The sequence below is a fragment of the Manacus candei genome, unplaced genomic scaffold (assembly GCF_025592945.1).
Source record: "Manacus candei isolate 608988 ecotype Guabito, Panama unplaced genomic scaffold, ASM2559294v1 h1tg000069l, whole genome shotgun sequence".
Lineage (NCBI taxonomy): Eukaryota > Metazoa > Chordata > Aves > Passeriformes > Pipridae > Manacus > Manacus candei.
This window is the reverse complement of record NW_026138117.1, coordinates 905,380-1,466,646: the sequence shown is the minus strand read 5'-3', so window position 1 is coordinate 1,466,646 and position 561,267 is coordinate 905,380. Positions and strand designations below refer to the sequence as shown.

The following is a 561,267-nucleotide window of genomic DNA, read 5'->3' as shown; positions in this document are numbered from 1 at the left end:
AGGAAAACTGGAGTCCACCACACATAGCAGTGACTCAGGATGACAAACACTGTCACTGCAAAGAATCCCCTTTTGTTCTTCTTACCCCAGCTTTATATGCTGAGCATGACTTCATATAGTATGGGATATCCCAGTGGTCAGCTGGGGTGAGCTGTTCTGGCTCTGTTCCCTCCCAGCTCCTTGTGCACTCTCATACTCCTCGCTGGCAGCGTGGGGGGCAAGGCAGAAGAGGCCTTGGCTCTGTGTAAGCACTGCTCAGTGATAATGAAAACATCCACGAGTAATCAACACTGTTTTCAGCACAAATCCAAAACACAGCCCCAAACTAGCTGCTCTGAAGCAAATTAACCATGTCCCAGCTAAACCCAGCAAAATCCAGCTGATCTATGACTGAGATACCACAAGTATGTACATTTGGGGAGCAGCAGGGGAGGATTGTTTATGTGGTTACTTATACGATTTTCCATGAGAGTTATGAGACTAACCAGAATTCGCCCACCATGACTTTTCAGAGCATTCCCAAAAAAGACACAATCAAGAAGGAGGGATTTGGGAATGGATAATAATGGGGTTTTAGCAGGTCATTCCCAAGTGATAAACCCCAGGTAGCTCTGTGGTTAGGGAAGATGTAATACCACCTCCATGCTCAGAGGATTTCCCATTGCATAAAACAAGTCTCACTGCTTAAAAAAATACTGGGAGCCAAGGTGGCCTCAACAAGAAATCAACTTAATCTGAAGAATGCAGTGGCCTTTTGCAAAGCATGTAAGAAAGCCAGGTCCTGAAAAGTCCTGTAGATCACATCAATAATGAAAATTGAAATGAAAATGTGAAATTAAGGTGAGAAACTGGCAAAATGTCTGGTAAAAAGAGAACTTTTAATATCCTTAAAATTACTATTAGCAGGTGGTCCAGTCTGAGCAAATTATACATCAAAAATCACTGTTGTTAACTTCCAGAATTTTCATGACAGAAATCTGGCAGTGCTGTCTCAGTGATGTTGGAAGCAGAGCAAGCATTGACTCAGGGAGAACAACTCAGTGGAAGAACTACTGAAGTTTATTTGTAGACCAGAAAAAATAAAAAGCAAACATATGGTATTGAAAACTTATTTTAAAAACAGTAAAGGTGAAGGTTCTTTTGATAGCTTGCTACAGCATGTGTTCCTTGAGGTCTTTATAGATGACATATAGTGCCTAGGTAGCAATTTTAATGCAAAATTACAATTATATTAAAATCTTGTGCATATTTGGACTGGTTCTGAGTCTAATCAAAATGGCGAATGATTAAATCAGATTTTGCTCTGTGAATAATTGGTTCATAGAGCTCTACCTACTCTACTTGCATGTAAAATGCCTTGAAACTGTCCAGAGTGTGCTGCAGAAGGCCATTTCTGGAAAATCTAACAATTACTGTCAAATGTACATTCCCTATTGGCTGCCAAACATAGTCGTAACACTGGCGTGTCACTGGAATCTCACTGAAATGGAGAGGACCAACAGACACCTCTTCAGTAGCCCACCAGTAAAAGACAGGAACACTCAATGTTTCAGCATAAAGACGTTTCAGCATGTGAAGAGCTGCTTCAGTTTCAAAACAGCAGCTGTGAAAAGCAAAATAGGTAAAAACATGAGAGAACTACCGATAAAGTGGGGAGAATAACAGCAACAGCAAAACAGCTTAACAGGAAGCAGCAGAAGAAGACTGAAGCAAGCTTCATGAATGCAAAAGAACTGAAGAGACAAGCAGTTCCCAAAAATATCCTGAGTTCTGTACCGAGCAGCTAAGCCTGCCACCAGCAGTGGCTGAAAGGAACATAGTCTGCTTGCCACTTTCTACTGGTCTGGCACAGGAGTGCTGCAGGTGCAGGGACATACAGGTTGGTTTCTTGCATGTCTTACTTAGAATCATAGAATCATAGGATCAACCAGGTTGGAAAAGACCTCCAAGATCATGAAGTCCAACATTTAGCATGTAGCATGAATGTAGCTACACCGCTTTGGGGATCCAAGTCCAGAGACAAAATAGACATTTTACCATGACTCTGAACCTGAGTGAGTAACCTGAACCTGTCTGGTTCAAATAGGTTTCTACATCTAGCTCATGCAGGTATGTCTAGACCTGCGGCTGCACTAAGGAGCCCAGAAGTACAACACTAAAGTGCATCTTCATAGAGATAACATCCATAATTCCATTCCACTTATGGACTGCCTCCGTATGGACTAAGGTAGTGAGCTCTGTGTGGCAGTTTAATTGCTGGTAGGACTTCCTAGCTTGGACACAAGCTGTACTCACAGAGCTTGGCACTTGCCACTGCTCACTTTTCCAAAATTAGAAGTATGACGCACCTCACCCTAACTACAGTATTATTTCTGCACTCCTAGCCATGAAGAGGGTGACTATAGCGAGGAGCTGGATTTCTTTGGATTATCTTCACTATTATGAATGCCCATATCTGTTAAAGATATATTACTCAATGCAAAAGACATTTCTTCTTCAAGTAAAGAACTCAAAATATATTGCTATATGCATTCCAAAACACCTGAAAGCACAGAGAAGTATTACAGGAAGAATAAGAAGAAAATAGTTTCACTTATCTATCTAGACAACGAACAGTCTATATCTAAGCAACAAACCACCTTCATAAATTAAGAACATCTCTCTCAGAAATACATGCTTTCAGTGCAGATTTCATACCTTTTTGGTGAGGGGACATGGAAAACCTCTAGGGTGTCTATTAAAAAAGGTTGTCTTATTCCAAAGTAAATGCTCCTAGAAAATCCTCAGAGAAGACACTTCTCACAACGTCAAGAATTCTAAGTAGGACAAGCCCACATCAGCATCAAGCACAGTAAGACAATTGAAAGACAGATTTAGGACACCATCAACATGACTTCCATAACAAGTGATAATATGGATGCCATCTGGAAATCACAGAAAAGGAGTTGGATATGGATGAGCTTCTGTCAAAGTTAATCTGTACTTTTTTTCTGCTATTTTTTGTGCGAAATTTTTCTAGCTGTGATTATTTTTATATAATAAAAATTCACTTGCTCAGTTTCTGTCTTAGCATGCTTAAGGGTGGAGGACTTCTGAGAATTAAGGGCTTTGGAGGAGCAAATGTTTAGTTCTGCAAGGTTTCAGAGAAAGGTTGTAAGCTGGCTGGCATTGCCATTGTTTGCCGTGATGTATCCTGAGAATTTTGAAACAACTTTTTCTCTGCCATGAACAGCAGAAAAGCTGTAAAAGGTTTGCAGGTTCCAGAGTATATTGCAGGTTGTTCTTATGATCAGGTATACATTAGTAACTTGTACTCCTATAGGTCCCATAAGGCATACACGTACTTAACATGTCTGAAGACGAGTCATTCCTGCCCTGCCTGGTTGCATATGCATGAATTTCCTTCTGAGGCTGGCACACCTGGGTAATTTCATTGGGCTTAGTTCTGCTTCATAACACTGGGATGACACTCTAATCCTTTTAAGGAAGAGCACCTCATTTTGTCACTTCCAAATTCACAAGCCCCTTCAAACTTGTCATCTTTCTGTCAGCAAAAACAGGAACCTACAAGCTACACTCAGAGGACTCCCCAACTTATCACAGTTACTCGTTGTCTAAAGCTAGTTATGAGCTATATTTCTTGTTCGCGTTGAAACGGTTGTAAAATAAGTAGCTGTTGAGGCCTGCAATATAGAAACTTTATGTGCCCAGAGTCTCATAAATTCAAGTCCTAATTAAGCTCTTTGTCATAAGGGAGACATTTGCACGAGGTGATTGACCTATCTATTGGTAAGCTGATACTAACAGAGGGCAGGCCAGGTGACCAGCCCGGGCTCTACAAAGACCCATGGCAGATCACAAGCTAATGCTATCTAAAATGGTGTTTCACAAACTGACGAGTCATAAATTAGGACTGTGTTTAGAACTGAAGTGTCATGACTGTGGGATACAGGATGTCTCCAGAAGTGTGTTTATATTCAGCTGAATTGCCAGTGTGCCAAAGAAATTCATCAGAAAAGCTTTGCTGTAAAGAGCAAGCTGTAGCTTGGGGGATAGTGCCAGGGCATACAGCTTGTCAAGGGAATCAGCTCGTGACTCCAGCCAGCTGCAGACATGTTCTGGCAGCTCTTGCCTGAACAAAATAAGGAGAGGACTTTGGGAATCACCGCAAACACAACCAGCCAATAAAGTTTGTGGTCGCTCTGTTACTGTTTGTTTGTTTTCTGTATCTACTTGCTAGTTTCTTAATTTATATTACTTTTCATCTGATCATGTAGCAACTGTCACATGGCTTGGTAAATACTTTCAGCAGGAGCTGGCAATAGCTCAGGTGGCCTGACTTCAGAGGAGACCAATATAATAAACATCCACTAATTAGCACCTATGTATTAAGTCACACATGCTTAAATTAGACTCTGTCCTGCTACTTTCTGGAAGGAAGTTGTGCTTGAAGCTGTGAAAGAAGCGTTGCCTTCTAAGCAAGTCAAACTAGGAGAGAAGCCAGCCTAATAGTGGCTAGATAAAACATGAAATGTCAACACACAAAAGAAAAAAAAAAAAGAGGAAAAGTGTTGGTAACAAAGAGCAAGAAAATCAAGAAAATTAGTCAGCAATGCAATGAAGTTGTTGACCAAGAAGCAGATGACAATAAATTGGGGCACCTTCTGAGAATCATAGAACTAAGATAAGGAAGCTCACCACTGAGAAATATAATGATTTGATACCTGAGGGTAAATACAACTTTTTCCAGGTACTCAAAACTTGAAAAAGTTCTTATGAAAAAACCTGGAGTTGGTCATTTAAACAAATGCAGAAATTGAATTCTTGTGTACAAAACACAATAAAGTTAATGCTACAACAACACAAAAGCAGGGGCGAGGGAGAAGCAGGGAGCGGCTGAGGAGTGCTTTGCTTTACTGAAAGTGGGTCTCCAGCACAAACCAGCAGTAGCCCAGCCCGCGCTGCACGGGCCCAGACATGCATCTCTCATGTTGGATCTGCTCTCTGTGTAGGCAGGAGTCAGAGAGAGCCTGCCTGAGGGCAGGAAGAGAATCTTGCATCCTCCAGAGTAAGGGTATGAACCCAGTGGGACACTTACAGTTAAAAATACTGGAGACTTCCTCACACGAACAGGAAATACACTCTCTCTTGCCAGAGAGCAATTATTCAGGTTAAGTGCACAAGCTGCATCTGGGATGGGGATATTGCTCAGTGTATTTAGCAAATTAAGTTCTTTCAAGGACATACAAATTGAAACAGATTGCTCTTATTTAAAGGGTGATGAGCAAGGAAGAAGCACTGCACTCTGTTCTTCATCAGTCAGAAAAAAGTGACTTGGCTGGAAGAGGCAAGTAAATTACTGAAGGTATGCCTAACTTATGAGTGTAAGTAGGAATAGATATACCTGAAGTGTGATAGGATCCCATTTCCACTTTGCCCTCCAAGAGATTTCTTGGCCTGTGCTGTATATGGACAATACACAGAGGCCCTTTTGATTTCTTTAAGGACTCCCAGTAAGCAAACACTGGATTTGAAGATGCATGGGAAAAGTCTGCCATCATCACTTAGTTGCGTTTTCAAAACACTTATAAAACGTGAACTAGTTCAGACAGGGTAATACAGATTCAACCCAGTCCTTATGGGTGAGATTTTCAAGTTCAGCAGTAAGCCAGGAGACAACAAAGAGTGTATAGAGCTGTGTCAGGAGAGTTTAAAAGATGAATACAAAGATGAGAGGTGAGGATAAATCTGCTCAGATTTGACATTCCCAGTGCAGACTTCTGCTTTGGCGTTGGGCTCTCTTTGTAGTCAACTGAGAGCAACAGATATTTCTGGGCATGACTCATCCCATTTGAAACCTGGTACTAGTGCTAGATTAAACAAACTGCATCTTGAGGTTGCCACTTTCTGTCCAGTGACTGAGGACGATAGACAGGGTGATCTGCTCAGCTGTAAATGCTTCCAACATAGATGTATAAAAGCAAGTTAGAAGATGAAGTGGTTCTTGGACTAGAAGACTTCCAGAGGTCCCTTCAGACTCAACCATTCAGTAATTCTGTGAAGCCCAGGCCAAGTGCCAACATGTAAAACCGGAGCAGTAAAAGGCTGCCCCTCAGGGCATGTACCCAAACTAGCTGCGTGTCCAGTCATTCACAGAATTTGAAATGAAAACAGGATAGTCACGATGGGTCAGTGATACTGTCACTTAATTTACTCATCTGGGTGAAAAAATGCTAATTTTGACAAGATAGGACATGCAGAGGTTCAATAAGTGATTTTCAGGAAAGCAAAGGAAAACTTACTGAAGGGTCTGTCCAGTTACAGACAACCCTAGCTTTGTTAAGATATTGATCTGTGTGCCACTGGCCATTTTCCAGAAGAGATCAGCTTCTGAAACTGACTCTTGTGAACAGAATAAACAAGTTTTTATTTTACTGAGAGTTAGCCAATTACTGAATAATAATTTTTGTTATCCTTTTGTGACCAGAGCAATAGATACTGAACTGATGTCCAAGCCACTAAGGAATATAAAGTGCCTTGGGCTGGGGGGAATAAACCTGCATCATGGCTAGGCTTCGTGAACAAAGATTTAGGAGGGCTCTAACCACATTTGTTACAGGCACGCTGGTTGCTGATGAGGCCAATACGAGATAGACATGTCCGATTGCAAAAGGCACAGCAGAAAGACTCCTTAGGTGGTGTATTCTGCAAGACACGATTCTTTCTGCTTTGTCTTTTCTCCTCGAGAGTGATCCTGCGTGTGTTCTCAAAGGAAACAGCAGCGTTATAGATGGTGTGTCTCCAGACCTCCCAACTGGAGGCCAGAGTAGACCAGTTAGACCAGTTAGACCAAATATGCAGCTGCCATAGGAAAAGGGAAAGATGGAGGCCTGCAACAAAAATGGCATGTTTCTGAGGAGATTGTGATGGCCAAAGAAGCAACTAACTTGGAAAAGATCACCTTATTTGCCTGAAAGCCTCATTCTGCCACTAGCTTCTGGGAATAGATTAACTCAAAGGAGTAAGTGTAGTCATCTCCAATCCATTTATGAGTCTGAGATTAAAGTGGGCTGGTAGGGTGTGAAGAAATACAGAGGTGTGAGGAAAAGAAAGTGCTCCTCTCTGACTGCTGTCAGATACACCATCTAACTGCCCATAGGTTGACTGCATTACAGAGGAAATGTAATACCCTTTGTAATCACCCTAGGATTTGGGTTTCAGTATTCTTTAGGTTTGTGTTTTAATGCAGTTGGCTAGGTCTTCCAGGAACACCTTGACATATGATGGCCATAATTCCCTCCCCAAAAAACACCCTCAAAATGTCCTCCATACTTTTAATGAACTTGGAAAAAAAACCTAGAAATAACCTTTATCATATGTCCAAAACACTGCTAAGTACCAGCAAGTGTCTTGAACAGGTGGATATCCATGGCAGCTGTCTTGGATTAAATGGCTGCTCAAAAGAAGGAGAGTTTGTATTGCTTTATATGCCCTTTCTCTTTTTAGCACTTGCAGCCCTGAGGACTTTATGAGTAAACCCAAGGTAAATATTTGGGATTACAGTGACAATGAATAAAGAATTTGTTTACCTGATTCCCCCACCCCATCAAACCCACCTACCATGCTCAAGAGCTATAGCCCTCTCTGGGCTGCAAGGTGAGGTATGCATTCACCTCCTCAACACAGTTTTCCTTCTGGTGGTCAGCATTCCTTTCCAATTCATATATCAAAAATATACATTTACTAAGGAAATAAATTTTGTAAACCAAGCCAGAAAAATGACTGAGAGAAAATTGAAGACAGAAAGAGAAGGAAAACCAAACATCAGCATTCTTGTTGACTATTGAAACTACTCCTTTGTCTGACTCCAAAACAGGTAGAGAGAGAAAGATGGATGCCGTAGATTGGCATTGGCAATTTTATATTCAACCTTGTTATTGCTTTCCTAATATAGTCAGTTCACAAGGGATCTGATTCTCCATTTTGCTATCCAGTTTGAAATCAGGTAATCATGGAAGGTAATACCTGTATATTTTACTGTGCTAAATGAAGCAAATTGGCTTATGTGACAAGAAAGTAGACGATCTAACAGGTGTATTTACTTTAATATTTTAGGATAGTCCTGCTTAATTTTTTAGTTCCTCACAGAAATATTTCCTAAAGTTCTGAGCAAAAGGAACATAACAGCCAACAATCACTGAAGGAGCAGTCAGCATTTCCAAATCCCATGTGTGAGATGAGTTAAGGAGCAGAAGCAGATGTCACAGCATGACCGATGTGAACCAGGAGTAAATCTTACAAATGGGCACTTCTGTGCAAAACATCAGCAGTCACTTTGAAGTACACTGTCCCATATCTTGCAATGCCTCCAGACTATCTGATCCTGCCCTGAACAAGCACAGTGTCTCCAGGTTTGTCCAGTGAATCTTCTGATGTTTGGTGCTCTCAACTCTAAAATCACTCATATACAGTGAGGAAAAAAAAACCTCAAGAAAATCTTTGCTGGTAAAAGCATTGCAGGAGGAGCTCACAGCCCAGAAACTATAAAAGTAAAAATTTTGAAATTAATAGATGCTTTGTTTCAGCACACTTTTAGGGTCTCCATTATTTAGTTGGTTTTCCATCTCATCCCAAAGCGTATCTACATGTTTGGTCATTTCTTTCCCTCTGGGATTTGCTGTAATCCTGTCAGCAATTACGAGCATTATGGGTGCTAGGCCACATTTATGCATTCTCAGCATCTCAGCCCTTTTCATCTTCTGGAAGTGGGGCCTGTCCCCTTCTCCCCAGGAATTGTTGTGGACTCTCTCCTGGGCTTGCACAGCCACCAGCTTCCTCTTGGCTGAGCTCGGACTTACTACTCCATTCCCTCACTTCCATACATTACTCACTCTTTTAATTTTTTACTCACTCTTTTAATTTTTTAATTTTACACAGCTTTCTGTGCTGCCTGCAGTTGCTTTGAGCAAATGAAAAATAAAAAAACAAGGATGGTAGGTACTTTAAATGGAGTGCCCCCAGATTTGCCCCTCAAGTGAATCCTGCAAAGGTTAGCCTGCAGGACTGTTGTAAGCGCAGCTGCTGCCACAGGAGCCTGGAAGAGTCAGCCCTGTGACCCATTTTAAACACACAGTCCCTGATTCATGGCAGAAATCTCATTATAGACATTTATTTTTTTTAAGAACTGGTGAGCAGCAGGTAGCAGCATATCTTCAAATTAAATCCAGTTCAATAAATAGCACAAAATTAAATGATTCAAGGTCTGGTGTGCCTTGAGCTATACTTAAGCCCTGTGCATGATTAACAGATTAGAATGCAAAAAAAAAAAAAAAAACAGCTTAATCTGTCCGCTGCAGAGATACTTTTATTCCCCTGTGCTGCAAATTGTTTTATCTCTAGATACTACACCAGTCAAGCTCTGCCTGTAGGCCTGAGCAGATGGTGTGGCTAGAGGAGCACTGAATTTCCAATTTATCCTGAAACCTGGATATTTGTGTTGTGTCCTTTTAATGATAATACTCTTTTCAATTTTTGCAAAAAGCTATGTATTTGTCTGTATTTTATTCATTACAGTAGTATTCCCAATCAAGATCAACACAAACAAACGCTGAGAGGCTCAGACTGGTCCCAGGCCATGTAGTAATTCAGTATAAAAGAAAAGGTGATGGCATCCAGATAGCCCAAATCCTATTCAAATGCTTCATCTGTAACAACACACTATCTGCTATGTGGCTGTCACTTACCATTCTTTGAATTAGCACTTTTAAATCGTAAATGTTCCTCATAATTAACTTCAATTAATTAACAAAGCTGGCATTCCCAACCTTTATTCTCTTAAATGGAGACCGCTTTTATTTTTTTATAAGGCTGCATAGCTGTATGACTACACCACTGCACTTAAAATAAAAGCAACTGAAATAGGTTAATATAAAACTCAATGCAAGAGAATACAAGTTCTTCTGGTGCAGCAGGACCATGTTTGCCTTTCAGCAGATACAGAGAGATGAACATGCTCAGTCTGTCTCAGGATGAAGCCGTTATACACTTGCAATATTACATATGCTGTGCATGGCACTGATGACAAAGAGTGTCAGGCACACATTGAGACTATGCTCAGGTCTCAATTAGGAATATCAGTGATATTCCAGGCTTAGGTGCTTGGAATATCACTGCAAAGTTTTTGGTACTTAAATAACCAGAAAATCACTATCATCATTTGCATTTCATAGCTGAAACTCACTTAAATGCTGGGGCATATCAGAATAGCAATGAGACACATTGGCATATTCATGTATTTTTAAATATGAAAAATCCCACCCTGCTGTAGCAGGTGATGTTTTGCAGTCTGCTCTGATACCCTCCTTCATTTATGCCAGCTACTTCCAGCAGATGTTTTTCTGCCAAAGTGCCTGAACAAATTAGAAAGCTGCTGGCACAGGGGATTTTTCAAATTGAGCAGTGGAATTTTAATTTAGTAATTCTCTTAAATGACCAATGTAAGACCCTCAAAGCCCTATGTGGGTTTATAAGCTACACGACCAAGTCGGTCTTGCCTCAGGTACAAAATCCCAATGACAATCAGCCTGCACCAGCTGTAAAAGCATTGTTGCCTAGTGAGTGCCACAGCAGGGGGATGGCAAGTCACCTGCAGCTGCTGAGGCACAGGCTTATATGAGAAGACAAAGGCTGTCCTAGGAGTAGGTTTATATGTCAAACAGTTTCCTTTCAGTAAGCTTTCGTGCAGATTTCCTCTATTAAGATTTCAGAAATGAGTCAGGTGATCCATGACCCAGTTTCAAAAAGGAAAGTTACCCCAACCTGCTAAGTTACCATGAGCAAGTATAGTCATCTGGCTTTAGGTACTACTAAAGAAAAGCAGAGCTGATTAAATAAATAATTTGTTCTTTGTGGTAAATTTTCAACGAATTGATGTTTGAGCAACTAGCTTTGTTGTGTGTTAGAGGTTTTTTCCTAACAGTGATTTCTGTAGTGACTTCTATTAAAACAAAGGCAATGTGGTTTTAAGATCATTCAGTGTGGTAAGGGTATGTTGAGAATTTAAAAACCTGTTTGTATGTGTAATACTACTTTTCTGAGGAAATATTTCAGAACAGTGGTCTATAATGCTGAAAACTGTGGGCACCTTTTCTGTTGCTTCTATAAAAATAACGGTATTTTTAGTGCTCTTCATCAAATTCAAGTGGTTATGACTCTTATATGTACCTGATTGATCTGTAAATCTTGGAGGTTGGATTGTGTAAAACTCCTAAAAAAGTAATCAAGCGAGTCTGAGAGATCGGATGTTTGAGGAAAGACTGATTTTCCAGGCTCTCCAGAACAGAAAAACATGGGAAAACATCTCAATGTCAACAGCTAAGCCTTTCAGACACTCTCCAGTTCACCCTGAAGCAGCAAGAAAACATCATTTTATATGATGAGCTCACTGTCTGCAGTGCCAGACTCTGCCCTTCCAGAATCCTGAGGGCTGGGAAAAGATTTGGTGAGCCCCCATCTTTCCCCCCTCTTTTATTTTTAGTCATCTATTATCACTGCCAAAGGGATATCTATCCCCATGTTCTTTCTCTTTTTTTGTTGCAACGAGGGTAGTGACAGCTCTGCGCATGCCAGGTCTGAGGCCCACGTCTGTACGCAGCCCAGCCAACAGCAGCAGCCAAAGAGACACAGCCAAAAAGATCAGCCACAAAAATCTCACAAATGTTCAGACCTGTCAAATTCGTTGTGAATATGCAGATCAGCTGGGCTCCTGCAATTGGTCTGCATATGTCCAGCAAGCATTAGCCCAACTAACCATTTTAGATTTATCCAGGATGCCTGGAGAGGCAACTGTGGGCCACCAGAAGTTCAAAGAGTGCAGAAGCTCCGAGTACATTGGCAGTGCTCCAGTCACAGCTACGAGGAGGTCCTGAGGGGCACAGAACAATTTTTAGAGTTGAATGCTGTAGGACTGGGGGAGGAGAAAAAAAGCTGTCAGTAAGGCCAATGACAGGAAGGTGTAGATGAGAAAATTTTCCCTAGATTTAAGATGACCCTAAATATTTTTGTAGAGAGAGAGTCTGAACTATTATATGCACCTAAAATAACCTAGAGATTTGAGACTGTCATTTGCTCTTGTTTAATTAATGTTTGTTAAGACACCTGTTGAAACTATTTTGCTCATCTTCTTATTATAAAAGCTTTGTGATAGTAACGTAAGAATAATAGGAATAATCCCATCTTCACAACAAAGACTAAAGGGAGATTTGTAACTGATTTAATTTTATTGTGTTTCAACCTCTAAATACATCTTTTTATGTCAGAAATACATAACAAATCACATTTCTGTCAATAGGAAACACAAGTAACATGAGTACACCACTCTATCAAACTGAAACCATAGCTGTTTCCTGTTGATAAGCTTGCAGCTGCATCCAGACCTTGGATCCAGAAGTGCATCCTTCCAAGGATGTTGCTTCTGGACTGATGCAGGCTGACATAGAAAGAGATAAGAGCAGACAAAGTTAATACGAGCAGAACTGCAAGGTGCAGATGGGGAATACCCTTTCTGGTTTTAAGCAATTTGGTTTAGTCTGTCATAAAACTTGCATTATTCAAAGAGGCACTGAGAAAATTAGTTCTTTTTTATTCCTAAACTTCAAAATTATGCATCTTAAAATGATAATAGAAAGACAGCAGTTCAGTTTGATTGGCAAATTAATTGAGATTGAAATATTAGCCATGTGCTGTTTAATTTGTCTTGTTTTTTTCCTAAACTGAAACAGAAAAACATACTTTTTATTTTAAAATCTGTTCCTGCTTTTCCTTTCCTTCAAATACTGTTCAAGATGTTTTGAATTACAGTGAAAATCTATGTATTTTTGCAGCTGAGGAGATTTTGATTTACCTACTGACTGCTGATGAGGGTACTGATGACTGACAAACATCCATCATTTGAAAATTTGAGACATCAATATAATCTATTAAACATATCAAATTATTTTAAATTTCTTGTCTGTCTTCTCATTCAGTGGCAGCAGAAATTGAGACAGACAGCATTCAGCAAAGCCACAGTTTGGTGTTGACATCAGTTTTACTTTCATCATGAGACAGTTGGAGGTATCGCCATTTAAATCAGAAAAGACATTAAATGCTTTCTACTTGAGCATGTTGTTGGACAGAAGGAATTTGTGCCTGAGACAGTAACACTCCATCCTGCAACATGCTGAGCTGGAACTCAGATCACGGCTCTTATATCGGCCATGTAGAGAAGGAAAACAGGTTTCCTGAAACAAACACAGATAATTTTAATTACTTTAATTGTTTTTGCAGGAGTTGTTTAAAGAGAAGCTCAATTTTTAGGACTCCCACAGGATAAAGGTAAAGTAACAAAGTAAATAGACACAGGGCATCTTAGATCCCAGACAAGACATTTAAGCAAACTGATCTATTTGACTTCCTTGCAGAATAACTGTTGGACTTCCTCAGAGGAATAAGGATGGCACTGAGCAATCTCTAGGCATCATTTGAACCCTTGAAGTCAGTAAAGCCAAACTACTGTGAAAAGTGGTGATTTAGATTTCCCTATGAAACCTTTTTGATGGTACTGTTAGGTGTGGTACATCAAAGCCCAAGATACTCTTGTATGAAGGCAGTTCATACTGGAAAGAAAAAAACACACAGTTTTATAAGAAGAGCAATAAACAAAATGGATCAAGAATGAAGCAAGTGACATTGAAGAGTTTCTCAAAGTATCAGGCATGGCTAGATTGACTGATATCCTTGAAGACTGCCAGTAAGTCAGGACACCAAGGTCCAGGACAGGTCAAAGAGGGCCATGTACTCCTTACAGAGTCTACGTTTCTAGGAGGTGTCCCTCAGGAGATGACTTAAACCACAGCCTCAAAGAAGGTCCCCAGTGCTCATCAGATGAAAATATGCTATGGCTGAGTTACTCTGCAGGAGAGGTGATACCACTGCTAAGAAACACCTTTATTTCAAGTCATTCTGTAGACTATGAACTTGGGTAAAACCTGTTTCACTAAGACCAAGTGGATAAAAACCCCAAATACCTGAAATGTAAAGGGGCTGTTTAGCTCCCTGGTTCTGCTCAGTTTGGAAGCAGGTGTGACTCTTCATGTGAAGTTGTTTGACTTAGACCCAATACTCAAGAAGACATCCCATCCACTTGGCAAAACAGCTGTGTGTGCATCCAAGAGACTCAGAGAAGATACCCCCTTGCCATGTTTGTGTTATGCTTACAAGGGGATATACAGACAATAATCCACTTGTATGTTTCTATTCTTTTAGCAACTATGAGTGAGTACAGGTGGGAAAGTCTGGTTGTTACATCAGCAAGTCAGCTCAGATGTAGGTGGGTGTCCAGCACATTGCTCAAAGTGACTCTTGGCAGAAATGAAAGCCAAAGGTGCAGAAAAATGTCAGTGCTGAGCCCCTAAGGGAACCCACTGTCCTTTCCCAGTCCCACAGCGCTCCCCCCACCCTCCCATTGCCCAGAATCCCATTTCAGCCCAGTCCAGCCCCATCAGTCAGGAAAGGTCCAAATCAGAGTTACCTTGCTTGAGGTATCTTACCTTCATCAGAACTCAGATGGAGGCAGCCAGGGCAACAATTTCAAATACTTTAAATATTAGAAAATTTAGTAGAATTTTCTGCCTGTTTTAACAATAGTCTTAGTAGTCTTGCAGTGTTTTCAGGGGGTGCTTCCCAATGGCAGGTTGAAGGAGAAATCACACAAAAAAACTCCCCGCCCAGTCAAACCACAAAGCATGGCAATATGTAAAAACAAGATGTAAAGTAGGGGCATTTCACCACAGTACCAAAACAAACATGAACAGTCCTCTGTAGCTCTTGTCTAGGCAGTTGCTTCAGCTTCAAATGGAACAATATTCTTCCCTAGAGGTTGGGTGACTAGATCATCCAGCAAGAGGATAAACAAAAAAACCCCATAGGTAAGAGGACTGAATATAGTGAAGGAAGGACAAAAGAAATATCAAACAAGAACAAATACAGCAGAAGACACTACAATAAAGTTTCCTGTAAGCACAGCAGAGGTATAGGGAGTTTGAAGACATGCTCCAGCCTTGGCCATGCCTCACATCCAGGAAGCTGGAGCAGCCTTATTAGACCCGTTCGGCCCTACCACCAGCAATGTCTACATGCTCTTCTCCACACAGCCAAGTCCAGCAGCTAATAAATTGTGTGTGAAATGTACCTGGACAGAGGATAATTCCAGAAGGTGCAGAACTCAGGTTTTCCCAGAATATTTCCATAGTCAGCCCAAAGTCAATAGGTGGAATGAGCAGGAATTTCTTCTGGGAGAATCTGAGGAGTATTGCAAAAACTGTACTGAGATCAGCTTAAAGTTTTCAGGATGCATTTAAATATTTTCTGTTTGAGCTATATGGTTGAAATAAACTTGTGCAGCAGCTCTGTAATCGCATGTAACATTTTTTTATTGTTGTTCAGATAGAACTACCACAGGTGTGTAGTTGTGCTATGATTGCTTCGGACAGATTTTGTTAAACTTGCAGTGAGGACCCAAAGCAAGAGACTAACACCAATTTTGAAATCTGTTGCTCTCATTAGACAGTTGACAAAAGAAATTGTCGACTGCTGACTATCATTCCAGTTGGAAAACCCCAATTAACAGCATAACAAGCCCAAAGAAGACTTCCTCATTAATAACCAGTAATGACAGCCAGGGAGTTAAACTGGTTCCCAAAGGCTGCAGGAACCCAGGAGTTTCCCAGAATCACTATATTTTTGCCCACTAACATTTTTCCTTATAAAAGGTAAATAATCTTGTGGAAGCATATACCAGATGAAATTTCAAGTGAATTATACATTCTGGCATTTGTCTTTCTTCCAAGGCACAGTAATGTCTTGTGGGAATAATTTGCATCAGAAATTCTGAACTTACAAAATTATCTTTAGAAAGCTTGATTGGACATATTTATTAAGTAGGTGCCGTGACTGAGCCCTCAGCATTTTCATTTGCACATGCCGATACGGATTTGCACATATGACTGAAGTGAATAAAAAGGCAGATACTCAGTCCAAAAATTATATTCTATGCATGAAAGTGTTGCCTTAGGAAGGCACAGGAGACTTGCAAGTATTTTGCTACAACGGCTGTCTAAGAGGTTATTTTGAGGGGAAAAAAACCCCCAGTTAAAAATAGGTCTCAAATTTTCTAGTTCATTTCTTTGCTTGACTGAACTCTGAAAGATTTAGTTCCCTAATTATGCCGACACAATGGCTTAACTTGTTTAGTTGCGAAAGCTTGCTGTTATTCTTAATCAGCATCTCTAATTCAGCAATAGTAAGCCTGTGACAATGAGAGAAAACAGAAAACGATTCACAGTTCCTGCCACTAAACCCAATTATTTCCCACACATCTTGTACCATCGGAATAATTTTTCTTCGGCAGCTACTGTTAATTGCCAGGCAGGGGGAGGCTTGATGGAGGTGCTGGCTATTGGTGTAGCATAAGCCCATTTCTGGGCTGTGAGAGAAGTGGTTCTCTGCTAATGGGACAACAGAGCCCACTCTGCAGGGGAGAGGCTTAAAGTCTTCAGATCAGAGTCATCACTGGCATAACTTAGGAAGACTCAAGTTACATCAGCATGGACTTGGATCACAGAATAGATGCTTTCTTCTTTCATTGTTGATGATTCATCTGAATTTCCATTTTTATAAATAATAACAGATTTTTTCTTCTGAGCTTCCTGTCAAACCTCAACTAATACATAAACTTGCTTTGCTCTGCCTTCCACCTCCTGCATTTTCTTGTTACATTTTCTAGTAGCATTTTCTATCATCTTCAATGATGGCATTAGCTTCCTTTCTTAGAGGAAGTTAGAGGAGCTCACGAGATCACTGATAGCATAAAAGTAGCCATGTTTCAAATTAAAAAAATCACCTGCTTTCAATTTGTTTTTTCCATTTCAATGCTCAGACCTCACATTTTTGGAAAAGCCACATATTGGAAAGCCACAGACAATTCCCACTCTGACACTTAAGAGTATAGCATATTACTAATATCTTCATTTTTAAAAAATCAGAAGTGGAAATAAAATGCCTCTGCTTCTCTTGGGTGCAGATAGCTCCCCTAGCTGGGTACGCAGCAGGCTGATGCAGCTAGCTGGTCCAGTGATGCTGAATGATGAATCAAGCATCCCTTAGCCCAAAAACAAGCTGCAGGGCTGGATTTGGCTTCATCTGAACACCTCCTCAGCTCACGCTCTGTGCTCAGCTCTTATGTCAGGCAGCAGAGAGCAGCAGCATGCCTAACTTTACAACTTTACCAGTTCTCAGGAAGAGAAATTTGAGAGAGAAGGAAGCAATGCATCCCCTCCCTTCTGACTCCACATATGCTGCTGGTCCCCAAACTCAGCTGCCAGCTGCCTTCAGTCTGAAGGGCACGGAGGAGTCTCGTGCCTTCCTGCTGCCCCTGCTCTTCTGCAGAGCTGTTGGCTAGTGTGATCTGCATGAAGACTGTATGATTATATTAACCAAAACCTGAAGTTGTACACCTAGCTTCTCTCGAATCAGCCTAAAGAGAAACTCAAAGGTCTGGATTTGTGCCAGTGTAACAAGCAAAAGGAGTACACAGACCAAGGTAGTTGTGAACACCACCATTTTCCTGCATCATTTCCTCGTCTTTCTTGCAAGTGCTGAAGTGACATTGGGTGTATGAGCAAAGCTGATTACTACCTTATGCATGTAGCTTTGCATCTGATGCCACTTCTACCCATCTGCTCACCAGTCTCCTGGTTTTGTCTCACTTTCCACTTTCTTTGGATCTGCTAAATTTCCATCGAGTCTCTCAGAACCTCTTGATATTTTTGACCTTTTACAGGCACGCAATCTCTGTTCCACCTTGGGGGAAACTCCACTGCAAAAAATCCCTTCTGCCCCAGCTACCTCGCCTGGACCGGCTTCCCCATTCTGTTATTCTCAACAAGTCCCTTCTAAAATGTAACCCGCTAAGTCTGGTCTCATATGTCAAACATGTGATGTTGCACATGTTGGAACATCTAATGACAAAGCAACTTCAAAAATAAAGACATCGTCCTAGCTTGTTGGCTTCTTGAAGGTTTTTAAGCTGCCATTAACCACAGACTTCCTCTTGGCTGAAGCCTGTGAGTGACAACATGTGCAAGCAGAGAGTTCATTAACAGTCAGGATGTTTGAGGGTGGTGCTCCCTGTGCAAAGCATATTTAATTTTATCAGCTAATCAAGCTATTTTTAATCACAAAGCACTCTTTGAAAATGACAAGAGCATGCGAGAGCTGAAAGATGGATGGCTCAATATAGAGGCAACTATTTCTATTTTGAAGCCTCTCCTGAGAAGATAAAAATTATTCTCAGGATGAAATGCTGTATTCCAGCATTTACTGTCTCTCTTGTCAGTAGAAGCACTGTGGGAGACAGAAGAGCAAAAATTAAGTTAGAGATAATACACAGGAAGCCAATGTTATGTTAGATATAAAACAGCCAGTACTTTCAGCGACAAGCTTGGAAACTAGAAAGGAAATACTGCAATACTAAAGTATGCAGAGCATGTTATGCCCATATTATTTTTTCCCCCTTTACAAAATAACATTAAGTACAGAATTACCATCAAGAAATGGCAGGAGCTAGATGCCAAATGGGTGACTGCTTCGCAAGTCAGTGAAGAAGAACATGGTTGTCTCCTTCAGGAGACAGAACTGTCCTGATCTTGGAAGGAAGAACAGAAGATCATTTGTATATGTACATGTATATGTAAATAACGTCTTTATGGTTTATAGAAAAAGCCCAAATGGGAGAAAATTATCCTCCTTATCTGTGCTGAAGGAAGAACACATTAGTACAGGCTGAAAACCAAGCAAAGAAAACAGCTCTATTCAGACCAGCAATCTGCTCCTCAATGCTCAAATTAGGTACTTCTTGTGACCCCTCAGGAAGGCTGGAGCTTGGCAATTTCAAGCCTAGCTCAGGCACCTGCTGGGTGGCAGAATAAATACTGGCTTTCCTGGAATCTCCTCATGCCAAAAAAGCCCTAACCCAAAACAACTGAAGTAAACACTTACAGCCTAATCCTCTTGCAGTAGAGGAACCGTTGTGAAGGCACAGAACAAAACATTTACTGTCATTCTTTTTTGGTTTGATAATCTTTTAACAACTGTGATTTTATCTTTACTAACAGATTTAATCTGTGGTAAAGTGACTTGCATCTTTCCCTTTTTCTAGAATAGTTGACACAGAAGTTTGTAGCTCCATTGTCTGAAAAAAAATCAGCGTAATACGTACATAGTTTTATTTTCACGGTTCTTCATTTGTCTGACAGGCTGTCTTACTCTGAGATGTTCGATTCTTTTCAAGACAGCTTTACTTTAGTTAGACAGCTTTAAGACCTTGATTTTAGTTCTTAGACAAGTATGTGTCATAGAAACCAAGAGGAAATTAGTTTAAGGTAACACATATTGCAGCGAGGTTCATTGGTCAGAAATGGTGCTGATGCTACTGCCACCTCGGTGCTTTGTCTTACAAAGGGGAAACCCTGGCATCTCAGAGCTATCCATTCTCATCTGCACTTCTCAGAATCCCATCTTGGTAAATCTACCCGCATTACTATTCCGTGTGATGTCACAGAAGTCAACCACACCAGAGACACCTCTCAAAATACTAGATATGCTTGTTCTTTCTATATGGGAAGGGGTTTTCAGGCAAGACTGTGATCTAATTTTGGCAACTGTGTTTTTTTTCTGTTGTCCCCCTTTAGTTGCTTGAGGGTCTGGATGACATCCTGGTATTTATTGAGTCAGAGGTGAAACTCACACTGGCAAGTATGAAGGCAGAATTTCCTTTCCAATGCTATAATTTCCACACTTTTCTGCTCAGGAGGTTACAAGTCTTTTTTGGCACCATCTACTCACTCAGCACACTATTAAGGGCAAGAAGCCCAGTCTTTAACACTTATTTAACAGGGGTCAAATAAAGCATTAGCAGGCAGACTGCTGGCTCACCACCTGGACAGAAGCATGCTTTTTCTCTCACATTGATTTCTGCTTCTTGTACTTTGCCTGACAAATTCGGAATAGGATTATTCTTTAATAACTGGACATTCACACTATGTGCAGCAGCTTCAGACTGTGTATCTATATATCTGTACCATAGAAGAAGCATTTTTAGAACCCATGTAGTGGGTTGTTTCTGTTCTCCATTGCATGTGATATGGTTGACGAAGGTTGTGTCACGTGTCTAACCACAGGTGAATATATACCACATAGACTCTTCTGGGAGTTAAAGCATCACGCACTGAGGGCAAGAACTGCGTTATCCTCTCTGAATTTCACTCTGCCCACCATACTTAAATATTAGTAGTATTTTACAGAGGATGCCACCTATTGCCTAGAGAACAGTCAGCAGCTCCCACTACACCATCAGCAGAATGGGGACCTCACTTTCCTGACAGCTGAATGCCTTTACCAGGAACCCAGGATCATGGTCCATCTCTTTCTGTGAGCAACTTTCAAGGTCAGGCAGGGGCTGGGCTGGAGATTTTGAGACTATACATTTGAATTTAAACACCTGAAATCAACATCTTGTTGACTTTCCATCCTACAATAGGCTTACTTAAGCTAATCTTAGGTGTCTAAAAAACTAGAAGTCTAAGTTTGAGCTGGTAACTTTACGCTCCTACTAGTTAATCAAGAGGAAGGTTATCAGGAAGCTATCAGACATCCAAGACAGGCTGAGTGTCCCTCTGTGGGTGCCCATTTCTTCCTACCAGCTGCAAAGGGTGACCAGTTCAGACAGACACAGAACTTTTAGGTGTATAAATTGGAGCAATGAGTCATGATAGAGATGTCCGCATCCCATCGGCACACACACGTAGATAAAAGCGTGGCCGAGAAACCCCGCAGCTCGCTATAGCGCCAAACTGCAGCACTCCTGAAACTCACTGCAGATTTTAATAGCTGTCATCCATCCTAAAAATACTTTTGCACCGCTTCGTGCTACTGTAGCGTGTTGCGTGTTCTTTCTCTGGAGCTCCGGGGAATAGCAGGACCAACCGCTCCTCCTCGGGACACCCTCGGCTGCTCGGTACCTGTCCTGGCGAACATACCTCCTTTTCGGTGCGCCCCTTCCCGGGCCGGGGTGACTCCCGCCGTGCCGAGCCCGCCCCTCCGGCCCTGCCCGGGGGGGGAGGGAGGGAGGGAGGCCGGGTGAAGGGCGGCCTGGAGCCCGGCGCAGCGGCGGCGGGAGCGGCAGGAGCAGCAGCATCAGCCCGCGCCCCGGCGGCGGCTGCTCTGGCGGCGGGGGCAGGTGCGGGCGCTTCCGCGTCGCGCTACGAGGAGGAGGAGGAGAAGGAGGAGGCGGCGGCGAGAGCGGGCGGGCGGCGCGGCCAGCGGCCCCGAGCCGGGCCGGCGTGCCCGTGGGCGTGCTCCCTGGCGGGGAGGACCGCCCGCCGCCCACATCCCCGCCGCCGCCGCCGATAACTTTGCCTCTCTGCAAAAAGCCGCCCTCCGGCAGCCAGAGTCGGCGGAGCACCGGCGGTCCGAGCCGCCCGCCGCAATGAAGGGCCGGCGGCGGTGGCGGGGCGAACACCGTCGCTTCGCCGCGGTGCTGGTGCTGTACACGCTGCTGCTGCTCCTGCTGGTGCCCTATGCGCTGGACTACGGGGCCAGGCGCGGGCGGGCGGACGAGGAGCCGCTGCTACGGCGCTGCCCCAGCCTGGAGGAGGCGCTGAGCGAGTGGGGCTGGGAACAGCGGCCGCCGCTGGACGAAGAAGAGGAGGAGGAGGATGAGGCGGGCACGGCCGGGGCGGCGGGGAACGGCAGCGCCGGGGCGGCGGGGAAGCGGCACATTTACCTGCACGCTACCTGGCGCACGGGCTCCTCCTTCCTGGGGGAGCTCTTCAACCAGCACCCCGACGTCTTCTACCTCTACGAACCCATGTGGCACCTGTGGCAGGCGCTCTACCCGGGGGACGCGCTGAGCCTGCAGGGCGCCCTCCGCGACATGCTGCGCGCCCTCTTCCGATGCGACTTCTCCGTCCTGCGCCTCTACGCTGCCCCGCCCGCTCCCCGCGACCCGCTGGCCCCCGCCCCGCCCGCCGCCGACAACCTCACCACGGCCAGCATCTTCGGCTGGCGGACCAACAAGGTGATCTGCTCGCCGCCGCTCTGCCCCGCCGCCCCTCGGACCCGCGGGGACATCGGCCTCGTCGACGGCGCCGCCTGTGAGGAGAAGTGCCCGCCGCGGGCACTGCGGGAGCTGGAGGCCGAGTGCCGCAAGTACCCGGTGGTGGTCATCAAGGACGTGCGGCTGCTGGAGCTGGGCGCGCTGCTGCCGCTGCTGCGGGAGCCGGGCCTCAACTTGCGGGTGGTGCAGCTTTTCCGCGACCCCCGCGCCGTCCACAACTCCCGCCTGAAGGCGCGGCAGGCGCTGCTGCGGGAGAGCGTCCAGGTGCTGCGGAGCCGCCACCGCGCCGAGCCGCGGGGGTCGCCCCGCCACCAGCAGCAGCATCTCCTGCTGCCGCCCGGGCTGCTGGGCGGCGGGCGGGCGTCGCAGCCGCAGCACCGCGCCGAGTTCTTCCTCGGCGGCGCGCTGGAGGTGATCTGCCAGGCTTGGCTCCGCGACCTGCTCCTGGCCCGCCGCGCCCCGGGCTGGCTCCGCCGCCGGTACACGCAGCTGCGCTACGAGGACCTGGTGCGGGAGCCCCGCGCCGAGCTGCGCCGCCTGCTGCGCTTCGCCGGGCTCACGGTGCCGCCCGCCCTGGAGGACTTCGTGCTCAACATGACCCGCGGAGCCGCCTACTCCTCCGACCGGCCCTTCCTCATCTCCGCCCGCGACGCGCGGGAGGCCGTGCACGCTTGGCGGGAGCGCCTCAGCCGCCAGCAGGTGCGGCAGGTGGAGGCGGCGTGCGGCGAGGCCATGAGCATCCTCGCCTACCCTCTCAGCAGCGGCGACGCCCGGTAGCGCCCTCGCCCTCCGCGTCCCGGACGGGCCCGAGGGCAGGCGGGTGCTGTCGGGCAGAGCTGAGCGCGGGGGTTCACTGCTGGCACGGTGGGCGCCCAATTCGTTGGCTGGGCGCTCCCTAGGGCCAGCCCCGGCTGAGGGACACTTGCCTCGCCTCGGGTGCAGGCAGCGCGGCAGGGTCCAGGCCCCCCGTCCCGCTGTAGTTTCAGTGGGGCTGTGCAGGGCAGAGGGGATGATTTATTTAAGAGAAGGGTTTGGTAAGAGTGTCCTCCGAGTACGGCATCAATCTTGGAGCCATTTCAACTTGAAGCTGTGATCGTGTACAAAGCACAAGTGTGCTTCAAAAAACTGCATCAAAACTTAAAAATCCCCCAAATGAAGACTCTCAGCAAGGAACTAAGAGGGCCTGGAGGGTGCTGCTGTGAGAGCACTGCCCTCCCTGAGCGCTGAAGCACGCTCGGCTCTGTCCTTCCGCCACTGAAACACGTACAAGAGGCTTCTGTGAAGTCGCTGCAGGGGTCAGTGGAGGCCTGGGCGGGCAGGAGGGTGCCTGCTCAGGGCAGGACTCGAGTCTTCTGCTCCCAACCTGCTCCGTCCCTTCTGCGGGGACGGTCTCTGCCCCTACAGGTTGCTGATGCTGTGGGGAGGGGGCGCTTGCTAAGGGTCAGGGAACCGTGTCCAACTCTGTCCACCAGCAGGGTAAGCGGTTGTGCAGAGAGGGTAAGCATTCTCCTGCTTACATGTTTCAAAGATGTTTGTGGCAGAAATCTTTGCTTTTCTGAAGAAATCTGTAATTCTTTTGGGAGTAGGATATTTTTTAATATATGCTGATACAGTTTGGTGATACTTACGTGAGATACAGGTGACTAATATGTTTCTTTGGGACATGTATAGGGTGACTGTAACTGGAAAACAAAAGCTTGATATTTCCATTTTGTTTTCTCAGTCAGTTGAGAGAATCACTTTTCTTCCCTTGCTTCCGGGCTGACATATTGTGCCGTGCACGGGTTCCTCCTGGTCACATCCCTTCCGAACAATAACATCCTTTCAGCTGGCAACGCCTGGACAAAAGCAAATGTTTCCTAAGAGGCTAAGACAAATTAATCATGAAGTTCCCAAATAAAACCTTGTATTAAAGAATAAAAGGGAAAAAAGAAAACCCTCAAGTTTTATTTTAGATTTTAAAATTACATTTTCCTGCAAATATCCTCTAGCTTATATGAGAAGGGTGTGCGTGTGTGTGTATCTGTGAGTACCTTTGTTTCTTAATTTCTTAATGTAGTTGTAGAAGGTTCAATTGTAATTTGGGGATGAAGTTTTTAACTTCATAGAGACTGCTTTTGAGTCCATTACAGTCATCATCATCATGGCTAGGCTTTGTGAACGAAGATTTGGGAAGTCCATTACAGTATGTCAGTGTTTAAACAGCCTCACGAGAGTGTACAGGATTATAGGGATGTTTACATGCAGTCCGCAAATACAACCCGAGAACACGAACTTCAAATCGAGGATGATCCAGGATCAGGAAGAAAGCAGTATTTGTATAAAGTGCTGGAAATAAAGGCAGTTCAAAGATGTTACATTACCTTGTAGTAAACATTTCAGTTGCACTGTAGTTTTTTGTGCTGAGTGTTGTGCTGTAAAGCATGTCAGTGAGTATGAACATTTATTTTAGCTCTTTTTCTTTCTTGACCTTCCCACTTGAGAATATGTTGGCACAAGAAGCAGGTTTCTTTCATTATATAACAGAAAAATGTGTTTTAGCAAATCTATCCATTTCCCAGTAGTGTGCTTCATATGATTCTGCATCCTGGGGTTTCTGTTTGAAGTAAAAATTACAGGGGCTCATTTTGTGCTGGAACAACCTTGTGTATTATGTAAGGGATATTTCTGCATTTTCTAACAGTGCCTGTGACATCGAATTTGTCTCTGAGTGTTCTAGTGGCATTTAATAATGGTATTTGTGTAGATGGACAATACTTGTATTAATGCCTTGATAACCTGTGTCAGGTAACCTATTTTGGAAAGCTTTTCTGACACTACACCCATCCTGGCCTGTACTGACAGGTTTGGGAAGAAAATAAGATTTTCATGCATGCCAAAAGATGATACGGTACTCATTTTCTTACACTGGATTTTAATCTCCCATTTAATGTATCTCGTTGATTTGTTCTTAGCTAGTTGCAGCCACAGAATTGTATGATGCATCTGCTAAACATTTGCTTCACCTTGGTAGGGAATCTCATTTCGCTGTTTTGGGTGATAAATGTCTTTCATAGATTTTTAGAAATCTACACTTAGTTTCACTTACAATCATTCATCATGATGAAGAAAGAAGTGTGGCCATCTAGCTTAACTTGATTCGTCTAACTGGAAAGAAATCCACTAATTATTTAGTACTTTCTCAAGCAGTTTCCATATTTGAACTACAAAGATAGTGAAGAGTCTAGAGGGGAAGCCACATGAGGAGTGTCTGAGGCCAATTGGTTTGATCAGCCTGGAGAAGAAGAGACTGAGGGGAGACCTCATAGCAGCTTACAGCTCCCTCACCAGGGGAGGAAGAGGGGCAGAGACTGATCTCTTCTCTGTGGTGACAAGTTAAATGACCTGAGAGAACACATGAAGCTGTGTCAGGGGGGTTTAGGTTGGATATTAGGAAAAGGTTTTTACCCAGAGAGTGGTTGAGCACTAGAACAGGATTCCCAGGGAAGTGGTCACACCACCAAGCCTGACAAAATTGAAGAAGCATTTGGACAATGCTCTTAGGCACATGGTGTGACTCTTGGGGATGGTCCTGTGAAGGACCAGGAATTGGACTTGGATGATCCTTGTGGGTCTCTTCCAACTCAGGGTATTCTATGATTCTATGATAGATGCATTTTCTGTATCAAAAATTATTCCTATCAACAAAAGTTGCTCACTAGCCCAATTGCTCTTTATTAGTGATTAATTTAATATTTTTTTTCACTCCAAGCTGTCTTGTAGGGTTGTTTTTTCTTAATTTTTGTATAATGCAAAAAGGGCTCTGTTGGGAAAATGTACAAAATATAGCAAGTGCAATTTGTGGTTTGTATTCAGGGCACCTGAGTTCATTAGAAAACTCTTCTAAAAAATCCACAGGGATTTATCCAAAGCTGAAAAAGGAGTGAGTAGCCCAGAGTGGCATCTTAGAGTAGTATCTGCAAGAGTATGTAAGGCTGGATGACAGTTGCTTAATGACTGATGGTGTGACGTGTGCTTCGATCACTAGAACACTTTCTGAAATTCTCTACCCAAGGAGGACAACTAGGGCTCACCAACAAATGCATCCCATTTTTCTCTTAAGGGTGTTTTGATGGCATTAGAAAACATTGTTCAGGATGCTTACAGCATATACTTGTTGGTCCTGAAACTCAGACATTGAAGGAAAAACAAATGTACTGTCAAATGTCAGTGTCGGTACTTACCTGAGAAGACAGAAAAAAGGTCTGATTAGGATGACCAGCACGAAGTTTCACTGGCAGAGGTCTTTGGAAGTAAGCAGAACTTGCTGAAAGCAGGACACCCGTGGTTAGACTGCATTTTGAGAACAGCTGGACATTTATGGCTTGGCCATTTTGAAGTAAAGTCACACTTCTACTAAATGATGTAGGAAACGGAACCCTAATGCTCTTTTAGAGCAGGGGATGGCATGGTAAGCAAGGGAACAGTAAACACATTTTTATAGCCAACCTGAACTTGGCAAACTTAGAATCAGAGGGCAGTTTTAGTAGTTCTGACTGAGATTTGTTAAAATTACCTACTTGTGCTACATTACATGTGAGGGATTAACAACTTTAATGTATTAAAAAGTCATGCAAAACTGACAACTCCTCACAAGACTTACGTCTGTCACCTGTTTTTACTTCTAGTTGTCACACATCTGCCTTAAGGAAGGTAGAAACTTAAGTACTGTAATTATTCATAAAAGGCTGTGATATTTCCACACTGGAATTGTTAACTGCTCTTTTACAACATCATCTGTATATTTAAATTGTTTCTTTCGAGGAGGCAAACTGTACTGACATACTTGTGGGAAATGCTGAAAGTCCAGGGCCAAGACATACTTGGCCCCTGCCTTAATTTTACTGCTTAGAACATTACTGATGGAGTCCTTGTAGATATCCACAGTACGTACTTGCATACTTCAGGTCCAATAGAAGTAGTTTAGTATCAGTTGCAGTATTTAACAGAAGTGTTAGAATACTTGTGGAGTTACTTATTTAACAATTTCAGTATTGCATGGGTCATTTTAGCCCTCACTCCCCCATCAGTTTGTGCATGAAGAAAAGTCCTGAGTTTCTGCATTAGGTTCTCAATATCACCACTTTCAATAAAGACCAGTGATAAGAAATACTTGCAGAGTTTCTGGATTTATTATGATAATGCAAATAAACAACTAAAACCCTGAGAGCCAGCAAGCCCAACAGCATGTTCTGTTCCTTTCTTGAACACAAAGAGCTGTCACTGAGACTCTCTGATGGTGCATGTCATTTCTCAGAGTCACCATACAGTCCGTGCAGCACTGGGAGTATCTTAGATGTTACTTTGTCATTCCTATTTAACTTGACACCTACTGCCATGGAGAATGATATGGGAAAAATACAATTGTCAAACCTGACACTAGCAGTTTTCAACACCCCATTGGTGGAGTGTGTGTGTGAGGGGACAGGGTCCAGATTATCCTTGGCTGTGGTTTAAAGAGATGAATGTTAGATCCAAACTTGTTGAGGCGGTGGGTTTCAATGATGAAGGGACCTGGTGTTTGTTGCTGAGACATATCTCTGGCAGTCTTAGCTCTGGACAACAAGCGGGAAGCGAATTTTAACATTTTAGGACTTGGAATCTGTCTGGGTAGTAAGTACTGGGAAATTCTTGCTTCCAGCACTGAGGTGTTAAGCTCTGCTGCTAACCTATGGCACCTGCAGCGCCATTTCTTGGTGTTGTTAAGTGGGAATCCAGCCTTTCTCTGGCACTTCCAAACTTGTTACCCTGTTTCTAACTGTCCAGCTTCAACTGTACATAGGCTGAAGCTTTTTGTCATGGGCTTAAGGTTCAAGTCTCTTAAGGGAATTTCAGTTGAAACAGTGCATATTCTTTTGGACTTAGGATGTGGTGGCCTTTTGCCTGTGTTCAAATACTCATGAAGATACTTCTTTGAAATCATTTGTCACTTCAGTGCTTTGGGACAGGAACTCCTGTTTGGGTAGCAGAAATGATCTCTGTGTAGAGGATGTCCCCTTTGTTTTGTTTTTCTTTACCTCTGCCTTCTATTCTAATTTGGCCAAATATATTAATGTTTGTATAAAATGGATAGCATGTGTTCAGTAAAAGTGGTTTTGGTATGTGTGTGTATCTTTATTTTATACCAAATAAAGTCTGCATTGGTTTTATGTCCACTGAGCATGCACAAAACTCTTTCTTTCCCATAGAACACTCGGTGTTGTACAAGACATACAGCAGTGGGAATCCAAAGCATGTAATATGGCAGGGCCTGCAGCACTGGGGCTGAGCAGGGAGGAGTCTGCCTTTCCTGGTTCCCACTGATGCCTTCTCCCCTAGCCCCTCTTTCCTTGTTGCTAGTATTCCTAAGGAAGGCTCCCAAAGCAAGTGCCAAGCTTTCTGGTGCTTAAATATTGTAAAGTACTGTAGATTAGAGAGAGAAGACACTGATGACAGATGGGGTAAACCTGAGGGGATGGGGAAAGGAATTACCTTTAAGTTGTAGAAAGTGGGATTTTTTTGGCAGATAGCTTGGCTGTAAGAGGGATGAGGAACTGGGATTTGATCAGTAGGAGCAGCTGTAAATTGTGAGTGGTTTAATTGGAAAAGGCAGCTAGGAGTATGCATGAGGGAAGGAAGGAACACGGAGAGAGCAAGCTGGGAGGAGAAGTAGGGAACAAGAACTGCCGAACTGCAGTGAAGTGCTGGCAATTGCCTGAGGGTGTTGCTTGGAGCAGACAGAGGGAGAAACCTCAGGGGGATGGAGGGTGAGTTTGAGTCTGAACTGCAGGGGGAAAACTGTCTCAGTTCAAATGGCTGTACAGACAACTGGCACTGGACCAGCCCCCCGGGTGGAGTGCTGGTCCACAGGGCGACGGTGACTTGCTTTCTGCTACAACTTTTTCAGCCCACACAAACACATTTTTCCTGCAAACCAGACTCTTCTTTTTCCCTAAATTCCATAAGGAATTTATTAACTGCCCTCCTAGCAGCATCAGAGTGGGATGCATGGGAAGAAGTGCTCTCTTGCAAAATGGAGGTTTTAAAGCTTAAACTTGTGAAAATAAAGTCTTTGCCCACCTCCTGCTGCTGTCAGGCTCAGCTTGGGAGCACAAGGGATGATGTGAGAGCTGTCTCATCCAGCTGCCTTTGCCTGAGCTGCATTTGGGAGTGCCTTTGCAGTCACTTCAGTGGGCATTACCACCAGAACAGAGGAGTCTGGAGGAGATCCTTGTCCATGTCCTTGGTTCAAGTGACAGGTGTTTGCACACAGGATTTGAAAGTCCCAGTTCTAGCAGTGACTCATGTGCATATCACTGATACCTATTGTTTTCAGTATGAGCTTTTCAAAAAATGCCAGGAAACCTCTTGTATATGCACACTGTTACAGAGACAATCAATGCCTGTGCTGCAAAGTCAAGCACTGAAGGAGTTGGTGCCTGCTGCCTCCCTTTTCATACTCCTTGTCAGTCATTGTGTTGTTTTTTTCTCCACTGTAGCACTTGGTCAACACTCAACGCTGGACACACCTGGGACAGGAATGGATCGTGCAACACGTCTGGCACAAGGAGCATTGCCCAGTCTGTGCCAGAAGTTAGAAAGCGTGCAGGAATCTGGTGGGAGACTGAAGGAGTTGAAAGGATGGAGGCAGTATCTCATGGCTGAGGTATTCAAAAGCTCTCAGAGGAACTGGGCTCAGTCCCTGGTGCCACACTGTCTGTGAGATGTTGGACAAATAAGTTAGCTTTTCTGAAGAGGCCAAGTCCATATCAGGCTGACCAAAGCTGAGTGACACCTCTGGTATGCTGGAGTTGGCTTTGCAGAACTGCTGTAGCAGCAGTGTGCAGGTGTGCCTGGTCAGGGGGCATCGGTGGCTCAGAGTGACTCTGAACCTCTGAGTGAGCTAATTGGGAAAAGGGCAAATGTGCAGTGGCATTAACATGTTCTCTGCCCTAGCCATCCAAGTCCCAAGTGAATGAATTCATATTTTTAAGAGATACAGAGAAATGTCAAGTGAAATAACAGCCCTCTGTCTTGGAGAAGACCAAGATGTGTGGTTTATTTAGTCTCAAAGTCAAGGTTGAAAGAGGACAGTGGTGCACAGCAGCATGAACAGCAGAGTGGGAGAGAGGTAATCAAGCTATGAACAATACTGGCATAAAAACAGGGTTTTGTACATCAGCAATGAATCACTTCAGTCTGGAAGCTGGAAGAAGATGGGGATTTTTTTAACCATGAGAACAGCATGGCAGGAAGGGATGGAAAAAAAGAGACAACTCATTTTAAAATACAACTCCTATAATGCAGAAGCAGAAAGGAACTGATATGGTAGACTATCCTGTTATGGCAAGATATGAAGCTATGTGGTCCAGGAGCCCTGTAATCTGTGTAAAGTTCTGTACAGAGTGCTGAAGTCTCCCGAAAAATCAGCTTTAATGTACAAAAAGACTTGAGCCCCAATTTAAAGATGCTTTGTACATTTTTGTTTTGCTCTGTGAAAAAGAGGCAGTGCTGACTTCCATGGAAACATTGGTAAATAGTTTGTTCTGGAGTACTCTGCAATAGATTAGTGTCTCATAACATTTTCTATGAGGAAATCTGGTAATTGTGCCTTTGCCAGTATTTGAATAACAAATATTGGAGCTGTAGAATAAATCAAGACAGCACAAACCCCACACCATTAACCCAGTAGTTTTTGCCCCATTTTTTTAAGGTGAGAGGAGCTGAGGGGAAAGGAGAGGTGGGGTGTGTTTGTGTAAGCAAAGACTGTGTGGTTGTTCACTTGCAACGGGTAGAAATCCCAGCTGTGCCAGCAAGTGCAGGGTGTGGGACCACACAGCCCTAGCACTGCCCTGGCTGTGGCTGAGCTGTCTTTAATGCTTTGCCATACAGCTGTGAAATGAGTAGCCTCTCGTTTATTTATACAGAGGCATGAAACTAGTTTCAGGTGTGCTATGGATAGCATTTAAAGTGCAGCACTTGTTAAAATAATGGGAAAGGGTTGTTGGAGATCAGGCCAAGTACAGCAGAGGTCTCTCTGATGGAAGGTTTAGAAATATTTTCTTGACTTTTACAGTCATTTAAGCTGCTGCTTGAGCAGGGATGACTTGAGTGAGTTGTTGTGGGTGTTCCTTCCCTCTTCTTTTTTCTCTTGTTTTTTAATAAAGCCAGTTTAAGAATAATTAGTGATACTTAGCTCTATCTCAAATGGATTTAGAGAGGACAGGATGGGACATTTGTTACCTGTCCCAAGCTGTTCTTAAAATAATTAATGATGAAGACTTCATATCCTGCATCAGTCATTTACTCCATTATGTCAGTATGTCCACTGTTAAAAACTGTTCTCAATCATCTGTTTCAATCAGTCTTGATTCAGTTTAAACCCATTACTTCTCTTATTGGATGCAGAAAACAGCCTATTGCCATTGTTCTATGCTAACTTGTTCTTGTCACAAGCAAATAACTGTAGGATTCTTTTTTTACACAATGAACCCTCCCAACTACTCAGCTTGTAAGCCCATTCGTTTCCAATTCAGGTCTCAATTTTACAGTTTTTGTTTTGATAAAGCACTTTGATTTGTTCATCCTTTCACATTGATCAACTTCCATACACAAGTCCTAGTTCTGTCTTGATGCCACTAGACCAGATAACCAGATAAATATTTCAGTCATTCATATAACCTCAATTTCTTGCATGAAAAGAGATGCTTTTGCTTACCTGAAAATTGGTTTTGGATGTTCACAAAGGTTTTTATATCTAAGATGTGGAAACTGGTAGAAAGCAGGACCCAGCCTTAAATTGCTTATTTCTGATGAATTGAGTGATTGTGGTTTTATACTCTGTAGTAAATGAGAAGCTGCTTTAGCATAAATTTCATTTTGTATCTTAAGTTGTTAATTTGAGACCATATCTTCCTATTGATTCTCTGAATTCTTTGTAAAGTACTTGTGCTAGTGGGGCTAGTTGGCTCTTCTCAGAACTTACAATTAAAGATTGGATGATGATAATAATAAAATCTAGCCATTATTTCTAAAACTTTGTTCCTTAATGGGAAAGGAGTGAAAATCTTGACTAGTAATAGAGGTTATATGTAGCTGCCTTGATACTTCTGCACTAGAAAATGGCCATCCTGGTGCTTTTAGCTCCCCACCATAGATGGGTTAATGTGTTGCTTGTAAACTGGAGATGCTAACTTTGAAGGAAGCAGCTATTGCATAAACTTGACTTATCTCTAAACTGAGTTTCAGGTTGCTTGGAGCTGCCAAAGTGTGTCTGCTCATGTCTGTACCTACAGCTTCACAGATTCCTACCAGGAAGAATTCCAGTTTGGAGAAACAGAGTTCCTGAGGGCTGACCCTTCAGCATCCTTCAGCAGGCAGAGGCAGAGAGAAAAACTTTACTGAGTACAGATCAGGTGAGTGATGCCCCAGTCCTCATGGCAAAAATCCTGTCCTTCAGAAGAGTTAGGTTGTGCCTTTAACAAACATTATTTAAAAAATCTTTACTATTGCATGGAAGAAAAGGTCCAGGGATAAGTGGGAGAGAAGTCTCTTGTGATCTGTTACAGAACAGCTAGAAAAATTTCAAGCTAGACATTTAATTAATAAAACTTTTCCATCTTCTAACGATGGGGACTTATTTCTAAATGCCTGCAGGGCTTCATCACTGCTCTACCCATGAAATGTTCATTACAATATTGAGAGGTTTTAAACCTGTAAAGGTAAAAACCATCTAGGGAAGTTGCTCCTTAAACTAAACCAGCTGTAGTATCAAAAGTATCTAACTGTAAGCAGTAATTTGAATACCTGTGATATCATAAGTGCAATTAATATGGAACAAAGTTTGCATCCTTTGAATTCCTTTACATCCTGACTTGACAGTCAGGTTTTGGAATAACAGCCAAAAGGTAAAATTAGGTTGATATTATAACCAAGTGCTTTCATACATGCATAGTATTATTCTTCAAATAAGGTATGAAATTTAACAAGGAAAAGAATTCACACCCAGCTTTGCAGATTTTGTGGATTAAAGGCCCAGTATGGACCACCTTCCTTTTTAGAAGCTTTTCGTTGGTTTTTTTTTTTTTTATTTACTGCTGCCTCTGCCTCACACAGCTGTAGCATCTGTATTGAAGCATGCAGCTAGGGATAGCTTTTAGTACCCTGAGGGTAGTTTTGTTTACATTTGACCATTACATTGCAACAGCTAATTCCCTGCTAGTGCAGGGAGAACCATGGAAATTTGCTGGCATTCCCTTCTCTTCCCTTTCTAAATACCGGTAGCCAAGGTAAATCACATCTTGTCCTGTTTAATTTTCCAGTAGGGTTTTACCAACATGGATGTCACTTGTGCCTGAGGAGACCTTCTCCCATGATCAATTAGATGAAACTGCACTATGCACCCTAGGCTCCCCTCTCTTTCACTGCCTGAAGCTGCTCAACACCACTGCTTCTCTGGGGTCTAAACATAAACTCCTGCCGTTGGCTGAAGAGCCCAAATGAGCTGGTTTCAGCTGGGGTAGAGTTAATTTTCTTCAGAGCAGCTACTTTGGGGCTGTGTTTTGGATCTGTGCTGGAAACAGTGTTGATAACACTGCTATTGCTGAGCAGTGCTTGCACAGAGTCAAGGCCTTTTCTGCTCCTCACCCCATCAATGAGGAGTCTGGGCGAGCTCAAGGAGTTGGGAGGGGACACAGCCAGGACAGCTGATCCCGACTGGTCACAGGGATATCCCAGATCATATGGTGTCATGCTTGGCATACAAAGCTGGGGTAAGAAGGAGGAAGGAGGGGACATTCAGAGTGATGGCATTTGTCTACCCAAGTCACCACACTGCCTGATGGAGCCCGGCTTGCCTGGAGGTGACTCAACACCTGCCTGTCCATGGGAAGAAGTGAACGAATTTCATGTTTTGCTTTGGTGTGTGCACAGCTCTTGCTTTACCTATTAAATTGTCTTTATCTCAACCCACAAGTTTTCTCCCTTTTACCCTTCCAATTCCCTACCCCGTCCCACTGGGGGCAAGTAAGCGAGCATCTGTCTAGGGCTTAGCTGCTGGCTGGGGTTAAACCATGACACAGACCCACAGATACATACAGTTCAAATCCCACTCTTCAGCTAACCCAGCCGGCAATTGGTTTCTCAAGGTCTGAGTACCAAGGGATCTGGATGTGAGCAGGTGGCTGGAGCTCCACAGCCGCATCCAACCCCACAGCATCTGTCTAGTCCAATGCCTCCAGCACACTGGGGGTCACTAGGAAAGGTCTGCTTCCTCCTGGTTGCTTTTTTAAAATTCACCATCACCGCACAAGACAAACTCAGCAGTGTAATAGGACAGAAACAATTTTCTATACAGGATGACCAGCATACAGCAAGAGGTGGGGCATGGAGAAGCACAGAGAAGAGCTCTCTCCCTCATCATAGTGTGAAAAATAAAAGCACTGCTGGAAAGATGCGGTTGGAAGTTCTAGAAAAAGACAGGTACATTTCAGTACTAGGGTTGGTATTGAAAATTTCAATGCAATAAACCACATTTCTCTCTATAGCTGTGGCATGTATTTAATTCCTTATCCTTTCTAGAATAAAGCATATTTTCAAGATAGCTGTAGTCTTACCTCATGTTATGATTCCCTTTTTCAGATTTTATGTATTCATTTAGTATATAAATTCTATTTCTTGTGCCATAACAAGAGAGTAGACTTGGTTTTGTTTAAGATTTTTAATAGGGATGGATTTGATAACTTTATTTCACTGATCAAATGGCTCAGGATATGTAGTGTATTTAGAAATAGTCATATTTTCAAGCATTACCCTACACAAATCTGAATGTGTTCTTAGAAAAAAACTTAGCTCCTAACTTCAAAAACACACATGGCTTATGTTACTTGAAGTGCTTTGCAGAAATCACTTTGTCCTGGAGCGTGGATTAGTTTAGCAGGAATGGTTTTTATTTTGTGAACTCAGTCTTGGTTAGGAAAAATAAGAAGTAACTCGATTAACAAAATTCAGTTGATTTGAGAAAATTTAACTCAGTCATAGTAGTGGTGCTCTAGTCTTGGAATAGAAGCAATGTCAGATTGATAAACATCCTTTATTGATTATATTTAAGAATACACAGGGGCAAAGGAAGTCAGTGTGCAGAAGGTCTGTAGCTCTTCAAGCAGAATTTAATTCTGGTCACCATCTCCTTTCATTATTTCCACTCCTCCCTTGTTTGATCCAGTTCAAATATTCAGCTGATATTAGCATACTGAAAATTTATTGACCACCCTTAAAAAGTTTTATTTTTAGAAGGTAGGTCCTACATATTTGAGGAAAACATATTGTAAAAACAAAGAAGAATGATTTACTTGGATTGGACAACAGAAAAACAAAACCATTGAAAGCAAGTAGCGTTAAAAGCACCAGTTCTTGGGCTTCCTGAACAAAGGGGCTCTGTAGTTGAGACAGGAAATTATAATTTTTGTAGTTGAGAAATTATAATTTTTGTAGTTGAGACAGGAAACTATAATTTTTGTAGATCTCAGTTTTCCAGGATAACAGTTGGTAATGTTGAAGAAGAGTCCCTTTCTCGTTAAATAACAGTTCCGAATTTCATAACTCACCTGATTACAAGCTTACAGATTCTAAAACCTACTTATTACAGTAGAGCCCAATATGCCTCTCACTTTCAGGCTCACTGCAGAGCTTCCCTTCTTGACCGGAGGATGAACTTCAGAGCAGGTGGCAGTTTGCTCTCCCTGAAAGCAGTCAGAGGTACCTGTGCTGCCTCATCAGCATGTGCATGCTTTGCACGTACAGTATGATGGCAAACAACTAAAATCACACTACCAAATGTGGAGCGTCCATGCCCACAAACTTTTTGCCTGGAAAGGATCAAGATCTAGTTCCTAAAACAAATTCACTCCCATTAAAACACTTATGGTTGACGAGAATAGAAAAGTACAGTCAAAATGCAACAACTCTTAATGACTAGAGACACTGCTTCCAACTATTCATACAGAAATGAGAACAAGAACAGCATAAGATGGGTTTCACATCCTTTAACTGGAACTGCAATATTTCATGTTCAGATTTGCTGACTCTGTGAATTGTACTGCCACCAGCAATTATAGAAGTGGGTTCCTCCATGTGAAGCACAGCAAAGCCCTCTGATTGCATCACTGAGAAGAGGAGGACCGTTCCTGCTCAGAGAAGGTCACACTGTGAGTAGAAGTCTTGCCAATAATTCCATAAGCTACCAAGGAGTACTCATTTCTTCATTGTTCCTACGGTAAAAGTGCAAGGCACAAGGGAAATATTTATCCTGAGGTGTAAGTTCCTGTTTTCATTAAACTGAAAAATAACCCCACTGTTTACTGGTTGCTACAGTAAAAAATTCCTTAATTTGTACACCATTAGGGAAGTTTTGGTGTAAAATACACGGTAAGGTAACGCAAGACAAATAAGACTGTCCTCTGGTATCTTGCACTGGAACTGGCACTCTGCCTAAGCTTCACCTCACATCCTCTCAGAGGAGTGGCAAAGCCATGCATGCATTGCTGCTTTGGGCAGCACCAGCAAGCAGCTTCTGTACCAGCCCCTCAGCCCAGGCTCTGTGCAGGTACAGCAGAAAGGAGTTTAACACAAGGGGTCTGTTTCCAGCTTTCATCTGTTTTGTTGCAAAACTCAGACTAGCTCCCTGCATGTGTACGAGGGGACAAACCTTGCAGAAGTGGTACCTGACTCAGGCTAGCAGGACTCAGTTGTTCAGGGAATGCCTTTGTCAGAGGTCAGGTTTGGGTTTGGACTGTGTTGAACGGCTGTTGGTGCAACTGGTGGTATTGGAAGTGCTGACTTTTGAACCTGTTGATATGCTTTTGAACAATCAGTTTTGTTACTCGCTTTTTTATTTTACAAAACTGCATCAGATCTTCCTTTGCCATCTCTTCTACCCAGCTGAAACAATTTTATTTCTCCACACAAAAATGTTCACTTTTAGTTGTAGCTTCCAGACCTTCTGACAATAAAAGGGTATTGAAGCAACTGTTGGATGCTCCAAGGTGGGAATAATTCATTAGATTTTAAGGATGAAAATGTCAAATCTATTCTGTACGGTGAGAAGAGGGCTGAGTTGCTAGCTTTGCCTTGAGGAAAGGTCTGACAGTATCAGCCCTTTTCACTTTTGAGATAAAATACAAAGTTTATAGGTATGTGTCAAGCCACAGTAAGTTTTGCACTAATATTAATCAAATAAGAAGAGATTACATATTTCTGACTTGACTACAGGTGACAACTATGATAATTTGTTCCAGTGCAGCCAACAGTAAAACTCAATGTGAAACAATTAACTCCCCAAAAGCTACCACCACCTTGTACCTGCTACTTCCCAGTGACTCCAAGGTCTATGGGGGAAGTAAGGGAGTACTAAGAAGAAATGGAAAGATGAAATACTTCGACCTGTAACGGTAACACCTGAAACTTGTTGATAGAGCAGGGGTTCCAAACAGCACTAACATTTCTTCTCTTGAGAAAGGGATGCTTGGATGAAGCCTCAGTCAGGAGGCTCAAACAAAGCTGAAATTACTGCAGTATCTTATCCACATGAAAGAATGTTTAGCTGAGTATGTACACAAATCAGTCAGTGGCAGAAAGCCCAGCAAGTGTTTGTTCCCCATCCTCCATTACTACTATCCCCACAACATGGAGAGCTTTCACAAGATTTTGCTTTTTTCTCTCTTCCCTATCCCTTGCCATTTAGCCTTGTTAGGAGCCCAAACTAGGGCTCAGAGCACCTGCAAGCCATTGGTGTGCTGAAGACCAAGAAACCAGACCCTAGCACTGCAGAGAGTTGCTGTTCTCCTTAAATCCTCACCAGTTTAACTGCAAATATCAGAAGGAGGGTTGTCGCTGTAGCTGTCAACATGACAAAGAGGCTGTATCAAAGGATACAGTACTATAGTCCACTTCTACAAACCTCTGCTTACAGTAATTACTTCAGCATCGTTAAAGACATTTGGTGTAGTAGCATCCACTTTCTTGCATACAAGAAACAGTGTTTATCTCTCAGATTAGGCCTTATAATTACAGCCCTCCCTGACAGCGTTTGGACACTTGAACCTCTCATACCATGCAGGCTTTAAGTGCCTCAAGGGAACTGAAGTTGCAAAAGTTTTGGACATCTACCACAGCAGTCTTAGGACAGTGTGATATGCTTTGGATACCTGTTGTGTTTTTATGTTTGAAGTAACCTTAAGACACCTCCTGCAACCTTACTGGTATGGTCATACCTTAGGTGACAAGAATTACGGGAATGGTAAACTGATAGAAATCAGATTAAATGCTGCTTCTGATTTTGAGCATTATGAACAGACCAGAAACAATAAAAAGGAAACATGTAGCACCCATCCTATAATTGCAAAGGAAAAGCACAGCAGCCTGTCTCCCTGCTCCACCAAAACCAGCTATGGATCCTATCATTCTACCTCCCTTCCTTTACTTCTGATATCCCAAACTCAAATCAGACAAACTTACCTCAAGTGACCCCATGTGCTGGAAGCTGTTATTTCACAACAGCTATTACTGATCAGCTGATGCGAACCAGAAGACTCTTCTGGTATTCTGCTTTCTGGTATTAATCTGTGTCAACATTAAGACATTCAAGCCAAGCAATTTAGGACTGAAATTCAGAATCAGGCAGTGGATGATAAGCTCCTTGATTAAACTAAAATCTAGAAACAAAAGTCATAAACATATTACAACGTAGAACTGCATGACCTACTTCTCCCTGCCTCTGTAATAACAACTTCAGAGACTCTACTAGTTAAAAAATAAATCCAATTTATTTCTCATAGCCTGAAGTTAAGTATTTTAACATTGCAGCAAAACCCTTTTAAGTTGAGTATTCACTTTCTCTGAGGGAATACAAATCTGGACTTTTTTCCAATTAAAAGTGGGAAAGCGACCTTTAATTGCAGTATTTCAAATTATTGCCATTTAATTAATCAAATTTGCATAAGTTAGCATAGCTTTGAAATTGTGCTCAGGCACAAAAGTGAAGTCTGCCTATTCTGCCTCCCTTCTTTTATAAAATCTGTATCTAATGTGTTCATGTGTGGTGCTTTCAACTCGAAAGAGTTAAAAAAACCCCCACAGGACACTAGGGACATCAGAAAATTAAATGAAAAAAATTAGGTTAACAAAAGCTAGAACTAACCCAAATATTTTTAGTTTTCCTAGGACAAAGATTGTTGTTCCTTTGCATGCATCAATATAAACACTTTCTGGATCTGTACTACTGTACGTGAACCTGGGAAGGGCATTGGTTTTATCCACAGCAGCTTAGCCAGGTATTAAAAAAGCTAGAGCTTCTCTTCCAGCAAGTTCCTTGATATAGACAGTGCAGGCAACTAATAAAGTGTTCCATTCCAATGGAAATTCTATTCCAGTAGCTGGCTCTCCCAGTTAACAGTCCCCAGATGAAGCTTCAAACCCACTAGCATTTTGAAGGTCTGCAAGTCCATATGGGGTGGTGCAAAATAGATTACGATCAAGAAAGTAGCAGAAGATAAAGACATAGTGAATGAAGCAGCCAAATCAGATAGATAATTTTATTTCCTGAAAATCTGAACTGATTCTAATATTTAATCACTTTGTCACAACTGTTTAATTTCCATAGTAAAAGCTTATGTAAGTCACTCGTAACAAAACAAGATATGTCATTTGAGTTCTGCAACACAGATTCAAATATGATTCACCAAGCATTTACATCCTGTTTGTTTGTATGCATGCTGTGTAAGGCACCTCCACATTTGTCACACTAATGTTACCCTAGAACTGCTTTCAAAATTACTAAAGGCATTTTAGAGTCAAGAAAACATTGTAGTTGTGAGGTTACCTTAAAAAAAAAAGTTCAAAGTTACTTTCCTTGCTCTGGATTAGAAGCAAGTCAGTATAAGCGTTTGTTTTTGATCAATTAAAGATGGGGTGGTTTTATTACTTTTGCATTGTCCCATTGCCCTTGTTTTAGGATAAAATATGCAAAGCCTACATAACGTCTCAGCATTTAGGACTGTGAGATTAAGAATAGGAATTGTTTACAATGCTGTTCCCACAGTAAAGCTGCCTGTTTAAGCCATTTCCTGGCTTTGTAATTCACTGTTTCCCCCACACTTTCCTCCTCTTTCACTTTGCATGCTTATTTCTACTGGAAGTTATTTTTCAGAAGGGCACTCCCAAAAATTCCACACCAAGAAGCAATCTGTGGTTTCTCAGTGCACTGTATTAAACTCTCCTCCCCAAACCTGGGAAGCAAGACCCTGCTCCTGCACTGCAAAAAGATTTGCAAGGGCTGCTTCTTACAAAGAGCATTTTCCAATATAGGGCATTTGAATTTGTTAATCTACAAGTTTTTCTCTTAGGAATGTATTTAACCTACTCAGCAGCTCAGTCCTACTTTCTGCAATTCTGATTATGACTAAGATTGTTCACAGCCAGTCCAGGGTATTAACTGGCTTCTCTTCTGCTGGATGGTCTGTGCCTCCTGGTCATGATTTGTCTTCCCTTGCTTTTAAGTTCCAGTGGGTCATGAGTTCAGTAAATTAAGGAGAGGAATACTCCCAGCTGATGCATCTGTAACTTCCCCGGTTTCTCCCCTACAAAGGTCTTCCCCCTACATGTTAAAGAACAGCACACGAAGCTGAGGTTTCTGAGTATCCAAATTCCATTCCCACACTGGTGCAGAAGCAGAGACCATGTCTGCCAAAGCTGAGGTCAAGCATGTTATTCCACTGAGCTGCTTCAGAGTTAAAGGAAACACTGAACCTTTCTTTGAAAGGCATGTGAACCATATTAGTTCCTAGGGTTTTACTGTTCAGAATCAGACTGAAAGACGCTCCTCTGACCAATGCTGTCTGAAGAGAGACTGCAATTGGACTTTAATTGAAATTATACAAGAGGGACCATGCTTTCCATTCCAATCTGATTATAAAGACTATAGATAGCTCCTCATGCTACTAAAGTTGCTAGACTTCCTATTATGTCTTTCCCTCCCCTGAGGAATAAAACATAGTAGCTATCATTTAGTTAATAGTAGACATAATTTCAACCTTTGCTATGTACTCACTTCAGATCAGCTCTTTGGAAGTTCAGCCAAAAAAACTTTTTTTTTCACTCCTCCAGTCAAAATTCCTGCAGTCCTTTCCCAAAAGGCAATTCCTTCAGTATAAAAGTAAATAATTTTTTTTTGTCTTTTCATAGGCCATAAAACTTGCATCCTTGGAGTAGGGCTAGACTTGGTCAAGTACCAAGTATGTGATACTTCACCCTTGTTCAGGTTTTATCAGAAAAGCCAGCTTACACTGCATAGCAGACATGTAACACACAGCGCCAACACTTGTCATAGCATTGCCCCTCTCTGATAACTGGAGATCAGAGTATCAGAGCTACTCCTGGAGCCAGCATCAGCAGCACCTTCAACACCTCTCACAGAAAGCACCCTGAAAAATCCTGTTTATAGGACTGCTCTTAGCAGTCACAGGATCTGCTCAGAGCTCCCCAGCTTTGACTAATAAACAGCCTGTAGTCCCAGGGAAGTGAACTTACTTTTTTGTGCAAAACATGTGCAGCCCCTGAAAAGGAGTTGTTCTGCTCAGAGATCTTCAGTGTTTGTTAGTCTTTACCATTTAAAAACAGAGCTCAGACTACATCAGTCTTAGTTTTTCCACAAAAAGACTTCTGGGTTCCTTGTGTCTCTTTTCTTAATAATGTTAGACAGTGATTACAGATCAATGGCCTTTACGAATTTACCTTGGAGGGACAGACAAGGAGGTAGATCACTCATCATAGGACATATGTGAAAGAAAATAGACCAGACAACACGACTACAATGTTTCTCTGCAGCAGTAAATTCGTGTACTGAGGTTAGCCCAATAAGTTTAATACGTAAGGAAAAACAGAGTGGGTATTTACTCACACACAATTTTATGAGAGGAACAACTGAAATGTCAGCAAGAAAAACACACTTTTTGGACAAATTGATATTACATCACATTAGTGGGCCACAGAACTCTTTAAAAAAATAAATCTTTTTGAGACATGAGAATGAAATCACATTTTAGCATGCTTTAAATAGCTGAACTGCTCCTCAAAGCATACATTTTCAGCTATTGGCAAAGACAATTATTATCTCTTCATCTGGAAATTAAAAAGCATTTAGCAATAAGTTAAAGCTAGCCTACGTGTAAGTGGGCTAAATACTAGTCAGAGATTTTTCCCTTTTCACATTTAAGATGATAGTACAGTTCATCACTTCTGTAGCTTATATGCTGTTGTGCAATGCCCCACTGAAGTTTCACATCTACTCTGCAAGAGAGAACAAGAGTAAACAGCGTTTTTTTAGGATAGTCACAAATGGTAAAGCCAGTAGTATTTGTTTTTCTGTTTAATTAGATGTTTGCTGTTTATCACACACAAGAACTGTAAGCAGAGTCCATGAATTCTTCGGAGCAATATGAAACCTCATGGTTCCAGGCAAGTTCAATACTGCCTCTCTCTCTCTCTCTCTCTCTTTTTTTCTCCCTCCTCCTCCTATCTGCTGTTTTCCCCTGCCCAAGTTTTCAACAATCCTTAAGGGAAAGAAAGTTTTACTTCATGACTGCTATCCAAGAGAGCCTGGCTCCAGGCTTATGTTGGGTCAGGTGCATCTTAGATAACAGGAAGCTGGATGTTTTTCATTTGAGGCACTAGAAGTTAGGTTAATAGTAATAGTCAAGTTGCCCAAAGCTAAAGGGACAAATAGCTCTCATTGCCTTCCTATTTAAACAGCTGTCCAGTGAAAAAATCTTCTTTCCCCTTTTTTCCCTGAAATATATTAAGTACAGCTTGCAGTAACAGATTCCTCAGTCTTCCATTCATGCATCTGTAGTCCTATCGTATTCTGTCCCATTTCACTTCCTCAGCCTCAGGAGAGAAGTTAGCAATGGATTTCTCTACATTCAGATAACACACATCCTTTTTTGTCTCATAATAATTATCAAGTTTTTAGTTCTTCCTCCACATTCCCCAGCTAAGTCAAGACAAACTCAGTTCTGTGACAATGTTTTCCATGTACCTCTCTTCAGAGAGAGAGCTGCTGCAGCTGAACAAGACAATTGCAGCATGCTAGTTATACTTGGATTCGATATGTGGTTGAAAAGAAGAGAATGACCAGTTTTCTCATTCGTCTGTATTCAGACATTTAGAAAACCCCACTGTCAGCATCTTGAGTGAAAAACAGGTGACATCTTCAGACCCTTGTAAAACCACTTACGCATGTTAACTTGTTTGAATAAACTTCCCCACCTCAAGTGACACAGTGGCCTGCAGTCTTCCTTGATCCATTCAGAGAGCAAGAGTTATTTTTACTGAGTCAGTAATCATGCATTGTATTCCAGAGGAAATACTAGCCGGGTACCCCTGCTTGTAACTTCATGATCTGCTGCTCCCAAATCACGTTCCAATGCTTCCTCTGAACTACTTTTTGTTCTCCTGCCATCAAGGCTAGTGGTAGCTGTATGGGGGCCAGATGAACCATTTGCAGTTATTGTTGTATCCCCATATGTCACAGTAAGGTCACCATCATTCAGAATAAAATCAGAATCCTCTTCTCTAAGCTGTTCCTGATTCTGAAAAAAAAAAAAAAAAGAAAACAAAGAAAAAAAAAAAAAGAAAAATCTTTGTAGAGTGCGCAGCATCTTTCTTTGCCCAAAAAGTAACCAAACAGAAGAATTTACCTATGTGTCAATACAGAAGCAGTAAGAGGTAAAGCTTCACCTTAAGAAATGTTAAAAATAACCTTGAACCCAGTGTTTGCAAATCAGCTTAGTGATCCCTGTATAACTGCTGCTACTGTGGAGAGATGATGGGGGAGCTGAAGCCAAGAACTAGGTTATGAAACGGGTAACCTGGGATTTAGTAGCACTGAAAGTATACCAAAAGTACAGGAGAGATCAGCAGTACACACTGTTTTTTGCATGACAGTTTAGAAGGCAGTACAGGAAAAAGACTGGAGACCAAGGACAATTAAGTCACTTCAGATACAAAGTCAGAGTTGCATCTATAGCTAATTAATCACATTCATTAGTAAAAGTTTCATGCGAACTGGTAAGAACTTTAGAAATTTTAGGCCTAAAATTTTCATGTTCAAGAATTCCTCAAAAATTTTTTGTTATACATCAAGAACTAACAATATTCTTTCAAATTATCTGCTTACTTTTGCCTGCTACTAAATAGAGAATTACTTGACCTAGTTCTTGTGAATGCTACTGAGCCATAAAAAAGATTGATACAAGAAAGTGCTTGCTTCATAGTTCTGTAACTAGTTTTGATATGTTCTCTTTTCAAAATGATTTAAGAAACTGGTGCATGAAACCCTGTGAATTTATTTTGGCAGAGATGGGATGAAATATATGGTCAGAGACTAGAAATTGCTGAAGTGTAACAAAACACTTAATTTCTCTACACAGCATAATTACAACAGCAAGCAACAGTACCATGTTCCACTCCAGTTTAACATGGTCTTGGTAAAAGGCAAAACAGCTGAATTGGTCAGAAAATGGGCTTTCTTTATATTTGAAGAAAATTCTATCAATACTATAAGTTTGCCTTCTTGCAAGTGAAAGCCATTATTTCTCCACATGAATAGCTCCATACTGCTTAGCAGGAGCTGAATTGTAAGTGTCTGTGTATTGCTGTTCTCCTCGGTAGGCTGGACACTGATCAGGCTATGCTCTCAAAATACATTATTTTCTTCCATTGCTGCAAAGGAAGGAGGACATAGGCCATGTGAGATAGGATGCCTGTGTTCAGCCTGAACAGAAAGCCCTGTCTCTACTGCAGAACAGGAGCTCAGGCACTGCTGATCGAAAATGCTGATTCACCTGTCCATGATGAAAAATGCAGCGCCTGGCTAAATAAAACTTCCTGGGAAAGCTTCTTGTTATGTCAGAATGATAATCAGCCAAAATAAAGCAGCAGAAGCCTCTAGATGATACAGAATATTTAACTAACAAGGACTGGAAGAGGTGTCAGGAGTTTGCCAAAACCAATGAAAGAAATAGTGCAGTTCAGCAGTGGGTTCAAGACAAGCCCTACCTAGAATGAATGCTAATTTCTCAGAAACTTCATGGCATCCAAATTTATCATTGGTTTTTAGTGACAGGGTTAATGTGATAGAGAGCACTGTTCCCAAAGAGCAAATACAGTTTAGAACACTTGCTTTCTTTGATCAGAAAGAAAACACTGAACTACTGGCACTATCTTAAAAAGCAAGAATTAAAGTGTTCGACTATAGTTGGCAGAAACAGCCTTTACAAGCTTTTAGTTGCAAAAAAAAGTAAAAGTCTGAGGGACAAGGCCAAGATGTGCCTAAAAAAGGCACTCCAAATAGTAACCCGTTTAAGAAATTCTGATATCCATATATATATTGTTTTGAAGAAGAGGCATTCAAATAAAGACGAAAAGCAGAAAAAAGAGCAAGAAGCAGGCAGTTTGTGACTGTTGACAATCATGTTTTAAGAAGCAGAAGAAGCTGAGAAGCTCTCTCATATGTTCCCTTTCATGGTCCTTGCCCTTGGAGAAGCACCAAGGAGGGGAAGGCAGGGCTAACAGAGAACCAGAAGCTATTGTCATAACAGGATCACATGTGAAGTGGCTGCAGCAAGCTCTCAAAGCACCTCCTGTCTCCACAAAGCTACTGAACAGTGAATCCTTGCAGCCACCTATCAAGATAAGAAACTGGTAAGAACACACTACACTTGAGCTTCCCCAAAAGGTTGAAAAGCTCTTGGAAGCAAGATATTGAAAGGAGAGGGCCTTAGATTTATACTATATGGCAAGTCCTAACTCAGTCTTTGCCGGTTTGTCCCAGGCTATACTTGCATGTACATAAACGTGATCAGTTCCAGAGAAAACACTTAGCTTTCTCTCAAGATAGTGAACAAACATTGCCTTGTATGAGCCAAGTTCCTTTTATTTATTTCACTTCTGAATAGCACTGCAAGCAGCAGGTAATTTATTTCATATATTTCCCCAGACAACATCCATGAACAATCCCATGTAGCATACGGATTTACTATGTTTGCAAACAAAGAGGATGGGTGAATAAACCTACTGTGCTTCATGCAGCATGAACAATTCTTTCAAGAAAGACAGGAAATGTATCCAAGTAGATCCCCAGAGACTTGAAATACTTCCAAGAAAAACCCTAAACAGGCCTCTGCAATCCCCTACAGTTCTGTAGGAATAGCTTCAATTCAGTCAAAAAACATAGGTCTGAACTTCACTACTTAAACTGACAGACTAGAATGGCTAAATACCTAAATCCAAAATTCTGCAAAAGCCTGAATTTTGCTTTGATGTGCTGACCATAACCTTGAGGGACCTCACTGCACTCTGTCCTATTTGTGGTAAAATCTGTTCATGTTCCTAAGAATGTGTGCTGGAGATGTTTTTTATATTAAAGCTTATTTAAAGTGAGCTACTGCTTACAAGGCCTGTCTTTATTGCCTTCTAAGACAATGTAAAAAGAAGCACAAGCAGAGTGCAATGCATTGGCAGTAGTCACAAATGCTGGTGCTGAATACAACACAGGCATCACAGATGACAAAACTTGCATCAGAAGTTACTTTTCTTGTGGCTCCAAAACAAAAGCATCAAGTAGCGTGCATACAAAATATATTGCAACTTGAATCTGATGCTTTGCCTACAGTCTCTCTGTTTCTCAGCCGAATTTAAATTCACCAGGGAAACTAAACAATTTTTGCTGTGAAGGTAGAACCAGTAAGGAATGGGAAGGGCAAAGCATAGCTAAACAGTTTTCTTACCCATTTTGAGAGTTACAGCCTGCAAGATTTATAAAGACTCCAAATTAAGTTTCTTCACTGGGGTCGCATACTTATAAATTAATTCAATTCCCTCTACTTTCATGCCAAGTTGTCATACCACATATGGTGCAAGAACTAAACTTTAAAAAAAAGTGTAGGAGTGTGTATAAGACAAAAAATACACCCTGAACAAAAAAAAAAAAAAACCAAACAAGCAGGAATGCTTCTTCCAACTGGGATAAATGACTAATGGAACAGAGAATTACTAAAAGTTTCAAAGAACATGTCAAAAGGAGAAGAAAAAAACTGACCTACATTAGTTTGGGATAAATTGGAATGCCCTGCCAATGGGTCATGCACTGAAGACAACAGCACCAGAAGAGAAAAACAGTGTTTAAAAATACAGTTTTCAAAATTTCTCTCCTAACTGCAGCAACTTTTCATGTTTTTAAGTTCCAACTTGCAGTATGTCTGTGACAAACACTTAATGGTGGGCCTAGTGGCACTGACTGAAAACAGTGGGAGAACATCAGCAAGGAATAGTAACAACATCTCTGGAAAAAAATCCACTGTACCTCACCTCTGTGTGCTGACTCAGATTCTGACACGTATGTCAGGCAAATTCAAGCCTAGAGGACACGATCTCATACTTAAAAATAAGTTGTGGGTGGACTACGTAATAGGATCATTTGACTTTCAGACTTTCAAACCCTCCTTTGGCATCTAGTTAAAAAGACATACTCCCACTCATGGAAATGAAAGTGAATTCTAAATACTGTTGTAATAAAGTCAGAGGAGAAAAAAACCCCAAAACAATAAAAGCTGAAAACAATACATCAATACACAATCCGTATAACCACACAGGTGTAAGCTTTCTTCTCTATGTAGATGTCATAACTCAGACTTGCACCTGAACGAGATCCAGGATTTAATACTTGTTTTGGAAACATATTTTCCAGCTATGTTATACTCTATTGAATATTTACAGACTTTTTTTTTGCTAAACTTAAAGTCTTCAGTCTTTAATTCTCACAGATGTACCATTCAATTTCCCTGGAAATACCTCACAAAGGCAAACTATTCCAAGCACTTTCTGTCCCCACAAAGACATGGCTCTCTCCATTGCTTCACCTGCACTTAAATAGAAAGGAAAAAAAATTCCATGGCTTTTTAGTCAGTAATAAAACAGCACAGCCAAGTTCTGTAGCTAAGTCAGCCATGCAAAGAGACAAAAAGCAACAAAGCAATTGCAGGGTTCAGAAATCTTGAAAAGAAGCTAGAAAAAAACCCTCAAAATTAAATTCTTTCCTAAGACTAATTCACAATGCACTGAAATAGGAACAGAAGAGAGAATACAATGTGAAACTTCCACATTATACACCTTAACATTATGCAACCTGGCAAGCATTTTTAATGAAGTTAACATTCCATGTGTGTTTGTCACAGAACCAATCCAACTAAAGAATAAGTTTCCACATGCAGCAGTAGCTAACAATGATGAGTAAAGAAAAAAAAGAGCCTAACTATGAGAGAAAACAAAAGGCAAAGGTTGCATGTTCATTCTGGTTAGATTCTCAGTTACTGGACAATTACTCTCACAAGATCATATGTGGACAGACACACAGGCAACACACAAGTAGGCTAATTGGTCTGATGGATGCCTTCCAGTCTAGATCTGCTTTAAGACCTCCAGTGGCATTGCAAAGATGAGAACAAGGCCAATTTCTTGCATTACTAATAGCTCCAAATAGGCAACAGAAATTTCAAAGTCCTTTGAAACTTTTCTATCCGGTACAAGTAAGTTGCTAATAATACCCAGAAAGAAATGCAGGGAAGTATTTCAAAGTTGCAAGTGGAATTCATAACTGTCTAGGAAAGGATTAATAGCAAACTGGTGCAAGACTACTTCAACATAGCAGAGATATTAACATCCCAGAGAACCTGCAAATTAGAGATATTCCCACATAGTACTGTGGTTTTATTTACAAGTGGCTCATAAAAAAGTTGTAGATTTCAGAAGCACTGTACAGATAGCAATGACATGTATCAGGGTCCTGCAAGAGTAATGAGAGAATGAAGCATTAATTATTGCAAGACATGGCTGTAAAGAAGAGAGTGACCTGCTAGACTGAGATAAATAACTGCCTAATGGTTCCTGAAATGTGATCTCAAATTTCACAGTGGAAACAATAGAGGGAAGCTCTACCAGATTTGTTTCTGGTGTGGGTATATGTGTCAGTGACTTCTCTAAGGAGACCTCAAAGCTTAGTGGTAACAGGGAAAGAACCTTGTGCAAAACTGTTGAGAAGGGAATACTTTGAAATGATTCACTGAACTGGGTTATTGACTAAGCCTGTGTCCTACTTACAGGGGCCAGGACCAGTTTATCACTATGGGGGTATAACCAAAACTGTGTATTCTACACTCTCTATGTTATTTCTGTTGGACTGTTAACAATGGATCATTTGCAGCAGCTGCCCAGGGCACACCTGACACCTCAGGCTACAAGCTGGGTGTTAAAGAACACTGCGAGGCAGGGGAGTGTTTCTTTGTCTTCATACCAATGACTCATCTGTGATAACTCCCCTATGGGGAGGCATTAGCACCTTCACACCCAGCCCGAGGGGTCATCTCTGCTAATGGGCCACAATGGACTGGCATAATAGGCAGCTGCACTGCCTAGACATCAAAGATTCCAAAAATATCCCATGACACGCGGAGTTACATCACCCACTGGGAAACTCCCATGCTGAGGGAGGTACTGGGCATTCCCACCTGCACCTGAGCATATATAATCTTTAGGGTTTGAGACTTCTGGTACCACTCATCAGATCCAGAGGAGGATCAGAATTTCAGCAGGACTGCCACTGCCACTCTCGACAAGACTGCAATCATTACTTCAACAGAACTGCAACCATCATCCAGATTAACAGGTTTCCTTTCCTTTTACTTTGTCCCCAGGGGAACCACGTGGTGTTCAGCACAGGGGTTAACAAACACTGTTCTGTTCTTGTCCCAGGGTGTGGGGTTATACAACTGTCTTTGTGGGTTAAAACCAGTTTTCTCTGTATCATTTGATTGATTCTAATCTTTTTAGGAAATTGTAACTCTGACTTGTAATCCCTCTTGAGCTGGATTCATTTCTCCCACCAGTTTAGTTTTAAACCAGCACAGCCTGTAATTTCCCAATATCTTTAAATGTTATTTTTTAATGTAGTATCTGAAAAACAAGATCCTTTCTGGTTTCTACCAACAGAAGCTGTTGCCTTAGGGGAGAGAATCTTAAATCTTTTCTGCCTAGGACAAACCAGTACTTTCTTGCAGTATATCTATCAGATCAGCTGAAACCAGAAAATGCCTAAAAAGAAAAACACTGATTTGCTGAAGTTAAAAAAATAATAAACAAAACACAGAAGTATTGAGTTGTTCTACTTACATCATAAACCTGGGGACTTGTCAGACAGCGGGCTATCAGGCCACACCAGCTGGGTAGAGTTGTGGTCAATGGAGGGCCACTGTGAGTGAGAATTGGCTTTAAATAACTTAAGTAGTTAAGGAAAACACACCAGTGCTCAACAACTACTATCGAAAATAAAAAGGCAAGCGTACATAAATGTGGTTTTGCCTTTCAACTTTGGTACTCAATAATTTTACATAAAACATCCCCAACATTTTCCCCTTTTTCCTTTCAAGTGCAGTTTCTTTACTCACACATCTTCCGCAAGGACAACTTTCTTAAAAGTTTCACACAGTTCTGATTTTTCCAGCTTCTGAGTTCTCTAAAGTGTAAACGAGCAAGTAAAGGTACAAGCATTTTACTGTTAAAGGGTCCAAGACTATTTGTGCTCTGAAGATGGAAGCATGGTGTCAAGGTTGCAAGCGAGAGGTAACAAGGTGACATTCCTATGTGGCTCAGTGTAGGGAAATAAAGAAATGCTGTTCATCCAACATCCTCAAAGCAACATAGCCAACTGATCTGCTAGTTGCTTACTGAGCCATAGAGATGCAACCAGTAAGGCTCAAAGACATTTCTGCAGTGCACATACACATACAGCACACAGTCTCAGAAAAGCAAAGGGAAAAATGTATGGCAAGAACCATGTAACACAACATGGAAGGAAACAATACTACCTAGATTACATTGAGGGGACATGGGGGTAGGAAAGGAAGGTATCTTTACACCTCTTTTCATAGGTCTGCTCCCAGTTAAACTCATGTTTGTTCACATGAGTACTGCAGATTGATAATATGTCTGAAAAAATGCTCAAGAGTCAAAAAATGTTTCCCTGTTACGGAGCAGCATGTTGATCTTGACTGGCACATGAGTCAGTCTAATTATTTTAAATGTAAATAAATATGTTGCAGGTATTCCACTTACTTTCCTCAGACTCTAAGCACAGAGATAATCAAGTCCATTTGTGAGTATAACAGTTTCTTTGATCCTCCCAACAGATCAACATACTTAGGGGACAGAGAGGGTTAAAAAGGGGCTGTTCTAGCAAAGAGCTATCTTTTCTCCTTAGCAGAGCCTGGCATAATGTCTTTGCTAGAGCAGAGTTATGTTTCCTCCTTCACTAACATTGCTGTTACACCCATTCCTGAAAGAAACAAACTTGGCCCTTGCACTAACCTGCCAGCCTCTACACTGCCCTGCGGCAGACAGGCCCGCAGCAACTCGGTCGTAAGAAAACAAACCCAGTAAAAGACATCTGGTACTTCATCAAAGTTGCAGTTTTCTTCGTGTTTTACAGTTGTGGGTGAACCCAGGGAACAGCCCATGACATTAAATGAACTCTGCATTCCACAGGAATGAAGTTGCCGCTTATCCATCTGTACAGAGCTCTGCAGGCAATAGCCAGCATTGGAGCACGCTGCCATCTCTTTCAAGTTAAGTTCCCTTGCAAAGAGGGAATTTTGAAATAATCTGCCTTTCTACCTAGGAACCAAGTGAATGTATCAGAAAAAATATTTTGACATTTAGTCATGAATACGGAGGTGGCAATGCTAAAGATCATTCTGTCTGTGCAATTTAAGCCCACCCAGACAATGTTTATCTGAATGCCTCCTTGTAACAGAAGGAGCAGACTTTTACTTCTAAGATAGAGCTCTGCCTCTGGATGTCAGTTTCCTAGGCACAAACTTCACAGAAACCTTCCCTAAAGATTGCTAGTCACCACTGAAAAAAGTAAATGCACTAACAGCATTTTTTAAATTTCTGTGAAACAGGTAGTTAGGCTATAATTTTCTCCAGGCACTCCCCCTGCCCTTGCTGCAGCTGCTGGGGACTGCATTGTGCCAGTGTCAGCTGAGGGAAGTCAGCCGGTGCTAACTACTCTTTCTTTCATCGGGCACATCCCTTTGTAAATTCAGGGGTAGAGGATAGTTCTGCTTCCTTAAAGACAAAACAGAAGCAGTCAGCCACAGCCAGATCCTTCCATGCTCTTAACACCAAAGTTTTATAGTTTGCGTTGTTTTCTTTTTAATAACAAAAATCGTCCTTGTTGCACTTTGATACTAGCCACTACAACTCAAAGGGTTAACTTGAAGTTACTAGCATTTATGTATACTTAAACTAGCAGTACACTTCCTTCCTGGGCTTTGGCCCAATACTACTGCATCTGAAAGCCTTGCTCACAAGATTTTATCTGGGAGAGGCAAGTGCTATTAGGATCTCAACACACTACCAGGGCTTGCGTGGGTGGGAAAGCTTCATGCACAAGGCATGGAAGGAAACTACTATGCTCCAACTAGGCCAGCAGTCTCTCATCAACCAACGGCCAAGATCCCAATGAAAAGCCTCACTCCTCAGATTAAGGCCCTGTCACAGGTAATTTTGCATATTTAACTGATGAAGAAATTACTAGGAATCAAGAATTGAAATTTCTTTGTGTTTCTGGGTATAAGTGAATGGCCACAAGATTGTCTTTGCCATTTTCCACTAAGTGAATGCAAGCTGTTAAGGAGGAGCATATGTATGACATATTGATTAAGAATCAGTTAAGAAGATTAAAAAAAAATACAGGTATGAAAGACAGGACAGCTACACAAAAATTGCTCAGAAGCCTAAACAAGGCTATCTAAATAGTACAATAATAGCTTCAGAAAGGCTCTACAGTACTATATACACACAGGGACACTCTGCTTTAACACCTATAGTAAGTTCTGGATATACTTGAGATAAGCTGGATCTCATGTAGAACTTCCTCTTTAGAAATCAACCACAGATTTGGGACTTCATCACAAGAGCAGATAGCTCTGCAGAGCAATGAGTTGAGGCTTACACATCCAGCGAACTGGAAAACTAGTTTGTGCTCTGAGCATCAGTGAAGATGAGAACAGATTAATAAACAAATCAGAGGCCCTGAAATAGTTAATCAGCTGTCTAATTGATTAGGAAGGCACTTCAGCTCCTAGAACTGACTGGTTTCTGTCCTCCAGCAAGTGTCACATACATACTTTAGAGAAAGCAAAGGTCTGTCTGCTGAGCCGGTGAGTTCAGTCTTCAATTCTATGTCTTGAAACTGTCAAATACTTCAGAGAGTCAAAAAAAGATCAAGCGCTTAAGGCTACATAAGGGAAAAGGTGAACATTTCATGCCTTGAAGGTAAGCTGTGTTTTCAAAAGGATACTTATGGTCAAAGCTATACCATAGCCTGAAGAGCCAAGCACTTTCCTGCTTTGTCCTGTTCCTTCTTGCAGAATCTGGGCCATCCTAAAAGATAAAAACATATTCAATTGTTTCAGACAGAAACAACTCCAAATGATACATTGCAACATTCCCTGTCCAAAAAACCCAAATTATTTCAATACTGTACTTGGAATGCAGAAGAAAGCTATTTAGAGTCTTGCTTATACTGAGACTGTTAGTTTCCCTAGAAAGACCAGAAATGACTGCAGAGAAGCAGGCTGTTTTCATTGCACTCAGGTTACCTCAACAAGCCCTCTCCTACCAAGTTTCCTGGAGCTTAAAACCTTTGCACTCTTAGTGCAGTAATGGATAAAGAAGTAACTTCAAAACTGAAAAATAAACCTCATTGATATTCCAGAGTGATTCCTATTTATTGCTTGGTTGGTTTCCTTAAATTTAGGTCTAGGTCTAACTCTAGGTTTTCTCTTTTCTTAAGCCTGTTGCTTCAAAGGAAACTAAATTACCATACCTGATAAACTCTCAGAAATCTGATTAAATATATCACATGTAAAAGAAACATGCTTAACAGGAAATGCATATAAAAATCACATTTGATGGAGGTCATGCCAATCTCAGAAATGCTAGATCAACCTTGGAAGGGCTAGCAGTGTTAAATATACTAGCTGTGCTGCAAGTCATCACACCAGCTGGTCTGCAGCTGCATTTGTTTTTTACTTTTTTTACTGTTTAAGGGGTTTTTGGGTGTTTTGCTTGTTGTTTTTGTTTTGTTGGTTGTTTGAGGTTTTTTTTGGCCAGAGGCCAGAGTTAAACAGAATAAAACAGATGGATGCTTTGTATGAATCACCTTCCAAACCACTGGAAAAGAACAGGACAGGACTGCCCTGTAAAAAAATCCATGATCCATGAGGAGTTAAAGCTTAGTACACATTCGCTCCCTCCCCTCCCCAAATGATATATTTTCTTTAACTGTGACATGCTGCTAATCTTGGCTTGGTGAAAGAAAGAGGAATCCAAAGGGAACTGACTAACAGATTCTATTAGGAATGCAATGTACATTTATAGAGGGGGAAAAAAATGGGTAAGTTCTTTATGTCTACACAAGAAAAAAGCAAACAAAATATTTCCACAAAAGACACTGAATGAGAACAGAGTACCCATGCTCTGTTTCCTGGTAAAGCTATTCCTCAGTTACTGACAAACTCAGCCTGAACTGGCCAAAGCTGTCTTACCATGATACCACTTCCTAACCTTGGTTTTATGCAATAATTGTGGCCTTCATTGTAAAAGGTGGTTTGAGGCCTGGACTTCTGGTTGCTTGCAGATGGACATAAAACAAAATTCACCCTTTCTGGTAGCTAACTCCACCATTTCAGAATTTATTTTGTGTGCTAGACACAGGCTTCTACAAAGAACACAGACATGCCTAATGCAGTTTCTGCAATGAAAGAGATCTTGTTGAGCAGTAACTCTTACCTGTACAACACGTGAAGAAAGAAAAGTAAGGCAGGAGAAACCACTAAGAAAGCTAATTCCAAATAAGTGTGTCTACCTGTGACCAGCCTGAACATCAGTATCGTACAACCTGAGGTTTACAAAGTAGAGTTCACATACTTGCTCCCTAAACATCCTCTGCATCCAAAGTCATCTGCCATTCAACTTCCTCTAGAAGGTTCCTACATAATCAGCCAGTTGTGCTACTGAACAACAGCGTCAAACAGAACTCTGGGAGAATGCAAACTAGGGTCTAGACAGAGGAAACACCCAGTTAAGCCTTGGGAAATGTTGAGTTGTTTTGTTTTTTTCCAGATCCTTCACTCCTGCAAATTCACTCAGTTTACAGATGAGCAAAACTAAAATTTTCTGCTTTGAACAACATTCTTCCAATGATCTTGTTTGCCAATAGCATATTTCAGGGGAAAAAGTCAACTCTTGGATTGTTATTGATGCATAGAAGGCTTCACTAAAGATTCACAGAAAGAGTTGGCTGAATATAAATGGCAGTTTTCCAATGCTCCTTGTGCTTCATACAAGTGGTAGGTAGTACAGGCAGGATCCAGCTGGCTTGTGCTACAGCATACGAGAGCTGAGACTGGGTTAGCAAACTTCATCTTTGATTATAAGCAACTCCAAGGGCCAAAATTTGGCATCAGTTATTAACAGGAGCCTCTGGGTCAGAACTGGGAAGAACTATTTATGCAGCAGCATGCTAAAAAGCAAACATGTTGGGTAGGTGGGGGAAGCAGTAGAAAAGCACACTGTTAAACAGAGAGTATTAGTAGATTTGGGAAGGCTTGTACATGTATGTATATACATATACAAAAAATTTGAATACGACAGCCTTACACCCAATACCACAATGTTTTTCAGTGGGCACTACTTGAATATTATAAAGTGAAATCCATTACTGATTTGCCAGCTAGAAGAGAAAGGTTTTATCCATGCATTCAACTTATGCAGTTCTCTATCATCTTAGATATAAAATAAGATCAGCCTAATAGAGAAGTTATGTAATTACTTACTCCTTGTAAGACTTGAAAGCTGTCATTAGTAGGTGGAGGATCCTGATCTGGGTCAACCCCAACCCTACAGAAACATTAGGAAAACAAAGCAAGTGGTGTTACTGAGAGTTGCAAATGCTGTAAATTGGGCAGAATGCATTTTAAAAGCACTTTAAGCACCCAGCAAAGCTGCATTCAGAGAGATTATGAGATCAGTTTGAGGAAGAGTTGTCCATTATTCCCCTGCAGTTACATAGCTATAAACAAGAAACTTTTTTACTCAAGAAGCATCTGCCTATAGACAACAGCTTTAAGTCCATCTTGGCATCAACTTTAACTGCTTGCCTTTGTTGCCAACTCTTTTAGGACACTAGAAAATACTATTTTTGGCTTAAAAGGTGGGTGACATCATCTTTAGTGGAGAACATCCCTCATATCCAGCAGGAAGAAACCAGAAGCTAAGGATAAAGCCCAACCTAAATATTTGACACAGCAAATAACTGCCAGATAAGCTTGAGAGTGGCTCAAATATATGACTTTAAAAAGTTTTAATACCCTGTGGGAAGCACCAAAAATACTATAAAATTAATTTATTAATTAATACTATTAAAAATACTTTATAAAGATTCACAAGCTTAATTTGCTGCAAGTTTCATTCATCTAACACAAAGCAGCCGCAGTGGATTAACAAGGGGCCTCTAGTCCAGCCTCCCACCTGAGCGAGGCAGGGTTTGTGCAATGAGATGGTGGGTGATGACAGAATAATACATTAAGAAGAAGCTGTCTACTCACTTTTGCATAGCTAGCAAGCATCTTATTCCTGAACCCTCCTTTCACATAGGGCTCCTATCCAAGATGGGTATTTATCCTTGTAATTATGTTCAGGTTCTTCTGGTCTATTTTGAGGGTAGCTATTTGTTAAGATTGGACTTATCTAGTTTTAAATCCTATTCATGTCTTAATCTCTGTCATCTCTGAGAGAACCTAAACCTCCAATCAAAATTTTCAGTTTCAAACGCATTGTGTTTCAGTCCCACCACATTGCACAGTAAGTGTGGGAAAACTCACGAAATAGCCATTTCAGACAATAAGTTTTTGTTAACTTCTTCATGTCTTCTCTGTTAGAAGGGACTGAGCTGGTTTAGTGCAATTTCCTTGTTATTTAGACTATGTGTCAACTGTTTATAGCCACGGTGTTTATGCAACAGCCCTGAGGATCACCAGAGACCAACAGAACCTCGCTGGTAAGACCATACCATTTGTGTGCCTCAGGGACACATCAAACAAATAGAGAACATCCTTCAAATAGCTTCCAGGGCAGCATTTTCTAATAGAACAATAGAAGAAGAAAAGTAGGCATTGAACTAAAGTTTTAAGTCATCCTTGTGGATGCACAGCCAGTGGGCTCACAGCCAGTTCAAGGTGTCACGTGAGTTAATATAGTTCAGGGAAAATCCAGAAGGCCATCTTGCAGTAGCCTCATATAAAACTAGTGCTGCCCCAGTCCTGTGCTTGGTGTTTTGGTTTGGTTTGGTTTTTCTTCTGAGTCTCTTGTCTTTCCTCATCACTTCCTTTTTCCACATATAGTGTCATCTTGAACTTTAGGCACATTTAGCCTGGGAATCCATTGGCACTGACCAACCTCAGAACTGAAAAGCTTCATCAGTTTAAGGGAACACTGGATAGACAGATTAAGTACTGGATTGTAACACATGCTAAAATAAACCACCACACACAAGAGCTCTGAGAGGTTACAAGGGCTGAGATATTACTGCTTAGGCTATCACAACATAAGAAGGGTTTTCTGCAGACAGACTAGTTACCTAATGAAGCCTCATGCAGAAAGATGACAAGCAACATCAGGAAATCAACTCAATATGGCAATATATATACAAGATTACACATGAAAATAAAAGAAAAATAATTGTGGCTTTCTTAACTCCAGCTGCACATTGGGGAAGGTTTAATGTGTTATGCACAGCAACCAGACTCATGTGAACAGTGAGTTCAAGAAGCTTGTTCCAAAAGATGAACATAGCTTGCGTTCCCAAAATAGTTTTTACTCCCTGGGCTACCCATTCAGTTCACAGTACAAAAGAAAATGAAATAATTCAGTGTCTCAGCTTTTACTTGCCTTACAAGGTCGTGGATTTGTTTTGAGGATTTTAACTGCCCTTAGGCAGGGAAAGGGGGCTTAATGAAGGACCAAAGCAGGACAAACATATATTCAGTGAAAAGTCATAGTACATCACAGGCCAGGTGTTTGGGTTCACTGTGGTGCTGAAGAGGAAAAGAGAGCTTTTCTATATTAAAATGGTTAAGTTTTAGAAAACAACTCTCACTACAGATGTTTCTTTCAATATTGAAATAGTACATCCACATAAACTTGTAATTTAAAAACTTTTTTAAAAGTTATTCTTCAGGTGAATTTATACTTTTAATGCTTTAATTCTATCCCATAAATCACTGTGTTTCTTTTTAATTTCACTTTCAATTTGTGTCCTTCAGTTCACAGACTAACAAAATAAATTTCCATTTTGACTTCTCACAACTATTTTTTGTATGCAGTGTCTTTTATCCTCTTCTCTAGCATGAATTGTACAGGCAGGTTTGTTTTTTTTAGCAAATCTGCCTGTTTAAGTTTCAAGGGATATACACACTGGCATCACATTTTTTGCAGGCCCTGTCCCTAGATTTCTAAGATCTCATCTTTATCACCTAAAGCAAAACAATACCAAAATCAAGTCCAGTCTCTCCCAACCTCCTTTACAGTGAAGCACAGAAAACATTTAGTTACTTCATCCTTACTTAACTACTTCCATAATTAAAAGTATGAGTGTAAAATTGATGCAAATATGTCTTCAACATTGATTTTTTTCTGGTGATAAAAAGAAAAAATCCATCTCTCATCCTAAGGCATATTTAAAAAGCTTCCTGTAATTTAAATGTGCTGTAAAGGCTAATATCAGTTATCATTTATTTAACTAGTTTTATAAATTAAGGAAAACTATTAATGGATGGATTTAAACAATCTCCTCCCAAAGATTAAGGGCACAGAGAGGGTAGCCTTGCCAATGGCCATGGTGTTTTGCTCCAACCCCATAGCAGAAAGGCAGGTGAGGAAGTGCTCGTTGAAAACTTATAGAAGAGACCCAATCTGTGTGATGGGGACTGAAGGGCACCTCAGCTGTGGGACTGCCAAGGCCAAGGTAGTGCAGGTGCCAGCAAGCATCTTCATTTCCCCCCACCGCCTCTGAAAGCCCTTTGCAGCAGTCTTGTGTGGATTCCCCGAGGGTGTAAAATAGAAATTCAAACAAGTAACTCTTAAAAAGATTTCAGATGAAGAATATAAGCAGTCTTTTAGTTGTAACAATGCATATACATCTCAAAACTGGTGAAAAATCCATTTCCCCCATTGGAATCACTTTGGTATCTGATAGATACCTTATTATTTCAGTGCAGATAGTTACTGGTACCTAAAATTCAGACACCTTTATTTCTGTCTTGGGAAATTCACTGGAACCTGTAGACATTAATATGCTACAGTAAAAATTAATCTACTTTCAGTATATTTCTTCACTCCACCCTAATGAAAATATTTTTTAAGGCACAAAAGGCTTTTCGTGCTTTAAGAGCTCTGTAACAGGAAAGGTACTAGCCTTGAGCTCACTCCTAATGACCAATACTAAAGCATCACATTTCTACCCCTAACTGACTTGACCTTCTTGGTCCTTATCCTACAGCTACAACTCCAGCATCACCCATTAGGGAAACAGTTACTTGGATTTGATCCCTCAAATGCTAAGCCTATGTACAATTCAGTAATTTAAACATTGTGACAGAAAGGGGTTGACACACAAAATGGAAACTAAATGGATGGAAATGGATAGCCGATAAAACTATTTGAAGTTCTCTACTACATCATTTTTAAATGGGTAGGACCATTTTTTTGATACTTCAGAAACCTTTGAAAGACCCTGCAACACACAGATGGCAAGTTACCAAAATACTAGGCTCTATTACATTCTAGCATATGTAATTACTGTGGCAACAGCCAAGAATGACTGTAATAGATATTCGTTCTCAGATTCTCGGTACAAGCTAACATACTGCATCTCTGGCAGATTTAGCAGTTTGCTGCAAACCTTCAAGTGTGACAAGATACATGAGAAACTTACCATTACCCATTCCAAAGAGTTTTCTTTACATAAATATTCTCTATATATTTATATGTATATGCATACATGTACGTACAAATACACATATTCCTATAGATGTCAGTTAGAGATTTATCTAACTTTAAATTATCTCTCTAAAAAAAAGAAACCAGAATCTTAGTCATCTCTGGTTGATATCTCCACTCTTATTAGCATCTTCCTATATAGCAATGTGAAACCCTCAGTTTTTAAAATACATCCCCAAACAGGCTGGGCTAAATCATCTATGAAGGCCCTTCCAGCCTGAAAAGTTGTATGAGATAATCTCATGGAATGCTTAAGAATATCCATGTGATTAAGGACCATAGGGTCATATCCATGATTTCTCAGCTTTCAAGTCTTCCAGGGCCAGAGATGCCAGTTTTACTTCATTGAATACCCCTACACAGAGTGAAAGTATGTGGTGTTTTGTGGTTTCATTTTTTTAAACTAAAGACAACATGTGATTCACACTCACAGCTCAGAATAAGAGAACAGACTCATAACTGAGGAACTGCAGAATAGAAGCAGCAGCAGCATGCCACAGTGTAGAAAAAGAGCACACATTTAGTGTAACAAAGATGAAGAAAGCCAAGCACCAGGTTACTTTGGTATCAAGGAAGGCACGGTGTCACCTGAAATACAGCCAGCGGCTTTCACTCATCTCTTCCACCGATGGAACACGGTCACCAACTCTGGTACAGTACAAGAATGCAATGTGAGTAACAAAATGCTCATGAGATGTGTGCTTTACAGAGCTCTTTAGCAAAACAAAGCAAACCAACAAAAAACCCCCAAAACCTACCCAATCAAATAAGACAAAACATACTTGAACAACAATGGTAGAGCAATAACAAAGTGACAAAACAAAAATTAATAGCAGCAAGTTATGATTGACATATCGAATAATATTCTTCCTTGGTTCAGATTCCAGATAGCAAAACACCATGATGGTAAAACACAATGGCAGACTACTTCCCCCAGAAAACTAGATTCAATAGCTCTCAACTGAGCTGCTGCACAGAGACAGATCCCATCTAAGACAATTCCTACCACTTCAGACCCGCATATGGTCTGAAAGAGAAAGGGTCATCAGAAAAAGTATGGGAAGCTATGCGTATATGAGAGGGGTCACCAATACTACCTAGTCTCAGAGCAGTCCAAACCAGCTGGTAATAAGCTCTAAATCACTCTGTTGGTTTAACTAAAAATTAACTAACAACTTTTAACATAATTAATCTCTAGTCATAGCACAGTGTATTTTTACTCCTTGCTTTGCCTTTCTCTATTGGGGCGGGGGACTTACGGTACAAATGAAAGCATATTTGGGTTCTAGTATTTTCCATACAAGTTCCTTATCAGCTTGGGGGGCTTTTCCTCCCTGTCTCATCTCCCCCCCTTTTTCCATGAAAGCATGCATCATGAACGTTGCTTATGTGAAATAAAAGCCTGTATGATCAGAAATCCACAGAGGCCTCACTTTACAAAAAGCACACCCTGATTGCAGGCTGACCAAATATTTAAGGCTATAGCTTGTGATACAATGAGCATGTACTCATGTAATCCTTGAATGTCGAGGCAAATACCAGACTTTCAGCAGATTTATTTTGGATTCCAGGTTCAACAGCTCTTCTCCCATACCAACATACACTCCAGGTCAGAGCACTCTGCTCAAAAAGGCCAACTCTGAGATGGCTCCGTATGCACAGCAAAAACTAAAATTAAAAACTGCCCAATAACTTCCCTTCTACAACTTCTTTCTCTTTGCTGTATCTTTGCCAAGTTAGTATACTAAAGTTTTTCCAGATGTCTGTAATAAGTGCAGTGTTTTCAGAAAATTTTAGCTGATTTCAAAGAGTTCAGCTGTTTTTCAGAAGGTGACTGAGGAAGAAGAGAACTCCCATCACCACGTCAATAAAAAATAAAATAAAACCCAATCACTAAAAAACCCTGGAATTAAGAAAAGTTGTTTCAGGTTGTTTGTAGAATGCCTTTGGGTATCTGTTTACTTCACCTAACCAAGACAATGACTCCTGAAACTGTCTCTTGGTATTTCTTGATCTAACCAAGATAATGACTCCTAAAACTTCTGTCTGAGGCTTGCCAGAGCTTTGCAGTTAACCCAAGTCCTACAGCATTTGGGCTTCCCCACATTTTTTTTCTCTGGTGTGAATTGCTGTGTTTCAGCCCACAAGAATAAAGATGAGGAAACATCTCCCATGCTTAGTTCCAGACTTCCAGAGGAAAAGACAATCTCTTTCCTACAAAGGAAAAGGCTCAGAAGGGTGAGGCTGGAGGTTTGGAAGCTGCACTGCACTGCCATTAAAGGAGATTTAAGATTGATGATGAAAAACTAGAGATTGGGAAAGAAGCAGGAAGACTGGAAAAACAGTCCAGAATAAGAGATGGGCAAGGAAAAAGATCACAACAGAGGGCAAGGGACAACACCTGTGCCTGTGAATCTACCTTTAAAAACAGCAGAGAGTGGCTAGAAGGCACTGAAGGATCTAAGTTATAGAATAATAGAAATAGGCTGCAAAACAGGAGGATGTAACTTCCTATCAGACATCCCCCACACCAGTTTGGAATATAGCATGAGGCTGGATTACAGCATCAACACTGAGGCATGGTATTTAAGAGATGCACATTTTATTGTTAATCCACTCTGGGAAAGATAGAGTATAACCTGAGACTTCCACCAAGCTGACAGTTTTACCACTATCCCAGATAATTAGATAGTTCACATAGTAACTGTGGGAGAGTTAGTGTTTCCAGATTTCTTTTTCAGTTTGCTCTTTTAAAGAAAAAAAATAGAAAATAGAAATAAATTTAAATTTAAGAGCTTTAAATAGGAAGCTCTTAGAAATACTGGACATGCAAAGTCAGACAAAAGGCAGTAAAATATCTAAGTTGACATTGTCTATACAAACTTTAGCTTTTATGGTAAGAAGATACCTAAAATATTTTAAATTGTAAGGTATAATGCTTTGAGACTGAGAAAAAAGATTGCTAAGTACAACTGAAATTATTTAATTAAAATAAACACTAACTTCCTCGTTTTCAGCAGATTATGAAGGAGAAGAAGGCATTAATCTATGTGTTGTTTCATTCAACATGAAAAAAAACAGTCATTAGCCTCTAATGAAAAATGGAAACCACACTGTTTTGCAATACAAATGCTAGGAGTTCCCTTTTCCCCCCATGACAGACGAGTGAAACAAGAAGTCAGCTGTTTTTTAGAAAAGAGGGATTTTGCCAGTGGTTTTGGTTTACAGGGCTTTCAAGTTTGCTGAAACTGTTAAAGCTTCAGTCAGGAAATTGTTTCTGCCTTTAGGTCTCAAAGGATGAGACTATATTTTTAATATCCAAATCATGCTTTAGTTTCTAAGGAAAAAAAATCTACTACTAGGAAAGTATAACTGTTTACCACCCAAATGCTTGGGTACATCTCAGTGATAGAGAACCAAGAAATTCAAACACGACATCACGACTTTAATTCCAGTTTCTGGTGTTAATTTTTAATTTGCTCAGCATCAAGTGGCAGAAATCAAAAGCATCTGAAGATTCCATAAGTTTTTTACTAAGATTTTGCTGTCATGACCTCAGTTTTCTGAGCAGTTAAACAGAAAACTGAAGTTTAGTCTCTGCTGCAAACCATAGGTCCTTTTCTTAGCTGTACATTAAAGCCTGATCAGTGGGCACTTGAGACATTCAGAACAGCAAGAGGAGGCAGAGGATGTTTTTGCCTATTTCCTCCTTATGCTGCTTTTTACTTTCATAAAACTTGATTTTCATGTTAGCCTCTCTACCCCTTACCTGCTTTTAACGCTGCATATCATGGGAGAGAAGGGACAAACAGTAAGTAAAGAACAGAGCGTGCATCCCAATTGCTACACAACTAGTGGTGTGGTCAGAAACACGTCCCTCTGCCTCTAAGCCACAGCAAAGCAATTCTGGATCCTTGTGTAGGCGTTGCATCTTGCATGCATGCAGCTGCTTCCCCATGAACATGGTGGTATCAAGCCAGGCTGAAAGTCTTGGCTGGAGTCGGCTCTCTGGTACTGTTTACTTAAATCAAGCAGGCACAACCATAAATAAGACCCTTTGGTCTTGATGTCTGTCTCAGCTCCTCTGACTTGCCCAGTACAACAGATATGTGCCTGCCTTTCCCAGGGAAGGAGCTCAGCCCATCCCAGTCCACAGGAACTCTTGAAGGGGCCCCCCAGAAAACCCACTGACAGAACAGACAAAACCCCAGCAGAACAGTATCCACAACATGACAGTAATGTCACTCTGCCATGCTGTGACTAGGCAAGATAAACCAGAGTAAAGGTTCAGTGAGCTTGGGTGACTCTTCATTAAAGCAGGTCCTTGTCTTCTATCTACATCCACACTGTAGCCGGGCCAACGACTTCAGGAGGAATTTGTAATGGCTGACTAGTTCTCCATCCTTCATTCCACAAAGGCCAAAGTCAACCAGAATACAACCAGTATGAACTTCACACCAGAACTGGACTTTTAGGAGTCCACACAAATCCTGACATTGAAGTTCAACATACAAATGGCGTTAGGTTCCTACATCCTTTCACTTTATCTAAGAAGCAAACCACCTTTTATCTTTTAATCTCTTTTCTGCTAAATAATTCTGTATGTGACCACTACTTATTTCCAGTTTCTGGCAATCTAACCTAATGGGCAAGTGCCAAGGCTCAGAAAGCATCCCAGGGACAAGTTACCTCCTGTGCAGCCTCAGGACTGCACCAGCACTACATACTGTGCTGCTGAGTGAGGCACTGGCAGAGCATCTTATCTTCATCTCCTCCTGTCTACCTCTTCTACTGGGTATAAAGGGATGGAAAAGAGAAAAGTAGCATAATTCTAAAATTCAGCTGGAAACTAATTTGTCCCTCTTTTAAATTTGAAGTGTCAGACAGGACTTCTTGTTTTCCAACAGAAAGGGTTCTAGCACAAAGGTTACTTCACCAGCACCAAGTTTCTAATGCTCGATCAGCTGTACACGGCCGCCACCTCCTGGTACAAAGCTGATTTCACAAAGCCCCGGAAAGTGCAGACTCCATCACTGGCGGGGCAGTGCCTATCGAGCCAGCTGTGGGCAGATCTGTGCAGTTCTCGAAAATGCTTTCTGCGTAGAGCTCCCTTGTTATATACATGTCATTAACTTCCCTGTTAAGGGAAGGACAATTTATTTTCTGTCAACTATGACAAACAAATGACAAGTCAAGTTACTGCTTATTAGCAAGGGTAGCTAAATCTCAAAAAAAAAGCCCCCTAAAAACCCCCACCCCCACCAGACCCCAAACCTAAAGCTAACCACTCAAATCTATGGTTTGGCAAACTGCATTTTGGCAGCTCAAGCTGCCAGCACTTATGATGAGGGCTGTTAGAGTAAGCTTTGTTTACCTGATTGCATCTATGCTTAGGAAAATGCTTTGGAATCAACTCAAGTGGAGATCAGACAAGGAATATCCTCACATCAGCCATCACAGAGGCTGCAGACTGATCCTGGCAGACGTTGCTCATGCACTGTAAGCAGACCACAAGCAGCACTCTTACCTGTGTACTGCTGGCCAGAACTCATCTCCTGCTCCTTATACCACACACCCTGGAGAGTCCGTGCACACTGACAGCTACACAGACACTGCACCTCCCCTCCTTCCTTAGTACAGTTGCTTCTTATATACCATCATCAGACAGATGCCTCCTGTTGTCAGAGGTGCCAAATGGAAGGCTGCACATGGCACCTATTCCAGGTACCTTTTTAGAAAGTCGTTACACAGCTCTCATGTGGGAAAACAAATCAGTCAGGCTGGGCTTAGAGGTATCATTAGGATGTGATATCTCACAATCATTAATGACACAACTGCACTGACACTGGGTGACCTCTAGAGAGTCTGACTACATGAAGTATTGCTTCTTTCTGGTGCGCTAGCCAAGCATTTGGAACTCACATTTAAAGATATTTTTAAAGGACAGAAATGGATTAATTTTGCACCAAAAAAAAAAAAAAAAAGCTGATTTCCCAATGTTTGCTGTCAGTCAGAGCTGATAATGCAAATCATGGCTGAAATGTCTGTGTCCAGCTAGAAGCATACTACTTTCTATGAGAACAGTTCACAAGCATTTCTGGGAGTCCTATCTGGTTTTTTTTTCTGACCTAGAAAGCACTTGCTACCTATTGCCACAAGCAGTTCACTGAAGTTTGCCAAATGCAGAACCAGTCCCTAAGAATGATTAGTTCTTCTCAAGACTGAAACTGGTTTGACATAGGATGTTTTTTCCTATCCTATACAAATTCTGGTGAGCAAAATTAGAAAGCAAGAAAAAGAAAAGTTTCAAGTGCTAAAGAACACATATAGTTTACATATTAAAAAATGCACTGAAGGGTTTATACAGCCTATATTATTTTAATTCCACTCTATTTATCTGTGCCTCCCCAACTGCCAAAAATTTCAGAATTACAGTATATGTCGTCTTTAACAATGATTGATTCATGATTCTCTAGCACATCTGTCGATAAATATTCTCCAACATGAAAGTACTTGCAGCCCAAAAGTACTAAGTAATAACCAGGATTTGTAGTCAAACCTCCTTAATCGTGCAACTTACCTTTTTCACAGATCTCCTCAAAACAGGACGAAACATTCCCAGAAGACTAGCAGGATCCCATTTATCCCAGCTGCTTAGATAACATCAGGTTTGTTTGGATCATATATAAAGCACATTCAGTTTAGCACCATCCACTAAAGACTCCATTGAACTTAAAAACCATAATAGGGCCATTACCAAGAGCCAAAAGACAGGGAACTCTCTTAGTATAACATGAAGAGAAGTTTATATGGGACTAGATTAATTCTTTCTTTCCAATATAGGGCTGCTTTATCAGGCAACACTATTCCATGGGCTGACAAGGACCTAGATAACCACTCAATACATCAGGCTTTAGGCTGAATCCCAGCAGCATCAGTACATTTTCTTCACCACCCTGCACAACCACCTTCCTCCATAAAATATCATGTTCTAAATACCTACACATATATATGTACCTAGATATTTATAGATATATCTAAAATATCATGTTCCAAACACCTCTAGCAAGCATCAAACAAGTTCTGCAGAACTATGCCAAATTAACACAGCTGCCTCTTGAAAACCAAAGTCTCCCCAGCACACAGTTGCATACCAACCTGATGTTCAGCCATGACAGCATGGGAGTTGTACCTCCACCGACAATCCACACAGTGAAAAAGACAATGAGGAGAGTTGTTGAGAACATCATTTGATGTGAGTAGGTAGCAGTATCTCGTATAGCCAGAGCAAATGCCATGGCTCCCCTGAGACCTATCGGAAAAAATGAAATAACAGAGCTTAGAAGTGCAATTGTGCTTGTTGGTAACGCAGCAACTTCCCTTGCTCTGTCCCTGCCACACAAGCATAAAGTGACAGACAGAAAGCACTGGGCTCCAGCAGGTTTTGATTTCCTCAGATTCCCTGATAAATTATACCCTGGCATGATTTACAGCATAATTTGCCATCCTGGTTTTCTGTAACTTAGAGAATCCACAAGAGCTAAGAAAATGTGTAAATATTCCCAGAAACCACTGGAAAGGAATGGAGAAACAAACAAGTTATGGACAACAGCAAAACATATTGTGGAAGTCAAGCAGCATCCTGAATACAGATAAAAATGCACAATTTCCCAGTTGAATTCATAATTGAATAGTGAATTCTTGATATGAAATTTTTATCACTGGAAAAATATTCTAGTTTTTAACATATTAACAGACAGACTACATGTTCCCCCTCTTCCATGCATCCCAGGGGAAACTTCACTAGCAAGAACAAGCCATGGCATTTGGCCATGTGCAGACTTCTTATGTAGGGAAATCATGGAATGGTTATGGTTGGAAGGAATCTCTAGAGATCATCTGGTCCACCTCCCCTGGTCAAGCAACCCCTGCTCAACCTGCAGTAAGTTGCACAGGACCACATCTAGATGGCTTTTGAATATCTCCATGGATGGAGATGCTACAACCTGGCTGGGCAACCTGTGCCAATGCTTGGACATAGTAAAAGGTGTTTCCTGATGTTCAGAGGGAACCTCTGTGCCATATGGGCACAGAGTTTGTGCCCATTACCTCTGTCCTGTCACTGGGCACCACTAGAAATAGCCTGGCTTTGTCCTCTTTACTCCCTCTTGTATGCAGAGGATTCTCTGGAACTTTTTGAGGATGAACATGTTTAGACACACACTCCATAATTTGCTCTAGATGATAAACTTGAACAGTTGCCCGTGTGACGGAAATTGTAAGGGAGTTTAAGTCAAATACCTTTCTTTCTCCAACTAAGTGGGAGAGGGCATCCATAAATACACTTCTGTTTTCTCAGCAAGTGTCTGTTTCTGCTCAACATTTCATCTCAGCTAGAAATAACCTTCTAGAAGAGATACATCCCAACTCCCCCATCCCCTCAGATGCACTTCAAATGAAAATGCTCTATTCCCAACATGAGGTACTGTTTGCCACAAGCAAAAAGCATTTCAAGATGTCGCTCATCCCAGACATGATACACTTTCTGTAAAGGTTGAAAGATACATGATGGCATGCTGCAACAATCAGTAAGCCTTCCATTTAGGATGAATGAAAGTGGATTATAAAAGGAGAAGGTAGCCCTATCAATTTCTTGTTAGTTAAAAATAAATCTTTTTGCATTACCAAGCATTTTACCAAGCTCTTACCTGAGAACATCATCATGTGCTGAAAGCTCCAGCTGATCTTATGCCTTCTGCCCAAATTCAACAAAAAGGAGAGAGGGTAGATGTGTGCAGCTCTTCCCAAAAAGATTGCAATCTGTTCACAGCTGAGGGTTAAGGATTTCTTTTTCCTGAGGCATGCACTCTTGGGTACCTGGCTTTAACCTGAAGCTTTTGTTTTTGTGAGAGGTTTAGATCATGATAGCAAGTGTTCTTGTTATATCTACATATCTAAAGCAGACTTTCACCAGTTATGTGAACACAGAACCCATTGCACAGAATACATATTTTAGCTAATATAGCCAAGTTTTTAAATGGAGAGCTGCCCTCCTCACAAAGGTAGAAAATCACTCAAGAGGCAACAGAGGTTAAATGCAGTGGTAGAAAAAGATGTGGAAAACATAATAAAAGATAAGCGGGTAGGAAAAGAAAGTAACAAATACTGAAAACAAAACCAAGACAGATAGCATAACCTGAGAGAACATGGAAGGCCACACCAAAGGTGAAAAATAGTAATGCTTAGTACACCAGACACAACTATTCTGTTCATGTCCTTATTCAATGTCTGTAGGGCTCTGGAGCATTTTTTTAGGTCAGAAAAATGGCCGCGAGGTGACACAGGAGAAAATTTATCCCTATTTCAGAAAAAAGTAAATAGATAAAGGGAAAAAAAGACAAATGTGATAAACCCTGAGAAGCAGTATAGCAATGAGAGAAAACAATAGAAAGGAGGAGAGAAAACAAGTGTATCCCAGATTATGGGATGTATACGCTTTCACTGGGTTTTATCTCCATTGCCAATAGCCCTACTCCTACAGCAGGCTGATCTCTACCTCTGGGATGTTGCTCAAATATAATCTATTCACACACAATCCTCTCTATATACTTGAAGTTTGCTTGCTTTCTCAAGGGACCCTTGGAAGTGAAGAGAAAAATGCATCCTTTTCTAGGCCTCCCAAGTTGAAATACAAAAACAACACAAGCAGTGTTGGCTGTCAATGACCAAATGACACAGTAAAGCATATTAATTTATTTATCTAGTGAAATTTTATGACTTCTAACACTACTCAGGTACAGAACAACAACTGTATGGTACAGAGGCCTTAGGGCTTTGATGTAAGGCATAACCAAAGATTGTTCTCAAAATTATTGTTTCTGCAAGACATCAGGAAAACTCAGGCCAGCCATCATTCTCTGTTTGGTAAAGCCAACAGACATCACAAGTTTTCAGGCACATAAGACAATAGAGAAACCTCACACAAAGTGAAAAAGGATACAAAAGCTCCAATAATGAAAACTGGGCTGAATATGTGTTTCTGGAAAGTAAACAGTGCTAAACCCATGTAAGAAAATATGAAGTTCTCAGCCAGGAAGTGCAATACCTCGAAGAGCTAGGGAGAAAAGAGTCACGTGTTAAAGGTCAAGTAAAAAAAGATGCTGTAAAAGCAATAGTACACGGACTATTACAGCAATACACTGTACAAAAGGTAAAAGACATCCTTGCCTGCTTAGTGCGACTTCTTGATTCAACTGACAAGTTATTGTATGTATAATGTGCCTGGGTAATTCCGCAGAAGAGGACAGCCACCACACCTGTGAACAGAGTCACATGTGAAAATCAGCCTGTTTACTGGGAGTTCATCACATTTTCTCTTCCCAAGTTCCATTAAATTTATACATCATCCTTAACCTTGAGATTTTATGAACCTTATTTTCATGTGAGTGAGATTCCAGGTTAGGGAGGTGGTGTTTGAACCAAACAATTGCTCTTAAAAGCCTTTGTTACAGCGAGCTGCACCTTCAACGATGTTTAACAGAAAGTAAAAAAAAAAAAAAAAAAAGCCTTAAGCACAAACAGCATTTTTCTCATTGAAAAGTTTTAATGAGAAAGCGAAAGAATGGCTGCTGAGATGGACAGGACTTCTGTCTCCGTGTGCTTGAATCCCAACTCACCAGTAAATCCACAAGCTTCTGCAAGCAAGAAAGTGCTCCAGGACATCAAGAAGAAGAGCGCCGTTTCCAGCAGGGGGAAGCAGTGCAACTTGGTAAACTTCGTTACGTTAAGTCATTTGTTAAGGGATCAAAAAATACTTTGGCTTCTCTGTACCCAGTACTTATGGAAAACACTTTTATGTGCTAACAACCAATGCTAGTTGGACATCCCCCCTCCTTTAATGCTGAAAAACATGAATTCCAACACATCAAGGCAAACTTCAGAATCAAGGTATCCCCTTGCAGCAATTAGTTCTGGATATTTTTGCTGCATATCCATGGCATAAGGTGTGGCTCCACCTCTTAAAGGCAATATTATCCTACTCCATGTTCCCCTTTGAAGTGCTAGCAAGGAAGGGATATATACCTGGTGTTCCTTTTAGATTGTGTGTGTCTTGGTTTTTGGAGGGATTGGTGAGGGAATGATGTTTGGTTCCCCCTGCAAAGCCTAATAAATAGTCCCCCTGTCATCTCTAAATAAAGCATAAAATAAATTCAGAATTTAATTCATGGGGCTGTTCTTGACTACAGCAACCCTAAGATGAAGTAGATTTATGAGAATTTTTCTGCTCAGATTTGTTAACAAGTCTTTTCCAGCAAGCAGGGCTACTTCAGTACTTTTGAGGCAAAACAAAAATACTGCCTACAAAATGTTTTATCTCTCCTTATGTTGATGTGTTTTAGAGGAAAAGCCAGCTCAGAGCAGCTCAATCTTTCAATGGAAAGAAAAAAGTTCATCTTGCAGAAGAGAGCGAAACTTGAGCAACATCAAAACACACACTGAATTAACAATTCAGACAACTACTGAAGAAGTAGAACAGATCTCAGTAGTGTTAAATTTAGCTCTTCACATACTAGAAAATTTTTTTTCACATATTTATAGAATTATTTTTGGTGTTTTTTTTCTCAGCACTAACCTGGCAGCAGGTAAACAAGGAACAGCACACTGTATCTGACTTGCAGACAGCTATGCACAACCCTTATCTGAAAGCTGACAAGTAGCATAATCTTCTCTGAAATCTAAGTGGGAGGACAGCAAAAGCACTTGAAACAGGAAGGTGGTAGCACTCTCCCCTGCTCATATAAAGGCAATCAGTACCTCAATGGACACATCAAGGCTGCACCATTATCCACCAATGCTCTCCATGCATAACACAGTTGGCAGTGTTTCAATGGGAACCCGGTTAGGATGAAGCAGTTCTGAGGACAAACATCGACTCTCCACACACACCTCCTTCTTATTGACATTCTCTGCACTCCTGGAGAAGGGCAAACATATACTCCAGACGCATCTTCAGCTGTGAACTTACTTTGTCAGAAGTTTGCCCGCCAACCAAAAGCCCAAAGCATCATTAAAGAGAAAAAAAAGTATTCTCCATGGCAGTTGACATTACAGCAAATGTAAAACTCAGCTTTTTAAACAGCTGTTAACTCTCCACAGAAGCCACCTCTAAAAGTTTTGAACTCAGCTGAATTTCTGCCCCCGACCACACTCTCCTGAAACAGACCCATTTTCTAAGATCATGTTTCTGAAGCAGCAACATCCACCATAGCAACATTTAGAACGCTCAGATAACCCCAGTGTCTGGGTCAAGAGGTATTCATGGATGCTTAAGGAAACTCAATAGTCACAGTCACTCCATGGGAGAGGAAGAGGTTGAACCTTGTTTCCACTAAAGTTTGGCATGGGCCCTTGTCAGAATGAATTTCTCATTTGCAGTCTTTTCTGGCAGCTTTGTAAATCAAACTGTTTATTCCCCTTGCTGTTATTGTAAACAACAATACCAAAACATTCAATTAAATCTGGAATTAAAACCTGTACTCATCATTTTGGAGGAAAGGCAAGAAAAGAAAATATTTTATTATTTTCTACAATTGACCAAATTGAAGTGTTGATTTGAAAGTAAATTATTATTCCTTTTTTCTTATCTTTTTTCTTTATTCCTTGGACACAGCTTTCTGTTTCACTTCTTTTCAAATAGGCAGATTCTGCAATTAAAAAAAAAAGTGATACAATACTTAAACTGTTTTAAAAGTAACCACAGACAGCTTGCTGGAAGCCAGAACAAGTGCTTGTATCTTATCTGCATCATTTGGAAAATAAGTGTTCTATTTTCGAAGGACAATGCATGACTGCATGAAAACCCTTACTCAGGGAAGTATAGTTACAGGTACTTCACAGTTATGGGAATAATAGTCTATTGATGGAATTCATAATTTAGGGTTCTAATCAGCTATGAAGCACAAAATGCAAATTTACAGTTTGCTTCTACAGTATTGCATGACATTAAGGACGTTTCCAAAAGAAAATAAATATATGAAGTCGTATAATTTTAAGCAACCCACTCCCCCCAAAAACACAAACAAAACAAACAAATAAACAAAAACCCATCCAAATTGGAAAATGGAAAAACAAACAAACAAACAAACCACACAACACACAAAATGCTACCACAGAAGCTTTGTTCTGAACAGCCTCCCCTCTCACAGCCTCATATCAACCTCCTGAGCACAAGCATTAGAAACAGTAAGGACCAATTGCTGCTTCAGAAGCATGATTTTGCAAAGTAGATCCGAATGCATTTCAGTCAGCAAGCCAAAAACTACAGCAACTGCATTTGAGCAGCTAGAACTATGGATAGCTGGTTGCCTAAAAGCCAGATGAAGAATCATGATTCTGGATCACATTGATTGCAGATCAGTGGAATTGAAAGACCCAACATTAAAGCATCAACAGCACAGTTTCCCCTTTATACTTAAAGGGGTTCCATTATGCAGATGTCAGACAAATCTACACAGTGTGTATATAACAAGATACAGTTGAGACATTATTGCTTAATATGAAAAGTCACAGGGTCATGATTATTGGTTAAAACATCACATTTTAGCCCTTTCAAGTCAGTGTTCAGAAGTCTAGGCAGATCAAAGCAGTCTGGGATATGTATAGAGACAGTTATATTGACCAGTCTGAAAGCAAAGACCCTTAATTTTTTTCCTGAAGAAGAGTCATGATTTCTGGAGGAGGCCAGGCTGAAGATCTACTGCCTGAGCCTAAAACAAACCCACATAAATTGCTTGTTGAGCACCTCAGAGATCAAACCAAACAGCAGCAGTAAGCTTCAAGAGAACAGAACAGATCATGCAAAGTGCATCATGTTATGAAGTTTACTCTTATGTAGATACAATCTTATCCAGGGCATATGACATCAGATTTCTGGCAGAAAGTTTAAATGCAGGACTCATAGAATGCTGTGGGGTCAGAAATGACTATTACAGATTTTGCTGAAGACAGAATCAAAGGCCGGTTATTATATGTTATTCAAGCCTAATAAGAAAAACTAGTTTATTTAATTTCATAAAAAGAAACTAAACATGGACTAGACAGACATGCCTGTTTAAGGCCTCCCTTTAGCTTCCAGTGTGCAGCAACATCACTAAATCTTCTAGCATGGCCACTGTTATATTGGAAAAAGTTGATTTCTATGGGTACCTGTAATGTCTTTCCATAGAAAAAAAAGTCACATGAATACTGATCACATCTTCACACTCAGGATAAAACAAGCTAGAGTCGATTTTGCTATAACTGGAAACAGGAAAACCCTGATAATACCCACATATGCCATATCAGCTAGAAGAGCTAAATGTGAAAAAGGATATCAGAGCTGTCACAACCCCTGTCACTGCTCCCATCATGAAAGAACCACTGAATATTCCCAGGAAAACACCAACGGACTTGAAAAACGCTGCTGCATCAAAAGCATGAGTATTTTCACCTGTTGGCTGGTAGGCAACTATAGATCTAGAAAGAGAGTAACATAATGAGAACTTAAAATTGGCATCAGAAAAGTTTAATTCTGTAAGAACACCACCTGAGCAACAGAGACAATCCCATACTGAAGGCATGTACATACGCATTAGGGATCTTGGAAAACATTTGCAATAGTTATTAATTCAGTTCAAGACAATCCATTTAAATTTAAAATGACATTTCTCAGAAAAAGCATTTATTTTAGACAAATACCAAAACAACTAAGTAATTTCAGAGTAGAAATTCATGGAGTTACTTACGAAGATAATACAATGGCAACAGCGTCATTCAACACGCTCTCCCCGAACAGAAGGGCATAGAGATCAACATCAGCATGCAGCTCATTAAATATTGCTAGCACGGTAACTACAGAAAGAAAGGAGAAAAACAACACTGGCTGACTTGAGGAACGACAGTCAGCCTTTCCAGTTTGTCTATAAGCAACAAAATGCAGGAATTGAAGTACAGAATCAAAATTAAACTGGGAAACAGACTAGTCATGTTTATCTATGGGTAAGCAATTTCACCACGAGTCTTAGGGCAGCTCTATTAGGAGGTGGCTCTGCTGTCCTCCCATCTGCACAGTGTTTATAGGAAGGCCCCCATGATTAATGGGCATAGGGCAGACAAAGCACTTCTACCAAAGCCCTGATATTATTTTAGAACATGCCACATATAAGATAATCAACAAAACGTTGTGCAGCTCTTGTTCCTTTCAAAAACTCTATTGATTGTTGACATAGGTTTATTATTTCAGCCATAGTAAAATAGTGCTAATAATCCTAAATGTACCCAAGGTATACACTATGCCATAGGAGCGTGCATTTGCACAGGATTTGAAAAGGGCAAGACTGCTAAATATTTGTAACCATCCTTTCAAGAAAATTCAGTCTGAGATGAAAGACCATGATCTTGAAGATGTTCCCATATACAAGCTTCAAAAATCACATAGTGATTTTTTGCATAAATTGTGTGCAACCACCAGCTGTTCAGAGCTCAGCTCAGGCACAGGAGTTACTTCCCATTTTCACACTAATTACCACTGAGCACCTCAAATAAGCTGTTTTAAATGTCAAGCTTCATACTTTACCACTCCCTACCCTGGCCCCTGACATACACCAGCCCTACAAACTGACCAGTCATCTGTGTGAGCCTGCTGGACCCTGAAGAATGACTACACTATTTGGGCAATAGCTCAAATTACTTGGCCAGAAGAGCGTTTTTCTGCTTAAACTTGTAAAACATGAAGTTCATTTGAAAGAGAAGAAAAATCTCCCACCTAAAGAGTCTAAAAGCCTCAAATATTGTTCTTAAATTACCTAGCCCCAAGCAACAGAACTGAAGAAGGAGGTCCTTCTACCCAGACATGTAATAATTTCATCTATTTGCAGTCTAAAACTTGATGCACACTACACATCCCCTTCCAAAACAACAACAAACAAACAAAAAAAGCCCCAACCCTCGCCCCCCCCCAAACCCCACAAGAAAATCTGCAAAAAAACCTACTAGGGTGGGGGGGAAAGATTATTTAAAGTATTTGAACAGGAGAGTTACATTTTTCTCCAAATAAAACATGGTGTTATGCCAGTTCAGCACCAAATCAAGAGAACAGCTTTTAAAACATTTAGAATTTGCATGCATTTCAGAGAAGAGATATTAATATGACATAACTGAAATTAAAGTCCTGTTAATATGTAGCCAAAAATCCTAGCAATAGGGTTATTTTGGAAGGTTATTAAAAAATGTTCATCAAGCTACCTGGATCAGTGGCAGATATTATCGCTCCAAAGAGGAGGCAGTCTGTATAGTAGAATTTATCAGAGAGCTGACCCACCAACTTCATTAGTTTCACAACCCCATACATAAGATTCCTGAAGAGAAAGGATAAAACGGTCCAAGTCAAACAAGTTGGTGCATTTCAGACAGGCAAAGGAAAAGCACAAGCAACAACAGTATATCAAGCAGATTTGGTTATGCTAGAGCTCTGTGGGACACTGCCACAGTGTAATGCTAAGCTCTCAACATGCATTTTCCTCTTTACCCTATGAACGAGTCAAGCAATACAGTATCCAAAAGACATTATTTAAAACCAGTAAACAAAGCACGAAATCTGTTCACACAACTAGCACAGAGAGTCTACAGGATGCTTCCATTTTCCACCAAAGGGAACATTTCCCTGCTCAAAATTCCCTTCAGTATTGTTTTTCCCAACACAGCACATAGACCAAAAGCTCTCAGCTAAGAATAGCCTTCAAATTATTTCTCTCGTGAAATTCTTGGAAAGACAAACCAAGGTCACCAATGCAATTCAGGATTTCTGTATTTCAGAATATCCATACACAAGACACAGTAATATTAGCAACAGAAGATATTGTATGCAATGTGACTAGCGATCTTAAACTAAATGTGTGTGTACATATAGACATAAAATATACCTATGCATGCAGAGAGAGAAAGAGAGAGCACTTTATCAACTTAAACTTTAGTATAGAAAGGAACTGATATCAGAGTTCACTTACCCAATAATAAAACAAGAGACTGCTGTTCCTAAAAAGGCGTAAGCCAAAATGGACCCCAAATTCCTGAAAAAGTGTCTCTGCATAGGAAAAGAGGTTTATATGCCTACTTTAAAAAAATTATAGCACCTGTTCAAAAACATATAGTACACTACTTCACTTGCATACACAGAAACATTTCAATTACTGCAATGTACATTCTATCTAACTTCAATAAATGGAATAAACTAGCTCTGAACCATGCCTGAAATCCTACATGTAACTTATTGACAGAAGCTTTCCACACAGATGTTTTCTTAAGAAATGTAAGAGTTAGCTGTAAAAACCAGCACAGATTTGTGGTATCTTCAAGCAAGATCAGAATCTGGGCCCTTCTGTCATTCAGTGTCTGGCACGTCCCCACCAGTATTCAGGGTTAGGTCCACTTTTCAGCATAATTTACTGCATTTTGGATATTTGAGAAGGATCAAAACCATTCATAGCAGAATATCGTTTACTGTAAATGAAACTGACATTAATCTCTGACTAAATTCAAAGGAAAACAGATCAGCAAGATTAAATAGACATTTAACACATTTATACTAAAAAATACATGTATTTTCTCTTAAAACAATATGGCCTAATCATCTATGGAAGAAATAAGATTTTTCTTCCTGCCCTAAAAAAAAAAAATAAATGCTTGAAATAGAGACTGCAATCCTGAAAATATCGTTAATCTCACATTAAAAAAAAAAAAAAGTCCATTCTCCACAGAAATTATTACACTTACTTTCTTTAGGCTATAACCAGCATGAAAAATAATTGGAGGCAACAGAATGTTGAAAAAAACTTCTGGGTCAAATGTTACCTACAAAATAAAATATGAAATTTCAATTAGAAACAGATGTAGACAAATCATTAGGTCTTTTTCCTCTTTCATTTTCTCACAATTACTATTTTTGGTCGTTGAAATAGATAAGTTGACTCTCTAAAACACTGGCCATCTCTATATATATACAGCAGCAAAAAGCTGCAGCTCTTGTTGGTAAACAGCATCTAGGAAAAACATCCGTTACATCCATCCCCAATGATAATCTGGCAGCAATCCCTAACACAGTCCTCTTTTTTAAATTAAACATTTCTAGTAGAAATGATGTTAGAGAAGATCTCTCTTATTGCAACACATGATTTTCATGTGCAAACTAAATGCCGTTTTTAGCTTATGTTTTTTTGAAAGTCGAACCACTGTACAGTTATTTTAAGCCAAACAAGTCAGATACAAGACTGGTTTTCAGGAATTTGGATCATTCATCACTTGCTTGTATTTCAGTAGAAGTTCCAGATATCCATGAAAGTCTATACTACACTTAGGAAAAAACTCAACATTTAAAATCCAAACAAGACCCACACACGTGAAACTAACTTAATTCTCTTCACCCTCTGCCTAAGCGTAGGTTAGAAGACAAACGAAACAAGTGTGCACTGCCAGAATAGGATTCATTCCAGCTAATTTTAGATATCTATAGCAGACAGGTACATACAAACAGACAACTAAACTTTCTTCATAGTTAGCAGAACGAAGTACTTTTAGATTACAAACCTTAAAGTCTCAATCCCATACTTCAAAGTCTAACTTTTATATATATAAAAGATGCTTAATTCTTGACACTGAATAAAAAGCCAAATAGGACATCTGAATAACAGTTGATAGGTGAATTTCACTTCCAACACCAGACTGCCTCATTTGGTAGATTATAGGGATACAAGCAATTACTATTTCCTGACAACAAACAGATTTTAAAACCCTAGGAAAAAGAACAATAAGAACCAATCACTTTTCACTAATTTTCATTTTCCTTATATTGCGTTTATACGAGGCAGCATCAGGCTTTTTTTGTTCAGTTGGTCTTTGTGAATTCTACAAATGTTAGAAACATACATTAAGTCTTCAAACCAAGGGCTTTAGGAAAGCACTACATGCATGCAATGGAGCACAATTTGCCAGCAGCAATATAATACGGAAGGTGCTCTTGAATTAGGCATTGAAGCACTGTTACCATCAGCAGTGCTGACATTTGACACTGGCCAACATTCCAATGGGATGGAGAAAGGAAGATGAAGGAGAAACACTCAGCCAAGCACAAGAAATGGTGTAGCCTCACCTTTCTCAACATGTCATTTTGCTCCACGTTGTGGATCTTCCCAGGGCTTATTTCCCCTTTGAGTGTGTACTCAAAGAACTTCCCGCTGACGTTGACCAGCAGGGTTGTGAACGGCCTGTCCTCCTGCGAGCAGCTGAACGGCTTGTCATGGCCGCTGCTGGAGGGAGTCCCGTACCTCAAGATCACCCCAACTATGAGTCCTGGAAGAGAGTTAAAAATCCATTAGGCTGATTCACTACTTTCTGTACCTTTCCTGGTTTCAAATAACATCCAAGGTGTAATCCATGAGCCTTAATACGTACATGCACCATAAACATGTTGCAGTGAATTGTGACTGCTGGTTTCCTGCAGAGGAAGAGAGGATCTGAGCACATCAAAACTATCAATGAATTTATAAAATCTGGTATCTGCCAGAAGGGGCAAACAAAAGGCTCCACTTCAAGTTTTGTCTTCCTCACCCTCAAAGTGTAAACCTCTAGTTGCATGAGAGGCTAATGTCAGAGACTGAAGTGTTTGATGATTTATGCATTCTAGGAGACTTTTGCAGGCTTTTGACTGTTGCACTGCACCTCTGATGGCCCATAGAAGCCCATCCCCCCGCCAGTCGGGAAAAGGGCGGGAACCAGGGCAGACACAGCAGCTCTTGCGCAGGGCCCAGGGAGAGGTTGGAGGCAGGAGGCATGGCCCGTGACACTGACCACGGATATGATAATTCATAACTTCTTGGAGTGTGGGGGCTTCCCTCCTTCACCCCCAGCAGATCAAGGCCACCACTTCAACCGACAGACATGGAAGCTGCAACTATCAAGTATCATCGCTGGACCCCGTGGGTGGTGACTATGGACATCTGTCCACTCTCAACTTTTCTTTCCCTTACTCTCCCTTGCTCTTATCCTGCCTTTCTCTCCCCTATGCATTTTTCTCCTCCCCAGAAAGGTTGTGACAGCACCCAAAAATGTTAACTTACCTGTTGATTCAAAATTGTTAAAATAAATCTTATCAATATATGTTCTCATACACCGATTATTTAGTGTCGTTTCCCTTTAATCCACCCCAAAGGAATTTTTGATAAAACCTGGGTTACCCCCTCCCCCCTCTTTTCCTGGGGCGGGTCGTAACATTTTTGGCGTAGTCGGCAGGATACTTTGGATGTGGTGGAGTAATCGGTGTAGTCTAAAACTGGTACCGAGGGTGAGTCAAATGGTGACTATCCCTTCGTTGTAAAATTATAGTGAGAATTTTTCTCCTCTCGGTGTGACCCGGGCACATCAGACCTGTTGAAAGGTTTCCTGGTGTGGCCTGGACCTGTTGAAAGGTTCTCTGGTACCTGGACCTGTTGAAAGGTTTTCCAGGAGAGAGTCAAACCAGCCCTCAGAGGGTTAAGGGGGAGAAAGACATTAACCTAAGCTGGGTTAATGATTGAAGCAAAGGGGATGACACCCCAGGTTGAGTTATATGGGGATTATTCCCTCCTGATAGTTACCCTTGGTTTAGAACTGTTTTTTGTGGGTGCTGTCTTAGGCTTGTTCCTTAGAGCAGTGCAAAAGCAAAAATCAGCTATTCAAAAATCTGTAAGTGAAGTGATAGAATCTTTCCAAGAGTCAATGAGATCCTATTACATTCCCTATGACTACTCACGGGGTGGAGAGAGTAACTAATGCAAATTAGCTTACTATGTTATTATAAAATTAGTTTGTTTTTTTTTTGAGAGAGGAGAATTGCAGTGCATTGGGGCTATCTCTTCCTTTCCTTCACTCTTCTGTCTTCCTGTCCACTATACGAAAAGCACCGCCCACAAAGAAGATTCACAATGAACGACAAAAGATTATTGAATGCATAAATCACGGGGTGGTGTCAGAGACTGAAGTGTTTGATGATTTATGCATTCTAGGAGACTTTTGCAGGCTTTTGACTGTTGCACTGCACCTCTGATGGCCCATAGAAGCCCATCCCCCCGCCAGTCGGGAAAAGGGCGGGAACCAGGGCAGACACAGCAGCTCTTGCGCAGGGCCCAGGGAGAGGTTGGAGGCAGGAGGCATGGCCCGTGACACTGACCACGGATATGATAATTCATAACTTCTTGGAGTGTGGGGGCTTCCCTCCTTCACCCCCAGCAGATCAAGGCCACCACTTCAACCGACAGACATGGAAGCTGCAACTATCAAGTATCATCGCTGGACCCCGTGGGTGGTGACTATGGACATCTGTCCACTCTCAACTTTTCTTTCCCTTACTCTCCCTTGCTCTTATCCTGCCTTTCTCTCCCCTATGCATTTTTCTCCTCCCCAGAAAGGTTGTGACAGCACCCAAAAATGTTAACTTACCTGTTGATTCAAAATTGTTAAAATAAATCTTATCAATATATGTTCTCATACACCGATTATTTAGTGTCGTTTCCCTTTAATCCACCCCAAAGGAATTTTTGATAAAACCTGGGTTACCCCCTCCCCCCTCTTTTCCTGGGGCGGGTCGTAACAGCTAAACGCTAGGACACCTCAAATACATATCACGTACTTTAGGACGGAACCGAGCATACACACCACTGCCAGAAAACAATGAGTTCTGTAAACACGTGACAGTAACTGAGATGAAATGGTGATGTTTGCCCTATTATTTCACAGCTGCAGCAAGGATGCAGCTTTTTAGCCTGACAATTCTAAGCCAGTAAACAATGCTTCTTGCACAATCTCCTGTGTAGTCCACAAACTCTGAAACTAAAAGTCGGATGACATGCACAAAGAAGCCATTTGCAATCATTTTCCACTTTTCACATAAGTAAAAATAAGGTATAAATGAGCAATCATAACAGATCCAGGATTCAGGAATATAAGACTAATTACGTAGCCAGCTGAGATAAATCCAACCAGAAAATGACATCAATAATGGATACATCAAACACAGAGACAAAAATAATTTGTAAGCTAATGGAAGGGCCGTGCTAGGAGGCTAGAGAAGCACCAAGTTTTAATTGTTCCTTTTACAATGTACTAAGAAAAGAACAAGACTCCAGTTCTGCAAAGAGAACATATAAGAACAGTCAGAGTGGTTTTGATCTGGCAAGTAAACAAATTGATACCCACTTACTAAATGCTCCCCTGTTGCCTTAGGGTGATCTGCAATTTAATTCTTGTTCCAGACAACTACAAGATGAAGATAATGTCTGATGCTTTTGTTGACAAATCAGTAATCAATGCTGCTTTTGCTCTTTGTGACCCTCACTCTGAATCCATAGATCTGTTTCCCTGGGTAGTAAATGAAGCCGACAGGTAATAACCAGAGAATAAATGAGGCAAAACGAAGGCAATTCTACCACACACCACATAAACCCCAAGCAGACATTATGGCATAGTGTAAAGCGTGACCAAACTGTACCCCAAAAAGCCAACCAAAAGAACGCATCTCATTCTCTTCAGGTTCATGGTGAAAAAACAGTTTTAATGCAAGCAAAGCTACAGCAGGTAGCAGCTGTGACACTAGTGAGTGGTTCACCTCCAGCCCTTGTTCTCTGTGATCAAGAGGACATAGCAGCAACAAGTTTTATTTAGAAAAGAGAAGTACACACTCAAAGAGAATACAGGGGAAGAAACCCCCTTAGCAAGAGAAATCTACTCACTGAAATTTCAGGTGCTGACAGTTTAAATACAGAGTTTTATACAAGCCTTCTCCTAACACCACTGGAGCATTTTACAGCTACACATGACAGATGTGGCAGAAACACAGCTCTGCAAAGTGACAGGTTATGGCCAGTCACCTCCAAGCCACTTGCATTATGAGTTATGGCTACAGACATCATTACCAACCCAGCCAGGCAAGCAGTCTAAGCTTTCTGCTGCTCTCCCCCCACTCACAGCTAGAAAGAGCTAAGCTCATAGAATACATCAGCAAGACTGTCTGTGTTAAAAACTGATCTAACCAACATCAGCCAGAAATCCTGCAGTAAATCAGAAGGCAGAATGAAAGCTGTACAGATGAGCTTATACGTAGCAGTGGTACAAAGCCAAATCTATATTGCTACTAAGATGAGAATAGAAAGAAAAACACTGATAGATGTAATAGCTTCTCAGGCTCAGAGACTGTCCTTAGTGAATTCATTGCAAAAGCAGATGGGAAACCCCATTGCTATTGTATTAGTAAGAGGCACTGGAGAGCAGGAGGTGATTGCACTATACAACTGAATACAATCCACTTTTACACTTCCTCCACAATAAAATATACCAGTTATGTGCCAATTATATCCATAATTGATATTTAGCATTTGAAGCTAAACATTCTTTAACTCCCAGAGTCCCATGGCCCAGTAACACAGCCGCAGGGAATTTGCATACGCATCCTGCTGTTAAAACACCAAACTGGATGAGCTTTGCACTGAGTATCACAGTTCAGGAACATGTGATCCCTGCTGCCAGGCTGCACATGGACCAGGGTGTCCACTGTCTAGGCAAGAGGCTGTCACAAACAGTCATGTGGCTAAAGCTACCTACAGCTCAGTCATTAAAGGAAATAGGCATGAAAAGAGAAGAGGCCCAAGGAGGTCCTCCCCTGTCGACTACATTTCAACCTGAAGGAGACTCAGCAGAGATCTTACTGCTGGTTGCAGCTATCCACTGGGCACACAGAGAAGAGAAGGACAGAATCTTCTGGAAGTGCACAGCGATTAAGACTAAATGCCACAAACTTGTTGCAATGCAGGTGAAAAAAGTTAAGCAATGTTTGTTTTTTAAACAACTAAGTGGCTGAGCACCAGATCAGGCTGTCACAAAGGTTGTGTAATCTCCTTCCATGCATAGAGCCAAAACTCCTGTGAGTATGGCCCTGAGACTCAAGTTGTTGGGGCCTGCTGTGAGCAGAGGGCTGGACAAGACTACCTTCAGAGGTCCTTTTCAGCCTAGATTACCCTGCAATTCCCAGTCTTTCACATGACCATTTGGACCTCCCAGACAGGTCTTTTATGCTGCAAAAAATTTCTTTAAAATCAACCGAATTGCTTCCTGGGTCAGCCTTGGGGTTTTCTGTCACTTTGGAGTTGTGTTATTACTTTGTTTAAATGAGAAACTGCACTTCTGACTCTCTAAGTCAGAGAAGAAGAAATGGCAATATTACAATCTCATCATAAAAGTCGAAGAGACACAACAGACTAGGAAGGAACTGCTTTTACTTCCTCAATTCAACCTGACTTGCCTTGGGTCAAAACTCACCCTATGGAAAGAAGGCAGATGGACTGACCAGGAGATATTCAACTAATGCTGCTTAAGTACAGGAAAGCAGATACTGCACTACAGCAGGGAAGGCACTTGCTGGTAGTCTTTCTCTCTTTTTTTTTTATGCAATAGTAGTCAATCTTGGAAGTGACATTACAGCAACCCATTGACTGGTTTGTGAAGCTGGGCAGCCTTGTCAGTGGTGAGAGCCAGTCTCACCTTGACACACCATTTGCCTAGTCTTAGCACAGCCCACACAGAGAGGCAGAACAGCACATTGTGGGTACTTGGACACCAGTTTCCTCATGGTGAAAGGTGACAGTGAGTAAAACACCCGTTTGCTTTTTAAAATACACATAAAGGATATGTATAAAAAGAATTTCTTACATTTAAAAGTCTAGATTTTTTTCTCCTTACTCCCAGACTGAACTTTTCACCAGCTTGAGGATGAAGAAAAAAAGATTAAAAAAAAACTTGACAAGAAGGATGAAAGAAACCCCCGTAAGTATTTTCAAGGTAAATGACCAATAACAATACACAGTGTTTATCACACATATCATTTTTGTATTGGATGTTCGTGTGCATCAAGATACCACAGGTTGAAAGTTTTACTTTAAATAGCCTGAAAAACCAACAGAGAAAGTATTTTTCCTATTACAGGGTCAACCTTTGAACCTCACAATCCACACTAGTTTATGAGGAAGTTTCCAAACTTTTACAAAATAATTCAAACAGTGTTTCTGATCCAGAACTGAGCTGGTAATGTTGCATATTTTAAAAAAATCAGATGACATATTATATACCATCTCCAGAAGCATCAGCAACTCACTCCCTATACCGTTCTATTCATGTGAGGAGCAGCTGTGGGAGCTGGGGTTGTTTGGTGTGGAGAAGAGGAGGCTCAGGGGAAACCTTATCACTCTCTACAACTACCTGAAAAGAGGTTGTAGCCAGGTAGGAATAGGCCTCTTCTCCTACGCAGTTAGTGACAGGACAAGAGGACATAACTTCAAGCCGCACCAGGGGAGGTTTCAGTTGGACATCAGGAGGAATGCTTCACAGAAGGGGTTGTTAAATATTGGAATGGGCTGCCCAGGGAAGTAGTGGAGCCACTGTCTCTGGAGATGTTTAAGAAATGACTGGATGCGGCACTTAGTGCCATGGTCTAGTTGACAAGGTGGTGTTCAGTCAAGAGTTGGACTCAATGATCTCAGAGGTCTTTTCCCACTTAATCGTGATTCTACGATTCCGTGTTGCTCTGAGCATGGCAAATCTATTAGCTACCTTCTCAATGATTCAACATTGCCAGTGTAGCATTCATCAGCCTGTCACACCACTGCAGAAGAAAAATAGGAAGCCTGTTTTGAAATCAATCCTCATCTTTGGCAGTTTATGTTCAGCAACACAAGCACAAGACAAATACTTTAAAAAAAATTTTAAAAAAACATTTTTAAACAGGGAGTGGAGGCAGGTGATGACAATTCTTGAAGTCTGAAGGAAATTTTGGGGATATCCAAACCCTGAAATGCTGAATAACATATTCAAGGTCATGCTTTGTCATTGTCTTAGGGCTATTTTAGATAAGGAAGTTAAAAGACAGTAAACAAGCGGGTAATTCTTCCTCCTTGTAGGCAGACAAAGCAGTATGTTATCAAGGGTATCTTTGTAATAAGCATTTCATTCACCTTTAAAATAAGCCAAACTAAGCATAGTTTTGAATTTAAATAAACAGATTATGCAAAAAAAGTTATTGGCACACTGTGCAGAACCAAATGTCAAATTAACTTGCTGGCTCTGTGCTGCCAGACAAATATGCAATGTGCACACCTTTGCCTTCTCGTAAGCCTTTGGTTCCAAAAAACTCACAGGACTGTCTATGATGGTCAAAAATGCCTTTTCACTAACTGCTGCTCTGTTTTTTCCTAGGGGAACTAATTCTTCTTCAGGCTGTGTCATGTTAGTGTGATTTACATACTCGTATTATATATAGTGAAATGGTCAAAAAAACTTATGAACTACAGAAGCAGGCAGGTATCCTTTATTCTGTAATGCAAATTCTTACTGACAATGGGGTTAAAGAACAGGTTTAAGGTAGAGAAGGAGTAATTTAAATATATAACTATCAAGAGATTTAAAAAGAAGATTGTTTTGAAGTTTCAATAGTTAATTTTTGAAGAATTATTAAGTTTCACATACAGTTTCACATTTGCACAGGAGAGTTATAACTCCAGAAAAATTAGTTTGTTCTAAATAATTTGTAGGGATGAATAGACACTATTAGCAAGATGACAACTACAGAAATAAAACAATAGCCAGCAAGAAAAATTGTTTCCTGTATTCTGCCCCAGAATCTAAAATCCAGAAAAGACAGCTAAAACAAAACAAACAACAACTTCCAAAAAACCAACCAAGAAACAAACAAAACACAACACCCCACAACAACCCCACACCATATATCAAATAGCCCAAAACTGACAGCTCAGCCTTGGAAGAAACTGCTGTGCTGTGGTAAGCTCCTGTGGCCTCTAGTCCAAGCACGAGACTATGAGTCAAGGCTCCTGAGCCAAATCCTAGCCTTAGTAATGACTCAGTAGAACTTGGACAAGCCACAGAAGACAATTTAAAGAGACAATCTCAATTTAGAAATAAGATACCACAGTTATAAAGGGCATAAGTATTTGTAATCTCAACTCAGGTGTTTTCAAGTTCATTTACCATATAATCGTTGTTTCATGCAACATACATTTAACAAAGCATTTGCTGTTAAATATTTTACAATTAACATTTGAAAAGCTTCTTTATACTTTCAAAAATATAAGTATCCCTCCTTAGGTATAAAATCCAAAGCAGTGAAAGCTATACACATACTAATACCACATATGTTCCTAGAGACGTGTGCAGCAATGGGCCACCACAAAGACACCAACCTCTGCCCCACTGTGGCTCCCTTTCCTTGCCTCAGGAGTGATTCCCTAACTGTAACTGGTCCCAGTCTCACGACACAGAAGCAGAGCTGAAGCATTTCTTTCAACACAGACTTCTAAGCCAGATGAGGAAAACCCCAAACACTGAGATTCTTTCCCCCAGGCACATTGGTAGGCACTAAGAAGAACAAACAGCAGGAGCGGGAGCAGTTGTATGGTATATAACAGAAAGCTTTCTATTTAATCCTTGAGTTCTGTTACTGCTTTCCCCCATTTGCATGTTAGAAACACTTGGCATATCTCAAACAGGAGGCCACGAGTTCCTCAGAGTCTGAAAAATAATAATGTCAAGTCTTTTGTTACAAAAAGATTTACAGTAATTTCACCTGACTCAGGCACTAGCAAGAAATGAAGTTTCCCAGTTTAAAAGAAAAAAGCCCAGAAAATAATTATCCCCCTTCTTAAACGTGCTGTAAAGCTTCAGAAGAAGGAGTTATTAATCTGTCATTGAAAGGAGTCAGGCTTCAATCTGTAACCCAATTGAAACTCATTAAGCAGCAGCAATCTCTTTGCTGACACTGTCATTTAATTTTGAAGGTTTGACTTAAGCAGAGGATGAAGGGGGAATGGGCAGGAAATACATTCATTTTGGCACAGCTTTGAGCTCAGAGACCTCACAATAGCTACAAGGAGTGCTGTTAACCATAGATAAGCCTGTTTTCTTACTAAGAACAGTCTGATATCCCTGCCTCAGGCCTTCACTTGTTTGAAGGAAGTAATGGATGTGTGTGGAAGCCTTCATCTTAAAAACCATACCCAGGAGCTTCTGATTAGGACAGAGTCCCAAACAAAGTCTTAGGAAGAAAAGAATAGGAAGAATTTTGAGCAAGGTAAATGAAGTAAAATCTGCCTCAAAAACGTTTTCACTCAAGGAGAACCTTCCAGTGCTTCTCCCTTCCCAAAAGGACTTTTTGCACCAAATCCCTTATATTTACTAACAACACAATCTTCTACCTGTGGAAAAGACAAAGGTTTGAGTTGACTGAATCTTCAAAGAAATCTTTTTTGCTGAGGCAAGCCCCATGCTCTGTAGCTGTGGGCAGAAAACCAACCAGCACTTGTAAACAAAATGGTTTGGGGCTTATAGAGAAATGTACCAACCCAAAAGACAGAAATAGCAGCAAGATGACAACTCTGGTTGTCTGTGATCATTATGTCTGACCATAGAAGTCTTGTTAGTACAACATCCAAACACACACAAGCCAAGAGAATATCTATTCCATCTCATAGGAGCAACCTGCTGGTTAGAGATGTCTCCTACACAGAATCAAGAAGCCACATTCCCTCTTTTTCACCTTTCTGAGTGACTGCTCTGAGCACAGGCACTTCAGTGATCACGGCCTTACCACAGACACACCGCAATTCTCAATCCCACTGTGCGGCTGTTCTGACATCCATCCCACTTTACATGCTATGAACCAATAAAAAGCCAGTAAATATTCTTCTAGGACCTTATGGACAGCTGAACAGAGGATCAAAGAAATGTACCATTACTTGTTTTCATATACAGTGCAAAATTTAAGCAGTTGTCTTAGTACTAAATGCAGAAGCCAGCAAAGACTGTGGCCACAGCCTGCGGTGCGTGAGTAGTTGCATGACACTTCTGCCTTTCTGATTCCCATGAGCAAGAGAAGAAAGAATGTACTTTGACTTGCAACAAGGAAAGCCATCCAAAAGCTCAGCCTGCTTACAAGCAGCACACTGTCCAGAGGTCTCACAGCTGCATTTCCCAACCTTCTATACAGCCTTTTACCACCCTTCTTCTTTCCTCCTAAACTGGTACAAGCTTTACCTTTTTCCAGCTGAGATCACCCTACAGTTCCTAGTCACTAACTTCTTGCTCTGCTGCCACTAAGACTGATGCCTCCTTGCCTGCTCCTGACAGATTTCAGGTGCTGCTGTGGCCCGACGTTTTTGCCATCCCTTACGTCTTTTTTAGCAGCAGTGGTCCCAGCATGGTGCCCAAGTGGTTGGGAACCTATAATTTCATGTCTCCTTCTAGGACAAAGGTGGCAGCTGAGTGATAAAAAAAAAATCACGTTTATTAGAGATGAAGAGCAGCCAATTGCTGCTACATGGAATAATCTGACCCATTGATGTCCAGGACAACTACTGGCATCACAGGGGTTTGGTGCAAGACTCCTTAGAAGGGCAGAAAAAGGTAAGGAGTAAACTCCCTTCCAAAGGCTGATAGCACTTAACATGAGCAGAACCCCTGTGCACCCTGTGAGCTTGCTCTTGTCCAAATCACTTTAAGGGCATAAAGCATATTTTTTTTATTTCTGCTGTCTTTTGGCCATTCACTCCTCTCCCTTGCATATTCTCTCAAACAAATACAAGCTCAAGAAAAAACATACGAGATTCTTAGGCTGAGACAGAATGTTTTCCCACACAAACAGTTTCAACACAACAGCTCTCAGCCCCACACTAAAATCTTGGGTTTGGACGTATGCAAAATAGTATCTATAAAGCAATTCTTGCATCGCAAGGCAGATGAGTACACTGTCAGGAAGATACCAAGCCAAAAGAAGGATCTTTGTTTCAATTGTTTCACCACTGCACTCTCAGGGCTGTTTAAGATAAGCATCGTGAAAATAGCCTCCAAAATTCAAGTTTTTTCTCATGATATGATTTATAGCAATTAAAAGGTATTAATTTTTATCAATACATCTATGTCTTAACTTACAGTTAGAAAATTGCTTAAGTCAGCTTGCTCTTTAAATAATTAACTGCACATGGTACTTATAAAAACCTGGGAATTTATACATTTTCCACCAGAAGTACGAACAACTCCCACTTTGTATAGAACTAGAGGACAGGGGATGCACTCACATCCACTATCATGAGGTAGCACAGAGTATAGCAGGCCATGAAACCAAGCACTGCTGCTCAGCATGCATATCCTTTACCATTTTTGCAAACAGGAGTTTAGGTAATCTGCCACATTACTGCTCAGATGTAACCTTCACAGCCTTTTCTTTTCACTTTTTCATTTAGATTTTTCAAGTGAAATACAGTATCAGCTAATTCTGGATTCAACTCACTTTCACTTCTCCGAAGATATTCTTTTCTTAGATTAATAAAATGCTTGACAGAATCATGTAAGTGCCAGCGACAACAACATGCAAGACGATATAATGTATTTTGTCCAGCCTACAACTGCCATCCCATACCACAAAAAAAATACCTCATTTAACAGCACCATGGCTGTTAGGGCTCTGGTATCAGATAAGTAGTTGAAACCAACAACAGAAAACCCCATAAACAATGGTATGTCTACATAAGAGGTTACTCCACCCTGTGCTGCAGTGATGAGAGTGTTACATCCATCAACATTGCTCGTCTAGAGAGCTACCCTCCGAGAACATGCAAGTCTTCATAACTAGATTTTTATTTTTAAAAACTACATGCTAGTACTGTTGCTTTTGGACAACATGGTTAAAAGTTGGGTGATTAATTAGACACTTGGAGAAATACCTCTTGAAACTTTAAGAAGCATTTATTCCAAGATTTGTTACTATATAAATTTGCAGGTTAAAGAGCAGTGTATGTGCACTTATTAATACCCTCGAAGCACAAAAGCTGGATCAGTAGCTAACACATAAGGACTGCAGATTTACTTCAGTGGGGGTAAGTATCTAGGGGAATTCATTGCAAGCTTCTCTGTTGTGTCCACCAAGCTTAGTTTTGGTACCATACCTCTGTATACCCTGACATTTAGGGAAGCCACCAGGAGTGGTGAATGGCTCTTGCCCAGAGCCAGCAGGAAACGCAGCTGTTATCTCTTCCAAGCAGCCAAGTGTTAAAAGGAAGAGAAACCAGTCAGAGCCTAGGCTTTCCCATTTCTCCCATTGCTGCTCCAAGTGCCAACTCAAAAGACAAATGACTTTTCCTTTCATCCCACTGCTTGAGGTTTCCAGCTCAACTGAGCATTTTCAGCCCAACATGATACTTTTTACACTTCAGAAGATACATTTTAATATGCCTCAAAGTATTAGACAAGTTAATATACACCCCATAGGCAGACACTGAATCTTCTCTGCGATTCATGTTAAAAAAGCCACAGATGTGCTATAAATGAAGTTCATTTTTTGCAGACACTGAAAGTCCCTGGCACACTTGAAGAGAGTTCTGATTTAAGGATTTGCCTGTTAAAAGCCATTAGCAGTTTGCAAGAGCTCCCACACATTTATCTTGCAGGTTGTTCATCAAGATGGATGGGGAAAAAGTAACAGTAATCAACTGCAAACAAAACAAATTACAGTGTTGAAGTGTGAGCACCAACTTAAGTCTGAAGAGCAAATCTAAAAGTTCAAGCTCATATTCAAAATCTAGAGCCTTATTAGGACAAAACCGATATGTTCAGACAAAGCGTTTGCAACTGCAACTGTCATGACTAAAGAGAAAGGGAAATGATCAAACAGTGATTCAAGTCTCCAGAGAGAAAAGAAGAAAAAAAAAGAATAATCTTTTTTTTCTCTTTTAATGTCAGCTGAACGTTACTTGGTAAAACCACTTTTGAGTCCTAAAAAAGCCACTTCCGTGAGTTTAGAGACTGCAGTGTGTTTGGAGAAGTTTTAGAAAACTCCCAAACCACATAACAGAGTTTTTAAACTTCAGATATGCAGCTTCTTACACAAAAGTAATTCAAAATGTTATTAACTACAGTATGGATTTCCTTGGTGAAATATGCCAATGTAATGACAAGTACTTTTAATTTGTGCATTAGTTTCTACTGGCTCAGGGTTTGCAGAAAGAACAAAGTCAGATTCTTCACTTAGGCTGCCTGAAAAACAGAAGAGACAGCTGTTTTAACAGTAGCCTCCAACACAGTCTTGCAAATTTGGAATACAAGATGCAAAGGATGAGCACTTGCCACTCTCACAAGCCCAACTAGTAGGAACCTGCAGATGATTAGCAATCTAGAAAATTGACCCAAAGAAAAAACCAGAGTTCAAATCAGAAGTTTGGCATGAAAGAGCCCTTATGTTCACAGATGCTGCCTAAGCCAGTTTATTCCGACGATATTTCTTCAAGATTCCCTGTGGCTTTTGGCTGGAGACAAAAATAAAAATTTGTCTTTACGGAGCAGCCTCAGCTGCTTTTTTCTATCGTATCAGCAGACCTTTATCTGCAGCTTTGACTGTTGCCTTTTCACTGGCAGGTGTGGGTTGCCCCCCTCATTTATCTCCTGTGCATTTAACAATCGGCTCCCTCTGGAAAAGCCACTCAGCAAGAAGTGGACTACCAGAACATGCAAGCTGCAGCACTACCTGGACACTAACCTCTTAATACCTCCTAAAAAGGCAACCTGAGACTTACAGTAATTCCCACTGATGAGGAGCAAAACCAAGGTCTGATGTGCCATATAAAGTATTCTTTCTGCAAACTGCTTAGAAGTTTAATACTACAAGAGCATGGAACCCAAAAATGGATGATTACTGCTTTACCCTCCAGACACAGTGTTGCAAGCACACCTCGGACTTTAAATGGTGAGAGCTCTGGCAAAAGCTCAAGGTAGTTTTAAAAGAACTGCTCTCACTCTGAGGTTGCAGAGTATTAGGCTTATTAAATATTAAGGCCAGACAAATTGCAGAGTTGTCAACAAGACTCAAGACTTTGCAATCCAACACTGACAGACCGAGTGGTCTCTGTGGTATCTTCACCTAATGTTGCTATAGATTTTGCAAAAGGAGTGATTGCATGAAAGTAACTTGATTTTTTTTTCAGACAAGGAGTAGAAAATATTTCTGTCAGAACAACATTTCACAGTTCCAATTTCTGAGGAAATGTCTCATAAAAGCAAGGCAAATTCTGTCAAATAAAATTTATACCATTCTATTTTGCTAGACTTATGTCCTATCCTTATTAATGCCTGTGCTTTAAAACAAATTCGCTGTGAAAGATTAACTAGAGACATTCATAAAGGTTTTTAAAGGGGGATTCAAAAAAGAAATTTAAGACTTCTAAAAAAAAAAATCAAACAAAAGTGACAACAGTGAGAAAAGATTATATTAGCTGTTAAAAGAATTATTTACTGCACTAGGAAGAAAAATCCAAATCAAGTTATGAGTATTTCCATAGAGGTTTCCATCACAGTTCTGCCATTGTTTATAAAAGATTAGAATCAGTAGTGGATATTTAGCTAGGCTTCCACATTTACCTTGATCAAAACTACAGCACAAACTCACGTGACACCAGAAGACCCACACACACTGGAGCAGGGAGTGCACCCTGACATAGCTCAGACAGGGAGGAAAAAGGCTGGGTGATGACACACTGACTGTCAATAAAGCAAAGACACTCACCAAGAAGCAAAGTGCAAAGAAGCTGTAACCAAAACATGTTTCTACCCAGAACACAATTTTCTAAAGGAAACTGAAGTGTTCCACTCTGTACAGGCAGCACAATAAACTTCATTTCAGTTTAGAAAATTGCCTTCCACTTCCAGAAATCAGCAGGCAGAACATGAGAATATTGCATCGGGTTAGACAGCTCAAACATGAAATCCGGCCTCATTCCAACACATCTTAGATTTACTCTAAGATTGGACTTGATAAAACCCACAGGAGGCTGCTGTGCACTAGGATCCCATCCAGTTTGCTAAAATTTGTTAAGGATATCAGCAAGATGGGTCTCTTCCAAGAATGACAAAGCCCTAAAGCAAAGCCATGCTGTCTGCAGATTCCAGTCTTGAGTTTGCTTCCAGGTGATGCAAACAACCAGACATCCCTTTTTACAAGGGGGGAGGACTTGGCATTTTTGAACAAGTAAGTATTTAGGGGTTTGGTTTACCACAGTAGTGGGCTTTCAAAACTTCACCAATACATGAGAGCATAGCAGGGAGCTTAAAGAAAAGAAAATCTCAGTTGCAGGCATCAAAAAGGGACAACTAAAAGAGATTCAGTGAGTGCTTCTGATGCTTGCCACAACTCCTCACTTGTAAGATGGAGTTATAGCACTCCCCTGCAAACACATCACAGGGTTTAATGACTGAGTGAACTCCAGGAGAGCAGCAATCACATTCTGATAAAATAGGAGAAGGAAGGAAGAAAACTTTACAGAGACATCTTACATGATAACAGTTCCATATGTAAGCTCTCTTCTAGAAGATAAGAGGCAACACCAGAAGTTATGTAGACCTTTCAAGTCAACTGTTTGAGGTAATTTTCTGTTTTTATCTCAAACAACATCTAGTAATAGACCTTCACTGCTGCTAGAAACACTATCCTTGAGCCCAAGGTAAAGAAGAAGTTGAGCTAGAACTGCTGAAGCCTGAGTGAGGTACACTGACACAGAGATGATGATGCATTTTCTTAGAGTGGACAGAAGCAGAGCACAGGTTGGACTGGTAGACTTTTGGAGTAGCGACTCTCAAGTCATGGCTTTTGTAGTTTCCATAGACCTGGCGAAATATCCTAGAAGTCCACGTGAGCATGGAAGACAGTAATAATGGACATTGTTATTCAATTTCCTGTGCCAGAAGTAGCATGGAAGCTGGTTCGTACAAATGTACTATACAGGCCAGTTCCTTCAGTGTGACCTGTCAAAATTATCAAGTAGGAGCATGAAAAAAATAATATCTGTGATATGGTGTGGTGGGGGAAACAGTTTTCCCCCCGAAGTTATAAAATGGTAAAACCCCAGGGGGTGGTGACCCTTGAAGTTTTGAGGTTTTACCCAATGAGCGCTTTTGCAAAATATAAACATATCACAAGCAGAACGGAAGAGAAGGTAGTTGTAGTTGTTGTTAAAGAAGTAGCCATGTTCTGAAGCCACGAGCTGAAGGGGCAAGAGCCCCTCTGGGGGGCCATGGCCCCCCAGCCCCTGGCTGGTGTCATAGAAACTCAGAAACAGTGTTAAACTGGACTGAGGTCTGTGACTGAGAAGCTAAAGAAGTTTTCTCCACCGTGAGTTGGCAGACGGAGCAGCTGCAGGGACAGCAGTGGACGGAGAAAGTGGCAGAGAGCCAGGAAAGATAAGACCGAGCAGCAACAACAGACATGCAGCAACACAGAGAACTCCTGGAAGGAGAGAGAGAAAGAGAAAGAGAGCCAGCAGCAGAGAGAGACGACCTAAGCTCTACAGACAGAGGTTTTGGGGTAAGAACTGAACCAAAAGACCCCAAACTCCTTGGAGACCCCTCACTTCTTAGAAGGGAGGGGTGAAGTGCAGCATGCACTGCAGGAAGGAGCTGAAAAGCTCAGAGAAAGAATGCGGAGAGGGTGACCTTGGCCCCCCCCGCTGCTTGAGACAGAGCACAGAGCTCTGCAAAAGGGACTTGAATCCCCTGAAGATACAGACCGTCACGAAGACCCCCGTGCTTCGTGGTATGATGTGGTGACGTGACCGTTGTCTGGGTGAACGCAGCCCACGGAAGAGAAGACCCTCGCTTGAAGACGAGTGGCTGAGGGGCTTGGATACCCCCTCGTGTGTACTGGCAGAGATCCAGCTACAGCTGCTGCATGAGAAGAGGATAGAGACCTGCTGCCTTAGAGACATTGTTGCTCTGAGAGTAGAAAGGGATCTTTTCCTTCTTCCCTCCTGGACTTTTATTTGGAGGGGAGAAGAGATTTGATCCATTGTAAATACTTATGTCATGGTAGAGATAATTAAGATTGTATATAATGTATTGTAGTATTTATTTTGTACAGTCATTGTAATATATTCCCTTTCCCCCATTCTGAGTCTTGTGTAGTGTCTGGAAACCATCTCACACTGGGTTGAGATGTGGGAGGGGGTTTGGACTAGGGAATTGGATTTTGAGGTTCTCAAACCATGACATATGGCTACAGTAATACAAATCCAGCCTGACAGATAGCAGCTGGGCAAATGGTACCCACAGAAGTGCAAATATTCAATTAACAACACCTATGAGCAATAATCACAGATGTCCTGATGTCAGGAAACATAGTCACACCAGTTCCTGTCAAACCAGGGAACACACATACATCTGCAAAAAAAGCACATCACTGTGTACTCACGTCTAGTACTAGCAAAGACCCTAAAGATTGCAACTACGCATAAAATAATTTCACTGAAGAAAACAGTATTCAAAATATGTGCCTAGGCGGCTTATATCTATATCTTCATCAAGGAGAAATCCCTTCCCCCTTGCTTCTCCTCCTCTAAATCTATGTGTATATATCTGAAATAGCAATTATTTTCAAGCTCTTAGTTTGCTATTCAAAGGCTCTTTATGCAAGAACTGACAGCAAACTGTCACTATCAAAATACTGATCAGGAAAGACTGTCTTCAAAAAGTATCACTAAGATCTACCATTTCAGCAGCTGTGTCAAAGTCCACAGATTTGCTTGTTGACTCAACCAAAGGAGATTCCATAGTGAAAACTCAAAGGCAAGAAAACCTTCTTCAGAAGAAAGTATTAAAACTACGTGTAATAAATGACACTCACATAAGTGCTGGTGTTTTTTATACACCATTAACAGGTGTTATATTTGGTTTGTGCAGTTGCTAAACCAGCTAACCCAATGGAATCAGAAGCCCCAGTCAGTCAAGACATATCCTGATCCACAGCCTCAGTGCCAGACATACTAGGTACCCATACCCTGCAAAACACTTTACCAAAGAATTCATTTTAATTCTCTATTTTAAATTATATTGTAGTAAATTCCTAATGCTTTATCTATTTAAAGTGTTGGTTGTACTTGAACTGGATTGTTCCATCAAGAGCAAACTGTTAACATGAGATGTTACTCAGTTGCTCCAGGACCAGAGTATTGCAAAGTGCTGCATGCCACGGAAGAGTATAGCAACTGCCCAGTGGCCATTTACTCCTGGTTAACATCATATTTAGAAGAGACTATTATTACTGGGGATAGAATTGCTAAAGTGCTTTATCAGAACACCATTGAAAAAATTTGCATTTAGTATGACCCACCACACCAAGGGCAAATTGGAGTCTGAAGGCACATAACTCTTGGTCACAGTACTATTTATATTTGAGAAATACAGGGAACATTTCAGACTCCAGAATCAACTCTGATCTTCAGCCAGCACAGCAAAGTATTCCTTCTTCAGTGCTCCTGACATAACACAGTGCAGCATCCCACTCAGAATTGCAAGTACCTTTTTGCTAAGACAGCAAGCAATGGAAAGTAGAAATAAAATCTAAAATTTCAAGCTTTTAGTGAGAAATAAACAAATCAATCACATTTAGGAAGGGAGATACACTAGTACAGCACATGTGGTCTTGGAATATGCACTCTGCGTACTCTACTGTGCTTTTAATAAAATGAGTATGTTACCCTATGAGTGCTAACATTTTTTTCAGCCCAAATACTCCACAATATACTGAAAACTGAATAAATGCCCAAGACAATCTGCCCATTCATGACCACTAGAGTTCATCATTCCTACTTATTCTTCATCCTTCACAGATGCAGTAATCCTTATGAATGCAGGCTTTCTTTAGATTGTAAAGAATGGCAATAGGGCCATAATGAAAATCCATCCAAAGAAAATCCAGGCTTTCAGAGCATGCACTGAAGATTTGCTGATCTGTACAGTGGTCAGCTAGAAAGCATACACACTGCAAACAAAACAGGAAAATGGTGGAAATTGAGTAAAAATTGTTTATGAAGCACTACATCATTTAAATGCCGTATTTCAAAAACTGCAAAGGGCTTCCTTATGAATAAAGTTTTCACAGTACTCTCCTTCACAAATACACAGAAAGACTACATTTCCCCACTCCTTTTTGTCTAGGGATCCATAACTCACAGAAGGAAGAAATGACAAAAATAAAAGGAGGTTACAGATATGTTCAAACATTGTTGCAGGTATTGTGGAGCTCTCTGCTGCTGCTGTACAAAAGTATGTTCATGGCAGGTCCTGACAATGATGTATTCTGAAGTTGTAGCAATTAAAATAGTTCTTGAGAAAAATTACTGTTGCAATGCATGTTCACACCAAGGACCTCAAGAGAATTACTGCTTCAATGAGCCTTTCCTCAGTAGCAGGCAAACCAGCTGCACAGTGCTTTTGCTATAACCCAATGCAAATTAAAAAATTGTCTCCCAAATTCTAAAAATAAATTACACAATAGTTAATGCAACCCAGTAAATACACATTCATTGCATTTTTTGTGAAGCTTTTAACAAGCTGTATCAATTTAAGCAAGAGGACTTGTTATGAAATATGAGCAGGTTAAACAATAATAAATGGAAGATCAAATTGGATAACTGCTCCTTAGACTCACAGGTATAGAAAACCAGTTTGGAGATTGAAGCTAATTATCCTAAGAAAGCAAGCAGACTGCTTAGCCTACCATTTTCTTCTGGAATATTATAGCTGTATAATAGCTGTAATATTTCAAGAGGAACAACAGAACTTCAGGCTTCAGTACAGCATTATCATTGTCACCATAATGTTGCAGGTTATGAGATCCAGATGGGTGCAGGAGAAAGTGTCATATTTGTTATAATAGCAAAGCATTGACAAAAGGTGTGCCCAATTGCTCATGCTAAATGCTGACAGACTGAACTGCCAGATCACTGGGAAAACACTCAGTGTCAGGTTGCCAAGTTTTAGACCAAAAAACATAACAATAAAAAAAATTGGCAGATAATATCACTAAATATAAGAAATCTGCATATTCAGTACCCAGCCTAATGACTGGTCACTGCTAAAATATTTGCTTTGAGCACTGGATTCAGTCTTGATTATTCTCTGAGCAAAAGATCGTCTTTTCCAGCAGTCTAAGTGGAAGATTTACCATTAAATTCAACTGAAAGTTGACAGTGTCCCACAGTTCTCCTGCTACAACAGTAACTAAAACTTTGCACCAAATCAGACAGAAATAAAGGATGGAGAGGATCTTACAACATGAGTTATGCACACAATGCCCAATACTAAGACACTTGTGGGAAACACCAAAAACCCCACAAGACACCTGGGAAACTCCCCCATTAACTGTTTTACCAATAGTTAGGCACCCTTGAAAAAAATTAGTCAGCTCTCCTTATGTTGGCTAGAAAAGAGGGCACAAGAAGTCACTCCATGCCTCTGTGCCAGGTTGACTCAGCCATGGGGTAGGGACAGTCCAGCACCATTATACTCTCTAGCACTTGTACTTATTCTGTAAGAAACATGGCAGCCTGTCTGCTTTGCGTGGCTACTATAAAGAAAAAGATATGGATATGCTCTAGAAACAGGTCAGATATGCAAAGTCAGATCATGTTTAATTGGGGCCCTGTATAACCATTACAAGAGCAAAGAGCATGCACAGTATCCACTGCTTTAGAGTAGAGGTTCTGCTTTTCCCAGAACAGTAAAGATGATGCTGATGGAAATCAGTGAGTAAGGACAGAATCACAGCTCATGACCTGAGTTTGGCCAGGAGTTTCCCAAACAACCTCGACCAAACTTTTCCTGTTGCATACTTCTGGTCTAGTACTATTTGCCATTTCTAAAAGGCAAAAAATAAAATTAAAAGACTTCACAATGCTTGGATACTTGGTATTTCATGGAGCTGTAAATACAGACACACTTTTTTTTCCATCCCATATAAACAGGCTATGATAAAATCTGGGTTCTAACTTCAGGCTGATGAGCAGCAGTGGCTCAACTATTCCCCTGCTCCCTGCTATCGTACCATTCCTGCAGGTGTGCCAAGCAAGTAGGAGTACAAAGAAAAAAAGCAGCATAAACAGGTGACTAAAAACATTTTTAAGGGCTGAGCAACTTACTCGTGGTGGTTCAGAGATGATGCAACCAACATTGACTTCTAAAAATCTTTGCCACTATATACCTCAGCAGCCTAGCCCCAGCCACAGCTAGAAATTCCCTGCTCAGTTAAGTTCTTAAGAGGAAGTGTCGTTTTTCAGGATTTCCTGCTTATCACCTCAAAGAGTTGAGGCTACTGGCCTGTGACCCACAGACTACGTAGAAAGGTCTGACAAATAGCACAGCAATATAACAGTGAAAACTCTAGACTAGTAATCAGAATATTTTTCTTCTTTGCAGAAAAGCTTCTAGTTTTTCAGCCACTGTTTTGTCACCCCTACAAAAAAAAAAAAAAAAAATCATATTCTCCCAGAACATTTCTGTCTTCCAGTCTCTCAGCCCATTTGAACAAGCCTCATAGAATCTTCTGCCTTCTCCTTGGCTACATCTCTCTCTCTGCAGATACAATTCAGCCAAGCATTTCTCCTTGCGGTACCTGCTGCCACAGCAATTTGTTCTGGAACTTCTGCTGGACAGCTTAGGTGACTTCTCCAGCACTGGCTGACCTCCTACCCACTGAAGCTTACAAAAAACCTGCTTGATCCTCAAACCCATCAAGCACTAAGTAATAGATAAATTTTCCTGATCAAGACAACAACTTTTCTAGCAGAACATGTCCTACAAATATGAGAGTAGTAGCCCCTGGTCCATGGAACTTGGTCAGTTTGAGTTACAGCATGAAAGTGAACTTCATTCCACACATTTTAAAATGGATATTGCTTTCAAATTAATTATCTTTAACTTTGAAGTCCAGAATTATTCAATGGACCTCTGGCAAACAACTGCTAACAGGAATCAGAAAGATCTTCCCAATCCTTTTTAACTGCCCCAGAACACCCTCCTGGTCAAACCAGTCCACCCCCTCCAAACCACAGAAAACCCCTGCTGGAGCAGGAACTTCCCATAATTCTGTATTTGTCAAAAGCTGCTGTTTCCAGTTTCTCAACCAGTAAGGCAAATATAGTGTAACAGGCAAATTACCTGTAGTAAGAGCTGTCAAAATTAGGAGTATACTTAACCATTATTTAAGGTGCATCAGATTGCCAGCGATCATATATTTATTTCATATATGGATCAGAGATCTTTTATATTCTCCATGCAACATACACTCAGTTTATATTTCAGGACAATAGAAAGAAGATATCTGAGTTTTAGTTGACAAGTCTTTACGGTTTCACTATAAAAACCCACCATCTCCACGTGTAAAATATTTCTATAGTAAATCAAGTGTAAAGAAATACTGTTTCCAATCAAGTAAAGCTTCAGAAATCTGTCTCTGTGCTCAGATAGAGTATTACACAAGAACAGGTTATTCTGGAAAGTGAGCAATTCAACTGTGAGGTGTGCATGTTGTGTGTGGGTGCACACACGTGGGTCAGAAATGTGATCAGTTTAAGGATCTCAGTGTACAGAAAACACCATGCACATTTGGATTCCAGCACTTTGGCATCATTACAAAAGCTCCAACTTTTGTTCTTAAATAGTGCCCTTTTCTGCAATTAAAGGTTCTGAAGATCTCAGAAGAAGGGTTCAGTAAAAGACTTTTTTTACAAACTCATTATAACTTAATGTTACAAATTAACTCAAATTTCCTCACTCAGTATTCGAAGAAAAATCTATTAGATAACCCTGGTGGCAAATAGTTGCCTGTGGTCCAACTTTTCTCATCATAGCTGTGAAATCCATACTTTGCTCACGAGTCAAACTTTAAGCCTTCTTTGGAAGCACAAGGACTGAAAAGTAGGTCTTGCTTTTGACATAGCCTATCAGCAAGTTAAAAAAAAAAGTTAGTTTGATTCTTGCTATAATTAAATGTTCCTAGAGAGAGTGGCATCTTTACTTTTCACTTTACAAAAACACTGATTCATTAAGTATTAATTAAAAAAAATCTAAAACAATACCCACAGAACCAGGAGGACAGCTGAGAAAACAGCAACAAAGCAAGAGATGGTCAAGGAAAAAAGTTTATTGTAACACAAACAGCAGAAGTTTAATCTGAACACAATTCTCCTGTGCCTTGGGAAGCAGAACATCAAAGGAGTCAATGTTGCAATGAAAGCCTAGGTTGTAGACATGTAGAGAGACATAGGAATTCATATCTTATATATACACGTCACCTAGAAATAGGTAACAGCCCACAAGTGAAGACAAGGTACAGATAATTTCATTAGTGCTCAGGGGAACCAGTCTCAGTGATGGAGAAGACTGTGGTAGCAGGAGGAAGATAAAAATGACAGGCTATTTCAACCATTCTGATATTGAGCCAACGCTCTCATTCCCATTATGCAGGGAACTGAGCAAAGATCTTTAGTTTAGACTGAGGAAGAAAAAAAAAAGTAGGTCTGACCTATGGAGAGGAATCTAGGTTATCAGCATTCAAGTAAGCTATTGGATGCACTTGGGGCGAAGTGAAGTAACAATGAAAGAGTTTTAGGTGATTCTCACAAAAAAGCATGCAGTCAGCATAAATATAATACTTCATTTAGGAGAGCTAAAAGACAAGAATAACAAAACCCACAGGAACCATTGGACAGCAAGATTTATCTCTGTCAGCATCATGTATATGAATAAAGGAAAGCAAAAAGAGGCTATTAAAATTCATATAGACATCATCCTCCAAAAATTTTGGGAGTCTTAAAGTTCTCTGGGAGCTGTGGTAGAGATAATTCATAATGCAGAAAAACAACTTGTGATCTGGTAACAGAGAAGCAAAGACAACCTATGGCTTTGGCTAGTGAGCATAGCAAACCAAATGCTTCAGAGGTAGATTTTGAGTTTGTTTTTCTAATTTCATTTTTAAGAACATAACTATAAGTTTAACCAGTACCTAAAAGATTGAGGCCCCAGTGAGGGGCCTCAGCTTCAATGGACTAAAAAGAAAGTGATTACAAATGCGAAGTAGATTGTGCTTACACCTCCTGCCCTGCCCTTAGGAGAGGGGCTCTGTCATACATAAAAGCAACAAGCAAAGTCTCCCCTATCTGTAATTAGGGTTGACAAAACACTAAGATAAGCACCTGATGCTATGAGAAGATTAGGTATTTCTGTTTGAAGTACACAGAACTGTCCCAAGTTTTACACTTTGGAAGGGATCCCAAAACCATTAGGATCAAAAACTGAACATGTTTAAATAAATATACTCAAGCATTTGCCAGCAAAAGCAATAAAATCTTTTTATGGTTCCCTCAGGGAATGGGGGACATAATCAAGTATTACGTATCACCAAGATATCTACGCTGACATTTCTCTGTTTCATGCAGGCACATGTATAAACAGAGTATACTGCAATTATATTCTGTTACTGCAGCTTAACAAGCAGGTCATCATTAGAAAATCACTCACTAGTTCTTCAGTCATGCAGTGCTGAGGAAAAGATTAATTTTATGTCCGTGAATGTCTGTAAAAGATCATCAGGAAGAGAGTGTGTGTGTGTCTGTATGTATGTATACAAACTGCTATAACACATACAAACATGGTTGAAAAAGGTTAAAAGTTTCTAGATGTAAAAAATGAACTTCATAAACAATTTTTTGCCAAGTCAGACATACTGCTGTGCAGAGATCAAAAGCAATAATGATTAGGCTGAAACAGGGTACTGACACTCAGTTGCCTACGTAAAAGTCTATTCCAGCATGAAGGTTACTTCACTCACACCATCATATCTTCAAAATGCAGTGAATCATTCTTGGAAGAAGGTGAATAAATAGTGTCTGGTGGGAATACATTCCCTGTAAGACACTATCATTGAAGATAGGTATGACAAAACCACACCATTTATGCTGTGCAGCAATACAAAGACAACTGTCAAAGTAAAAGATTCAAGACAAACTGAACAAGCAGAAGTGTGCACTTCAATTTTGTGAGCCAGGAAAGGATGCTACAGTTAACCCTGCCAGACACGTCTGTGGAAGGTCACTTACAGTCAGCTTCCTCCACGCTTAATACAGAGGAAATATCAAAGACAAGTCAGGAGAAACAATCAGGTGTCACTTCCATGACAGAAATAAGCCTTTACACCAGTTTTCTTCCTCTAGGTATGTTCCAGACATGGCAGAACTGCAGTGTAGCCAGTGATGCCAACTCCATGCACTGGTTCACATCTCCTGTAAATGCTATTTCCACCTAGATGCCATATCCCTTCCAACTAGCCAGGGAGGGATAGTGTTTGCCAGTTCAAACTCCTCTATGGAGTCCAACTTCTAAAGGCTACTTTGAAAGCATAAATTACATAGCAAAACTAAAAGACAGTTGAAATAAGTTCATGTTTCAGGCCATGAATAACAAGTTCAAATATGGCATCTAGTAGCAAACACAAATACAGCATGAATTGTATTCTCTCTCTCTCAACCACTTAAAACTATCAACTTCATTGCTCATACACAGACAAGTAAATACAGTATCAGTGAGACAGAGCCTATGTAGGTCTTTGGTGAATTGCCATTACATCAAAAAGCCAACGCAGATCACTCAAAGATTCTCAGACAAAGCCTCTACTTCTCCAAATGTAATTTTTTTTAATACTTCATGATATATAAAAGAGTAGAGTTTCTAGTTCACCTACAAAACCAGCCAGATCCTAAGACTGCAAATAAGGGTGCTGGGTGTACAGGGAATGTAAATACATGATGTCTATCCTCAGCAGAGTTTTGGATGGGACAAGCATGACTTGTATGTTCAGAAAAGACCATAATGCAAGTACTCAAACTGCAGCAGAGCAAAGATTCTATGGCTAACACTAACAATTTGCTCACTAAGAAGGTAATTTAAGGAAGAACAGTCAAGTTGTTTCATGGATAAGGGGACTTCTCAAGAGAAAGGTCATTACACAATCAGTAAGCACAATGAAAGACTGAGAAATAGAAAGGATTACACACCAGTAAAACAACAGCAGAAAGCATATGGCACATTAAATGCAGATCTCCTTTCACCACTGAAGGACTCGATATCAATTGTCAAGTGCGTGGTAGTGGGGAAATAATTCCTTAGAATTAGAGTGGAAGCAGACAGTATCCATCCTTATGGATTCAGAGTATAAATCAAAAACTAGACATATCTTTGTAGGACACTTCATATTTTTAAACTATCATCAGTTATAACATCTTTCTATTAGTATCTCATATTCAGAGCAGTGGCAAAGGTTAACAGCAGTTTTCATATTTAATCCAATTCTTGAATTAATGGGACAGCATCCGAGCCTCAGAAGCAATAACTACACTCACAGTGTGTTGGCACTGATCATGGACATGGTGTGTCAGCTGCAGAGCTGGCACAGTGAACAATTTCACATGTAAGGGACACCAAGCAACACAAGTGGCTTTCTCTTTAACTAGCTACCTTTAGCAAGAATTGCAGGTGCACGCACTATGCATCCACAAACAGCCAACACATTGAAGACTGTCATCTTATGCACAGACAAGTTAATTGCATTTTAGAATGCATTTATACCATGCTCCTTTGTTTCCATCCTTTTTTTATTAAGAATAGTCTCACAACCTCATAATGAAAGAGCAGGAGAACATGTCAAACCCACTTAAAAAAAACCCAAACTCCTCAGTCCTAACTTATTTTTTTAAGCATAAGTGAGAAGTGAAGACAACTACGGAGACATGGCATTCTGAACAAGCAGACCAGTCTATTTAAACATTTCCACAGAGCCATCACACCAAGGTATCCATCCATCAGCCCCACAGCTCTGCTGTTCAAACTTTCCCCTCCAAGGGGCTTACAAAGTAACAGAGGAAGAATTAGAAATACACTCAAAATGTGTACTTAAAGTTTGCAACGGGTGTTTTGGTGGCCTCAGTTGTCTTTAAAACCATTTACTACAGACCTATTTCAACAAGGCAGAGGCATTTTGAAAAAAATCTACAAGTGAAGGAAGTGGCAGCTGTGGAGAAGTAGTCTAGACTACAGCAGACCTGCAAGTCCCCCCAGCATGGCATTAGGGCCAGGACCCTCCAGTGGCAGCAGAGCTACCCCATTGCTGAGTAATCAAAGGCAGCAGAGTAGCCAAGCCCATGGACACTCCTGGCAGCAGTGCTGCACCCATAAGAGCTCTGTCAGGATAGGAGTGCAATCTTTTTCCATCCATCACCCACACATAACATCTGCATCAAGAAGTGTGGAGCTTAAACCCAGCCTTTGAAAAGGAATATGAAATATCAAAGCCAGGAAGAATGTACAGAAACCACACACCAACCCTGGCTAAGAGCACAGTTCATCTTCTTGGCTCTAATTTAGATGGAGCCTTCAACTATTTCTCCCCAATAAAAAAACCAGCTTCTACCAACATAGCTTTCAAGGGCCTTTAGGTGCTTTTAAAGCAAAGTCTGATTTCAGAGCACAGGGAAAAAACCCAAACAGTTTCATACAATTTCTCTTCTCTCTTCACACTCAGTTAATTGTAGGATGAAGTGGTTTTTAACTGGAGAAAAAAAGCAGTGCGTTTTAGCCAAATTACCCATCTCTGGTAGGCACTGAAAAGATCTGAACTGCTGAGAATCTCTGTGTATTCTTTACAACTCTAGTAAAAAACCCTTCAACATAAATACCCTTCTAAAAAAAGAATAATTGCTTGTATCACATCCTTTCAATGTAGACATCGCTTGGTCTAAAGCAAGGGGAGAAAGGCTATATTCAGTATTAAATGGGATAAAGCTTTAATCCTGAGTCACAAATAAGAACTCTCTGTTGGAGAAAAAAAAAGTCTACAAGTTGATATTTCTGACTGTCAGTGTGGAAACAACAGACTTGAGTTAAATACTGAGGCTGTCTCCTGAACATACAGGGACAATTCAGCAGCTCAGTGCTGGACTCTCAGCAGTCAGCAGGTGAGCAAGGAGAGAACATCCATGGTATACAATACCTGTTAGAAACCTAGATAGGAACTGCAAAATATTGTTACTTCTGGCCCCTAAGAGGTCAAGATACATAGTTCTGAACTGCAGAATGTGTCCTATAACTTTACTTTTTTTTTTTTTAAATGATGTCTGACCTGTGGTTCCTGCTTCAGACTTCTGGTTTCTAAATCGGTGCAGCGTGAAACTGCCACTCCTACCTAATGAAGAGAATGATTGTTCAGATAGCAGCAGAATGATGTCCCTACTAAGGGAAAGGTTTCACCTAGTTGTCTAAGACGTTGTCTTGAACTACTCTACAGAGTCAGTTGGTAAGGGGAGGCCAACTTTCAGAAGGAAGGAAAGGGGGAAAGGGCTACTATGCACCCACAAAGTGAGGTTTGTGGGTACCGAGGATACAAGAGGATCATAACTATCTGAACCACAACACTTTTCTGTCACAGGGAATTGAGTCTTCCCATCACTGCTTCCAGACCTATCTGTATGCATTGCAGAAAACCATCCCGGCTTGGAGGCAAGGCCAGTCACCCAAGAGTTTGGGCAAGTCAGAGGCAAGGCTTTACGCCTGTTTCCAGTTGTGCTGGGAGCAGCAGAAGTGTAGAGTTCCCCCTCTGTTAGTGAGCCCAGGACATGCAGTACTTTAGAAAGGTTTCACAGGTTGCACTGGTGCACCTAAATGCTGCCCAGGACTGGTTGTTCAGCTGACCCAGGAGAACTTCCTGTTGTGTGCATAACTGCTTTGAGTGAAGGCAGTTTGAGTGTTAAGATGCACTAGTCTTTCTATAGCACAGGAAGTGAGAAAGGTCTATTAAAGACACACTACAAGAGACGACACACAGCTATAACCACTTCAACACAACCTTTTTTTAATTAAATATCAGAAAGAACAGTATCTGAATTGTTCACTGTGTTTGAATGAACAATTACTGTTTGTTACAGAAAATTCACAATGCAGTACTGTAAAATCCAGAGAGACAAGATTACACACCAGTTGCTACATAGATTTTTATTAACACAGCTATGGAAATGCTCCCTATCACCTTTCTATGATCATCTATAAAACAAAGGCCTACTTTACCAAACAAAAGGAGACAGCTGAAAACCCAGGCCTGATCTCTCCCATTCACCCTCTTCTAAAAACATGGAGCCCCAATGACTCAGTAAAGAAACACTGAGATCGGGACACCAGCAGCATCTTGTTTTCAGTTTTCTCATCTGCACCAAAAGCAGAAGCGACTCGAGTAGCTGCATCCCAGTTCAGTCCTTGTGTTCTTTCAGGAAGATTCATCAGAGGATCTGTTTAGAGACATATTTCTATTGCAAAGTAGCAAAGAAAAATTGGTAGTTGCAAAAGAAACATTCTGAAGTGGACAAAGGAAAACCTCAAACTCCTACAGGGCCCAGACAAGTGCAACACTAACTTGTCATGGAACCACCTCACTGACAACAAACTTGTGCTCTAGACATCAGCTTACCTCCACTCAGCACACTCCAACCAACACAAGCAGTCAATGAGCACTCACAGAGGGCCAGAAGGCAGGCAGACATGTGAGCTCTGCTATATCACAGAACTGGCATCTGTGCTAACTTTCTAATTCAGATGAGAATTACAGTATATGCAGAGGAACACCTTTCCCCCTTCAGCCTCTGCCTGTTTCCTACAATCACGTGGTGCTGCAGAGCAGTAGAAGCTTTAACAGCCAGGTATGTCACCAAAGGCTTCCTCACACAAAAGGAATGCACATGTCCACTTCTCTCTTCTTTGGTTCATGCCAGTGATCTGAGGGTATTCCGGTGTTGATTTGATAGAACATCTCAAAGATGAAGTTCACAAACATAAAAATTAACTCATTTATCTTAATTGCTCTTAAAACCACTGCCCTTGCTAAAAACCCACAACTAAACAAAAAAACCCCAAACCCACAAAAACACCGACAAAACAAAGAAACCCAAAATCACTGCTTTGAGGACTACAGATGAATTGTACTCCAAAGATACTTCAGAAACATCAGCAATTTATAAGCTATCCAACTACCCCACCTGAAGAGCAAATCTGAAATATATGTAGGTTAATAACAGATATAAGTAGCATTTCTTCTAATTCTGTCACAAGATAAATTTATAATTTTTCCATCCAGTCACAGGCCGTAAAGCAAGCTTACAGAAAAGATTGGTATTACTATTAAAACATCCTGAGCAGCCAAAAAATTGAGCAAGACTCACTTCGAAAGCCCGTAACAAAGTGATTTAAAATAATTTTTGGGAAGAACAAGCAGGTTGCCAGAGAAAGTATAATGTTCTCAAAACTGGGTGCTCAGTTATGATCCTAAATCTAGTATTGGGAGGTTTATGTCAAAGTGGCTTATTAAATACCAACACGGACATGATTTTGCTGGCAGTGGACATGTGTTAGGTCATTTCTAGCATGTGTAGATATCAGAATGGTAACAGAGCACTGCAGCCAGATGAGCTAAAAATAGATCTTTTCAGTAACAACTCTGTGGATACAGAAACTTAGTCTGATACAGAGTATTCCAGAACAGATATACTGTTTTTATCCTGAACATTCACAGTTTATCTCATTTCTGATCCACAATAGGTAATTGAAGTATTATATGCCTCTTCATATGTTGTTTTCTTTTCTCTGTACCCAAGTCTGGTTTGCTTTTACTTTTATCTGCAGTGCTAGGACATGTAGTTCCCAGACAGTTCCAGAACAACCCCACAGTCAAGAAGGTACATGATAGGACTTACATCTGTGCTGATGCATGAGTGGCCAGTGTACCTAAATTATCACTTCTGAAAAGAGACAAACTAATTGCATAATGGGAGTGATACCACTGAATCTGCTGGAAAACATCTACATACCTAGACAGTTGCTTCCTGAGGAGCAGAGTGCTGGGGAGCCACCATCAGTTCCCACCCTTAAGCTCTACCCTGAGCTCGACGTGCATGTTCCATGTACTGTTGCTTCCTACTAAGTGGCAATGCTTCTCAGCAGAGAATGAAGAAACTGCCAAACAAAGTTGTCACTGAACCTATTCTGGAAAAACACATCTCAGAATACTTTATCCTCGGACTAACACAAATAAAAGCAAGCATCATGATCATTATCACAAGTTGAAATACATGTGCCAGCAAAGCCTCAATTCCTTAGTTGCTCTGTTGTAGATTAGTGTTAGGTTGGGTTGTGTTGGGTTTTTTTGATTGCTCCATAATGGCTTGCATTAGCAATACTGGTCCTGGAGCAGCTGCCATTTGTAAGTATTTAACTTCAATGGAGCAACAGCCTTAATACAGTTTCAAGACTTGAATTAAATTGTATTTAGCACTTTATAAGCTAAATAAATACTTGTGTTTTTAGAACTTCAAACTCTTTGGTTGAAATATTGAGTTATGATTTTGTGTTCAAGACAGACATGATCAAACATATGCACTTCAAATACATACATATTTTTTAGAAGTGCAATTCTCAGATACCAAATTCTTAGCAAAATAGAAACCCATCTATCAGTTTAACCACTGTCCTTTAAGTAGACAAGGAAGGAAAAGGAGAAACTCTTATTTGAAGAATTAAGCCTGATTACCAGAAGTATACCGGAAAGTTACTATGACGCTATGTTGTTTTCCTTGCTGTACAGAAAGTCTGCAAAATGCTTAAGTGAAACTAGGTCTGAGCAGAGCTTTGCCAGCATATTGCTAACTATATTAGAAAGGAACTGAACTCACTAAACAGGTTTCCTAGTATGTTTGCTACGACAAGGCAAGAGTCGGTTTGTTTAGGAGGGAGAAGACCATGTATTTTGATATGCTAAAGGGACTCGTTTAGACGATGAGCGCATTGGGGAATGATTTATAAAAAAACATTACTTTTGGCACACCAAGAACATAGAATGATTTGAGCCAATCATTCTTTTGGCAATGCTGTCAGTGGGGCAGAAAGAGCTATAGCACAGTGACTTTCCTAAGACACAACTTGGACACTTTTACATCACATTGGAAACTTAACACCCATTTCACGGATCAGGAAATATATGTTAGAGTAAACTAATTTGAGTTTAATGAGAGGCAGAAGCTCTCCAGTTGAACAATTTCTCATTTCCCACACAGCTCATCAAAACACGTACCCAAATGCCCTTGATGCCCTGGTACTTGTATTGCATGCATTAGCACTCCCACATACACAAGATTTCCACCATAAACTAAGCCACTGAAATCACTGAAATGATCATGAAACATAAAGGAACTTTCTGAAGGTGCCAAAACCAAGGTAATATCTAAACCACATCTTCAATACCACCTTACCCTGCCTCTTTTCCAATCAGCACACAGACAATCTACTGTCTCCTGAGCACTATTCACCTGCTAAGCATTATAATGCCTCTGCATAACTTACTTATATACCCAGTTGTTAATTTGTCAGTCTTCAGCAACGAGCACATGTGAAGTACACAGCAATGCAGCAGAGATCAGTGACTAAGAGTAAATTGGGATGATTTAAGAGAAGCATCACCAGAGGAAAATTCCACTGCTTTGCAAGCAATCACATAGCCCTCAAGAGCAGCAGTATTCATTGGGGAGGAAACACTTTCCTCATCCCCTCGAGTGCTGAATTTCTCATCTGTGGTTACCATCAATATGCTCATCCCGACCAACATGGGCCAGGTGTTTCACACGGTTCAGCAGGAACCGATTCCGCTCACGAAGGAGAAGAAGTGCCCCCGGCGCTTATGGCAGTAGCCAATCACGAGCAGACAAATCATTTTTTAAATGGATGGCTGCTCCTCATCGCGACCGATTATGCTCTGCGTAGCAAACTGCGCACCAAATACAACCGGTCGAGTTCCCGGCGGAGCGAGAGCTCCACGTCCCCGGTGCAGGCTCACCTGCCGCCCTCTGCGCCAGCAATTCACAGCGTCAGAGAGACCAGATCAGCACCGTGAACATTAACCAGCCGAGCCCGGATCCTCCGGACCATCAGCCTCACAAACGCAGGGAGGAAACACAGCTTCTGCTGAGGAGTTTACTTTCCCTTTGCTCACATCCATCAAGAAAAGGGGGCTGGAGAGGGCAAACAACTCAGCACAGCTCTCCTTCCACCAGGAGGGCTCGGGATGAGCCGCGGGCGCTGTCAGGGTGCGTGGTGTCAGTGCGGTCAGTCGGTGTCCGCAAACGCGGGCCACCGGTGAGAGCAGCGCGCCAACAGCCAGGGAGCAAATCCCGGACCCTAAACACGCTCCTTTTCTCGTGTTGCGGCCGCAGTACGGCGAGGGCATTGGGATGGCGATTTCCAAAGTCATCACCGCAATGACCTGCACGTCCCGGTTCTCCACATTGCTGAAAGTACGGCCGGCGAGCTGCCTGTTTGCGGCGGGAAGGGTCACTGGAACGCTGTCCCCGCCAGCACGGCCACGGCGGTGGGACGCACCTTCCCGCAGGACACCGCTCCGCTGCCGTACGGGAGGCAGTCTCCTTCTGTCCCAGGAAAGGCGGGGGCGAGGGGAGGGGAGCCAGGAGCAGCGGCGGGGGCGGTCGGGCTCTGCGGCAGCGGGGCTGCCCCTGCCCGGGGCTCGGCCTACCCGTGTGCTGCCGCCCGCCCGCCGCGGGCTCGGCGCTCCCCGGCGGGGCACAGCGGCCCGCCGCCGCCCCCCGCCCCTCCCGGCACCTGCCGCGGGTGACTCCGGGGGCTGAGGCGCAGGTGGCGCCGGGGCCCCGCGGGACTCACCGTAGATCATGGCCAGGCCGGTCTCGTGGAGGAAGCGGACGCGGCGGTGCTTGAAGAGCCAGATGGTGAGGATGGTGAGGGTGAGCAGCAGAATGAAGGTGAGCAAGCTCACGCTGTCCTGCCGGTGGCTCTCCTCCGCCTCCTTCTCGGTGGCGAGCTCCTCCATGGCGCTGCTGCTGCGGCCGCTCCGCTCCGCCGCCCGCAGCCCGCCGGCCGCCAGCAGGAGCAGCGGGAGCAGTGGCAGCCGGCGGCGCAGGGGCACAGCCATGGCTGCGGGAGGGAGGGATGCCGCGGCTCTCCGCTCCGCTCCCGCGGCAGCGGCCCGCGGGCACTGCCCACTGCCCGCCTCGCGGGGGAGGGAAAGGACGGCGGGAGGGAGCGGCCCCGGCGCGCAGAAACCCGCCCGCCACCGCCTCCCCCGGCCCCTTAAAGGCGCAGCCCCGCCGGTGCTCCTCTCGGTCGGGCAGCGAAGGCTCGTCTCCCGTGAGGGCGCAGTGTCTTCCTTTCCTCCTTCCACCGTGTCCGGCCCGGCTGCCCCCGCCCGGCAGAGGTGCAGGGATGGCTGAGGACCGGCCCGCGCCGCCGCGGGGCTGGTTCTGCTTCGCGAGTCCCAAGTGCCGCCTCGGTGTCGCGGGCAGCGCGGCAGTCCCGGTGCCGGTGCCGCTCTCCCTGCGGCGCAGAGCGAGCCCGTGGTCAGCTGCTACAGCGGTGCGGTGTTGGAAATCATCACCCCAGAATCCACCCTGTCCCCATCTGGGCCCGGGCTGGGCCAGGGGCTGATGGTCTCCGTGAGACCTGGAAAGGAAAAGGCACCGTCGTTTCTTTCTTTCTTTCTTTCTTTCTTTTTTTTTCTTTTGTTGTTTCTTTCTCTCTCTTCTCTCTCTTTCTCGCCTCTTTCACCTATTTCCCTCTCTCTCTTTTTTTTTTTTTTTTTTTGTTTTCTTTTCTTTCTAATAAGACACAGGAAAACTTACTAAAAACAAATCGTTAACTTGGAGGTTTCCATCCAAATACATCCTACTGGAGATTTGCTTCTAGGAAGTAAGACAATTGTAGGAAATTAATAGATAGCTTCTCAGTACTTTTAATTTGACATTTTTTTGCTGAAAAGTAAAAGAGTATATCCTTACTGCTTTAAACTCGAGTTAGGGGAAGGAAAGAAAAGCTGCTTTTTGCAAGCAAGCCAAAATCAGCACCTTCTTTAGCTTTTTTTTTCTTAAATGAATCACAACCCCTTTAAAAGATGGAATTCTGAGTGATGAAAATGTTTACCTTTAAAGAAATACAAAACGCTGTAGAGCTCGGGTTTGTGTTCTCTTTTGGAGTTTTTTGGTTTTTTGGTTTGGGGTTTTTTTTGTTTGTTTGTTTTAATCAGCTTCAGTAGGAGGGTGCTTTCCCTTTGGCTGCCAGGGGAATTCCCTCACAGCTTCCAGTGGTGGTGTAAGCAGTGCTGACATTTCTGCTCGTGTGACATTTCTTCCAGAGCTATTTTCAATCATAACTTCTAACATGTATTTTAGCCATTGTTTTGCATAAGAAGAAAGCACAATACCTTAGGCCACATCTTTAATTAGTTACATGCCAGGTCTTATCTCCTTTAGGGATGTGCTCTTTCTTAATATTGTTGCCATGTTTCTGCAGTTATTTGTCGGGGTGCTCTAGATACAAGAGTCTTTCCTCCTGCTAGTGGATCTGGAATTGTCTTGTGATATATATTATTCTTTGGGAGGCTCCATTTTACGAATATTTCAAGATTACAGCTATGTAAATCCACATTTCTATTTATATGTAGTTCTTTTAAATATGGTATTTATGCAAACTCTCCTCAACAACCATGGAAATCTATTGTAATCATGCGCAATTATCTTTAAATATTTGATTGTGCAGGGCTGAAAGTTTACATTGACAGTGCTGTCATTTGTAAACCTCTTAGAGATGAAAAGCAGTAATTTGCCCTGAAGACCTAGCTCCTAAACTTATGTGAACCATTAAAAATTTCTGCCTCAAGACTGCCTTATGTTAAATCTCACATTAAAAATTAACATTTCTGGTGTAATAAATTAACATTTGTGGTGTAATGAGAGCATTATACAGCTAAATCTTTTCTGTGTGTCTTTAGGATATACAACCTACATACAATATAATGTATATCTTTAGGATATAACCACCTACAGGCTTCATAGCAGACTACAGGTATGCAATACCATGCTAAGTATGTGTGATGCCAATAAGGTTGTAAAATAAAAAGCTAAATGACAATAACAGGCTCTCTTCTGTGGATCTGCTTTGGGTTTTTTATGTGCTGCATAGTGCCAGGCAAAGTCTGTCACTAAGTGGTAGCTCTTTTCAAGAAGACAATTTCCATGTATATTGTAATTTCATCCACCTCTCAGCTGAGCTGCAGTCAGGGTCTTAAGTTACTTTCTGCAAAGTCTTCCACCAGTAACCTGTGTTTTATTCCTCAACATTCACATAGTTGGCTAAATACTATGCCTCTTGCTCTCCAGGCAACAGTGAGAAATGTTCAGGCAATTCTTTTAATACTTGAGTATAATATTCCAGTTTGGGGGGTTTTTTTGGGTGGGTTTTTTTTTTCAGCTGAGCTGTGCTGTTTGTGGAGAAAACCATTCATACATAGTTTGGTATGTCAGCTCAAGCTTTCAACTTCCACATGCACATTTACCAGGTGTTTTCACTACTGCCTTGTCCCTGTGGCCTTTGCACAGGTATCACCTTGTCCTAGGAATCTGTCTCCAAATACCTTTACCAAATTAAAAAAGTAGTGTTCACCACTGTTGTGTTCAAAATCAAATGCAACTTATCCTTTCTCTGGACTGTGTGGATGTAACTAAATCCCATATGGAAAATGGTGATGGGAGCATGATTGTTTCTGTCTGTGTAGAGCATCAAAGTTTAATAGTTATGTAATCGAGTTCTCCTCAACTCAGTGTGTTCTGTCTAACATGTTGTTGCCAGGGAACTTGATATGCACATTATATTTGGTCCATGCAGACCAAAGTTTGCTGTCTCTTTACACTTATGGATTGGTATCATGATGCATGAATACTTAAACTGGATCATCCAGAGTGTATGTTATCAAATAAGAAAAAAAAGTATTGAGTCCCTCTCTCTCTGAAAACCAGATTGCATTGTTGTTAGAGAGCTGTGTTTACACGGCTCAGTTCCTTGCAGTGGTGTAGATAGCAGGTCACTGTGGTGTTTTCACTTCATTAGGAATATCAATAATTTCACCTCAAGGGGTAGCTCTGTCATTGTAATAACCCTGAGGTTACAGTTTGTGCTACAGGCTTTTTCTGGCAGGCCTCCACTTGTCTTCCCAAGCTATTCTTCATGGTCTCTATAGGTAGGATCGCTGCCTGTCAGCCACCACGTATATTGCATAAGTCAGCCTGCCCGCTTAGCAAAACTCATTTTGTTCTATTCCTCCTTTCTTCCCATTTGTTATTTTTGATCTGGTGCCAGGCAGACGTCTTTGATCTGACTGCTGTTTGAGAGGCCACGCTTGAGGCAGAAACAATGAGGTGTGCTTTGGAAGATGGAAGGCCAAGTGGGATAATAACAGAGGTATCAAAAGCTTCAAACTAAAGTTAAGAGATTGCACTGAAATAGATCAAAGGACAAAATCTAGCCCTTCAACAAAGTTCAGCCATGCCTGGAGGGATGCAGGAGTATTTTGGTATTAAATGCTAATAAATATGTACATTTGCACATAGTTGATGACTGACTTGCAGTATTGAGTCACATGACTCTGACCAAAACACCACAAAGATAGATATAGATTGATCTACCTTTTGTTTATCCGTCTTCATTTATTAAAAAGTTCATTCTCCTAGAAGCACCACCAAATACTACCTTCTGCATTTTTATAACTTTGTTTGTTAAGAAAGTCTTTCTTACCACATGAATGGATATACACTTCAGGTTTGTTCTTATTCCCAGAGTTAAATGATGCCATGTGAAGCAAATACAAGGTCCTATTTTAAAGCTCAGTTCTCTCTCCAAGCTGTTGGCAGTAACATTGTCCACTCCTTGTCAGTCATACTGGAGAGCTCGCACTCTATCGAGACCTTTTCAGTATTACACAAGTCTGTTGAGGCTGGCCCTTTCTGCTGATGAAAGCAGCAATTTTGAGACTTTCACTGACCTAACATGCCATTGTAGTACTGGTTCTGATACAGAAAGGCCTCACAGTCGCTTGGGCTTACAATAAACCGGAAAATCAAACAAATCCTTATCTTAATACGTAACGTGTTTATGCAACTGCCTTTGCACACTCACATTTTCTAGCACATTAATCCAGAATTCAGTAACAGATTGATTAGTAGGCAGGTCAGCCTTGCAGAGCAGCTAGCATGTCAGCCACGCTCCTTTCTTTGCCTTCTTTCTCCTTTCTTCCCTTTTAAGCCAAACTCTCCTGTCACTGTGATTTAAATGGCAACCAATTTTGAACCTATAGCCAGCTTCTGGCAATAGTGGAAACATCTTGTGGGCTACTCTCATGTGTCTGCATAAGATATCTACATGCCCCAGGATCCCATAAAACATGCTCCATTGAAATATAAGTTTAAAGACAACTAAGTGTTCTGCAATTAAATTCTGAAGAACACTTCATATTTTTACTGAAAAACAAATTTGTTTGAATCTCCAGTTTTTTGGAAGTGTTAACAATTGTGACATATTTCTCTGCTAGTACCAGTCCCTCAGAGGTGTCAGATAGCTGAGAAAATGTCAGAACTGCCGTTTTCCATCAGTGCAAGTGCAGAAATCATAATTAGCCTTTCCAGTACAGAAAAGTCTAGCTGAATTAAGAGCTGTTCTGTGCTAGGTGCAGGAGTGTGGCACTGTGCGGCCACATCTCACAGCTTTTATGCTGTGGTAAGCTTTCAAAGTGTTTGAGAGCTGTATGACTAGAAGTTTTATCTGCAGAAAGGTGCTCTGCCATTTTCCTTATACCCAAACAGATTTGTTTCCCCTTCTAGCTGTATATGATCTCAGGAAGTGTCATTCCGCTCGGGACAAGGCAGGTTGTCTCTTGTTCCTCAGAAGAAGGCAGTTCATTACCCTCTGCAGGTGCAAATCACAGTTATGACTTTCAATGTTGCAGTTGCTCAAAGAAGCATACAAGCAATCACTCTTCTCATCACTCATCACTCATCACTTCCCACCATATTCCCCATAAATATTAAAAGAAGTGAATATCCTAGTGCCACAGCTCAGCTTGAGCCAGGATAGTCTGAAAGAAGTTCTGGAAAAGAGCAAATGAGCCTCAGTTAAGGAAAGTAAATTATAATTTAACTTCCTGCACAAAACTAATCTTGTCTAGCCCCATGAGGGGTAATGTGAACAAAATTTGAAACTGCAGGCAAGCACATAGATGCTCTGTTAGTGTCAGCTGTCAGCTGGCCACTACCAGAAACAGTGCTTGTGGAAGGTTTCCTCAAATACAGTTCTAAAGTGTAAAGGAGGAACGATTAGAAAAAAACGTGGGTGCAATGTCTTGGTATTCAAATTCATTGTAAAATATTTCTAGTCTATATTTGTGCAATTATACAAAATCTTTTGACAAAGGTCTCCTGGAGAAGGCCTCTGTTATCTTCTTGATAGAGAAACAGAAAGTCAAAATTATTAAATCATTATGCTTGATATGTGCGCCTGTAGGCATTGCATAGGCTAGGAAATGAATCTTTGTAAACAAAGTTATGCTAAGTATCTTGGCTTTATCTGAACTAGGCAGCTCAGAGCCATGGCTAGACGTACAAAGGAAAAAGGTTACATCTGTCTTGAGAAGATATATCTGAAGTTGCTTAAGTTTACTTTTGTTTTGGAGGAAAAAAACCCCAATCAAACAAACAGGAAACTTCATGTTTCTTCTGCAGGAAAATAAATTTTTCTAGAAATGTGAGAGCCTAAAACATCCATGGAAGAGTGAGTATGAGTGATAAATGTCCATCATGCTGGACACTCTGCTCTGCAGTTTTGAACAAATCCTAGAGATCTGAGGTATAACTAGAGGTACAAAGGTATAACTTACCTGCCATAGGTTCTATTTCTGCTGAAAGGGCTGAATTATTAACAATATAGTAAATACAGTCAATTTTTACAATCTAAGCAATCTCCTGCATAGATTAGAAATAACTTACTAAGAGAGCGACAGAATGTCAATTAACTGGCCAGTAATCATAGGATGGCTAAGGTTGGAGGGGATCTCTGGAGTCCATCTTGTCCAACTACCCTGCTCAAGCAGAGCCACCCAGAGCCAATTGCCCAGAAACATGTCCACACAGCCTTTAAACAACTCCAAGGATGGACATTCCACAACCCCCTGGGCAACCTCTGCCAGTGCTCAGTCACCCTCAGAGTGAAAACTGTGTTCTGATGGTCAGAGGGAAACCACTGTGTTTCAGTTTGTATCTATCACCTCTGGTCCTGCCACTGAGCACAGCCTGGCTCCATCTTCTTTACACCTTCCCCTCAGATATTTATGTACATCGATGAGATTATCAATGTATGATAAAATGAGATTAGATTATCAATTATGAGATTATGAATGCAATATCTAGTTTAGTAACAATTTCACAGAAATTTCACAGAATATTCTGAGTTTGAAGGGACCCACAAGGATCTTTAAGTCCAACTCTTAAGTGAATGGTCCGTACAGGGATCAAACCCACAACCTTGCTGTTATAAGCACCAACTGAGCTAATCTGAGGGTCAACAATAATTATCTCCAGAGTTTTTCAGACTGACAAAAGTGTAAGAGATTAGTGTTTCAAAAGGATGAGAACAATTTAATTATAAATTTTTATTACTGTGGAAACTAAAGAACTGATTGACTAACACTCTCTCATTTTGCAGAGTCTGACAAATCCAGTAGGAAGTTTGGAAGCATGTTTTTTAAAAGGCTAAACCGGCAGCCAGTTCCACACAAGTTGGGAACACCCTGAGCACAGAAGGCAGGAGGGTCTGTCTGGCTGAGACATAAGTCCAGAATAAGACCAGGTGCTGCCAGTACTGGGAGCTGGTTACTCTTTTCCAAGAATAAGCAAACTAGGGCTAGTGAAGGCAGTGCCGTTAGGCAAGTTTTAGCTCCTGATGGACCCTGGCTAATAGGAGTGGCAAGCTCTAAGGAGAAATATGCTGGTTCCAACAGTTGAACCCTCTCACAACAGATCTTCATCTACTGGAAAAATTATGATAGTAGGGCTGGGCCAAGTTGTGACAGAATGTGAAGTCTGACAGCTTCCTAAATTATGCCTATTAGACATGGAGCTTTCATGTGCTTGATACAGGTAGGGTGTTTGTTGTTTGGTTGACTGCTACGCTGCTGGCCAAAGACAACGAGGAGAAAGATACAAAAGGCTTGAAATGCAAAGACAGTAGTTGTCAGCTGCTTCGAGGTGCAATCAATATAATCTCAAACTGTAACTCCAAGATAGAAAAGGTTCAAGACAGACATGTTAGTGGAATCAGCATCACAGCAGTCAGGTCAGACACAATTGGTATTGTAAGGACAGTCACAACTTATGGTATTTTAGGAAAGGATTTGATGTTATACTGCACTGTCTTTCCTTTTTATTCCTTATTTTAGTGAACAGAGTAGTTTATTCTATAAAGAAGGGTTTTCATGTTAATATTATTTGCATATTCCCAATTCCGCATCCTTCCCCTGTTGTGTGCTAGTCAGGATAAATTCCAGGTTCGGGCAGTAGAATAGATGGGGTCATTTATTGTGGCGTGGTTATTACACTCATGCAAAGCTGGGACATCTAGAGGCCAAAGCAGTGTCTGCAAATAGAGTCAGTACAAACACATCTACTAGATATGGGTATTAGAGCATTTTTCAAAAGCAGCTTAGATAATAAGTACATCGCATGACCTCTAGTGGTATTAAGCCCAAGGCACTGTCAAAGTCAGTCACAGTTTCCTGAGCCTGAGGAAAAGCCAATGTCACAGAGGAGCTATCACATACGTGCTAGTTCTAATGGTGCTGTACCCGACCTTACTGACAGCTTTATGTGAGCCCAGCTTTTGTCCCATTGCCAGGATAAGACTGAGAAAATTTTTAATTTTGCAGAAATTCCAAATACTCAGCAGATCAAATGTTTTGCAGCAGTGCTTTCATTGTCAACTAATAGCACATCATCATTAATCTTTCCTGCTGTCATGGTTTAAACCCAGCCAGCAGCTCAGCCTGACCCAGCTACTTGCTCACTTCCCCTGTGGTGGGATGGGGAAGAGAATCTGAAGGGTGAAAAAATTCATGGTTTGAGATAAAGACAGTTTAATAGGAAAAGCAAAAGCCATGCATTCAAGCAAAACAAATCAATTCACTGCTTTCCACAGACAGGCAGGTGTTGAGTCATCTCCAGGAAAGCCAGACCTTCACACCTTGTAAGAGCCTCACTGCCCACTTCTAAGAGCATTTCAACATGTTTTTGCTGGAGTGTTTTTGTCACATGGCATGGACAAGCAGCAGGAGAATCTTAATACATTCGCTGTCATCAAGATCACTTAACACACACAAAAAAAAAACCCCAAAAAACAAAAACGAGGAAAAAAGGAATGGAAAGGGGGTTACTGCTTACTTTCCTCTGCTAGATATTTCTTGAAAAATAACATAAGATTTGTGTACTTCTGTTATTGATCTTTTATTGTGTGTGTGAGATGATTTGGTTTAGCTGCTTTCCAGACGTAAGCCCTTTCTGGCATGGACTGTGGTTTCATTTATGTATAGTAATTCTGAAAATAGTACATGATAAACAGTTGCACACAAAAAGTGTGATTTACCTAAAACAGTCTTGTCTGAAGTTTTGGTGTCTAATTTTATGTTCCTCACCCTTTGTTGACTTTACTAAGAAAGAAAAATTGAAAGCTGAGGTAGTTCAGGTTAGCTACCATCCAAAAGTGCTTATCTGAGTTGAATTGCCATCCCAAAGTTTTTTTCCACTGCCTACAAAAAGATTGCTTTGGGTGAAAAACTCAGAATTCCATATCGAAGTAGGGTACCTACCACACTAAGACTAAGGAAATCTACCCAGGAATCTAGCTTGTTTGCTAGCACCAGATCCCAGCGTATACTGTGAACTCAAAAAGAAAAAGAAGGCACTGTTTGATAATTTGCCAGTACTGAAGATGTTCAACCACTAGCAGAAGTACAGGAAAGAGAGGTTTTTCCTTATAGGATTAAAACCAGAGACAATTATTAGACTGTTTTTCTTGGGACGTAGATCCTGCTGAATAGGTCTGAAACAGAATAAAGTGTGAGTCACAAAGTCAGTTATCATTATTGGACTTTGGTTCTTTTTTTTATTTGACCTTGTCTTGATACCTCTCTTGATGAAAAAAATTTAGAGACGTTACTGCAGTTCGAATAACCCCTGAGTTCCTGGAAAGAGAACGATTGAAAATTATCAGAACAGCAGGGAGTTGAATGAGAAAAGACTTAATTTGTCTTAAATCAAAGGTATTTTCATATTGCTCATTGGTCAGCTCTGCACCAGATTATCCTGACATGGCTGTGCCTCCCTTTTTTTGACCTTTAATGCAGGATCACTTTGCCTAATTACATGTAGGTTATGTAGGGTGTACTTACCTCTGTTTATGATCACAGGATTCCTTTGGGATTTCACCTTACAATATCAGAATCTGAATGAATTGAGAGGAAGGTCCTTACACATGTGAATGTGCCTATTTTGCAAGAGAACATATCTTTCATTCCACCTCAGTTGTTCTATGCCTGAACATGTTATTTGTTGATTTTTCTATGGAATATTTTTCCTCCTTTGGTGCAAATCACATTATTTGAAAATCAATCTTAGTGTGAATCTTCTTAACATGCAAGCAAGCTTTAAACTCTTCCAAATAATAATTACTCCAGTATTTTCTTTCCATCTGCTGTCTCTGCAGTATCCCTTGCTATTACGTGTTATCAACAATTTAACTAATTTATTCCTCAGAGTCTTACAGTGAGGTAGCAGTATTCTCAAAAACAGTGTCTAGAATGTTTATTGCACGTTATGTTGTAAGACAGAAAAGGCAAAACAAATTGAATCCTGTGTTTGTTTACTTTAACAACAGGACTTTTTTACAGTTAACACTGAATATTTAAATGTTATTTTAGATCTGATTCGCTGTCTTGTTATCGTGCTGATGAAGTTTGATAAAAATCTTGACCTGTGTGTGGATTGTTCAGGGTTACAGATTCCTATGCAATGCCCTAAAGTTAATGTAGGCAGAATACAGCACTGCTGCAGCCCTTGAGTGTATTTTGCCAGGATTCCAACAAGGTCTGGATCAGTGATGTCTTCGACATTTTTGTTGAAGATCCCACTTTTGTCACTTTTTGCCAGTCTCATCAGGAGCATCAGGCAGCCACTGTTACACCCACAAGGACAATACACATGGCAGGTTGGCACCATAGATAAAGCCATCCTACAAAACTAATGTTAAGAGCTCAAAATTGGAAAAGCATCAATAAACTGTGCAACAATGTAAAATAAAACTTCAGATAGACAAATTACGATAAATTGTGCAATAGCAAATTAACATGTTGCCACCTCCAATTACCCACTTGTGATGATCTTCTGCACCAGAATTAGGAGGACAGTCTTTACCACAGGTCTCAGCAATCGTTTCTCTGTGTCACAGCAGCAGCTGAAACCAACAGTGAAAGAGGATTGGTATTATGTCAAACACTAAGCAAGTAAAAAGACAAACAACAAATAGAGCCTCTATTCTCCTACCAACAAAAAGGCTCTAAAAATGACGATGTGTTAAGTCATCAGAGCAGACCACATTTACTCATTGCTTTCTTGACTTTCCTTTTTCACATTAGGATTGTGACAGAGGGAAACTTTCACAGACCCTACCTTTAAAACAGTGCTCCACTGAGCACCGCAATGTTAGGTGCTAGAGACCTGGATAAAGGATAAAAAGATGTAACTGGAGGCAGATGCTGGCAGATGATCCTGTTGATTTAAACTAGGATACACAGGCACCTAGAGTTTCTCTTCAGAACAAAAAACATTCTCTAAGCTTAGGGAAGAATGCAAAGGCTGCTGGGTTATGATGCAGCCAGCTGTTAAAACTCATCTTAATTTTATCTATGTGACTATCTCTTTGCACTTGGTCAAATCTCACTGAAATGTGGTAGGCTTTATCGTATGCCTACACGCCTTGCTGAATCAGCACTGTAGCCTGTTATCTGAATTTTTGCCCTATTAAACATGAACTAAAAAGATACGCTTCAGAAACTTTAATGTCGTTACATTTTATTTTCATTCAACATTAAACTGAAGAGTCTGTTTGCTCCAGCTAGAGGCTTGGGTGGAACACAAGGTTTTCCAGCAAACTGAATGTCAGGCAACACCCTGGTTATGGCAGCTCTTCCTATCACAAAACAGGATCTAGGATATAGACTCTTAGGTAAGATCTATGAACCTGTAATTGCTGAATAAGAATATGCTTTACAGCTGAAAACTTAATTGTGCCCTCTTTGAGTAAGTGCACTCACTACATTAGCAGCCCTTAAGCAGATTGTGACCTTCCCAGCTGCAGAATTTCTGTCACAGAGATGGCTTATGGCAAAGTTCAGAATTAATGTGGGGTTTGTATCATGGATTATGTTGTCCATTATGCTAATATTAGGACATGTTCTTTCATTCCTTTGACCAAAATATTTAATGTGTGCCTTTTAAAAATATTGATTATTTAGATCTTCAGTAAAAAAAACTTCTAAAATGACTTGTGGTTCTATGCATGCCTTTTAAGAATGATTTTAAATACTGCACTGTCTGTCTGTGTCTCATGTACTGTACAGAACTCTGCTCACCTTTGTCCCCGTCGTGGTTTCACCCTAGCCAGCAACCAAGACACACACAGCCACTTGCTCACTCCCCCACCAGCAGGATCAGAGAGATTTGGAAGGGTAAAAGCCAGAAACTTGTGGGTTGAGATAAAGCCAGTTAATTAGGGAAAGCAAAAGACACACACACAAGCAAAGCAAAATAAAGAATTGATTCACCACTTCATGTGGGCAGGTGTTCAGCCATCTCTAGGAAAGCAGGGCCCCATCATATGTAACAGTGACTTGGGAAGACAAATGGCATCCCTCCAAATGTCCCCTCTGTTCCTTCTTCCCCACAGCATTATATACTGAGCATGATGTCATATTATTTGAATATCCCTTTGGTCAGTTTGAGTCACTTGTCCTGACTGTGACTCCTCCCAACCTTCCATACACCTATCACCAGCGTGGCAGCACAAAAAGCATAAAAGGCCTTGGCCTTGTGTTAGCACTGCTCAGCAATAACAAAAACATCTCTACACTACCAACCCTGTGTTCAGCACAAATCCAAAACACAGCCCCATACCAGCCATTGTGAAGAAAATTAACTCTATCCCAGTTGAAACCAGCACACCCAAACACCAGCAACAGAAAAAGATCTGTAGACATGATATAATTCCTTACAGGGAAGGTAATTTATGTTGGGAATATGTGGAAGGTAATTTCTGAACAAACAGTTAGCAAGCATGAACTACCTAGTTTGACTGTTCATGCTTTTCCTTGTCATAGCATATAGTTCACAGAAACCTGGGACATGGGCACATCTGTCCATTGTTCCCATTCAAAGAACGACAGTGTTAAAGCTGTGTATCACAGACTGTATGCTGGGGACAGCTACAAAAAAAGCATTCCCTTGTTGAGCAGTAGCAGTTTGATTCAGTAAAATTACTGGTGACCAGGGCTAATTTCTATATGCAAGGAGATGCTGAAAAGCCATATCTTGCTTGAAAACTATGAGGACGTTAGTCCAAAATCACCACTAGCAATGGAAAATAGATTCTAGTACACAAAATTAGCCATGTTATTTGTTCCACCTGGTCACAAGTTTCAGACTAGCTTCTGTTGGTGTTCAGTCTGGCAAGAGCCCCCAGTAGTAAGGAACCTGCTAGAGAGACCAAAAAAGGCCAATGTGGTCGTACAGTATGTATGAATGACTGCTGTGGGAAAATACTATTCTGTATATTCGTCATCTGCTTCTGAAAAAAAAGGAAAAAAAGAAGTGTCTCTGTGAGACTGAAATGCACAGATGTCTGAATGAAATGGTTGTTTTACACATTCATTGGTTTCCCAAAACAGTTTACCATGTCTGTACAAACATTTGGGCTGTCCCACTGCATAGGTGGTTGGGGACTGAAATAATTAGTTGGAAGCAAGGGATGCTCTCTGTACCAGTTCTGCTGTATCAGAATATGGCCTCAGAGAATGAACCTAGCAGTAAAGTATCCTTCCCTTCCTTTCTGTTAATACTATGTAAGGAATTGAATACTGTGGAAGGATTTGTCTCATCTGTAATTCACATTTTGTACAAGTATAGGGGAATCTAATTTTAACTAGGGATCCTTTTCAAGGCTTTATATCAATTCTAGGTAAGTTGCTAGGATCTTGAGTACAGGATTTATAATCTTTGTTGACAGAAAACATGAAATGAGCTTTTAGAAAGTAAGAACATTTAAGTTCTTTTGTTTTCATTTTCATGTCTTAGAGATGATATTTTCAAAGTCTTTTCTACAATGAACAGGATTAAAAACCTGCTTTAAACAAGACATGCTTCAGATTTTGTCACAAAGATATGATTTCAAGAGCTTTAAGAGACACAGACACAGAATACAATGAATCTCATTAAGAAGAAAATTGTGAAAGTTTGGCTTTGTGCATTTTGTCAAGCTTCCAACATCACTGAGACAAACTGATTCTAACCCGTGTTAGAAGGGCAGATGCACACGCAGTGAGCTCTCGCTTCCTTACCGTACCTGCTCAAGACCTGGGCAGGTTTCCAGGTCCTGATGTTTACTGAGAACAGCTCCCTCCCTGTGATTTTTGGGTGATGCACAACTGTGTCAAACAAGAGAAGGAGGAAAGGGAGTTAGGATCTTACCTGTGGGCATGCAAGCACTACTAAGCAATGTGGAGATAACCAGCCCATACAGAGACACAACCCATGCTTTGTCCATCTGCCCCAGCAGGACTCCTTTCTTGCTGAAACAGAATCATTGCCTTCTTGAGAAGGACAGCAAAGATCCTAAAGACTCCTTTGTGAGCTGCATGTGCCCAGAAGGTATGGATATGGCAAGTCTCTCTCACCAAAACCTTTAGAATATAACCCTTACAATGAAAATGGTTTACTTTTCAGTTACCTAGAAACCACTGTCTGGACATCACAAAACTCTGTGTTAGACTGTAATTAGATATATTTCACAACATGCCCACAAGGGAAATCACTAATTACAGCAGTTTGCTGAAATTAAGATAAGTATAGTCATGGTTGGTAGTGACTATGATATTATTGCAATCTTGTACTTCAGGCTATGATTGTACCAAATCTCAGAAGCCAAGAGGGTTGGATCTGCATATGAATAAAGAGTGAAGAACTGAACTAGGCATTTGTAATTTCTTAAGAAGTCATGTTCTCATAAATCACGAGTCATATTAATTTGCTCAGGAATAATTATTCTGGGACTTTGATGCCAGGAAACACCCTGGAACATGAGAGGTTCTGTTGTGTCAGAGAGATGAAACCTGTGGCCTCTCCTGATCAGCTGTAGTGATCTAAAAATCCTGTATGTCTATGGGAAGGATAATTTTGCAAGACAAATATATTAGTCATAGCAGCATGGGAAAATCCTAACTCAGAAACTTGTATTTGCCTTGCATCTTCTCATTAGAAATGTAAAAGTACCTTTTTTGTCTTGCATTTAAATACTTTTGTGAAGCATTACTGGCATCAATGGTGAGGTATTTCTATTGTAGAGCTGAGTGCATCTCAGCAGGGAAAGAAGTCTCTTTACACACACAGACTATAAAAGTTCTGTGTTACAGCAGGTAATCCATTAGTTAATGTGAGGTAACAATATTCTGGTAATGTAGTTTTACATTTTGTGAAGATTAATTAAATGGTATTTTAGCTTTTAACAAAAATGTATCAAATGTTATTTTTTATTCCTTCTATCAACTTTTTTTTTAATGGATACACAGAAAGGGGAGCCTGGTTGCAAAAAGACTGCAGAACTCTGCTAATCTGTATGAAATACACAGGGATCTAGGAGGACTGTTAGACTTCCAGAGTGAGCTAGAAGAGGTGAGGGTGTATTAGAGTCTGCATTTGCAAACTGTCTCAAACTGTCCTAGCTGGACACACCGTGGAAAGAGCTGGTGCACAGAAGATTCAATGAAAGAGCAGGATCCAGCCAGCCAGTGCCCAAGAAACCCAGATAAATGGTTCATAACACAAATCCACTTTGTAACTGAGATGTAAACACCACTTGGTGGTGGTGTGGGTAGCACTTGCTGAGCTGTTAACTTGAATTGCAGCTCCAAAAGCTCAGCAGCCTTCACATCTGCCCCGGCGTACACTTTCACAGTATAGCTGACACCAAAAAGGGTGTCGGTCACCTCTCTTCCTTAGCAACCATTTCTGAGCAATTAGTTTCACTTCCTCCTTTCTGCTGTCCCCAGGGCCCTGAGCTGGGCAAGCCTTTCAGCCTGCTCAACTAAATGCAAAAGTAGCATTTCTCTGCTACTTTTCCCTGGCTTCTTCTCTCTTCTTCTGCTCCTACAGCAGGAGTGCCATCCTTTGTTTAGCATAAAATGGCTCTAAAGTTTTGTTAGTGGGTATGTATTGGGTGTAGCTGGCCAGGTGCTGGCAGTGGTGGGCTGCAGGGGTGGTCTCTTTGAGGAAACGGGGTTGCCCCATGCTGGACACAGCCACTTCCAGACAGCTCAAACAGACCCATTGTGGGGCATGGTTGAGCCCCCAGCACCTCTGAGAAAACATATTATGGAAGGGCAAACCCACTACATAGGAGTGAGAGAGAGAGGAGTGAGAGGGGAAAATGTGAGGAATAGCAGTGGGAACAGCAAGGTTGGAGAAGAAGGAGGGGATGGAGGTGCTGCAGGTGCTGGAGCAAGGATTTCGCATGGAAAGGACTACAGTGGAGCGGATATCCACACTGCAGCCCTTAGAGGACCCCAAAAAGGAGCAGACGGATATTTTCTGAAGGAACTGCAACCCATGAAGAGCTCATGCCAGAGTAGTTCTTGAGGACTGTAACCCATGGAAGAACTCACACTAGAGCCAAGTGTGGAGAAGGAGGAGCAAAGAGGAACTATTAAGGACTGGCTGCAGCCCTCATTCTACAATTCCTCTGCACTGCTTGGGGCGTGGTGGTGCACAGGTAGAGGAGTTGCAAATGGAGGGGTGAAAGTGGTAGGGTGGTGGAAAGGTTATGTTTTCATTTAGTATTTGTTTCTCACCATTCAACTCTATTTTTAATTGGCAAAAAAAAAAAAGTTAATTTCACAAGTCAATTTTGTGTGACAGTAAATGGCAAATGATCTCCCTGTCTCTATTTTGACCGATAAGCTTTTCCAGTCGTTCTCTCTCTGCCCTGTTGAGGAGAGACGGTGAGTGAATATCTGGGAAGGCAGCTGACAGCTGGCCAGTGTCAACCCCTCACTTGGTAACAAAGCATCAGAGACAATTTTGAAGTCTTTCCTCTCAACTGCAAGAATCAAATCTGTAAAATCTTGGGGAAAATGTTTTTGAATGGTTGGACAGTCTAACAAAAAATTTTGCGTTTTTTACCTCTGGGGAAAAAAACGAACCGAACGAAATCAAGCAACAATCTCACAAACCCCAACCCACATAGGAAGCCCGACTATTTGCAAAGGGATGCACAAAGCTGCAGGACGCTGGCGGTTTTCATGCTGCCACTGCTGCTCTTGAACACTTGCAGGAAGCCGGGAAAGCCGGGTTTTCCGGGGCAGCCCTCTCAGCAGGGCGAGCACGGCGGTGTCAGGCGTGCCGAGGGGCGCAGGCCCTGCACCCGCAGAACGCGCCGTGACGAAAGGTCAGTCCGGCTGAATTTAAAACGCCGCAACGGACGTTTTGGCTCCGACTTCCACAGATGAACCTGCGCACGGCTCCGGGCGGGACACGGGTTCAACCCTGGTAGGGCGGAGGGTTCACGAGCAGTCCTCGGACTCGGACTCGCTCCAGCGGGACTGGAGCGGGAGAACCCTCGACGGGGCGAGGGAGCGATGGCAGTCACTGGAAAAACACGTCTTCCCGCTTCCCCCCGGTCCCCTCATGCCCGGGGGTGTACTGCCTCCGGCGGCGCCTCTCCCGCTGTCAGGCACCGCTGTCCAGGCGTCTCCCCAGGCCTGCGGTGATGGCTGGAGTGGGACGGGGCGGGGACAGGGAAGGGGAAGGCGGGGGGAAATGTCGCGGTCGCTACGGGAGACGGGGGAAAACCGGAAGCCGGCGGGGCGGGGCGGCGCGGCGCTGGCGGGCGCTCCCCATCTCCTGGACGCTCCCCGTCTCCCAGCCTCTCCCCTCCGGGCGGCGGCAGCGCCAGCGCCATGGGGTGTTTCTTCTCCCGCCGCAGGAAGCCGGCCCAGGGCGGACAGCAGCAGCAAGCGGGAGCCGGCCAGGACGCGGCGGCCGGCGAGGAGAAGGCGCCTCAGTACAGCTGGGACCAGCGAGCCAAGGTACCCCCCTGGCCGGTGCCGCCCGGCCGCAGGCAGGACAGGGCTGGGGTACGGGCTGTCTCGGCGCCCTCCCCTGCCGTCTGGGGTCTGCGGGGCTGTGGCCGGGGCAGGGCCCCGCTCACCACAGGGGCAGCGGGAGTCTTCTCCGGTCCCGCTGTCGCAGCTCGGTCGGCGCAGTTCAGCGCGATTATTGAAACAACAACAAAGTATTTAGCCTAAGGATTTTACCAGGCAGTCTCAGACTGTGCAAGCGGGCGCTGGATCCCGCGGCTGCCGCCTGTGCATCGGTCCCCGGTGCCGCTGTGTCCCGGTGCGGCTGCCGCTGCCTCCCGGTGGGACAGCGCCCCGTGGGCGGAAAGCTCGGCTGTGACAGTCCCCACGGGTAGCGAGAGGGTGTCTGCCTGCCGTCGGGATTTCTGATACAGTGTGGGTCCCCTGGGTGTGTGTGTCACACGAGCAAACTGGGATTATTGGCAGCTGGCAGGGGAGCTGCTTATTCCTGGGCGAGCTGGAGTCTCCACACCTGGCATTTCAGTGGAGGCATAAAACTCGTGCGTTGTGTCCTGACTGTCAGTATTGATTCTTCCTGTTTGTCTGTTTGCACTCCTTTGGTGGTGTTTTTTTTTTTTTTTTTATTTTAAAGCTAGAGGAAGTAGAACTAGCTTATCAGTCCCTAAAATGATGGATGAAGACAAATCCTTCCCAGTGCTGCTTCCTGAGCTACTGAAGGCAATCGTAAAGTCTCAAGCAGGAAAGTGTTTAGATGCTGGATTGAATGTGTTTCTTCCTAGCCTCATTTCAACTTTCACTTCCTAAATATATCATGACATCATAGCCCTGCTAGGCCTCTCCTCCTCTCCTCTCCAGCTGCTTTCGGGTGGAGGAAGGAGAAACTGGAGCAGGCCATAAACTTAATTGATGTGGTTTTAACAAACAAAATCCCCAGAGCTTTAGGTCATATTTTACAGGTATGAAAAAGAAAATGTGTGAACTTATTTGAATGTTTAGCTTGCTTGTTTTTTAAACTTGGCCAGGTGCTCTAGGGTGTCTCTTAAGTCTTCCAAGTAGGTTAAGACAAGCTCAGATGGAGATGAGCTAGAGAGCATGTGTGTGGCCTGAAGGAATCAGTTCCTTGAGGATAAAGATGAGTGATCTGTGTTGATCTTGTTGGTTTGACTGGATATGGATATTTACAATGCAGAGAGAGAAAGGGAGGATGGCAGCCTGTCATATAGAGCCTATTCTCAGAGGGAGAGGGCTGTACTGAAACCATAATTTAGAGTGGCAGAACAAATTTTAGTCTGTCTAAAAGTAAATTACTGAATCAGCACTTGGAATAATATTTTTTAGTTTTAGAGCAAACTCATCAGCTAAAGCTCAACAGGTATGAGACTATTTACCCAGTCTACTTTTATGGCACTAACTTTGAAAACTAAAAGGAGGAAAGTCAGGATATAGAAAGACTTGATTCAGAGAATAGCCAACCTTGTTGCTAAGGAGGTGACTGTTTTTAATGTGCTGGAAGTAGGCTCAAGCTAATAGACGAGGCTATTACAGCATCAACAATCTCTCTGGAGAAGAAAAAAGTGTGTCATGTTTTGTGTGTAAAACTTCTTCCTTTTCTATAAAAGTCTCTTAGAAACCAGAAGAATCAGTGAGTTTGGGCTGTGCTAATGAACTGTGTAAACCATCAAATTAGGCACTTAATTTTGTACTGTACAGCCTAAGAATGGCTATGTAATGTTTAAGACCATTTCTCTTGCTCTTTGCAGCCTTATCTTTCGCTGGGCTTTTTTAGTATATGTTTAATACATTAAACTAGGAAAGCATTAGAGTCACTTCATCTTAGGTAAAGGAATACTGAGCATTTGGTACACTAAACTTGTTGATTCCAGTTTGTACTGAGACTAAGTGAGCCTTAATGCAGTAGCTTTAAGTGTTGTCTCTGATACCTTATCCTGTTGTCTGTTGTTTTCTCATTTCTGATGCAACACATATACTTACTTATTTTACAATGTGTGTTTGTACACAAAGTTAAATTGAAGTCAGTTGGAAAACTTGTGGCATGAAGACTCCTTTCTGTTCATCGAGTCCATTGAATTGTATTCTGAAGCCCGAAAACCTCAACTCTGAAAACGGATGTGCTAAGTGGTCTTTTGATGTTAATTTCCACCATTTGGGTTGGGGATGTGTTTCTGATTTTAGGCTTTCTTACTCAATGATGCAATTCTGGTTATATAGTGCAGTTTTGCAAGCAGGTTTGGTAATTGTCTGTAGTTCTTGTAAACTATCCTCTGTATCTTCTTACAGGTGGGTACATCTTGCTGCTCAGACACTCCAGCTGTCTTCCTGTAAACTAATGCCATTCTGACATTCTCACTGTAGGCAGAAAAATGTAGACACACTTGTGTGCATGTTTGTCTGATTAGGGATGTGGAGAGAGGTGACTGCTGGTGACAACTGTGCCGGAAGAAGCTCTGAAATGGAGGGGTTCCTCCAATGAAACTATTTCTTCTGCTTCTATTTCTTTTTCTTCCACTTCTCAACACCATTGCTAGTTGAGTCTATTTTAATTATGTTCTGATGACAAAATATAATTGCTATTGATACTGTCTGCTAGTGTAGACCTAGGCAAAGAGTAATATGATGATATCCTAGGGCCAATATAACTCTTGTGTAATAGCCCCAAAAATGGACCATGTGGTAGAAAACTCTAAATAGAAAACATTATAAAATTCTGATAGTTGAACTGAAATCAAGGAAAGTATATGAATTTGAGGAGCCTTTTCAAATTTCTGCATGAATTTATTAAGTGAGGACAGAAGTTTTAAGGTATGCAAAAATTAATCAAATTTAGATTGCATTGTAAATCTGCTGTAATGCTTGCTAACCCTTAGGTTTGGAGAACTGTGTGAAGATTACTTATGGGGCACTAGAAGAACCAAAGGATCAGTTTATCTTGAAAACAGAAGGGAAAAGGATGAATATTCAGTTTCTTGGTGCTCTAGGATTCTTAGTCCATGAGAATAAGTAGAGCATGGTTTATTCCAGTTTGTTATTACTGCATCAAATCCTGAGGACTTGTTAGGTCTTGTTGATGTCTTTGGGCCATCATGAGAGTCCCCTTCTGACCAAATGTGTAAGAGGAACTTGGTGATGCTCAGCTCGTCTCAACCTTCTTCAGCTAGGTTTTCACCTGGAAGATAACACTATGTTTCTGCTCCTGGTCTCCCTTTTCCTTTCCTACCTTACTGCCTTCTGTATGACTAACATTGTTTACATGTGTGACCAGAGCAATAACTTCAGCAGTAACTGAATATGGGTATGTACAGACAGGAACTCGGACTTTGTGTCTTGTGATGGCAGATACACTCATGTGCTGTGACCTTCTCCGCACAAGAAGAAACGCGAACAGCTGCATCATCTTTTTTGCAGTTGTCTCATGTTTGAAGAAGTAGGATTAGAATAATTATTACCATAATGGCATTTAGAGCTTAGAGGGACTTTCCTTCCCAGATGATTTTTCCTTTTAGAAGGAACAAGTGAAGTTTTGTTTTATGTCATCTGAGTTGTAACTTAACTGCTTTAGTTGATAGGAAACATGCAGCGATCATTGTTATGTTGTGCTGTGATGACCATATTCAAATGGTTTAAAAAACTCAGAGGTTCAACCTTCTACATAAATCATAGATAGTTTTTTCTTAGTTACCGTACATTTGAGGATCCTTCAAGAGTGGTCTGAGCTGATTTGGACATGTTGAACTGTCTAGATATTGTTTAGGTAGTCACTTTGTATTTTATTTTGGAATATGAGTAAAATAACTTTTTTTTCTCTAACTAAGTGGTGAAATATTCTGTCCTTAAATCCAGTTCCTGGTGCACCAGAAGAACTACCACAGTATTTCTCAAAACGTAGTTGATCAACTGAGAAACAGTCAACAGGTTCATATTAACAATATTTCCAGCTAAGTCAGGTATAGGCATGTAATAGCTTCCTTTCTTCTTCCTCTTGTCCTGTCTGTAGTATTTTGCAATGGTTTGCTGCTCAGAGAAGTATGACCATTTTATGCTATTATGGGTAGTCTAGAAGAGCAGGAAGATTACCAAGAATAGAACAAAATGTGGATTCAGACTGTTATATTGGCCAAATTTAAAGTCAAGGTGTGCAGGAGATGCTCCAAGATGAGAAACTGTATGCTAGTGACTGGAACCTGCACTACTGTTTCCACCTTGTCTTGTTATGCACAAATCTTGAAATCTGCTGGAGGGTAACTTCAACAAGCAGTCTCCAGAGGATGTTGCAACTCACTACTTCAGGGCACCAAACCCATACTTCTGCAAGTATGAATTTGCAGAAGTGTCTAGGCCTGGGAATGCACTTTTCTTTCTTATTTCCTTTCTGTTAATTCCCCTGCTGACAAAAATAACACTTAAAGCTTCTTAAGTTTGTGTGCCTGCCCTATAGCTGCAGCTTTTAATGTCACTGGGTCAGCAGCCAACTCTTGTATGTTGTCATCTGTATGTAAGTTCATAACTGAACTGCCGTCTGTTGTGACTTAGAGAGATAGGGAACAATTTTTTGAGAATTATATTTTAAAGGGAAGACCTTAGTGTAAGTGGTTTAGAAATACTTTACAAACTATTGTTTGCTCATCAGACACAGGTAACTAGGGGAGAACTGTAAACTGTTAAAAACAGCGGTACCTTCTCGTATTTGTGGAGGTGTATCATTCTTGGCTGAAACTCCTTTCCCGATGGACCCTGTGAAAAAGCCTTGTTAAAACAGGAACTCATACCAGAAAGAGTTCAAGATGTTGGGATCCTTGGTGATTCCAGGCACAGTTACCACTAAAAACTCTGAAGGTCTAGTACTCCCAAGTCTTCTTCCCAATGGAAGCTGCCTAGTTTTGATGCCAGTAAACTGGATGATGGTTGCTGAAGAGATATATGTCATGTGCAGCTGTCACGTCTAGTCTCTGACCTTCTTGCAAGGCAAGTGTTTGCAGGAAGGAAAGCTGCCTAATACGCCTTGCACTTGTTGCAACAGGGTGTCCTAGATTTCAAAGCAACCATGGCAAACTCTTGTTTGCTCTCACTTCTCTCCTTTCTTTATTCTTAAAATCCTTGCTCCTTACAATTTTTCCTCTAGTCCTTTGTAACAGACTTCTCACCATTGTTATTGCTGATAACCAAAAATGAGACTTCTGTACCTGTTTTGAGAGGGAAGAATATTTGTGTAAGCGGGGCTTTTTCATCATCATTTGTGGTTATTCTGTGGAGTAATTTCGGAACCTGTGCATAATCACTTCTGTTAGAAGGTTTCAACTCCTGAGCTGTGTGCATGTCTATTAATGTATGATTCTTACCTACTCCAAAAACTCTTTAAATTCATCTGAAAGCATTAAAAGATGCCTCTGTGAATCCTGTCATCCTTTGAACTTATACCAGCCTGGGGGGAAAAAAAGGCATTTAAAAATCTGTTAAGGGCTGGAGAGTAAAGCATCTGTCTGGGTGAGATGGGTGAATTTGGACAGAGTTTTTTGAAACTTTATCCAAGTACAAAGGACAAATAGATGAGTTATCAAATAGTTGATTTTTGCTGACCTGCCAACTGCTTAAGATTTTATAGCCAATGATGCACCAGATGAATGGGTAGAGAAATGAACATAGCCCTGGTTATGGTTACATGAGACTGCAGATGTTACCTTTTTATGGTGGTGTTTTTTGTTTGTTTGTTTGTTTGTTTGTGGGTTTTGTTTGGTTTGTTGTTGTTTTTTGTTGTTTTTTGTTTGTTTGTTTGTTTTTTGTGGGTTTTTTTTGCTATGTTGCTAAGATAAAGCTTAAGAAGCATATAGGGCTGACCATCAGGATAAAGAAGGTGGTTGCAGTGATTTAATATTAACCTGTCGATGATACCTGAAGACTTTAGAGATGGTGAGCATGAACTAAGAAGGCCAGTGGCATCCTGGCTTGTATCAAAAATGGTTTGGCCAGCTGGACTAGGCCATGAGCTGTACTTGGCACTGGTGAGGCCGCATCTCGAATCCTGTGTCCAGTTCTGGGCCCCTCACTTCAAGAAAGACACTGAGGTGCTGGAGCGTGTCCAGAGAAGGACAACAGAGCTGGTAAATGGTCTGGAGCACAAGTCTGATGAGGATCAGCCAAAGGAGCTGATGTTGTTCAGGCTGGAGAAAAGGAGGCTCAGGGGGGACCTTATCGCTCTCTACAACTACCTGAAAGGAGGTTGTAGCCAGGTGGGAGTCAGTCTCTTCTTCCAAGTAGCAAGTGATAGGACAAGAGGAAAAGGTCTCAAGTTGCTCCAGGGGTGGTTTAGATTGAACACTGGGAAAAATTTCTTCATAGAAAGAATTGTCAAGCTCTGGAACAGACATCCTGGGGAAGTGGTAGAGTCGCCATCCCTGGAGGTATGTGTAGATGTGGATTTGTTTAGTGATGGACTCAGCAGTGGTAGGCTAATGGTTGGGTTTGATGGACTCAGAGGTCTTTTCCAATCTAAACAATTTTAGAATTCTATGAACATGTTAACAACTCTTGGATGCATCCTCAGAATCATAGTTCTGCCTTCATGCCTCTTTCTCTGGCATATTTCTTTTACCCAGGAGAAGTAATATATTCATATCTGCTACAGTCTACTGGGTTACCCCCTCATCTCAGGGGCAAGAACCCAGTGAGGGGGGAGAGTGTTAAATCTATTTCATCAGGTTTCACCTATCATTCAAGTTATGTCAGGGCAGAACTCTTAATTCATGTCAGGGTAATAAAATGAAGCTCCTGAATCTGATGATAAACTGAATTTTTATCTTTAACTTTCTTTCTCAAAAACTCTCATTTGAAACTGTCTGTAAGCTGTGAGTTTGTTGACTGACCAGTGTTTTTCGCCTAGACCTAAATAAAAATGCAAAGTGAAGGTGAAGTTTCACATATATCTGCAAAAGCCACTGGAAGGTAAACATATGTAAGTATTCTTCCCAAGAGTGCCAAGGCAGTGGAAGGATTAAAAAAAGGTTTATTTCAGATGCAAGGACCACTTTTTTTTTGTGATGCTGCATGCATCGGGCCCCAGGGGCAAAAGGCAAGTTCCCACCCCCTCAGGGGCCTTTTTATTCTCTCTCTTTCTCCCGAAGTTCCCAAGGCCTCGGTGTATCTCTGTTAGGGCTGTCTCTCTCTTCTTACATACCAGAGAGCAAGGCTGAGAACTTGTCTTGCTATACGGGGTGGGGGAAGCATTGAAAGTGCCTTTGAGAAAGTGTTACCATTTAGGCAGAAAGCCTTCCTAGCAAAAACCGAGTTCTATCTTTCTGTTACAAATTCTTCTGGAAATGTATCTATTCCTACATGGCTGTATAGGATGAGCTGGTGCTGCTTCAGAGGCTCTGTGGAGCAGAGCAATTTAGAAGGACATGCTTAGGTTCCAAATTTCAAAAAAAGCTGTAAGTTCTGGAAACACTGAACTTCTCCTTCTGAAGAGAAGGAACTGTTCCTCTGTACCTTGTTTTGAAGGCAGTAAGCCTGTCTCCAAGGGTAATTTAAAAAAATCTCCAGCATACAGACATACACAGACGTACATAAATGTTCTAGAAGTTGCCTGGGAAGAAGGTATCCAAAACCAATTTTGATACTTGTATTCTCAGGTATGAGAGAATATGAATGTAAATATCTTGTATGTGGATCAAATATGTAACATTACATGAGGCTAAAGACCTTGGAGAGTTTGAATCCTAAGCATACAGTATGACTGAGTCTCCATGTTGTGTCTCCCAATTTTATTTGTAACTCTTCCAACTAACTTTCCTAGATGTGTACTAGTGAGGAGAGAATTCTAGGAAGCTATCTCCATTGTCTCAACTTCCATTTTATTTGGAAGACTGATCAGCTGAAAACCTCCTTTCCTGTCTGGGTGTCAGATGTGTTGTGCACAAGGAAGTACATTTTATCAGGTGGTAGACAATTCTAGCTTCCTTTAGCTGCTCTGGCCAAAAGCTACGTAGGCTGAGCTGGTTTAGTGAATGTCTGGCACTAGCCCATCCTGGTTTATGCCTTTTGCTGGTCTCTAAGTATCGTCTGAATGTTTGACATGCTGGGGAGGAGGAGTTTCTTTCACAGAAATTGTTGTAATGCATGATAACCGATTATGGTGCAGCAAACTTTAGGGCTGTCAGGCTGATATTCAAATAGCATGTTTATGGTCTTGTGTCAGGCTCGTTCAGATACTTGTATACTTCCAAGTGCTATTTTAATAAGCTTTCACAAGAGGGCAGAGTAGAATTTGCTCCAGGAATTGTAATTGTCTGGAGACTTAATGTGTAACTAGAAGTGAGCCAGCTCAGATTCCTTCAGTGTTACAATATGGGCTGTATTATTCATGCTTTCCACCTGTATCACACACAATCCTGAGTGCTGTGTGGCTCTTGAGTCACTGCTCCCCAACAGAGTGTCCCAGGGACAGCCACAGCCTCTCTCAAGTGTTCCTCTCTAGCACAGCAGATGCTGCAGTGTGGAGGAGGAGAGGTCTGTAAACATTCCCCCTGCACCACCACTGCCAATTTTTACTTCTTGGACATAGCTAAAACAATCTCGTATTTGTTAGCACAAAAATCTTTTCATTGTTAGCACAGGAAAATGCTGTGCTTTAGATAAGCAAACACTCTGTAGTTTGCAAACATAATAGAGGAGATACTGCTTGACAGCAACAATGTTTCCATGTTTCCTTGCAACATGTTGAGGTGTTGTTAAATATGATCAAGAAAGCTACTCAAAACGGAAATACTGTGTATCCCCAGCTTTATGAATCTGTATGTTGGACAATTTATTTATTACAGTTACTACTCTAAAACCCAGAACCATCATCCTTCTTGAAACAGTTCAGAGTCCATAGAAAAAACTAGTTCACCCCCCCTTTAATAAAGAAAGGACAAAATTATTTAATTGCTTTGTTTTGTTTTGTTTTGTTTTTTTCCCTGGCGAATCTCAGAAGTATAGTTTCAATTCTTTGTTGCTCCTCAGTACAGTGTATTCCAGTAGTTTAGATAAAAGAGCTGCTTCTGATCTTTCATCACTCTTTGAAGAGTCTTCTGGAGTTTGTCCTGCACAATTCAGTGGTACTTCAATTAATGCAAGTCAGTTGTCATTTAGCATTGTCATATTCTCTGTATGTGAAGATTTTAACCTTCTTTTTTTTTTTCTTCCTCCCTCAGATTGACCCCAAAGATTACACTTTTTCCGGACTTAAAAATGAAACTGTGGGTCGACTGCCTGGAAAAGTAGCAGGGCAACAATTTGTCATTCAGGACTGTGAGAACTGTAGTATCTACATATTTGACCATTCTGCTACAATCACTATTGATGACTGTGTAAATTGCCAAATCTTTTTAGGACCAATAAAAGGCAGCGTGTTCTTCCGTGACTGCAAAGATTGTAAATGCATAGTTGCCTGCCAACAGTTTCGCACTCGGGACTGCAGAAAGCTGGAGGTATTCTTGTGCTGTGCCACCCAGCCCATTATTGAGTCCTCCACGGGTATGAAATTTGGATGTTTCCAGTACTATTATCCTGAGCTTGCTTTACAATTTAAAGATGCTGGTCTGAGTATCTTCAATAACACATGGAGCAACATCCATGACTTTACCCCTGTGTCAGGAGAAAACAATTGGGGCCTTTTGCCTGAAACCGCTGTAGTCCAAGATTATGTTCCTCTGCCCAGCTCTGAGGAGCTGAAAGCTGTCAGAATTTCTACTGATGCTACGAAGAGCATAGTACCAATAACTCAAGGGCGGAGACAGAAAAGCAGTGATGAATCATGTTTGGCTGTGTTTTTTGCTGGTGACTACACAACTGCAAACGCCAGGAAGTTAATTGATGAGGTAAGCAACCTTTGTCTTCATTCAGCTTTTTGAATTCTTCATTAAACTTTCCTCTGGACAGCCTTTAATGCTCCCTGAAGGGGAAACACACAGGCTCTGTTTGTTTACTGACCATACTGATCAACTGCACTATTTAAAACCTTAAAGCAAGATAAGAGACTGAATCTCATTTGATCAGTCAGTTGCTTTACAGCTGACATCCTGTGAGTGGCACCTCTATCCTCTAATACTTCCAGTATATTTTTCCATCATGGTACGGCAAAGCAATGTTCTGAAGAAAATGTGTAGTTGGTTTGATGAACTTGGTCAAATCAGTAAGTGATTGACAGTGCTTGTGAAAGGGATGTAGCTGATTAACTTGTTAGCTTACTGCCTTACAAAGTCACAGCTGACAAAAGTCTGTCCTAAAAGTTTTTCTGTGCTAAGAGAGACTCTGAAAAAATAACGTGTTAAAATGTATCTCCTGTGACATCTAATGTTGTAATTTTTTTTCTGAAAGAGACCATGAGTGTTTGTCATGGCTAGTCAGCTGTCTTCGATTACTTAAATAGCTGGTGTGGTCTTTTTTTTTTTTTTCCCTTTCTGTGTGAGGCAGCAGCTTCCAAGTTCAGCTGAGTTTGTACTTTCCTGGGGCTAAAATTTGAGTGTGGCTGGCTGCTTTTAGCACCCTGAAGTGTCAGGGTAGCCATGTAGCCAAGTAACCATGGGCTACAGCATCTGAGAGAGGTATCTGCAAAAGCTGCTGATCACAGTGTTGTATGATCCACTAAACAACTGGTGGAGCTCTTTCCCTTGGGTTTTTAGCTGCAGGGTGTTTCCTTGCCTCCCCTTTGCCCAGTTGGACTTTTGTGGAACTGAGTTACTAACAACTTCTTGAATGAAGGGAGATAATGATACTTATGGTGGTTTTTTTTTTCTAGAGAAGGAATAGCTACAGTAAAGAGGATAATAGATGTGTTCTCCCGTGTTAGTAGTTCTATAGGTATTAAAGTTAAGAAGATGCTAAAAGACTAGTTAGTGAGATTCTGTGGAAATCTTACTGCTCTGTAGATTAATGGATGCTTTGGAAGTACGAATGTATTTGCTGCTCTTCCACATGCTTTTAGTTTCATACTAGATTTAGAGTAAAAAGGTATGTGGAGTGTGTGATGTGTGCATGTGTTTTCAGAAATTTGTAACTATTTGTCCAAGATGGAAAGCTTCAACAATGGATAGATGAGAGGTTGAGCTAATGCTTGACTGAACTATTGCAGACTAATGAGAACTAACTGCTTGATTCCAGATGCTGAATGCTTTTAACTCCCATTAGTTTCAGCTTCTGAGGGATTGTGGGGAAAAACACACAAACCTGAGCCATAATATAAAACAAAACCATTCACATTTATTCCTTTAGGTGCACTAGGGTAGAGGAGAAAATCTGGATGAATGGAATGAAAATAAACAGAAATGTAGAAAAAGAAAATGGTCTTTGAAAAGAACAGAAAGGGTCCCTTTGCTCTGTGGTTTAATGTGTATGGGAAAACTGAGTATATTCCAGTGTAATCTGGATAATCAAGCTGAACTCTCTGCCTTAGAAGCATTTTTAACATGAATTCTTTCTCTGGTAACAGATGACTGGTAAAGGCTTTCAACTGGTACAAACTAAAGAGGTCTTAATGAAGGCAGAGGATGCGCACAGAGTTTTCCAGCAGCATGCATCAGAATTCATTCCACTGCTTGAAAAAGGTGAGTTTGTGTTGTTTTCTTTCTCCTCTTGATATAGGAATCTGTCACCAGAGAGTTCTGGAGATGAAAGAGAAGTGAAGGAGAAATTTGTGTTTCAAAGGCATACTGTAAAACCTGTTGAGATGAGTTCTGGAAGCCTCAGTGAGGCCCTAAACCAGCAAAAACTCCTGAAGGCATCAGAACCGTGTATTTTGTGGCTCTGCTCCCCCTCTAGTGGTCCCACCACATAGCTCTGGAGCACTGGCAATGCAGGTCTGCCTGGAGTGGTCAAAAGAAACTCATACTCTTAGACTGTTTTTAACTTATCATTCCTGCTCAGCTACAGAGATGTTCAGAGTTTCTGTATAAATATTTAAGTGAACCAGTATAGATGTGCATAGAGCAGACAAGCATTAAATTCCTGTTTATAACTGGTGTACTGTCAGAGTATTTCAAAAGCCTTTCTATTGATTTAACTGCAATTGGGTTTTGTCTCTTCTTGCAGAAGTACTGACATCTTGTTATCTGTTATATGTTAAAGATCAATATTCACTCCCAAACTTGGCAGCAGCTTGCAGGTTTTTTCATGGTGAGACAAGGAGTCTGTGATATTCATTGCAAGAATAGGACAAAAGATGAAAGTCTAGTTTATGGTCTATTTTGCAGCCATGTGGGAAGAAATACCATGTTCAGAATGAAACCAGAGAAAGGGGATGTGCAAATAGTGGGTGAGAAGAAGTCTAAAAATCAGGCAATTTGCTATCTTGGGACCGAGGCAATAATGCCTGAATGACTCAGTCCTACTCCAGATGTCTGTGAAATGGCTCACTATTTGAGCAGTATAGTCTGACTCACTTCCACGATGCCCAGCTCTCCTTAGTGTTTTTGTGCTATTGCTGTCTTTCAAAAAGTAAAACTGGAATCCTGCCAAAATCTCTGCAAAAAATGAGCATGGAATAGCTGATACTTTTTTCTCAGATAACACTGTGCTTTTTTTTTAACGTGTTTTAAGTGTTTTCAATTCTTTATCCAGCATTATGGGGCTGCTTGAGCAAAAATTATAAAATGCTTCTTGTGAGCTTCACAATTCCCTATGGATTGAGAAATCTGCTGTTTCGATGCCAGGCTTAAAAGTAGTATTGATTTTAGATGAAACTATTTTCTAGGTCCAGTGGTTGCTTTGGAGTTCAATGGAGATGGTGCTGTGGAAGGATGTCAAAGCACTATAAATGAAGTTTTTAGTGGGACCAAGGTAAGCTGATGTATTGCTTTATCGACAGAAAATATTACAGAATGTCTGAGCTACTTCATGGTCAAGATGTAGTGTTGACATACTAAAAAATCTTTTTAGGTTCATGAGTAGTAAAATCTGAATACTCTTTGGTCGTTGTTGTTGTTTTGGTTTTTTGTTATTTGTTAGTGGCAAGAAAATCTTGTCAATCCTAGGAAAGCAAGTTTTAACTCCCCATATCCATTGAAGAATAGACAATTTCCACTTAAAGTGACAAACCCTTTGCTTTCAGGCAGCTGTTCAGAGAACACTAGAATGTCTTTTAGACAAAGTGTCCATACAGCTCCTTGCTGTCTTTTGGTTCCTTTCAAAGACTTACTTGGAACTAGACTGCCCAGTTTCTGAAAAACAGTCTTCTTGTAGTAAGTCATCTCATTTAAATTTTTGACTGAGGCTATTGCTTGCATGATAAACAGCTACAATGCTATCTTTTACACTGAACTGTTTGGGTATTGCCTAAGACAATTATAGTTGATCTGCTGAAAGCTTTCAAAGGTGACTCTCCTGGAGCTTGGACTTCACATGCATTGATAAATTTTGAAAAATGCAAATGTAATTGAAGTTATTTTAAAAAAATAGTCATCTGCTGAAGAAGCAACTAAGTTTTTTTGAGAGGAATATAGCACAAGGAAGTCTTTCTTACGAACTCTGCCTTTCTGTTAAAGGAAAGTGGTAGTCTAAGGATTTCGTGTATTTATTTTAACCCCCTTCTCCTGGACAGAATTGACTTTACCAATCAAAATACATCTAAATGGACACTAGCTGAAGCTGTGACCCCTGAATAATCAAGCCTCAAACTTCTAATCAGTAGAAGGCAAGGGTTAATGCAGCTAGCATGTCTGCTAGGAAGAGGTGATGGTAACAAACCTCAGGGCTGAGAGAATTCTAGGACTGTTCTGTCATACAGTGGAAACCAACAGAGTTGTGCCCCTCATGAAATGCAAAACTAAAAATTAGCATTACTGATTCCAAATGAGCAACTACTTTTAGTGGTGCATAACTATTTTCTTGTTTAACAAAACAGGTTTTTGTATCGGAAAGCAAGGCATCAGCATCTCAAGATGTAGACAATTTCTACAACTTTGCTGACATGCAGATGGGAATGTGAAGTTTAGCATGAAGGTGTCCACATATGGTTTGTCTTGGCACTTGGATGTCACTTGGCTTGAATATTGAAGTAGTTTTGTCATTTGGTTTTGTATTTCTCGTATATCCTTTTTATAAAGCTACTGGTGGTTTTAATACCATATTACCTGAGCTGGAGTAAATGGCATAGCCCTCCATGTGCATTGTGTTTGAAACTTATGTTTCAACTCCAAAAACAATTGAGCTTTTCTACTAACTTTTTTACAGTGATTTCTAAACATCTATCGACACTTGAATGTTTCTTGACAACATCTAATGGTTACAAGTATTTAAAAGTGCAATGCTGATCAAAGTTTGATGCAGTAGTAATTGTTACCTTGAACTCAGACACATTGTTTAGAAAGTGCATTTATGTGAAACTTGATGCTCAAAACTTATCCACATGCAAATTTGTCTTCACTGGGGGTCCAGGAAGGAAGCTGTAGTCATTGACTTTTTCTGAAAGCTTAATCTGAAATAAATTGTCCTTATAGCACACTTTCAAAAATGGTTTTTGACTTTGGCTTACTCTGCTTCAGCATATTTTTTGAGTAAAGTTGTTTGCAGCAGCATTTATGCCGAGCCTTGTCACAAAAGCATTCTGGTAAGTGAGCACTTGCCTGGCTTTTCTGCTTTGAAGTGAATTCTGAGCATGAGTGCTCTGCTGAAGCTATTCTAAGGTCCACTCAGGTTTTCTGGTGATACAGCTGCCTCTGGCATTCCCAAGTCACATATGAGATATACATGAGGTTCCCTTGGACTCAGAGCAATAAGTCTCTGGCACCATTGTTGCTTGATAGAAGGGACACCCAGTAATCAGTAGTCAGAGAAGAGCTCTGATGGCATTTAAAAACCCCTTTTCTTTGCTATACCCCAGGAGAAGGCTTTTATATTCAGCAGTACTAAAAATTGGCTGTAAAGTGCTACACACTGCTGTAGGGTTTATTTTGTGTTAATTCTTAAAACAGACCGAAGAAGTGCTACTAGCATTTTTTTGAGATGCATTTGAATAAGAATGCTTATTGCTAAACAGTGCATATGAGAATGCAAATCTATATGGATATTAAATACGTGATTGATTTATTTTTGCATATTATATCCTTATGGATTTTTCTACATGAACTTAAAGCTTATGTCCTGGTTTACAAGCCCTCTGTAATACTTGAACAGAGTGTGCATGCAGACACACAAAACCAAATTTCATAATCAAAATAGTGGCTTGCCAGTTTGCATAGCTTTTACAATTCAGTGAATGGATTTGGACTGTGTTGAGGTGCTAAACCATTTCCTCATTACGGTCATCTGTCAAAAGGGAAGATCTTGCACATCTTAACTGAAAATGATTCTTGACTCAACATTTTCACAGCTCTCGAGCTCCACAGTGGGTGGCTAAAAACACGTCTAATTTTTTGGAATTGGCACATGAAAGAATCTGTTCTTCTGGAATTCATAATACTGTAATGCCAAAGAGAGGTTCTGAACTATCATTTTGTTGCTACTAGGCAAATGCTTGCTATTAAACTAGAAAATATGTCCTTAGGACTTCTTGTTACAGTTATGCATTGATTAAATAAGGAAGAATATCTCCTGAATAAACTAAACTAAACCAAGGTAAGAAAAATGCTACTTCTCTGAAATGTTTTTATTTGACAAAATGAAATAAAATCAAGCCACTACCAGAATCCAGCTGGTAGTAGAAATTGCCACTTATTTACACTTAGCCAGCCAGGATTAATTTATTTTTATTATATGTCTGAGGAGAGGCTGCGAAAAGAGCTAGAAATTTTAGATTGATCTCTAAAGTACTAGCACAACTCATCAGTCAACATTTGCAAGAATTAATCTAGACACATACAGTAAATGTATTATTTTGGTATGGACAGTGCATTAAAATTTTGTACTAAAGAGCTGTCATTGTATAATTTATCTAAGCAGTGCAGATATTGGACTGTTCTAGTTTCTAAACTTTTACATATAATATTTCCAAAGTTATACCTTGACATGTGATTATGTTTATAGTTTACTTTTTATATCATCATTGCTCTGGAAACAAAGTGCTAAATTGATTTTTGTGACTATTTTTACTGAAGGACAGGATGATTAATTGAAAATTAATCTAGGCTTGCAACAGTGGAAAAACTTGTCTATATGCTAGGAAAGAGCACAGTGTTGCTTTTTTTAAAATATTGATAGTCTGCTTACAAACATAAAGAATTGTTAATAAAAAAACCCTAAATAATGAAGGAGTTTCTCAATCCAATTATTTGTCTTTTGACTTTCATTTTTTGCTAACAGGTGTCAAGAACACTTTTATCCTAAGAGTCAGGTATTATATGCATTACAGAATGGTACGTGTTTCATGTAGTCTTTGTACATTTCATGTAGTCTTTGTACTTGTCATTTGTATAGCTTTTTATGTAATTTGTATTGCACTGTGAATGTGATTCATAATAAACATGGGAAATATCTAAACTCTGGATTGTGGAAGATTTTTTTAAAATTATAGTATATTGTAAAACATAATGTAATTATATTAAGTATAAAAACTGATTTCCGTATTTCAGCGGGGACTTTAATTAGATACTTACAGCTTATTGAAAATAAACATGAACTCTGTAGTCAGCCATCCTCCAGAAAAGGTGATTTTTTTGACAGCAAGGATTTTTCCTTAGTCACTGAGGACATGATTAACTGCACACTTCAGTTTTCCTAAGAAAATATAGAAGGTATTCATATATCAACCTGTACAGATACAAGTACAGATATTCCTGGATGGAGGCTGTTAAAGGACTTCTCCCTGATCTCTGTGTACATGTGGTGGTTTCTTTTTGTTTTGTTTCTTGGCTTTTTTTTAAAGTTGTAAAAGTTTTGTGCATTTTAAATGTTCTTACCTCTTTGGGTACTAGATGCATGCTAGTGATGTGGTTATAGCAACAACAGATTGTGGTGGTTATACTAGTATAGTTGTTCATTTAGAAAGCAATTCCTTTGTATATCCCATGTAACATCTGAAAACAGGTAGACATTTAATAAATTTCCAAACTCAGCTTTAAACTGGTCAGAAATGAGAATCTTCCAAGTAGACATGGTCTAGGGCAACCCTCATGAAGTTAAATGTTTGTAAAGAACATGAAGTACTGACTTTATCAATATAATTTTCTTCTGAATATATTGAGTTAAACTGTGAAGCTTTAAAGAATCAAAGCTTTTGATTTACTTTTAGCTATTATTGTACAACTTTACCATTTAAAAAACCTCCTGTTACCCCAGTTGGATCCAGGTTCCCTAGCAGTCTTTTTTATGTAGTGTCTAAGTCATAGCAAAGCTGCTCTTGAGTATTTTCACCATTTTTACCAATCACATCCTCAATTACTAACATGCAGAAGCTTTGTATCTGTGCCCCAGTCTGTGCTAGAAGATCACCCACTTTTTTTTGGTCATATTCAATATACATACATTTTATGCATGATATTAAAAGTAATCCACATACCAGGCTGCACTTTTGTAACTGGGACAGAGTTTATTTTTTTTTTCAATTCCAAAAAGCAGCCTAAAACTTTTTGCTACAAAATATGTGTATCAGTCATTTTGACTAATAAGGGTAACAAATGAGTTACACTGACTTAAGCATGAGTTAGAATTCTGTGGCTGCATATTTTCTTAAAGGATGTTTTTTAAGTGTTTAGGTTTATTCATACAGAATTCAGCTTTCTGCACAAATTTAAATTAGCATTGATGATAACATCTTCTAGAAGGTGTTGATTTCACAGGCTTTTTTCCTAAAGATTTAATGCAAATCATTGTAAAATTAATCTTTTTAAGACCTAGTAGCAGCCCAATTCCCTCCTGAGTAGTTCCTAAATTCTAGGTCTTTTGCTATCAAGTTCCATGCTGACTTCTTTGCATCTTTGTGCCATTTGATTTTTTATTTAATGAGAAAGCCTTCTGAATCCATAAGGGTGGCATAGGTCTTTGGAGGTCTGCAGGAACAGCTCTTCCAAGGCATGTTTAAATCTGATCCAAAGCATGTAAATTCTAGTCCAACAGTTTTAAAAGCTATGAATAAGTGCTGATTATAAGTATTGTCTCTAGCATGCATAGATTTGAGTGGGATGGTGCAACTGGATGTAGCACTTCATTAAGCTGCATGCTGTAATACTGCATTTTGCTGCTGTATATGTTGGAAGGCAGCTACCTCTGGTGGTCCATCCCTTTCCCTGGTCATTGATTGCAGAGCTCGCAGTACAAGGTACAGTAATTTTCTGAGGATAACAATTTCTGAAACATAATTATTTGCTGTGCTGGCCTGGAAGTTTTTCTTAAAGCTATGGAGTCTGAGCTCTGTCTCTCACCACAGTCACTAAGTAGGGGAGAACTTTGCAAACATTGAACCTGGTAAAAGCATGATGTACAGGAAGATTAACTAAATGGTTGAGAGTCACGGTGTGTGTCCAATTCGATAGAAGAGTGCCTGTTATTGCTTTCATGTCTTCAGAATGCCTGGACACGGTAAGACTGTTGCTGGTAGTGTTTGTGGTCACGGAATCTTCCTGGTGCACATGTAGTCATCACTGCTTCTGAGTAAGAGAGAAGAAAAGGAGGGGGAAGTGAGAGAAGTTGTTAAAAAAGCTCTGAAGTTTTCTGAGTACATAAAGAAAAATGTTCAACTGCTCATTCCTTTTTTTTTTTTTAATGCATCCAGTGATAATCCCCAGCTATGTACAATTTCATGGCCAGGGAGAGTATCTGAGTACTTTTCCAGAATGTATATTAAAAAATGTGACCAGCATCTGTCAGATACAGGTCATCCCCTTTCTGGAGGATTGCTCAAGGCTTTAGAATTGCCAGTGCTGCAAGAGTCTAAGAGATCTTTGAAATACGTGGGGATTTCACTCTTATGCTTTTGCTAAAACAGTTGTTTTAAAGTTTGTCCTTAAAACATAAGGTAAAGTTGATAGATAGGAAATTACAATGAGGTTAAGAGGCTCTTGGACAGTGTTTAAATGTGTGTTTGTCTGATGTTCCCAAACTGCAAAGGCTAAAAGCAACGCGCTGTTAAAAATTCTGTCCAAATGATGAGGCTAAATTTAAGGCTAGGCATCTCTGGAGTAGTAAGATCTCAAAGGACTCTGTCTGGATGATAGTGGTGTGTGTGTCTCTGCTTTTCCAACTCCATTTTATCACAAGTATTGTGGTAATGAAATCCCAGTTCATAGTCATGTGGGAATCCACACTTTCACCTTTTCAGGAAAGAGGAAAGGTGGAGTGACCATGGAGCTGTGATTTCTGGGCACTGAAGGGAGCAGCAGCCCTACTCCTCCTTACTTAGGTGGATGCTGTCTGTTGTATGAGAGATTTCCCCCAAACTGCATGTACGGAATCATAAAGGCAACAAACTTTCCAGGTCTTTTAGGCAAGATACACGGTTTTTTCCTCACTAACACAAGCATAAGATGTATTCTCTGATTCTTTTTTTTTTAGGTACTTCCTTCCATGCATTTAAGGTACAGAGCTATAATACTAATCTGTTCTGAAAGTTACTGGCAGCCCTCTCCATTCTGTGCTACTGTCTTAGAAGGAGAAAGATAAATCAAAGATCTCCCTAAGCACAAAACTTTGAACTTGTCAGATCCTGGGAAGTGAAGCTGGCACATTTTGCTTTTAAGAGTGTAAATGGCTCATGATTGTGGAAGTACATTTTTTTTTGGTCTGAATGTGCCGATCTTTTTATGAAGGGAGACCTTCCCCCCCATTTCTGAAGTACTTCCACAAAAAAAACCAAAAAAACACTTCAGAGGCTTCTTTTTAAAGGGTCCTGGAGATTAAATGGAAGGGTTGTGCTATGACCTGAGGGCATCTTTTGATAGCTGCCCCAACAGGTGCTAAAGGACTGGATTCAGTGTTAAAGACAATCTTCTGAAGCTCTGAGTGCTCTTTTCTTCTATTTCTAATAGTGAGTAAAGTTTTCAGTCATTATTTGAGATTCTGTTTTGCATTTTTTTCTGCAGAAGAATGAAAGTTTCTCCGCAGTGATAATTAGTGCTCTCCTTTGCAGGTGCGTGTTTGTGCTTTATGGTAACACTTCAATAATTTTGCTCACTGCGAAAGGAAAATAAGGGAGGTAAGCTTTCCTGTCTCTTGCCAGTAGCTGCCAATGCTTGCTATGGTTTCAAGAACGTTGTATTAAAGTTTCCTCAGTGGTATCTGCTCTGCTGATGACATTTTATGCAGCAGCTACACATTTCAAAGATAGGTGGTATGCCAGGGTTTGGTCTCTGTGTATTTTATTAGAGTCAACTAGAATTGCTGGCCATGGACACTTCTACATGCAGGCTGGGAACGCCACAAAGACTTGAAGGTAAGGTGTGTGAATTAACCTCCTAGGCCTTTGCAGTGCTTATTTCCCCCTTCTACTCCTCTCTGATACTACGGTGTATTTGTTGTCCTTTGCTTTTCTGGCATCTGATCATTGATACCAGTAGTAGTGGAAAAAAATACTTTTGTTGTTATTGTTGAAATCCACTGAAATACTTCTAGATATTTCAGTTAGAGATGCTTCTTTTGTGGCTCAGATCCATGTTAAACTCTGCATGACCCTACTTCACAAATGTTAAACGCTTCTTCAATGTAACTTTCTTAATATCCTAACATACCACGGGCAGTTTTTGTACAGCTGAATAAGGACTTGATTCAGCTTGGGTATGGTGTACATGTATATATTATTTTACCCTGATCATACCTCTTCTAGTTTCCAGAGCATTCTACCCTTGGGAAGACTTCCTGTTTGTGCTATAATTTATCAACATGTTAACATCTGGCTTTGTAAATTCCTTATATTCCTTATATTCTCCAGGTGCATAAGAGCATCTGTAGTTCATCCTTTTGGGAGCAAATGTGGAAACTGTGTTGCATATGTCTTTAAAAAGAACAAAAGTGTACAATCTGCTTCCTATTTATTCATGTTGCTTGGTGATCCTATAGAAATGCACAGTAAAAGTAAAGCATTTATTGAAATTTGTAGCCCTACAGACTTCCTGCCATAGGCTTTCCTATGTCACTTATCTTTTGGCTATGAGCCCACCATGTAAAGCTGTGGATTTACTATAGAATTAGAAGTTTGGGTGTCATCATCTCCTGACATGTGACAGCCAGTGCAGGGAGGTGTGTGTGATCCCAGGCATGGGAAATGAAGATAGCTGCTCAACACCTTCCCTGGGTTGGGCTGTGTCTGCTCCTGATGAGGTCATTCATATATAAAGTAATCTGGCAGGAAGCGTTTCATAGGAATGTTTCCTTCACTGATGGGAATATACATTCTTTATTGTCCTTCAGAATCATGGAGACTTTAAACACCATATGTTTCATGGACACACAAAAAATAGAAATTGTTTTAAAATCTGAATGAAGGTATTGATACTTGAAAATGGTTTTTGCTTAGTTTAAGTCAATTGGACTTTATTCCTTTTATGAGTTGATAACAGATCTTTAGTGCATGAATGTGGTTTTATCACTCTGATTTCCTTTCATTTTGGACTTCAAATCTCTTGTCTAAAAATCAGTTTTGCCTGCCCTGCTGCCTGGTCCATCCAGTTTGATACAGAGGATTCCACAAGGGGCAGTGGTAGGAGGAGCATTCTTGGTATTTTACTTGATATTGTGGTTTTCTGATGCTGCTCAGAGTGCTTTCCTGGCAGGTAAATATTAATGAAGAGAAGGCAAATGAGGTGATTGCTGGGGTGTGAAGGAAGTCATACATGTCAACACTGCTGTTTGGTCGTGGTCTAATTGCATTTGTAGAAAGCTACATTTCATATTACACTAAGGAATATTAACCAGTTATTCAAAAGAAAAAAGACTATTTTTTTCTTTTTGCAGCAGGTAGTAGATGCATGGAAGTCCTTGCCAGCAGTGATTTACAGGCAGAAGCTGCCATGGATTCAGTGAAAGCTGACTTGGAGAAGTGATCTGTTGAGGGTTACTAAGCAGATGCATCACATCCTGTTTGGAAAATCTGATTAAGTAGTTGGAGGTTTGTAGAATACTTGGGGGAAGCATCTTACTGTGAATTCCCACTTGGACCAGGAGGAAGTCAATGCAGGGAGGCCGTGACTTGGTAGAGCAGGTAGGAGGCTAGGCTGAGCTAGATGGAACATATGGCCTGAAGCAATGCCTCCTTTCTTATGATCTGTTTCTCCTCATCTTATGGCTGCTGTCTGGAAACACTACAGAAATGCAGCTCAGGCATGCCAAACTATCCCTGCCATGCTTGCTGCTCATCTCTTCATTCTTTTTCCTTTGTACTCCTTACTATAATCTTGCTGTTTCTTCTCTGTGCCTGGCCTAGAGAGAAGGCCTGTACCCCACATTTGAGTCCCCAGGTTCCATTTTTTCTCTGCTGAGTTTCCATAGTCCTCCCATGCTGGAGTTAGTGTGTGCATGGAGAAATGGGACTGCAGCAGCTGAAGAGGGACCTGCAGCTAAATCTCTTTGAAGCAGTCTTTCTGGGAAGGAAGGCAAAAGGGGTTTCCACTGTGTTTGACACAAGTGATACTTGGTAATAATAGTATAGGAAATGAGTGTGGGTGTGGGGCGTAATAACAGACGTTTGCTGAATTTTTCCTTTATTCTGATGCTGCCTACTGTGCTTTCTATCAAATACTGTTTTAATGAGAAATACTGGACTGGGCAGAGATGGGAGTGCTGTGCCCTCGGAAGCTGCTGGAAGGCAGGAGGGATGTGGTGAGGTGCCCAGCCATCTCTGCCCTTGCTGCCAGCTGCCCAGCCCAAAGCTGGGTCTTGATAGCTGGTGGTTTCAGGGGTGCAGACCAGGCATTGCCCCTTGGCTTATCATCTCTGCTGGGCAGCTTGAAGCAAGAGGTAGTACCCAGGAGCAGCAGGAGCCAGCTCTGGCCTCTCACCCGGTCCTAGGTGCGGTTCGCTCTCCTCAGCCCTGATGCCCACTGGAAAGGCTGGGAGTGAGTGGGGTCTTCCCCTGAGGCACCTTCACAGAATCACAGAATCAATTAAGTTGAAAAAGACCTCTGAGATCATCGAGTCCAACCTATAACCAAACACCACCACATAACTAGACCATGGCACTACGTGCAATGTCCAGTCTGTCCTTAAACACCTCCAGGGACGGTTACTCCACCACCTCCCCGGGCAACCCATTCCAATATCTAATCCTCCTTTCTGTGGAGGAATTCTTCCTGATGTCCAACCTAAACTCCCCTGGTGCAGCTTAAGATTGTGTCCTCTCGTCCTGTCACTGGCTGCCCGGGAGAAGAGACCAACCCCCACCTGGCTAAAACCTCCTATCAGGTAGTTGTAGAGAGCGATAAGGTCACCCCTGAGCCTCCTCTTCTCCAGGATAAACAACCCCAGCTCCCTCAGCCGCTCCTCACAGGACTTGTGCTCCAGACCCTCCACCAGCCCTGTTGCTGTTCTTCCTTCCCCTGCGGCCGCTTCCCGCTCGCTCCCCGGGCAGGGGGCGGCTCTGCCGGCGCAGCTGGCAGGAAGGCCCGGCGCGGGCAGGGAGGGAAGGGGAAGAGGCGGGGCCTGGAGCCCAGCAGTGTCAATAATACAATAGGGCTCTTGTGCGGCCGACGCCGCTGGAGGAGGAGCGGGCCGGGCTGCGGGCGCGCCGAGCACCCGGCACGCAGGGCGGGAGGTGCCGCCGGCCACGGGCCCGGGCGGGCGGGCGGGGGCGATGCGTGGCGGCGCCGGACGGCACCAGCAGCAGCCGCCGCCACTGCCGCGGCGGGAGCGCCAGCCCTGACGGCCGCGGCCGCCCACGCCGGTGAGCACGGCAGGAGGAGGAGGAGGAGGAGGAGGAGGCGGCGGCGCGCCGGGCCGAGCCGGCGGCGGGAGGTGAGCGCGGCCCGGGCCGCCCGCATGGAGGCGGGGCGGGGGGCGGGCGTCGGGGCCGCCGCGCCGGGCCTGTGCGCGGGGGAGGCGCCGGGCCTGCGGCGGCGGCGTTTGGCGCCAAGGCCGGGCAGGAGGGAGGAGGAAGCGGCGGCGGCGAGCGCGGGGAGGCGGCGGGTGCTGCGGGTACGTGGAGCGCCGGCGGAGCACGGCGGAGGGCGGGAGGGCGGGCGGACAGCATCCCCCGGGCGGCGCGGCGGGCAGCCCGTCCGGCGTGGGCGCTGCGGCCCCGGCCGCGTCCGGAGGGAAAAGTTGCGGCGGCTCCGGAGCCGGGCGGGCGCTGCGCCCGCGGCGGGCGGCAGGAGCTGGGCGGCCACCGGCCAAGCGCCCTTTTGTTCGCCGCAGCCCGGAGAGGCGGCGACCCGGCGGTGCCCGAGCCGGCGGGGCCCTGCGGAGCGCGGCTGGGCGTGGCGGGCGGGCAGACAGACAGACAGACAGACAGACAGACAGACAGCCGGGCGCTTGTCCGCCGCCGAGCACCGCTCCGCCGGTGTGTCGAGGAACTTGCTAGAACTGAGTTTGACAATGAAGCGCTAGCGCAGCCCTACCGCCCGCCCGGCCCGGCCCGCCGCGCCGCCAAGGTAAGTTTTATCCTGGGCGGCAGGGGCGGATGGCGCCCCAGTGCCCCCGTGCCTGTAGGGAGAGGAACGGGAAGGTCCCGACTTCAGTTCTCCAAATCAAACCTTCCTCCCTTGCATCCTGTTTGCTTTAATGCTGCTCATCTTTCTGCAAAGGCATGGCTTCGTCCTACGGACGTACAGCGGCCAGGGATGTATCATAAGTAACACTTGTAAATAATAGTGTGAATGATTAATGGGAGAACTGGGTACAGGGCATCTTAAAATACATCTTAACAGGTAAATAAACACCGCTTTTTCCCTTTTTTTAACTATAGTTATTTTATGAAGAGCATTTGTAGTTATTTGAGGAGTTCAGCTATTGTTTGCAAATTGTTATAGTGAGTGACTATGTAGTTTAATTAAAATATCACTAAATTAGTGCTGTATTTTAAAGCCCTGTGTTTTTTTCATGTTCAGGAGGAATGGGATGCTGGAGACAACATCCAGTTGTGATTAGAAAAACTGTGATTAAGATACACTAGATACTTGAAAGCTGTTGTGCCACTCTCATAATGTAAAAGAGCCTTTGCCCTAAAACTGAAAAATTAGGAGAACTGTATTTTGTCGTGGTGGTTGCAAAATGTTTTATCAGCAGCCAACTTTTTATGTCAGGTCGGTGCTTGTTGTGCGCTGTTCTGTAGAGCATCTCGAAGACACCTGCTCATCTCTACACAGCGAGACTGTATCTTTGTGATGGTTAGAGAGCTAACCTGAGAGCTAAATGGGCTGAGAGAGGAAAGGATAATGAGGCTGAAGGCACCTTTGCATAACTTTCAAGCTTGCTACAGAGTTCCTTAAGGAGACATCAGAAGAGCCTTCACCTGCACTTTACCAAAGGGAGAAAATGCAATTTGAAGTTGCTTTACTTAAGAAAGTACCTTTTCAAATTAGAGTCAAGTTAGTACTTTGAGTATCCCAAGTTTGTGTTGTTTTTTTTTTTTTTAAGTGAACTTCTGACCTCTTTCCAGACTAGACGTGACATGCCCTGTTTTTATTGCAAAGAGGAGGAGAAGAAAGCTTTCTTTAAAAAACTTGGACTTTAGATGCAGTAAATGTAATCAAAATAATGAGAACTGTTTCTATTACCTGTCCTTCGTTTGATGTTTCCTCTTTCTAGGTTCCTGTTACAGAACAGGCCTCCCTCCCTCCGCCAGTAGGAAAAATTCCTCTGAGTTGGGTTAGACTGTAGGTCTTTCTTTTGTTTTATTTGCTTATGTACATGTAGCAGATACCCACAAAGGTTTGCTAGGGAACATATGCGGTGGCATTTATTGGTAAGGACACATGTTCATTTGGGATCTTGTTAAAACCATGAAAATCCACTGTGAATGTAAAAACCTGGGACAGAGGATTTCAGTGTAGTGATAGAATAAACCGAGCTTTTTCCTTCTGTGCCATTCTGTGGACTTCCTCTCAGCAGCAGAAAATCAGGAAGTTTATGTTTGGGTTTTATTGGAATACCTGAGATTATTGTGGGCTTTTTGTTTTGATTTTCAAAATACACATAGTTTTCACAGAACCGGGTGATTCACTTATGGAGAAGAATTTACAAAGGTTTCTTAGCTCCAATTGAGTATTTTTACCTGTACAGCTTTATTTAAATACATATACATGTGGGCAGGCACGCATGTGTGGTCACTGTAGTAGGTACCGTGTGCTGAGTGCTGTAGAGCATTTTGCCAAAGAGCTTGCTACAGCTGGCCTGGGGGATGTCTTGACGGGTGAACTGAACTCTGCTGGTGTGACAGCAAGCATCCAAGACCATGGAGAAAATGGCTGGATTTGTTAGACCTGTTGATGAGAAGTGAAGTTAAACCCTGTACAAGCTGCCTTGAGCTTGAAATTGATACCCTGTGATCTATTAGGTAGCTTATTTCAATCTTTGAAATTAATCTCTGGCCATCATGGCCCAGTGGGTGAGGAGTGCAGCATGGTGTCTGGGCATCTTTGGTTAGCTTGGCAAGACATGGGATGTATCTGGAGAATGTGTACCCATTTCTGGACTTTATCTTTTATGATTCGTGGATGAAAATGTCATGTAAACATCCATTTCTGTGGTTTGTCTTTCTCCTTTAGTCTTTAGAAGTCACCTTCAGAAGTTGATATGTGGTTTGGGGGGCTATTACCCAAATAAGTTTGGTAATGCAGATGCTCACTTTTCAGAAAATACCAGGCAATTCAATAGCAAAGAATGTTTTACTCAACTGAAATTTAAAAGTTAATATTTTGTTAAGTATGGGTATCGTTCTCTCAATGCATTTTATAACCAAAAACTTGCTGTTTTGTCTAGATTAGTGGTGGTGTTGCATTTTGCTTGGTGCCATCTTGCATTATGGACAGAAATGGACTGAGCCAAGACTCGCTATTTGCATGTGCTGCTTAATCTCTCCCCATTCCCGCAATTTTTATGGGAGCTACAGCTAAGTGGACGTGAGGGCTTTCAAATTCTATGGAGATGGGAGCCCTTCCTCTGAAATCATGTGGTGTTTCTCTTTTCTGAAGACTTGAAGTGCCCATAGCACTTAAGGCTTTGTGTAATTGGAGACATAAATGCAGTTTTTACATACTTTACTTAAAATGGAAACTAAGAAGTTAATAATAGCTCTTTTCGGGGATATTTATGTAGTGGAATCCAACAGATGCTATTTGCATCTTGAAGAGCTGATGTACAAAATGTTATGTCAGGGCCCTGGCGGGTTTTGTGCTGGCAGAGGCTAGGTCAATGGGAGTGGGAGATGCCAGAGATCTGTAGGGCTTGATGGCACCTCTGGAAAGTGAGATAACTGTATGAAATTTTGCATTTTAGCACACAACTGATTTTAATTAATCACTGCCATTAAAATGTGTGATAATTGATTTCTTTTATATTTATTCATGTTGAATGATCAATTACACCTGTCACTTTAAAATTACTTTTCTTAATAGTATCTTCTAGCTGCAACTGCACATTTGATGTTCAGAACCCCTAAAAAGCATGTCTATAGAGATAGTATTTTTCATTGATACTTTGACTTTTTTTGGCTACAAGAAGGTACCTGGCAAAGAAATTTTAGAAGTGTAGTGTGACAGTCTGGATGTTACCTTCTGTGTAAAGATGCTGATGTAATTACCAAGCACCTCCCTGTTTCCTTGGGCTGTTCACACTTTCATATTTATTTGCTTCCAAGTCACTCTTTTCTAGATGGCATCTGAACTTTTTCAGCACTTAATATTTTATTTCAGTGTGTAGGAGACCAAGAATGTGGGGGTTGGAGCAGTTTGGGATGTGTGATCTTGGACCTAATGAAGGCTCCTCCATTTGTAGAGCTGTAATGCGAGTTTTACTTGGACTTAAAGAAGTGGAAGAGACCCTGAGCTGTGAGCGTGACTGCGGAGGCTCCACTGGCACTTGCTAAGTTGCCCTCTTCAGAGGAGCAGGAGAAGGTGGAAGGATAAGCTCATGACTGCTGATGTTGTTTGTTATAACTTTCTTCGGGATTAAATGCTGGGATGCTTGCCTTAGCTTTAAAACTTTGTTTGAAAACTTTGGAGTGTTTTCCTTCTTTAAAGTACACCTGTTACAGCATTAGATTATGGAGCTGTGTTTCTTGCTTATTGGATTGAATGCTGAACGTAACATATTGTATTGTTAATGCCTCCTTTTGTTTTAATTAGAGCTGTAAGGAGATATTAAAAAACAAGTTTATACACATGCCTGATTGGTTGCTAAACTGAATATGCTTGTCACACAGTCTTGAGGGAATTGTGTAGTATTTTGCTAATCTACTGTCTAGGGCTTCCCCAATCCCTCTTTCTTCTCAACCTTGCTCTAAACCTTCTTCCCACCTCGTTCTAAAAAATTCTTGCTTCAGTGTTTTCTGAGAGTCTGTCTTATCTGCTTAAAGCTCCTGACTGTGTGGTAGCCTTTGCTGGTGAAAGGCTCAGGCCCTTGCTCATGTCCTACAGAGCAGTTTCACGCCTGCACAAGTGGTTTGATGCACAGCAAGTCCAACAGCTTCTGAGGGTTAGTGGTGTGCAGTGGGTGAGTAAAGGGTGGGAATGCTTGGGATCCTCCAGAGGGATGGGTGGTACTCCACACACCAAGCTCTGCAAAGTGAAACAACTGACCAGGAACATTTATGAGAAATAGTTCTGTGCGACTCTTAGGAATTTTTTTCTAAGCTGTGTTTTACATTTTCAGGCAGTTCTTGATCTGGAGTATGCTGTTGGGTTGATGACAAGACAGTGAGAGGAAAACTTCTGCATAGGAGAAGTTCTGCCTGTGTGCTAACTAGCTTTTAATTGTGCTATATAGTTTATCACATAATACTGGATGACTGAAATTCTTTAAATATGCAGATAAATTATGTATTGGCTACAAATGTTAGACAAAAGTGTTTTTTGCCAACAATATTTTGGCCTTTTTAGCCACCAGCGCTCTTGTAACAAACGTGGGTAGAGCCCTTCCCAAATCTTCGTTCGTGAAGCCATGAATGAATTTTGGTTGTTAAATCGCTGCAGTTTGGTCAGTAGGCTGATACGGTAACACGAGTGTTCACAAGCACTTGAAAACTATAACTAAGATATGACCTTTCATTCATTCTACTTAAAAAAATGTAGGTATTGGCTTAACAGACCAGACAGTTTTTAAATAATCCTTTCTCTAAACACCATGGTGGTATTGAGAAAATTATTACTTTTAATGTGCAAATATTTAAATCTTCCCCTATGTATCAAGTATAGCAGTATAAAATGGCAGTATTTTCTACCTGCTGATGTGTGTAAAACATGACGTCTTGAACTGCAGGATATGGAAATGTATAGGAGAAATCTGTATCCTTTCAAGGGAGGAAAAAAATGGCCCTATTGGGATTACTTGTGTTAATTCTCTTTATTGTTCTGCTTTTAACTGCTTGTATGTATTTAATATTCTTTCAGTGTCAATTTGTAGGCTTTGATATCAAAGTGGCTGTAGAGGACTCATCATTGGAAACAGTGCTGTGTCCCACCCAGGTTTTGGCTTCAATGAAAAAAAACCCCGAAACCAAAGACCTTGTGGAGCTCAAATCCTCGGAATGTGAGTGAGTTAGAGATGCACAGGAAAATGGTAGGCTCAGCAATTGTCTGCTGAGGAGGAGCCTAAGCAGAAGGAGAGGTAGCAGTAATACCTCTCTCACTTTTACTAGTACTTGCATGGGAAGAGGAGTAATAAAATGGTACTCCTCTTCCTGATTTCATACAAATAGACTTTTTCCCAGCCGGAAAGTAGTGACTGATATAGTGATTACTCAGCAGTGCAATGTAAATCTTGTTAGATGTTATTTGACAGGAGAGAGAAGAAATACTCATTTCAAGCACAGGAATAGCTACGTTTTTGGTTTTTTTTTGGTAGGAATCACTGACCATTTCTCTGAAAAGGGAAAGGTTGTTAGTGTTGCTGCTACGCTTTGATAGTGTTAACCTTATTTGGGGGAGTTCTAGCAACTCTTCAGCTTTGGCCTAATTAGAGAGCAGTTGTATTCTTTTACAAAAATCAAATTGCCTGTCCTTTAGGCAACTGAAAGGCAAATACTTAGACCTGATAATGAAGTTGCAGTCTTTCTTATGTTAACAACATAATCATTTCCAGCGTAGCATGAAATGAGCAATCTTAAGAAGTAAGTGAAGCATTTTGTCTGACAAATTTGAACTTGCAGCTTTGCAACAGAATGTGCTAAGAGTGAAGGGGGAACCAAAAAGTTGATCTTAACACAAGGTGCATGTTTATGGAAAAACAATATTGTAATGACTGTTGGCATATATGGGAAGTAAAATTCACTCCTGTTTAATGGTATTGATTCTTTTATGGAAATTATTTTTTCAAAATATTCTACCTGGGTTACAGATACTAATTTTCTTCACCCTGTTTGGTTGTGCTTTTTCACCTTTCTGGGCCAAAAAAGAAAGGAAAAAAAGATGAAAAAACCTGTGGGATGAAATAATTCCATATTTTTATATAAATAGAAATTATGCGAGATGATTTTGTGTATTCTTTGCAACTGATATCCATCACTTTAGGTGATTTCATTTTGGTTTTTGTTGTTTTTGTACTTTTTACAATCCAGTGACATTTTATGACAGTTGTGGAAATTGTAGAAGTTTTTCTTTATTCAGGTATTTTTCAGATGCCTAAGTTTGTTGAAGTTAGTAGTAGGCATATTTTTGATACAGATACTTATTCATACACCTTGGGTACAAAGAGTTTACTTACAGTGGCAATTAAATGAGATTTTGCCAGTGACTGGCAGGTTACACCTATGTATGTTTCTGCAGTTTTGATGGAGCTCTGACTTATTTTATTTGGTTGTATACACCTATACAGAGACAGAATAACTGTGGTACAACTATTGTAGAATGTCAAGACTTCTTTGTTTCAGTACTTAGTATTGCGTCTTTCCTCTGTTGCTTAAAACTGAATACATACGGTTCTTTGCTAGATCTGATCTGTGGTGTTTTCATTTTTCTTCCTTTATAAATGCCATAAAACTTCAGGAGGTGGGACATAAGTTATTAGAAAACTTACACTCCAATCAGCTCAGTATCAGTCAGAGCCCCGTGACTCCCATTATATGGATTAATCTGGCTTAAGTGCTGTCTTAGATGCTTTGTTTGGTGTCTTCTATGTACTTGTTTTAGATTTTCAGAAGCCTCTATATATAACAACAAACAGGGGTGTACATTAATTTAGGTTACTGAAGTCTAATAACTTTTGAAGATGACATTTTATTCTCTTTTTAAGATTACTGAAACAAATTTTTTTCTGTGTGTTCGCTTCTGTGTGCTTGACTTCCACATTTCAAACAGTCCATTTTTGAGGTATGAATGGCCTAAGAGTTGGGAAAAATCTCTGAGGTAAAATAAAGAAGAAAAAAAAAAAGCCTAAACTGCAGATGATAACTTGAATGTGATCTGTAGTTCCTACTTATCTCTCCCAACCATATCTTTGATGCCTTTGTAGTCTCCCGTTGACTGTCTCCTTTTTGCCTTAACTTTTCAATTTTTTCCCTGTTGTTGGAGAAAACAGCATTTCTAGCAGTTCCTTGCAGTCTTCTTAGGACCCTGTAAATCAGCTAGGTCAAATTAAATTTGTCTCCTTTACCAGGCTACAGACACTATAGACTTCTACATCATTTGCAGTTGGCCTGAATGTATTTTGGTGGACTTTTTGGGTTGGTTTTGTTTTTTAATAAGATTTGTGTAGGCTTGCTTAGTCTGATGAAGGGAGCCTTTTCCTTCATCAGTGTTTTTATGTGAGCCTTTATTTTTTCTGTCTGGTACATTTGTGGGGGGTTACATATGTGTAAATATAAAAGCATCATCCACTGAAAATCAAGTTGTATCTTTTAATATTCATAAAAATAAAGTATTCCTGTATTTTTCTGGTGAATGCTGATATTGGTCTGATGGCTATTTAGCTAGTGTTTAACAAAAAAACTTCTGCGTTATTACGCCTGTACATGTGCAAGTTGTGCTTGGTTAAGTAAGTTGAATCTGTGTCTTTGGCTTAAACACACATCATCAATTGTATTTACTTTTGTACAAATTAATAAGTATGTTCAAAAAGCAAACTTGCTTTCAAGTATCGAGGAAATGCTGGAAAAAGCAAGACAGTGACAAAGCATTGGTTTAGTGGATTTTGAAACATTTCAGTGCATCCTGATTACTTTTATCAAATCTTTTTTAGCCATTTGATACCCTATGATAATTTTTTTGACAAAATGCTTTTGTTTCTTTACTACTTGAAATAATTTTAGGGAGTATATATTAAACTCATTCTATCAAAGAAACCAGCTTTTATGACAATTTGAAGGTGTTGCACTGGTGTAACTATTATAATGATCTGAGTGGTCATATATGTTTAATTCTGAATAAATGATGTTAGTGCCAGCTCTTTGCACAAGGACTGTAGAAGTTGAGCCTGCTTCACTCCTGTTCGAGACTCCTTTGGCCATAATAAAGCATCTTTAGATCTATCTTTTAGAGGTTTTAATGCCACATTAGGGTGCTCTATGGCACCTCTGCCTGTTCGAGGTCTCTTATAGACTTGTAAAAATCTAATCAGTCAGAATTGTGGGTGTAACTGGCAAATCTCAAAGGAGAAAAAGCTCAACTCCTTTGTTTACTTTGCTTTCGAGCTTTCCAGATCTGAGAGGATTATAGAGGTTTTTGTGCTTCAGGTAAGCAGAAGTAATGTAAAACTCTCAGGGTGCAAACCTATTAAAGTAAGTTTTCTCTTCTATTTTTTTTATTAAATACCCGTGTGTTGTGAGAGGCAGCGTTACCTGCTGTCCTCCTTGGAACTGGTGGAAACCCATCCATAATGATGTGAGTGGCGGACTCTCTATTTTTATCCCTTGCTATACAATGTCAAAAGCTTTGCTTCCATGAAGGCATCAGCTTTATGTAGTAGAAGTCTTAATTTAATAAACTACAAGAAATCATAAAGGTCTGAGTATTTTAGACTATTCTATTAAAGGTCATGTTTTTCCTTTTGACAATAAGTTTTCCTGGCTGCAGGTGCTTTAAAAAGGAATAGTTATCTTGCAATACAACTTAATCTTGCAACACCCCACCCTTCCCTAATATATTTGCATCAGGAAATTTTGAGAAGAAATAAACTCAGTTTTGTCATTTACAAGTTCTGCTCACAAATTCTTCAGATAAATGCTCTACTAGTTTCTGACCTTGTTTTGGTGCTGACTTTAATTCCTATTGACTCCACCAAGACCAAAGTTTCCCTGCTTGTTTCTCAGAGCTTGTCATGTGTTTTGTCTGACTGAGTAGGAATGACTTTGGAAAAGGATTAGTTAGTTGACATAGGTTTTTCTTTCATAGCAGTAAAAAAACTGCAACCCTTTCCAACCATCTAAGATCATCTTCAAGGAAGAAGTCATTTTTGGTTGCTGCTATGGAGTTTGCAGGCACAAAGGATGAAGTCGATAAAGTCTTGTTTACTGTGTTTTCATGTCTGCTGCTTCATTGTCATTAAATTGTGCTCCAAACCTTGTGTTTTGTGGTCTAAGTGCAAAGCTTAGATGCTTTATTTATTTATAGAGTTTCCCCCTTCAGGGGAAGGTGACAGGTTGAGTCCTGGTGTGATATCTGACCAAGAAAGAACAGAGGAACTTTCCTTATGAAATATCACAAACGCCTGTGTCCCAAGTTTCATAAAGGATGTCAAAAGAATTTTAAATCACTGCAATGAGCAAGTGAAGTTAACATTGTTACTTTTTTCTTGCCCTTTTGCTTTTTTTTCTCTGGGAACTGTTTTGATGTGAGGCGAGCTGTTAATGAGGGTTATTTTTCTGTGGCCACTGAGACTCGCTTCAGGGCCAGGAGTATTCAGTATATCCACACTGTTTTACTCAAATTCTGCATAGCCAAAGCAGTTGAAGAAACTTGAAATTGCATACTTTGTGGGCTGTGTGAATCCCTGTATTGTACATTGGTGAGTGTCACAACTTAATATAGCCAGAAAAGGAGATAAGTTCTTTCCTTGACTACTGTCATCCAACTGCCAGATGAAATTGAGATAACCTTCCTTCTGTAATCCAGACATATATTATTCTTAATCTTTTTTTTTTAAGGTAACAGATGTCAATCAGTTATAGGTGACATTTTTGGTTTTGGGGTTTTTTTGTGTGTATGGGGTGGGGTTTTTTTGTTTTGTGGGTTTTTGTTTTTGTTTGTAGTTTTCTATTTTTCCTAGTTGCATTGACTGTGATGGGAACAGAAGCTCGGAAGGCGCATTTCTTTTGTAAAAGCTGGTAGTGGTTTGAGGCATGAGCTCCTCCTGGCACTACCCAGCAACTGGTGGTCATCCTGCAAGTAAGTGGTTGAAGCAAAATAGCACAACATAGATAGGAAAAGCTTGCACAGACCGGTCTTCTGGCGGAAGTGATGGGAATGACCATAGGCGCTTGTGTGCTCTACGTAGGCAGCAGCAGAGTCCTGCGATGGAAAGGGATTCAGAGGAAGGGAAAAAGCATTGAGGCTGAATCTCTGTGGATGGGAGAGGGCTGGAAAGATGAGGTGGAAAAAGAAGGATGGCCTTTGCAGGTGTGGCAACCACTGACACGTTACACGATGCTGAATTTGATGCCTGAAGAGTGCATGTGAGGAGAGGAGGAAGAAAGATCCAAGCATGTATCTGATTCCTGAAGGTATCCATTTACAGGGCTGCAAATCAGCAGTTGAATCTGTGAGAGGAGAGATTTCTGGCTTCATTCTGTCTTTGGTGTGTGAGCTGGCTGTCCTGAATGTGCTGGACACTTGGAATCTCACTGTAAAGACCTTTTCATTTGATGCATGGGGAGTTCAAAGCCTTATGAGGTTTGCTGTTTCTTGTTCCTGAGCCAGAGATCTAACTTGAAGGCATTGAAGTGCACAGTTTGGTATTACTTCAGTCTGAAGTTTAAATCTATCCCTTCATATTTTATATTGTCAGTATGTGGAGGATCCACACACTGCTTTTAGCATTTGTGACTCTCTTGTGTTTGTGGTGGGATCATGGGACTTCCTGTGGAGAGTATGAGAGTGGCATGGCTGTGCCATCAGAAACATAACATCTGTTATCATACCGTGCTTTAGAAATTCTCACACTTGGTGAGTAGTTTTGTTTTCTATTTTAAGATCTCCACTAAAGGTCTGTAGCTGCACAAATATAGTTGCATTAAATAATGGAATTCAGCTGTGGAAAAAGATGCTTCTAGGTCATCTAGATTATGGCTTCTGAAATGTTGAACATCCCTTCAGAAAAGCATGAAATAGTACTGCCATCAGTCAGCTGTAGGAAAGGCACACAAGCACATCTGTTTAGTACAAGTAGTACAGTTGGAATGAGGTGGGTTGGTAGTTAATATCCAACTGGACAACATGCGGCTAGTTTTCAAGCTCCTTGTAGTAGGTATCACCAAAATACATTTGTTGTTTCTGCCTGTACCTCATTCCAGGTTTGTGGATCAGAAAGCATCTTGCCAGTTCTGATATTTTTATGTCAATTTAGGCCTTGTCACATGCATTTGTGATCTCTTTCTGTTACGTTACTCTGCACTGAAATGCAACCTGCTGCAGGGAATACCCACTCTTCAGAGAGAGATGCACCCTGCACCAGACTAAAGTAACACATCTCCTTAACGTTTTGTCCTGAAAAAGAGGAGCAAGGTGCCTGAGCTGGTGTGTGCTAGCTATCCTTGCATGCAGCTGTACACCGTAGCATCTGTCAGGTTATAAATCCCTCAGTTTCTAATGCAGACAAGAGAGACATAGTGGTGGAATAACTACCTGGTGGAATAACTACCTGGGTTTGCTTTCCTCTCACCAGCACACAGCAATATGTGCGTATGCTGTGGAGAAGCTGAGGCACAGTACTTGCTGCTCCACAGCAGCACATCTGCATGGTGAGGTGCAGTCCTCAGTGCAGACAGGCTGAACAAACCACTTTGTGCAGTCCTCTTTATACTCAAGTCCCACTTATTGTTGCCTTGCCCTCCAGCTGGTTTGAGAAAAGCTGAGCTCCGTGGAGCATGTTGTCTTGGCACTGCAGCAACCAGGACTCTTGTCCAGTCTTTGTTTAAACGTCAAGAGCTGCAGCCTCCAATCCTTCCCTTGGGGACGTGGGTCAGCAGTTCTGACTCTCAGGCCGTTTCCTTAATGCTAAGCTTGAACTTTTTGGTTTTTCTTAAATTTGTCCCATTACATCTTACCTCTTACAGAACCATGCTTTTGTTTGACTAATGCTAATATCCTACTGGTATATGAAGAATGTTAACAACTTTGCACCTTAGGTTAGGTGTTTAAATTAAATCCTGCGCGTATGTTGGTATTGGTAGCCTTTCCTTGTAAGGGTAGTTATTTCAGCCCCTGACTCACGTTTTTGCAAGTATATGTTAATTATGTTGTGTAACAAGCAATTCCAAGCAATGAATAAGAAGTTTTGAGTATTTTGCAGGATGGCTGGCACTACACATGCGCTGAATAACTACTGCTGTGTTGGGTCACCATCTGAGCGCCTGGGGCCCGGGACTTCAGAATATTTCATAAAACGTCTTGATGGCAGTTGTTAGTTGTCTTATGAAACCTATCCTTCTAGACATCCTGCTGCATTGTTTGTCTGAAAGTGGGGTAAGCTGCTGTGGGAAATTGTTTTCCCAGCAAGTTTTAATTGGTTGCTGGGAATTACTAAATCACTGCTATTATTAAGAGTAGGCTTGTTGCTGTGTAAAGGTATAATGAAATATTTTTGTGAAGATGCTAGAGAGTTGCAGTATTTACTAGGTGCTTTCCATGTCTCAGACTTATCTGAAGATGAGATGGACTATCTTTAGATTTTTTACAATGACATTGTGAATTTATACTGAATTACTTTATTGGTGAAGCCAGTGTGGAAGAGAGGTAAAAATCATGAACCTGCAGAGTACTCACTGTAGTTAGACCTGTTAGAAACTGGTGAAGAAGAAGCAACAAATCCCAGTTTATTACAAGGGAAAATCCAACACTGTTTGCTATGAAGACTTAGCAAGTATTTTAGAAGACTTTTCTTAAAGCTTAGTGACTTTTTCTTTTCTACTTCTAGGCCCTGTAGGATAAGTATTGCCTGGAAATAGCTCTTCAGTTAAATATGATGGATACTGTTTTGGTATTTGGATACTTGTTCCTATTATGATTTTTTTCCAGAACTATAAAGGGAAGAATACCATTACCTTCCTGCTTCATACTAGACTTATAAGCTCAAAACCTACTGTCTTTCTTTCTTATGCTGTCTTGATAGTATTAACATTTTGATCTGCTGTTTGTAAGAGGTCTGTCTAGTGTTACTGGTAGTCCACAGGGAGCTGTCTGTATGTGTTAGACATCTGAAACAGTCTGTAAAAAAAAATGGAAATAATAAAATTATTTTCTAATACCTTTCCCACATAAACAGTGTTATGTCTGTGGGATTATTTATGGGGAAGGAGATGTGAAGCATCACAAGACCAGCTTTCTAATTCAGTTTTCAAAGTCATTTGTGAGGTAGGAATTGCACAGTAGATGATGCGAGTTACCAGACAAAGCATGTTATCAGAATCAAGCTAAGGATATATGGATTACGTGAAATGCTCTCAGGAATGTTTGCAGCTGCTGAGAAACCTGAGAGGATAATTGCTAATGGGTTTCAAACAAGACAGGTGAATTAATACTTGCTATTAATTGATGTAGGTGAAGGAATGAGGACTGTTCTTTCAATACCCGGATGAAGCTGGGTGGAGCTGCGTGTCTATTTGAGAAGATGCTTTGAACTTAGTTACTTTGACAGATTGCAGAAGGAGTCTGGAAGGAGGGGTTGGATAGGGTGGAGGGGCAGCTCTGTGGCAGGAAGTTTTGGCTGTATTCCTGCAGGCTGTGCACAGTGGGCCCAGCAGCAACCACTGCTCACAGCCAGGTCGTGAAGCAAGAGAGTCACCCTGTTGCAAAAGCAAATGCACTGGAGTTTATACGTAGGATTATTATCTGAGACTCATGTAAGAGTAAAGGATATTTTTCTGTAAAAAGAAAATAGTCTTTTCCGTGTAGGGAAGGATTTAGCTGGGAGACTTTGTCCAGATTTGGGCATCACCTCATACTGTTTTGTATGGAGGGTAGCAACTAGAAGAATCAGAAATGTAGAAAACGTCATCTAAGCAGAGGGTGAAAGAACCAGGTTTTATTTAGTTTGGAGAAACGACAAGGATGTACTGACAAAAGAGTTAACCTCAGGTTTGAACACTAAGCTTAACTGTGGAAAGAGGAAAAGGATGATTTCTTCAGAGTCCAGTGCAGAGAGAAACTTGGTAAAGGGCTTGAGCTGCACTGAGGGAGATGTGTACTTTGAGTACTGGGACAAGCTTTCTGGCAGTAAGGGTTGCACAGAGTGGTAGGGGCTCCCGTGGAGAGCCTCTATTATGCACAGTCTGAGCTCTTGGTCCTATCTAGCTGCCCTTTTCCAGGACCCTGGCACATCTTTTTTCTGTGACCATCTCTGTTTTTTTAAAATCACGGTGTAGTGTGTGGGACAGTTGAAGAGAAAAACGTGAAGTGCTGTTTTCAACCAGCACAATTCTTGTTTTGGTGGCCTGACTGTTGGTAAGTACTATGGTAAATTACAGAGAGAGTGATAGTATAACAGTAGTGATAACTGCAAAAATAGATCTGTGTTCCAAATGGCCTTCTGTTGTTAAAAGTTGTATTTTAAGAAATAAGTCTTGCTGATGCTTTTTTCCCTGGTGACGCTTAGTTTCCAGGCAGTATTTATGAAAAGCTGCTGTGCATTTCTATGTTTTATTTTCTGTGTCTACGCTCTTCATTAGTTCCTATAATTTTTTATTTGTTTGTTTTTCTGTTTGTTCTTGCCACAGTTTCTGTTGCTGACCCCTTACTTTTTCAAATGCACCTGGACAGTGCAAATGTGATGTCTGTTGGCACAGTGTGTGTGGAGGGGAGGGTGAGCATCTCCTGTGCATTCTTCACCCTGCTGTTCATGGGGAGGTTGGCACCATTCCAGGCTGTAGGGCACTCTTCCTTTTTTTTAATCTACTGGGGAAGAGGTGACTTAGTTTAATGTTTCTCAGTTGATATGTTAAGACTAGTTTTCAAAAAAGGAAGGGGGAAAGGGTATTTTGTGGGGGAAACTATACTTTTCATCCTATTTTGTGTATTTTTTTCATGCTTGTGAAATAACTAAAGTTGAGACTGAAGATTATGACTGTATACTGTAAGGATTAGAGAAGGAAAAAATTTTTATCTTAACCTTTCAGTATTTCAGAGCTCATCTTGGCATTTAACTGAGCAAATAAATGTGTTTTTAATGAAGAGTTCAAAAATGTATTAGTTTTGTGGTTCAGCTGGGAGGCAAAAGCTGTGGTTTTGTTCACACTTGAAAGTTGTAGGCTGTGTTGCATTTTAATGATGCCATTTGAGCTGCCACAACCAGGGCTTTGCTTGTGTTTCTATGGAAAATATACATTAAATGGGTTCAATCAGAACACTGAAGAATTATCCCATAATGAAACATCTCATAAGAAAAATCTGTTCAAAGTCATGTTTGGAAAACTTAGCCAGCCATTTATTAATTATTTACTTATTTTCTTCGCTGTCCCTCCCTCCCCCAGTGCATTTTGTGGGTGAGGCTCTTGCCATTTCTTAGCTGGAGGGTAGAGGCAGAGTACCAGCCAGAGTAATACCAGGCAGAGCAGCAGTTCGGCCTTTAAAGCGAGTCCCTCTGGTCACTCCCACTCCCTGTGTGTCTGTTGGGCACACTGTCTTTCTGCTGCGCATGAGCTGGGTCCCTCTGGATGGAGCCTGGAGGCTCCCATCGATTCTCCTGCCAAGTGCACTGTGTCTCCTGCTTGTGGACCCTGCTGATTGCTTCAGGCTCTGTGTGTGGTGGCGGTGGTGGCAGAGTGCTTATCTCGAGTTTAAAAACCCGACCCACGTAACATGATTCATGTTTCAGCAACCTTGGCTCTGGTACTGCTTTGATCTACAGATCTTCTTGCATTGCTCAAAGTTAATTGCTTAATGTGGGGTATAACCAGAGAGTGTCAAGGAGATGGGAAGAGGAACCTAGGATGATTTAAAAAAAAAAAACAAAATGAAAAACCCCAAACCAACCAAGGACTTCCTGCCTCCCCCCCAAAAAACCCCAACTAAACACAAAAACACAAAAGCCCCAAAGACAAAACTAAATCAAAGAAAATTAATGTAGCCAAAACTTTAAAATTTTGTACAGTCAACATACAGGAGCTATAATATATTGTGTGTTCCCCTTCTTCCTCTGCCTCCCCGCCTCCCCCACCTCAGATTCTAAGGAAATGTTTTCCTTTGATGCCACAGCTTAAGTTGAGCAACAATAGCTGTAATAAGTAATGGGATCTGTGCCACTCCTCAGTGGATGGGTGGTTGTATCCTTTTCTTGTACTGCAGATGGGTGGAGAAGCACAAATGTTAGAGCATGGTGCTGACACTCTGGCCAGAAACTGCCTGATTTTGGTTAGAAAAACGTTGTCATCTCCCCCGTTTTTTATTTTTTTTTTCTTCTGGCAGGGTATACAGTTATTGGTTCCTTGGTTTTTACTTGAATTTTTGCTCTCTAATACTTTCTTCCCCAGCTCATAGCTGTCCTGGTTTTTTGACTTTTTACTCCAAGGCATGGGGCAGACTGCCTGCTAGGACAGACCCTGGTCGAGCTGCTGACATCTCTGAGGAGCTGCAACTAATCTGTTGGGTGTAACGACTTTAACGCTTTTGCCATGTACATTACAATAGGGCACAAAACATACATGTGCTGGATCCTACAGGAAGGGAATGGGGCAGTTGGTGGAGGCAAAAATTCCTTCTATTCCCTTACTTAGTACTGCTCAAGTCTTGGGACTAGATTAAAAAGGGTGAGTAAGCAGAATCCCTGCCAGGGAAGCTGAGCTATCTGGGATTGTCAAGGAGAGGTCTGAAGGAATGTTGTGAAGAATTAAACGAGGAGCCACATGGAGCTTTCCCTCTATACTTACTTTATTTGTCCTCTTATGCTTTTATAAGCGTGCTTGATTCATAGAAGACCCTCTTGAATGACGAAAGCATCAGTGTATTTGGAGAAATCAACCCCTTAAGCCAGCTGAATAAGTGTGCAGCTATCTCAGCTATCTGAACGTGCTTGGTGTTTTGGGTTTTGGTGGGGGTTTTTTGTATTCTCAAAACAGGATAGAGAACATACAAATTAAAATATCATTTTGTGGGTATTGGTAACGTCGGTTCCCATTCAGGTTAGGAGGGTGACAAAATCAACTTTGAGGTTATTCTTACAAATTTATTTTTAATTGTGGTACTTAACTACATTTATACTGTAGTACGTGCACATATAGCTGATATATTTTGTTTTTCCACATATTAAAGTGAGAATTATGGAGTTTAAGGCTTTATATTATGGATGTGTCATTTACTTGTGAAAGTTGCAATAAAAAGATAATACACCCTTCACTTACTTGCCAAAAATTAAATTGTAGCTCAAACTTGAAATGCCTGTTGTCACTCCTACTACCTAAATAGCACTCCTTTCATTTTTTTAGGAGCTTGTGATGTCATCAGTGGAAGCGAAAACATCTACCTCGTGACCTGGCATGTAAGTGAAGGAGGAACTGATACCTAAAAATAAATAAATGTGTGTGTTGGTGTTTACAATGTATAAATTGAACCTATATGCCTTCACCTTTCAGATATCACGTTTTAAATGAAAACTTTTTGAATTTTAAAGAAATAAAAGTCTTTTAAAGGGGAGAAAGTCATAAAAGAAGCTGTTAACAATAAGATTTCAGCATGCAGAACTCTGTGTAATAATCTCAGTTAAAATCTACCTTGATGTATCCCATAATACTTGGAAGGCTGGTAGGCATAGATGGAATAATTTTATCTTACCACAATATTTACATGTGCTGCTTCTACTCCTTTTTATTCTGTTCTTCTTTTCTGGATATAAATTCTGATAGTTGGGATGAATGCGTAATATACACAGTGATACCCTTCCTAAAATTAAAAAGTCTAGTTGTGCAGAAGGTTTAGATTCTTTTATGTACTCAAGGCACTTCATAGTGAACTTTCTGCAGCTTTGTGACACTTCTATTTTTTTCCCTTAAGTAAGCAAAAATATTTCAATCCTCTGCAGAGGCGTTTTCAGAGATTCTTTTTTTTCTTTTTTGTCTGCCCACTCTCTGCTTTTCTTTTATGTGGCTTAGAGGATTAAAGTGCAGTCAGTGCTTTGAGGGGCCGATGTCAGCGGTGAGCTGGGTTTTCCTAATTGGTGCCAACACCTGTCCCTCATTATGAAGCCTTGTTCAAGCTATCCGGTGAACCGAGGTAACCAGTCTCCCTTACATGTCTCCAGCGTGATTATAAAGCCCTCTCCTGATACAAGTCTTATTACTTATTCAACTTTTGGAGTGGTGTGGAAAGTGAAGCTAAGCTGAGCCATTTGGCTAGCTAACAAAGATCATAAGGAGTAGCAAAGAGAAGGATGCAGTCATCTCAATTTCAAGACTTTTCGTTTAAAACTTGCTTCTACTTTGACTGTTTAAACTAAAACAAAACAAAAAAAGAGGAGAGAGGAGTGTTGTTTTTTTTTTTTCCTAGTTTTCAGTGTCAGATACTCTGAATTTAGAGACCAGATCTACAGATTCCAGCTGAGCTGTGAACATCTGAGTGCAGCTGCTATTGTGCATAACCCATTGATTTTCTGCAAATAGAGCTCTGGCCTTGACTACTCTTGCACCATCTCTTTGTCTTCAAGGGGTCAGGGCTTAGCAATTCTTTTCTACACAAAACCAGTATCAGCCTCTCCTCCCACCTGATTCTGTGATGCATTGTGTGCTGCCATTGCAGTTGGAAAGTATAACCTCAGACAGAGGAAATTAATGGCTCTGATAAGATGGATCACTGTCATGTTTGGGCTTTACAGGCAAAAGTTTAAGCATGGTTACATTTTTCTGAGTAGTTTAAGTATGTTTTTAAGAGTTTAGCTTGCAGAATTCAAGCATGCAGCAGTACAATGCTGGCTGGAGGTTTTGGGTTATTTCCCTGTGAGGGAGGAGAGAGATAGAATAACTTCAGATGTGTATCTTGGAAAGGTTTGAGATAATAAACCTGTAAGAATCACATGAGAATGCTGTGCTAGTTATCCAGATTTGGAAAAATGGAAAAAAATGAAAGTGTAGTTGATTCTTAAACTTCAGACATGGAGTTGGAAGCCTAGTTATTAGGCTTGATTGAACCTCTGCAGATTCGGAAAGAACCCAAAAGAAAATCCTGAATGGATAGGGCCCTAGGTTGCATGTGGCATATATTTTTACAACATTTTTATTTGGTTCCTCTTTAAAAAAAAATAAAATCAACAACTCAAGCACACTGAGAATTATCTCATCTTTTACTTAATATTTTTTACCAAAATAGCTCTTTACAGTGAACAACAATTAACAAACTCTTCAGGGCAACAGTATGTCAACTGGCAGAATCTCTGCTAGTTGTTCTCATCATAAGCAAAATATTGTCTGATAAACATACTCATTTCAGTATTTGTCATGGCCCTATAGACCACCTATCTGATCTGTAGCCCACAGAGGTCAAGTTAGGAAGTGATATATTAAAAAACAATAAAATCCATCCCACAGAGATGAATTAGGAGTTATGAGTATGTCTGGTTTCAGATGAGCTCCCTTATTGCATTAGGCCAATGGCTGTCTCTGATAATGGTCAACAGTGGAAACCTAGGGAAAGAAAGCATTATAAAGCTCTTATAGACTCTGTTTCTTGTAAAATTTTGGCTTGAGGATTTCCAGCAGATTGGCATGATGTGTTGTGTTTAACAGTCCTTGTTCTCCAGTTGCCTAATTTTCTTCAATCTGCTTGCTTTTCAACCTCTGCAATACCCTGTAGCATGGAGTTTCTCTAAGTAGTTTTGTACAAAATGGCTTTTTTTTTTCTTTTCTTCACTTAATTACTTTTCTTTGAAGTTTGTTCTGTAACTTTTTGTGTGCCTTGTCTTTGGGCCATGAGAAGCAGTGAGCAGCCTCTTAATTCTGTTTGCTTCTCTTTGCCACTTATGACAGATCTCTCATGTTCTGCATCCTCCTTTTTCAGCTAGTCTCAGTCTGTTTAATCTCTTACCTTAAGGCCATGGCATGCTTTCCTTACAGCTGTAGCTGGAAGTTCACATTCTGCAAATACTTCTCCAGTGGTGGGAAGGGGAAGCTACAAGAGGCTCCCTTGCTCTTAGCCTGAATGAGTGATCTACTAATGTTGCTCATCCACAAAGCTTTCTCTGTGTAGCTGAGTGGGCGTAGCAAATGAAACCAGACAGGCTTGTATTGGTATTTGTCACCTTTGCTCTTAGGCCTTGCCAGAAGGATGCCTCTCTTGCATCAGTGTACAGTTCTCTCTGCTGTTCTCATCCTGCAATAGTTTCTGCTACAGGTGATTTTGGCAATGCCCAAGTATTTTTAAAGGTGTTCAGTTAATGTGTGTGTTTTCGTCTTCTTCATACCTTTTAAAAGTGTCTTGCAGGTGCTGTGGTGTAACTGTGTATGCATTAACTGGAAGCCGTAGTTCGTGTTGGGATAGGCAACAGCACTTGGCCTCTGTGGCAGGGATGTCCAAGGGAGCAGATGGACAGCACCTTAACTGCTCCCAGATCGCAGCTTCAGTGGGAATGACCTGTCACTTGTGCTGTTGCAGGGCTGGGGAGGGGGATGGCAGAAGAGGAGTCTTGGGTGGCTTTATTCTGCCTCAGTCTGTGTGCAGGCTTGGCTGTGCCTTCTCTCAATTGCAGAGCCCCTGGTAACTCATAGAGCTGCAGCCTGCCCCATGTCCTGTGGCTGTGCGAGGTAAGAGCCTGCAGAGAAGGAAGCTTCTTTACATCTTTATGAAAACCTCACTGACCAGGTGGAGTTGCATGTACAAACAACTGCAGGTTTTATGTTGCATCACAGTCTTAAGAGTGATGCTGCTGTAAAGGTGGTTTTGTTTGTTTTGTTCAATTTTATAGTCGTACTTTCAGCTGGAATCTCTTTTCTCTCCCTGTTTCTCAGCAGAGATTTTACTACTCTTGACAACATGGGGTTCAGTTGCAGCAGCTGCAACACCTTGTCGCTCTTACCTATGAATACACATATGGTGAAACACCTCCCTACTTCTGTGGCTTGCGGGCATTTCCATTATTCCCAGTACAGGACTGCAGAGTGGACAAAGAGACCTGCTTTGGAGTCGGACTCCTTATCTCACTCCCCAGCTGCTTGGGAAGGTCAGCTGTGATAGTTCCTTGTCCTCACAGGATGGAAAGAATAGCGTTCTCCTGTATTTTCGTACTCCACCTGTTCAAGTCCCCATGCTCTGTGATCCACCCTGTGGTTTGGCACCTTTTCTCCTGTGCCAAAAAAGCCACCTCCATCTACTTATCAGCTTCAACACAGCTTAAGGAGGACATGTTTTCTACTAGGAACAGTAGATAAGTGGTGATCTAGTCTTACTCATTTAAATCTTGTTTATTATTTCAACTGGAAGGAAGAAGAGAGAGGAATTTAGAGGAATGTTAATGGTCAGCCCTGATCAGTGCATCCCCTCATTAAAAAAATATAGAAGTGCTATGAATTCAGCTTGACCGTTTGATGAGAAACTGAACCTTATGTGGTTTTCAAGATGCAACTCTTGACTGCTTTCCCTAACAAGACAGGACATTTTGGAAACCTTGGGCAAATACAATCATCCTCTGGTTCCTCTTTTTGGGGCGGCGTCAGCCCCAGTGGGCAAGTTTACTATTTATTTAGTCAATGCTGCACCTTGTGTTATGACAGAGAAAAATAGTAATTTAATTTTTTGCCTCTACTCTTTACATAAAAATGGCCAAACATCAATTGGCCACAGTATCTCTTTCATAATGTTTTTTCCCATCTCAATTTGGTGATTTAGAGAAACCTGGAATGGTATTTACATTTTCATAAATCTATTTTAAATCTGTTTGACTAAATGACCTCTCAATGTCCTTTGACATGTTGTATATTACAGATTGTAGAACATAACATTAAATTAATTGACCAGATATTAAAATTAATTTTTAATTCATTAGTTATTAAGACAGATTTTTATGTCTCTTTAAAAAGTTTTTTAAACTAAAAAGTATTTTAAGAAATCTTACAGTAAATGTTTGCTCATGCTGTGATGTTTTGACATGGAGAACCAAGATAATAGTGCAACCACATATATACATATTATAAGAAATGCTAGAAAATATAGTAGCATCTTAGTATTCAACCAATGATTCGAAATATTCCAAATACTGTTTAGAGTTCTGGCTGTGACAGTACATTCCCTTTAATTGTTTCTATCCAGTGATAGTGCACCTTCAGTGCACTCTTTTTACTTGAGGAAAACTTTAGTATCCAGGTTGTTTATTTCAACTTGTAAATGAAAACTATTTTTTGTCAGATAAGGAAAGAAATTTTCAACTTAATGTTTCCTATATGAAAATATTTGTGTTCTTGCTTTCTTTGAGTAGAGTATAAAGATGCATCTTGATGTTTTCTGCCTTTCACAATCCTCAGGTTTTGTTAGTGAAGCAAAATTTTCCAGTAAAGTGGTTAGCCTCTTCAAAGCATTATAAGTAAGAAATAAATGAGTCAAAACACATAAAATATTTAATGCAGGCTGCTGTTGTTGATTATTTTATTTGAGATTTGGGAAGAACAAAACAAGAACAGTGAAAATTAACTGATTATTTTAAGCAAGTATCTTGTAGGGTATGAGAACTTTTGCCTATGCTATTAATAGGAAAGTTGTTTTTCGTAATCCCAAATAGGGGCATACATTTCTAAATCCTTCCTTCTTTGATAATATTTCTTGCCTGTGTTCCTTACCTGTCTTTTTTCATGAAGGCATGCATTAGTACAGCTGAAGAGCAGAGAAACAGATACAAGTGGGCAACTGCTGGCGGCATCAGGCAGATAGAGGAAAGTGGGGCTTCACTTGAACTAGTCTAATACTGGTTATTGCTTAATCTTCGATTAAGTAATGACACTTTGGTGTTTGTTTTTGTGGTTTTTTTTTAAATCCCCATCTCCACTCCCACAATTTTATCACTGTGCAACAACAGCAGGACAATACTTAGTGCATCACAGGGATTTTCCTGATTTTTCTTTTGTTTGTTTCTGCATGTGCATCAGCAGGAAGGGCAGTGAGTGGCAAGGTCGCAGGATATGTGTTTGGGAGATCTGGATGCAGCTGCCTGGTGTGCTGGAGGCTCCCTGCATGATGTATGGCTGCTCTGTGCTGCAGCTCTGAAATGTCAGGGCTTTCAGTGCTTGCTTAACATGAGCTTATCGTGCGGGTAGATACAGTAAAGACTGCAAAACACTTAGAGCCAAGGTAACGTGAATCATATCAGTTCTTAAAATAGAAAGCCCAGCTAAACGCTCAGAGGTATTTCTGCTCAGTCATATTGGTGAAGCGTGTGCTGCTCCTGCCTGGTGCGCCCATGACTGCAGTCTCCTTGCAGATACAGGACACACGACCGTCTTCGAACTGCCTGGGCAACCAGCTGCTTGTCACACTTGGGTGTGATGACCTGGTGCTGGTCCATTTTTAGTAGCAGTACAGCCACATCAGTCTTTCTTCAGAGCAGTCATTGTCATTAGCTTCATTTCATTGAGTAAGTGGGCTTGTGGGGTTTTTTCTTTTGTCTGGATGCCTCAATGTTAAGTCAGGTATGAGATTTCTTCTGAGGAAGCCCTGTAAAACAGACAACACACAATCAGTAATTGTCTCCTGTGCCGAGGGCCCTTTCAAGCAGACAAACACCCTGAGCACACGTAACTGACGTAGGCGCTTTTCTCTGGCACTTGGTGCAGGTGCATAGTTAGAGGACCTTATACAAGTTGGCCCCTTCTTCCTTGGCATTTCCTTCAGTGATCATGTATCTACCGTGGAGTTTCCAACAGCCTGACAAGAGACAGTTTGTGTGATGCTGGCCTGAGGAAGTGAGAGCTGTGATGGCTTTACTCTGTCAACATGATGCTCCTCCCTGCCCTGTGGGTCTGCCACCCTGCCGGCCCCTTTGACCTCTGGCATTGACTGCCGTGTGATGGCTGAGGGGTGGTGCCTGTGTGTTTAATGTCACTGTGATTTTCCCGCTGGGAACTTGCTCCTTGTTTCGTCACACTGGGGACCTTGTTGGTCTCCCAGGGAGAGGCCCACGGCAGTGAGATGGGCCTCGCTGGAGAGTAGCAGAAAGGGGTGCTGTGCAGGCAGCCATGCCGAGCACAGTACCTTGCTGAGGGCCGTGGCTCCCTTTCCTGAGGGACGTGCCCTCATTTTAGCACTTTCCCTGCCTGGGAGTGATGCCGGGAGGAGAGCAAGTCGCTGGGAGGTGGGTGAGAAGTGTTCACCAGGCTGCAGCTGGGCAGACACGCTTCAGACTGTGAGTGTGGGGATGCCAGGCAAGACCAGACTGGTTGTGGTTCTAGAGAAGGAAGTGCTTTTTTCTTCTTTTTTCTTTTTATGTTAAAAGCAGGTTTTCTTTCAAACTCAATATGGTATTTTGAAGGAAATAATTTTTTTTTTTTGTGTCCAAATCTCTACTGCTGTTTTAGGAAAACAATAATCCTGTTAATAAACAGCTGGTGTAAAACCAATGCTGTGTTCAGGACCAGAAAACTGATAACGAGGACTGAAGCAGAGTACCTCAGAACCACGTATTCAGTGGTATATTTGCTTGAATTAATGACAGTCTGATGTTGTTTATATTTTTTTAAATTAATTCTGCCCAGATCAGTATCTTTTTCAGGATGCTAGTGCTAAAGCTGCAATCTTTAATGAACAGAAGTATTTCCGTGTCAGCCTGGCCTACCTGGTTGCTCTGCGTACAGGCCAACATGTGCAGCTTGCTTCAAAGATGAAAATAAGGCTGCTGGTTCACTGCTGGGTGTCAAGAAAGCACTGGGAAGACAGCACAATTTAAATTCTTTCTAGCCTCTTGGAGAGTTTCTGCTGAGGTAATGGTAGCACTGCACGTGTTGCTGGTGACTTGCTATTCTGAGAAGGATTTCTGATTTTTAACAAGCAGCTTGGCATGAGGCAATTTAGCTGAAGACCTCTGGTATAAATCTGTCCCCCTGCCCTCGCAGTGGGTGAATGCATGGATGCAGCACCAGAAATTAAAAGCTGCACTTCTGTGCAGTTGAACTTGGGGTGTGCTGTATTTTATTGTATTGTCAAAGTGTGTTATAAATGTGAAGTAGCATCACTTACCCTCTTTTTATACACAGAAGGCAAAATGATGGGCATTAAGTGCTTTGCAATAGACTGAATGATGGATCATTGTGGTAGAAGGGTGCACAAAATATTGTCAGGATTCCCTTTTGGCCCATAATGCCTGAATGAACGTGTGCAGGGGATTATATTTAGGATTTCTTCATCCTACTTTTATGATATATCAGCTGACTTCAGTCCAGGATTGTACTATTTCAGGTCATAAGTCATGCTAGAAGATGATGTTTTGGATTTTTTTTTTCTTGTCATTCTTAAACCCCCAGTACCTTTGTGGTAGCTGCCAAATTACTTTATATAAAAATGTAACATACAAGGAAAACAAAGGTCAAGACTATGTCTTGTTGCTATTGCATTTCATACAGATCCATGTTATTAGCCAGATTTCTGTAATGTGTGCTTCCTTGCCTGCTACAATTATTTATTGCCTAATGACAAAGGAATTGGCTATTGCTGGTACTGCTGCTTCTAAAACCTGGTGCATCCCCCCTTTGCTGAATTACAGATTAATATGGTAATCAAGACTTAATATGAAGTAGTAGCAAGACAAGTTTTATTTTGTGGTAGGCCCAGTACAATCTTCAGAGAATCATTGAATATTTTATTTTGGGCATGAGGGAGGGATAGGATAGATGTAGTCACTCTGTTATGGGGTTCTTGAATAGGGTTGGGGTATATTACTAGTTTTTAAAAATTTCCCAGTTAGAATTAAATAAAGAAGCAATCACAGAATGGTTAGGGTTGTTACTCCTTTTGCTGAACATCATTTAATGCGAATTGTTTAACCTTTCAAGCCTTTTCAGTGGAGCAAATATTGCTAAACCAGGTTCCAAGTGAGTGTTTTTTCCAGTTTATATAGCCTTTTTGTGAGATTGGATAGGATATTAAAAAATAATAATAAAAACCCCAAACACAAGTGATCTCTCTTCCTTTAGATATTTGAAAGGTTGTATTAACTCTATTCATATTTCATAATTTCCCTGGCAGTTGACTATGAAATCTGACCTATTTAAATGGTTTTACTGTACTACATTTCCTGGAGACCTTTCAAGATAATTTGCTTCCTAATCTAAATTTAACAGTTATATAAACCACATTTTGGAGACTTGGAAATTGCTACCTACTGTCTTTGCCTTTTTTTTTTTTTTTTTGGTAGACGAGCCATATTGTAAAAATGTAAGTACAGAATTTTAATCTGAAATTTGCATGTAGCTTGTCATTTGGTTTTCATACATAGATGCTGTTTTTCTTTCTAATAAGATAAAGAAAGTAGGTTATTTTTTGTCCCACTTGAAAATTTCCATAGTACTGTGGCCAATTCCATTTTTGTCAGGCTATTTTAAGATGTGAAGAAATAAAATCTCACAGGTCTAGGATATATTTGCTTAACACTTCCTTGAATTTCTTCGTTGCTTTTTCCTTCTGTATAGGTCCTAACAGGTACTGAGTAGCATATGGATATGTTTAACCTTTCTCTGCAACAAACTGGAGCCAGGAGAGATACTGGCTACTCCTTGGAGATACTGTTTTGTTCAGAAGTCTTGGCTGGCTTTAAGGATTTATTTTGTGTGCTTGTCACTGATGTCTTGCCTAATATGCTGTACAAATTCGGACTCTACAATATCTCATCCTTATTTCTGCTGTAACTGATGAGCTATCCTGAGGAATGTGTCAGAAAAAGAGGCTAAATTTAATAGTTTATTTGGTAAATTTAATTGTTTATTCCATTGTAAACTCAAAAGGGGAAAATATTTGTGGCTGTTTCTGCAGGTATTTGAAATGAGGTGTTGCTTTGGGTAAAGCTCTGAAATGTTGTTAACTATCTGCTGTTTATGTATGGTGCTTGACTGTTTTGTTTTGTTTGGGTTTTTTTTTTTTGAGTGATGCATGGTAACCAGGTTTTCAGAAAGGGGAAGTGCCTTGAGTCAGTGCAACATTGATTTTCCTCGAGGAGAGGAGAGAATGGTGGTAGAGGCAAGTGGCTATTTCTTGTTCACTTCAGCAGTGCAGACGTCTCAATAAGCAGAAAGGAGCAAACATTTTAGAAATCGTTAATTATAAAACATATCCCTTAGATTTTTAGAAATAGCAGTGTTACCCTCTTAGTCAGATTCTTGCACTGGCTGGCAGAGATACTGGTTACTCTTAACTTGGGCTCCGTGTTTAGTTTCAGCTAGGTGAGTACAGTGTTGCTTTTTCCTGGCTTTCCTTAAAAGTGCAGTGATATATTGGATACAAGCATTGGTTCTGGCTCCAGGGCAAAATTCCCAATGTGTAAAGTAGCCTTCCAGAAGCCAGGGAAAACTGGCAGCGCAACGTTGCTGTCTGTAGCTGAGGTTTTCCTGGGATTGTTTTTGGTTGAACATCTGAAAGGGTTCAGGGCATCTTGAGCTGCATTTGTGTGTTTAGGTGACAGCAGGGAATGAAGCCATTTTCTCTTTTTTCAAGTTGTGGTTCTTGTCTTAAGCTGTTTCAAGCAGATTGGGGATAACCATGCAGCCATGGCTTGCCAACTCAGAAGTGCAACAGGTGCTGAATGTGGTTCAAATTTGGGAATAACTCTAGTAATTGATATTAAAAATGATACCAGCAAATGTTCCATTGCAGTAGTTGCCTGGAGAGTTGAGCATCTTTTTCCTTGGTACATGATGATTTCTTAATGTCACTTCTGTATTTTGATTTTCATATACAAAATCCCTGGAGGTCAGCATCTTGTATACATTGTCATACAAGTGATTGATAAACTGTTAATCCTCCTGAGGATTTTTTGGTGGTTTCTTTTTTAAAGGGGGGGAAAAGTGCTTTAGATCAAGGTATAATTATGTTTGTATTTTTAAGGTAATCTGTGCTTGACTGTAAGACTTCAGCATTCTTCAAATCCACAGCTGAAGCACCCCTGCTTACCTTCTAAGGTAGTGAGAATCATGAATCCATGACTGAGAAATAAGGATTTTTGGGGAGCATTTTGAGGAGGCTGGAGCCACTTACCTCTTTTGATCTGCAAGAACATTTCAGTGTTGAGTTGCTTTACACTCTCTGTTTTTTGTAGCTTTTATACTGAAACGGCTAGAAAGTTTAAGTGCTAAAACTAGAATTCTGGAAATTCAAACAAGTTCAGCATGCACATTTGGAAAACACCTGGATAAACTGAAGGGTGCTGGACTGCTTTGGGGGTGTTGGACTGAAGATGGGAAAGGCTGACATCAATTTTCACCATGTGGGGGGCTCTGGCTTTGCATCTCCCATTTTCCTGAACTGAGAGGCTGCCGATTCTTCCGCATTCTACAAAGGCAGGAGAAGTGATGCGGGACCTTTACCACAGAATGGATGTTACTTTGGGATCCCTCAGTAGTGGTTAGGGAGTGGAAACACCATTATCAGGGAGCCTTTCTGATGAGCTCTCATGCTTTGGGGTGGAAGCAAGCTGGAAGGTGTGTGGGAGTCCCAATGTACGCAAGGATACAGCAAAGGGGTTCCCTGGTAAAAACAAAAGTGAAACCCCCTGTAGAGGTGCTCCTGTTGAATGGGGGTGAGGTGTACTCCTCCTGCATCATGTGGGGGCATACAGTGAACTTGTATCCTGTTGGTCACTTTAATAACCTGTCTTGCTGAATGCAGCACACCTGTGATTTGTTGTAGCTCTGAGGGCTTTTATTCACTCCTGTCGTGGTTAATATTGCTGCAAGAAAATCAGGCCAGAATCCAGTGCTATTACTATTCAGGGCTTTTTACCCTGAGTGACTGCTTTTTCTGTTTCTGTCTGCTATGATGGAGGTGTAAATCTCTTGCCTGAGCTGCTACAAATCCAGTTCTGAAATAACAGCTTTTTAATTTTGTTTAGTTTTGGTTTGGGTTTTTTCCCCCCTCCTATGGAGTTGTTGGCAGAGGTGTGCTTTCTGTTCTGAGGTTTTTGTTACACTTGCCATTTCTGTGCAAGCTGTCTTTGAAGTAGCCATCTCTGCTCTTTTTTCCCAGTTGCCCAGGCAGAAGTCCAGGCTTCCTGGGTGTTCCCTCTTGTAGTTGTCTCTCTCAACGTCATGTTTGACCCTAATTTAATTGAATGCTCATGTTGTGCTCTAAAGATAGCTGTCTTTATAGTACAGAGTGAAAAGGTTTTATTGCTTCATGTTTATATAGACTGTAAGAGATGGGAATCACCTGCCATAAGCTTTCAGAATCTTTTAACAACTGCTCAAAAATTCATCTGAACATAAAAACAAAGCAAGCAGCAAGCACTTGCATTTCTTGCAAAGAAATGGAAGTGGAGAATACTGCTCAGCACATCTAGATGCATCTTTCTGTTGTCTCCCAAGGTCTTGTATGATACCTAATAGCCTGTAAGCCAGGCTTTTTGGAACTGAAGGCTGCCAGCAGAGAAGGTGTTGCCATGGGCAGAACCTCCTCTTTTTAGGGAAAGTTGTATGCTCCAGAGGGCTGAGTTTGGCTGCTGGAGTACAAGCCCTTGAATAGGCAATACTATTTTATTTGCTCTTGATTAAAATCCATACCTTTAAATTTCATGAGCTGGCAATATGACAGTAGTCTTCTAGACCTCCCCTTGCTTCCCTGCATTAAACTTCAAGTCTGGTACCCCCAAAACAGGTACAAAGATAAGTCCTTCTGACCCAAGTGCCTTCTACGTGTAAAACAGCTTTTGTCCAATAGATTCATGGAAGTTTCTTCATCTGCACAAGCCACCTTGCATTGCTAGCTGGAAGTGAAGTCCTGTGGTGTTTTGGGCATTTCATTTTTGGTGTCACTCTTTTCTTAGACAGTGGTCTTCATATACAGCATGGTTGCCTTGCTTCCTCCATGTTGCCTGAGCTCTGAGAAGGTGAATTAATGTGAAATTAATTGTTATGTAATGGAATTTTATATCTTACTTAAGTGGTGCAAGTGACATCCTTTGATGTCCCATGCACATCCTCTGTCTGTCTGTCTTCTCCCCCAGGTTAAATACCTTATTCAGAAGTTCTGTATCTGCTTGCTTGAAAACTGCATGTCCTTTTTCCGCTTTCAGGAGTGTGGGCCATGTCTTTTATAACAGGCCAAAAGGATTGGTTTAAACTTTGAGTGAACATTGCATTTAAATTCCATAAACTCACTCTCTTAAATACAAAGACTGCTGAAATTTTCCACTAAATTAAACACTTTTGCTGCAAACAATTCAGTTTCGATCTCTTCAAAGCCTTTGGGCAGGCTTCTCTTATCTGGAAATCTTGTTTATCCCATGGTATTTGTATAATCTCAAGACCCATTGTACAGTAACTAATGTGGAGCTTTTATCAAATAGGATATTTAGCTGTGTTGCTTTTTTCATGACATGTGGTTATGTTTAAGAAATGAAGCTGCTTACATTTCAGGTGTGGCCAGACTGACACTTAGGGTACTGCAGGCATTTCAGGTTCAGCTGTGTGTAACCTACTTGTGCATATCTTCTACTTAAAAACAAACAAAAAAGATAGAGTTCTTATTTATTCTTGCAGAATAATTTTTTACTTCTCTTGTCTATTGATTTTATCATTCAATCTATTAAAAACAGAGGTGATTTTAGTTTACTGCAATTAATTGTAAACAGTTATTGAACCTTACTTAACAAATGTAACATAAAATATTATCAAATGGCAGGACTAATAAGAATGTATGTGGATTTCTGTTGGCACTTGTTTAGAGTATATAACTGATCACTGGTTTTTTGTTTTGTTAAGTAGAGGTGCAAAAATTTCTTCTTCCCTACTCTCTGTATGCATTACATGTTCAAAAATGAATTTCAAAGTTCAGTATCTTTTTTTAATGCAACTGAAATGTGCCACAGAAGTATTTCTCAGTGATACTGTTGATCAGTTCTCAAACTTCTGAAAACCATATTTCTTGTGAACTAAATGGTAATCAGATGATTAAATTAAATGGCACCAGTCACTATTGTCTATGATTGTCTCTATTTGAAATCTGCCTTTTGCTTTGCATGGATGCTTTTGGGGGGAGGGGGTTGTGGTTTGGTTTTGGTTGAGTTTGGTTTTTTTGGTTTGCTTTTTAAGGTGGGTTGTATTTCTAAATCCTTGCCTTGCTGTGCATCCACCTTATTTCCTGGCCTCCACCCGTCTCTCAGCTAGTGACTGCCACCATGGCAACTCTTCCTCCAGCTGAACAGATGGGACATTGAGTCTCCTCGGAGAGCAGAGCACCGCTCTCGCCCTGCCGGGAATCAGTTGGCAGGTTGCACTTCTTTCTGCAAAATTAAAAGCAAGCTCTGCCCAGCAGAGGCATGCTAGTTTTGAGGGTGCTCAATTCCACAAATAATACCGTAGTCTAGTAGTTGCTTGAAGAAATAAAACATAGTGGCTGAACTGGGATTATTTCTATACCTGAGAGCTCTTCAGAGGAGCTTTGCCTTTAGTGTGAAGAACTTGGCATCAGCCAGCAGCCCGTGGTTTTCTGGTAGAATGGTTGCTATCAACTTTTTTTTTCTCTTTAGGATGCGTCAGGATGAAACGCCACAGGCATCTAAGCACCAGTGACAGTTCAGACAATGAGAGTAAGTAATACCTGCTAGTTTTTCTTTGGTCTATCACCCCCTTGTGGTTTCCTTCTGTGGTTTGAGGGCAAACCATTTCACCTCTTATAAATTAAAAAAAAACAACAAACTTTTTTGCTTGATTTCTTTTTGCATTTGTGGTCTTTGGTGTTCTGAATTGTGTTACAGGAGGAAAATGAGGCAAACAGTCTTACAAATCTAAGGGGTGTTTTGAATCTATGTAGAATTTCAAGAGATACTTGTATATCTTTGCCATTCAGAGCTGCCAAGGAGAAATTTGTAATTCAAGTGAAATTTTACTGCCCAGGGTCCTATTCTGTAATTATTTTTTTAAAAAGAGTCCTGCTGTCTTTTGTTGTGCAGAGCCTCAACTTTAAAATAGGTAGGGGTGGCAAGCTATTAAAGCATCGATATGTGAGAGTTGTAACCAGTCTACTGATTGTTACCTTACCTTGTGCTGGTTCTTGATCTATTTCACTTTAGTCTGTTAAACAATTTAGCAAAGTTACATTTTAAATGTTCCTGGGCACACACCTACCTGAAGATCTTCTGGTTTTCTCTGCAAAAAAGCCAAAGCAGAGCAACCCTTTATGGCAGGGTCTTGTTTGTTTCTTATAAACCCGTGCCTATCTAATAGCTCTACACATAATGATGATTCATTGTCATATTCCCTGCGAGTCATCAATGTATCTTCTTCTGAAATAATATTTTACCCAGAAATGTCTAGATATCCCTCTGGTTTTTTGCATTTCTCTTCAGCACACTTTATCATTGCTTTGTTCTTTAGAGATTGTTATGGGCACTTGCAAACTCTGTCCTCTGTTTTGCTCCTCCTTCCACTTTGTTAGAAGGGTACTAAATGAAGGAAAGCAGTCTGCCTACTGGTTTCTGTTTACTCTTGCTTGTATTGGGCAGAGCAGAATGTACCCATAAACTCAGTTTGCTGTGGTTTTCGAAAGAATGAGTGGAACAGGAGGAGCTGTAATTAAGCCTGCAGGCTGCCTAAGAGGTTTTTTTGCCCACGTCTTGTCAAAAAATTATAATTCAAGAGATTGGAGTGCCTTGTGTTTTACTGAAAAAAATAAATGAATTGAACTGAACTATAGTTGTCCTTTTTATTTCTTTTTTTTTTTTTTTTTAACAGGTCCTTCCACTTCCTTTTCTTCTTGTTCTAAATACAGGAGCAAGTCAAAAACACCAGCAAATGAACAAAAGAAGCCTGCTGAGGTAAGAACTAGGGTTAAAGGTTGGTTGCTGGTAGTTTTTAGTCATGTAGTTTTCATGTTTCTGAGCCTTGAAATAGTGACATTTGAACCTAGTGCTGGTGACTGCTTTTGTCACCTGTCAAAGTCTGTGTGAACCTGTATTTTCCCCACTGTGTGAATATTATAGGAGCTCTGGTGTTTGATGTCCCAAAATGACTTATGGTATGTGCAGACAGTAACATGTGGTTTGTTCTTCCCCTGAAATTTAGTATCATTTTGAAATTGGCAAAAGCTGGGATGGTCTTATGGTTTGAGAGCATGGCACAGAAAAACAGTTCGTGTGTATGTGTTTGGGAAGGATACTTTCTTTCTGCTTTAGGATGAAAAGAGCAGGACACTTAAGTGGGTAGGATATGTATAAGTAGTGCTTGCTCAGCATCTGCTACTTTGTTTTTTACTTTGGCTTTTTGCTTTCAATAAGGTTTCTTTTTACTCTGCCATCTCCACCTGTTAGAACCCCAACAGGTATCACCACTGTCACTGGACCTGTATTGACCCATTTATAAATTTGCATTTATGTACAAAGCAGTGCTCAAAGCCCTTCTGTCAACTATTCCACTGGTAGGCTCTCTTTGTGGAAGATTTGTTGGCTGCCTTCTCCAAATTTTATGCTTGCTTTCTTAAGGGCTGAAGTCAGATACTAACTGCAAATAGGATAAATATTTCTGGCAGCTAATTCCCCTAACTTGTTATCACATTCCCTCTGAATGAGTCCTTCAGAATTTTTGTATGACTGTTGATGCCTGAGCTTGCTGAATAAAGACTGACAAAATCCACTTTGTTTCCGTAGAATTTAAAGTTAAGTCTCAGAAATTATTATTTTGTGTACTATACCAGCAGCTTTTTACCTGTGTGGTTACTGCTGTGCAAGGTTGCATGAACTATATAGATTGTGCTCATATAGCGAAACCTATTCAGCAGACATACTTCATGCTTCTTTTCTAAGGTGGGCTTGGTTTGGTAAGAACAAGGAAAATGACACAGAATGTGTCCTTTCTTTGGAAGCTTAATTTTTATTACAGGTTAATTGAAGAAAACTCATTGATTTGTTTCTAAAATAAAATCTTGTGTGTTTCAAAAAAGCAAAACTGGCTAGAACTAGCTACATAGTGTTTTATTTGCAGCCACCAAGAAGGTTAAGAAAAGCCTAGTGTGCTTTTTACCTTTAAAATGTTCGTATGAGAATTATGGTTCTGTAAAAATTTTAATCTTAAAACAGCTTGTGGCTACTGAGATCTTGTAAGTGTGTGCCTAGGCAGTGGCTTTGTTACTAGCCAAGCTGTGCAAATGGGAACTGAAGCACATACACTGCCAGACTTCTTGCTGTTTCAGATACACCTCAGTGCTAGTTCCTTACCAATCCCTCCTTTCTACCCAGCCATCCAGCTTTCTTCTTGTATCCCTTCATTTTAGGGATTGTCCTGTTACAGTTTTCTTTGAATTTGCTCCGTTCTGTCTCTGTGTGCATATGTACCTTATAAACAATAATTATGATGTGGTCCGTGTATGTAGCATACAAGTGTTCACTTTATATAACTTCTAGCAATTAAAATTAGTAGTGTTTTCAGTTCCTCCTTTTGAGATCATCTTTGCTGCTTTCTACCTGTTCCGAGACAAAATCTTGATCCCTTTAATGCTTGGAAATTAGAAACTTTGAAGAACAAAATCTGGAATACACACCTGAAATTTAAAAAGTGTATTTCATAACATAAAAAGTGTATTTCAGTAATACTGGAATCTCTTTGTCATCTTTCATTTAAGATCCCTGTACCAGGAAAAAAAAAAAAAAGAGAAAGAAATAAATCTCAAACTTTAGAATATGTCCTCTTCTGGAGGAGTGTCCTGTGTACAATATTTAAAAGAACCCTTAAACAAAAAAAAAGTCCTTTGGGGAAGTGAATGGAAGGGAAGGTGGCAGTAATAATGTGTACCCCTTGTTTCTAAGACTTTTGGCTATCAGCAAGCACTGCTTCCAACCCCTTGAAAAGCATATGCTAGAGACTGTATTGCTCGAAATGCTGTTGTCAGCAGAGCATTGAATTGATTATTTATGCACCAAGTGGTAACAAGGGTGTAAAGTGCAGACTGAAAAGGGACCCCACCACACACCATTCTAAAACTCGTGTTGTAATCCCATGAGCTTTTTGTAGTAATAGTTGTGTTAATATCTATTAGATAGAAATTAAAAAGTTCAGGCTGACAGCATCTTTAGCAAGGCCTCTCTTTAACAAGTTGGCACTGCTCTCCTTTCATTCACCTCTGCTTGCCAGGCACCAAGCTGTTTCTTGAGTTAGTGATGCAGAAAATCTAGAAGGTCAAAGCTATAAATAGCTATTTGGGAATATTTTTGTTCATGGTCTTCATACATTAATTTTTCTTTCATGCCAGCAAGCCTGGCTTTTTCAGTTAAATTGCGTATGAATACACAGGTTATTTTCCCCTTCCTCAACCATACAGCCCAACCAGAGTACTGAGGTTGTTCCCTCTCCAAATAAAAGCTTGGGTTTGGTACTCTGACCAACAAGCAAGTGGTGAGTATATGTGTCACTTGCTTCACAGGACTTCTCTGTATATGCCAGGATCCTCTGTGGTTGCCTGTAAAAAGTGACAACTGGCTGCAGCTGAGGACTGCTCTGCCTTGAATTGCCTCCCAAGTGCTTTAGAATTGAGGTGGGTGTGGGAATGGCCCCAGTGGAGTGAGGTCATCTGGTGTTACTGCCGGGCCAAGAGGTGCACTGTTCCAGTGCAAACGTCAAAGACTGTTCCCATAGCCTATATCAGTCCAGAAGGGATGTTACTCGGTTGGAGCTGGGGTCCACTTACTCCAGTCTCCTCTTCGGAGAAAAAGGTGAAAATAAGGCAAGCCTGTAATGATGCTTCTGCAGACCATGGTGCTGCTCTATGTAATGTCAAAAACAAGGCTGCATCTCTTTCTTGGATTGCAATCTATCACTAACTACTGAGATGTGACTTAAAAATTTTGTTATCCAATTAGCTTTAGCATTTACTTTGAATAAATAAGTTTTGTTAAGATTACAGGCACACCAGTAGTATAAAGTCATAGTCATTTTTGAGACCTTTATATGAAGATGTTGGCTACATGCCATTTGTGGTGTTGCCCCTCAGTGGATTAAAATGTAGACTGGGGGGGCTTGCAAGCCTAAGCAGTAGGCTGTGTGGGAGTAGCAGGATAGGAGGCATTTGGATGTCTGGCTCAGCGTGAAGCCTCTACTTAACAGTTTCCTGTCTCTATGAAAGCTGAAGCAGAAATTGATGGTGGAGTAATGGGAATCATTTTTGAGGGGAAAACCTATTAGCTGGAGTGTCCTGAATGACTACCCTTTTCTTCTCCCTTATGCTAGTGGGGTCACAAAAGAGTGTAACAGATCTTTATGACACTCAAATTCATTTTTTTTTTGGTCCTGTCTCTCTCTTGAAACAGTAAAGAAGTTAAGTTAGTATTGTGCTGGTTTTTTAAACCCTTCTCATATAAGATGGCAGTATTTTACCTCTCCTTGCAAATGGAATTTTGAATCTCACAGCAAGAGTAGTTTTTAATCCCTCATTGCTGATTGTGACAGCTGTGTTATCATGTGAAATACAGCTTGTCTTCCAGAAGTAAATGGTCTGCTTTCATTACTTGGGTATGTGAAACTCGTTTTAGTGGCATTTAACTACCACATAAATCATGGGTCTTGATCCTGAGGAGCATCCTGGAAGACTAGACTCTTGGCAGAAAATGGATTCTTTCTGCAGTTTGAAAGTGGTTGCTTTTGGTCTGTAAATGAATGGGTGATATGGTTAAATCATATTGCTTTGCATGTACCATGCAGAATAAGAGACTGTTACTTTTTTTGTGTATGCTTACCTTAGAAAATTCTGAATTAACTTGTGTACGGACTTCTCAAGACCTCTGGCAAACATACCTTATCCATGAACTGCTTCTTAGCCTGCTTGGATTAGTTGATTTTAAAAAAATAAATTGCAATACTTTTATGTAAGTCAGAGGTTCAAACTCATTGGTTATTTTGAGATATTGTCTCAGGCTATTTGAACTCTTTAGGAAGAGGTGACCCAAATGCAGAAGGGTGTGGAACAGCTTGCTTGTGAAAGGGTGAGCTATTTTACCTTTGAAGTCAATGAGCAGGCATAACTGTAAAGTATGAATGGAAACAGCAGAGCTGCAGAGCTTCAGTCTTGCCTGTCCTTGTGATGGAAGAACTGGGGAGGAAAGGCGTCCGGGGGGGCAGGGCAGGATTTGATAAATGAGGCCAAAAGTTAGAAAATCTGTAGCAATTAAAAGGATATCCTTTCCATGCATCATGTAATTAGACTGTGAAGCTCATCTGCTACAGGAGGTTGTTGAGACTATGAATTAAACAAGATTAAAAAAGGAATTGGACAGATGATAGCAAGTACAGATTTTTCTAAATATCTGTATAAATTAATACCCACTTTAAAAATTGATTGTTAGGATTAATCCCCAAATCCAAAGCTTATGTCTGATTAGCAAGCAGAAGGAAACTTGACATGTTCTTGCACATTCTTCTGGCTCATGAGATACTGTCAGAGACATGATGTTAGGTAGGGTTGATTTAGTATCCAATTTCCTGGCTTTTCCTCTACATGCTTGTAAAAGGAGGCTAGGGAGATTCATGGCTACTTAAAAGAAAAGTACAATATTTCATTTGCTTGAGTCCTGGATAATCCATAAAAGCAGTTTTAGGGAGTAGGGATTTTAACATTAGGATTTATAGCATTGCTTGTCCACATTGTGTGAATGTTTGAGAACTACAAATTTAGTGTTGTACTTGTTCCTGTCTATCACAGCTTCTTCTAACATTTTAAGTTTTTCAGTCCAGTTGGTATATATGCCTGGAACTGTAGTTTCATTTCCATTTTAAAATTATGTTGCTTTTTATTTACTTTCTTGCCAAAACCCCCTCAACCAACCCAAAACCTAAGTAAACATGTCTTAAGTTTCCACACTTCTCTATAAAAAAAGTGCCTTATTTCTGAAACTTCATGTCCAGATTTTAATGTATTAATAAGAAAAAACTTTACCCCCACCAAATTCAGTTTTTTGGAGCTTCATCCCCTGTAAATGGGCAGTCTTTTGCACAAAGTGTAAAACATCCATACAAAGATTAAACTATGCTCAGATACTGTATTGCTATATTACACTTGTAAGAGGTCATATTAGAATTTAACTTTTGTTTTATCATTTACGAGGTGATTTTAGGTGTAAACCCGCTGCTTTGTAGGTGTGTTACAATTTTGCTGAGGACCTGTACTTACTTCAGAGTTTAAAGAGCAGAGTAAGCTTTAATGCTTGCAAGTGCTTACGGGAATAAAGAAGTTAATAGATCCTTTCAAAGGAGAATAAAAAAAGATGATTTGATCCTCATCATGACAAAAAATTCTTGTATAATTCACGCTTTACTGCTTCTGGAGCAGTCGGCCTTCTTAGTCCCTAAGCAGTGGGCATGAGGAACTGAAACCCTGTTGCTGACTCGCTGGGGGTTCTGCTGGGTGCAGGGAAAGCCTTAGGACTGAAGCAATTAGATGCAATCCAACAGTCGCACTTTGATTGTAACAACAGAGCAATTAACCCATCATTTACTTAAGCCTTGAAGGTGTGGTTCCCAGTCGTGGCCTAGACACGTGTGGCAAGTGGCTTATCCTTGCTGGGAGTTTGTAAGCAGTTGGTCAAAGTACCCGAAAGCTCAAGAAGAAATACCAGTTTTCTTTTCATTTCTAAAAGATGGCACAATCCATTTATTTTTCCTTACACATGCATTTGAGCAAGACAAGGTGAATGAGCAGTGGCATCAGTCAGCTTCAGTAATAGCTTGCAGAGGGGTATTGGAAAAGGTATTTGACTCATATTTTTCCTTCTGTTAATGTGGTTTCAATTTTGCAGTAGTCATGAACAAAAGGTACCTGACAGTCCGTGCAGATCTGATATTTGAATTGTTCAAGATAGGGTTTGTAGGAGGCTGTTGTACCATCAAGACCCATTCTCTGTTTTCAATGCTAGTATTTTACTGTAATTCTCTACAGCTTTACTTGTATTCTCCCTGAGATCTTTAGGGGATAAGGATACTTCATGCTATAAATAGTGTTTTTTGTTTCATAGGCTTGATTTATTCTCAGAGTAAGCACAGCAGGGTCCTGTGAGGAAGATTATATGTTGGATTTTCATAGAGTGCTTCCAGAAGGAGTTTGAGTTCAAGTCACAGACTGCTTTTGGTGAAGCATTTATAAATAGATTCCAAGAAGTTAATTTTCCTTGGACATACTCTTCTAACATAATTTCCAAATAGGACTCAGACGTCTGAAAAACAAATAAAACATTTGGGCCATATCTTCATTCCACAGCTCCGTGATATCATTGTTGCTTGGTGTGTTAGTGCTGTGGGGGGAGCAGAGCATCCATATTTCTGGAAAATTTTTGTAGAATTTAGCTTTCAGAAGCTTTAAAGACGGCAGTGTGTCTCTGCAGAGGTGCCTAGGAAGTTCTTAATTCCTCAACAAATCCAGGCAGACTTTTACTGCTTAGCAAAAAGCTAATCTTGACTAAATAGCAAGGTGTTCTCTTCTAGATTTAAGCCCCAGTTCTAAAGCATGAAATAAGTAATAGAAGTTCTCGTTGAAATGGTTAAGATTAAATGATGATGACATAAGCAAACACATTTCTGATTGATGTCATTCACTGAGTGCTGCACTGTTGTCAGCTGAAACTAAAAATTCCTGGCAGCAAAATGAAATGGCAAGTTCAGACCAATTAGTCTTGCATGGTAGGCAAGGCTAAAACTCTGACTTTTCATGCTTTCAATTGCTAAAGATATTTTTTAAAAATCCCACTGCCACAAGAGTAACTCCTGTGGAATGCTCTCAGTGGTGGGGAGTTTCCCACTTGTGTGTGTATGCAGCTGGCTGTGCTAGCTGTGGTTGGTTGTAGCTCAGCTCTGCAAGGCCCTTCTCTGTCCTGGTAAAGATACTCAGCACGAGCTGAGTCTGCTCTCGAGGAGTGATGTGTCTGAATGGGAATACCTTATTAGCCTAGACTTGGCATGCTCATTTTTCAGGTATTTTCAATATGTATGATATTACAGGTATTAAAGCTGAAGGTTTGTGCTTTGCTTATGGTAAGAAGTAGACCTGCTTTTGGGTGACTGGAAGATGACCACTGCATTTCATGGCCTCACTGGAAGTGAAGGTGGTCCTTGCCAAGAGGAGAGTATGTGCTGTGGAGTGGACTAGCTGTTGTTCTCTGCGTTCTCTGCGCGTAGTAAAGGAGCTGCATTGTTTTTCAAATAAGCGTCCAAAAAGAAACAACCATGAGGAAAACCTGGCTATCTGAATCCTAAAGGTGTGTCTGCTCTTTGTGTAGATGGCTTAGTTCATAGCCTTGAGGCTGTCTGCTGAAGTAGAATTTACTTGATTTGTCAGACAGATTTTTTGGGTTCCCTGGGTGTTCTGGTTTACTTCCACAAAGAAGGAAATAGAGTGAGTATTCTCATACATTGTCCTCTGAGAATATTTTACTGTTGGAAGACCCTGCTTGGCCACATGTGAAGAAATGATGAATGATGGGAGCTAGAGATTGTAATGATTCAAGTGTCTGCAAGAAATCTTCAATTGGACTTATCACAAGTATGAACAGGCAATTCTTAGGAAGCCTAAGTTGAGTTTTGGGGTTTCTTAAGGTTTCAGCATGTTTTTATTGGTTAAATTTTTGACCTTAAGTGGTACCTGTATTATAAATTTTATTAATCTGAAGCGGAGAACTTAATATTGCGGTGTAGTGATGGTGTGGTCAGTACTGTACAACAGTCAAAAGAAACCCAAAAGAAGTCCATGCTCCATGGGGTTTGTGCTCTAAAAATAAAGATGATACAGTTAACATACATAATGGATGATCAGAAGACTTGCTGCTAAGCAGTGTAGTTAGAATACTGATGGCTTTAATAGCACTTTTCATGTAGTGTTTAAAAAATAGTGGGTTTGATATGAAGTACTCCACTTCTATATTCTGTCAGTGGCTTAAAAGGTAGTTTGTAAAGCACTTAGCTCAGATAAGTTCTGAGGAATATCTTTTCTGATAATTAAACCAGTCATTGCATTTCTCATTTATCAGACTTTTTTTTTTTCTTACCGGTGTTCTTTGGGATTGTGCCATGGTAGTGTTTCTCATAGTCATGGCTCTGTACCTGTAACATAGAAAACTAAGAGGCCTTTTAAGTGGAATAAATAATTTTTTATTTTATTTTTGGTGTGTAGACATACTGCCTGAAAAAAACCCCAGCTTCTTGTAGTCTTAATGCTTTTGCTCTTGTTATTCAGATTGTAATACAGGTCTGCTAGGTACCTGAGGAGTTTTACACAGAAGGCAGCAGTGAACAGTCTGTTATGAACCAAGGCTGATAACACATTAGTAGCAAATATGAGAGCCTTGAGTCTGTGCTTTTGAGTTCCCTTGGTCAGCTTGCTCTCCTGGCAACCTATGTGAGATGCAGCTGTAGGACATAATGAAGTAACACTGAGTTCCAGGTCACCAGCAGCCTATTTCAATACCTGTTTTTAGTACAGAGCCTTTTAAAATAATGTTTACTTGATGATTTCAAAGAACAGCTGAGAATTTTTGCAGTAGGCATAACCGGTCTGGTGCTGTCAAATTGAAAAGGGTACACGAAGATATTTGGCTCTGAGATTATTTTATTACTCTTCTGGCTATAAAACTGAATTAGTAAGAAGAGAGTTCAACCTGTCACAGCTTATTGCAGGGATATTTTTCCATTTCATTTTATTGCCCTTGGAGGATATGATTTCTCATTACGATAATTCAGTTAATTAGTTGTGATGTCTCCCTAACACCAAGCCACAGTCACTGTTTTGCTTTTATCAACATTAAGCTGGTGCAGTGTAGCAGTGGAGGAAAAAAATCAAAAGCCCACAAAGGACGCATATGCCCTTTAGTTAAAGTGTATGCACCTGTAGTAGACAGACACTGACATTAAGTAAGTCTTGAGATGACTGATAATCATGTTTGTGTGCTTGTAAAAACTTAATCCTCATGAGCCAAGAGTCGAATGTTATGGCTGGAGATTTGTCACTGGTGGGTTTGCTTTGTTTGAGGGTGGTGTCTCGTTGTACAGGTTTGCTAAAGGATGCCGGGGCTGGATTGTGTCACTCTGCCTGCATTGAGACTGCTTAGGCTCAGAGCAGCACAGGTCTCGTGTTTCAGCAAAGGCAGCTGTTCATCTTTGATCTTTGAGATCCTGACCACTAAAACGTCAAGTGGTTTTAATAAATGAGCAAGTGCCTGTGCATCAGTTTTGCCATGGCAACTGTTGGTAGCCTGTGATGAATATGACAGTTTGAAGTAGCTAAACTGAATGAATCAAAAGGATACGCTACCTTGTAACTAAGTTGGGCTTAAAGCCTACAGTCTGGCAAGTAGAATAAGTTAATTGAAAGTGATAGGGTGAAGAGTCTTGAATCAGATGTAGGCATCCTTTTCCCTCTTCCTGGTCTCCTGTAACAGCCTTCTTCCTTCTGATTAACTGTCGGGCAGGAGCATGGTTTTGAATTAGTATAAACTTCTTGTCATACTGCACCTAATATGCTAAGAGTTAATAATATAGGTAGTTTCCAATTGACCTGTTTGTGCTGGTACTCTCTAAAAAAATTATCAGGTATGTGCATTGTTTCAGTGTAGGTTAAAAAAAAACATACTGCTTTCTTTAGCACAATGCTCTTTCTCAAATCATTCTTTTCGCTCCTGTGTTTCCTACAGGTGTTCCGCAAGGATCTCATTAGTGCCATGAAACTACCAGATTCTCACCATGTCAACCCTGATGAGTACTATGTCTTTGCGGACACGTGGAAACAAGAATGGGAGAAAGGGGTTCAAGTTCCAGCCAGTCCCGAAACTATTCCACAGCCTTCTCTCAGGTACTGGTGATCAGACACAGATCATGTGCACAAAATGTCAACTCAGAGAAGATGGTCTCTCAAAAGATTGTCCAAATGCAGTCAGCTTTTCTCTGTTGTTATATTTAAATCTTCAGTGCAGCAGCCTTCAGACATGTTCTTAAGCCACACAAGTGCCAATTTGGAAAACATGTCTGTGGCACTTCAGCCACAGATCTCATTCTGTCTGTACACTGTTATAGTATCTACATCGTGAATTTAAAAAGATCTTTTTTCCAGATTAAAAGCTGTTTTTTCATTTGAGTATGGTAAGTTGAATAAATTACAAATAAACCCATACCTTGTACACATTACTTAAAAGGTTTCCCTATAAAGCTTGATAGTATAGAGCACTAGGCATGCAGTAGTTACTGCTACCTGCTAAAGTTACTCATTTGTTCATACAGTTTAATTTTGGCTGTTGTTGCCAAAGCTTTAACCCTTTCTGCCTTCTCTCACCACAAACGGCTGCTTAACATTGTAGAAGTTCAGTGATCTCAGTTTCAGGAGATAGATAAATAGTTTTTTTTCTCTGACACTGTACCTGGACTAGGAAAACATAGCAATGTAATCCTGCAACTCTTCTGTGCATACTTCAACATAGAAATGTTATTGCCAGCATGGTCTTCAAGACAAAGATGAATGAATTGTCCAGTGAAAGCACTGATGCCAGCATAATTTAATTTTCACTGAGGCCATTGTCAGTACCAAGTTATTAAAAATAAATATATTGCATCTCATACCAGCAGTATTATATTAGAAGAAAAAATTGCTATAGATTTGGCCGGACTAGAGAAAAGAAAAGCTCACAAGGGAATGAGAGGAAAAAATGATCAAGGTGAAGCAGGAGGAAGAATGGCAGAAGAACATTGTTTGTGTTAACATTGAGAACCCACATTGTCCAGTAAGAATTATGTGGGATACAGCTTGACTGCTGCCTCCTCCTCTTTAATGCCTTATTTTCCACAGTTTTTCTCTTTTCCTTGTCCTGTAGAGGGTTAGCTCCAGATAGCATGCAGAGCTGCTCTTGCATGGCACCACTCCATTCTGTATCTCTCTGGATTCCTTTTATATATAGGGCCTTTTGCATTGAATTCAGAGAAAGATTGACCTTATCTAGTTTATTTTTTCCATTCCAAAATCAAACTAGTCAAACACTGAGTTTTATCTCTGAAAATAATTGAGAGATTGAGAATACAAATCTTTTTTTGCCTTGTTTCTTGGATGATTTTTCCCCTTTACATTTTTGCTTGGCATCATAATGTTTCTTTCATAACAAAAACAATGGATTGTAATGTGGATAAAGTGTCATTTACAAAATAAGTGTAGACAGTGTATCCCAAATGGAGAGCAAAGATTTTTCCCACACACACAGATACTACAGTAGAATAAATTAACTTTCATGAAAAAGCTGGTATTTTCAAGAAATCGGTTGGTGAGATTTCCTTCTATCATTTAGGAGGAATATAGAACAAAGATTGTAGTGATGTTGTGCATAATACTTCCTGTGGGTTTCAGAAACACTTGCTTCATTGCAATAATAGCATTTGTTAAATTGAAAATCGTATCCACTGGCTTACATTTTAAAAAGGTTTCTGTGTACGTAGCAAACCTTGGAACATTTTGTGTGAAAAAATGACATTTACAAAATCTTGTCTCCCTAGCGTGGCTACACTTACTGGATAGTTTAAAGTCTGTGAAACACCAGGTTTCTTTGCACTTATAGCAAATATTTCATGTCTTTCAAGGGTGAATCTTAAAAAGCTGTAACTATTTCTTGTTTTATTTTCACTCTAGGGTTGTAGCAGAAAAAGTGAAAGAAGTACTGTATACACGACCGAGGAAATACATCCACTGTTCCAGCCAAGAGCCCACAGAACCAGGTTACATCAACATTTTGGAACTGGCAGAATCTGTGTGTCGCTATGACTTGGATGATATGGACATCTTTTGGCTTCAGGAGCTAAATGAAGAGCTGACAGAAATGGGTAATTTCACAACTCGTTCTAATTTTAAAAGCAGCAGTTAATTTCTGCTGTTTGAATTCTAGTCTGCTTGTGAGGTCTTTTAACGTTTGCTGAATGAGAATTGAATACCAATGCTAAGAAAAACAGGAGATAAAAATGTAATTAAAGTAATTACTTGCTTGATCTGTTAATGTTTTATATTTTACCTGTTGGGCCTAAAAACTTTTTCACATCCAAAATCATGTGCAACTTCTGCAGACTGAAGCAGGAGGGAAAGAGCCACACCAGGTGAAATTAAGACTTCAAAAGTTTAAGGTTTTTTAAGGAAAGCAGATGTTTTCATATCTTAAGTTTGAACGTACTGCTACAAACTCAGAGTTCTGAGGAGCTTGCATGCTGGGTTCTCAACAGAGTAATTGAGTTTCACACATGTTAGCCCATTTAGAATCAGCTAAGTAAACATTCTTTTTCCATGCAAGTTGTTGGTATAGAGGGCTATGAGCAGGAGTGAGCTATGTAAAATAACCTTGGAATTATCACTAGAATAACTATGGTGGAATAACCTGTATGTCTAGTATTATTCCATGGGTGATTGCAGATCCTTTAGGAAGGACAGGTGGACAAAGGAGGGAAATATTTTGCATCTCCTGGATTCGCTGTTACCAAAAAAAAGGAAGAACCTGTAGGGATGTGATAATCAACGGCAGCATTATCTGTAATAGCTATAAAATAGTGGTGACTGAGATCCTGAGGGGAGTGAGGAGAGGAAGTAGTTTTTCTGGTCCTGGACTTCAGGAGAGCAAGTTTCTACTTATTCAGGTAACTGATAGGTGGGATCTGAGAGGCAGCTCTGAAGTGCCAAAGGATGTGGATGTAAGAGGTAGAAGCCAGGACAAACTTCCCAGGCATACAGGAATGCTGTTAGCAAAAGCTGTTAGCTTTTTGGTGGAGCAGATCTCCATCTGTGGAGATTTTCAAAATCTGACTAGATATGTCTCTTGAGCAACAACCTTTGCTGGATTTCCTATTGACTCTGCTTGGAACCAGGGACTGGGCTGAAGCCCTCTAAAGGACCCTTCCCACCTGAATGATTCTGTAAATCTTTTAATTCTGGAAGTGAGAAAATACAGGGGCATGAGAGAGAACAGTTTAAGAGCAGAAGGCACTTTTTAACAGTAGTCATTTATCTTTTCCATCTCCATGTTTATCATTTGTAAAGAGGATTCAGAGTTAGTAGCCTTAGTTAAAATATTAGCCTCTGCTATTAATGGCTCATGAATATCCCAACATTCAAAGGTCTAAGTAAATAGTGAGCTGTGAACATCATCATTATTTTTGACAATTATTTTGATAAGATGCAGGTGGGAGATTTCTTATAGCTATGAGCATTGTAGGGTTTCTTAGCCTACATCCTGAAGCTGCGAGCCGAGGACCAGTCTCATAGCAAATCCTTGGTCCTTCTTATGCTAAGTTTGATTAGTGGGGAGTGTATATAGCATGTCTAGTGTTCAAGTGAACAGATAGTATGGATTGCAACAGTATATTTATCTACTATTCTATTTTTAAAAACCCAACAAAAAAAATAAAAGCACTTTTCATAACTGTCGTACTTTAATCACTCAAGTAGTGTACTGGATAGCACTGGGTGGTGCAACTTCTGTATCTTTATAAGATATGAAGTATTCTTGGTAAGTTGTATTTCTTAGGGAGTTAGCCTTCAGAAGAACATACTGTGTGGTTTTTGGATGTCATCAGTGTTTCTTAAAGTGATGGAGGTGCAGGAAGGGTTGTATGGGAGCCTCTAGCAGTTACAGCAACTGCTGTCTGTTGTTTATGTTGTAGTGTTTTCTTCAAGGTTCAATCTTGTGGTTTATGTACAGTTTAAACTTTTACTCCAGTAGTAGTTCTGCTGATATTTATAAAATAATGCTACAATTAGTCTGTGAGTGAAAAAGCTTTTCTATTTTTCTTTTATTTTCAGATGCTGTGTCTACTGCAGTAGTTGCTAGAAATTGTCTTTTTCTCTTCCTGTTTCTCTGACTCAAGCAGAAGCACCTGACTGTCCTCTAATTCCCCTTCCTTTTCTGTGTTGTAGGATGTGGGCCCCTAGATGAAAACACAATGGAAAAGACAATTGAAGTGCTGGAACGGCACTGTCATGAGAATATGAATCATGCCATTGAGACTGAAGAGGGGTTGGGTATCGAATATGATGAAGATGTCATCTGTGATGTGTGCCGGTCCCCCGACAGTGAAGATGGGAATGACATGGTGTTTTGTGACAAGTGTAATATTTGTGTCCATCAGGTTAGTGCCTGCAGAAATGTTGACACCATCCTATGGTCTAAGTTTACCTAGGCAAGTGTGGAATTTGAACTGGTATTCAATGTTAATTGGAGAACTCTGTAGTTTTCTATGTATGAAGGATCATGCAATACTAAGGTGAATTTTTTGACCCCAACAGTTACAGTGGATTAAGTGGCCTAGCTTAGTTAATAGGTGGACAGCTGCAGTCTAACAGGAATGCAAAATGTGGTTTTGGGACTTGCAAGTACTTCCTCTGTGACCATAAGCAATTTTTCCCGTTATGACTAAACCTGCTTTTGAAGATAAACAGAGCAGGAAATACTGGCTTGCCTATTTGTGAGAAATCTAAAGATCACTTGTTTCAGGACTGTCCAAATTTAGCCATCTTAAACCACGTGTGGCACTTTAAAGAGTGATCGCTTTTAGAAAGCATCAGCACCTGCGATAACCATGCTCTTGGTCTGAATGTTGCTCACATTTATAGTGTTTCAGAAGTAGCTAAAACTTTACACTGACTGAGCTCAGTGTAGTCAGTCAGAGGTATCAGAAAAGGGATATGAATCCTGTGGTTTCTGTGCATCCTGTTCTGGAAGGGGGTTTTGCTGTGAATTGAAAAGAGACCAAGAAGGTTTTTTTAAAAATGTATTTTTCTACTGACTGCAAGCAGTACTCAGAAAACATATCTGGCTGAAAAAGGACCTGTCATCTCCTTACTCTCAGCGGGCTGGCTGCCAGCCCAGCTGCTTTCCTGATCTGATTCACCGCGTGAAGCAGCCATGTGAACCTGAGTTGCCAGCAAGGTGACAGGAGTACAACCGGCATCTGGGCTGCCTGCTTCAGTCTTGTGCCTGTTTAGAAGTAATGATGGATTTGCAGTCAAAGGCTCGTGGTTGCCTGCTGACAGCTGAGCTTGAGCTGATGGTCTGTTGCCTCCTTGCCCCTCATTCTTCCCCACGCTGAATCTGCCTGAAACCAACTGGGGAACGTGTCTGGGCTAGAGCTAATCCTAACAATAACAACAACTCATCTGATTTTTAATCTGGATCAGCTTTGGTTGAACAAGTAGCCTCAGGTCTGTTTGTCATCACACAGTTAGGAGGTGGAGGGCAGGAGGAGTGTGAGAAAATTCCTCCTTTGTGATACCCTCTTGTGCTGGCTCAAACACGTTGTGAAATTACTGGTTTGGTAGTCTGGGCATCCTCCTCTTATTAGTTGGTTTAAATTAGAAAATAGTTTCAGTCCACTTCCGACCCCCTAAATGTGATCTTAGGTGTAATGCCACTTCTGCTATAGTAACAGAAAGAATTCTGGTGGGAATGTGCCACAGAAGAGGAAAAAAACACTTGTAAAATTTAGATTACAGCTCCCCCTGTTGGGCTTTTACAACAATTGTCACATAAAAAAAGCATTTAGGTTAGTCAGTCTTGCCGAATTTAATTCAGGAAAGTTCCCCTTTCCATAAGCCTGACATAAATGTGCAGTGTTTTATGATATTGCTTCATATTAAATACTGAGATCTTAGAAAGATGAGAAGGTAAGTGTGGTAATTTTATACTAGATTTCATCTGAAAAAATTTACAACTGATGATCCTTTTCTGTTGAGTCTTCCAATGTTACTATTCCCAGAAATGGTGAGGTTTCCTCTGAAATCCACCCTTTTGATAAAACTTTTGTTTGGAGTGCTTGAGTGGAATTAGGCCTTGGTGGCAGCCGGTTGTTTCAGATACACTCAGCTTAATAGGTGTGTGTGTAGGTACAGTAGGATCCATTGTCATTCCATTAAGAACCATGAGGAATTTTAATTGGAAAGAATTTTTTAAATTCTCAATCCTAGCAAAACTTAAGAAATTTCTCATTTTCTACATGGTTAAGAGCAATACTTGGGATATAGGCATAAGACCTGGCACCTCATAATTTCAGTACATGCTATAATTTTTGTTGCAATATTATGTAAATATTTGAAGTATCAAACAGTGCATAGAACCGTAACCACAAAAGTAATTTAATGTTGCAGGAAACTTCCTGCAGTCAAACAGCTTATATCCCTTCACATCTGAATAGAATTTTGTTGGAGTGTAAAGTTTTTAGCAGAAGGAAATTGTGATTTTGAAAAGTACTGAATGCAGAAGCTAACTTAAAGAAATGTCAATGTTGTTTGCTTTGGAAATTTAAAAATCACCAAAAGAAGAAACCGAAGGTTCTTAACACCAGGGCTGTTGAGCAGTCACAATGGATATGTTTTACAGTGAAAACAAGTAATACCAGCACACATTCTAAAAAGAAACCAGGGTAAAAAGATTGCTTTTGAGGCTGTTTATCTCTTTGATCACTTGACTCATTTTAAGGTGAAGAAATCACAGAGGGATTAAGTGAAGGCCAAATTGTGCCTTTACTTTTTGAAAGCTTTGCTCTGTATGAATATTAATGCTTGTGTGTGAAATAATTTGCACATAATGATTTCAATATCTGTTCTTCAAGGCGTGCTATGGAATCTTAAAAGTACCCGAAGGGAGCTGGCTGTGTCGCACCTGTGTCCTGGGAATACATCCTCAGTGCCTCCTGTGTCCCAAAAGAGGAGGTGCCATGAAAGCTACCAGGACAGGGACCAAGTGGGCACATGTGAGCTGTGCTCTTTGGATTCCAGAGGTAAAAACCTCATTTCTGTCTCTGTCCTCCTCCTTCTCGTTCCCTTCTCTGCCTTTTTATGTTCTCCTGATTTTAGGTATCTGTCTGGCATAATACTGGGCTTTACTCTGATGGGTCTGCACAGTCTGTGAGGACCGGGAGAGAGTCCAGCTTATGTTCTACTAATGAGTCACTTTGTCACCTCCATTTACTCAGCAGTCACTTCTTAGTGACATTGCGGTACCTGAGTGACCTGTGAGAAGGGGTTACTGATGTAAGCTGCATCTTACAAATACAGTTTTATTGTCTCTTATTTTTGATAAATTTGTGTGCTCAGATACATGTATAATTTGCACAAATACCTCTACTTTTTTCTTTGTGTTGTTTTGGGCTTTTTTTATTATTTATTTAAAGAACCCCCCTTTGCATTATTTCTTTAGGATGTATGCTAAGATTTGCAGCTAAGGTTTCTTTGAACTAAAATTTTTCTGAACAGTGGGGGAGATGTGACCTTTTATCTCTGTTATATTTTATACGTAAAGGCTTTTTTGATATATCTGTGTATACATATATGGAGAGTTTCATAATGAAGTTTTACACTTCATTTTGAATCAAGTTTAGCATCACAGTATAATTCTGTAAAATGGAATGTTCACTTGGGTATATAGAGTTTGCGTTTAATTTTGCACTTGGAATATTTATGCTTTCTTTCTGGTAAGATTCACAAGTCCATTTTGGTGAGTGATTTAATGTGAGGCAGTAGCCAGATATGTCAGCGCTGTGACATCAAGGATACCGTATTTTCTGAACCTTCTGTTCCTAAGTGCAGCCAAGCCTCATGCATGCAAAACTTTGAGGAAGATGTTGGGATTCTGGGTATTTTTTTGACTTAGCAACTAGATGCAATCTGTAATTCCTAGCTGTCTTGGGTATATATCTGCTTTTTAAGGAGGTTATCTTTGAAGTTGCACTCTTCCTTTTGGGCCTCCTTGTAGTTCCTGGCATCTCTTCTACCTTCAAGGAGAAAGGAGTTGAGAAAGAAAACCCATAGATTTATTTTCAAATTAAAAAAAAAAATCTTTTCTCCTCCTGTACTTAGGACGTGACTTGGCTGGAAGCTTTCCTGACTCTGAGCAGACTGGTTTTCCTAAGAGGTCCTTTCAGTGTGTGATTGCCTTGCTGTTCTCACTAGTGGAAGAGGAACAGCGAGGTTTGGGAAGCAGGTGACAGCAGGGCAGGAAGCACACACTGGCTTCCTGCCTGTCCACCTCCCTCTGATGAGGGAGAGAAGCCACTGGGAGAGTACCCAGGTGGGAGAACTGGAATCCGACTTCTTCCATAGCCCATTCAGTAAATCCCAAGCCTTGGGCACCTCCTCCCCTTCGCACCAATGCCAAGTGTGTTGGGTGTAGTGAGGAGATGGTACCTGCCAGTAGGGATGGGAAATGCCTCTTGGATTCATTCTATCTCTCAGGCTTGTGCATTGTCACTTGTAAAACAATTCAGTCACCAGAGAAACCTTTGTGAATCTTTGCTAAAACAGCACATCAGTTCCTGTCTGGAGAGTCACTGTGGCTTTACATGCTGCAGGGGGGAAGAAAGACCTAGAGATTAAAGACCTATGTATGGATGCTTTAGAGGAGAATGTGTATTCTCATATTTTTCCTCTTCCCAAAATAGTAGCATGCTAGAACTCCCCAAAAAGAAACAGATTAATTATAAAGTCACTGTCATTTCCTCTTGTGGCCCTAACAGAGTAGAACAAGGCATTATGCAGAGAGGAAGGGGCTATAAACATGTCTGTCTTCTAGCAAAAGGTTCAGAGAGGCTTCGTGAGTCACCAAGTGTAGTCTAGCATTGTTGCAGTCAATTGCAGCAGGTATTTTCCTTCATTAACTTATGCATTAAGTTTTTCTTCATTAACTTTTTCCTCCATGCCTTCCTTGTGATTTAATGGTGTTTAGAGGCTTTCTTGATCCTCTCTTTACTGATTGGGGTGTTTGAAGATTTTTACTTTCCACAGCGTGCTCATTGTTGGTTTAAAACCATTTATTCTTCTGCCTTTACTGTCCTTTAGTCTAAATGTGTGGTCTATTTCATGTTTTCTTAAAGGCATTCTTCTAAATAAGAAAAGGAAACACTGATGCCAGAAAACCTATACTGAGTGTTTTGAAATTCCAAGTCCTTCTCTACCTTAGATAACCCATTACAGTTACATCCTCTGTCAGTCAGTGTGATGTTAGCTGAAGCAGCAAATGATAACCCTCCCAGCTGTAGAGGAAAGATAAAATTTACTATCCTGTTGTGAGTGGCCATGCTCGTGGCACTGAGCTGCCCTTCCCAGCCACTGACATAGATCTGCAGCTGTTGGTGGCAGGTCAGCAAGGAAGCAGAGGACAGCAGGGGGATGATCGTGTGCATGACAGTTGCAGATAGCAGGCTTCACAACCCATTGCTTTCACTTTCGCACACTCTTAAAACTTCTTCGGAGTGTAGCAGTCAAGATGTAAGTCAAGGTGAAGAAATAGAGAAAACAGCTACATCTTACAGCAGATGGATCATTTCTACCTTGGGGTGGCAGTTTTTGGGGAATGAAGAAGTTGGCCTGTCTGCTCTCTGGATCCTCTGTGAGTAGTAAAGTTCAAACAGACTTTGCCTTGACTTCTCTCTTTGAATATCAGAAACGTGCAGATGGCACGAGGCCAGTATAAATAAATTGCACCTGACTCTGTAAGTGCCTCTTTGTGCTTTTACAAAGTGGGGTAATACCAACAGCCAGCATTACAAGCTGAATGGGCAGTATTTCCAATATACATGTTTCTTGACCTCATGAGTCTCCTCTGGGGAAGGAGGAGGGAGAGCATTAAAGAGGGCAGAGAGGGACAGGGAGGAGGTCTGTGTCAATTGCCAAGTCCTGCTGGGAAGCACAGTGGAAGCTGGTATTACTCAGTCTCCAGAAGAAATCACTGAAGATTCTGGTTTCTTTTTGAAATGAATGTAGACAACCTGACAAATTGATAAAATCCCTTAATTCCCAGAGGAAATCTTACCTCTTAGCGTAGTGGTAGCAGTCAATCTTTGTACAATATTGTTTCAGAAACACCTGTGTGACTTGTAACCAGCTCTGTTTTGAGCAAGGTGAAGTTAGGTTCATGAAAGGCTCTTTCCTTTGGGAAGCAAAAAAGCTACATTTGATGATGTTTAAAAGTGCTGGACATGATTTGTTAAACTATAGGCATTCCAGGGATAGCGTCGTCACTTTTCCACCAGTTTACAGAAAGGCCACAATAGGTTCAATTGCTTCTCATCTCTACCTGATGAGGGCATCACATATTGCCTTGTGTTCTCCTTCTTGTCTGGTAAAAGCTGAACCCTCTCTAAAGCATCTCACTGTCTTCCTAATGAAGGCTTTCAGAAGTGCCATGCAGCAGGTTGACTATATTCCAGAAGATGTGGGCTTGCAGTTGGGAGATGAGAGGGTGAAGTACTGTAACAAACATATATCTTATTTGAGTCAATTTATTCATTAATTCATGAACTGCTGGTCAGCTGTTTTTTTTAAATGTGGAAATGATGAACGAAGTAATTTCTTGAAAAGCTGTTTTTTCCAGCTACTTAAATGATTTTTAAAGCAATGCATGATAAGGAGAGTAGCAAAACTACTCTGAGCATAGCAACTATGACTTAGCTCTGCTATCTTTGGGTAAGTCTACCTCACTGAGGAGGTCTGCTGAAGCAAAGCCTTTCCTCCTCGGGGATTAAGCAGGTTTTAAAATGAATATGTGTATCAAGTCATTGATGGTGTACCCCCAAAAGGAAGCTGGGAAGTTCCACTTTGTCTACTAGCTCTTGTAAAGTCACCGGTTTAATTATCACGTGTTAAACTAATTCATAACCTGGATTTCCCTGCGTGACTCTTACTGTGAAGGTAGTCTATGAAAATTACTGTAGCATAATGCTCTTAAGTTTTCTAAAAAAACCAAAATAACTGTTCAAATCTCAGCCTTAACTGGTTTTTTTTTAACTAACGAGCTTTATTCTGTCTCATAGTGCCACAGAGCATGACCTAGGAACCTCCTTTCTTTGAATTCTTAGGTCTGACCCCTTTGAGAAGATGCCCCTCTCCCACCACAGGAAATACAAGTCTGCCCCTGTTCAGGTGAATTGTTTCTAGGAAGTGTGGAGAGCTTCCTAGCTAGTATTAGCATTTTTGTTTGGCTTCAGACAGGTAACCTTGCAAAGCACACAACTGCTTCTTCAAAAAGTGCTGTGTAACTGTCGAAATGCTTGCTTCTGGAGACTGGTGTTCTTGGGACACAGTTATCCCACTGAAATCTTCTGCTGTGTGCCATTCTCATACTGGCCCAGTTCTGCATGTTGATCATTCAGAGCTGGCCAAGTTTTTGTTTCTTTGCCTTGGATAAATCCTGTTTGTCAGGAGTGGCTCAGGCATGTCTAGAGATATAATTTTTGTCCGTTTTGGTGTCCTAAAGATGGAGGACAGTCCTTGTTTCCCTGTACAGACAACAGGCAGTTGAGAAACTTCCATCACAATAGATATATGGAAGTTAGTATAACAAAGAACAGGAAAAGGTATTCTGTGCGCATCTGAATTTTTTTCTTTCTTTTAGTAATAACATCCATTATCTGGTCTACCAGGGACAAACAGATCATCCAGACTAAGTATGTGAAAACTAGCACAAGAGAATATATCGTGCTTTGCAGTAAGAGAAGTTTGTTGTATTCTTTCTCAAGTTATACTTGATGCAATCTGTAGTTAGGAGAGTGTATTAGGATCATGTCTTGCAGTGGGAGTGCTTGGTGGAGAGGCAGAGCTGGGAATCGAGGCTTTCCCTGGCTGCTGACTGATAAATCCGTTCTGCCTCAAATTGTGAGCTGGCAGAAGTAGACACTGTAGCAGATCTGGGGCTTTTATAGAGGGAACTTTTCGGGAAAGCGTTCCTATGTTGTTCTGAGTAGCTTGTATTTTGGTCCTTTTTAAGTTACATCTGTGAAATGGCACAGAAAACAAACAAAAACCAAAAAAACCCCCAAAACCCCACAAGGGAATGGAAATAAACTTAAGTACTTACCACTTACTGCAGTCTCTCAACAGGTTGTTGTGGTTTAGGAATGGTATTCCCCAATTTAGTGTTCCCCCTGAAGCACTCCAAACCATGTGCTGCTTGCTCAATCCCCCTTCCTCCTGCTGTGAGCTGGAGCAGAAAATTGGAGGCACAAAGGTAAAGATCACTGGTTGAGATGAGAACAGTTTACTGGATACAGCAATGGAATATGAAGAACAAACAGTAACAGCTATGCTCTCAGCGACAGAAGGAACTGACAATACCCAACTGCCATGCTTACCCTAACTGAAAGAGAGCCCTTCCCCCCATCCCCAGGAAATGATGTGAGGTGGTTAGAAACAGGACATCATCCACCCCTCATTCTGTACAATCTACGTCATGCCCAAATCCTACACCTTATAACTATACTATATATATATATATATATGTACATATATTCCAGCATGGCTCAGCTGCGCTCAGTGGTGGTGCAACTTCATTCAGGCCATGATAGAACACTGTCAGTCTCCACTCTCCAGTGGACTTATGCTGGCTATATAGGACTATTAAAGGGTGAGTGAGTCTTGCTGACCACTCCCTGACTCTCCAGTTCATGAATCATCTCATGGATGGGGGTCACGGAGTCCCGGTTAGTGCGGTATTGCACTGTTGTGGTAGCGCTTGGTACTGTGTTGTTCTTCGACCCTCAGCAGTCCTACAGTGGAAGGGTCATCTGAGAGATCAGGCAAGGTACTCAGCTGTCTAATTTCTTCTGTCTCCACAGCAGCTATCCCAAAAGCCCAATGGTGCCCTTAGATTACCACAGAGGTAATCTATGCCAAGGATACATAGGGCCTCTGGCCAGTCACAGTGGGAGTTTTTTGCCAATCATTCCCAGTCAAGCTCACTTCAGCTTCCAGTACAGTCAACTGTTGTGATCCCCCGTCACCCCAGAAATAGAGATGATTCTGCTCCTACATATCTTGCTTGCTTGTTTTTATTGCTTTGGTAACTGTTTTCCATGCTGATTTTTTTGTTTACAGGTTAGTATTGCTTGCCCAGAAAGGATGGAGCCAATCACAAAGGTGTCTCACATTCCACCAAGTCGATGGGCTCTAGTGTGTAGTTTATGCAAACTGAAAACTGGTGCTTGCATTCAGGTACGTACTTGTCCTGTAGTGACTCTGCAGGGTAAATCTGTGTCAGAAGGGCAATTTTTGTATTGCATTTTGTTCTTCCAGTGTTCAGAGGTGCTTTGCAATGCAGATGACCACTGAGTAGATATCTACTTCTTCATAGCTCTTTTCTATCAAATTAGTTGACTAGCACAGAGATTTAGGAATTAGCCTGGATTGCCTTCCTTTCAATAAGGCTGAGATGTCTAAGAACCACTACTGTGTGCATCAGAGATGTACAGAAAACTCCTTCTGTTGAACACTTTGCAAACAAGAAAATACTAAATCGGGTGAAGCCAACTTCAAAGGTATCAACAGATATTTTTAAGACTGTGTAGAAAATAGGGTTTTGTAGGGATGGACTTTCATGTAATTAAGATAATTATGTCCTTCTTTTCTGGTTTGTTGTTTTTCTGTTAGTAACTGAGGTCTTTTGTTTTGTCTGCAGTGTTCCGTGAAAAGCTGCATCACTGCCTTTCATGTCACCTGTGCCTTTGAGCATAGCTTAGAAATGAAGACTATCCTGGATGATGGGGATGAGGTCAAGTTCAAGTCATATTGTCTAAAGCACAGCAAGAACAAACAGAATTCGCTGCCTGATGTTGAGGAGCACCCCAAGAGCGTGTCAGAGCAGAAGCAAACAGAGAGCGAGAAAACGAGTTTACGAGCCCAAAAACTCAGAGAGCTGGAAGAAGAATTTTACTCATTAGTTAAAGTGGAGGATGTTGCAGCAGAGCTGGGCCTTCCTAAACTTGCTGTAGATTTCATCTACAATTACTGGAAATTAAAGCGAAAAAGTAACTTTAACAAACCATTGTTTCCTCCCAAGGAGGACGAAGAAAATGGCTTGGTGCAGCCAAAAGAAGATAGCATTCATACTCGCATGAGGATGTTCATGCATTTGAGGCAGGACCTAGAGAGGGTAAGAATTTAACTGGTAAAGTTTTGAAAAACTATTTGCAGGTGAGCAAGGTCTTTGTGGATGAAAGTGGGAGTGGGGAAAGCAAAGGGAGATGATTTTAAAAATAACTATTTAAAAGATTAAAAAAAAAGTAAGACCTTCAACTTCAGTCTTTTGATATGCTGCACTGCCTGCTGCAGACTTTCAGAAGTTGTCCTCTCTCAGTCCAGTGAGAGGTTCAGTGCTTCCTGACTTGCTTAGAGGTTATTCCTTTATGTATTTTAAGATGCATGTTTCTGTGCACAATGTACATATTTGGTAATTGACTCTCTGATTTCAACTTGTATTGTGTAAATGTTTAAAAAAAATGAGGTTTTTCAGCATTTGCCTGCATGGTTTGGAGTCAAGTAGGTGATATCCTAGGTGGTTAAATTCCATTGGGACTTTTTGGCTCTACACATGCAGAAACAGAATGCTGGGCCTGTACTCGTACCACTTCCCATGACATCTGATTCAGGAGTCTTAGTCACATCTCTTCCTCTGGTGTCAGGTTGTCCCAGGTAGCAGGCAGGCTGAGTAACTCATTGCTCTCTAGACCTAGATGTTCTCACTGCATGTAGCTGCCTTAGGCCCTAGAGCGAATTAGCGGTCTTAGCATAACCCTCTGTGTCTGCCATTGCTCGTGGCTTTACTGAGAAGGAGGTAAAGGAAATTATTTTTCATCAGTAGCTAGCTGGGCTCTTACCAGATTTCCAGCTAGACAATAGTTTGGAAAAAAGGAATCCATCAGCAAAAATCAGAGTAGGGATTATTAGGAAGGTGTACAGAGTGCATTTTTCTGGCAGCTGATGGAGGAGGAAGCCAGACTTGTTACCACTTGGAGGCTGCCAATTAGGTTGGCCTGTTGGGTAGTGGTCAACTGCAGTTTTCAAGTGCTTAGAGATAGGTAGGAAATGTAAAAAATAAAATAGATGTGCTAAATTTGATGAGAAGAGGGGTAGCAAAAGCAGGAGAGAGGTAATAGTGTTGTAAGAAAAAGGGGAAACAGTACTGGGGAGAGAACAACATGAAAATACAGGGAGATGAGTGTTGGAGCCAAGATTTGTACTTGTCAGTGTAACTGTTGTCTTGAATCTAGTCATAATCAATCTCAGATCTTTTCCAGGACTACTTTGGATATGGAACCTTATTTTAAAAAAGAATTAAAACCCGTGCTTCAGATGGAGGGTTGGTATTTTGGGGTGGGTTGTTTTTTGTTTTTCAAGAGACCATTTCAGGCTTTTGTTTGATAAATGTTTGCTTTGCATCAAATTTTGTTGAAATTGATGTACTTATGGAGGTGATTCACATTTTGAAATGCCTGTCTCAAAGTTTTTGAACTTCCCATGCTATAAGATTTTCTACTCTGTTTTATTTTGGGATAAATATAAATTTGGGAATCTTGGAATTTTGTTTTGGGGTGGAGAGGTACCAGTTTTGAACAGGTGGAACTGAATGCTGGGTAAGGTACGTTTGACAGATACCTTTCAACCAACCCCTACACTGTTTCTCTGTTTTGAAAGGACTTTTAGGTGTTTATCAAGAATTTTCAGTGCCTCTTCCTATTCTGATTGCATTCGGTGAAAATGTTGCTATTAACTCAAACAAATAGAAAAAGTAGAATTGCGTGGAACTGAATCACAGAATGGTTTGGGTTGGAAGGGACCTTGAAGACCATCTAGTTCCAACCCCCTGCCTTGGGCAGGGATACCTTCCACTAGACCAGGTTGCTCAAAGCCACATCCAGTCTTGACCACTTCCAGAGATGAGGCTCCCACAACTTCTCTGGGCAAGCTGTTCCAGTGCCTCACCATGTTCACTGTAAAAAATGTCTTCCTTATGCCCAATCTAAACCTACTTTCCTTCAGTTTAAAAGCATTGCCCCTTTCTCTGTCACTACAGAATCTGGTTTCTCTTTCTTATAATCCCTTTTCATATATTGAAAAACTGCAGTAAGGTCTCCCCAGAGCCTTCTCTTCTCCAGGCTTAACAACCCCAACTCTCTCAGTCTTCGGAAGAGAGAAGTTCCAGCCCTCTAACCATTTTTGTGTCCCTCCTCTGGACCTGCTCCAACAGGTCCGTTTCTTGTGCTGGAAATGCCAGAACTGGATGCAGCGCTACAGATGGAGTGTCACCAGAGCAGAGCAGAGGGGCAGAATCACCTCCCTTGACCTTCTCCCATGCTGCTTTTGCTGTAGTTCTGAGCTGCCAGTGCACATTGACGGGTCCTGTCCAATTTTTTACTGACCATTGTCCCCAGGTCTTTCTCTGCAGGGCTGCTCCCTATCCATTCATCCCCCAGCCCACACTGATCCTGGGGATTGCCCTGGCCCAGAAACAGGACCTTGCGTTTGGCCTTGTTGAACCTTATGAGTCAATTCAATGGAGTCCAAAAAGAAACTGTTAAATGGGTCAGCCAAAATGAAAATATGTTCTGTTGTCTTGTGAAATGTATTCAAGGCATACATTGAATTGACAATTTAAAAAAAAAAAAGGATTTTTTTTTCAAAATTGATAGTTATGTATGTTCAGTAATGTCCACAAGAACTTTGCCAAGGGATTTTGCACATACTGTTGTTTTGATTCTGTTTATGATACACTTTTTAAATTATGTCAGGGTTTATTTTCTTATTGCCTATTAAGTCTCCTGTTATTCCTCCGTAGGTAAGAAATCTCTGCTACATGGTAAGCAGGAGAGAGAAACTGAAGTTGTCCCACAGTAAAGTACATGAACAGGTCTTCAATTTGCAAGTCCAACTCATTAATCAGGAAATCGCTGCAGGTAATCCTATAAATGTAAAATATTTACAAATTCTGCATGTATTTAAACTAAAACAGTGTGTTCTCTGTGTGTTCCTGCTTAGTGTTTTTAACACATAAAACTGCCTTGAAAAACTTTCTTCAAGTACACAATCAATGGAAGTAACAACACACAGAGAACTCTTTAATCTCTTAAAATATTTACTTGAATATTTCTTTATTTTATGGCTGTTCCCAGTATATGCCTATTGCTTATTAATCACTGTGGTATCCAGATAGCAGAAAGGAACTGGTGATGATTTCTTAGGTTTTTGCTTCCTTGGGTGCTGGTCTATGGCACTGGTTCCCCACAGCAAGCTCTGTACTGGTACTTGGTTCTCCAGCTGAGAAAGCTTTTTTTTCTTGCTGTCAGAAGTTGTTTCCTTCAGGCAAGAGAGAAGAGTGACTGATAGGAATCACTGCTGTTCTCGTGGTGCCTCACGAGCAGCACAGAGGCATTTCTTAGCTTACCATCTGCAGTTGCTCTCCTTCCTTCAAAAAGAGTTTAAGTACTCTTGTTATTAATAGTGAGTAGTAACTGTTTAGGAATGCTGAGGTGCCAAACCCCATTCTGCCCTTCACTTCATAGCAACTTTTTGAAATAAGGAGCACATTTCGAAAGAGAGGAGTATGCATTACAGTGTAATTACTGTGGGATTTTTAATAGGGAGGGCAGCTATTTTTCTATGCCAAGTTAAGATCTCTCTGGTCTGTCAAAAAACATATTGCATTTTTAATGACTAGTTTAGGATGAAGTCTTTGTGCTTTTTTTCTCTACCCCTGAAACATGGATAGGTTTCATTAATACTGATAAGATAGGTTTTTTGACCTGTTTTAAGTAAGACTAGTATGCTGTGGAAGCAGCAGTACTCTGAAGCACTTTGATTTTGTGTTAATGTATTTTAGTAGAAATATCTACTAAATTTATTTTATTTCTTTACAAACACAAGTGATTTTTTTAATGATTATTAGAAAAACTTGATAACTGCTTTGCAATGGGTGCCATATGTGTATAATATCATAACGACTAATATATTGGGGTGAAAAGACTTTTCAAGCACAGAGAATTTTATAATACAAAGCAGAGAGTTGAACTCAATCCAAATTGAAACTCAGTTTGAAGCATCGTTTTTTGTTCATCCAAAACTGAATATGAACCTTTTTTACAGCTTTGTTGGAACTACTTCAGTCATATCTCAAAACTAGTTCAATTCACTGGCTGAAAGCCCTGTAAAAAGGGCATGTCGTTGTTTTTAATGGAAATGCTTAAATGCTTACCTAAATTCCAAAGTGGTGGTTAATTTGGTACAGTTTTCGTTATCCCAGCTTCTCTTTAATGTCCTAAAATCATTTCACACTAATTGTTTGCAAATGCTTCTTACTGTTGCATGACCTTATAATGGACTATAAAACTTGTTAGGGATAAAAAACCGAATTACCCATTTTAAAAATGCCTTTTTTTTTTCCCTGCTCCCTCATCTCTTTCTCCTGTAGGCCATACCCTGACAAGTGCACTAGAGAACACACTGTTCTATCCACCTCCCAGGATCACCCTAAAGTTAAAAATGCCCAAATCAGCATTAGGAGATTGCAAAAATAACTCGCTGAAGCCTGGCAGCAGACCGCTTTCTCCTGAAAACAACAGTACTGTTTACAGCAAACGGAGTGTGCCGATGTCAAAGGAATCATTTGAAATTAAAGCAAAATCCTACACCAGGTATCAGCACGACAGCAGAAGTAATGGGTTGCTGGCAGGGATCGGCAAGCCTCGGAGTGAGGCAAAGGATTCTGGCCCCACGCAGATGATGGAGTTTCACCGGAGTCAGCCGTCTGGGAAGCCTTTAGCGCTCCAGGCTGCTTTGCATGGACAGTCTTCCATTGGGAATGGGCGGGTGCAGCAGGAGAACTCAAGGCTGATGGCCAAGTCCAATGGTCTGATGGGCAGGGCTGGAGACGTGAGCCAGAGAGACAGCTCCAGCCAGACACCCTATGAACAAGAGTCCATGCTCACAGCTCACTTGGCCAACCAGAGCGGTTTCAGAAAATCCACCATAGAACATTTTAGCCGGTCCTTTAAAGAGGCTACCAATAGTCTAGTGAGGACCACGGAAGATCTCCGGTGCTGTGAAAAGCCAACAAGAAGACTTGCAACAAAAGATCGCTTGTGGAGCAAGCAGACACTTGAAGGTGCTCCATACCAGGACAACGATGGGTACTGTCCTGACTTAGAGCTGAGTGACTCTGAAGCAGAAAGTGATGAAAACAAAGAGCAAGTGAGGTTAAGACGAAGTAGCTCAGAGAGAGAAAGCCCAAGTAAGGACTTTGGAAGAGATTGTCACAATAGAAACAAAAAGAATATGATTTCTCACAGTTCGGTACAAAGGTGATTAGAAGCCCCCACGGGGTAATTCAGCCTTTATGTAGTCCCGTGTACCAGTGCAAAGCTCGTTATCAAAAGGTTCCAGAAAATATTCTAGGACCTATGTTAGGAAGAGCTGCAGTAGGGGATGGGGGGAGGGGAGAGAAATCAGAGTAGTTTTGTTCAACTGTGAATTGGTTTGCAGTCTTCGCAAGGTTAGCTCAGTTGTCCACAAAGTCATGTGGAAATCGTGTGTTTTACTAGAGGGTAACATCTGGGAGAGCACTTAGTGGTTAATCTTTGCATAAATTCAGGAAACCGCTTCCCCCTTGCCAGCTTATGTGCGAGGCAACGTGTTCGTGTGAAGTCAGTGTTGTGATGGTGGACAGATTTTAAAGAAGTCCTTGCATTGCTCTAATTTGTTGCAAGAGACTGCAAACGGAGACACTGAAACTGCATTCTTACAGCACCTGCAGCATGGCTTTGATCCAGCAATGCACTTGTGGATGTGTTAGGAAGCTAAGCATCTGAAAAGTCCTGCTGGTTTCCCCGGGAACCATTGTGCTCAGATCTCCGAGCATATGCTGGTGTGCTCTGCTGGATCAGGCCCAAAGTGACTACTAAGTGACGATCCCCTTCTGCAGGAGCTTTGAACTGCAGTGGCATTTGCAGGCTCCTTGCAGAGGGTGGAAGCAGGTGTCGCTGGCGCTGCCAAACTTGCTGACCTCTAGACATGCCCCCGTTCCCTGCTTTTGCTGAAGGTTTTGTTTCTCTTCACAAGAACTTGCTTATTTTGTAAATATAAAACTTCTAGTACTTCAGTTTTTTTAATCTCTGTACATAGTTGCTTGTTGTGGGATGCACTTGTAAATATTTTACCCAGCTAACAAGTACAGATGGCTAATTTTGTGGATAGTGTTTACAAAAGTAGATGTACTACTTCAAAGAAAAATGCTATTTGACACTTACATTTAGGCAATCACCGGTGATGCCAGGTTCCTCTTGAAACTGAGATTTCATATCCAGAGGTGTTTTTACCTGGTATTTTTAAAGTTGGCTGAATTTGGAATAGTTTTGGCTGAATTTTTTTTGCAGGTGCAAATTTTCAACCCTAGTTGCCTGAACACAGGCATAGGAGCCTTCTGGCATCTAGGTCTGTAAAATTTTAGCCAATCAACATTTGGAGTATGGGTTTTTTAATTGCTGAAAATCTACTATTTTATTAAGCTGCTTTTCAACCTCTGGATCAGTTGCTGTTTCCCAGTCTAACACATTTTTGGTGTGTCCTTTAAAATCAGCAATTGTTAAATAGTGACTGAAGTTCAGCCAGTATTGAGGAAGCGAGAAGGGAAGGGAATCCCTTTCTGTTTGTTTCAATGACAGGGGATTTTTCTTTAAAAGCGAACTAACTTCTTGTTTTCCAGATGATGTTGTGTTGATCAACGAAGTAACTGCACTGTTTTTCTCTGAAATGCTGTACATTTCATAAATACGCAACATCCTCTGTCCCCACATCACTGGCTGAAATGGCCCATAGGTTGTATAGGGCATGTCATACAGCTCCTTTCTGTTGAGGGTTCAATTTTGTCTGGAAACAAAAGGTGTCCCCCACCCAGTGTGAAGATGACTATGCAGAATCCAAACAGCAACTTGTTTTTCTTCATGGTTTTAATTTATTGCTTTTAGCTTGGGAAATGGCAACGACATTTTCAGATTTGTTTTAAACTTTGAAATCTCCCTAGTTGCAATAGGACTAGCAGGTCAGGGGCTGGAGGACTCTTCAGTAGTGAAATAATAAAAAAAAAAAGTATACTTGGCAAACCTGCTCTGTTTGCTTCATGCATCTTAATTTTTTTTTTACTTTTTGATTTTATGTATATTTGTGTAATTGATCTTTCTAGAGCTGTATCTTCAAAATTATTTCATTTGGTGTAAATATGCAGTAGCATTTTAGGTTTCCACATATTTTATTTTAATGGGAAATGCTTTGTGTTCTAAGCCATGGGTCATTCAGAAAAAGTAAACAAATATCTATTCATTTGTATTCTGGTTCTGATTCTCTTAGTTCTCCTTCAATATTTATTAGTAATCCTCTCTCACTGGTCTTGAAATTTTACGAAGCTTTTATTGGGAACACTTACCTGGGAGGTCAGCAAAGTGTTCATATTATTTTGTGGCTGGAAGCATATGACAGAAGAGAGGGAAAATGGTGCTTTAGCAAAACTCAACGTTTCTGCTCTTCTAGGGTTATCAATTCAGTTGTTTCCAGTCTGGGCAGTGGTTTTGCTAATTTTTACATGATCTTAATAGACATATGAAGGAGCCCTTGGTTATGTAGTTCTCAAGTATTGTCCCCAAAGTGCATTTGCTAGTTTTTATTGTGCGTTCGGTGGCTAACTGTTTGAAGTATTACCTCTTAACTTTATTTGTCAATTTTTTTTGTGTTTTTGCATTTTGTTTTATATATATAAATATATATATATTCAATTTTCCAAGATGGACTCGGTCTTTTTCAGATGTCCCCTTTTTACAAGTACTTTTTCATTAAATTATGAAACTGCTAACAATATTTTCATTTGTTGTGATTTATTCAGGGCTTTTCCCTCTGTGTCTGGCAGGTTGTGAAACTCGTCAGTACTGTGTCTATCAGGAGTAAATTATTTCTGCAGATCTGGCAATGCTTTAACAAGTTAAGTATCCAGGAAAACCCTTCCCCTTCAGCATCCCAAAAAAGAGTCGCTGAGCACTAATTTACTGTGTATAGCAAATAGTGCAAGCCTGGCTTTTGTTTCTGCCTGGCTGAGCAAATGTAGCAGACTATTTGCTGCCCTGGCCTCACTTTTCAATGTATTTGCTTATGCTGTAGTATGGCTGGTTTTCCCTGGTTGGACAAAGTGGGTTATAGAGGAAGAGCTGTAGCCAGGCCTTCTGTCTGATCCCTCCTCTTCCCACAGACGTGCACAGCTGAACACAGCCCGCTACTGCCCTGTATGTGCAAAGGACTAATCAGTGCAAGCAAGTTCCTGGGTTGATGTTTCATGTCAGTTTAACACCGACTTTTGCTGTAGTTCCCCCTGCTCCCACAGGCTGGTGCTGTGATGTACCTTGCTGTCAGAGAGGAGCTCGTCCCTGTGCTAGAGCAGGGAAGAAGGCAAGAGGAAAGGGAAGGTGGAGAGAAAGGAGTGGGTGTAGCCACACAACTGATCCGATAGCATCCTTTGTGCTCTGACCGGCTCTGCAACTGGCAGCATCCAAGAGGGATGGGGAATTGGCAGTCTGGGTGTTGCAGGCAGCAGTGACCCTCCCTGCCAGCAGTGGGTCTGGCAGCAACAGAGTGAGTGGAAAGCTGAGCAGCCAACATGCTTGTGGCCTGGTTACAGGCAGGAGTGACTGAGCAGGTGGCCCTAGGCAGGCTGGGACCGGAGCTGAAGATAGGCTGGGTGAAACGGAGCTCAAGTCCCTCAGCTGAAAAGCAAACAGGAGGTAAAAAAGGGTGGAAAGGCGGTAAAGGTGCAGAGAGAAGCGAAGAAAAATCAGCACTAGGAAGAAGCAGTAAGTGTCGGACTGTCAGCTGTTTTTCAGGACCAGGATTTCTTCTTCCCTGAAGGCGATCTTGCAATAAATTCCAGCAACAGACTTCCTTTTTTTTCCTTTCTGGTTGGTGGCTTCTAATTCCCTGTGAAAATACAGTCTGCTTGTGTCTGGGAAGTGGGAAAGACAGGGCCAAGAAAGGAAATTGGTATACTCATTATTTTGGAAACAGTTGCTGTTGGTTTGTAGAGTCTTTACAAATTTGCATATGTCATTTGTAGAATGTTTTCTTTGCACCGTGAATTCCAAACCATAGAGGGAGAAATTACAAGTGTTTGGATATTTAACGTAAGCCTGAAACATTCACTTGATTTTGATGTGGCACCGCTGACGACTCGGCCTGGATATACAGGCTGTGCTGCAGACGCATGATGTGTGTCTGATACTGGGAGGGACCGAGCGTTACCAAGTGTTCAAAGCCTGCCTCTGTGAGCTGCAAAGATAATCCAGCGAAACCACTCATTTTGATCGTTGGGAATTTTGATGATCCCAGTGCTTGTAAAGGTTTAGCACTGCAGGGAATTGACACATCTAGTAGGAAAACATGCTTTTGATGTGAATGAAGGAACAAAAGGAAGCTGCTTGCACAACCTGGGAGCTTGGCATGTGAGGGAAAAACACCGGGGAAGGGCAGAGGTGGAAAACAATGGAGTGCCTCAATGCAGCTTCTTTAGGAAGAAGTGAAGACTCACAGAATTTTGGGTTCTGGTTTCATGAGAGATGCCATGCTACTGCTGCTTCTGAACCTTGTGCCCGCTTCAGAGCTCAACAGGCTATTACCCCTCCTGGGGTGCAATTCTGCAACATATCCCTCTTGCACAGTTGATCCTGGGATAACTGCTGCCAGGCTCTGCTCCTAACCAAGTCAGCACATCTGTAGGGATGTGACAGAAGTGGATTAAAGTGACTGCAAGCACAGCTTTCTGAGAGAAAATGTTACATAGCAGTGGGGGTAAGTTGTTTGAAAATAGCAGATGTGCATGCCTATTTCTGTTCCTCAAGTTAACCCCTCTGCAGATAGCTTGGATAGGTTTGTGACTACATGGTTAAGGAGAAGCAGCCTCAGATATTTGCTCATTAGTTTCCCGGCCTCTGTGCATACAGCTTCCCCATAATCTTTCTTTTTCCAGTAGGCTTCTTTCGTGTGGGACAACCTCCTAGATCCACCTTGCCCTGCCCTTTCTCCTGGACTCTTCTTTTGTTTCAGGCTGGGCAGACCCTCCCTGCCTTCCCCATTGCTTTCTCAGCAGCCCTGAAGCCGGGTATCTGCCTCGCCTAGGCTGCCTTATCTGATACATTGTTTTAAATCTCTAGGTAGGCTCCATAATGACACATTTATGGTTGCTTTTGGCTTAACCATCCTGAAGACATTTTTTCCAGTTTCTGTTGTTTTTCCCCAAGTGCTGCCCCACCCACCCTCACCCCAGCCAGGGAAGAGCACTGGGCAAGGCAGGACACATTAGGGTGGACAAATTAGTGTGCTGAGGAAAGATTTAAAACCTAACACAGCAACAACATTAAAAGAAGATGCTGTCAGGAAATCTCCTGGTCATCGGAAAGATCTTGAGCCTGTGACTCAGACATCAAGATATCACAGAATGGTTTGAATTGGAAGGGACCTTAAGGCTCATCCTGTTCCAATCCCCCTACCATGGACAGGGACACCTTCCACTAGATCAGGTTGCTCAAAGCCCTATCCAACTTGACCTTGAACACTTCCGGGGATGGAGCAGCCACGACTTCTGTGGGCAACCTGTTCCTGTGTCTCACCATCTTTTTATTTTTTGTGGTCTCAGCAACTGCAAGGAGACCACTGGAGTAGTATCTATAAAAAGAAAAGGTGTTATATGCCATTTGGGAAAATGGCTGTGGTTATACCTTTGGAAGTGCAGGCTCTAGTGAGGGATTGAGTCATCAGAGGGGGAAAAACATCCCTAAACTAGCCCACCCACTTCGCCTGAAACCTCCGTGTCTGGTTGCATTCCTTTGTAGTTCCATCTCCCTTATCTCAGAAGGGCGGTGCTGAGTAGTTTGGGAACCCCAGTCACTGGCATTTTAGGCTCCATTTGCATCTGGTTGAATAAAGCCTGGCCAAAGTACTTTCCTTCCTTAGAACTGATGGCTCAGCTATTGTTCTGTTGTCTCCTCTCCATCGGAGTAGGGGCATTGTCTTATTCTTTTCCTGATTATTCCTTCTAGAACAAGCCAGATGTCTCTTCTGGCTTAAGGAAGCACAGAGACCTCAAAGCTGGATGAGCCAGGTGATGTAAGATACTAATAAGCGAGTTGTAGTTTACACTCGTTAGAAATGGCTAATACATAAACCAGACTTTCCTCAAATTGTCTGGTTTAAATTAAGCTCTGAGCAGTCACCCTAAACCCGCAGTTAATTTGAATATTTCTGATTTGGACTAGGACAACTTGCATGCCTGTAAGCCACAAACACTGAAAGCACTGTTGCTAAATCAGCTACTTGAATGAAAGATGCTGCCTTCCCTGAAGTCCTGGCTCCCTTGCATGGCTTCTGTTGTGACTGTAATTTTGCAGCTGCTGTAGCACAAATCAATGCTCTTTTTTTTTTTAACCTGAGGCAAGCAAAATGCAAATCCAGGTCACGTGGGGTACAGAGTGCAGAAAAGTAAGGCATTAATGAAAAAATATCTTGGCTGTGCTTCACTGAAGAATAGCTTTCTGAAGCTCCCTGTTGCCTGACTGCTCCTGGTGCAGAGCAAAGGCCTGCACAGGCACCAACTGGGAACTCTGAGCTTCGTGAGGTAGCTTCAGGTGGCAGGACCTGGCACTTGTGGGTGCTTCTGTAACAAAGAAGTTGGAGGTGCATGTGTGACAGTGTGAGGGTGTTCATGACAGACTTGAGAGACTGGCTGCACTGGAAGGGGTCATGATGTTTGCTCATAGCACTACACTCTCAAGTAAGAGACGGTTTTTCATGAGCCTCTTGCCAGTACATAAGAAATTATGCTGAAATAAGTCTGCATAATAAACTGTGGTACCGCTGCTGGTTCTGAGAGAAACTGGACTATAAAGGCTAAATACTTCAATACGACTTCATGGTTTGGCTTGTCCGTCCATCTGTCCCCCCCTCAAATGCAGTGTCATCTGCTAGTGGTGAATTCTCATGTGCTTGAATGGATTTAACAGCAGGATTTAACATGCTTGCACTGAGGTAGTGGCTCTTTGGGCTCCACTGTCCTTGGCTGCACAGTCCCTACTCTCAGCTGCACCTTGCCCATCTGAAGAGAAGGCTTGACAGACTCCCTGTTCAGAGGCAGCTGTTAAGATACAGACATCTGATATGTGACATTTGCACTTCGTACCAGGCATGGATAAGGCCTAAGCCCTCTCACCTTCCAGCAGGGAGGAGAGGACTAACAGTAGTAAAAAAAAAAAAGACTAAAGGTGACAGAAGAAAGAATGCTCTAAAGATGAAGAAACAGCAGGATCAAGCTCATAAAAGCAGAGAACAACTGTGACTTTTCAGGAATGAGCATAAGCAAAAACCAGTCTCTTTATAGCCCCTGAATTAATCCACCACCTCTTTTTGCCTACAGTCCTTAAAGGTGGGGGGATTTTTCCAGCTCTGTGGCACACTAGGCTGTTCTCCAGAACTGCTGAGCATTTCCGGACTGGCAGGAAGGGTAATGGCTTCTGGCAGGCTCAGGGAACCTGCAGGCTGGGGGAGGGTTGTCACTTCACCTTACCAAGGCCTCCTGCATCACAGATCTTCTCTTTCTGTTCTTCATGGTTGTGGATGTTAAAATTCCACTTCCTGCTCCCTGCAAAGCAGGAGGAGCAAGCATATGATTTATCCATGTGGGATAAATGCTGACCTTCCAGCCACTTCCTTCAGAAGCCATGGAGGTACCGTGTGTGCTCCGTCAGTCAGATTTGGAGGCCACAGAGTAGCCACTGTGACTGCAATGCAACAGTGGGAAGTTCCCAGTGGGGAAGGCTCAAGGAAGCACAACCTTTGGCACCATCTCTTCTGTGCTCTTCTTTCCCACAGTGAACTTGTACTGGCAGAAGACCTCAGCTGATGCTCTCTGTGAAGGCACCCCCTCCATGGATTCCTCTCTGCTTCTGCCTTTCAGCAAGCCTGGATTAGCCATTACAGAGAAGACAAAGCAGGAGTACTGTCCTGTGTAACTAGAGATCCAAGCTCAAAATACGTGGCACAGAGTTTGTGTTGTAACCTGGTGCTCACAGAAGCTGTTAATTTTCTCCCAAGGTGTGTGCCAACACACAGCTTGTTTTGATGCCTCCAAACCATGCTGGCAAATGCTGAAGTCAGCAAGGAGCAGAGAGACTGGTGAGGTGGGTTGAGGGTGTGAGTATCTCCTGCTGCTACTAGATTCAGTAAGCTGTTGCGTTGGCCAAGTATCCCAAATGGCCTCATAGTGTGCAAGGACAATGGGAGAGCAGCAAACATGGCTAAGCTTTGTAAGAATCAATAATTGTGCTTCATTGTACTTAATGAATTCTTTGCATACATTTTTTTAAACCTCTGGATCTTCTTTCCTAGTTGTAAAATGTATAAAGAAGGAGAGATGTGGCTTTTTTTTTCTGGATGTTCTTCTGTGTTGGCAGTTGCTGATAATTTGCTTGCCTCACATTTGAGATGAAATCCTTCTGTCAGGATTGTTGTACGACATAGCAGAAGAGACAGAAAGAGAAAATTCAATGCTAAGCACTGAAGTAATGCCATGCAAGCCTGTTAAATAAAAACCTAGCTGCTCAGGTAAGGTTAATAAAGTTAATAAAGTTAATTAAGTTAATAAATATCACATTAGTTGTCCATCGAGAGAAGCCTACATGAAAGATGTGCTGGTAAGGTCATGTAGGCCCTGAACTTTCCAAATATACCACTAAAAGAGAAAAATGTGACCAAGTGCAGCCTGGGCTGTGAGCACCTGCTTTATGAATAAAGGCAACTGAGTAAAAATCTTTGACAGGAGATAATTGCAGAGAGAAGAGTGTATGTTAAGGAACAGATAAAATCTGTAACAGGAGTTGTGCAGGCAGCTACCTGCTAAAAGACTATGGTTGTGTGCAGTGCCCCTCAAATAATGGGGCTGCTCCACATGCCAGCTCAAAACAAGAATTTGGATGTGGGAGAAGCAAATTTTGGAGCAGCAAAGTTAATTCTCGTTTGTGAGGACAGTGGTGAGCCAACCTGTGCCTGATTGGTGAATCCTGAGTTGCCAGGAGGAGACACACAAGACACGGTGGAGTGAGACTGAAGTCGCTTGATCCCTACAGGGATAACCGAATCCAAGTCAAAAGGCAATATGTCATGGGGTGCTGAAGAGGAGAGCTGGGATTTAAAAAGCACCCTTTCCTTTATGACTTGAGGCCTGGGAGGTGGAGTGGTCATAGCACAGAGATAAGCAGGCACAGCAGAGAACTGGACCTGGAAATTTTGATGCCAGCTGTTTGCCTTGCACCTTTGGAAGTCATAAGGGCTTTACAACACAGGGAGTAAAAGAGGGCTTGGCACATGGAAGGCCCAGGATTTCTGGATAACCAGGGAAATGCTGCAAGAGCTGTGGAGAAGGATCCCTGGTGATGGAAGTTGGGGCCAAGGCCAAAGCACAGCAAGAAGGCAGACAGAAACCAGGCCTTTTGGGAATCAGCCTCTCGGGGAGCCGAGAAACTTTTCCACCGCGATGGGAAATCTCCCTCTTTTTCCTCCCTGCAGCTCTTGGAGGCGAGGGAGCCGAGCCGCTGCTGCTCGGGCAGCCGCCGCTCCCAGCTCCCCGCGCTGGCCTTACGGCATGGAGACGAGCTTCCCGAACAGCCCGGCCTTCGCCCTCCCCGCCGGGCAGGACAGCCTGGCCCGGGCGGGGGACCCGCCCAGACGAGGGTACCCAAGGCGCGGCCACCGCCCTTCTGCCCTCCCCGCTATAAGAGCGGCGGCGGCGGCGGGACCTCTGCTGCGCGGCTGGAAGCAGGTAGGGCCGGCGGCGTGCGTGTGCGTGCGCATTTTGTGATTATTCATTACTGCTATTAATTATGGTTAATTATCGTTGTTACGTTTCTCTCCCCTGTCCATAGGCAGACGTATAGGTAGATACACACGCCTGTGTTTGCACTGCACGGCGGCACCCCCGGCAGTGATGCCGCCGCGCCGGGCGCTGTGCCCGCGCATCCGGGCGTGCGGGGGCGGGCCCGCCGGCGGAGCGGCCTTGGCCTTTCCCTCCTGCACCCCCGATTTAATTTTTGCCGCCCCCTTATTACTCTCCCCTTCTTTTTTTTTTTTTTTTTTTTTTTTTTTTTTTTTTCCCCCTTCCTCTTTCGTCCCAGCAGGCCGGTGCGGGGGAGGAGGTGTGGAACTCGCACTGAGAGTCGGTGACGATTCCCTTCGCAGGCATGTCGTCCGTCAGGATCGAGTGCGTTGCCAACGAGGGCTACAGGATCGGGGAGTCGCCCGTGTGGGACGAGAAGGAAGGCGCGCTCCTGTACGTGGACATCTCGGGTAGGAAGGTGTGCCGCTGGAGCCCGGTGACCAGGCAAGCTCAGGCCATCCCCGTGGGTAAGGAGCCGCTGGAAAACCCTCTGCTGCATGCGGGAGTTGTGTGTTCTGACTCCGCGCCGTGTCCCTCTGCAGCTGCATGGTGCTCATCTTCTGGAGACCTTTCCTAGGCCTGCAGGACACTGGGGCTTTGCACAGACACTAGGTACAGGCCAGACTTAGTCCTGGGGACTTTCTTTATGGTTTTGTTTGATCTACATCTTCTTCCTGTAAGTTGTACACAACTAGCAAGTTGGACAAAAGTCCTCTTTTGTTCCACATTGTCCCAGAGGTAAAGTTCCACTGTTGATTTCTGTTGTAATTTTGTTCTGATTTGAATGAGCAATGCTCATAACAGTTTCTGTATTGTAAAAGATTTCCACTAGCAAATTAAGAAGTTGTTATATTTTAAGGTAACACTATCACCAGCTAGAGTCTCAGTAGTTTTGAGTATTTATTCCAGAAAGGAAGAGATATGCTAACTCTCATAAAGAAAAAGTTGCAGATTTGCTGCTGGTGTGATAATGTAAATATTTGTCTGTCTGAAGACAGCTCCTTAAGTGGTTTCAGTACTATTTTTTTCTCATGTTCAGTAACACTTGGTGAAAATCAATTTTGCCTACCCATAAGCTGCTGACATTATTCACAAGAAATTGATCTGGGCTTATCTGCCCTTCAAATTACTGTAGTTAGCAGTTTTAGGGTGAGAGAAGACCTGATATTAATTTGGGAAATGTTGCTTCCCAAACTTATTTCCTCTTAGCTTAGCTGAGGCAGTGTGCTTCTCCCGGCCTTCCTCCCCAACTTGACCTGCTCTCAAAGGTGTAGTCTTTTCATATGGCCTCCCTGGAGATGTGGAAGGGATAGAAGCTGAAGTAGCTCCTTTTTTTATTTTTTTTATTGTTTCCTCTCTTTAGTAATAAAATAGTTACGACTAATAGCTGTGCCTTTGGGAATACCATGGCTAAAAGACACAAAAAAACCCCAGACAACCTAAGAATGTCATATTCAAGTAGTGGGTTTCCAAAGTGGAAACTAAGAGAGAAATTACTCGTTACTAAAATGTACAGAGAATTACAACAACCACATACTTAGCAACAACATCAAATGCCCTTTTTAACTCCACAGGGAAAACACCACTACACACATAACTGTGCCTGGAGGGGAGACCCTATGGTCAGTTTTCTTTTTGGTATAAAATGGTGCTACAAATAAATCAATTCCTACAGATGCTGCTATAGCAAAGCCCTGCAGTGTCCCAGTGGACTGAGCTGGCTGCAAGGGCCAAGATGCTCATTTGCACTGTATTTGTGTAGTGAACAGCAGGGTGTCTATGTCTGGGTACACCCCTTTCCTCTGCAGTGCTTATTCAGGAAGGTATGGGACTGTTCTTGTGTAGGGGCACCTGGGGAGCTGACACCTCCAGGAACAGCCAGTCAAGGGTGTGTGGACTGCTGTGCTTGGGGGCTGCTACTCCCTGGATAGGAGGAAGGCCCTGGGGGCTGCCCAAGTGAAAGGGCTTATGGGAGCCGTGGCCCAGGTGTTTTCTTGGGAAAGCAAATGGAGAGTTGTGTTCCCATGTTCTGCTAGCAGAGGCCCTACTGGTGATACAGGCAGAAAAACACTTTTATTGATGTGGTTACTGGCAATCCAAAGAGCAGCAAAATTACTACGTGTGGCAGGTGCCACAGGGCTGGTGGGACTCTGCTGACCTCTGTGCTGGCACAGGAAGAAGAATTGGCACCCAGTCACCCAGTGTAAATGAGCCCAGACCACCAGCAGCCTCCGTAGTGGGGTCACACACCTCTAGGACATGGAGCTGCTGGAGTTGAGCTTGCAGTCAGGTGGGCATCTCAAGTGCTGGCAGTAAATAGCATTCAGTTTTCTGGCAAAGCGGTACCGCTGCCAGGGCTCCAAAGGGAAGGGACATCCCGAACCATGAGCAAACAACCAGAAAGGACCAGTTCCTCTTGGCAACAGTGGTGGCTGGTGGTAGTTATAAGTATTTGTAAAACTATTACCTAATTATACCCCTGCAAAGCTATAAATACAATAAATGTTTTATTTTTTTTTAATTATTAACTTGGTGATTAGTCTCATGTATATAAAATATTATACCAGACTTTATTGCCCTGCCTAAAGTTATTATTCCTTATATTGCATCTGATTGTAGGCTTTTACAGAAATGTTATCTTCACTGGGTTTTTTTACTAATTCCTTTATAATAACCTGCAATTGAGGTTTTAGGCATAATAGCTCAAGTGAGTGTAAATTAACTGTGGAGTATACACTAGTTTTCTGTTTCCCTTTAACTCTTGGGAAGCTCCTCCCCTCCTTGGTGTGGTTTTGGTGCTGCTGGAGGCATATTTGAACTGCACAGCAGAGTGTGGTGCAGGGGAGCAACTCTCCTGCCCAGTGTGGCCTGTCCCAGTGCAGAGGTACTCTTGCCTCCATCAATGTGGGGCTGATTTATGCAGGAGCTGTGCTAAACAAACACAGTTGCTCCAGAGCTCTTGTGGCAATTGATTTTTCCTTTGTGTGTGGGGGAACCCACACAGTAACCTGATGTAAAAAGCCCTGTCCCCCCTTTAATGCCTGGGGTTTTTTTTAAGCATCTAGCTGAACCAGATGCTGGTAATGATTATAGCTCCTGGGAGCAGTGGTAATACTTAAGTTTCTTGAGTTTATGTGTCCTAATAAATGGTGATACCCTTCATAGCAACTTGCTGTATACATTAAGTATGCACTCTTAGCATGACCTAATCTGTTTCTATGTATTTGGACTTCAATTTGTTTGGTAGAAAAGTAGGTTGTTTCTCTTGCCTGTGGTTTCACTGAGTTCAGTTTGCATGTCTAAAGTGGGCAGAAATGTCTTGCCATAGCACATCCCTCTTTTCCATTTCACCCTGTTTCTAGATGCTCCTGTGAGCTCTGTGGCTCTTCGGAAATCTGGAGATTATGTCATCACCCTGGGAACCAAGTTTGCTGCTTTGAAGTGGAAAGAGGAGCAGGTAACCACCATTACTCAAGTGGACAAGGACAAACCGAATAACCGATTCAATGATGGGAAGGTGGATCCTGCAGGGAGGTATTTCGCAGGTATGCTGCAGGGTGGTTCCTTCCCGCTGGTGCCTGTTAGGTTTTGGTGATAAGAGGTAGTGATCAGTTGTAGATGCAGCAAGTTTTTCTTCATACTTAAATGGTGGGGGTTTTTTTTGTCTTCAGAGTTTAATCCCGTTTACAAATCTGTTTGTATCACCTGGGCACCATCTAATCAGGACTGTTTTTTTAAAAAGAGACACACTATTCAAAGTCTGCCTAGTTTAAGACATAAGCTTTGCCTTCTCCCTGTTGGCTGCTTGTTTTAATACTCTCAGGGTGCCAATAGGAAGTACTTTTCAAGTTAGCAAGTTATTATACTGTGTGTTCTTCATAAATCAGAATTTATAGATTGTATTTCTAAAAACTGTGTGACTGTTTATACTGGAGAAGAGAAGGCTCAGAGGGATCTTACCTGTGTATAAGTACCTGATTTGGGGGAGTGGTGAGGGAGTAAAAAAAAGGATGGAACCAGGCTCTGCTCAGTGGTGCCACTGATGGGACCAGAGGGAGTGGACACGAACTACAAATCAACAAATTCTGTATGTACATAAGAAGACTCTTCTACTGAGGATGATCAAAGAGCGGAACAAGTTGTCCAGGGGGGTTGTGGGGTCTTGATCCATGGAGATCTTCAAGACCCAGCACTGGCATGAGAAACCTGTGGTGTCTGACCCTACGCTGAGCAGTGGGTGAGGTGATCCTGCATGATCTCCAGAGGTGCCCTCCCACCTCAGCTGTCTGTGATCCTGTCCTCCTGTTTTTTAAAACACCGTTCTGTGCATTTGCTCTCTAGTTCAGTCCCCAAGCTTACCTTAGCTTGCATTTACCCAGCCTCTCGAGCTAGTCTCAGCTGCCAACTTCAAGTTGCAAAGATGAGATTTGCTTTTGAAGAGGCTTTAATGTAAGACTCATTGAGGGAGGAGGTAATTTTTTTCCAGTTTCTCAGCTCTACAAGACATTAAGATTTGTGGGAAGTTAAATGCTGGCCACACCTTTCTTAATATATGAATGACTGAATAAAACATTTTGCGGGAATCACGCTGCACACTATTTCTGCCACTGTTCAACAAAACCCCAAAGACTATGTTCTGTCATCTTTTGCTGAAAGTAAGCACTTCAGAAATCTACCTTTCTTTTGCTTTTAACTCAGTTTCTTCCTCAAATTTCAGAAGCCCCCTGCGCTGCTCCCTTCTACATTGTGATTATCATCATTGCGAGGGGCTGCCACCAAACCTGGAGGAGAGTCCATTCGCTCTGAACCTGCTTTCTCCCCTTTGGCTCTGCACAGGTACAATGGCCGAGGAGACTCGGCCTGCCGTGCTGGAAAGACACCAGGGCTCTCTGTATACACTTTTCTCTGACCTCTCAGTGGTGAAGCACTTTGATCAGGTGGACATTTCCAATGGGCTGGACTGGTCGCTAGATCACAAAACCTTCTTTTACATCGACAGCTTGTCCTATTCGGTGGATGCCTTTGATTATGACCTCCAAACTGGAAAAATTGGTATGAATGACTGTATTCTAAAATAATTGGTTGTGCCTAAAGATTGTGATGTTTGTTCCTGTTCTGGTTATTATATAGAGATGATCAGAACTTTGGGAGTGCTTCTTCAGTAACCTCTTGAGGGCAAAACAACAGAAGCCATATTAATGCCTATCTTCGCCTGCATAGGCTCCTGGCTCAAACCAGTCAGGGTCTGTTGGTAGCTCTATAAAGTGTTTAAATTGCATGGCAGTTTGAGTAGTGATCTGTACTACTGTTACTAAACACAAGGCATATCTGATCTTCCAACGTAAAACCAGCAAAGTGTTTCTCATTTGTCTAGGTTTCTGTGGCTGTGTGTTTCTTGCTACTGAAAGCATAGGCCATCTTGTAGTCTTGTACAAAACCTCTGCCAGCTTCTCTAAATATTTTTTTCACTTTTCACTGTCTTGTTTTTTAAATATAAGGTTTTAAATGAAGATTCTGCAAAAAGAACTGGGCAACAATGGGAAAGCAGTAACTCAAATTTCCTTCCTTTATTTAAAACAAAATAATGCCTGAAGGGCTTCTGCAAGCTTGGGCAAAAGAAAAAATTCCAGTGACTTGGACTAATAATTTGCTTTTGAGTACATGGACTGCAGTATTTTACTTTAAAAGAACCTAGCCAATTTGATGTTGAATTTTAAAACTGAATTTAAAGTCATTTTGGGCATAGAATCCTGTCCCAGTGTCTCTGTGCTATGGCTTACAACTGAATTTTTCTTTAGGAAATAGGATGCTTCTCCTCTCTCTCTCTTTCACTCTCTGTATTTCTGTGGCAATCTGACAATCCCCAGGAGCAAAAAGGAAATTCATTAAAAATATTGCTGCATATGAGAAACATTGAAGTTGTCAGAGCATAAAATAAACAATGTTGGAAACTTGTGTTTAATTTTCTTTAATAACAATGGATAAAAGTTCAGATAGATTTGTTTGGTTTTAGGTTGATAATATGCCTTTGAAATTGATGCTTTTCCTGGCTCTTGTGTTTATATAAACTCTGAGTTTATAGATCTGAAGGTCAGTTTTGTGTTGAAATAGTGATTTATTGGCATGTTGCAGCAATCTGTTTGAAATGTCTCCAGTTGGAGCAACTCATACTTCAAATTATCCAAACTGCTTTTAGAACAAGTAATTAATTTTATTAATGTATGTAACATTAATTTATTCAGTTATTCATTTGATATTGTAAGTAGGGAACATGAGTGGTGCACTAGAAAATAATACCAGAAAAAAGGATTATAATTTCAGTGGATAGAAACTGATCCACAGGCTTTCATGCTGGGAAACAACTATCTCAGGAAACAAACAGAGCAGCAGACACAATCTATTTCCTTTATAAGAAAAAAACTCAAGGCTTCAGCACAGCTTTTGAAAATAATAGTACAAATAACTTGCTGGGCTGTGACTGATAAAAATTTTAACAACTGTCTCGCTCAGTTGTGTGTTTTTTCCTATCCTGCAGGCAACCGTAGGAGTATATACAAACTGGAAAAAGAGGAGAACATTCCTGATGGGATGTGCATTGATACAGAAGGCAAACTTTGGGTAGCTTGTTATAATGGTGGGAGAGTGATTCGTCTTGACCCTGAGACAGGTAAGCCCTTGCAAAAGGTGGACTGGAACTTTGTGTTCAAGAAAAAAAAAAAAAAAAAGAAGAAATAAAAGCAAAGAATGAGAGGATTTTCCCCCCCTCACAGGAATGATATATCTGCTCTTTTTAAAAACAGTACTTTTTTAAATTGTTATTTTAAACAATTTCATGCCCCTGCTCTCAAAAATTACCTTTGTAAATAAGTCTTCTTTGTTCCCAGCATCTGTTGTGTTGAAAAGGTAAAGTTGCTAAGGAGATCATCATTATACTTGTGAGTTGTTTGAATTGGCATTCTCTTACATCCTCCAAACTTTAGACCAGTGTTTACCTCATCGATAAATGATGTAAATGGGTAAGCCATGAAATATCAAAGATGACTAAAGCCATTTTTGAGCCTTGTTTCTTCAGCATATTATATTATTTTGGATGGCCTACTGAATTTAATACAATTCCCACATGATACTGATGCCAACAATATCTTTTTTATTGTTGAAAATAATTAAAAATATTTCATTAATTCCACAGCATTTTGTCATTCACATAGTAACATCTTGAGTGTGCCCATTGTCTGAGCCAGTTGTTCATTCCTACTCTCATTTGGACTTTAGTGGTGTGCCAGAGATGATTTACTGTGGGTAAAAAACACGTGTAAAGCACTTAAGGGAAGCTGAACCCCATTGCCTGCAAGGGGGCAGTGGGTAAGAATAGGAGTGTGATTTTGACAGATCCCAGGAAACACAAGTTTGCATAATGCAGCAGAAAAGCAACTGTGCTGAGCTGCAAGTAAGAGCTTCCAGTAGAGTCAGAAGTGAGGCTGCAGCCTGACCTGCCTGGTGCACATGTGCCAGTGCCTCTGTGCTGCTGATATCTCCCAGCTGGAGCTTCATTTTCCTAAAGCTGGGGTGCAGACTCTGCAGAACAGAAGTCAGGCAGGTTGGCAGGACCTTGCATGGATAGAGATCAAAAGGTGATGAGGAAATCACAGCCTGAGACTCAAGTAAGAGCTTCCAGTAGAAGGCTTAGTGTTTTGTGGGGCTGCAGATTCAGGGATGCCAGTGTCCCTTGATGCATTCTGCCTCTGGTTCACTGTTTTTGTCTTCTTCCTCGCTGGCCTTCACCTTCTTCCTTTTTTCACTTGTTTTTCTTCTCCATTTTGGAAGCGTTTTCTTATGGGAAAGCTAAAGGGAATAGTGGCCATAAGCAAACACATAGGGATACTAAGAATATTGACAGCAGAGTACATACCCCTAGTGCACTCCCAGTCTCTAATTATGCTCACAGCTGGATGAAATACTGACTTGTTGATAAGTACCAGTGCATTTCTCTTCTGCGTACCTGTCTGTCCCCCCTCACCCATGTAAAACTCATAACATCTGCAGGGGATAGTAGTACAAAGTTTCACAGATTCAGTGTCCATGCCAAAAAGAGCCACCTTTTTCATGGATACCCCATGCTTACCTGCCCTCTCATGCTGTCGTTTTAAAGTGATTTCTAAAAATCTGAAATTTGCTGAATTCTGAATGAATTGTAATTATTTAGGGAGATACCCAAGACATGTATGAAGAGAATTCCATGAAAGCTGCTCTTTGAATGCAAAAGAGCTATTAAGTGTGGCTTGAATGGCTGACAGCCAGTTGCAGATATATCTAATGATAAAGAGCTCATCTAAAACACATGAGGGATTTTCAAGTTTTAGCAATGTTAAAGCCTTGGAGGATTTTTTGGGAGATGGGGTGAGGAAACTTGTTTTTTTGGCATCTTCACCTAAGTGAAGGTTTTGAGGTTCAGGGTGAAGCCACTTTTCAGGTCTAGGCTTCTTTAGCATAGGTGGTTGCTGCCTTTAGATTCAGGATATGCTACGGGGAAAGACTGTGGTGGCTGATCCCACTAAGTTTGCAAAGGGCTCAAAAAGGATGTCTAACTTGTATGTGGCAAGCCTTGTCATACCTTTTGGTGACCTGCTATTCTTATGCAGTCATGTCTTTTAATTAGAATCCTAGAATCATTAAGGTTGGAAAAGACCTCTAAGATCATTGAGTCTGCACTCATCAGCAGATCATCAGCACTGCCAGGTCCACCACTAGACGATGTCTCTAAGCACCACATCTACATTTTTGAACATTTCAGGGAACATGAGATTAGCTCAGTTGGTCAGAGTATGCTGCTAAATAATGCCAAGGTCACAGGTTTGATCCCCACAGAGGCCATTCACTTAAGAGTTGGACTTGATGGTTCTTGTGGGTTCCTTCCAATTCAGAATACTCTTATGACTCTATGATCATTCCACCACTTTTGTGGGCAACCTGTTCCAATGCTTGACAACCCTTTCAGTGAAGAAATTGTTTCTAATATCCAGTTTAAACCAAATATTTTACAGTTCTTTCTAGTGAATGTTTTTAGTATCCTTTGAATTTTAGTGTCTAAAAGATTTGCTAAGTTTCTCTCTTCTGTAGATACTAAGCACAAAGGAATATTTCAGGTAGATAGTAGAGCATCCAGGTGCAGATTTTCTTGAATCTCCAGGGAGGCATTGCTCATCTCAGAGCTTTGTAAATTATATCTTCCAGGCTGTTATCCATTGAGACACATCAGGGTCTCTCCCCTTGTCTTTGGGGCTCATGCCTCTTCTCTCTCAGTCCATGTTTTTTTCCCTTTGAATGCACCTCCCACCCATTTTCTCCCAGAACTGGGGTCAGCCAATTTCTGGGTTCCCAACACCAAAGTTACTATTTCAACACATCAGTAAAGTTAGTTACTGTAAGGGGACCAAGCCCTTTATATATGCAGTTGGGGGAGCAGAGACATTACAGGTTTTGTAAGGAGATTCATGTGCTCTAGCATATTTCTAGAAAGAGAAATTCAATACTAGGTAAATAAAATAAATGTGATGGGAATAAGCACACCAGGATTAGCAAGAATTTTAGAAAAATCTGCTGTAAGGTATCTTGACAGTCTTCTGGTTAGGGCTGGAGGCAGTCTGTTCACTACCACTGTAATTAAGACAGTAGCTATTTGTTGATGTAATAAATGAGTAATATTAGTTATGGTAGCACTAGTTTCTTCTAAACTTCAGACGTGTCCCATGATCCTTATTTTATGCAAACTTGATTTGAAAGGCTATTGAAATTTCAGGAAAAAGTTCTAGGAATTAATCTTCCTTAACTGCAGGCACTAGAGGTGTAGCAGGAGGTACGCCTCCACAATGCTGCACGAGGTCTACTCCCTCCAGGCTGCCTTTGTAATTAAAAGTAGAAAAGTCAGCAGGTCTAGAGTGTGATTCATGTGACCTGTTTTAGAGGGGAATTTTATCTCATTTCCATTGACTCCTTGGGCAGTCTAGGTGACGAGCTCAGATGCGCTGGATGTTTGTGTTTAACTAGAGGACAGACTGGGACTGGGGTGGGATTTGTTTGTGATAACTGAGATTTGTGATCATCAGTGACTTTGTCACAGAAGTCTGGTTTCTTCCTTGTTGTGGTGCTCCGTCAGTATGCTGAAAGTCAGCGTGAGTCCTCCCCCTGCCCTGGTTCCCACTTCTGAGGAACACTTGGCTCCACGAAGGTTATTCGCAATAATTTGTTTAAATTTCTTGTTATAAGTAGACAACCAGGAAACATCATGCATGTTTTCCTCCAGGGAAAAGACTCCAGACTGTGAAACTTCCAGTTGACAAAACAACTTCCTGCTGTTTTGGAGGAAAGGATTATTCAGAAATGTATGTGACTTCTGCCAGTGATGGGATGGATAAAGAGTGGCTTTCACGACAGCCACAGGCTGGTGGGATTTTCAAGGTGAATGATGCTTTTTTCTGTAATTTTAGATTGTAATTTTTTTGCTCCTGCATTTTTCAGGTAGCAAGCCACTTGGAGTGGTAGGAAGCAGGAAAAGGGCGGTTGTTTGATGATTGGTCATATATGTTAAACTATTGTTTGTATTTTTAGTTCCTGTTGCAGTATGAGGAAGTTAAATGCATTTAGAGATTTGAAAATAGTTTTGGGTTTAAACTTTGTAACAATGCTGATAGTGTAAATTTTCTGTGCCATCACCTCTTTATCACTATCCCAACACTGTTTGCATTTTCTATTTGTTGTGGAAAGAATGGGTAAATACTCATGTGTCTTAATCAATGACAGATCCACTTTTATTTACTTTCTCATTAATTATAACTAAATTACCTCTTAAAAAATTTGTTACCTTGGGATTTGTTTTAAAGCCCTGCTCTTCTCTGTGTGCATGCTGAAGGTTACATTGTGAACTGCAGAATTAAGGCTTAGTAGTATCTAAGAGAAGAGGCCTTTGGGGGATGGACTCTGACCTGAGATTATTGAGCTTTAGAGAAAGAGCATGTGTTGAAATTCCTGGCTGTGATGTGCTGATGTGTGCAAAATAAAATAGGAGGGCAAATTAGAGTACACAGTCCTTTTCAAATTAAAGCATGTCCAGTTGTGCAAGGAAAGCAAGTGTCTGATAATGGTGGATTATTACTCTAATATTTTTTTTCTCTCTGTTTTAATAGATAACAGGACTGGGGGTGAAAGGAGTCCCACCATATCCATTTGCAGGTTAAATACACACTCTTCAGAATGTATTAGAGAAGACCGATGTACACAGGACAAGTCTGAAGGTCTTATTCTGGTGTTCAGCATCTTTTGCTTTGGAACCACAACACCATTATAATAGTTCATCAAGAAAGCATGAAAAACTACTGAAATACATGGAATATTTTAAAACTGATCTTTTCTCTCCCTTTAAATTTACTTTAAATATGTGATGGTACTTTTTCCTGTTGTGCTAAAAAGATTCGTATCCTAATAAGCTTCTATTGTAATTCTATTTTATGATTAAAAATATTTTAATATCATTTAGTTGTTTATTCTTCCATCTCATTTGCAACTTATGCTATATTGATTTCTTGATTGTACAAGAGACTTGTACTGTCTCTTTTACATATTTTTGAAGTTGCTTATAGAATCCCCTTTGGTGGTCTTAGCACTGCTTTAAATGTAACTTCATTTGTCCCATGATATTCTTAACAACTGAAACATTAATGCCTATCACTGTGCATCTGCAGCTTTCTTCTTAGAGCCCTCAGCTGTGGCTGTGCTTAAATTAACTCAGTCTGGAACTGATCACCATCTCCTCCCAGTGCATGTCACTATGTTGCTCATTTTGTTAACTATAAACCCAGGCTTGGGGTGAAGAGCCATATCTTTGTCCATCCTTTGAAGATCTCAGCCTATTCTGGGGAGATCCATGATGACAGGAAAACGTTAAGCATTCATGACCATTTGCATAAATCTGCATATACCTCCTCCTGAAACAAACTCCCCCAGAGCACCCAGAGAAGCAAGGTGGGCCCGTGTGCCCAAATGGCCACTGTTTCAAATGTGGAGGAAAAGGAAGTTTTATTACAAATTCTTCACAGCACCTGTTGTAAATGAAAGGTTTATTTACTGGATTGCTTTTCTGCTGGTAACTTCAGGCCTATGTGTGCTGTAACTTATGATGTATCTCAGTTAGAAATTAAACTGGATTTTTGCTCTGTGCCCATCCATCTGTGAGAGAGTAATCCAGCAACTGACTGCCAAGAGGGCCAGTGGCTGTGTGTTTTCTCTCCAAGAATCAGCACACCATGGTTTGTCAGTGCATCTCTGCAGGCCTTGGAGTTTGAGTTAGCTTCTGATGGATGGGCTTGCCTGCTGTGCCCTCGAGTGTGCAGTGGGTGACTCAACTGCCTGGCCCCTGGGTCACACTGAGGCCTTGGTGTTCAAAGGTGACTTTGTGCATGTCACTGTTTCCCGTCTTGAAACACTGCAGGGGAATGTCTCAGCAGCTGGGAAAAAAAGAGATTTAAGCAGCAGGGCAGATGAGTGTGAGACAGTGCAGGAAGCGGGGGCTTGTTCTTTGGAGTGTCCACCATCCTTCATTTACTTTGCACTACAAGGCAATCTCAAAGCACGTTATTGAGAAAGTTTGAGCTGAGGATGATTATGAATGTGGCAATTTTAGAGCTCTGATCTCACTGAAGTGATGAACCCTGAGATAACTGCAGCTCAGGAACCGTGCTGAAGGGCTGCTGTGGTTGATGGCTAATGGAGATCTGGAAATGCAGCAGAAAATAAGTGGGCATAAACACAGATAAGCTCCCTCTGCTGTCACTATTGAAGTTTTGTACCTGTGCTCACCCTCACACCATCGCAGTGGCAGTAGGGTGATTGCCAGCACAACACAAAAAAAATGCCAATTTTTTTTTCTGTTGCTACCCTAGAAAAGTAAGAGCAATAGCTTGTACAGGCATGAAAGATTTGGTCAAAGATTAGTTTATCACAGCTGGTCAAGAGGCACCCATGAAACACAGGGAGGATGTGGCTGCTGGACCCCCTCATCCTTCATACCATCTGTGAGTGAGTGGCACTGGGCAAACATCTAAATAACACGTCTCTGCGCATGGGAGCAGAGGCAGGTAAAATAAGCTGCTGCAGACACTTTACAAATGAATGCCACCTCCCCCTTCTGCAAAATCACCTGCTGCGCTTTGCTATGCTGGTTTCCTATGCTTCACATGAGCAGGAAGAGCCAACTCTGCCAGGAGAGTTGTATTTTTAATGTTGCTGAAATGCCCTGGGAGCGCGTCTCAGCGCAGCCTCCAGTGCAGAGGCTGTAGCTGCTTTCCACGCCCCAGCCCCAAGGAGCCCAAACTGGTGCTGCTGGCATATTTTGAGTCCCATGACAGAGCACTGGATCTGGCAAACTGAGCGGTTGCTGGTTCCCTCAATTAGGAAGGCTTCCTCGCTTTTGTTTAATCCCTTGCTTATTAATGGCGCTCACCTCTTTGATCAAAGACCAGCACTGATTTCAATTAGGGTTGAGCAAGAACCCAGTGACAGGAAAGGCTGTATCAGGAGGAGCAGCTGCTGTGCCCTGAAGGATTTTTTCACCCTCATGACCAAAATCTATAGTCATAGGTGAAGCGTAGTTATTCCCAACCAAGGTGGAGAAAGCTCATGTAATCCTTTGCTGGCAAAATAGCTCTGCTGAAATAAAAGCAGGCGGCACTGACTGCCTGGGGAGCTCCAGTTCTTCCCATCTTGAGCACAGGGGAGGGACCAGACCCTTCCTACAAAAGGGTGAAGCCAGGAAGAGATAAGCCTTGGCTTCACTTTTGAACAACGCTGTTGAGTGGGGTATCGCTGGGGTGAGTAGCTGTACCTGTATCTGCCTGGGGTTTTTTATAGCTGTGTCTTCATTAACTCTAACCATGTCTGTTGTCATCTCCAAGAGGGAGGATGACTGTCTAGGTACATAAAAACTGTAAGAGATCGGGACAATCGAATAACAGGCAAAGTCAAGTTTCTAGACTACTGAAAGATGGGATGGACCCTCAAGGGGAATAAGCAGCACAAGTATGTTTTGGGGAGCTGTGGGGGAAAAAGAGGGAGCAATGGATTTACTAAATATTTGCAAAGCCACAGGAACAAATTCTGAGCTATTATCTGAGCACATGCCTGTGAGTAACAGAAGACAAATACAGTTACTTAAATACCACATTATGTGTTGTGCTAATATCCTGATGTGCTCTCCCAACTACTCTATGTTGATAAAAAATAGGGACTATAAAAAGAAGCCATAAGAGTTGCATCAGAGGAGATCAGAGCAGTGGGAGAGAGGAAGCTACCCCAGAAGGAGACAATGCAGTGGGGTGTCAGCCAGTGGTACAGGGATCCTCAACTGCCTTTGGCCAACTTCACTAGAAACTTCTGCTTTGTAAACCAGCAACGCTAGAAACAAACAAAGTGCATGGCAGGACCAGGCTTTTTATGTTGTGGAAACAATTAATAGAATAGCTGGCTGCCTAGCAAATATATGCACCTGCTACTGCAGAGTTGCACCACTCATCAACGACATCCACAGTCTTTGAGATGTGTCTCCTCCTAAAGTGACCAACTTCTGGAAAGGCAAACAAGACATTGCCATTCTGCAGCATCCATGGCATTTGCCATGGATGGTAAAAGTCCTTCCGCATGTGTGCTACAGGCAGCAGTTTGAAGCTCTTTGCTGTAGTGAGATCAGCCTTTGCATGTTCAAGGTGAGGAGCCCTGCAAGGAGAGCAGGTGACTTCACACACGAGAAGACTGTGGCACAGATGGGAGTAGGAGCCAAGTCTTAATGATGCTAATAAGCCCTAATCACAAGAATATTTTTTTTCTTTATTGCTCAGAGTACTACAAAACCCTCCCCTGCATCTTTCGTTAACCTTCCCTTTTATCACCCTAAATTTGGGAAGACTGGGCTAGCCCTTGGGGCAACTGAATGGTGCAATGCCTCAGTTTTCCTCTCTTGCTCTCCTGACATGAGAAAAATACTGAGCAAGGATTTTTTCCTATCACATGTCCTGCTGCTGGCACTGCAAACCAGACCATTCAGAAGGGCTTTGGTCCCTGCCTCATCATTCATGTGACTGCTGACTGAATACAAAATGTAAAAGGTTACCTGCTCCATGCAGATAACATCAACTGTTGCACATTTTTAACCGTCGCTGAAAACAGCAGCCAGTTTCATTGGACCAGTGCTGGAAAAGAGTCACCAACTCAGGTCTTGCAATATTGTCCTCAGCAGGTGCGTTGATGTGATGAACTGCAGAGTTTCGCATAGGTGTCCTCCAGCTTGGTAAAAATATTCATCTGCTTGACTGAGGGGAAAAGGGTTCTTAAAATTCTTTGGTTTATGCAGATAATTGTTTGTATATTAAAAGTTTTAGCTGTCTGCCTGCTTATTCAAACTTCAGCTTGTCATGAAAAATGGAATGTGTGTTTGCATGGGGGGGAGAGCGGGTGGGAAACAGCAAAGAAATGTTTTAAGGCCAGTCATTAATTTGTACTTTACCTATATCTTTTTGGGGATACTGAAATGACCAATTTTTGTCCAGATCATTTGAAAAGAGATGTGGACTGAGGTTAGAAAGGTTATTTTCAAATAGCTACCAGAGAGAGGATTTAGTTTGTAGAGCAGACAGGATGTTTTTACATTAGTTTTTCATTTCTAACAGGAAATTTTTCTTGTGGTCTCCAAATTCTGGTAACTTTAAACAGTTTAACTTGGAAAATGTTTCAGTGACACCCGTCAGCCCCTTAGTCTCCATAAGGGGTTTAGGCATGAGTCCAGGAGGCTGTAAAGCCAACAAAATATTGGAGAGAGGATGTAGGCAGGGTGAATGTGACATGTTTTTCTGCAGGGATTTTGTTTCTGGAGAATATGGTGGGATTTGATCCTTTTTGATTGGAATTTCTCTTGTCTTTCCTTGCATGCTCATCTCTGATGGGTTAATGTTGTGCCAAGCAGAGTGTGAGGTGCCACAGAAAAAGGTGCCAGGTGGCAGGATGCCTGGGGAGCGATTACACTGGGATGTTTTGAACCAGGGTTTTTGGGGTCATTACCTCATTTTTCCCTGAGATGATGTATTTGGTGAAATGCTGCTGCTTCTGCTGCAAAGTTCCATAGGGTGCTGACAGAGAGGGTTCGACAGGAGGTGTACCACTGGGTGGAAGGGGGACACAGATAGGATGAGACCAGGGCTGCCAGTTTGTGGGAACTCTTCTGGAGGGCAGTGCTGCCTTTTACAGTATGACGACCCTTCCTGTTAAAAACCTCCATTTTCATCTGCTTGTAAAAACTAGTGAAGCCTCAGCCAGCAAAGCACAAGTCTTCCCTTCCAATTGCCCTCTTCTTAAAAAAGGGGAGGGCTGATGATTATTTGAACCAAAATATTCATCAGTGTGAAAAACTCCACAGCTGGAGTAACACACAGGAGCTATTTCTTCGGCGAAGGGGATAGATGCTGAAGCTGAATGTGCAGATGGGGAAGGAGGACACACACTGAGGCTCCGTGGGACAGGGCAGGTCTCCACAGCATTGCTGGGGTGACATGAGTGGGGTGAGCAGACAGCTGGTGCAGGCAGGTTGGTTTCTCCCCTGACTGTGCCTTGTGAAACAGTTGACAATAGTGTGATTGCGTACTCCTCATGTGGCATGTGGGACGAGCTGTGAATCAGTATTTCACCACAGCTTATCTGCCAGGCCCCTATTTTGGTGTTACGGAAGTTGGAGAAGGAGGATGTAAATGAAACAGGAGCTGGTGAGAAAAGAAAGCTTTAATAAGGCTTGGTTGGGTCAATGAAACAATGGCCAAGACAAATACACACTGGCTGCTGCAGATCTGGAGGCTTTCTGCCTCTGCAGGAACTGCACTGCTGCTGGGCTGCTGCTGAATGCCATTTTCCCACAGGGGTGAGAGCAACTCTGTGTTTTCCAAGTCATGATATAATAAAGTCAGCATTGTGTCTCCAAGCCTCGGGTCCCACATATGGCAGCCACATGACACAAAGCTTTAACCGAAGAGAAACTCACTCTGCTAGCTTGAGCATGGTTTAACAGGTTTAAGGAGGTTAAAACCTGGCATCTTATTATATATCCTCATCTACATTTAGACTGATGCTGTTTGCCTGTGTGGAGTAGCTTGCTGCCTGGACTCTTGTGGCCAGGTTTTTTGGAAGGGAGTGGGATATAGTTGATAGATGGGTCGTTTGAACCTTACCTTGGTTGTGTGACTCATTTCAGGAAAGATCCTGTGCCCCAGCCCTGCATTTCCACTCACAGTGATTGACTGGCTCTTCCTACGTATTTTGAAGTGCATTAGTGCTAATTAATTATCTGTAAACCTTATCACCAGCTCACCTACTAGGAAACAATGCCTGCTTGAATACAGTAATCCCTAGGACTAATGTTATGTCAGGGATTGGCTGCCTCCCAAGAAATATCTCCCCAGTCTGTGGAAAAAATGTGCTGAGGCTGGTGGGTGCTGGTGGGATGTGGCTCCATTAGCATTAGCGGTGACTGAGGCAGCGAGTGGGCCTCTTTCTTTTGTAAGAGCTGAATGGTGGAGGATATTGCTCACATCCCACTCCACAGCAAGGGCAGGGCAAGCCCAGGATCCCTATTTTGGAGGGCATCAGTGGGCTCTGGACACAAACCTGATGGATTGTGCACCCCATGCCAGGGCTGTGGCTGATTGACTGGTGTCCCTGTGGGCACCCTGCTGCACCCTGGGGACAGGGGGATGGGGTAGTTAGGGCATGAACAACTCCTGGCAGAAGCAGATGCATGTAATGAGAGGTTCACTGGCGTCTTTGCCCCCAGAGCAGCAACTGGGGTAATTACACCCTGCAGCCTGGCATGGGGCAAAATTCGGAGTCTGTGGCAGGGGTTGGAGATGAAGCGGGGGTGGTGAGGGGGCTGATGAAGATGAAATGCTTAGAGAGAAAGCAAAACAGTAGGGTTTCAAAGGCAGGAGATTTCCTCAGTGTTTGCATATTCACACTGACTTGGTGTGGGAACAGGCACCTGGTCTGGCCTTGGTGGCAGCCAGCAGTCGGTATTACGGGTACAAATATGTCTTCCTGTGGAGAAAGCCAGTGCATCTGCGTTGGTAAGGCAGAGCCTTGTTTTCTCACAGAAAGACTTCTGACTCGTTTGTGCTGCTCCCTGTGGTCTGAGGGACCCTTGGGATCACTGATCCCCAGAAAACAGATGGGTGCCAGCTCAGGGCCATGGCCCAGCACTCCCTTGCCTGGAGGCAGGTGCTTCATCAGCAGCTGTGGTTTAGGAAAGTTTTGCTAAGGAGAAGCTTTGGTGTCTTGAGCTCATTTCCAACCATGAGGCCATGGAAATTCCATAGGAACCTCCTAAATTACTCTGTCATGTGGGATTTGGAGTGCTTTGCCATTTACAAACTCTGCTTTTAAGCATAAACATGACAGCTTTTCATTAAATCCATTATTAACTCTCTTCCCCTCAGACCATGTCCTCCTCCATCAAAATCGAATCTGTCGTGAAGGAGAAGAACCGGATGGGAGAGTGCCCGGTCTGGGAAGAAAGGGAGAATGCACTTGTCTATGTAGACATTAACTCACAGAAAGTTTGCCGCTGGAGCCCAATCACCAATGAGGTGCAGAGCGTGTCTGTGGGTAAGAGTCTGTACTCACTTCATTCTGGGAGTCACTCTGTCTGCCCCATCCATCCCTCCTAGTAGGAGTCCTGCAGCATAGTGGTGTCCCTTACTCTCCATGGGGCCACATGCCCTGTCCTCCCACAGCATGTTGCTGAGCACGGTGTGGCCCAAGCCAGCTGAGCAGAGGGGAGTGTTTTCAGGTGTGGAGGACCATGTGTGTGTTGCCCTTGATAAGCCTAAATGGGAATGCATGTTTCATTTGGGACCTGCAGAGCCAGACATACAGTCCTAATGACTGTGTCTGCCCAGAAAGTGGGAAAATCTTTGGAACATAGAGCTAGTGATCTAGCTAATGATCCCAGGGGAGAAGGATCTTAGCATCAGCTCAGCCTTTCCCAGGTCAGGGATGTCCCAGTGAAGCCCAGACACCCTCGGTGAGTGCTGACCGATGGCCTCAGAGCTACCTGTCATCTTCTGCTCCTTCTCACCCACAGATGCCCGTGTTGGCTCGGTGGCACTGCGGCAGTGTGGGGGCTACGTTATTGCCCTGGGAACCAGGTTTGCCTTTCTGGACTGGGACACCCAGGCAGTCACCACCATTCTTGAGCTCGAGCAGGATAAACCCAACAACAGGTTCAATGATGGGAAAGTGGATCCAAAGGGGAGGTTTTTTGCTGGTAAGTTCCCGGCAGAAATTTCCCCCAGAGCAAAGGGAAACTTATTACAGTGTATTTTATATAATGCATTTTATTCTTTGTTATTGATTCCTCAGCTGAGCTCCCTACAAAACCCACTGTCACAAGCATGAGCCAATTTGCGAACGCTCTGCTCAGTTACTGCCCGATGAAGGAGGACAAGGGACCCAGCATTCTCTGACCTAAATGAGGACAGAGGCTGTTGGCAAGAGCCATCCAACAGGAAGGCTCTGCTACTTGGTGGATGATGTTTGTCAAACACCTGCCTCTGTAGAAGGTGAAAAGCCAGTGAAAGGCTCATGTAGGTGGGAAGTTTTCTGATGGTATAGAGAGGGATGCAGCTTCAGCCTGGAGAAGAGGAGGCTGAGGGGAGACCTCACTGCAGTCTACAACTTCCTTGTGAGAGGAAGAGGAGGGGCAGGCACTGATCTCTTCTCTGCAGTGACCAGTGACAGAACACAAGGGAATGGCCTGAAGTTGTGTCAGAGGAGGTTTAGGTTGGATATTAGAAAAGGGTTCTTCACCCAGAGGGTGGTTGGGCACTGGAACAGGCTCCCCAGGGAAGTGGTCACAGCACCAAACCTGACAGAGTTCAAGAAGCATTTGAATGATACTCTCAGGCATATGGTGTGATTCTTGAGGATGGTCCTGTGCAGGACCAGGAGTTGGACTCGATGATCCTTGTGGGTCCCTTACAACTCAGCATATTCTGTGATTCTAGAACAGAACATGAGCTGCAGCTTGCATCGTCCACATGCAGCCTCTCCCAGTTAGCCTGTGGGAAACAGGGATGTGGGGAGAGATCCTCAGCCTCCTGAAGGGTTGGGTATTACAAAAAGCATCTTTAACCCAGAGGATGGTCAAGCGCTGGAACAGGCTCCCCAGTGGTCATGGTCCCAACCTGCCAGAGTTCAAGGAGTGCTTGGACATCGCTTTCAGGCACATGGTGTACACCTGTATTTTATGATCATAGACCATTTAAATGATGAAAGTGGCTTACAAAGAGCAACAGCAAAAAGAGCACATGATGCTTGCCTGCATCTTAGCTTGTACTGTGAGCAGAACCTGAATCCCTGGTGTGTCATGGTGCTCCTTTGGGTCTTTGGTGTCTGTGACTTAAACCTCATGGCAGTGCAGAAACTCATCCTTTCACTGGCCAGGATCAGCTCTGTGGGAGGCATCTGCTTCTGGTGTGTTCCTTTTCCTCCTTCTCATCAACCTCTCAGGGCCTGGTTAGACCCTTCATCATAGAACTGTAAAATTGTAGAATCATGTAATGGTTTGGGTTAAACAGGATCTTAAAGACCATTTAGTTACATAAAGACCACCTAGTTCCAACCTCCCTGCCATGGGTAGGGACACCTTCTACTAGACCAGGCTGCTCAAAGCCCCGTCTAACTTGACCTTGAACACTGCTAGGCATGGGGAATCCACACCTTCTCTGGTCAACCTCTTCCAGTGTCTCACCACCCTCACAGCAAAGAATTTCTTCCTAAAAATATTTTCTTTTTAGGAAGAAAAAAAAAAATCACAGTGCTGTGATTCTCCCTAGGACCTCTTGGTAACAGTCAGAGGAGTGTTTTGATTAAACACGATGAACAAGCTTCTGCTTTCTTCTAACTGTGCTCCCATTTCCATTTCAGGTACGATGGCTGAAGAGACAGCACCAGGCGTCCGAGCGAGGCGGCAGGGAGCTCTCTATACCCTTTTCCCTGACCATTCCGTAATAAAACAGTTAGACCAGGTGGACATCTCCAATGGTCTGGATTGGTCCCTGGACCACAGAACCTTCTTTCACATTGACAGCCTGACATACGCTGTCCATGCCTTCAGCTATGATGTGCACACTGGAAAGATTGGTACACATGCTTTTTAAATTTGGTGACAAGTAGCTCTATTGCTCTTTCTGCAGCAAGACCTGGGCCTGTGAGATGTGGTTATTTATTTGACAGATCTCGTATCTTCTGCTTACAACTTGTCAGTACGCTGACTGTGGTATTTCTCAAATTTAGCTACTTATCAGGTGTATTTGGTTAACAAACTTTTGACAGTCCTTCAGCTTACTTTCGTCTGGAGAGATGGCTCATATTTTGACCCATTCAAGGAGTTCTAGGGAACAAGCCATTTATACTCCGGAATGAGAGGGTTTGCAGGATGCTATTTACTCTTGAGTGCCATCTACTGGAACACTTTGGTTGTACTAGCTCCATAAATACAGATGGAGAATGTGCATGCATATATATCACAGAAAGGTATTTGGAGGATCAGGTTATCATTGTGACTGAGGTTTCCCAATTCTGAAATTAAAATTGCCTTCAGATATTGGCAAATTTCACTTAAATTCACTTTCTGGGTAAACATTTTTTATTATATCCACAAAAAGGAAAATTTAGGTGCAAGAATAATGGATATAACTTCATTTCAAAACTCTGTGAAATATTTCTGTGCAGTATCAGCCTGATATACTCCATGCGAATTTAAAAGGCTGAACCACCTTTGTACTCTAATGAGTGTGGACTTTGTGAAATCACGGCTGAAAATTACACAAAATAACTACATTCACTCAGATTTCGCTTTGCTGGGAACATCTGTTCCTACAGATTTTTAAGATATAAGATTTCTAAAGAAGATTTTATGCAACTTTCCCTGCTGAAAATACAAAAATGTAATGTGTTTGAGCTTCCTAACCTTAACTAGGCTTGTGACTGTCTCTTTTTGGGTGGTGATAGCCAGAAGGTGCTGGGTCAGTGCAGGTGGTCCACTGCCCATGGGCCCTGCTCCATGAACCATGCATGTGCCCTCCAATCCACCTGCACTGCATCCTAGACCACTAGCAGCTGGCATCCAGTCTTAATCAAAACTGGTTGCTTGGTTGGCCATTAAAAAGTGAAGTTCTTGATCTTTAGCTGGGACCAATGGCTTATCACCAATGTTTAAACCCATGTCATTATTTATGTGACATATCCAGGCTGCCATGACCAATGAAAGTCCAGGAAAAATTACTGCACTGGCAGCACTCGTGTTGTGGCAGGTAACAAGTGAGTTCACAAGGGAGATGGGGGCATTTTGTTCTTCTCTTGGTAAAATAATAGGAGCCCTAATTCCGTACAATCCCAAACTGCAATGGCTTTGCTGGGGGCTTGTTTCTGCCTAAGAAAGGCCAAGTCTGGCTTCCAACAGTCTGCAAAATGCATATGTGATGTACATTTTGCAGAATGTCTTTCTCAAGGAAAATTACCTTAGCTGTTTGCAAGAGCATGGAAGATGTTAGACTGGAATCTGATACAGAATCAGTAGCAGCCCACATAACACCAGCTTTGTATCTCTTCCCACAGCCTGCCCCAAACTTTTGTACCATCTAGAAAAGGAGGAGCAAATGCCTGATGGGATGTGCATAGATGCAGAAGGGAAGCTCTGGGTGGCCTGTATTGATGGTGGCAGAGTCATTCGTATAGACCCAGAGACCGGTAAGACTTCCACCAGCATGTGCATATGAACATGAGAGGAATGGCAGCCAGGAAGAATGGTTTGGAGGCGAGATAAGAAGGTGTAATTTATTGCCCATTTCTGCCCCATGGGTTGCCAAGAACATTCCTGGTTCAGTCCCCAGTCATGTAAAGACTGCAGCTCCCTGTGCTGCCTCCCAGTGCCAGGTACCCCTGCTCCCATGGTTTGCTGATGCAGCACACACTGTTCTTAATAATATAGCTAAAAAAAAGTGTACTGCATATCTACTGCAATTAAAAAAAAAATCTTAGTGTTGTTTAACTGAATGTTTAACTAGGAAATGCTGTTAAGGAATGAATGATGACCATCCTAGATCATGTGTTCCTGCCCTTCCTGGCCTCGCATACTGTATTGCTGCATTTTGAAAAATGGAAGTGAAGCCCCACAGATATGGGGGAGAGCCTGAAATTTAGAGATGAGGCAGATGAAAGAATTTGATATCCCCACAAACTATCCTTTAGAATATGGTTTCTGTCTGAAGGGGAGATGCCTTCTGGGTAAGTCCCACATCTGTACCATGCACAGTACATTCATAATTACATTCATAGTACATTCATAATTACATGCTTCCTAGAAAATAGACATTAGAAAACAATTGTATGTTTTTCCCAGGAAAAAGAATTCAAACTGTGAGGCTGCCTACTCCAAGGATCACCTCTTGCTGCTTTGGTGGAAAAGACTACTCAGAAATGTACGTGACTTCTGCATACGATGGACTGGACGAGGCCACCTTAGCTAAGGAACCTCATGCAGGAGAGATTTTCAAGGTGAGCAGATTTTATTTCTTTCCTTCTATACATCGGACCTGCCAAACCTCATATTCTGAGAGTGTGTTGGTGTTCACCAAGCTCACATTTGTCTTGAATGGGCAAAGCATGTTAAAAATTACTATGACTTGTTTTGGAAATAAGGACCACACATAAGGGCCGCAGATAACATTTAAATTAGCAAAATTATTGATTGGTGCTTGATAATCTTAGTGATCTTAACCTTAAGGAGTTTGAAAAAACTCCATGCAATTACTCTTTTTGGGCTCCTCTTGAAACAGGGGACCCTAGACATAGGAGTTGGTTGCTGTAATATTTGTTCTACAACATTTAAATGTTTTCATTATACTCAGCTGGAGATTTATCTGTTTGTTTCCTTCCTTCCTTCCTTTCTTTCTTTCTCTCTTTCTTTCTCTCTTTCTTTCTTTCTTTCTTTCCTTCTTTCTTCCTTTCTTTCTCTCTTTCTTTCTCTCTTTCTTTCTCTCTCTCTCTTTCTCTCTTTCTTTCTTTCTTTCTTTTTCTCTTTCTTTCTTTCTTTCTTTCTTTCTTTCTTTCTTTCTTTCTTTCTTTCTTTCTTTCTTTCTTTCTTTCTTTCTTTTTCCTTCTTTCTTTCTTTCTTTCTTTCTTTCTTTCTTTCCTTTCTTTTCTTTCTTTCCTTTCTTTCCTTTCTTTCCTTTCTTTCCTTTCTTTCCTTTCTTTCTTTTTCTTATCTATTTTTTTTGTTTTAACAGATAACAGGCCTGGGTGTGAAAGGGATCCCACAGAATTTCTATGCTGCTTGACCACCGACACTAAATAGCAAAGACGAAATGCTTGCATCTTATAGTAACTCTGACCAGGAGAAGTCAAATGAACTACAGAATTTATCTGTGTGAGGATTTGTAAGCCCACATTTGGGAGTGTGCTTGTTTGGAATTGAAGATATTTCTTCTTCTGTGGGCCCATGGCTTGATGCAATAGGTTAGAGAGGTAAAGTTAATCTGTGTTACAGCTTGATAGCTTTTGTGACTTACCATAAACCTCTTAATGCAGAAGCGCAGTTTTGTTGAACTTTCTGACGACTAGCTCTGGATTTTCAAGTCTGTGCAGTTCCGAAGCGGAATCTGACTCCTCATTTTACAGTGATGTACCAGCAATGATATGGCAGATTTTAATAAACATTTTAAGAGTGGTGACTTGAACTGGACTGTTCTTTTGCTGTGGGACTCCCCCTGAGGTGGTTTTTTTTTTGATGATCAGACCTATCTGTTGTGTCCAGGTTCTATTTTTAGGTCCTTGTTAACCTTTTTCCAGGCTGTCCTCTAAGACATTTAGGCTGCTGAAAATCAACTACACAAATATATTTAAAAGAATGCTTACAGATGTTTTTTCTCTGCATTCAGATATTACCATTAAAACACTGACTGACCATACACAGTCAGTGCACAAACAGGCTGTGAGCTACCAGGATACAAAAAAGGATGCTCAGTAGAGTCGCCTTGTCAGGGGTCATGTTTACACCCATGCACATGGACTTCCCTTTGCTTTACATGTCTTCTTATTGCATGCATGACTTCGCTTTCCTGTTCCCCTTTCTTCTTGTGCTATTCCTCTCCTGTTTCAAGTACCTTCCTCCTTTTTACCTTCAGATCCTCCCCTTCTGTCTCCTCCAGAAAGCACAACATCAAGATGTATTTTTAGAGGCTGTTCAAATAATGACCCAACCCTATCCTGGATTCACTGAACCACTGCGATCCTTTCAGTATTTGAGAATGCTTGAGACCTGCAGATAGGCAGTGAAATTTAGCCTTTGCATTGAATTTGCTATCTTCTTACTGCCTGGAAAGGTACATAGCACATCATACATTTTCAGATCCTTAATGCTGACACTTCATGATGTTACAAAGAAGTCAATAACATGCATCATCTACCAGACCAGAGCTTTCAGTGTCTTCCTCTGAGGTATTTGACCTTTACACCCCTGTTATTCAAAGCCTTGAGCTAGCCCTCAGACTCTTTGAGCAGGGAGAAAGTACTCACTGTCTCACAAGGATGATCTCCCCCAATAACCTGTAAGTGGAGGAGCAGAGGAATTATGGTTAACCGTGCAGAAATGTTAAACACAGTTTACATGGAGCTGTATGCAGCTTACCTCTAGAATCAGCTGTTTTCTCCAAAACCATAATCCCTTTCCTAGTTAGGAGAGGGATTCTTTCAAAACTCCCTCTTGGCAGTTTTGAAAGAACCAAGCTGGATTGATTTCTTTCTTTGAAAATATCCATATTGCCCAACTATCTTATGTGGTAAACTTCTGGACTGCTGACAAGCAGAAGATCTGGTTCTGAGCTCTCATGAGGCAGAGGGCAGATCAAACCACACATCCCAGGAAAATGTCCTAGCCATTTCAAAGGTAGATGTGATAGGGAAAAGTTAGGTGGTATATTTGGCCCCTCTGGTTGAACTGGGCCACAGTCTAGAAAGAAATGTGAGATCCAGAGGTCTGAGAAGGGAGCTGCATTCACTAAGTACTATTGAATATGCTTGGCCATTGAACAGGATTTTCCAAAATGCATTATTTCAAAACAGTTACTTGAAGTTTACTGTAAAATCCACATTAGGTACTTTTCAGACACTTACTCTAGATGATTACTTTAGGCCATTAGCAAACACTTTACTTCTATGCTATTTGACCAGATAATTGGTATAACAGGATAAAGAGTCTTGGCCCATTGCTCTGCCTCACTCCTACCTTGCCTTGGAAGAGAGATGAGTCCAGAGAGCTGCACAAAGACAACTTGAGAAATAAAATGTTCAACTCGTTATATTTGCTCAACATCTGGGCTGTTGTTTTTTTTCCTGATCATAATTCCAATAGTAATTAATCTACTGAGGCTTCATAAGAGCACCTCAGTGCCAAACTGGTATGAGGAACCTTGACAATTATGCAAGATTTCCTGTTTACCCCATCTGGAGAGGATTGCAAAGGCAGGATGTTAGGAGTCAAGTCAAGTGTCCTAACCTTTAACTTGAAAAAAAAAAAAATGTAGGAAGTGAGTGCAGATACCTTGTTTAATAAAAAATACCCAATTATTTGCAAAATTGCCTATCTGCTAGGCTCTTTGCTCTGCCATAAAAGTAGATAATTTTGAAACAATTTGTATTTGAGAAATCTTTAATAGTCTCATAATTTTTTTCTAGAGCCTCCCCAAGCATGCAAGCCAGGGTTACTGGTTTGCGATTTACCAGCCACTCCTTCCTCCATCTCTAAAGGGAGACACAGTGTGTGCTGCTCTCAAACTCCAAGGTCTGAGTGCTTTGGGAACCCTTTCTTTGTAGCGCAGCTTCTCAAGCTACAGATGGTTTGAAGATGAATTTCTCTCTGATACCCAAAGGCCCACTACTTTTCTTCTCCTCAGATTTCAGAAGTGTCTGTTTTGTGATTTCACTTTCTAAAAAAAAAAACAACAAAGTGGTGATGAAAACCATATTGGGGCTATTCTGCAGCCTCAGTTAACCAAAGCGAAGTAAAGGCCCTTTGCCTTGAGGCAAAGGGCAAAAACATGAAGGGAACCATATGGTATCTATAGTCCTTGCTGAGGATAGAGTCTGAGGTGGTTACTGGGTGGCTGAGTACTTGGTTGGTGTGGGTCAGCCCTACATGGTGAGAATCATGACAGGGAGGATGCTGGCAAGGGGCAACCTACAGGTGGATCACAGTCAGAACATAAACCAGCTAGTCAACAAGATAGCAGAGACTGATGGGAGCTGGCTTCCCTTTTAAGGGAGTGGTCTGTACAGCCTGCCTTTTACAAGCTTTTCTAAGTATTTACTATGTTTTATGTATATTTAACCTATACTATGCTGTATAAATCTTACTTCTCTTGCATGCTTTTGTGTGTGTTTGGAATCGGCTTTCAACTGGGAAGAACCTGACTGCCTTTTCTTGCCGTTCTGAAAAGACATGTCCTTGAGAAAACCTATTCAATCTAAACCAAGGGTCTTCAAGTATTCATAAGTGCAACCTGGATGTTACTGAAGCTAGTTAAACATCACAGCTTTGCTGACATTGCTGTTGCATCCCATGTGCTCTCACAGGTCTGGAATTGGTAAATACAGGGATGTAAGGTTTGCTTCATGGCTTGTACTGTTGTGCCTGGGACTTTGGGTAGCAAAAACGTAAAAATACTTCTTAATCATGGATAAGAAGATATAATAATTTTTCTATAATGATGTTTATCTATTTCTTGTTGTGATTATCTACTTCATTATAGAAAGTGTAAAGATGGCCTCTTTACTAGTGAGAGAGGGAGCAGAGAAAAAGTAGCTGACTTTAAATGGTCAGGCCCATCTGCTGACCAAAGTCACCCCACAGGTCATGCAGTGATCCTGTTAATTGTTCATAGGGCAAGTGGCTTTTCATTTTCCAAGAGTATTTTCATGTGAATAGAGGTTCAAAGTTCAATGTCCTTCCTCTTATAGGCTGGCCTGTTTCCGTAAAAAATGTTGCTACCAGGACAGGTAGAATAAGATGATATTAAACTAATAGTGTTCTCAGTTAGCCATTCTATGGTTAAGTCCTCACTTTGTGAAGCATATAAAAAATATGCTGGTGATCGACAGGTGTTGTGAAATTCTCTACCTGACTGCATGAAAATTTGGTCCAAGCCCCCAGTTAGAAACCAGCCACTGGTTAACTTCGTTCTTGAAATACATCAAGCTGTGGTGGAATGGAAATTAGTACAGCATTTGGAATTAAAGTTTTTTGACTTATACAAGTTGTGATAGCCTTCTTTTTCCCTATTAAATTTTATGTCTATGACTTTCTAATAGCAGCTATCTGGACTCTGTCCTGGGATGTTCTAGATAACTGTAACTCTTGTTATTCTCTGTAAGAGGTGCTGTCACTACAGGATATCTGTGTCAATTTATAAAAAACAGTATTCTCTCTTGTATGTTCAGGACTTCACATTTACTGTGGGCAACCTGTTCCAGTGCTTCAGTGCCCTCACAGTTGAGATTCTTTTCCTAATATCTAATTTAACCTACTCTCTTTCAGTTCAAAGCCATTCCCCCTTGTCCTATCACTATATGCCCTTGTAAAAAGTTCCTCCCCAGCTCTCCTTTAGGCTCCCTTCAAGTACTGAAAGGCTGCAAAAGGTCACCACAAAGCCTTCTCTTCCCTAGGCTGAACAATTGCAATTCTCTCACCTTTTTCTCATAGAAGAGGTGCTCCATCCCTCTAATCATCTTCATGGCCCGCTTTTGAACTCACTCTAGCAGCTCTGTGCCCCTTCTGCACTGGGACCCCAGAGCTGGATACGGTACACCAGGTGGGGTCTCATGAGTGTGGAGTAGAGGGGCAGAATCCCCTTCCTTGACCCACTGGCCATGCTGCTTTTGATGCAGCCCAGGGCATGACTGGCTTTCTGGGCTGTGAGAACACATTGCCAGCTCATGTCCAGCCTCTCATCCACCAGCACCCCCAAGTCTTTCTTGGCAGGGCTGCTCTTGGTTACTGCATTATGACTGATTCAGGGTCTCACAGATAATCTCTGTCAGGAACAGGAAACCAACTCCATTTCCTTAATGTCAGTTCAGTGATTTGCTCACTATAAAATCACTGAAAAATAAATTACAGTGTAATCTGAAGTCTGGGGAAGCTTTCCAGTGACTCTCAGGGGCTTTAAAGACAGGAGCTACTTCATTTTTGACATTATGTCTGTATAGTTGAGTTCAGGCCAAGTATTTATTTTCTGCTGCAGAAATTGCCTCAAGGCACTGTGGTTTTTTGTCAGCCCTTTCTTTGCTCACGTACACTAGCCAGACTAACATGTTAGTTGTCTTTCTTGTTTGTATTATAACATTAACACAAAGCTTTGGGAACTTATTAGGAAAAATTTAGGGTGCTCTCTTACATGGAGATGAGAGTAGAAATGAGAAGTTCTGCAAACCCTCAGACAGAGAATATGTAAATACTGTTGTCTTTAGTAGGGACTTCGTTTATCAGCCTTTAACAATGGAAATGTATTAATTTTACCGTCATTTTTTACTTTCTTACTGATACCTCTAGGGACAAGAATGTTTAGAAATAAAGCAGTGGAAGATTATTTTGTTCCACAATGGGGCTAGCTTGTTGTTTTCATTTTCTCTTAAAAACTTTTCACTAATTCTGCTTTCCCAAAGCAAGGATAGTGCATGGAGACCCATTTATATAGCTCCAGCATTTGTATCTTAATCCTAGGTGCCTGGTGATTCCCTCAATATCTCTCTCTCTCTCTCTCTCTCTCTCCAAATAAATAAACAAACAAACAAATTTTTATAATAAATAAATTCCCTTTCTAGATGTAGGAGAAAGGTGCTTTTGAAGGCCTCCAGAGGGAGATCCACTCTAACGAAAATGAATTTTTAGATTTTGTAATGTCAATAACTAAGTACTTACTTTTGGTAAATTGGAAGTCTTTTTGGACATCTTCAAAACACATTCTTCCTTCTATTGCTGACTCATTTGCTTGAGGAAGTCCGATCCAACAGGTAGATGCTTAGCCATTAGACACAACCAAATCCCCAAATCTCAAATAAAACAAAGGCAGAATTCTTTGCATGGGAAAAAATAAAGGATAGTTCCTTTATTTTTATACGTCTGTGTGGTATGATAAACCATATTTATCACATACGTCTGACCATCTCTACTAAAATCTCCTTGGAATGTCAAAGATCTCTTATAATTGTTTCTGTTCACGCAAAATTTCATTTCTCTCAGACTATAAGACAGATCAGGTACCAAAGAGTCAAGTAATGCTGGAGGGTATAACATCAAAACTTTCTCATGTGCCTCAGAGATAAAACTCTGAGAATAACATAGAATAGTCAGAAAGAATGGAAGAAAATGTTTAATGGTATAATTTTTAATACTAGCCAGAAAACAAGATTTTCCAGTGATAGATTACCAGAGGGTAACCATCTCTAGACAGTGCTAAAATACTCCTTCCTTCTGAACTGCATGTACCTGTGTACTCTATGTTTGTGTTATCTGTGATATTAGAAAAGTGTTTGGGGAACCTTAAGAATTTTAGTGAACACTTTATGCCTCCTTTAAAAGAAAAAAGTACTAACTGTTGCCACTGTTAAATTTTGCGTCTGTTGACCCACCTCAATCCCAAATGGAAGACAAGCAGAAGTTTCAAAGACAGTTAAGTTACCACCCTTGTAATGAATACTAATGCCTGGGTAGAAAGGAGGTCCAGGCTAATGGCCCAGCTAAGAAAAAGTGAAGGATCTGGCTGGTGCCTCAGCAGATGTTTGTTTAGAATAACAACAGCAGTGCTCTCGTGTTTCATTGGGATGCATTGGGGATGTGGAGAAGTGTTGGGGCTCTTGTGACAGAGGAGAAGCTGGGGACAAGATTGTCAGTTTCTGATAAACCTGTGCTTCATTTGATTTCCTGCCTATAGAACAACTATGCTTCTTAAGCTCTTTACTTGCAAAATATGTGTGGTTCTGAGTATAGGAACAGAAGGATGACTTTGCTCCTTATTATATAGGAACATATTTTGTTGTAATACCTATCCAAGGGACAAGCTACTACAAGCTACAACACTGGCTATTCAATCCTATGCTTCCTTTCCTGTATTTAACTGTTTTATCTATCAGCATGGCTTTTTTGGGCAATTCTGCTTGCTGATTCTCTGGGTAGATAGTCACACATTGAATCGTAGATTCACAGAATGGTTAGGATTGAAAAGGACAGTAAAGACCATCTAGTTTCAAACCTCCTGCCATGGGCAGGACTACCTTCCACTAGACCTGGTAGCTCAGATGCTCATCCAACCTGGCCTTGAATATTTTCAGGGATGGGGCAGCCACAGCTTTTCTTGGCAACCTGTTCCAGTGCCTCACCACCCTCACTGTGAACAATTTCCTCTTAATATGTATTCTAAACCCACAGTTTAAAGCCATTTTAAAGCCATATTGCTCTTCTGCTTTTTATTCTTGGCACTAAAAGACATTATTTTATTGTGTTTAAGCCATAAATAAAAAAAAATGAAAGGTTACTGAGGTTTTGGTAGCAGCAATGGGGATGGGCACTTTACTTAGTGCAGAGGGAGTACAGCAGCTGATGGAAGCCAGTCTCAGGAACTAGGGTGATTCAGGGAGTTTTACAAAAAGAGCGAGGAGCTGGATATGCTACAGGTGTTCCAAATCATTTACTATGGAATAACACCACTTTTCAGGACTTTCAGAGCCCTTCAATAATGGCTCAAAATTAAGCAGTACTCTGTACTCACAATTAAAATTGGTTCCAAGAGAGATTCATCAGCACCTATTCTGTGTGACAAAGAAGAGGCCTCATAAACTGTGATGAAGGACTTCTTACTTATTTGATATAAAGACACCAGTTTCACAACCATTACTTCCCCTGACAATAGGACCAGGGGACACTCTATGAGGACAGGAAAGCCACTCTCACCTTGATAACATAGGTCCCACTGCATTCTCACGGTGCACTCCTTTCACACATGCAGCAAAGACAGTCTCTGTAAATCTTTGATTCCCCAGTAGTCATTCTGACAAACCCTAATCCTGCACTATGACCATTAGAGTATCAGAAATCAATAGCACCAAGCATCCATGACCTAGAAGTTAAAAACGTTCATACAGTCTTTGCCGCACAATGACAGGGAACTGAAGAATGATGCAAGGCATAAGGTATCAGTGCAATTAAAGGAAGGAGATCCTTACTGATGGAAGACATCTTCAGCTAACTTAATTAAGTGTAAGCTAACTTAACTCTTAAGTTCTTACGAATTCCTGATGGTACTTGCAAGGAGAGGCTTCCTGCGCTCAGTACAGGAGGAGCCATTTTAGTCTGAAGTGTTCTATTACTTTAGCACTAAACTAATCTTTACATCACTAAAACAAGTGTATATACCTGTTATTTACTCTTGAGCTGGTTTGAGTAGTTTCTGGAAAACACTAGGTCATCTCTTGCATCCTTCCCATTGTTCTGTTTCCTGCAAGAAGTGTTTACTGTAAAGAGTTAGCTGGTGAAGTTTCTATGTTTTATGGTGCAGGTTGCTATATTCTCTTAAGTTTTATACCCCTAAAGGTATCTAAGATTTAAAAATCTTCTTCATTTAATTTATCTAAAACATAGAAGTTGATGGTCAAAAACACTGATTTACCATTCCTGAAGAGAAGACCTTATTATGAAATATGGGCCATTTTGTGTTTTTCAAATATATTCCTTCAAGATCTTTAAAGATGCAGAGAGAAATCAAGATATTGATTACATCAAGTTACATTTTTAATTATTTTTTTTAAAATATTCAACATGCCTAAACACTTCTTTGTGAAATGAAAGCTGAAATGCTAATATATGATCCAAAGCCCTATGTATGATCTAATGGAGAATAAGGCTTCTTCTGGGCTCTGCTATAAAACCCATTTGTGCTACATACATAATAAGGAAAGGAAGACTCTTCATCATTGACTTCTGCTTCAGAGGTGTTACTGCCTTCCCTTGAAATACCTTGTCCATTGGCACTTTACAGGTGGATCCCTGGTAAACCTGCAGTGGGGTAATTTTAAATTCATTCTATTAAAATCCAGTTTTACATCATATATCTTGTTTATGTTATTGCATGCAAGAAGTCTGCTTGGACCTAACTTCAGCTTGCAAGCTTTACATTTTATCATTTGCATTATATTTGACTAGTAATTATTTAACACGAAATGACAACTTCCACACCTGCCTCTGCTATGGACATTTGTCCTGTATGCTGGTACATGACAAATATAATATTATTAGATTACTATTTTATTCTTAGGCTGTATTTTTATGAACTGAAAAATCCTCAATGCTTGTTTAAATAAAATGGAATTAACATTTAGTGTTCTAGATTTACCTTATTTTTACATTGTTATATATATATATATTTAATGTTCTTTCTGCTCATAGCGCTCAAGCTAACACAATTACCTAGACTTGGTATATTTTGGGATTTTGATATTAAGAAATGTCATGTTTCCAGGGAAATGTCCAGCCATATTCAAAAAGGCTTTCTTTTACTGTAGCATGTCTCCCAAGTATTCTGCCTTTCATGTGCTTCATCGATGTTACCATGAGTTTAAAGAGGACATACATGAGCAGCCAGCAGCCTGGCATACTCCTAGATCCGCTGATTTCCAGTGTTCAGACCCTGTATGCAAACCCCAGATTGGCTGTGGGCAAGCACATGGACTATCTAGACTTGCTTGCTGTCATATTTACTCTCTGACGCCGCATCAGTAGCACATGAAATGACCTTACTTCAAAATCTCGTGTGTTCTGTGTTGTGCTGTCAGTGACTGAAGCTGTCCTGAAACCGACCTTTGTGTTCCTCTCAAACAAAACACGTACTAGACATAAATTTCCCCAAACACAGTCTCTGAATGCAAGTTATAGCTTTAAATTGAATCTTATTTAGAAGGTTTGGAGCATAAACAGAAAAGAACTACGGGGTAAAAAAAGATGGCAAGAACCCTTACATTTGGTACAAGGTTACTGGGGATAATGAAGAATATCTGCTGGGAAAGAAATATAGCAGATTGCTTGGAAAATTTTGGTTTGCATTAGAAAAATATTTCTGATTCAAGAAGTAAACAAGCAAAATAGAGATACTTTTATATTCATTGACAATTGTGAGGAATGGTTGAGAATTTGAGGCTAGAAGGTCCACTGAAAAGTGGCCATAAGAAAAAAGATCCATGAGCATTCAGGAGAAGAAGGAGGAATAGCAGCTGAGGATAGGAGGTAGATTTCAATAAATTCACAGAACGGGTAAGCAAGATCTCATGTGAAGGAAAATGCTGTTAAAGTGTTAGTGCCTTACAAAAAATACACAGTAACATCATATCCATCCACAGGTGTATACTACCCCACCGTGAAGAAAAGAGAGAAAATGCAGTAAGGGATCAGCTTGATTAAAGCACGAACTGTCCATGAACCTTAAACACAAGAAATAATCAAGCTGGAAGCAGAAACTGGGTCAGACTACTGGGAATGAGTGATAAATATAACATGAAGGTATAGGAACAAAATCTTAAAAAGTCAAAGCTCAAAACAAGATGCATCTGCCAAGAGGTATAAATCATTTTAAATCATTTTAGAAGTGCAGCTGTAGCAGAGGGAAGGTGAAAGGAAGGGTGAATTAGTCAGCTATTCAGCAGAGGGGAAAAGATATTGCTAGATGATACTCAGACGGTAAAATTTTGTAATAACTTTTTTTTGCCTCGGTCTTTACAAGAATGATCAATTTCAACTGCTAGGTTTTATAGTTCATCCCAGTGATATCAGTAAAGATATTAACTTTGAATGGGAAAGTTAAAATTTAGAGATCAGAGTTTTTCAATTCAGTGAGGGATTATGTGTTTTCTTATGAAGAAATTAAAGACTTTAATAATGGAATATTGAATACAAATGTTTTACTTGAAGTGTGTGATGGGCAGGTAATGTCTTGAAAGGTTCATGAAGAAAAAAACAGTGCTTGTCTTTAAACAAGGAGAGAGGCAGATTGGGGTATGATTCAGCCACTAGCTTAATTTCTGCTTTCAGAAAAGATTTGAGCAACTGATAAAACAAACTATTTGTTAGTTAGTACTGGAAGACAATGAGGATGTGAGCAACAGCCAACACAAAATTATCAAATCTGTGTAATTTCTCCCTACAACAGGACAACAGGATTTGAGAACTATGGAAAGCCATGTCACATCAAAAGAGCAGCTAACTCTTTGTTCTGCCACTGTAGGTACCACTTGTGAAGGGCAGAAATAGCTGTAGATTAAATTTGTCTAGGACTGTAGACTGTTTGTGCTACCTAAAGTACTGGATTATTGAGTTTGTTTGTGCTCTATGTTTTCATGATTAATAACCCTGTCTGCATCTCATGATGTTCATTACACTGCTGGTACAAGAGTGAGGTGTAAAGGACAACAGGGACAGTTGATCATAGAATCATAGAAAAATTTGGGTTGGAAGGGACCTTAAAGATCATCTAGTTCCAATCCCCCTGCCATGGGCAGGCTCACTTCCCTCTAGATGAGGTTGCTCAAAGCCCCATCCAACCTGGTCTTGAACACTGTGAGTGTGAATGGGACATCCACAATTTATCACAGCACCACAGAATGTTAAGGGTTAAAGGTTGGAAAGGACCTTGTAAACCATCTAGTCCAACCCTGTCCCTGCTATGGGCAGGGACACCTTCCACTAGACTAGGTTACCTGAGGCTTTATCCAACCTGGACTTGAGCTCTGCCAGGGTTGGGAAATCCATATCCTCCCTGGGCAACCTGTTCCAGTATCACAGCACCCTCACAGTAAAGAATTTCTTCCTAATATCTAACCTAAATTTCCTCTCTTTCAATTTGTACCTATTACTCCTTGTTCTATCACTACAACTTCTCTGAGTGTATCCCGTTAAAGAAAGCTTGGTACAGATACACAAGGATCATCTTCCTGGAAGATCCAGAGAGAGATCAGTGCTATCATCTCCACTCTTGGGTAACTGAGGCACAAACAGGATTGTTTAAGAACTCCAGCAGATTTGGAGGGATTTGGAGCAGAACCCCATCTGCTACCTGCTACTCTACTAACACCTAGTGGGTTTTGGTGACATGGGGACTGAAGTAGGGGTTAGTAATTGGAATTAGTGAGAGTAACTCCTGAAAGAAGGGCAGGCAAAAATTAGTGCCCCGGAAAGCTGATAGTAAGCCTTTCAGGCTTCATCTTTCCTCCTCTGGCTGCTGCTGCTGTTGCTCCATCCTGCTCCCACTCAATGCCAATGCCAATGATGTCTGTTTGCATCCACTTTCACAAGTGTGAGTGGGAGTAACTTGAGTCAGCTCCTTGCCACTTCTTCAGGGTAGGTGATCTCTGCTCAGCAGGCAGCCATCAAAGCTGCTGGGGTGGTTTTGGAGTGGCTATACTAGGAATTTGCTCTTGATTTTCTGTAAGAAGCAGATCACCGAGAAAGAGTTGCTATTTTCTACAGTCTGTCACTAGGGGCTTCTCAATAGGGCAGAAAGCAAACTTCTTGTTTACTCTTAAAAATGGCTTTATCCATTCCAACTGCATATTTCCATGTACAGTTGCTTGTTGATGCGAAGACAATGTCTTAAGGTGAACTGTCATTCATAAGGAACATCTCCTGCTATGTTAGTGACTTTTCTTAAAATTTAAACCCCATAGGGTAACTTTATAAACTTCTCATTTATTTTAAGCATCTGCTTTAAATGTTTGTGAGGTTGAGGAGTGAGGGAGGAACTAATGTCAAAAAATACTAGGTTCACTAAAGTTCTTTCTTTTCCTTTAAAAATAGGGAGTTTTGTTGTTCATTCTTCTTCTGTTATTATTCTCAGGATGATCTACTGACTAGGCTGATTCCTCTTAAAAGATGTTGCTTAAAAATATCTTTTAAATCACTTCCCCCATTTAAGAAAACCTCCATCATCTACAAGTTCGCCTTTTTTTACCAGATAAGATTAGGGGAGATTGAGTGTGGTGATGTGCTGACCTCTGCTGGTGTCATCTTTTCTAACTGAAACTCCTTTTAAATGCTGAATTTGATACTCCAGAAAATAGATGATACAAGACCTGAGGCAGAATTGGTAGCCATATTCCAAAGCTACAGTAAATCTAACGCTGTGACTCTTCAACCAATTCACAGTTCTTGGACATAATGACACGTGGTGTTGATTTCCTGAAAATCTCTCAATCAGATTTTCTAAATATGCCAAAAGATCTAGGTGATTTCTTTTGAACCAGCAGATGCTGAAATGGACCAGGTATTGGCTGTCTGTCCTTCTGTGGCTGACATAAGGCCAGGCTGTAAAGAAAGAGTGTGCACATCATCTCTGTCAGATGCTCTGGCTAATGGTGAATGGTGTGCCCATGCCTGACTCCAGCCTGTTTGGTATTGCCACATCATCCTGTAGTGTGTTGATCCAATATGAACCATCAGACATACCTGTTCATGCAGTGTTGGTTTGTGTCAACAAACTTCTCTGCAACACCCTAAAGCAACTGTGACCAATTAGGTCCAATTAGAGCTTCTTCTCTCGTGGAGATTGTTTGTCAGAGAAGATGGTTGCCAGAAGCATTAAAGGAACCTGGTGGATAGAAATGGACCTTCCTAGGCTGTATTCTGATTTTAGTTTGGGATGGGATGACTTACTCTCTAGAGATTGCTCTCTACCACAACCTCTGCCATGTGGCTCCAAACCTCTGCCGTGTGGCTCCAAACCTCTTCTGACGGGAATGACTTCCAGGTGCAAACCAGATTTGGTTTAGATGAAACTCTAGGTGAGACCAAGATCTTATGGGTAAAGTAATCAAAATGCTGCTAAAGAGCATGATACCCTCAGGAAAATGAAGACTCTGTGTAGGGAGGGAAGACAGTGCGAGGTGGCTATGTGAATTATGGCTGTCCTAGTATGAGGAGCTTTCCTTTGCTGCCTGCCCATAAAAGGGCTAAGTACTTGAGAATTTTCTGTCTAGGAGATATCTGTGTTCCTCTCCATTCCCCTGGGGGCACCTGCACGTGCAGCTTATGTGTATTTAAGAAACTCCCTAGAGACTTCTAGGCTGAGTAACTGTGGGAAAATACATGAATCCATGTTTTGTTCTACTCCTATCAGTCTGCATGTGTTTCAAAGTGAAGCTGTACCCATGGGTAGCCTTTGGAGATAAGTTTTTAAGAAGAGTGGAGAAAGAAACAGGCTCTCTGGCCCTGGTTTCTTATGTAGCAAGCAAAATTGTTGACTTTTGTTTTGGACAAGACCTGCGTAGTCAAGATGAAAGGGACAGGAATATGCAGGGACATGCCTGTTCATGAGCTGCTCAAAGTAATGGCTGAGCCTCAGCTGCTCTGTCAGAGTATGAGTCATGTTTTTATTTGTGTTTTTCTGAGCCTGAATTGAGAAAGCTTGTATAAGAAATTTTATGGCCCTTGACATCACTCTGCACTTTTGCAAGACAATAGCCTGACATTTTGCCCGAGGTGTTGGATTAAATAGTAAGTGGAGACCATGCAAATATTTCTGCTTAGACATTATCATGCCACAGCCTTACGAAAGCTGGGGACTTCTGCTGTTGGGCTGGTTCTACTAATGTGTGACATTAAGACAGGAGCTCTGTTTATCTGTCTCTCTGCATTACTGTTGGTTGGCTCTTCTTTGAAACCACTGGTAGAAAGCCCACATAGGAGGAACTGAGGGAAGAACCACATCCTGACCACCAATGCTTGCTATCAGGATGAATCTGGGTGGTATACAGAGCCCATAAGTAACACCTGAGCAAAGGTAAGCTGCAAGTAGCCATTCCCCTGTTGTACACAAGCATTTTGACACAAGCATATCACTAGTTTTGGTTGTCTAGGTAGTCACACTCTGATAAGCAAGGCAAAGAAAGGGAACATAGACCTCTGCATAAATATGCTTGCTCAGCTGTATCCTACATGTCCTCTAAAATTACCTTCTCCTAAACTCTATCTGTGAGAGCAAAGGGAGTTGAGACTGTAAGAGCAAAGGAACTTGTATTTCTCAACCTCATGCTAACAGCTGCCAGCCTGAAATCATCTGGGGATTTTTTGCTTACATTGATTTTAAAAATGAGGATAGGGCTGTTGGGTGAAGGCTGAATGAGTTCCACATATTTTGATGCCTTATGGATATGTTCTCAGAAAAATTTTTATCCTTTTAGAGCCATTGTTTTCCCTTTCACCCAGCCTGGCAGCGATTTCATAGCTTTAACTAATGGTCTCACAATCTGCTTTCAAGCTGCAATAGTAGGAATGTGGCACTAGCACTTTCCTTTCTCAGTAGTCCACTCGGTGGGTAAAATGTGAATGCAGAGTTAGCAGAACCATGTTTCACTTTTAGCTGTCTTCTTGCTTTCCAGCCGCTAGCTTTCGTCTCCAGCATGGTGGAATCTTGCTGACTCACTTCCCTACAGTTGCCTTACTGCAGTGCCACTGTGAGCCATCAGACGTGACTGTTTTAAATTTATCATGCTTCCTGTCACAGGTAAAAAAATTTTAATGTCTTTGGATTCCTCTGTCCTGAGGTTACCCTCTCCTGGTTGTCCAAATTAGGGGACTTGCTCAAACTCCTTGTGCAGAAATGAGAAGCCCAGAGATTTGTGTGTATGGCTGGATCTTACCTTGACACAGGTCTGGAACACAACCCTGTTGTGCTCCTTAACACCAGAGCTAAGAAAAGCTTTGTGTCCCAAGCTGTAGGCCTAGTCCTGGCAGATCACAGGTTCCAGTGGGAGAAAGCAGGTTTGGAAAGGAACATGTATGAAGCAGAGCTTTTTGCATCCCTTGGTTGACTGTACTAAGGAAAGCAGATATTTTCAATGACTGCGTTTCCTCGCTGAGATGAAAAGGAAAGAAACAAGCAGCAGGAAGAAAGTGAGGTTGAAGACCATGATCATTCCACTGAAAAAGTGCAGGAATCTGTAATGTTATTCTTTAGTAATGTGGTGTCCTTAGGAAGGGCTTCCAGGAGGTGGAAACCAATTGGAAAACTTTGGTAGCAGTTATGTCTCTGAGCCAATCTGAAATAGGTTAGACAATCAGCATGCTAGATGTGCTCTTTTATCCCTGTTGATTTTAGAGGGAAGTTAATTTGTATTCAGAAACTGCTGGGAAGAAAGAGAAGATATGATGAGAGGAGAGGCAGACGTATGACAATGTGGCTGCATACAACCTGCCTGCTAAAAAGAAACCCAATTCAAAAATCAAGTTAAGTCTGGCAAGCTGTATGTCCTATGAGGTTAGGACTGCTTGACTCTCTGTTAGCCTCATTCTAATTCTGTTTTTCTGATCCCGTCTCTTGACCTGGAATGTGGCTGCAGGCTAATGGTGCTGCTGGGGCTGGAAGGGCCCTTACAGGGGTCTCCTTTCCAATCTCCTGACAAAGCCGGGCAGCTCTGGGGCTGGATGGGCTGTTCAGGGCTTAGTCCACTTGGTGCTGCAGCACAACTACACAAGGCAATGCTGCAGGGTTTTAGATGTAAAGGCCTATAGACCTGAAGGCCTATAGATGTTTAGAGCTGAATCACCAGGACCCTCTTAGACAGGGTACCAAGAGCAAGTACACCCTATAATGTGCAGCTGTCTGTAAGGCAATCAGTCCCCCTCTGTAGGAAGAAAGCAAAAAATCCCAAACCTTTCTTGAACTTTCTGTCCTCTTGGTTTGTGGATGTGGCACTTGGAGACATGGTTTAGTTATGAACATGACAGTGCTGGGTTAGTGGTTGGACTCAATGATCTCAGAGGTTGCTTCCAACCTTAATGATTCTAGAATTCCATGTGATCTCCACAGGAGACAAGCAATGTCACAGAATCACAGAATATTCTGAGTTGGAAGGGTCCCACAAGGATCATTGAGTCCAACTCTTAAGTGAATGGCCCATACGAGGTTCAAACCCACAACCTTGGCTTTATTAGCACTGTGCTCTGTTTCCCTTCAGAGAGCAGAAATATCCACCTAGCTGCAGTCAGGCCCACTCCTTTGCATTTGGCCCAAAACTCAAGGGGCTGTTAATCAGGTTATCAAAACAAAGAAGAAAGGCTGTTTTCAAGAACCTCATGATATGGCTGAAAAAATTTTGGTTGAACTCAGCTTGTAGTTAAAAAAGTGCTGGGGGTAACAAAATAGGAAGAAAGACTGTACCAGATTAGGCAACTGCATAAATATAATTTCCCTAAAAAAACCCTACTCCTCAAAAAAACCCAAACCCAAACAAAAACAAACAAACAAACAAACAAACAAAAACCAAAAAGGAGCAAAACCCCTAGTTGCCAAACTCTATTTCCTTTAAACCATCAATTGTTTGGATTTATGTTAACCTTCTTTTCCTGTTAGTTGAGCCCTGACTTTCCTTTCAATATGGTGCAAAGACTGAAAATAAGGGTTAAACCCTGTAGCCTGATACAAAGTTTTGTTTACATCAGAGCACCTGAGGACTGTTTAGGGATTGGAAATGCTTTAAGTATATTTATAGCAATGTCTGAAGCTGTAGCTTATGGTTCTCATCATGCCCATGAACTGAATGAAATTCTCTCATCTTTCTAACACAGCTGATCATATAAAAAAAGTTAATAAGTGCAACAGGGAACAGTGGGTGCGCCATCATGTTCTTCACTTGTAATCAGGGAACAGGAAAAACTTGCATTTCAACTTGCCACAAATATCCTTGCTTCCTGTAGCTTCTAACGTGTGCTGTAAAAAATGTGCCCATATTATTACTGTGCTTTATTACTATGAATTGATTAATTACCCCTGTCATGATCATTGCAGGTAAAATAGATATGGAGATATATAATTGTAAGAAAAAAACCCCAGCTTTTTTTTTACAGCAAAACCTATCAGTCAGGAACATCCATCGAAAATCCAATTTTCAAACCAAATAGTCTTTAGACTTAAGTCTTGTGTAGGATTTGATTTGTTTATAAGAGGCAGTGGATGTTTTTTCCTGGTAAGGCAGTTAGAAGAGTCTTACTGCATCTGGAGTCCACCTGAAAGAGAATTCCTGTGGAAAATTAAATGTGAAAACAACTGTCAGTCAGATGGGGTTTGGTCACTGCTAGAGCAGCTCCTCCGTCTTGATTGTGACATTCATGCAGACAGCTGCTGACCTTCCAGTGCATTGGAGTGGCTTCTTACCACTGCTTTTAGCAGAAGGTGGTTTGTTAACATTGTATTTTGGGGCTTGGCAAATCTGCTTTTGTGGCCAGACAACATTGCAGTCTGTATGTCATGCAGAACAGTGCTAGCAACATCCTCGAACTAAAAATGCCATATAACAATTTGGAGGGTATTTATCATACTATTATAAAGTTTGGTGAAGATGAGTCTTCTTGTTTGTATGTCTGAATACTGATGAATTAGCTCAGACAAAATAAAACATGATCTGTTGGTGGGAAATATTAACTGGAATGTTTGTACATATGCTTCCAGCAGAGATGAGTGTCCAAGGGTGGGGCTGCCCCAGTAGCTACAGTCCTTGTGCCCCCTGAGCAACTTTTCAGCTCCACATTTCTAACAGCAGTACCAATAGAAAACAAGCTACCAATGGACAGTGGGATTTAGGCCATGTGAATAGAGAAAAGGCCCAGTGATATATGTCAAGTAGTTTATAAATGACTACGCTATAAATTACTGCCCTGTGGTAATGTGCGAGGTCAATATGGTGCTTTGTTACTCCGTAATAAAATAAATAAATGGAATAAGAGATGAAGTACTTTCTTAGGTTATTTGGCCCCTTTGGAACCTTATGTCGTTTTTCTGTTGTATATCTTAGCCTTTAATATTAGTAATTTTGACCCAGGCTGACATCATGAGCTCAGCTGCTACCAACCCTACATTCTCTGCCATGGATGACTTGCACTGTTTGTAATATGAAGGTCTGTTGGAAGATGAACCTTTACTGCAGGTCACCACAGATTATGCCTGCACTGCCCAAGACATCCATCCTCGGATGCTTTTGCTGTTGGGCCCCAATAGATATGAAATGCACACAAAGACCAAAACAAAGCACCAAGTCTATGAAACTACAACAGACACAGTTTTGGAGGGCACGGAGTAGAACTGGCTCTGCACCAAGGACCCAGTTTATCTGACCTGTATCGACTTGTGAGTCATCTTTGTGCTGAAGTGTGGCCTCTAAAAGGTCTTGCTCCATGGCAGGTTATGGTTATGATTGACAGTACAAATCAGAAATGCATGGGGGGAAAAGAACTCATCGGCTTGAGAAGAATATTCAGTTATTCCTCAATGATTGATTATGAGCCTAAAGACTGACATGAGAACCACAGGAGTTAAAGTCTGGATGGCCTAAAGACGCAGACTGTTAGCTCCAACCTTTGCCTGGAGTCAAAAGTACTGGAAATTTGTCCCTGAGGACACAGATGCCTAATTTTCACTGTAGACAGTGGAAAGAAGGTGGGATGCTGTTCATGGCTGCTGAAGGATACAAGACTCACTACCTCACCTTTACCATAGTGATGATTTTAAGCATAAAGAATCCCTCCTCCTCCTCCCTGTGGTCTGCTAATGAGTTAGAAGCTGCACATAGCAAAGACATGGACAGGGCATGGTTTCTTGATGGTCCTGCCTTTTCCAGGGTAATGCTTCAACCTTGTCCTACCCAGGCTGCTGCCTCTCAAGCTGATCTAAGAGCTGCCTTTGTGGATGAAAGGTGTTGGTCTAGAGTCACTTATGCTTCTCTGGGGATCTGGGCATCAGAGTAGAGGGCTTTGTTTTTGACCTGTTCCAGTTAGGAAAAAAGGACAGAGATCCATGCAAAATGGGGAGTGCTGTGAGAAAACAGCTCAGGAATTTACCTTGTTTGCACAATTTTGAAGGGCTAGATAACAAATTAACAGGGCAAAAGGAGGAATGAGAGGAGGAGGAGGTTTCCTTTCTCCCTGTAACTTTCTAGTGGACAGGAACGCATATATTTTTTTGTGTTTCCTCAGCTTGTCTCTCTCTATTGGGTTTTAGCAACAAAGCCCAGTTCTCTCGTTGCTCATATCTTCTCAGATGCTGGGTCTGAGGGGTCTGAGGAGAGAGTTTTATCTCCCCCTTAAGTTTCTCTTCTGAGTAGGACATTATGAGCAGCTCTCCCATGTCTGGGCTTTTCATGTCTAGTTTTAAACACTGCTGGTAAAAGACACAAAGTAAGTTGGCTTTACTAAATGTATTTTAGGGCATTTTAAGCCTTCTTGTCAATACTGGTGTAGTTAAGTTGAAATTAAAATCTGATTTGCTTCTGTTTGAGAGGAAATTTGTTTTGCTTGCACTTTGATCTACTTTCACTGAGGTCTCACATACATTGGTGGGACTGGATCAAGTTGGAGAAATTTGAGGACTTTTTTTCTCCCGTGTTTTTCTTTGTCAAAAATTTCAATTAAAATTTTTGCTACTAAAACTCTATTTTTTCTTCTCAGCATCACTGTATCCCATGTCTAACCATCACAGTAGCATTCTTACTTGGTACTGAATTTTATCACTGAACTTGCTTGTTGCAAATAAAGCCAGGGCTGTTTCTTCATGACGGCATTGGCACACTGCAGTGTGTTTGGGCAACCTAAATCCCACCTAAATCCTTCTGCCTCAGGTTTCCTGCTGGCAGGTGCCAGGTTGCCAGAGGCACCTTGCTGACAGGCAGCCCCAAGCACAAGGACCAGGTGCAAAGGAGGGCTCCTGAGTGTGCCTCCCCATCCTCATTGCATCCTGCTCACAGCATTGTAAGTGTGGAGTAGCCATTGTGGTCTCATAACTCTAGAACCAAACACAGGGAACCAGTTTCAAGCTACCAGCAGGTCTAGGCTGCATTTTTCTTCCCAGGTCTTTTTATTGCCCAGAGTGACCTCGTTGGTGCTGCAGGCTGCCTCCTTAACAGTTCCCCCACTCTTAGGAGCTATTGTGGCTGCTGCCACAACCTCCTCTCAGAGACTGAGCTGCCTACTTGTTCCCAAAGACAGAAACTAGGTGAAGGTTGAGAGGACTTATCAGTAAGTCAGGGCAGGAGCAAACACACATATTGCCAGGGTGTTGCAAACATCCTCAGAACAAACACCCAAAATCCAGGGAATTCAGTTAAGGTTGTTTAAATCCTTAGTGGTATTTCTGTACATTACAGCATAGACTAAAGGTACACCATATTCAAAAAGAAAATACTGGGATGGAACACAGAAGTCTCATGCAACATCCAAAATAATTTTAAATTTTCAAAAATTCTCATAAACTTCTATGTCATCTGGAAAATGAGTTGATTTCTCTCATACTGAGAGCATTGTATTTTGGTATGCGAAAGTGTTTAAATGTATAAAGTCCAGTTTAAGGCTCTATGACTGCTATCACTGTGACTAACAAACCAGAAATTTCACTCTGATCCACAGCTATAAATCAGACCTGCTTTTCCATCAATGCCCACACTGAGGCTTCTGCATCTGCCTATTTGGGCTCTCTCAGGTGCTACCAGTCTCAAGTCTCTTCAGCACTGAATACTTCAAAACCTGATAAGCTCCTTTTGGGTAAGCTCTTCCTTCTTTATCTTTTGAACTCCACTCTGCCTTTTTAATGCAGACATTTATTTTGTGAGGAGGGTAAATCTTGGGCTTTTTCATGTCCCTGCTTCCTCATCTTGAAATCTGTTTACTATTATTTCTGCAAATACTGCAAAAGGTTATCCTCACCTTGACTGCTTCTCAGGAGACATGCTTATTCAGGGCTTTAATAATTTATTTCCTTTAATCATTAATTTCCTGTCATTCCTTGGTTTTTGGGCTTCCTAAATCCCTCTTGAGAGACTGCGATCACAGAACTAAACTAAGAGCAACTCTCTTGGGATCTCTAGTAATTCCAGTGCAAACAAAGAAGAAATGAGACCCAAACTCAGACTTGAAAGGGTGGGTATTAGAAGGGTTTGGACAGGGCTTGAGATTTCCTGATAGGTTATTTCTGTTGAGGTGAGACCTGCAAGATCACATCATTCAGCAGACTCTTCATATTACTAGGGTATAAAGTCCTGTTGTAAAGAATAAAATATGGGATTTCAGTTTCATGGTTCCTTTTGAGTTTTTTGTTACTCATTTCAAATCCACATCGAAATAGATTTTAATTTTTTCTTTCCATGTTTTGCCCATTAGTCCCAACATCTTCACGCAGGTTTGCTTCACAAGACCAGAACCATGTCTGGCTGTACTTTATTCACTGTGGCAGTATCCAGAGGCTGGCTGACTGCTTTTTATCACACTCCATAGTCTTAACTTCCTAAGTAAATAAAGAATTAAAGTTGACTTTGTCTGATTTGTCCTCCTAGCTTTTTCTGTTTGAGATAGTTTCCCATTTGTTTAATTTCATGAAGAGCACAGTAATACTTCTCTGTAACTGTTCTCAGCTGCTTTCTATCATGGTGGTGCAAAACCACACAGCCATCAAATAGCATCTTTTCTTTCTTACCTTTGCTCTCCTTCTTCCCTTCTGACATTTTGCCCTTTTCATGCCTAGCTTTACGAACTGCCGCACGACTATTTTGCATCTAATCCACTTAGTTTTGTGACACTCTGTAAGAACTGATATATAAACAGCAGCCTGAACTGTGGCATCACTCTGAAGCACATGCAGCCCTGCCATCCTAGGACTCACCGGTGGGAATCACTCAGTTAGCTGAATGTTAACCTGATCTGGCTGCTATTGGTGACACAGCAAGTTTTGCTCTGTACCTACACGCTGCTCTGCCTCATGCAAAAATGAGATAGTGAAAAAGGCGTATCTGGGAAATACATCCTTGCATGAAGAAGCACAACACTGCAACAGCCTGAAGTTTTATTAGTCCTGACCACAGTATGATCCCAGAGCAGTCAGACCCCAGTTCCATGGTAGGTGACCCTCTAGGAATGCTACCCTGAGGAGAAAGGGGAATTGCTCTTCTCTACCCATTCTTTTCATTAGGGTTTCAGTTTGCCATTCTTTAATCACTGTGTTTTAGTGTGTTTTTGGAAAAGGGAGATGAAGTAGGGGGCCTTTCTCTATCTCTCTGGGAAGGCTGAGAAGGCACTCTGCTTCCAAAAGTGCACCGAGGATTTGCATGTTTGCCTCTACATGCCATTCACTCACTTTATTACCTCCTTTCTCCTTACACAGAAAAGCTTTTTGAAGAGCTTCCCAAGGTTTCTGCGAGGTGGAGTGAATTTCACCACAGATGAGGGCCTGACAAGCTTTGTCGAACAAAACAGAAAATTAAGGTACTTTTTATGTATGTATATGTTTATAAATATTTATTTTAAGCTTTCTTGCATTAATAGATTTCAAATGCAGCAGAAGCATAGCACACAGTGCTACTTGGCGCTTCCCCCCGCCCGTCCCTGCCCGCAGGCTCCTCCCGGAATCATGTCTCCTCAGTCCACTGAGCGGCTCACCTCTGCGCTTCGGGCAGCGCCACTTCACCAGAAACACCCCCCCTCCTCTTCCTCATCCCTCCCGTCCCTCCTTCACCTTCCTCAAACCTGCGGTCACTTGACCCGGGCGGGGCAGCCCCGTCCCGCCCCGGAGCGGGCAGTGTGGGGCCCCGGGCGAGCTGGGGAGCGCGCGTCTTCCCGGAGAGCCGGGATGGAAACGGAATCGCCCCTCGGAGTGAGTAAAACAAGAGCGAAGCAGAGGGGAGGGTGGCATCCGGCTCCTCGGAGGGTCCGGGAGGCGAGGGCAGCGCGGGGCGGGGGTGGCCGTGTCCCTGGTGCCCGGAGTGCCCCTGTACCCGGCGGGGCTGGCGGCGCCCTCCTCGCCGTGGCTGTTCGGATAGCTCTCGTCACAGCGCTTGCTGTGATTCCCGTGAGGTTTTTTTTAGCTTCTGGGTCGGCTGCAGCAATGTTTTATTGATGTCATCGTCAATTGTTCATTAATTACATGTCTCTCCCGGAAACGCGTGAGGTTTGGCCGTGGCCCAGCGCTCCGGGCCAGCCGGGCTGTGCATGCAAGGCACACTCCGGCGGGGCAGAGCCAGGGGGAGAGCGAATCAGCCCTATGGTCTCGGTATCCCGAGGCTGGAGGATCTCTAGCGGCTTCGCACCTTTGAATGTTTTATTGCTTGTTTATTGCATGTGTCCCGGTACTGCCCTCAAAATGTAATTGCTGTCTGCATGCAGAACACCCAGGAGGTCAGAAACCTGGCCTGAACAAGGGGAGGGAGGGTAGTTAGAGTGGGTGGATTCTGGCTGGAAGCCAGGTGCCCACCACAGTCTCTCTATCGCTCCCCTCCTCAGCAAGACAGGGGAGAGAATATAAGGAAAGGCTCCTGGGTCGAGATAAGGACAGGGGGAGATCACTCCCAGGTTATCATAACAGACAGAACAGACTCGATTTGGGGAAGTTATTGAATTTATTACCAATCAAATCAGAGTAGGGTAATGAGAAATAAAAAGCAAATCTTAGAACACCTTTGCTCCACCACTCTTCCTGGGCTCAACTTCACTCCTGATTTTCTCTACCTCTGCCCCCTGCAGTGCCGCAGGGGGGGTGGGGAATGGGGTCTGGGGACAGTTCACATATTATCTCTGCCGCCCCTTCCTCATCCGGGGGAGGACTGCTCACACTCTTCCCTACAAACTTCAATATTAGTCCTTCCCATGAGCTGCAGTTCTTCATGGTCTGCTCCAGTGTGGGTCCCTTCTGCAGGGTCACAAGTCCTGCCAGCAAACCTGCTGCAGCGTGGGCTCCTCTCTCCACTGGACCACAGTTCCTGCCAGGAGCCTGCCCCAGCATGGTCTTCCCATGGGGTCACAGCCTCCTTTGGGCATTCACCAGCTCCAGTGGGGGGCCTTACACAGGCTGAAGGTGGATCTCTGCTCCGGTGCCTGGAGCACCTCATGCCCTTTCTTCTTCACTAACCTTGGCGTCTGCAGACTTGCCTTTCTCACATATTCTCACTCCTCTCTTTCTGGCTGCAGTTGCTGTTGCACAGCAACTTTTTTCCCTTCTTAAATCCGTTATCCCAAAGGCACTACCACCATTGTTGATGGGCTTACTCTTGGTCAGCAGTGAGTCCACCTTGGAGCCATGTGGCATTGGCTCTGCTGGACGTGGGGAAAGTTTCTGTCAGCTTCTCCTGCAAACTACTTCTGTAGACCCCCACTGCCAAAACCTTGCCATGTAAACCCAGCACAGTAGTTAATCACAGCAGCATGTGTAGGGTGGCTTGCCTATCTAGAAGAGGAAATAAAGACACAGTTCTCCTTTGTGAAGTTTAGGATTTAGTCGTGAGAGGCAGTAGCTAATGGTTGCAGTTTCATTCCTCCAGGAAGGCCTTGGCTGTACCCTTAAAGCTTATATTACATGTCAAGCACAAGTCAGCAGCTGAGTTTAGAGATGACAGTGTGAACAGCTAGAGCTTGCACTGTGCAGGGGATCAAGCAAAAATCTGGTCCAGTCACTTTTGTACAGGACTTGATTAGCAGATGGTCAGGGTGCAGTTCCTGCACTGCTGGTGGCTGCCATCTCCAGCCCCAGGTGCTGTGGAAGGAGGTCGAAGAAAGAAGAGCATGAGATGTTGATCTCATCTCAAAACACGTCTGTGTTTGCAGGGCCACAGCATATCTTGATCTTGATGTTTCTGCTCTCTGCCGGCTTTCTCCCGGCCCAGCAGGACACTCCTTGTGAAGTGTCCTGGTCCTGCTTAGGCTGGGCGTTGATGGCAGCTTGTGTCAGGCTGAGAACCTGCTGCCTGTGGGTTTTGGCTGGGCAATGCCAATGGACCTGTTGTACAGCCTGTCAAAGCCAACTGCAAGGCTCAATGCCTCCACAGGGACTTCTTCAGCATGGGCCAGTGCTGGGCTGTCCTGAGTCAGTGATAAACTTGTGAAAGGGACTAACATGACAGAAAACCACCTTTTTCTGTCAACTGTGGGACTGTGCCTGTGTTAGCCCAAGCAAGGCAGTGAGAGCACACCATGGGAGGAGAGGATGGCAGCAGGTAAAACTGCACCCTTGGTCGCATTCCGGGAGTGTTGTCAGTGCAAAGGAGCTTATGTTGGGGGAAGGTGTGACTGTCAAATGGGGCTTATGGGTCTTGCTGCTCCCTGGTGGGCTGTGTGCCTGCTCTGAGGAGATGTGGATGGCCTTGGGGAACCTTAGAGAATTAGGCAGTCCCAAAGGGGGCTGCAGATCACAAGCAAGAGAGGAAAACCAGAGCTTATAGTTAAGTTTCTAGTCGGCATACAGAACTTGCATAAGTGCTGCCATATGCTGGAGTGTTGCAGCCTCACAGCTCCTGTCAGCTTCAGAGCTGGAGAAGGATAGACATCATCCAGTCATTTGCAACTACTGAACACCAATGCTGTTTTAAGCACCTGCAGCCCCTGCCCACACTGATGCTAAGGTGGTACAGAGACTAGAGTAGAGCAGCCATGGGTGAGCAGTGGTGTGCAGTCTGAGGAAGTATAAAACACAGCAAAAGGTGGCAAAATTAGCTGCAGACATATGTTGTCTGAACAAGGGGTCTGCAGGAGGCAGTTCATCATGTTAAATCGCAGAGCCATGGATGAGTTGATCTGCCTGAGATCTGAATGTCTTTCCAAGAATAAGACTAGCAGATGTGGCATATAGAGACCATTTGCTTATGCAGGACAAAAAGGATCTGTGCTTTTTCTTTTTCCAAAATAAATCTGTGGGAATTTTCCCACTTGACTTTGCACTAGATCCATCAAATACATTTTTTTTAAAATAAGGAGACAAAGGAAGCAAGGAGAGTTTAAACCAGTTTTGTTCCTGCTTACACAAAGGCCTTGTGTGTATGGATAACTTCAGAGGCAGCTGCTCTTCACTAGGAGGAAAATCCCAGATTACACACTGGACACGTGCAGCGTGTGTCACTGTGCCAGGGGTGCCAGGTATTTCCTTCATCCCACATAGTCCCATTCTAATCTAAAGTGGGGTGACTGTACTCAGAGAGACCCATTCAAAGTCACACCAAAGGCACAGCAAGGCAGGCTAGGCAGATGAATTATTGGCACATCTAAAAGCAGATTTTATCTGTTACATGTGGTATGGACATAAAATTTAGGAATGCAATTCCTGAAGTTGCTTTTCAGATGACCCTATGTGACTGCCAAAAAAAAAAATAAATCTATTGCACTGTGTTTAAGGAAATACTCTTCATATAAGCAGTATGGCTCAGCTGTATATTCAGGAAAAACAACCACCTCCTCAAAGTAATCTGAAGAACACTTTGGGGAGAAGCAATCTTGAATGAATGTGCTAAGATGCAGCAAAAGTGATCAGGGACTAGTGAAGGTGTTTGCAGAGTACAAAAGCTGCACAATTACATATCTGACTGCCATTACTGTAGAAGATAAGAAGGAATCATTCACGGGCAAAGCTTTTTTAAAACAGATTAAAAAGAAAGGTGTGGTATTAATGAAGGTAATCACTATGCCATGATCTAAAAGAAACCATCACACTAACTGTGGAAAAATAGCTAAAGCCTTAAAAGTAGTGAGAAGATGGAAGGCTCTGATCCCCAAACCACCACTTAAACTTCAGGAACATCCTAGAAAAAAATGAAAAAAAGACATGGAGAGGTTATCTTCATGTTCTGCATCATCCAGGAAATCATAAATTGAAAAATGAACAGAATAACTCCAGTAGGCACTGGTGATGCCATGATTTCTCATCTGGGTTTCATCCACTGGCACTCCTGCATGACCATTGCAAATTTTGCAGAAGATCCCTGTGCTGGTTTAAAGGTAAACCATCGGGGGAAATGAACTCAACTCAAAAGAGAGATTGTAAGTCAGAATAACAATTTAATAAAATAATACAATAAGTACGATTATACAGACAAACAATTGGTTTTAACCCACAAAACCCAAATATATAACCCAGCACCCTGGGGCATGAAGAGAGTGGTGTTCTTTGGGCCCCCTGAATCCAAAGGAAAAGGAGAGGGGAAAACCTGTTGGTGAGAGTGCTGTTGCAGTCTGGTCAAGAGTGGTGATTGCAGTCCAGTCGAGAGTGATGGCTGCAGTCTGGTTGAAAAGTGGTGGTTGCAGTCTGGTTGAGAGTGGTGGTCTGCAGTCTTCCTCTGGATCTCACGAGTGGTTAAAAAGGTCCCAAGACTCCAAGATTATATATCCTCCAGTTCAGGCAGGAATGCCCAGTACCTCCCTCAGGGCAGGGGGTTCCTTAATGGGTGTGAGGACAAGAGCAACTCCTATCTCACAGGCCTCTTAGCACCTAGTTTATAGCCTGAGGAGTCAGGCTCTATGTGCAGATAGTGTAAATGGTTCATTGATAACAGTTTCTGGGAAATGGCATGGAAGGCTATAGAATACACAGTTTTGGGTTACACCCATCCAGTGATGAACTGGTCTCAGCTGTCCTAACTAGGACAATCCTGGAGAGGCCTGTATCCAAGAAGAACAGTTCCAGAGTAATTTTCAGGAAGATCTGAGCAAACTGAAGTACTTATGATCATGGACTCATAGGGGTGATAAGAACAGATCAAGAGATAAGAAGATGAAGGTTTTCCTCTTTGATCCCAGAAGCCAGCATGACCTGCAAATACAGTACCCTGACATCTTTGTAAAGGCTTTTCATGGCAGTACTGTTGTGACACCCAATTTGATCCTTTAAGGTAAGTATTCTCCAGGGACTTGAGTGGAGCAGACCCAGCTACTGTCCCAGCCCTGCCATCAGTCCCCTTGCCGTGCGCCTGGGACTGCAAAGGGTAAAGGAATGGACGAGGTTTCACTCTGGAGGTAGGTTACTCCTTGTGATTTCACAATAGCCGGTGTAGACAGTAATTTCTTCATACCAATGAAACTGCATATATTTGTCTTGGCTCTGCTTTTTTTGTTCACTTGGTAAGTTTACAAACCTGAAGATAGAGCCCTCCCTTGGCATTGTGCTGAGAGACAATGTCATCAAAAGAAGCCTATGTTGTGGCTGAGAAACTCTTGATGTTTTGCTGCAACTACCTGAGAGAAGGATTGACGTTTTTTTGCATCTATAAATCCATTCTGCACAGGTGAAATGTCATTAATTCAACCACAGTATATGGAATGGTTTATGTTTTTTCTTTTCCCAGAAAACCCTATGAAGTCCCAGAGCAGGCAGGCACTAATGCAAAATGCCTTTGCAGACCTTCATTCACATGTGCTGTGAAAATGGCCAATGGATGTCACGATTACCAGAGGAGCTCTGGGATATTCCCCTCTATAACTTAGCTCTTCCAGGTAAAGATTAACTTTTACTCTCCACTGTTTTGTTAGCTTGTCACTTAAGCCTTGGAACATCCTGTTTGTCCCATTTTATGATGGCTATGTTTACAATTTGGGTCAATGTGTGGGAGAAGGGCTTTGGGGAAGGGCCTGTGTGATGTTATGTGTGTGTGAATAATTTTGGTCTGTAATGTTTGGGGTTTCTCAGAGGGGATAGGGAAAAAAGGAGAAAAAGAGGCACTTTTTTTCAATCCCTCTGCATCGTCTTGCCAGATCAGTATTAATAATCTAAACATTTGCTTATCGAGGCATTGATGAAATTTTCCTAATTAATTCTTACCACTTCCTATGTAATGAAATGGTTCCAAAAGGAGAGAAATAACATTTTGCCTTATTATTTGTTTCTTTGTACTGCTTAAAAGAGGCTGTGAAGGTATGGAAAAAGGAGAATTGAGACTTTTAATTGACATGTTTTTATTTATGTAGACTGTGCTACATGATCCTGCTTGCAAAAACTGCATTTATCCTACCATGTGTAGATGCAGCTAAGTGACACCTGTGTATCATTAGCCTTTCTTTGGTCATAATGTTGCTTCTTCCTGCTACCTTGACATTTTTTCACCCTCATTCTGTCAAAGAAGTTACAGTATAACAGTAACTTGGGAACATGGGGAGGCACTGGAGGGCTGGGAGCTCTCCGTGTGCCTCCACATCAAAAATGGTACAAAAGAAATGTCTAGCCCATGTTCTCTCTCATATCTGTAGATGTGACAGGTAGTTTGGGTGGAAAGCAGCACAGTGTGTAGATTAATGTTTTGTGTAAGCTACAGGATCATAGGTTAATTTTAGGAAAGACATATATTGAGAAACAATATGAAGTCTAGTCTTCAGTGAGTGGAGCGCTAGGAGAACTCAAGAACTGTAGATTTTTGGGTTTGTTTCCATTAAAATTTAAACCTAGAAACTTATCTCAAGGTGACTTCTTAGATATGTAATTTGAGTTAATGTTAGCTACAGAACAAGCACACGTCTGTTTAGGATAAAGCCTATCCTGTTTAGGATCGAGGATAGATGTTATTAAAAACCCCTAGAATTTCTTATTTAACCATCAAGAGAAGAAAATATGTATCTGTCTTTGGAAAGAAGAAAGAAAGTATTAACCTCCTATTTTCTGTTTTTCTTTTTGTTCATCTTGCAAAAATCCTTCAAATAGTCAGTTGCACGTTTGGTGGGGTTTTGTTTTTGGAGAGAAGGAATCATGTTGTTTCTAAAAGGTTTTCACCGTGGTGTTTCTTGGACACTGTAGAAAGTGGAGAACCTGCTGATGTGTGCTTTTGACTTTCTGGCTCTCCTCCTAATGGTGACCTTGTTATTCTTGCAAATGTTTGTTGTTCTTGTGAGTATGCCTGCAGGGAGAACAGGCATGAAGAAAAGAATAGTTGAAGGCAAGCCCATTGCAGCAAACATTGGAGGACTTTTACAGAGCATTGCAGGCTATTAGCTTGGAATATTTTGGTGGCTGTCCAGCTGACCTACAAAACTGATCTAGCCCAAGTCAGAACAAAAACAGATCAAGACCAACCAGGTCAAGACAGCTCTGGCAGGTTTTTGAAGGGAGGAAACACACTTTGGAAGTGGAAGTTTATGTCATAGAAGTCATGCAAGAAACACGAATGTGACAGAGTGCATTCTGAAAGCATGATGAGGAGGCAGAGGCAAATCTCAGTAATTAGTGTTGTGCTTGCACCAGATCTAGCACAGTTCCTCTGGGGAGGTGTTGATTCAAGCTCTGAAGCTACCTGGCTTGGTGCTAGCTCACTCTCTTTGCATCATATTTGTTGTGTCATGGGTACATCCATCTTCCTTTCATTACTGTAACTCACTGACATCACAAGAAGAATCCTAAGTAAAAGATTACTATCTTTTTGCTGGTTGGCATCAGTGGATGCAACGCCCATTGGTGGAATCCTGCTCACCTCTCTCAGACTTGGATTTGGTCCATGGGTGTTTAATGACTCTTACATGTTCTAAGACAAACTTCTTTGATTACATGCCCACAATATTGATCTTCCATCTGCAATGAGGTTGGTTTGGGTGTCTCAAGCAGGAAAATAGATGGAAAGTGGATTTTAAAAGGTGAAAAAATAGAGTAAGACATTAAACTATTATTGACAGTTTAAAAGAATTCAAAAACAATCTTGTCTTTTTTTCTTTGGCTATTAGAAATACTGCCATAGGCACCAGTAAGACTGACCATTCAAAAAGGCAGTTCCTAGCAACAGTAAACAATTTGTTTGAAGCCAGACCTAAAATCCCAAAATATGCATTTGCAGACACTCTGTAAAGATCCAAGCAAGTCACTTGACTGAATTGTTGGCTTTTCTTTTTGATGCTTTATAACACTGAAAGAAATAATGGAACAGAAAAAGCTAGCAAAATCACTGGTTTCCTGAAGAAATTGCGAGTTGTAATAGTTTCATCTAAGTATGATGCAAGAGATGTGTCAGATTTATTAAGACTTCAAAGAAATCAAATATTTGGGCAGCCTGTACTTGGCTCTGTTGCTTAGGCTGCCCCTGTGCTGGAAAGAGTCAGATAATTTTTGAAGTGCATAGAAGATGGATTTTTTTTCATCTATCACACATAAACTTGCACTTGAATTTACCTCTGAAACCTTCAAGCACCCACCTCTTACGTTGGTTTTATAGGGTATTGAGGGTTTAGGTCAGGAGGGCTTGTTTACCAGATATTTAAGATATAAATGTTTAAAGTGCCAAGTTAGGAGTTTGTCCAGTCAAAAATGTAAGAAGATTAATTTCTGCTTTCAGTCATATTTTCCTGTGCAGAGATGATGGGATTGGAGAATGAAATCCTGCATTTGGACAGCTCTGAAAACAGGACAAATTCTAGATAAATTCAGCCTTCAGCTATTCCCTGAAAAAAAAAGAAGTGGGTTTTCACATAAAGATTATTATTTCAGTGAAAGATGCTATTTGAAACAGGCCATTTTATTGTGGTTTTGGGCAAACAATGATGTGTAGTTTAGATGGGGACTATTTTCTTGGAAAATCTTGATGCCTTCACTTCACAAGGATTTCACACTAAGCTTATTAATGTCAAGTGAGCAACCTCTGTAAAAGAGCCCACCTTTTTGCCATAACTACATAGGCTGTCAGACAACATAAGTGTGTGATTTACAAATGGGGTGGTGTATCATGTATGCACATGCAATATAACCGTGGAATGTGGTCTTTAGTAGTTAAGAAATGAGATTTTCTGTACATCTATTTTTGTATTCTACAGGGAGTCATGACACTATGACCTACTGTTTGGATAAAAGATCTGCTGTTAGTGGCAATGAATCCAAGGTGGTGAAGTTTTTAAACAAATGTATGCCCTGCATTGTGCGCCCCATTATCATGAAGTGGTCTATCACACAGGTAAATGTCATTTAGCATTCTCTTCATGTTTCAGCAAAGTTGAAGCTTATGCTGCAGGGCTGAGAGTGGCCAAACTCTGCCATGCACAATGACAGAATAGCCTGCTGCCCAGAAATCTGAGCTCTCCTCAGATGCTGTGCTTGGGTGTTGTGGTTTAACCCCAGACAGCAACTCAGCCCCACACATCTGCTTCTCACTGCCTCTGCGTGGGATAGGGGAGGGAATTGGAAGGGTAAAAGTGAGAAAACTCCTGGGTTGAGATAAAGATGGTTTAATAGGTAAAGCAAAAGCCATACATGCAAGCAAAGCAAACCAAAGGATTAATTCACCACTTCCCATGGGCAGGCAGGTGTTCAGCCATTTCCAGGAAACCTGGGCTCCATCACGTGTGATGGTGACTTGGGATGACAAATGTCACCACTCTGAATGTTCCCCCTCTTCTTCCCCCAGCTTTATATGTTGAGCATGACTCCATATGTCTGGGATATCCCTCTGGTCAGTTGAGGTCAGCTGTTCTCGGCTGTGTCCCCTCCCAACTCCCTGTGCACTCTCAGCCTGCTTGCTGGTGGAGTGAGAGGCAGAAAAGGTCTTGGCTCTGTGTAAGCACTGCTCAGCAATAAGGAAAATATCTCTGTGTAATCAACACTGTTTCCAACACAAATCCAAAACCCAGTCCCATACCAGCCACTGTGAACAAAATTAACTCTTCCTATCTAAATCCAGCACACTGGGGTATGAGGTAGGTGGCATATATACCTGGTCATCTTTTGTAGGAAAAAAATATGTAGGTGAGGCAGGGATGATACTTAAATAAAGATGTTGCTTAAAGTTGACCACTTGCTATTAGAAACTCATCTTCTTTTTCAAATGTTTATTGTTGTTATAAATAACATATAATATTACTGTAATCAACAAAGGTTTTTCTATTGTACTTTGTTCAGAAGGTAATGCTTGTCATTTTTCTATCACTGTTGTGTGAGATGTCAGTTGTTTTCCCCATCCATACTGCATGAGTATTTCATCCAGCAGCGGAGTCAGAAGAATCTCTCATTGAAGGAATTTTTTTCCCATAAAGATTAAGAGGATGAAGGTGTGTTCCTTCATGTAAGGTTAATTTTTTTAAATGTCCAAATATGAAGATAGTAGTTAGCTCTTTGTTCCATATAAATGTATGTTAAAAACAAAATTGGGGATCGTGATTTAAGCTAGAGATTTCGAAGATTCTTCCAAAGAAGAGACTTTCTTGACATGAAAGAGGTGCCAAAAATCTGTATGCTTTTCTTCTTATTGAAGGAGTAGTTCATTATTATGGAATTAAAACTGAAAAATTGATAAATTTTAATAAGTATGCCTAAGTTTTTATTGTGTTTGTGCAGCTCTGGTAGACTGGAATCTTAGACACTACCAGGGTATGTGTAATGGCAATGACGAGCTGATGTGGAAAGGCACTTGCTTAGCACAGTCTTATTTACCTTGAACTGCTTTTTGCTTTGGGACTCAAGCCAATGAAAGATTTAGGTATCTCCTCACTTGTAGGTTTCTGTCTGGCGAAGTGACACTGTTGGTGACAAACAATGTCGTAATATTATAGTAATTTCTGGTCCAAATGCAGTGTGACAAGTGGGAAGTGGCCCACTGCTCGTAGGAAGGAGGCACAGGTGCAGTCCTACTCTCCTTGCCTCTGCCGTGCTCCAGTTATCTTTGTGAGGAGATGACTCCACCCACTGGTATCCAGAACACACATGAAGGAGCCCTACTGATGGAAGGACCCACAGGTTCTTGGATGGCCCAGTGCCTAGGAGGAGGTGCCTGCTTGAGCCCTGGCTGTTATGGGTGTCAGTCTAGAGGCCCAAATCTTTCCTGTGTAACTTCCACTCGTGCTCTGAATGCCTGCAGCACCGAGCAGCATTGCTTCCCAGGGCTTCCTTTTAAATTTTGCCCTTTAGGGGGCAATGTTCACACTGGCTGATTCAGTATCCAAACGCAGGTGACTCATTTGAGAGTCTAGTTTGTCTGGTTTTCCCATGCTGTCAACAGAAAGAAATTGACTCATCTAAAGGGCGATTTCCAGCAGCTGTTTCACCTGATGCTCTTTCTGGCTAGAAAGGTTATATGTGACCTACAGCCACACACATTCCCATCTCCAACATGCTCCAAGCAAAGGGGCCTGGATCACCCCTTCAACTCTTCCAGCCTGGTGTAGCCCCAGCAGGCACAGAGAGAGCTGTTGGCCAGACCGACCGCACCATCTGAATCCTAGGGCACGTGGGGCTGGCCTGTCCCAGCCCAGAACCACAGGCACAGCCTGGGGAGATAAAATTCTTGTCCAAAAACCAGGAAGTTAGGTGGTTGAAGCTAGGCAGGGTGAGCATCCTGCCGTGTGTCATAAGTTCAGCCCTAAAGCTGTGATTGTGGTTATTCAGGAGCAATGCCTTGTATTGAATCCTTTCTGGCATAATTATATCAGTCCCGTGTATGCTTTCTGAAACCTGATAGTGTTGTACATAGCAGGTTGAACTGAGACAAATTAGTGTTTAAACATATTTAATTAAATCGATTCTATTTTCTTACTCAAAGAGAATCTTAATAGATGTAAAACACATACCATTTGGGACTTTTTGCCCCAGAAACAGCTTTCTCACCTGTTCCGTTCAGCCCTCAAATCCAGAGGAAGAGGTTTGAGGGAAGTGGAAATAGAGGACTACCTCTGTTTTGTAGGACTTCTACAGGTTAATTCAAACTTTATAAGAAACTTTATCTTGAAAAAGAGCAATAATCACTAGTTTTTTCTATTTTTGTTTTTCCTTCTTTTGAGGACGAGTGAGCTCTGCAGAGACAACCACGGTAAAGTCTTTGATCTAATAAAATAAATGCAGCATTTCTAAGGTGCTGATCCTGCAGTTGTTGTTCATATGAATAATTGTGTGACGAGTGATCATGTATTTATGCACAGGTTAATGGATCTTTTGCTTTCAGAACACAACAAGGGCAGTGCTCTGAAATTAATCTAATCTGTACCTGCAGTATACTCTTCAGGGAAATTTTAATTCCTCTTGTTCAGAGAGTGAGATACTTCAAAGCTGCAACTTGGTGCCATAGAGTGACATTTTAAAGACAAAAGACCCGAGAAAAATGTCATAGGGCTGACTTTGTACACCTTTTTCAGCTTTCTAAACTAAAGAAACAAATCCCTCCCAAGCTCTCAGGACATTTGTTTTCTGTTTCACCTTTCAGGTCCTGACTGTGACAGAGCAACTTGAGGCTGGAGTTAGATACCTGGATTTCAGGATTGCCCACAAGGCTAATGATCCATCTATGAATTTGTACTTTGTGCATATGGTTTACACAACTGTTACTGTACAGGTATTTTTCTTACCTTTGTGATGGCTATAAAACCAGTGCTGTTTCTTTTATTTAAAATCCATCATAATCTGAAAATGCTGGTCCAAGGTCTTCTAAGTAGGGTATTTGTTTTCCTTATGTGAGGACTTCAAACTAGAGAAAATCAGCAGGGCTGGAAATTAATTTCAGCAGCTGCACTTGATACTGGAACATCAATGAGCTCCTCATCCTCAAACCAGTCATGCCTGCTCTCCACTGCCTAGCCCCTACCAAGTGCCTGAAGTTCTGGGGTTTATCTTGTGTTGTCCCAGGATGATACCCAGGGCAATGCTGTTTTCCTGGTAGGGGGAAAAGTTATTGAAGAGAAGAAGGCATTAAAAGCCTAATAAAAATCACAGAAACACCTTTTTTCCTTAAAAAAAAAAAAAAGGACTATTTCACTGAAAGACTGAGAGACTTAATCTGGATCCTATGATCAAATGACAGCTGCTGTGAAGCAACTGCTGTGAGCTGGTCTTTGCATGTGCTCTGTCATCTTGGAATACTTTACATCTTCTTTCCGTTTGTTGGGACCTGTACAGCCAGGCACAGTCAGCTAATAAAGCTTTTAATTTGCAGAGTAACTGGCTACACTTCAGTTTCAGACTCATGAATCTGAACTCTTCATGTGTTGAGACTTCATGGTGTCTGGCACACTCCTGTAAACAGATGTAATGCCTGACTACTTTGCTAGTTATGTGTGATCTTCATTTAGTTGTCATTGCCCATACCAAAGGGGGAAAATGAGTCCTGTTATGTTTAAGCACAGAACTTTTCCCTGTTTTTGAGTTTGCCACTGACATGTTGGTTGTCCCTAAAGAAGCTTGGGGAGTTAGGTTTACTGCTAACCTGCCTATAGGCAGTAGGATAGTCACGGATATTATCAAAATACAAAGCTGGTAAGTCTAGTGTGCCAGAACCACATCCAGAGCAAACTGGCACAGATCTGTGAAAGTAGGTTTTCCTGGGACACATCTCTCTGGAACCCCTTTTGGGCAATCTGATGGCCCCCTCCAGAAATCTATACTGATTTTCATGATTGTAATTGTGAGTCTACTCCACCATCAATGCTCTGTTGATTTTATGCCCTTTCCCCTGCATAGCAGAGATAACTTTATAAGTTTCCATAACTCTCTCCTCTAGGATACTCTGTGGAAAGTATTAAGGTGGTTGGAAGCTCATCCTCAGGAAGTTGTTATCTTAGCCTGCAGGAATTTTGATGGATTAACCAGGAGACTTCACAGTCATCTTGTTGCCTGTATAAAAGAGATTTTCCAGTGTAAACTGTGTCCCAGGAATGTAAGTATGAGATCCTTTTTTTCTCCTTTTTTAAAGAATGATATATTACAGTGAGATCTAAGATTTCAAATTTTTAGATATATTTTACTTTCACTGTGTTTTTAACCTAGGAAAGGTAACATTTGCTGCATCAGAGATAGGTGTTTACCTAATAAAATTGAGGAGATAAAGGAAACCTACATTCCACAGTGAGAAGGTGTGCTGGTTTAAAAGTAGACAAGTGGGAGAAATGAACCCAGCTCTAGAGATTATAAGTCAGAGTTACAATTTACTAAAAATAAATCACAATAAATGCAATGATACAGAGAAAAACTGGTTTTAACCCACAAAACCAGATGTATAACCCCACACCCTGGGACAAGAACAGAACAGTGTTCATTGGCCCCTGTGCTGAGCATCACCGTGGGCCCCCTAGGTGCAAATCAAAAGGAAAACCTGTTAGTCCAGGTGATGGTCGCAGTTCTGCTGACATAATGATCACAGTCTTGTAGAGAGTGGCAGTGGCAGTCCTGTTGGAGTTCTGGTCCTCCTCTGGATCCAATGGGTGGTACCAGAAATCCCAAACCCCAAGATTATATATGCTCAGGTTCAGGTGGGAGTGCCCAGTACCTCTGCCAGGGCAGGAGTTTCACAATGGGTGATTTAACCCTGTGAGTCATGGGATATTTTTTTGAGTCGTTGATGGTCTAGGTGTTGCAGCTGCCTATTATGTCAGTCCAGTATGGCCCATTAGCAAAGATGACCCCTCAGGCTGAGTCTCCCCAGAGCTGAGTCATTAGATGTGCCCTAGGCAGCTACTGCAAATGACCCACTATTAGCAGTCCATCAGAAATGACATAGAGAGTGTGGAATACACACAGTTTTGATTGTACCCACACAGTAATAAACTGGTCCTGGCCCCTGTAACTAGGACAGAAGAGGGAATTAAATTTGACTGGTCGTATATGTTGATGAACAGTTGTGGGACAACAGTAGAGACACAACTGTCATCCACTGTCCTGTGTGAGAGGAAAGGGAAAGGGAAAGGGAAAGGGAAAGGGAAAGGGAAAGGGAAAGGGAAAGGGAAAGGGAAAGGGAAAGGGAAAGGGAAAGGGAAAGGGAAAGGGAAGGGAAGGAAAGGAAAGGAAAGGAAAGGAAAGGAAAGGAAAGGAAAGGAAAGGAAAGGAAAGGAAAGGAAAGGAAAGGAAAGGAAAGGAAAGGAAAGGAAAGGAAAGGAAAGGAAAGGAAAGGAAAGGAAAGGAAAGGGGAAAGGTATGTGTGTTATAAATATAGTACAAGCTATGTTTATAGAATTTAAAGAACCCATTTTCTGCCTTTTCACAGCAATAATTATAAATGAATTTTTATGCTATTTATAATAGTTTAGGTTGGAAGTGACCTCTGGAGGTCATCTGTTCCAACACAACCATGCAAAATAGGACTAACTTCAAAGTTATGTTGGGCTGTGTCCTGTCCATTCTTGAATATCTCCAAACATGGAGATTCCACAATCTTTCTATACAACATTTGTTCCAACATTTGGCCACTCTCACAGTGTTTTTCTTCTCTATCTGATCAGAACCTCTCTTGCTGTAACTTGTGTCTGCCAACTGCCATCCTTTGCTACACATATCTTTGGAGTCTTCTCTACATCTCCCCATTAGGTATTTGCAGACAGCAGTAAGACCTGTCCAGTCTTCTCTTTTTCATGCTAAACAGACTCAGCTCCCTCAGCCTGTCCTTGTGTGTCATGCTCTAGCCTCTGCTCATTCTGGTTGCATGCTGATGGACTCCTCCACCACATCAATGACTTTTTTGTAGTGGGGAAGCCCAGGCTGGAAACAGTGTTTGAGATGCAGTTCCACAACTGCTGAATAGAAGGGAAGAACCCCTTTTCCTGACTGCCTCCTGTACCTCTGCTAATACAGCCCAGTTTACAGCTGACCTTTGCCACATGGGCACGCAGCTGGCTCACGTTCAGCTTGACGTCTACAAGAACCTTCAGGTCCTTTTCTGCAAAGCAGATTTCCAGCCAGCTGTCCCCAGTCTGTCCTGGTGTGTAGGGTTAGTCCATTCAGGTGCAGGACTTCGCATTTTTCTTTGCTGAGCTTCATGAGGTTTCTGTCAGCCTGTTGAGGTCCCTCTTAACGGCACCTCAGTTCATTTCTGGTGGCATTGACTTTTTTTTTTGTGGAGCTGACCTTCCAACCAGATTTTCAGTCATCCAAACTTCCAGAAAAGCCTTAATTTAAATCATCAGAAAATATTTGATTGATAGATTTTAGAAGTTGAGATTTTTAGTTTCCTCTGCACCCCCCCCCCCTTTTTTTTTATGAGGTACGGGAGCTTTTAGTAGTTAAACAATTAACATTTCAAAGATGCACAGGAACAGAGGGTTTTCTCTGGAGATGTAAGTGGTACAGGAGAATGATGACCCTGTTTGTGATTCAAATCCAGCCTTTGAAGCTGGTGTATAAGTAACAGTGAGTATTACCATTTCAAAGCATTTAGTACAGCAAAGTTAAAATAGAATAATTCTCAGCAAAACTAGGGGATTCTGAATATTCAGGCCTCAGCTGAATAACTGAAGACCTGAGTGACACTGTTCTATTGTTTCCCCAAATAATTTGAGTGTGTAAGTTGTGGATGAGCAGAGTGAGAAGATGGTCAAATTTGCTTTCAGGTACATGGCCAGAAAAAGAGTTATTAACTGCGAAAGGGGTGAGCTGCTGCTGCTAGTTTGTTGAACGAAGGTGTTGAAAGAATGGTTTGAGATCACTTCATCAAAGAAAGAACATTTCTGAATTGTGTCCAGGGGAAGGGAGGAGTGGCACTGCAGAAAAGACAAGCCAAGTACTTCCCTTGAGCAGGAAGACTTTATCTGTATGGAGTCTGTGACCAGCACAATGGATCTCACCATTTTTGCTGGTGGTACCATTGCAGGTTTGGCTACTGTGGGATTTTCCAGGATCACAGATTCAGATTTAATATCAAATATCAAAGTGTTTACTCACTTATTCTAAAATAAACTGCTATCTATTGTCTTTCAATACTGCATCTCTGTCATTATAGAAGAGTAAGTGTCAAAGTGTTTATGAAGCAGCTGCTAGGTTGAGGTCTGTATGTAGTACTGGCACAGGCCACAGCGTGACAATATTACATTGTGTTTAAAATTTTAATTGCCTTAACTATTCAAGGTGTCTTCCTTTGATCTGGATTACTAGGGTTTAAAAATCCCTTGTCAGACACGTACAGTTTCATTTCTGCTTTGTTTGCAAAATATGCACCTGTGCTCATGTACACATTTCTAATAGCTTTTTTTTTCTGCTTTTACTCCACAACTTTTTATTTGTTTGTTTGCTTAAGAGGTACGAGCTTTAGAAAGGCAGTGGAGTAAAGCAAAGACTTCAGTCAAACACAGAGTTTTGTAGTTTTAGTAGCCTGTGCCTTAATTTTACAGTATTTCCTGACCTAACTGGGGCTTGCATTCTGTTTTTCTTGGATGAAGTAAGAGGGATTGCCATGTTCATTCAACCCTTGGCTTTCTTCAAATATTTATGTAAATAATTTTCAACTGACTTTGGCTTTTATTTTAATTAATAAGTTAATTGGAATATCAAAAAGCCACCATTTCCTTTTCATAAGCAACAGACATAGCTTTTAACCACAATATTCTTAAAAAAAAGAATGCCTGTTAAATATGTTGTTTTTGCAAATTAAATTAGTCAGAGGGCCTCAATTCTCTCCATGATAACTTCTGAGGGTTGGAAAATGTCATTTCATATTGAAATACTTAAATTTAACAGACCTGTTTCAGCCCATCTGTCTGTCAGAGGTTTCTGACCCAGGTCTTCCTCTCTCTCAATTCAAAATGTCTGGAGCATCCCAACTTCAGAAACCTTCCACTTAAAGAAATCAGAATTAATGTAGCTCTTGGAGACTGACATTTAGTCTTATCAAGTTTTAAGCAGTTCAGTTTTGTTTAGTGGCTACAGTGCCAAATATGCATCAATGTGAGGCATTTACCAAAATGATTCCTGCTTTTCTTCATCTGTGTCTGCATTCCTACAGCTGTGTTTAGGGCTTTGTCTCCTTGTCCATGGATGGTCTGTGTCTTCCTCTTTCAACAAATTTTCAGCAGTGGCTTGTGCACAAGGGCTGACACGGGGATGGTTATGCAGGTGTAAGACCTTCAGTTATGTACATTATCATAGTTAAATTGAGAAAAGGAGGAATTTGCTGAAGTAACCAGGCTCCTGTTGCCCCTGCAGTTTGTAACCCAGCCCCTGACCTACCGGGCTGCTTGTTTATAAGCTTTATCTGAACTGAATTTGTGCCAAGGTAACGTCACACAACAGTATTCGAACTTTGGGAACGCTGCTGTGTTGCTGACTTCAACCTGAGCATGCTTTATTTTAGGTGGTGCCAACACTGAGGACCATGTGGCAGCTGGGCCATCAGGTCATAGTCTCCTACGAAGAGGACATGGAACTGAAGGAGCACTGTGAGCTGTGGCCTACGATCCCATACTGGTGGGGAAATAAAACATCCACTCGTGCTCTTATCCGGTATTTAGAGCACATGAAGCGGAGGGGCCGTCCAGGTAGGCACAGGGAGTTGCTTGGAAGAAAGAAGGGGCGCTAACAGCAGTGCAAAACAAACAGGAAACTGGGTGATTGTAACCTTATGAGGTATAACCCCTTTGTGCATGCTGTGTGCCCGTGGTTGCTGAGTGCTCTGCCCACCAATGGGCGAGTGCAGTGTTCATCTGTGGTGGTGTGTCAGTGTATGTACATGCATAGACTATATAAATTGTGGCAGCCACATCCCTTATGTGATCCCACGGAGAGGAGGCCCTCAGCACAGACCGGCTCACTGGCCCTGTTGTACCCACCTCACGGGTAGGACGCAGCTCCCTCAAGTCCAGAGCTTGCTGCTTTAGGCAGCACAGATGATGAGAGAAATGCGTTCTGCTAGCCTTGTGAAAAGAAACTCCTACGAGGTTTCTCTGAGGGGAGACCTTATCGCTCTCTATGACTACCTGAAAGGAGGTTGCAGCAAGCCGGGGTTCAGCCTCTTCTCCCAGGCAACAAGTGACAGGACAGAAGGAAATGGCCTCAGGCCTGTGCCAGGACAGGTTCAGGTTGGATATTTGGAAGAATTTCTTCACTGAAAGGGTGGTTAAGCATTGGAATGGGTTGCCCACAGTGGTAGTGGAGTCACCACCCCGTAAGTGTTCAAGAAACAACTGGATGTGCCACTTAGTGCTGTGATTTAGTTGTTGTGGTTTGATGTTTGGTCAAAGGTTAGACTCTATCTTGGAGGTCTTTTCCAACCTTATGATTCTATGGATACAAGAACAGTACGTGGAGAGTGTAGTTGCACCAGCAAATAGCAGCACTTAAGCATGCTTTTGTTGTATAATCTGAGAGAAATTCAGCTCATAACATCTGATGTAGCTTTTGATGGGAACGCACAGGGTGATAAAGGGGAGAGCTGCTTCGAAAGTGCTTCCCAGCCAAAGGAAAATGCTCATGTGGTGCACCCTTTGTTTGCATCCATCATGGGGGAAGGCTAAGCATTTGGAAGCAACCCTCACAGAAACAAACATAATTTACAAAGGAAAAGTAGTTAGCCAAATTTAGCTAAACTGGAATGGTTAGATAACCAAGTGTGGCTCAGGAACTGTTTACTACAGCATGAAGTTGCAACAAGGGGAGAGAGTCTACTGAATCAGTTGTAGGAATATGAAACAATACAGAAAGAGTGTGCGAAGTTTAAGTATTTTAATGCTTCCCACTGGAACAAGATCTGAAGCTAATGCAATACTGAGCAGTTTCTGTTCTCCTTAAAAGAATATTTAATGAGTCACTTTCTGATTTTTGTTTCAGGAAAATTCTTTGTAGCAGGGATTAACCTTACCGAAAACTTAGGGTATATTCTCCTACACCCATTTGGATCGTTGAAGAAAATGACACTCCAGAGTCTTCCATGCTTGAAAATCTGGATAAAGCAGCAGTATCCAGGACCAAAAAAAGAATGTATTAACATAATTGCTGGAGACTTTATAGGAAACAATGATTTTGTCAAAGATGTGATAGAACTTAACACAAAAATTAATCCTCCATTAGACTGTCAAAGTAGAGGAGCTGAAACAAATAACATTTCATTCTTTGCTTCTTAGTCTGTGAAAAGCTGAAAAGGCTTTGTCTGCATTTAATGTGCTCTTCTGTAAACATCCTGAATCCCATAAAGGTCTATTTAACTTAAACCAGGGATGCTTTAAAGGCTCAGTAAGAAAAGGTCTCTCAACATCATCTGAGTTTCAAGACCTTTGGACCTTGCTGAAGTCTCCAGAAAATTATGGTATAGGTGTAATTTATTTGGAGATGTTTTGATTCTGTAGCAGCAGGCAATATTGAAAGTCCCAACGACTTAATCTTATTTTACATAGGACCAAGAAGGAGAAATATGCCAGTAGCGGCATGAATTATTTAGTGATTTTATCTTTCTTATAAGGATATTCTGCATTACTTGCATCCCCAATTCTTACTCTTTTATATCAGTGTGAAACTGACTTGTCTGTTTTCATAGTTTAAAAGGAAGTTTAAAAATATTTTTGATATATCAAAGGTACTGTATTGACAATCCAATTTGACATGATTTTATGTATACACCAATGTGTTGAGTATCAGTTGTGAACTGCCTTACCAACAGAGTAGTCACAAAATTATTTATGATTTGTAAACAGTATGTGTACTTGCACACTTACTCATGCCAGTTCTGAAGTGATAAAGATACCAAAACTAGGGCCCTAGTCAGTTTTGTCTGTGTCAAATGTTTTATTAGGTGTTGCCAAAGTATGTCTTACACTGAAAATAAACAGAGGAAACAAATTCCTTACCTAAACTCAAACTGCTCTAGAAATACAGGTTCTTCACTTCTGTCATGCTCATTTGGGGTTTCACATCTGGTCTTTGATTTAGCTATTTTAGTAGCTCTATAATTATTTTTCCTCTCACTAAGTAATTTTTGCTTATGTGAAAACTAAGGGGTTTATGCTGTTTGCTATTGCATATTAATTCTATTTTTCTAAATGAACTGTGCAATAACAGATGATCACGAAGGCAAGAGAAATAGCAAGCATCAGAACTAAAACAAAAACAGTTGTGTAAAATTGACTATGCAGCTTCATCTATATACCTCACTTTTTAGATGCACTTTATATGCAAAAGCTAAGTTCAGATGTTTGACAAGATGCTAATGTTTGCAGAAGTCTTAAATCAATTGCTACTTACCATTGTATCAAATTCTCTCTAAACTGCTCAGCATGAAAGGGTAAGATGCAACCTCTTCATGGAATCTCTTGCAATTGCAGAATACACAGGAGTAAAAATTAAACATTACATTTATGAGGAAGACTTCCAAAATGCTTTTTTACAGTGCTTTGCATCCTGTTCTTACTCTATGTACTTCATAACGAGTACTCAGAACTCAGAATGTTCTTCTGCCTATCTTTTGTACCCTTGTTACTCTAATAAAACTTGATCTCTCTGTGTAATATGGACTGAAATAGCTTTGTTTCTCCTTTCCTGATATTGACTGTTTTATTGGTTCCCAGTAGTAATTCATAACTCAAGTAATAGATCAGTTGTGATTGGTTTCTTTTCTTTTGTTTTCCTTTGTGGAAAGGTTTGCTGTACCCTAAATGTCTTCTCCAAGACTGACACAGTAAGAGGTATTTTGGATAAATTACTGTAAGCAAGAAAACTGCACAGGTAAAAGATGTTCACAGCTAACTTTATTCAATACTTTAATATACAAATCTATGGAGTTTTTTCTTCACTGCAATATGACATGGCAGTTATTTTGTTTATGTTCATGCATTCTGCTTGAATACATACTTATTTATATACACCAATATTTTGTTCACTTACTTTCATTTTCCAAAGATCATCTGAAACAACTATAATAAATATTTTATTTCGAAAAAGGGGATAAAAAGCTTTACTTATATGATATAAGGAACTTGGTACTTTTCTGAAGGTTAAGTCAGATGCCATTCCATGTGTTTGAGGTCCACAGCTTATAGCCAGCAACAGTTTTAACATTAAAAATTTAGTGTTGTCCTTGCACTTGCTGATAAAATTAAGCTCAAAGGTCTCATTGTTTCCAAACAGAAGTTTTCTGAAACAGTGTCCATTTCTAAAATGTGTCATAAACATCAATAGGGGAAAAAAAATAAACTTCTCAACACTGGGACTAACAGGTCATTAACTTCATTTTGCATCCTCTTAGTGATACCAGTTTCTTTTCCTAGAAAAAGATTCCGTTTCATGACATGAAAATCTTACTGTTGGGAAAGAGGTTTTTGTATCTGCCAAAAGCAGAACTGCTGATTATCACCTTCACCCTGGCTGTGCCATCTTCAGGCATGACTTCTACTTCCTGAACTGTTGCTTCTTTATGTAGCCAACTGTAAAAGTAAAAGCATATTAGCATCTTAATGGTATGACACACTGCATAAAATATGATCTTGGTTTAGGTCAACATGTTCTATCTAGGTAATTCAACACTTGAAAAGATGAAGTGCTTTGCTTCTCTTCTCTGGGATATCTAATGGGGCTATTTTTTGTCAGAAAACTTTGATAATTATATCTGTCATTCTTAAGCAGATTAAAATCAGTATGATATGATTTGGAAGGTTTAGGACATGCACAACTAAGTCATATTTCTCCAAATCCTTCATACAATTTAAAATTATTTACCTTAGTTGAGGTCCCTCTAAGTTGACATCAATTGTCAGAATCTTCTTCCCTGTTGCTGTCAGTATTTTCTTCTCTATTTCTTGTTTCAGTTCTTCTAAACCATGCCCATGTAGAGCAGAAACAGCTAAAGCATTTTCTTCTGTGGGTTTATACCTGAAAGAAAATAATGCCTAGCACGTTTGTTCATGAAGATTAGATTGTGAAAATATTCCAAACTCATTTTTAACTGAGTTACTTTATACTGGCACCTTCTACAGAGGCCACTTCTTTTATGACTAAAGTGATTTCTTTGGTTATTAAAAGATAATTAATTCTTTTTAAGACCATAGTTACATACGTAAAAGATTGAGAAACACTATCAAATGTATTCTGAAGTGTGGGAGCTCTTCTAGACTAAGAATTAAAGAGCTTCCAGAACATAAGAAATGTTTAAGTACACTTAAGCATCTCCTGCTTACCTTTCTATCAAGTCCACTTTGTTATGAACTTCTACTATTGAGTCCAATAAATGACTGGGAAGATTAAGATTCTTCAGAACTGACAGGACAGTTGCTTTCTGGAGGATGGTTTCTGGATGAGTAATATCCCTCACGTGAACTATGAGATCCTAGCAAGGATCAATATACAATACCAGTTACCAGGCTGTAGAGGTTTTCCACCATTTTTGTATTGCTTATTCATATAAGATACTTCCCTATCCATTAGATAATGTACTGGCAGGTTAGCACGGTAAAATTAACTACTGAAACAGTATTAAACCAATTCTGTTTCTTGGACCATGATGGAAGAAAATCTGTAGCAGCTTAGTATTTCTCTTCACATTGAGCACAAATTGCCTCCAACAAACCTGAAACAAACCCTGTCAACCAAGCTAGCTACAGAATTCATATTTCAAGTAATATCTGATCTATTCTTTTCAAAGACAAGGCTGTGTAACGATAAGGCTTCAACAACACCAGAGGAAAAAAAGAGTGAACTCTAAAAAGCACTTTTAGAAGAGTAATGGCTGAAAAACTGTTTCAAAAATGGAGGGAAAAAACCCCATGTAACTTGTAATTCTATTTTTACATTCAAAATGCAGAAGATTATCCTTATGCTTAGCTCTCAGGATACTATTACTGGTGCTTCAATTAAAAAGCTTTATACAGAAGTTATCAGTTTCAAGTACGCACACAATCATGTTTGCCATGATAAAAACCAAGCAACCAAATTCAATATTTGCGTTCAAAACGTTTCATCATCTTTGCTCAAAACACTGCTTTAAACTTTTGAAAATCAGTAAGAAACAAATTTCTTGCCTTTCATTTAACACTTTGGAGAAAAACAAACAAGACAGTTTCAGCCAGGTTTTCAAAGCCCTGGTGAAATCTAATCCTCAGAAGCATTCTAGCATCTAGCCACCACTGAATTTAATTACCTTTGATGATACAGGCTTTTTTTTTTAATGTCTGTGTGTATGTATGCAGCTTTACACTTTGCTATAACACAGGCAAATAATGAGAAAATAATTGGAAAAGTACATTTATGTTAATTACGTGCTGCCTGCATCACATCACAATCACCCACTTTTAGTGCCATAGGAAACCTTAAGTTAAAACCAGATCATTTCAGCAGTTTTATTTCACTTTTAGCTCTTAAGAAAGCTAGTCTCAACTCACTCAGGTGCACTGTTCAGATATTTAATCAACAAAATCTGATTTATCTGCTTTACATATCATGGAGAAGGACACGTATATTCCAAATAAGCCCTTTCCAAAATCTCTTCATATTTGTATGTTCTGCATAATTTCAAGTATCAGAAAACTGGTTTACTGTAAGATATATACATCATTTTCTTAGGAAACTATTATAGTCAGCCAGATGTTTCACTAAGAGCAACTTGTCAATTAATTTCCCCTTTTTTGAAGGAGTGAGGATTATCTAACAGGAAATTAATTTGATTTCTCAATTTTTATAGTCAACTACTTACTGTGTAAGCCACTTCTTCTAATGTAGCTGAAAAGGACTCAACCAGACTATGTGGAAGATCAGTCAGGAACCCAATGGTGTCAACATAAATAACTGCCATATGTGAGGGCAGATAGCCAGCATGGGCTGTAACATCGAGAGTGGCAAACAGCTGATCCCTGGGTTGAAGTCCTGCTTCCCCAGTCAAGGCCTTGATCAAAGTAGTTTTTCCTAGTTAAATAAAAAAGGACAAGATTTTAATGGCTTGTTTCAAGTAAAAATGTCATTTGCAAGATCCAGGTGAATTGTGTGATGTAACATATTTTCACATCTACTTCAGTAATTTTAATGTGATCATTTAGTAATTTAGTGATCAGTTATCTGTATGATGTTAGGAAATCCAAAGACAGTCTTATAACTCGGGGTTGGGTTTAAGGTGAATGTATGGAAGCTATGCTGTGAAATCACAAGATGATCAAAGACTGATTTGATCTGTAAAGTGACCTACCCACATCTTTGTGCAAGGTAAGTTTGTTTTTACAAAGTTGTTGAATAAGAACACGAAATGGTCTTAAGATAATGTAACCTGGAAAAAAGTGTCTAGTCCAAAGTCTATTTATGCCTTGTGTAAGAATTCAAATTTAAAAAACAAAACCAAAAAACCAGTTTAGCTTTATTTATATTCTCTTAGGAACACGTCTCAAAACACTACACATAATCCATGAAAAGCTACAGTGCTTCTTAAGCACATTTCTCAGATCAACTGCCAACTCTTCTCAATTTTCTTCCTATGCCTCAAGCTTTCACAGTGATCTAAACACCTATGTACTTTTCTCTACCCATTCTGATCAAGTAGTAGTCTCATATAAAGGGACACCAACACTACAGTCTTCAGCACTATATATAAAATCTTTCTGGCACAATAGGTGCTAGGCATTTCTCTAAAACATGTCTCTGAGACTGAAAAAAACAAGCAGCTTAATTTGCCTTCCTAACTGTAACCTAACTGACATAAATTCATTACACAGTTTAAAAACTAATTAAAATATGAAGCCTACTCACACAGAAATGAGATTCTGGCTAGAGTTGCTAATTAAAAATTAGACAATATAATCTCTTTCACGTTACAATTTCAGGAGGTTTCACTTACCGCAGTTGGTATAGCCCATGATTGAGATCATCGGAAACTCGCGTTTTTTGCGCTGAGTTCTAAGTAAAGACCTTTTTCTTCTTAGTTTCTCCAGGGCATTCCTAATTTTAAGTTCTCTTTCTTTCAAGATACGATTCTGTGTCTCCAGAAATGTTTCCCCTGAAAAATACAGGTGAATAATTGGCCGAATAGTTTACAAGAGAAAAAGTAAACTAAGTGTTGTGCATTTGGAAAGCAAGTGAGTTAGCACTAGGGCATATGAAGTTAGAAATAAGCAACTAAAGCTATGTATTCTTGCCTAAGAATCAGAGTAAGTAATTATTAAAATATATGCTAAGTACTTTAGAATATCCATGCACACTTATGATAAACCCCTGTGGCAGGAAATAGTCTGTTCTTGACCACTTACTGAGAGAGTACAGACCAAAACTTTATTATTTACCTTGCTTTGTACATTTGCCTAATTAGATGCAGAACACGCAGGACAGTTTTTCCTCCTGACCTCCTCCAAAGCAAGTAAGATGCAACTACATTTGTTTAAAGGCTATGGAAGAAAAAAAATCTTCTAATTAATGAGAATATTTAGACTTTACCTGAGCCCATGATATATCGTGATCCACCTCTCTGCTGATCTCGCTGAGACACCTCATTTTTCAGATTTGACCTGGCAGCAGAGTAACAATTAACTAGAATCAATTTTCTTTAACTGAGCTATCCTAAAATGCCTAAAAAATGTGAAGCAGTAGTGATATTCTGACAGTACAAATAAAAACAGCAAATGACTGAGCTGTAAATAAAATCTGCTCGTGGCAAGAAGCCTGGCAAAAAAATCCAGATTTTCCTGGCTCAACTGTGGTTTGACGAAGCATGCAACCCTCTAAGCAAATTGTAATTGCTATTCTGAAACTTCAGAGAGTCAAAGATACCTCTGATGCGTCCCCACAACTCTCATCAACTGCCATGTATACATTTCTATGCCACGTAATGCAGAACTGTGGAAAATTCAGACAAGAATTAATGCCTTTAATCTTCCTTGTTTATAGCTTTCGTCATTAAACCCATCAGTATCATATATTGGATACACATATCCAATTACTACATATTCTTGTAATCCATCTTCCATTTTAGAAAGAACTGGAACCTTTTCCTGATAAAAACATTTTTTAAGACTATCTATTGAACACTTTCTGGTTTTGCCTGTCAGCTTAAAACAATGACATTATAGCAAACATTTCTATTTTCTAATCAATCTATGCAAACACTGTAAAAGTACTTTTTCTTTACAGTACTGTAAAGAAAGTATTGCTATTTTTGTTACTGTAAAGAAACAGTCACTAAAATGTGTAAATATCAGTATGTGATTTGCACAGCTCGAGGTACCTGAGAAGTGGAATTTCGGCCAAAGCTATCTGCAGTTTTGCTTCTTTAGTCCGGGCATTACAACGAAAAATGTGAAGTACAATGGTGTATCTGTCAAAGACTTTCACACCCCAGGCACCTTCTAGTTCTTTCTTTAGCCATGTAAGACAAAATAATTGAGATGTCTTCTGTCCCTCGCAGTATCACTACAGCATTTCCTACACAGCACTACACTTAGTTAGCTGATGGACACTTGAACTCAGAGGATCTCAGGATTCCATTTCAGTGGATGGGCAAGGATTATGAGCATGCAAATGCAAAATTTGGTTGACCATGAAGAAAATGAGTTAAGAAGAGAGTTTAGAAAGTAGAACTTTATGTCTAGGCTCATCAAATTCAGCGAGAATCCTTTCATTGCCTTTAATGGATTCTGGCAACACCTCTTACAGCATTATCACAGAATCAAGAATCTCAGTGGTTAAGTCCTTGTAAAAAATAATTATGCAATACTGGAATGGGAAAGGATAGGGATAACATAGGAAAATAAGAAGAAAAAGATCACTAAAATTTAAAAAAAATAGAGAGGAAGGCAAGAAAAATATTTAATAATAAGTTTTTCACAAAATACTTAAAAACTCCAACTAACCAAAATCCCTCACCCCTGATCTAATTCAGCAAAAGACACTTAAAAGTACGCACTGGTTTCCCTTTGTCAACTCTAAAATTCAGAATGCTTGCGTATCCATGTATATATATACATATCCATATATACATGTTGTATACATATTCTCAAACACTTTATTGAATCAAGTCTCTTTAATTGCTCTTAAGATCTAGATTTGTGAAAAGAAAAAAAATAGCAAATCCAGTACTAAAAGAACTCATACTCAGAGAATAAAAACTAGGAAATTGAAATGAAACAATTTCAACTTCCCTTTCACCAACAAAAGGAAGTGCTTGAGATAACCATCTACCAGAGATACTTACCATCTCTTCATTTTATAATTAGGAAAAGCATTCAAAATTACCAGCAAAGCATTGATGTTTGCTTGCACAGTTTGCATGCACTTTACACCCTGAATGATGCTATACATACAAAAACCCAAAAAAGTATTTATTTCAGTTTGTCTAAGCATTTCAAAAGAGTATCTACAGTTCACGCACCAAAAGTTTTACTGCCAGTGTTAAAAAAGAGAAGTACGCTCCGCCCCTCAACATTTCTTTTTAAGGGTTAGGAATGAAAGTTTAAATATTTGAAACATTAAAAAGTCATCTTGCTCTGAATTTACACCTCATATTCAAATTACAATTGAGCATCCACTGAACTATAGGAAAATAAAGACATTATCCAGTTCTGGTATAGGCACTTGAGCATATAGCTATTCCAAAATGTTGATGTTCTTCATAAAACCACCATGTTGTGAACAAGACCTTGAGTAACTTTTCCAGCATTTTAACTAGGGCAGTGGCAAATGTGGGAGATGAGTCTATAACAAATGATACTAGGCTGCTGAAAAATGCCATGCACTAGAGCTGGCAAACAGATGTATCAACTGGACAAACACAATAGGCATTAAGTTTCATTTCAACAAAACTCAGTCCTGTGCCTTCATATATTACCAATTGCAAATTCAGAGTCATAACTGACCGCTTCTCATAACATCAATACCTTCCAAACAATACCAATGTAAAGAATATTATTTGATACTGTATTCAGTTACCTTTGTCAGTGAAGATACTCTTTCCACATTCAAGAAGACAGCTGTCAGGTGTGGCAATTTTTTAATCTTTTCTGAAAGATAACCATTGCAAAATATAGTGTTAAATGTAAATTCTCTTTTTAAAATTCCCAGACTGTAAACCATTTTGCACTGAGCAGAATGTTCATAAAACGTCAAATGGCACCATATTCTTTGTTCATGGAACAGTTGCAATTGCACTGATTTAGTACTGTGCCAAGAACAGTTGCCAGTTTCACTTGTGTCCATCACATATACTTACTAAGTTGCCTCACACATTTGCTGTGAGCACAGGTTAAGCCTATTCTGTATTGCTTTTGTAACCTTAAAACATTATTTGAAGTTTGTCTGCAAATGTGTATGATGGATAAAAATTCTCCCTCTATTCAGCTTTCACACCTATCCTTAAACAGTTCAGCTGCAAAAGTCTTGCATTCAGAATAATTCAGTGCTGAAAGATCTCAGTCCTTACCTGTCAAAACCTGAAAGTTCCCTTTGCCAAAAACAAACTTCTTGTCAGGATTTTTTGTAGGAATAATTATTTTATCTAAAACTGTCCAATTCTGAAGAGTATCTACAAGAGCGACGGCCTCAGCAATCTGTAATTCAGCTTCAGGAACATAACAATAATAAAAAAGAAGAAATAAAGATTACAATGTACCATCATAACTCTGCTCAGATCTCCATTAACTACAGCACATGCATGAACACTACACTGAAATTGGGTATTTATTTTAACCTCTAGCACAAGGAGCAAAATGTCTTACCTCTAATCAGAGTAATTGAATAGTTTGATGAAATTTTATCACACAAAGCATTTTTTGCCAGTATAAATTATTTTTGCGGTTGTTGACTTAGAAGAATTTTTAATTGTATTGACAGAAACTACCAAGCTTTTTGGCTAAACAAGTGAAAATAACAACTAGCTGGAAAATCTGTTATTTCAGACAAGCACAAAACCATGTGATTAACACCTTGGTGTTTTGAGGCAATATTTTAAAAATTACTAACATGGCATATCCTGCTGCTTACTTCACAGCCACTTATTCGTAAAGGACCTACACTAGTTTACGACTTGCTAGAACCAGCAAATTCCAATCCTATATTCTGGTGCATCACTTATTTTTTTGAAGATTTTGTAAAACTGACTGAAAAACACTACATGGGCACATCAGATCAGTAGATCCAGTCTTGATTTGCCAAAATTTTCCTCTTCTCATAACAGATTTATCAAGTGTCTCTAGATAGCAAAATGTAATTTATATACTAAATAGGTTACCTTGGTCCAAAAGGTAATGTATTTTGAAAGATAACCATGATCCGCTTTCTCCTCATATATTGTTAGTATTTCTTGTAAAATGTAAATATTTCCTGTTCTATCGGTGGTGTTTCAACAATCATTCCAAAACATTTTTTTCGACTTCAGGCTCTTCATCTGGAGGGCCTCAAAAAATGGAAAGGGATCATTGCTATTCTTCTGCATTTTTGGGCAGAAAGGTGCTTTCATATTTTACTTATTTTTCAGTTGCAAAATAGGAGTGTTTCCGTAAATTCTGAAAAGGTTATAAACTTTACTTTGCAATGTGACAATTTGTTATAATTAGCAGCATTAATAAAACTAAATGACATTTAGGTTCATCACATAATAAATTCGAATACAAGAATAGATATCATACATAAATTGTCTATTGCCATCCAGAGGGACCTGGACAAGCTCTAGGAGCTGGCCCATGGGAATCTCATGAGGTTTAACAAGACCAAGTGCAAGGTGCTGCACCTGGGTCAGGACAAGCCCTGGTATCAATACAGGCTGGGGGATGAACAGCTCAAGAGCAGCCCTGCTGAGAAGGACTTGGGGGTGCTGGTGAACGAGAGGCTCCTCATGACCTGGCAATGTGTCTGCAGGTCAGAAAGCCAATTGTGTCCTGGGCTGCATCAAAAGCAGCGTGGCCAGCAGGTAAAGGGAGGTGATTCTGCCCTCTACTCTGCTCTGCTGAGAGCCCACCTGGAGCACTGCATCCAGCTCTGGGGTTCCCAGCACAAGACAGACATGGACCTGTTAATGGAGGCTGAGGGGAGGGCCACAAAGATGATCAGACAGATTGAACCTCTCCTATGTTGTTGAGAGAGGTGGTAGAGGGCTCATTCCTGGAAATATTCAAGGTAAGGTTGGATGGGGCTCTGAGCAACCTGGTCTACTGGCAGATGTCCCTGTTCATTGCAGCAGGGTCAGAGTAGATGACCTTTAAAGGTTCCTTCCGACCCAAACTCTTCTGTGATTCTATACATAAAAAGCTAACTTACAAGATGCTTAATACTTTCTATTGCAACTTTATAATTAGAGTTTGAAGAGTAGAATCAAATACATCACATAGTTTAATTGTGCAAGATTAGAGCACATGTATTAGCTAGCTACAAGGATTTCTGAGAGAAATCTAATAGTAGTCCTAAATTAGGTCCTTACAGAGGACTTCTTGGTGATTGCATCACTAAGTAACTGCATAACCACTTTAAGTCCCTGAGAGGACTTATACAAGACTTCATCTTCACTGCACTCTCTTCTTTGGACAGCAAAGTATTCCTGCTCTTCAGCCAACAGCTGGGCAAGCCTAAGGTCAAAGGTCTCCTGCCCAAATGGCCAGGCAGCACGGTTCAGGGCTGAAGGCTATTAACATTCTGCTAATGAGGGGGACACCCAGCTGTTTCCCTAAGGAACCTGCACACTCCTGCACTGAGATGTTCTGCCGTCAAAGATGCAAAGTTAGTATGATTTACAAGTCAAAGCACAGATCTGCCAACACTCACTGACAGCTCCTTGTCTTTTAAAAAGTTGTCAAAGAAGGAAAGAGTGACCTAAACCTTTTATCCGAGCTTGCATTTTGCAAACAGCATTTGGCAGTTTCTCTGCTGTAAGAGAGGGTCCACTTCACACTGCTGGCACTAATCACGGAAGCAATTTGGTTGGAAAAGATCTCTGAGAACATCGAGTCCAACCTGTGGCCCAACACCACCACGGCAACTAGACCATGGTACTAAGTGCTGCATCCAGTCATTCCTTAAACACCTCCAGGGGCGGTGACCCCACCACCTCCCAGGGTACTTCATTCCCAGTCCCCTGGCTGTATTCCTGCGCACCGCAGCGCTCCGGGAGCCCGCCCGCCCCCCGCACCCGTGGTGAGCGGCGACTTCCTCGGGCCCCACTTGACCGCGGGGTGCACGATGGCAACGCGCTGCGCGCCAGGCTCCAGGGCCAGCGGAGAGGGGCCCAGCAGCTCCTCCAGCTCTGCCTCATCCTCCTCCTCTTCTTCTTCCTCCTCTTCTTCTTCTTCTCCACGGCCGCCGGCGCCCGCCGCCCCCTTGCGCCTCCCCCCGCCGCCCGTGCCCGGCGGGTGCGGAGCCCTGAGCCGAGCGGCGGCGCTGAGCGGGCGGGCGGGCAGAGGGCGGCAGTGCCAGCGGGGCGCGCCCAGAGCCGCCGCCGCCGCCCGCCGGCAGCGCAGCAGCAACGACCGCGAGAGGCTCCCGGGCCCCATCGGCTCCTCCGGGCACGGCAGGGAGGGACCGTCCCCGGCCGCGTCCTTCCGGCCGCCGCGGAAGCGCCGCCGCCCGCCCATGTGACGGCGCTCCCCGCCCCCGACGGGCCCGGGCAAGGCCGTGATTGACGCCGGGGCCGCGCGGGGCCTGAGCCCGCCGCGCCGGGGGAGCGCCCGGGAGGGAGGGGGCGGCGTCGGTGAGTTTAATTTCTTTCTCTGTTTCATACTCTTCTGCGGACGGGGGGAGGGAGGGGCCTTCTGCCTCGGTTTGCCTGGAATTAACTCCCTTTGTTTTCCTTTCTTGACAGTTTTCGGCTGCTGTTTCGCCCGCGAGAGCCGAAGGGATGAGTTTTTAACGCTCCCGGTCTCGGTGAAGTTCCTTCAGAAGGTCGTGTCAGCTTTGCTATCTGTGCTGCTGAAAGAATGTAGCGGAAATGATAGCCGAGCTCAACGCAGCCAGCAGCCTTCCCAGCCAAAAGTAAGACCTGGCACAGGTTGCCTCTAAAATTTATTTGGTAAATTAGGATGCTGCCCCGTGGGTTTGTGCCTTGCAGATACCGAGACAATCTACAGTGTGTCATTCTGGGTGGGAGAGGGAAAAAAAAGGCATTTGCTGTGCGCTATGTCTTCTTACTAATGTGTTAATTTTATTCTCTTTTATGTATTGTTTAGCATCCTCTTAATGTAGTGTTTCATGCTGTTTGAAAGGGACCTTGGCCTTATAAGCTTTTCTGTGCCTTATTCACTGTAGTGCAAATGAACCTACTTTGAAAAAAAGAAAAGGGCAGATTCATGGTCAGTGCATGTGTTTCCTTCAGTGGTGAGTTTGGGGATGCTGAGGGGGAAGAGTACTAAGTAATCTATAGGCTCCCTGTTGGGACTGGAGGGGGCATAGCTGTTTTTGTCAGGAATCCAGCCTTCTCCCTCTTATAATGTATTTTTCAGTCATCAGTTGAGATGATCTAAAGTATTCATATTTACAGAATGATAATTAGAAGTTCTACTAGAGCAGATATAAATAAATAAATAAATAAATGGTAAAGTTAAAACATTTGGGCATATCTTGTTTGGTTTCAAAGCTTCTTAGATGTCCAATGCTGAGTGCTTTGAACTCGTTGCAGCCCAATCTTTGCTGATCCTGTCACCTGAGCCAGTTTGCTCTGGGTATTTTACTTCATTGTGCTCTAATAAAAGCTGAGAGAGTTGTAGTCCGTGATGACAGTTAATATAGGTTCCCATATGGCCTTTCAAGTATGTTTCATCTGAAACCAGCCTTTTAGCTTCAGAAGTGTCATGAAGGCACCTGATAGTTGTTTAGTGGAGCTTCTTATGTTGCTTCTTAAAGATCAAGCACTTGTGTTGAAATTTATAATTTAAAAAAAGCTATGTGTAGGATTCTTTCAGTAATAGATTAATTGTTTCTTTTTACACAGCTAAAGGAATAATGTTATCTTTTAGGTAAACAGATAGCTTTCTTATTAAGTGTTAGTCACCAAATGTTCCAAAACTGAGTTCAGAAGTTACCACAATAGTATTGTGTTTGAGGACTAGATGTAGGACTTGGCTTCCTTCCTACTTCAGGTGTTTTATCTCATCAGTAATACTTCAAGTGCTAGTGAAAGGACCATATTGTGGCAACAATGCAAGGTAAAAATTAGTCTCTGAGCGTTATGTAACTGAGCATAAAGGTGAAAATTGGGATGAGATAGGAAGGGAATTCGGCTTATGCTTTCTTACGGAATGCTGATGGAAGCAAACTAAATGGCTAAGAGCTGTTTCTTCCAGTGCTTGAGGCAGTGGATTTATGTATGCAAAAGTATTCAGGTGTAGAATAACAGGGGGTGGAAATAAAAACCTAACTAGTTCAGAATTTGTTAAACCTACTGTTGCACTCCTGTAGTTGAAAAGATGTTAGATGGAATTATGGATAGGGATTGCTGCGGAAGTGATCCCCATGTCCTCCTCAACTAGGTACAGTAGTTCCTATTTTGCTCAAGAGGATAAGGTGATGTTATAATTCTTTTAACAGTTTCTTCAACAGAAATGTAGTTGTGCAAATAAAAACTCCATTTAAATATCTCATTTGATTGCTAAGTGCTTTTATGGGGTTCAGTTTCTTGGTGTTGGTCTAGTTCCTGCAGATATTTACATACCTGCCTTATGAATAGCCTTACTGGAAACATCAGTATTAAAAGGGAAAAAAAAAAAGAGAAGAGAAAAGAGAAGCAAGAGTATTAATAGTATTTGAATTTTAAAACTCCTCTACTTTAGTGTCAGTTGTCTGTTGTAGTTCTTCCTGGGGCATTGCTGTGTTCTGTGGCATGCTGATAACCAAACCAGTTCAGAAACCAAATGGATTTCTAGTATTAATATTTAGTGTTTAGTTACATTTGTTGAGTGTTTAAGACATGTTTAGTTGCATGTGTGACAGTTATTCTGGTTTCATCCCAGATACGTTGTTTTACTTGGCATTGTGAGCCCAACATGAGGAAGCTGTAGATCAGCGTCCTCCTCACTCTTGCAGGTTTTGCTGAGCTTTGGTAACACGCTGTTCCATATGCCAGGCATTCCCCTGCTTTGTTGAGCCCCTTTTGCTACAAGTACATTTTGTCTTGCATAAGGTACAAAGTAAGTAGCACAGGCCCAGTAGACACTGTCTGCAGTGCCATCCTTCAGGATGTTCTTGGGAAAGAGATGAATGAGTTAGAACTTCAAAGAAGTATGTTCTAGACAGAAGTACTAAAACCAGTACGTGATCAGACAAGTACTTGACGGAACTGTCCTGCAGCAGTTCTGATTTTTTAATTAGTTAAATGTTTTAAATCAACTTGAACTCAATCATAGTTGCTGTAATCAAATGCAGTGCATTTATTTTCATTACGAGATGGAGTAGGTTGCTAAAGACTACTTGTAAACAATTCAGGAAAACTTTTTGAAAGCGTGTTAAGTGTTATGTTGAGGTATAATGGAGAAACAGGTAACCCATGTTGGATTGCATCTGAGTTGTAGTTCTAGTGAAACAGCGCAAGTGAGAACTTGTTAGTCCAGCCCCATAGCGTTGCATTCTGCTTTGAAATCAAGAGTGAAGAGATTTAATCACAAAGGAGAACCATTTACTTGACAAACATGTTTGGATTCTTTTTGGTTTTGCGGTCTGTAGAAGAATCTGGGAAGAGCAAACTGGCATCAGAAAAGCAATACATATTGCTATCTCTTGCTGCTTGTTCTTTTCAGGTAGGAAGTCTCTGGTGATACTTGAGATACTTAATTTCTGTGGCTCACAATTATAAGTCAAGACCCTTGAAAACTTTTGCAAATGATTGCCTATATCATGCTGACTCAGCTGTGAACTATAGTTCATTCTACTTTTCACATGCAAAAGTCCAGACTAGAAGTCCTGATGTAAGGATTAGTTCGTCCTTAATTATTTTCTTTGCTTCCATTTGTCAAACATTGTGGCATGTTTTGAACTTTTCTATGAGAAGTGGTTAATTGAATTTAACTTTCATGAGACTTTTCTCTGTAGGGAAGGTAAGCATTTACATAATTGTATTTAGAAATTTTGCACATTTTATTTTGCACATGTAATTTTATATCTATATAGAATTTTTATAGGAGCCTTTGGAAGCATAATTCTACGTTGCTTCTTGAAGTGTCTTAATAGATTAAAAAAGTTAACAGAGACTTTTTTAAATAAAAATTTCTGTCTGCTCTCACTGACAGAATAACATCAGGACCTTGGTCGTGCAGTTGATGCTATTCAGCCTCAGAATTTGCTTTGCAAAGCAGTCTTGGGAAGTAGAACGACAGGAATGCTTATCTGGCATTGATAAACCTTGCTGGAGTTGAGCTGGCTCAGCATCCATATCACAGTTAATTCTCCATCTGGATTAGCCAACCTTGGATACTGGAGTGCTGACTGTATTTGACAGTGTAATACACTGTCTTTTCCTTTGTAAAGTGGTCACTTGTGTTAGCACACTCTCTTGTTGCAGCAATATCATGAAAATAAAGTAATTGTACACTCTCATATTTACTTTCTTTTTGTGCCTTCTTATAGTACAAGTCAACTGGCTTCATGTCCTGGCCACTGTAGTTTAAAAGGAGGCCATAGCAGTCAGCTTCCAGCACTGGACCTGCTGCACAAGTGGGATCCAGCTCGTCTGCTCAAATGTGACCTTTGGCAAAGCACATTGTTAGCATTGGGAATGATGAAAAGTGGCATGATTTCATTGCAGATAAATGTATGGCTTCAGATCTCCCAGAAGGTGCTTCTTTCTTTATAAAATTATTCCTCCATCATATTAGCAATGACCTGCAAATGAAATTTCTTATGTGTCTTTTTTCTTCAGCATGTTTTATAGAGAAAATAAACCAGATTCCTCCTCTCATTTTAAATTGTACACCCGTCAAATATTACTGCCTTGTTTTGTTTAGAGCACCCGCAGAATGAATGCATACTTGTGTTATTGGTTCATGGTGCAAAGCTATTAAGTCAACAAAGGCTGCACTAAGTCAACATCAGCTTTCTGTTTCATTTACTTACTTTCTACTTCCTTGATATCTTTGATGGTTTTCCTAGTTTTCTGATTTTTCGTGTATCTTACAGGAAAGCCAATAGGCTGAAAAAGGCCCAAATTTCTGTTGTATTTTTAAAGTTTGCTGTTTGTTTTTTAGTAACAAAATGCCATGACTTCCAAACAATTAATTAAAAATACTAAAATACATATAAATGCTTTTATTTTCTTCTGTTGTTTGTGCTGAAGTGTGTAGTTCTGTGTTCTCATTGCTAACCCCTTCAACATGTTTGTTACACTTTAGAGTGAATGCTGTCCATGATGAGACTGTGCCTGAGTCTGCTGTGCAGAATGGCACCTGTGTGAGAAACGGCAACCTGAAAACACCAGTAAGTCGGTTTTAAAAACTTTTAAAAAATATTTAATTACTTAAAGTGCAGAATTTATTTTCTGTCTCATTCCATTGTTACAAAAATGATATTACATAAAGTAGTCTCAGTGCATCTAAAATCTAGTTACTGGATATAGCTTGATCCTCAAATTCCATTGGCTGGCATCAGAACCTCAGTGCTGGCTCTCAGTTTGTTTCAGCATGTGATTTTCCTTCCCTGGGCTTAGTGTGCAGCTGGTGTTGATCTGCAGGTTGTGAGTTTAACCTGAGAGTGAAAAGATGTAGAGGAGTTTCCGTGCTTGCTGTCTGTTCTTCAGAAATTACAGCTGATACTGAAAACTGCCTTCTGGGTGGTATACAACTGTACAGAAGATTCTTTCCTGTTATACCTTCCTATGCTTATGACTCATTGTTGAGAAAAAATTCAAGCAGATAAATCCTTTCTTTCGTTCCCCTTTAGTACAGTTGTGTTTGAGAAAGCTTTATGGGTGTCCTTGGGAGATAAAAGTTAGCAGCCTGGGGAAGTGATCGCAGTAAGGGTGAAATAAACTCATTGTTAGGGGATAATTCATGTGTCTGTGAACGTCTGGTGTGCACTGCGTTTTCTCACGTGCTTTCTTTGCTTGACTCGTTTCAGAGAGAGAAACGGAAGGTCCGAGAGCAGTGTGAAAACATAAGGAGGAATTCTACCAGTAGCAGGAGAGTGAGCCGGCTGCAGAATGGCGAAGTCATTGAGGCAGTTACATTGTTTGAAGTGGTTAGCATGGGCAAGCAGGCCATGCAGGTATTTCTAGCACTGAATTCTGAAAGGTCTTGGTAGAAGGAAGATGGATAAACAGTATTTCAGGCATTTATAATGTGTAGCATTTACATTTTGGCATAGATGGGGAAGAAACATGTTTGATTGAACAACTGTTATGAGCATGACTCTTAAAAAGAGCATCTTGCGTCTTCAAGAAATTAGTCAAAAAGTAGCTGTCAGATATGTAAAAAGAGGAACGGAATTATACCTAAAGCAGTGTTCCTAAGGCAGTGCCTGAACATACTAGAAGATAATGATTTTAAAAAGTGTGGAAAAGTCTCATCAGTAGCAGATTTTAGTTGTCCAGGATGCTGAAAATCAGGCCTTCCTTTTTTTTTTTGTCTCCCCAGGTGCTTTTGTTTTGGTATTTTTCTTTTACCTCTATTCCAATGTGGTTTGATAGTAGTTTGCATAATAGTCAGGTTTCCTGGGCGTCTATATAGTTAGCTTCAGTGTGAGGAAGCCCACCTCCCCATACTCTGTGAGCACATGTATGCATTATGTTTGTATATGTGTATGAAAATCTGGAGCCCCAAATATTTTTATACAGTTATACCTATGTCTCCAGTGTGTAGTGTCTGTAAGCAAAGTGTATGTGTGTCTGTGCACGCATGCATGGAAAGTACATTTATATTTTGAATGCGAGACCTTAGTTTTTCCAAGATGTTTGTGTGGATGGACTTTTGCCATGCTTAAACTGTGTTAACTTCAGTAGAGCTCCCTGAAGAGCTCGCCTTCTGCTATGCAAACCGTGATGGGAAGGTCCTGGAAAGGCAGTAGAGCTTGAGCTCTGCTGCTGCTAGAATTTAATAGACCTGTGTAGCACTACCAGGGGGTTGAAGCCTGGATGGTTTGTCCCAGGAGGCCTGTGTCACACAGGTTGTAGGCTGTACTGCACTAGAGATGAAATCTGGAGTTGTTTTTTGGTTTAAGTGTAGTATGTGAACTATTTCAATTTACTGCACAAACGAAGTGCTGGAGAAGAAAGCTCCCGAGGAAAATTGCTATATAATTTAATACTAATTATTAGATGGTGCAGCGGTTAAATATATGTGTTTTTGTTTTGTTTGTTTATTTGTTTGTTTTTAAATTAAACTGTTACTTTGATACTAGCAAGAAGTCAGGAGGATGACTTTTTTTTATATTAAATTTATTAAAACTGTGGTTATGATGTCATGGTTTGAGATCCCCAAAATCTAATTCCCTAGTCTAAGCCCCCTCCCCCATCTCAACCTAGTATAAGATGTGGGTTTTTTTCCTGACAAAACACGAGACTCAGAATGGGGGAAAGGGAATATATTACAATGACTGTACAAATAAATATTATAATACATTATACACACGATCACAACTATCTCTACCATGACATAAGTATTTACAATGGATCAGATCTCTTTTCCCCTCCAAATAAAAGTCCAGGAGGGAAGAAGGACAGATCCCTTCTAGTCTCTGAGCAGTTTCTCTATGGTAGCAGTCATCTGTCCTCTTCACATGCATGCAGCTGATAGCTGGATTTCTTTTCAATACACACAAGGGGGTCTCCAAGGCCCTTGGCCTGTCATCTCCAAACGAAGGGTCTTCAAGACACAAGGGGGTCTCCTTTCACCCCTCTTGGCTCTCCTTCGACTCCAAGCGAAGGTCTCACCTGTGGACTGCCAGTAGGGACAAAACTCGCTTCACCACAGGCATATCATAAAGTGCAGGGGCATCTTCGTGAAAGTCCCTTCCTCAGGGGAGTTCACCCCTGAGTCAGAACATCTTGGGCAGCATTCAGTTGAAAGCCTTTGCCTCAAGAGTTCTACCAGAGCTCCTGTGCTCTGTCTCAGGCTGCCACCTTGGCAGCAGTGGCAAGGGGGGGGGAAGGCCAAGGTCACCCCCCTCTGCATTCCTCTCCGTCCCGGTCCAGCTTCCCAGGACACTCTGAGCTTCTCAGCTCCTCTCTGCAGTGCATGTCGCACTTCACCCCTCCCTTCTAGGATGTGAGGGGTCTCCAAGGAGTTTGGGGGGTCTGGTTCAGTTCTTACCCCCAAAACTCTGTACCTCTGCTGCTGACTCTCTTTTCTCGGCTCTCCTTCCAAGAGTCCTCTCTGTGGTGCATGCCGTTTGCTGTTTGGTTCAGTTCTTATCTGTCCTGGCTCTTAGCCAGTCTCTGGATGCTGCTTCTGCTGCTGCTCTGTCTCTGCTCACTTACAGTGGAGAAAACTTTCTTAGCTCTCACCTGCAGGCACCTAGCCCAGCTTTATGCTGTTCCAGGTCCCCGCAGCCCCTGCTGGGGGCTGGGGGGCCAAAGCCCCCCAGGGGCTTCTGCCCTCTGCTCCTCGTGGCCTCAGAACATGGCTACCACCTCTACAACCAAACTACAACTAACCTTCTCTTCCATTTGCTTGTGGTATGTTTACATTTTGCAGGAGCGCAGATTGGACAAAACTTCAAAACTTCAAAACTTCCAGGGGTCACCACCCCCTGGGGTTTTACCATTTTCTTAGCTTCAGAGGGAAAACCTGGTTCAAACCACTACAGTAGTTTAAGGCTTCATTTTGCCCCAGAAGGAGTCTTTTAAAACTATTAGAAATGGAACAGAATTATGTGGAGTTTATTCTTGTTTTTATAATTTGATGGAGATGGAACAGTGTTAGTTTGTGTCTTTATTATGGATATTGTCAGTGGAGTACAGCATACTGTGTTCAGCTCCTGACTAATGAGTTTCTTTAATCTGTTCTAGTCTGTAGTAGATGACTGGGTTGAAGCTTATAAACAAGACAGGAATGTGGCACTTCTAGATCTGATCAACTTCTTCATTCAGTGCTCAGGCTGTCAAGGTAATTTACCCTCTTAGTAGCCCTTTCCATTGTCTGTGGATGAGAATAGTCTGAAGTGTGCTTTCTAAAATGGAATTTTTCTCTTCAGTAAATCATGCACTTATAATCTGTACTGTTTGTTAAGACAAACTCCAGATGGGCAGGACTAATAGTAAAGAATGCTGCTGGTTAAACTCTTTGACTCTGTGTTCACAGCATTCCAGCTCTGAGAGTTGTATTTGAACATGGTTTGCAAGGTCAGCTTTTGAAGTGGCATGTCACATCACTTTGCAGAATCCCCGCATAGGGAAGATGGTTTTGATGAGTATTCTAATTAAAATCCAGTGTTTCAGTTGCCATTTGTTTTGTAATTTCTGAGTTTATTTTGTACTGCTGGTATCTTTGTTTGAAAAGAAACAGCTAACAAATTCAGCTCCCTGCTTTGGTGGCTAGAAAAGCAATGCATTGCCTCATTGTGGCTCTTTTTACCAGAGGGTGGTGAAGCTGTCTGTTTGGTAACAAACATTGAGACACTGACTTGTGGGGACAATCTGCTAGTGAAATGCTTCAGGATGTCAAGTAAGAGTTTTAAGAAGACAGTTCTGTTAGTTTGAAACTTCTGAGTGTATTTAGACAGCTAGAAATGTACCTTTTACACTTTTTTTTTTCCAGATCTTTGCCTAATATGCTTTCTCTCTAGTATTTTGGGGTCTTTGACTAACAGTGGGCAAAATTTTAGTAAATCTTTGAAGTAAACGAGTGGACAGAGACAGGGCCAGACAGCACAGAGCAGACTTCTCTAAAGTGAATTTCAGTTTTGGTTCATCAGTACTTTTTCTTATCAGTGAACTTATGTGTCTCTTAATATATCTATTGCCCATAGCAGTGTAGCAGATAAATAAAAAAGAGTCCTCCTTTCTTGGTGTTTCTAAATTTGAAATAAAGTCCTTACTGTGGTTTGGACTTGATTAATGTTGTGTGGTTGTTGATAATTCTTGTTTTTAAAACATTACTTTCCTAGGCATGGTAACAGCAGAGATGTTTCAAAGTTTGCACAAGAAGGATGTCATGCGAAAAATGACAGAGACCTTTGATGAGGTAGGCACAGCTTTGACTTTGCATGCCTTTTTTATATAAATAATAGGCTCTACCTTAATAGCCAACCTGGTCAGAGTTCCTGTTGCTTATCAGGAGCTGTGTCCTGTTTCCTTAATTTAGAAAAATAATCCTGTTTTTCAGAAGAGAAATTTGATGTTATAATGACCCATTTTAGCAGCAGCAGGATATGTTTTTTGTAAGTCACTTTTATTTTGAGAGTGTTATTAGGGCTGTCTAACTGCAGTCTTCCTGAATCTGACTTTCTCTTAGGAGTTCTTTTGGTAGTGACTTCCTACAGGTAAATATAACTTGGCGTTTCAGCAAGTAAATGGTTCCTTTGGTATTTGGTTGATGGGTCCTTTAAAAAATACTAATATAGATTACTGATGAGATATTTTTAACTGATATTTTTATTTGAATATGTTCCTTCTGCTTTATTGATACTATGATTTTTAATAATTGTATTGTGTCATATGAAAGAAGAAAATTTTTTAGATAATTTTGAAAAAATGGTGAATCTCTCATTTCTTGTGGATTGTTAAGAAAAACGTGCAGCTTTACAATAATGCTTCTCTGCTTGACTGCTCCTTGGCTAATTATGGCAACATTAAATTTTCTACAGCGTTCTCACAGTTGCTTCTGTGCTTTTTTTTCTGTATTTGTCACCTCTGAATTGATTTGTCAAGCAGCAGCCATCAGCCTTGCTTTAATTGAGCATCTCTCAAAGACCAGCTGCTGTAGAAATTCCCACAGAGGATGAATTTGTCAATATGGTTTTCTTCATTTTAGAAGTGTAGTAGTTCTTGGGCTAATTTTTGACAGAAATGATCCGATATGTGTCTGGCCATATGAATTAGTAATCTGGCACTTCTTTGCCAACTAAATTAGGCCTGATTAACACTCATGGAATTGTAGGCACTCTGACAGATACAAACATGTGATTGTTGTTATCATCATCCTGGAAGTATTACAGCTCTGTAACCTTTTCATCTGTCCTGGTGGGCAAAAAGGAAGGTTCTACAGTTACCTTAGAAACTGTATTCTGTATGCTATATAAAGAAAGTAAGTTCTCTCTTATCTTTTTCATAAATTAGATGGAAATGTCAGTTAGTGATTAAGTTAGTTGAGAAATGATGCCATAGAGGACTATTATTTCAAAACCATTTTTTTAAATGATAGTAGTAGTGAAAGTAGTAATGAGAGTGGAGAATATTGCTATGTATGTGCTCGAGTACCTCATCTTGCCTTTTAATTTTTATTGTTTGTTTCTAGCATTCAGAGGATTGAAAAATTAAAGGTTTTTATGTAATTCTTCATTCCTGATGATTTCAGTGATTCAACCATGGCATTGCTGTTCAGTTAAATAATTGCAACCTTGTACCAATGCTTCCTCCTAAAATTTTCACTAGTGTTAGTGGGAAACGTCAGTGGAGTTGAATTTTGCAAGAAGTGTGAAGGGCAACAAGAAAAGAATATATAAATATTCTGGGTGGCGAAGCTGTTTGTTTGGTAACAAACATTGAGACACTGACTTGTGGGGACAATCTGCTAGTGAAATGCTCCAGGATGTCAAGTAAGAGTTTTAAGAAGACAGTTCTGTTAGTTTGAAATTTTGTTTTGAAACAGCAAAAGAAAGCCCGGGGAAAACATGGGTCCACTGCTAAATGTGGTAGGGGCCCTTGTGACAAAGGACACAGAAGAGCCTGAGGTACTCAATGCCTTCTTTGCTTTTGTCCTTACTGGTAAGACTGGCTTTCAGAAATACTAGGTCTGTAAGACCATAGGGGAAGTCTGGAGCAAGGATTACTTACCTTCTTTGAAGGAGGTCCGCTTAGGGAACTCCTAAATGGACTGAACATACATAAAACCATGTGGTCTGACGGAAGGTACCCAGGAGTGCTGAGGGAACTGTCCGATGTCACTGTGAGGCCCCTTTTGATGGTCTTTGAAAGGTTGTGACCATTGGGACAGATTCCTGAAGTGTCAAAGAAAGCAAATGTCACTCCCGATTTCAGAAAGGGCAGGAAGGCAGATCTGGCAAACTCAAACTGATCAGCCTCACCTTGATCCCTGGGAAGGTGAAGAAGCAACGAATTCTGGAAGTAATGTCCAAACACATGGAGGTTAAGGAGGTGATCAGGAGTAGTCAGCATGGATTTACAAAGGGGAAATTTTGCTTAACCGTGATAGCCAACTATAACAAAGTGAGTAGTTTGATGGATGAGGAGGGATGAGCAGATGTTTTTTTATCTTGACTTCAGTAAGACTCGATACACTGTTCTCATGTACAAGCTGGTGAAGTATTGAGTTAGTTTAGTGGACAGTTGGGTGGACTGAAAACTGGCTGAACAACCACACCCATGAGGTTGGCACAAGGTCCAGTTGGAAGCTAGTCACTAGTGCTGTACCCCAGGGTTTGATATTTGGGCCAGTGCTGTTTATCATATTGAATCATGACCTGGACAGTGGGACAGAGTTTACTCTTAGCAAGTTGTCAGATGATACAAAAGCTAAGAGGATTACCTGCTAGACCAGGTGGTTGTTCTGCTGTTCAGCGGGATCTCAACAGACTGGAGAGTTGGGCAGAGGGGGAGCTCATGAAGTTTTACAACAGGAAACCCTGTAAATCTGGGGATGAATAACTCCATGCACCACTATGCACTGGGGGCTGATTGACTGGAAAGCAGCTCTGCAGAGTAGGATCTCTGTGTGGATGACAAAATGAACATGAGTCAGCAATGCGCCCTCACAGCAAAGTTGACCAACAGCCTCCTGGGCTCCATTAGGCAGGGCACTGCCAGCAGGTCATGGCAGGTGATCCTTCCTCTCTGTTAATACTACTGAGACCACATCTGGAGAGCTGAGTTGAGTTCTGGGCCTCACAGTACAATAGATAGAGATGGGTTTACTGGAGTGAGTCCAGTGAAGGGCCACGAAGATGATTAATGAGCTTTCATATGAGGAGAGGCTGAGAGAGTTGACCCTGTTCAATCTGGAAAGAAGGTGGCTCAGAGGAGTCTCATCCGTGTGTAAAAATACCTGATGTGACAGAATGACAAGGAGGAAGCACAGCTCTACTCAATGGTGCCCAGTGAGACAGTGAGTGCAAAGGCAAGCCAAGATAGGCAATGGGCCCAATCAGAAATGCATGAAATTTCACCTGAACACAAGAAAACTTTTACTGGGAGGGTGGTCAAGCAGTGGAACAGGTTTCCCAGAGAGGTTGTGGAGTGTCTGTCTGTGAAAATATTAGTTGACTGCACAAGGCATCACCTGACACTGAGAGGACAGACATGTACTTTCAGGGATCCTTGGCAGAATGATGGTGGTACTAATTGTAGTTACAATTAAAGCTTTATTTCTTAACAATATATTATGATTAGTCTAGCACAGAATTTATGATTAAAATGGCAGAGGATTTCTACAAGAAGAATCAATATAATAGCATAATATAGAATTTATAATACAGCTCAGGTCTCACTGTCCAGCAGCAGCTCTGGTCAAAGTTCATCATTTAAGTCTTGCAACCCCTTGATTCTATAGACTGCTCTGGTTGCTGTGATGGTTCCCTGTTGTGTGACTGGGTCATTGCCACCACCTGTCTGTCTGGATGCGTGGGACCTTCAAGGCCAGTAAGGAAGGAAGTACTTGGCCTGGCTCTCAAAAACCACGAGACCACTAGGAAGGGGAAGAAGAAATCTGTTTGGTTTGTCTGCTTGGTTCACAGGACCTTCTGGTCCTGAGAATGAGGGAAAGGGAATGAATCACAGAGAAGTGGTGCTTGCCTCATAAAATGGCATTAGTTATGCTAAAGAAATTAGTGGGGGTTGAGTCACACACAGCACTGGGCAGCCTATTTTGGCTGACCCTGCTTGAGCAAGTGGGCTTGGTTTAGATGATCTCAAAGAGTCTTTCTCAATTTCAGTCTTTCTGTGATTCTGTGAAAACTTTTACTGGTGTTGGCTGCAGAGAATGTGATCGTTGAGGCATTTCCTCTTTGTGGTCTGTGGTATTCCTCAGTGGTGAGATAGACTTGTCTTTAGGACCACTGTTTTCTGTTTTACTTCTTTCTTAAACTAATCTGTTTCTCTCTTCTGCTTTTCTTTCTGTATGTGACATTTTATTTTTTGTAGTTCTTTGTTCTTTTATAGGTTTCCCTTCCCTTTCCCATTTTGTTGCTGAAATGTTTGTCAATGGAAGAGTTAAGTTTGATGCATAACTGTACAACTAGATGGGGATAGAAATACTTTTACTTCACTAAGCGTAATAAATAACTCTAGATTTCATGCCTTTTGTCTTGGAATAATTGCAGAGTTGAGAAAACATCTCTGAACCAAGTTACACTAGTGCTGAAAACATTTCTCTATAATTTGAAAAGCTCAGAATGTTTTTTTTTTTTTTAGAGTTTGGATGTTTTACAGTATCTAGGTACTAAATGTTGGAAAGGGATATATACTTAGAATTGCTGAGAAGCCATATCTTAGAATTAATAATGAGAGTTATACCTTGTATATGTTTGTTTTTAAATTTTGAAAACAAATTGGGTCTTACTTGTAGCAAGAAAACTCAGGTTTTATGTAAAACTGTGTTTTTCTTCTGTCATTGGTTATAAATAAAAAATACCAAGAAAAGAAGGATTTAGATTTTGTTTAATGTTTTAGATTGTCTGAACCACCTGTAATACACATTGTCTGAAGTTCTAATAGCCTTTTAAAGATGTTGCATGTTTTGTGATGCTTTTGTGTTTATGAATTAACTGTGCTATTTCCTTGTCAAGCTTTCAAAATTTTGTCTCCTGCATTACAGGAAACTGGATTGCAGTACAAGAAATTCATGGCCTATCCCTGGATCCTGACAGTTACTTGGCCAGTGGACATGGTAGGACTGTTGTGGTTCTCTGCAACTGAAGTATAGCAGTTTCTATGGCTGTATATCCTGTTTCCAGTGTAGGCAGACACATCAGAAGTAGTCATCTTAAAGTGGATGGCGATAATCGTGCATTTCTAGAGGTGCCTCATCAGGTCTGTTTTAGACCTCTGGTTTGGATGAACACACACTTCTAAAGTGTCTGTTTCTCACTAATGATGTCAAAGAGATGGGACATCAGCATTTTGAACAGATTGGTGTGTATCAAGTTGCAGTGGTGCTCAAGAATGTTCCCCATCCCTTCCAGCAAGCTCTACACACACGTGTATGCATGCGTATGTGCACACATGCGTATGCACACAGAGGTTTTGGCAGACAGATTTGTTCAAATAAATGTTTAAATGGGAGAATATTTTGAGAGCAGAATCAGCTTTTCTGCAATGCCCCTTCCCCTACAACAATTGCAGCATTGTGGGGAATTTATCTCATTTCCTTGTTGGCACTGGATTTTGATTTTCCTCTGTTTACATAGACTCTGTATGAAAGAAGGAAACATTTCCAGGTTGAGTCAGAGCAGGAGCTCACATCACTCACTTGGGTGATTTCAATAGTTTCTGGAAGAACCTGTGTGAAGTGCCTAATCTGACTTGATTTCTGGAAGCAGAGCTACTTCTCTACTGGTTATGGAAGGAATCTAAGGGAATCCCAAGTTAGGTGCCTAACTTTAGGTGGTGTGCCCATTGTGTCATCTATATGTTTACAATATGCATGTTACCATTAAACAGTATCCCAGTGCAATAAACAAGGATAGTAGTAATGCTCTTGAAAGTGAGATTTTGTGTATTTGTGCTGCTTTTCAGATTGAGGAGTAAGTTATGGTGGTAAAGTAGGTATTTCCTGAAGTTGTAGATTGTCTTTCTTCTGTCTGTGTCAGGATCAAGGAACATTAAATGGAGCTTGATGAGAACTTTCCTTTCTGTCTTGACACTTGCTGCTGCTGTTAGGCTCTGAACTGACTCTTATAACCTGACCAGGAACACATCCCAAATTCCAGATTTCCAGTGTATTTTAGGTTGTGGCCAACCCTGTGGTCAGTCTGGGTTTGCATTTATTTTTCAAGAAAACCGTGACTCCTGTGCTTTGGAAACAAAGTTACAAGAGAAGAGCATAAAGTGTACTTTTTAAGTACACAAAGTTATGCTGGATGTGAAGCTGTAAGTTAGAATATGTCTGAGAAGGTGTTTGACCACCTAGTGAAGGACCAGCTGAACAGTGACCTGCCTTCAGGATGAAGTTTTTCATAGTGAGCAAAATTTTGGAGTTCCTTGGCTCCACTCACACCTGGAAACTGTCAGGATGCAAATTCATATTCTGAACCATTCCTGGGATCTGTGATGTGTAAATGAAATAAATATTCACACTGTCTGAAGTTGCCATTTACAGTCTTCCTAATGTGCCTTTCACATGTGTGAGAAGTCATTTGAACTTCCCTCTGTCTGCTTTCCTCCTGGCAGTATGAACTGTACTGTGAACACTTATGGTTTTACTGTAACTTGCTTTTTGTGTAATGTCAAAGGTATTGCCTACTTACTGTTTTTGTGGAGGTTTTTGGAGACCCTGGTGTGGATGGTATAGGTGAATGACACCTATGTCAGTAAGCTTTAGCCTGATAAACTCCTTAAGCTGGCAATGCTACTGAGGAAAACAATCCCATCCTGTTCACACTGCAGTTGTTTGTCTCCACTTACACTCACTCAATTTTCTGCCTGGATTTTACTGTGCTTTTGCAGGAAGAGGAAAGACAGAGAAGTGGAGAAGCACTACTACCTGTGAGGAAGTGGAGGGGACCATGACTGCTCATGGTTTATGCCACCAAAAGTTATTTATGATGCTCTGGCTTTGCATGCCCTCTCCTCCTGTCTGTTCACAGCTACCTCACGTACATTGTTTTCGTATGTGAGCTGTCATGACAGGGTAGCTATGATGAAGCTATTTTGTCTCTGTGCTTGCTTGTAGCCTAGTTGCTTGTCCCTGATTTGGAGTAATAACCATGAAAAAAGTTTTGGGGGCATGAAGTGAAACTCACCAAAACTGTCTCATATTCAATGGGAGAGATGTGAATGCACAAACAAAGATAATGAGCGTGTTTTCTCTTGACTTTTCTGTCTTGTACAGGACAATGAAGACTACCCACTGATCAGAACAGGACCCTATTGGAAGAAGTTCAAGGCCAATTTCTGTGAATTTATTGCAGTGCTTGTCCAGCAGTGCCAGTGCAGCATCCTGTATGATAGCTACTTGATGGACACTGTCATCTCACTGCTTACAGGCTTAGCAGACTCCATGGTCAGAGCATTTAGACACACAAGCACTTTGGCAGGTAAAATAACTCGCGGAGTTGCTGGAGATAATCTTTAGAGTAGATAGAGTTTTGTTGTCTTGTGTACAAACAAAACTGCTCTGTTTACTGGAGCAGTTGTTCTCTTACGCATTGAGAGTGCCTTCCTCCTAGTATATGTTATACAATTGTCTAGAATGTGAATTGTTTGTTCCCGTGTATATCTGAATGGAATTTGGATGCTTTAGATGATAGGTTTAGCTCAATTTTTTCTTTATAAAGAAATTTTCTTTAGTGTCTGACATGACTAACTTTAGAATTATACTGTTCTGAGTCTTTTTTTTTTTCAGTAACTGTTTTTTCATAGTTTTCTACTTTATTTTCCTCCCTCCACTAATTAACGTGATGAGGTTGCATTAAACTCTTCACCTAAAAAAGCTTCCTTTGGAGAGCTGCTATTTTTGTGGTCTCTGTGCTAAAAAGAACATTTTTGTCTCATGAAGCATGATGATACTAAAGCTGCAACTTTTTTTTCCTCCTAAGGCTAGTAAATACCCTCTTCACAATGCAAAGAGCACTTAAAGTATAATTTAGTATGCTGTTTGCTTTGAAGACTCAAAAAACCCACTTGAAATCTATACAAACTATCTAGCAATCCTTAGGGGAATATGAATTTTTGTCAATTCCATTAAAATTAAGATTCCCAGCCTTTTCTGAGCCAGCTTCCCTGGTTTTTCTATTTTTTTAGTTACTGAAAATCAGCTGTTCCACAATTCTAGATTCTTTTGCAGAAAAGTCAGAATTACATAAACTAAGAAGAGTTGCCCAGTAAATTACTTCTCTGACTAGAACTCTGACCAAAAGTTGTAAATCACCAGAAATAGAACTTAGTTTTCCTTTTTCTGAAAATTGTCTGCCTTTATAAACACTGTATTTTAAAATAAATTAATAATCCAGTAATGTTCATAATTTGGATGTAAAATGGATTTGGCTAGCCTTATCCTTTTTGTGATAAAGTGGTGAATATATTTATGCTGCATATCTCTGAGCTAAGCTAAATGTGTTGGGTTTGTTTCTTTTTTAGCAATGAAACTTTTGACGGCAGTTGTAAGCGTCCATCTGAACCTTGATGTCAACAAGCACAATGCTCAAAGATTGTATGAGGTGGAGAAGCAGAGGATAAGTGGCAAGAGGACCAGTTACAGACTTGACCAGCTAGAGAGAAAAAGGAAAGAGGTTAGGGAGGTGTCTTGTATGGGAGATGTGTGAAAATGTAAAAAGAGGGATTTCTGACTGCTTGCTTTTGGGTCACTGCAGCTCTTTGAGGTTTACATGTTTATCTAATGCATTGTGCAGAGCAGGTGTGACTGGCTGGATTAAGTGGTACAAAAATGACTAACGTAATAACTGCATTATGTACTGTTAACCTCTGATGTCTGTCCTAGTAACTGCTTCATTAAATCGGTATTGTTAGCCCTTGATTTTTGCACAAATGTGGGTTTACGCACAGATTTAATTGCCTCAATAGCTCTGGTGTTGTGGGAGGGCAGGTTTGTATACGTTTGTACAAATTACAAGCCAAAATGTTAGCAAAGAATGAAAAAGGACACAGGATAACTGACATCTCTGTGTAAGTAATGCATTATAAAACCAGACTTAACTCAGGTATGTCCTGTATCACTTTTGCTGTTCAGTTTCTGTCATTTCTTCCCTGCTCAAACAAACAGCTCCTTTTCAACTCTCAGAGGCAAAACTGTAACTTTAAAAAATAATTCTGACTTGAAGAAGGAGGTGACTTGATATATGAAGATCAAGCACAGTTCCTTGTCTCCTGACCTTAGAATCACTAATCTCTTTTCTAAACTTTGGGTGTCCATGGACTTCTCTGTTACAGAAACAACCCCTTTTTTGTGGGAAGGAGTGTTTGGGTTAGACAGGGTGTTTTAGTATAATCATAAATCTGATCTTATGGGAAAGACAGAGAAAGTGGGTGTGTGTGTTGGGGGGAAACTCAAACTTGTCACCCTTTCTGATGCTGTTGATGAGAGAATGTTTTTATTAAGTGACTTGGTTTCTTAGAAGTTCATATCTAGATTTTCAGGGCTCAGTTAAAATACATGCTCATTGTGGAACTGATGTATTTTGAAAGTGCCTTTCTTCCATCTCTGTTCAAATACATAAAACCAGAATTTGGACCTATATGTGAAGATCATTTGCATATTGATAGATCAGGACTCACTGTATCAAACAAGTTCCTTATTATCCAGGTTAGCAGTTGGTATCCAATAAACTTTTCCTCAGGACATAGCTAACAAATAGGCCAATTGCTGGTGTAGATACAGACCACTCGTTTTATGTTGGTACCATGTGTAAACACCAGCTGTTTTCATCACAGTAGTATTCTAAGTACCCTGCTGCAAATTTTTCATGTGTAGTGAATTCTGGGACCAATATTAACATTCAGTTCTCTTTATGTTTCAGTATGAGCACAAGCTTCTTGAGATACAGAACATGATGAATGCTATTTTCAAAGGAACATTTCTAAACCGTTACCGGTAAGAGCAAAAATAAAGCTGTGATGTGTATCTTCGTTCCCAAGAAACTCTTGCTCAGATTATACAGATAGGAGAATCAAGTTAAACATCCTAGAGGCACTGATGGTGTCAAGGAAAGTGTAGCAGTTAAATTAATTTAAAGAATTTGGGCTTATGAAAAGACCTCTTGAGTATGCTTCTTCAGTTCTTCCTGCTGGCTATAGAGCAGTGCATTTGTGATTGAGAAGATATCAGGAATTGCAAAATAATTATTGCATGAAACTTTGTGGCTAAAAGTGGTCTAAGTATTGATTGAAGACTAACTTATTAATATGAAAATACTTGTAATATTTTGAATAATACATGCTTTTTGCAATTCCAGAACATAAAAATATTGCAAATAATATAATTGATTTTTAAATTGATTTTTAATGTATTAATATTATGATTTTATAATTTCACAGTGATGTGATCCCTGAGATCCGAGCGACTTGCATTGAAGAAATTGGCAGCTGGATTAAAACATACCCAGATGCTTTTTTAAATGATAGCTATTTAAAATATGTTGGATGGATGCTGTATGATAAGGTAAAGTTTTAAAGTTTTTCTTACTGGGGGTAGTACAGGGGATTTTTTAAAAATTTTTTTTGAAGAATCCTAACATTTAAATTCTTGAGAGTAGATATTTAAAACTGTAGTGGTACAAAAAAGAAATTACTTTCTTCCCCATTTCAGGTTTTATTTTCAAAGCCATTGTAACACTAAATAACAGAGAACATTTTTTCCAGTTCTGTGTGTATCCCTCTGTGTGCAATTATTTTTATATGTTACTGAATGGGGAATTATTTCTGATTGTAAATTGGCCTATATCCGTTGAGCACAGGTAGTGTTAAATGTTGATTGAAATTCTGCTTTTATGCTTGATGGGCATTTAAAATTTTGTTTAAATTTATAAAAATGAACAAATAGATATTGTCTATAGTAAATAGTCTTCAATATTGCATTTCTCATTTGGAATTAGATGGATATAGAAAATATTTACGGAAAGTCCAGCCATGTCCCAAAGAGCTTTCTCCTTTTCCTTATGGTATATTTGTTTTTTCTTTTTGAGTAGAGGCATATTTAAAACCCCCCCAAACCTACCAAAACAAACAACCCAAAACCCCAAAAGAAGTCAGTAACTCCAAAATGCCAAGCAATAGGACAAGAAACGATGGACAGGAAGTGATGCACAGAAAGTTCCACCTGAACACGAGGAACAGTTTCTTTACTGTGTATGTGACTGCGCACCGTGTCCGGTTCTGGGCCCCTCAGTTCAGAAAAGATATTGAGGTACTGGAGCAGATCCAGAGAAGAGCAACAAGGCTGGTGAAGGGACTCAAGCACAAGTCCTGTGAGGAGAGGCTGAGGGAGCTGGGGTTGTTTAGCCTGGGCAAGAGGAGGCACAGGGGAGACCTCATCACCCTCTACAACTACCTGAAAGGAGGTTGTAGCCAGGTGGGGTTGGTCTCTTCTCCCAGGCAGCTATCAGTAAGACAAGAGGGCATGGTCTTAAGCTCTGCCAGGGGAGGTTTAGGTTGGATATCAGGAAGGAATTTTTTACAGAGAGAGTAATCCGACATTGGAATGGGCTGCCCAGGGAGGTGGTGGATTCTCAGCCACTGGAGCTTTTTAAGATGAGACTGGATGTGGTACTTAGTGCCATGGTCTAGTAACCACGGCAGTGTTGGATCAAGGGTTGGACTTTATTATCTCGGAGGTCTTTTCCAACCTGGTTGATTCTATGATTCTGTAACTGGAACGGGTTGCCCAGAGAGGTTGTGGAGTCTCCCTCACTGGAGATATGCAAGAACCGTCTGGATGCAATCCTGTGCAATGTGCTCCAGGATGACCCTGCGTGAGCAGGAGATTGGACCAGATGAGGTCCCTTCCAACCTGACCCATTCTGTGATTCTGTGAAAATATGCTTTTTCTTGTACTTCTAAAATGATGAGAGATTTTAGGAGGATAGGAATGTTTATTAAGAATGGCTTATTACAGAAATTGGCACACTGTGCTTCTGCAGGCCACCTTTGAAGGTGTATATAGCTCCTGTGTACATCCTGAAACATCCTGGTTTTTGTGCCAGCTTTGGGCAGTGTTTGTGTTCTGTGAGTGAAGTTGTAGTTTGCCGCCAAGGCCAGGAGGGGTCGCACGAGGCCTCTTGCTTCCCTGCATCGTGCCGTTCCTCTGAAGGCGGCATTTGGGTTTTTAGGACAACAAATCTATCAAGGACTGTTGGGTTTTTCCTGCATAAATTTTATCTGATCAGAATATCTTTTTAGTGTATGTTCAGTTTGGAGAATTCTCAAAATAAAGCCATTTTTGAAGATGACGTGTCTTCATTCGCAGGACTGTACAGTGAAAATTAACAGCTGTTGTCTCTGATTAATGCATGTAGTTCATCCAGTGCCATTTACTGGGAACTGGAAATGTTTTTTTTTCTAAAGCTTTTTATCTGAAAGCAAAGCCGATGCAATAAGAGTGAGATAAAGTGGGGAGTCTTCCATATGTTACATTTGCTTGAGACTTGGTAGTGTGCCACTACTGGTGGCTGCAGTCCTGGCAGTGCTTTGTGATTTGCAGCCACTGTCAAATTTCCTGATTTCAAAAGGAGAGCAGGACATTTTTGGCATCAGCAGGGGCAGCAGTGCTTTTATATACATATGTATGTAATTTCCCACTACTTCTCCTTAATAAGCATTTCTGTCCCATCTTGCTGGGGGTGGGCAGCAAGAAACTGCTAATTCTCAGAGCCAGTTTTCTTTTAGTATATATCACAGAGAAGTTTGCCAAATAATTTAGGTCCCAGAGTGGAACAACCACGGAAGTATTCTAAGGATGGGGGAAAACCTGGCCAGGATCATCTACAGTGCTGTAAACAGAGATTAAGTTCAGTTATTTGTGAGGCTTTAACGGGGAGAAAGGAGGGGAAAGTAAGTATAAAATTAACATTTTTGTCTCCAGAGTCTTTTATTTGAAGATGATCAAAGTTTCTTCCCCATGAGATACCATTTTGCCATTATAATTTGATATTAAACATTATATTTTTACATGAAAGGTTATTTTCTAGATATAAGAAGATTCTTCAAAATCAGAGATAAGATGCTCAAAATTGTATGTGAAAAGCTCTCTTTGCCCCAATAAGAGTTGTGGAACAGCATTATAAAGATGCTTTCAAGTAGTTTATATTCATCTGCCAGAAATAATTTAACTTTTTATTTTTGAAGACCAGGGAACAGCTGATAATAAATCTGATAGTTGTTTGCAGTTGGACATTATATATAAGCCCAGTCACCTGCATTTGTGAAACCTAGGCCCTTACCTTGTACTCAAAGGGTCTACTGTTCTTCCAGGGGAATATGTAGTACCTAAATCAGCATCCAGATCCAATTAAACCCATGCTGATTTGAGCAGCAGGTGTTGAAGGGAAGTGCTCTGTAAAAAGTTCTGAGTTAAAGATAGAAAAATCAAGACAATGAAGAATAAGGATGGGAAAAGGAATGAGGAAGGCAGAGAGGATGGAGATTAACACTTGGGGTCTCCTACCATGTTAGACTGGCTTTATCTGGAACTTCAGGGCAAGTTGTTGAGGTTTTCTCATTAGACTGTGAAAAACACTCAAAGAAATCCCATGGAAACAGGAACTTTCTGCTGAAACGAACTTCTGTGTCTTGACTATGGGATCCTCCTGGCAAATTTCAGGAAATTGAAAGCATTTTTAGTTTTGCCTTCTGTCCAGCATGGCTGTAGAAACTCATCCCATGGTTCTGGCTACTTCTGAAATACTTATTTCTTCAAATGGTTTTCTGCTCATATCTTTGTGCGTATGTGTGGATTTTTTTTTTTTTGTGGGGAGGGCAATTTTTTAAATTGTTTTATTCAAAGGACAGGTGGATTGTCTTTGCTATTGAGGAATAATTCAGAAGTGGATCTCCCCAGTTTATAACCTGGGGGGTGTTGAGGAGTAAAAAATGACTCAATGACTCTCTCAAACCATCCAACTCCCTGCCTGTATTTGTAAGGTTTATTGAGTGGCCCCATCTCTGTGATAGTGGTGGGGCTGAAATCTCGTAACTGAATGTGTCTAAGCAGTGCTGGAGCCCATGCAGAACTCTCTGAGGTCAGAGCTGCCCACCACTTTGCTGCTGTTTTCTACCAGTCTGTTTGCAGGTCAGGGTCGAAATATGCTATGGTACAGCTGAGGGACAGTGTGTGTGTTCAGAATATCCTGAAAATGTGCTTACATAATTCGCCTTCACTCTGTCACATCTTTGAAAGACTGAACAGGCAGGTATTTTGGCAAGGTTAAAATGGTAGGTCTGGCAAGGAGATAAGGTGGCTGGGTGTTTGTGTTTGCTGATATTAGTGTTGAAAGGAGCTGAAGATAAGTAGTGAAATAGTTAATTCAAAATTGATCATTCAGAATTACTTCACATCCTTCTAAAACTGTGAGGAATGTTGAATCTGGAAAAGGGGAAGTGGTTGAGATGGAGAAAATGTAGATGAAAAATGTAGGAAAATAGCAGAGGTAGTCAGAGTAGAAGTAGTTATGTGTTTCTAGTTACCAGAGTTAATTTTCTCAACACTTAAAAGAAACATACACATAAAGGGTTATGACTGAGAGCTTTCAGGTGGGAACAGGTATCTTAGAAGGCAGATGGTATACTTTAATGTATTAAACTTTATATCTGCAGATCCACACTTGAATACCAGCTGACTGACAAATGACATTACTCGCTGCATGCCAAGGGCTATATGACCATTCAGCAAGCCATTGCAGACTTCTTTCCTTTTCTCCAAGCACAAATTCAGTCCCTATTCACAAGCAAAGCCTTGTGGAAAAGAACCAAGTGCAGCTGAAGCCAAGATTGCTGTACATTGGCTGAGCTGAGTTCGTGCCAGTGTGCAGGGACGGGTACCAACTTGGGACTGTTTGTGAGTGAATTCTGTGCTGCAGAACCCCTGTGGCTGTAGGAAGCAGCAGGTGTGGGCAATGGTCTCTCCCTCAGAGACTTTAAAGTTTAAGTAAAATATAGAATAAGTACTGCTGGTGTATTATGGGCAGATTAAAGAACAGTGTACGTTGTTACCTGTTGATCTTTTGGGTTATATTTCTAGCAAAAAGCAAAACTGTTTGGCAAACCCTTCTACTGGGTATCACCCTTGGCTTTCCATCTAAGCAGGTGAACAGGAACTTGTAGCAATGGATAGCCTATGTGTAGGTGGTCTCCTTTCTTGGATTTCCTTGATTATTCTTACTGCTATTGTTAGCAAGAGGAATTAAGAAAGAAATATAAAGAGACTGATTCAAAGGCTGCAGTTCATTTAAGTGTCTCTGCTGATATCCTTAGCATTATAATTTTACAGAACACAGTCATTTTTCTGTGTTGGATCTTAAAAATTACTTTCCTAATGCTATTTAAAACTTTGTCTTTTGAAAGATGTAGCAATATGCATGAGATAATTTAAAAGCTGGATAAGGAAAAGACTTCTTTTTGAGGTGTCCATGAAGCAACAATACTAGTAATATGAAATAACACCTTGCATGGATAAATATGTTTAGCCTAAATTAACTAATTAGGCCAAATTCAAAGCAACCCTTTTCTTAGAATGCTTAAAATACAGTGTTCTAGTGTAAAACAGAAATAGGGAGAAGGCATAACACAACTCTGTAAGAACCCACAATAACAAGACAGTGCGTTTCTAGAGCATGCCTCTTCCTCTGGGAATCCAGAGTAGTCCAGAATTTCTTGGAGTCCTTGTCTGTGTCTAACAGTTGTCCAAGTCAACAGCTGAAAGGAAGCAAGCAAAGTCTGATGTATGGGAGAGTGCTGGTTGTATTAAATAGGTCATCCATACTCTTGTCTTTGTACTTTAACAGATGAATAGCACAATCCTTGTATCTTTTGCATTCTGTTGCTTTTATTAACTGCAAGGTCTGTGAGAGTTTCTTTGACTGTTAGGGAGCCTAACACAAACTTTGATGTTACCTTTAAGTTTGGCTCACTGCAGGCTTCCTCTGTGTGTGTGAGAGAGAGACAAGTGTGTATACGCACAAACAAGATGGTACTGATATCACTAATAAAGGAGATAAGGCAGCATTTGGATAGCCTGCTGTAGGCGCCACAAAGATCTCTTATTTACATAATATAAATGCCAGTAGTGAATAACAAAGATACATGTTTTTTACTCTTAGCCTATTTGTCTTTGTTTTGTAGCAAGCTGAAGTGCGGTTGAAGTGTCTTCTGGGACTGCAGGGAATCTATAGCAGAAAAGAACTTGTTTCCAGGATGGATCTCTTTACTAGCAGATTCAAGGTAAACTACTGTTTGCTGGGTTTTTTTAAGTCTAGGTCAGGTGTATACACAAGGTCAAATGTTTTGATCAGAGCTGATCTCCCCACTGTCTTGACTGACAGGAACTGCAGAAACAGCCTGATTGACTGAGTGGATGAAGGGGTTTTGCAGGGATGTTTCCCTCTCTTTCTGTGGAATATTCCTTTTCACTTTAGTTTATGTGCAAAATGGTGTTAGCATGCACTGTGGTCAGTTACCTCCACCATTCATCCAGAATGGCCCAAATTTTTTACAGGATCTTTGGCAGATGACAAAGAATTTCATATGCTGGAGGTCCCTTTTTTTGCTGCCCCAGATAATGGGTTAACCTTGTAGATATTGGACTGGCTGTCCATGTATCACACTGATGTGGGAATGGCTCTCTTGATCTACCATGTCAGTATGAATCTTGAAGCAGGATCCCTTATCTGCTTTCTGATCAAGTCAGGTGATACACAGTAAGTTTGAGAGTGTTTTGTGGCTGCACCGACACTGTACACTGCCTTTATCATATTTCAACATCCTGACTCATTTAAGAAGTAAGACCTTTACTTTTTTTAATCCTGGCTTGATTAAATTGGTAATGATTTTGTCAGCTACTTTTATCCCAGTGAGGTTGGGCCTTTTCAGTATTTGAATAAGAAAACTCAAGATGCGATTGATATTTCAGTCCTTCTGCATCAGTACATAATCAATGCCTGCATGTGGTGCTAATTTGTGTTCTTTTTGCAAAGGTGCAGGGCTTATCTGTATATCTAAGCAGTTGCTAATAGTGAAAAATACCTATAGCACATCCTCAAAGAACAAGAAATAGATTAATATTGCTATCTTAAGAATAAATTATTCAGACTGAAGCTTGTCTATCTAAGATCGACCCCTGATTTAAATGATTATGTGGTAGTCCCTTATCTTTCTGTCTGCTGCAAGCTGCATAACCACAGGATTGGTATTCAATAAAGACTGATGAAATAGTTCCAGTCTGTCTGTACTGCAAGCTCCCTCTGTGTGGAGGATGCAATGTAAATGGATCATTGCAAACTCCATCCCCCAATCAAAAAAACTCCACTCAAACACAACTCCTTCCCCTCTAAGTGAAAGAAACTCAAACAGGCAACATTCAAGTTACAAAGTTTGAATCATGCTTTCTGAGTGATGGGGAATGCAATCATATAACCATGAATCCATTTCCTGCAAGAGGGAGTTTCACATGTTACCTCTGTTACCCTTGAGTGTTCAAACTCAGGATTTGTGCATTTAACACACCTTGCAACTGAATAGTGAGAAAAAGGAATGTGCAAAGTAAAATGAATCTAGAGATTTATGTTAAATGAGAAAGCTGTTAGTCCCAAGTCAAGCAAGTCTAAAGGTTTAATATATCTTAAAGATATAGGCCACACTGAGGTGTGCAGGTTCTTGGTTACACGGGACAGGAAAATTTCCAGTTTTCTGAGATGTTTGCATGTGTACCAAGTTACAGCAGTGTGCATTTTGGACGTCAGGAATATTGCTGCTATTCCAGGAGGTGCCTTTATGACTTAAGTCCTAATTATCTTTCCAGCAAGGCACGGGCTTCTGTAATGTGTAGGTACAGGCACTTCTCTGTTGATGGGAGAAACTGATTATATAATGCTTGTAATTTGAAGCTTACCTTCATTTAACATGCTGAAGTGCCAATAGTAACATCTTAGAAACAAGTTGTCAGTCACTTTTAATTTGTAGACTGTATTTGATTTCTTGTGAATGCATACATTACATCTATAAAAAATATCATATTACTGCATGATTAATTCAGTTAAAAAATTAACATGCTGTTAATTTTCAGGGGCTGGGGAACTACTTGGTAGTAATCAAGTTGCCTTATGTCTCTTAGGAAATAGCTGCCGAAATAAAAATAAATCTCTGCTGTACTAGCGTAGATGATCTAGCTTTAGCAAAAATACGTGTTTATTGAGAACAAACCATGTTACATCTTTTTATTGTCATTTTACATCCATTAGGATCGAATTGTGTCCATGCCTCTGGACAAGGACCATGAAGTAGCAGTTCAAGCCATGAAACTCTTGATGCTTATGTCACAGTAAATAATTTCTTTTTTAATTTACTGTATTGTTTTAATGGCAACAAGATGTAGATACAATCCTGATGAGCCTTCCTGTAATCAGTTACCTGTGGGGAAACAGTTGCTCCTGGCAGGATATGAGTTACAGATAAGGTGCCCAAGATGTGGCATTTTCTTTCTGTGGGAAATACCATTGTTAAGAAAACCCCTGTGCTGAGATTCAATCTGAAAACTACATTTTTATGTCTTTACACTTTGTCTTGAAAGGAAATGCCACATTTTCATTTTGGCTTTTCTCAAATAGAGCATTTGCCTCTCTTGGAGGAAGTTCCCCCTGAATACGGGGTCCTCACCCCATCTTCTGTCCTAGGGTTGCCAGGCCTTGACCAGAAGCTCAGAGAACTCTGCCAGCTTCCCTGTCTCTGCACCTAATGCAGGAGGCCTTGAGCTTTGAGGCTGTTGCTAGAATTTGGACTTTCAGATTCTTGTCTCCATGGCAGAGAATCTGGGAGCCATTGAGCCCACAGCAGACTGACCAGCAAGAAATGATGAAGTGTATGATATTTTGGTTTTGCTGAAGTTAAAAACTAACAGAAAAGTTGTTTCCTTGGGAAATCTACCTCCCAGCCATAGATTTGGTAGGATAATGGCAAACTGGAAGTGTGGGGAAAAATTAGACTTACTCTTACAGAAGTATAAGAATCTTATTCTGATATATCCTTGAGCAGCACGTTTATTTTAGACATGGCTTTATTTGCAAAACATGTGGACAATAAATTCTCTGTCCCTCTTTTTCAAAGCAAAATGTGAATAAAACCCTCACTCTCGTTTCATTGGTAATACAGTTGAGATGTTGGAAGTCAGTGTCTTTTCTGTCTCTGAGTGTAAGTTGGATTCAGCTGATGCAGATGCTTAACTTCCATGTACAGCATGGCACATTGTCCATTAGCCTTGTGGGATTTGCTTCTCCATTTAAGACAGAAGTATTAGTCATTGATAGCTCAGCACATAAACCTTAATGGACCAATTAATATGGTGTTGCAGGTATTTACATTAAATTTCAAGTACATTTGTATGTTGAAGTGCTGCTTTATAGTCTGCTAGTTTGAGTGGCATTTCTCCAGTCCCCCTTCAACAGGCGCATCAGAGCAGCATAAGATGCTGTGAACACAGTACGCTTTTCTGAAGGTAGGACCGTTGTTTGGGCCTCACTGGTAGTAGCTGTGGTTACATTGTTTCTGTGTTCACAATGTCCATTTTTACATCCCTTGGTTCCCTGTGGTGTGCTGTTGGAACAAAGCACAATGCTGTGTCCATGTGTAATGTGTCCCTGTGCTAGGAAGAGCAACTCACCATTGTTGAAGTACAAAGATTCCAAACACCACTTAGGGCTGCTCTTGTTCTGTATCTGAAATAACAAGAGCTATATTGGCACTGCAGCTGTTTATCATCTCTGGCTTTATTATAAGAGATCATATTCTCATTAATGCAAGCTGCAGCTATAAAAGTTTGATCAATGTTTCTTTTTCCCTGAAGCTCTTTTTTCCTAATTTTGCTTAAATATGATTTTCAGTGTGAATAAATGCCTTCTAAAGTTTTCTGAATGACATTTTTCCATCATAAAATGTAGTTTTCCTAAGTAAAATTAATACATTTTGAAATAGTTTTTAATTAGGCTGTATAGAGGCCTAGCAAATACATTCTTTTCTTTCTTTTTGCTCATCTGTTGCATAGCCATCCTCCTGTCTTCCACTGTACCCCCCAGTTACTCTGAGCCCTGCTGATTTGGCTTAATTATTGGAGTGATGGAAGTGGGAACTGGGGGCTCAGTAAGCAAATTCAATGACAACTCTTCTCTTTGATAAGGCTAGTACTGACCAGTCTGTAAAACCTGTGTGAAGAGAATGCAGACAATATAGACAGTCACATGGAGAGGCTTCTTAATAAGAGCCTGCATCAAGATGCTTTTCTAGCAGGGAAAAACTGATGCCTTAGTTCCTACAATAGTGGCAGAAAGGACTTACTACTGGCATTGCAGAAGCAAAGACATTCAGAGCTATTGTGTTTCAAATAGGTGTGTCTCGTAGCTCAAACCCAGTATCTGGATACTGAGCAGTAATACTGCTTGATACATGCAGTAAAGCATGAAATGGGGTTGGGGACAGCAACTCCCCTGCCTTAGAAGGGACAATAGAGTAATAAATGACAGCTTGTATAAATGGCATGTCTACTAGTATGCATTGATGTAATTAAATTTTTTGCCATTTCTGTCATGCTGTATTGGCTTCTCTTGTGAATGACTCATCTGCAAATTTGGCAACTGTATTCTAGTGGCCCAACTTGCATTTTCAATGAGATGTGAGAGACCTTTCAGATCAAGTTTCTATTTTTAAAGCTACTGGCAAAAATCTCTACCTGATAAATTCCCTATATTCGATTTGGAATCATTTAAAAAAAATGATTGGAACCATTTAAAAAAAAATAATATAATCTTAACTGGTCAGGTACTGACCTCTAGAACATGTCTCTAATCTTGGAATAAATATTTTGTTGTTTTATGATGAGAATTGGCAAGAAACAAGGCCAGAAATAGCTTTTTCCCCCTATTAGTCCACTGGGTGCTTTTTCTTGGGGAAAATTTACTGTATCAGTAACTTGCTTTTACTGGCTTCCATAATTGTCTTTTGGGTGAATATAGTAGCAAGATCTCATCACCAGTTAACTGTTTTAAGATGTTTCACAATTGCAGCAGAGTTGTGCTCCATGTATGTTGGTAGCAGGTTTGAGCATCTCTTAACCATCACTTCATTCCAGTCCTGTGGAATATACTTTGACTACTCTGTGTACTACTGGCCCATAAAATTACTATGCTGGCCTTTATATTCTCTCTTGCTAGCTACAGAGGCAGTGGAAACACCGATCTTTTCAACTCACTTATATGTATTACATTATTAAAAAATATTCCCAGCGCTGATTCAAAACCCTCTTGCTATGCATAAACTTGGTTTTTTTTTTTTTCAAATCCATATTTGTATTTTCTTCTTGTCTGTCTCTGTGAGCTGAGATTTTTTTTTTCTTCTTGTTTGTTGCATGTTGTTTCAATTGAATGCCATGTCTTTGGACTAGTAGATTTCTGGGTTTTTTGGGGGCTAGAGGATTTCTGTATTTACAAAGCATGATGCAATCCCAAAACTGAAATGAACATATGAGGTTTAGCATAATAGAAATTATTAATGGTACTGAATTATGCATAATTGTTAGCATTAATGTTGCAAAGAATCTGACAGGGAATAGAACTAGAAAGGAAATAAAGAGGGAGAAGATATGAGTGACAGTGAGAGACCATGGAATGTTACTGAAAAAATTGCCTTTTAGGAGGCAAATTAGATTAGTGTGTCTACTGCTAGACAATTCTGTTAATTTTTGTGTGCTTAATTACCTAAAAGAGTAGAGGGATTTTGGAAAAGAGCAGCAAAAGTAATTAGGTAGATGTATGGGGGAAGGTTACAAGTGGTACGGGTAGGAGCACAAATCTACAATTAGCTTGAATATGTAAGTAGCATAGGGGAAAATGACTTTGTATTACATTAGTTAAATGTAACTAGAAATTAAACTGAGTTTTAAATGCAAAACACATCGGTCTGTCACAGCATAATCACAGTATATTGCGACAGGCTTATCCTATTGTAAAGTGATGGGAAAGGACTACTGTTTTATTGTAGTAGCAACCATGTTATCACTTTGCTGATCACCAAAGTGTGTCCTGAAATACCTGCAATGACAGCAGGGGAGTGAGAATGAGATAACAGAACAAATCAGCCAATTTTTCTACTTAAAATTTTGTTACAGACATTAGAACAGCTTTAACATGTATTTTTTGGTTGATAGTGCTCAGTGCACAAATACTGTTTTTACAATGTATTGTCAGATTTGGATATTTAACTTGACTTAATTTTAAATGCAAAATGAACTGATTCTTTTGTGATTGAGATGCTATACCTGGGATTGCCAGTGTCCCCCTAATGTGTACCAGATCTTTCCCTGCACAGCTTTTAAAAGCAAAGAGTAGGGTGGCAAAACTCCGAAAAGTGCATCAGGTGTGTTTTTATTTTACTGTTGTGATTTTAATGGTTTTTCTTGATAGAAGCAACAGTACTGCCCAAGTCAGGAAACTCCAGCAGTCATGCCTCTTGCAAAATGAAACAAAAGCAGTAGATATGAAATCTTTCAGCTAGTGCCATATGCAGAACAAAAGCAGGCTGTGATCTCCCTCTAGAGTATCCCAACTTCTTTGTGACATGTTTGTGCTGAAGTGCAGAGAAAATGGTATGTCATGACATTGGTATGTGGAAGGCCATGCCTGTTTATTTTTAGGCACCTAAACACTTGCAGGAACTTCTGGCTTAACCTTTATATGCTGCTTGGCCTTCTGAGGGCTGTAAATTTGCAGCGGTGTTATTGCTGTATTTGAAGTATTCTTTGAACAGCTTATGTATGTAAGAAAGAAAGGCACTCATTTACTGTGGTAGCATTCGTGCGGGTGGTGGCAGATGTAGTCGAGTGTCGCTACTTCCAGAGACTAGTAAAATGCCTAAGCACTCATTTGTGTGGAAGTTATGAATATAAACCTCATTGTATCACAGAGAGTAGTGATTGAACAGTATGTGAAAAGTAGTAGTACACACAGGTATTCCTTCCCATTCAAGAAACAAAAAGAGAAAAGGTGCTCAAGTGGTGTCATGAGTGTCTGTCAGTCAGTGCTGCAAAGAAAATGGATTCTTCTCCCCACCTTTGGTTCTGTTCCATTAGGGATTGCTTCCTTTGCAGCCAGAACTATTGCATTTGACCTACGTGTGTCTTGAGGAAATAACACTACTGTAGATTAATGTAAATGGGACAAATTCCTAACCTCTTAGAAGACAAAGTCAAAACCAAGGAGGTTGGGATTTCAGAAGTCACAGAATGGCTGAAGTTAGAAGGGTCATCTGGTCCAAACTCCTACTCTAGCAGGACCACCAGGAGCATATTGCTCATGGCTACATCCAGATGGCTTTTGAGTATCTCTGACAGTGATGACTCCACAACCTCCCTGGGCAGCCTGTGCCAGTGCTCTGTCACCTTCACAATAAAAACATGTTTCCTGATGTTCAGAGGGAGCCTCCTGTGTTTCAGTTTGTGCCTGTTGCTTCTGGTCCTGGGCACCACTGAGCAGAGCCTGGCTCCATCTTCTTTACTCCCTCCATCAGATAAAATCCACCTGAGCCTTCTTTTCTGAAACCTAAACAGTCTCAGGTCCCTCAGCCTTTCCTCATAGGAGAGATGCTCCAATCCCTTGATCATCTTTGTGGCCCTTCATTGGTCTCTCTTCAGTATGTCTCTTTTACTGGGGAGCCCAGCACTGAACCTGGCACTCCAGGTGTGGCCTCACCAGTGCTGAGGGTAAGGATCATGTCCCCAGATCTGCTGGTAACACTCTTAATGCAGGCTAGGATACCATTCATCTGCTTTTCATCAAGAGCACATTGGTGGCTCATGTTCAACTTGGTGTCCACCAGGACTGCCAGGTCCTTTCCTAAGGATAGAAAATTTCTGTGGAAAGGCAGTTACATTAGTACTGTAAAGGCAGAGTCCTCAATTTCTACCCAGAGAGATGGCAGGCACATTGCTGAACTCTTTGAGCTATCTGAACAATTTAAGCAAAGAATTCTTTTAAAATAGAGACATTCAAGTATTGCATTCACTGTTTCCATAAATGTGCTAAGAAGAGAAAACCTGAAATATAAAGAATATAAAAATTCAAATATAAAAAATGTGTACATTTTTCTGGCATGTTCATACAGGAAATTCCATTTAAGCATAGGGAAGAAGTTTTTCATTGTGGCAGTGGTCCAATATTGAATCAAGTTGCCAGAGATGTGGAGTCTCTGACTTCGTAGATATTCAAAACCTGATTGGATACAACCCTCATCAACTTGCTCTGGCTGATCCTCTTCTGAGCAGGGGGTTGGACTAGGTGATCTGTAGAGGTGCTGTCCATCCTCAGCTGTTCTGTGATTCTGTGTTAGCTCAATCTAGATTGCAGTATATTTGTATAGAAATTTCTTCTTTTCCAAACTATCCACAGTTTCAAAAAAAAAATATTGAGAGAAAATGGCAAAGACATCCTCATGGAAATCAGTGCTTTAAAAGAATTAAATAATAGATTGACATTGAAAAGAAGGAAAGAAATGTTGTCAGACTGCTGGTTTATTTCTGTAAATTCCCCATAGTCTTTTAATATAAAGACTTGATATATAATGTATTTTTATTCCTGTAAGTGCTCTTTGTTGTCATTCTTTGTTTTACTCTCACTTGTTAAACTTGTAGAAGTTTAATACATTTGATCATTCATAGGTTCACAGGACACACTAATGCTTATTCGTATATTCTAATGCACCATTTTACCTCTTTCAATTTCTTACTGTTTAACATTAATAAACACATTTTTTACTCATTTCCCCAGTTTTGTAGATGGTTGAATGAGTAGCATAAATATTTTCCTTTCTGTGATTTCATGAAATGTGTACTCAGAGCACTTTCTATATGTCTTATTACTGCAAATATATGCTGAAGGGAATTTCATGTTCAAGGAGTCCACCAAAACCTGCCTGAAGTACGTAAGGGAGCTTTTCTTTTTGGTTGAGGGCAAGCATTATCCTGTAATATTGATCCATCAGTTCTGGAGACATACCATTAGCACTTTTATTTGAAGACCTTTTTAATGGGTGCTCCAGTGATACTCTCACCTAATGTGAGCTCACGTTTTTTTCAGTCAGGTTGAAGGATGTTTTGGGGCTTTATGACTTGTAAGGATGCTAAGGGATGTGATGGGTTGAAGACAAATGGGAGAGTGTAGGAAGGACTGCTGATTGTTTTTAGACATCGGTCCTAGCAAATGAAGAGCATGAATCCTCAGTTGTAAAGGGGGGTATTGGACCACAGGTGGAGTTGGTTTTGAACTGTTACTACTTGAGAATTGAATGCAGTGATAAATAAAACCCCTTTCCTCTCACCTGGGTGTAGTAAGTGTAAGGATCTCATGTTGCTCTTTCATTCTCTGAAGTAGCTTAATCCAATGACATTACTGTGGCTGTAAGAAGCAGATACTTTGAAACCATAATCCTTGCTTTGGGCTTCACTCCTCTGGTATCTCTTTGTCAGGTTATTCAGCCTTGATGCTTCAGTTTCTTTTTTGTAAAAGTTTGAAATTAATACCTTTTCTACCTCATAGAGTGTTCTAGGTTTACTAGTTGGCACGTAGTGTTCTCAAGATGTGTAGCTGAATGAAAGAATTTGTGACATTTGAGTGTTTGTGTTTGCGCAGAGAGGTCACAGTCATAAGCATGCTCTCAAGAATGTTTTGATTTTTTTTACATGTGTCTCTGTACAAGCCTAATGTAATAGAATATAGGTTTTAAAATACTGTAATAATAATTTAAAAATAATTTGTACTGCTAAATGAAGGCTTTGTATTTTTTCTTATTTTCTGTGGTGAACATCTCAGCACAAAGGCATGATTTTCCTGTTTTATTACTGTTACTCTTTTTACTGTGACCCCTGATCAACTGTAATTATGCTTTAAATTAATGTTCCTGTCCATGCAGTGGGCCTGATTTGTCATGGCTTGCACAGACCTCTGTTTCTATACACAGTGAGTAAAAGAAAGCTGCCAATTTTGTTTGAGAGCATTTTTAGAAATGCCCTACAAAAACGTAACATTGTAAACAAGTGCCACGGCTATGGAGAATCAGGTCTAGTAAAAGCTGGACGTAGCATTCACACTATTCTTTGCAGATAAACCTGAACTATAACTTCCGTTGTTATTTTTGCCTAGGAACTGTGAGGATGTGTTATCAGCTGAAGACTGTGAAATGTTATACCAGTTTGTTTATACCACACACCGTCCACTTGCAGTAGCAGCTGGGGAATTCCTTTATAAAAGGTATCTCTGCCTGCCTACTTCTTGCATGTTCTCATTTGTTTCGGAATTAAGGTGGATTTATTTAAGGGGGACATTAAGCATTCATTTTACTGCTGAAAGTGCTGAATCAGAAGAAAAAAGCTGTCTGGGGGTAACTGCATGTTTCTGTGCACAGCCCTGGCACAATAGCATGAAAAAAGCAGCTAGACTAACATGGAGAATATGAAACTACTAACTGATCCACAAATGCCATACTATGTTGAGAGCATGCCCTCTTTCTTTCCACTTTCTTTTCTTGTTGCTTTGCTTCTTACAAGCTAATCTGTCACTTGGCATCTGTGGTTTTCCACAGCTTTGGTGATTAATCACAAAAATGGCCTCCTCCCTTTGGAAGTTGCCTTATACTTTGAATAATGAGAGAGGCAGCAGATTAAAAAGCCCTCCCAATTTTCTGTCAGGTTAATGAAGTACAGGGTTTATCTTCCCCAGGAGTAACTCTTATAAATGGGCAACAATGGTTGCATGAAATGAATGGAGTTGGTGAGCTAAAAGAGAAGAGATAAATATTCTGACTCTACAGCTGAGAGAAATAATTTTGCCTTACAAAAAGGATTTTAAAAAAAATATTTTGGCAAGAATTTTGTGGGGAAAAATTCAGAAATAATAATTGTGTTTCCACACATGCACAATCCCCTCCCAGTTGTCTTTTCCTATCTAGCTGAATTGTTGACATTCTTGAGTTTGTGGAGCCAAGTCCAGCAGAAAGACAAATGGAGATAAATTTCTGTTTTGACAAGTCTGCTCTCACATCTGCTAGACTTAGTCTTTTGTGTTGGTCTTAATATTCTCTCATAAATCAGGTGTTTTTCATCTCAGAACTCTGCTGCTTTTTATCATCAAAGTGATTTTCCCTGATAACTTTACTTTTTCTTCTCAGCTGACCAGTGCAGTTTGGTCACCTTGACCCTGTAAACCTCATCCTTGTGTTTGTTTGCCCAGTTCTTCTCTCCAGCACTTCTACCAGTATAGAAATGTTCATTCTAGTGTCCTAGAGATGTTAGTGACACTCTCCTTTCCCCTGGTCATACTGTTAAAAGTTTTAGTGTAAATGCTTACGCTTTCCACCCCCACTGCCCCTACTTCTTGGTTTGCACAAAACCTCCTCAATGTCTGCATATTTTAACTTAGGTTACTTAGTTGGCATAAATTATACCAGCAGAAGCACTTCCTGAAAGTATAAGCTTTTACTGATGTTTAATAATGTGGTCCAGCTCTTAAATCCAAGACTTTTGGGCCTTGCAGTAATCTGGGGGGATGGCTTTCCTGTAGTTATTTTGGGATTAGCACTTTTCACGAGCAGTACAGTCACAACCATTGTGGAGAAAGGGGGAAAAGGAAATTGAAGTGTCATACTGTGCTTCATACTGCAGACAGAAAAGGAAGAACAGATTTTCCACTATATTTATGAAGCTAATTGCCTCTTATAAATACAAGATACTGTGCTTTCTTTAAGAAGGTGCAGTTCCAAGATGTACTGTGATGTGAATAATGGCTGTATAGTAATATCTCATCTCTGTTGCTAAGGTTTAAATTTGGCCTGGAGCAAACCCCTTTTCAAGCATGAGCAAATGCCTACCTTGTTATATGATCAGTTCTGTGGAATCTGCATCTATTGTCCAGAAAGTTGGCAGGGTACCTGTGAAATTATCATAAATAGTCTCTGCATCCACAAGGATAGCAGATCTCTCACAATGGAAAACTATCTACTCTCTTTTCCTTTCATCTGGTAAAAAAGTCTAATATTATTTGGGGTAAATAAGTAGACACTTAGGAGGAATACAGTTTGTGGGATCTTGACAGAATTAGTGTTACTTTGCCAAATGAGTATAAGGAGAACGTGGCAGAACTGGACTGACTTCCTTTTCTGTTGGCAGGCTGCTTATTTCTGAGGGAGATGAAGAAGTTCAGCCCAAAGGAGGAAGAGAGTTTGGGGCAAGTACCGACCAGTTGAAAAGATTAATACACTTTTTCCTGGAGAGTGAGGTGAGGAGAATAGACTCTGCAGTAAGCATTTGAAATCCAGCATTGCATATTAAATTAAGTATTGGCTTCCTTTTGAAAGCAATTTCTGGTGGTGAGCTCTGAAATGTTTGGTGTTTGGAATGTTTTTGTCTCTAGGTTAAGTTCTTAATTAAGACATTTCTGTTCTGTATTAAAACTAATTTACAACTATGCTAATGGAGAGAATCAGTGCTGAAGCAGTTTCTGAAAACAACCTGAAAGACCAATGCCACTGAGTGAGGGTTTTTTGATCTGTGTCCATGTCTTTCTGCAGGTGTGTATGCCTTATTGTACCGTGGCTTCATGCTCCATTATCAGCTTATGTGCTGTACTTCACTATTTAGCTTTTGCAGTGGTGCAGGCCTGTGTCTGGCCAAAGTGTCTCAGGCACAGCAGTTTTGAATCTTTCTGTGAAGAATTTAATTGATAACTCATTTCTAGTCCTATGACTGGGTTTTTAGGTGTTATGATCAGCAATATAAGAGCAATACAGAAACTAGTTTTAAGGAGATTATTTAAATTACAAAGGAAAGGTATCCTAGAAAGGGAAAATATTTTTCCTGCTTTTCCTGCTTTTTTTCCCCCACTTTCCTTCTTTGTATCAGATTGAAGACGTTTAAATATTGATTAGCCTCAAACAAAATATGTTAGAATAGTCTGTGTGAGTATATGTGTGAATGACAAAGCTTTGTCATTGGAAAAAGGGAGAGGAACATATGAAACTGTATTTCTTTTGTTGATGTGTTTACTTCTGTAAGCTTATGTTTTTAATCCCTAGCTACACAAACACGTTGCATACCTTATAGACAGCTTATGGGACTGGGCAGGCAAATTTCTGAAGGACTGGGAGTGCATGACAACTCTTCTATTAAAAAATGCTGAAGAAGATGGAGAAGGTGGGTAAGCAGAGAGCTTTGTTGTTTCTGAATGAATCTCTCCATACTGTTTTTTGAACCTTGCCTTAGCTAGTTTAGGATCATTTCATATTACTGTACCATTTGATCCCAAATTGTGGTCCCCAGGTGTCACAAAAGCAGATGCAACTCAATGCACTGCCAATGTAATATTTATATCAACACATTTGTTTTATTCAGTATTCTGCGTTTATGTAATGTTAGTTTAGAAACAGTTGCTCAGATAAATGAGTAGGCTGCTGCTTCATCTTAATTTTTATTTTCTGTGATGCTGAGACTGATTTACTTACAGCACTGAGCGATGCCGAGGAAAGTGCTCTCATTGAAATTATCCTTGCAACGGTTAGAGAAGCAGCTGAAGGTCATCCTCCAGTGGGCAGAGGTGCAGCCAAAAAAGTCAGTGCATCTTAGTCTTATTTATTCTCCTGTAATCACACTCTCTTTGCCTTATGATCTTTGCCACATAGCGTGTTCCTAGTTGGAGATGCATCTTAGGAAATAAAATGGCATATTTTTGTGAAATGACGCAGTGTCTTTTGACCTCTAGATCTTATTAGAAGTGGATGTTGAAGGACATGAGCATTAGAGGAAAGCCACTTGAAGCTTGTTATTGACAAATGATGAGCATTTTATCCATGAGATATAGCTGTACAACGATTTGCATCTATTTTAAGGTTAACAAAAAAAAAAAATAAAGCATCTGGTTTTCTCCATGGAAAAGTATCTTTATCTTAGCTTGATATTCTTGAGACAATGCCATGTGAGTTAACCTTGGGTTATATGTAAAATTCTACTCAAATCTCAGAGATTTGTAATTGAAACAAAATGGTTTATTTGCAGATTCTGTCAGTAAAAGAGAAGAAAATACAATTGGAAGATTGTACCAAAATTACTGAACACTTTATTATGGTGCTTCCTCAGCTCTTGGCAAAGGTAACTAACAGCTGCTCTGTGAATGCATGTTAAATATTTCATTAAAATTCCTGCAGTATACTCATATCCTGTTTTTTTCTCTGCAGTATTCAACAGATGCACAAAAAGTGGCAAATCTTCTGCAGATTCCTCAGTATTATGATTTAGATGTTTACAGTACAGGACATCAAGAGAAGGTGAATAGCAGTTGGGGTAATTGGTTCACGTGGAATGTACTGAATTTATGTGACAATGTCGAGAGTTTAGTGGGATTCGGAACAAGTAGATGATGGTTGAAATACAAAGAAATGTCTCATACCATAGGGGAAATGGTCTTATTCAGGCTTTAGTTTTTTATTTGAGGCTGTCAAAGAAAAGCCATAGTGCTTGTCAGTTCTGATATGCTGTGACTGGCTCTGGTGGGTGATGGTTTGTGGTTTCGTGTGGTAGGCCTGGCGCTGGGTTTTTTCATTGCTGGGTGGAGAGAGGGTGGGTTATGCTGTTGTCTAAGTTGGTGTCTCCCAGGAGTTTACTATAGAATAGATTTCATTCTCCTTGAAGGCTGACTCCCAGCTGCTGGGGGATGACAGTAACTGAAAGATAAGAATGGAGATAGTATATCTGCTGATGGGAAAGGCATGGTCAGAAATGGATAGATGAAATCTTTGAAATAGCTTAATGTATTCTTAAACAGGAATGTTTACAGGGAGGTAACGTTAGGCAAACACGCCTAGGTTAATTTCAGCACAAACTGTTAGCTGGAAGAGAGAGAGTCAGCAGAACAGCAGAAGTTACCTCCTCTCCCTGGGAGTGAAGACCCCAGTTGCTAACATGATTCGAAGCATTCTCCATCCTCCACTGCTAAGGGAGACAACTTTCATTGTTTGGAGACACACCTGTTCTTTGGAAAGGCATACTTTCTTTATTCCCTGCCTTTTTCTTCATGTAGCGTTAAACACATATTGCTGAAGTAGCATATGAAGCAGTTGCTTCATTCTTTAGGAAGATCTAGAGACATAATTATGAGAAAGAACTATAAACACAGAAAAAAAAGTTGTATCCTCTAATTCTGCCCCTCTGCTCCTTAGACTGGTATTTGGTTATAAGACTGCATCTTGGTTATATGACCTACAGGGATATATGGGCTTAGTGAAATGATTTAAAGCATAAGTGGATTTCTGTACAATTTACCTACAATACCCTTTTATTACCTGCAGCATTTGGATGCTTTGCTGAGAGAGGTAAAAGACATTGTGGCCAAACACTCTGACATGTCTGTCCTCGAGGCTTCCTCCAGGACTTATTATATCCTCTGCAGTGAAGAAATTGGCATTTATAGCCAGGTGGATTGTGCTCGAACTCAACTGATAGATGAGTTGATGGAACAGCTTAACCAGCTACTAGATGGCTTCTGGCAAAAGGTGAGTGTGACTCACTGTGGAGGTAACCAGACTGTTTCATTATGAAAAAAAAAAAGGGAGACAAAAAAATAAAGGGGGTTATGGAACTGTTCTCTGCCTGCTATTTCTGCTTGAAGGGAGCAGAACTTTGAAAGATGGGTTTGCACCTCTGGAAAGATTGGTTGTTCATATTTTAATGAAGCAGATATATTTTTGCGGGAATAGAGTGAGGAAAATTGTAAACAAAGTAGTCCACACCAGCAACAGGGCATTTTATGTCTTTTGGTAAGCTTTTATTGGACACTGATATTGTAAGTTGTGTCAAGCCAAAAAATCCCCTAACCTCAGATTGGAACTATTTTGTTGATCTGTGTCAGTGTGGGATAATGTGTACTTAGGAGAAACAAAATAAGTTCCAGACCAAATATTCTGGACCTAAGCTCTATAGTTGCTTTATAATTAGTACTGTGCCAAAGAAACTATGGCAAGATCAGCTACTAAGTGCTGTGTATCTATAGTGATGAGGCTGTTCCCAAAAAGGTATGTTTCTGTACTTCTATATATTTGACTGTACACAAGATGCCCTTTGTACTGTCACTTTGGCTGTATGGGGGAACAAAAAGTAAACAGCAGTCTGCAGTGCAGATTTCATAGCTTTGGGGGTCTTTGAAATAATGACTTTCCCCTTGAAGGAGGATTGCAGAGTCTCCCTCAAAGTTTTTCATTAGGTCTAAAAAGCAGAAACAGCTGGTGGTGATATGAATAGCTTGCTGGCTGAACTGAACAACAGAAGCCTGCAGCTGATCTGATCAACTGTGCCGTCATGAACAGGTGTCATGCCATGGTATGAGAGTTAACACTGGCAGGTTTTTATTGGACACTGGGATATTGTAAAATGTGTCAAGCCAAAAAATCCCCTAACCTCAGATTGGATTAATTTTATTGGCCTTAAATAGAGATCTATGTCAATGTGGTAGAATGTGTACTTATGAGAAACAAGATAAGTGCTAGACCAGGGATTCTTCAACTCCCCCATAGTGTGATCCATGTCTAAATAAAGAGATTTTTCTCCTGGAACCCCTCCCTTCTAATTCCTGGTTGTATATATCGTCCCCCAGAATCACATAGTATACTTGTGGAAACTACAGCAATTGCATCTATGGGAAAGTATTTCATATATTTTTAGCTATCTTTGAATGTGATCTGGCAGCTGGAAGCAGGGAAGGTCAGCACCATGTGAACAGTTAGCTTTCTAGAGATCCTTAATAACTGTGTGAAGGACCATGTTAACCTAATTGCTAGTTTTTACTCTGTGTTAGCAATACTGCAGTCTAGGGAGGCTGCCATGGGGTTATTAATGACAGAGATGTTTCCTTATAGAAAATTTCTGTGCGATTATGTTTTGACTGTAGAGGAAGACATGAGTAGGGTGGTTAAAGGTGCAGGTACATGGGAGGGCTGGAGGAGAGTGATTCAAGCTTGTGGGTTGGTTGGGAAGAGGACATAGTAGTGCCCTTTCCTTTCTCTGGCTAATTGCTTTGTCTTTCCCAAACTTTCATGATTTAGGAAGGAGAATTTTGTATGGATGCAGGAGCAATTTCCTGGATGAACTCTGCTTTGAGAAGAGTAGCAGCTTTTCATAAGTGAGATGTTTATTTACACAATTTACATTCCCATATACTTAAAATGTCGACCTTACACATGCAAATTGAGAATTGCTTTTTGGATTTAATAGGTTTTTTTGCATAGGAATGAAACGCTCTGTTTCTGCAAAGAGAAGTCTAATGTTGAGTTGTGAATACTCAAGGTTGCAGTGTTAGATCATGAAAACATACTTTTCCACCCTTATAATTAATATTTAGTTGTTTAATGTTATTATTCTACATCATCTGAAGTCAAAAATAGGATACATTTAACCTGTTTGGACAGGTGAGACTCCATTTCTTGCTTAGTGTATCATTATAATTACTTTTTCACTTACAGTGCCCATGATCTCACCAAATGGAATCTGTATGACAAGACTTTAAGGTTCCTGGTGTTTGAAATGGAACATGGGAGTTTGCCTGTTCTGGTGAGTTGTTAATATTTAACATTGAAAGAGGTTTTTCTTGATGAAAGCACAAAAAAGTAGAAAATATGAAATAATCTTATATATCAATGTCCTATGAGGCAGGAAGATACTGTTTCCATTTCTCAATCCTGGACACTGAGGCTGTCTTTGGTATAACATTATTGTAATCTATAAATTCATGCCTTTATATTAATTTATTTTGAAGATTGTCCAGAACTGTGATAATCATCTGGCATCTGGATTGATCTTTTGTCATGTTCAGTACTTCTAACGATTGCACTGTTTCATTTTCAGTGCATATGAAATTGTTGGGATTGTGAGGGCCCCTTTTTAGATTGCATATAACCAGAAATTGGAATACTTTGGACCTGTTGCTTACATGTTGACTCTTGGTGTAATGGTTTGTAATTACCAATTGTCTCAACGGCAGCCTTTTGGTTGTGTGATTGCCTCAGCTCAAGCATTGTCTGTGCCAAGATGGAGTTCTATATTCTAGGATTACAAGGTGAAATACTCTAGGAGTTCTCTCCCTGTTTTCAGGAGAGAAATGGAAGGGTTTTTTGGGAAAAGGTGAAATTTAGTTGAGTAGAGAGAGCCTGCAGCCAGTAGGTAGGGTGGATTCCTTTAGATGGAGCATTGGAGCACCAAGATTTGGCTTCTGCTCAGAATTGCTCTATGGGGTAGTCCTGCCTTTCATCATGCAAGCAGCATGCAGAATGTCAGGGTTGAATGCTTTGTTTAGTCCTAAACGTTTTGCTGTTGAGCCTTTCATGTAAATAAAGGACATGTGTTTTTATTTTCAGATTATCCTGCCAGCTCTCCAGTGCACTTATTTTTCTCTCCTGTGGCAACTATCTGCAGTTTCAGAAAATTCTACCAAGGTTGGCTGCTCACATAACTTTGAAACCCAGAGTTGTGCTTCTGGAAGTTTAAGTTACTTTTCCTGTTCTCAAATTGCCAGAAAAAAACAGGCTTTATAAGAAGATAATTTGTGCGTTTTCTTGAGTAAAAGAAATTGTGTTTATGCTTTTTCAGTCCGCAGGAGAATAAGTGAACAATGGTTTACCTCTTTTTTTACTACAAAACATGTACATTGAATTCCAGGGGCTTGGTGGAGATAAAGAACTTGTTTCACTGCCAAACAGTTTGTTGTTTTCTTGTTTTAAGCAACAAAGAATATTCAGTGAAAACTCCAGGAAGTCCTGTTGCTTAGTTTCTTTTTTCTTTTTTTGTTTTTTTTTGCTTCTTTTAATTTACATATTTCTGGCAGAAGGTTGAGGAAAGGGGTAATTTTTCTCCTCAGCTGACAATTTACTTTTGTAATTGATTTTATGAAGTACCAAGCTCTGGCAGGTATTTCAGAAGACAGTCTAGCTTAAGACACCAAAAAGGAAAACTCTATTATGCATTGGTTCATTTGTGAATGTGTATGTATGGGACTGCTCTTCATGGTGATTTCTGACTACACTGAGTGCTGCTCCTTCTGCCATTCTGTCCCCTTCCCTGGTGCTCCTGTGCATACAGGACAGGACGCTGACATGGACATGTGTTTTGTGTGAGAAATGCTAGCTGGGAGATTACCCATTTGGCAACTGATTCACTGTCTATTCCTGTCCCATTCCATTCCCGTGTGGATGTCCACATCTCTCACTGCTCTAGTATGTTCAGACTTTCACTCCAGACAGTTAGCTTAACTGGTAATGGGGCAGCACATTTTTTAATTTGGCCTTTCGTACGGGAGCAGATTTTGATTGGAAGCACAATGTGACGGCCCACTCTGCAGGGCCAAGTCTGGATGTTGTCCAAAACCCAACCATTTCCTGAACAGCAGCTCTAGGACTGTTACTTCCCCCTTGCTCCTCCCCCAGCAGTGTTAAGGCAATGTATAGCCCCTCCCCTGGTTCTCCTCAGCATGTCCTGGGATGGATCCCCCTTCTTATAAATGTACAGTTGCATAGCATGAAAGCCAGCCCTCTTGTAAGGGCATTCCTCTTACATTGAGAACTCAAAGCTCAGTGTAGTGCAGCTGGGACCTGGTGGAGGATCAGAAAGTCTTTTGTGTGGCTCTAGGCAAACAGTCTCTCATGCTCAATTCAGCTTAGCAAACAGAGGTGTCTTAAGTTTCTGAGTGCCAAAGTTAAACTCCATTCCCTCTGTAGTCAATAGAGAGGGGGAGAAAAGCAACTCCAGAAGGCAATGAACACTGAAAATTAGGTGGGATAGACCTGACTCTACTTCCATTGTTACCACTGCTTTAAAAGGATAAGATGAAGTGAATAAGGGAATATGTGCTGCCCACCCTACAGACTGAGAAACAAAGAGTTTGTGACCTGCTGAATACCACTGGCTTCAGCAAGTGTGACAGATGCAGTTGTTCATAGCTAGTAAGATGTTGTACCATGAGATGTCAGCTTCTTTCATAATGTTATCAACTGTGCTATCTTAAATGAATAATATGAGTGGAAGAAGGATGCAACTATTGTTTATTCTGTAATTCTCTGTTGAATCATAGTCCCATGCATGCTGATCCTTTCACCTTTCCTAAATACGTTTTTAGGAGACTCTTTTTCCACTAAGAAGGGAGCTGAGACGTTTCAGTCAGATTTGCACGTGCTTCCTCCAACATAAGGAAAAAGATGTAAGAGAAAAGGTTTGTGTTTCTCTATCACTTAACTAGCATTCATGCTCAGATCTCCTTTTAAGTGCCTGCCATTCTTTTCATACTGGTATTTCCTTCTACTGATTTTGCTATGTTTTTGTCTCTTAAAAGAAAAATAACTTTAAAAAAAGTCTTTAACTATTTATTTTAAAGAAAAATTAAACTTATGTTAGTTAAATACTAAAAGTTTGTGCTTTAGTCAAGCACAGATCTGTGTCTCCATGGGTCCATCTGCAGAGTCAAGGCCTGAATTTCAGTGATAATCATTGTGTTTTCTGATTGGACTGATCAGTGTACTGGTTGCTATCATTGCTTTATTAATGTCTTGCTATGCATATTACTTAAAAAAATGTAGAAATTGTCCAGTGATTCATGGGTTAAAAGAGAGATATTCCAACATAATGGAACTCTTCTTCTTTCCCATGGAAGTTTGAAAATCTTTAGGTGGTGTTCATACATGATACTTGTATACACTGCATCTCCTAAGGTACACATTTTGAAAGGGCTTAGCTGTGGCATTTCACCACAGCTGAGGCAAAGAGAAATCTTTAGTTTGCAAGGAAGAAGTGGGATGGAAGCTAGGCTGTGTTTGATGGAGAGGAAAAGTGGAGTTGGCATGACAAGTAACACAGTATCCTTCTTTGGCTTTGTTTGCTTGATACAGGTCTTCATGATACTCTGTGACTGGTTGCTGATTTTGAGTCATCAGGATTCAAATAATAAGGAAGAAGCAATTGGACTTCTAGGTTATCTTCCTAACACGTCACTTCAGGAAAAACTGTTTTTGTTTATCCGGGAACATGTTTTTGTGGATGAAGAAGAGGAAAGAAAAGGTTAGACATCTTAATCACCAGAGAAACAATCTACCACTTTTGCTGTCATTTGTCATCTGCAGTGAATGTATCAGGAAAAGGGGCTGGCCTCTTTTTTTGTCATTGTTTTTTTGTGGGTTGCTTTGTTTTTTTTTCTGGTTGGGCCCCTTTACAGACAAAATGGCTGACCTGTTATTCATTGATCTGTACCATTGATCTGTGGATTAACCATAGGATATAGCTGCGAATTTACTTGTAGGATGAAAAGGGCTGAAGTAATGCAGGGATGGGGGAGAATGTAAAAGTATTCGGTAGACTGACTTTTGTGGTACAGATGATGGTATTAGAGGAAAGCCTTGCAGTGTTGCAGTGTGGCTCTCTCAGTGTGTGGACCCTTTGAAGCCATCAAAATAAAGGATTAGTGGATTTTGATTTTGGGGCTGTGGGGCAGATTTTACAGAGTCATAGACTAGTTTGGGTTGGAAGGGACCTTACAGACTACCTGACATGGGCAGGACACCTTCCATTAGACCAGGTTGCTCAGAGCCCCATCCAGCCTGGCCTTGAACAGAGATGGGGCATTCATGAAGTCTCTGGTCAACCTATTGCAGTGCCTTACCATCCTGACAATCAAGATTTTTTTCCTATATCTAAGGAATAAATCTACCCTCTTTCAGTTTAAAGCCATTCCTTCTTGTCCTATCACTGCATGCCTGTGTACAAAGTCAAACACATTTGGAAGCTGTGTTGAGGTTGTAATTGTGAAGGCTGGTTTCTTTTGGGAGTGTTTTGAAAACAGATTGTTAGTTCATTGTGGTTCTGAGGCCAAGTTCAAGTGTCATGCTCTAAAAAATGCTTTTGTTTCCCTAGACCTGACAGAAGAGGAAGAGAAAAAGGATGACAGTTGCAAACTTGATGACTTGCACAGAAAGCGGAGTCTTCTTGCAGCATATTGCAAGTTAATAGTGTATAATGTGGTAGAGATAACTGCAGCTGCTGAGATCTATAAGTATTATGTGAAGGTAATGTTTTAGATAAGATTGCTTTCCCTGTCAGTGCATTTTAGTTTTTGAAAGTGACTCCAGTGTTTGTGAAAGATGTGGTGTTAATAGCGTTATGGCTCAGAATCTGTATATAATCATAAAAGGGCTATAAAATCAAGCAGGAGTAGGGCAAATCTCTTCCCTTGGCTCCACAAAGTTACCTCACTGCAGACAAAGCAACTGAAAATTGAGCAAAGAATATGTTTGCTCCTCACATTCTCCAGAGAGACCACTGCAAAGAAGCAGTGTATGGTTGGGGAGTGTTCTAGATGTAGAGCTTCTCACACTGAAGCGGTCAAGTTACTTCACACGACTCACACAGAAGTAGGCCTACATTTCACCTGAGTCCAGGGTTTAAACAATTAGTAGAGCTTCAGCCACTCTGAATTGGGTTTCAGGAGGGCCGAGAACAAAATGGGAAGTTTCCCTGAGTCAACTAACAGAACTTTGGAAATACCTGAATGTGAATCTTGTTCTTTACTTTCTTGGCAGGCACTGGTTAAATACAGAAACCTCTCTTTTTCTCTCCCAAAGAGGCTTTGTTCTTTTGTTGTAATTAATACTTAATAATTTCAGTAAAACTTTAATCCTCACATTACTCTTAAAAGAGTATCCCATTGCTTTACGTATGAAATAATGTAAAAAGTCCAGTTTTCATCTTCTAACTTGTGTGTTCGGATATTGGGAGTGTTTTATGAACTTCTTGTGTCACATGAACAGTCACATGTTTTGTGTACTTCCAGTGTTAAAGAAGGGTAATGATAATTCTCATTTGTTTTGTTGCTATTACTAGACCTACAATGATTTTGGAGACATAATTAAAGAACTGTTAAGCAAGATGAGACACAATAACAAAATGCAGAGTGCCAAGACACTGATTCTTTGTCTGCAGCAGGTAAGGTTACGATTAAAATAAGTTACTAGGGGCACTTACAACAGCTGTATTCATAGTGAAGATTTTTACCTACTGTGCCATAATTATTCATAATCATTAGAAAACCTAGTGAAAGAAATTATTTCCTTTCCTGCCTTTCTGTGTGTATGTTGTTTTTGCATGTCATAATTAAAACTCCTTTAAATTCATTACATCAATTTTAAAAGGTAATTTTGTGCTTGATTTTTTTGGTCATGATTTTAATCTTCAAGTATGTTAGAACTGATGTGAGATTATGAAGTGTTTCTTGGGACATGGTAAGTATTCTTTTAACCTTAATAAATGTTAAGGATATTGTGCTATGTTTTATGGATTATCTAAATTTCTGTTGAATTTGAGGAACCACGAATGTGCCTATGGCTGGTCAGCTCCAACCCCCTGTATTTTCAGCATTTTTTTCTGGAGAAAAGTGGGTTGCAGCTCTTCTGAAGGGTCTCAGTTGCTGTGGCTTGCAGCTTCTCACTGATAGCCAGTTAGCTATTCTAACAGCTGGTTTTTCCTGCTCTGCCCATGGCCAGAGCTGCCTGTAGCTTGGAGTCGTGCTGTAATCCAGAGAGCAGGCTCCTCCCAGAGGGTACTGATACATGAGCTTTGCTTATTTCACACCCATTGCCAGGGCTTAGATCTGTGAACTAGCCCTTGAAATCTGAGCTTAGATGAGGCTAAGCAGCATTTGGCTACATATATTCTGCTGACATAGTCAGGACTTTGTGTTTAGGTATCACATAGACAACAGGCCCTTTTTGGCCTTTGCTTGACCTTGAAAGTTAACAGGTTGAAGAGAAGAAGCTACTTCCATATTCTGTTAGGAAAAAACCCCAAAGCATATTTAGTTGGGGTCAAGATGTGCTTTTGACCCACTCTCAGAAATTGGACTGTGCTGCTGTCAGACTTGCTGCTTTGTAGCTTTCTGCTACTCTGAAAGCCTCTCAGGCAAATTAGGCTTCTGGGGCTTAGTTCAGAAGTCCCAAGAGGAGATGGGGTCAGTGGAACCACCATCTTCAGGAATTGGTTCTCTGTTTATGCACATTGGTTTTTATTTTTATTTTTTTGATTTGTTCCCGTCTGTTGAGCTCACCTGTGTCCTTTGTGTCAAGTTGGTGGTTGTTGTTCATTCATGCACTTCAGAAACAATTGACTAACCTGCTCTTTTGTAAGGCTTCTGTCCGTGTAAGGCAACTGTTGCTTGCTGTGCATGTCTCTCTGTCTTCCTGGTGCTCTGTTTGTCTGTTGGATTACCTGTGTTTGCTTATCTGAGACTTCTCTTGCAGCTGTTTCAGACACATGCAGAAAGCCAAGACAGCAGTAGTGGTGTGGACTTCTCCTCTGCTTCCTTTACAAACATCAAAGAACTTGCTCGTCGCTTTTCACTAACATTTGGTTGGGACCAAGTGAAATCTAGAGAATCTATAGCCATGATACACAAGTATGTGCCATGTAACATCACGTTGTCTGTGGTCATTGCTTTTGTTAGTTGTCTATTTTAACTGTTTTATTACTCTGTTCTTTTTTTTTCTATTTTTTTTCTTCCAATAGGGAAGGGATTGAATTTGCTTTTCAAGGAGCTACTGGAGGAGATGGAAAATGCTTGCCTCCTAACTTGGGCTTTCTGTTAATCATCAGTGAATTTTCCAACAAGCTGTTAAAGCCAGACAAAAGACTAGTGTAAGTTAAGTTCTTGTACACCATCATACACAGTCTGTGACTTGTGTATCCCTGTACACAGGACACTTGAGCTTCAGTATGGCAGAATTTGCTCAAGGGCTTTTCAGAGACCTCTGAAATCATTCTGTCCCTGAGGCTGTTTGAGAGACACTTGTTGATTTTTTTAGTAGTAGTTATTTCAGGAAGAAACAGTGCATGGATCATTATTTTGTAATGATCTAATTCCACAGCTTCAGGCCTTAATTACCTGAATTCCATGGTGTATATTTGGAATATATGTGTGACATCTTCATAATGTGGATATTTAAATTCAAGAATTTATTATTTACATGCAAATATGCCCTGATCAGTGGACCCGTGTTTTACAGTGGTTTAAATATTTACATTTAATAAGAATGATAGCCTTATTTTGGCATCATGGGGCATTATATGTCTGAGTGGAGAGATGTATGTCTCTTATTCCCTTCACCTGCCTCATCTCCAGTCAATTTTCAGAAGGAAGTAACATTCTTCCTTCTATTTGACCTTTAGCATTACTTCCTTTCTCAGTGCTGCTTATTTTGGATCTGGGTCTCTGCATTTCAGTATTTTATTTATAGATACTGTAAAACCCAGGTATTTCCATTTTCCTGAGAGCATATTTGAAGACCTGGGAATGTAAGATGAAACGTTAAGACACATCTGCGTTTTTGAATTTCTGAGCAAATCACTCCAGTACATGAGAAGGAAAGTTTCACTTTTGAAAGAAAGTCAGCAGAAATGGAAAAAACCCCAACTATCACATCTTGCTGAGCTCTGTGTTGCTCCTGTGATGCTTTGTCTTAAGTTGAAGGATAACTTTCATGAGGAACATCAACCAGGTTTTATGTAACATGGGTCAAGGCTGGTAAAATGTCTACTTTCCTGTTACTTCACATAACACAATTTATTAACAATTGCCAGCTACACAGACAGTTCATTTGAAACATTAATTTGAACCCAGAATGCAAAATGCAGAAGAAAAATAGCTAACATATACTGATTACAAACCCTGATAAACATAAAGGGGATAATCTATGGGTATTGGTAACTTCCTTTTCTATTCTTGCATTTTTCTCAGATGGGAATCTTTGAGATCTGCAACTAAAACTGGTTTTCACAGAATCCACAGGATGTCAAAGATAATCTTGTCCCAACCCTCCTGCCATGAGCAGGGACACCTTCCGCTAGACCAGGTTGATCAAAACCCTATTCAGCCTGGCCTTGAACACTTCCAGGGATGGGACTTACACAACTTCTCTGAGCAATCTGTTCCACTGCCTTACCACCCTCACAGTCAAGAATTTCATCCTAATATCTAATCTAAACCCACTCTCTTTCAGTGTAAAGCCATTAAAAGCCTTGTCCTATCTCTATGTGCTCCTGTAAAAAATCCCTCTCCAGCTCTCTTGTAGGCTCCCTTTAGGTACTGGAAGGTGTTGTAAGTTGTGCCCAAAGCCTTTTCTTCTCCAGGCTAAACAATTCCAACTCTCTCTGTCTGTTTTCATAGGGAAAGTGCTCCAGGCCCCAGATTGTACAGTTTCTGTATAACTCTGTCCATATTGTATGGATTTTAAAGAACTATCATCATCTGTGGTGACACCCATGCAATAATTAGCTTTCTGTTAATCCATACTTGAAAAACTGTCATTTCATTTACCTCTAAGGAGTAGTTTCTAATTCAACAAGTGGAAAATATTTAATTGTTGATGTGGGCAAATTTAAAACTAAATCCTGCTTTAGCTAAACTCTTTTCCTAAGACTATATTTAACCTCTTGATCAGAGGATATGCTCTAGAAGTATATTCCTGAATGTGTTACATACATTCAGGTAGGTTTATTGATTGAAAAGTTTTGTGGGAAATACAGAATCTAGCAGAGAATGCACTTGACTTCAGTTCTTACTGCTTTGGACCTTCCCACTGCTGCTGGGAACAAATGGGAAACAATAAAAATCACAAGAGGGGAAATTGCAATTTATCCACAAGTACATTCATACTATGTTTCTAGAATAACAGTTTCTATTCTGGGAAGCCTAAAGTGCCTTGCAGGGGCTGGAGATTATATTTCCTCTTAGAAATATTTATGTTTATCTCTATCATAAATTATTGAATGGAATGTTTTAGGTCAACATGAACTTTTAGAAATAAACATCTGGTTATTTTCATTTTTCTTATTAATCATAGGATTGATGTCCAAGTCTGTATGTTAACATATGTGAACGTACCTGTAACAGATGAGATACAGAATATGGGCATTTGTTAGAAAGGGCTATATTTCAACACCATCAAAGTATATGGACTTCAACCCTCTCCCCTGTAATTGCTTAGGCTGTAGCAGTAAAATACCTGACTTGTCAATTGCTCTGTACCACAAAATGCACACAAGAAATGAATTGCTGAATAGCAAGCAGCATGAAGGGCCTGATTCCTGAATCAGTAGGAGTCTTTCCATTAACATTGATAGCAGTTGGATTAGACTCTGAAACTGTAGTTACAATATGTGCTTGTTTGAAACCAACAAATTCCATTACCAGGGTTTCTTGATCCCTGGGGCCCCCCAAGGCCAGAAATTGTTTTGGAGACTGTGCTTACCCTGACCTCCTCTCAGCACTGGTTTTCTTGTTTTGCAAAGTGAATGAAATGTCTGATATTTTCCAGACCACTCTCCTAATCACAAAAAGAATAATATACTGTACAGGCTGGCATTAGAACTGTCACTTCTGGTTTTTGCTAAGGTGGGGTTTGTTTTAGTGACACTAGGCTTGATTTCAAAGTGATGAACTGTAGCTGAAATGTGGTGAATATCCAGTTTCTAATCCTAAGTCAGACTTTGGCTTTCTTTTCTTATTGTTATGAAGTAGGAACGGGTCAGAAAGACTTTGTCAGAAATGTCCTGTTTTTCAAAAAGAATGTTTGAAGAAGGCCTCTTTGCTCCAGAAAAGGTGATAGCTTCACCTGGGATTCAGGAAGGCCTGAAGTCATCTCTGGATTGTATCAGACAGAACAGGGATTTGAAACAATGTTTCCCACATCCCGCCTGTTGTCATAACTGCAGAGCTGTTAACTGCTTGTTGCAGACACTTGGAATTTTACTGAGAAGCTGAAAGAATTGGATTGTTTTTGAGATGATACAATAGAAAAGTGGTTTAACTGATTTTTTTTTTTAAATTTTGACAGAATAGGCACTCATGGTGTAAATACCCCATTTCCTGACCTCTATTGTTTTCTGTACTATTGAATCACAAGGAGCATCTCTCACCTGGGATCCCCTTTGTGATGCAGTCCATGAGGCAGAAAAGGCCAGCAGTAGGAGTGCATCCTCACAGAATTCTGCTCCATTCAAATTGCTACTGGCAGCAGCAGTTGGCAGTGCCTTTCCCTGCACAGGAAATTCTTCCTATAAGCTGATGTAATTTTGTAATTTCTGTGGATCTAATGTTGTTTCTAATGCTAAAATTTAAGCACTCTTTTAGCTTTGAAGGAATTTGTATTTTAAATAGATATTTCAGAGAAGGGGGAAGCCCTTTGTTCAACAGTTCTGTCTGCACCTTTAGAGAGTAAAGGGAAAAGCCTTTCTAGCAATACCTGCCCCAGACGTTGAAGGGAAAGATACTGAGTTTCCTTATGCTTGCTTTTGTTTTTCCTCAGGTACACTTACTTACAGAGGTACATAGCAGAACCACTGCCCTGCAGAGGAGATGGATGGCAGCCCTTGGTCTGGTACAGAAACTCTTTATTGGCAAATGAAGATGAGGAGAGCTCTGCCCTCGGCAATTTGGGAGAGTGGCCCCCTGTGGGCACATCTAAGACATCTTCTTTTAAAAGGAAATTGTCTAATGGTATGAAAACTTCCCTGTTCTTGATCAGCTGTGTTTGCTTTGTCTGTCTGTCAAAATTGCTGTACTTGCTATTTTGCTTTGCTTTACCAAATTTGCATTTGCTAACATGCACTTCATGCTTTGCATTAGCAGTACAGTACCACAGTGAGTTGGATGTTGGGACTTTACAGTTCGAACTGGGTTTTTTTTCTCCAACTTTGTTGATGTTAAAGGCCCCTTCATCACTCAAGAGCAGTAAGGTTGGGCTGAAAACTCTGAGTGAGCAGAATTCAAGATTATCTGAATTCTACTCTGTACTGAGATCTGGCATTTGTGCCACTGAGACTTTGTTGATGGCTTTTAATTGTTAAGGGCATTGTTGCTTTAGGCCTTGTAGGTAATTGAGACAGGAGAGGCATTTCCAGAAGTTGATTCAGATCTTCAGCCCAGATGAACTTCAGCCAAATCATCTTCTAGGGTTTTTCTCTCTGTTGAATTTCGAGGGAGCCTGTAAGATTATATTCCTGCTTTTAAGAGTTATAGTTTGGTGGGCTGCATCCAAACTTTAGCAGCATTCATGGACTTCCAATCTGTAATTAAATATTCACTGCATGGATATGACAGGACTTAGTTAAAATGTAATAAAGCCAGTATGAAAACAATTGCTAATAACAATGCTAAGTGCTATGGACATGTGCAGTCATATGTGGAGGAAAGGAAATTTTTCCAGTGTCCCTTAGTTTCTTTCTCATCCTTTCTTGTAAATTTTCTTCTCGGTGGCTTGCCTTCAGAGAGCTTGTTCCCTTGTGTCCCCAAAGGTCCTCTTTTCTTGAGGGTTATGTAGACTCAGCAGTACAGATAGCGGTTATGGACCAGGGCCAAGTTCATAAATCTAGATTGCAAAAATGACCAGTGGGCAAATTAAATGGATTTTCTTTTAAGTGGCTTTAAGCTGTCTCCTTCAATAAATGAATGCTTTGCTCCAGATCTCCTTTTGAGCTTGGCCCCATTGTTTCACTGCTGTGGGGAACACGCTGGAAATGTCCATCTCAAGACCTCTGAGGGTGATGCTGAAGAGCAGTTCTGTTTGCTGTCTGTTCCAGGGTCTTTGCCTGAAACCAGCCAGACTGAAGTAGCAAGCAAAGCCCCAGAACAGCAGTGCACTTCCCAGCTTCCCTCTGCAGCAGGAAAAAACAGAAAGAGGCTGAAATCTCGAGAGATGTGCTTGCAGGAACGTTTGCCATTCCTTTGTCCAGGAGGGCTACGCAGAAGATACTGGTGAGAGTTTTATGTCTTACAAGCTCCTTCACTTGTCCAGGTATTGACAGTTGGGGTCTATCTATCCACCTCTGCTTCTGTTTTTTTATAATACTTATGGGCAAAGGATGTGTGCCCCTCCTGTCTTTCTTATGGGCACTGTCCCGAAGACATGTTTCCTTAGTCCAATATCTACATTTGCTGCTTTAGCCTGCCACTGTCACAGGGCTTCCATGCCTTCTTGGACTAATATCGAGTGTACAGAGAAAAAGACAAGGAAGGAGGAAAGTCCCCCGTGCCACTTCTCTTGTCCTGATTAGAGGGGCTGTGGTGTTGGTTACTCCCTGGCTGTTTGCTGCAGCCAGATAAGTGTTTTCTGTATCTCTGGAAATGAAAGAGGATTCTTGTCTCTGCAGATTTGCTATTAACTATTGCATAACTGGTGGCTTCCTTTTAGAGAAGTGTCTGTCTGTGTGCAGCAGGCACACATGCCTAAGTGAAACCCCATGGAACTTGGATATGAGAAGTGTTGCAGAAATAGGGAGTCTGGAGTCTACTTCTGAGCTCTGTAAAGCAATCAAAGAGCTCAGTTGCAATAGTTCCCTTTAATACAGGTAATTTATTGAGGTGTTAGGTGCCATTTCCTATATTGGTAGGTTAAAAGGGGAGATATAAATCTCAGAAAGATGCATACTTTTCCATGTTTTCAGGGACACTTGTTAGATGGACCTGGTGAATACAAGTAAAATAGAACAAAAATTTATTTAACATGAAGGTAACCCCTGTTTAAATCAAGTTTTTTTTTTCTGAAATGCTTTATTGGAAATTCCTTAGAGCATAACCTGTTTCATACCTGGGAAATTCTGGGCCAGTAACTTTAGGCTACCTTACATGGATATCAGCAGCAGAAGTATCTGCCTTAAATGCACTTGTGCAATGTACAGCCTCTGTTATGAGCTTTCTCAAGACTTAGCTTTTTTTTCGGTTTATCTTTTTTGTTTTCAGCAAAGATGAGATTAAGACAGAAGATGTCTCAGAGGACGGTCAAGCAGGAGGCACAGCAGAAGATGTTGATGTTGATGTTGTTGGTGCAGATCAGGTAATTCTGGCTCAGGTTTTCCACTTGTAGTTGAGGTGGTGAATGTGAGGTCAGAGACTCCTGAGTAACCATCTAGCAGCAAAGGGGGCTGCTCTTATGTGGTCCCTTTCAGGATGAGAAAAGGGGGATTCCACTCTTCCCTTTCCAGCTGTAGCTGTAGTTTCCTCCTTCACCTCAATCTGCATTTTAAGGCAATTCTTGTAGCATCTAGACATCCTTAGGTACACTGAACGCCAGCTAGGATGCGTTAAGAGGAGAATCCCATTTCCTTTTTTGCCGTACAGTGAAGCTTCCCGATTAAGAGACATTTGCTGCAGTTGCTTTGTGTTACCAACACATTGCAGAGATGGCACTGCTGCGTGGCCTGCAGGGAATATTTGCTTTAGAAATCGTGTTTGCATTGTGCTCTTTGGATTGAAAGACTCAAAATGTGTCTGATCACTGGTCAGCCCTGGGCTGTTGCTGGAGCGTCCCATGTTTCTTGCCCTTTTCCAGTCAAGGCTGTTGGGCAGATTAAATTGTCCCCAAAGCAGCTGGGGATTTGAAGGGAAGCATGAGAACATTGTGGGCTTGGAGTGGCAACCAGTGTAGCCGGGGGGTTGTCTTGTAGGCACTGATTGCCTTTGGGATCAAAGTTTGGCAGAGCTGCAGCTGTCTGCCTGGATCTCAGCTCAGCCCTGGAATGGATACTTGCAGCAGAGAAAGACTTTTAGGCCTTTGAGGCAGTGGAGTGCAAGGACTCAAATAGGACATTGTACAGCAGGGTCTTGCAGAGTGACTGTACAGAAAGGGGTGCAGTGGCCATGAGTTTTCCTGTGCTGCAGCTACGCACAGCTTTCTGTCCTCTAAAGGTTTACTGTGTCAGCCACTGCAGGAGCCTGAGTGGTTCCTTCAGGTTTTTCTCCTGTATTTTGCCCTGCTTTCTGCACTTTGGAATGCTACTAACTCAGTGTTTGGCAGATAGTTTTTTTGCAGTAAGGCAACCCCTTGCTTTCCAGTGGCTCTGGTTATCTGGGATCTAACAGCCACATTCAGACTTTGCATGATTTTTGACTTTTTAAATGAGTTTTTCCTGTAAAGTTGATCAAAGGGTTCCTTTTCATATGAGTGGTGGGCTTTTTTCTTTTGTTTTGTTTTTAAAGAGGACTAGAAGGAAAAAAGGGACTTTACCTTTTCTTCAAGTCATATGTGTGTTAAAATGTAGATTGTATGGACCACGTACTTGGAGCAGCTCCTACTGAAGATAGATAATAGAAGAATTTAAATCCATGGAGCAAGATTGAAGCCATATATAAAATGCACTACTTATCCAGTGTGTGACCTTTCCCTGTAGTGCCTTTTCTGGGCTTCTTGGGGTATAGAAATGCTTATTTCCTTTTGTGGAGGCTAAATATAGTTCCTTCCAAGAGCTGGCTCTATGGCCAAGCTGGCGGATGGTTAGATGCTACAATGTTATTCAGATTCCTTATGTGCTCTTACATGATGTCTTCTTTATAGTACAAGACTGATTTCTCTTTTCTTATGGTATAGGACAGTTAAGACACTGAGAGGATGAACAGAAGCGAAGAACACACTATGTTTTTTTCTGCAAATTGTTTAACTTGAAAATGTGGTTGTGAGGGCATCCACTGAGACAGCAGGAGACACGTATCAAGGTGAATCTCTGCCTGTGGGCATCCACCCAGAACCAGTTCGTAGCACTGCGGTTGATTTCTCCCTGTTGCTGGTTGTGGGTGTTACTCATGTGGCTGCTGCCCTTCCAAGGCTGTGGGTGTTAGGAGCATCGGTACTCAGTTGCATCCTGGTCCTTGATGCTGCCTTGGAAAAATTACCAACTGAAGGACTGGAATCGGGGTATAGACGAATTTTGAATCAAAGACTCTGTGAACTAGGTGAGACAAGTTTGTTCGAATCAGGGCAGGGGCAGAGTTCCACTGGATGTGTTCTTTACCATCTGAGGTAACCAAGGTGGATATCTACTTGTTTCCTCTTACCTGATGCTGGGGAGAAAGGAGCCTGGCCCAGTTATGAACACTGTGACCTGCTGGGTGACGGCAAGTGCCATTTCCTGCCTGTAAAATGGAAAACCTGGATCAAATCATCTGAAAGTATTTCTAAATTCCATTGCTTAGAGAGATGTGGTTAGTGGTCTGTGGGCATCAGGACATGTTCCCAGGAGACTTGCATCAAGGCTTCTAAGTAACAAAGAAAGAAACAGCAGACCAGCTGACTGAGTACTTTCCTCTGGAAGAAATCCCTTGTACACAGCCATCATGTGGTATTTACTTGGAAAATGTAAAGCCTGGAAAGACAATGTAAATAGACTGTAAATAATTACAAGTAGGGTTTTTTCATTAAGAGTTTGCAAATGATCTTCACTCAAGACTGTTCAGAGGCAGTAGGCGGGGGAGTGGTGGGTGCTTTCACTGACACTTTGGCGCTGCTCCATGGAATTGTATATTGCAGTAATGCTATCAGCTTTTTTATATATATATATATATATTTTGGATTGTAACTGTGTAAAATAAACTACAGAACTACTGCTATCCATTAGTACTGAATGTGCAAGTGATACTCCCACACTATGTCTGGAGGAAAGAAGAGCAGCAATGCCTGCTGGCCTTCCTGTTTGTTCTGTTATTCAACAGGCTGAGAAGGGAGTTCCTATAAACATGGAAGTGAAAGCCACGACTGTCTCCCAGGTACTGGGTACTCTGAATTGGCAACAGTAAACCCATGTTTCCTTTTGTGTAGTTGGGGGTGCAGTGGGCTAATGCAAGGGGTGAGGTAGCACTCCTAAGATAATGCAGTTCTTAGTTGCCCTGTGACTTGGTCAGTAACTCCCCATACCTGGACCATGGTAGTGATGTTTCCCTAATCCATCTAGATTTGTGGATTTAGGCCTAAGCATGCACCAGGTAGGCAGAATACAGCTTGACTAAGAAAACAGTTATCCCTGGGATCACATCAATTATACAACTGCTTTAATTCTTGTATGGGAATTACCCTACTGGGGAAAGGTACAGTAATCGTTATAGTTCATGTAAGAAAAGGCACTTCCACAGTAACAGCATAATTTGCTCTTCTTAGGAGAGAAGGGAGTTGGTTATCACAAGTATAATAGAGAGTAGGATTTAACAGGCACTTCATTAAACACAAAGTGTCAGCAACAGCTACGGGCTCTGCAGGAGAGATCGACCTTGCACCATAGCTCTGTGTAACAGAGAAATGTCACTATGCTGAGAAAGCCTGTGGCTGTTCATTGCCCATTTACAAACCCCGTTTTTAGGAAGGGTTTCAGGTAGGAAAAAGCAGCAGGCCACCACCTCTTGCACTGCAACAGATGTTCAGGATCACATAGAAAAGGTGGTTGCTCATTCTTTCCCACAGCACCTTAGGGAACAGAGTTTAACATAAATGCTCTGTGTATCTTTACTGTTTAAAAGCTCCAAACGATGGGCAAAAGGTATCCAACTAACAGTGGAGAAATTTGACATTGGTGAGTCTCTTAAAATTGGAATAATCAACCTCAATTATCTTTTTTTTAAGAATCCTTTGAATGGTATTAAAATGACTTGAGTTTTCCTCAGTAAGGTTCCCCAACACTTTAGCAATAGGTTTCATTACTTAAGGTACACAGGTGTGTAGGTCTGTACAGGAGATGGTGTGGTGAGGCGAGCAGAACAGATTTCTCTGCACCACTCCCAGCTGCTCAGCAATACTCTCTTTTGGATGAAGAAAAACCTGCTAGAGGCTGATTGCTCTGAATATGCAGCTTGTTGTCATTATCAACCCAGACTGCATACCTGTGTAACCCATCCTATTGTGAGTTGTTCTTTAGTAGCAAGACATTACTGTGTGCAGTATGTAACAATTAGAAGTGTTACATTACATGTAGGAAAATCTTTATTTGAAAATACAAACATGTTTTTTTAAACATTTTAAAGATCTACACTGCAACCAAAAAAATAACTTACATCTTTTTGTACATTTTTTTCCCCCAACAAAATCTGTTTAACATTTAAGAGTGAGGCAACAATTTCATGCTGCTGTGACACTGATGAATTCACGGAATGTGTCAATAGCAAACAAGCGAATGGGGGGGGACAGACAAAAGCATTGAATGCCCACAACAAATTAGTGCACATCACTTATCAAGTAACATTTATACAAAGGATTTTTAAAAAAAATTGGTTCCTTCTACATGAATTAACACACCCATTTTGGATCAAGTATGAACACTAAAACAGACTTCATTGTAATAAGCTTTTTATGATTAACATCAGTGAAAAGACTGAAGTTTAAAAGGGCAAGCAAAATTAAATTTGGGGCAAACAAGGACTACACAGAAGAAAAGCAACTTGTCTTGGGCATTTGCTTTCCTTGTATACTACTAATATGGTCAGCCTGTCAAACAAAACTCTGCTTGTAAATGAGCACTGAATTGTGCACTCATTGTCATGTCTCTTCCTTGCCAAGGCATAAAACCACTAGGGCTGTCTATGAGTGTAAGCGCATTGCAGGCCAGGTATAAATTGTCTCCTTACCTCCCATACCAGGACAGAAATACCTGTTCACAGGCAGGATGGAGATGGTCAGTGCACCACACGTCAACTTTGAGAGAATTATACAGTTCTCTAAAAAACAGTAGATTACTTTTCTCTAAAGTCAAATATTGTTATTCTTCCAAAAAGGAATTATGCAACATCTGTAAATAAATATTTTAATCTATTTTAAAAACTATAAACTATTGAATAAATACAAAAATTTTCATCATACCATACAAATACGCTTCTTTTACTTAGAAGGTAGTGTAGTGATTAAATATTTTTAGCACAAAACTAAGCTGACCTCCAGGAAACAAACCCCACTGAAACGTATTGGTGTGTAGCAGACCTGCTGCAGACTGTCCTTTTCTGCAAGTGTTGACCATAAGTAACCTCTACTCAAAATCCTCTTCATAGTCATATTCATCCAAGTCTACATCAGCCAGATGGGAAGGCATTTCAAAAAATGGTCTTTTCTCCATTTGATACTTTAGGACATTGGCCTTCTGATGGTCTACAGGATTCAGTTCTGCTTCATACCTAGTGGTAGACACAAAAAAGAAATTGAGTCTGTCTATGCCAGGGAGCACCTAAAAGTTGGAACACTAACAAGGCATCTGCGAGAAGAACGGATTTTCCAATATTATATATTTACAGTAAAGAAACATGTAAGGAGAAGCAGCACTAGGGTTCTGTAATAATTACATCAATTTAAGCTGCATCATATGCAGAACTTCCCTGTGCCATACACAGCTTTACTGAGGGGATTCAAAGCACTCACTGCTCTATGGACTATGCATAGGTTAGAAACAAGACTAAGTATTTGCCAGAAACCCCTCAAGTGTCAAGAAAGCTGAAATGAGGCTCAATTATGAAGAACAAACTACAGCAGTTGATATGACAAAAGAGACAGAGTACGGAATTGAGAATCTTATTAAAATTTGTGCGAGTGCTGGGAAGCAATAGCAGCCATGTTTTTAAGCAGATGCTGGAAAGCAAAAGACAACTGTTTAATCAGAAACTACTGATAACCACCTGCTGGTGATGCAAATGCAAAGATGGATAACTAACTCAAGTCAGTGAATGGTATTTTAAAAAGATTAGCTTCAACACTTTTTATGTGGGATCAATCTGTAATTCATATCCTTTAAAAAAATAAGTCTGTGGAGATTTATAGTGTCAGATTAAAGAACTGACCATTTCCTGGGCTAGGGTGACTCAGGTTCATGCATGTCTTCCCAAGCACTACTGAATCTCATCTCGACACCTGATTATTTCCCTCTACTTAACACGACTATGCAGAGAATGACCTTTAGATACTGCAGTATGTGTTATTTAAACATAGTTTATAAAGCCATTATGTGCTGATTAGGAGAAGTGTTATTTCAGAGAAAGACATAGGGCAAAGAAGAGTTAAATACTAAGAATCCACTATGAACACTAAAACAGAGCAGCATCTTGGGTTCCTCCCATAAGTTCACCGCTGATTTAAACAGAAAACAAAAGCCATCTGAAGGTTTACTTCACCAAGTAAAACATTTAAAAACTAGGGTTTGGAAAAAGAGATGCATATTCTACCATAACAACAGTTTTGGCTCACACACCTGTACTTGCCAGTCTCCTACACCGTTAATGGCATATTTTTGAGAAGGGTTTGTTTTTTCTCTTAGAGAGGATTCATACCAACCCTTGTGCTACACTCTTACCCATCATTCCATTGGTCACTTGCTGCCTCTTCTGCTACCAAGATATCGTACTCTTCAGCAGCATACTTCTCCCAGTCAGAGACCTCTGGACTTTCACCTTCACCATCCTAAACAATCACATTGCAAGTTATACAAAAAAGTATTAACTGCTAAGCACACAGCTATAAAGACTTTTAAAGCTTCATACTCACCCGCAACATAGAAAACTGATCCTTCTGTTCATGGTCAAGGTATTTTTCAATGTTGAAAAAAGTATCAAAGAACACATTTGTCAACTTACATCGCTTTAAATCATGCAGGGTAATTTTTCCTGTAAAAAATATTATGACATAATTAAAGATAAAATAATTAGAGCTAAAATTACCTTTCTCCAAAGAGGAGGAATGTTATTCAGAAGCTAAGTCATCATTACTCAATCATCATTGCTCGAGAACATTTGTTACTGATGCTCAATGCAATGGGAGAGAAGTGAATAGATGAAATACACATCTGGAGATGTGTCCTTCAAAGTGGACAGAACTTTTAAATGTTTCAGGTTTGTTCCTTGCTTTGGCTATCATCACACTGTCCTTTGGTATGTTGGAGTGAGATGCAGTCTACCTCACTTACCTATTAAAAGTCATTTAAGGTAACTGTTTGAGCTTCCTCAAGAGACAGAAGTCTCCAGTGAGCTAGCAATTCCTTCCCAAGGAGTGCCTGGGTAGCAGGTAGGAATCTCCTATGGCAGTGGCCCTTTCCCTTTCCTGACTTAAACAGACAAATGTATGACACAGACGACAGTGTGTGACTATGCTTCCTACAGATGAATTTTTCATAGAGACAAGGTTGCCACACTTGTCCAGCCTGATCAATATTTACTGCTTGAGAGGAAAGCTAAATGCTCAGAGGTATTTTGTTTGATTTTTATAGAGTGATACTTTAAAGACTCAAATCAATGGATCTGTTAAACATTAGAAATATTTGTCATGTTGCTCAGAAATGTTACCCTATTTCAAAGCTGAATATTAAGCTTCTGCAGAAAGGCTGAAAAATATGAAATATACAGGGGAAGACAGATGACTATCCTTAAAACTCCCCTTTATTGATTCACCTGGAATACAGACAATTTTCCATTGTCAATCAAATAGGAACTAACTGAAGATGTTATAGAAGAGTTCAATAAAAGCCAGACTTGGAACAATATTTTCTGAGCATACTGTCCCAGCTTCTAACAAAGTATAACTCAAGGACATCACAGGGAAGCAAAAGCCAAATCCCATTTGGAAATGGTTGCCACACTTGCATCTGTTGTGAAGTGCCTCAGTATATTCTGGCTTAGAGCTGGTGCTCCAGAACGACACAAATCCCCCATGGCACCTGTGCAGTATCTGTCAGACCCACACAGATGTCTCATGCATTGGGCCATCTCAAGTGGCAGCAACTCTCCACAACCAAGCAAATGATTTGAGTCCTAGTTATATAAGCTCCCAATTTAAGTTAGACTCCTATATTTGGTTCATTTATTTGCTCTCCAGTTTCTGTTTATTGCACTGGGAGCTCAGACACTCAACACTCATGTAGATGCCTTCCACTGTCCCTCCAACACCAAGAAAAAGAGTGAAATTCAAGGAATTAATTCAAGTCTCTATAAGCATCCTGTAGCAAACTGTACCACATTTTAGCCTTAACTTTACGAAAGTATCATCTCTTGTTTCAAATCTACCAGGTGAAACATTATTTTTTGCTGATAGTTTTTTTATTAGGAAAGCAGAAGAATTTTTTCTTAATCCACCTTTTAAACATCATATCAGTTTCTATATAAAAAAAAGTCACTGTTGGCTTTCATTTTTGTTGCCCTAAATAACTCATCTTGGTTGTGTTCCATAGCCTTCTTTTGTCATCCTCATGACACAAAGGAGATACATCAATCTTGTTTCATTTGAAGTGCAGAACACATTACTGGAAATGTCTGTCTTTCAGAAGCATAACGTACAAGACTGGAAGGGAACTATTACAGAGCTTGGGAGGTGGTTGTAAGCAACCATCTAACATAAATGTGCTTTTCAGAGCTTGCTTCACTTCATTTTAAATGTTCCCCAGCCCCCATGCACTATACAATGTTGGTCTAAGACTTCATTCCACTGATATCAAGGACTGAGCTTCCAGATGAATCACATTTCATATTTCTTTTTCATTTACAATTTTTTATCTGCCTTTAGAAATGTGTTTTCACATAGCAAATCCATTTTAACTTGGTTTAAATAAGAATATGAAGCTTTAAGTTCTAGTTTTGAGCCATTTCAATTCCCTTAGCATGCAAAAAATCACATCTCAATAAAAGACAAATGTTTCTTGCATAAAATGTAAACTGAAGTTTCATCAGCAAAAGCTCATACAATGTCAAATGCAGGAGAGTAGAATACAGGTCTATGAAGGTTCAAATGGACATAGAAAGTAGCCAAAAACTCAGAACAGTTTATTATTCAGTTAATTTTAAGCCCCTTGTCAAGAATTTCCTAAGGGCAGCTTAGGTTTCTCATGTAAAATAAGTTAATACTGATCTACAGGGACAAACACTGTTTAAAAACTGTTCCTTCTGAAGAAATCTCAATTAAATGAGTGCTGGAACAGGCGAGAGAATGAGTGAACAGTCAAGAGCTTTTCTTGAGAGCATCACCTCAGTTAGACAGTGACAAGATTTCACTTAAGACTAAATGTGGCTACAAGCCCAAAGTAAAAGCCTTCAAGGAATTTTAAAGCAGCATGTTAAATTTTAGTATTGAAAGAATGCCTGCCTGCTGCTGGAAGACGGATCAATTAATAAGCTCTAACAGACTTTAGTGAAAAGACAACCTCAAGGCACATTATTTGTATGACCAACTCGGTGCTCTTAGAGGTGCACTAACTCCTAAACCCAGAGAAACAGAAGATAGAGATGGAGAAGGATTTTCTTACCTTCATGTTGTGGCTTTACAAGATCCAGCATCTGGCATAAACAGTCTTCAAATGGCAAAGGTTCTATGGCCATGTTATCTAATTTTTGGCACTGTTCTTCATAAAAATACTCCAATTCATACATAGACAAAGCACCATCCCCATCAAGATCCATGCAGCGGAACCAGTATTCAATGCTGAAATTCAGTAATAGCAAAGAGCTGTTTATACAAACTTAGTACAGAGTTTCAAGAATTCATGTTGCCTCTTTTAAAGGCAAAACTAGACTTAAGACTACATTCCATAATGCCATAGAAAGTCATTAAACACCACCTACTGTGGTAAAAGTTTCTGGTGTTTGCCATCGAGTACTGCACTTGAAAAGACATTTGTTAACTGTGTGAAGGAGAAGACTAAAATACATGGGTTTATATTAAAAAAAAAAAAAGGGAGCCAATGAAAAATTGAACTATGCATCAAAACTTCAGTATTTTGTTTTTTTCCCATATTGAACAAGCCATTGAACCTGTTGTTCAACATGTCACATTATAGGTTTCTTACCAATATCATACAGCTAATACCAGCTGCACAGTTTCCCAAAGTCACTGGCATCATGAAACAACTGCAATTTCCTTTATGTATGACCCTGTCTATAAGCAGGCCACACAGCACATGGAACAATAACATTGAATTAGCCTTATAGAAGTCATGAAAATAGCAACAACAGGAGACACCAATAAATAAGAATGATGCAATGAACTTGGCCAGTTTTCCACTCATGTTTTTATAGTTTAGCTTCTTCCATCAGAGTTCCAGCTGTGCATCAGTGGTCCCCATCTAAGGACTGGAAAAGCAATAAAGTCACTCTTTGTTTCTGTTAAAACATAAACTTATTCTTACCTAGTTGGTGTTTTCTTGTCCTCTTCAGATATCAAAAACCAGACAAAATCAGCGTAGCTAATCTTCCCATCTTTTTGTGCTTTTCTACCTCTTGAAGGCCAATGAGGAAAGAGAAAATTTATTTTAGAACACCTAGATTTTACTAATCAAAAGTAAGGATTATTTTCCTTGCTGCTATTAACTATGAACTCCTAAACAACACAGTGTTTGTAAGATAACTTGTCACAGACTACACTGATCATTCAGGATAAGGAGCTTGTGTGCTCTGTTCTATTTCTAATGCAATGGTAAAGAGGGGAGCAGCTGGAAAGGAAAGTAGCACGCTGTCCTACAAGGACTTTCTCCCTGGGCAGCAAAGCCACTGCTTAATTGTTAACAGAAGAGATATCTCAATTAGTTTTGTAAGGATATGTTATATACAAGTACATATGCTTCTTAGAATTTCTATTCAGGTAGACGTGATGAGAACTTAAAACTTTACAGAACTCCAGTAGCTAAAAGTTTTGGAATGGAAATGAAAATGAAATAGAAACATTCAGGAAGTGTCCATGACAAGAACATAACTGTCTGTTTCTACTCACATACCACAGAACAGAGCAACTAAATAAGTTCTGAAGACACATAGTCAACCCTGTCTAGTAAAAGTCAGGTAGGCAGTTCCTAGATATATTATATTTCAATCCTAAATTTTTTTGTTTTATTTTCAAGATGTCTAAGAAAATATGGTATATGTTTTTGTCTTGCCCAAAAAACTCATATAAAGGAGTAAGCTGTAGACATATGCCTGTCAAGTGTCATTTCACTCATTTCAGCTTTTGTTATTTCTGTTTATCAGTTGGTTTCTAACTGCAGATACCATGATAGCAATATGTTTCAAAAATGAATAAAATGCCATAAATACACATGAGGAAGTCAATCCAAAGGGAAAAAAATGCATATTAACTCAACCAGAGGCATTTTTGTAAATTTATTGATGCAATAAGCATTTATTTTACAAGTAGTACTTAAAAGCCCAGTTCCCTTTGAACATTTTACAGGTTTGAGGGATGGAAAAACAATGATACCAACATTTCTTCCCTTCCTCATTCCCAGCCCTGCTAAATCACACAATATACAGGGTAAAGAAAGGGGAGTGAAGAACTTGGAGTGTGCCAAAGGTTCCAAGAGCACTCTAGTACTACTGGAGTTTAAATTAATAATAAATCTTGAAATTCACTGCTCCATTGCAAGGGGAAGGCATTTTTTTCTCTGGGAATATCATACAATTTAACAAGCAAATATTAAATTGGATTTAGATCAGCATACAAATTAAGTACCTTGTTACTGCCCCTGAGAAGATCCGCTCTATCATCCTGTTTGAAATTGCTGTGAAAAAAGGTTTAAAACAGTGTCAACTCAATACAAGTTATTTTTGCTTTGTATTGTCTAGTTGAAGAGTTTACTGGAACCCTTTGTATATACACATCTGTGAGAAAGCTCATTAATCCCTTTGAGTCCTTTTGGAGAGAATCACTTAACACAAGGTCTCCAAAGCAAAGCTAGAACCAACCCGCTTGGAAATCAGACTCTATACACAAATAATAGTGTACTAAAAGTAATAAAATTGGCTGATTAATAAGACAGCATTTACCAGTTCTTTGACAAGTAAATCAAGTTTTCCAGTGACATTAAGTTTTACATGACCTTGGCAAAGAGCCAAAATGGAATTGGCACGATCATACATGCTAAACATATCCAACTGATTCTGCCAGGGATCTATTTCTGACATGGTTCTGATCCATGCTTCTATTTTGAAACCATTTCAGGGATTTTAGAGACATGTCTTAACTGAGCACTACCTCTGTAAAGGATATTCAATTTATCCTTAAGAATTTGTGGATGGTACTCAAAGCAGCACATGATACTATTCTCATAGAAGAAAAATTACTTCTCATTATTCTAGCTCTGAAATAAATCTTCAGCACTGTAGAAGTACTGATAATTAAAGCAGGTGGTTCACAATTCAGATAATTGATCTGTTTTATGTACTTATGGTGATGCCATCACCACATCATTGTAGTAAAGTCACTAGTGCCTACTTAATATTTATCCCCAGAACTGTAGGACAGCAAATTTGTTTCACACATATATGCTGCTGCTTCTTACCTACTTTTGAAATAATGAAGTTTTCAACCTTCTCAACAACAGCTACATACTTAAGAAAATATTGAAGTGTTTGATCCAGTGTAATTTTAGTCCATCAACAGTACAAAAAGGAGAGATTGATGTAACCAGATTATCTAATTTTGACAGGCAAAAAGACTGAAGTTAAGTTATCAGACCCATTTTATAGTCTTTAGTCTAGTTCTCACTAAGCAGCCGCTGTTAACTTTCAACCAAAATTCCATGGTTTAAAGGATGCAAAAGTGGCATTATATCAGTTGTGCTTTCTTTCTGTAGTGTGCTAAGTATAGCACCCACTCAGATGAAAGCAGATTTCCTTCCTCATTGTCCTAGAGCATAGTCAAACTTAAGTAGGCAAATTTTTAAAGCAATCAGAATTGTGTTTATTCTTTTTGGGATTTTTTATGGGACAATATTCCATAATCACTTTGTGCTTAAGTAAGTTTTCCAGTCCTGAAGGAAACACTATTGAGATGACCACGGACAGAAAGCATCTAGAAAACTCTCAACAGTTCCATACAAGCTACAAGAATATTTAAAATAGTTCAAGACTACAGAATCACAGTCACTGCATATTATGAATGCTACATAGTATTAAAACAAAATGTACTGCAGCTAAGTTAGAAAAACTTTAAAATAAGCCAAGTACCTGAATGTATGTTTGCCTTTTCTACTCTTTTCATACCTTGCCATAAAAGCCATTGTACTTGAATAATATCAGTATAATTGATAGTTTCCAAGAAAACACAAAATTGCCAAATGCAACCATTTATAATACACCAATACTTAAATGATATTTCCTCTACTTCTTTGCCAAGATCAGAATTAAAACTCAGAATTTTCCTCAAATCTGGTATTGGTAGATGCAAAGCAGCATCACAGATGACTTGTCCTGCTTTATTTCACAGAGTCAGCAGGATCAGCTATACCAACACCAACAGACTCATGAACACCGGCCTTGGCATTTAACCACTTCCTCAGCTGAAAGTTTACAGGTCATTTAATACATGTAAACAAAGGTGCTTCATTTGTCATACCATGATCATTATGTCGAGCTAAATCCTTCCGATCAATATAGAGGTCATGGTCTGTATCCAGCTCCCAAAATTTGCAATAGATAACATAAAAATGTTCATATGAGAAGTACTCTGTCAGCTGGTTAATATCAGCTTCCTCTTCCAATAATGCCACATTCTATTATCAGAAGGATAAACAGAACACGTTAAAGAGTTTGTAAGATGTTTTGAATGATCTGAGTTCTCATAACCAAGTTAATATCTAATGCTATTTCAGTGGAACAATTATTATCTTCAGGGACAACGAACACTGTACAGCATGACAGCAAAGACTGAACACACACACAGTAGAAAACTAATGCATTCACAGAAGAATAAGTATATCAGCCCAATTTCTGCTAGACGCATTTGCACGTATACACCTCTAGATAGAAGAAATGACATTTAAACATATTCTAATGTATGAGAATTAATGCCATTGGGTCTTCACTACTTTTTGTAAAAGGAACAAATGTTACTTACGTTACTCCCTTAAGCAATTAGTTAATGCAATTTTAAAACTTCCAGAAATAACTGTCTTGTAAAATTTTAGCTATTACATACCTGCAAGAAGTTGCTTTTCCTGAGCTCATTACAAGTTATTTTTCCAGACCAGGACCTATTTACTGTATAAAATATTCTCTGTATGACCTGCAAGAAACAGAAAATGGAAAGAAATCTTAACTATGACTCCTAAACATTTGTTAATGATGTCTTAGTTTAGCATTAGAGAGCTCTATCTTTCCCCTATTTCTATTCTTCTAGTTACTTAACAGGCTTCTCTTGTGTTGTATTACCAACCCATTCCTAAATCTATATCTAAACTCATGTAGATAAGTCTTATTTCAATGCTGCAGTACCCATATCTCACTCAGTAATGTTGCAGAATACTTGTATGCTATCCAAAGTAGGTCTATTGGCAATTTCACTACTTCCTAGTCTTCCAGATCTACAGGACATCATCTAATAATCATTAATATATCGTATTACTTCAGATTAAAAGAACTGTATGCTTGCTATAAGACTGCTTTACTTCATAAATGAATTTACAGAAATAGAATTGGGAGTGTTTAAGGATCAGAATACAGCAGATGTTACTACCTCTGAAGTCCACAAACACAACAAATCAACAGTTGACAGAAATATTTCCTGCAGGTGCAGAGAGAGAATGTTTTTCCCCCATTAAATTTTACTCTATTTTAAGTTTCTTGGGAAAAAAACCTGTTTATAGCATTAGAAGTAGTACATGAATATTTTCAAGTGAATAATAATAATAATAATAATAAAAAAAAAATCTGTGCAAGAAAGATGAGTAGTTCTTGTGCCTTGACTGATACTGGAACCAGAAACAAATACATTCAGTTGAGTACCCACGACTATTGTTTAAATCAGTTTTACATGTACATCAATTTGATGATCTTACAGGTCTTCTCCAAACTAAATGGTTTGATGGCTATTTTGGACAACTCATGCATTTGGTGTAATTTGCTTGGGTTTAGTTTACAAACATAAGATTTTAAAATATGTTTTTTCTGCTACTTAACTGAATTCAGTATTTACCTCAATTAGGTTGACTTATGTCAACCAGATATACATTTCAAGTCAGTCATTCACCACTAAACAAAAACAGACAAAAAAATCTAAACATGTTATGAACAATAACTGCTCAACTGGTGATTAATTATACCCCCTAATTGCAAGACTCAATATTGCACGTGTAGCATTTCATTTGCAACAGAGCAGTTACCAGCTAAAACCCCCACCTCTTTAGGAAGCCCTTCCTCCCACTTAAAATGTCCTCCCAGCTAAAGACTAAGTTTTTATCACTTCAGATTTTAATTACAGTAAATCAATAGTTTAAACTAACCAATAATTTGTGAATTACAAATAGAAGAGTAACTATGAAGTTTTAACATAAAGCGTAAACTGTAGAGCAGCAAGCTCTTCAGTTCTTACTTCGAACAAGAACAGCCGGTTTGATAACTCCAGATAGAAGAACATCTTATCCTACTTCTGAAACTTAATTAACTCAATTCTAATTGTGAGATTTAGGGAAGGCCCATTTTTGGCTTGTACTACAAAGTAATTTTTTCTAAAAAGGTTTTTGCCTTAGCTTTGCAACTTAATCCATCTGCATGTCATTATCTCATCTGTTATACATTTAACTGGTCTAAAAATAAAAACAAAATTGCATGTTTGGTAAAGACAACTGGGAACAGACTTAAACTGTTTTCTAAAGTGAATTGAGGCAGAGTATAAGCAAATTGTCAGAGAATTGCCTTGTTTACTATGCTGCATAGTGCAGAGAGGAAATGGTGCAATACAGAGATTACAATTTCAAGAATTCATAGTTCAGATATGCACATAACATCCTTGCAGAATAAATGTAGTATCTCATTTGTCAGGGCAAACATTTTTAACATATTTCAGCTTCACCTTGGCCACATGTACCTAATCTTAATGCTACACTGACCAACCAATTTATGCTATAGAATAGCAGACAGAACAGATTGGTTCCATGGCCGAACAACACAAGACACATGCTAAAGAGATGTATGTAATGCATATGCATACACATATATATATATGCATGTCTATATAAAAACACAGCAGAAGAACAGCTCATTTGGTTTGCAACTGGAAGTATCCTTTAGACAAAACTTCATGTAGTGAGGTAAAACTAATGGCCTTATTAGTAATGCCTTATTTCATCTTAGGGAAAATGATCCGTAATTATCAGTAATAACTTGCAGGACAGAATTTTAGAAGACTGTATCAGGCAACAGTTATGCCATCCTAAATTATGACAAGAAAGGGCAGAGTGCTCCTGCCATTTCTGAATCTTTAAATTAGTATTCCAAATATTGTTGCCATATTCATACTAGTTTACTTTTGGGATTTTTGTTTAAGCACCAATTTCTGTTGAAGACTACTCTAAATTTTGTTAGTGAAGTACTGCCAGCACTGTTTTATTCAATATTGCTAGACTAATTTATTTAATATTGCTAGCTCCTGCAAAGAAAAGCAACTGAAAATGGCAGGACCTTTTCTTTCCTACTGTTCTTCAGAACAGGCAGCAAGCTTTCACAATTTTAGCCAGAACAGGCTTTGATACAACCCAGAATCCATTAAGCAACAAAAGAGCTCACAAGCAGAACATTTCCTTCAGCCACAATGGACAAGAAAGTTCTGGGAGCTCACATAATCGTTATAACAAGAAGCAAAATCTAGTGCACCAGGACGTACTTGATAGGTCAGCAAGTCTCTGTAAGAAGGATATAACAAATCAAAACCAAATGCTCTCAGAAAAAGCTTCCACAATTTTAGCCTGGGTCAAAATATAAGATGGATAAAAAATAAACAACTCTGCATGTTTTTTGTTGGAGAATATTCATTAAGCTAGTTTTCAAATGCACTGAACATCAAGTGAACTGAACATAATTTTGAAGAATTTTAATCTTTTGAGACTTCAGTGTAATCAGCTGTCTAGTCCACAGCTGAGAAAATTTAATGTCACTGATTCTTCCCTTGGGTACAGAAAAAATACTTCAGTCACATAACCCTGGGAAGACAGAATGAAACTTTTCATGTATAAAACCTTCTTAGGAAGAAAAGTCTCCAGAGAGGAGAGTGCTTCAATATTATCATTATTTCACTTAACACTGAACATAGTCATATTAATACAGATGATTCATTCAAGATTTCATTTAATTAATCCCAGATTAAGGTCAAGATTCTAATGAGTACAGTCTACAGACACAATCAAGTGTTTAAGATAACAGCCTGCTTAATGTTCATTAACTTATCCAACACTATTACAATTCAGTATCACTAGTATTAAATTCAGCAATTTCTTATAGATGTTAAGAAAGACTCTTTCTTAAGCATCATAGTTTTTCTTCACAAGATTTCTAGTTATGTAGAAATGAAGACTGACAGCATACTCTAACTTTACTTTTCTCAAGAGACAAAGATGCTTAGACATATTGATTAATCCTAATTTTGACTTTCTTAGTTAACGAAAAAATAGCTTTTCCAAACACAAACCACTTACTGTTGTAATGTACCGAGAATGAAATTCAGACGCTTCTTTTAAAAATGAAAGGCCTGGATGACTATTCACCACATCCTACAAAAAAAGGAATAACAATATCCCAAAGAGTATTCATTAGTGACTATATAAAACAATTAGCACAGAATAGTACATCTGCTTCCTTAACCAAAACAGTTCAAATCAACTACCACAATCATTAATAATAACTTCATTTACAAAATGCTTTACATAAATAACACTCCAGACTTCTTAAAAATAAAATTATCTTTTAAAGAACCATATAAACAAAAGCTTTCATATATTTTAGAAATATAATAGATTTTTTTGGCCTATATTTTAGATAGGCTATAGATTTTGAACACTGCTGACTGCTGTAGCTTGTAATTTTGTGGCTGACTATGAGTCAGTAAAGTCAATTTAGGTTTTATTCAGTCATTACTAAAGGTGGTGTTTACTGTTCTTTCAGTGAAGCTTTATCAGGTCTTGAATTCATATGCCACTTTTCCTTTGCCCTCCTAAGGCCCACCTTGACTTAAATAACTTCAGTTGCCTTCTTAAACATAAAAGATTCCAATAGGTGTGGTATTCCTGCAAGCAATTTTAAACCCCTGCATCTTACTGTAGCTTTTAAAAAAAGTCCTCACCTTATACAAAATGATTAACTATAAACAAGTCACTCACTAGCATCTCACTGGACCCTGTAAAGTGAGTTGCACTAAATATTATCAATAAACTTTAATGATGACAATGAAAAAGTACATTTAGGTCAAAAAATTCAGGGCTTTGCCAGTTCATCATTTTGTTGTGTTTCCAGAACTAGTTTCAGTTGCAATTTACTTGTAAAAAAGGAATGAAGTCTTCTTGCACCAAGTAGTTACATCCAGGGTTCATAAGAAGATGAACAAACTTTGCAGCATCATCATAGCAGGTCTGAAGTATTCTGAAATGTAAATATTTCCATTTAATATTCTACACAGAAAATTAATCATGCTACCTCATGCAGGCATCCTAGAGCAGGGCCTATGAAACTGCAAGCACAACATTTAACTCAAAAGCTAATTACAAATGTCAAACTAAGCTCCAAGTGAACTTATCAAAGCAGTACTGTCTCATACATTTATGTTAAAGGAAGTGGGTACCTCATGTAATTGATTACATGAATAGATATTTAAAAGTCAGAATTAGAGGAGAACTAGAAGGAATAAAAGGCATTTTGTCCAGAACTGGCATTTAGAAGTTAGGGCCACTTTTCCCATAAACAGCCAGTCATTTACCATACATTTAAAAATCTATAACCTCTGTAAATGAAGATTTGTTTGTTTATGTAAAGTATTAAAGTATTATTTAGTTACATTTTCCCATGTAGAAGTTTGCTGTTAATGGTTGATTATGGCAAAGTGTTTTATTTCCCTTTACAGATGAGATTGCATTCAGAGCTTAAAATATCACATTTCAATGAAAAAAATGCAGTACTTCTAAAAAAAAAAAAAAATCTACTTACTTCCGCCACATTGCAACAAATTTATGAACCGACACGTATCCTGTTCGTTCACCTCCAGCACAATAAAACAAGGGACCTTTCCAGTAAAGTGGGCATTCACAAGCCTACAATAAAGCGTACATCAAGTCAGTTTACTGCTTTTTTATCTGAGGGTTACTCCCTTATTTATAGATCATTCAAAAATTACACTTTACAAATGTTAAGAAGAAAACATTAAGGCACAGATTGTTTAAAAATTGTTTCTGAAACAACTGCGCCTTCCAAAATAATTCATTTTAAGCAACTGCTCTAGGCTAAAGTCCAAAAGTGGAAAGCAAAACAGTGCAACTTGAAGCATTCCTAACAGATGAAAGCACTTGCATGTCTGCTCTGTCCATGCTCCAAGCAGCTGAATGGAGTCAATGTTAATAAGCTCTGCTCAAGAGCTGGCTATCTTTAAGCTAACCTCAAGACAGCACAAACAGTAACAAAACTTCTGAACTGGAGAAAATTTACCTTTGTCTGTCTCAGAGGATGGCTCAACTCATCTGCATCCTTGCATGTGCATGGCACATCTTCTACTCAGTTTTAAGTAGTAGGCTGGCCTGCCTTGATCAGCAGTACCAGTTACACCCTCACCACTTCAGTGCTCCCATGTACACCTACAGTGCTGTTTCTGTGTCTGCTCCAAGCTTCCTCAGCCATAACAGCAAAGTACCTATCCTGCCTAAAACTGGCTATAGCTGGGAGTACTCAGAAATGCTGGCATCTCCAAGAATCTCAAATAACATTATGAATACTGCAAGACGTATAAGGTCACCAAAGGAAAAGAACAGTTGCTTCTCATGCAGTAGTTTAACCAGTACTTCAAACTAATACAAAAAGTGAGTTTGACAGACAGAAAGGCTTTGTATTATTCTTCAGGAGGGTGCCTTTCATCACTGAATTGTAGGTGACTGGACCTTTCCACCTTCCTTGCTGAGAGGGAAGGGTCTCTTCCATACCTCCCCACTTCTATGTTGGATGGAGCTGTGGAAGACAGCGATCCTATCATTCAGCTTAGTGGTTAAACAGTTTCGGTGAGCAAACAAGGAGTCTCTGAACCCCCAGTCCTGCTCTTGTGTAAAGTCTTAGTTTCTATTTTCTAGACCCTGAACTTTAAATGCAAAGTGACAGGAACAGGGATAAGAACCTGAGACTCATTACCAAGACCATGGCTTGCAGTGATATTTCAAGCACTGATTCAACATAAAAAAAATGGAAATTTATGTTTATTTTTACTAGCTTATTGTCTGTTACACAAAAGTTTAAAAATATTTGCTGCTTTCTAAGCTCAGTATTTTGTCACTCCATCATAACTCTGAATTAGCTCCTCAGTAATAACTAGAGAGCTATAATCTCAAGTTACCAAACCATTCTGTCTTTCAGTGTCTTTACAGTGGAGGTTCATGACACTGCCAAATGAAAAAAAGTGTGGACACCTGAAAACAAAACAGATATTAACAGTGCTTTTGCCTTAAGTCTCTTGGTCAATACAGAATGCAGAACAGCATACAATGTGCCCTTTAGTATTCGGTTGTCTCTGCAGCAAAAAAAGGAGTTCAAGTTTTGGTTTAATGTTTGTTTCTTTTTGTCAGGTCATTTGATACACAGTTAATGCAAAAAATTACACACATAACTATGTGTATCAACAATGTAGAATATTGTTGGATACTAACTTGTAGGAGATGAAAACACATAATACAAAACAACAAAGCACATAGAACTCTCCTTTCCATAGGCATTCAGTACAGTAAGCAAGTTCTCACCTTTGCAACCTTCCCCATATCTTCTAATGTTGCCCTCTCATTTGGAAATTCAGAGAAAGTTTTCTCAATTTTGGCAATCACAGCATCTATATTCACTTTTTCCTTAGGACATCCTCGAGGAAAATAAAAAGTTGGAATGTTTTGACTATGTGAGGGTGGCAAAGTTTCTTCCTTCTTTGTCTGAACCTGAATAGATAAATACACATTTGACAGTCAGGTACAATGAAATCATGTAGTTATCTGCAGACAGCTTAAATCTCTTGGTATTATATGTTCAAACACACCTTCAAAAAGACTTCAGATTATAAGTTGAACAAGCTATTTAAGAATGAGAGCATATTGGAAAAATTAATGAGTATTTCCAAAACCTGTCATTTTGGAAGATTTCTAGGATGTTAAAAATTAAATAAAGACAACTTCAGTCTTCAGCATATGAAGTTTCAAGACTGATAAGACAGCTTCTTGGAGACATCTGAAATTACTCAGGTTTTATTATCTGTTTCAGAAAAAAACCCTTCAACTTCTAGCTTAACGGACAGATTATGAGAGAATTTGCTTTTGAAATATTTCTACTTTTACCGCTTCAAGCTTTTGAAATAAGCATGACAACTTTGTTACAAACCACCAACTTGTTTAATATAGTTACAGTGAAGATTTTCTTTTTTTTTCTCCTAAAAATGACAGATTTTATAAAGTAATAAATGATGTCTGCAGAGAGATGTTTTTTGTAAATTATACACAATTATAGTATGAGAGCTTAGAAATCCATTTCTCAAGAATTGTGATATGTCATACCACTAAAAAAACCCCAGATGACCAATAACAGGAGAAATTTATTTAAATACATTTAGTTTCAGTAAAGAAGAATTTACTTTGTAGTTAGTTTCCAAAAGGAAGTCAAATAACACAGAGAAGCAAAGATAACAGGCTAAGTAACAACAAAGTTAAGAAGCAACTCAAAATTAGCAATTAAAGATGAAGTCTTTAATCCCAACACTACTATTCAAATGTAGAAAAACAATGCTATATGGTGACTCATCCTAGTGTTGAATATGTTCAAGATCCTGAATTCCATCTCAGAATTAGGTGAAAATAAATCCAAAATCCCTCTAAAAAAACTCCAACCCTCATTTTACTCCTTATCATCTTTGCCAAAGTGCCTGTGAATATACACAGTCAAGGTCCTTCCATAAGTCAATGAAAGAAGTAGGTGCTTATGGACAGCAGATTTTAATTTGCAGAGTTCCAACCCAGGAGCCTTTACTGGAATGCTACACATGCCTGAACTAACCTTTCCTTCCCCTCCTCTGCATTTGAGCCAGCATTCCTATCCACAGCAGCAGAATTACCTCAACCGTGATACAAGTTTTATTTCATAGAGGAAAAAGTTACCTTGAATCTGTGACACTTGGAGTCAATGTCTGACACCTGCTAAGAATCCTGTAGATAACAACTTTTGATATCTAATCATTAGTTCAGTAGTCCAGTTGATGAGGCATCAGCGTAGAATAAAAGCACCACAAGGAATCAAAAATCCCTTTCAACTTCCAAACTTTTGGGAATTATAAAGATAGCAATGTTTTATTCTCTAAGTCACATCACCACCAACGCTACAAATAATGTCTGTAACTGGGTAAACACCTTGTTTCATTCTAGAAGCCGAGTTCTGCCCATCGGCACTTTAGAAGAGCCCTAGCAGTTACCCCATTTCTCCTCTTCCCCATTTACAAGAACTGCCTGGATTAACATAACATTAGTTCAGTTGGTCAGAGCATGGTGCTAATAATGCCAAGCTTGCGGGTTCGATCCCTATATGGGTCATTCACTTAAGAGTCGGACTCAATGATTCTTGTGGATCCCTTCCAACTTGGAATATTCTCTGACTCTGTCATAACCACTCCCATTCGAGCTGCTCAAATGGCCAGCGAAGTGGCAGGTGTTCCAGTTCTTCAGGGGTGCCCAATGAGGTGTGGCTCATCTGAGAAAAAGGGAAGGGTAAGTGCACATCATAGGCTACTAACATTCCCTGAATGTTGCAGGTAACATGAGGTAAAACAGTATTTCAAGGAAGCCTAGTACGGACAGGCAAGGCATTTTTAAAATTCACAGCCAGGGAAATTTAGACCTTCAGATTAAAAAAGAAAAATTTCTTTTGAAAGGAAAGGTAGGGGCAGAGGTAAGACTACACCAGAAAAAAACTGCAAGACAAAAAAAAAAGCTATCAAAAGAGCTATTTGTTCTTCAGAAACTTTATATTTTCTCAGAAATTACTAATTACTTCAGATAACACAGAGCACACAATAAATAATTTCCATCAGTCCAGGTTAAAAGCTGTTCTTAAACACATGTGGAGATGTCAATCCAGGATTTGTAATAAAACCCATCCTAGCACATGTTAGCTAACAGAATTTTAAAGTAAAGGCTAAAGGCTTTTTAATTATTCATTTTTCATCTTACAGTCTGGAACATGTTTACAACAGACAAAGATTACGTGGAAGAAGTTAAGCAACAGATTCAGAACTGAAAATAAACATATAGGTGAAGAAAATTGATTTTTCTACGATGAAAATGTTATATTTAAGCATGACTGAATTCAGCATGCTTACTGTAAAAATATATAATATTTAATCTGTGAGACAGTATATTTATTCAGCTCTAAAACCAAGCAAGTATGGACTACAAACCTCTCAAGGCAAGACAAATTAACTATCCCTATGCTGGTTTCTCAAGGTCGGTGAAAGATGAAACTATAAAAATGCTTCACTTGCATTAGCAAGTGTATGATCACTTCACAATAACTTCTGATAGATTTATTTGGTACCTATATACAGGTACCTAGTAAGAATACTCTCTAGGGCACAAAACAAAATGCCCTTGAACATTCCTCGTGGTGCCCAGCAACCAACCTCAGAGCACAGCTTTCGCTCTGCATCTGCCACACGGATGTTCTGAGCACACTAATGCTTCTTAAATGCCACCAGCAACTGAATTGTGCTTAGTATCAGTCAACATAGGGATAAGAGCCTGTACCAAAGAAAGAAACAGGTCGTCCAAAACTATCAGCTCCAACTAATGCACTACAAAGTTGGTATTATACCTCTTCCCTCTTCTCACCTTCCAAGAAGGGCCAGGGATTCTTCTTTTCTTTCAGTCTGAATCCCATACAATAACTGAAAGGCTCCTTGTACAACTGAGGCCATTCTGCTATATGTGCTCTAATGAAGGAACAAGTGATACTAAAAGGGCTCTAAAAACTTCATTATTTTCTATAATTTCAGCTACTGGTTACTTCTGTAGATGCACATATTGCATAATGGATGAAACAGTCAGTTTTGTTATTTCAGGGCAGTTAAAATGCACTAATATTAAGCTGTTCTAAAATTAATTATAATTTTAACCGGGGAATTTCTTCATTAACAAGAACTGCTGGAAGTCTGTTAACATCAAATCTTTGACTGGAAAATTTGCAGGAGCAGTTTGTTAATCTCTTTACACAACAACTCCATTTCAATGGTTAATTTAACATTAGAAAGTAATCTACATCTATGGCTTTAAGTTAAAACCTTACTGAACAGGTACAGTAAGCTAAAATGACAAAAGAGACTGGTTTGGTCAGTGAAAATTTTCCCTGCAACTTTCTGAGAAATAGCACCAAGAATAACATTCTTGGAATTAAGGAAAGCAGGTGTATAAGCTTGTAAATAACTCAGACGTATGCTGCAGTGTCAGGACTGAAGGGAGCATTAACCTTTGCAATAAGCAAATATGAAATCCAGAATCTATAACTGTATTGTGAAGTTGCCACTGCAGTTTAGGTTTTATGTAACAGATGGGAAGTGAGGATTCCTTGAAAACTTCTTGATTGTACTAACATAAAAATAAAATAAAAAAAACTTATGTAAGATTTGTCTATAAGACAATTTAAGAGAACTTTTAATACATAACCAGTTTTCATTCCCAACATATAGAACTGTAAGGACTGTCCACAGCCATCCAACTTGACTTTTACAATGGAAGAAGTGGAAGTTTATACCTCATTGGGGGTCACTGTTCGAAGGGCAAACTTCTGATTTTGTTTTGCAGCTTTCCAGATCCTTTTCCAATCATTTTTTCAGCAGTTGTTTATAATAATAATAATATTATGAAATCAATATTATAATCACAATACAGTAATATAGTTGTTAGTATACCCTAGAGAACATCAATGAATCTTATTCCAAACAGAGAAATTCATTCTTCATGCTAGATAGCCTTCTTACATATACCAACTGATGAGTTGCACTCAGCAGTTAACTTTGTTATAAGCAAAAATAAAGACATTAGGAATTTTAAAAGGGTGCCCTTTTCCTTCTCTCTCCACTGAAAGAAAGAGCTGATGCTAGGATACAGTCATTCAACTACAGGATGTATTTCTGAAATAACAAGGAAGGGGGAGCTTGTTCCCAGATATTTTAAGAATGTATGCTCAGTAATGTCTAGATCTGACATTTGCACGTAGTGACTGTCAACTAGAAATACTAAGCCCCACAAAGGGGTTGAATATATCAATTCAAATGCAAGTGAGTGAAACTTCACTTAAAAAGGACTTGGGAGCAAGGCAAATATGTTTATAAATGTAATATTTTTTAGACAGCTTAGAGATTAGGACACAAGGTCATTGAGTCATCATGGAATGGTTTGGATTGGAAGGGACATCCAGTTCCAACCCCACCCCTCCTCCTCCCCATGCTGTGGGCAGGGAATGTCACCCACTAGACCAGGTTAGTCAGGGCCCCATTCAACCTGGCCTTGAACACTTCCAAGGATGGGGCACCCATAAGTTCTCTGGGTAACCTGTGCCAGTGCCTCACCACCCTCACAGTAAAGAATTTTTTCCTAATGTCCTCTTTTAGTTTAAAACTGTTCCCCCTTGTCTATCACTATCAGGATTGAACTGATTCAGTATTTGCATTTTTTTGACATGACTACAGAATAAGACAACCTCATTCAGAAATGCTGATGCTTTCTAATATCTGACAGACAACAACATTTGTTCTGCCTGTTTCTCTGGAAAAAAACCCCAAGAAACAAACCCCCAAACATTTAAAACAGAATTATGGAGTTCGCAGTCAGCTCCTGCTGTAGTATTTGACATGCACTTCCACAAGGATGTCCATATTAAAGAGAAGTCAATGGATTGCATACAACATGGTCAAAACAGGACACCCAAAAATTATACCTCACATTTGTACCCCAACTTCACTTTAGGTTTTTACTAAGTCATGCACCATAATCCCATACAAAAAAATGGCATTACATACCAAAAATACTTTAAAGAGATTTTTTTTCTTTTCTTATATATTTCACTTTACACTAAACTTACCTAGGTGAAACAAAGTGCATAATAAGCTAAGAGGATTTTCTGCAGAGGTATGCCATTCAGCCTTTCAAATCCTAGCATACCTGCAACCACCCATGTACATGCTCATCAACTACCCAACAACAAAACCAGATACTCCATAACGTTCCCTAATACACAACAAAAAATGGAAGCCAACATGTTACCCAAAGGGTAACACTTTTATTACCTTCATTAAGTTCTTTAGAATACAAGGTGTCCTCCAGCCTATCAAAGCTAAGTAGTAATTGCGAATGTAACAAAATGTTATCAGTAAACAAGTTCAAAAGGAATACCTAACCCGCCTTCCCACCTCTCTGACCTTTTATAGCTAACAAGCTAAGTCTGGCCAATAAAATCACAGAAATATTTCTTCTTTAACTTACTAATTGATTGCACAGTGAAACTCAGCATTTCCCTCTAGATAAGCAATTGACATTATCAGTAGTTTTATGGAATTTAAATCTTAAAAACACCAGGTAAAAGACTTATGCTACTATTGTCTAGAAAAGGGTTCAGTCTCATTTGAAAGAGAGACATTGACTCTGAAAAACCTGTTCTAACACCTCAAATATTTTGGCATGTTAAAGTGCCTTCAGAAATCTGCTTTAGGATAGGTAAAGTAATGTTACTACCAGAACTTTTCTCAGAAAAAGCCCAGAGAAACATGTCCTTTGCAACATCAGCTCTCTTAAAGAAGTTATGCTTTTTCCTTGTATACTCCTCATCAACCTCTTTCCAGCCAAACTAATGAGATTTACTAGTGCAAGATTCCACTGACTGTACCACTTTCCATTCAGCTTCATATGCTTAACAGTATTTTTTCCTCTGTGAAAGATGATTCTTAGACAACTTAAAACTTTCAAAATTTGTGTTTGGTTTCCCCCCCCCCCCCTCAAGTTCTATTACTCTAAAATCTAGTTACTGTGCTTGAAACCAACTTGAAAACAGTAAGTTAATCTGAAAGTTTAATAATGAAGTTTTACAGCATGGCATAAGGTAAGCTACACCACAGCACCCCTGCATCTTCCCCCATGCCCACACTAGCTTAACTAGAGAGTAAACTCTCTAGTCTACCATTCCATGTGTCACTAGTGATAGTGAAGCAATATGATGAATTGCCTCAGGTCACCGCAACAGCTAAAAAACAAAGTTAATCCCCCACCACCCTACATTTGTCTTCATTCAACCTCACACAGTTGATGCCAATTTAGAAGCAACATGGTTCTGATGCTAACATAAGGAAGGTTAGAGGAGTACTGTGGCAGTATTGTTTAAAATCATCTTAAATTAGGCTTAAAACCATGCTGAGATTGTGACTGATTTTGCCTAACTTAGTCAGAAATGTAAGACATATGTGAATGATCAAACTCAGAGACACCTACAGAGAATTAACCTACGCTAAAACCAGTCATCAGGGTATATTTGTAAAAGTCTTTCCTCTGGCAACAAATGTTTTACTGCCAGTTGCTTCCTTCTATCCTGGTCTTCAGCTTGCTATCCTTCAGTCACTGTCTGGCAGCTGTTTTTGGATGTGTTATATAGAGACTAATTTTATGCTCCTCTTTCCTTTCACAGTAAGAGATAAACATCTATTAATTTTAACCCTGATGCAGTTTTTGTGTAGTTTACTTTTGCTGTTAGCCTTAACTCAAGACAATTTTGCTCATCTAGTTTGGTCTTGGTTACTTAATATTTGTGCTACAACAAGGGGAAGGAAATGCAAAAATTAATACACTTTTCTATAAAGTTCTAGCAATATACCATTAGAAGACAAAAAAGTACTTCAAACTACACTGTTTCTGATTGTATACATACTTGTCACCTGAATTAATGCAAGGGAGCAGGGTTCAGAAACCCTCCCAAAGCAGTCTGTGTTCCAGTTAGCAAATCTGTGTTCACCTTAAAATTCTGACCAGATAAATACTTTGGGAGTCTCCTTCCTGCATGCCAGGTTGGGCACTCATCTCAGTTTTACACAAACTGACTATCATTCTCATCTTATTTATGCATGTTCTTGGCCACTTACTGTCAAGTCTATTTCTGTACAAAAGTATATGGTAATCTGGTCTTGTGATTCACTGCAAATGATAACCCTCAATGTTAAACTAACTTTAATCCAGAGATAGAGCTCTGTCCCTTTTTGGTATAATTGACATGTTACAACAAGTAGCAATTCCACAAGCAAATCAAAAGAGATTTGGTGAGGTTTAGAGCAGCCAGGAGTAACATGAAGAAGGATCCTGGGTAACAGTAAAAATGAAGTCTAAGGAATGCAGAAGGAAGGAGGATTATGATGTAGTTAAAACTAGAGTTCCATGGTCCGAAAATACATACAATTTTTTATGTGCTATGAGAAAAATATTTGCAATATAATATCTTAATTTGCATACAGTATATATCAAAGAAGATACAACCATTTTTATATTTGGGTTGACTACATGCCAAGCTTATTGTGTTCAGTTCATAGTGCAGACACTGTTACTGGAAGCTGAGATAAAACAGTGAATCGAACCGATCCGTTCCTTCTGCTGTCCACTGACAACCTGACTCAAGTAAAACCCTTTCTGTTCTGGCAAACGGTGGCCAAACTACAAACAGAAAGCTCACAAGAGTTAGTAGATTTGGACGCTCCTTGGTTTTTTGTTTGTTTGTTTTTAATCACTCAGGATCTAATTCTACTGTACCTCTGGTGCAGTGACTCACTACTGTGGTCCAAACATCAACAGCAGAATATCAATCCTTCTACAGTATCCCTGGCTACAAAGTGACAGCGATAAGACTGCACATTCATTTTACAATTCAATGTTGGAAAGTTCAGCTTATTAACAAACTAGAATTGAGTTTTGTCATTGAAATACTGTTTGTATGGTAACTTCAGATTTTGAGGTTAAAAAAAAGGGGTTGTTAGCTGTTTGCTACCTGAAGCTAATTTCTCCCCTTATTTTAAGTCTAAAGACAGCAGCATCAGTAGTAGTTCAGCTAGTTACTCTTAATTATTTAACCAAGACAAATTGAAACAGCCAAAATGAGCCTCAATAAAAAGCTACTGAAGCCTCAGAGCACGCAAAACTTTGAACTATCTACACAAACCTATTTGGGAAAGTGTGTTAATTCTCATGTAGGAGGAGACAGTAGGTAGTGGCATCCAGGAAAAGCTGCTACCTGAAACTACCATCTGGGGTATTGAATTTAAAACCACATTCAACTAAAAGCATGTGTGAATGGCCACCACAGGCAAGCCATATCACATGCACACATGCAAAAGCAGCATAAAATAAACAAGGAAACCCTGGGAAACTTTCAAATGGTCAAAACCTGATTTTCACTAGTTCAGTGAAGACTGAACTCTTCATCTAAGGTAAAATGGCATTTTTCTGCACAATACCTAACTATTATAGCACACACTTCTCAATCTTCTCCCTTCCAGTAATATATGTGCTGCACTAACAGATCTCTCACCCAAGTTCTTCTGCAACTCTGATTTTGGAAACACTGGGATTCTCCTGATCTGCGGTTTGGTATAGCTGACATAAATAAATTATGCAGTCCTACTGGGAGCTGGAGGATGCAATTGCAAAAGCATTATTGCCACAGAAATGTCCCTTAACATGGCTGCACAGGTTTGGGTTTTTTTTTTGTACAGTCACATAGAGCTTCAATATCGAAAGTTATGCGGTAAGAAGAGTTTACTGATTTATTCAGAAAAGACCTGGGGCTGGGACAAAATGGATGAAGGTAGTTACCTCCCTCCCCCTCAAAGCCATGAACACAAGACCTTTCCATATTACATGCACGTCCATCAGTAACTTGCCTTTATTTGCTGACAAAACTGTTATCAAAGGCTTTAGAGTTAGGACCCTCTAGGAGTTTGCCATGGTTGACCAGTGAAAATATTTTTTATCTCCTCCAAATGCCCTACTAATTTAAAAATGGAAAAAAGTACAGATTATGAAGTGAAAAAAAAGCAAGATTCTTCAGAAAAATCTACCCTGTGAAATGCAATGTCTCTTACATTTTGTGATAAGACAGAAGTAGTGAAAAAATATTAGTCACTGTATGACTACTAGTGCCTGTCAAACAGTCTCCAGTTTATGAATTATGTTAAATTAAGTACACCCCAGTCACTAATATCCAGTTTGCCATATATCTGCAGCTTTCTCAGAAAATACTCCTACTCGGAGAATACCCTGATCCTAGGTCAAATCGGTTCTTCTGTCCAGTATATTCTGTTACACCAACTGTTCTCAGCAGACAAGCTGGTAAGATCCTCCTAGTACGTGATAATTTTGATTGTACACAGCCAAGGGACCGACAGTTAGTTACACCTGAGACAATTCTAACATCTGTCTACAGAAAAAAGCCCTTGTCAGGACAGGACATCAGTTCAACATCAAAAGTAACAAGTACAGCTTAGACAGACATTCACTTAAGCTCTGCAATAGCTTTTTATCCTTCCATGTTTACAACAAAACAAGTTTCAATCACTCGATGCAATTGACTTTAAGAAAAATGCTCTCAAAGAAGCAAAATATCACCAAGTTTAGCCTTGCTACTGAACTGCAAAGTCAACAGTTGGAGCAAGTATTCTGTCAACTGCTTGCCTGGTGGTGCCTCGAAAAATTCTGATCTGGACAAATGCAAAAATAATCTCATATCCCTCTTGCCCTGTAAAATCGAAGGACATTTTGTATGAAGATGTGCCAAACTGTTTCAGGTTTTCTAGCATCAACAGTCACAGAACATCTAGTATTAGTAGCATTAGTGATTACAGAGGCATGGGAAGTATGTTAAAATGGGGAAAAGGATAGCAGATCTTTTATTTCAAGGGAAGAATAAATACATCGGAACTCTTCAATGCTGAATTGCTGAGTCACAAGACTTAGCTGCCGAGGGAACTGACATCTAGACTCTTAAAACATGCATGCAAATAAGCTGAAACAAACTTGCACCATATTGGCTTCTCTATGGAAACAGTACAGATTTGCTGTAATAATAATTTAATTACAGCAATACATTTTAAGTTTGAACCAGGAGCCTCCATTGCAGAAATAGTAAAAATCTACCAGTTTGCTTACAGCTTCCTTTAAGAGGCTAAAGCTTAAAACATGGAAATCCACTAGTTTTCCATTTATGGAAAGCCTCATCTTGACTAGCAAGCCTCAGCAAGCAGCTTATATATTTTCATTGTGTCTTAAGTGTTGGCATTAGCTCTGGAAAACTGGCATTGTATCAGCAAGCTAGCATCAAGTATAACTATTAGCTACAGTTGGAATGAGATTTGTATTCCATCTCTGGCCCTCGCAGCAAACACTCGGGTTATTTTCTTTAACAAAGCATTTGTGTGCCTGATGTAAAGGTATTATGTAAAAATGAGTATCAGGTCCTCCCTGTGGGGTGTTCAAAGGTCTACAAACGATGTTAAATTGGAAAAGTGATGTTAAGAGGAAAGCTGTGCTGCCAGAAGTCTCTAATTGTTACACAACATACTTCTGATTTACAGCTGTAAAACCAACCATCTCAATTAAATTTTTGAAATTATTTTTTCCTCAGAAATGAGAATGTTCTCTTCATGACTAAAAGAATAACTGGGTGCTCTACATCACAACCACACATCAGCTCAGCACACATTAGCACCTACAGACTCTGTATTTGTTGCTGTCTTGAACATGCCACCAGCATTTATGTAGCATTTTGGTAACAAATGAGTGTAAAAGTGATCAAGAAACACCAGTTTCTAAAGTTACTTCACTCAGAAGGAAAGCCAATCTCGTGAGGCACTGCAGAAGCTGAAGAAATAGTTCTCATACAGCTGACATAAATAGCATGTATAAGCAGCATTTAGTATCATTAACAGGTGGTCAGGAAACTAGTAGTCCTCCATTTCCACACGGAGGTGTGACACATACAACTACTACAAGGAATCACCAAGCAGATAAAGTTATGATGCATTAAAAGTATCAGAAAACATGCCAGCACTCAGGTCTGGCACTGATATTGAAAGGATTAATTCAAAATTTAGGCCAGCTTTTTTTTTTACTCCTCCGTTTTTTTAATCATTACATTCAGCACAAATTTATTTGACTTTAAAAAAAGTCTGGTTTTAAAGTTAGAACTCAACTGTTTTGTAAGGTGATGTGGCCCCTAAGCAGCAAAATAATACCTATTTTCCTAGTTTAGGTAACACTGAGTTACACAAGTATAAGCATGTCACATACAAAGATGTATTATATTCTGTTATAATTTTGTTTCAAACTTCAGATATATTTTCCTCACATAGCTGGGATAATAGTGCTGCTTATATTCCAACTCAGACAGGTAGGAATGTTACCAGCCAAAACAAGCTGCTCAGCTATCAGCAGGTAATAAGCTTTTCAGTTCACATCTTTCAGTTGCCAGTACATTTGACGTGGTGATAGTTTCTTCTCCTTCCAAAGTTTCAGATAAATTGATGAGTAAGATGGACAGTGGCTCTTGAAGTGCTGCATTTCCAGTTCAATATATCCTGTAGGTTTTAAGTACCTAAGAAAGGTTTTGGTCCTAGAACTAATATCAGGAGTAGATGGACTGAAGTTCTACTTACTTTTATGCTGAGTTACCTACTAAAAAATTCAGTTCCCCGAAGTAATAGAGAACATTTCAACAGTTGTGTATTGTTTTATCTTCCTTTTGAGAAACAGATCTTTCCAGAAGGCCCTACTTTTCTCAGCTTTATAAATTTTCACTAATAAATGAAAACTGAAGAACAGCCTATTCCACCACTTTCCAGAATAACCCACCTCACTACTGGTTGTCTATTTAAAGATTTTCAAGAAACTTGATGTGCTATGCTCTAATGACCACCTCTTCTAAACCAGACGGGATTACCTACACAGATTACTTACTTACATGGCCCTATGTGAAAAGCCACTGCCTTAGAATTCCTGGAACCTGTGGAAGACCCAATCACTTCAACCCAGCTCAGAGCAGATGTTGAGCCACATGTTATCTCACCCTCCACCACCGTTACTGATTTTTTATTTTAGGATACTGGTTTAGGATTATGTAGCTGATAAATAGCTGTTCCTTAAAATGCACCCAACCTATGAGGTCAAGTTGAAATTAACATTAACATAAAGTGTCAGGTAAAGAATACCCAGCTTCTGTATCAACAGTTACTAGCACTCATATTTAGTTTTTGAAGGTACTTCCAAAATGTCTCCTTAAAATCATGAAGTTGAAGCAAAGCACCGTTTAAAAAAGGAACCTTGGATAAAATATTTTATATCAAACTAATCCATGACTGACCTCATATTCTAGTTTTATTCTTCTATTAATTGTTTTGCTCAAAGAATTTTGTAATCCAATTAAGGTAGTTTATCATACATTATTCTACATTTACCATTTACCCTGGAAGTGCAAGTCTGGTTAAAAATCAAAAATATTTGCTCATTGTCTGCACTGTAAGTTTATAGCCAGTAGCATGTTAAAACAGAAAAACCCCTACAGATTAGACAAGCTGTTTTTGAAAGTAGATAGTTGCTTGTAGGTATGAATTACCATACTACACTGAGATGTTTTCTAGGTCAACATAAAAAAGCCCTGTAAAAGTACAAGTGATCCAACTATCATTCGATGAAAGACGGATCAAGTTTACAGGCACCACACAAGGTAATGATGTGTTTGTTCACAACAGGATGACATGACTAGACTAAACTTGCCTTCTGCTCTGAGGTACCTAAATATTAACTGCTACCACAATTTTTGAGTAATTAAGAGAGCATTTTCTTTTCACGCTGTCTCTAGTCAACAAGCTCCTTTCTCTGTCTCCACTTCAGCACAAAAGATACATGACAAAAATCCTTTCATTCACATGTTTATGCTGAATGGTATAAGCCAGCACAGTCAACACTTGCATTCTGCTTTGCACAAAGGAATAAACATTGCTTATAAAGGTCAGATAAAAAAAATAAAATAATATAGAAGTCAGTAGGCTAACACATTCTTAGGGTCATAGTGCTCTATGTCCCTCTCTTGAAGGTCAGCTGAAAGGGACACTAGTGCACTGAATTAAAATTAAGTAGCAGGCTATATTTAGAATTATTTAAAACAAAAAAATCTAAGATAATGTAATTTTTATTATACTGATAAACTTTCCTTAATGATAAAAGGGGGAAAAAAAAGTCACACATGCCATCGCTGATATACCTTCAGTATATGAGTTAGGAGCGAGGGTGAGGTAAGGACAAAGTGAATGCTTTCACATACCACCAAATGCCTTAAAGTGTGTTTGAGGGAATACCAAATTTCAATTTCTCAAAAAAAAGCTGCACACTTTTTTTCACTCCAAAAAGATAATCTCTTTGAACAGTTACTCTATAAGTAGTTTTCCTTCTAATTTTACATTTCAAATATTTCTATTCTCAATTATGAGCTCATTTTAAAATGGTCGATTTAACTGACTGCTGCAAAACAGCAGAGGCATGTGTGAACCATGTAGCAACAACTGATCTCATCCAAACAGAAAGTCCAAAATCTAAAGGAATTCGGGATCATCATGTAAGTATGAAAGCACCTTTTAGCATATTATGTTTGCGTTAGTAAAGTTACAGCCTAGTTCAGTGTATTTTATATTCACAGTTCCAGTAAAAGGTAAATTAAATCCCCTGAGGAAATGCATGCCGATCATGATTATGCAGATCAAGGAAAACAGTCTTTAAAAGTCTAATAGCAACAAATGCACCAACTTTCCACTGCATATCCCTCTGTGCAAACATTGTACTTTAGCTGTGATATGTGCTTCAGCAAACTCTCATTTTTTGTTTGCAGAAAACTACCTGCATAGTCTTCTGAAACACAGAAGAAATCAACATATAAGGAACAGACTACCAAAATCCTTCTTTTAGGATTACTTTAGCAAGAACTTCCACATATTTCCGCCAGTTTGTGTGGCTGTGAAGGTAAAACAGTAACTTAATTGTATAAGAACAGAAAGACAAACCTGGACCTGCTGAAAAGCTTTCAGTCTCTTCTTGAATCTAGAAGGTAAAACAAAATCACATCCTCGAGCTAGCAATGCCAACTCCTTTCTTAGATCAGGATCTTGCCGTAAAGAAATCTCCTTTATCCTCATGCTTTCGGATTTCATGTAATGTCTCTGTCTGCCAGTCCAGGCACTTGAGTCCCAGTAAATAGCAGAGCTGTTGTATTATCACACAGTGCCACTTAAAGCAGCAGCTGCGCCCGAGTTCTGTGATATTATAAGAGTCAGCTCAACTTCACCCGCTCCATACATTAAAGGGAACTTGGCTGGAATCGCAAAAACAGATTGGAAAGTCACTTTGGGGGCCTGCCCTTTCGTCCATGCATTCCAAAGTCTAAATGGGACGGTATGAAAAAAAAACCAACCCTGTTTGGAGGAGCATCTATAAAAGCAGCTTCCAATTTTAAAAAAAGCAAGCCCTACAGGAATGCAGAGAGGCCAGTCGTGGTTATTTTGTAGCTTCCTCCTCCTCCCATCCCCCTCAGCTTTCCCTTCTGTCACAAAACACTCACTCTCTAGCTTCAATGAAGTACCTCACCAAAGGATAAGGCTTATTACACAGCAATTAAATTCCTTTTAGATTCTTTCATCCTTTAGCTGGAACCCTATTACACTGGCAAAATGAAGGCAACAACAAACTGTAGACTTTCAGAGTGGCTCACGTAATCATGTAAAAAGATTCTTCTTTTACATTCATCTAGATGTAAGTTACTGTATTGAAAGAATCTAACAATATAAATGCTAAGACAGAAAGCAGTAGCAGAAAAGAGGCAAATGTTACTACACTGAAATGCTGCTTTAAATCATTTTTTACCAAAAGGCTACATTAGAAATACCAATGATGTCAGAAAATTTGAAAAAAGCTGACAGGATACTTTTTTTTTTGTTTGCTTAAATAGATAGGAGCTTTCTAAACATTAACATCCACATACTAGATTGCACACCTGTCACGTTTCAGTAGCACTAAAGTTAGAGTCAGCTACCACTCTACTCTATTTTCAGTGTATTGAATCTCAAATACATTTTATGGGGGTGATGAGGCCAAGTTTTAGTCCACATCAATATTCTTCATGGAAATAGAAATCTGATAAGCTTTTGTGGAAATTGAAGTGACCTTCCGTCCTTCCTCCTTTACAGTTTTAGGTACATTAACTGACAACTGGTGAAGTTTTCATGTTTTATATGGGTATACCTTTATCACAGCAATCTTTAAGAAATGTTCCTATTTTGATGACTTTTTTTTTTCCAAATATCACCACTGCAGTTATGGGTATGGCAATTCTTACCATTCCAGTTCAAGCCGTGAACACTCTCAGCACCCCAAAATTCTCTTAAGATAATGGTATGATGCCTACCTTGTCATGCCCAAGTTCAGTTACTAACAATATAAAGAGAAAGATCTGACCAATCTTACTTTGTTTTCATTCTTCATGCTTTAAATAAAGCCATTTTCTTGATTACACAAACATGTAAACAGCCCAAGAAACACTAAAATAACTCTTTCAACACTACGTTTGAGATTTTTCTTACTGGATGGCACTGTTTTACTCCTATATAATCTTAGGCCTATTTATCCAATCATAGCCATTCTGTCATGTAACGGTACATTAAAACCCCACAGTAAATATCCTTGTACGATTAAGAAAAGGAAACTACGAAAAAGTGATAGTGAAACATGATTTGTCTTAATTGGATCCTTTTTTAGTTTATCACACACCGTTACAAAGTAATGATGATAAAACACCTGTTTTCTCGGTTTTAATTTAGTATCCAGTCCCCTCCCTCTGCTTTTTTTATTGCAACTCATTATGAAGATATTTATTTCTTTCGGAAGTGGGAGAACAAGAAAGGAATTGACAAGGCAAGAGTCAGACGTTGTGGTTGGCATGACCAGACTGTCAAAACTGCATTGAGCAAAACTGGCTGTCACTCACTGTCTTTTAGGAAGACTAAATCAACTAACCTGGGATAAACCTTGGCCACAGTGAAGCCAGCAGGGAACTGGGCATTCAGCACACAACAGCAGCATGCCTGGAACTTGAGATGAAGGACTGAGGTGTTAAAGTAGGAGAGGAATCCTACTCTGGCAACAGATACGCAGACAGAAATATTTGTGGAAGGTCAGAAAGGTTGTATTGCAAGGCAGATTGTGTTTCAGGTTAGGCAAAACAGGCCATACTTGAGGTTACAAAGGTGTTTTCTCACCTAAATTGCTCTCTATTTTCATCCCTTTTCACCAGGTGATGCACTTCCATTTGCTACTACGTTCACAGTCTTGTTTGATGTGGCTGTAGTAAGTCATTACGATGACAGACTGTCACATGGAGAGCCAACCTAAAAGACTGGAGCTGCAGTCCAAACATTAGAAGTCCTGAACCTGCAGTCCTGAACCTGCTGAAGGAGCCTCAGTAAGAAATAATTGTCCTGAACACGATACTGGAAAGAGTTGTATATTTCCCTCCTTTATTCAAGTGGAACTCAAGGGTCCATCATCACATAACAGGCAAACCACATTCAGTATTTTGAATATTCTGTATTGCTTTGTAATAATATTACTTCACTGTTCAAGGTAGATGTTAAGTCAATCCCATTGTTAGCCTAATACTGTTCTAGCACTATGTTTTCAAACCTAGTGGTCATTACATACTTTGATGCAGCACAGTTGTCAAAAGTTCCCAGGTTGCAATATATGAAGAAGCTACATGCAGTTGAGTATACTTAAGTACACTGGCAGCTACTAATCACCTCCTGTTCACCAGCTGAAGGTAAAGCTGAAGTTTGTATTGCCACATTTAAGGAGACTGAGTATTTGTAGAGCAATATGGCCAAGAATCTTGTAAGATCTCTGTTTTAACCTTTTCAGTCATGAATTAGCCATAGGAAAAAAGGAAAGCCTGCTCCCATCCAGATGGAACTGGGAGTGTTCAAGTATTGTGTTACATTTATTCTAAATCTGAATTCTCTCCAGTGAAAGCCAAAGCAAGATCCTTTACTGGGTAAAGGGCTGGATGCCAGCCATGAAGCTGTTTAAGTATCCTGGCAGCTTATTATTAGCTAGATAAACAAACAGAGGGGAAGATGCATGCTCAGAGCTTCCTTCCAAAGCTAAAGATATACACTATGAATGGATCCGACTCAAGGGACTGTGGCTAAAGAGTTTACCACTTTAACAGAGATCTGAACACACACAAGAGTAACACAACACAAACAGCACAATATTTTGGGTAATGTAGAGGAAATAGAAACTTGAAGAATACCTTAAGAAACCTCAAGTATTTACCTACAGAAACAGAATTTCTTGTCAGAAGCATACGCCAACTGTATATTTAAAGTCTTAAGACACTACAGGGAAGTGACCTCAAGTCTTTGGAAAAAAAGCATCCCAACATTACAGGAAGCCCCCAAGAAAATAATTTAAATATGTAATAAGATGTATTCAGCCATACAAAACCTATAGTTACTGGGGTCCAGTCTTCAACCCAGTAACATATGAACCAAAAAGTCTGTCATTTGGAGGCAGTTTAAATAAGGCTGAATGGCCAAACCCAACGGCAACAGCATAGAACCAAATAGAGTCCCTTAGCCTGGGATGCTGCAGAAAGTAAGAGTGACTCCTAGGTCAGCTGTGGAAAGAGAACTATCTCCACAACAGTCAGTGTAAAGGGTTATTATGCAACTGTGTAACCCTTTCCAAAATAATTGATTAGTAAGGGGCAGAACACAGCAGTTTAAGAGAAGATAACTAAGGCAAGGTAGTACCTTTCTCAATATAGAAAAAAGATGAAAGAGCATGACTTAGTACTAAAGATATATTTCAGAGGTTTAAAGTGGAAAAAAAGCACTACTAGTAAAAACAAATAGTTCAGGAAGATATACAACAAGTCAATGAGCCAAGGATGCTTGCTAAAACACAGGTACTATGAGGCAGGAAATACAAAGAAAAATTACACAAATATACTAGAAGACAGACAAATAAAAGAAGCAATTCTTTGCTAGACTAAGGAAACAAGTAAAAAACCCCAAAACCAACCAACCAAACCAAAAAAATACCCAAAAGAATCACCCAACAAAAAAAAACCCCTGAAATGCTGGGTTCTTTTTTTCCCCTCACAAAACATTGTGAATAGACTATCCCCATTATTAAATATTATCAAGAATTACTTCTAAACCAGATAGTTCCATACCTGGCCTTTTATGTACTAAAAGATCCTGGAACTAACTTCTTGCTAGCAACTTCCCATTTCTAACTGCTTTGCATGAGTGGAGAACAAGAGGAAAATGCATTTGTGAGCTGAACAGAATAACAAAGTATAACTATCCATCCCTAAATCTCCTTTGGATGAGAGTCCCACCTTTTCAGCAGTACACTGACAAAACCCAAGGGAGATACGTCTACCATGTATAGATAACAGAAGGAATCAAGGTATTATGCTCATACTCAGCTACCAGCTATGCAAACTGATTGCCTTAAAGTTATGGACAGTGTTTTGAGTATGACATGCAACACTGATGAACTGCTAGATGTTGACTCTGTGCAGTTAAGAAATCTACCTTCATAGGAAGAAACGGATGCTTTTGCCTTGGAAAGAAGTTCATGGGAATCAGGGCCTAGATGCACATTGTTTTTCTTGGAGGATGCAATGCCTCCCCCTTAGAACAGGAAGCCTTGCATGTGCACATCTTCTCTAATGATTATTTACATTTTCCAGTACTCTTGAATTAGACGGAGCAATGCCTGTAAGTTCTTTCCAGGCAGGCTGGGAGAATCCAGAGTTCTTACAAGGTAAGACAGTGAATAGATAGACAGCAGTTAGATGTCAGATGTGTAGTCATGCTGGTAGGCTGGGAAGGATGGGCTGATCAGATTCTCTGCACATTACCAAAAGAATGCCATGTATGAACACCACGCCATGGGTTGTTATCAGATTGTAAGATAAGATACATGTCACCTTGCTATGATTACACAGCCTGGACTCCAAAGACATAGCATGGGCCTTTTTAGGTTGCTGACTAACTTCAGCAAGCATCAACACCAGATGCTATAAAACCTGAGCCTGACAGTAAATGAATGGTTTTTTATACCTTTCTGAACAATTCTCTGCCATTGTCACTGGAGAGTGGAAGGCTTAGACAAAGTTTTAAAAAGCAAAGCCTTGCTGGTAAGTCTCGAGGTGCAGAAAGGACTCCCTTACTTTCTAAACTCCTTCTCAGGGAAGGGTTTAAGTGCAGCTTAAACCTACCTTAGCCTCAGACTGTGTTAACAGCTTAAATTTAAAGGAATTACAGAGGTATGATTAAACCACTTTGTCCCGCAGGTTTTAATGTTGGCAAAACAGATATATTTATATAAATAAATAATTTATTATGACAAATTAACAAACAGGTGAACAGACAAAAGATCTTAATCAGAAGTATTTACTACACAGTGCAAAAGCTAAAAATCTACTAGTAGAGTATTATATAACAAAGTAATATAGTGCACTGTAACAAAGCAATTATATTAAAGCAATTGTATCGAAGTTAGAAAAAGAAATAATTATTAAGTAGAGATTGATATAACTCACCACATGAGATAGTGGGCAGAACTCTCCCTTTCTCTTAACCCCTGGGGAATAACCACAAAGAGGTGTCCCTGCTTCACGAGAGAGGCTCCACACTTCAAGGAAGTATGTTGAAAAATCTGCTATATGGAAGTTGGACTGGGCTTTTATAGTTATGAAGTGATGGACTGGTAGTCACAGATTTACAAGCTCACAGACTAGCTTATCTGTCACATCTTGTTTGCAAAAAAGTATGTATATTTGAAGTCTGGTGAACCAGGATGGCCTTACCATAATTTAACACCAAGACAGCACGCTGGTGCCAGCAGCTGAACTTGCATGATAGCTTGCATGATGGCCTGCATGATGGTTTGCATAGTACGCATTATTGGATTTTAGGTCTGTTCAGGGTGGACCATCCTGCCACAGCCATCTTAAAAAACATTATCAGTTTACATTTTATTTGTGTACAGCATAAACTGAATTTTAACAGAAACAGATTGCCAGAATAGTTCTACAGGTGGAGCTTATTTATTATTCATGATCTTCAGATGACCCTGTTCATCCGATCATGAAAACCAGGATCACCCAAATTGATGCTGCTGAGGTGGTGACTAGAGAGAAAGACATAAGCAAAAAAATCTAGTATGGATTACACAAGCTAAAGTCACACCTGCTCTAATAAGATGCTGAGGTTTCATATTTTAGATGAACTGTGATGCTACAGAGACTATCCACAGAGGAAGCCACAGCCAACAATATATACACCTGTAACTTTACCAATGTAAGCCTCTGAATAGCAGAATAGGTTGAAATGAAGAATCAGTTCAGGCTGATTCAGAATGCCACTGAGATATTCCTACAGGTGACAGCAGCTTTTACTACGGAGTCTAATGATACATATTTTACAACTTTTCAAAGTCACACTGGCTGTTATGGATAATTAGTAATTTCTACATTGCTATTATTTAACTTCTGTCACCTTAATTTAGAAATGGACAGAGTAATCTAGTACAAAGAACATGAATGACAATGTTTTATAATTGTCCAGCAACTTATTTCAACTTTGCACCAGCTGTTCAGTACTTCCATAATTTTGACATTAACTGAATTTTGAATTAATCCTTTCAAAAACATAATTTCCCAAACTAGAATGATTGGTGTATGAAAGTACAACCACTACTTTAAATCCAGCATCACGGGCTAACACAACATGTAATTTAGTCCCTGAAATCACAAGACAATAATTTTGAGTCAGTGACAGCTGCAGGACAGCTTCTTGCTTATGCTTTTGCTTGAGATTTCCCTCCCCAAGGATCTTAAAGCAAAACAAACAAATTGGGAAATTTAACACACAGACTTTGTTCTACAAGTCTGTCAGTAAATTCACAAATTGTTAATTTACCAATCAAAACCAGGATTTCTGATATTTCTATGAATTTCTATGAAGACATACTCTTGATCTAACACTACTGTGTTGTATCAGTATGATATCATTGCTGATTCAGGAAATGGAGGCGACAGAAACTATCCTGATTTCTACAGTGCTAAATGAAAAGTTAAGCACTTACAAACTTGCAAGCAAAGGACAAAGCAAAGAAAGAAGGCAGAGCAAAGAAGCAGGTCACTGTTAACCAAGTGAACTTTATCTTTCAGTATAACTAAAGGAGCAACCATTATGCAGGAAGAAAAAAGACCCAGGGAATAAGACATCTCACAGAGGTATAACACCACAAATACATTGCCAGAACAGAAACAGTACTACTGACTTTCCTCCAATCTCCACTACTTTAGGTCTTTATGTGAAGTCTAAATATTTTTTCTAGAAAAATCTTTCTAAAATAATACTAAGCCTAGATTTGCCACTTGATAAATAAGCAGGTACTCAAAATTTTAGTGCATTAAAAGCAATTAAGAGCACAAAACTAGTAATCTTTTGTTTAAAATCTGAAGTTACAACACAAGACAAAGTATTTGCTGTATATGATGACTATTCATGAAGACTATTAGTAGATGGAAGAATAATCTAGTTCATCATTAATTGTTTTCAATAGTGCATAATTTCAAATAGTTTGTCTTATTTCTTAGTGAAGTATGCCACAAGGATGGTTATTTACAATACATCAGTGATGATCATATCTAGCAGATATGTTTATAAAATTTAGAAGATTATTTATTTTTTATCAATATAAACCTAGCTTCTAAATGGATAAAACTGCTTAGAAACTGTTCTCCTGGTTCTGCTGAATTAAAAAAAACAAATGAAGTCAAGCCATTTCACAAGTTCTACAAACCTTATTTTGTTAAGGTCAAATTGAACCTTGCTCACGGTGAACACATTTACAACTCTGTTGTACAGATATTTTGCAAGGATTGCCTCAGCATCCACTCATGAGGTTTTCCCCAGCATACAGATTTTTACAAATGTTGTGAAAATCTCCTTGTAGACTTCCAGCTCATCTCACTTGCCTGAAATCAGCCAAAGTTACTAGTTAGATCTACATAGAACAAATATGTAAGGCTAATTCCATATGAATGAAGCTAAACAGTATGCACAAGGTTAATTAAACACATATCTCAACAGCACAAGCACCCTGCAAGTACCTGTGGTCTAGAAATATTACTTGGGTGGCTCTATAGTTTCTAGCTATTTTTTATATAGAATGGTGATTGCTATGCAAAAGGGGCACATCTAAGACCAAGTACTGGAACACACTTTTAGAAACATTTCTTAGTTACTGGTTAGGTTTCTATAGACCCATTTTTAGTTGTATCTGTCATTTGCAGAATACAAACTGATCTTATCTACCAATACATTGGTACCATGTGGTTAACTTGAAGACAAGAACACCACACTAATACAGCCCAACACAAAGGAGTTATTTACACATTATGCCACTGTTAAAACACTAAATTTAGTAACCTTTGTTGTTGACTGCAAAAAACAGTGAGTGCGCTTAACTGATATCTCCTCGAATCAATGCAACGACTTCAATGAAAGTTAGGCAACTTTAACACAGTTGTGTGTGCAAAGCCTCTAAATCTCCCAAGACTTGGCCATATGATACTACCACTGGCATTTTGTAGATTTTTCTCATAACATGGCTTGCTGAAAAATTCTGTGCAGTCATTGACTAGGTCAATCAGTGGACAAACCAGTACACTGGATGAGCTGCATTTATACTTTTGTACTGAAGGAAGTCAATATATGGTTTTGGCCTCGAGTGTATTTCTTGCTGACAGAGTAAGCGTAGGGCATATGGAAAGGTTCTCAAAAATATAAGATGGGTTCTCAAGCATCACTGAAGGAAAAAAGAGAAAGCTATCTCCTCTATATCAATATCTAATTTCCTCCCAGATTGAACACCAGTTAAAAGAATAAACTGTTTAAATGGCTGATGTAAAGCTAAAATTAAGCTTATACGTTTTGAAAGACCGGACAGAGAAGCAACTGGAATTAAGTACTGATCTTAAAAACAAACAAAAAATGTTCAAAGCTATATAAGAGTTAGTTACTCAAAAGGAGTGACTATGATTAATAAATTTCATCCAAATATTTGAATTTGTCCCGTGACAGGATTCAGGGGAACTTCAAATTTCAAGAAAGCCACACATAATTCTGAATTCCATTTTTCAGCACTAGACATGCCAAAAACTCTTACGACAGGATGCAGCATATAAGAAATATGAGTTTACAGTAGGACAGATACTTTCAAGCGCAACTGCCACTTGAACAGCTCACTATTTCTTCTAACAAAGTACAACAGAATTAATATAACTGCTAAGAAAAGTAACATTTATATCCCAGGGTACAAGATGCAGATAGAATAAGGAGCACTATCAGAAAGCTACAACAGTGAATAACATTAAGTTTCTCAATTATAAATAAAAAGAACAGATAGTTCTCTAATCGGTATAATGGTTCTTCTATTCCAAGCTACTCAGTACAGCAAAGCTTAAGAAGATTAACACAACATACTACCAGCCAGCACTGCTTGTGCTGACTACTCTTATTTCACTACACTTGAAACTAATAATGATTTTACAGGAACACCTATAGCTGCACTCTTCCAGACTTTAATATGAACTTTTGGCTGCCCTTGCTTTATTGGCACCATAGAAGGCGCTTTATTGTGAACACACTAGTGCTGACATCTGTCATAGTACACTGTTATCACTGTAAAAGTACATCAGTTTGATATCAGGTTATTTACAGTCTCCCTTTAAGTCACGGGCTTGAGTTGAAAGCCAAGTCCACCACCCTCCCTCACTTAGTGATGGGACATGGCACTAGTAACACTATCTTTGCATAATACAGATTTAGGGAGCATATGTGTTAGACCACACTCAGTCCTGCACAGCGTAATCTGGTGTGCAGTGCAGTGCTAATACAGTTTACATAACCCAGGCTCAGTAGTTAGTATTGCTTCTAGTATTAAGGCATACATGGCAGCAATTCAGATGCAGACACCAAATAAGACCAGACGCTGGACATGTGAAGGCCAACATCAAAGCGTAACAACTACTTGAGCAGGGTACAGGATTCAAACACTGTCATTCCTCTTATTTTTCTGGCATGTTTTATGAACAGTTTCTCCCCATGCTAATAGAAGGTAGTCCCCAAAGACACTGCCAGCACACTTGCAGAAGACAGGCATAGTGCACCACTGGTCTGACGGATGCAGGTACAAGCCTAGTTACACTTTAACTCAAGCCCTCAGAACTATTTGTTTCAAAAAGCAACTCTTTTAGTGATGCTATACTCAAACTCTGGTCAATGTTAAAAGGTTTAATTCTAGTCCCCCTTTAAACTAAAATGGATCCTAGCATTTAAATCATTTAAATCGAGTAACTGTTAACAAAAATTTGGCAAGAATGTTATTGATGAAAAAAGCTATGCAGCAATATATTACAATAGTAAAAAAAAAAAATTACAAGTTACAGAAATATGAGGCAATAAGCTTTAATTGTCACAGGATATCAAGTGTGAACATATGCTTATCGAGCAAAGAATATAGGGAAACCACTCCAAGAAGTACCTTTACATCAAAGGTTGACCTTGCAGAGAAATAGAAAATAACTTTCAAGCACTTCACATCGTATCACATTCTCTCTGCACCACCACCCCACAAAATGCCCATAGGGAATTCTGTGAATTGTTTCCCCACATGCCTTGTACACCAGCTGGTTAGGATTAAACAACTTGCCTATGGCACTTTTTAGGCCTTGAGGACTGGCATTTGTGACAATGTGATGAATAGTGTACAATTGTGTACACCCCATATGCTTAATATAATCTAGGGCACCAGAAACACTGTTAAATCCATGTACAGTAGTGACAAGGGTTAGAAGAAACCTACAACAGCTATTCTTCAAGCTGGAAAGTTACAGTTCTAGAATTCCCTTTCTTCAACAATATACTCAGAAAATACTCAAGACTTGAATGTTGAAATTTTTCTATGTCTCTGATTTTCTGTTATTTTAAGATTTAGCACGGGACTGCTTGCAGAATACAAAGTGCTAGCAAGCACTTCACATCACTTAAGAAAAGTGACCAGAACTCTGCAAGTACAGTGTTGGTACAATGGGTACAGTCAGACACCAACCCCACTGTGAATGGCAACCATGCAAGTAGTGCAAAGCACCTCCTCTGAAGAAAAAGCTAAAACCCTAACCAAACACTGTTTTGTTTTCACTTGCACTAAAACACACTATAAGATAGATTTTCATGGTAGAGTTCTGTCTAGATTTCAAAATGTGCATGTGGCTTAAGCCAATAGTTTATTCTGAATATGGTTTTAAGTAGCCTGTTCAGATGAAAAAATTCCTGTTTGAAGCACTTCAGTTTTTTGTTCATCTTTAATATAAAGACCTTGTAAATTCTTTCATTACTGGAGAAAGTACTTTAGACTTGCTAATTAGTGGAGGGCTTCAACTATCTTGAAAGATGGCAAATTCTCCTCTGACAAGACATAAGTGTTTCAGCAAAACACATGGCAACTTCTGAATTTTGGATAAAAATATAACCCTCAGACTTCAATTACAAACCAACTTCTTAAAAAAAGAAAGATCTCCTTGAATACAATAACTGACAGCTACAGTGCTTTTAATAGTGCTTAATGGTAGCCATCAGCACATCAACATATTTTGCTCATACGCTACTGTTTAAAGTGTCAAAGATTAAATATCTAGTTAGATTCAAGACTGGTCTTCTGAGAATGCTTCCCATTCCGAAAAACATGTTTTTCTAATAAGTGCAGAAACCTGTAGTATGAAAATGTTTTCCTACCCATTCATATTTACTACCTGGTAATAACCTGAGCATGGCAGTTTTCTGTTATCAGCTTTATTGTCTGGTGTCCTTCAAAAAAGTTGCAAGAACATTTTAAGACACATGAAAAGGAATACAGCAACCTTACCCATAATCAAAGGCAGTGATTCAGCTCACTGACACTGAAAACATATCATGCCAAAATGAGTTTACTGCTTGTATGATGTTTTATGAGAATTCCAGTGTACAGTAAGAAAAAGTTTAATAAGATGCTTAAGTTGATTTATATAGTCCTAAAAGAAATAATTTTCCAGCTCTTTATGGCTGGATGTAAAAGCTCTTTCCCAATATCACTGTTGGGCACACAGAGCTAAGCACATTAACTTTTACCACTTTCTAGGACTGTTATTTAGAATTTAAATCTGTATAACTGGATCTACGGTACAAGCTTTCTTTTTAAAAAAGCTATCTGAAACAGCTTCTTGCATTTCTAGAAGTGAGATGAGGGCCTCAAACTTACTTAAACTCATACGAGGTAGGTAAAACCATTTGTGATTTGACCTCTGAAACATAATTAAGTGTACAAAACCAGATGCATTAGTTTTGACACTGCAGCGGGTAGTTTACAGGAAATAGGGTACATTTTGCTTTCTATGAGAAAACACACTGTCATGGTGTACACATGCAATTATGCAACTCTTGGTGGTATTTAAGATCCGAATGTCAGCTGCAAATGCAATTTACACTTAAAGATTAAGAAACTTTTGGATTAAGCTTCAGTTCAGCTGAATAATAAAGCCATAAATAAATTTCTTACTGCTTGGAAATTCCCCCTGCCCAACCTTCTTCAAGCAATCAAAAACTTAACCCTCTTGGTTTTCTCTCAGCACTATATAAACAATTCCAATTAAGTAAAGAATGTTACTCTTCATTAATCTCTTCTAGTTCCTCTTTATGGGATCTTCTTCAAGTAATCAACCAAGACACGTGAAGAGAAGTTACACTACACAAATTAGCAATCAAGTACATCAAGTAACAGTGGGTTTTAATGGCAACTCTTCCTTTGCTTGCTTTTATCTAATACAATAAACTGACTTTCTGCATTTCACTAGAAATGAAGGTGAAATGTGCACTAAAACATAATGGTGTGAACATAAAAAAATAAGTAAATCAATTGTCATGGCTTGCTGTCTGGCTGGTAATTACACATAAATAGAGGTCCATATTATTGAAAAACCAATCTAAACAAACACTAGACTGGAAGTGTGATGTTTTGAAGCTAAGAAGTGGGGACTTCAAGTTGTCAAGCTAGGTAAGTATACACACTCAAGGCACATTGACAACAAACAAAAAATAACCAATAGTCTTAAACAACCTCAGCTCTGTTCTCTTTACCCTCATCAACCTGAGCAGGCTTCCCTGGGACAGCAGGTTTGGCCAGTGTAATGAGTTAGATACCAAAGTATGCAGAGTAATTGAGAGTGATGACCTCTTACAATTTCCCAGTATTATTAAAAGATATGAATTTATAGTCCTATAGCACAAACAGCATGCTTCTTAACAACTCTTCAAAGTCCTCATGAACCTCATGAAGTTCAACAAGGCCAAGTGCAAGGTCCTGCCTGCGTCAGTGAAATCCCAAGCACAAATACAGGCAGGGTGGGGAATGGATTGAAAGCAGCCCTGAGGTGGAGGATTTGGGGGTGCTGGTGGATGAAAAGCTCAACATGACACGGCAACGTGCTCACAGCCCAGAAAGCCAATTGTATCCTGGGCTGCATCAAAAGCAGTGTGGCCAGTAGGTCAAGGGAGGTGATTCTGCCTGTCTACTCTGCTCTGCTGAGACCCCATCTGGAGTGCTGCATCCAGTTCTGGGGTCCCCACTGTAAGAAGGATGTGAACCTGCTGGAGCAAGTGCAGAGGAGAGCCATGAAGATGATCACAGGGCAGGAGCACCCTGCCTATGGAGACAGGCTGAGAGAGTTGGGATTTTCAGCCTGGAGAAGAGAAGGCCCTGGTGAGAACTTATAGCACTTATAGCACCTTCCAAAGGTGTCAGCCCCTACCTAAAGGGGGCTGACAAGAGAGCTGGGGAGGGACTCTTTACAAGGGCATGTAGAGACAGGACAAGGATTTAAATGACTTAAACTGAAAGAGTAGGTTTAGATTACATATTAGGAAGAAAATCTTCAAATTCTTTACTTTTAGGGTGGCGAGGCACTGGAACAGGTTGCCCAGAGAAGTTGTGGATGCCCCATCCCCAGCAGTGTTCAAGGGCATGCTGGATGGGCTTTGTGCAACCTGCTCTAGTGGAAGTTATCCCTGCTCAGCAGGGGTCTGAAACTAGATGCTCCTGAAGGTGCCTTCCAGTCCAAACCATTCTATAATTCTGTGATCCTATGAAGGCAGATCATACATAAGCAATGCTTAATTTTGTCAAACACCACATAATTTTCTATCCAGTTTTTTTTTACTATTTATGAAAAGAGCTAGAAACTAGATTGAACTGAACTGCAAGTTTAAAAAGAGTATTTCAGGTTGGGGGCAGGGTTGTCATTCTTGCACAGAGGGTATTGTCTGTTATAAATGAAGACCTCATTAGAAAGGAAGCACTGAGTGTACCATGCAGTACCAAAACAATTACTTTGTTAATATGCAGATTCAGTGTGGCCAAATTTGAGTCTTGTACTAACAATAGTGCCTGGTATCATTAGACAAAGGAATATTTGCAGTCAAGGCAGTACGTTATAAAAGGAGCACAAACACGAGGACTTACATTTAACCACCACACACAGTTAGACTGCAAGGAGCCAAGACAATCTTTTGGAAGTTTAGGCCACCAACCGTTAAAACTAATGACACACAAATATTGAAATTTTATGTTCAGTGCTGCTGCTTCTCTCCACTCCAGATACCTCCTGAGGGGAAACTACTTACTTGCATAATTTACCAAAACCACAAACACAAAATGCAGTTCCATTTAAACAAATAAGTCTAATAAGTAAGAAACAAACTTACTACTTTTGTTCTTGAGGATTGACGTGTTGCTCTAACATTAGAAATGCTCCTTGAGGTAGCTGGAGTTGCCAATGGAAGAGTAGTAGAAAGCTGAGGAGGACTGAAGGACATTAAAGGCAATCTGGTATCTCCTAATATGGACTGCTTGGAATTGGAATTTTTATTAGTGAACCTCTCATTTTTACTGTTTCCTGAATCTGCATTACCAATCTCTGTTTTCTCCTCGTTCTTGACTCTTCTCAAGCAGTCCTTTATTGTCGACTGAGTTGCAGGCTGACTCAACCAGCACAAAAAGAGTTCATCTACCTTCATCTTCATTGCAGGTTGCAAAATTTTCCCAGGTGACATTTTCTACCAGTTTCCTTGTTTTCTTGGTTCAAATTCAAAGTAAAGATTTGACAATCATCTAAACATTCCACTTGACTTCTAGTGTTTCACAGACTTCATGGTTCCTGTTAAGAAAAATATGATTATTAAATCTTACAGTTTTAACCAAGTGTTGTTATTTATTCCCTCAAGATACCACCAGGAGTTGAGAGTTACATTCTAATACGTGACTTCAACAACACTTTATAAGTGTTACCCATTAATCAGTCAGATTCAATTCCAACAATTTCTTCTAAATAATAGATAACTTCTTTTAGAAGCATGTTGTTTAAATGATGGAGATTGGACAAAAAGACACTGCACTTGGACTTTCTCAAGAGATATCTAACAAATATCCTCTACTAATGTGCTAAACCCCAATGTATTACGATGAATAAGACTTGACTTGCACACGCTAAGAACTAAATGTCTAAGTAGTTTATGCAAAGCCTTGATGATAGAACAAGAAAGATTTAAGAAGCAAGTCTTTCAGTCAAGAGGTTTAGAACTAAGACTGAAGGTTCAATTTTCATTCAGAGGTCTGTGCTACTGACTTAAAATATTGCAATCCCCCCCCATGATGCCCAGCTGAATACCCAAAGCTTGGTATCACAGAGTCATTCAATATTTTAAAAACTGATATTTGACATCCATTTTTACAGTTTTTCAAAACCAATGCAAAAGCAAATGTGACTAAAGAATTGGGATAGTATGATTTCAATTTCAGCTACTCAACCGAAACAAACAGAATGTATATTGTTTTTTAGAGAGAGTTAGAGGACTGGAATGAAACGCTAACAGAACCAAGTTACTATCGAGATCTGGTACAGTTTAAACAAAAACTATGCTTCCTCGTGTTTGTTTTTGTGGTTTTTTTTTAAAAAGCCTTTGTCAGTATTTGATCTATATGCATAAGGCAGCAAAGATGTATGGCTGGGCTCGATGACCTTAGAGGTCTCTTCCAACCTAAATTATTCTATTCTATGATTCTATATGTCAATACTTTGCTGAAGAAGCCTTAAAATAAGCACCTCAATTTGGAAATGAATAACATCTAGCAAGCGAACAATACTATTAAAAACCAATGCTCATCCTCATCCCGTGGTAGAACTGGAAGCCCTATAACACCGCATCACTTAAACTGTCGCCACACAGCAGTTTAGTTACTCCGTCTCTGAACCTGAAGGTCACGTCGTTTCGCTACCTTTTTGTCAGACCAACACCGTCACGGCACCCGCGGCTGTGCCCGGCCAGCCCCGAGCACCATCGACGTGTGAGGAAACAGCTCTGGGGAAGGGCCAGCCCGGTGCCGCCCCGGGAGTGGGGAACCACCGCCGCCACCACCGCCGCCGCCACCGCCGCCACACGCTCGGTCCCTCGGGCCGGCACCTGCCCCTAGCAGCAGCTCGGGGGGGACGTGGCTCCGCGCCACAGGAGTGTCCCGAAAAACAGAAGCTCACCTCTACCCAGCTCCGCCGCCGCAGGAGTGTCCCGACAGACAGACACTCACCCCTACCCAGCTCCGCCGCCGCAGGAGTGTCCCGAAAAACAGAAGCTCACCCCTACCCAGCTCCGCCGCCGCAGGAGTGTCCCGAAAAACAGAAGCTCACCCCTACCCAGCTCCGCCGCCGCAGGAGTGTCCCGACAGACAGACGCCCACCCCTACCCAGCTCCGCCGCCGCCCCTCCCGCCGCCGCCTTCAAACACGCGCCTCCTTCCGGCCCGGCCCCGGCGTCTCGCGAGAGGGCGGCCCTTCCGGCCCGCAGGACGCGGCGGCGGTCGCCATGGTGACGGGCCGGGGGGGCGGTGGGACCGCCCCGCCTGTGTCAACCGGTGTCACCGCCGCCCCCTGTGCCGAGCTTAGAGCTGAGACAGGGTCTCGGTGTCTCAGAGCTGCGGCAGCTCACAGGCTGCTCCTCACTGGCTGGTTTTTTGAAAGGAGCTGGCAAAGTGATGGGGAGGCAGATGCCTCCTCAGCGAGTTCGCTGATGACACAAAGCTGGGGCGAGTGGCCAATACCCCAGAGGGCTGTGCAGCCCTCCGGAGGGACCTCGAGAGGTTGGAGAGATGGGCAGAGAAGAACTGTCTGAAATTCAACAAAGGCAAATGCTGTGTCCTGCACCTGGGGATGAGTAGCCCCGGGCACCTGTACGGGCTGGGGGCTGACCTGCTGGAAAGTGGCTCTGAAGAATCACAGAATATGCTGAGTTGGAAGGAACCCACAAGGATCATCGAGTCCAACTTCTAGCCCTGCAGAGGACCATCCCCAAGAATCACACTGTGTGGGGTGCTGGTGGACAATGAGCTGTCCGTGAGCCAGCAGTGTGTCCGTGGAGTGCATTAGGAAGAGCAGGTCATGGGAGGTGTTCCCCTCTGCTCAGGCCTGGTGAGGCCGGATCAAGAGTGCTGTGTCCAGTTTTGGACTCCTCAGAGAGACATGGAACTCCTGGAGCAGGTGCAGTGGAAGGTGACAAAGAGGATAAGTGGACTGGAGCATCTGTCTAATGAGGAGAGGCTGAGGGAGCTGGGCCTGCTCAGACTTGAGAAGAGACGAATGAGAGGGTTCTGCCTGCATATGAGGAAGAACTACTTTACTGTGCAGGTGACTGAGCACTGGAATAGATTGCCCAGAGAGGTTGTGGAATTTCTCGCACTGGAGATACTCAAGAACTGTCTGGATGCAATCCTGTGCAATGTGCTGTGGGATGATCCTGCTTGGATCCCCAGGGAGGTTGGATCAGATGACCCACTGTGGTCCCTTCCAAACTTACCCATTCTGTGATTCTGTGAAAGTGTGTGAGCTGTTCCAGCTGTTAAATGCTGTTAAAAGCTGTTAAAAGGAGAACAGTAAATGCCCGTTCTACACAATTGCTGTGATTAGTGCTAGTGTTATGGGATTGCAAATGATAGGATGAAAGGAGAAGTGGAGGCAGTAACAAAAAAAGAATAATCCCCTTATTAAGTGAACCATCTGTGCCAATCTGTTTGCAGCCTTTTTCTTTGCACTGGAAAATATACACTGGAAATTTGTGGCTGCCAGCCTTCGGGGACACCTCTGTGAGGCTTCCTAGGTACACTTGTCAGTGGGGTCTTAGACAGCTGAGCCTTGCCCCATATAGTTCTTTTCCTTGGTTTTTTGTACTTCAGCATGTCATCCATGTTTTTACATCAGATCCCTACTTCCACTACACTGAATTTTGCTCTTGTGGTTTTGCTCATTTGCTCATGTTTATCTTCCTTTACTGTGAGAGACACTCCAGATTTCTGACAGGTTATTATCACAAATCCTGAGAACGTTACTACTGTGCAACTGAGGCTGTACCAAAGATGATACCAGTTGCATGTTACAGTGGTTTGAAGGGAAGGCTTAAAAATGCAGACAAGATTAAAACAGATTATGTAAGTGAAGGAATGAGCTTGCTTTCTCATGTCTGGAAGCTTGGACAGAGGGCACAGAGATGAAGGGCTGAGGAGAAACAAAAGACGAGATGCTGTGAGAGAAATCCAGAACAGTCCAACACAATTATGTTTTGATAATAGCAGAATTACATTTTTGTAGAAACAGTCATCTGGCAAAAAGCAGTGTAACTCTTTTAAGTGTACCAGAGAACTTTGACTTAGTGCTGTAGACACTGAAATATATTTTCACAAGTCTTAAATGAGATGCTGCATCCCAGGAAACCTGAAGAGTGGTGGAAGTTCTTGAGAGAGTCTCCACTTTTTGAAGTAGAGCAGTACTCTGTTTCCTGCCCATTGGTTGGTGAAGCTGGAAAGTATGTTTTTGGAAAGCTCAAGTGGACAAAACAGCATAACTTTAAGCTGGAGTAAAACATTCAGCATAACACAGAGGAAGCAGATGTCAAAGTAGGGATAAATCTGTAAATATTATAGAACTAGCTTTAAAGCAGAGGAAAAGAAAACCCCGTGTTATGGACAGTAGCAAGATTTTTGGCTGAGAACTGAAGGCTGAATTAAGAAGACTGATAGCAGAGCAACAGACATGGAACAAAGAGTACTTTTAAAACATTTTGAATGCCTTTGAAGCGTTCCTTAGTGATGGTGTAGCCATCTGTTGATTGACATGTTGAAGACAGGTGGCAAGAAGTGGATCAGAGAGTGACTTGACAGAGTTGTAGAGTTGGATATCATCTGTGTAGAGATGATGCCCTTTGTTGAAACTGTCAATGAGATCTCTCAGAGGAACATGAGAAATAAGAAAAAAGAAAAGAAAAAAAACCTATGAGAGATATACACAGTCACAATGTTCTCTCATGCATGTTAGTGCATATTCAAAGCAATTCCAATTCTGACTTTATTAGAGTTTGTCATGATTAACACTGGTATGAGAGAGGAATCAATTCCATGCCTTCTGTTAAACAGAAGACACTTTGGGCATCCTCACCAGGTTATACCAATACTGGCAATTCACACGGATATTTTGAATGTGTCTCTGAATGAACTAAGTCTACTCAGCAGTGTATTCACTGCTAGGGATGTGTGTTTATAGAGATAGAGGAGTCCAAGCTTGGCCAAAAATGGAGAAGTACTAAAGTTGGACCTCTTTGTTCAGATCTTCCACTGAGAATTTAAACTTGAAATTCCTTTTTGACCACTGTTTCCCTGTTCTTGCTGGCATAGTAAGTACAGAAACTGTACCTTTCTATGTTGCTTTCAGTGTAGGGAGAACAAAAATCTGTTCTAGTGTCTTACGTTTTATGTGGAATGTATCTACCTGGTTTAAGGATGAGCTCCTTTAAAAATCCCCTGAATAAATATTGAATAATAAAGTACTGAGTGTGCAATATCCAACTGATACCTGAAAGGTTAGTGATGGGGTTACACTTAGCATTGTTGTAAAAGACACACACTACACTTTAGGTAAGGCACTTGTTTAACAAGTGCAAGGGAGTGGTGTATTGATATAGCTCATGCCAATTAACGACAGGAGTGCTTGGGCCTAACAGCACAGTGCAGTGGAGTTAGTACACCCACACTAGTATATCCTTGTAGCACAGTACTTCCCCCTGTACAGTGTGTGGAGCTACTAATCCTCATGGAGAAGCTGAAGAGCCACATGAGCTTCTATCTTGTTGTCTCTGTTGCATACAGCTTGTTTCTGGCTTTATTTTACTGGTCTTGTCTCTGAAGGTGATTAGCAGTACTGCCAGTATACACTCCTGGCTATATATCAAGGTCCCCCTTTGCCTTTATTTGTCACTGTGTGCTGTTCATAGGGAATATTTCTGTTCCTAATCAGCATTTTGCAGTGAAGGCTGGGCTTCTTCCCTGATAACCTTGGGTCTCTACGACTTGGCCATATGGGTATTAAAGAGGCGTCTCCACACCCTCTGTACTAGTGGGAGTAAAACAGCATTTGTAAGGGCTGATTAATGTTATCCTGAGGTAGACATGTAACCTAGGTCAGAAGTAACATGATTTAAAAGTTCTGTTCCTCTCCACTATGTAACAGGAATCTCAATTAGTATCTGAGGTATACACAACCACATTTTAGAAGTCTAAAGTTAGATAGAATAATGTGTTTGGGGTATTATATTTACTTTCACACACCTGTGTTAGATTTAGTCTCATCTGGTCTCAAAAGCAGAGTTGTCATAACTCAACAGAGTGGGAGGTTGAAGTGGAACACAAGCCTGAGATCAAAATGCAGTTCACTGAAGGATCTTTATGAGTCCTTATTCTAGAGCTTTTCATATGCCTTTGTGCTGGTTTTCTCTGGGGTAGACTTATTTTTCTTCACAGTAGCTGGTATGTGGCTGTGTTTTGGATTTGTGCTGAACACAAGGTTGATAATATAGAGATGTTTTTGTTATACTGAGCAGTGCTAACACAGAGCCAAGGCCTTTTCTGCCTTCCATACTGCCACTCTAGTGAGCAGACTGGGTGTGCACAGGAAAGTGGGAGCTGGGACAGCTGACCCCAACTGACCAAAGGGATATCCAATACTATATGACATCATGCTCAGTGGGGGGAAGAAGGAGGAAGGTGGGGATGTTTGGAGTGATGGCACTTGTCTTCTCAAGTCACTGTTATGGGGGCCTGCTCTCCTGGAGATGGCTGAACACCTACCTGTCCATGAAAGCAGTGAATTAATTCCTTGTTTTGTTTTGCTTGCGTGCACAGCTTTTGCTTTTCCTGTTAAGCTGTCTTTGTCTCAGCCCATGAGTTTTCTCACTTTTACCCTCTGATTCTCTCCCCGATCCCGCCGGTGGGGGAGTGAGCAAGTTGCCTGAGTGGGGCTTGGCTGCTGACTGGGGTTAAATCATGACAGCCTGTCATATAGGGAAGAGAACTACAGTACCTCTTTAAACTGTTGCCTTTTGATCAGGCTTTTGCTTTTGTAATGTGTTTATAATGCTTTTGCTGACACATTTCACAAGTTTCAAATTTAGGCATCTGAAATCTGGTTCTAACCTATATATAAGCACTAAAATAACTGTCCTGATTTCCCAATGTGCTAACTTAGTAGGAAGCAAGTGTGCAGAATGTCTCTGGCAAACCAGTCACTTTTATTTAAGTTGCTGTTATTGAAAATTTTGGCCAGAAGAGCTCATTGAAGTTGTGCTGCCAAGGTGACGTTCCTTCTAAACCTGCTTATGGTATGCAGTCAGAGAGACTTCACTCAGGAGAGTGTCAATGTTTCTTTCCACTAAGTGAAAGATAAAGTCTGGGATACTGTCACTCAAACAAAAATTCCTAGTCCTGGTACTAATTTTGGGGGAGCATGGAGAGGACATCGGGTGCCTTACGCTGTCTCCTTTAAACCGAAAGGAAAGGCTAAGAAAATGGTAATAACTGGGAAAGCCTTAAGCTATGCATCCATACCAGCTAACCAGGCCACTCCATCCTTTCTTGCAGCAGCTTACCAAAAATAGAGCTAGGATGGTGAACTACAGGTCATATGGCCTCCAGAAGTAGCATCATATGCAGACAAAAAAATGTCAGCAATGCTGACTTGGTGCACATGTTTGGCAGCCAGCAAAGCTCTCAGAAGAGCATGATATTGAGACTTTAGGCTTGAATTTTCTCTGTCTTCCACCACCTTGAGGTGGAATACTGCAGCAATATAGGATCTGGTTATTATCTTGCTGATGTACAACTCTTTAAGAGCAAATCAGAGATAAAATGCTTTTTAACTTGCCAGCTTGTGTCATGAGTAGAGGCATTTAAACATTCTGTACTTGAAGACACATTTTGTTTCCTCATCACACACACCATGTAATTAGATTCTAATGCCTTGTCACTGGCTATCTCTTTATGGGAGCAGTTGCTTAATGTGGGAACATTTACATCTCTGCAAGGAAAAAAAAGGGAGTATAAAATGTAGATGCTGTAAGAGCAGGTGCACTAGAAGGCAAAGAACAAAATTGGTTTAGCAGTTGTTTGCCATCATGTTTTTAGATTAATTCCTGCTGCATATCACTGCAGGGCTAGCAATGAACAGTTCTGGTACGTTTTACTGAATTACTATCGGTGTGTTGGTTTTTCTCCCACAGGGGCCTTGGACTGGGCAATGTTTAACAGCAGTCCAGATGTGAAGGCTGGTTCCGCATTAAGTCACCCTGATCTTCTAATCCCAGGTTCACATACTTCAAGTGCTGTATTTTATCCGATGGTTTTATCTAGCATTGTATCCAGGTCACATGGAGTTTATGAAAAACTGCTTGAAATGCAGCCTCTGGGGTGATGTTTAACAAGGTGTGCATGAGGATGTTTATGGGGTGTGAGAATGGGAGTCCATTCATTCTCCACGTTGAGTGTTACTGAGCCCAGTTCTCTTCCAACCTCGTCCTGGTGCAATCATTAAAGGGGAGAGGAGACTCTGAGCTATTGTATGCAGCATCCTGCAGTGTCTGCCAGCTGCTTGTCTGCTACCATGCCAGGTACTTGGCTCTTTTATCTCCATCACCTGGCTAGGACCCAGCCAGAAGAACTGAGACCTAAACTTGTTTTGGGATAGAATCAACTTTTCTCTATGTTTCATCAGAGCAGTCTTCATTAGATTATTGAGGGGGCAGTGTAAAACACAGTGCCTGTACTCCTATAGTGGATTTCTGTGGATGGGTTTTGGTAGCGGGGGGGTGGGTGGGCTACACAGGTGGCTTCTGTTAGAAGCTGCTAGAAGCTTCCCCTGTCCTGTGGAGCCAATGCCAGCCAGCTCCAGGACAGGCTTCCTTCCACTGGCCAAGGCCAAGACAATCAGGAGTAATAGTACTGCCTCTGTGATAACATATTTAAGAACAGAATGTATTGCGCAGAAAGAATTCCAGCCAGGGAAGAGCGAAGTGAGAACATGGGAACAACAATGTAGACACCAAGGTCAGTGCAGAAGGAGGGGCAGGAGGTGCTCCAGGTGCTGGAGCTGAGGCCCTGCAGCCCGTGGTGCAGACCATGGTGGAGCAGCTGTGCCCTGCAGCCCATGGAGGACCATCATGGTGCAGAGACCCACCTGCAGCCCATGGAGGAGCCCATGCTGGAGCAGGTGGATGCATGAAGGAGGCTGTGACCCCGTGGGAGGCCCAAGATGGAGCAGGGTCCTGCCCGGGACATGCAGCCAGTGGAGAGGGAAGCCCACACTGGAGCAGGTTTCTGCCAGGTAGGACTTGTGGCCCCTGTGGGGGACCCACGCCACTACAGCTCATTCATGAAGGACTGCACCCCATGGAGAAGTGACCCACGGGACAGCAGTTTGGGAAGAACTGTTGCCTGTGGGATGGACTCACGCTGTAGAGGTCCATCAAGGACTGTCTCCCATGAGAGGGACCCCACGGGAGTGGGAAAGGACTCCTCTGCCTGAGCAGTGGCAGAAACAACAACTGACCATAACCCCATTCCTCATCTCCCTGCACCGCTGGGGGACAAAAGGGAAAACATGGAAGGAAGGAGGGGTGGGGGGAAGGTTTTTAATTTCTCACTCTTTTGCTCTTATCCTGTTAGTAATGAATTTAAGTACTATCCCCACTTTGAGTCTGTTTTGCCTGTGAGGGTAATCAGTAACTGACCTCTCCCAGCTCTTAACTCATGAATCCTTTGCTAGGTTTTTTTTTTTCTCTCCTCTGTCCCGTTGCAGAGGGAGAGTGAGAGAGTGGCTTTAGTGGGTACCTGGCATCTGGCCAGGGTCAACCCACTACAACTCCTTTTCTGTTTTTACAGTTCTAAAGAAATGGAAATCATGTAATGGACAAGTATATTTTTATCACTTGGTACCCACAACTGCTTCTGTAATAACATGTATATTTCTAAGGCATGGTTTTAGAATGTCTGTGTACATACGTTCGATGGAAACTGCAGTAAACCACAGAATTATGCTAGCTGCCACTGCTATAATTAGCTCACTGAACTAAAAATAATTAATATAGTTAATCTTTGGATTGCAACACAATGAGAAGCACACACCTAATAAATCACATTTTTTTATTATTATCATCTGCTAAGTATCTGGCTACTTGAGTAATATTTTCAACTTTGGTTAAATTCACCTTGTGCTCTTCAAAGCTAGTAGCAAGATTTCCATTTTTCATAATGGTATGGGATCAGACATCTATGCTCTGGGGGGTTTCATTCACCACTGCATTACTCCAGTTACAAGATCTGATCTGCAATTTGACTGCTATTTTCATTCAGCAAAACTAAAAGATTAACTATTTCTAAATTTATGAGCTAATTAGGACACTAATACAAACCACATTTATAATTTTCCTGAGTTTGCTTAATCCTTCTTCATTACAAAAGTCAGTTCAGATGTCCATAAAAGCTTACAGAAAAAAAAAAAGTATTTGTTTTCATTTTCATTAGGGAAAAGTGAAAATTCCAAAATATTCTGGGCAGACAGAGCCACATTCTTTTGCTCTCATTAAAGTCATTTTAGTTACAGTAGTTAGAGGAGGAAAACACTGTGCAGCTCTAGGCATATGTCTGCAAGATTGCCAACACCAGTAATTTTATCACAGATTTAATAAGATTTAGTGTTTTTTCTTATAAAGCTCCAGAGTCTTATGATTATGAAATAATGCTATCTTCCATTAAATGTGTATATTAAAAAGAGCCCTTGTAGTTGCAAAGAAAGTATTGGAAATACAAAATTAATGGTTCAAAAATCCTAATTAAAAATATATATATGAGCCTCAGATTAATTTCTTTAAAATCAAGATTTTAGAAGCAATCTTGGATTTTGAAAAGTGTTTATTAATCTAAATATTGTGTCAGTAGTGGCACTAATTCAGCATTATTGTTCTTCAAGTATTTCTGTATTCTTTTCCTACTTTAGAAACTTCTTTTAAGGCACAAAAAAACTACACGTTTTTCTGATTTGAGTGCATCAGAATGCTGAGACTTAGGATAAGAGCTGGTTGGTTACATATTTTAGAAGTTGGAGCCAGACAGCAATTCAGTCTAATAATGTGCATGTCTACTATTTCCTGAAAATTTGCTGGTACATGACCCCTTATATGCATATATGTGACCCTGCAACAAACTCTTTCATGTGGTGCCAAAAAATGGCATTAGCTTCAGCTGCTTTATTAAATTGCTACCCAAGCTGGCGTACATTCACAGTGAACAAGGCACAGCGTATCAGCAGCTCACATGTGGTGTGCCAGCTAACATGGGAACTCTGCTCCCCTCCACGCCCACTGGGGTGAGCCTACAGAGGAAGAACAAACGCCCCTGGAATGCTGGGACATAGTATTTTGCACAAATGATGTTTGTCCATTGCTCTGAGGAAAGCACTGGAGGTGCACTAACAAATGGCTGCCTTGAGCCATGTTGCTCTTTTAAAAGCCCCCAGCTCCTCCAGTTGTCAGTGAGACAGGGTTCCCAGCAGACAAGTAGTCTGGCTTTTAAGAAGCACTTATCAAATAGACTGCAGCTGTGACAGACAATACTGTTCCCAACTAAATATTCTGTCCCAGAGACAAGGTTAGAGAAATAGTCCCTGTAATTAATGTTTAGCTTTTAATATTATTAGCTGAAAAGGGAAGTGAATGTGACAGCAGCCAGCAACTGCCAAGGTATAGATCCAATACTGGACTATTATGGAAATGAGAAAAGTGCAAGCTGGAGGAAGACAAAGCTTGCATAATATTCCACATGATCCTGGGGAAAATAATTGCAGCTAAAGGATATAATTTGGATGTATGAAGAGCATTCACAGGGGCTAAATTTATCTGGGTGATGCAGGCTTCTCTGGGCTGGACCTCGGTTCCTGTGACCTGCCTCCAGAAGAGCCTGTTGGTATCCCTCGGTTGTGAAAGTTCCCCTGTGAGGCTTAGTGCCCACAGGCTACTACGGCCTTTGGGAATAGTCCCCCTGGTAAAATGAAACCAGCTTGTATTAGTATTTTAATGCTGCCGTTTCTGACTTTTGAGCACCTCCTCACATACCTTTACTGTCCTAACTCCATACTTAGCCCTTCTACAGGGACTGGTTCTAAGAGCTTTTCTGGAAGGATCATGATCGGAATGCAACTTTTCAACAAAATTAAAATATTTTTCTAATTTTCTTTTGTACTGAGCTGTACAAATTCCTGTCATGCGTCTTATACTTTTTATATTCCCACACAGTTGTTCACAAAAGAAATTCCAAATGACTCCCAGCAGAAATAAGCGCATGCAGCAAATATCATTAAGTGTTCTAGACCTTGAAATGCAGATGATAAGTGAATCAAAACTATGCACTTGTTTCCCATCCTCTTCAGGACAGAGGTCAAGCTTCTACTTTAATTACTTCAAAATGACATCCTTAAATCCTGTTCTATGACATCTTAAGCTCATTTTTGTGTTTCTGATTATGTAAAACACCACAGACTTTGTGTATCTGATATTTGATTCACTTTAACCTATAAAATATTGCATTTTAATGACTTCTATTCCTGCAAGTCCTGAGGAGGTAAAGGATCTGGGAATGGTAATTGGGCTTTATTTTCGTATTCATTGGTGTAGCTTTTAGTGCCTTCCATTGCTTAACCACCTTCATACCATACAGCATTGCATGTAATGTTTGGTTCCTAAATTGCTTTTGCAAGGAATTTAGGAATGAAAAAATGCAATTTTTATTATTCTTTTTAATCTGGGACTTAACTGAAACGAATATATTTGTGTGTCTCCCTAGGTTCAGCTCTTCTCCCATGACTGTGCTGTGGATCACAAGTTACTGTTCTTGCTAGCATTCACCACTTCCTGCCAATGTTTCTTAATTTGGAAGAGTTAGTTCAATATTAAGAGCTTCTAATTGTAAGTATTTTTAATGTAGCTATTATCCTTGATAATCTGCGCACTTACCCTGCTCCTGAGAGTTCCTGTGCATGATTTTTCCACGTGCTTCACACTCCATCTTTACCCTGTGGCTGTGAAACTGAACATGCTGTTATGGGAAACTCCATTGACAGGTTACTTAGGGAAAATAAAAGCCCCGTGAGTGTGTCCAGCATTGTGCAGAGCTCTCTGTTTCCACAGAGGAAGCTCGAGTTTGAGTGCTGTTCCTGTGAGCTGCTTGTGATGTGGAGGAAGGAAAAATGATGAAAAATGTTCTTCCCCAGTTGTGAAGGCCACCTCATGTCTGCCAGGTTTGGGGAAGTTCTTCGGAACAGAAATTCCCCTCATCTTCCTGGCCTGGATAACTAACGCCTGGGCACCAGGTGCACGTTGTGTGGAGTGAGAGAGAAAAACATGGAGGAGGCTTCTCTGACTGCACAAGCTGGAGTACAACCAGTAGGGGCAGTCTAGGACCTCATGTTTAACACAGTGCCTTAACATTTAGGTTGCTGCGATTACATTTATAATTAAAGGCTAGTGGTGCCAATTTGGCATTCCTTGTGGCTTAAATATGCCAGATAAAAGAAAAGAAATAACTGGAATAGAGTACTTGGAAACCAAACAGCATAACTCCATGCATCTCTGGAAGGAAAGAAAATAACTATTGATGGAATTTTTAAACCAAACTATATTTATGCAACATCATTATCCTCTTGTTTGCCTGGAGGCATCTTGTCCAAGTCCAAATGTCCAATCAAGTTGCATCAATAGGGTGGTACCAAGCTGAAGTTGTTCAAATCAATCGTTGTTTTGGAGTTGAACTTCAAAAGTAGCAAGATGGTTTTCCAAAATGAAATCGGTAGTCCTTGGGAAATAATGAGATACCTGGTGACATTACTTCACAAAACTTTTGGGGATGGAAATGAAGCATTACAGTAGTTCAGTATATCAAACCACTTGAAGTGATTAAAAGGACTGTATTTCTTTCTCTAAAAGCATTTAAAAACATATTGAAAGGCTTCAGTAATCCACCATTGAACACTGCAGGTACATACTGGGAATAGTTGTGTTTTCCCCCCAGTTTTGTACTCATTCGCTTGAGCATTCTTAGGAAGATGCCTGCATTTTCCCCCAAAGGTGGCTGCTTTTCACGTGTTCTAACCTAAATAAATTCTTAATGTTTTACTATACTTTTTGCAGTGGAGATGTTATTTTTTAGGTAATAAGAAAAAGCCTCAGTTCTACCAGGTAATGTGCATTTTTTGCACCATATGAGAATATTGAATAGACTTCATTATTTTTTTCAATACAAGTCTGAATTCTACCATTTGATTACCTGAACCAAAAGCATTTCAATTTGCCATCCATCACCCTGACCAGTGTAAAATGCTGAATATTCAGATTAAATTGGAACTTTTTTTCTATGAATAAGGATTTTGATTCAATTCTATAATATACAGTGTCTCTAGGGAGAGGAAATTGAGCTGAAGGTCGCTGAAGGCAAGTGAGAAAATTGTATTATCCAAATACAAAATTCTTTTTCTTATCATCAAAACCTGAAATACAGCCATGGGGAATAAGGGGGTCAAGAGAGAATTCAATTAGAGATGAAAATAGAAAAGGTGCATTTTTCAACTTACCTTTCATTTTTCCAAACAAGTGGCAGCACTGAGCTGTATAAGAACAATGGAATATTTGTCAAGCGGTTTAAACTTTTTTTTAAAGTATAAATCAGAAAACATTCTTAATTGGTTATAAAGAGGTAGTAAGAGTCCATATGAGAATGGAGTGGCCAATTCTTTATAGCCTTAACCATTGCAGTTTTAACTTGTTCATCAGTTGTGGGGAGAGAAAATGAATATCTAATTGCAATAATTTGTATGGATAAAATTCTCTTGTTAGGAAAGAACAATTCTCAAATGTTTGCAATCAGTTTCCCCTCTAAGACAGTTTGTGATAACCATTTCTGACCTTTTTCCTCCTTAACTCATAATGTTAAATGATAAATGTTCAAAATAATTGTAGAAGCATAGCGGTGTTATGCCATCCTTAGTTTTTTTAATGATTCCCTTTATTTGTTTTAGTGTAGATACCAAGAACTTATAAAATTAACCAGACCTTGCCCTCTGACACATTAACAATTACACATCCAGGCTGTGCTTTAGCGAAGAGCTGCTGAGCTTGCTCAGTTCTCAGCTGCATGGCCGGTGTCTCTGCTGCCGGTACACCTGTGTCTGCGGGGTAGGTTTCCTCTTGTTAAAGGCATTTGAGCTAATGCTGAGAGTAATGTTAGAGGAAAGGAGATTTCCAGTGATATCCCGGAATGCTAATTTAGCAACTTCATAAATGTGCTCTGTAAATTACACAGTGATTTGCAAAATTAGTTTGAGATGACTCAGGAGTTCTTATTCAGTTTCTGTATTTGTCAGTTTAGCTTGCAGTCATTTCCTAAACATTTGTTCTTTCCAAGAAAAAGTCACTGTGGTATTTACAGAAACCTGTATTTGGTAAGTGATAATTTTTAATAGTTTATAATTTCATAACTGTTTATAGTTTTTCTAGTTAGAATAGATAGTGCCATATATAAACAAACAATCAAATATATTTTAATTCTAAGGAGCACTTCATTCATACTGCAAATACCAGTTCTGAGTTTAATAGTCTCTCTTAAAAAAACTGAAATTAGCAATCACAACCTGGGTTCTCTAATGGTGCAAAGATTGTATATGCAGATGTGAAATGAGGCCTTTTACCAGTTTGTGAGCACATGCAGTTGGTATTGTTAGGAAGCAGAAACAATGATACAGTACTCAGCACATCTCTGAACGTGTGACAGAGTTCACAGAGAAGAATAATTTTCTCCCAGATTCACTGGTCCTTTAGAACAAATGACCCAAGCACTCCCCAAAGCATCCTTTTCCATGGGAGAGAAATCTCAATTCTTGGATTATTTATTTTTTTTGTAAACAAAAATTATGTTTCAATTTTGTTGCCTTATTTCATTTAAAATCTAATGGGCTGTGTTATAGACACAGAAATGAACTGGAATGAGATTACTTCAGTGGGAATTCACTTTCTTTAGATTTTTTAAGATCTTACTATGCTCCTCTCTGTATTTTAAGTGCCAGAACACCTTTATAAGCCTAGTGCTTAATAGATTCACTGGCTTTCAGTGGAAGTGAAAGGGCTCTTCAGATTGGATTGCAAGATTGCGGTTTTTCTAAAGTAAAATTCCTACTAGATGGATCAGGAGTGTCTGCATGTTGCTTATATAATGAGATTTGAATTTTTTTTTTTTTTAAGTGACAAAGAGTTTTCTATTTAATATCTAATGAAATGAGACTTACTTTAATTTTCATTTCAACCTATCACAGGAACAAGAATTTCATCCACAGTTGCTGAATTTTTCAAAGTAAAGGAAAAAGTACATTACATAGGTAACATTATTCAGTCTGGTTCTGTTTAAATCTACTGAACTTTCTTCTATTTGACAAAATGTAATATTAATGTTTTTGGAATCTGGGGACTTCAATAACCTAAGAAAATTAAAAAATAAAAAGAGTTTTACTGAATTGAAATAGGTTGTTAGAAGAAAATCAGGCTTTGGTAAAGGGAAGGGAAGAAAAATGATAAAGAGAAATCACATTGACAGAAACCTCAGACATAATGGAAACAAGTAGGTCAAAAGAGTTTTTCAAAACAATATACCTTTTGAGTATATGTTATCAAAAGCATCACTAATTCTTTAGGCAGAAAGACACTGAGATCAAACAAATGCAAATTTATAGCTAACCATTAAACAGCTACTTGGGTGATGGGAACAAAAGAAAATATATACAGTGCAGAATATTGAACCAAGTGATTATTAGAATGAAAAGGTATGACACCAAAATAATATAAATATAAATATAAAATAAATGCACTTGATGTTTCAAAGCAAACTTAAGCCTCAGTGTTTGGGAGTGAAGTTCTATGGGGTAGGCCTTCTGTAGAAGTTTGATGATTAAATCCTAAGATCTGGGAAAGGGAATTAAAACTAATGTCAACCTCCTTTTTTAACTAACTGTTATGGACTGCTGGAGAATGCAGCAAAATAGAGGCTATGCAGTAAAGTGGTAGTTGGGCAGAGGCAAAATATAATAGAAAACCTTCACTTCCCTTCAGAGGTATTGCTTTAAAAACAGATAGGCCAGAAGACACAGGCAACAAAGAAGGAAAAGGGTTATACAAAGGGTCTAAGGATGATTTGCACTGTCTCTCTCTTGTAAGACCGATGCTCAGGTGAACTCAGTGGGAGTTGAGGCTGGGTGGCAGCTTGGACTTGGAAGGCCAAACAAATGACATAAAAGGCCAGAGATAAACATTTAAAGGCCACATTTGTCACCTTAGTGCAGGCAAATTGCTTACATGGTAAAACTGCTTGATAGTGCAGCCTAACAGCTGCTCTGTAGTAAAGTGAAGGAACTGTATTGTCTAGGCAAGAGACTGACCTACTTAATCAAATACTTTTGGGAAGACTTTTTAAGTATCAAACACCTTTTCCACACAGTGTTAGAATTGTGACATTAGACATTCAATAGTCAGGAGTTCCCAATGGGTGAGGAAGTAAGCTCAGCTCAGCTTTGTTGTATTTCACTGTGGGGAAAAGATTACACAGATGGAGTACGAGACAAGGTACTTTGCTAGACCAACATGTCCTTGTGGAATGGCTGGTATCATTAGAGACAAGTCGCTTCTACAATTGCTTTTGACCACTGTGCATCATGGATGGCAGCCCAGGGGATAAGGCAGGCTCCTTGCAGCTATTCTGACTCTTATCTTTTTCCTCTGTGGCTATGTGGCCCTTGGAGAATGGAGGGAATGGAGGAAAAAGGGTATAAAAAACAAAGTTGCTGTCCCTCATATGACCCCTGCTGGACTCCTGTAAAATTAGCATCAATGCTTAACAGTATGTTATGCTGCTGTTTTATCAGCAGCAAATTTAGATAAACCAGATATCTAGAGAAGTCCAGAAAGAGTAGAAGATATATTTTTGGAGAAGGACATCTGAAGGGAACTTACTTGAGTAGGTGAAATTTTTTTGTGGCTGTCCCAGCACATGTAACACATACCTTTTTTTTCCCCTCTACAGTTTTCAACTTTAGCAGCTCACAGACTGTGTTGGCTTTGTGGGTCATGGTATGCTGACTGAAGGATCCATTCCTGCTCCCTTTGATAGAAGGGTCATCTTTGACTTTAAGGGTGCATGGCCTTAGCCAGCAGTGTACAGTTGTGTAGACCTTGGGTATAAGGGAATTTCCTAGACAAATGTCAACACTATGGTTTCTGAACAGCCAAGTGTGCAAATGGCGTAGAGTGTTACAGAACACCTGGTGGAAAAAGGGCCTGCCCAGGTGACCGATGTGAAATGTACTCTGGTAAAAGGAATGCATCAGTTATCTCGATATATTTTGGATCAGAGTCTAAGTGACATGTTGAACACCTTGAGCTATCAATGACTTCAGCAAAACCTATTGTTACAGCCAGCAGGATACTGCTTAACCAGGACAGTTAAAGATGCAGATGTAGTGGAAGACAGTTTTATTCAGTAACATATAAGTGGAATAAAAGCAGGCAGCAACTGCCAGAACTGGGTATTCATACTCCATGAAATTGTTTCATCCATTTAATAGAAATTTGCAGAGTGGCAAGCCCTCCCTCCAACAGTTTCCTTCTCCATTTTTATGACTCTACAATTCGAGGGAAATATCTTAACATGAATATGACTGTGCTTCTTTTATTTATAAGAATAAAGCTATTTTCTTTCAGCTGCAGACCTGTTATTGCAACAGTAAACAAGAAAAGAGCAATCAATTTTAAACTGATAAACAGTGAAAGTTTTCAGTGGGTAGAATAAGTTATGTTGAGGTTATTTGCTGAGAGCAGATTAGGAGAAAGCCAGCACTTGTGTCTATTGAACCTTTCTAAGGAAAAGTAAACTCACAAAGCCTTGTTTATTAGCTTTTTTTATTAACAACAAATTAGGTACTGTGGTATGCACATATGCATATGGACAGTTAAATCTGAACTTGTTCTCCCCTGTGCATGAATATGTACACATGTACTAATCATTTTACATACTGAAACAGCTGAAAAGCCCGGAGAGAATCTAGCTCCAGCAGAGCTTTTCATGTTTACTTTGTTGTCTGTTGGATTGTGGACTTATTAAAACACAGCTATAATTTGGTAAAACTCTAAAGCAAAATTTGTCCAAGAAGTTGCTTTGCAGTGATTAGCTTGCCATTGGGAAGAAAGAAATACACATAAAATGATAAAGCCAATTGTATAATTGGGTTACGTGGATGTGTTGCAGAACAGTCTTTCTTAAAAAAAGTTATCAGATTGGTAGATACAGAATTTCCACACTTTGTTTTTTTTTCTCTTACAAAGAGAGAAGAATCATCCCTTTCCCTCTTTTCTACTTTACAAGTAAATAAGAACCAAAGCAGAATCCTCTTTAGGCCATACCTTTTATTTCCACAGTCTGATTGCCAAAGACACAATTCAGCTGAGTATAATACATATGCATGATGATGGACTTGTCAGCCTTGCCTGGTGGGAAGTGAGGTTCTGGTGGAGAAAGTGAAAAGGAAAAATTAAGCACCAAGTGAAAACTCTTGAGTTTTGAACTCCAGGTGATGTTTTAGAGGGTAGGACTTTCAAAGCATCCTCCTGGGACATGAAAGGGGAAAACTAGAAAACCTCAACTAAATAGATCAAACCCATAGTTGTAGGTTCATAGTCAAGTACAAAGGCTTACTGTGGACAATGTGCTGATAGATGTAGGAAGCGGAAGCCTATTAAGCTTTGGGAAACTCTTTCTTATATTCTCTAATGACCATGCTGCTGTGTGCTGAAGAAAGAACATGAAAATTATATTGCTAGAGATGTGGGCAGGGATTCCTCAGTGGTAACTGTGCAGTTCATCAACTAAAGCCTCCCTTCCTGCCATCCCCAAAGGCCGAAACACAGTTATTTGAATGGGCTTTTATATCAATAGGACATACAACACTCATCAGCTTGTAGGCTACTGATATAATTTTAAGTTTTTTGCTTAAAAATACATAACTGTGAATATTGAACTCCTTAGACAATTCCTCTGTGGATGAATAAGGAAACTTCAAATTCATCTGTTCTAAATAACTTAAGATGTAAAGGATCTGTGCATGTTATCTTTATCTATTCCTCTTCACCCTGTAGAAACAAGACGGAATACTTCTAGCTATATTAAAGAAGTGAAGCACTAGAGTCTCCAAAGGCCTCCCAGGTGAATTTTATTTTGAGAGAGAATAAGAAAATTCTTCTCCATTTCTCATAAATCCTCACTGCTTAAAAGTTGGAAACTTGTAGTAACCTCTCTTGCAACCTCGACCTCAGTTGCAAGACTGCTCTTCCAAATCTCTAAGAAAACTATAAAGAATCTCCCATTACTGCCACAGCTAAAGGACCCTTTTCCTTTCCCTACATTGTAGGACCTGGTATAACTGACATGTGCCTAAACCTGTCTTTCAGGAAATGGAAATGATGTGAACATGCAAAAGGGAAAGGATTTTTGTACTTCTCCTTCTCTTTGGCACCTGCACATGCCGGAGGCTGTGCACATCCTGTGCACATCCTGCTGCTGCAGTGCCTCTAGGTCACATTTGTTATGATACATTATGTCATTAACACTACGAAATTCCCAAACATTTACTGGGGATATCAGATTTGCTGTTTCTGAAGTGAAGCTTATAAATTGTATCACCAGCTATTAGGAGAAAACATGCAAGTGTATTTGTAGCTGAAAGTTAAGAAAAATCTGTGGATATCTGTTATCTATTCACTGAAGGAAGAATCATCTCTCTCCTCCTTATCAAAACTGATACATCAGATAATATCTCTTTCTCTCTCAAATGATGATGACATAGTATAAATACTCTCCTATCATGTAAAAAGACGTGTCTGCCTCACTTTTTCCTTGTAATGTTTCATCACCTTTTTCATTCACTTAAAATGTGATTTCAAAATCACAAGAGAATTTTTGTACTATTTGTGAAGAGTTAGTCAGAGTTAAAATGAGCAATTCCAATCTATTGCTTAATTATTTTTTCTTCTAATAGAAATTTCAGCTTTGAGCTACTTGTGAGGCAGTAACACATGTATTTTCATGACTGACTGACTGTGCCATTGGTTTTGTTACTGTTTTCAAGGCAGTTGAAACAGCAATGTATTTATGGGAAATCAGGTAAATGATATGTTGGAGACACATAAAGCTGTCTTATACAAGCATTCATGAAAGACTTTTCTCCCAGTAACAAATGGCATCTATGTCTCTTACAGCAGAATATTCCTTACTCTGAATGTCTAAATAAAACCCGTGATTGTGCAGAGGAAAGATTTTTGAATGCTGCATCAGTCTGGACTATTTATTCTCTTGAAGTGCAATACTGTCTCCATGGTCTACTAAAAAAGTATTTTCCTTTCCTTTTGCACAATTTCCTAATATACCTATAAAAAGGAGTGTAACAATATTCTTGCTTTGTAACTGTTTCCTTTAATGTAATGCATATGAAGTGTAGTCTGTAAAGATACCATGAAACAAGAAGTCCTTGATTTCAGCAAAAATAAAACTAGTATTTATGTGTAAGGGTTGTTGTCACTCTTTGTCCTTTATTGTCGCTGATGGCAGCTCAGAAGTTGACAATATTCATTCTCACAGATTGCAGTACTGACAAGTCTGCCTGATCCTCTACCCTTACAGTAGGCACAGATTTTGGCAGACAGAGCTGAAAAAGCAAACCAGTGTTTTATATAACATGTTTTTAGGAACAAAATTTTTGTTGTCTATGTGTTAGTGACTGTGGAAGAATGATCTTGTTTTTTTTTCACGTAAACAAAGCAGCTTATGGAACAGGTCAGTAAACAAGGTATACAACAGGCAGTTGCTATTAGGAATAGCAGGTGTTCTTGGTCAGTGGTTCCTGGTATAAGCTGATTTCATTTACACAGACATTTGTGGTGGGAATGGAAGTGTGGCCATACTTCTAAATATCAGAAACTGTTGCTTGTGAAATACTAGGTGAAACTCCTGTAACATATATTCTTTGATTTTTGCTTTCTCAGTCCATCTGTTTTATCATGTGAGAAGGTTATAGAATTGTGTGTGTCCCTGCTTCTAACTGCATTGTGCTATAAGACAAAATAAAATACTGTAAATGAGACTGTAAATAGTTTTTCAGCATTTTTGTTGTCATCTTCCAGGTTTAGGAGAAGGAACTGACAGTCACTGGGAAACTAGCAATCTTCCATTTTCCATGTGGCAAAACTCATTTTCACAATGGTTTTGGTTGTTGAATTTTTGAGCAGGAATATTTTTACATATATCTGTCTGACAAACCAAGGAGCAAGTTTCGTTATTCCTAGACATGGTACAAGTGAGTGTAATACTTAGCAAAGTTGATTTTATATTTGTATAAACAGAAAACTTTTTCCTGACCGCTTGATTTAAGTAAAACAAAGATGTGCATTATATCCTCTCAGTGCTGTCCAGCATGAGGCCCTGGAAGGTACCTAAGAGAGCAAAGAGGAAAAGAATCAGCCAAAGATTCAAAGATATACAACAAATTAATAAACCGTGTCCGTGTCTCCAAAAGTTATTGCAAGGCAGACACCCCTGCCCATGTATTAGTATCTACTGATTCTTGTGACAGAGAGAATAACAGTGAAAATGAAAATGAAGGGGAAAAAAAGCCAGAAAATAACATTTAAAAGCAGCGTTGGGCTGATAGAGGGGATAGAGGGAAGAGGAAAATTCAGATGCCCAATTCTGTGCCCTTAAATGCAGTAGAAATTGACTCACACATACATTAAATATAGCAAATACCATACCAAGCCTCCTTTCCCCCTTATTCGAACCCCAAGCAAGGATTCTCACTGATAGACTGAAGATTTTGCTGAAGGTGAGAGACAGAGAAGCTTTAACACTGGTGGCACTGTGATGCAAGAAAACAGCTCTGTCTATATCTTGTTTTCCTGTGGGCTACAGTCTATGAAGAAAGGGAGTGGGATACATATGATTGGTGTTTGAAATGCAAACAGGGCACAACAGGGTCTTGGATTCCTATGATGTTCACCTGGGACTAAAAGGTTTGAGAAGCTTGGGTGGCATGTCTATCCCATGCTTCCACAAACATGGCTCAGGACTTCTTGCTCACTGAAGCAGTGAGCCCTCTCCCTGTTATTGCACCAATCAAAAGTCCAGTTTTGTGTGTCCAAAGGAAGGCGATGAGTTACTCATTTTATTATTTTCACACGATCCTCATATGGTCTTCTGATCTAAAAGAGCAGCGTGAAACAGGGCTCGGATACTGGCCTAACTCTCATTGCTGACAAGTTGAGGAAGTCCTATGAGGAGTGGCTGAGGAATCTAGGGTTCTTTAGCCTGGAGAAAAGGAGGCTCAGGGGAGACCTTATCACTCTCTAGAACCATCTGAAGGTTGTAGCTGTGGGGGTCAGTCTCATCTCCTAGGCAATCAGCAACAGGACAAAAGGAAGAGGCCTCAAGCTGCTCCAGGGTATTTTCAGGTTGGACATCAGGAAGAATTTCTTCACTGAAAGGGTGGTTCAGCATTGGAATGAGCTGTGGTTCAGTAGACATGGTGGTGGCTCAGTCAAAGGTTGGACTCAATGATCTTGAAGGTCTTTTCCAACCTTAATGATTCTCTGATTCTATGAAACGCAGAGTGAACCTGGGCTTAGGGCAATCTGGTGCAACCACAATGTAGGAAAGGGGACAGCATACTGAATAATTTAAAGGAACTTCTGTTTGTAACTTTAGCACTGTGCGCAAGAAGGAGAAGCAAGTATTTTGCTGGGTGCTGAAGAACCCAGAAGGAATTTGTTTTAGAGATATGCAGTTAGTACTGCATGCAAAGCTGAAGCTCTATGGTCTGGCTACACATTGCTGGTGACCAGAATGGATCTGCCTACATTACCCACATATCAGATTTTCCATTGGTTTTTGCCAACACCCTCAGTTGAAACCCAAAATTAGTTTTCAGCAGTATTACCTGCCTGTAAAGGGTACACCATTCCAGAGCTGGTAATCACTGGTTCAGCAAAAATAGTTAGCTGTTAGTTCCAAAATACAGAATTCCCAGAACTGTGTACCTCTGCCTATGCATGTAATTCAGCTGATTTCTCTACCAGTGACATCACTTATTGTCCTTGTTTGCTTTTGCTTATTATGTTCTGCAATGTCAGACCATAGTCCTGTAGTTTGTAAAATTTTACATTTTCTATCCTCTTTACCTGCTTCTTCTTTTATGAGCAAGGATATATTTGGTTTGGCTCCCCGAGGGGCTAATGGTCTTGTGCATCGTTCAGTTAGACTTCTTCACTTGCTGAAAACACGCTTCTCACACTTCTGTTCCTGCGCATAGAAATGTACATATATTTCGTAAATAGTCGAGTGCGGTTAATACTGGTCATATAGGGGCAAATATACTGGACAAATATGGGGTAACATGCAGGGGATGACCAGATAACATAGTTTTCTATAGTGCAGCTCTGCGTACCTGGTTAGTACGTAGTGGTTAGTACGTAGTTAATTCCACTTATGACATTTTCTGTTGGAAACTGCAGCCAGGCACTGAAAGAAATTCTCTTGCAACAGCTGTAAACAAACAAACAAATAAAAAGTCCTAAAAATGAATAATTGGGATGACTTCACATGTTAACTAATGATTTATCTTTTTTTCCCCTTAGACTGTCATGAAGGAGAGGAATAAGAACTTAATAGATTGTAGAATATTCCATAAAGGACAACATGTACAAGCAGTTTAGTTGTATTTTCCTACAGTCCTTCTTTCTGCTGCACTTCTGTGAGAGTAGCTTGGTCTGATTTTGCCAGCTCCTGTGGGCTCAAGCCAACTTGTAGTCTCTGCTGGGGCTCATGTGGTCTGAATCAGGGATGGCAGAAGAAGTAGCCTGCTCTTCCTGTTTCTGAGCAGAAGATAAATGGATGTGGTACCAGATGAAAGGCAGAGCTGAGGCTAATGGAATTAGTTTATGGGGAAACCTCCGCCCAAAATAATTTTATTTGTCTCCCAGCTACAAATGAAATTCATTTGTTTGGGACTTCCTGACAGATTCAAATGTGTCAAAACATTAGGGTCACAAAGGTGGTCGGTTTGCATTGGCAACTGTGTTTTTTATGGCACACTGGTTTAAATCAGCAGATTTTGAACCGATTTTATATTGAAGTTTGGACAGAGTTGAACCCAATTTTCATGAAAAGAGTTGTGGTGTGTGAGCAGATTTATATGGCTGGTCAGTAGCTGGAAGAAATGCCATTAATACTTGAATGTCCCTGAAAAAGCAATTAAGTGTTTAGGGAGACATTTAAGGGGAAAAAAAAATCAAATCCAAAATAAAGACTTTTGGAATTTGATGATATGAGGGAAGAAGACTGGAGAAATGTTTGAGGGGAAAGCTTCAGTAGAATGAGATAATACAATAATACTGATTAGAGAACCAAAGAATTAAACTGATTAAAGTTAAGATCAGCCAGAGAACTCTAAGCCCTTCCTCTTTAAAGCAGTTACTGGTGAAGGGTGCAAGTGCTAGGTCTTTTACCTCTATCAACAAGAAATGCATTCATTTAAATTTGGCAGAGATAAAGATGTACTAATTAAATGAATACTTTGCATCAGCTGAAGAGCCTGAGCTCGGTCTTACAGCTCTCTGTCATTTTTCAGATGAGAGTCTTACATTCTCTTGCAAAAGCCAACTGCCAGAACGATGATGGTGGTTCTTAGGGAAAACATTAGGACATTTAAATAAAATATCTTTGAAAATTATAACAAAATTTACAAGGGCAAGAAGTAAAACTGGATATATTGTTGATGTTTGCACATTAAAGGTGCACTGGACATTGGTATCACACGGAATTTCTAGCATATGTCAATTAATTGCAAGATGAAAGAGAAACACAGGACTGACACTTGAATTGGATACACCTATTCATAAGTGGTGTTTGTGTAATGGCTAGTGGCAAGAAATTAATATATCTTCATTTTGCTTATTTGTGTTTGACTGTGTATGTATCTCCATAGATGAATAGTGCTAAAAGCTATGGTATTTTACTTCTGTGCTTTAGATTCCACTAAGGTGTAAAAGCTGGATCTCTAAGGGCAACTTAAAATGTATTTTTTGTCTGGGGATAGCATTATCCAGATCTGTGATGTCTATAGTTTATAAAAGTGTACATGTTTGAAGTAGTTTAATTACACTGTTAAAGGAATTTTGCATTTATAGTGTAGAATTTGTACCTAAGGTCGTGAATGCTGTGCTTGCATTTTAGATGTTGAAAGCATTTTGTTGGAGGAAAACTCATAATTCAACTGATGAAGTCATTGTAGCAACTTTACTTAGTCTCCATAATGTTTATGAAAGCTTTTACACTTAGGGTCTTTTTTTATATTGGGATGTTATGGTACATTACATTCAGCTATCTAGGTCAAATCATATTAGTTATTTATATTTAATAGGTTTAAAAAGAGTTTGAGCATTTGGTGTGTACATTTTTCCCCAGGTAACACAGAATGGCAATGCAGATACCTGATGGGTCTGTTGGTTGTCATGGCACTCAGTGCAAAGGAGCAGAGCTGTCTCAGCTCCATGCTGTGGGAATTAAAAATGAAAATGAGAAAAATTAGGTAATGTAATGTTGATTTTTCTTGTGATTTCTATTTCCTCTGAGAAAAACAAATGCAATATTTTTAATGAGGAAAAAATATCTCTCAGATACTCTTGATATTTAGAGATGTCAGCATTTTGTGTGACAGCTTATTTCTAGCTTGACCGCATTTCTGTATATAAACCATTATTAGAAGTTTATAATGGAAGGAGATGATGCTCCAGGTGATATGTACACACTGCCTGTAGTGATACTCCTTAGAAACTAGCCAAATTTAACTCAAATATGTAAATAAAATTACTTCAATACACTATGGTGTGTTGCTCTCTCTCTGCCTGACCCCCTCTGTGACTTCCCTCACCCCAGCACAACCATCCAAAGCATCTCCAGGGGCTGCTCCTACCCTGCAGCTGGTGTTCCATGACATATGTAGTATGTGGAGGGCTCCAGCACCCTGACCTGCCTGCTGCTCAGCCACAGGTCTGGCTCAAGCCAGATACTGCACCTTGTACACTGTTATTTTCCCAACTCTTATTTATGAAGTGCAGTTAAAGATGATATTCACTCATTTTTAGTAACCTCTCAAGTGACACCTGTGGGGTATCATCCAGGGAGGGAGAGTTTTGGGCTTACATCCCCAGTGGTTTGGGGTGGGGTAATGTGGAAGTCTGGCTATTTGCAGATCACACACCCTGTAGAGCCTGTTGTCATCATGAAAGCCTTTTTTTTAATCTCAGTTTGGGACCAGTTGACAAAGAATAAGTACAACCTAAGCATAGATGCCATGCTGGAAGCCTTTCAGCTGGACATCAGGTGCCAGTCCAGAAGGACCTCTATCTTCCACAAGTTCCTGATTGTGTCTACTGTCCCTGGTCTCACTTTTTGGGTGCCTGCTGTCCAAAACATCAGTTCTCACAGTCATGTAGGGATTGCTGTCTTGACATCAGGTCATATAAAAAATAGAGAAGAAATGGGCCAGTCTGGGAGTGGTCAAACTTTCTGACATGTTCATGTGGCTGAGAGCTGCCTGCAGCTTTCCCCATCTGTGCCTACCACCTCTTCCCCAGAGAGTTTTGTCCTGGTCACTAGACTCCAGATATTTAATAGCCTGTAGACAGTGGATTAGGGTCAAAGAATATGGAAACAGGAATATTGGTAGTTTGACTACAATACTCTTATAGCCTCAATCTATAGCTCTGCAATACAAGACCATAAAAATGTTAAATGTTAACAAGTGTTAATTTGACTTGTCTCCAAATTACCAGCAACATGATCCTGCAGGATTTCCTTTTCCCCAGGTGCATTTGTAAGTACGTATTTACATTTACTGGATAGAATTCAGTGACAAGAATGATCTGAAATGAAACTATGAAATACGCTGCTTAGAACAATCAGGGGCATAAGGGAACCAGATTAAGCAGAGAACAATCTATCCAGGATGCTGCCAGGACAGGCTGCAGAAAAAATGACAATCTATATTCATAAAAGATATTTAATAATTTTCTAAAAAATGTAAAAAATGTCAGGAAATATGAACCTTATTATTGATTAAGCATTTGAAAGGAGATTTTTCTCAATAAAAGAAACCATATTTTCTACTCACTCTTTTCCCCTTGTGTTTTCATTAAGCAATTTAATATGTCTGAATCTTACTTTATATTGTATTTCCTCTTTATTACTTTATATTACATCTCTGGGTTCATAGGTGGAATGATATAATGCCTGGCTCGAAAGAAAATATGCTTTCTGTTAAAACAGGTATAATAATTTCAGGCCAACTTTACTCTTTTTATTGGGGAAAAAGTTATTAAAAAGCCCATAAGATGTGTTTATTTTCTTTTTGATCAAAGACTTTGGTACTCAGGTTTTTCTTTTTCTTATTCAGTAAGAAATACAAAGGTGCCCTGTCTGTTTTGTAAAGGCCTTGTGTTCCACTGTTAAAGTCAATGGGAAATTTGCCTCTAACTTTGATGGTAATGTGAACAGGCCCCGTGTTTATAGCAGAGGGCAATATTCATCTTGGTGTAATGGAAAAGATGGGAGAGCATTTCAAATACCTGGCAGTCATTCTTGCTTGGTTTTTCTAACCAGCCAAAATGCATGTAGCAGTGCTTCTTCAAGGCCAGTTAAAAAAACCAAACCAACAAATCCGCATCAGTTCTGGAGAACACCAAATTTCTGAAGAAATCAAATTTTTAAGTGTCTTTTTTCTTACCACATCTTTTTCTTGCAGAGCATCTGTGAAACAGATGGTCCTTGAACTATGAAATCACCTTTCCATAGAAAGAAGGTAGGTCCTGCAGGTGACTTGAGTTTCCCCTTGGTTTCTCCCTTAACTGTGAAATCTTGTACATGTGGTCATACCCTCCCCTGCTATTGTCATAGCTTAATTGAACTCACATCAGCTGAAGATTTATCCTTCTGTGCTTGCGGAGCCTTGCTGTGATAATTTGTAATCTAGAGAGACTGTAGAATGCATACTGAGGCTCTTCAGAAGACAGATTTGTGATAAAATTGCTCAGGTGATAAAATTGCCCTTTGCCTGCCTCTCCCACAGGCAACTGCTGCAACCTTGAGCATGTGATTTAGCTCTACTAGTGTCAGCATCCCATTCTTGAGACGATAGCTGTGCCATTCTCCCTTATATTCCCGGATAAATTCATTGGTGCCCACAAGATGCTCCAGTAGCAGTACAGGATCTGGAGCCTCAGCAAGGGGCTGGATGTGGGTTTTCACTGGGGCAGTCAGGTGCTCTGCTGGGCAGCCTGGTGCCTGCCTGAGGCTGTTGCCATAAGATGATTTGGACTTTGGCCACCTTGCTGGGGAGAGTTTAATGGTGGGGATGTGAGACAAAACAGTCCCTGGACTGTTTTACTTAGGAATTGAGGCAGGACAGAGTTGAAAGGTTTTCTTGGTCCTAGGAACAGTGTGAATGTGGCCAGAGGTCATTTGCATTGTAGAAAATAATCGATGTGTAAGCTAGATAAACACATTTGTTCACATTCTTGTAGCTAAGGAGCAAAATTCTTCAATTTACTACAAAATGAATCTCATGGGCACTGGGAATTGTCCAATATTTTTGCTCCTTGCTTAGTGCTGGAGGAGACAGGTTTTGTCAGCAAATGCTTGAGAAATTGCATTACTTGGGGCTGCCACTGTGCCTGGCAGCAAGGTCACATCCCACATGGTTCCCCTGGGAGCAGAGGCCTCAGATTGTGTCTGTCCAGGTGCCACCTGGCAGCCCATGTGGCCACTGAGTGGGATACATAGAAAGAGAATTTGGAAACTTACTGTGTGCAAATACCTCCCTGATGACTCAGTCCCAGTAATTGATATTGCAAAACTTCTGAGAGGTCCCAGAGCACAGATTAGGCACAAGGACCTGCTTCTGTGTGAGCTGCTTCACCTTGCTGGTAGTGGCCAGTGCCACAGAGGGGTGGTATTTCACTGGTGGTTAAAGCTCAGCTGTAGAAACTCAACTTCCTTGAGAGGAAAGCAAAAGCATGAGCATGCAGTAGGTCATGCCAGAAACCTCCCCCATCAGGGAAGGAATTACATACTGCACTATGCATACAATAAGCTTTCTCTTTGTTATTTTTAACAGTTCAATACAATTATTTTCGAAGGAAACACCGAGGTGCAAATATGAGCTGGAACAGTTTGAGAATGCCTACAAACACATTAGAAGAATCGCTTGATTAATTAGAGGAATGGAAATAACCACACCAGGAAACCTCCTATAATCCATAGTGGGCTAAAAATACATATAAACCTCTACTTCCCCAGTTACAATAACATTACAGGACAGCCTTGTCACAGATAAACTGATAAGTAAATGACAATCTATACTGGTAAATGAATATTCTTGACACAAGATGATTTTGACAGAATCCAAGTAAAATCCAAGAAGAGAGACAAGAAAGCTGAAGCACAGATGGCTGAGTGATGTACTCAAGGTCATTGAGGAAACATTGTCAAAACTGGAAATTTAGGGAGGCAAGTCCTTCCTAATCATTTCAAACTACTAAGACGTCTCCTCACAGCCAAGAAGCTATGGATTTCCTTGAAGGTAGTTACAATGGATTTGAAGATTTTGATTTTAAAAAACGATGCCAAGGCCAACTGACTTCAGGCAATTCCTTGTGTTTAATTATCAGGTTATTTAATGCTTTCTAACATCTCCTTTCTGAAGCCCAATTCAATTTTTAAGGAAGAAATGCCTTTCTAAATAGAAAATACTGGTGTCTTATTTGGAAAATGAGGATTCAAGGTGTCTGTTTTGCTGAACAAAATATGGAGAAGTGTTTTGACATATTTGACATTTCTTCTTCCTTTTCTTTTTTCTAAAACAGTCTGTAAGAGTTGATTTGACTTGGCAAATATTCTCACTCAGAAAATCAGTTTATGTCAAATTTACTGTTCAGTGATACTATTTCCCACAGATCTATGGCTCAGTCTTATTTAGCATAGTTAACACAAGTTAACCACAAGTCAACACAAGCTAACCCTTGTGCTTTCACAAAATACGTCTGTCTTAAAGCCTTAGATCCTTGGAGCAAGAGACACACTTTAACAAAAGCAGAATGATTTTTTAAGTCTTAGGGAGGCAGGAACAACTTAAAAACGGGGTGTAAATACGTTTGGATCTATAGCTTTTAAAGACCAGAAGGCAACACCCCATGCTGTTACTATTTGAAGGTCTTTCCATTTTTAGCTAGAAAATTATTTTCTGGAAGTCATGAACAAGTTTTGTAAAGCTGGGGTTTGCCATCATACAATTGAAGGCTTGAGCTGGACTTCAAAAAAATGAGAGGCAATGCCAGACTCATCAAAAGAAAAGGAGATTTTTGCTGTTTTGGTAGACTTTGGATCAGGACCCCGAAAGTGTTTATGTGTGAGTTTATATTATACATAACAGAGTCCCAGTAAATTTCCCTGTAAGAGGTTTTTAAGTGGCTCCACAGGAATGTGAAGATCACTTCATGTGGTGCCTTTGTACCAGCAAGTATCTCCCTCAAAGCCCATCACGCCCTAGGTGTTCAGTCCTGCAAGCAGTTGCCATCAGATGCACATGATGTGAGAAAGAGCGTACCTGATATATGAAATTGTTACTAACAGCAGTTAACATTAGTATTTTCTGTATGTTCTTTATTGTGTCTTTTAGAAATAATTTTCATGGATGCTTTACTGCTTTATATTGCGTAATACACCTTTCCAAGAGAAACTATAAACAAACAGGAACATGTGAACACCCCCCCTTTTTCTTATATATGAACATTATTGTTGTTATTATTTTATGGTAGTTCCTTATAAGCTCCCCCAGGCACACTAGGCTATTAATTTTATTTCTGTAGTCCTAAGTTTTTAATTTTATGATTTTTGGCCCCTATTCAAAATAGTAAATCTTTAGTAAAGTTTCTGCAGAAACATACTGAGTGAGTTTAATTTTTAGGTGAAAGGAAAAGAGGTAGGCAAAATCTCATTGTTACAACTTTGTGTCCCTCTGGCTTATAAAAAACTTGATGGTGTGTACAAATAACCCGATTTTTTAGAGACACCAAAGAAGTATAGACTAGAGCTACCTAGATGCTGCATGTAAGGACTTGGAAAAAAATTGGTTATACTCATCTTGCATTTGACAATGTCTGTGGCCTCTTAAACTGTGGCTTGTCAATTACATTGGATTTGTTAATGTCTGGGTTTAGGGTTAAGTAAGGTGCAATGCAATATTAATGTAAATAGCGGTTATTGTTCATTATCTATTTGTATATTTTTTTCTCATTAAGTTTTGTCATCTGATCAAGGAGGACAAATGTCTGAGTATTGATCTAAGGTAGGGATCACCCAATGTAAATCACAAATATCAAATATTCAAAGTAAATGATCCAAGTAAACCACCTCCTGTTTGTCCAAGCTGCTTGTGGCAAGTTACAAAGAACCAAGACATCAGTAGAAATAAGTGTTGTTTCATAACCAAGGAAATATACTTAATGTATCAGATGCTTTATTTGTAATTAAAATTATAGAATATCTCAAGTTCAAAGGACCCATAAGGATCATTGAGTCCAACTCCCTGCTCCTTGCAGGACTGCCTAAAATAGATCATATGATCAATTCTGCAGGAGATGTGATTTTTGGGACTATTAAAAGACATGTGGCTGTGGAATGTGTTATTTGACTAGAAAGGCCTGGCTCAAATCTTCTCCATGCCTCAGAGAGACCAGAACAAGCTGTAAGCTCTGAGGTAAGAACAAATCCTTGTGAGCATACTGAACAGCAAAAGCAGCCCAAGGAAAGCTCACATTTTTCACAGTTAGGATCAAACTCCAGTTAGTAACAAACTGCTGAGATCCATCCTTTATATATACTTAGCTAAACTCTGGAAATCTATTAGAACAAAACTTCCAAGCAGATGTAATTTCCTGTCTTTCTGGTGGATCTAGGTAAAAATAGTGCTCTTTTGCACAAGCCTAGCAATCCTGTCTCAGGTCCTTATAGCAGACATCCAGTCTCTGGAAAGACAGCTGGAGGCTGGGCCAGATACCCTGAGGCATCTCAAGTAGCAGTGTGTATTCACAGATGATGAATGGACACCTGAACTTATGCTCCTGTGAATGCTGAGTATGGGAACCACCCTGGGACGAATCTGCATCTCTGTGTGTCTCTTGTGACTAAGTCTTTGGGATGTTAATAATGGGAGCACTCACCCAGGGTGCTTATCATGAAATACAGAAACAGCATTTGCAAGAGAATCTGGAGTTCTGTCTCCCCATCCCCTGGGTGAGGAATACCCAGAGCAGCTGCCTGCATTACCAGATGTCAGTTTTTTGGAGTTGCCCCTGCCACAGTGGGAAGTGACAGAATGAGTGGAGGGTGCTTCACCACATGTATGTATGGTTGGTATTAATGTCGCCTGCTGGTTCTGCTTCTCCTCTGCCCTTACTAATCTTCTCATAACTAAGATATTGCTGTTCAAGATTGTTCATTCTTGTCAGAGAGATTGTCTAAATGAGGACGAATCTTGACGTACTAGCACAGAGCTGTGGGCACATTAGTGTCATACCAGCCTCAGCCAGCTGAGTGCTATTTAGTCCCCCTTGGCTGGTTGTAGGCCATCACTGGTACCTAGTCAAGAGGAACTCCCGTGTTGGTGAGCTTCAGCAGAAGTTAGGCTGTAGGAATGTGCGCTGGACACAAGACTGCATTGTTTGTTCTCTTATTAATTCTTTAAACTGTCAACTTTTACATTCTGTTGCCAATTTTAATAACCTTTGTAAATGATGCAAATGATAAAGTAAATTTGTACAATTAAAAGACAGAGATGTTTGTAGGTAAGGCACCAAATCAGGTTCAGTAATGTAAATTGAATTTTGAACTCTGTAATGGGTTTTCAGTGTAATTTGAGGCTTTGGTTTCACGTTTGTAAAACCGGAATACAATTGTCATGTCCATTTTTATTGTAAGTTCTTTGAGAGTAGATCCAGCACCAGGCACATATCCAGTTTTCCTCTGAAGCTTTTTGTGGCAGTGCAAATAAATAAATCTGATTCTTCAGGAATGCCCAAAACCTCATAAAGTAAATAATTTTTTTTAAGGTCAAAAACTAGAAGGAGCTCTTGAAGTAAGTTTTTGTGTTGCAGCAGAAGCCTCAAACTCTAAAATCTTCCAGATGGCACTTTTTTCTTGTCCTTCTCAGTCAGTATTGAAAACTATAGCACTATATTCTTCAGTCATTTCTTCATTGGCCTTGATTTCTGGGATTGGTCTTGGGGACCAGGATTTGGATGGGAGATAATATTTTCAGAGCAGCTTTCAAAATATCACAAAATATCCATGGATTTTCTGATTTTATTGCTTTTACTTCTTTGTTAGAACAAAACTCGGAGCACAAAAACCGATCTGTGACTGCAGTAGTAGGACAGAGGAACTGATACCTGTATTGGGAAGAGATGGGGCAAAGTTTCTTTCTTGCTGTTGCAGGAAAATGAAACATTTTTAAATTTTTTTTTTTGTCCTTAACAAGTTCTAAGAGAATAAAGCACAGCTTGATTTTATAGAATTGCCCCAAAAATTACTGCTTAGCCAGGCTGGAATTTGTCTCAGTCTAGCAGTGGTTAAGGATGCTTTGAAGAAAGTGCAGCATGCATGTGGAACCTGGAAGCCGCTTTCCATTAGTTTCCACCTCCAGAGGTCTGTAGTCTGCTAGAAATCGATGTCCTGCAAAGCATTAGGTACCAGCCATGATTTCTACCTTTACTAATTACAATTTGAGAAACTCTACATCCATGAGAGACTGGATCTGCCTCACCAAGACAGATAAGATTTTAATTTTTTCCCCTAGTTGCTACAGTCCCAGGCCTAAGCAAGCCAGGGCCTGCAATTTTTGATCAGAAGAGCAGCTGTGAATTGTACCGCAGGTGTAAACATGGCCAAACAACTTTTCATTAGCTCTGGGAAGATTATTTGAGCTGTGGATTAACCACTTCCCCCTGCCCCCTCATTTTCGCTATATTTACTGCCTCATTATTTGTATCAACTTTTTAAAAGTTAAATATATTTACTCTGGTTCTTACAACTTAATTTGCATCATATTTGACCATGTTCTTGCTTTATCTGGATAATTTTGTCTGCAGTCTTCCCAGTGTTCTGGTATTTGAGAGTTAATTATATAAAAAATAATGAAAAAGTACAATGTGTAATCAATATAAGATTATAAGAGTGTACAAAATGAGCATTAAGTTGGTGCATAAGAATATAATTCCTGTGCTGCTACAGCAGTTAAAACTGGAGTTTTTTAGTAGTGTCTTAAATTATAAGGTTATAGCAGAGGGGTATATGTTGCAGAGCTGTCATCTTTGCTATTAAATCAAGGAACTGAGAATGGGCAGACTCAAGCCAGGCCTCTGCTCTGTCATGAGCTGGGCAGAGAGCAGTATGTGGAAGAGATGTTGTTGTGCACAGTTGCATGCTTATGCTGAAGGGCATTTGGCTTCTGACCATCATATCTGGATAGTTGAAGCACCTTTGTGGGGTACCACAGGCTTCCCTGACATGTGTCAGTACAGTACAGTACAGTAATCATCATATGTATATATAAAACTTGTGCATATTCAGCTAATATTTTTGCTGAGATTGTGCCGTCTGTAAAGTGGAGACAATCCATCCAATTATCCCACTGTGGAGAGTGTTAGGATCCTCAATTAAATGCTATTCTCAAAGCACAGAGCAATGCTGGGCTGCCCATGCTCTGGGACTGGTCTCTCCTGCCTGCCCCTTAAGTTCTTGCAATTCATAGTCTGTCTCTATCCACCTGTTGTCTCCTGAATGGGATCTAAGAAATGCCTGTGTGTTCCTGTGCAGTGCCTAATACAGGAGTTTCTTGTTCAGGACTGCTTGCTCTTGTGGCAGTGAGTACTGGTAGCAGTAACCATATGATAATAAAGGTCTAGAAACACAGAACGAAAAGATTACTCCTCCTTTTGCCCTCATCCTTCTCCATAAAGCTCAGCTACAGCCACAGTTAGATGAATGAGTTGTCATGCCTTGGCATTTGATTTTTTGGTCATGCTTTTCTACCTAAAAAATAAGAATTTTTTCGTTAACTAGAAGTGCTGTCAAACTTCAGAACGTGTTCTAATTCTGAATATTTTGGTCTCTTGTTTGTAATTCCCTATGTTTCAGATCTCAATTAACTGTCTTGCAGAACCAGCATTGTTAATTCACACCAAGATATTGCTTCTCTTATTTCTTTGCTGATTAGCTAATGTAGCTTAATTTCAGTGAGGGGTATGCATATTAAATGGACTGCTGCAATCAAAATGCTTTTTAGTTTTGAAGTTTCTTTAATGCTGTTACAAATGTGTTCTTTGTGATAACATGTATTTATACTACTGAGAATCCCTTCCTGTAGATCATTTCATTTGTGCAAATTACAAAAATATAAGTATAAATAAATTATAGAACACTGCCTTTCCTCATGAGTTCTGAAAGCCAGAAAATTTCCTTCTTACAGCCATAAAAAGAGAATTCACTGGAGAACTGGATGGCTTGGGAGATGGATGATAGATAATGGAGTACACAGGATTTCACAACCAGGACATCTGCACAAGTCCAACCCAAAGGTCTAGTCCAGCAAACATTAGTATCTTTCCCACAACAATTCACAAAAGCAAACAAAATAGCAGGATGTGCAAGAAATGGAACATAAAATAGTTTGGAAAAACAGTGTAACCATCTGCCTTAAAAACAACAACCAAAAAAACCCCCAAAACAAACACCCAACAAAAAATGCCCAATAAGAGCAACATATCTGAAAAACAGACTTCTTGGTGCAGGCTAGAAATTACTTTTCACTCCTGCTTTCTCTTACATAGACATGTGAGCTGTGTGAGCTATGGTTACACTGGAATTGCACAGCAGGCAGAACCTGACTGTAAGAGTCATGACCCTTCTTCAAAAGGGCTGGTTAAATCTGTGGTGTTGTAAGTACAGGAAGAGATGCTTCTTGGGTGCAAATACAGCTCCCTGGGCAGATAGAGCTATATCCGTGGGTGAGGAATGCAGGGGATCTCTGTTGCAGGACAAGGTCACAGACACTGGACTGTGCCTCTTACCCATCCCTATCTCTGGACACCAGAATGAACTAAAGAGCAATACACAGCATCTGTGTCCACACTCCTTGCTTTCAGTCAGCATCTGGCCCCAAAGGTCTTGTACATTTTTCCCTTCAGTGTTTGCTCAGGCTAAGTCTGCTCTTTCTTTGTCATTTTCTGTCTTCCTCTCCTCTCTTCCAGATCTCTTTCATAGCTGTATTATCCTTCAGAAAAATAAAAGATAGCAGAGTATTCCAGACTTATGCTTTGGTTCGTCACGTAAGAAAATTGAAAACTACCGATTTTTTCCACCCATTTTAAAGGAATTTATAAGTTTCTCACAATGATTTAAAATCCAGTCGAGAATGGATTTGTATGGTGTGTCTTGTTTGCGGTTTTTTGCAAGAGGGGTGCAGGAGGGGAAAGAATTCTGTGCTTTGATGTTTAAATCCGTTGCTTCTCTGAGCAGACTGGTCAGTACTTTTGCCTGACAAACTGTTTAATGCCACTGTGCTCTTTCTGTCTGGCTCTGTCAATAGACTCTAACAATCCTTTAATCAACTATTTTATGGGCAGTTTTATGTTAGAATGGACCGGACACTTAGAATTGTGGCTCTTAAACAAGCCTGTGGGTTCTTAATCACACTTAGACCACTGCTCGTATTCATATAGTGACGAATTTGTCCTTTTCCCTCCATTTACTTCTGTTCTCTGAACATCTGGAAATTCCTTTGCCTTTATTGCTTAATCTATTTCCAAGTTAGTATTTGACTTTATGCATTCTTATGTCAGTGACATCCAAGTAAAATGCATTCCTATAAAAAAGAGTAAAATATCACCAACTAGTCTTAATGTGATGCGTTAGGGACTTGTATGTTTTTCTTTGCATCACGATAGAGGGCTCTGTTTTTTCTCTAACTTTTATGGTTTTTACCTTCCACTATTCAGAAAGTAGAATAAGTTTAGGTGGGCTATGCATCTTCTGAGATAGTTTTTAGGGACTTTTTATTTTCAATGATAACCCTTGAAGGTGTCCCTGATCATTTGGCTGTTTTAGAAAGATGATCAAGAGAAAAGTTCTTGATAGGAATCTGCAGTCTGTAGACCCCTCTACAGTGTTTTGGAATGCAAGTTAAGTAGTTGCCACTAGATGACAGTATAATCTACTGATACGATACCTAAATCAGCATTTCAATACATATAATATTGAACTTGTTCTTTGCACTAGCAGTTTGTTAGACTTATTTCTCTGGATCCACTCAGAGCCCACTGGAATTCAGGAAAATGTAAAATTATCTGCTTTAATTTTTTCCACCCTAAATGCTATTAGCTGGAAGGGCAAAAATATTATCCACAAGTCCTGGGCAAGTGCTAGAGGAAAAAACTTGCAAGAAATAGACTTTCCTAATTACTTAGATGTAATTAATTTCTGAATCTCTCCCTGAGCTCTTGTTAATGCTGCCTGGCATCTCTAGTAGTTATTTTCATTGTATGTTTTCCTTCTGTCTTGATGGTACTTTTCTCAGATATCACTATCTGAAGGAGAGGAAGAAGTGATGAATCAGGTCCCTCTTAACTAACTGCATTACAGATAAGCATCACGCCAAGGAAACACTGGCAAAATGATATAAAAAGAGACCGAAAGTATACTACTGTTTTAAACCTAACCTGAGTCATGAATATGTTCTCTCTTGCACTTATTTCATAACTCATTTTTCAAAGAATTAAAGAAGAAGTATTTAGTGTGAATGTTGGACTTCTCGGATAAACAGAAGCAATTATCTTCCTTGTATTCACCTCTCTTGTTTCTCTGCCTTGTGCTCTGCAAAAATATTGAATAACTTTAACATAAAAAAGCAACTAATTGCAGAAGACATTTTGCACTCTTTTAATGCATATGTTTACCTTTCTCAATTGCAGCTTTGAAATTGCACTGTTTTATCCAAAATCTATTGAGAAGAGACTTAATGCACTGAATAGACTGTTGCTTGTATGGCAGAAGCAGCCTTGCTGTTACAGCTGTGGCCGGGACAGTTACCTGTCGGTTAGTTTGCCTTCTGCTACACAACTTTTGTAGAAAACATTATTTCAAAAGCCAACAGGCTTTTAGGATTTACTTAATTACTACACCTTTGTATGTAGCTGACAGTTGTTTCTAGACTGCTCAGCGCTGTGAAAAAATGAAGTGCTCTGTCACAAGAGTCAGCTGTCAGACAGGTTTTCACTGTATCGTAAAAAGCAACAAAGAATCTACCCCTCAATACTACAAAATAAATCCAAGATTTTTTTTTCCACTTTATAATTTCAGATTTCCACAGGAATTTGCTATGAAGAGTAGTGAATAGCAGAGAAGTGTCACATGAAAATCCTCTGAGGGGTATGAAAGTTAGCAGTCTCCAGGAAAAGCTTCCATTTCCTAAAATGGTCTTTCAGAAATCTACCTTTGCCTTCCAGAGGTCGCCTTTAAAATTTGCCAAATCATGTGATATTGATAAAAGCAGCTTCCTTTAAGACAATTTTCTGAGCAAAGTACTAGCATAGCAATGGCACATAACACTGACATCAGCATCCACCACTAAATTAGTACTTGTGAGATTCAAACATTTTAGCCTGATAGTCACATGAATTTCTTTTTCCTTGTACTATTCACCTGGAAGAAGTCACAGCCTGTATTCTGCTGTTTGTGTGTTGATTTTAAACCTGATTCAGCAGGAGGGATTTGGAAAACATCTTGTGGCATATCTCTATGTGCAGGTCGGGGGCGGGGAAGGAGCACTCTGTGCATTCCTATGCTTAAAATCAAATTACTGTTACTGAAAGAACTTTGACCATGTACGAGACTCAGGGGGAGTGAAATGCAGGTCTTTGTATTTTAAAAGTTTTCTTTCAGAATGGGAAAAAAGAAGGGTCTGTGTTTCTTCTCCTTGGTCAATTTTTAGGCTTCTTGTCTTCTGCTGAGATGCCACAAGCAGTTCTATGTGCAGTGTCTGCAAGTGGCTGAAACAGGGCAGCGATAATTTTTGTTGCATCGTGTGCGTTGAATCTGCCTCACTCTGGATGCCTAAACAATACTTAGAAGAACACTTTTCTTTGCAAATGTTTAGCATAACATTCTGGCTTAAAACATACAGTGGCTGCGGCAAAATGAAAGCACTTTTAAGCCTGAAGGCCACACACAGCAGTGGCAGGAAGGGGTGGGCCTTGGTCTCTGAAGGTCTACTTGTCGCAGTGATGGACTTTTCTTCTGTGTGAGCTGCAGTAGAATACCATTGCTCAGGCAGAAGAAAGACACTGGCTATGCTAGAAGAGAAGTCTGAGCGTGGCTTGTGATTTCTGGAATGCCACAGTACCAAGAATTTTTTTAACTGTTAAAAAGGACTAGTATTCAGTAAGAAGCACTGGGATTTAGGGCAAGAACTGAGACAAGACTTAGTAAATGGTTTGATGTGTTTCACAATGTGTCCCCTTGTGCATTCATGGGGAGAGTGGAAGTGCTGCTATTATTTATTTTAATGAACACTGATTTTCTTGGTAGCACTCCTGTAGCTATTTCACATACCTGTCCTCAAAACTCACCTGTTATTCCTGAAGGAAAATGTGACAAGCATAGCTACATTACAAGAAAAATGGATGACAGAAGGATGGGAATTAGGCCAGCAGAATGTTTCCCCATGTGCATTCAAGCATGTTTGTTTTCATGTGTGCATGCCACCCAGCCTATTGAAGCCATCTGCCCAGCTCTAGTGCATATGTCTATAGGACATTTTCCTCAGCTTCATCTTTAACCTACACCATAAAATCTAAGAGAAGAAAGTAAGCTCTCACTCCAAGTGATGAAGTGATGTTTTTGAGGATGTTGCGAGCTGGTGGAGAACACAATCACATGACCTTGACAAACCAGGTGTGCATGTGGATCAGAAGTGATTAAATATCCCGTAATACTGATGTCACATCCCATTTTCTTGGTGAATTCAGAATGAAACTTGTGTATCTCGGAAGTGCACATGAGCCAGACCGTGTAGAAAAGGTTTGTTTTAATGATAAACTGTACTGTATGTTGGTGCCTGTAATGATGCTATGAGTCTGAATTTCACTGCCTCTGGACTGAGCTGACAAGGCAAAAGTAATTCTTGAAACAAACAAACAAAAATCAGACAAAGGAAGAAGATGTCATCAAAGTCTCCTGTTGGTAGGGATTCCCTTGAAATCCTGCCACTGTGTATAGCATATGTTACCTGAAAATCTGGCTTTTCTGTGCTGTGTGCATGGTACATGTCTTTACATTTAGGTAGGGAGGCATGGCACAGATTTTCCTGATCCATAAACATTTTCTACCTCTGTTTTACCTTCACTTGCCTACATGTAAATCCTTACAATGACGGGGAGCTGAGGAAACACCCCACTATTTCCAGGTGTCCATCTTGTTAACCTGGAACTTATTCTTCCAACTAGTTGAACCAAAATACATGTTACCACCCAGAAGAAAACATAACACCTTTCAAAGCCTATTAAGTATGGACTGAAATGCTGTCTACTTTTAAATGGATGGGAAACACATCTTTATCTGCAGCTTGTTGCAGAGATTGGAGACTCTTTTACACATTCCTCATTTTGAAGGTATAGAACAGAGATGCCAAACTGCGCTTACTTTTACTGCATTGCTCTAAGACTTCTGTGCTGAGGGTCCAAGCCCTACTGGATCAACTGAATGCATGTGGGCTGTAAACCGTGGAATCAAAAGCCATACACAACCTCATGGGAAAGGTACAAGATCTTCCTGTTTCTGACATCAGATGACAAGAAAGGCAGAAGTTACAGCACCATAGAATGAATGAAAAGCCACAAGGCGTTATTACTGGTCAATGTAATAGGAGCAACTGAGGGTGGCAGAGACTGCTGTGGGAAGTAAGAATTTCCTTAGTTTCAGCTTATAAAAACCCCATAAAACAGCACTGTTTTTTAAGTAATGCTGCACTGCATTAATGTCTTCCCATTTATAGCCTCTGTCTCAACTAGGTCTTGTAACCAAGTCCCCACTTTCCCCCCAGAATATTCCCTAGAGAATTGTCCAATTCTGCTTTAAATAACTCAAGCAACAGTGCTTCCATCATTTACCTTTGGAGATGATTACTTGGTCTAATAGTAATAATTGTGAGAATTCTGTAGGGTTTGTTTCATGATGATGTTTGCAGACTGAATTCTGCAATTCTGTTTGTAAGGGGTTGGCCACAGATTAAAGCATTCAGTGTTTTCCTGAGATTTGAATGCACCAATTCATGTGCCTCACAGCTTATTTCTAATGGGAGTTTAGGTACTTAAATAGCCTTAATAGCCTGTCCCTGACTGAATATTCATGACTAGCAAGCCCTTCCTCTACTAGCCTGCCCTGGTACAGTACTGTGTGGGATTGCCCTACTTGCCCAACAGCCTCAGTCTTTTTTTTTTTTTGCAGATGACTGGCAGCATACATTATACTTATTATTTATGTCCTGAGGAACTCTGACTCTAATGCACTCTGAGGTAAAGAGTGCATAAGCAGAAGATTTTTTTTCCTTTTTTTTTTTTTTTTGTAGCTCTGTTTTTCTTTGAGGTTGTACGAGCAGGAGTCAGACTCATATTGAGTATTATGGTGGTAAACACTAATGGCTGGGCCTCCTAGTCAGATATTGTGTTCTTCAGAAGAGGTGCTAAATGGACATCTCTTTACTTTGTAGTAACGGTGGTTGTTTCAACCAGTTATTCCATGCTTTTTGGACAATGGTCCACTGTCAATCTTAAAATAGCACACAGACTACCTGCATTCCTTGCAGGTAAGTGTCTGTACACAGGCTTTTCATTGAAAACACCAACTTGCTGATACAATCCAATCAGCAGGCAAAATGTCAGCAACCACAGTCTCTCTTCTCAATCTGCAGCTGAGAAACAAAAGAGCCAGAATTACAGACAGAATTTTTCTGGTTTAAAACCAAAAGAGTTTAAGATGTCTCTTTTACTAAGGCCAAAATTCACTTTCAGTCAAATAGGATTTTCTTTCATCCCAATGAGCAAGATTTGGGATGCTCAGAAGAATGAAACTCTCTAATCGATTTTAGGAAAAAGCTTACTTAGGTAGCAAGGGTAACACAAGTTGCCTGTAACTCAACAGGATGGCTCCCTCCCATTGAAGCTGCAGTTCTTTGAGTTTCATGACAGAGTTCATGAAAAAGTAGAGACTTCTAATTGAGCCCAAACTGAGAAACAGATGAGTTCTGGCCAAGGGCCAGGGTTTTCAGAATTGTTGATCAAAGATAAGTTTTATCACAGTTGGTCTTTAAAAAATACTGACATATCAGACAAAAAATGAGCTAAAACAGATGGAATTTGAGCCCTTACAATTTAAGCTGAGCTGGCTTTTTCTTTCTTCTTCCCATTTTTTTTCTTTTTGCCCTGTGATCAAAAACATAAAAAGATGGAGGTAATACAGGTGTAAAATTTATTATAACTACCAAACTCTTGAGGGTCTTTAGAGAGCAAAGTACATACAAAACCTGCATTTGACCTTAACTGTTACTCATTCCGGTAGTGGTCAGGAATGATTAAGTAATTTTTAATGTAGTGGAAGCTGGGTTCATGCTCCAATTCTCTTAAACCTCTTTAAAAGACTAACTGCTATAATTACTATAATAAATGTAGTAACCTATAGAAAAGTGCAACACAGAGCCAAACACGCTACTCACAAAACCACCCAAGTTCTGCTCTGGGCATGCATTCGGGGATTGTCACTGGCTTAAGCATCGTAGTGAGTGTGGCAGCTATTAGGAGAGCAGAAAGAATGTGTGGGAAAATTTAGACATTGCTGTTAACTACATCAGGCTTTTGGCCCAGTCAATTTTTGGCATTTCTTTTTCCATTCATATTGAATTGTAGAGTCACAGATTAGAGCCATGAACAGATTTAGGTGAGAAGGGACCTCTGGAGGAGATTTGTCCCAACCCCCTGCTCCAAGCAGACCTAACTTCCAAGTGAGATCAGGCTTCTCAGGGCCTTTCCAGTCGCATTTTGGATGTCTTCAAGGACAGACAGATCGCACAGTCTTTCTGTGTAGCCACATTCATAACCACTCTCACTGTGGAATATATTCCAATTTTGTGCAATCAGAATTTTTACAATCCTACTTATCACTTTCTCCTTAAATCCCTCTCTCATTTTTTGAAAAATGTAGTCAACTTCAACCTTCTCAAGATACTATTCTTTATATAAGAGGGATGTCAAGGAGAGAAGCAGAATGCCAACTGACATATATAACCACTCACACAATCTGGGGTTTGAATTCTAAATGGCAAAAGCCCTGTGGAACACTCATTATGAATACTGCTGGAAAATACTTAAACCCAAATATATTAATAAAAGCAATCAGTAAAACAATTACAAAGAGCATACAAGCTCAGAAAAAAAAAATCTTACTCCATGGGTGGGGAATTTGTGAAGGAGAAAAGAAAAGGCCCCAGCAGAGGAGTCCATTGTTTGCAGCCTGTTCGGATTAGGAATGAGCACATTGCAGTCAGTGGGAGCCACATACAGGTTTTAGAAGGAATCGATTTGACTCTGAAAAAAAGACTTTATACTGAAAATTTTGGATTTTTAATTTTTATTTGGTTATTTATTTGTGATTAGACTTTAAATCTTCAAAGAATCAACTCTTTCTTTAGTCATCTATTTCTGCAGTAACTGTGCTAGGCTACGTTCCTTTTTTCTATGGCACTTTCAGAAATATGTCGCTTGCACTGGCACAAGGAAAAGAAGGAGGTTCTGGCAAATGAAGTGGCAAATTAAGAGGTGGCATCTTGCAAGAGGAATTGTAGAAGGACAAAGTGATCTGTTAGATGGTTGACTGCAGAATAAAAGTTACGTAAATGACATACTGAAAAAAAGTCCATGGATTCACTGCCAAAACCAAGAGACATGAGAGTGTGAAATTTTATCCATTTCTGTGTCACCTGGTAGGAAAAAAAATATCCTTTTTTAGTGCAGAATTGTGAAACATGATAAACAAAATGAATTTGAAAAGTATGGTAAAATACACAGACCTGACTAGCATTGTAGTTTAAATCACCTCTTTTTTTCCATTGTAACTTAACTCAAATTCTGATGTGCTTTTTTTCAAAATTCATTATGTCAACATAAGTAGATGCAGCTTATCATTACTTGGATGGTTGTTATTTTTTAGCTGTTTAATTCATTGACTCACATCCGGCAATAATTCATGCAAAATGGGCTCTGAACTGCTTTGCAATATGCAGATTTGTGTGCAAATGAGCGTTACCTATGGTGTTCACACTGAAGCGTTTTTCTTTGATGTACATTTCTGACATTCTGAGATTGTAAAGAAGAAAATAACTTTAAAAATTTTAAGAAACCTTAATTGAAGTTAACATAAAAGAAGATACATGGTGTTAATTGGTCTGTTTCAGGCATAATTTGTGCCTTTGAGACCATGTCCCTTACCCCCCGCCAAAGTGTCAAGACTCACATCTTTAATTCAACAATCTTTGTATTAATTACCTCTGGATAAGGTAAGCTTTGATTGGGGGTCCTTTATTGTAAAATTACAGTACATTGCCTGCTTTAAGATAAATAAATTAGGGTTGAACTTGAAAAAAATCTCCATCCAACTGTGAATGGGAAAGTGCATTTGAGTATCAAATGCTAGATGAAAGAACAGTTTTTATCAGATGGCCTTACTAGGGGAAAATGTTTTCTTTTCGTTCCTCTTTTTTTCATTGTTTTTGCACACTGAAAAATTAGGTCTTCATCAAGAGATGGACACTCAGTTTCTAGAGTTGCCAACACTTCCCTCCCAAAAGGTCCCTTTCTGCCTCATGGGATCTCAGCATTCTCCCCTGTAAATAATTCCCCAGTATCGTTTGTCACAAAGTAATCAGTAACTTACAGATGGCTTTTCCCCCGGCCCTCATTCCCACTCCTTAGTTGCATGTAGTTGATTGTCCATTAAGACCAAACTTGATCTTGTTTTCTGGGATGGAAGGACTGCAGAAGGTTTTGTATGATCTCCATGTCCACCTGGATGTGTTTGTTACAAGTTCTGAGTGGGACAAAAGCAGCCACATGGACAGGAAAGCTGCAAGTGATAGAGGCAGAATAAACACAGCTTGTCTACTCATCCCAGAGGAAAACTAACCGTTCCTGGCCTTACTGTAATGGAACTGCAGAGCTAAATTTGGATGTTGGGCTTGGGTGCTCTGCAGATGGTATGCTTTTTGTACGGATTATACTGACCGCAGTATGATGCCTACACATATGCTTCCAATGCAACTAAGTGGTTTGAACAGCTATCGGAGAATGTTGACAGAGCTTTAAAGCCTGTAGGCTCAGTTCTGACCTCAGAGATGCTGGTGTGACGCCTTTGATTCTGTAGGATGTGCTGCGTGCCTTGTGTACCTTTCGAGGTTGACACACATTGTTCCATGAGAGCTCATCTGAGGCAAGCAAAGACTGCTAGCAAAAAGCTAGGTGTACCTGCTCAAAGGTGTTAAGGACACTTATACTAAAGTTTCAGAGCTGACACCTGAGTGATTCCAGCTCTACTGTCTACTCTTCTAAAGATTTTCAGCATATTCAAAAGACCTGAAGACCCAAAGATATAAGTCTAGTTTTTAGCATAATTCTGAGCCTAGTCTTTCTCTTCCCTGCTGGGACAGCTTGGTCAGTGCAGACCTCCCACATTTGCCCAGTTAGCACAGAAGGTGTGCCAGTGATAAAGGGGTGCTGGAGGCTTCAGTTTTTCCACTGAGCTATCAACTGCCTCAGTAAGTCAGGTTTTCCTTTGTCTTTGCAGTGGGGGACGTGTATAGTAACTACAGCTTTGGCTCTTTATTTGCATTGAAATCAGCTGAAATGAAAGATAAGCAGCAGGAAAAAGGCCAAAAGACCTTTTATTTTATTAGAAACCCTAGAAATACTGGCACAGCAAGACACAGAGCACCTATTCAACCCTCCCCTACTCTGGGCGGGAAATGGTACCAACAATATCAGAAAACCACTGTGGCATCTTGACCCAAGAACTGGTTGTATACTACTTTTTCTCATTGCACTAGGCCACTGTGATTTTTGTCCTGCTACATTTTCCCACCTCCTAGAGGCTAACTTGTCAAGAAGCCTTTTGTCTGGCACAGTATTTTCAAATCCAAACTCTGATAATTATCTGTGGTTCTGCTGCTGACTTGAAAGGCAATTGCTAGGCATTGAATCCACATTCCCTTCAGTACTAAAATTAAGAGTAAGAAGCAGAGGCATTTCTGTGACTGCTTCTCTCTCCAGCACTTGACACCAAATGCACATGTAAGGCTGACCATCAAAGATAAATGAGTTCAATAGAAAAGAGGAGACACATACTTGAATCTTGGTGAAATACAGTACAAATCAGTAGAAAGTGCAACACAAAGGCTTTGCATGGCAGACTGCTAATCAGAAGAGGTGAGTATTTTAGCATATTTAAATGAGGACAGGGCATCCACTAATCAAATAACAGATTCCAGAGGTACTGAAAGAGCAAGGGAAAGAATGTTGCTTAAAACTTTTCAGCATGGATGGGGGATTTTTAAATATGATGATCTAGGTTTATAGGGAGATAATGAGGTAAGTAACAAATATGTCAAAACCAAACTATCAAATACTGTAATTATGCTGGATACAGATTAGTTGCTGAAAAAGTTTCCTATTACTGTGCTACAGCTGTCAGAAAAGTGTAGTCAAATAATAATGGATTTTCTTTTGATTTGCTTTATTTAGCAGAAGGTAATATGTGTTAAATTTCTCACAGCTTTTATGGGATGAATAAAAATTGCATCATGAGCCTGCTAGGATTCTTCAGTATAAGTTGATATGAAATACACAGAAGCGATAAAAATAATTTTTTACATGCAAGATTTTAAAAGTTTTCACATCACCTAAGTAGATTGTTTTGAAAATACTACCTTTGTATAGTTCTCTTATAGTCTTCTATATTTCTTCTACTGTTTTTCAAATCAAGCCAAGGTTGCTGTCACATTCATTGACATTTCTCCTCCACAGCAGCAATATTTTTTGTTAATCAGTGAGGAAAGAGAATTACTTTTACATCAACATTTAAAAGGGATATTTTCTTAAAACCTCCCAGGGAAAAAATTACCTTTTACTGAAAATTATACAAAATGTACATGCTTCCTAGGCCAATAGATCATTGCCATATGAGTATAACAAAGGTTATTTAGCAGTCATGGGTTTTCTCTGGGAATATTGCCTTCACAGAAGCAGTTCTCTAAGGAGATGAGCTTATTTTAAGCTGATATTCATTAGAAAGCTGCTAAACCACTAGAGAAATTCTGGATACAAAGTAGGATATCTGACTTATATTTTCTTTTGCAAGTAATAAGGGATAATATCTGTAATCATGGTCAGAATCTTTGATTTATTGCCATGATAGGTTATATTGTGTCACATGATATTCTGAGCTTTTTATCTCTATTTCTTTAAAGGAGTGGTTTTAATGGATTTTAAGCACATGAGAACCTCAGACGTATAGCTTCAAGACCGATGTCTTCTTCCATTTATGACAATAATGTCTCCTTCTGGATATGGCCTGGATTTGCTGTAGTTGCATGTCAAGGGCTTGAATTATGTCCTTTAAAGATGGACTTTATATTTTCATTGTCTTCAGCAGAAACTGGATGAAGGCTGCGTACCTCACCAAATTAAGAGGGGGTTAGGTATGATCTTTTGAAGGTACGAGGGAATTATGTGTTTAATGTGTTATTGGGTCTTTTGATGAAATATGTATCTTCCTCAAGGTACAAACAGTTGAAGAAAAAACTGAGCATTGCACAGAAGAAAGAGATGACTGCGTGTATTAAACAGTGAGACTCTTCATGCTAAATACTGGATAAAGACGGTGATTTAATTGGATTGAATATTTGAGTTCAGAAAAGAAACAGAGAAAGAATCACAAAGATCTTTGTCAAAAGTAAAAAGAAATTATTCAAAAATTGGTAAATGGTTGTTTTAATAAAAAATAAAGAATCTAGAATGAAGAGTGCTTGCATATACACATTAATCTCATCTATGATAAAAGTGGTGCAATCAAATCTGAAAGGAGACTTGGGAAATATATCTTTTCCACTCTATAAAAGAAAGCTTTTGGTTTATCACTTTTGACAGTGTAGATACAGTGGGAAAAGAGCAGAATGGTATCTGCAGGGACAACACAGTACAGTCAGGGATTGACTAAAAAGTAAATTCTGCTCTTTCTCCATTATGTTTTGGGTAGCAGGATTTCAGTGCCTGTTCCCTGACTCCATGGTATTTTCAGGCATGCAGAAAGGCTAATAGTGGCAAAACAAAAGGAGGTGTTACATGGAAACTAAATGCCAGAGCTCTGGAGATTTCTGCTGTATACACAGACCGGCAGCACTTTTGGATAGAAATAAAAAACAATAGTACCAAGCTATGATTGAATAAAGAAGCAGGGGAACACTGAGCCTTAGTGAGCATGTCTTTAATGATACACTTAAAAACTCCCTAATCTCTTTGTAACTAAATTAGACTGCAGTGCTGTAGGACCTGGTCTATGGTGCAGTAAAGTCAGTGGAAAAGCTTACTTAGGCAAGCATCTGTATGTAACAATACTCTTCAAGCAGTCACCAAGATAAGCAGATACTCCTACCATTCACTGAATCTGCAAAATTCATTGAATATTTTCAGCATTGATTATCAAGTCCAGATCTTTTTCATTGCTATTTGCAACAAAGCGTAAAAGATGAATGATTCATTCTCATGACACACTTATTTTGGTCCACCTCCAGACTAGAAACTTCAGTGATTTCAATATGTTATTTAAGCACCTGCTCACTGAATGAGCCCTGAATGATGCAATACAAGGATACCATCAAGATGTATCTAAAAACACCATTTGCTTCCCCTTATGGTGTTCTCATTTCTTTATGAAATATTTAAGGAGTGCATGTTGTTCTGACAGCATATTAAAGCAACGTCCTTTTTGATGATGTAATAACTGTTAACAGCTTAACGCTCCCATAACCAGATAGTAATGGGAAGGGTATGTTGGATTCTACTAGTTTCGAAGTGATGTCAGCCAGAGATTTGTAGGATCATAATTTTCCTTAGCTTTTTAAAATATCTACATCTGGCATACTTTATATTTTGTTCTACTCTGCTTTGGATTGTAGTTTTGCTGTGACTGGCACTGCAAGATCTATGCTTTTTCACCTTGACTTGACCTTTGGCTTGATAACCTTGGACTAGTCTTCAAGAATTCAAGTTGCAAGCACAAGACCTGTTGTCATCCTTCATTAAAATTTGAATCCCTTAAGTTCATCTTGACTAATACTGTGCAAAATCCTGCTTGCTGACCATCTGATTTGTTTCCATTGCTTGAACATGGAATGTTTTTATGCTTACCACATATTTTAAAGGTTGTCAATGATGGGTTGAGCCAACTTGCAACCTGATTCTGTAAAGTTTTAATGCTCAAGTCCCAATCTAGAATTGATGTATTGTGTGGTTAAAATTGCTTAACTCGTTCATACCTCAGAAATTCCACCATATTTAAAAAATCCATAATTATATCTGGTACTACAGAGAAGTGTGGAGCTTTGCTAACATGTGTGAAGCACTTTGAGGAACATAACATGGGAAACAGATTCGGAAGGGTTAATGCACTACATATTGCCAGTGTTTTTTGTTTTGTTTTGACTTTGAAGGCTGAAGCTAAGTTTCACTTAGGCTTAAAAGATGCTGTATTTTGAAACATTCAAGCATTTCAGGTACTTGCCAGACTGCTCAAATTCTGAGGAACAAGACGTGTAGTAAGGGATGGATTATTAATCATTCAGAGAAGCTTTTTTTTAGGAATGAAGCAACAGCTATTCTAAGTTTCCTAGAAACCTGGAATCCTTTACAAAAATACACATAAAATTTTACCACATGTAAAAAGGAAGACCTCAGAAATGGCAGATGAGCTTTTGAAAGAGACCAGTGTTTAAAACTCTCTCAAATTTAGCATGTTCTCCACAGGACAAGCGAGAAGTTTTGTCTTCTGGTGTAATAAAGAACTACCAGGTGGGATGGGAATCTTTCTGGCAAAGCTTATCGCTGAATGTGCAGATCTGTTTCTGCTCATATGTGACTCTTGTACTGTTGATATCAAAGTATTCAAGGCATTGAACTCAACCCTTTTCATCTCCAGACATGGACAGTATATTTTTAAAGGAACTTAATGGTACAGGTAGTACTAAAGTTGCTGTAACACTTTGTGTTTCTGTGACTTAATGAACTCTAAAGCACTATATAAAATTCAAAAACACCTCTTAAAAAAAACCCCTGAAGTAAAGTGTATACACAGTTCAGGAATATTTCTAGTGTTAAAGCAATTATAAAAAGAAATAATTGATGTGTTGTGGTACCTGTGTGGATGTAAGGTTACAATTCAGTTAAGTTTGTAAGGGGAACTAATGTCTTTGACTGGATGAGCTGATATAATATGAACATTTCTCAGAGTCCTTTACAGCTTTCCCACAGTGAGTGGGAAAGCTATGCAAATGTTGCATCATCATGTGACTTTGAGTATGTCTATGCTGCAGTGGCCTTGACTGTTTGAGAGCTATGTCCTTGTCTGTCCTCTAGTGAATCTGCACCTGTCTCTTGTGACTAGGAGGTTGAATGAAATTCTCCTCAAAGTTGACTTTTGCTGCTACAGTCTTTGCAAGTGAACCTCCCCCCTGCCTCTGCTAGAAGAAATGGGCAGCTGACAAGATTTAGGGCCAATGTTGTCTAGAATTTCATATATCAAAAGATTCAACCCCACGTCCTCAAAGTCTACCTGGGCACTAAACAGCTGTAAGGAGAAATTATCAGGCTGTAGGACTATATGCATGATGAGTGAATGACCTTGGTGGTAGGACCACTTTCCTTCAGATATACTTGCTGACTCCACTGAAATCAGCAGGCGTTTAAATGATTTTACTAGGTGGTATATCTCACTGATTGCCCTTGAATAGTTTGAAAAATGTTAATGAATACTTACAATGTTTTATGGTCGAACTAAGAGACTTCACAGAGCATGTACAGCCTTTGTTTAACTGAAATCTGGTCTGTTAGCACTGAGAATTTTATATATCAGCTACAGGAATATCGTATGAGAAAAATGTGGAAAAAAGGAATGCATTGATGAAGATGACCAAAAATGTTAATGTACTAAATTCTGTAAAACATGATCGAGAAAATCCAGTTCTAGCTTAACAGCTTGACTGCTGTTCTGATGGCCAAATGAGGAGGAGTAGTTCTACAGCCAAAGCAGGCAGACACTGCAGTTGTTTGTTTCAGCTTGTAGTAGCTAATTAAAGATCCTGTGGATCTTTTCCAGAAACAATGCAGTCAGATCCTGGCACCTGTAGGTAAACTGATTTCTTAATTTTGGACAATAGAAAATGAGGGAAAAAAAAATCATATTTCTGCTTGGGGAAAAAGACTCCCAAAACAAAACAAGGAAAGTTTATTACCCCTTAATTTCTAGAAATGGGATAACTTCACTAATATCTTAGAGGACAAGGAATATAGGCTTTTATATATTGACTGGACGGTAGCAAAACAACTCTGTTGCTTGTCTTTTCAGACTGAAGGCCAAGCGTGTTGAGGTCTTTCAGCTGGCAGGTGCATGTTTTTCCTAAATAGTATAGCTGACAAATACACCTCTGTTTCTGCTGACTGTTATAGGTTCATTGTGATGTCCTGTTTAGTTCAAGCTCAGTTAACAAGATACGAACACAGCGGGTGTAAGAGAAGGTTGGTGAGGAGACGCAGAAGTGCAGAAGTACAGAAGTACAGAAGTAAGAACCAGATGTCAAACAGGTCATCCATGGGATGGTTCTTTATTGTTTGATGCATTTCTGTGGGTTACGTGGTAGGCTCCAATTCTGTAGAATTTAGGCTTTTATTTAAAGGGGAAAAACTTGGAATATTTCTGTTTTAGCCAAAAGGATAGAAACTTTAATTGTTAGCAAGTGTAGCCATCACTCTTGCTGAGTGAACACACCAGCTAAAACAATGCCTCAAAACACAAAAATCTCTCCATCCCAATTCACCAAACAGTGAAGTCTGAAGTCAGAGGAAGCATGAATTACGAGGAACCACTAGTTACTATGGCACCTCTGCATACTGCAGGGGCAAATGGAGTGGAAAAAAGGCCAGGAACGAGGATTAGAGGCAGAAAATACCTTTGTAGAATAACTGAATACCAAAAAGTTACAAAGAACAACATATCTGAATGGACAGAGTGCTAAATAACAGCTAAACTTGTAGCTGGGTACAGGATGACTGGCAGTGCTCACCACAGATCCCTGTGTTCCTTAGTGTTCATGACCCTACAGGGCCCAGCATGCAGTTGCTTGTCATGTCTGTCATTTCTCTTCCTTACATCAGGTAATCATGTGCTATGTTATCATCTCTTGGCAGGTAAAAGTTGAACCCTCAATAATCTTATAAGGAGAGGTAGGAGCATGCAGTCAAGTGAAGAAATAAACTTTCTGTGTGCCCTTGTGCTTTCTCTTTTCTTTCTGTCCCCATAGAAATTGGCAGGGATGGTTAACTTTTCCTCCCTGAAACTCCTTTCTATATTTATGGACATGCAGACCAGCACAGAAGCTACCACTAACATGTGGAAAATTCAGGGTTTGTTAAACAGCTTGAGTGAGCTATGATCAGCAATAATCTGGTACCTGAGTGTTCTCAGGGGGAGCCAGCTGGGCCAGTCACAGTGTACTGTGCTCAAAGATGAGTGCAAATCTTTTAGCAGGCATGTAACATTGTCTGCACAATTGTTACAGATGAAGATCTGTCTTTCTAAAATTCCTTTGCCTTAGGTTATGGTTTCACAGAATCATAGAATAGTTTGAGTTGGAAGACACCTTTTAAAGGTCATCTAGTCCAAACTCCCTTGCAATGAACAAGGACATCAACTAGATCAGGTTGCTCAGAGCCTCATCCAACCTGATCTTAAATGTTTCCAGGAATGGGGCATCCACCACCTCTCTGTGTAACCTCTTCCGGTGTTTTACCTCTCTCATTATAAAAAACTTCTTTTTTATATTTTATTCAAATCGACCCTCTGTCAGTTTAAAACCTGTATCCCTTTTCCTATTGTAGCAGGCCCTGTTAAAAAGTTTGTCCCTCTTTTTCTTATAGGCCCCTTTCAAATACTGGAAGGCTGCAATAGGGTCTTCCCAGAGCCTTCTCTTCTCCAGACTGAACAATCCCAATTCTTCCAGCCTTCAGGGAGAGAGTTTTGCCCATCTTAAAGGAGAACCAAGAGCAGAAAAGCAAACTCAGCTACCAAGTTGATGCAAATGACCGTATGTGCCTGCTAAAGTAAATCAGAACTGAGCTGAGTCTGAGCTGGCCTGTATGGGGGGGGGACAGAAGCTGGATGTCAGGTACAAGGGAGTAAGGGAGGAAATGGATGCAAACAGGGTGGCATGTGGCATATGGTTCCTTTTGCTTTCAGGCTAGTAAAAGTTTCTTAGTGGATATGAAGTCCTGTGTCTGGTCGTGTAAAGCCCATTAGCATATGTCTCTGCAGTGGGTTTCTGTGGCAGAGTTCCAGTAATTACTGTTCATTAGTATTCATTAGTACCAGGTCTTGCCTGATCTTGAGTTCATGTTGAATCAGCATTGCTGTAACATTTTTGATATGGGCTGGATGTAGAGGTCAGCATGGAGGCATTAATTAGGCCTGGTAGTCAGAAGTTATTTTCATGGCTCTTCGGATAGGGTTTGCTTCAGATGCACCATGGCTTTTCCTTCTCAAGTGGAAAGCATACATGTAAAGTGGAGCAGCGGTGAGCCTGACACTCACAGACTTGTGAATATAAAAACATGAATTTAAAGATAAAGCCCTAAACTTGCTCTCTAGAGTGACCTGTTAAAAAATCTGCAGGGTTTCCAGTGACTTTTCTTTACTGTTGTTGCCACTTAGGAATGTTGACACTGAAAAGAATGTAGAAGTGCAAAATATGGGTGATGGATGATAATGTGATTTGTGTTTCTGAATGTTCATTCCTCCTTTGATCAGCTACTGCTGATAATAATGTAACCAGGAGCTTTTAGGGTATACTCTCTGACCTCTGTGAAAAGAAAATCATTGAACAACAAACCTACTTGTCTCTTATTAAAAACAAAAAGGGGAAAAAAGTCATGTTAGAATAGTTACTACATTAAACAGACAAGTTCAAGGTCCTCTTAGAACCCAGAGGTACTTTTGAGAGGCTACAAGAACTTTTCTGTGAGGAAGGGTTGAGTAAATCTGAACATAGTTTGGTATTTATTTTCTTGGACAGCTAAAAAAAGTGAAATTATTCCAATTTCAAATTTTTTAAGTGAAAAGTGTACTTTCTCTAGATATCTTAAACTGTATGTTTATCTAAAAGCACATCTCTATGTACCTTTTCTGTACTTCAACAGTCTGGGAAATCATGATTCTCAACACTCACATTCTTAATTTTAGTAATAACCAGTCTCAGTAGAATGTTACTCACCTAAAAAAGAGGAGGTATACAAAGATTCATCCACTGAAGCATACAGCTAAAGTAATTTCTTTGTCATAGCCAATGCCTCCTTTAGCTGAATTTAAACCTGCAATGCAGAAATACAACTGGTGAGATCACAGTCATTTAAATTTCAGTAACACAGAACATTGCTATTACTTAGGGATTACCCAAAAGAAATATGGCTGAAGAACGGCAGAAAAAACTTTTATCAGATTTTTTTTGTCTTCAATAATGAATAAAATATTTAAGAGGGAACAGGCAAATTTCTCCTAGTAAAGGAGATGCAGAAGTTGGGACTGCTTTTCTCATAAGCCTTTTCTTTCTACATAACAACACTAATAGAGTTGTAGATCTAGTTACACTTCAAAGTAAAAAGCACAAGGTCCTCTCCTGCTTGAAATAATCAAAAGATTCCAGATGATGACAAGAAGACTAGACAGCCTCTAACACTTCCTGGCTTCCTTTAACTCAGGTTCTTTTTGGCATTCCTCTGCTCTTTTTCCATTTTATGGATCTTGGGTAAACTATTCAAAAGTGTGCAGTGAGGTTTTCTTGACACAGAGTGCAGTTAGAGTGTGGAACTCCTGATGTGGATGCTTAAATTTGAATAGTGACACAACGAATGGACATATTTGTGGAAGAAATGTCAATTGATGTCTATTAAATACAGACACAATCTTTGGCTTAGGAGGTTGTTCAATGACAAATTACTGGGGGTTGTGAGCAGTTTGGTGGAAGTATCATTACTTGGCTTATTTCTGTACTCTTTGGCTGGTCACAGATGGAGAGAGGATACTGGACAAATGGACCTCTGATCTGACCCAGCATGGTGGGCAGACTTATGTTCTTGAAATTGGTCTCCACAGAGATATCATGTTGAGATCTTGATGGCCAAGCATTTCTGCATCATTTTCAAATTCAAAGAGGATGAAACAGATGCTATTACACAGAAGGGCCTTTGTTTTAAATGAAAACAAGACAAAAGATATAATTAAGAATGTGCAAAAGTAACACCTCATGCAATAAAGTTACCTCTGTCAGTAGTATGGACTACAGGGAAAGTCACTCCCTGTACCTGAAGCCTTTTGAAATGTTGCATGATGTAATGTCATAAAAATACCAGAAATAAAGGTGAATGATTTTATAGCTTCAAGAGGTCCAAATACCTCCATGAACCTAAGCAGACCATAGGTGTGTTTGGTGAAGGAGCTGGAGAGATTTGCAATCAGCACTGAAGAGGGGAACGAAAAAACTAGTATCACATCCTGTTCAGGCTGGTTCCCCAGCCTAAAAATCTGGCACCCGCTGGGGTGACCTTTGGCACCAGCTGGTTTATAGCTCAGGCTCACACATCTGTCTCCAGAGCTGAACACCTCTTGGGCCTCACCTTGCCCTCCACCAGAAAGCGCACACACTCTGGATCCCAGCTGAACTGGATACTTTTCACTTCCAGATGATTTAAAAGGAGACACAATCCTCTTTTAAGGCTTCTATGGGTGAGATTCTTTCACAGTTATGCTAGTGCTCTTTGCAGATTAATGATGTAAACTTGTTTGAGATGCAGTATGGAATACATAGATTAATGATCTCCCAACACAGTATGATTCACAGGTACCTTTACTTAAGTGTCATATGCAAACTGGCCTCAAAATAGATATGCTTTGAACCAGAACATTTAAAGTCAAGAAAGTCTGAACTGCACAGGCAATTTTGTAGGATGTTTTGCTAGAAATTATCTGATTATGAGGCAATATGGCTGTTGCAAATGCAATCCTTTCCTCCCACAGGAAAAGTAAAATACAGACTCCACTAAATATGAAGCAGCAAGCTTTTCTACCAATAAAAAAATTAAAATTCTCTTTATCTAAAGGTAAGGAACAAATTAAGTTCAGTGATGGTACATTCCACATAGAGGGCTTCTTTTCTTTCTTGTCATGCTTAGTGTCTTGTTTTAGGATCCCTCTGATGTGGTACTCCTGCTGCAAGAGAATTGTTTCTAGTTCAGGGAAAGAATGACGAGTCTTTAATAAACAAACCTGAGAACTAATACAAATCCATGTTGACAAATGCTTGTCAAGAAGAAAACCAAAGAAACAAAATCAATACATGGTCTTGCATTAAATCACATTGTTTGCAGATAGATATCTTGGAATGTCTTCTTTTTATTTTTTTTTATTTGTTTACTAAATAGCTGTCCCTGATTAATTTAGGATAAACCAGAGTTTGGCTTTATAAAAACAGAACTTTTTTAAAAAAAGTTTACAGCCAACCTTTTCAAATATTCTGTCGTTTTTAAGGAAAAAAAACATTCCTCCCAGCCTTCCTTATTCTGACACCATTTTACTTTAGAAGATCTCAAAGTACAAGTGAATACATGACACTTGCAGTGTCTCCAGTGTACACATTTTACGTTTGATTTATGACATTACTATATAGGTGCACTTGACAGCTTTCAGATTGAAGCAGAGACAAGAGAGCTTTAAAGTGAGATGGGTTATCTGGGTAAATCTATCAAGGGTTCGTCCTGGGAGAACAAGGAGAGAGGCTTTGTAGAGCCCTGCTGTGTAGCAAGCCTCCATGCTGAGCACATCCCAAGCTCCCTGACAGTTGCGCTCAGCCTTCACTGTAATAACGAATAAAAGGGAGCTCCCTGTAGATTACAGATCTTCCGTGTTTTGACATTGACCTTAATACATAATTTAACCACAAAGCCTGAGAAGTGTGGAACAAGATAAGAAAAGACCACAGAACTGGCAAATAAAGTGATGTTCAATCAGAAATCATATTTGTTCCTGATAGTGGAGATGTGGGCATTAAAAGGGGAGACAGAGAGAGACTGAGAGAGAGAGAGAGAGGGGAAGAGAGAGGGAAGAACAGTCTGGGTTATTTGAAGACTTATGGATCTCTTTTAAAGGACATATGGTTGTCAAATAAAAGTTTGTCCTGGATTTGCAACAAGAAATAAAAAAAAAAAGTCAATGCTTATTAAATTTTCATAGACACTGGATTGCTGCTTTTCTCGAAATACTGTAATGGCATTTTCCATGTTTGTCTCATGTTTGTGCTTTTGCTTTTAACTCAATGGACTGTGGAGGGGGTGGTACATAGAATTAACATAAAGCTGTCCTTAGGCGTATATTTAGCCTAATCATGTTTAATATCTGCCTATTCTAGACCTTAGCTTGAGTTTCTACATTAAAAGAAACAATTGTTTGGATGCTGAGAGTTTGTAGGTTTTACTTCTTATTTACAGAGAACACTCAATGCACAAGTGAAATGCACAGTGGGATGGGCTACTTGCATGGCAATGACATATTTTTACTTTAGCAGAAGAGGCTCAGGAACAGGATTTTTTAGCATTAAAGGGTGTGACAGTGGATACTGTTAAAATTAAGCACAAATCTTATGGGAAAATTATCAGGGATAAAATTATGTATAAAATTAAAAAATGCTTTCAAATCTCATGAAGGAGGCAAAAAGTTGCAAAAAAGTGACTTTCCATCATTTGTATTGGTTTTGTTTTTTCATCTCTATTGGATAACATGTATGACCAGCTAATCTCACATTTTTGCATCCAAGTCTTTTTATATGGCTCATGACTCTCTTCCTGTTCTTATGCTACAACATCTGGATGGTCACAGCTTCAAGAAAATTCCCACTAATCGTTGATATTTTAAACTATTTGAAAAATATTTATATATAATGAAATTTAAATTTGAGTTTGATCCTGGTGGTAAAATTTAAACTTGATGTCTTCTTTTGGATGGGGTTTCTGGACACCTCCTTTAACCCCAAACCCTTCAATTCCATCTTGGAAATACATGCAGGTGCCTAAGTAGCTTGAGTGGGTTTGTATGATGTACACAAGAATGAGATTCCTTAGTGTTTGACCGTAGGTACATATTTGGGCTGGTTTGAGTACAAATATTTTGACTCTTAAAATAAAGTCAAACCATGACAATAAAGAATTAAACATGAAAGAGAATACACTCTTTCATGTGTAAAGCTGGAATTATTTCTTTCATTTCCAAAAGCAAACAAGTGAGCGAATCACTCTAAGGGAATTAGAGTCCATCAGTATTTTCATTTGGGATCCTTGTTGCATGCATACTTTGAAACAGTATGTTGAAACATGTTTGGGGTTTTTTTAAATACATGTATATATATTTAAAATAAGGTATCAGAGCTATGATTTTTCAAAGCAGTCTGAAACTGACTGAAACCAGAAAAACCTCAAGTTCAGAAAAGCCTCAGGTTCAGAATAAGGTTTTAACACAATACAATGGTCCTGACATTATCTCCCTCTCATCACAGCTCTCCACTCACGCTGTAACCCCTTTGACATGCTCACTTTTGTATGAAAAATACAACCTACCTTCCTGCACACTTCAAATGGCTGAATACAATACTCAGCCCTCTCTCGCCTGCTGCATTATTGAGGAACATGGTGACAGTTAAAGTCCCACAGCTACATGGCAAGTCCTTCTCCGGGATAAACTGGCCTAATTTAGTACTAAGTGAACTTCAGAGAGCTTACACTGGGCTTCTTGGGACTACAGTTAACTATCTTCACGAGGAAGAAATAAATGGAAAAAAACCCCCACAACTCCAACCCAAACATCTCAACTATTTCTGGTCCACCTATGCAACTTTCCATCACTGTGCTAACACCAGATATGAGGTAAAACTCTGTATCCATATGGAACAAAGTGAGCGAAGCAGAAAGAACTCCAAGGAATAACTCATGGAGATGATGTCAATGAGGTGTTTTCTTACCTAGGAGAGATGACAAAACTATTTTATCCTATTAAAAATTGTTCTGCATAAAGCCTGGAAGGAAGTCTGGCAAGGCAGTTTCGGAGAAAAGGAGAGACAAACTATTAGGTTTGTTCAGGTTACTTGCAGTATATTAAATACTTGGCCATTTGTTTGGGTCCAAATGTGCTATCTTGTCTTTCAAACCTGCTGTTACACAGATTCATAATTTTTCATGGTCATTTTTGTTTGATTTATAAAATAATGCCACAGGTTTCCAGGAAAATACATCACAAGAGTAGGAAGTTACAGGTGATACCTGTTGTCTAACATTGCTCTAGCAGCTGCAGCTCCAAATTTAGTAGTTTACCTTACTGGCACACCAATCTGAAGGTCTGTCTGAGCAATGCACCTCAAATCAGGGTGTTAAGAGTCCAAGAAAGAGAACAAACGGTAAGAGGAAAGTGAAACAGAGCTTTGGATTTGGCAAAAAAATCCAGGGAAGTGTAATCTGGTGTGACATTTCCCTGTTCTCATTAGGACTAACTTTCACAAACTGATGGAGAGCTGGCAGGTCTGCAAATCTGTGATTGCCTGTAGAGGCGCAAGGGCTGGAAGTGCAGTGATCACTCACAGGGTGGATTATGGGGTTGTTTCTGACTTATGGATGGGAGACATTGCTTTCACCACATAGACACACAATTAAAGTAGCTCTCCAATTTCATCAGCAGACCACCAAAATGATTTATTTCAGAGTCCAGAAAAACAAAAACAAAAGCTGAGCCAACCGGGGCTGATCCTTGAGCAGAAAAATAGAAATTTGTTTTTCTCCCTGCTAAGGAACCAGTGCTTGGAGTAGATAAAATTTTCCAATATTTTAAAATTATAGTGAATGCTGAGAACGTAAGGGGAAAACTCAGGCAAATATTTAGAGGCTATATGAAAGCTGTAAAGGCAAATAAAACAGAAGAGGAACACAGTTTTTGATTGAGTTTGGTGCATAGAAGTACCTCATTTCTCATGAGAGCAAAGTGAAAGACATGGACATTTGATCTTCAGAGTTCCATCAGGGGATAAAAAAGCCTCTAGAAGAGATATTATCAGTAATAACAATGGAACAGTTGAGTAATTTAGCATAGACTCAAAATTAGCAGGCCAGTCCTTGTGAATTGAAAAGTACCCTCGTTCAAAACTACACACTTTGGTGGTGAATCAGTAGAAAGCTCAATGTTCAGACTAAGTGCTTGGGCCCGTGTCTGAGAACACAGAATGGGTCTGTAGGAGAAATGCAGGTACTTTTTTTTTTTTAAAGAACAAAAATAGCTTTTTCAGCTGATGTGAATGAATATAAAATGGTCCAGTATATGTGCCAATATCAAGAAAGGAAAAGAAGCTATGCGTTTGCAAAAACACTTAGACTGGAGAAGGTAATGAAATTAATAAATAGTGTGCAGAGGAGGGCTGTGCATTTGCTCAAAAAAGAAAGATGCTGCGAAGTCAAAAGAATGAAGAATAAAACAAAGCACAAATGGCCTCCATGTGATGCACAAATTAGGCCCAGGAGCAAAAATGAAAGAAGTGAGAAAAACTAAAACACACTTGTTCAAAAGAAAGTATAAAGTTGGAGAAGTCAAAGGTGAGACTGAAATCTGAAAGCAAGGGACAAATTCCAGGCCTGGCCAAGTGTGAAGTGTCACTGATGTTCAAAGGCACAAAAAGTAAAACAAGACGTTGTGGTAATGCAACTAAGGAGAGCAAGTAGTCTATGGGCATAAGCTTGGTCTCGTCACTGGAATGTGTGCCAAATCCCAGATTCATAGCCCTGGAAACAAACCTGAACCAGACAGGAATGTGCCAATGCGTGAAGTGTGCTTGCAGAAAAAAGGGGTCACCTGGTGACATTCAAGGTACAGTTAATGGAAGATGCAGAATCTCTTACATGTGGCACTAATAAAAGTGCAACAAAACATGACAACAGATGGCTTCATTCACAGGATCAACCAGGGCAATAAAATAGGCTTGTTCTTTGTAGCTGTGGAGAAAATTAGCAAAAAGGGTTGGTCTTAGATTTTGCAGTGACCACAAGATGCTGAACAATGTTTCCCCTTTAAAAAGGGGGATTTTCATTTGCCCTCAAGGAACGAAATGTTTGCTGAGATGGCAGAAGGCAAGTTCTTCAGAAGATTAGATACAGAGGGAGGGTTTTGGCAGACTCCCCTGGACACTGAAGGCTTTGAAATTTGCTTTCAAATCACCATTTTTCAGATGCCGCTTCCTGAGATTGCCTTTTGGAATCCATTTACCACCAGAAGCGTGTTGCAGCACAACAACCCAAACACTAGGAGGTCTCCCAGGGATGAAAATACATGTGAATGACATAAGACAAAAGGGCAACAGCACTACTGAACATCAGGAATGTGGAGAATACATCAGGATGTGGAGAATTGTGGAGAATACTGAAAATTGTAAGAAGAAACAACCTTAAACTGAACACCTCCAAACTGTGAATCTTAAGCTAGTGAGAGAAACAGACCACAAAACAAATGATGCCTAACTCATCTACCGAAGAGGCCTCAAGGGCCATGGCAGTGACATAGGACAAGTGTATGAATGCATATTCTAAGCAGAACATGTGACAGCCAGAGAAAGTTCTGTGATTTTATCTGGAATCAAAAGACAAGACACTAAGCACAGACCATTTTTATGAAACACAGGAAAGGACTCGGTGAAACATTGCCAAACGAACTTACTGCAATTTTTTTTTTTTTCAAAGGCAGAGAGGAGGCTGTGAATAGGGAGGTCCTGCTAAGACATTAACTAGTAATTGTAAGCCACCACAAGACCTAGAATGAACTATAACGTAGCGTATCACCACTACAAATGTATGAAGCTCTCTACTTACCCTGGATGTGGGATGAGTTATGCAAGCAGTCATGTGAACTATAAGCAGAGAATGATGGAAAACACTTCTCATGTTCACATTGGATCATCTGGAGATCAGTCACAAAAAGTACAAGGATGGCAGTTACCACAGTAAAGCAAAATAAAATGTAGGAAGGACATTCATCAACAAGGAGACCTTGGAATTACCAGTCGAAAAACATAATGCTGAAGTTGCACTTTTTTCACAGATGAAGACAGATATCATAAATGGTGAACATAAATAAAGACTGGTTTAAATGCATCGAGTAGGATCTCTGTAAGTTAGCTTGTAATGTCTGTATTATTCGCATGTTCCAGGTTCCAAATCAGAAGTGAAACATGATTTATGTGGATAAGCATGGCATCTCTCAAGGCATATAACTAATTGAAAAGACCACAGGTTTAGCTGTGATCAAGTGTGTTACAACTGATGCATAACTGTTAAGAAAGGGAATGGTTATTATTGTACTTCAGTTCACAAATTCTGAACTCCCAGATGTTTCTACAGCGTATGCATTTTAACATAAGACATCAAAGGCTTGATCCCTCACCCACGTATAGGCTTCTTATTCTATTTAAGATGCACACACTACCTGAAACATCCACAAGGCTTAAAGGAGACCTGTGTATTACTACAGTGTGAGCTGGAGGCCATGGTGGACACATTAGGGCATCTCAAATCCCATAGGTACCCGTATGTACCATAAAGACTCAAGTAAGGCTTTAACCATAGATATCAGAGGCACATCAGAGCACACTCTCTGCACAAGGAAGAATTTGCTGAGGAAACACTTGGCACAAGGGAACCCTGGGGGGGAAAAAAAAGGGAAATCATCCATACAAGTCTGCATAGACACCTGAGACATAAACAAACTTCAGTCAAAGAACAACATATAACTGTGATTTTTGGCAAATAGCCTTGAGAAGTCAGAATGGACACAGAACTGTAACAAGTCATCAGGTGTTTGCCACAGCCCAGAAATACAGACTTTGGCAAGATGACTGCTGTCAGAAGATACATGACCTGGTTTACATTCTGGGATTTGAGCCAGTGAATGGACTTTCAGACAAACTTATCACCTCGGTACTGTGCTTATAGGAAAACTTACTTAGATTTTGGTATTTGGCTGATATCCCTGTCCTTTTTTTTTTTTTTTTTTTTTTTTTTAAATTAGAGCTACAAGGTCACCCTATGAAAGAGCTGGAGAATTTCCCTGATTAGCTAGCCCAGCACAAGGTTGGTACAGCACATGTAGCATGTAAGGGCCTGGTGTTTAACATGGTTTTTGGCTATTGCCAGGGTGCAAGTGAACATGACCTTGGTCTTCAGGACATGAAGAACAGACACCGAGGAGCTTCAAGAACAACATGTCTCTTTGATCACTGGTACTTGCCTGTCAAGGCTGAGCCCAAAGTCACCTTTTTACTTCCATCAGCTCTGGCATTGACATTGACTCAGGAAATAGCTGAACTAATCTGAAGGCCTGTTTCCTAAAGTCATTTCTTGAGTTCTTTCACTTATGCTGTGGCCAGTTTGCATGTAAAACTGCCTCCCACTGAGGCTGATAGGATCACTCTGAGCTGTTCCTTCCACAGGCTTCTTCTTCGTATTCTGTATCCAAGTCAGTCTCTGGACATCCAAAGCAGGTTTTATTAGATCTGAAGGGTTGCAACTGTGCAGTGCTGAAATGGAAGCTGCAGATGTGTAGTCCTAGGGAAAGAGACCCTTCCTGTTTAGGAGGGCAGAGGTCATCGTCACATGGAGATTTTTCCTCTAGGGCAGGACAGCAATCATGCCCATGGCATTTTACCGATAAGAATGTATCTGTGCTAACACACAGTTGTCATTTCACAGTTGTTTTTGAATTACAGATGTAAAGAAAAAGCAGCGAATTCCACAAAATTGCTGTATTTGTTTTTTCTTCTCTTTTAACTTGTATACAGCTGAACCAAATTACTTTATGTCCAGTAAAAGTCCTCTCCCATAAATGTGTTGGCTATTCCCTCTCATATGAATTTTTTCCGTATGTTTTATGAACTTTTGAAAAAGCAGGGTGAATAATTGCACTGTTGATAAAAATATAGCATAAATAGTAGAGACTGCTGCACTAATGAAGAAAGAAAGAAACAATTTTTGGACTCGGAAAGCCTAGGGCAAACGAAAATCCTCTTGGAAACTTCAGTGATAGTTTTGCTTGAGTGCGGATTATGGACTCATGAGCCCTGTGAGTGGACATGCCCATTTAATCTTTATGAGATGTGCATCTTATTTAATAGGATGACTGCAAACAAAATTCCCAGGCTGGAAAATCATTGTCTTGACTGGAAGTGAGGTCCCAGCTTAGATCAGAATCCATTCTTTGCTGCTTCAAAAAATGATCAAGAGCTTTGGAGGAAGTTCCCCTGTTTCTGTTGTGTATGTGTACAAGACGAAAAGGATATTAACTGGGGTCTCTAAGCATCTCAGTTGCTGTCTGGGATTTGGGGTCCAGGACAAACAACATTGTGCCTTGTGCCTACAATCTCTTCAGGTGAAACTTAGGTAGGTTGGGTGACTTTCTTCATGTGGAAGAAGAGGAACACATGGATTCAAAGAACTCGTAAGAGGGATGACAGTCTTCCTAATGTCCCTCAATATATTTTTTGTAAGTAAAAAATTCCCTTCTACTAAAAAAAAATAGTTGAACCAATTTAATAACATGTTCAATTGAAAAAAATTGTTAAGAGGAGGAAACCTTTTGGGTCCCAATTACTGTTAATTTGTAATCCAGTGAGGTCAAGTACCTGATTAAATATTTATATAGGAGAAAGGTCATAGTCTTTTGTGATCTTCTATGCCCTGTGTTAATTTTACGTCAGATGCAATGAGTTCCTTTTGGAGAACACTTTATCACACAAAGTAAGCCTTGCTCTTGGCCTCAGAAAAGGCAACTGTTGAGTTTTTCTGTCAAGCAGCTGAAATCGATCTCTTGCAGTTAGGTACATTTTTTAGCTCAAGTTTTTCAGAGCAATTTATTGATTTTAGGCTTCTCAGCATTTGAATGCTCATCTTGAGATCTTTGAAAGGCACTAGACTTTAAGGAATTGAAGAGTATCTAACCTCTGGAAGTTGGGACACTTTAAAGAGGTCTCTGCTGGACATGTGTGTGTCATATGGAAGCCTTCAAGAATCACTAGTTGCTTTTGAAAACCTTGCCCTCAAAGGACACAAAACTGTATTGGTTTTTTAACTATTGTAATTTGTTTTTTAATTTAAACCCCCCAAAAGAGGCATGCCATATCAGGCTCGGGGGTGCCTGATGAGCAAATAACTATCTAGGTGGAACTCAGACAGACAAAACCAACTGGAACCAGCACATATTTGCCAAACTTTGTAGTTTTCCCGCTCTATGTATGGAGGGGCAAACCGCCCTGTCTGCTAGTGATGGGACAGATAGAGATCAGCCAAAGTCTCTCTCTGAAACACTTCCATTGCTAAGGTACTTCATGGAGCAGTGCAATCACTGCAGTCAGGATGTGGGGCCTTGGATGTTCACTTGGGGTGAACCCAGCATCCTCTATGGAGTGACCAGGTGTCCCAAGTGTTCTGTGGGGTGATTTTTCTGACAGTGACAGCCTTTGGCACCTCATGTGGGACATAGTTTCTGTGGAAAACCTATTTTGTCATTCTCATATTAAAATTAATATATTTTTCTGCACACTTTTTTTTACCTTGTGTGTATGTTTGCTCATGCTTAACTGGATGTATTTTAATTCTTCTTTTACTACATTTTAATTTTCTGTGTATCTCTCTAATAATGCTCTACACAACCACACATTAGAAATGTACATGCAATCAAATGCAGGCAAATATATTAGCTAACTTGGAAGCCATAGGAAGCATTTAGGTGCAGAAGGATGCATATGGTGCAGAAGAATGGCAACAATTATAGTTTCTAGAGGTGGTTCATTTGCCATAACCAGTTACATCATGTACCATACAAAAAAACCTCTGTGACTACGAGACAATTATGGGGTTTCTATTTATGATGCATCTTTTTAACTGGGGAAAACTTGTGTGGAGTAATTCACGTGAGTGCCACTGGAACTGTGACACTGCTGTAATGACATGCAGACATATGAATTAATAGTGTTGGAATGACCCAGTTGGTTAGAACTTGGACTGGTAATTATGTTTTATTGTACTGTTATTTTTTCCCTTCATAACCCATGATTACTTAGTGACTGAATTAAATATCTTGCCAGTGAACACTGACTGGTACTGGGAGAAAGATGTGACATCCACCTGTTTGTAGTAACTTTTTTCCCCCTTGTTGACATCCCACTACTAACACCCTGGAGACTGAAGGTGATGCAGACAAAGCAGGTAGCTGTATCCTTAGGAGGATAGTGTTCCTGCTACACTGCCCTTTCACAAAAAATAACTGTAGCATCAACAGAACATTTGCTGTCATAATGCTATACTTTTCTCTTGTTTGTCAGGTTTGAAATGTAGGCTCTTGGGAGTGGTGGTTATTGGTTATTCCCTGTTTATATAATATTGAGCAGAATGGGACTGTGATCTCGTTTGCCTACTAGTAGGCTGAGTTTTCTAATCTGATATTACACACTCAACCAAGAATTAGCCAACCTAGGCTCCCATTTTTCTCTGTTGGCAGAATTAGGCTGTTAAGAAGGAGTTTATTTTAAATTTGAATGTTTTAATGGAGAGAGAAAATCCTTGCTGTAGAAATTGTATCTGGTCTTTTCCCAGAACATGTAGAGTTGAAGGCCAGGAAGTAATCATCTTGTCTAGCCTTTAGTATTATCATAAACCATTACATATCCCAAATTACAGATATAGAACCCAAATAACTTGTGCTTTGGTGAAAGAATATCTTCATAAAGCCAACCAGTCTTACATGGAAGAAGTCCAAAAATGTAAAAGAATCCTACTATTTCTAGTGGTAGAGCGTTCCCAAGCTTAATTGCCATCCTGCATCATAAACCCCAGATACATTTATACTGATCTGAATTGTCTGGCTTAAGCTTCCCAGCCTTTGGGTTCTTGCTATACTTCTCTCTTCTAGAATTTTTTACAGTATTTGCTACCTGAGAAGATGCTACTGAAATCACATAACATCTCAGTCTTGCTTCAATAAAATAAATATACTGAGCTCCTAGAGTGTAAAGCATTTTCTTTAGTTCTTGGGATGCTTTCTTCACACTTTTAATTTTTTCCATTTCCTTCTTAGAGTACGGACACCACAGGTATTCACCATTGTCATTAACCCTCTCTTGTTCCTCCATTCCCTGTTTAAGCATAAAAGGGCTGTTCTTTTTTGCCACTGTAAGACACTTTGAGTTCCTGTTGAGCTGTTCTCACACTGGAGCTTGTTTATTTTAATTTATCTGCAGATATTTCTGTGTAACATTCTGTAGTTGCATGCTAAATTAAGATGACAAAACTTCAGGGTAAGTGCCTGCCAGAGTATTCTATGCAACATAAGAAGTCCGATAGCTTTCACTATACTCCCATCAGAAAAAACTTGAACACTGGACATACAGTGACATTTTTCCAAAATGTATCAAATCTGGGTATTAACACAGTGACAGACTTCTGCAGAGTGTCACTAGCCAAATAATTTGACTCACCATGTTGCATTAGATTTTTGTGCATGTCAACAATCTGTGTTGTGATGAGCCAAAACACTAAGGGAAACAGAGCTCTTCCAAAAATGACAATTTAAGCCCATTTTAATTCCATTACTTCACTAAGCTGAAGGGTTGGCAGCTGAGAATCCAGCTTATGCCTTCAATAAGACTGTTGCTTTCAACCAAGGAATTTGCAGTATGTTTTAGTGGAGCAAATTAATTACATAATAAAGAACTTGGTGGCTTTTGAAGCCAAACTGCAGACTCCTTAGAATAGAGTGCACTTTCTAAAATAGAATATTACAGAGCACATTCTTATTCTTAAGTGCAGAAAATACCAGCTTGGATTCAGAATTTTGAGCTGGTAAACTGCATTTTCCTACTCATATTCCAGCCCAAGGAAGGGTTTCCTACTGTCATTTTAATATTTCTCCCTGGTTATTTTTTTAACTGGTACAGTTTGGAAGAGAGAAATACTGTGCTTGGCCACTGTCTCATAACATCTGCGTTACTAGAACTGGATTAGGAGATACAGGAAGTCCTTGATCTGACAGAACTCTAAACTTGAAGAAAGCTTAGACTCTAAGCTGCTAGGGACAGGGCTGTTTTGCCGGTGTCCATACAGTGACTTTCAGAGTGGCATTCTTGCCCATGACAAAAAGCTCTCAGGTGCTCAAGTAATAAAACTGAAAAATATGCAGATAGTCTCCTTGAAGATCCAGTGCTTTGACGGATCAGGGCCACGACTCAGCAGATGAATGATGTTGGCTCACAGCAGCTGAACAAGTCCTATTGTTTTAGGAAGCTGTCATCTTGTGCTCCAAATTCTAATCCTTCATTAAAAATAGCCTCTAGCATATAATTGCAAAAATAGCCTTCCCCACTTGGACTGACAGCAAGTTGATGCTGTGTTGCCTCTAGCTTTTGTAATAACTGGAGACAGCAGCTCAGAATGGCCTATATTCCATCCTTTCACTTCAATATCTTGTTGACTCTGAAGCCTAATGATGACTGTCTCAGAGTTCATGCTATTATTTAGCTGATGATCAAATATGCAAGAAACAAGAAGAAAAATGATCAGTAGAGGTTAGTGTCTTTAGAATATTCAAAACCTAAGGTATGAGATTGCTGTTTGCCATGTGATTCTTTACCTCAAAACATGGTAAGTGGCTTCTTGTGAGGCATGATATATCTCCATGATAAATTCTGTATTTCATAAAAAAATGTACTTGTTACTATGGAGGACATTAGAACTTGTTCTAAAACAGCCACACTTTTTTGGTTCCTCTTTTTTTGTGCTCATAAGATTGTAACTTTGGGTAATTTCTCATTTATCATGTTTACAATAAAGAGAGATGTGTGTTTGTTCAGAGTGTCTTGAGTTTAAGTTCTCTAGTTCACCTTCTAACAGGAAATATGCATAGGTTGCTCATATGAACTGCTCATTTTTTCCTCATTCAATTTGCAGATGAAAGATTTATAGAATGAACTGAGTAAAATAAATAAATAAATTAAACAAAAAAAAATCCAAGGCAAGGTCAGCTGTACTGCAGCCAATTGAGAACTTTTTTTTCGACATCTGGTCAAAGACATCTGTGGCACTGGTCTAAGAGCGGTGCAGCATTCAGGAACAAGGGTATTAGAGATGCAGATGGACAACGTGTGTAAAGGATTCAGGGAAAACTTTTGAGAATCTGGCAGTTAAAATACTATATATTCCAAGGTAGCCCGGGGAATTAAAAGATGATCTTTTCCTGAGGCTCACTCTTAAATTTGTTGATTATGTGTGAATGAAGGGGACATTTTAAAACCTTGATAACACCTAATATGGTCTAAAGAAAATATTTTGATCTGGAACTCTGCAAATAAAACCAGTTACTGTTCCCATGCAAATCTTTTACCCATCAAAAATCTTTTAGACAATGCACCAGTCCTTGTGAAAATGCGTTTCTATACATAAAGAATATATGTGAGACTGTGAAATGTTGTCACATAATATGACAACAAATTTTTCTTTATCATTAGTTGAAGGAGAAGTGTGCTAACAAGAAAACGGAGTTAACGTTAGACTTCTGTGAGAATATCTTCAGGAACCACATTAAGGAATATACAAGAGGAGCCAACTGAGTATGAAACTCCTAGTTTTTCTCTCTCCTGTGAAATCCTCTAGGTGTTTGTTAATTTGCTAAAGAATTTCCAGAAAGCAGTCTTTCTGTGACACAGATGGTATCAGGGGTTGCATAAATCCTGCAATGTCACAGAATGACACATTCTGAAAATCAGAAAATGTCAGTTAATTTCAAAGGTAGGATGGGGAAGAAAGTTTGGGGGTTTTGCTTGGTTTTTGTTTGTTTGCTTAGGTTTTTTTAAGATAAATGTTTTTTGCTGAATACTTATTACCACTCAAAAATCCTGATTACTTGAGGCAAACAGAACATAATCTGAGATTAAGACCATTTTTCTATCATCTCTGCAGGGCTCTGTAGTAACAGAATTTTCCCCTGGTGCCATGAAGACTATTAAACTGAAATCCTTCAGAATATTCAAAATGTTTCCCATTTGCTGTAGTGGAAGTACAAGGAAAAATACCTATGGATGGCAAAGGAGATTAAAATAGCTATTACAAAAAGAAGTTTTTTCATGTGGCTTATTATAGTTTATTTTGCTGAAGCACTTTTGTAAGATACTCTTCAGGTGGATTTTGAGTTGCCCTATTTATAACGATATGTTATTATTTTAGTTGTGAATTTCTGTTCACCAGGGTGATAATAAACATACACTCTGCTTTCCTGCCTCTACAGAGCTGGAGGCGGGTTTTCACCTTGTCCTAGTTAGACCAGTCATTGATACAATGTTGAGGCAATCATTAAATACAGCTGTATACAGAGACCCTGTAGTTTTAAGTGTATTGGGCTTTTCTTGGGCAAGTAAAGAAATGCTAGAGGAGATTGTCTATATGCATACTGACATTTTCAAGAATCAGCTGCTCCCCTAAACATGTCTGACAAACTAAGTAAGTATTAATTACCTAATTTAATGTAGCTTGGTCGATCTGTTTATCAGACAGAAATTTTGTATATCATGTGTGTCTTTTATTATTGTTGCATGTCAAACTGAGGTGGGATTTGCCTCAATTTTTGAAGACTCGTTTCAAAAGAACATAGCTAAAGTTTGCAAGAGAATTATTTTTGTAACATTTTCCCACAAGGCTGGCTTGTCAGCTTTATCAAGGCACTTTATGCTCTCTCTTATAATGTAATATTTAATACCTTTGTTTTTTGCATTTGGTTTCCTTGGTACCATTAGGGTAGGACATGGAAAAAAAGCAGAAACAAAAGTGTAAGTGTTGCTTTGGCAATTAATATGCCAAACTATACACAACCAGCTGGATGACTAAGGAGTAGGGTCCTGATGCTGCAGGCACCTGCCAGAGCATTTCTCATCCTTCATGTAGGTAATTCCACCCAAGTGTTGTCACTAAGCAAGAAAACAGTTTCCACTTTGATGAATGGAGAAACACAACATAGCACACGCTAGGCTATTTCTCCCCTTGATTTAACACTATAAGGTGTTTGAAGGGGTAGGGCTCAAATGTGAGGTGTGTATGCCTGAGAGTCCGTCAAACAATTGCAAATACAAGGGGGCTGTGGTTTGAGCTTATTGTAACATTTAGCAGCCTGCTCAAGTATCTACAAAAATCATGTTTCATTTCTGTGGCTGCTTAGAAATGTTGAATTCTGTCCCTGTCCTGAGTTTTTTGATTGCTAAATGTAGTGCAGACTGCAAGGGAAACTTATCAGAACCAGTATGACTGGAAGCTAAATACAAGGACTTAAAATAGAATGTTGTCAAGTGTGAGGGTTTATGTCCTGGCTATTTTCAACTTTAGTGAGAGGTTCTCACCCTGAATTTGTAGTTGGTGAATTTAGATTTCCACCTCTGGTAACACTAAAATGGAGGCCTTTCCTCTTCATGCTCATTTTCATTGGCAGTCCACTGGAGCTTCACTGAGTCTCAGCTGCACCTCCCATAAATTGTGAAGTGTGCTTCATTTGGACCTTTGCCAACTTCTTCATTTTTCCTTCTCCTGAAACTTTTGAACCTAGCCAATAATGTTGTTCCAAAAAGGCATTCCAGTCCTATTCCTATCTCCTACTTTATATATTTACTTCTCAATCTTCCTCATCCTCTATTTCTTCAGTTCCCCATAGGGAAATAAAATAAGAAGGGATTCCTCCTTTCCTTTTTTTAACTTCATTTTTATTCTTTTGTTCCTTCCCATGACAATGGTCATCTCTACTAGAAGCAACACCTCTTGAGCAAAAAAAAAAAATAGACAAGCCTTTTAAATAAGTCAGTCCTTGCTAAGAGGAAGTGGGAGATGACAGCCATTTTCAGGCACAGGCATTCTGTGTTGATTTCAAAGCCCTTTGTTACCAGAGAACATTATTTTACATTCACAAATGTCAGTCCTCTTAGTAGCATTCTTCATCAAATCTGAACAGTATTTTGAAATGCGCTTAATTTTTGTTAAATTAGCATAGATTTGTTAATGTCACCGAGAATGTTTGTCTAGTACACAATCTTTACATATGTGTAATTGCTGCCAACTTACCTAAGTCAAATTGAACTTTATTATAGGTCCTACAGAGCTAATTCCAGCCAAAGCTGGCACAAGATGCACCTGGGTTTGGGTTTAGGTTTACTTTCTCTGGCTTTTCTGTCATTTCTAACCCCAGGAAACAATCTGTATTGAATTTGTTCTGAATGTGAGATGTGATACTTTAGCACAGGTGGTATGGCAAACTCAAAAGGCAGTAACTATCCAGTGACACTACAGGGTCAAAAACAGATAGAAAACAATCATTTTACCTTCAACTCCTGTCAAAGAGAATAACGGTAAGCATCTGCCTGAAGTACATAAGAACTGCTTGTGTTTCTCTTCTCTCTCAGAAATATTCCTGGATTTTATTTTTATTGTTTAAACAGAACCTGTGAGATCATGTATACTGTGAGTTTTTTTCCACCCAGTAAGCTTTGGCATTTAAGTCTCACAAATTGCGTGCCCTCATTAACCATGTTTTCAGAGGTGTTAAGCTCCTGAAAACTCCAGTGTTCAGTGTGCAAGGTACTAACTAGCCCTGAAAACTGAGTTGCAAGAGGCAGACAATTTTCTTTCTTATCAGCACTTTTTTCATGAAGCAGTGTTTCTGGCCATGTATACTCTGCACAGGGAAACTTTTGTAGTGTTTGCAATATTGTTTCAGAAATGGCTTTATGATTTGTAGCTTCCAGAAAAACATATTCCAATGAAACAGCTTTGGCACTTGCTTCACCTGGTTGCTCAAAATATTAACATCTCTGTTGAGTGAGGGTATGGCAAGCACATCGAGGACATAGTAATCTTGGGCACTTCCTCTTTCATCACAGACAACTGACACAGAAATTGTTCCAGCTAATTTCTTTTCTCCCCCGGCAACATGGTAATCAAAGACTTTAGGGAGATACTCAGTACGCAACCATTGAGATGTTGGCATGACCCCAGGAGATTTTAGGTTTGTTTCAAGGTAGTAATACAGACTTGGGTTATCAAGATCACTGAGTGCCACATTAACACATGTAAATGCTCCCACCATCTTAAAAAAAAAAAAAAAAGACTCAATTGTTTTCGTTCTAAACAGTTACCTGTTTTCCTATGGGGCACATGGGAACAAAATCAGGCTCTACCCTTGTGATGCACTCTGCAGCTCTGGAAGAGGCAATGGTGGGCAGCCTTTCCTCCAGGATAGCAGTGCTGGCACACCCCATGGGCAAAGTGCCACCACCAGAAACATTAAATGGCATTTCATAGGGAAAAGGCGGAAACCACTTGGAAATGTTTCGAAATCTTGTTTTTGTGTGCCTCCTCCCTGTGTGTACCGTGGCTCTGGCTTTAAGGCCTGTCCTTTTCTCAGGCACCTGCCCACCTTAAGGGCACATGACCATTTTGGAAGTGGGGAAACAGGAGAAAAACCAAGAGCTGCTCCTGTTTCTCCCTCTTCCCACCTGACAGAAGAGTACTTTAGGAGTGTTACATTACCGACTTTTTAGAGAAATTGGGGGTGTCTCTCTTCCCTAAAGTCTGTGGCTGTTTCTTGTACCCCTCACACCCACTCTGGGTGCAGGCGCTCCCTCAGGCAGTGGTGAGATGGAGGGCCCTTTGCTGAGGGAAGGAAAGAGCTCTGGAGAAATACTGGCGTAGTTTATCTTCAAGAGTTTCAGGCCTCCTCCCTCATATGCTCCCTGTTGGGAAGGGGCGATGGAGCCCAAGGGTAGGCTGGATCCTGGCTGGACAGAGCTGCCCCAGGGGTAGTGGGAGATGTGGGGAGAGCTGGGCCCATGGGGCAGTGTGCCTTCTGGCACCTTCCTGACAGCATCACCTGTCTGGGTCAGTACAAATACATGGAAAAGGGGCTTATAACAGGGAAAATGCTGGGTGCAATATTGCTGTGGGGCAGCACTTGGAAGCGCACAAGGTTTCTGCCTTGTTTTGGAAGGCATCATCTCCTGGAGCAAGTGGCTGTCCCCCTCAGAGACCCCCAGTGGCACCAGGGCAGATAGTGACTGGTGACTGAAGGGGGAATGGTGGAGAAGGTGGAAGTATGGGACATGAGTTGGGGCAGGATGTGAGAGCCCTCACGCACTCCTTGGCTGTCTGGTTATGTCTGTCTCTGGTTAGGACCACATGGATAATGCAAATACCAGATGAGCAAACACTTATAGATTTCCCTGGGATTTAAGGGTTAGTTAAATATGCCCCTCTAAAAAAAAAAGGGAAAAGTTTTCTCACTTTTTTGATACAGTGCTTCTGTTATCATGTTATTAATAATTTCGAGGACACTGGAAGACTGTACTAAGCTGTTGCCGTGTCAATTACACAGAGCTATATTTTTGTGCTCATTATTATTCTTGGATGTCTCTAATTTACATCTAAATGTACTGACTAATTTTGATTCAATCATGTCAAAAATGATAGGTCATGTGTGGGAGGAGATGACAGTCCTACCATCAGGAATTGCCAGAATGTGAATTCCTCGGGGCAATGATTTAATGCCCAAGTCAAGCAGTGCTGTCAGAATTGGAGGCCAAATTATGACACATTATGCTGTACTATGGACTTGCACATACAATACACATGAAGAAAGTGACTGAGATTGGAGTTATTAAACTATGCTTTAACTGCTGCTACATTTTCCTTCTCACCCTCTTTCCCCACCACCGTCTTTTTTTTCCCCCTGCTCACCGCATTTGTTCAGAGGTACTAATAATGGTACAGAAATCTCTTCTGTAACAACCAACATCTCAAACCATTCTGAACAGCAGCCTGTGATTAAAGTGGGTGATAAAATAATGGCACTTGATGTACATTTCTGCTAAGCCTTTCTTTAAATCATTTACACTTTTTAGCAAGCTACATGTCAGCTAGGTCTTCTGTGAAAGGGCAGGGCCCACTCATTCCATTGCACTTTCTCCTAGGATATATTGTTTTTTAAGAAGTCCACTGTCTCTGGATAAACCTGCTGAATAACCTTCAGTATCTTCTGAACAATCCACGAGAACTGATTTGCATGTTGGATAACTCACCCTAATTATTGCATCGTATTTGCCTTTTTTTAGCTTAAGGGGATTTGTCTGTCAGAAGCGACTTTTTGTTGGTTTTTTTTAGGAAATGATCACTTTTCTATATGGCCTTTTAATACTGAGAGAGAAGGTGCAGAGCTGTTTACCATGAACACTGTGTGAGCAGTTTATTGCATATTTTTGTGAATCGGTGCTGTGATTAATGTATTAAAATACTTGGTTAGAGTCACTGTGAAGCTGTTGAATTTGATGACCTCATATTTTCATATTGCTATTATATGTTCATCTACTGTAGTCCTAAAACAATGCAATGAGGTACTTACTATGATATAATTGATAGCTGAGACAAAGTAATTGTTTTTTTTTCAACTATACAGAATGATTTCCAAAAATCCCCTTGACATTTCAAATAATTTGTTTGAGAAGTTGTGCTAATTGATTTTATTAGCACAGGAGTGAACAATTTCAGTGGTGCATATCTCAGTTTTGAAATGTTGAAATGAAATCCTTTTGGCTTTTTAAGGTATTGGAGATGAAAGAAATGGAAATAATTTTTTGCTGTCACAAATAAACCATTTTAAGCATTCCTTGAGAGCTGGGCTCTAATAAAAACAGCTGACATTTAAGCCTACAAGCTGTGAAAGGACACTGACAGAAAGGGCCATTGCTGGACTTGGAAAAGATTGTTTTGATTGTCAGCAGGTTGGGATTCTTTGGATGAAATGCAGTGACATTTTCAGAGAAGGTTTGGAATTCTGTTTATAAACCCTTAGGCTTAACGTTCACAGAGCCCCAAATCCTGAGAAGTAAGTCTCTTCCCAAGCAGATCTGCCTTGCTGCAGGCATGTGTTTTGTGTTCTTCCTTACCTCCCTGTGTACATTAAAACCAATGGTGTCTCAACAGTCTCAGTAGGACTGGACCTGAATGCCAGCCTGGGAACTGTCTCCATGTCCGATGTGGTGGTGGCCACTCATAGCTCCAAATACCCAACCATGTCCTAGAAATGCAAGAGGTTTCCAAAAGGCTTTTGTACTCTGTGTGCTTTCCTAACAACTGTTCCTGATGTCCTTTGAGGCCATGGGAAAAAAAAGGCAGCAAAATGGATAGACTGCATGGGCCATTTGGATTAATTAACTCAATTTACACTATTGCAGTGCAAGTGACAATTTTTGTTACACTATGAGGAGAGTTTATTACACCTACTCTCATGAAGGTGAGATGAGAGCCCAATATGTTAAACAGAAAGGTCCCTTCATCTTCTGGGAGAGTTCTCAGGCAGTTAGGATGGTCCCCAAAGCCTCAGGATTTTTTATGTGGTCATTGATGTCTGTGCCAAAGCTGCAATGCTGGATGCTGCGAAGGGTGATACAGACAGCAGCAGGAATGAACAATCCAATCCAATCCAATCAAGTTGCTATTTCCCAGGGGCCACTTTGGAGAAAGAGGAGCAGAGTTTTTCAGGACTTGGAAGGAAATCAGTGAGAGGTTGTATGGACTGGATTGGATGTTGTGATTGTGAGAGGCAACAAGAAAGGTCTATGGATCTGATTTCACTTCTGCAGGTATGCAATTGAAATTCTTCCCTGCACTGACATGGTGTAGAAATGATCTGCAGCCAAGTGGATTTCATACTTCAGTCTGCATTTCCCTGAATGTGGAGAATTCCTATCCCTGATAATTAAACTTCAAAGCTAACACCCTATTAAATGAATAGAGCTATTATTTCAGTCTGTTTGGTCACAGTCAGTTGACATTGTGAAGGCATTATAGAGGGCTATAAACTCCACTGTTTTCAAAGAAAAACAGTGTTCTAAAAGTATAGGAAAATCATCAGGAATATCTTAATCTCATTATGCCTGTGTGCCTGAATATCTCTTTTCAGTGCTTAAGAAAAACATGAACTAAGGTAGTTTTCCTGACTACTGCTTGTCATGGGTGTACTGAAAAGCCAGGACTAGCACTCTCATTTCAGTTGCAGAGGGAAAGTGAACAGCTTACAGGGACCAGAAAGCCATTCTTGCCATTAAGCTCTCTTGCCATTTTGCTGGTACCTGAAAGAAACATATTTTTTATATCAGACTTATGTAAACTTGCATGATCTTGTACAAAATCATTTTTGGATTTCTGTTTATGATCCTACATAAGAAAGGCAATTCTTTCCTTTGGATTTCTGAGCTCTGGAAACTGCTGAAATTTTGAATGCGGAACTGTGTCAAGGGTCTGTCATTCCATTTTTGCCAATTAGTTTAATCACATTAGTTCCTGATTTTCCTGGAGATTTTATGTTTTTTTCCAAACAAAGTTTTCTCTATTTCACAAAAAGTGAGACTTGTTAAATAAGCTGATCACTGGCTTACTTAACAGTCTCGTTTTCTCAGGATTAGGGTAGAGGTAGAGGGGGAGCTACAATAGACCCTGAGAGGTCTATTGACCTATTGAATAGCCTGCAGCTTTATTAACACATCTGGGAACTATCCAGCAACTATCCAACTTGTACAGAACAGATCATTCTTCCTTCCATAATCCACTCCACCTGTTGGAGGACTGCCATCAGGATGACTGGCCACTGTGGCCATTCTGGCTTGTTTTCCGACATTGTTTTCCATGTGGTCAATAGAGCTGTGAAGAAACGACCAGACATCAACCTCATTCGGCAGCTTCTCTGGACCTCGAACCCCTCTACCCCTTTGCTCTTTTCTGTTTGCCAGCCTGCTAGATATGTTATCTGCCTGCCCCACACTGGTCACTTTACAAGTTCTAAAATATTGAAGATCATTTTCCAAGCTCCTTTCTGTGTTTCTGAACTGCTGAAGTGACTTTACTCAACTAGTTCTGTCTGCAATTCCAGTCCAGTGACTCCCTGTCCAAATAGAAAGGAAGGGAAGAAACTTTCCCTCATCTGGAAGAATGTGGCTTTTATTGAACATGTATTCCCTTAGCTTTGTCTTTTTAAATGCATTGTAAGCTAGGACCAACACATACCTGTTTCCTTTCCCCATCTACATGTCTGTGAATTTGTTCTGTGCAAGACCAGAAAATCGGTGGATTATCTGTGCCAAGTACAACTAGTAGCATCTCATTGTCTTCTCCCTTCTTTTCTGTCTTACTGGATTGACCTGGCTGAGTTGGCACACGACTATATTTCTGTTGTGTGTCAATGTAAAATGGTCTTTGATATGCTTATGGTGTCTGGCACAAACATAATTGATTTCTTCCAATTTAGGCATTTTAAAGTCCAGGTAGTCTATACTAGTGATTGAGACCTTCTCCATAGCCAGCTGAGAAACACATTCAGAGGGCAAATCCCACGGTCTTGGTGACATATTTGTCTGGCATGCATTGCATTTTGTCCTTGATGTACAAGGGGCCAAACTGGCTAGATAAAGGTAGAGTAACACTGATTTACTCTGAACAGTACTTCTGACAGGACAATAAAAACAGTGACCTTACAGAATTTTTCCTAAAGGAATTTTTTCTTTCTACCTTCTGGACTAACATAGTACTTCTTGCCTAAACAGATCTGCAAGACTACATATATTAAAATTAGCTGTGAAACCCACACGTTATAAGGTGCTTAGTAAACCATTCCATGCTGAATAAGAAAAGGACATTTCGGACACACTTGTCGTTTTCCTTTCCTGGAATTCCTGTGCCATACAATTGCAATAATTCTTAGCAGTAGAATAAATTTTCAGCTATGGAGATACAAAACTTCAGAATTTCTGCAAGTTTACCAAATCCTGAGCTTCAGAAAATAGCTTGTCACGCTCACAAAAATTTGTATTCTGAAAGCTGACCCGTAGGTACGTTTTCAGGCACATTACCCACAGAAAAAGTACTGGCTGTCCAGGAAAGACTTTCTGTTAGCATCCCCAGTCATCTTTCCTCTCTTCTCCCAATACAGCTACCAGCCACTGATACAAGCCAGTTTTTTCCATGTTAGCAACTGACCCACAATGCCCTTTGCTGAAAGACAAAGGAAGAGCAGGAAGTAGAGTTTGGCAGAGAGGTCAGAGCTGTCTTTGTGTTCTTCTCATAGTGTGGGATGTCTCTAAGGAGGGAGGTGAATCTCACGAAAAGGAAGTCTAACCCTCAAAAGTGAGAAGGAATAATACCAGCCAACAGAAAAGCTACAGTTGGATGCGAGAGTGGGAGGATGGTGGAGAAGCCAGCCACTGCTGGTATAGGATGTTTGTGAAATTGCTTGGACAGGAAGAACATCTCTTAGGAAAAAACTTGGAGGTTGTAGATTGCTTGCTGGTGGAAAAAAGGGATAGACGGATAGCACATGCAAATCCTTTATAGAGGACAGGTTCAATTTGCATTTGGTACTCTTCTCCTTACTCCTTTCCCTACCCATGTGATGTGGAAAATCTGGTGTGTAAAAACATTCCAAATTAGAGCTTATTATGAGGAAAGGGGCAAAAAAGCAGATGTGAATACATACACTAATTAAATTGAGTGGTCTAGCTGCAACATGGCACCTGAAGAATAGAATAGAAAAAGTATTTCTAAAGTTATGTATTACTATACAGAAATCTTTCCTATTTGGCATTATGGTAAGATGAATGTATTACTCAGATTCCAACAAATGCTGTTTTCCAGATGTGACTTCACTAGTTACTTCAAGCTATTAAACTTTCAGTGCCCCCAGACTTGACACATATTTGACATATAAACAATGTTACACAAATAAAATAGAAATTCCTTAGGAAACTAATCTAATAACATTGGAGTGATAAACCTTTAATGTTAGCTAAGGATAATATGAATTATCAAGTGCAAGTAACAAACTGGGAAACTGTGTGTCATGGTTTGAGATCCCCAAAATTCTAATTCCCTAGTCTAAGCTCCCTCCCACATCTTAACCTAATGTGAGATGGGTTTTCCAGACAAAACACACAAGACCCAAAATAGGGGGAAAGGGAATATATTACAGTGACTGTACAAATAAATAAATATTATAATACATTATACACACAACCTCAACTATCTCTACCATGACATAAGTATTTACAATGGATCAGATCTCTTCTCCCCTCCAAATAAAAGTCCAGGAGGGAAGAAGGACAGATCCCTTCTAGTCTCTGAGCAGTTTCTCTACGGCAGCAGTCATCTGTCCTCTTCACATGCATGCAGCTGATAGCTGGATTATTGTAACTGGATTTCTTCTCAATACACACAAGGGGGTCTCCAAGCCCCTTGGTCCATTGTCTCCAAACGAGGGTCTTTCAAGACACAAGGGGGTCTCCTTTCACCCCTCTTGGCTCTCCTTCGACTCCAAGCGAAGGTCTCACCTGTGGACTGCCAGCAGGGACAAAACTCGCTTCACCACAGGCATATCACAAAGTGCAGGGGCATCTTCATGAAAGTCCCTTCCTCAGGGGGGGTTCACCCCTGAGTCAGAACATCTTGGGCAGCATTCAGCTGAAAGCCTTTGCCTCAAGAGTTCTACCAGAGCTCCTGTGCTCTGTCTCAGGCTGCCACCTTGGCAGCAGTGGCGAGGGGGGGGGAAGGCCAAGGTCACCCCCCTCTGCATTCCTCTCCGTCCCGGTCCAGCTTCCCAGGACGCTCTGAGCTTCTCAGCTCCTCTCTACAGTGCATGTCGCACTTCACCCCTTCCTTCTAGGACGTGAGGGTCTCCAAGGAATTTGGGGGTCTGGTTCAGTTCTTACCCCCAAAACTCTGTCTCTCTGCTGCTCTCGCTCTCTCTCTCTCTCTCAACTTGCAGGAGTTCTTTCTCTGGTGCTGCATGCCTTTGTTGCTGCTTGGTCTTATTTCTCCTGGCTCTCTGCCACCTTCTCCGGCCAGTGTTGCTTCTGCCACCGCTGCTGCTGCTGCTCACAGTGAAGAAACATCTCCCAGCTCACAGCTACAGACACATTTCAGTTTAACACTGTTCCAAGTCTCTGCAGCCCCCAACTGGGGCTGGCGGGGAGCCCAGAGGCCCCCAGAGGGCTCCTGCCCTCACTACTCATGGCTTTCACAACATGGCTACCTCTTCTACAACCAAACTACAACCAACCTTCTCTTCCGTTTGCTTGTGGTATGTTTACATTTTGCAGGAGCGCAGATTGGACAAAACTTCAAAACTTCCAGGGGTCACCACCCCCTGGGGTTTTACCATTTTCTTAGCTTCAGGGGGAAAACCTGGTTCAAACCACTACACTGTGTTAGCAGGACAATGCCCGTGGTGTAAAGAAACACAAGCAAGCAGAGCGAACAAAATATTGTGGCTGGAATTTGATTTAGACACCTGCTCTGTTGTGTAAATCTGTATAAGGTGCGTGTGTTTTTACATGGACAATGGTCACATCATCTTGTTTTGAATAACCAGAAACCGAAGAAAGGACTTAAAAAAATAGCTGATACGATTTATTGGGTCAGGGTGGACTTTGTTGGTTTCAGTCATAAACACAAGTTGAGATTGGTGAGGGCTTCCTTCATATGGCTCATGCAAGGAAAATGGGGAACTGATTTAGCACTTTTTGCTTTCTTTCTTCCTGTTCTGCTTACACTTTGTATGAAATGATTAATGCTTTTGTTTCTTCTGTCTGACTCTGCTGAATGATTTACATTCAAGAAAAATGGTTCCCTGTGGAAATAACACTTATTAATTTCGAGTACCAAGGCTAAAATAGGCTTGATACTATCATGATAAAGAATAGTGTGGTTAGAATCACTGTGGTATAGCATTCACTATGACTTTTTTAAATGTTAATTTGGTCTCTTAATTTGACCTCCTGTTAGGCACTTTATGAAATGAAGATAAAAATGGAAAGGGTAATACATTAATGCTTAATCCACTTAATGAAATAGGATTTCCTTTGTGATTCTATATAAATTAGTGTACAACTGCAACTATTTTACCTGTCATAATAATAGAGATGAAATTAATTCTCATCTGTAAATCCTTGCAGTTAATTTTGAAGTGGTCACTTTACCCCTGTGGATTACTGCATTTTACTATTGTTTGAGAGACTCAGACTGTAGTTTTACTTTGTTCTGTTTTTTACTTACTGCAGTTGTTTCCCTCCTGCATCTGATACCCTACAGATGTGCAGAATGCTGTTGATTAATATATGCCAAGGGGAAGGTAATAACAGTACATTCCTCACACAGGGTTTTTTTTGAGGTGGGCTGTACAGGTCACTATGTTATTTTTTTTTTTTCTTTTCTTAAGTCACAGCAAGTGATTGAGACATGGATGGAGAAGAGAGGCTTTGGATTCTGCATTTCTTTCTTTTTGAGCCCCACAGGGAATAAATAATTTCCACCTAAACATCTTTCAGTCTTCAGGGCTTACTGTTAAGGCATCCAGGTTTGAGATCTGTTCCCTGTGGGTATTAGCCATTGCCCCCTGAAGTGAGTCTTTCCATGGTTCATGTATGATTACTGGCACCATAACTGACACATTGTGGATTGAACCAATGCTGTCAAAAGCATGAATGGCTATGGTTTGAGCTAAACCTGTCTCACCCCGGATGGTCATTGATTCCGTGGAGCCTGTGTAGGGGAAAGATCGGTAGCACACTCATTCCTGGGTCTTGATGTTGGAGGACCCTGATGTTGGAGGACCCTGAGAGCATTAATCAGTGTTAATCTTCCCTCATCAAATCTATGCATTTCAGAGCAAAACAAGAAGACAGCAAAATGATTTCCAGGGCAGGCAGACTGTTTATGGGATAGGCACACCATTTAAGAGAAATGAAATATACTTGACCGTATCTGTTTGACTGCAGCATTACATGTGTTTTGCTGATGAGTTCATGAGGACTCAGTGGAATCAATTACACTGTGGGCCAATTCAGATTTCTCCACAACTATTTTGCAGTCTTGCAGCCCCTGTGGAAACACTGGAATTACTTCTCATTTGTCGGTGTGTGACATCAGAATCACTTTGCTCCACCACCACTGGCTACAGGCAGCTGCTTTTAACATGAACATGCTTTCCCCTTCTGCCAGTGGATTTGACGTGTACCAATTCTGTATATGGTTTTGGTTGAGTAATAAATTCCCAGTTATTTAGTACAGTGTTCTACCTCTTCATTTCCATCAGTAGGACTTTTCCATTAATATGCAATCTAGTATTCAGTTGGGACCAAGTAATATTCCAGGTATACTGATTTTAGTCTATTAGAATACTATACATTTTATGTTTTTAAAAGGAACCTTAGGGAATTCAAATCTTTCTTTCTTTGAGTTGCATTATTCCAATATCAGAAAACATATGTGGGTTTCCACTCTGTTGTTTGTTGTAACATGTGGCTGAAAAATAATATAAAATTGGGACTTAACTGGACTAAATGATTGGCAGATAAGCTGCACCTGATTTAAAGAAAACCCAAACATCTTCCTTTCTGAAGACTGTGGGGCCTTGAGAATGGTAAATTGAGAAGGATTAAAAAAGTAACGAGCAGGTTGGGTAAGAGAGCTTATCAGCCATGAGGTTGATATTCTGATATTACTTGCCTTGATAAAAAAACATCAGTAGCTCCACTAGAGTCAGTGACATTAAAGAAGTATAAAACCCTTTAATGTCAGATCAGGATCTGGTCAGTTATTTGGAACTGAGAGTACTGTAGCCAAGATCTGCAGTCCCTGCCTTTTGAAGTGTAATGTCTCAGTGCACCAGGACCAAACAGCTTTATATGCTCTGTTGGTAAAAATCTGCCTCTGGTCTCTTAACTTGAGAGGTCATCTTATGAGCTTGGAGGAAAAGACAGGGAGCAGGCAAGATGGGGATAGGTTCTGATTTTTAAGGTATTTAGAGTAACGTAAAAGGAGGAAAAAAGAGAATAAGTACTTTTTAAAGTGTAATATTCTACTGTTTGAAGTATTGTGTAAATTAAATGTGAAATTCCTTAACATGGAATCTCTGCCGGCTTCATCAAATATCAAACCAATAGGAATCCTTAGGTAGAATAGTAAATTTAAGTGCTCCCCCTCTCTGTATAACCCACACTTTCCTTGAACATTATGTATGTCATTTCAGTTGTATGTGCAGCAAGCATCGAAACAGAAGTGTGGCTGGGGTGAGAGCTTGACAGGTTGTTTCACTTAAGGAACATTTATTCTTTGCTTTCTGTCATGGCAGAGCATTCCCAGGCCTGCCTTAATGTTTCTCTGTGCTCCTGGCATTCAGAGTAAATATCCCGAAGCTGCTTAAAATTAAAAAGTGAAAGTAGTTAATGCTTGTGTATGGTAATTCCCGTCTGTGGAATGCAGTCACGCTTTTCTGAGAGAGAAGACGAGGTATGGAAAAATAAAGTGTTCTGCATATGATGAAATTGTAAGTTGGTAGCAGAGCCTGGAAAAAGGAAATTGGATCTTCAGATTGCCAGCCCATTTCCTCCACAGCATGGACTCTCAGAGTGGGCATTAATACTAACATTTGTATTTCCATGTCAAGTTTTTTTTCCAATGAATATTTATCTACATGTGGCTGGGGGAGGACAATAAGTGTAACCCTCATGTTCCCCAGGGTACTGCCTTTAACCATTCATGGGTACATTACAGAGGAAGATGGAAGATTTGTGTGCTAGTAAGTTAATGGATTTCTTTATCACCCACTTGGGTTTCAACCTATTCCACTCAAAACTGATCATTTGCAACAAACATGCCAGCTCTGAAGGCTGTAAATTCTGAATTTTAATTCTATGAGTGGTGATCCAAACTGAAAACAAGGAATTAAACAGTAAATGACCAAGCAGAAGAGACAACAAAAAAACCTATCTGAAACTGGATTCAAGTCTAAATAAAAGATAGATTACTGCCTGTTCCGTGACACTAAGGATAGACAGTATTTCTAAATCTATTTCTCTTGATTGCCATAAGATACTTAGACTGTACCAATTGTATTTTTCAGAAGCAAAAGAAAAGTAGGCAATTATTTTTTTTTTCAGTGCATAAAAGAAACAAAGAGAATCTCATACAGAAAAACTTTCGGGGGGATTCAGACCCAATAAACCAATTTTCTTTTCACTGAAAATAAATGAGTTCTATGAACTTCACTGGATTCAGAAAGTGGAATTTTTTTTGTTCTTTTTACTGTGTTTGGAAACTCACAACAGGTAACCAAGTTTTGTTTATGCTCATAGTGCTGCATATCAGGGCTACAATCAAGTGAAGCAACTGCGAAAAGCTGCACAAAGTCTGGGTCACTGTATGTGTTTTCAAAAGTAGCTTGCTTGCTGCATCAAACAATAAAATATCATAAAATGAGACACACACATCTCTAAATCACCTTGTGAGAATGGCGAAACAAAGAAATTCCCACAGTAACAAGTATTGTTTCTTCTCTTTGGCAAAGCTGAACCCTTGGAAAAAGAATATGCTGAAAGACTGTAGACAAACTACTGAAGCTGCTGCTGGGGAAACTGAAGTTTACTGATTTTTCAGCTAGAAAATTGTTACCTGCTTACAGTACCTGGTGGAAATAAAGTATATGTTGCGGGAATCAGACAACCGAGATCAATAACGATATTGTGAATGTAAGCCGTTTTTGTGTAAGTTGGCCTTTATAGACAGATAAGGCATGTACATAAAAAAAAAAGGGGCAGGGAATTTAAAGGGTTGATAGACCTCTACCTGGATTCCTAGGAAGTTTTTAGGAACGCCAGTGGCTTACAAAGGCAAGTGATTTTTGTTGAGCCTACAAAGCGTGGCCATGTCCTAAAGTAGCGTCCTTGCTCGGGAATGGTGCATTAAAATGATCCTTCCTGTTTTTGAAGCTAGAAGTTGTAATGAACATTAATTACAAGCACTCTTGTATGCTTTGGCTCCAATTTAGTCTCCATCTAAATTAGCTAGAAATCCATGGCCTTGATTTATTGCATTTGCAACAGTCGCACTAAAGGAAGGTAATTCCTTCTGAAAATGCCACATGCAGGCAGGAACAGGAAACCAATTAGGAATCAGTGGATGATAAATGGGCATTTTTACCAGCAGTTTACTTAATATCCCCATTAAATAAGCCTCTTTGCATTTATCATTTCATTCTCCCTCAGTCTATAAGGTCCTTTAATTGCTGCCTAAATGAGCCCTGTGTTTCAGTCCAAATTTAATCTTGGATCAGGAGAGAGAGATCCTTTCCAATGCTTGCCTGCCCTGCTGCCAAGAGCTGTCAGAAATGATCACATAACTTTGCACATTTCTCATAGTCTCATTGGAGAAATGTAAGATTGACAGGAAAAAAACAAAAAACAAAACACCAAACCGAAAAAACCCAACCAAAAATGCAGGTCATATTTTTGCTTTAAATAGTAAACTACAGTGCAAGTCCTTTTCCTCAATTGCATTTTCTATTTTGTTTTGGTTTTTTTGTTTAAGGTTGCACTAAAAATAGATGGAAGTTGTAATGTTGCTCTGTGATTTTTCATTTGGGAAAGTTACCTTCAGTGGAAGTAGATGTGTGGCAAAACTAATGAAGTGTTACAGAGTTTGTACAGCAAACAATTATTGGCTGGCTGTGGCTGAGTGGATTGGTTACTGAACATGTGATTTGTACGTGGAACATGGCACCTCCAGGCTAGATGACAGTCAATGATAAAGAATCCCAAAGCAGTTTCCTCAACCTGCCTTGTAATTTTTTTTTTCCTGTAATACTCAGATTTGGGGGTCTAGGGTTGGGGCTCTTGAAAATGAAAATTTAGTTGTGGTTTTTTTTGCTTCTGTTATTTCAAAGGTCTTCTTCTGAGCTTGGAGCATAAGCAGATGTTTGCAGCATATGTAGAATTCATGGATCAGCCCACAAACATAATTTTTGTAAGGGGACATTCCCAAGCATTTAGAGTCAACTGTTTCCTGAACTGCAATGGACTTTCACCTGGGTGGTCCAGATGCCAGACCTCGTGCCAAAAGTACAAAGCCTAATCACCAATGCACTAAACCTCACATATTTCTGAAAAATTGACAGCAAGTAACAGGCCCAGAGGAGGAATATTACCCAAATATTCACTGCTGATTAATCTTGCTACTGTCAAAAGCATACACATCTGCTTGGTACAAAGAGCAATTCAATGCCAATGCTGTTAATTCTCCCTTCATCCAGACCCTTCATCTTTTAATTTAAAATATCTATCAATGTGGAGCCTGCTATTAATGCTAGAGGACTTTTAACTGATGTCAGTGAGAAAGTCTAGGACTGAGTCACTCAAATCTAGTATTAAATAATGACAAACGTATAATCATCTCCAAAATCAGAAGGGTGACTGAATCTCTTGTTGAACTTGTCCTTTTAACACCGTAAACTGATTCTGTGGAGCTCTAACTACAGGCATGGGGTTATAAATTATGCTTTATAAATGCTCTTTTCTGCTACTTTTCTTCCTTAAAAAAAAAAAAAAAGAAAGAAAAAAGGAAATTCAGAGTGTATAGACAACAATAGCATGGGAAACATTAGATGCATCTCAAAAATATTTTTCTCTTAATTCATTGAAAGGTGGTTGAGTATGGACACTGTCATGTGGGTTCAAAACTGTAGAAAAAATCATATACAAAGGTAATCATATTCTGTTGAGAAAGGGAAATGATTGATGGGCTTGAGGGTGTACTAATATAAGATTTGTCTTATGTTACTGTCTCTGTTAAAGATTTGAAGGTGAGAGTAAGCAGGAAGTTATTTGCATTCATACGTGGTACAAAGCTGTCATCCTATGCCATCCAAAATCAGTCACTTTCCAGCATTTTTGTCTTAATGTTTTTTTTAAATCATTTGTCATCACAGGGAGTCTGGGGAAAACCCAACCTGAAACCTAATATTTCAGATAATGAAGATGAGATTACTGCATAAGAACGTCTGTATGAACCAAGACCATGAGCCCATTTATTCCAACTTCTGTCACAGAAGTAGCCAATAGCAGATGTCTAGGTAAGAGTATAAAACAGGGCAAGCCTTCAGGGATACTTTCCCTGACTAAGGAAGCAGAGGTGTCAAAAGATGAGGTATCCATTCAAATTAATACATTCAGCACCTGAGAGACTGCACGTTAGTTGTGTTCAGCTTCTGAGAACTAGCAAATACTGTTTTTGAATTTTACAAAAATCTTCTAAGAAAATTAAGTCAACAAAATCCAGTCATTCTAGGGGAGGTGAGGGGGGTGAAATTCTGCCACAAGTCATGACTGGTTTTCGGGCAAAAAAAGAGTTGGAATAAGTGGTCCATTTTCAGCATGATATGGCAATGTTGCTGTGTGTGATTCCAAGCATTTAACAGATCCCTTCATAACCTGCAAGAAGTGGGGGAGGAAAATGTCGAGGTCACAAAATCTTCAGAACTATTTAGGTTAGTCCAGATAAAATGAGACTGTGAGAAACTCTGATAGGACTTAACAAAGCTAAGTGGTTGGGGAACACGATGTCAGATGAAATTCAGTACTGACAAATACATGGTAATACATACTGGAAGGAATAATTTGATCTACTTTGTTCACATTGCTGCCTTCTAACTGAACTGCAGAAAAGGGTTTGTCTTTGGACAAATCAGGGAGCAACAATGATGAAAAAGCAAGAAAAGTGTTAAAATCAAGGACTAGAGAACACTGAAAATACTGGGTTGTCATAATACAATTGTAACTAGAAACATAGAACATAAATGAGATAGGCAGTGGATAGACGTTATTAAAGGCAATGCATGAATTCTGTATTTGGGAAGAATTAAAAGGTTACAGCATGAAAGGACAATTAGGAGGGAGCATGATGAAAGTATAAAAAGAGATGAAGGACATAAACTAGATATATCATGGGTTCTTATTTATCCTTTTTCCTAACATGGAAAATAGGGCTGTCAAATGAAAGCCAAGAATAGGGCTACAGGAGTTCAAACATCTGTCAGGCCTTCTTCAAACTAACGAAGAAGTTACAGGAATATTTATTTGCTAACAAGGTGTGGATGAAAACACAGAAGAAAGGGAACAGGAAGCCTACCAGCGATGGACTGTGGCCCTGAAGGTAGCTGCAGAAGAAGAGGACTGGATTTGAAATAATAGACGTGGTTAATTAACACGGACCAGACAGAGTAAAACTGCCAGATAATGCCAGCGTTAATGTTTTAAGTTTAATGGTACATTCTTATCCCCCTTCTTACAATGGTTTGTTCCTACAAGAGTTTTCCCCTCCTCTCTCATCCATATTCTGTTATAATCCCTCCCCTTGTGTTTTATATCCAATCATTACCCCTCCTTCTACAAACTCCTCCCCATGTTTGTAATACCCTAGAAAGTTCTCTGCGCTCCCCTATATAAGGGGGAGCCATTTTAATAAAGGGGTTCACTCCTTCACGACTTACAATCTGTGTCAGGCTCTGAGTGGACTTCCCTGTCATCCCTAGCCAGGCTGCGTTAACAAGGTACAATCTCTGAGTGCTTTTATTCAGGAATATTTTTGCTCGTCTCCTTCCCTTTTGCATCAAGGAAAGTTAAAAAAAAAGGGCCAGCTAATTCTTAGCTTGATAAATAGGCTATCTCTTTGAATAATCATTAAATATTATTCTCCATTTGGTAGAAATATATTAATCAGATTTCCTGCTGGGCAGTTTTAACATCTGATGGTCAAATATCTCTTCACCATGCTACTTTCTTCTTTCACATCCCTTCAGTCTTGAAGGCTTGTGGTTAGGTGATGGTGTTAATGCCAGAGATGAGGCGTGTTTGGGCAAGTGCAGCCAGCTGACCCTCGGGAGGGATTATCTCAGCCTGGACTGGGGCTCCCCTTGCCGCAGCTCTTTAGTGATTTCAGCTCTTTGAAGGCGTGATTCATGTGAACCTAAAACAATGTCTTATAGGTATTGCATGACTTATCCATACCACTCCTTGACACTTGATGTTATTGAGGCAATAACATTACCTGAAAAATATGAGATGTGTATGGATACGACGTTATATTTAGAGGCAGAAAGGCCTGTTATTATGTTACATAAAAGAGAACCTTATTTTCTTGACCATATTTTTTGATCGTCATCCATTAATAGACTTTAAAAACTGTTAATTAGCAATCTGACACTATCAGCTCTAGATGCTGGAACTGACATTGACCCCTAAGTCCCAGATAAACCCCATGCAAAGGGATATAGCCACTGGTTAGTGACATAAAATGTCTTGTCATGGCTTTACGCTGTCCAAGCTAAGCTGGTGACTTTTGGGCCATCCCTTCAGACAGGTCTACAGCTACTGCATTGTGATAAAATCAGAGTCTAAGAATTTCACCTGATGATCTTATGCAGTGAGAGTGTAGAAACATTTATAAAAAAACCTCTCTGATTTACTTGTGTGCTACAGTAATCAAGGTAAGAGCATGAGCCTCACTGAGCGTGGGTATGTGGTGTGCATGTGTACACACGTGTGCTTTGTGGCATGGCTGAGTCTGCTATATTTCATTCTTCATACCTAATCTTGACCCTTTCTCTCTTTTGCGGCAACAGGTCTGTAAAAAAGATCACTGGTTATACAGCATATATATATATTCAGTCTGGAAGAGAGAAGGCTTTGGGGTGACCTAATTGTGGCCTTCAAGCACCTGACTGGAGCCTACAAGGAAGATGGAGAGAGATTTTACAAGAGTATGTAGTGACAGGACCAGGGAGAATGGCTTCAAACTGAAAGAGAGTAGGCTTAGATGAAATATAGGAAGAAATTTGTTACTGTGGGGTTGTAAGGCACTGGAACAGGTTGCCCAGAGAAGTTGTGGATGCTGCATCCCTGGACATGTTCAAGGCCAGACTGGATGGAGCTCTGAGCAACCTGGTCTAATGAAAGGTGTCCCTGCCCATGGCAGGGAGGTTGGATCTAGATGGTCTTTAAGATGCCTTCCAACCCAGGCCATTCTATGATTCTATGATATACAGCCACCTGTGGCTGGCTGTACATACAGCCCTTGTGGAAGGCTATTCTTCAAAGGCAGCTAATATGCAGGAACATTTTGAAGTAAGGACAAAGTCCACATCCCAGAAACATCCTTCAGACTGGGAGGATGAGAGGAGGGCATGTAGCCAGAGATCCCTAGGCCAGAACTGTGCAATACCTCCATGGTTTTGTAGGAGAAATCCTCCTTGGTTTAGTTTGTGGTGTTCCCACTTGCCATCCCACCCTGCCCAAATTTACTCAAGCTGCGAGAAGGAATACCACTTATTCCCTCAAAAGATTAGCCATTATACTGCACCGCTGTTGTCAACCATAGATCTAAGGTACATTTTAGCCTTATCTCTGCTTTACAGATGAGATAACTGAGGTGCAGAGAGCTGAGTGCCCAGCATCGCTAGTGAGATACTGGCAGAGCAAAGAATAAAAGCCTGGTCTATGGCATGACATCTCACTTTTGCAGCTTCGTGAAAGCTGGATTGCAAGGTCACTGCAGTGCTTGCATCTTCCTATTTGCCGTGTAAAACATGTCTCTCCGTATTAAAAAATAATAAGAAATGTCCTGCCAGAATAGGGTGAATTTCTGTACAAAGACTCTGCCTATTATTGCTTGGATTTTTTATTTTTTGGCAGAAAAGCTGTCAAAATATGCTGATATTGGCCAGTGATCTATGAAAATATAGAAAGAAAGAGAAAAGAAAAAGAAAAAAATCAGTGTATAACTATTTTGTGCATATCCTAAATATCTCTGTAATTTAAGAGTCTGAATGTGTCTTCAGGAAAATCTGTACACTATATGAAACAAAGTACCAAACAACATTGAAAATGCAGGCTGTACCAGCAGAAATATCCAGGGTGATATTAGGGCTTAAGAGTGCATATATGTTTGTGTCTGGATTTCAGTCCTAAACTTAGGGCTAAATCCAAACAATGTAACATCAGAAAAGTGGTGAATAACATAAGAAATCCTTTTCTAGTAGAATATTTTTGCCTTTGAGAAAGTAACTGTCATTAATTTGCAACAGCGCATACTAGTGCTCTTAAATTAGTATTTCCCAGGATAGTAATCTGGCTAAAGACACATAATGAGAAAACTGTTTCTTGCACCATTTCTTGAAACCATTACTGGCAACCTGATCAGACTATTCAGCAGAGAATGGTTCACTGCATTCGTGTTGCACAGGCTTCCAGTTTTGGAAGGATTATGTATATTTTTGTAACATATTTTCATTGAACACCTGTGTGTTTAAAATTAATGACTGATTTTCAACTGCCCATACAACTGTGGTTTCTTACAGATAATAGAGCATGAACCTTTCTCCCTTCTAAGAATAAAGCTTGCTCAGTCTTGATCAAGACATTCTGGTGTTGGGGATGATTTGAGCAGCAATGGAGCTTTGTCATGACATTCTCCTTTGGAGAAGCACTGGAATAGAAGTGGAAAACTTTGGCATCGAGGACAATTATTCAGATCTGGTGGCTCAAAGATATAGTTGCTATTCTTGGCTATGACATAGAATACTGGCTGTAGAGCAATTCAGTGGAGCTCTGAGGTTTAGCATGACACACTCCGTCCACAGAGTTCATGAAGCATGATTATCTAGACTGTAGAATGTTGTGGAGTACTGTGCAGTAAATAGCTGATGTAGAAAAATCTTTTTTTTTACCTCCCCTGTGGATTATGCAAAAATATAAAGTGCTGACATTTCCCAATTAATTTGATTTAAAAAGTAAAAAAATTAAGGAAGTTATTAAAAAATCCTAAAATATAAGCCACATTCATAAGTTGGGCACTTAGTCTCTGTCATGTCTTGTAAGTATTGGAGAGCCCCATACTTTAATTCCTCTGTGTTTGATGCAGATTGAGATGATATGGCACTTTGGGGTAACAGCTCAAGGTTGAGCTTTACTCTAATTTTACACAGTCAGCAAAAATTTCATGCCAGATACTGTGCCTTATCATATCTTTTTTTATTCCTATCCCTGAAAATCTTGTCACACATGTAATTCCTTAATTATAGATCAAGCTGCAACAAGTAGTCTGTAATGTTAACCATTGTACTTTCATTTGTTGGCATAGAATGTTCAATAATAAAGGATAAGACAGTAAACTGGGTTTGTCTGTAAACTACTATTCTTCCCTAGCTTGGCAGGGATGGTAAGAAGGAAGTGTGGAGGGCTTTTTATCACCAGTCGTCATTATAATCTTTTGTATTTTGCCTATAAAACACGTGCAACAAATCCTTGGTGACTCAGGAATGCCATCATTGCCATTATGCTGCGAACTGTGGCCAGTCAGAGCTGGGTAGCAGCAGCAGAAATGGGATTCAGTCCTTCTATTCTTACAGTCCAGGTTTCTCCCACTTGGGAAACTAGTAATCATCTGAGACTTACAGAACAGATAGACGTGTCAAGTCTGTCTGGTGGAGATTGGTAAGTACTGGAAAAATGAAAATTGTGGTAATGTACCACCATCACTGAATAGTGGTAATATAGCAATGAGTCCCACAGACTCAAAAACAAGTTGGGAAATCTGATAGATAGGTAAGGTTTTGGAATAAATTTCTGCCTTTTCCACTAGTTTGAAGAAAAAAGTGATTTTTCCTACTCCCTTCCTGGACTAGGAACAATGCAGTTTATGACTATCTACTATAATATTATTATTATGAATTACTAAAACTGGTAAATTGATCAATGGGCTGAGACCTCTGTCATATCTAGCTTCCATAGATCATTACTTTTGTCATTCTGCTGCTTCTCAGAAGTAAAGGCCTTTGAGAAAAGCAGTACCCTTTCCCATGTTGATGGATAGAGGACATGGAATGAGGTCAAGAAGGGAGATAATCAGCAGACTTAAAGACAACTTACATCAAAATGGAGCTAGAAAATTAACACTAGTCAATCCCTCAAGCAGGGATGAGATCAGAAAGATGTACTGGAAAAGAATGTAAGACTGCATCTTCAGATTGTGTAAATGGATCAAGTATTATGAAGATAGCTCATTAAGTCCTCACTCATCATGCTTAGAGGAAAGCTCCACAAAATAAAAAAATCTGTTAGATGTGCTTCTCATAAACTCTAAACTGGAGTATGTTGTGTTAGCTCCTCTTTTCAATTTGTTTGAAAATACAAAAAGCTGCATTTTTTTCCCCAGTTCTTGTACTTTCCTAGTTGTTTGGAATAGTAAGGGCCAGCTGGAGGGAGTAGTTTGTAATGAACAACAATAGCACTGCATCTCTCATCTGCTGATTTATAACCACCTTGCAGTTATAGGTACATAACATAGGTAAGCGAAAGCATCAATTGCCATTTAGTGTTATACCATAACTGTTCTAGGGTGGTTATGGGCTGTGACATAGTGTTCCTCTAGTTTCCTCTAGGTTTGTCTACGACCTGGTAGTTAGTATATTGGCTGATAGTCTTAACAGAGACCTGAGAGCTTAAATCTTAGTGGAAGGGATTCATCGGGGTTACTGTCAGGGTCAGCATAATGAAATAGGCATTGCCCCTCATACAGAAAGAACTGACTGCAGAGATATCAGATATACTGGTACCTTTAAAATATACTGGGGCTATTAAAAGGATAGGCTCTTAGATTACCACTAAATGCTGTGCTTCTCTCCCTCTTATGTCTGCTGCTATTTTATTTTTATTGTCTTTATGGAAAAAATTCTAGGGAAACATTCTTGTAAAGTACTTTGTAATCCATAGAGCTAGTCCACAAAGGTAGAGAGAAGATAAGAATTTTTCAGATGCTTTAAAAGGTTGCAAATTCACTGTCTTAAAGGTCTTATTTGGGCCCTGCATTTACAGACGTGCATACATACATACATGCACAATCAACGTGTGCTCAGGCGGTAAATTTCTCCTGAAGTATTTTAGGAAGATGTTCTTATAATGCAATCCTTGCCTAAACCCAATGCTGAGAAATAATGGTGTTTGACTCCTACCTTAAGTTTTTTCCTTTATATGTTCTCTCTCTCTCAATCTCTCTCTCTCTCTCTCCTGCTCTCCCTGAGAGTCAGATCCTCAGCAGTGAGGGATGAAAGTCTCATGCTGTAACATTCATCCTTCTTGCTGAATGAATAACATGATTAAGGTATGTGGGGAAGTGGAGTGACAGTAGCAAGTTCCATAGGTACAAACCCCCTCAGGGGTTGCACTGCAATATACAATGATTTATTTGGCAGGTATTTGCATGCAACAAATGCCTGAGAATATTTCTCTGGAACCCTGGACAATTTCCATGATGGAGGAAGCAGACAAAGGCTCACCTGGGAGAGAAGCAGAGTTTCTTCCTCCACTACCCTGACAGCTTAAAGCAGGAAGAGGGTAGAGTGAGGGACTAGAATGTTCTGCATGTCCCGTACAGAAATAACATATTGAGTCCTGGACCCCATGGTGTAATAACAGTCAACAACACAAGATGATACAGTGGTGTTCAGGTATTACAGACTGACTTGTGTCCAGCCAGCACAGTCCTGTGCTGGGTGCAAGGCCTCACTGCTCCAGAGTGAATATGTTTTTTCCTGTAAGCTTGCCATTGGCTGCGGACCTACTTTGCAAAATTCACTTCAGAACTGTACTTTCTCTTTCAAAGGTTTGCACTTTTCCTCTAGGGCTCATCACCTCACTGATTTTATTGTGCACATTTTTTTTCAATGTTCCTGTTACAGAAGAAAGTGCTCCTTTTCTTGCAGGAGGGAAATGAAGTCACATCCATGTGACTAAATGGCTTTGGTATCTTAGACCAAAACCTATTCTCAAAAATTCTGCTCAGCTACTGCTTTAAACCTGCAGTTGTGCAAGTTTTTGACATTTGGGTTTCTCAGGAACCTAAATTCTACTTTTGGTCAATCTCAGAGGCACCTCAGCTTTGACAATCTTAGAGCCTGTATCATGTTTTAATTTTGTTTCGATCCATAAATGATGTGTCTTTCTGTTTTCTTGCCTGAGGGGCTCAGACCAACAGATGTTCTCCAAACATACCAACTTGACTGAGTTTTGAACAAAATAAAATCATTGAGTACCTCTCCATCTTCTCATCCACCTCCCTTCAGCCAGGTGACTAAACATTTGACTGGCTGTGTGAGAAACCTAGCATCAGATCCAATCGATACCTGAAGTGATTTGGAATCACATCTTTGATGCAGAATGAAACAGCTTCCAAAATGGGTTGAAACCATGTTCTTCTCTTGGCAGAATAGCCTAGAGGGAGAAGGTTAAAAGCGCCTGTGAAATAAGGCACATGAATCCCATCACTCAGAAGGAAATAAACCCAGTGCTCCCAGTGCTTTTGGTGACTCAGATTGTGAGAACTTTAATGTGGTTATGAAGGAAAGCAGAAACCTATTCTCAGATTTAGAATCAAAAGGTTTAGATAGCTACCCTGGGGAGAGCATTCAGGGCTCTTAGTATACTGGTACTACTGGAAATGGATCTTGAGGCACAGAGAGGAGTAGCATGTCCATTTGGAGAGACCAGAACAGGTTCCAAAACCCGCAGATCTGCATAAGCATGGTAATGTGCTGGAGTTGTTCTGTTCTTCCTTGTATGAGCAGTATCATAATATTGAAAGAACTAAAGTATAAGATAATAAGTGATAAGTGCAAATGAATGTCGGCTTCAGGAAAGATTCAATGCTATGCCGAGAATGCCTGGCTAGGGAGCAGCAACAATGAAAGTCTGAGAGATTTTCAGCACCAAGCAAGACTGGCAAAGTTTATCTTCTGCTTCTGGATATGTGGGGTCAAATTAATGATTTGATTAAAGTCAGTGTATAAATAAGATTTCAAAATGAGAGAAAACTAAACCGTTGTGGATAAGTTGCCACTGATAGCTTTCACATACAGACTGCGGGCAAGATTCTATTCTATTATGGACTTTCTGACTCCATGTACTTTGACTATTTTTCTGTTTGTGCGGCTCTCGTTGCCTTTTGTATGACTTCTTGTACTTTTTTCCCCACTACTTCATGCAAGAGGCCAGGTAACTACCAATATGCATGTTCTGATTTAAAAACTGAAAAGATAATCACAGCTAAAATAATGTATGTTTAATCAATTGTGCATTGGGATATGGAAGAAAAACTTTTTTTTTCTTTTAAATGCCTAGATACATAACTGTCTGGTAAACGAGAAAGATGAGTTTTAGTCTCTTATGCAATATTTTTTAAAAGTAATCTGTCTAAATGTTTTGGAATCAGGAACTTGGTCTGATAGCTTGGGTAAATATAATGCATTTTAGAACTAAACATAAAAGATATACTAAAATATTTTTAAAGGAGAAACCTGAATGTACTAGCAAGAGTTGCCAAGAATCAGGAAGGCCTGCATGACGCTATCTTCTGTAGTCATCAAAATGCTCTTACTGTGGTTGAACTTCCTTTGGTCAGTGTCATCATTTCAATTCCCTTAAAAGAAAATCTGCAAGTGCTTGAATAAGTGACCAGAACACTTGTTTTAACAGAGTGTTAGAGTGCTTTACTATTTTATAGTGGAAAATTTCTTGCAACTTCTTTCTCCGACTCTTCTCTGATGAACCACGATACTCTTCTCCAAGAATCTGGAGTCACAGTGCAATAGGGCAGTGGGCTATGAAAAGCTGTGTTGTAGTGATAGAGAAGCAATGACAAAGCACAGTCATACTGCTGAGACCCCAGAGTTTCTGATTTGTATTTATTTGCATTAGTACTGGAAAAAGTTTTTTGAAACCTCTCTGGAAAGATGAACTGATCTTATTTCTTCTTGATTTACTTTCCATGTCCTCCAAAAATAATTACCTGATATACCTGATAGGAAAACTGTTATTTAAACACATTTTCTTTGTGTGTATATCTGTATTTTTTCCCTGTTAGAGACTAAATGGAGAGAGTTGAACACAGTCAACTTTTCCTGTAAAACAACTGTCTGTGCTCTCTTATAAAATTCAGTGGACCTTCATTATGAACTGGTACAACATTTAAAGCTTTGGCTTAACACTTTTTTTGCTATTCAACAATATTTTTCAATTTTTTGCTATCTTTTTGGAAAATGACCATGAAGACTTTATTAATCTGCAATTTGAGGAAGACTTTACAATTTAAGAATTCTTTTTGTTATAGGAACTTCCTATATCTGTGTACATTAAACTGTGTACTCCATTTTGAATACGGGGGCTTGTCTACATTTTCTGCATTTTTTTGATTCAGGGGAAAGAGAAGAACTACAGAAAAACATTAACACCAGAATAAATGAGCAGAAACGGGTAATGAATGCTTTGTAGCTGGAAATTAAAATAGAGTTCAATAGCAGTGAGCTATGGAACAATCTTGCCATAGCAGTGGTAAGCCCAAAATGTAGCAGACATGCACATACGTATGTATATATGCTTTAAAAAAAAAATTAAAAGTGTTAGAACCTGAGAGGCTTCTGAGGGAGTTTCATGAAATGGTTTGTATGATTAGTCCTTGTAAGAGCAAGGTAGTGCATTCTCAACCTAGAATTCTTTTCAAGTCTTACCTTCCTAAAATCTGGTTGCCTTTGGGACCCTACAACAGCTTTCTGTTTGATGGGTTAAATTAACATGTGTCCCTGGACAGAAAAGAGGTTTGAAAAGAGGAGAAAGGTTGTATTTCAGATGCTGAAACGCCTCTGGGACTGGCATTGGTTTAGACCTAGAGCATCTGAGATTATATGACAGGTGTTAATAGAGGGCTCATGGGTAGAAACCAATGTTCAAGAAAAGTACTTGAAAGATATTGAGGTAGGGACAAGCATGGAAGTTGTGCAGACCCCTAGGAACTTATTACTACTCAAACTATTGAGGGCTTAAACATCGTCTGGGTGTCTGCCCAGACAGAAAGTCCAGCCCAACTGACAACATTAAAAACGGTAATAATGAAATGAGAGAAGCTTTTGCTCATTCAGCTTGTTTAGAATTCCCTGTTTTAAAATCAAGACTTTGTAAATGAGTCTGCTGAAGTAAAGGCAGTGAATGGTTCTGTAGAGACTTGCTGCCATGTGCCACCATGATCCCATGAAACTAATATACCCTTTCCTAGCAGAAAGATAAACTATGAGGTCCATAAGTTTGGCTGAATGAAATCTTTGGGTGTCTGTCACTGGGAAGATACTGTGGATAGAGCTGTTTCCTCATCACAGTAAGGACTTTCTGAAACTGTTTGCAAGAGCCTGCTATGACTGTCACTGTCCTTCTTGCATCTAACCTTGAAAGCCACAAAATTAAGATAATTATTGCCTTTCTGCAGATGGACTGGTATGGTACGGGTAATGTTAGTGGGGTTGGTCACCATTTCATTCTGGTGGACTTGTTGTTGCATGTTTCAATGTGACATGCATTGAAAACATGTCACAATCTGCCACTCAGGGAGTACATGGAGACCTTTGTAAATCTTAGACACAGTGAAACAGGGCAAAGTTCAAGAGGGTTTCTCTGTATTTAGAAGCAAAGTCAGATGTTCCTGTCTTTTCTTTCTCTGTCTGGTGTGGTAGAACTTTTGTGAAAAATCTCACGCTTTTCTGTTTGGGTGCAGAGGGGGCACAAATACATTTCAAGGTTTCCTTTGAAAGAAAAGCAGATCCTATGAATAAAATGTATGATTTGAAAATCTGATGATAAAATGCAGAAGAAAACACATGGGAAAAGGGATTTCATGCTAAAATTAAAAGAAAGGTGGCTATGAGATAGATGTTCATTTCAGTGGCAGTCTTATGTCAGCATTATGCCAAAAATTTCAAAGGGTCTTGTGAACTGGGGATGAAGCACTGTGATTAAGGAGAAAATAATCAGCAAGAAAGTGAATGGAGTGAATGTCATGTAGAATCATATCACAAGTAGAATGTAGAAGTCTGTGCATAGATTCCTGCCTAAGTGGATGCTGATAATGCCAGCATTAATTGCCAGAGATTTTATGTTTAAGATCTTCTGAGCTCTGCTTCAAATGAAGCAGGTTGTGTTCTTTCAGAAATCATTGAGGTCAAATAAAGCAGAGAATATGGGTAAACAATTGCCTGAAGAGAGCTACCTGCTCAGGTAAGTGCCATCAAGTTCCCTCTCCACCATGCAGCAACATGTCAGCCACGTGGGTCATGAAATTTGCAACTTCTGACAATGCCTGCTACACCTTTCTGGTTTTGTACTACAAACAGTCTTGGCCACAACTTCTGTCAGTTTAGAAGAATGACAGACACTTCAAGAGTCCTTCTTCCTAGGGCTGCTTTGAATACTTAAGTAATTTTGGGTTGTTTAAGGAGGGACTGTGTCCACTCCTACGCAGAGTCATTAGTTACTTACTTGTGTTTGACGTGTAGAGGATCTGTAAGGTTCTTGGGCTGTTGCAGACCAGATGTCATACTCTCATAATTGATTTAACCTCACTAAGCATGACTAAGAACACCTGTTTTTCTGTGATACTTTTTCTTCACATATATTACAGCTATTCTCATTATTTACAGTGTATTTTTAGACTTCACATTTAATCACAGCATAAAAGTGCAAAAGTCTGTTTTCCACAAGAAAAAAAAAATGTTTTTCATTATCTTGGTTTTTTTTTTGTTTAATAATTGTATCATGTTTCTGACAGCTAAATAAATGGATTTTATTAAACAGGATTATGGGCTGAGATTATTTAGCATTCCTTTTTTATTATGTGATGTAGCCTCTTCTGGGAGCTGTGAGTTTCTTTTCTTCATTTCCAACATTGATTCTTGCATTAGAGGGTTACATTGAATAATTAATATACTTCCTGTGATTGATGATTTGCATGGCCTGAATATTAGGTTATCAATCATGACCCACTTGTTCTAATGTAATCATATTGAAAACATGTCAAAAGCTGTTTACCCAACAGTGACAACAGGAGCTGTGATATTGAAGGTGCCTGATACACTACAGCAGAAAATATCCTGGTTGAACATTCATAATGCAGAGATTATGAGTTCTTCAAATTGATGTAACAAAAGCCTGGAGCCCTTGGTGAGAGTTATCAGCTCCAATAAGAAAAGCCCTTTTTTCAGCTAGAAATTTGTACTGATTTCTTTGCCTTTTATCAGCTGCTTAGTGACTTTTTGAGCCTACAGTGTAAAGTAATTATGTTCTATGCTGCACAGCATAAAGAAACTGAACAAAGAAATGGAAAGTGTTCTTTTTTTTTTTTTTTGAAAAAGGAACGACACTGCCTGTATCTGTTGTTACTGGAAAGAAAAAACATCGTTAAGGTCTTTCCATAGTTCACTTTCACTGGATTACCACAGATATTGAAAAAGCGGGTTTTGCTTCTGTGGGAATCATTAAAGCAGAGCACCACATTTTAACGCTCAGCATATAATGCACATTTCACTTGCAGTGCATTTCTTAGCTTATAGATGTTTCTGCAGACCACACTGGTTCCATTTCAATACCCTGTTGCTCTTTACCTTGGTCAACTACAATGACAGGTTTAGTTGTGCATATTCATTTCACTCTCTTTCCTTTTTCCTGTGACAACTCAGATTAACATGGGAATTATACTGAGGTTCAACTCCACGAACTCATACTAGTAGAAACAATCCCTGTGACCGCAGCAGAATCACTCACTTCAAATAGAACTGCTTGAAGTGGAGAAGTCTAAAGTGCTGGACTTTATAACTCTAAGCAGCAAAGCAAAGCTGCTTCCTTCAACCTCTACCTGATTGCCACTCTGAATGTAGCATACATGGATTTTTCAGACTCCTTTGTTCACAAAAGGTCATGCAGTGATGCTTTTCCTAACATTTGACAGTGCTTTACTCCTCATGTCACCTTTCGGCTTTGATGGAGTCCTCGAAAGCTTTGCTCCTTCCAGCTCCCTATTGTTCCTGATGTTAGGAACTTAATTGGTGGATGTAGACCAAAACCAGACTATTCATCAAGATTAAGAGTACCACAGTTTTATCCAAATGTGAGGACCCTATTAGTCTTGGCTAGCCTTCAAGGCTTATAATCATAGAGTTCATATTGGTGTGGCCTCTGAAGAGCTGGCATGGTTGAAAATCATAAGAAGAAAGACAATCAAAAAATTTTAAAGCTCAGGAAAAAAAAAGCCCTGCAGTTTGACTACCTTCTTTCTTTTTTTTTTTTTTTCTTTAGCCAATATTTTACTCTGTTCCTCCAAAAGAGGAAAAGCATATAGCAGCTATGTAGTCCAAGTGATACAACCCCACAGGAGCGGTAGTCTCCTGGGTTATCACCACAGTTGAAGGCCTAGTGTTTCAATTACTTAATATATGACAATATTAGCCTTGTTGTGTCTCACAGTGATTATAACAGAGAACAAGTATGTTCACTGTTATAGGAAAATGGATTCTTAAAATAATTTGTAATAATAAAACCACAGACATCTGGGACTAGAGAAAGTGTAGATGGAAAAAACCTAGTCATCTAGTTTCTCTGCCAGTGTAAGATTTCAGTGTGCATTTTTATTGTATTAGTGTAATAAGGTTACTTTGAAAACTGTGCTCTAACCTGTTGGATTTGAACATAACCACGGTGATTAATTGTTTTTCTGATTTCTTGGCTTGAATCTCTGTACTAAATTCAGAGCATTTCAAACACTAGTGCTTCTACAAGCATGGGAAATTAGGTAAATTAATTAGATCATAAAAAAAGCTAACTATGTCTTCTTCTAATGCTTTTTATCACACTAAATAGTTCCCAAAGTGCCAGCTCAGGTCCGTGAGAAAAATTGTGTTTGCTTTCTCCTAATCTCTTGTTAGAAATTGTCTTCAAAATGAGGCAATATAGACAGAGTATGTTCTGAGTTTCCTTTATTTGCCTGATGTTTCAAAAGTCTTTAATGCCCATTAGTCATCTTTCCTGCATATCTAAGATAGTTTGGAACTCTCTTATTTTTAAAGTAGAAGCAAGGGCTGTCCTTTTGTTAAAATGACTCCAGGAAAGACACCTCCAGAAAGACTCCCCATATCTTAGACTGACATTGGAAGAGTTAGTAAAGGCAGCATTGTAATTTCTCTCTCTCACTGGTGGCTGATCTTGCAAGTATTTGTGTATTTGTTGTGCCACTGCGTCTTCTCTTGATTGCATCATGGTAGCTTTTTACCTGTCATATATTATGTATGAAGTGGGTCAGAAGATAGCCCTGTATGTATAAGAGGAGCATAAAACCCACAAATCTTGTAAAGCACTGATTGCTTTATAAAGTTTTCCTGCAGGAAAAGCTATTCTGCTTTTTGAATCACCATTTCTACATTTTTTTAATCAACATTTTTTTGGTTATTGCCCCAAGACTAAAAACCCACTAGTTTTCAGTTGTTTAATTTCTCAGCCAGTAGTAAAATTTTCCTTGGAAAGGAGCAGCATTTTATGGAAACCGTCAGTAAACTGTTTTTCTATGGAAAATATTTGAATAGCCCTCCTCTGCGTGTATAACTATAAAAATATTCGGGCAATATGTGCTAAGTGGGCGGCACAATTGTTTCAGTACAGAGCACCCATCTCTACAATTTGCTGCCAAAAGCAAATGAATCTAGTGAGCTATTTAACATAATAGGACATAGCAGGTGTTGGACCACATCTTCAAACAAACAAAATCCAGGCAATGATTAATTTGCTGCAAGGAGCAGTATAAGCAAAATGATCTTCTTCTGACCCATAATACTAAAATTCCACAGGAAAACAAATCCACTGTCCTTCAATGCAGAGCTCATGTGTGCGGGATACAAATCTTTGTAAGCAACCAGAGATATATCTGATACTATGCTTGGAAAAGATCAAAATAGGCATGGACTTCTGAGATGAGATGTGAAACACATCTCTCTGAACATTCCTCAATATACCACAGTTATAAATAAGTACAAACAAAGTCCATTCCCCACTGACTCTAAATGGAAAAGAGCTGGAGAGAAGAAGAAAATGATGACTATATATGTTTTCTTTATAATTGTGGAATGCATTCAGGCTTCACACCAGGCAGCAGAGAGAGAGAAGCAGTAGACGCTGTTCTCATATGCATCTTTTGGTTGAAAAGAGCGCAAATTTTGTCATCAGCATTGCCCACAATTGTCTCTTGACTTCGAGAGCATAATATTTCTAGGTCTACATTTATGAGCAGTGAAGGATTAATTTGCAGGTGGAGAGATGAGGGGTAGTTTAGTAGGGCAAGGGGCAACTTGACTCATTGTGTTTTGAGAAGTTTGGCATCCCAGGTCTTGGCCAGCAGGAATGTGGGCTTGCCTGGAGCTTCTTCACCTGCCTCTGCATTTCCGTGAATTGCTGTGGAGCCTGCAGCACCATCCTTTCTGGGCCCACGAGATCATGCACGAGGTTTCTAATGCACGTGACAGCCATTTTACATTTGATATCGCTGATGCCAGCCTAAGGTGACAGAGTTGTTTTATTCTTGGCATCCTTGCGAATCCTGTTACTGTGTGAGGATACTTCTCATAGCTACTATAGATGCTGTAATAACTGCAGAGGGGGTGACAGGATATTTCTGTGTTGTTTTGTTAACTTCTCATATGAACAACAGGAAATTAAGCCGGGTGTTGAGCGACACTTGGCATTTTCTTCCCTGGGTATTTATTATTTTTTCTAATATTCTGTTTTCCCCTTTCCACTTCCTTCCCCTGCTAGATTCTTAGTGACAATATTAGGATGAATATCTGTCAGCTTCAAGATGTGACTTTTTTTTTGCTGTTTTTGTAGAGCTGTCCCAAAGCATATCTGGGAGCTGGAAATATATAAAAAAAAAAGGAAGCAGAGGCCTCTGTAGTGTAAGATCTCTGGCCTTGCCTGTAACATGAACGCCCGCTGAAGTGAGGGAAGAGGAGGCTCATTAGGTGACTCCGACTTCTGCTGCCTTTGCTATTTTTGGGCCAGCTGTCATGTGCATGGGGTGATCTGCCTGGCCTTGACGTTTGGTATAGCATCTCAAGACCAACCCATTGTACCTTTTCCCTCTCTCGCCCTGCTATGGGAGAGAAGCAGCCACTGCTGTCTTTACGCCGCCAGGTCAGATGGCCAATTAAGCAAGCATAGGCTGGATGTGCCCAGGCAAGGGCTTGGGTGGGCAGAGGGGAGCAGGGTTTGCAGAGCCATCACCTCAGTACCCTGCAAACCCTCCTCTCTACTTCTGCTGCATCCCTGGGAACTGCCAGGAAGAGCATCTGAGCTGCCTGCAGCTTTAACGGTACGGCACAAGGGAGCAGAGGTCTCCCAGGATTAATTAATGGGCATCCCAAGAACACATTCTCATTATAGCTATAGCACTAGGGTTTTTCCTCATTTTGCAGAACATCAAACGTATTAGATAGCATGTGGGGTGGAGGCAGGGAGGAGCAGGGAAGGGAGAGGCTGCAGTCAGAGGGAAGCAATATGGACTGGGAGATTGAATCTGACCCTGTCAGAGGCTGTCACAGGACTTAATATTGCATTTATTTAAACTGGATTTTCACTGGGATAACGCGGCTGACTTTGGGGGAATGAGCCTTGCTTTTGAGGGGTGTGCGGTCCCTTGGGGAATGAAATGCCACTGATAATAAAGAGCTCGTGCTGACATCCTCCACCATGATTTTTATTTGTTTGTAGCTGCTCATTCTTTGTTAGAACACAGAAATGGCCAGGCACGTGTGTTTTGTTTCTTTCATGTGATTTTCCCCGCCAGTCAGCATGGCTTATGCTCAATTAATTCCATCAATATACGGTCCCCTCCAGCCTCATCTGCACTTGTGTAGTGTGACAGGGAGTTGTGAATACACCACTAACTGTGTCCAGACAAAGGCGTGAGGAGGCTCCATGAGGGGTCTATTAACTCCACAGACAGACTGCGGCTTCGGCTCCAGCACAGCCTCTTTGCAGGAGGGATTTCTTATTTGGTGAAACACTTAGTAAAACGTGTTTTCTCCCTCCTGGTGAATTAAATGCCACTCGGATGCTGGTGAGCTGCGGCGCTGCTGTCTGAACCGCATCTGACAAAACACCGGAGTAGCTGGATGTGGTTCTCCAGTGCTCACAAGCACATAGGAACACAAGCTTAGAAGAGTTCAGGAGTCCACCCTGGGTGATCAACGGGGGCAGGTGATCAGCTCCAGATGAGTATTTTGATAAAGTAGATGATCTGACCATATTCTGTCCCATCAATATGATTAAGCAATGATGACTTTCTCTAAAAGAGCACTGAAGTCCACAGCCATAATTTCATCTTTTTTCTTCATAAAATGGCAATAAATTCACTGATTATCTCAGGGCCGTGTGATGCCCTCAGCAGTGAGGCAATGTGCTTGCAGGTGGACTTCAATGTTCCGAAGAACAGAGAGGAAAATAAAACCAGCAGTTTTCACACAAAAAAATGGTCTTTCTGTGCATTGGGTATTTTGAGGCATGAAGCTGTACTAATTGGGGTGCACTGTAATGACTAATCCCATTAGAGGTGCTGTTTACAGATTACCTGCTTGTTTGAGGGACTAGAAAGCAACGTCAGAATAAAAAAAAAAAATATCAAAAATGAGAGAATATTTTTTTAGAACTGCTGTGAGAATGTGAGAGATGTTAGTTATATTGAAACACTCTTTCAGCCGACAAGGTCACTTGTGGCAATAATCCGCTCATTAGAGGTGTAATCCATCACTCAAGTAATATCAATTTAGTGCCAGGGTTTTAATGCAGGTTGTACTAATCATTAGCGGCAGTTTGTCAACTGCATAATTCACCAGGGATTGGGGGTATGCATGATTTAGCAGGTGACCCTTGACCTTGGTGGAGTAAGAAGCCTGCCTTAGAGGCAAAATCAAGAGGGACAAAAAGCAGTGCTCACTCATGAACAATTATTATGCTTAACAGCATGACTGTCATTTTAGAGGGAAAGGGGAAAAAACAGTATGTCCTGAATAATGAAAGATTAAAATTCACCTGAGACTTGGCTCCAGCTACAATGCTGGAGTCACCACCCTCGCTTAGGGGGGCAGGAAGAAGAAAACATTTTTTTTACTGTTTACTTAATGGCCCCTTAGCTAATATCTAAGAGTGAGAAGCCCTTCTGCCATGCAAAACATGAGGGGTGATCACAGCAACAGACTTATTTATTCTCCTGCAATGAAAATGTTGGTTTACTCCTATCACTATCCCAGGTGCCAAGAACTGGGATTGACCTGTGACTGTCATAGGTGAAAAGTATTAGTTAGGAAAGTCTGCATTAGTGTCAGACAGGTAGAGGATTTTCCCTCAGGCTGTTAATTCATTTGGAGGGAAGAGGAGAATAACCTGAAGTGAATTTCTGTGCCCACCTGAAATCTACTCAGAGAGTTAAATGCAGAGTTTGATTTACCAATCATTATAAATGTAGTATAGCATCATATTCTCTATTTCAACTATTGGAAAAATTCATTTCTTTTCACATCCCACTTGGGAAGTTATCAGTGTCTTGCCTTGCAGTATTGCTGGTCTGTTTTATAATAGCAATAATCCTCCTGAAAACTGGCAACTAGAATCTTTTAAGTGCCCTAAGCTTTACTGTAATTAAGGTACTTTTTTGCTTGCAATAATTCGGAATTGGCTTTGACTTTAAAACTGAAATTTAACAAGTGATTTAACCTGTAATGTGCTCTAATTGCTTTTGGTATTTTGAAACTGGGGGTTGGGTGGGAGAAACAAGAAAGAGGTCAAACAACTCAGTAATTTAGCAGAAAGAGTGGCAAGTGAAGTTGCATGTTAGGCTCTTTCTGACTAGAGTTTTAATATGCACACCACCCTCCTGCTTGTAAGGCTTTCTGATAATATATCTGTACATTATGTCTATGCTCATATTTAAAAATGATGCTTGGAAGGAAAAAAGGGGCTGAGCAAACCCGCTTGCTAGCTAAGAATTTTCATAGAATCATAGAATCAGCTGGGTTGGAAGGGACCTCCGAGACCATCAACTCCAACCCTTGATCCACTACTGCTGCAGTTGCTATACCATGGCACTAAGTGCCACATCCAGTCTCTTTTTAAAAATCTCCAGGGACGGAGCATCCACTACTTCCCTGGGCAGCCCATTCCAATGTCTGACCATCCTCTCTGTAAAGAAATTCTTTCTAATATCTAACCTAAACCTCCCCTGGCACAACTTGAGACCATGCCCTCTTGTCTTGAAATGTTATTTACACTGTCAACAGCAAAATTACATTGCAGCCCATGCCAGCTCCAAAAGAAGAGGCAAGGAGTGTGGTGTCCCATCCTGAAAGGGAACACCAAAGGTTTATAGACGCCCATGGTCAAAAAGGAAGAACAAAACACATAGGGTTCACAAAACCTTACAAGGTTTTATTACTAAATCATACACTTGTCATGGAAGTTGGTATAAGTTAGTCCCTTATCTTCTAGTATAAACACATGGCAGTGGATTTTGAATAGAAAAAGTGAAAGAGAGAGAAGTAGGTAGAGATTAGGTAGAGTCAGAGAGAGAAGGAAGGGAGGGAGGGAGGAAGGAAGAAAGGAATGAAGGAAGGAAGGAAGGAAGGAAGGAAGGAAGGAAGGAAGGACGGAAGGAAGGAAGGAAGGAAGGAAGGAAGGAAAGAAGGATAGATCAGCAATCCTGGTTGCAGTGCCAATCCAGTTGATGGATGTCAAGGGTCCTGGAGGTGCTGGGCTTCCTGGGGGTACCTTTTTGTAGATAAGTCTATCCTGTTCCTCCCCCCACCCAGGGTAAGTTTCTTGCTTTTGATGCAAATTCACTGTCATGCACAGTTTGTTCTTCTCGACATTTCTAGAAATGGGTCTGTAAGGCTTTGGTTGTCTTGATCCACCCCCACAGTCCATGTCCGCTTCTTGACCTGAGCTTGTGCTGTACTGTGTTGTGCTTATCTCCAGGAGCCAGAACAAGGATGTTTGTTCAGAAAAGTGCTGCCCTACCTCCATATGGTTACCTTCTCCAACCAAAATCTGATCATTCTTGCCCAAAGCTCAGTGTGTTATCAACAGTCCTTGTCTGGCTCCATGGCTATCTGGCTATCAGTGCTGGAGACATAGCATTAGCCCCTTATCTTCTGGGCTTCTACAAGGAGGAATGTAGGAGAAGGCAACTGGGCACAGCCACCAGGCACAAGAGCAGCCAGATGGTAAAAATATCAGTGAACAATAACACTGATGATTAAAATTTGTGACTACTCTGTCTTTCAGAAGGAGCTAGGTCGCTGCTGGATTGTTCCCATTTGCAGTGCAACATGGGTAAAAACAAGGAAAAGAGGGATTTTCCTGCAGTTCCTGTAGGTCAGTTACAGCACTTACGACATTTACAAGAAAAAAAAAAAAGAGAAAAAACTGTCCATCAGAATATATTGACGCCACCTAATTTGAGGGATCTGCTTCACTGCCATGCAGGATAGAGAGCTACGGTCTTCTAGCAGGATTCAGCCTGCATGAGTCACATTCCTGCTCCAAATTATCTCCCTCTCACCTTAGTAGGTGCACCAGGGAGAGGCTGTGGCTCTCACACCCTGGGCAGTCTGGGTTCCCTTGGTGCCTTCTGCAGAGGCATGATGCTTCATTTAGCTGATGTGTGTATTTCCTTGGCTGGGAAACTGTCTAATGGAGCTCCTGTTTGGGCCATCAGTGGAGCCTTTAATGTTCAGCTGCTCTAAGAAGGGTGTCTACCTTAATGTGAGCTGAATTGCTAATTTAGGTATTTTAGCTGAATCACATCCAAACTGATGTTCCCCTTGTTCAAAAAAGGGTAGAAGCAGGAAATGGAACTTCAACACTGGGTCAAGCCTTGATTGTAGTTCAGCCACATTTAGTGATTCTTCTTGTCTCACATATTTAGACTACAGAGGTTTAGGTAGGAACTATCTCCTAGCACAAAGGACACTGCATTTCTGCAATCAAAAAATAATTAAAATTCTTTAAGGACATAACATAATCAACAGTTTACATGTGAATAAAAAAAAGCTTTTAGGAAAAGAACAATTTTCATCCAGTCACATATAAGATGTCAAATTCCTTTCTCAGGTACGAACATACAAAGAAAGCAGTGAATTCAGACAATATTTGCCTGAGTTAGCATTCTCCTCTGCTGGAAGTCAAAAATCTCCACAGCTTCGGGCAATATTCTTGCCCATGAACCTGAGAACAGTAAAGCTCACATCTCTTGTGGACTGACCAGAAAAGGAGGCAGATATAAGCCAAGCTTCTATTTACTTAAACTGCATTTTTATCAAATCTTTATATAACTGTAGCTTCTGTAAGATTTCTTTTTTATTTCGTCTTTTAGTCTTTTTAATTTCAAAAGCTGCTGTTAGTGGAAATTGGGAAAAAAACGCAAACCAAATGAAGCATTATGCTATCATTAACATGTTGATATTTGGATATATCAGAGGATAACACAGTGTCCATCTGGACTACCTTAACAACACAGTTAATTGCATTATATATGGAGCAGGGATTCAAAAGAACAAAGAATTGAAGCTATTCTATTTAAGTAGCCTATTGCTGTGGTATCGAAGCACAAGAGTAGATCAGAGCATAAGAAAAGCAGATTGCTAAAAGCTATACATCCCATATCTGTACACAGCTCTGTATAGAGATTAATGAAACAAGCAGAGCAGCAAGCTGGAATATCAGTGACAACAGATTTACTCCCTCTGAGTGTTTACAAGGACACCAACTTCAGTGGTTTCCAAAGTCAGCTCTACCCATCACAGATGTGCCCCACAACATTTGCTGATGTTTCAGGCACAGCTGCTAGTCATATGGGACAGGGTTTTGAAGGTATCTTCTAGCCTAAGGAGGCTCACCTAGTGGGGGTTTCAAAAATATCTAACCATTCAACTCACAGGAAAATCTCATACTAGCAATCCCACAAGTTGTCTGTGGTTAGGTGTCTAGATACTCGGCAAAAGTCTGAGGCATCCTGGTGGGCTGTGGCTTGAATCTAGCTTGTGGGGGATTTCTCTGCAGAGGACATACAGGGCACATGGGGTGATGCTCTGCAATGTCTGCTGACAGTTCAGGCCAGAGATGGAGGTGCATGCTGGCTGCTGCTGCCTGTAAGGTGTTGGTAGAGGAAGAGAGGTGCTGGGAAGGGCATGACTCTGGATGGCAACTGTTTCTGCCATGACTGGGGCAAAATGGGAAAGCTGCTTGAGCCACCTTGCTGAGCTGAGCAGGTTGAGGGATGATGTTTCTGGTTGCTGGAACAGTGCTTGGGGAAATTGCAGGGTCCCTAAATCTGTAGTTAAATCAACCTGATGACTGTGGGTCTGCTTTTCCTGTATATGTCAGGTAAATCATGGCACTGAGGATCATTAACCTCCTCTCAAAGTGCAATCCTAACATTGCTGGTAAGCAACTGCTGTATATGGTGGAGGGACACCAATTAGTGATGATCTGTACTACTGAAAATAGAAGTTGGTTCACAAGACATCAGAGCTGTTGTTTCCTGGTGTTTGCATACAGAGTTGTGTGAATTTGCTGGATGGTCAAGATCACAGCAGGTAGCCCAGATGCTGATTTGATCCCAATGGTCACTCCTTTAGATAACATCTCCCTGGGAGAGCTTGAACTGTGTAGAAAGCATGCGTACAAACAACTGCAGCTAGTGAAATCATGTATCAGAGACAGGGATGGATAGGCCTGTGTCCATGGAGGGTCTTGCTTAAACAAGTATGACCTCATGTCACCGTGGGACGAGCAGCATCCCAGCTTCTCAAGCATGCTCTGACCCCACATCAATCTCCCAGAGGGGCACATCCCTCAGGGAAGTGCCAGATGATCTTCCTGGCTGGATTCATCTGCCAACGTGTAGCACCAGGGACGTTTGAGCTGCACAAGAGTAGCTTAGATATCTGCATGGTCAGGCCAATGCAGCACTGCATGTGTAGGGCAGAGTCCTCTCTGCCAGCAGTTGCATCTTATGCTGCAACTCCAGCACTGCTGGAGTCAGGAAAATGCAATGAAGGGCTTGGTGTCCATCCTGCCAGGTCTGCAAGCTCAGGATCCCAGCCAGTGTCAAAAGCAGCTCTCTGTGTACCAGTGTCAGCATTAAACTCCTTGATTTGCTTGAAGTCTTCTCTGTTTTGATCTTCTTGGGTTTACTTTTGTTTCTGTTGGAGTTTATTTTCATCTGTTGATTTATCCTGAGATGTTTCATTTCTAACAATATTTCCTTTATTTTTATTTTTTGTGGGGTTTTTTTTGTGGTGTTTTTTTTTTTTTTTGTCAGGAGCTATCTGTCATTGTTACCTCGACAGATGCTCTAATAATACCAGGTGCAGAAGATTCTGGATGTCCAAAACTGTAACCATTTCCTAGTAAAATTTGACATATAAGATAATATATCTGTATACTGAAATGAAACATTGTAAATGGCTCTGTACACTCAAAACCAAGTTGTTGGACTGATTACAACTGACATATGCAAACATTTCAACTACAAAATTTCAGTAACTGATCTCTGTTGAATTCCAGACAGCAGATGACACTTAGAGTCTTCTAAAGAAAAAAATGCTAGTCTTATTTTTCCCCCACTGCTTTTAGTATTTGCTCAGTATCATTAATATAAATATGCAATCATCGAAATCAACACAACTGAAGTTAAGAGAGCAACTCCAGATTTACATCAGTGTAAATGAGAGCAAAACTTGATCCCTCGCATGTAATTTATCTTTAATTCTGGTTTAAGTCTCTCATCTTGCTGAATAAAAACTGATGTTCTTCTCATACACAATCTGTATACCATTCATTAGTGCCTTTTCTGTTTGGAAGAAAGATTGGAGCCTGTGGTAATGAAAGCTCAAATCCTGGGGAGCAGTACACATGGTATTTTGTTTTAACTAAATGCTGTATTGATATTCTCATGAGTGGCTTTGCATTACTTGAACATTTATGAGTAGCTTGAACTAATAAATCTCTAATTAGCACTAATTACTAATTAGGTTATTGATTCCTCTGACTGTGGACTCCTCACTGGTTTTATTCATAAGCAGAATGTTATTTTAAAAATTCTTGTAGATATACCCACAAACGGAACTCACTCCTGCCATAGAAAGGAGCAGAGTAGCAGGCTCTGGGCAGCCTGCTTGTCAGAACAACACCCAGGCTTATTCAGACTGAATAGGTCAGCTGAGGGGCAGAGGTACCTTTTTTTTGCTAATTGAGCTGTCGGAGCATTGCCTTCTTGTGCAGATGCACTGGAGTACCCCAGCACTTTTCTGCTTTCCTGCATGATGAATGCCTGCTGTTTACACTCTGGTGTGTACCATAGGGGCCCAGCTCCAAAGGGCGGCTGATGCTCTTCTGAAGGTGTTTTGGGGGAGTAATGCTCTTTTTGGTCTCTTGGCAAGACCTAAAGCAGACCTGCTGGAGCAGGTTGATGTACTCTGCTTTGCATCACACAGTCTGCCTTTCTTTCTGTTTGTGGTTTTACTGGTAAGAAAAGCCCTTCTAGACTCTTGTAACCCCAGAAGATTTTCCCTTCCCCTTCTCCCATCTCTCTCCAGTATCTGCCCTGCTCACTATCTACCTGACGAGTCAAAATGGGTTATTAAAGTCTTTGTGAAAAGTGCTCTGGATTCTGCATTTACACAGCATTCCCAATTCTTTGCAGAAACAGCCCCTCCTGCCCCTCAAGGCTCAGGAGATCCATAATCCCATATTTTTCCCAAAGAGCCCAGAAAGGAGGACCCCCAAGCTGCAGGATTCCTGCAGCGAGCGCTCACCCTGATGCTACCATGACTGCCACACCACCTTACCAGCCTCCTTCTAGTTCTTCACAACTACAGATTCGTTCACAGAGGAGCTTTGGCCTTGTATAATTTATTGAGGATAGCAGTCAGCACACTGTCTGCTGACTTCCTTCACTTGAAGGCAAAGCACATAAGTGGTTGAAGAGATTTTGGCTTTCTTCACTGACAGTAGTATTTTATCTGGAAACGACTGATTGTCTCTCTGTTAGGACTGGTAGGAGAGGTCAAGTGCAATATTACTTTATTTGAGCATCAGGCAGTTTCACTTGCAGAGGTTTTGCATATGACACATCTTCAAATTGCAAACCCCGAAAAGTGCAAAATGAGGCTTACTTCTCATTGGCATTATCTGTAGGGAACATGCAAAACCTCTTTAGTTTTGGTGGCTACCTTCTCTTTCTGTTTATTTCTACATGCAACTCAATGTATTTGTTTTGATCCTTACAGCCCTCTGCAGGTTATGTGATGAGCCTCTGTGACACCGAAGATCAATGGTGCTACACTCATGCCAACATTCTTACCAGCAGACTCCAGGCCCTGCTGAACTTTGCAGTTGCATGCACGTAACTCCCTAGGACAGCTGTGGGGGATATCTGCGTGTGGCAGGGAAGAGATAGGGCTCCCTGTACAGCAACATCTGGGGACCAGAAATTGAGTGTTCTTGGCTACAGGCCCTCGACTCTGAAATATGATCTTCCCACCCTTCTGGTCCATCTCTTCATGGAGCAAAGGAATAAAGAAGGGAGCTAAGTATCTCTGGAGGGGAGTCCAGTCAGCTAATTAATATCAATGAGGTGCACGTTATTTTTAGTTATTGCAGATGTGCTCATACCTCATTAGCTTAAACACTTTAAAGCAACTAAATAGCAGCTTCTGTCATGCTTAAAGGAAACATTTTATAAAGAGGTTATTGATCTGGACTTCAGAGGAACCTGGTGGGAAATCTGTAAGGCTTCTTCTTCCAGAGGAGGGAAAGGAGGGGAAGACTTTACAGAAGTAAACCTAATGTGTCCTGTTTTTTAATGCATAATAAGATGAAGCCTAAAGTCTGATGTGTTTCCAGGTGGGCCTGGTGGGTTTCCATTTACAAAGGGCTGGTTCCTACAGGCACCTGTAGATGCTTTGCAGTGAGGTGACTTGAATATCTTCCTGCGACAGTTTCTTTCGGGAGAGAGTTGTTCCAGAAGAAAGGGTTTGTCCTGAGCCTGCAGGAAGAATATTTCTTTGGCCCAGCTTACCTGATATTTTAATTTCCATATTTAGCAAGTACCCCAGATGTGTGTTGCAGGAAATAAGTGACTTGTCAGTGGTTTTGAGGTTTCTCAGCAAAAAAAAAGATTACGTCGTTTTGTGCTGAAGTATTGAAGAGAGTGTTTTATATTTTGAATGCTAATGAGCACAGTTTTTTTCAGACGGGAGCCATAAAACTGTCATTATGTCAGTGGTATGTCTTTGTTCTTAGCTTTACTTGTGCTAATCAAAGACAACAGTGGTATATTTTGAGTTAATACTGTAACAAGAAGAATGGCATTAGTGGTCATCATCATGAGTGACTCCTGGACATGTGGTAATAATTTCTTAAGTGTTTCTGAATAGTAAATGAGTGAGAGAGAGGGAGTTCAGCTCCAGTGCCGTGTAGAATGGAATGTACCATTCAGCTGAAATGGCAAATCCATGGCTTACATTTGAGGGGCTGTAAAAGCAAAATCTGCTTTTTAATATAATTAACATATCTCCTTCCATAGTCCCTCTTTCTCCTTCAGCATCCAACTTTGCCTTTCTATTTAGGATAAACCAGCAAATTTTAGTGTTAGCAACTGAATGAGTGCATTCCTCTTTATGTTCTTATGGAAATAAATCCACTTTGGAAGGCAAACTCTCATCCTTTGAGTATTTTTGTTTTGCATAGCTGGATGTAAGTTTGAGTTGTCAGTTGAAATGGCATTTTCCTTCTTGTTAATAGATGCCCCTTGATTTGGTAAATACCTGGAAATAGAACTGGAAACCTTATATACTTAAGTGCCAGTTTTCTCAGGGGGAAAAAAAAATACCACCCAACCCTTTTTTATTATCAGTCAGGCAGTTTTCATTCATTTGGTGAGGCAGTATGTTTGCATTGGCTGGCTCGTGAATGGCTCCTGCATAAGGAATCATACATTTTAAAAATTCTTTCCAAAGCTTTTATAAAAATACAAGAAGTTAAATAACTTTAACACAGTTATGTGATCAGTCTGATTAAGTTAAGCCATTTAGTCTAAGTAACCCCAGTGGGGTTTCAGCAGCACTGTAAGTTCCAGAGAAGGAAACAATTGGTGTATTTTCACTGTCTTACTGTGTTTCTCAGAGAATACTGAACAATATTAAACATTCAGAGGCTGCATTTTCCCTTTGTTTTGACAAATGCTAATAAGCAGCTAACTGCAAGAGGGGGGAGAAATATTCCTAATTCAAACCAGTTGTGTGATGGTTGAGCTCAGCAAATTCCCTGACCAACAAGATTTAATCTGGATAGAAAAGAGTAGAGTGGTAGCCTTTGAAATCACTAATAAAGTCATTAAACAATGTTTAGTTGAAGAGAAATGACTAAAGCCAGAAAAAGACTATTCTGAGGAGCTCTCAGAAGGAATATTAGAGGGCTTTGGTTCCTAATTAAGTGATATTATTAGGAGCTTTGATAAAAGCCCTTGCACGTGTGACATCTTGTATTTCCCTGTGTATCAAGAGTTGAAGAGAAACTAAAAAAAGAGAGACTTTTTAATGATAATACCTGAAAAGTGTTTTTCGGCACACCCATACATCATTGTCAAGTGAAAAGATTAAACTTTATTGTTTCTTTTTGAACCAAGAACTCAAGGTGAGTGGAAATGTCTTGAAATGCAAAGTAGTTTGGCAGATAAAGTAAAATGGAGATGAAAACAGACAATAAAAAGACATTGGCTGTAATAGAGGAAAGAGCGGGGAAGTTCACTCTTTAATGTTGCTGAAAGAACTTTCTCTTTGCTATTAATGATAGCATTTAAGTGTTACAATTACAAGCTTTTATTGAAATGAAACATTTCATTTAAAGAATGGCACCAAAATAATTTTTGTGTGTAATATGAAACATTAGTTATGTGATGCTGCTGCCAAAATAAACCTCACCATTCATTTAAAATATCAGGAAACTCCATTTGAGAGGGTAGTTATACATCCATTGAGGATACTCTGTATATTATTTTTCCTTGGTATTAATAAAGTCTATTAACAACATAACTGCAATTGATTCATAATGTCACATTTGTTTGCAAGTAATGGATGTAAGGTTAAAATGGTTTAACTATTACAATGTTTGAAAATGATTGCTGTTCCCTAAAGCCTCCTTTATTTTTATTACAGTTTTTTTCTCCTTCAGCAACCAGTTGTTTTGCAGTTGTTAAACTGCTTTCAGCTGTAGATACTCTGCATTATGAAGATAGATGGGGCTTGGTGTGGGATTTCCACAAAGGTTGGTTTCTGAAAAAGTGACTTCAACAGTGTGCCCTTGAAAGATTTATTTAACTTGTCCCTTAATAGGCCTGGCTGCACTGATTTCCATAAAAAAACCCACCAAAAACCAAGTCAGTTTTCAGTCAAATACCAGGCTGCTTTGTTGGGAGCCTCATCTGCCTGCTGGTTGGCACATGAAATGCACACCACCGACCCCAAAGCACTTTAGCTGCTTGTCTCTGTGCTGGTGGCTGGCAAGGGTCTGTGACTCTGGCTGCCTTTTTTAACCAAGAGGCAGCGGATTTTGTTTGCCTTTTTGTGCTGCACTTACATTGACCATGAGGATGCTGCCACATTGAGAATGTGTGAGCACTCCCCCTTTCTTATCCATGTGCACTAGTTGTAGATAGAAGCAATCCCTGAAAAACTCTGCTGGGGGGCAGGCAGACATGAGGAGCAGGTGTTGGGCACTCGGACTTTGCACTGATAACTTTTGAGTTCCTGGGAAGAATGCTGTCAAAATTACATACTCTATCGGAGCCTTTCTTGCCATCTTAATTCACAATTCACTTTGAGCAGAGATTTTCTTTCTCTGAGGTTGAGAAAAAAATGTGTACAAAAGCAGATCATTTGACATGTAAGTCTATCTTTGTAATGGGTAGGTAAATGCTTCACCCAGGTACAGGCACATTGTTTTGCCCACTATCATTTTTTACAGTCACATTCAATGATAATTCTATTTAAGAGAGAGTCCTGATGTGTTTGTCAATTTGTACTCTGTTCATACCTGTAGGGAGCATTGGATATAAGTTTTTTTAAAGGAGAAAATAGAAAAGAAATAATTTATTAAAGAAAACATATATGCTTGAAAGAAAGAACACCCTCGAGTTCTTTCACCCTAATATATTGACTCACTGTCAGTATCTTAAAGTATCAGAAGTGAAATCTTGTTTAAAAAATGAGATTTAGTTCTTTCTCACTTTACATTTACAGTTTCATGACTTTCTAATTAGGCAAGGAAAATATTCCAGATTGGTGGACTTCATTTTGGTTTTGGTCACCACCCATTAATTTCACTCTTTGATTTTCCTGCACTGACAAAGGTTTGCAATTGCTATAGGTTTTGTGTGGATGGCACTCAGCAGGCAATGTGATTGCTGGCAGTTTAAAACACTTGGACAGATGGATTTTTGGACTGCAAATACAGCAGTGGGATATTTAGTTGGTTTTAACAAAGCTTTTTTATTAGGTAATTTTAAGAAATAGCGGACACTCAGATTTGCAAACCATATGTATTTCTAGCCCCTAAAAAGCTCAAATTCTAATTGTTCTGCTTCTTGGAAAAGTGTCCTGAGTTTTCACATCTTGTTATTACAGGACTTTCTACCAGAATAACCACATAACAGGGCTACTTCTGGCACAGCTGCACGTGCAGTAGAGGAATTGCATTCATTAACTGTATTAGAGTCCAAATGGCACATAATCTGTATACAGAATTAAGCCCCAGCCTTGCAAACAGATCCAATGTGTCAGTGGACCCAGAAGACTACAGAATCGTAGAATACGCTGAGTTGGAAGGGACCTGCAAGGATCATCGAGTCCAACACTTAGCCTTGCACAGGTCCATCCCCAAGAGTCACACCAAGTGCCTGAGAGTATCATCCAAATGATTCTTGAACTTTGTCAGGCTTGGTGCTGTGACCACTGCCCTGGAGAGCCTGTTCCAGTACCTAACCACCCTCTGGGTGAAGAACCCTTTTCTAATATCCAACCTAAACCTCCCCTGACACAACTTCAGGCCATTCCCTTGGGTCCTGTCACTGGTCACCACAGAGAAGAGATCAGTGCCTGCCCCTCCTCTTCTCCTCATGAGGAAATTATAGACTGTGATGAGGTCTCCCCTCAGTCTCTCTTCTCCAGGCTGAACAGACCAAATGACCTCAGCTGCCCCTCATATGGCTTCCCCTCAAGGCCCTTCACCATCCTCGTTACCCTCCTTTGGATGATCTCTAATTAATCTTTCTTATATTGTGGTGCCCAAAACTGCACACAATATTCAAGGTGAGACCACTCCAGTGCAGAGCAGAGTGGGACAATCCTCTCCCTTGACCAGCTGCCGATGCTTTTCCTGATGCCCCCCAGGACATGGTTGGCCCTTCTGGCCGCCAGAGCACTGCTGACTCACATTCAATTTGCCATTGACCAGGACCCCAGGTCCCTTTCCGTGACACTACTTTCCAGCATCTCATTCCCCAGTCTGTATGGACATCCAGGGTTGCCCCATCCCAGGTGCAGAATCCGGCACTTCCCCTTGTTGAACTTTACATGGTTGGTGACTGCCCAGCCCTCTAATTTGTTGAGGTCTCTCTGCAGGGCCTCCCTGCCTTCAAGGGAATGAACAGCTCCTCCCAGTTTTGTATCATCTGGAAACTTGCTTGGTATCCCTTCCAGTCCTGCGTCCAAGTCTTTCATGAGGATGTTGAAGAGCACAGGGCCTAAGATGGAGCCCTGCAGAACCCCACTAGTGACAGGTCACCAGTCTGGTGTCACCCCATTCACTGTTACCTTCTATTCTCCACCCACGAGGCAATTGCTCACCCACCACATGATGTGTTTATCCAGCTGTGTGTTGGAAATTTTGTCCAGAAGGATCCTGTGAGAGACCATATTGAAAGCTTTACTGAAATACAAAAAGATTACATCAAATGGCTTCCCTTGATCATCTAGGTGGGTTAACCTGTCATAAAAGGAAATCGGGTTTGATAAGCAAGACTTTCCTCTAATGAAGCTGTGCTGACTGTGACCAATGACTGTGTTGTCTTTCAGGTATTTTCCAATATTTTCCAGAATAATCTTCTCCATAACTTTACCAGGCACTGAAGTGAGCCTGACAGGCCTGTAGTTTCCAGGATCCTGCTTCTTGCCTTTTTGAAAACTGGGACAGTGTTCACTAGCTGCCAGTCAACTGGGACCTCTCCGGATTGTCAAGACCACTCCAAAAACATTGAAAGACATTTTGCGATGACATCAGTCAGCTCTTTAAGTATTCTGGGATGAATCCCATCAGGACCCATAGATTTGTAGGGATCTAGCTGGAGCAGCAGATCCAGCACCATTTCAGGATCGACTTGAGTTGATCATTCTCACAGTCATGGTCCTCCAGCTCAGAGCACTGAGAACCCCTTGATCTGTCATCCATGTTGAACACAGAGACAAAGAAAGCATTAAACACCTCTGCCTTGTCTCTGTCCCTAACTATGAGGTGATCATCCCCATCCTATAATGGACCAATGATATTTCCATACTACCTATTACCATTTTTTAAAAAACTCTTTTTATTGTCTGCCACATTTCTGCCCAGCTTCAACTCCAGTTGAGCTTTGGCTGCATGAGTTTTCTCCCTGCAGCGGCAAGCAGCATCTCTCTATTCTTCTCATGTCACTTGACCTTGTTTGCACTGGGCATACACCTTCCTTTTCCTTCTTTGCCTTATTTCCAAGAGAAGCTTCCTGTTTAGTCAGGCTGGCCTTCTGCCCCGCCTGCTTGATTTCTGGCATTTGGGAATTGCCTGCTCCTGTTCCCTTAGGAAATGATGTTTGAAAAGTGACATGCACTGATGCAGCTGAGCACTCGCAAAAATATTTGTCCAGGGGACTTTACTCAGTATTTCCCCCAGCAACCTGAAGTCTGCTCTCCTCATGTCCAGAGCTGAGAACCTGTTCCATTAAGTTGTCATCCAGATTTTTTAGGAATCTTCTGGCCTGGGTTGTACCAGCTGTGTGATGTTCCCGGATCAGCCTGTTCGCAAAAGATCTCATCTATTTTGTGCAGGATTTCAAAAGAGAGGCATGTTTGGTTGTTTGGGGTTTTTTTGTTGGTTCTGTTTTCTCCACTAAAGCTTGCAGGGTAAGTCCCAGATAGACTCATACTCTGAGTTAGGTCTAGTGAGTATTTTAGGTGATATTTTTAGTGTTTTCTAAAAGCAAGGCAAAGTAACCCCAGCATATTTACCAGAGCAGTGACTCCACATGCATGTAGCATTCCCATCGCACAGGCAGTGGATGGCACACCAGGAAAACATGATTGTGGTGGAGAGCTATTCTATGTCACTATTTTTGTGTGGTGACAATACAAGGTAACATTGGAAAGTGTCTGCTTTCAGATTTGTTAGCTTCGGGGAGCTTTGCCTCTTCAATGACATGATTGTGTTAAAGCCAGTGCTCCTATTTGGAAAGAGCAGAAAGCTGGAGCTGAAATCTGTGATAGTGTCATTGTTCCCAAAGGAAAAGTAATAGGCTTCACTTTACAATGCTGTATCTCACTTGGAAAGCACCATCTCTGGGAGTTGTATAAACTCCTTTTTAATATGGATGATAGACTTCAGGATCACATAAACTTCTTAAGACAGTAAGGCTTGGACAGTTGAGAGTATTAACTATATTATTTCAAACACTTTCATAAAAGTTTTTCCTTTTACTTTTTGGATGGCTTCCCAACATTTACATTAAGCTTTTGACTGTTTAAACCACTTCCATGGTCAAGTATTTTTTCAAGCAGAATGAGTCTTTATAAAGCTACAGCCTGAACTGTGAGACTACAACTACCTTCTCAGATCAATGGCTCAGGCAATTTTTTAATATTGGGTATGATGTTCTACATTAATAACTTTGCAATTATTAAAAAAAGAGGTGTTGTCAAACCTTTTTTTTAAATTGCTTTATGGCCTGATTTACACAGCTAGTTTATTTTGTTTAATTTCTGCAATGCCTTGGCTACTGTGTTGTTTTTCCTGGACTCCTTTTGGAGCTCAGTTTGGGATTATCCAGAGTGACTGTTTCTGCAGTCAGATAACTGATGAGCAATGTTGATGGTGAGAGAGGATGAGAGTTTGTTCTGAGGCACAGACCTACTTTTAGCCTGGCCTGGGGCTTCCCCAGCTTCTTGCAAGCCTGGCAGATCCCAACTGGGTAAGGCAGGTCCCTGCTCCATGCTGTGTGTCTTGGGGCTGTCCCCATGATCAGTGGCCATGCGTGCTGGGCTGTTGGTGAACTTCTCCTCCAACCTTGCTCTCTGGGGGGCTGCTGATTCAGCTTTCCATCTTCTGCCTGGCCACCAACTTCTGTGGCAGCGACAGCAACACAATATCTGTGAGGCTGCTATCTCCTGCTCTGTCAAACAGGTTTTACATTAGTCCAGACATTCCAAAATTATTAGGAGGTGGTGGGCAAGCAGCATGAAGTCCCTCAGAACTTCTGCTTAAATCTCTTCTTTTTCAGCAAAGCATTTTAACTATGCCTGTCATTTTTTGCTAACTCCCTTTCTCCCCTTCCCCTTGAGTAAAACGGAGTTGTGGAATGGCAGATTCTCAGATAGCACAAGTAATATGTCTAAAAGTTTGCAAAAAAATGAAAGGAGATAATTTCCCTTTTTACTGATCACCGACTTTCAGCTGAGAGAAGGCTATGTATTTCTTTATGAACTGACTGTAGTTGCTTGTAGGAGTACAAAACTCCAATCCATTTAGAGTTCTAAAATAACACAGCTGATATGATGTGTATCTGACTTGCCGTTTTGGCTACTTAAGGCACAGGAAACTAGTCTGAGGCAAATATCTAGGCAGTGTGTATACTCAGTGTCCCCCCCAGGATGACTCATCATATCCTAAAAACAATGTCCACAATCAAGACTCGAGGTATGGGTCCCTCTATTTAGAAGATATTCATATAGCTGCTTTAGCCTAGTGTTTAAACAGGTAAAATCAAGTGGGATGAATGCCACTGAACGTCACCATCACGATTAAGATGTGAAACTTCATTTGTGCAAGTATATCAGCACTGTCACATCTTCTCAGTGAAAGAACTTAGTGTCTCACACCAACAGTTAAGTACTGCTGTCACACCTGCCTCTACACACCGGGTATCATAAGTTCAGTGACAGTCAATGACTGTCATTCTGTCAAATGGCCTGATTCTCTTTGACATGTAATGCCCTTTACCCCACTTTGGCAGTGGCAAGAAGCCACGCAGAAGATGTAAATAATATTGAAACAGACCTTAGGGCATATAAACATTGCCTGAAGAGCTTAAGACTGGTCTTGTATAAGAGAGAATCAAGACTTTTGAGTTTTTTCCTTGAATTCCAAGGATGCAGGATGGATCATGGATATTGCTATAGATGGGTTAAAACAACTGAATATACTAGTACTTGTTATTCATAGCATTATATTTGGTTAGGACTGATACATATAGTATAGCTCCACAAATTCACATTTTAAATTATATTTTGTCTTTTCGATATGCTTGGCTTTTAAAAAGTCCATATGTATTTGAGCAAGAGTATATTCTGACAAGCCAGTGGTATCAATAATGATTTAATTGTTCCTCACCTGATGTGGCAACATTAGTGTGTTTCTGATTGTGTTAAAAGTGCAAGGGTTTCCAGGTTGCCATTGTTCATGCACAGGAGAGGTATGGCACATCTGAGCTGTCCTTTTTGTCTTTTTCTGTGACGACATACATGTCTGGGTAGAAGAACTATATTATAAGGATAAATGACGGGATTATACCCTCAATAGGAAGAACAGGAATGATATTCTTAAGTGTTTGGAAGGAACGCAGCCAAGGCCCAAATGCTTTTATTTTTCAACTTCATCGATCAAAAGCTACTCTGTGTAAGATGCTAAATGACATCTGACATGTCTGAAATGCTGGGATAAAACACCAATAGCAAAAAATCCTAAGCAATAATAAGCAAGGTTTCAGTGCTAGTAAAGCAGGTCCTCTGCTGAGGAGAAACGTTAAAAGTGCGTGAATTACACCCAAGCAACTGACAACTTTACTTAGCTATTCCATACATTAGAGGATAAATCTCCATTCTAGGAAGTTTCAATGCCATTTTAGTTATCCATTTAATCCACCTATTCATTTAGCAGGAATGGTAATTACGGGAAAATTGCTGCCAAACTATGATGTGCAATTAAAATTCAGGCTATTTTGTGTGATGCAAAATCTCCCTTTTTTACTATCATCTTACAAATCCTCTGATAGAAAGTTTGTGCCTTTTTGAAACAGAGCTTGTAATAATAAGCCATCTGGCTTACTTAAACATGAAAGATTAAAATGATATACAGTATGAAGGCTTCCTATTCAATTGCTAATGTCCAAGAACTCAACTCCAGTGGTGAAAGCTGTCATTTGGGGGGAAGAGGTAATTAAAAGATTTCCTTGTAGAGTTAGGTCCTAGAGCAGGGAACTGGCACATCCAACAAGCAAAACTAATTTTCCAAAAGAAAGCAATGCTGGCCAAATGTCTTGCAAGATAATCTTCTGTATCCTTAGTTCACTCACAACTGCTTGAGTGGGACTGAAAGGTGGTTTGATGACTGGTGGGACAAAAGCAACCAAACCCTGCTTTATTTACCATACTAAGCCAGCATTGCTTCGTAACATGGACTGGTCTGAGGCAGACAAGAATGGGAGAAAATGCATTGTGATTAAATAGTGACCCACTCTTTTTAAGGAGATGTGGGAAAAGGTTGCAAATGTTTCAGGCAAACTGCAATGCAGAAATGGAAAATCTGGGGTCTGAGAAATGGCATGCAGAAAGGCACTCTTCGGAGATGAGCTTTTGAAACACACGCATTTAGTAGCTCTTACTACTTTATAATTGGCAAGACACCAATTGAAGGCACAGTACTTGGGCTTGTGAAGCATACTATCCATCTGAAAAGTGGCATAATTGTCAACTGGCTGTAGAAGGAAAACAAGGGACACCTCAGCTGTGACAGTAGTGGCACATTCTGTTGATTTCAGCTTCCCTTTGCCTTCCACCTCTGACTGATGAATTTCCAAACAGGAAGCAATTGAAAATCCTGTTGATCGGGTGAAGCCCCCAGCCTAGGGTCTCAACCCTAAGTGGAAGCAGAGCTGAGAATGAATCGTTCCCAGGCAGCGCTCCATATGGTCTGGAGTACTTGTGGGGAGTGCTGTATCTTTGACTTGAAAAGCAAAGCCTAAATGTTATACATGTAACCCTCATGGATGAAGAGATCATGTCTCATTCCTTATAGGAAGAAGAATTTAACACAGGATGTAAAATTCTCTAAATAATTTTAAGCTCCATGTGTCATTTGTAGCAGGGTTCTTCTCAGTTGAATTTTGCAGAACTGCTCTACAAGTCTGGAGAAGCATAAACTTCCTGGTTTTTGTTCTGTTGTCAATATTGCTTCTACAGCAGCCTGCTTAATTACCACTGAACTATATTATCTCTGTCTTTATCAGACTTTTTCAAGGGGAGATGTTTTAAAGTGCTGTGTGCAGGTACAATACTCCATAAATAAATGAAGAGTACTAAAATGAGAACCCTCCCATTAAAGACACTGTCCTCATCTGCTCCTTTTAAGAAGAGCTGATTTAATGAAAATCCTTTTGCTATTAATTCTACTTTCAGGCTCCATTTAGGCTAAGAGGAGGAAATAATGAATCATGACATAATGGAAGTCCCTGTAAAGCACTCAGCTTACCGCACAGGACACCCGACTTGCATGTGCGTTTGTTTTTGTTTTTAAGACTAGTTCTAACAATAGCAGCCAATGAGAGCCTATTAACTTCATTGTGTCTTAACTTTCTCTCCAGTCCTTGGCTATCTTCCAGCTTAATTCCTCTGAGTCAGCAACACATTCAAAACAGGTTAAATGAACTCTTGGATAAGAGGCTTCACTAAGGAAATAATTGATCTTTCCACTGCAGCTCATCACCCCTTCCAAAAACACAAACCAAAGCACCGGCAAAGGCAATATTTTAATATGCAGCCCTATTCAGAGGTGACAGGATGGGTGAGAGAGGAGTGTGGGGATGGATGAGTTGGGGAAGCAATGGTGTTAGAGTTGTTAAGCAGCCAAGACGAAATGCGTAATTTGGCAAAAGTGAGAAGAAAGGGTCACAGAACTATGGAAAGTGAATGGACTGTATTTGCTTCCCTTAAGGACCTCTGGTTTACTTTCAGCAGTTTCTCATAGTCTGATTTTCTGACACTCTTCCTTTTTACTCTCTGTAATTCTGTCCTGTAAATGATGAATGCCTCTTTCATGTCAGAGAAAAGAGGATTTCCCTCTGCCTTAGACCACAAACATCTATAGGAAAAGAGAACAAATCCACTCCTTTGTTGGCCTAGATCTTCACCCAGAAGGATGGAGTGAGGAGGATAACAGCTTCCTAGATGTGTAACTGCTGATGTCTCAGTAAGGGAAGGGAGTACCCAGATACTGATAGAGCACTGAAAACATACAAAAATAAAACATGAGAATTCACTTTGTCTTTAAACAAACATCATGTCAACTGCAGACTCCCTTTTTTGGTATTTTCATGGACAAGGATTCATAGATACATGGATAAGCCAAAGAGAATAGGCTCTATGATAAAAAAAAAATAGACCTAGGAAAAAAGTGGCCTAGTAGCTGTTATGCTGTGATCTAAGTTAACTAGACACACCTTCTAAAGCAGCACACTTATTGTCCCCCGGCCTTCTCACTGCTTTATCCTTATGTCCATACTGCATGAAGTCTTGGGGTCACTGTACCAAAAAGTCTGTCCTTATGCTGCATGGTAAGAGTGAAGTGCGTCAATGGACTAAAGCCAATTTTCTTGAGGACTTCTCTGCAATCTCTATGAGGAACTTGGAGCTATCATAAACTTTATTTTCCTCTCTGAAATTCAGGCACATCTGAGGGAAAGAATAAGCCATGTGCAATGTAGATGTGTCCATCAACAGCAGATAGCCCTGCTGCTGAGGTCTCCACTGTAAAGTATGTTGGTTACATGGTGATGAAGACATTGAAAGAACATGGAGAAGATGTAACAGAGTTATGCAACAATTCCTTGTTTGCTCCACCTTTGTCTGTTGTATCATATCAGTGGCTCTTTGAGAAAGAGACCAGTGCTTTCTCCTGTGTTTCCCTAGAGCTGACACAATGGCACTGTGGTTTTGACTGGGATTTAAGGGAGTACCAGAATAAAAATGTGCAGTGATATATTCCAAGGATGCAATCCTCACTCCAGAAAACTCCTGCTTTTTGCAGAGGATTTCCAGACAAAGAATACTATTTTTCCCTGAAAGCTTTATTTGTGAGAGATTATTTGCCTGTTGAAAGGCTGGCTGAGAGAAAAGACTTCTTGTGACTGATATTTCTAGACTTTTCTGTGCTAGCTTTATGTATGGCTGTGTAGACCAAGTGACTGACCAGGCCTTGGCCCCTTCACTTGGAATGTCTACTCACCTCTTCAGTCATTAGAAGAAGAAGAAATTTGAGAACCTCTTAAAGTGTACAACACATAAAATACACATAATAAGATTTTCCAGGGGACGATTGTTTACATTGTGGAATATGTACTAAACCCCAAAAGAATTACTCTCAGAAGGATATCTGTCTTCTTCGTTTTTTGAGGAGCTGAGAAGAGTAATTTCTCCTCTGATACTCCCATTCCCCCCTATCTTGTATATAATAACTCCTTGGGAAGGAGATAATTAAGTTTACTGACTTCAAATCTGATGTCATTACAGAGACTTTCATTTCATTTGAGAGAACTCCAGTGTATTTAATACAGGTGAGAACAGGAGAATAATATTTTTTTTACTTTTTTTTGGTACCAAAACATATGTGAGGCCCAGCATGGCTAGAGGCTCAGCAAAGGAGTCACTAGTGGAAGTGGCACAGATCAGTATCCTGAATGTAAACTAGCACAGAAGCATTGTAGGTCTTTCAGCAATGGCACTTGCAATTGTGGTTCACTCAGAGAGATCTGAAACTACAGAGATGTTCCCATGGCAGCTGATTTGACTGATCACTGACACATGCCATAATGAATCTGTTGGGTTAGCTGAGGAACATGGAATGATCAAGACAGTAAGGAGAGGATAGAAGCAAGCCTTTCTGACACGAAAAGTGGTGGAGCTGAGAACCTGTCTTACTTTTACAGGGATCTGAGATTAAAAAGGCATATGACCCAGAGTAATAGAACTGCTGCTGCTTAATCTGCAGGTAAGAGAAGTTCAGCTCTTAACCTCAGAGTGACCCAAGAAGTAGGCAGGATATTTTGAAAGAAAGGTTTCCTTAAGATGAATAAAAGTCATTATGTGGTTCAAATGAAGGGGGATTTGTCTTGATTTGATGTCATAGCTTGGAAATGAGAGGCAAAACAACACCTGAAGGCTACTCATTGACTAATTTGCTGTCCAAAGCAACCCAAATATACTGCTGTGCTGCCCACTCTTGCCTTTCCTCTTTCAGCAGTGTTCTGGATTCTATGTATACTACCGTTATATGTTTGTACCCACAACAAAAACATCTAACAAACTAATGTTCTTTTTCAAACCCTTCCTTCGGCTTTCCTTCTGCTACAGTCTTTCAAATACTGTACGGAATTATCAAGCTGTCCTAACAGTGGTCTTGATGCTGATCCTTATCCTAGAAGAGGAACTACTTTGTTGCCTCCTTTTGTCTCCTTGGCCTTCTTATTTTTCCACTTTCATCTTTAATTGCTACATCCAACAGTTGCAAACTTTGTGGGGCAATGAATGCCCCTAATTCTAGCAGCTGTTGCAATTCAAAACTAATGAAAAGCTACTAATAGTTAATTCAGTAGACTATTGTTGCTCAACGTAAAGGAGTGGGTCCAAACTGAGCTACCAGTTACAAATGAGAAGACCCAACCAAGTCAACATCTGTTCCATATCAACATTAAACCTCTAGAAAACTTTATTATATGCTGCAGGCACAAATACGGACAGGATGCTGATGATTCATGTTGCTCTTTATTTGAAGCAGACACCGACTCCTGTTATCATGGAAATAGAAAGACGTGGTTGAAGAGAAGCTGGTTCAAATGGACCTCAGAGAAAATGCTTATGCCCTCCAGCACTGAGGACCGTTTTAAAGCCAGTTCTTGGGTGAGCCTTACAGTTGAGAGGATCCTCCTAGCAGGTGTGGGGGAGTGCAAAGACGTGGTGGCTTGACTTTATTTGGTAGTGTCACATTAATGAAAGAAATATGTTCGTCCATCATCTTGAACCAAATGCATTAACTCTTGCCCTTGAAGAAAAGGACCTGAATGCAACCATGCGCATCTTCTGAAACTAGCTTACATCAAAGCCCTTGCAGCCAGAAGGGCTAATGGTATCCTGGAGTGCATCAGGAAGAGTGTGGCCAGCAGGAAGAGGGAGGTGATCCTGCTCCTCTACTCAGCCCCAGTGAGATCACACCTGGAGTACTAGTTCTAGTCCAGTTCTAGGCTCCTCAGTACAAGAAAGGCAAGGAGCTACTGGAGAGGATCCAGTGAGGGTCACAAAGATGAGTAGGAGTCTGGAGCTTCTCTTTTATGAGGAGAGACTGAGAGAGCTGGGCCTGTTTAATCCAGAGAAGAGAAGACTTAGAGGGGATCTCACTAATGCATATAAATGTCTCAAAGGCCAAGAGAATGATGCCATGCCCTTTTCAATAGCACCCAGCAACAGCATGAGGAGCAATGGCCATAAACTAAAACATAAGAAATTTCACCTCAACATGAGGAAGAACTTCTTTATGTTGAGGGTGGCAGAGCACTAGAACAGTCTGCTCAGGGAGGTTGCGAAGTCGCCCTCTGTGGAGACATTCCAAACCCACCTGGACATGTTCCTGTGTAACCTGCTCTAGGTGACCCTGCCTTGGCAGGGAGGTTGGACTGGATAATCTCCAGAGGTCCCTTTCAACCCTTACAAGTCTGTGATTCTAGTCCAGCAGTCATAGACATGAAGGAGTTGTAGCTGACTTAAATCACAAAAGTCCTCTACATAGCATTTGTAGATTACTTCAGTTTCAAAGTATGCAGAGTACTAGACTCTCACTACAAGAGTTTTTCCTCTCCTCCTTTGGGGTTTGCAAACCACTGATGTAAGCAGAGGGCACTGCTGCAGTAACAGGTCATACAACAGCACTAGGGTTTGTGCTGGTAGTTCTACTGTTGCCCCATAACAGCATCTCTAGAAAATTTTATAATCTAACCACGAAAAAAAACCCAGTGGGACGGGTAGAGGGAATCCATCTATGATTTCCACTGCTCTGGGGATCCAAAAGGAAATCTGCATTTTCCCACCACTTAGGTTTAAAGCTGAGCTTTAGCTGGTGTGTCGGCTCTATCAAGGCTCAAAGCGTCATGCATTTTCCAGTTAAAAAAAAAAGTTTTTGCCATCAGTGGCAGTAAGAAAAGAGTCAAAATACCAGATCTTCCTGCTAAGTGTCTCTTGGATAAGTTGCTTCTCCTTCTGCAGCCATCCTATATGCATGGAGGCTTTTCATTAAATCATTCTTTCTTCCTAACTTGTCTTATCACCACAGTGATTTTTGTCACCATGTGAAGCATTTGTTTTCTGAGGCAGGGTTATGATAAGCCCAGAGGGTCCTCTTAGAATGTGGCCATTTTAGTGGTGTAAGAAGCTCAAACCCAGAGGTTGCTTTTTGCCCCATTGGTAAATATGCTGCATGCATGACGTGATGCCACTTCATGTAGAAAAGTGTAACCCACTGTTCTTGTGTTTTATGGCATCACTTGCTTCTGCTTTGTATTTATGTTGTTATTAACGCTGGCTGCTTTCCAATAGCTTCTGGCCACAATGTCTGCTGCAATCTTTTGTAAGCTAAATCAGACACAATCTGCAGACAGAAACATATTATCATATACATAATTTTCAAATAAAGCAGTGCACATGCAACATACTGTTGTTTTTTATGGAGGTGTACTGAATTAAATCAAGAATTCTGTTAAGCGCATCTAAAAGAATAGCTGTAAAAAGGCATAATAAGAAGATATATTATCTGTGTTTCAAACAGGATAAATATAGAAAAAGAAGACTTAAAATTGATAGTCTGTAATAGAAGGCAAGTAATTAAATATGGTTCTCCATTCCTTGTCCCAAAGAAGAATTTAGGGAAAATGTAAGATGAGTAAGTTAAAATAATAGACAAGTGCCTGTCTTTTCCAATGCTAAAAAGTAGGCTATGTAAAACAGCAAAAGTCTTGTGGCCTGTGAGAAATCTTTAGTGATTTGGGGTTGGCATTATTTTTAATAAAGTCAATGAATATTTTTCCTTTGATTTTCATGGAATTGTTGTTGTGTCTCCATTGCTTCAACAACCTTTTCTCTGGCATTGATGAATGCCATGTCCCTGCCCTTATAGCTATTCAAAAAAGTGCTACAGAGATGATAATTTTCCTATTGCATGGCTTTGACTTCCTTCTCTCGCCAGACTCTCTCTACTCTTTTGCCTAGAACTTAAGCTACTTGTCCTCATTTTCTACACACTCCATGGCCTATCACTGCCTATCCTATCATCACAGGCTTGACTTCTGCCAAACAAAAGGCAGCTTGGGAAAAACAACGAAGATGTTTGGTTCAAAACCTAAACCTCAAAGCAAACTTCAACTGTTTGTTTCCAGGGAAGTTTTCTGAAGGCCACTGGATAGCATCACCTGAATTTCGAACACCACTGGGGAAGTTTATTCAATCTCTTGAAATTCCTGTCCTTTCTGTCTGCAGGCAGCTCTAAGCACTTGTTGTAGAACTGTTCCAGTCAGCGTACGATGTGGATTCACAAGCACTGAGGGGTAATGGCTCATGCACATCTTGCTAAGACCCACAGCAGTCAGCCTGGCCCTGGCACATGCCTGCTGGGTAGCCTGACCCTACTACACCCTTGTACCCTCCCAGACTATCAAGGGGTGTCTTGGATTTGTGTCTGTGGGACACTATGGCCCCTTCTCTTGGGAGCAAAGCATGGAGCAGCAATTGGCACTTGTTCTGATCCCAGGCAACAGGACAAATGAAGAAGTCTGAGTGAGCAAAGCAATCCATGTATGCCTGTGATAGCACTGACATGCACTCAGCTAAGCTGTGCCAACAGATGAATGTGAAGTAAAGACAGAATCAATATTCTTGGAACAAAGAGAGACAGTGAGGGAGATGGGATGCACAGGTGTATGGAGCAGGGCCCCATCACTCCTGCTTGGTGATGCAGGAGCTTCAGCATGGTTTCTATATGCTTTCAGTATTTTTTGTTTAAAATATGCAGTAATTACTACCATCCTTTAAGACTATCAGAAGGGAGATTCGGTCCCATAAAAAGCAATACCTTTGAGCAAAACCACATGGACTGTGCTTGGGTGCTGTGGCTCAAGGAATGTGGCAGATTACACATTGTCAGTGTGGGCCACTGACTCCCACCATGCCCTTCCTGGTTTTAAGAATCTCAGACTTTTAGGGAAACTCCAGAAATCATTAATCTTTGGTGGTATGAAGGCTGGGGAAAGACAGGAAAGGAGACACCAGGTACGCCTGCATGTGGGAAACAAGGATATGGTCCTGACATGAAACTTTTGCCTTTATGTAAAATTTTGCCTCCAGTTGACCTGTAACATTCTTTGACTTTGCAAAAAAACCCCCCAATTCTACTCCAAAGGAGCAGAAACCAATGAGAGTTTGTGGTTTGTATCAATGGCTAAAATTATTCCTCAGTGCATCATTTATAACCTTCTGATGAAATGTGTGACTGGAAATGTGCCTTTTACCTGCCACCACCACCATATGCAAAATAAACTAACAAGAGAGAAAAAAGGCATGGAAGTAGCAAAACAGTGGTCTTAGACTACCAATTAACCAGTCACAAATACAGTGGGACTCAGTGGTAGCATCTTTCATGAGTCAGGGCCTGACAGGGAACCTCTTGAATCATCAAATCATAGAATAGTTTGGGTTGGAAGGGACCTCAAAAATCATCTAGTTCAAAACCCCCTGACATGGGCTGGGACACCATCCACTAAACCAGGTTACTCAAAAACTCAGCCAACCTGGTCTTGAAACTAGTTTAAAGTCTGCCATGGGTTTTGTCAGGGCATGAATCTGACAATTATTGAATTCCCAACCTGTTTGCAGACCTGGATCTGAAGCTCATTGATGCTATGAGCAGAGAGGTTCTGTGCTACCATTGTCCTGGCTGTCACGGTCCCCTGGAAGAAGCCAGACCTTAGCAGTGCAACATTTGTCTCTCAATCCATTTTAAACTTCCCCAGCAAAATACTATTCCTTTCTAGACAAATGTCCTTTGTTTCAGTTGGTGCCTCCAGCAGGTTATCAGAGTTCTTAGTTATTATTTTTAAGATTATTCACTTTAGCTTCCCTACTTTCTGCCCAGAATTCACAATATATCCTTTAATTTATTCTGCCTAAAATGAGATAAACCATGAGTGACCAGTCTCCTGGGGCTGTGCCATTCTGTAGCAAGCCTTATGTAAAAGATACAGGGCACATTTTCAGCACTGTGAGTTGTTATTAATGAAGGCTGTATGCGCAACTCTTTGTCCATCACAATGAAAATTTACCCTCATGTATCTCCTAAATCTCAGATGTAGATTTCACTTGCAGCATTTTCGGATATTCTTTGATTATTTTTTTCATATTAGGGGACCATAACGATACGTCCCTGCTCAAGTGAATATACAACCAGACCTCATCTGACACGAAAATTTGCTAGTTTTTCTTTTTGGACTTAAAAAATTTGCCTTTCAGAGCTATTCAGTAAGATAAATGTTAATGAGAAAAATTTTAACAAGGCAAGCCCTGGCAGTGACCCTCTCGGATCTAAGCAGCGCTACAAACTCAGGGTAAGCCTGATGCATGAGGAACATCTTGCAGAATATCGCTGGCCTTCTGTTCTATCAGCACTATAGCTCTAGAAACAAGGCTCTTAATGAGGAAAGATCAATCCCAACAGGAAAACCTGTGATATTTGACATCAGTAGACAAGCATCCATGCTGTACAAACCCCCACCCCCCTGACACCAGCCCCTGCTTGCAAAAAATAAAATAAAATAAAGTAAAATTGTGTCATTTTCATTCAAACTTTAAAGACTCAGGATCACTTCATGTAGCATTTAACTATCATTTCAGTCGGGCTTTTGAAGCTGTTTAAGTTCTTTTGTACCAGAGTTGTTTAATGTTACTCAGACAAGGTAAATCAAAGTCTAATAGAGTGGAAAAACAGCAAAGGCAGAAAATAGGTAAAAGATAAATCACACAGGAAGTTTTGGGGTTTTTTTTTGTTATTATATTCATTGAGATCAAAGTCCTTGTTTCAACTCTAATTAACAAAAGCTAATGCAGATTGGAGACCTTCTGGCACTGAGCAGAGCCTTGGAGGATACAGTTGAAATCTTCTGAAGATTTAAATAATTAATATGACACCTTGAGCTTTGGATGGGAAAATAAAAAATAAAAAAAAGAGAAGAGGGGAGAAAAAAAGAGCCCCACGTTCAAGTTTAAGAACAATGCCATTGCCAAGTTTGATACCATTTGTTCTGATGAAAATGAGCTGAGTAGACTGCACCGACTTCATTGTCTGGTACATTGGCAGTTCAGTGGATTGTTTCACCTTTTGTCATGCTAAGGGAGTCTTTTGTGCAGTACTTTGTTACCCCCAAGTCTGCCCCAGTTGAAGGAGGATAGAAAAAGGCAAATCTGCTTTAGGGACTTGGAGGATGGTCATTTAATGGTTTTTAATCCTCTTAATCCACGTAAGAATGGAGATCTCTGAGTGAAAATCCCATCCCAGAAGTCCTTATGATTCAAATGCCTGGCTCAGGAGACTGTCTTTTGAAAAAAAAAGCAGCAAAATATTCTTCACTACTGTGGCATTGTGGTTTATTTCTCCCTGGTTTTCTGAAGCTGTCTGATGCAATATAAGTGAAATGAAATTGAAACCTGCTTTGAACCCTGTGAAGTAGGACAACAGAGTGCCCCGTGCCAGTCTGTGTGTTTGGGGTACTCTGGTGATTTGGCTTAATTTCATGAAATTGATAAGGACCCTCTTTTCTGATTGTCTCAACTGTATGCAAATCTACCCTACATTTGGGTGTGTACTAATGCCCTCACCAAGCTGTTTTCCACTTGGATATTTTCTAGGTAGTGCAATGCTCTATTGAGTTTGGATATAGATTACTTCTAAACTATTGACATAATTATAGCGAAACCTTTCTGCTGAGCTCATTATTAGTTCATAAGACCATGATTTCTCTTCTCTGCCACAAAAAAAAATCAATATAACAAATTAGATAAACCACTAAAGAACTGCTAAAAGGCAATTTTTATAAGCAAAATTAAAGATGATATGAAGACAGAATGGGCTTTTCTTGCTCTTAATCCATAGACTTACCATTTACCACAACAACTTGACTTTAAAATAATTTTTTAATTACATGCATAATGAAGTTTTTAATTTGTTTATGCATTTCATTGCTTCATTTTTTAGAACTGGTTAAAATAAAGGAAAGAGAGAGCTTCCAACTTGTAATTGACTACCTAAAAAATGTAGAAAAGAGTATGTTAAAAATGATACAATTTCTTTTAAAAAGATGAATGAAAAAAAAGTTTCCCACTGCAATAATTTTCATCTAAATAGAGAGCAAATGATTTTAGCAAAATTGCATGACGAAACAACTCAAGGCATGTCTTAAAAAATTGCTGCTCATTAATGCAATGCATTCTGTTCCAATTAGTTCGCTGCATCTATCAGATAGTTTCTCAGCATCTATTCTTACAGCCCTCCCATGTCTCTGAAACAACAGATACAAATCCAGCAATGGGTTCCTAGGATTTTAATACAGTTTTTTTTGAAAATTCAGCTTGCATAAAACCACAATATCTCTGAAATAATTTCAGCTAGATGTTAACATCAAAGTACTCTTAGTCTGCTTCAAGAAAAACTGTGCTTTATTTGCTTTTTTATCTACAGAAAATGGTAGGCTAGTCATGTTGTCTGTTGCATCCTGTAAAAACTTTGACTGTCCCTTTGATGAAATTTCTTTTTTTCCATCTAAATCAGGTTAACATCTCATTTGAGATCAATAGGAAATTAACTGTTAGGTGAGCTTGCAGCCTAGAAGGCCAACAGCATCCTGGGCTGTATCAAAAGAGGCATGGCCAGCAAATCAAGGAAGATAATTCTCCCCCTCTACTCCACTCTGATGAGACACCACCTGGAGTACTGTGTCCAAGTCTGGGACCCCCAATATAAGAAAGATCTGCACTGGATCCAACAAGTCCAGAGGAGAGCCACTAAGTTGATCACAAGGCCGGAACACCTCTGCTATTAAGACAGGCTGAGATAGTTGGAGTCGTTCAACCTGGAGAAGAGAAGGCTCTGGGGAAATCTTACGGCAACCTTACTTTATAAAGGGGACCTACAAGGAGGCTGGAGAGGGACTTTGGACAAGGACATGTAGTGATAGGAGAAGAAAGGAATGACCTTAAGCTGAAGGAGAGTAGGTTTAAATTAGATATTAAGTAGAAATTCTTTGCTGTGAGGGAGGTGAGGCACTGAAACAGGTTGCCCAGAGAACTTGTGGACTTCCCATCCCTAGAAGTGTTGAAGGCTAGGTTGTATGGAGCTCTGAGCGACCTGATCCAGTAGAAGGTGTCCCTGGCAAAGGAGTTGAAACTTAATGATCTTCAAGGTCCCTTCCAACCCTAACCATTCTATGATTCTGTGATTCTATAATTCTATGTTATGAGGGACTCATTGGTGCTGTATGCTTCCCCGTTTTGCTACTATTTGTACAGCATCGATTGAAACCTCATCTTTGCTGAGCTGAGCCTCACAGGGGATATGCTGTCTTTTCTGGATCTCTCACAGTGCTATCTGGGGATTAGGGTGGCACAAAACATCAGCTTGTCTCACATTTCCTGGCTCACTGAGTCACTATGACCATAGCTCTTCCTTGACAAATGTCTTTTCATTTTTTCCTCATCATGGCAACTAACAATGTTATGGGGGCTCTTGGCTAGCATCTGTGCTCAAAGCTGGCCTGCATCCCATGCTGAGTGTGGCCTTAATATGATATTTTGTTGCTTCACCAGAAATGTTGGCAAGGTATTTTACTGTGCTGATTCTATTTTTCTGTAACTTCACCTTTCTTGACTTTACCTTCACATGCAGCTGTTAGTCCTCTAAAGCTACTTTCATGCCTGCAAATGACAAATGTTGGGTGAAGATGTGTGCATGAGAGTCCCTTTGGAAAAAGGTGAGTTCTTGTACTCAGTGGTGGAAGGTTAGCTATAGGTAGGCTGTGATTCTGTGGAAGTAGTACAGTATAAGCCATACCAGACTGACAGCAATAAAATGAAGGACTGAGCTATGTGGTAAGATGGCTTTATTGAGCTATGTGGTAAGATGGCTTTATCGTCTTCGGAAAATAGGGTATGTGGAAGTTGATTGAGAGAGGTTTTTGTCGTTATGGAAAGGAGTAATGAGTTGATAGGGAAATATTTTTAATAGGAAACTGAGAACATAGTGCAGACATGAGGGAACTCCAGCACTACTATTATGTGCAAGGAGTAATAAACATGGACTAAATTACTGGAAAATGTTAATGCGGAAAAGAATACAAATGACAGTCAGAGACACCTAGCTTTTCTAGAGGGAAAAGGAGTTGCAGAGTAGGAAGGAAATACCTAGGGAGGAGAGAGATGAACTTCCAGCAGACAGGTGTGCTGGTAAGGGATAGAGCTTCCTTGGTTATAAACCACTCAGTGTTTGCGAGAACTGATGGTCAGCACTGTCAGTGTCAGCCTGTGCACAGTGAGGTGTTGCCTTTTGCGCCCTCCTTGGAGACAGTATTTCCAGGACAAGAACTTCTCTGGACACGAGCTTATAGCCAAACATTATGGCAGAAAATGGCTACAAAAATGGCTCCTTACATATTTGCCAACCCTTTATACATCAGCCAGCTCTCCCCAATCATACTAGCTTTTGTTTCTCTGGCCTCTGATCTCTGTCAGTGGGATAGGTCAGGGCACGCCTCCAAGAGGGACCAATGAGGGAGTCAAGAGCTAAAATGATCACGTTTTACACAAAAAATCCCTACACTTGAGACAAAAATGAGTTAAAGGTCTGCCTGTATCCTCTCTTCTCCCACTAATGGTGGTACTGGTGCGGCAGGTGTTGGGGGGTGGAGGCTCAGCATAATCCCCCATGACCCACAGCTCTTGAATAGACCATGTTTATTCCTGAAGTGAATGCTTTTCTTTTCTTTTGGACGTCGCAGTATTGAGGCCATCCTGCAGCATGGGCTGGTACAAATTTTTTGTTTATGGGCTATAATCTCCATGCAACGCATAGTTACTGCAGTGTTAGGAAAGCACAATATGACAACAATTGGTCAACAATCTGACTGAAAGTTACCTGCTTTTAAAAAAAAAGGTTTCAAATCTATTCAGGAATATAACGGAGTTTGAATAACAGCTCTTTTGGAAAGGAATTATTTTTGCTCTCTCTTTCCTCTATGAAAGCCTTCCTCCTGTTAAGGTAATGTAAATTAATAACAACCCCTCTTGGGCCCCAGGATGAGAACACAGTTTTTGCAGACTGCTCCTATTCTGCCTAGAAGCTGTCATTTTTAATGTGGCTTTCCAAAGTTTTCTCAGCAATTCCCATTCCCTATGCACTACATACTTCATAGAAATGTACATACTGTTCTTCAGACTATGTTATACATATTCAATCATGTGAATTGTAAATTACGTAATTCTCATGAAGATTACATGTTTGTCACTAATTCTATTTTTTGTATCCTTACCTGGCAGGATTCTGTTGGAATGAACAAAATATAGCATCAGCAGAAACATCTTGACAGAGGAATATGTGGGAGGAGATAGAGACAATAAACAGACATCACACACACGACATTATAATGCAATAAATAAGAGTCTGACTCAAATCACTTTAAAGGACAGAGAGTAGCCCCTTATTACCAAATTACAAAGGTTGCAGTAACTCCTTTCCCTGAGGTACCGCTGCAATCAAGGAAAAGACCCCTAGTAGTACTTTTATAGCCTTTGCTTGAAATGTTTTTGAAGGAAAACTCAGACTTCTAAAGAGTTCTGAAACTGTGTGGTGTCTCAAGATAGATCTTAATGAAATTTGCCGCTATCAAAACTAGACTGCCTAGAATATGGCAAAACCTATTAGGACCGCAATAACAACATTGATTTTAGGGATTTTCCCCTCCCTATATACAGTGCATACTTTTTTGATGTGTGAAGAGACTGAAGCTTCTTAAAAGATATTTTCAATGGGATAGTTCTGAAGACTTCAGATAAAATATTTCTACACAGTACCTGCAGGGACAGGAGAAATTGCTTCAGTTCATTTTGCCTTAGTTAGAGTCATGTTAAATCAACTGCTCTTGGCATTTGCAGGACTTTGTAGACATTCTTTCAAAAGTGTTTGAAAAGCTTCAAATAGATGAAGGTCTTCAAAAGGCAACTATCACATGGGACCAACATCAGTAATGCTCCAAAGACTGTCCAAAAGGGCCAATACATGATATAAATGAAGCTTTATTACCTTTTTTTCATCTCAGATACTAGGCATGTTCTGTCTTTGCTACATGATCCATTTGCTGCCAAGAGGATACCTGATACGTATCCTGATTAGTAGGAAACATGAGGGCCTGATTTTTCACAGCCTTGAAGTGGGTATGGCTATTTGCATGTGACTTTCATATGCTGACAGTTTAACTGGTAATTTGCAAAGTTTTTCCATCAGGAGAAGTGAGAACACAAAGCGCAGTGTAAATCAGACGTGGTGACATCCATTCCCTCCCATTGCCTTTCCTTTTGGTGATGTGTAACACTGCACAGTCTAATATAAATTGAAAAGAGCAGTGTTTTAGTCTGAGCAACTGCAGCATGAGCTGCATGTCTCAAGATATACACAGGCAGCTCCCATTATGTTTTAGCAGATCTATTCATATAAATAAGGATTTAATTACTGAAATTTACAAACAGTGAGACTTAAATGACATAGCACTGGAAAGTCATACCTGTAATGGTATAAATTCCTAGAATTGAAACAAGAGGATCTATTTGCTCATTCATACTTGTGTGTGTGTGTAATTAAGCCACACTTACTGGAATAGAAGGAGGAGGGCATCCAGCTACATTACCGTCTCTCTAGAGTGGGCAAGTGTACAATACCTTCCTTCCCCCTGGAGATTGGAAGATCCAGTGTAGGTCATTGTAAAAGAACACTTGCCTGAACGCAGGATGAAAATTTGCCATCCCATGGAAATAGTCTCTGTGTTTGTATAGGGAAGATAGTGACTAGATGTGTATCCTGGGATATGAAGAGCTCCTATACATGCCCTGTTGTCTGACCCTGAAATTCACTTCTAGAGTTTGATCCAGCCACTTCAGTGAAAAGTCAGTTTAAAGGAACATGATCACAGGAGTGTCTCTAAGAGATATGTTGCACCTCAGTGCTGTGGATTTTCCTGATGGCTCAGTGTGCCAAACCCAGGTTCATCACATCATTTTAGCCTTGTTATGATGTGAGAGAAATGTGTATAACTGAAATAGAGTGGCGTGTACTCACTTGTAATGATGATGGTCATCAGCATGGAAATTCTCTTACTTGTGATAAACAATCCTCAAAGTGGCATATTCTCATAAAAATGCAGCCCTTGCTGTACCACTTTAAAGAAAATATTTTTTTCTCTTTGGTCATAGTCTTGGAAACATACTTATTCTTGTTAGTGGGAATCAGTAGATTTATAGCAGGAATGAGCGTGAACCACAGAGTTTCCCAAAAGTGCAAAAAAGAGCTTAAATACAATAATATCAGGAGTGGGCTTTAAAATAAGTTATAAGAGTAAGTTAAGATAAAAGATTCACCCAAGATGATGTGCTCTCTTGTTAATGCTTATCATATTATTGTATTGTATCATATTCATCTTGTTGCTACAGAGACCAGGGAAACCAGATATTTTATTTCTCTGTGAAAGCAAAGACATCTTCACATTTTCCTGTCAAATCTCTCTTAAATTTTGGGGTCTTGAAACAGCTTTGATGGAAGTGTTTTCAGAGGGATTAAGAGTAGAAGGCAGATTCCCTATGATGAAAGTACCAATTTGCAACCTCTAACCAAGGCATCTGGGAAAATTTAAAGTGAAGGAAAAGGAGCTGCATCTACTGTTTATTTCTGTTCACTTGTTGCTTCTTAGTATATTCACTTCAAATTGAAATTTGTATATATAGTCTTAGAATGAGAGTCTAGTTCCTTCTTTGCACCCAAGAACTTTTTACTCTAATACAGCTTTTGCTAAAATATTTATTATTGCTCAAGATGAAACTTTGGGATGAATCATTGATACTTTAACTTCTGAAGAATTGCAGAAGAATTCAATTTGGACTTTGGAAGTCTCTGCTCCAGACCTCTGCCCAAAGAAAGGCCAACTCTGGGTCCAGATCAGGCTGCTCAAAGCTGTGTCTGCTTGGGTCTTGAAAACCTCAGCAGTTGGGGATAGCACAGCCTTTTGGGGAAACTTGTTCTGCTGCCTGACTGTTCTTATGGGGAAAAACTCCTTATACTCTGGATAAATCTCTTTTGTCACTATTTTGCCCCTTGTCTTTTATGCTCTCCCCATGCGTCAGTATGAACTGTTCAGCCCCATATTCTTAGTGACCCCCTGTAGGCACTGGAAGGCAGTGGTACTATTAGGTGTCCTAGCCCAGCTCCTCATGGGAAAAGTGCTCCAGTCCTCAGCACCTATTCCCTTGAATCCACTCCAATTTGTCCATATCTACCCTATGCTGGGAGGACCAAAACTGGATATGGTATGTAAATGTGGTCCAATGTCACTGTTCATACAGCTCAGAGTGCTGTCAGCCTTCACATCTTCTAAGAGGAACTCTGGGCAGTGGCTGAGTTTGCTGTCCACCAGGGTCCTCCAGTTCTTTCTGGCACAGATGTTCCTCAACAGTCATTCCTGACCCATTTGTCATTGTGAATAGTCCTGTGCTCCCATGTTTTTCATTTCCAGCTTACACTGAGTTCTCCTTCTTCATCACATCTTGCAATGTCAGTAAACTTTTTCAAACCCCAGACCAATGTCCCACATTAATCCTTGTTTCTTCTTTCCCTTGAAGGTGAACTGTGTATTTTTTGTGCTGTTGTAGGCCACAATAATTCAAAACACAAGGCCTCTTCTGAAATTTTGGTGTTTCCCCCAGTTTCTTCCTCAGCTGCCGATCTGAAATACTTTATGAGAAGGTTTTTTTTCATTTGAGGGTTATGCTTGATATAATCATTAACTCCATCTAACATATCCACTGAATTTACTTCCAACAGCAGAGACATTTTTTTTAAGTGCTTTTTATTTTTGTCCTTTATATTTATTTATAAATCTGGCTTGAGTTATTCATCCTCTGTATCCATATCACTGACCAAATATCACTGTGATCTCCTCACAGGCCAGATAGAGTTCTGCTCCACTGAGAAAGGAGAGACGCTGAGCACTCCCCAGCACATAGGAGTTTGTGGAAGAGACAAAGTAATCTGTTAGATACAACAGCTCCATCTTCCCATTTCTTCACTGCTTGAAGAACAGCATCAAAGGTGGGAAAGAAAAAAGGTTTCAGTTCCTACTCATCTCCTTTCCCAGGCTTGCACTGCAATACCTGTCTGGAAATGCAGGGTAGGTGAGACGTGCTGCCTTTGTCATAGGAACTACTGCCATCCACAACCTCCTGCACAAACCTGAAGGAAGCTTTGTGCTGCTCTGTGGTGGGGACTAAAGACTGCCAGATAAGTGCTTGTCATGGTTAGTGTGTCTGGTATAACAAGTCAAATGCATTTAGGATTTTGGAATGCAGAGCTGCTCTGGGTAAAAAACCAACAGTCTTCTCATGCTGAGAGTCTAGCAGGAAGCTGTGAACAGGTTTCAGCTTTGTTTTGTTTTGTTTTGTTTTGTTTTAGTTAATATCCTAAATGTTACAGGAAAAAAATGGTTAACACAAAATATTAACGTGTTCCTTAGTCACTTGGAAAATTTTAAAATATGTCTTCTTTTTACTGTTGGTAATTTTTACCACTCTTATGACAGTATGCTTATTCAGAGGTTTTTCAGCTGATGAGTTTACCTTCCTATCAACCAGAAACCCTCTCTTCTTTTTTTTAAGTCTCCTCCCTGGGAAATGGCTGCTTCCAAAGCAGATGAACTTAGGAGAGACGGTGAAATTCTGCCATCATGCTGCCTCTTGGGTAAAGGTTCATTCTCTTTGCTCTTCATAGACTTTCAGAATCAAAGTTTTCATTGGCTAGCAAAAGATCATTAAGATTATCAATAGAAAATGATTTTCATCTCACTCATGCATCAGACCCTTTGCAACTTCTGACAATTAGGCCCCTGCTGAAAAATGTCTGGGATAAGAAGAGGTGAGAGGAAAACATAGGGGACTTGGTGGTTTACTCTTCAACAAAAAAATGCTGAGAGGTGAAACAGTAATCAAGTCTCTGCAATGTTTTACAGGAGAACAAGTCTCTCTCATACTCATGAATGTCAGTTGAAATGACCTTTTAAAAGCAGCAATATGTGATGGTTCAGAGAAAAACAGGAAAATGTATTCTTTTGGATTGAGAATGTCATCAAAATGTTAGTCAGAATCTTTGAATTTGAAAAAAATTTGTCATTGCCACTTTGCTTCAAATGATGAAGATGGAAAAGTACTGCATTATATAAGGCTTTGAGATTTGAAAGAGAAGAAAACAGAGTTGAGGAGTTTGCAGTGGGTTGTGGTTTGATTGATCACTTTTTGTCTGTAGCATGCATTAATGACTGTACTATTCCCATAAATTCTTCCTTTGACCTTTCTGTCAAAGTACGTATGACAAAATGACAAGTGCATTTCTCACAGCTTTTGGACCAAGAACAGATTTTGTATTACCCCTTGAGAGCCTGGACTAGCACTGTTCCAAATGTTTTTCTTTCATGTGGTAGCCTAAATCCTTTATTCTCCATCTCTTCAGGATCCTTGTTTAATATTAGTCCAATGGGTGTTTTTTAATAAATATTTATATTGCACATAAATGTTCAAGTATTTCCTTTTTTGATTACATTGTCTCACGAGTTCATGAACTTCATGAAAAATCTCCTTGGTGGATGCAGAAAAGGTCCATCTTAGATTCTGTGTGCAAAAAACCAAAAAAAAATTGAAATTACTACAATGGTTGTTCTTATGTTTTATGCTAAAGGGTAACGTAAAATCAATTTTAGACATTTTCTTTCAAAGAAAGATGCCTGTGAGCTCACAGCTTCCACAAATCATGGTATGCGTGATGTAAATGAAGACATACTAAGAAATGATGGTGCTGTTGCTGTTGTAAATTGTTGTTGCAAACACGAATTCACATCCAAAAGGAACAGTTGGTTGAACTGTTTTTCATGGTTGCTGGGTGAGGTTTCAGAGCAGTCTGTGGTATGAACACTGCAGGCTTGTGTCTAGGTGGCTATAGCACCCTAAGTCACATAGCCAGTGCTTTGGGACAGGGAGACTTGGATCTTTGGAGAGCAGTGACCAAGCAGTCTAGGTCAGAAGGTGGATCAGTGCTCACCAGCCCACAGGGACTAAGTTTACCCAACTTAGAAGGTCTGCTTACTATTTACCCTGCTGCATTTGTTGCTGTGGCGCAATGATCTCCACACCTCTTTCTTCTTCTAGTTAAAAATGAACAACAAAGGCTGGAATGTTTTCAGCAAGTTTTTGATTTACTGATAATTAAAAAGCAGCTAATTTACAGTGTTCAGATATGAAGATACACTGACCATATGAAATGGGTACAGATGGTGACTCATCACATGTGGTAACAGGATGACTTTTGGTAATGCTTTGGTATCTTTTGTTGGTGCTATAAACAGTACTGTATAAAGTAATGTAGGTAATGATATAAGGAGTAGATTTCTTATAAGGAACTTCAAATAAAAGAAAGACAGATATTCAGATGGATCCGTAGTCAGATCTGGCAATAGTGCTGTTAGTTTATACAAGCTGAGAACTTCACTCTGATTTTTATTGAGAAAAAAAACCTCGTGCCAAGAGCATTAAATATTAACCTTAGAAAAGGCTTCAGAAAAGTGATGTGTTGCCAGCTAATGTCCTTAATAGATCTGTCAAGGGGGCACTGCACCAAAAATGGTAACTGATCTTTTTAGGGCCTTAATAACAATACTATTACTTTGATGTCATTCCCTTCAGTGGTGAAAATGGTATTTTCAAGGATAAACTTGAGCATTTCAGTAATAACAACAAAGTAATGTACAAAAATGTTGGAGATTTCCTGTTGGAATAAAAATGAAATTGAAGAACTTTCAGCTGGAAATTAAACATACAATGGTAGAGGTTTCTGAAGTCACCACATTAGTTTTGGTTTGTCTGATACCTAATTTCAACGACATGAACAGAAACAAGAAATATAAAGTCACAAGGATTTTTTTTGTCCAGTGAACTTAGCTCTGTCCAGAATGAGCATAATACATTATAAAGTGACAGGAAACCATTTGTTGTTATCTGTCTCTAAGTAGATTTCAGATATACATGGTAAATTGTGCACAAGGTAGGCAAAGACTGTAAACGACACCAAAGATAGTCATGGCTGCAACACATACAATGGGAATGAATTGGGACAATGAAGAAACAGTTAAGGGGGAAGAAAACTGAATCCTTGCAGGTTTCAACTCAATGTACTGGGACATTTCTGCTGTCTGTTGAACTTTTGTGCTCAGAAACAACACATTGTTGGATAGATAATTTAAAGAAGATGAAGTACAGAAGAATCAATGGGTATTAGGGACAGGGAATATTTAGAAAAAGATAGGAGCTTCAGTTTGCATTGCTGGTTCCAAGAATAATAAAAGCAAGACTGTTGTGGAACAAAGTGTGGTGGGTTAACTTCTGGTTTTGGTTACTAAACACTGTAGGGCATTGATAAAAATTCTACAAATGCAGAAAGAAGTGAGTGCATTATTCATAGCAACCATTTTAATAGCAGACACAGAGCTCCTGGAAGATGGTAACCAATAGCTTCCAGAACAAATGTCACCTATAAAGATCCCTAAAATCAAGACATTAACTTAAACATAATATGATTATTAAAAATAATCATTCATGGACATTTTTATTTGCCTTATAATATATAAGTAATTTTTTGGTTTTGATTTCCATACAGTTCCGAATGCTGTAAGCATTCAGTTCAGATTTCCATGTAAGTAATTGATTCCTGGAACTGAAACTTTAAGTAAAGTGCTAACTGCCAGAAGGCTTGGAAGAAGCTCTCAAGAGATGATAAAACTGAGATTTAAAAGAGCAAGAGCAATTTGGGGTTTCACTAAGACATGGAATTTTAGGAGCATGGAAAGATGCTCCTCAGAAGTCAATTTCAGTTCATAAGAGTTCAGATGGGACAGAGTAATAATAATGGTAATGACATAAAGTCAAAGATAGCTGCCAGTGATACTGAGGATAATTATTTCACAGTGTGAATTAATTTGGTTTTTTTCACTGTGCCAATAATTGCTTGCAGCCATCTCCAAATTATTTTTCATTTATTTATCTATTTATTCATTATTTTTATTTTGTTGACTGAAACCATAATTTGGTGTCCTAGTATGGTGGGTCCACTACAAAAGAGAGTCTTGCAAGTTTTAAGAGGATTTAAGGGTGAGGTGCCAGAAACAGGTATTTTCTATGGTTACTGTTTTTAAATGCTCTTTTGAACATGTAATTTTTTATGAACATTTCTGTTAAGAGAAGCATTCATGTTTTGCTTGAAACAACCCCCTGAAAATTCTGAAGTTCTTCCTGGCAGAAAAGAATTCAGCACCTTCAGTAAATGTCTTTTCATTTTTTTTCAGCTAAAATA

At 40.4% G+C, this 561,267-nt stretch overlaps 10 protein-coding genes and 1 long non-coding RNA gene across 23 annotated transcripts; 7 read left to right on the top strand and 4 right to left on the bottom strand.

The window, feature by feature from the left end:
- The first annotated feature begins 21,127 nt into the window (after positions 1-21,127).
- CHST7 (carbohydrate sulfotransferase 7) lies at positions 21,128-28,407 on the top strand. Its single transcript, XM_051807007.1, has one exon. It carries the CDS (start codon positions 21,584-21,586, stop codon positions 22,988-22,990), a length of 1,407 nt encoding a protein of 468 aa, XP_051662967.1. The 5' UTR covers positions 21,128-21,583; the 3' UTR covers positions 22,991-28,407.
- Positions 28,408-28,508: 101 nt separating this feature from the next.
- LOC127479714 (uncharacterized) lies at positions 28,509-34,493 on the top strand. Its single transcript, XM_051807009.1, has 2 exons — positions 28,509-29,299; positions 29,360-34,493. Exons 1-2 carry the CDS (start codon positions 28,992-28,994, stop codon positions 29,952-29,954), a joined length of 903 nt encoding a protein of 300 aa, XP_051662969.1. The 5' UTR covers positions 28,509-28,991; the 3' UTR covers positions 29,955-34,493.
- A 2,560-nt stretch (positions 34,494-37,053) lies between these two features.
- Positions 37,054-113,639, bottom strand: SLC9A7 (solute carrier family 9 member A7). Of its 3 annotated transcripts, XM_051807003.1 has the most exons (18): positions 113,153-113,570; positions 79,641-79,840; positions 78,269-78,346; positions 77,503-77,579; positions 76,742-76,854; positions 75,244-75,349; positions 74,828-74,974; positions 71,137-71,237; positions 70,688-70,776; positions 70,461-70,574; positions 69,169-69,280; positions 67,619-67,772; positions 61,049-61,108; positions 56,239-56,302; positions 53,700-53,782; positions 50,507-50,612; positions 41,334-43,872; positions 37,054-38,940 (listed from the first exon to the last, which is right to left on the bottom strand). In XM_051807003.1, the coding sequence occupies exons 1-17, from the start codon at positions 113,418-113,420 to the stop codon at positions 43,624-43,626; spliced, it is 2,121 nt and encodes a 706-aa protein (XP_051662963.1). In that variant the 5' UTR covers positions 113,421-113,570; the 3' UTR covers positions 37,054-38,940; positions 41,334-43,623. The 3 variants fall into 3 exon arrangements, with proteins under 3 accessions (XP_051662963.1, XP_051662964.1, XP_051662965.1); XM_051807004.1 differs by lacking the exons at positions 37,054-38,940; positions 61,049-61,108 and having other exon boundaries at positions 42,103-43,872; positions 113,153-113,571; XM_051807005.1 differs by lacking the exons at positions 37,054-38,940; positions 56,239-56,302; positions 61,049-61,108 and having other exon boundaries at positions 43,835-43,872; positions 113,153-113,639.
- Positions 113,640-130,469: 16,830 nt separating this feature from the next.
- RP2 (RP2 activator of ARL3 GTPase) lies at positions 130,470-147,194 on the top strand. The gene is made up of 5 exons (XM_051807008.1): positions 130,470-130,724; positions 139,940-140,605; positions 142,216-142,330; positions 143,476-143,561; positions 144,625-147,194. Exons 1-5 carry the CDS (start codon positions 130,596-130,598, stop codon positions 144,706-144,708), a joined length of 1,080 nt encoding a protein of 359 aa, XP_051662968.1. The 5' UTR covers positions 130,470-130,595; the 3' UTR covers positions 144,709-147,194.
- Positions 147,195-154,577: 7,383 nt separating this feature from the next.
- LOC127479708 (regucalcin) lies at positions 154,578-238,312 on the top strand. 4 transcript variants are annotated; one of them, XM_051806999.1, is made up of 18 exons: positions 154,761-154,775; positions 172,363-172,415; positions 186,573-186,632; positions 187,777-187,859; positions 197,700-197,857; positions 199,673-199,863; positions 201,938-202,149; positions 204,628-204,795; positions 210,884-211,000; positions 211,464-211,937; positions 214,620-214,737; positions 216,249-217,067; positions 227,090-227,254; positions 230,150-230,332; positions 231,624-231,839; positions 233,323-233,454; positions 237,088-237,242; positions 237,968-238,312. In XM_051806999.1, exons 3-18 carry the CDS (start codon positions 186,584-186,586, stop codon positions 238,016-238,018), a joined length of 3,291 nt encoding a protein of 1,096 aa, XP_051662959.1. In that variant the 5' UTR covers positions 154,761-154,775; positions 172,363-172,415; positions 186,573-186,583; the 3' UTR covers positions 238,019-238,312. The 4 variants fall into 4 exon arrangements, with proteins under 4 accessions (XP_051662960.1, XP_051662959.1, XP_051662961.1 ...); XM_051807000.1 differs by lacking the exons at positions 154,761-154,775; positions 172,363-172,415 and adding an exon at positions 154,578-154,595; XM_051807001.1 differs by lacking the exons at positions 154,761-154,775; positions 172,363-172,415; positions 186,573-186,632; ... (7 more) ...; positions 214,620-214,737; positions 216,249-217,067 and adding an exon at positions 226,578-226,673.
- Positions 238,313-241,880: 3,568 nt separating this feature from the next.
- LOC127479707 (regucalcin-like) lies at positions 241,881-251,605 on the top strand. The gene is made up of 7 exons (XM_051806998.1): positions 241,881-242,067; positions 245,303-245,471; positions 245,950-246,132; positions 247,794-248,009; positions 249,486-249,617; positions 250,270-250,424; positions 251,156-251,605. The coding sequence occupies exons 2-7, from the start codon at positions 245,306-245,308 to the stop codon at positions 251,204-251,206; spliced, it is 903 nt and encodes a 300-aa protein (XP_051662958.1). The 5' UTR covers positions 241,881-242,067; positions 245,303-245,305; the 3' UTR covers positions 251,207-251,605.
- A 22,694-nt stretch (positions 251,606-274,299) lies between these two features.
- On the top strand, positions 274,300-295,660 carry PLCXD1 (phosphatidylinositol specific phospholipase C X domain containing 1). Its single transcript, XM_051806991.1, has 7 exons — positions 274,300-274,585; positions 280,032-280,179; positions 283,468-283,604; positions 286,839-286,967; positions 288,129-288,284; positions 292,683-292,866; positions 294,155-295,660. Exons 2-7 carry the CDS (start codon positions 280,074-280,076, stop codon positions 294,445-294,447), a joined length of 1,005 nt encoding a protein of 334 aa, XP_051662951.1. The 5' UTR covers positions 274,300-274,585; positions 280,032-280,073; the 3' UTR covers positions 294,448-295,660.
- LOC127479705 (uncharacterized) lies at positions 288,519-295,660 on the bottom strand. The gene is made up of 3 exons (XR_007907657.1): positions 295,562-295,660; positions 294,186-294,266; positions 288,519-289,190 (listed from the first exon to the last, which is right to left on the bottom strand). It is a non-coding gene; the product is annotated as an uncharacterized LOC127479705 (long non-coding RNA).
- Positions 295,661-296,042: 382 nt separating this feature from the next.
- GTPBP6 (GTP binding protein 6 (putative)) lies at positions 296,043-306,852 on the bottom strand. The gene is made up of 10 exons (XM_051806984.1): positions 306,396-306,852; positions 303,699-303,836; positions 303,209-303,279; positions 301,509-301,639; positions 300,722-300,792; positions 300,129-300,287; positions 299,001-299,209; positions 297,490-297,638; positions 297,032-297,184; positions 296,043-296,739 (listed from the first exon to the last, which is right to left on the bottom strand). Exons 1-10 carry the CDS (start codon positions 306,835-306,837, stop codon positions 296,598-296,600), a joined length of 1,665 nt encoding a protein of 554 aa, XP_051662944.1. The 5' UTR covers positions 306,838-306,852; the 3' UTR covers positions 296,043-296,597.
- Positions 306,810-366,932, top strand: LOC127479690 (cohesin subunit SA-2-like). 2 transcript variants are annotated; one of them, XM_051806967.1, is made up of 33 exons: positions 306,810-306,953; positions 307,065-307,234; positions 311,578-311,662; positions 312,302-312,448; positions 315,189-315,285; positions 316,286-316,362; positions 321,169-321,240; positions 323,404-323,608; positions 324,651-324,802; positions 326,048-326,121; positions 326,565-326,688; positions 332,361-332,459; positions 334,475-334,554; positions 342,410-342,517; positions 344,431-344,539; positions 345,336-345,453; positions 345,764-345,867; positions 346,312-346,404; positions 346,491-346,580; positions 347,601-347,804; positions 349,350-349,426; positions 349,767-349,854; positions 350,658-350,735; positions 352,412-352,504; positions 353,178-353,346; positions 354,196-354,347; positions 355,162-355,263; positions 356,574-356,728; positions 356,839-356,967; positions 360,636-360,826; positions 361,909-362,083; positions 363,068-363,161; positions 364,692-366,932. In XM_051806967.1, the coding sequence occupies exons 2-33, from the start codon at positions 307,191-307,193 to the stop codon at positions 364,698-364,700; spliced, it is 3,594 nt and encodes a 1,197-aa protein (XP_051662927.1). In that variant the 5' UTR covers positions 306,810-306,953; positions 307,065-307,190; the 3' UTR covers positions 364,701-366,932. The 2 variants fall into 2 exon arrangements, with proteins under 2 accessions (XP_051662927.1, XP_051662928.1); XM_051806968.1 differs by lacking the exon at positions 306,810-306,953 and adding an exon at positions 310,817-311,024 and having other exon boundaries at positions 307,150-307,234.
- Positions 366,933-367,049: 117 nt separating this feature from the next.
- On the bottom strand, positions 367,050-415,136 carry PPP2R3B (protein phosphatase 2 regulatory subunit B''beta). Of its 7 annotated transcripts, none has more exons than XM_051806976.1 (14): positions 415,042-415,136; positions 413,016-413,467; positions 383,788-383,973; positions 382,001-382,104; positions 381,337-381,439; positions 380,500-380,574; positions 377,010-377,096; positions 376,428-376,584; positions 374,544-374,592; positions 373,228-373,317; positions 372,349-372,524; positions 369,606-369,724; positions 369,415-369,521; positions 367,050-368,248 (listed from the first exon to the last, which is right to left on the bottom strand). In XM_051806976.1, exons 2-14 carry the CDS (start codon positions 413,361-413,363, stop codon positions 368,104-368,106), a joined length of 1,746 nt encoding a protein of 581 aa, XP_051662936.1. In that variant the 5' UTR covers positions 413,364-413,467; positions 415,042-415,136; the 3' UTR covers positions 367,050-368,103. The 7 variants fall into 7 exon arrangements, with proteins under 7 accessions (XP_051662936.1, XP_051662939.1, XP_051662937.1 ...); XM_051806979.1 differs by lacking the exon at positions 415,042-415,136 and adding an exon at positions 414,992-415,013; XM_051806977.1 differs by lacking the exon at positions 415,042-415,136 and adding an exon at positions 414,942-414,965.
- Positions 415,137-561,267: the final 146,131 nt, after the last annotated feature.

Excerpts from the sequence above, each read along its gene's own strand:
- CHST7 (XM_051807007.1), top strand. The coding sequence starts at position 21,584 with ATGAAGGGCCGGCGGCGGTGGCGGGGCGAACACCGTCGCTTCGCCGCG.
- LOC127479714 (XM_051807009.1), top strand. The coding sequence starts at position 28,992 with ATGGAGGGTGAGTTTGAGTCTGAACTGCAGGGGGAAAACTGTCTCAGT. Across the intron at positions 29,300-29,359 it reads CTTAAACTTGTGAAAATAAA|AGCTGTCTCATCCAGCTGCC; the intron begins GTCTTTGCCCAC and ends GGATGATGTGAG.
- SLC9A7 (XM_051807003.1), bottom strand. The coding sequence starts at position 113,420 with ATGGCTGTGCCCCTGCGCCGCCGGCTGCCACTGCTCCCGCTGCTCCTG. Across the intron at positions 67,773-69,168 it reads GCACATGATGATGTTCTCAG|GTCTCAGGGGAGCCATGGCA; the intron begins GTAAGAGCTTGG and ends TTTTTCCGATAG. Across the intron at positions 43,873-50,506 it reads CAAGTCCCCAGGTTTATGAT|AATCAGGAACAGCTTAGAGA; the intron begins GTAAGTAGAACA and ends TTTTTTTTTCAG.
- RP2 (XM_051807008.1), top strand. The coding sequence starts at position 130,596 with ATGGGGTGTTTCTTCTCCCGCCGCAGGAAGCCGGCCCAGGGCGGACAG. Across the intron at positions 130,725-139,939 it reads GCTGGGACCAGCGAGCCAAG|ATTGACCCCAAAGATTACAC; the intron begins GTACCCCCCTGG and ends TTCCTCCCTCAG. Across the intron at positions 140,606-142,215 it reads CCAGGAAGTTAATTGATGAG|ATGACTGGTAAAGGCTTTCA; the intron begins GTAAGCAACCTT and ends CTCTGGTAACAG.
- LOC127479708 (XM_051807000.1), top strand. The coding sequence starts at position 186,584 with ATGAAACGCCACAGGCATCTAAGCACCAGTGACAGTTCAGACAATGAG. Across the intron at positions 187,860-197,699 it reads AACAAAAGAAGCCTGCTGAG|GTGTTCCGCAAGGATCTCAT; the intron begins GTAAGAACTAGG and ends TGTTTCCTACAG. Across the intron at positions 214,738-216,248 it reads TAATCAGGAAATCGCTGCAG|GCCATACCCTGACAAGTGCA; the intron begins GTAATCCTATAA and ends TTTCTCCTGTAG.
- LOC127479707 (XM_051806998.1), top strand. The coding sequence starts at position 245,306 with ATGTCCTCCTCCATCAAAATCGAATCTGTCGTGAAGGAGAAGAACCGG. Across the intron at positions 248,010-249,485 it reads TGTGCACACTGGAAAGATTG|CCTGCCCCAAACTTTTGTAC; the intron begins GTACACATGCTT and ends CTCTTCCCACAG. Across the intron at positions 250,425-251,155 it reads ATGCAGGAGAGATTTTCAAG|ATAACAGGCCTGGGTGTGAA; the intron begins GTGAGCAGATTT and ends TTGTTTTAACAG.
- PLCXD1 (XM_051806991.1), top strand. The coding sequence starts at position 280,074 with ATGCCTTTGCAGACCTTCATTCACATGTGCTGTGAAAATGGCCAATGG. Across the intron at positions 280,180-283,467 it reads CTATAACTTAGCTCTTCCAG|GGAGTCATGACACTATGACC; the intron begins GTAAAGATTAAC and ends TGTATTCTACAG. Across the intron at positions 283,605-286,838 it reads TGAAGTGGTCTATCACACAG|GTCCTGACTGTGACAGAGCA; the intron begins GTAAATGTCATT and ends TTCACCTTTCAG.
- GTPBP6 (XM_051806984.1), bottom strand. The coding sequence starts at position 306,837 with ATGGGCGGGCGGCGGCGCTTCCGCGGCGGCCGGAAGGACGCGGCCGGG. Across the intron at positions 301,640-303,208 it reads GAGTATCTTCACTGACAAAG|AAAGAACTAGAAGGTGCCTG; the intron begins GTAACTGAATAC and ends ACATGGCTAAAG. Across the intron at positions 297,639-299,000 it reads TAGAAGAAGTGGCTTACACA|GATCTCATAGTTCACGTGAG; the intron begins GTAAGTAGTTGA and ends GATCCTTGCTAG.
- LOC127479690 (XM_051806967.1), top strand. The coding sequence starts at position 307,191 with ATGATAGCCGAGCTCAACGCAGCCAGCAGCCTTCCCAGCCAAAA. Across the intron at positions 334,555-342,409 it reads CTCTTGATGCTTATGTCACA|GAACTGTGAGGATGTGTTAT; the intron begins GTAAATAATTTC and ends ATTTTTGCCTAG. Across the intron at positions 344,540-345,335 it reads ACTTTTTCCTGGAGAGTGAG|CTACACAAACACGTTGCATA; the intron begins GTGAGGAGAATA and ends TTTAATCCCTAG.
- PPP2R3B (XM_051806976.1), bottom strand. The coding sequence starts at position 413,363 with ATGTCACCTGGGAAAATTTTGCAACCTGCAATGAAGATGAAGGTAGAT. Across the intron at positions 374,593-376,427 it reads AGCTCGACATAATGATCATG|CAATTTCAAACAGGATGATA; the intron begins GTATGACAAATG and ends CTTTTTTCACAG. Across the intron at positions 372,525-373,227 it reads GACAAGAAAACACCAACTAG|CATTGAATACTGGTTCCGCT; the intron begins GTAAGAATAAGT and ends ACTGAATTTCAG.